This window comes from Oenanthe melanoleuca, chromosome 12, assembly GCF_029582105.1.
Source record: "Oenanthe melanoleuca isolate GR-GAL-2019-014 chromosome 12, OMel1.0, whole genome shotgun sequence".
Taxonomy (NCBI): Eukaryota; Metazoa; Chordata; class Aves; order Passeriformes; family Muscicapidae; genus Oenanthe; species Oenanthe melanoleuca.
Genome location: NC_079346.1, coordinates 15,979,003 through 16,525,285, shown reverse-complemented (window position 1 = coordinate 16,525,285; position 546,283 = coordinate 15,979,003). Strand labels below are relative to the sequence as shown.

Sequence of the window (546,283 nt, the reverse complement as noted above, 5' to 3'; positions counted from 1 at the left end):
ACCGACACTGGACTCCCTCATTTGCCATCTTTTGCAATTTGTAAGTTCACCAGGGAATGAGAATGAAACTGTAACAACAGTCCACATTTCACTTATTCACTTTGAGGAGAGAAAAAAAAAGTATCAGGCAAGTATTTAATGTTAACATTCTTTGCTATAAAAAGCTCATTAAACCCACATCTGAGGGGAAAAAAATACATTGCCTGAGAGACTTATAATAAAACTGAGTGCCAGTACTACAAAGGCCTTGTAAGCTCATGAGAAGGATTTTTGCTATAATAGGTACATCTTAGTTCTCCTGGTTCCTAGAATGAAAAGCTTCTATATAAAAGAAAGGAATATTTTGTTCTTTACAAAAAGACTAATCATGACACAAAAGATCCTATCCTGTGACCTAGAAACATCTGCCTGGAGAAACCAGGTTTAAAAATCACAAATTCAAGGCAATGAGTCCAAAAAAATTAAATGGATTTGATAATACCAGAGTGAAATTGTGCTACAAAATACTATTACTATTTGTTTTAAACTACTACACCATTTTCAGTTTCAAAAGATAGAATTATGCTTAAATAGGATTGCGTTTCATACTTTTATTGTACTCAGACCAGCAGAAATGGAATATACTTATGTAGCTCACATCATTCACATTTTCAAGCTTTGTTGTTTTTTTTGTTTTTTTTTTTTCTCATATCAGGACACCACCATGCCACTGTTATTTCATGAATCCCTGGTTTTTTCTACATAATTTCACACACATATTATAAGTGCAGGAAATTTTATGCCCCAACTGTCATTTCACCGTCTCACACTGAGAATAACTGATCCTACAAAAAAAAATTTAGAATAGGACTGGATTTTGTCATTCAGTGGCTTTTTTTACAAAGCATGTGTGGTGCTTTGAACCACAGTAAAATACAGTAGAAATAAAGGAAGTCATGGCTTCAGGAACAAGGCTGTAAGTAACAAGAAAGGTGACTTTACATGAATAAAGATAAAGCCACATTTATATTGTTAGCAGATAAGAGCTTGCACAAGCTTACCACAGATATGGATAAACAGTTATTATAATACCAAGAATTTTAATTGCTGCATACAGTCTGAGGGAATTAAAAAGTTATAGCCACAGCAGAAAGAAGAACTCTGTTCTGTACATCTTTCTCAAAGAATTTCCAGCACAGACAATATGTTTTACACATAGTCAAGACAATTTTAAAACATTTCCTATGCAGGCATCCTGTACGTTTATTGAAGTGAAAAACAACAATTTACCTGTGGGACTTGACCCAAAACACAAACAAATGACGAACAGTGTTGTGGTGATTTTTTTTTATTGGTAAGACGAAACTGTATGGAAAAGAAGATAAACTGTAGGAGGCCATTATAGGAAAAGACTGTGAGAAATCCTAGCAGCTTTGACAGGGTGTTAAGGCAGAAAGGAATTAGACCAACCCCATCTAAGCACCTCCTTAAAGACTGTTCTTAGACCCTCTAATCTGCCGGGAAGGAAGGAAAGATGAAGGGATAAAGAGCTTTTAGGTCTTGCCTGGTATTAAAGGACATACCAGCAACTAATAACCAAAATACTCATTCCATAAAGAGGTGAAAGCAGAGCAGTTCTGTAGCCTGGGCAGAACTCAGGTAGCCACAGGACTTGTGGTGCTTTCAGGCCAGGCCAGCACTCCTCAGTGCAGGTACTTGCTGTAAAATTACACTGTTTGCTCACCGTCAAACACCTCTTGCAACTGCTCCTGGGAAAACACTTTGTGTCCTATCACAGATGTACCCCAGCCTTGTGCCCAGCCCTTGGACCTGTTAATGGTTAAAGGACAGCATTCAACTTCTTTTTCAATCAAGTGAACCTGTATGAACCTCTTTAAGCAGGGAAGAGGACATGTAGATTAACCTGGTTTTCAGCTAAACCACCATCATTTGGCAACACTTCTGTAGGAAACCTTGAAACCTTCCCCATTAGTACAAGGTCTCCTGAAGATAAATTACTATTTGATGTAAATTGGTCACATGTTAATATTTTGGTTCATACCCAGAAATGCTGAACTGTAATAGAGAGGAAACACCAAACAGCAATATATAGAGTGGTACAGACACACTGGGCATCAGCTTCTTTTGTCCTTACAGAGAAATTCAGATTTATATTCCTTGGCACAGCTATCAAATACTTTCAAAGATAGAGATCCTTCAATTCATACGTACTACATTTTATTGACTGTACGGTTAATCATTTTGGAGTGATCTCAGTATGCAAATGGCATCATAAAATTTAATGTTCCCCCTGACCAGCTTCCTTGAAGAACCCAATTTACTGGAATTGTCATGATTGATATTAATAAGCAGCACTGATAAATAGCCAAGAGACACCTTCTCCAATTCTAAACCTGACATTATCTGTCATCTCCAATACATAAACAGAGATGTAATGCAATTCCCAAGCAGAAACACCAATATAAATGTTATGGAATCTCAAAAGGGAGATCTTGTTCTCCATTCCAAACCTGGCCATATTTTCCTGTGTCTCTCTCACATCACGCTTGATACATGGACACCCATGAGTCACCTCAGAGCAGATTATTCATCAAATGAATGGTCTAGTTTTCTCTGGTGGGATTTTTTTCCCCAAAAAATTGTTTAGTTGAGTCAGCAGAGCAGCGTGACACACAGCACAGCCACGCGAGTGCTGCAGCCGTCACTGGAGGAGGAATGGGAACACATCCCAAAGCGGCCGGGAGCGCAGGATTTGCCATTCTGCTGCCAGCTCACTCTCAGACCACATTAAGCTGATTATGAAACTGCACTTTGAGCAGCTGCAGAACCTCCTGGCAGGGCGAACACACAGGGCCCTTCCGAGGAAAGGAGAAAACACACAGAAGGAACAGATATCTCTGGGTGTGCTCTGAAAAAGCAGCAGAAAGCTCAACAATGAGGAAATGTTTTGGGAGAATTATGACTTGTTCATTAGTGCAGGAGCTGTTACTGACAGAGGGGTTTGGGTTGGTTTTTTCCTTTCTCCCCCAGAAAAACACATGAGTTTGAGATCTCCCATGCCCTCACTGTTCCATCTACCCAGATTATGAAAGAAAATCAAAGGGAGCTGCACCATCAGAGGCTCAGTGATAACATATTCCACTAAACTTTATTGACTTAAAACAGCTGTTTCAAAGGTGACAATCTACAACTCTCTTGATTAAGGTGGAACGAAGTGGATACTTAACAAGTGATTACAAGATCTCTTTGACTGATCGTCTGCCAAAACCAAGTGCAATATCCATCACAATAAAAACCTTTATGATGGTGTCTCACTTGTGTACTCATATTATGCTTTTGTTCCACGTCACACCTTTCCAGTACATTTCCAGGGAAAAAAAAATCCAAGTTGCTTGGAAAAGAAGAAATGTTCCTAACAGTGACAGAAAGATAAATATACTGGAACATATATATATATATATATACATACATATATATATATATACACACACACACAGATCTCTCAAATCAAGCTTTTTAGCAAGGAATTAAATTTGATTGAGTATAAATTCGAGATTAAATTCTACACTTATTAAAACAGAATCAGGCCCAAAATGTAGTGAAGCCCCTACTCACTCAAAGTTTGGCACCTTGGAAGGTACAAATCCATCTGGCATGAATTCATACCTTAAAAAGTTATACCTTGATGATCTACCTGATAGCTGGTTCTGAACCTAAAAATCTGTGACACTGTGTTACAGTGGAAAAAAAAAAAAAGGCAGGGGGGAGGCATTTACATTTACCAAATCATACCTGAAGACAGGAATTTAATTGCAGTTATGGGTTTCCAGGGGTTTACAGTGTTGCAAAACAGATAAAATAGGAAACAGCCTCATCTGCTGGTTTAAGGAGATACTATCAGGTGCATTACTTTTTTTCCTCTCCATGTATATCACCTGGATCTCATAGAACAAAATCTATAGGATTGAAATTTGGGGTTGGTTGTTTGTTTTTCAGTAGGAAAGCCATTTGCACACTCTCCTCATATGACTGGGGGATCCCAGGTAATTCAGTGAAAGGAACAGCTCTGTATCTCCTTCCTAGCTCCTGTTAATACAGACAGACACATCTAAAGGGATTGCTCAAAAGCTTCCATTATTTAAGTTTCTTGTAATTTTACTGAAGCTTCACAGTGCTCCTAAATAAGCTATTCCATGGCACTGTTTCAAACAGAAATGTTTGATGGACATTTTTGCTGTTTTTTCTTGTTTGTTTAAAAAGTTAATTAAAAAAACAAAAAAAAAACCCTTTTGATATAAAATTATTAAAAAATATGCTGATTTATCATATTAAACTTTTTAATAAAAACCTTTAGCATTGAAACAATAATGAAGAAATTATTGGAAAACAGTATGGGATGACAGGTCACCCTGAGCTTAAGGATGGGTTTGGTTTTTTTTCCCCTGTCTTTTTAGTCTCAATGCACCAGAAGAGGTTCAAAGTCAATGGAAATTAACAAAAGGAAAAAGTTAAAATAGGAGTGAGGATTACAGATGGCAGCTGTGAAGATGCAGTCAAAAAGTAGAAGAAAGGAACACAGAAGCAAATAAAAAAGAAAGCTGCAGAATATCAAAGGCCCTAAGCCTGAACTGTTATTTTTTTAAGCAAATTGCATTCCAGAGTTTAGTCCTAGAACATAATTTATCATGATGAGAAAATCATACCATAACTATTCTTTATCAGGGATACAGCACTAAACCAAAATTGCATAAAGAGGCTTTAGAGGAGATTAGATTCACATAGACTCAAAGGGAGAAAATACCATTTCAGAATAACCCATGTTATCTGCCAAAATCTGGTTCACCAGAAATTGCTCACTAAAATTACTCTAAAAAGGAGCAGCCTAACCAGAACTTACCTGTTTTCTGTACAGTTATACATATATTAACCTTCCTGGACAACTCCGTGCCCCTGAGAGGTGGAAAAAAACATTTATTAGAAGATCCTTGTACAAGGATCACACTATGACCATTCAGACTAAGGAACAAACATACAGATTTTATTCTCTAAGCTTTTAGCCTTCCCCTAAATGCATTTTCTTCCACGCTGTGAACATTTCCCAAGGGCCCTTCTGAGTTTTGAGAAAAGCCTGAATTTCCCTTTTATTTCCCATCATGTCCATCTCATGCCCCAGCTCCCCTCATGTGCCTACAGGCATCATTTCAGCACTCTGGGCTCTTCCCAGAGGGGATATTTTCAAGGATGTTTTGGTGGAATGCCAAATAATCCTGCTTGTGCATTATCTCTTTAGTGAGACAAGAGATCATTGGAACACTGGGACAGAGAAAAAACCCCATACATAAAGAGCTTGATCTATCAGGAATTTCCCCTAAACCAGCAGTAGATTTGGGAAGTGAGGCTTTATTTCATAACCATAGGTGCTGCACTTTGAGCAATAATTCCCTTTCTGCTGGAGCATTCTTGCTCTATCATGCTCTGTCAGGACAGTTGTAGCTTAGAGGCTTTTGGTTATCTCTGTACATAAATAAGCTTTACAAAATCTTGATGATATTCACAAGAATACACACCCATGTACATGTTAGGAATAAAGTGAAATGACAGCAAACTTTCACAAGCATCATACTGTCCTTTTGAACCATGGTGCATAATATAAAGTGAATTGTCCTTTCCTGCTATCAAAGTTTCAGGCTCACTCCTTCACATTACTGCCAACCTAAAATACCCATTTGATTTCGCATATATTTTGGTTTTTAACTCTTGCAGAAACAAACTAGAATATTTGGTTCTAACAAATATTTACCTTTACCAAAATAACCACTCCTCTGCCACCAGTTTCCTAAAGCAATCATTCCAAACAAGATGCCTAAAGTAAAGGAAGTGTTACTGATAAGTAATTTCAATTGAAACAAATGCACAGAAACTCTTTAATATGAATGGGGAGTTTATATAATACATGAGAGAAAGAACACTGACCTACTGCTTTATTTGGTTTTACATGGAGATGGCCACAAAGGCACCAAGTAGACATAAAAATATTGAAAAATAGTCTATTTTCCAAAAAGTACAAACAAAGATGCAAATAGCAGGACCATAAATAAACCATGAAGGTAGAAAAAAAAATTCCCCAAGACTCTTACTCATTAAGAAGCTCAGCCTTTTCTTTTTATAAAGAGGGCAACTACCTTTAGATTTTGCATACAAGTTTTTCAGTTCCTCTGTTTTTCTGCAGCACATTGAAATGTTTGTCAGAACACAGGACTACAGCCTGTAAATGGTAACCTGCCTTTCACAGTGTCTCTTGAGTCACAGATGTCCCATTCCTTTGAAACAGGGAAAACACTCCACAGCTACTGAAAAACATTGGTGGAATGAGTGAGAGCCATCACTGAGGTGGCACATGTAGAAAAGAAGAATATTGGAAAAAGCTAGAGAACAGACTGGCTGCATCCACATGAATTCCATTGTGAAAACTGTGCTTACAAATTTAGGGGGAACAGAAGGAAGGATAAACAACACTCAGTGATTTCAAACAAAAACAAACAAATGACAATTAGAGACATCAGCATATACTGGGGAAAAAGGGTTAAAAATTGCAGATTAGGATGAAACAGAAGACAACAGGATAAATGGAGAATACTTACTGGTGTCACAGTTTAACAATATGTTTTAGGGCTGCTACTTCATTGGCAGTTTTAAACAAGAATAAAACTAGATGTAAACAGGCATAAAGCTGAGATGCTGAAAATGGAGCTCCACCTTTAATTTGTTTAATTATGTGCCTGAAGCAGCAGAAATAATTCATCACAGCAACATGTTAAATATTTAGTTTACAAGCAGTTACCCACACCAGGAGAGAGGTTACAAAAAGAACAATAAGCCAGCACTGTCATCCCTGAAAAAAAACCCAATCTTCAGAAATATTGAAGTAACCACCAAAGCAAAAAAGCTGCTGCAAAATTGTAGGTATTCTAAAACTGATTAGCAGAAGGTATATGAAAAAAAAGATGCCAATAGCATTTAATATCCTGTCTGATTTGCTGAATATGTTACAGGTAAGTTTTTCCAAAAAGCATAATTGTTTGCCCCTACACAGTTAACAAACTGATACCAGATCTCACTATTCCCAACCACAGGCCATTTAAAATACTGCTGCCAGTTAGAACAGACTACAAAAGGCTCATTGCAATATCGTGTTGCACTGGCCAGTCTGGTACAAAAACAGGAGCTGTAATAAGAATGGAAAGACATGCCTCATGGAAGCCCTGGATTCACCTTCCCTCTTTATCCAGTGCTTGTTACTGTCCCAATTCATTGTCAAGATGTGCTGTCTGCCAGCAAACAAACATTAACTTCATTTCATGTTGATGCAAATATTTAACAAATTTAATGAGAGAAGATTATGTGAAAGATTCTGAAAGGGAAGCAGGGAAGGGGAAAGGACAACAAGCACTGGTGTGTGCTTTTCTGCTGATTTCTAGTCTCAAACTGAGTCAGCCCCCCCACAGCTAAAATGAAGCCCTTTGGGGATGTTCACTATTTTAGAATACATTTAGAAAAAGAATCAATATTAAAGGTTTGTGGAAAGAAAAGGAAATATTTTAGAACTCACACACACAGCCTCCCTGAATACACCATCAAGCCATATGGTGCACACATACAGTTGTGACACAACATAGACAAATTATTTTCTTTTCTGCTGAGGTGACTCACAGAAGAGCTCAGGTTTCAGCTACAATTAAATCTTCATTTGATCCTTCAGCAATTGGAAACAGCTCCATGAATCTAACACGGCTCAATTAAACAGTGTAAGTGCCTCAAGTGTTCATCCAGCCTGAGCCAAAAGGCTTTTAATGCTAAACACAGGAGGAATTCCACTGACTCCTGCAGAAGCAACAACTTAAAAAGCATAGCATTGAGTCATTGAAAGAGGCCTGTCAGAGACATTAGCTAAACATCAGTGAAAGACTAATGACAAAAATCAAGTGTTGCATAAATTAATGTTGTTCAGCAAAACCTCCATCCATGAAAATACCTAATTCCACATCAAAGGTTCAGCACTTCCACTAAATTCAAGTACATATTTAATTACTCTTAATTGATGACTTAGCATGCACATGACAACCACTTCAAGAATTAGCTCACAAGCCACATTAAAATACCCAATGGTTTCAGTATCAGTCTATCACACTGTGAGGCAAGAAGAAGACAACAACCTTCTCCCAACACATTTGTAGATCTTTTTCCTATCCACAGGAAAAATTGATTTCCAAAACTCTTGCACCATCCCTTAATATGCCGTCAGGAGAAATGTGACCTCTGGTATATACAGTAAAACCCAGCACACTTCCCAGAAGAAAGGATTTATATGAGTAATGCATTATTTTGAGCCCTAAACAAAACATTATCTCATCATACACATTAAAATTCTGTTCCCATTTATTCTTGATAATTCAAATTCACAGTGAGATAAGGCATGTCTAAGGGGTCAGCTTTTGTAGTGATCCATTCCAAGAATATGTAAAATCCAAAGCACTGTAGTAGTTTATGTTCTTTTCCATCACTCCTACACGTGCCTTTATGCAAATTTAACCCTCAGGTTGCCAATTGCAACAGAAACATTCACAGAAAGTTGTTTTGATGCTAATGATGCTGTATAAATAATATTTAGGGGACTAGTGCAAAGTGTCAACTGCACATTCATATCATAGATATGTACAGTTATTAAAGCAGAACTTCACAGAAAAATGCAGAACACTAGGAATTCTCATTACTATTGCAATCACTTATATGCAGCATGCAAAATAAAGTTTAGGTCTTGTAGGTAATGTAATTTATAAGTATTTGTAAATATTTATAAATAACAGGCAAGTTCCTTCCCCCCCTCCGAGTCTCAGTGGAGAAAAGAAAGTTTCAGTGTGAAGTGAAATAAGTTCAGTAGCTTGAGGATACAACAATCTTGTTTCTATGCAGCATTCTTTTCTGACCACCCAGAAATGCTGCAGGAATCAGGGCCCAGACAGATCATGAAGTATTTTCTGATAGAACCTACCTTTTTCCTCAGTTTCTTGTGGGTTTGTTCACTTTTCCATGCACATAGCAGAAAATTCTGGGAGTTACACAAGTAATATCAGTCATCTGAGGCCAAAGTCACTAACTGATCATTGAAATGATCAATTTAAGCCCAGTTTGCATGACTGGGCTCTTGCCTCATCCCAAATATCCTGCAGGGACAACATCTCTACACTAAAAACTGCTTTATCAAGTTCACTGTACTCACTACTACTCAACTACAAATAAAAGTTGATAAGGATTTATCCTCTGAAAAGGTCATATTGAAATGTGCTGCATCATAGCATCTACAAAGACTGAATTTACTCTTATATATGCATTTTTCTTTTAAAAATGTGTTTTATTTCAAAGATGAACTTTCATACTTGGTATATGTCTAGGATTACAAACTTATTTCTCTAAGATGTGTATTTATTTAGCACTAGAGGTTTGCTTGAAATATTATCAAACATTTTGGTGATTTAATATTTCTTCTCCCTACTCTGTTTTGAAGCTTTTTCATCAAGAGAGATATTTGCAGCTTTGTCTTTAAGTGACTTAAGACTGATTTGCTGTTTAGTTTAACTGAACTGACACTTATAGTCTTTTCCAGCTTTTATTTATTTGGATTTTTAAGAATTACTGTGAAAAACAACTGATATTACATAACAGCTAATGAGGCTATGCAAATATCACCATCAACAATCCAGAGCCCAGTAGTTTAAAGCAATGATAACACCAAGGTGGTCACAAATCACAATTTAATTTGCCCTCACATTGTCCCCTGACACTTTCTAGACTTTGATAGTCCTGCTGATTGCAAACAGGCATCAACTGAGTCTCCCAAACAGATGAAAGATCCTTCCATGCAATTTCACCTCAAAATACATTGCCCACCGAAGTTACCCAAATTACAAGCTAAAAATCAGCAGTTTACTTCTCAGTGAAAATTGTACATAGCCTTCTAATAGAAAACAAAACATGACTTGTTATTACTGGAATAAATTCACTCCCCCGCAAGAAAACCATGAAAATAAATATGCCTATTACTCCTATAGCATATATATTACCTAGAGTGACTCTGGAACCATGATAAATTTAAAATAACTGATAAATTTAAAATTACTGAAGGGATCAGCAAAAAGCTGGAAGTGCTCAGTAAACACTTCCTAGCTGTATTTGGTAATGTAGGCAACTTTATACTGCATGAGGATAACAAAATCATGGAAATATGCTAGATCACATAATATAGAAATAATAAAGTTTAGGATTTCATATGGAAAAACATAACCAAAAATCCTAGAAAATGCCCAAAAGATCTGCCTTAGGATATCAGTGGGACGCCAAAATCTATTTCCAGTGCATGTGGGAACAAATAGAAAATTTCTCTAGAGTGTCCCAATGTAAAAAAAATAACAACTAATAATTGCAGGAGACTTACAAGACTTTTAATCATGGATTAAATGTAAAAAGGAAGTTAATTTATCAGGTAATAATTTACTTCATAATAACAGTAAAATTCAAAGGAGAACAATATCATTAATGCTGGACAGAAAGCTACTAAACAAACCTGGGATTTGTCCTTTGTGTGAGCAATCACAAACTCATTATTTAGGTTTTTTACTAGGCACTTCACCTAAAGCACATGGCATTCTAGACAAAATAACAGTGAAGAACATGTTACAGGAATTTAAAAATGAGTTAAGTGAAAGACCTCATGCTTTTAGCAATTCTGTCAGGACTTCTGCATTGTTCTCAGTTAAGTGAAGCTCACAGAACTGTCAGTGCTGGTGAACAGCAAATCATAGTGGGAACAGAGCGATCCTGATCAGTTGGTTCACTGCATTCATTCCCTGGGAGCACATTCTCAGGCACATATTAAAAACAGAACAAGTATTGGCAGCAAGCATTTATGTAAATCCCAGTTAAAAGAAAATTATTTATGCTCAAACTTTAAAAGCTTAATCTTTTTAATCCTTTAAATACGAAAAACAGGCTTAATTTGATGGCAATATAAAGTGCTACACACTGAAAAGCCTTTCATCTTGAGGATAAGGAAATAAGGACACCAATGGTTAGAAACTAAACATCCCAAATTTCATATTTTAATTTACCTAGCTCTAAAGGTAATAGAATCTGAAACAAGTACAGACGATCCCCTTATCTCTTGAAGTTCTCATAGCAAAACTATTCATTTCTGTGCTCTTAGGTCCAACTAATGAGTCAGTAGGGTGATACACAACAGTTGCAATACAAAAGTGGTCAAGGCTATATTAACTAGCAGAACCTTCTGTCTCAGGTGGATTTTGCCACTTAGACAAATGTTATGTAATTAATTTGGCAGCAAGGCAATATTTTGGAGAAACAGGCATATGCATGTTCTTTTTCCCCTCTATTTCAGCTTTAGTTATCCAACAGTTAACTCATCCTCATCCAAACAAGCATGTACTGACTATTCTCCAGCTGTTTTTACTCCTTCAAGCAGGCCAGCATACAATAATCCTTCCTGTAGAATCCAAAGCAGTCTGTTCTAAGCTATGAATGATGAGATGTGGTCAGTCTTGTGTGACAAGTTTCAAAGATGTTAAAATTTTGCCTCGTTTGTTGCAACAGCAGAACACAAATCTTTTCTCCTTCCAGGGAAAACACAAACCTGATTTTCTTTACCTCCTCCAAATAACTGCCTCCCTGGCTTACTAAAGCACTCTATTCCCTCAGAACAGCTTTTGTGCTGTCAGTACATCTTTTATATTTTTTTAAAGCAATGGAATGCAGTTCTAGATGGCACAGATATCACAGAGTATTTACTCACAGCTTAAGTGTTTTCTTTGCTTCAGTGGGTTTTATTCAACTCCCTGGTGACCCCCACCTGTTTGTCTGCAGAGTGACTTCAACTCTATGCCAATAGCTTAAATATATGAAACTTAACTTACATTAAATTGCTCATTCAATGATAGACATCAAACCTACAGAGAGCATAGGATACTGGAGATGTGGTGTTATATAACATCTATCCCATTGCTTAGGAGAGGATTAATAAAAGCAGCAGAATCCATCATAGCTGGATTAACCCAGGCTCTTCTCTGCTTTGACATGGACAGACACCAGGCAAGAACAGAACATCTGAAGGACCTGCTGTACCCTCCTTCACCTCAAACCACACCCAGCACTGGAAATCATATCCTGTCACCCAAGCCATCCTCAACTCCACTTCAAGTGTTTCCTGCTATGGAAAACCTCCTGTTAAGCTGAAGACTTCACACCTATCTTTTCCAGTGGGCTGTTAATATAATGCGCAGCAAGGCCAATTACCTTTCAAATGAAGTTTAATCAAAGACGACACCTCACCCTTAACAGATTTAAAGTTATTCTGTTCAATTACTGACAAATGTGTCAAATACATCCCTTAGAGGTCCCAAGGAAATAGGATTACCCATGCTGAATATTCATCAGAGAGGAAAAGGAAAGTATTACTGCCTCCTCAAGAGGATAAAACAATGTCATGAGAACCGATTTCCAATCTTATCTAATAAAAAGGCAATTTGCCCCCAGATCTTTAACACTCATTTGTTAAAGTAACCCAGAAAATTACTGGAGTGATAGACTAGAAACACACAATCAATTTTTACAGAGTTTTAATTACTAAGAAAATTGCACTATGCATTTCTTCCAGATTAAACAAATACCACTAGAAAAACCTGCCTCCAAGATAATAAGCAAACAGCAAGAAGCAAGCCACAGCTTTTTCTAAGGCAAACAAAGAAAAAACCTCTTTGTGAGCTGGAGTTCTGCCCTTTCCAGTTTGCCCAGACTTGCCCCTTCCCTCACTGTATGTTCTACCATGTTATTGACATAGCACAAGGAGGGTTTTTTTGCTGACATACTCACACCAGACAAAGCTCCCTTTCATCAAGTGCTCCAACACCAGGCTACAGAAATCAGCAATGCCAGGCAGCCTTCTATGGCTGACTTAGAAACCAGCACTTCTTAGAATAGAAATCACAATATCTGCAAATTAAATCCTTTTCTGGTATCCACAGAAAGCAGCAACACAAAGTTTTGTTATTACATCAAATCTACTGTATTTAATACCTTCAATAAAACTTGTACCCACCTGGTATTAGAGACCCTGACAAAAATAAGAAACTCAAAGCCAGAAACAGAAGGATTTACCTTCCAGAAAAGCCAAGGTAGTTACAGTATTGATGGTCATTTTCACTCGAGCTTCCTACATGGTGTAAAGTTGCAGTTTTAAACCCAAAGTCCATTTCCTTATAAACTCAAGCATTTTTTTTTTAATAGGTCAAATATTGGAAGAGTACCTTTCCTTCCATTCAGTACCAAAAACCCACCTAGCTCTACACAGATTATTCAACTGAAGACAGGCAGACAGCAAGCTTTCCCAAAACTGAGTGTTTTGTTGTGATGTGAAACAAAGATTGATGTTCAATGCTATACCTCTTTAACTACAAAGTTTTCTGCAATTATTACAAATGGATAGAATAAGCTTTCGGAGCAATGTTAAAAGCCTGGGGAGGGGGGACAAAACCAAGAACCAAAACAAGTCAGAAGCATTTTAAGCAAGTATTTATTTTTCTGCTCCCATAACTAGGAATAACAAGACAACTAATTCCCCACTTCTTTTTGCTAAAATATTGGGGTGTGAAGGAACCCAGTCCTCAAAAAAATGCATGCTTTGAAAAAGGAAAAATAAAGAGTTTTTTTCTGTGATTTGTGCCTCACAGTCAAACTTGAATGACCCTGAGAGAAATCTGTGCAGACAAATCACTGGAAAGATTTATGTTCAGTTTTTCAGATCTGTTTCCTACCCCCTCCCTCCTTTGTGTTATTGTTCTGCAAATTGCAGATTTATTTTTTTTTTCAGCAAGTACCAATTTTGACTAAAACCCATCATAAAGAATGCTACAATATTGCTTTTTATTACAAATAGGCAAATTTTCTTGAAAATATAAATGTGTAAAACAATCCACCGACTGTACAGTGCATTTACAGGACACAACCCAGAAAGGAACATGCAGTGTAAAGAACTGCTTTATACATTTAGCCCTTGGCCACAAAGAACTTGGCAGTACTACCACGACTTTAATGACTAAAGGGTGAAGAAAATAACTAAAAAACAAAAGAGCTCAGTTACATCTAACTTCGCCACGAGGTTGGGATACATACAACATCGTACAGGGAAGAGTTGTTTTTAACTGGAAACCGTCATCATGTTGTAACTCTTGGAAGGGCTGGATCTGCCAGTTCTCCACTCCTCCTTGCAGCTGGTCCTGCTCTCCAGCTGTTTGGCCGCCTTTCCCCCAGGCTGGGGGCTTTCGTACAGCACACAGATAGACCCATCCTCACCTATGCGATAGGACACTTCAAAGGGGTCGACCCACAGGGTTAATTCGCTGGGTAAGAGCTGGAAGAGCCTCTCGTGGCTCAGTCCGATCATCCCCGCCGCCTTTCCTATCAAGGGGTCCATCTTATGGTTGATCCTGATGCAGCGGTAGCCGGAGCCCTTGGAGGGCACCAGGGGGAACCAGTGGTGCTTGTAGTGCTCTGCGGAAGGGAACAAAGAGGAGCTTCTGCACGGGGCTGCGCTCCGCCGGACCCCGCGGGATGCGGGAGGGATGGAGGGGATGCAGGGGAGGGATGGAAGGAAGGGATGCCCCCCGGCACTCACCGCGCATCGCCTCCTGCAGGCACTCGCGGAAGCACCGCAGCTGCTCCTCGCCGACCCCGCCGGCGGCCCGCAGGAGGCGGGTCACGAAGGCGGCCGCCGTGGAGATCTCGGTCCTCATGTCCGCCCCAGCCCCGCTGCCAGCGCCGCCCGGCCCGGCCCGGCCCCCGCGTTGGCCGCACGGCGCGGGCGGGACGGGGCGGGTTTGTTGTGCTGGCGGCGGGGCGGGACCGCACGGACAGCCCGACACACGGACAGCCCGCCCCGCCGGGCAGCGCTCGGTGCCCCCGGGCGGCCGCGGCCCCGCCGCCCCGGCGCTCATTGACCCAACGGAAATAACGGGTGAAACGCGCGGCCGCGCTCCCCGCCCGGCTCTGCCCCCGCCTCAAGCCCAGCCCAGCCCGGCTCCGCTCATCCCACCGCAGCTCCACGGCCAGCGGGGTTCCAGGCAGACATCGCCGCTATCCTGCTCGTTCCCTTTTTCCTCTCCTTTCTCAGGACCAGCACACACTAAAACCCCCCTCCATCTCTGACACACAGCTCCGAGGTAGTGTGGGATTTCCTTTCCCTCTACCAGCAAATGACGAAACTCGACATGTGCCCAAAACCCCGACCATTCCTCTCCTAACCAACGCTCAGGTCTGGACCAAGATGCTATTTTGTTACAACAAATTTTCACTGAAGTTCCATTTGCATTTCAGTACCTCATACTTTAGGAATCAAGCTAAAAAAGTAATCTCTGCTGGTAGCTGGACTGATTCAGTCATCCCCTTCAGTTTTGATTTATTCAGTGTTTTGAGAATCAGAACACAAAACACATTAATGTCCAGCTTCATTGAAATAAGGGACAAAGAAAGAACACTTGCATTGGAGTTATGGAATTCTTGCTAGCTTTTAGAATAAACATACCATTAACAGCACTAAGAATTGTCCAAATCCATGCAGAAGTTATTAAACTTAATGCTTAATTATGATAAAGAGCTTCCCCCTTCCATAGTGTGTGCACTCAAATGAATAAATGCACGAATTCCCAATTACCCCAGTGATTTTACTCTTAAGTCAGTAAGACAAGATACTGATACAGCCAAGGGAGACATTAAGGGACATTAACTTGCATGTGAGAAACTAAAGCAATGGTAACAGTGGAAAGCAAATGAAAGACAGCTAAAAGTATTGCAAGAGCCAAATGGTAATGCTAAAACTGCTTGGACTGACACCTGGATCTATTAGTCCTAAGTGGAATATTCAAATGAAACAAGAAATTCTGGCTATAACAATCTAAAGATGTCACAGTTGTCAGGTAGGGCTAAAGTCATGCTTTGGTTTCTTGTGTTCTCCTCAGGGAGTTTCAGATTTAAGACTCAGTGTAAGCAAGACACAGAAAGATGAGAAATAGATATGTAACTGTTTGACTTTCATCCCTCTGCCCAAAAGGCAGCTGTATTTAAAGCTAATTCTACATCTCAGACTTACTTTGTTATTATTCTGATCCTCTGCAAGTCATTTTCTCTTTAGCAGGAACACCTGGAATAGAGGAAAACAGAGTCAGTATCTTGGTTTATCTTGTTAAAAATAAAGTATGTGCAGGTGTTCCACCATTCTATTTTTCCTCAACTTCAGCTAGAAGAGGAGAAAGTAAAACTGAATGTATATCACTCAGCCAGTATAATTTAAAAGTAGATATAATAAAAAATAGTAATACTAGCACAATATTATTAATTTATTAGGCAATCTCTCCCCCCGAAAAAAGACACAAACAAACAAACAATAAAAAACAACAAAAAAAACAAAAATCCAGAATTAAGAACAAGTAATGTCTGGATCAAGGTCCTTTTAAATTAATTAAATTAAGCTTTCAATACATTTGTCTACAAATATAAGCAGTGGAAACTGAGCACTAGAAATTGCCAGAAGAGGTTTAAAACTAAACAAGCAATTTCGGTTTTACTCCATCTCCTCAAAGCATCTCTCTCTAAACATGAAGAAATAAAACAGTTGTTAAAAACAAGAAATAAATTTTCTTTATGGCTGGACTACAAAGACAAATATTATGTTGCCTTTCCCACTAGAGAGAGAAAAGCAATAATTCCAAGCATAAATAATGGTACATTTACTGTTTGGAGCATCAAACCCACAATTTCCCCAGTTTGGTACATAATTAATAAAACAAACTTCTTGGAGAAACAAAACTAAAACCTTCAAAGGGCACCTCAAAACTAAAGTGACACAAGTACAGCTTCCCTTTGAGACTGCCCCTTTTGTGTGCACCTGAGCTGCTCTCAGCTGCTGCTTCCATTGGGATCACCTGCTGCCACCTGAGAAGAGCAGGGAGCAGTGATCCCATGGCCATTTTGGGCCTCTCTGCCTGGTCACTGGCTGCTCATGCAGTTATCTATGATAATCTGATTTTTCTGCATGTAATAGCGAAATGAACAAGAGAAATCAGATTTCTCTGACAGGATTGGAAATATGTCACACTAACATGGTGGTTTTCACTTAAAAGACCATCAAGGGATTTGTAACCTGGTTGATAGACATAAAAATAATCAGTAACCCTGTTTTAAAAATGTGCTGCCAGACTATGGTATAGTGTGTTCTTAAAAGGTTTACAAACGTAGCTATGATCTCACACCCACCTGTTATACAGAGCTGGAAACTGTTTTTCAGTCCGCTATTAAAAACAGGCAAAATATAATGACAAAAGCAAGTTAATGCAGTAATTTAGCAGTGGGGGTTTAGCACAGGATTTTTGCAAACACTGCACTTCCCTGACCCTTTTAGAGGGCCCGGTTCATCAAGGGCGGTCGTGCCTGCACGGCCGCACAGGACGGGTCACAGCCGCCCTCCAGCTGTGGTGTGACGCCATCGTGCCCAGGATGAAGCCAGGTGTGACATCAGCGGGACAATCATCACCGTGACGTCACAGCTCGAAGTCTGACGTCAACGCTCGAAGCCTGACGTCTCCGCCTTCCCCTCACGTCGCTGAGGGGACCAGCCTTCCCGCCTCCCTCCCACCCAATCAGCGAGGCGCTTGCGTGCCGGCCGAGCGCGGCCAATGGCGGGGGCGCTTACAGCCGGCTCTGCAGCCGCCCTCTCTCCATTGGCTGTACGGGGAGCGCTGCCCGGCGCTGATTGGCGGGCGGCGCGGCGCGCGCGGGGGGCGAGGCCGGGGCGGCCCCGCGGCGTGTGGGCCCGCGGGTCCCGGTGCGGCATGGCGGCGCTGCCCGTGCCGCGCAAGCGGAGCGGCCCCGCGCTCTGCGGAGACAGCGCGGCTGCGGCCGCCCCGCCCGCGCTCCGGAGCGGCCTTCCCCCGCACAAGCGCCCCAAGAGCGCCGTGACCGGCATCGTGGACCCCTTCGGGGATAGTGATGAGTTCACGGCGGACGACTTGGAGCAGATCGACATCCTGGCTTCGCAGGCGCTGTCGCAGGATCCGCCCGCGGGACACGCGTGGGGAGCTCCGGAGCTGCCCCGGGCCGGGCGGCAAGGTCGGTGTCCTGGCGGCTGTCCCTCAGTGCCCCGCTGTGCGAAAGGGTTTGGTGTCCCTTTAGGAATTACAGAATGGCCTGGATTGCGAGGGACCTTAAATCCAGCCCATCGATTGCCACCCTCTGCCATGGGCAGGGACACCTTCCACTATCCCAGATTTCTTCAAGCTCCATCCAACCTGGCTTTGGACACTGCCAGGGGTCCAGGGGCAGCTACAGCTTCTCCGGGCACTCTGTGTCAGGGCCTCACCTCCCTCACAGGGAAGAATTCCTTCCTAGTATCTAACCTAAATCTCCGTCAGCGTGAAGCCGCTCCCTCTTATCCCGTCACTACAGGCTCTTGTAAACAGACTTGCTCCATCTCTCTCGAAAGTTCCCTTCAGGGAATTGCTGCTGCCTGTTCCCCTGGCCACCAGCATCCCACGAGTCCCGGTGTCCGAGGGATGGTTGGGATTCAGAGGAATAACGAGAGAAACATTCCCAGTATTGCATTGCATTTGTCTCACGGCACCAGGAATCCGTGCCTGGTGTGTGTGGGGTAATGCCAGCCTGGGAAAAGGGTGCTGCATGTCAAACCTGCCAAATAAAAAAAAAAAAAACAAAAAAAACACGAGTTTTCTAAACTTTCAACATTCTTTAGGTATCATATTCTGGTAGCATGTTGGCTTTCAGATTTTTCCCCCTCTTAATTTCTACTAATAAATGCATAGCATACCTTGTATAACAGCTGACTTTCGGGTTTACTTTGAAAGAAAAAAAGCAGAGGTTTCTTCATAATGAAGTTTAAGAGCTTGAATAATCTAAGTATTTTTTAGCAACCCTGATATCTCACCAGGTGAACAAGCTTTCAGTGAACCCTTGTTTGTGCATTAACTAAAGTTATCTCAGAAGAAATGCTTGCTTTTGCTGTGGGTCATCTAGCTGGTTTAAGATATGAGACGATCTTTAAGGCTCCTTTCAACCCAAACCATCCTGTGATTAGGAATTTGAAGGGGCAGGGGTCCTGTTATAAGAATTGATGCACAAGCACTAGCAGAGTTCCTGAGGTGGTTTGATGAGGCAGTTTACCTGTTTGCAATGACAGTAAAATACTAAGATATTCAGATGTATGCAATGACAGATAACAAAACATTGGTGTTGAGTCACCAGTGATGTACATTCATCATCTGTGCTTCAGATTTTGGCTTTTCCCTGCAGCAGGAAGCAGAACAGAAGATGGTCTGATGAGAGATGCATTCCAGTTTGAAGTGCTGCAGGCACAGCATGAAGAAGTCAAACAGAAGGTTGGAAATATCCTTCCCTCTCCTCTAAATATCACATTTTTGATAGGAATAACTGAAAGGTGGGATAAATCCAGTCCCAAGCATTTAATTCTAATCAAGGTGATCAATAATCTTTGTAATCCAGGGCTGTGTTAAAATCATTATGCTAGAAACAGCTCTGGTAATACTAAAGACTGAGAGCAATATTTTATTTCTTGGTCATTTCAGATTAGCAAATGCTAATTTTTCAGTTTTATTTATTCCCTATCAAACAATTTCTCTGCTCTGTCAGCCAGATATGTTTTGTTCAACTTAAAAGATTTGAGAAAGGGACCTGACGTTTAAGTGACACAGTTACTTCGCCTTCTGGTGATCATTTATGGAAAGATACTCTGTTTCCCTTTCTCCCTTCTCTGTATCTTTCCCAGCTCTATTATATCCACCTTTAGCAGGGAATCTCCATATTAGATACCATATTAAATCATAATTTTACAGTTGTAGAGAATTGTCTTTCTGATCTTCTCTTCTTGCTTTTCTGAGTAGCTTCTTTATTATCCCTCCAAAGTCTTGTCTCTGAGTGGTGGTGGCTGCTCAGAAGTATTAGAGAAAAATGTCATGAAGATGATGTCTGGGAGTGGTGCCTTGTCTTAGAGTGCTTGTTGGCTGTCCTGATGGATATAGCAGTATAATTAAATTATCACTGATATAATCCAAACAATGAATAAATTATTGATGTGTGTGTGACTAGAACAATTTAAAAAACAAAACAAAACAAAACCCAAAACACTGCAGAGAAGGGGAAAGAGAATGATGGTCTTTTTAAATTATTGTAATTTTTAATTATGTTAAAGAAAACAGTAGCTGAGCCTAATTCAATCAGAGAAAGATTAGGGGCAACATGTGTAGAATCCTGAGCTGGGTTACCAGGAGCATTTTTCTCCCTTGAAATTACAAATACACCTAATTTTCAACCACATACTGATGCAAATACTTACTTTTGGCTATATCCATCCTTTAATGGAATTCCTCTGTTTGCAGCTGAAAGAAATGCAGGATGAAATTCTCACTAAAAATGGAGAAATTAAAATTCTGCGTGACTCAATGCAGCAGATGGAGTGTGCTATGGAGGAACAGAAAAAATCATACCTGCTACTGGAACAGCAAAAAATTCAGATTTTAAGTGAGAAAGAAAAAGAGTTCTCCAAAAAGGTTTGTAAATATGTCAGTTACCTGCAGACCACATGCAAAAGCTCATTTATAACTTAATGATGTGACAGACCATTTAGTCAAAGGAGGAACATTTGTGTGAGATTTCCACAATGCTTGCTTTTATTTTCTTACCTAGAAGAAAACATTTGTAAGAACTCATTGAGGGTTTTCCCCTGCCAAAATAAAGGAGTGAAATTCAGGTGGTAGAGGTTTTCATTTACTTAGTTTTTTTGAAGCCATCCCAAGAACATTGCTATTAGAATGTATTTTAGAGTGGGAGAATGTGCCAGAACATGCTTTGTGGCTCTGATCAGATTGCAATTCCTGTTGCAGTCATCTCTGCAAGCCCTGAAGAGGACAGTGGCTGTTTTTGTCTAGTTGGCTGTGCAGTTGCAGCCTCACTGGAGCCATGCTCTGTGTGGCACTTGCTCTGTCTTAGCCACTCACAGAAGCTTCTTGCCTGAACTCCTGGCACATGGTTCTCAGTGTTAATTGGACTAAGGTTCCCAAAAATTGAGATCTTGTGCCGAGTTCACAGTAAGTAGATGGATCAGGAGTAGTAGATCAGGAGCTCTCATGGTAACTCAGTTGCTCTGCAGTTGCACCACTTCTAAACTGGTAACAGTAAAACTGTCCTGAACTCCTCTTTCAGTTACAGTCCTTGCACTCCGAGCTGCAGTTCAAGGATGCAGAAATGAATGAATTAAGAACACGTCTTCAGAACTGTGAAAGAAATAAACACCTTTCTCAGGCAGTTCCAGCAACAAGGTAGGGGAGGTTGGAAAAGGAATTTGTGTTCATATTTGCAGTACATGTGCTTGAACTATTGAAGAGGTTTTCTTTCTTCATGTAACTCTTAGCTCTGTTGTCTTTTAAAAACACAACAGTAAAGTCTGATAACATCTATGGAATTTGCTCAAAAAAGGGCCTTCCTTTTACCTGTGACAGAAGTTCAAAGAGTTTATAAGTGAAGTACCTTTAAAAATCAGTGCAAAGAAAACAGATTATTGTTTAATAAAATAATTACTAAGAAATACTGATTTATCTTTTTATCTTAGCCCTAAAAAGAATCTTATACAAGTGAAATCAGAAGGATGTTCTCCACAGCCAGGAAGAAGATCTTTTCCTACAAAGGAATCCTTCAATGCTGAAATGTCCACAAGGCCATCGTGTTCTTCAGGAAATTTGATGGCCCTGACTGTTTCAATCAAAGAAGGTAAACCCACATACAGCTTGCAGCATTTTTAGCTGCATGTGAACATTCTACATTAGAGAAGGATTTGTGACTGACCAGTCACAAAAAACGGTCAGATCACAGTTATTTGTTTTATTTTGGTTTTGCTTAATTTGTTTTTCCACTTTATACCAACAGGAGTTAAAAAGCCATGACTGAAATTTGCATGAATATAATTTTAATTCCTACTTTAGTACCGGATGCCAAAGTGTCAATGATGAAGTGGCCAGCAGCTGCAATAAAAAACTTTATTGGGTGATGAACTAAAACATCCAAATTGTTCATCTGGCTTTTCTCATTGCATAAATAATAGGAAATAATTTGCCTATTTCTTGGCCTGCTAGTCAGCTAATTCATGTTTTGAATTCTTGTTTTACTATTTTGAGGATTGGATTTTAGAGGGTACCTATTTAGCCATATTGAAAGAAGCAACCGAAACAATGTACTCATTTCCTCTTTTATATGTAGTAATTCTCACAAAATTGTATCTTGAAATTCACTGAGTAGAGTTTAGGAAATTAATATTTCTATATAATTGAAGATTGCTATAATATGAAACAAAATTAGTGCTTTTTTATAGCAATGGGAAATAATAAATTGAAGATATGTGGATATCATCAACTAATCCTTACTTGAAGAGTCATGAAAAATCTGAGATGTTGCTGTCAATTACACTGTTATTTTAAAAATATGGGCAGTGGGAACTCCAGCAGAAAGAAAAATGCAGTAGCCTGAAAGCACTGGTATTGCTATTGTTTGTTATGGTAACAACACTCAATATGCCTATTTGTTTGAAAAAATACATTTGTTTACTTTTTTTTGAACTCTACAAGGCTTTTGGCCTTAGTTTCCTTGGTAATTATGACATACAGAGATGATTAAAAGATTATCTAACTCTGAGGCTGTGTGTACAGGATGGGTGCAGATCTGTGTTCTCCCAGTCTGTTTGTTTCAGATAGGAAGATAACTCATCCTGAAGTCTCATCCCTGAAGCAGCAAAAAGCAACAGGAAAAAACAGTTCCTGCAACTCTGTCCCCAAACAAAATACACAAGGTATTATTCTGGTAATGCAGAAATAAAACCAGGGAAAATGTACCTTTAAAAATAACACAACAACACTATAAAGCATTTTAAACAGTTACCTCCAAGAATTCTTTAGTTACTGTCTTGGTTACAGTTGGCAGTGAAATTGCATCACATAATTTCAATGTCTGGAGTAGAAAATGGAGGGCAAATCACCAGAACAGCTGGGATATGTGATCACGTGGCTCAAGCTATTTTGGTAATATGGAATCATAATTAAAATACCTCTAAATATAACTTGGTTTATATTTAAATATCTTAAATTCATTTTCCTGAAAATCATCCTCCTGTTAAGAAAGAAGATTCATAATCTTCCATTCTGAAGTTGTGAGCCCTCTAAATAAGGCTAATCTTCTGAAATACTGATTTTTTTGTTGATGATGGCAAATCTCCTCCAAAGAAAATTCTGCATCCTTCCAGGTTCTATCTTGCTGAATGCACTGATGAAGCAGCCCATTGTCCCCGGGTCATTTCTAGGACTGTGCCACCTTCTCAGCAGCAACTCTGAGCCCCTACCTGGAGCTGTGTTGCCACCCAACTCTTTGGATACGTAAGTTTTATTTTCTTTGTTAAACTGTATCTGCCATGCTCAGCAGAGTGGCATTCTCTGTACTAAGAAACACTTGGTCATGCAGGACAGCTCATTCCTTGTGTTAAATCATGCTCTGTTTAGGCCATTTACTGCAAAATTTGAAACATCATTCTATATCTTTGATTATCACAGATACTAAACACTGGAACATCACTAAAAAATAAATTAGGTTAATTATCTGTTAGGGGAAGGCACAGACTTAAACCTGGGAGTTTAGCAGCTTGCATTGCAATGGGGGAAGTCCAGAAATATGATCATGACTTAAAGGGGAAGAAAATGCTGAAGATGTGATTAAAAGTTGGTTTTATGTCTTCAAAACAGAAACTGTGATCAATTTGTAATGTACAATTTGTGTGCAACTTTCCAAGATATATTTCATGGTAAAGCATTTTAAATATGAAGATTGGATATGAATTACAAGTTTTTTACTTTACAGAATTAGACTCTAGGTTCTGAAATACCTTTCCTTTTCAGATAAGTTATTTTATTATTAATAAAACCTAGAAAGCTTTGAAATGGCTCTTCCATGCAGGCATCAGGGACTAGGATGATTTTTCCCCCCTTTTTTTCCTTTTTTGGAAACAGACATCTCTTAGTACTCTGGCCTTTCTATTATTCAATTCATAATATGGATAACTCAGATCTCAACTCTGTTCTCTCCCTTTTCTTGTGAAAAGCATTTCCCTTTTATTTGGGCAGGAAGGCTACACAACTCCCCAGCAGCAGGACAACTCAAGAAGGAATGGCTTCTCTTGTATCCCTGCAAGAAGCTCAAAAACTGGCAATAACAGGACTGAACTTGATTGCTCTAGATGAAGGATTATCTGAGGGAAGCCCAGCAGGCCAGGGAAGGTTCCTGCCCCTCACACAGAGCAGGATCCAAGGTGCTGTCCATCTGCTGCCCTTGGTGGAGCACCACATTGGGGCCTTTTGCCAAGCAGAGCAGCTCGGGGACACGCCAGGGAATGGAGCCTGTGGGACACATCCAGCTGCTGCCTCCAGAGCCAGCACAAACACGGTGTCAAGCAAGGAAGACTTCAGGTCATCCCTTGAAGAAACTACTCTTGTATCACTGGGGATCCTTTATTATTTGGTGTTCTACAGCTGGGATGTTGTCCACACATTGCTGTCTGCTGAAATGGACAAAAGTTCTGCTGCAGGAGATGAACAGGTTTCCAAGATGGACAAAAATGGGTTGTGTGACAATCAGTGTGACAAAAAAGAAGAGAGCAGAACACAAGGAGGGCTGCTTGCTCCACAGGATCATTCCAATACTGATGGAGCTCAGCATTCTTTGTTTAAAAAGCTGCTTCAGATTTTAGCTTTTTCTGCTGCAAGGGGCTCCCAGACTGACAATATCCTGAGCCAAAGCCTAAAGGTTTTGGTGAAATTAGCTGAAAATTCAACTATGGACTTGTTAATAAAGTAAGTCAGTAATAGCTTTTAAATTATCTCAGAGTCTGCTGTTTAGCTGTTTTCATTCTCTGTTGAAGCTCATTTGGGCAGCTTCCAGTAGAAGTTGTGCTATGTATGAGAGAAATCACTTCTCAGATCACATGTGAGAAGCAGCTGAGGATCTTTCTACTACCTTTTCTGTTAATGAGTGTAATAGTCATCCCTGATCAATGACAAGGTTTGCTGGTGATGTTCATACTAAGCAGGTGGTCTCGCCTCATTGCAAGTGAAGAAGCTTTGTAACATTCATTTTGGAGTTTTTGTGATTGCTGGGAGGTGCATAAGGAAGGAAAGCACAAGATCTCATTCTGGCGGGTAAAACTGCCAGTGTGAACTACAGAGTGACTGCCAAAGTAACAATGTATTTTTAACATACTTTGTATTTATGACAGATAACTTGAGATTGGTATGTTCTGAATAGCTAGAAAGGCACAAATTATGATGCTGTCTACAAAAAATACTGTATTTTCAGTTTGTAACTATACTTCCCTTTTCTAACTAAGTTTTGTTTTGAAGTTTCCAGCACTTACTGAGTAGCCAGGTGCTGCAGCGCTGTCTGCGCCCCGAGACTCCTCTGCCTGCTGTGCTGCTGACTGTGAGACTCCTGTGTGCTCTTGCTCAGCACCACCTGTTGGTTGCTCAGCTCTGTTCTCATTCAGGTAAAAGACTCAAGGACACAGAGGACTGTTACCATGACTAAAAGTAATGCAAACAGGCCTTGCTCCAAGGTGCTGGAGCCCCAGAAGGCAAAAAGACTGCTATGTTACATGAAAACTTGTTTTCTACTTGTGATTTGGAGAGTATTTATCTTGTGGCATCTGTCTACAAGCAGTGCTTTTGACAGCCATTTTAAAATCACTTTCTAGATTGTGTATTTAAGGTTGATGAGGAAAAATGGGCTTTTGAGGAGTTCTGAAGATAAATTTACCTGCACTCATGGCACCGTTTAGACATTCCAGTACTCTGCATGACAAATGATCTCTGTTCTGTTTCTTATGAATGAACCAGGACAGGATTACCAAAAAGGCAAATATTAAGTTTAGGGATACTAATTTCCTCAGCACTGCTGAAGATGTGAGAAGTAAAACAAGGAGCTGAGCCTGTGCTACAAGTCCTAAGATAGAACTCAAAATGTTTTCTTGCCCGATAGAATTAATTTTCATCATGAACAAGTGGCTGGTTAGAAAAAGAACAAAGTTCTCTCTCTTTCAGACACCTGCCTTCTCCTTGCACTCTACATGTACATAACATCCAGACCAGATAAATCAGCACCTGAAATGCTTTGGCTTCAGCTGGAGCAAGAGGTAACCACAGCTGAGTGTTCATGTGCTCTTTCCTCTTCCTTCCAGCTGGGGGAGTGGGAGGAGCAGGACAGTGCACAAATTGTTTGAAAACAAGTTCTTTCTCTAGCTGGTATACAAAACTGCAAGTATGGGCTTGCAGTAAGGGAGTACAATGATTTTTGAAAGGACCTGCTTGAAACTGAATCAGTAGCTATCCTTGAAGCGAGCATTGGTCATAATAGTCTTTTAAATCACTGAAAAAACCAAGGAAGATCCTAGGATGGCTGCAGATGTTCAGCACTAAGCTTTATTTTGCTTTAGAGCAATACAAGAGTAAAAAGAAGCAAGTTTTGTGTTTCATTTTGATTGTGTTTATTACATTTAAAAGGCATTCTGTAGTGATTTAGGATTCATATTCCTTGTATTCAATGGAAATGCTAACTTGCTGTTTAAGTCATGGTTATATATAGACAGAAAGCTTTTAAACCTAACTTGTGTTGTTTGTACAGACAGAAGTGACTTAATTTGATCTAATTCCCTCAGTTTGAAGAATTCTGAACCCTTTCCATTACCCCCACCTGCACTGTTATATTAAGTGTAAACACATTATTTGTATGCAGTGAATTAAAGGCCACTGACCTTGTCAGCCTCACTCATCAGAAAGTTGAGAAGGTTTCTATGCAAGGCAAATTCTGTCTGTAAGTTTTACAGGGAAAAAAAACAAACTTGTACAACTTTGAGAGTAAAAGACTTCAGCTGTTAAGAGAAAGAAATACCCCAAGAATATTTGAAACTAGCACTGAATTATGATAACTTAGCCCTCACTCTAACACAGGCTGTGTTTTAACAGACAGTCAGGCTCCTGACACGCTGCATGTGGTGCTCCAGACCAGCAGTTTTATTTCCTGGCACAGACTGTCAGTGCAACCTCGAGGTACGTTCACCACACTCCCCCCAGTTAACCTGCTGAGAACTTCCAAGTACTCAATGCTGAAATTGCTTTTTGCCTCTTATTTTTTTGCTGTAGAGAAACAGAAGTGTCCTGTACTTTAGAGGATGCCACCTTCTATAGGAAGCTTGCTTTGGCTTGCTAGAAACTATCCTGAAATTTCAAAGTTTGAAGAGATTAAGCAGTAAAGTTCATATGGAAATCAATTTTCTGCTCCTGTATTTTTGCTTTGTGTACTGAGGCACTATTTTTCCTCTTGCAGGTGGTTAAGGCATTAATTGTGATGTTGCACAGACAGTGGATGAAGATTAGATCTGAGACTAGCTTGTGTGCACATAAGGAACAAGTTATTCAGTTTTTACGGGATGCTGTTTTATTGTTGCACAGCTTGTCTCAGAAAGATAAACTGTTCCATGAACACTGTTTGGAAGTTCTCCATCAATATGACCAAGCCATGCCAAGTGTAAGAGCCATTCTCAAAAAGACTGAAAAACTGAGTGCCTCTGAAGGTAAAAAAATAAATCAGTCAAATGCTGGCTTTTTTCCATGTTGCAGAAACAAAAATTCCACTTTTGTCACTTTTCTCTTTTAACAAGTACCAGAGCAGGTTGTTGCTCAGACCTCTGGAAGCAGTTTAGATTAGATATTAGGAAGGAATTCCCTGTGAGGGTGGTGAGGCCCTGGCTCCTTGAAAGTGTCCAAGCCCAGGCTGGATGGGGGCTTGGAGCAACCTGGGATAGTGGAAGGTGTCCCTAAAAAAGGCATTAAAGAGGGGGAGAAGACTGTGTGACAAAACACAAACCTAGAGAACTGTTTGCAACCTTCAAAAATTGTATTTGCTGTAGTCTTCTACTATCAGTGTGTTCTAAAGTGCAGATACCAGCTGTAATTATACTGTATGAAGCTGGGAAAAAAATTCATTCTCTGAAAATATTATTTTTTGTTGCAGAGCTGATTTTGGATGAATTGTATCCTCCTGAGCCAGAAGACCAAGGAACAGACTCCAGCTAGCCAAGAGCAAAGATACCTGTCCTTTCTCAACTGAATCATTATTGCCAATGTAAATGTGAACTTTGAATCATCCTTTTCAGTGATAATCTTGGGTTGCACTACAGCACAACTAAGGTTTCTTTGTTGTAATTATTTCAGTGCTATCTAAATGTAGCTAAAAGCAATTTTGATGAGAGTGTGATTGTGCAAACCCACTCAATGGCTTATGACTGCTTCTGGTTATGAATTTCATCCTGTATGAAACTGCTGTGGATGGAATGGGAATTTCTCTCTATTATCCATTTTACTGTGACTGCAGCTGAATTTATGATGCTGAATGTGCTGAGGTGTTTGGCATCACTGCATTCATATGAAAGCCTTCTAAACACACTTGTTTCTTTTGTACTGTACCACTTCCTTGTCTGACTTCCAGAATTTTCATATTGTTGATATTAGTAAACAGTTTATGGTGATTTTAAAAACCCTTCTAGAAGTAACTTAAGAGGTGGCAGTTCACTAAAGGGCTTTGAATTTCTTGCTGAGGATTGGTCACCTGAGGTACTCAATTTCATTAATCTGCTGAAAATGTCATTACTGAGATGCCAAAACAAAAAAATACTAGAACTTACATCTTATACTTCCCCTTAAAAGAGTAAGGTAGTACTGTTGAGGAATGCATCCTAGGCAATAGAAGGATATTTAAATGTATGCAGAATGACTGGAGTCTTGGTCATAGTGAAGATGAAGGAGCATCTCATTCCTAGGATTCAGCACCAAAGATTGGAGGAAGAGCTGCTGCCTGACCCTTTGAAAGTGTGCACTGTCACACTGGGCTGCAGATCATCAGCTGAGCCTTAGTCTCAAAAGGGAAGTGTGAGTGTTACTAAAATGAGCCCACAGGTGTGTGTTTTTAGATGGGAGAGCTCTTTCCAATTCTCAACAGGGACTTGGTAAAGAAGGAGCCTGGATCCAGGAACCAGCAGAACAAGAGACTGCACGAGAGTGAGAAAGAAGCCTTTGGAAAATTGGGAGACATTCTGTTCTCTGGTCATGCCCAAAAAGGCTGGGACCTGCCCTACAGCAAAAACACTCCAGTGTCCTCAGCAAGCTTCTGGCTTGCCTCTTGCTTTGTAAGAGAACTTTCCTAGAAATGCCTATGCAGGAAGAACTGGGATAATAATCCAGCATCTCCCAAGGGCCAAAGCTCCTTCCTCCCCCAGCCTGGGCTCAGCCTCCTCCTCTCTGAGCAGCAGCTGCACCAGGCAGGGCCAGGTCATTTCAGTGAAACACAAGCTGCCAACTGCTCCTCTCAGTAACAGGTTTCAAGTCCCTTGTAGCATCTGGAAAACTGCCATGTTCCTATTGAAATGCACCAAGGAAGGATGCACAAAGCAGCAAAGCAGCAAAGCTTTCCAAGTCTGTGTGTACCTGCATGGTCACAACCCGGGACTGTTCACCAGGCCCTGGACAAGACAAGCTGCAGATGTTGATGTGACAAAAAACATGTGACTTGTCCATGTAAAATAAATAAATATGCAAATAAACAAAGCAACCCTAAAAAAAAAAAAAAAAAAAAAAAAAAACAACCAAGACCCAAAAACAACCACCAATCAACATTTCCTGGTCTTTAGGATTAGAAAGTAGTACTGGAAAGTGCATGTAAAAGCTCTTTCCTTCCTCAAAACCAAAATAAACATTAAGATAATTCCTTAGGAACAACCCAGTGAGCAGAAGCTGTGGTAAAGCAGTATCTGGCTGTGAGCCTGCTGTGAGGGGCAAGCTTAGAGCTGTCCTAGCAAAGATATGAGTCACAGTACCTCAGATATCCCAAAAGGCAGTGATCTGCTATCACTTTTCAACCCTTCTCACCACTTAATTTCTCTAAACAATTTGAGTTTAGAGAGAGATAAAAGACATTTAACCTATTTGGGTGAACAGGCCAAACTGTTAAGAGTTTGGACAAAAACAGTTCCATAAGGAATTCTAAACTGTTGGAGAAATCCAGTTATAAAAAGTTGTTTTAAAAAGAAAACCTCCTGGCTTCATCTAAAGGGTGTGTGCATGGCAACTTGGAAAAAAGGAGAAGTGGATTATTGCTAAACTTCATATAAACAGAAGAGTTATCTGTGGAAAAAACTGGTAGGAAAACTCCTAACTGTTCCCTCCTGGCTCTTCATCCCTTCCCATCCACCCCCTCTAACAGACAACACCCAAACATGTACATTCACATTCTCATTGAGTTTTCTCCCAACTCTGGACTTTAATACAGCCCAGGCTCCACACACCATACAGATCTCCAAAGCCCTACAATTTGGCTGGCAGGAATCACTGTAACATCGTGTTATTGTGAAATTAAACCACAGCTTTTAGAATTGAAGGCATTGTCTGCTCATATTCCTAAGGAAAAATGAGGCTGTACTTCTAAAGAGATAAGGCAGAAAGAAATATACTTACAGAACCACCATAATTATTTAAGACATTTACACTGACCGACCTTGTCAGGATCATTTTAAAATTGTGCTGACCTTCAGCAATTCTTCCCTTTTTACCTTCTGCTGGAACTTTTCTCAGGATTAAAAAGATCCTATCATGTATGAATTCCCACCATAGCAGCTTTTCCATACCCAGTTTGCATTTCCCCACCATGTTACAGATAAGCTATACCTCATATTAACTGAGAAAAGCAATTTACTCTGGCATCAAGCACAGGCACAAGACTGAACAATGAAGCATTGAGCAAAGGAAAGCCACTAGGCATGTTCTACACAGGATTATCACATTCCTCAGCAGCAGCCACCCATCTGCTTCCTTGCCTGTGGGGATGGCAACCAGGGTTTCCCCTTGGCTGAAAGCTGAGCTCACCAGAGCTGCTTTTTCCTGCTCAATGAAACCATGCTCAATTCTACACCTTGCAGAATCACTGACTTGGTGAGGCTGGGAGGGGCCTCTGCAGCTCATCCAGCCCCCAGCTGAAACTCCCAGAGAAGCCAAACAACTGCTGTGTCATGTCAGGCCTCAAAGACATAGATGAAGATGGCAAATACAAAATACCTCATCCTGTAGCACACATCATCCCTGAACTGAGTTGGGTTTGTTCCTATTAATCCCACGAATGAGTTACTGCTTAAAAGCCTGTGCCAAACAATTAGAACAAAGTCATCCTAACCACTGGATGTCTTTGTTACAGTCTGCATTATTATTTAAGGCTATGGTGGCCAAATGGTTACACAATTAGGGGTCAAATGCAGCAGTTCTGCCCGAAGGGACTCTGTGTTATCTCCTGTGAATGTAACAGCAAATGCAAACTTCCAGAGTAAATTGTTACAAAATGTACATTGTCGATTGTAATTGAGCAGACTGATAAGAAAACCCACTATGGCTGAAGTTTATCAAAGTGCTTCCAAGAGCAAGGGCCAACACCTTCACAGCCTGAAGTGTGACTGCCAGCACTGAGCATGGACTAATTTGAAAACTTAGTCCTAAAGCTTGTCAGTGCAATAGCTGCTCAAAGGCTAACCTGCTTTTGGAAATATCCAGAGGAAATAGCCACTTTATTTTCATATATGGTCAGAATGTAATAACCAATGCCTGTAGTGTCCCAACAGAGGTAACACAAACAGTAATGTTTTAATCTATGCATTAATCATGTTGTAGGCTGGTGTTCTGAGAATGAACAATTTGTTTTGCTATTGAACCTTCTATGCAGCACAGCTGAGCTACAACCCCTGTCCAGCAGTCTGTAAATGACATCCTACCTGATTCCAGGGGCTAAGTACCATCAGAGAGTGAACCACAAATCCCTTCTTGCAGGAGCAAGGTGTTATAGAATGAAAAGGCTGAAGCAGCTGATTTGAAAGTTACTTTGACTGCAGTAAGGGAAATGGAATATCAGAGGTTGTTTTATAATGGCTAACTGGCCCTGAGGGGGTTCTGCCTTTGCAGAGGACACAACTCCATCAGTGCAGAAGCCTGAGCTCTTGAAAGCATAAAGTAACAATTTCTTCACCTTTCTCTCACCTTGGACATGTTTAACTCAAGCATGTTTTTCCCTTGCTATATGGCTCACTGAAAAGCTGTAAATCTGACCAGGTTCCTGTAGTATGGGCTGTAAAAACAACTACATGAGATAACCAGAGAGAAGAAAACAGGCCCCAAACCACTAGCTAAAGCAAAATCTGGCAAGTTATTACATGTGCTGAGATACAATATTGAGTTTTCATCCTTGGAAAAAGTAAAACAGGCAAGAATTGCTTATTTGGCAATAATTGCTGAAGTTTTTCCCTCCGTGTCCAGCTCTTCCCACACAACTCTGTCATGAGTTTTAAATGCATGCTGAGTTTTGTTCTGGAAAAATTCGCACTACCATAGACACCTGCTGATTAAACATGATGAAAACATAACCAGCAATATTCCTCACCCAAAACTGGGTTCTCAACTTCTCAGTTCAGCAGTTTGCTCTACTATATGACCATTTACTGAAATAAAGGGTGAAGGTACCTTTGAAACCCTAAATGCTCCTTAAGGGAATCTGCAGATTTTAATCAAAACCCAGGTTCTGCTCCTTAGCCCATGTGCAGAGAGAGGAAGGCACAGAGTTTTCCTCTGAGCATTTCTCCACTGTCACTTCTCAAACTCAGCCATACTGCACAGGTAGCACCTGCTAAAAGTCATGGGAAAAGAGAAACAGATGAACTAAAAAGCAGTGCCAACAAAATCATCACAAAGAACTGCAAATTCCTGGTGTCATTTCTAGCCCAAACATTAATTACATGTTTTCTAGATTTAGGTTTTCAGGAGCATGTGTTTTCTCTGCTGCCCCCAGTCAACTAAGAGAAAATTTGAAATGAAAGTGGAAGTGACTTATATTGCATCTCCAACACATTATCAGCTTGCAGCTGAGACTCCAACAAATTCAAGAAGCAACACTACGAAACTACCCAATTATTATGAGGTTTTGATTGGGTGTTAGTGGTTTTAATTTCCGTGTTGCTCCCTTTTTCTTTTAAATGCTACATTAGAACATAGCTGGCAATTCAAGGTAATAATGCTGATACATTAAACACCAATTCATTGCTGTGTGGTGTCATTTAAAGAGTATTCCTGACCTGCTCAAAGAAAATATTTTCAAGTGAAAGACTAATGAGTCAGGGGTATGAATACACCCTAAAGCATTTTTATCAAAACTATAAAATACAACATTTTACCAAAACATTTTCAGACAGTAGAAAGCATCACTTACCTCATATTGAATTGGTCAAGTTGATGAATGAGGCACAATACTCAACACACAAGTCTAAACAGGTTGAGAAGATATTTTTAATGAAATTACAGACTTTCTTAGAATCAAATTCTTTTGGATTTGCTTGGCAGTAGCCTATCAGAGGATCATTTAGGAGCTTACATTGTACTGTCCTTGCTTTATTGTGTGACCTGTAATTTTGGTTAGGCTTCAGTCTCTACCACCAAAAGTGATATTCATGATACAAGTGACCTGAAGTACACTCAGTAACACAAGCTGTCAAACATGAAGATAAATGAAGATTTGCAGATACACCCCTAAATAATACTCAAAATAAGGGTAAGAAAATCAAGGTGAGAGAATGTACTTCAAACACTGCATTTATTACAAAGGTGCATAGACTTTATGCTATTTGGTTTGAATACTTATGTTTAACCTACAAACAACATACAAAGCGAGGTTACAGTATGTAACAAAAGCAACAATGATTATCTAGTAAATTCAATATTCTACTGTCTTTAATTTCACAAAACACTTCTGAAACAAAGGCACTTACAGAATTAAAAAAAAATAAGATATCAACATTTGAAGTCTTAGCTCCCTCCCTACATCACTGTGGAGAACAAGTGTGACGTGAAAGCGACACATACTGTGACTGACACATCAGCAGGAGCTTAAACTGGAAACTTAGGGATCATCTCCATCTTTTCTGCAACCATCCCATTCTCTTCAGTATTTGAAAACAAGCTTCAACAAGGCTGCAGGGCAAGAACCAAATAATATTTGGTCCTACATCTCACTGTTAATGACAATTAATGCACTAACGATAAATGAATCACAATCTGATTAACTGTGAACTGGACCATTTTACCTTCTTTCAGTAAGTTTTGTAACTGAATTAGTAATAATGACTGATCTCTTCACTTGTATATAGTTGTAATGTCCACTGAAGGAAAGGTGTCCATTTTCAGGCTCCCTAACCCTACCCTTTATCTCCAACCACTACACACAGCAGTGACAATTCAGGACCATCTGCTTGGTCTGTACAACTTCCACCCCAAAACCTGATACCTGGGAATGTCTGTTGCTGCTGCCACCTTGCTTTCTTCCCATCTCCTCAGGGATGATGACTGAGCCATCCTGCCACAAAATTGCAGATTTCCTCTCACAACCCAAACATGACACTGTGACTGCCCCGAGCTGCTCCCTTTGTCACACCAGGTGGGGGACAGGAAGAGCAGGGCACAGTAACAACCTCAGGAAGCCCCACACTGGATGTTGTACCTGTGCTCTCCCTGGCCTGGCTCCACCCAGGCTAACAAAGGTGCTGGAACAATCTCTACCCTCCTTCTCCAGGAGTTAGGATCTGTGGCAAGGGATTTATTTCTGCAGTTACTCAGTGCCCTCCCACAGAAACATTCTGATTTCTAACGCAACACTTCCTCCTCCATACAGCAGACACCATGCTTTTTTGGTTGTGCCTATGTAGCACATAGGAAGTTTTGCCCAATTTCTCAGCTGACAAGGCAGGAAAGAGGAGGAACACAGACATAGGATACACAAACACCTGCTCTGTAAGTGCCTCTTGGCACTGTTTCATGTTATTAACTTCCACACTAAGAGGTGTAACAGAGGGGCACAGGTTGTCATGAACTCCAATGTAAAAACTTTCAACAAGTTCCTTCTGAAATGCCCTGAAAACTTTCTTTAAAAAAGAATCTAAATAATGCAAAAATAGACTCAAAAAATCAGGAAGAGGAGCAAGGCTGCCTTTGACAGCAGCAATTTCCATTCACTCTTTGAGGTAAAACAATGCCACCAAACAATATACCCCAAATGTAGAATCACAGGACAAATGGCTCAATGGCCTCTCTAAAAAAAATAAAATCAGTGTAAAAGATATGTTAAAATTATTTCACTGATTATGTCACAGTGATACATGGAAATAACTACACTGTTCTATGAGGATTAACAAAAAACTGCATTTAATGTCAGAAAAGACAGAACTGTTGAGGACAGTGAAGAAAAAAAACACCTTATTTGTTTGAGCAATTAAAGATTCATAAAGCCTAAAGCCCCAGCAATGCTAACAGATCTTGAGATGCTTCATGACTGACAGCATTACCTTCTTAAAAATACACTACCTGGTTGTGATCAAAACCTTCCTTTCTCTGACTTCTCATTCTCTGCTCAGCTTTATGGGAATGTTGAAGACAAAAGGGAAGTTTAATGCCCACTGTGGCCCCTCACCCAGCAAACTGTTACTCCAATGCAGCCTGGATTTATAAAGGTCTGTAATTCTTAGACTCCTGCCATCTACAGTTCCCACTAGAGACAGTGGAAAAACCCTGAGCATTTGAAAACCCCAATCTTCTGCTGAAATTCCATCTCTCCTGTAAAATAAATTCCTTCTCTGTGATGAGGCAGGACTGAATGCTGCCAAGGTACCTCTGCTTAACATATGATTAAGGGGCTGATTTTAATTCCAAACTCATCAATAACAGATGGCTGAAGTAAGCTTGTCCAGTACTACCTGAACAAGAAATACTCATCCAATAATTTTTATGAAAAATTTTCAGGGTTTCAGCTTTTGATCTATTTGGTCCATTAAGTGGCAGAGAGTTGATTTCTAGCTATAACACCCAATGGAGGCACAGTTTTTAAAACTTAAAATTGGGACAGAAAACAAGGAAATAATCAACTCATGCTATTTAGAACTAGCTCAAAGGCAATTAAACATGGTTTACTACCCCTTACCAAAGGTAAATGTGTTGCAAGAAAGGAAAATTCCCTTTTAAATGGTAAATGAAAGGAATTAAATGATGGCTTAACTAACAATATAAGCTTCAGAACAGGTAGAACTTACATAACATGTATCAGGTAGTTTCTTAGAGGTTAAGATTTTATATTTTAATACTGTGCAAAAGATTGCTACAGCTTTGGATATTTGATAATGCTCATATTAGACCATTCCTCTCAAAATTATTGCACAGCAAATGGTATTGTGGTTCTGTACTTCTGAAATACTCCTTCACGCTTCTCCCACTGTATCTAGAGCAAAAACTCTTTCTGTATTTACTTGAGGTATAAATTAACTTCTGCAAAAAAAATACTCCTTCCTTGGAACATTAAAAAATATTACTGAATTGATTTTCACTCTACTTAGACATAAGATTGTTGTCTTCCAGAAAAATATAGTACAGGTGCGTGGTGTAAACAGAACAAATTATGTTTTGACAATTTTTGTATGCAGAAGCACGGTAGAAGAGTTTTTCAATAGGTGGGCTTCTGAGGATCCATGTAAGCAGGGTTGTAAGGGGGCTGGGTGGGGTAAGGGGCTCCAGCACCAGCTGCAAAAGTAAAACACAAGAAAAAACAGATTTGTAAAATGTACATTCTGAATTCTGCATATAAAATGGCAATTTCTGTTTTGAGCACACAGTTAAGGGATTCAACTTAGCCAGTATCTTAATTGGACTTGAAAACAGCTTTGCTCACTCATAAAACATCTGCATTTCAGAAGTAAGACCATAAAAACCTTTGCTCTTGTTGGCTTTGGGGCTTCTTTGAGGCTGAGTGTACATAAGTAGCCTTCAGGGGAGAACCTAGTCTGAAAAAAAAGGAACAGATTTGGCTCAAAAAACAGAGCCAGTGGGAGTCAGAAGTGCACAAACAAGTGGATATACCTGATAGTGTGCTGAGAAACAAAACACTGGCCAAAATAAAAAAATTAGAGAAAACATCTTAGGATTCCCTCAAGGAAAATGCCTTCTTGCTAAGTGTCAAAAAAATTAATTAAGGAAGTAAAATAAAAGGGAAAAAATCCCACCACTACATGAAAGAGTCTGACTTATGTACCAGATGTGTATCCCTTGGAAGAGACCTTTATTTTCTACTATTCTGAGAAAAGCTGCTCTTAAGTGGCATCTTCATTTTCACCTCTGTCAAACAGCACAAGTTTGTTCAAGTAGCACCTGATCAGATCCCTGGAAAGTGCAAGTGTGGTTATCTTCTGCTGATCTTGTAAAGTGAGTAGGTTTGGCTCCTGTGTGGCAGAGCAGGTTCTCCCCTGGCATGTGACCTAATTAACATCCTGCTCCTTGGTTAAGAGGAACGAGAAATGAAGGAAAGAATTCTCACTGTGAGGCATTTTCAGCTGCCAACATGGATAGTGCTTTGGTATGTTCCCAGGAAAAAAAACAACAAAACAACTGTTTTAAAAACTAACAAACCAGCAACAGCCTGAGAAGCCAGAGAGAAGTGAAATGACTAATTTATTGGCTCCCTCATAAGAAAAAGATGAAGCCAAAGCACTTTGGCATAATCCTGTAAAACCCACAGCTTCTTTGGCATTTGTAACAGAAAAATAGAGTCAATAGTCCTGCCAAGTCAGTGTTTTCATATGTGGGGCTGGTTTGCACATTATTAATGTACAATTTCTAACTGTTTGCAAATCTTTCACACCATGAAAAGCCATTTTATATTCGAGTTGTCCTGGAAGTTACTTTCTAAGGGCATTATCTACTAGTCAGGACTATGCTTTCTTACTTAAAAGGATGAACAGTGAGGTTTGTAAGGGCTTGAAGATCCTACAGGTAACAGCCTAGTTTTGGCCCCTCAGAACAGTCTGCAGCCAATTGTTCAGAGAACATTACCAGCAGAAGTGGGAATTAGTCATTGCAACAATAAGGCTGCATGAAAACAATGCTGTGAAAAAAGGACAGCTGAAGAAAAAAAGGTTCTGATAATTCTAACAGGAATTTGTCAACAGACTTCTCCTTCCAATCCCTTTGTCATGGGCAGGGACACCTTCCATGAGACCAGGCTGTTCAGAGTTCCATCCAAACTGGTCTTGGACACTTCTAGAGATGTGTCCATAGCTTCTCTGACCAGCTTGTACCAGGGCCTCAGAAACCTCACAGAAACCAAGCTTTTTCCTAAAAACTTTTCCTAATAATCTAAACTTGCTGTCTTTTAGTTTGAAATTTGAATCCATTCCCCCTTGTCCTGTCACTACATGCTCTTACAGAATAGAGCTAGGAATATTAGATTAGAAAGGGATGTGGAAATATTCAACTCATGTATACATATATATGTTAATTTGCTTTGATTTTAATATTAAAGTCAGCTAAATTAGTAAAATGTTCTACAGGATCTGCTGACAGTCCCACACATTGCCAAACTTTGCCAGTACAGCTCAAGCTCACACCTCCACTGGCAGTGCTTAACACAGAAACAGTGATAGGGAAATTTCCACCATGGTGAATAACAGCACCCACCATAACCTGAGCTTTATGTAATTTGTTTACATTTATATTAAAATAGCCATAGAAAAGAATAACTGTAAATAACACAAGACTTTCTCCAGAGCAACTCTCCCTTTAGCTGCTTAGGACATGAAGAAGCTCTTAGTGCTGCCTTACCTGCCACAGTTTCATGGTAAGCTGGGGGTCCTGCTGGCTGCATGGGGTAAGGGGGAGGGTACTGTGCAGGGTATGGAGCCACTGGCATCCCTGGCTGGGGCTGGATAGCCACGGGCTGGTAGCCTTGGTATGGAGCTGCTGGGTAGCTGGGTGGCACTGCTGGCTGCTGGGGATAGGCAGAGTGAACCACTGTCGTGGTGGCAGTGGTGGTCACCACAGCTAAAGGCAAGGAAAAGGAACATGGTTAGTGCTGGTGGTCCCTAAACAAGAATCCCAAACAACTCCCAGACCCCCTCACATGGTGGGAGAGAAAAGAACTTCTAAATATTCAGAAAATATTCTAAAACATCTCTCTGCAACTTCACACTCTGAAATGGCTTAAATGCTGATTTTTAATATTTGGGTATTGCCACTTCTGAGCAGAGTATTTTCACCTCTTACAGAAACACAATTATCCAGGAGGGATTAAAAAAAATCCTCTTCAAAGATGTAAAAAAGAAAATAAATCTAGAGCTACTTACGCCGTGGTCTTCGACATGCTTTGTACAGACAGCAACAGGAACAGGTGAGGCACAGAATAATAGTAATGACAATCACTGCAAAAACAGTAACTCCAATGGCAATAAGGCCTCCAAAACTGCAAGAAAGAGACCACCAAAACTGGTAAGAGTCACTCCTTAACCCAAGCTGCACAAACATGTTGTTCCACCTCCAATCTCTCAGTACTCATTTGACTAAGAAACAACTGTGCAAAGCAGTGCTGCAGGAGGTCAGGTCTGCTAAGCCAGGTACCCCTGACAAGGGGTCTTTGGTCCCTCTAATTCTAGTCTGACTGTGATTGTTGCTGTTTTAGTGAACACACAGTTTCAGAACATGACCACAATGAAGCATCCCAGCTTTCAGGGTGACAGCAAGTTCTTCCCACATTCCCTAAGACCTCCCAGTCCCAAACTCAAGATAACCTCCGCACTGAACAGATTCTTGGCAGGCTCCTTTGCATCTGTAAATAGGTATTTTAGAATCCATGTTTCACACAGTCAGGAAGAACTGAAATTCTAACTTTACTGCAACATCAAGTATACAGGCTACATTATGGGATACAGAAACAGTGCCTAAAACTCACAAATTTATTATGGGAAGACAACAGCTTTGACTTCTGTGATGAGCACCAAATGATGGAGGCAGACACAACCAGTTACCTCTGGAAGCTTTACAAATTCTATTTACCACACAGGGGAGAAAAGGTATCACAGCAAAGCCAGTGACAATTCCCTTTAAAGTGCTAAATGAAATGATCTGTTTCCTACTGTCTGAAATCAATAAAGCCCATCTTCCACAGATGCCTAAGTCTCCAGCACTCTTATTTCTTAAAAAATACACCATGCATTAGTTGTGGGAACAAATGCAGGAAGTCAGTGTTAACGAACAACCAGCTCTAAAATAACGACCAGAGAGCCAGTTTTGCATCCATCCTGTTTTTGCTTGTTGGTAGAGATTTTGGCTACAGAGTTCTCTTTGTTTTTTTCCCTGCTCGGTTTCCTGTTAACAGCTTTAAACAAAATTACACACCACCACAGCATCCAGCAATTTTCACTTGGTTACCAAACACCCACCAAATGTGAAGATTGCATTTGAGAATCAGTGACAAAAAGAATTGCAAAATGCTTTAGCCCTAGCCCAAATTTAAAAGACCTCACCTCAGTGTCTTCTAGAGCAATTTAACCTTTAGTAAACTGAGTGCTGACTGAACACAAGCCCTGACAAATAAAAAAGGCTCAACTTAGAATGCATCATTTCCCCTTAAGAGAGGCTGCATCAATTTTACTCTGTTTAGGCAAAAACCAGAAGAAAAAGTTTGAGTCAAATATCTTTCAAAACAGTGATTTTATGAAATTGTAACTGTATTTGACTTGAGCACTGATTTTGTCAAGAACTAAAAGCAGCACTATGGATACAACCATGAAATAGTAAATGGGATACTGTGGATTGCCCACACACACTGCAACTGAGCATTTACATCTAAGACAGGAAGCAGGAACTGCTGCAGCCTCCTGAAGTCACAGGAACCATGTCATAAACACTGCCAGGAAAATAAATGGATTACTGCAACAACACCACAGGATGTAAAGAGGAAAATAACGTGTTGAGAAACACATGCGTTTTGCCCCATTTATTTGCACAGAACATTTGTGAGATGCTGCCCTAAGCATGCACTCCTAAACACCCAGCTTTTAAGTGTCCTCTCATCTTCATAAGCATTAGCTTCACTTCAGTACAGCAAGTTCACAGCCAGCTCATCACCATCCAAAAAAACCCATTTCTTTCAAGCTTCATTTAAAAAGCAAAATACAAATGTGATTTCAAGAGAAGAAAACAGAGAGAGAACTGCATTCAATGGATTCGTACACTGAATTATCCATCCTGATTCCAAAGTTCACAAGGAACAGCAAGAACACCTGTGACAAACTACAGACACCTTCAGAAACTGCAGAACAAGAAATGTCAATTGCAATTTCTGATACTTGAGGAACAGCCAACAGCTTTTTCTTTCCTCTTGTTTCCACTTCTGGATCAACCCTGAAAGAGCTCTCTCACTAAGGAAGTTAACATCACATCCATAACACAGTTATTCTCCAGCAACAGTAGCAGAGACAAAGTAAAAGAGTCTTCTAGGTTCTTCCTCAGGCTTTTTCCCCAGTAAAGGAAAAATCCACTTTTTTTCTAGTGAATTATGCTAAGGAAAGAAATTCTTGTGTCAAGGAAAGAGATTAGGACTGACAAAGACAACTAGAATTCCTCACTTGTACAGACAATGAACTACTTAGAACTTTAGCGAAGGCTGGGCAGGATCAAAGATACCAGAAAATTTGAGATAAAGTAGAGGAAATATTTACTCATCATATACTAAGTACAGCAGGAAACTGGTACAGCCCCCTTATCCTTCAGGACTAAATTAATTTCTGATATGAGGAGAGAAAAATAGCACAAGCCCATCTGCAGCCAACCTGGCCATCAACAGATAAAAACACTGACCATGGGCTCCATTTGTTTATTTTTAATAAAGTTTCCTGCTCAATGAAGCAGATTATCTCATATTTGCTACCTCTAATAAGGAAGGTAACAGAAGCAAAGCTAAAAAACCAACACACCATGTCCTCACTTTCACCAAGTTTTAGAGTCACCCTGTGCATTTGGATCACTTGTGTCTTTGAAAAAATTGACACAACCACGACACAGGGACATTTTGCACCCATCTTTTGAAGAGTTAAATGGAGACACATGTTTGAAGTGCAGGTGTCTCAGGTGTACACATTACAGTTCTGTGCTTGTATGCAAACACTGTAATCCAGTCCTACCCACTGAAACACTGTCTGATTGCTGCAGACCAAAATTATAAGCTTTCAGAGACAACCCAGCAAGTAAAATGACAGAGACGAGTTAGCTCTTCTCACAGTTCTTTAAGGAGTGTAACAACTGATTACTGGCAGGCATTTTTATCACCCTCTTCACAGCAGATAATTTTCCTGCCAGTGCTTGGGCTCATGCAGGCTAATGTCTTGGAACAACACTAAGTAGGGAAACATTTACAAAAAAAACAAAAAGTGCTGTGAACTTGTAATTCATGTTATCAACATTCTCTTTCAACATCAGAGTTCTTCAAAAAGAAATTTTTTTCTAACTATTTTTACTGACAATCAAAACTAGCAATACTCTTTCAGAATTTCTGCATGGCGAGTCACTACCTTACTGTAATAAAGTCTTTTTACTGCCCAAGGATAACTGGCCTGAGCACTTCTTGAGCATTTAAGTGATATCCCTCGACTGAGAAAGCTGCAGGAAGGCTGCCACTGACAGATGATAGTCAAGTGAAGTCAGAATGGTGCTCAACATACTTTACTCAGTGAACCTTTTAACCTTCAGGAGACAAGACATGCCAGGCACTGTATGAAGAATCTTGCAGTGTGCTAACTCCCTTCTTTGACAAAAATTGCTTCATTTGTTTGCTTTCATCTGATGAATCTGCCTGAATGGCTCTAAAATATTTGGAAAAATATAATGTATATTATAATATAAAATAAAGGAAAAATACATTAAATGATAATTTAATTACTGTTAGCACTGTACATAAATAAAAAAGAACAATCATGAGGGATTGCTGCTTAATGATTCTTCCCCTGAATGGTTAACCATGAGACAACAAAAGCCAACCAAAACTGAAAGCACACCTGAACCCTGCATTCTGCAAACAAACGTCAGAATGCAGAAATCAGCCACAGCAGCAGCTCAGAATGCTCTCCTGGCATCAGTCACAATTTAGGTTCCCAGACTCCCACATTATATATACCATAGTCTAAATAAAGCACACACAGTTACAAACAGCTTGAACTCATTCACTGACATTTCCTGCTTCTTTCTCTTCACAGAAAAGTGAACTTTTGCCAATGAATTAATAAAAACAAAATCAAACCTAACTGCAGTTTTACTGCAGCTAAGACAAACTGCAGCTTCTCATAAAACATACAGGAAAGCAAACATGGAGAGATTTACTCCACTAAGTAAAAACAGAGAGATAACATCCTGCCCTTTCCTACCACCACCTCTCTCTTACCCCCATCTTCTCACCTTTGGAAAGCACTGAAGTGTATGTGTAATGAGAATGTCTCTCAGACTCACCTTTAAAGCTAATTATTCAAAATATCTATTAGCTCACATACAGAGTTACCTGCCTATTTTATCCCTTTCAGGACTGAATGAGATGCAATGGATATATTAAAATGTGAAAACCAAGCACAGGATCTAAATAATACTGCTTGTAGAAGTCAATTCTCAAGGCAGTTGCTCATGTTGAGGATCGCAATCTTAAACAGTCAAGTGGAAAAGAAATGCAGAGTTTATTTAAAGCATTTTCAAATATCAAAGTTTTGATTTCAGCAATGTTTTTTTTAACTCTTCCTAATAGTTTTTATAGTTCACTGACTTTTAAAAGTCAGTGACATTTTGTACATTGATTCAAAAGAAGTTTTCACATACCTATGCCTTTATTTGAGTAGGACACACTAAAAATTTTGTCTTAAGACAAAAAAATATCCAAATGAACAATGAGACCACCTAGTTTTGAAAAATTAATTTAAGCAGCCTCTTTATTGTGCAAGTTTTAATCTATTCTAAGATTTGTTCCGTGCTTTGAGAAACACATTGGTGAGGTTCTTTTGAAAAGCACTGCTGCTTTTAAAAAACAAACATTTACAAATAGTAAGTTATGGCTGCAATACAGGGTAGAAAGACTTTAAAGATAATTTAGGCCATTCCTAAAAGTAAAATAAAAAATTGAGCATATGCATGTCATTCCTTACTGCTCCAGAAAAGGATCCAGTTCCCAGAAATTGGTAAATATCCACGTTTGCCCTGACTCTGGTGTAGGACATGACTAAACAAGTCCACAGAAAGAGATACTTAACTAACGTTTTAGTCACAGCCATACAATGCCATGTACTGCCTCTAAAGTTTAGTAGGAAAATAATAAAATATTTTTTAAAGCAATATGAATTCCCAAGAGCCTTTCAGAAGGGATTAGTTTTACAACTTTACTAACAACACACTTCCTCAGTTTAATGTTTTAGCATACAAATTCAAAATGTAAGAACCTCTTTCCTGAAGATGAAACAAAAATAATTTATTTTTACTTAGAAAGCAAACTCACAGGAAAACATTACCCTGATTTTAACACATGCAAGAGTGACCAGCCTATTTTAGCACAGCCAGGAGCTTCAGCACAAGCAGACAATCAAAATATACACCATAGCTAAGCCTCCTACACCAGGTGCAATCACAGTAATTGCTGGTGCAGCCTTGGCCACCTCTCCAAAACAGGATCTCTACACGATCAGGAAGTTTCCAAATGATTCTTGTGGTAGGCAACAGGCAGCCTGAGACTCAGATTGAGCAGCATGGTTTCAATTTTACAAACTCTTGGTTGTTTCATCAGACTGGCAGGTTGAGTAACTGCAAAGTCACTTTACATGCTCTGCAATGCAGTGAAGTGTGGATGGGAATTGTGATGCCCGGTGTTTCAGACAAGTGTTAACTCAATTAGCACTTCACAGTGTCTCTCCAGGAGTTCTGCCCACATACAGTCCCTTAATGTCATGGAAAGGGTTTCACTTTATTTTAACTAACACGTCAGAGGAGCACCAGCTCAAGCCATGACTACCTCCAAACTGCTCTAGCCAGGCACACAGATTAAATGAAAACCCCAAAAACTCAGCACTACCTGCCATAATTCTTTCTGGGTACTCCCAAAAGGAGAGCTTGGAACATGAGCCCCATCAAAACAACACCTCTGCTCACCTGCAGTAAACACAGCCCTGAGCTACATCCCCAGAGCCCACAGCTGAGCACAGCCCAGGGACCCAGGTCTGGCAGGAGAAACAACCTAAAACAACAACAATAATGCCATGGGAAGCAAGAAATACTACAACTGCCAGAATGCTATAGAGAAAGAGAAGGCAAGAATCCTTTGGGAAGAAGTTTTTGCTAAAAATGTACTGAATGGAGCCTTTAGCTGTTTGTTCAAATAGGAATCTGATGTGGATTACTTCAAGCCCAAAATAATAAATTTTAATTTTATACAAAGACCTACTGGAAATAAAGCTAACTATTTTTTTTAATAATATATTTACATTATTTTTTTAGTTCTCCATTTTTTAAAATAACATGTTTAGCACAACATGTTTTTAAACAGCTTTATGAGAAAGTGGCAGGGAGGGAACTTCCTGGAGTTTGTGGTTTTACTCAGGCATCTGACAGTCTGATCCAACAGGTTATTATGGAATATGTATACAAGCATCTCTTCTTGGAACATAAAGAGTGCACTTGTACTAAATATGTCTATTTATACAAATCCTTTCAAAATACATACTAAAAATACAATTTTCCGGTGAAGTTTGCCAGGAAATCTATTATTGTACACTTTGTAGACAACTGAGTAACTGCTATAAGTAACTGGTGCATTAAAATATGCACATAACAAAGGGAAAAGTCAAGGCTGCATTCAGAGGGACTGAAGTCTTTTATGACCAGTGCAGGAATTAACACTGCAGCTTCATGCAGGCCCCCAGACAATTTTCAGTTCATAGGACCCCTAGCATATAAACTGTCCTTAAACACAATTAAAGATATTTACTTCTGCAAGTGGTAAATAAATCTTAAATGTTCCTTTAGTGGCAAAATGAGAATGTAGATTGATTACAGATATTTAAGGCAAACAACATGAGTCAGTTCCCTTCATACCACCCACTTCAAGGATACAGGATGTTACCCCCACACCCAAATTCAAATTTGGCAATGAGAAAGATTTTTCTTAGATGGTTAACTGAATTAACAGAACAAGTTTAAATGAAAAAAACAAAAACAAAACAAAAAAACAAACAAACCCAAAACAACTAAGTGCCACAAAAAAATTAACCACAAAAACTGCAATATTATGAATTTGCTACTGTCAATACCATACTATTTCTAGAAAGCAGATTTAAGCAACTAATTGAAACTAACTTGGCCAAAGAGTTAAAGGATTTTTTTCCTGGCAAATTGAAACCTGGTGTATGTCTTGCCAAACACACTGGAACTGCAGTAAAAGGAAGTTTAGACTAGCTTACACCCACCTGTTTTACCTGCCTTATAACTCCAGCTTTTATAGGACACACACCTTTTTTTTACCCACATTACTCATAGATCATCACACATACAAAATTTCCAAGTACTGTGTTCAGGCAGGAGCAGAGTTTAAATTACGTAAATTAATTATCCTGTACTACTATGAACTTACATCCTGCTCCAAATTCCACTTCTCTTCTGGAATATTACTCATCCAGCACAACAAGGATCATCAAGGAAAATCTAACACTGTACAAATGAGAACAGACCACTGCAGCAGAGTTCACTGGCCAATCACTACTTCTTTTAAATGGCATTGATTATTAAGACCTTCACCAAAAGAGTCACAAAATCAACTTTGATAACTAGTTCCTTTCACAACCTCTTAAAAAAGAAAAAAAAAAAAAAAAATTTTTTAATTTACTTCTCAGTGGAATTGAGAGCCAGAGATCGTGCTAATAAAAACAGAGGTGTATCACATAAAAAATGAATTGGTATAAAACGTTTTGGTATAAAAGACTTTGTATTCAAAAAAAGGCCAATCCCCTACCCAATTGGTAATTTCCTGAAATTAAACTAGTTTGTTCACTTCACAGAGAACCCTACAGCTGCAGTTTTAAAAGGCTGGGCAATTTAGGGTATTCTCCTCCTCCCATAACACATCTACCAACACAATCTGTGGCAAATATACCCAGCTACACCTCAGTCCATGGCTTTTTTATAGCGGTATATGAAAAAGCAGAGTTGGAGGTACCTCTGGAACTCACATGCTCAAATTTTTACAGATCCTAATAAATAGCCATTGTGGTCTTTTAAACACGTTTTTAAAGGACCTCTGTTTCTTTGGCTATAGGATCCTTCTTGGAGGACTACCCTTCCTGCAAGCACTTCCACAAGCTCTCCCCAGAGTCAACCTGTATGGTAAATTTTTCTGTTCTCAGAGTTACACAGAAGCACAGCAAAACCCACAGCTAGAGGGAACACACTACCCTGGTAGGTACCTACAGTCAATGAAGTACACAGCCACAGGAAAATTAACTCCTGAACAAAACCCAAGTGATCAATCTTGCTGTGTCTTTGTAGGCTCAGGCCAAGTTATCTTGTTTGCTGCTGTCACCAGCCCTCTGTGGTTAGCAGAGAAGGCAAACCCAGCCATGCACATCTGCCTCTTGCACCAGGGCAGCATTTTTCTACCCCTTGCTGCTTGGTTTCAGAGGAAATGAAACCTAAGTGCCTACAGCAGCACACACCACAATTCTTAACTCTGCCACCTTCAAGCAGCTTCCTGAAGAACACTGTGAACACAAAACCAAATGCTCTGCAATGCAAGTTATCACTGCTAATTGTGCAAGCTCATGTTTACTCTTCAGGCTAGTAAAAAGCACAGAATACTTTTTTAAGTAGCTTCAAATCAAAGTCTCAGTGGTTTCCAAGCAAGCAGCTTGCATTCCTTGGAGGAATTAGCCTGTGCCGGAACACCAGCCTCACAGAACAGGCTGTATGCAGTTTAACTCATTTTCTCATTAATTACAGAAAATATCAAGGGCCAGCACTGGAAAAGAAATCCTCTGCTCAGAGACTGCTTACATTTCTATAAGCTTTTTTCCAATTTTCATGGAGTCTTCCCTCTAGAAACATTCCACACCCATCTGGACACATTCCTGCATAACCTGCTGCAGGTGACCTTGCCTTGGAAGTGGATTGGACTAGATGATCTCCAGAGGTTTCTTCCAACTCTAACAATTCTGTAATTACCTCCATGATTTACTTTCTTACCACTACAACCTATTACAGATCCTGGAATATCCAAATACATCAGGAAGAATAAAGTGGAGTCCCTGATAGCGACAGCAGTGGAGGAGAAATGGGGCATAGTTCAATATCACAGTATTTTTGACCTTGTCTGTAGAGAAAATATGGGCTTGAAAATATCTAAACCAGACAAAGCAAATCATATAATATATAGGATAATCATATCTTTCACGGTTAGAAATATGCTGGTTTTGCCAGGTTAGCCACATTTCAGCCAAAGGCAGGCAGAATATCATGGATTTTCTCCATATCACAAAAGGACAAGGAAGCCACAAGACAACACATGGCCCAAACCCCAAATGAGCACATCCCTATCCAACAAGCCTGGTCTGTCTCTGCTGGCCAAAGCTTTCCAGGAAGATGGACATTCTGCCTCTCCCTTCTCATAAGGAGGAACAGCCTTGCCTCAAGCATTACTATACCTGTTACACAATCTGCTGTAACTTACAGGCAGAAATTAATTCAGAAACAGAGCCTGTGTACACATTACACATTAACTGTGTACACAGACAATGTGAGGTTTTGTTTCCAATTAGACAGCCGGGTATCAGCAGCCCCAACTACATTATTTTCTTCTGTAACTCTGATACAGATGTTCTGAATTGCTCCACCTCCTTAAACACTCAAATACTTCACAATTAGTTGAATTGTGGATATGAGTCATCTAATTTCCTTTTCCACTAAGGGTCACTATTGGAAAATTGGCATACCAAGGCTAAGTAATCACATTACCAATGAAAATAATAACAAGTTCTGTCCCAATGAATCAGTGCTCTTTTTGCACAGTTTCTTAAAATAAGAATACTATGTATGGCAGAATGAAAAGGGGAAAGCAACTAAATTAACCTTACTGCTCACAATCCATCTTTGAAATTAAAGGAGGAAAAAGCTCAGTAATCCAATTAAAATGGGGGGAAAAAATCCTGAAACATCTTCTAGTAGTAAACCCTTGCCACAACACATTCACTAGCAGCAGAAGTTAGAGAAATCACTTATGATCAAGGAAAATTTATGAAGTTCAGCAGTATGAAAACTATGCCTACACCCTGACCTAAAAGCTCCACATGATCTTTAAGGACAAATCAACAAAGCAAAATATCTGAATTTGAGTTAACCCTGACTTTTATACTTTTCCTAGAATGCTTACATTTGCTTCCAAATGCAGCATTCTGGGAAGCAAAAAGCTTTCAAGTACTTAGAAGTGCATTATTAAAACACCCAAATGGAGTGTAATTTATTGTCTTTAAAATGTCCAAAGATTATAGGGTATGGACTGCTTGCAGTGTGAAATAAACTTAAAAGGATTGTCCCAAAGGGCATTCCTGCCTCAACAGCACCTTCTACTCAATACAAATACTGAAAGACATTCATTCTGAAAGATGATACTAAAAAGAAACCTACTGAAAACTGGTGCTTTGCTTGCACTTCTGCAGAAGACCTCAGAATAAACACAGCAAAAAAGCAAAAGTACAAACAAACTAGAAATTGCTCAGCCAGGCAAGACAACAAAGAACAAACATTCCACCAGTAGCCCTACCCTAACCCTGTCCTTAGAATTAGGGTGTAATTATGGCAGGATTTCCAAGCAGGGAGAAGAAATACCCAGACCACAAAGTCCAGTGGCAAGTCCACAGGTAGTTTGTAACTAGCCCTCAGAAAGGACAAGTTCTCTTCAAAATAAAGGATTTGTGAGCACTGTGCCAGGGTGGTAACTCGATCTAGAAATCAGCCTGATACAAGAATGGGGAATTAAACACTTTCTGACCCATAATGCCAGGAAACATTACCTCCTCTCAAGGGCAGTGTTAAAGGTAATATTTGCAACTTCTTAGAAAGAACAGGGCACTAAAGGAAGTTGCCCTTTGCTGCCTCCTGTCATGTTACAGACTGTTCAAAGAGAATGTGCCTCTTGTTGGAGATACAAAGAAATATTCCAACTGACATCAGGCCTTCTCTCTACACAGTGAAGAATTAAAACTAACATAGTCATCAAGAAACAAGGCAAAACCTGCCTTTTAAAAGAAATTGGCACAGAGAGAGGGTGGAATATACCTTGCAGGCAAGGTAGCAGGACAACTCTTGCAGAAGGAATACAGCTTACTGCTTGGTTAAGAAAGTACAGAAACCCCAGCATACAACACAAAATCCCCGGGCACTGTCTGTAACTAAACAAAAACCTACTTGGTGTCCCACTGGCTGCAGTCACAGTTCCACTCACTGCAGTTCCCAGTATTGAAACAACCTACATGGGACAGCTCAGTCATAAGTCATTTTGGAAAGTTCTGAGATGTGGTTTTCCTTCAGAGTCATATCCAGGTAGCTTTTCAAGGACAGTATTCCTGTGAGCAATTACCACCTTTCTAATAAAAAAAATAATTCTAACAAGAAGGTAAGTTTGATGTCGAGTCTAGGCCTTTGCACAACACCAATTTTTCAAAGCTGCAACGCAATTGAAAAGGAAAAGAGAAGTCACCCATCTTCTCGAGCTGAGGCATCCACAATTCTCTTTTTACACATTCCATAGCTGAAAACAAAGGTAATTAAAACAATTTAACTGCTCTTTGCTACATGCTTTTTTCTGTCATTTACAAAGACCAAGCCCTGACTTCAAGATAAGGCTCACATCTGCTGTACTGGAACCACATGCCTGAAGACAGAAGATCAGCCTAGCTGAGAAAGGGCATCATTCCTCCAAGCTATTTGTTACATCAAACCCTGCTCCTTGTGGAAGAGATCAAGGCTCCAAGACATCCATGTACCCCCTCCATACCAGCACGGCAGTGCCTACTGCCTTTACCGCGGCTCCTTCCTCCCCCGCAGGAAAAGATGTGCCTGGGCTTGCAGAGCGCGGGGGCTCCGCCCGGCTGTGCCGCGGAGGGCGCACGGCCCCGACCCCCGCCCGCCGCTCCCGGTAGCGAGCCCTCCGCACGCCCGCAGGCACCGGGCGGGCTCCCCCGCAGCTGTCAGGGTCCCGTCCCGCAGCCCCAGCCCCGCGCTCACCCCATGCTCGCCGCCGCCGCTCGCCCCGCGCCCGCCGCCCGGCCCCGCGCACGTCACGGCGCCCGCACCGCCCCTTAAAGGGGAGCCCAGCGCCGCCGCCATCCGAGCGGCCGGATCTGCGCCGAGACATCATCGGCCGGGGCACTGCAGCTCGGGCGGCCCCAGCATAGCGGCAGATAGCGCTGGAGCGAGGCCAGGGGAAGCCAGCATGGTGATAAGAGGGCTGGGGCACCTCCCCTAAAGGAGACAGGCTGGGAGAGCTGGGGCTGCTCAGCCTGGAGAAGAGAAGGCTGTGTGGGCATCTCACTGCACGTCCCAGTGCCTGAAGGGGCTACAGGGAACCACAGAGGAACTGGAGTGACGGGACAGGAAGCAGGGAGTACAGATTCAAAGAAGGGAAATTTAGGCTGGATATTAGGAAGAACGTTTTTACTGTGAGGGTCGTGATGCCCTAGAACAGGTTGCCAATGGAAGCTGTGGATGCTCCAATCCTGGTGTGTTCAAGGTGGGACATATGTCCCTGGCTATGGCAGGGGAAGGCTGGGAATAGATAATCTTTAACACCCACTGCAACTCTGCAACATTCTGTGATTAATCCCTGCCCTCTCTCCATCATCTTCCGCACTGTGAAAAACTGACACATTTTTATACCAGGACTCCTGCCATCACCAATACAGGCTTAAAGGAATTTACTTCTTCCCAAGATCGAAACAAACAGAGAAATATTGATAAAAACTAACTACAAAAGATGTTAGAACTCCAAGGAGATACTTAAAAAAAAAATAAAAATTCTTCCAGAGCCACTATGGATTTTCTAAGAGTACAAAGCACAGAGTAACAGCCATAAACTAAAACAGAGGATATTCCACCTCATCATGAGGATAAACTTCTTTATGTTAAGAATGGCAGAGTACTGGAAGAGGCTGCCCAGGCCATTCAAGTCATACCTGGACACATTCCTGTGTCACCTGCTCCAGGTGACTCTGCCTTGACAAGGGGGGTTGGAATGGATCTCCTGAGACCCCTTCCAATGCCAACTGTTCTGTCATTCTGTGCTAATGCTTCAACATCCAGTTCAGCAGGGAGGATACACATTATTATATACTGAGTCTGTTATGGTCTAAATAACAACATCCAGCCTCCTTCCTCATGTCTCTCCTTCTTCCAACATTTACATAGGTTTTGAGTGCTCCACACTCTTAACACACAAAGTAATTTTTATATTTTTGTATTCTAGCAGCACAGAATCATGGAATTAAGGCTGGAAAAGACCTTTAAGACCACCGAGTCCAACTGTGAAGAACCTCTATACAAATCTCATTTTAAAAGCTTACCTGGGGCCAGGAGAATCAAAGAAATCATCAGGATCTTGAAAAATCTGTGAGTCAGGCATCCTGTAACAAGAAAATTCATCTAAAAAAATTGAATTTACGACTTATCCAAGTTACCTAGCTAAGTTTCAAGTGCTTATGAAAGGTAATGTACACTAAAAAGAGAGATTTTTTTTGTTGCCTGTGGTGCTAAAAGTATGGAATTGACATTTGCCTGACAGCACCGTTCCAAGGAAGTTTTGCAAAATCCAAAATCAAATAGACCATACATAGATTTGGAGCAGCTGTGGATAAATGCATTTACTGCATTAGCCCTAAGTAACTAAAGTTAGTCAGTGATTAACAACAAAAATCAACAAATTTAGATTTTTACTAAGCTCACCTTCACCATTAATTAAGCTTAGTTTCACCCAGGTATGTTGACACAGGCATCCCTGCTGTGAGGAGGGGAGAGGTGCAAGCACAGCAATTTGTCCACAAAGTGGGGTCATATTCTCATCCTTTACATGGAGAAAATCAAACACCAATTTTATGAGGGTTTCTGTTACCTTCAGTCAAACTGAATCAAAGGCAGAACAGAAGTGTGACATTTCAGAGTCACTCCCTCCTCCACCTGGCTAAAGGATATCTGACAGTCTGCTCCCATGCTACCACTGCACATCACCATGGCCTCCAAGGATCCCATCTGTACTTTGAACAAGGCCTCTTATGCCTGGGTAAAGGGGAGTGATGTTTGCCTTCCCTGCAGAGATATGGGTGCTCTTCTGTGCTGCACAGAGACAACACTGAGCTCAGGCCAGTGTTCCACCCCAGACCTCCTTCAGTGGTTAAGCCCTGCCTGAGCCAGGTGCAAGATAAGCAAGTGGCTCAGCTCAGGTTTGTGCTCTACCAGCCTCATTGATTCTCCACGGCAAGCCTGGCAATTTTCCACATTATCTGCTCTGTGCTACAATCAAAACTTAGCAACAGATGTTTTTAGAGTGTGTCCTCTCTGCTCCTTTGGGATACCTTTCACTTGGTAACATTCTCCATCTGGAGCAGATACCAGCGGTACCTATCTGGTGTCCTGCAGCATTTTACAGTGCTAAGCTTTCAATAACAAGGACTTTCCATATGATATAGTAATACTGACAGTGACAATAATTTTAACAAACATCAATGCATATTGTATCAAGCCTTGAAGCCCTCCCACCAAGGTAAAAAAAAAAGCATATCCCAACCAGCTGTTGGACTGTGATTCACGGATATCCCTCAGTCTCTCACTGATCTTCTTTAAAGCTTCCACAGGATCTTCTATGTCAGACACCCTCAGAAAAATTAAATGGAGTGTAAGTATTTGAAAATTATCAAGAAGACACACATCAGTTCACGCATTAATTTATCCAGCTCATTTTTCCCATTTCACAAGTAAGTAACAAGCACTAATGCTGATCCCTGATAGAGCCTGCTAGAGATATAGAGGAGAAAGGTCCTTTAGGAAGATTTACCTATTAAACAGTGTGTCATTTGATGACAGAATTATGTGTTGTATACATTCAGTTTGCCTCATACCTTTCATTAAGCTGACTGCACTGGAGTTTTTGTTCATCAAATTTTAGTAATACGTTAGAGCAGCAGTATCGATTCAGACAAGTTCCACAGCAGAAATCAGGACAGGGTTGTGCAAGTTGTACTTCACCAAAATAACCAGTATATGCTGGACAATCCTCACCCAAAACTGTAAAAGAGTTACAAACCAATAGTTAGTAAGTAAAGAAATAATAATACAAAGTCTTTTCCTCATACTGACCAGATCAGTTAACATTGTTATCATTTATCATTGAAATACGCTGAAAGTATTTGGGTCAGGTCCTACAAACCAAGTATTTCCTTTAGTGTATAGCAAAGGCAAATACTCCTCACATACACCTTCACCAAGCACCTCTATCCAAATGTTCACACAGACATAAGCACTAAACTGCATGAAAATATAAGATGCTGGTGATAACCCGCTTCACTATATCTGAGAGTAGCTACTGAATTACTGTAAAGACTCAAAGAGCAACATGAGTTACCGAAAAGGTTAAAAATACCAAAAAAGCCCTAAGATCAGTTAGAAGAAAATGTTAAATTTTCCTAGAGATTTGACTTGATGGAAAAGATGCAACACCACTGCATTCACAGTAGGTTTGGATTTCCACGTGACTTGATTGTTTCTACCTGTTGCTTTCTTTACTTCACAGAAAATCCTAATTCTGATAATCCACTGCAGAAAACAGAGAAGTCATACAACAGATTCTTAGAGGTAAAGTCAGTCTAGTAGCATTCCCATTGCAGAATCACCTGGTTCAACTCCAGTGGTAATGCAATGGGGATGTTCATGGACCAGGATGGCTCCCCTAGGGAACACCCCACTTTTCAGAACTGCATTGATTGACACATTCCTTAAAGGACTGGCTGTTTTCTCTGTCTTTGCCCTCCCAAGTCTCAATAACTGCAACATAAGAATGGCATATTAAAAGTTTTTTAACTGCCACATAAAAATATTTCTCAAAGTTTAAGCAAAAATCATTTCCCAAGAAGGGTATAATTCATTTTTCAGTGACAAATGCTGCAGTCAGCTGGTTTCTATTCATCATTCTCCTTCCTATCACATTAACAAGACATGCTCCTAAATCACACTTCATCCAAAAAACTCGAATTCTTTCAGGTGTAATTGTTCAGATAAAGCAAACAGGAAGAGGCAACGACAGTATTTAAACTGACTTTAACGTTTGAAAATTCAGTGTTCATTCTCTGGCATCAAGAAATACCTGAATATTTCACACAAAACCTTTCCACCAGTGTTAGAATGATAATATAAAATGCAAGTCTTTAATTGAAAGCCTTAATGGTGCACAATATGGTGATCTGCATACATTATACAGTATTTCTACTATTTTTATAAGGCTGATTAGTATATCTATCAAATATTGTACAGTAAGAAGAACAGTTGGTTGGGTAATTTCCCCCGCCCCGGGTTCTGCCCCACTGGAGCCCTCCCCCAATCTTTTTTAGTCCTACACTTTACTGTGTCAAATGTAAAGTGCAAAACAAAGTGTCCTTGCTAGACTAAAGGCAAGACTAAACAGAATTTCAAGAATGTATTAGTAAAGGTTTGGAAAACTATGGGGGAGGACAGGAAAAGTACTAGAAGTTATAACTTTGTATTAACGGTCCACAAAATTACAAACACATGAAAAATATACAAAAAGCGAAAAAAAATTTAGGCATCACAGCCAACGACAAAAAGAAAAATAAAAATCTTCTAGGGGTTTAAACATGAAGGTTCATTCATCAGAAACAGAGGGACTTCTGTAGCCATAGCATAGTACTTTTTACAGCTTTCCATATGCTTACACATGGTCGATCAAATCTTTCCTCTGCAGATACCTAATGCCACCCGACTCCTCCCTCCTTCCTCTATCCTTGACAAGGAAATGACAGGTAGCTAAACCAATTCCAAAATACCTTGTGAAATTACACAGCAAGGCAACCAACAAAATTCCCACCTTCATCTCACAATTGTACTACTGCAGCACAGTAAAATACCAAAGAAAACCAAAGGCCTATGCCAATTCTCAGGTGGCTGAACTGAACCAACTGGCTGAGCACACCAAGGAGAAGAATTTGATGCCTCTACTTTGTTCACTCTTTCTCCATCAGCTGTGGCATCCATAAGACTTCCTCAACTGACTGAATTCTCCAGCTCATCAGCTGATGGCACTTTTTTCCCCAGCTGGTCTTCTGGTGGGATAATTATTTAAATCACCTGAGAACAGGTACAGTCCACACCCAACCCAACACAATCCAGTTACTGAGGGGTTCCTCCTATCCTGCAGGGCATTAGCCTGATAATTTCACACCATCAGTACCACACAAAACCTGTAACAGCTCCCAAACTCTTCCCACCCAGTCCCCAATCACAGCAGTAAGTGCAGTTACAGCTTCATGGTGAGTCAGCCCGAAGAACCCTTTTTCTGGTGCTCATACCTTGACGTACTTACAGATAAAACTCTGACCATTTCAGCCACACGAATTTCAGCTCAGCCCCCAAACAAACTGAAAATTGTGATCCTGGATTACTGTGACCAAGTCAAATGTCTTCTTGCACATCACAAACAACTTTCCTGCACAGGTTTGTGCAGAATTTGAACTCTCTGATCAAGTGACACCACTGACATATAAAATATAAAGAGCGCTTCTCCTTCTCTGAGACCTCACCAGCTAAGTTCTGTGATCACATCCACTCTTTCTAACCATACGACGATGTCGGGGAAGACCACAAGGTCCATCCTCTAAGCACAATAACAAAATACCAACAGATTGGGCTGCTGAAAAAAAACCCCAATTATCAATAATAGCATCTGATCTGTGAATTCAATCATCAAACAAGCTTACGTAAGTAGTGCTGTTTATGTGATATCATCACTTAACACATCAGTGTTTCTATTACCTTCCAGTAAAAGGGTAGAATTTACTGTGTTGGGGGTGAAAAGGTGAAGGTTCTTAATGGGATGCTTCAAGAATGACCGGCAGCCACTTGAGCACATCATTGCCTTACCTTAGTCATCAGCAGCCCGTATCAGGCAGGCTCCCGCAGCCACTGCTGGCCGGCACCCCCGCTCAACCCAAACCCAGCCCACATCGGCAGAGCTTTCCCCTCGGCGAACAGAGGGAATTCCGCGCCAAAACCGCTGAGCGCGTGTGGGCACCTCCCGCGCCGGGACCACGTGCCCCCAAAATCACGCGATCTTCACCCCAAACACCCGGCTCCACAAACCCCAAAACCATGGCTCCACAGCCCCAAACACCCCGGTTCCTCAGCCCCAACACCCCGGCTCCACAGCCTCAAACATCCCGCTTCCATAGCCCCCAAAATCACGCGTTCCACAGCCCGAACACCCCGCTTCCATAGCCCCCAAAATCACGCGTTCCACAGCCCGAACACCTCGCTTCCATAGCCCCCAAAATCACGCGTTGCTCAGCCCTAACACCTCAGTTCCACAAACCCCAAAACCACGCGTTCCTCAGCCCCAACACCCCGGCTCCACAGCCCCCAAAACCACGCGTTCCTCAGCCCCAACACCCCGGCTCCACAGCCCCCAAAACCACGCGTTCCTCAGCCCCAACACCCCGACTCCACAACCCCCAAAACCACGCGTTCCTCAGCCCCAACACCCCGGCTCCAAAACCCCCAAAACCACGCGTTCCTCAGCCCCAACACCCCGGCTGCACAGCCCCCAAAACCACGCGTTCCTCAGCCACAACACCCCGGCTGCACAGCCCCCAAAACCACGCGTTCCTCAGCCACAACACCCCGGCTGCACAGCCCCCAAAACCACGCGTTCCTCAGCCACAACACCCCGGCTCCACAACCCCCAAAACCACGCGTTCCTCAGCCCCAACACCCCGGCTCCACAACCCCCAAAACCACGCGTTCCTCAGCCCCAACACCCCGGCTCCACAGCCCCCAAAACCACGCGTTCCTCAGCCACAACACCCCGGCTGCACAGCCCCCAAAACCACGCGTTCCTCAGCCCCAACACCCCGGCTCCAAAACCCCCAAAACCACGCGTTCCTCAGCCCCAGCCCGGCACGGGCGCCCGAGCTGCAGGAGCTGAGCTCGCAGCTGGGGCTCCCCACGCCGGGGGCTTCGGCCAGGCCTCCCCGAGGATGCGATCGCCGCCTCCGAAAGCGACACCGGAGCCCCTCCGCTGGCCGCTCCCGCACCTTCCCCGCTCCCCGCGCTCACCGGCCGCCGGCAGCAGGAGCAGGAGGAGGAGGCAGATGCCCCGCACGCCTCGACACAGCGCCATGAGGGCAGCCGCGCCCGGGGGAGCGCAGGGAGGGGCGGCCCGCGGGAAGCGGCTGAGGCAGCGGGCGGGACGGGGCGGGGCGGCCCCGGCACGGGAGAGCGCTGAGGCGGTCCCGACCCCCGATCTCAGTTCCCCATTCCCCGCTCCCCGTTCCCCGTTCTCCAGCTACGGCTCCCGTTTCCCAGGGCGGTTGCTGCAGTACCAACTGAAGGCTTCTTTCTCCCTGAGGGGACACCTCATGGCAGTATCACAGAATCATTTAGATTGGAACAGACCTCTGAAGATCCGAGTCCAACCTGTGACTGATCACCACCATGTCAACCAGGCCATGGCACCAAGTACTACATCCAAGCTTGCCAAGGTGCTTGTTCCCTGAGTGAATCATTTCAGTCAGCAGCTAGCTAATGGAGTTATTTAGGTTATGCCCTGGCCTTGGAAGGCTAAGCGAAATACAGAAAGGCTGCTGAGAAAATCCCAAGCACCAGAGTTTGTCTTGGAAAGTGGCTGGTAAGAGAGGATCGCTGAGGACACTCTGAAGGCAGGAGCTGAAGGAAGCAGTCCCTCCTAGCAGGGTCACTCACCAGTATTGTGGGACTTCAGGCAGTTCAGGTTTCTATCCTGGTGCTGAATTGCATTTCAGACCTGAATTCATCGAGGCTGGATTCCACATTCCTTTTCCCTATTCTGGTTGTACCTGGGACATTGTGTGATTGTCCATGCAGGTTCAGTAGTGGACTCTGATGCTGGTTGAGGAAACATTCCTGCTGCCTGGGCACTCCACCTGAGCCCATAGCCTGCTCGGCATTCCCCTGGGGACTGCTCCTGCCTCTGGATCAAAACCTGCTCTGCAGCATGGTTGCTAAAGAATGCCAGGATTGATGAAGCAGCCCCCTTGGCTGCCCAGTAAGTTTCTGAGGGTAAGTGACCTCTGCTCTATATTTCCCTCTGATTGTTTTTTCTCTTTCCCTCACAACACATCCTCGCAGGCCTTCCAGAAGGTGTATCAAGGAGAGGTTGCAGTCTCCCCTACCCTACCTGCTTCCTAGAATACTGCAGAATCTCTCCCTCACAGGAGAGCAAGCTCAGGTGTGTTAGGAGATAACTTGGGAGCATTGGCTCAGCAATCAGCAATGGTCAGCAATCCAGAGGCTGGCACAGGCCTCTTCCACACAGAATCCTCTGTTTATTTCAGATAAATTATTCAGTCTGGTTCCAGTTGAAGAGCCAGGGCAGTTTCTTGACCATGTTTTACATAATAGGTGCAGTGTACATCAAAATCTTGGGTAGGTCCAGACCTGTGACTAGAAGGAAGATCTCCCAAGTTCAGAAGCTTTCCCAAGGTGGTTTCTAGGAAAAGATTATTTCTGGAGCTCCACCAGTCCTATAACCAAATACATGTGTGAATTGTGGATTGTTTTCCATACCTGACATGAAGGCTGTATGTGAGCTCAAGAACTGTATCAAGTAGATTGTTGTCATATTTGCAGACAAGTAAACAGAGACAGAAGTGGAGAAATTCTGTTGCTTTCCAGAAGTGAATTGTTCAGCGAATCTAGAGCTCCACTGTGCCCCAGTGTCTGGTGTTAAGATGGAAAGAGTGACTGAATTGTGTGGTGGTGTGATTTCCCCATACCTTAGGAGAAAAGTTGTTTCTCAGGCAGAAACCTTTATGTTTTGATGACTCTGCTGTAAGAGGCCTGGATTTACATGCAAGGAGAAGTCACCCAAGGTCGAACTTCAGGACATAGAGCATTTTGTTCCCAGTGACCCAGTGTAATGGGTCCTATGGCCAGATGCTTTTGTCAGGCCTGAGAGAGCCTCCCCGTGCCCTTTATCGTGCTGGTGAAGTGGGGTCAGGGCCAGCACTGGGGGCCAGTGCATGGCAGGTCCTACAGCAGCATCTGGGCTGGTTGTGGGGATTCTGGGCCTAACGCTGCAGCCTGGAGCAGTCTTGGATCCCCACGGGCCTGGGGCTGCTGCAGCATCTGACACTTTCTGGATTGGGGAGACACAAGAGGACCCTGGTGGTAGCTGGCTGGTGGTGCTGGGGCTGCTGGAGTTGGGTTCCAGCAAGCTGTGGGGGTGGTGAGGCCCTGGCACAGGGTGCCCCGAGAAGCTGTGGCTGTTCCAACCCTGGAAGTGTTCAAGGCCAGACTGGATGGGGCTTGGAGCAACCCGGTCTCATGGGAGGTGTCCCTGCCCATGGCAGGGAGGCAGAATTCGATTGTTTTTCAGATTCCTTACAGCCCAAATAATTCTGTGACTCTGTGTTTCTATCTTGAAAGTGTCAGATGCTTCAATCCATGTGCCCTGGGCCCATGTGGATCCAGGACTGCTCCCACTTGCAATGTTGGACCCAGAATCCCCACAGCTAGCCTGGACACTGCCACAGCACCTGCTATGGACAATCCCCCACTACTGGCCCTGATCCCACTCCTCAGGCACAACAAAGCACACTGAGAGGCTCCACGCTCCTGTGCTGGCTTCCTCCTCCTCCTCTCTCCCCAAGGACAGTGTTCGGGGTCTGGGCCAGAGGGTTGTTGTCTCCATGGGGGTCGGCAGCACTTGCCATGGCCTCGTTCGTGCAGGCTGCCCTTGGCCACATGCCCAGCTCCACGGTCGAGAGCTTCGCGTCCCGTCGGCCCTGACCCTGCTCGGTTTCCTGGAGAGAAGTTCACACAAGCACCGCGGGGTCTCTGCCCCCTGTCTTTCCCCAGGGCAGGGCACCGCGGCCCGGCCCTGCCCGAGCGCCGAGAGAGTCCCGCCCGTCTCCCGGCAACGCGTCCCGCCCGCCCGCCATGGCCCTCGCGGGTCGCCGTAGCGGCGGCGCGGCCGGGCCGGCGGTGAGTGCGGCGGCCGCGGGGCCCGGTCCCGGCAGCGCGGGGGCTCCGCCGGGGCCGCGGGGGCTCGGGGCGCGGCCAGCTCGGGGAGTGCCGTCCGGCTATGCGGGAGGCGCCCGATCGGGGGGCGGCTGCCGCGCCGCACGGGTTGTAGGCAGGTGTAGGGGGCTCTCGGGTTTGGGCTGTTTGTGGGCATGGAGGGTCCTTCCGGGTTTGGGGTGTCTGTGGCCGCAGGGAGTGCCGCCCGGTTTGGGGGCTGTCTCTGGGTTACGGGGCGCCGCTGGGCTCGGGGCGTGCTGCCCGCCTCGGCTGCGGGGTGAGCCCGGCTTTGGGGCCGGTTCCTGGTGTGAGCACGGCGGTGCTGCCCGGTGGTTGTGGGCTGGGGGTGCCGGCAGACTGGGGAACGCGGGGACCCAGGCCGGGGATGAAGGCAGGGCGGTTTTGTGACCCATGTCGGGCTGTGCTGTTTCCTTTTGCCTGCTGCCAGTCTCAGGGCTTGGCCGGCAGCTGCCAGACAAAGTTCTGTTGGCCGGCCTGGCTTCCCGGCCTCCTCGCCTGCCTCCAGTCGCCTCCACTTCAGATCTGGCTGCTCCTGTGTTGTGTGTTCTGCCCTGCTGCTGGAAGCTGCTTGCTTTTGCCAAGGGAAGGGAGTTCAGCCCGGGGCCAGGCTCAGAGTAGGGCATCTTTGCTTCTGTGAATCGCACATGGGGCAGATGTGTGTCCCCCTGCTCTGCCCTTTCTCAGACCTGTTGCAAGCAGCATCTGCTCCAACTGAGCAAACACCCTGGCATTGCAGCAGTGCCAGCACTGCATCTCATATGGTGCTAGTGTGGCGATGCTGTGTGCTCTGCTTTGGGCATTCAGGCTGTTTCCTGCAGCGGGTACAAGAGTGGCTGCTTTTTAGGGGAGCCATGGGCACTCCTGACTGCCCTGGGGTGTTTTTAACTTGGCCTGACAGAGGTGAAATCATGTCATGTGTCCAGTACTTTTAGGATAGTACACATTGTGCTGTCTGCTCTGCTTCAGTAGTAAATGATGTGTTTCTCTTTTATTGTTTTATCTCTTGTTTTGAGCTCCTGACGCATCATTCAGGGCCTTTGATCCAGGCTGGTTTTTGCTTTGTTCCTGCTGTTTTGCTCAGCAGTGCTGCAGGAGGGAGGCCAGGCAGTGTTGCTCCACTGCTGGGTGGTAGGCTGGTCCTGAGGAAAGGGGCTTTAGGAAACCCTTTCCCAAGTCTAGCTGAAGCTCAGGTGATTTGGAGTTGCTGTGGTACTTGTATCACTTGGCACTCCTTTTCTGGATTCACTAATTTTTTTGAGTTTGCCTTAGTTTCTGCTCTGCATTAGATTGCCAACAAACATTTAATTCCTGCAGCCTTTGCTCCTGTTGCATCTTCCTATTGCTCTGGGTGTCACAAAGTGCTTTGACAGATGGACCTCCAGGGAGAGTCTTCCAGTGAGGGCTGGCTATTGAGGCAGTTGGAAGCTGGAGAGGGGTATAACTTAACATTCGGAAGCTGGATGGAGCTAGCCACTTGAATGTATTCTTTTTGTCCTGGCACATGTCAGCTCTGATAGCATTCTAGTGATACCAGGAAGGCTCCTGAATCTGTAGTCTCGTGGTAGATTTTCACTTGTAAACACTATTGTATATTACCTGTGTCTGCTTTTGTCCCTGTGACTGACAGCTGGGTCTTTTGCTTTGTAGTCAGTGATATTCTACTGTAGTCCAGTCCACCTGCATTTGTCTCGTTCCTTCTTCTTCTCTGTTTTGGGTAGTGGAATAATCTAAACACCTGCTAAACAGAAGATTAACCAGGCACATATTGCTGTCCTAAAGAGTACAGAGTGAGAGGGAAAGGCAGAAGTGTTTATCAGGACATGAGCAGCAGTGCGGCACGGTTCCCAGTTTCAGCGGTGTTTGGCAGTGGTGGTGACTGTGGACCTGTGCTGGGTCAGTGCTTCTGACCCAGGCTTGGTGCAGGGGTGTTTCTGGCTTGGTTGTGCCTGTTCCTTTGTTTGGAGTGGGGTTTGTGTGGCTGGTTGGAGTGTGGCTTAATGGCTCGACTGCTTTGGGAAGCTTTGGAGCTGTTGGACAGCAGTGGGACTGAGAGCCAGGCTGGCAGTTAGCTGGTTTGGGGCTCTTGTGTAATGTCATTAGGACTTGCGGGGACTGTGACTATTTTTTTGCTTGTCCCTGTTCTTTAATTCAGGTAAACAAACTTCCAAGAAAGGTAGAAATCTAAAGGCAGCATCCTCCCCAGAAGGTTTTGCTCTAGGTGTCTGCCCATCTTATGTCTGCTCTGGAAGTGGTACCTGTGAAGAATGACGTCGAGAGGTTCTGGGACTGCTTTCTCGAGGAAGAATTACAGGCTGAGCACTGAGCCAGAGAAGTCCAAGGTCACAGGTAGGGGCCTGTATATGCCTTGTGAAAACAGGAGCACTGTGGATCCAGGGATCATTTCTTGCCTTGCTTGAGATCAGCTGCCTTCCAGTTGTAATTACTGTGGCAGAGTGAGGTGTAGGGTGGCTGAAACTGAGTGAATCCTCAAAGTGAGATGAGATTTCGTATGGGACATTCCTGCAGTACTAAAGACTCCAGAAACTCATGTCACAGAGCCTTTTCTTCAGCACACATCCCTGCCTTGTAAGGCTGGAGAATGTTTTGTTGCCTGCCTGCCATCTGATTTGAGACTCATCTGATTTAGGCAGTTCTGCTTCCAGGATGAAAAGCTTGTCAAATTCTCAAATTAATCCTTTTCTGGGAAATTCTGCTACCTGCCAGGCAGTCTGGTTTTTTTTTTGGCATCACCAGTCCATCACAAGTGTGCTTATGAGACCATAAATCTGGCATTTGAGGGCACTGTTGCACTCAGAAACAAGGAATGCTGCATCAGTGTGACACTAAGGGTTGTTTAGTGAAGGTGAGGCACACATCATTAAAGAGGGTTCTGGGTTATATGAGGTGAACTGCACATGCAGCCTTTCCATTTCAGCATATTTTATGTGGTTAAGAGACATCCTGAATATAAATAGGACATCAGGAATTGCAGTAGTGTTAAGATTTTTTTTTTTTTTTAAATAAAATTCAATTCTTACTTTCAGCTTTTAGATTTACTTTATCAGGAAATAGCTCAGCAGGATTCCTGAGGATGTACTTCCACCTGTGTGGAGTGATTTATAGGCTCCCAGTTGCTATGGCAGAGCAACTCAAATTGGAAAGAACCTTTTTTGGGGAGAAGCACCCAATAATACTGGACTCTGATTTTGCTAGTAAGGACAGTAACGTGATAAATGACTGCTTGAAGCTGCATTTTCCACTGTGTTGATCAGCAAACATGAACATAATTTACCCATAGTTATCAGTTTGTTGCTTGTACCTGAAATTCCTGTTTGAGTTTACCCTGGACTCTCTAAGCTTATTTCCTTTCTGTTTTTCCCAAGGGATTGTGAACAGCAGGCTGCTGAATGATTATCTGCATCGAGTCTTTACCAGTGCTGATGGGAACCAGCCTGCAGCTGCTTACAGGTATCAGACTCCTCACTGCCCAGGTGGCAAGCAATGCCTCCTCCAGATAAACAGCACCGTGTGAAAGGAAAGATCTTTTAGTGCCACACAGTGATCTTTGTTTTTTAACACAGCAGCTCCATGTTACAGAAACGACTCTGAGGTCTGCTCTTTTAATGGCTTTTTCAAACTGAAGGGCTTGTGAGGAAGGATTTTTTTTTGCATGAAAAATCCCATTTGCAGCATCACTGAGCAATATTTTTGAAATAAGTAGGCATTTATCTGATTGTTCCTGTTCTCTCTTTGCTTCTAAGGAAGTGCAGAATGCACTTTCAGGTACAGGAGTTAAAAATAGGTTGTATAGGTTGTAACCTAAAGGCAAGACTGTCACTGTCCCATTCAATACCATACATTTTTTAGGCTGTGGAACTGTTGGTACTTTTATTAGGAGTCACCAAAAGAAGAGAAACACAAAATTCTTGTTTAGTGACTGCTTTTTTCCTATTTATTTTCAGTTCTACTTCACCTTTTATCCCAGAAACCTGTAGTGTTGGATGAGAATTCTTCTTGCATCTCTTTTGCCAGAGGCAAGTCAGACAGGTTCAGGGCAGGTAGGAGTGTGGCAGAGTGAGGCAGGCCTGTGGCTCCTGCTGGTTGGCAGTGCTGCAGCGTGGCTGGGGTCACATTCCACGGGCTATACTTAGGACTGCCAGCTCCAATGTGAGCTCAGAGCTGCTATAAATAGTTCTTGGCCCTCTGGCTCTTGGTGAGCCAGGGTGATGGTACGGGGGAGGCAAAGTGGGTCATGTTACTTTACCACAAGCTCTCCTGCCAGCAAGCCTTGGAACAGTCCATCTGCCTGAGCATTTTGATTTTCAGTATTTCTGATTTCTTTGTCTGGTGATTAATGACTTGAATGCACAAACTGATAGTTTGTTGGACTGGTGTCTCTTTTTTCCTGCCTTCCACCCTTTTTCCCTGGATATGCCTACTTGGTAGAAAGCCCAGTAGCAGTCAGAGAGGTCTTGGAAATAACATTTACCATATGAGAGCAACTTTTATGGTATGACATCTTGCCTTCAGAGGCCTGAATTCTTCATAGGGGAGCTCACTGCTGCCTGTCTCATGCTCTTCCACTCCCCTTCTAGAGCTCCTCCTCCATGCCTGTACAGCTTTACTGGAGCCACCCTTCTCGTGCCAACTAAAACTGATTCTTTGATTTCACTTCTGTGCATCTACATCAGCTTTCACACTGTCTCTTACCAGTCTTAGGGAAGTCCCTAGTCCTGGAGAAGTGAGAAGTTGTTTCCCAGATGGCCTTGGAAATAGGAAACAGGGATAGGAACAACTAGTGGTTCTCACAGTAAAAGGAGGCTCCTGTGCAAGGATCAGCTAAGTAAACTATCCTTAAAAGGAGGGAACCAAGGAAGGACAGTAAGTTCTCTAGAAGAGTGGCCCAAAGGGGATGCATGAGAGAATTTTCAGTATGAAAACAAAACGATTTTAGCTGTTTCCACAGAGAGAAGGTGCTGGACTAGCCTGATCTTTGTCTGAACTGCTGTAGCTGCTGCTGTGGTTCTCTGTCTTCTTTTGTTTTGCAAAATACTTTGGGGAAAAAACAAATCCTGACTTAGGCCATGTTTGTATGATGCTGACTGCAGCGAAGTTGTGTCCATAGTTATTGGTAGTTGTACAGCTGGTTTCTTGCTGCTTGTGCCACAGTTTTCTTACTGCCACAAAACACTCCTGAGCAGACTGAAGACTGTGAGATTCTTTGTTAACTGCTTGGCTTGTTCATGCTGTGTTTGGTCCTTCCTTCATTCATTGCCCCAACAGGATGGGCAGAAAATTCCTTAGATTCATGACATGAAACAGATCAACAGAAGTTCATGGTTCATGTCTCAGCACAGGACACATGTCTGGGCTGCAGCTGTTGAAAAATTTGAGACAAAGCTTTTTTAAGAGCTCCTGTGTGCGTATTCCCTAGGAAGCACCTGACATTCCAGAACCTGCAGGAGCACCTTGAGCGATTGCTGGCAGAGGAGAATGGCTCTGAGGAGAGCAGAGGTAGGAGATACTGCCTGTGCAATTTGTGCTTCTTGCTTGTGCTGCTTAATTGGGAAGGACAAGTTGTATCATGAAAGGCATTTCCCTGAGTGAGTGCTGTTCTGCCTCCCTGTGCTCTAATTTATTGTGCCTTTAAATCCTGCCTGTGAGGGGCTCATCAGCCAGCCCTGCAGCAGGTTTGTTTGCAGATGGAGGCATATTGCCGGGCTAAAATGTCTGGAAATGAGTTTGGGGAAAAATGTTGGTGTTATTTTACTGATAATGATATGCAGAGCCATTGCTTTGACCAGGAGTGTGCACTGCTATCAGTGGGAGATGCAGAGGCTTGTTGACAAGTTTCATATGCTGGTCTCCACTGCAGGTATTCACTTTGGGCCTCAGTCTGTACCCTGTGTTCTTACTAGCATAATTTCTCTGAATGAATCAGGATGTGGCAAGATACAGCCTGGCTCCCCTCCTAGAAAGGCAAATTTTTCTTGCTGGCTGCAATCAAAGTGTGATATGTTTGCCAAACATTTGGCACAGAGTTTAGCCTTCGAATTTTGTCAAAGTAAAATTTCCAGGGGATGTGGAAAACTTAATGTGTCCTGAGTGCTGCATAGCTGAGTCACTGTGAAGACATTTTTTAAATCTCTGTCCTTTTCTGAGTTTCTCAGGGTCTAACATAGGCAACACTGTTTTAATCTTCCTCCCCTGTAGCAGAATCCAGCTGCTGTCACAGTCTGGCTGGAAGCACCCAGCAGGTGAACATTTAAATCCTGCACAACTCTCCCCAACAGGTTTTCTACAACTCTTGTTTCAGATCAGGTAGCAGAGGGCCGGCTCGGTCCCTCCACTGTGGTGTTGGACCACACCAGCGGCTTTGAGGGGCTCCTGCTGGTCGATGATGATTTACTTGGGGTGAGTGTGTTGCTGGACACAGCAGAAAATGGTTTTGTGGGGCTAAAAGCACTTGGGGCTTCTTGGTTTCTTCTTTGTAGTAGATCCTTGTCAGTGGCTTTGTAGCGTGTGTAAATGGAGTCTACCCTGAAAGCTGCAGGATCCTGGAGGAAATGAGCTCTCCTGGGAAAAACTGTAGCAGTACCACTAAGTCTCAGCAAGGTCTGAGTGGGGCTGTGAGGAAGTGAAAGGATTACCCTGGCCCAGGGGCTCACTTGGCTAAACAGCCAGCTTTCCTGTCCCTCCCTCCAGCAAACTGCCTCTTCCTTCCTTCTGGTCTCAAAAGGCTAGAAAGGGTCTAAAGCTGAGGTTTTCCTTTCTCCTTTGTTTCCACTAATTACCTGCTTGCTCCTTAGCTGATGTTCCCTGTGCAAAAAGTCAGCTGAAAGAATCCCCTGGAATTTAACCCTTTCCTACTTCAGTAATTTCTGCACTCCTTTGACCCCTTCACTGAGCAGGCACATTCCCTGCTCGAGGTGATTCCCTCCTAAATCTATGCCTGCTTTTTAGCCTCTAACAAATCAGGCTGCCCTGGTCTTCCCTTTCCCTTTAAGCACCTGCTGTAGTTTACTTTGGCTGTACCTAGAATTGACCCACAGAATGGATGGGACTGGCTTGTCTGTGAATTCCTTGTTCCTACTTTCATTTACTCTCCATGGTCTGTCCCAAGATGGCAAGAGTCCAGATTTAACACAGTTCAGTTTCTAGGCAGCATGTTACCTGCCAATCCTGGCCTTTAGTCTGGACACCTTGAATCTATAGTTTTGTTCTAACTTGTCCAGCATTCATATTTGTTTCCCAGATCATAATCACGTTTGTATGCACTTCTGTGCCAATTCACTGGGAATTTGTCTGTCAACATGTTGTCCTTGTAGTGCTGCTATGCTGGGTGTTTTACTGGGGTTTATCAAGTGCAGATGAGCTGTGGGAGGGACCTGAGTGTCTCCCTGGGGCCAGTTGTCTCCAAGTACGACTGCTGGGGTGGGGAAGATCTCTCTTCTTGTCCCTATAATGTCCTTTGAATAGCTCTTCATCTTGCTTTGGTTTTGAGTGCTAGGACAGAGGGAATGGGAAGGACTGAGCAAGCCTCTATTTTTGCCTGATGCTAAAACATCTTTTGTTTGTTGATCCAGGTGATTGGCCACAGTAACTTTGGGTCCATTAGGGCCACAACGTGTGTGTATAAAGGTAAGGAAGTAAACCAGTGCTGCTTTGAGAAAAGACCCTGGGAGGAGTGTATGGGGAGTTAGACAACTGGAGAGCTCAGGAAATCTTGAATATGTTCCAGATCTTGAGCACCATCCTTCCCAGTTCATTCACTGAACTTTCCCAGGGAATGAGGAGGATGGGGGATTGTGTTATGCCAGAGTAAAGGGGTGGAAGAGGAATCCTGGGGATGTCCTGAACCTCCTTTGTGTGCCACATGTATTTCTGTGGGAGCAGTGTCAGGTTTAGCTTCTCTGTCAACCATGGGACAAGAATTCACTGTGTGGTATCTCTTTCTTTCAGGGAAATGGATTTATGAGGTGCTCATCTCCTCCCAGGGACTCATGCAGATTGGCTGGTGTACTCTCAACTGCAGATTTAATCAGGAGGTAGTGTAGCAACTCTGGAGTATGCTCCTCCACTGATTTTTAGGTCAGTGTGGAGCACTGCATTGGTGCTGTGCTCTGCTGCCATTCACACAGAAATGTCACACACACACTGGAAATGCCAGGCCTCCTGTGTTAAGTGTCTTTACAAGACTCTCTGGTCTGTGTCCACAGAATGGTGCACAGTGCGAAAGCCTGTGCTGGGTGTGTTACTGTGCTCTTGCTGCACACAGAACTGCTATGTGTTGACTTTCAGTTGGTATCTTCCCCAAAATGTGTGTGTGTCTGCAGTGCTGGCAGCCTGTCCCTTGGGATGAGCCTTGGGATGAGCAGCTGGTGCTACAGGGCTCTTTTTGCTCAGGAGAGAGTGGGATGTTTGGTGCTGGAGAGGGATATCAGCTGCAATTTTACTGACTTGTCACTGCAATGTGTGAGAGGGGAAGTGATGGGCATCCTGGGGAACTGCTTTAATAGAAATGGGAAGTGTTGGATGCCAGTACACTTCTTCTGACCCAACGGGAGTGGTGTATTTCTCTGAACCAAAGATCACAAGTCACTGGATTCGTTACTAGAGTGAGGACTTTTCCCAGACAGAGCATGTGTGCTGTCAGCTGCTCTCCCTGGCTACTGCTCTCCACCTTAAAGGTTCTCTTGCAATGAGAACAATCCTCTATGCCTGGTCTGCTCTGAGTCTCCTCTTTCATTCTTGGGTGCAGGAAGGCGTTGGGGACACGCCAGATTCGTATGCCTATGATGGAAACAGGGTGCGCAAGTGGAACGTGACCACTACAAACTATGGCAAAGTGAGTAGCTGTCCCCCAGGAATGGGATGGAGAGGAAGGAGAGAAAGCAGGTGACTCCTGCTCACTGGATTCTGCTGGGCCTTGTGAAGTGCCCTCAAGCCTTTCTCCCTGCTTCAGTCTGTGTGCTGTCACTTGTCTGTACTTTAGGGGTGCTGGATGTGCTGTCTGGGTGCTGTGCCCAGCAGACTGATTCCCAGCCTAGTGCTGCTGTTGGTTCCTGGAAGGCTCTGATTCTCTGCAGCACATCAGAGCATGGTGCATTGTTGGGATAAATATACATTCCTAGAGCCAGAGGGGAAAAAGATCCCAATCGGGCTTTATGTGCAGCTTCCAAAAGTGCCTGGAAATGCTGTGAGCTGCAGGGAGAAGGAACTCTCTCTTCTTTAACCGTGAATCACAAGGGATTGGATGGGTTGCAGTCTTTATTGTGGTGTGGGAACATGCTGGAAATATATGTTTAACCTGTTCTCTCTCTTTCCTGCAGTCCTGGGCAGCAGGAGACATCGTCAGCTGTCTGATAGACCTTGATGAGGGCACCATTGCTTTCTGCTTGTAAGCTACTTTGCCCCATTCCCTACTTTGTTTATGTCTGTGTGTAACAGAAAAGTTTCCTCACTGCTCAGCAGTTTGCTGAGCCCTATTTCTGCTCTCTCCCCTTTATATTCCTTGGTAGTTCTAGCCTTTGTTTTTCTTTCTTGTGTTCAGAAACTATCTGAATGGGTCTCCAGTTCAGTTTAGTTCAGTTCAGTTGAAAGCATTTAGCAGGAAGATGTTCAAACTACAAAGTCTTTGTAAACTTTGCCAGGATTTTGGAGGGAAGGGCATCTCTTGTGATGCTTAATGCCACACTTGGCTTTAATTGATTCCTTTTGTGGTCAGTGTAGACCTTGCCTGTTTTAAATTCACAAGGAGCTGTGGAAAGGGTGATAAATCTCTGGTTTCCAGCTCCCATGGACAATGAGAATTGTTCTCTGGCCCTGGCCTGCAACAAGTCAGTTGAGTTAAGAACTGTTAGGTGGTCCATGTCATCTTTTATGGAGGAGTAGATTGAAAGCATTATCCTTGATTGCCACCAGCATCAAATAGATGGGGCAAAAAAAAATCACATGCTTTAAAATGTCCTGCTGCTTTAGTTATCTCACAGATTTGGGTTGCCCTTGAAGCTGAGTGGGGTCTGCAGGTTGTGTAGACTCCAGTGCCTTCCCATGCTCATATGAAAGTGGGAGTTCCCCTGTGCTTCCTGTGGCTGTTACTCAGCAGAGCTGTGACATTTGCATGTGTGCCAGGTTAAGAATGACAGGAGGCATGACTGACTGGCGTGTCCATGTTGACAAATTGATATCTGACCTCAGACCCCTCCTGCTGTGACTAAACCTTGTGGGTTTTCCTTTCAGGAATGGCATATCTCTGGGAACTGCCTTTGATAACATCACGAGGGGCGCTGGAATGGCTTATTTCCCTGCCATCAGCCTCTCCTTCAAAGAGTCCGTTGCTTTTAATTTTGGAAGCCGTCCACTCCGATATCCTTTAGGTGTGGGGAGAGGAGGTCTGAAGGGAAAAGAGCTTGTCCTGAGACCATCTTTGGAGGCTGTAGAAGATACACACCTGACTGCAGTTCACTTTCTGCTGTCAGCACTTATATGCAGAGCTGAGTCAGGGACAGAAGAGCCAAAAGCTCCTTAGGTGAAGCAGGACATAAACACAAGTTTATGAAATGAAAGTTACTTTCAGCTCAGAGTCAACTGGGAGTGCCTGCTCCCAGACACTCAGATCCTGCAAAATTCTCACTCTGCAGTTTTGGAAACCCTAATGCTGCTGAGCTGCTGAGCCTCTTGGTCACTCGTTTCTTTTACTTCCCAGCCATATGGGACCTCTGACATGGTACTACTGTTGCCTGTTGCTGTGTGAATGCTGAAACCTGAAGCTCCTGTCAGAACCATCCTGGCTGTGCCTGTTGATGGCTGTAGTGGGAGCTCCAGTTGGTTTTTCTGATGAAAAAGTATTTCACACCAAGCAGAAGTGAAATACATTCTGCTTGCAGTATTGAAGAAGTGGAGATAAGAGCTTATGGTTTATCATTCATATAGAAGGTACTGTGGTTTGAACTGGGACTGGGTACAAGGTAAAGCAGACAGAGTCTTTTCCTTGCACAGACAAAAGGAGTCCCAAAAGGATCAGATTGCATTTTCCCTTGACACTTCCCTACTTATCCAGTGGAGGGTTACCGGCCCTTGCAAGATCCTCCTGTGGCAGACCTGGTGAAGGCTCGGAAGCTGTTGGGCTACTTGAAGAATGTGATCCATATTGGAATAGATGTGACGGTAGGCTGGCATCACTGGGTGGATCTGGGGGGCATCATGCTGGGAAATGTGGTTCTGCTTTCCCTGGCACATGCTGCCAGCTCAGATGTTTGCATACACCTGAGAGTCTACATGCTTGCATGGGGCATGCATGTCCCTGGAGCTCTCTGGCTTGTAAAATGGCTTCCTGATAGTTTCAGGACTTAATTTAAGTCACACTGGGCTATGTTGTTCTCAATCCTATGAAGTTTCATTGCCAGTATTCAAGAAGTGATGTTTGTCAGGGTCACAACTGCTGGATTTGATTTTGCACTCTTGAAATCAGTTTGTTCATATCTTAAGCTTTTTACTGATGTCCTGTTCAGTAATGCCATGAAATTCTGGCAGTCTGTCTTCAGGATTGCTTTGGCTGTGGCACTGTTTGCTGGAAACACTGTTTTCCACAAGGATGAGGGATGATCTGTTTATGCCCAAAGCATAGGGAGTGCCATATGCTATGGTCTTGGCTTAAAGAAGGCCTGCTTTGCTAAGTGTCCTCCTCTGTAGGTGTTCCCATTTACAAATTATCATGGAAACTTGAGCCTTTTTTTAGAAAAACATTGTCAAGGTGCCTGTATATGGTTGATAGTGACATCTGGACTGCACTACAGATTTCCAGAGGAACAGGCCTGGCTTCTTTGGCATTCTGAATTCCCATGTTCAAGGTTTTTAGTGCAGTCAGGCATGGGACAGCAACAGTGGCTGCTCCAGGCATCTGGTTCATTCAGTTTTTGCTATACAGGTGGATTGGGCTGGATCCAAGCCATGTGTTTTTCTGGGTTTGTCATTGCAGGAGGGGAAGCTGGTGGAGAAAGATACTTCCATGTGGCAGCTGCAGGGAGAACCCACAGTGCTGATTACATTAGCTCACATCTTCAATTATTTCTCCCCTCTTATGGTGAGTTTTGCCTGCCCATTGCCAGGTTCTGTAGTGTTTGTCACTGCTCCTGCAAGGCAAAGTAATCCCCAGCTTTTGCTGGGAAGTGGACTGTGCCACGGAGGAATGTTGATCTGGCTCTCTGTCTTGCAGTGCAAGGTATACCTGGTGGAAGATGTGCTCATGACATTCCTGTTGAGCATCCTTGAGCGAGGAGGGGCAGTGGAAGCCCACCCCCTTATTCAGCAGCTGCTGGATCTCATGTGGCTTCTTATGGAGGTGAGCTGCTAGAGTGCTGGTTCCTCCCTAGGGATACCAGAGAGACCCTGGGAGGTGCTGAGGACAGGAGCCTTCCCTACAAAATGCTGGTAGTGTTCAGTGTGTTTCTCTTCTTTTTTATTTGTGGTAGACCACCCTCTCAATTAGCTCATCTGGCTCTTGCCTCTGCACACCCAGGCACTGAGGGTTGAATGCAGACACTGTCAATGAGTTAACCAGGCATTTCTAAGCTTCTCCTACTGCTAAAGGAACTGGTGATGGTGAATAACTTCCTGCTTCTGGAAACACGAAATTTATCAATAAGAAGTTTTCTGGTTGTTATTAATGTGTATTTGACTGTGGAGGTCTTAAGTGCTGCTGTGTGCTGAAGAGATCGATCAGAGTGTGCGTGGCTGGGGTAGAAGTGTGCAGTGCACTCTCATCATCTACAGCACTGCTCCTCCAACTTCCCTTCCTATGTATGCTGGATGAGCTTACTCCTTCCTGGGACACGTTTGAGGCAGCTGGGAGGCTGCTGCTGCTTGGGTGGTTACACAGAGCCAGTCACTGCCAGGGATCTGCTTGGAGACTGCACGTCTGCCCTTTAGGGTAACAGTTAACAGATGTGGGCACTGGCCCAGCCAGTTGCCATGAGAAGTTTAATGGAAGAACGTCATGACTCCTTCATGCTCATCATCTTAGCAGTGAAACTCGACCCTCTGGTAGGACTGCTGTGTTTGTGGAGCAGTTGGCTCACATCCTGCTGGTTGGCTGTGAGTTGAATTCAAACAGATAACTCTTCCCTCATCACATTCACCCAAGACTTACTTCTTTGTCTTCTGAGTTGGTTCTGCCAACACTGTGTCTTGGGCAGAGTCAGGGAATAAGAGGACTGGTAACTGCCCAACAAACAGGGTCTGGGACTTTGGGGTTTTTTAGGTGACTTTTGAATTGGACTTTCTGCAGAAACTTGTTTCCCTGTAGCAAAGCAGCAGCACCAGCTTTTGCTTGGACTCTCTCCTCTGGAGTCAGAGGGACACTGTGGGTTCAGAGCACATGCTTTTTCAGTTCATGAATGCTTCCTTCCAAGATCTCTCTCTGGGACCTGTGGCTGTTCCTGACTCCTTGCTGTTATTCTTCTTTCTTATTTTCTCAGGAGTATGAAGTGCATGAGTGCCTCAAGCAGCTGCTGATGTCCCTGCTGCGGGCTTACAGGTTCTCCCCCATCATCCCAGACTTGGGATTACAAGTGAGTTTGCACTTCTGAATCCCCAGGAATCTGTCACTAGCCAGCTTCTGTTATGCCCCCTTGTCCAAAGGTACATGATGTTTTAAATTCTGTAGCTGTTTGATCCAAAGATGGCACTTTTGTCACACTGTAGGTGTTGGAGAGTTGTATGTTCTGCAGATGGAGTCATTTTGTCTTCTCCTTTTTTTCCTAGATCCACTACCTCCGGCTCACCATTGCAGTCTTGAAGCATGAGAAATCTAGGAAATACCTACTCAGCAATGTTCTGTATCCTTTGTGTCTCCTCCTGTCTCAGTTTTCCCTTCCCTCAATAATGCAGGCAAAGACACTTCAAGGACCTGTAGGTCCAGGGAGGCATAAGCCACCCTGTCTAGAGAGGTCATTTCTCAGGTCTCCTCTGCCTGACACCATTCCCTACAAATACTTTGAAGGAAGGGAGCAGTGTTGTATAGTTCACATCCTAGTAACAGAGAGGAGCTCATTTCTACATGACTGACCTCTAATATCCCTAGAGCAAAACCACTTTCAGAGCAGTTCAGCTGTATGGTAGCATTAGGGCAGCTGCTGTGATAGCTGTGCAGGGCTTCTCCAGGGAGAAGAGGCCTATGGATCTTGCAGTTTGAAAAGGAGTCTCTCACTGCAGCTCTGGAGAGATGCCCTGTACCTTCTCCCATTGTAGCTTCTGTGCTTGCTTTAACTCCAGCACAGCTTTGACGTGCTCCGTTCTGTTGTGTTCTTCTACATCAAGAGCCCTCTGCGTGTGGAAGAGGCAGGTTTGCAGGAGCTCATTCCCACCACGTGGTGGCCAAACCGCTTCACCAAGGAGGTGAGTACAGGCACTTCCACCGAGGAGGCTGAGGAAATGTCACCTGCCATTTACATCTTTTTCTGGCTGAGGAAGTTGGATGGCCCCTATTTCCAGCTGTGTTAGCACTGGTGGGTCCTACAGTGTGAGAACTGGAGCTTTTCCATTCTCCTATGATCTTTTTTGTCCCCTTAGAGAGTAAGTTTAAGGGGTGATGCTCAGACAGGGGAGGGAGGACAGTTTTCTGTGGCAGCAGATTTGGGAGGGAACGCACAGTATGTAAGGATTTACTGGGTTAACTGGGGTGTCCTCAAAAGATCTGCCATTATTCATTACAAGGCTGGAAGAGATCTCTTTAGCTGTGCTGCCAGCTGCAGTTACATGCTGGCACATTGCTTCAGGGAGTTTGTGCTCTCCATTTCACATTGTTTAAGGGAGCTTCTGGCAAGATATTTACCCTGTGTAGTGGTCTCCTACTAATCAGTGTTGTCCCCCAACCAGGGCAAGGAGAGTAAGGAGGTGAAGGAGGAGAGTGCTGAGGAGAGATTGAGGCGTCGAGCTTATGAAAGAGGCTGCCAGCGGCTCAAGAAACGCATTGAAGGTTTGTGAGGAAGGAGGGAAGTTGCCAAGATTCCACACCTTTTGAGCACCAGGAGATGTTTCTAAATCCCATGCACTACCTGATGTACAGCTGTGTTCCTGCCAGGACAGGCTGTGGTGCAGAGGTGGGAGCCAGCTATGCTCTTTTCTGATGCCATCTTAGGGGTGCTGGAACCCCACTGCACAGACCTGCAGCCCCCCATGAATGGGGCAGGAGCAAACCTATGGGTTGTTTTTTAGCTGTGGATTAATTTCTTGCTAGGTGGAGAAGAAAGTTCTCAGTGGTGGGATTATCTTTCTGCTGTCACTAATTCTTCCTGGGCTCTCTGTGCTGGGGAGGTATCCTTTCTCCTGGGGACAGGGTGCTGTAGTTGAGGTTAAGAGGAGTAAGTGCTCTCCAGTGCTTGTTTTGTGATGGCAGATGTGTGTCCCTCTTTTAGTGGTGGAAGGTCTCCAGGTTCAGATTCTGAAGTTGCTGCTGAACAACAAGGACAGAGGAGGGGTAAGTGCTCTGTGGGTCTTTTGTGACAGTATCTTTGTGTGATATGCTTTGTAAATCCTAGATTTACCACCTGGTTTTCCTTCTGCCAGGGGGAAGCCTCCAGATACATCTTCCTAAACAAATTCCGCAAATTTCTTCAGGAAAACGCCAGCAACAGAGGGGTAAGTCAGAGGGCCAACCTTCCTGCAAGCCTGACCCTGAGGGCTCTCTGCACCTGCAGGCTGGGAGTTCTGCCCTTCTGGCCAGGCTGCTTCCAGCAGTTGATCCACTGAAGTCTAGATATGATAGGGAGTGAGGAGGGGGAGATCTGAGGCTAGAAACCAGGCAAGTTAGGTAAGTCCTGTGCAGTGATTTATGGGAAGGTGGTCCTTGGGAAGCTTTAGGTGGGAGTTGAATATCCTTCTGTAGCCCATCAAGAAGTGTGGCTATGGAGTGGGGCTGCTGACTTTGGTATCCTCCTCACTGCCTGTATGAGGACTTTTCCTGTGGTCTTGGGTCAGGCTGTTGGCCTGAAGCATTGGGAGGCAGGCATCTGCTGTTGTAGGAAACCCTTTCTTCACCTGCATCCCTGTGTTCATCATCAGCCCCATCTTTCATGATGGAGTGTGTGTTACCCTTGTCCTCCATTAGACCACTGACAGAGGTGTCCCAAGACTTCCTGGAGGGGAAACTGCTGCCCACCATCAGTCTGGGCTCTCTGCCAGAGCTGTAAGCTAGAGATGCTAGCAAGGCTGAGAAGACGGAAGTTTCTGCCTGCTCCATGTAGCCCTTTGGACTGAGATGCACCTTCACACCTGCCCTGATGCTGGACTCTCATTCTTGCCCTAGAACTTGGCTGTGTTGTGCCCACCAGAGTACATGGTGTGCTTCCTGCACCGGCTCATCGCTGCCCTGCGCTACTTCTGGGATGGCCACAAAACAAAGACCCCAGCTGCTCTGAGCAGTGAAGGTGAGGCCTGGGGGAGAGGCTTTGCAGGCTTCTCTGTGGCTAAGACAAGGTTTGCCTCTTGGCAGTGCTTTCCAGGATGTTGGAAGTTTTATGTCTCTAATAAGTGCTTGAGCCTTCCATCACCCTGGGAAGTTCCAGATCTGTGTGCAGATCTATTCCACTTCGCATCCAGATTTGAGACTTGCAAAAGGACACCTGTACTGTTTGCTATTCCTTCATCTGTCCTGGAGCAAAGTCCACTATTGACTGTCTGTGGAAGGGCAGCTCAGTGATCCTTTAGTCATAGTTTCATTGAAGATATTTTTCTGATTTTGGAGTTCCCAAACTGTGGAATTAAGGGGAAACTAAATCAGTGCCAGTTGCTTTCCCACCGTTAGACCCCATTGACATTCCCTTTTCTTACTTTAGGCTGATCTTTTCTCTAGACTCAGAAAGTGCCTTACTCTCCCTGTGGGACTAAGTGGCAGAGCTGGAGTAGCCAGGTGGAGAGCTGCCAAGTTTTCTGACAATCCAGTTTACCCCAGTGACTGTGGCTAGAGGGAGGAAGTGCTGGCAGTCTTGTTGATGGCCATTGGTTGCTCCATTGTGGAAATCACATCTGCCTTAATGGCCTGTGCTTTTATTACAACAAAAGTTGTCCCAAAATGTTAGTCCTAAATGTGGGTCCTGGGGTCTGCTTTAGGAGCCTTTACATGACTTTGTGGATCCTGTGCATGGGACTTGTGGAAAATCCCAAATCTCCTCCTCTGTTTCAGAGGCCTATGTCCCTCCTCAGCTCTTCTATAATGGAAAGGTGGATTATTTTGACCTTCAGCGACTTGGAGGTCTTTTGTCTCATCTTAAGAAGACTCTGAAAGGTAAGTGCTCTGATTGCCAATACCTGAATCCAGGTCTTGGATGGAATTAATGCAAGACATTCCAGAGAGGGAGCTGTGGGTAATGAATTTTGATTAAATTCAGGGAGAGGAGACTTGAATTTTAATGAGATTCAAATTATTCTGAAGAAGACACCACATCTTTTAGGTAGAGTATCCTTTAAGTAAACAGTTTACTGTTTGTATCCCTGAGTTGGGTATGTGGCAGCTGGAAGGAAAGGGATAGTCTGGGAATATCCTCTTGGTGACCACAGCTAAGCACTGGGAGCTGTCAAAGCACTGACCATCACCTGGACTCTGCTGGGCGTGAAGGATGTCCAGGATTTATTTGATGCCTCTCTGGGCAGGGAGGAGCAGCCCTGTGTATATACTGCAGTTGTGTGTTTGTGTGCAGCACACTCCTCCAGCACTAGGATTCCAAAGCCTTCTAACCTCCAAGGGTTAGAAACCCCTTACCATTTCCTTGGACTTGGTTTGTCTCTGGTTTCTGGCTAATATGATTCTTGCCTTTGGCTTGGATGTCTCTTCTCCTTCCCCACTGTTTTTGCAAGGTGAGGGCCATTTTCTCTGTCTCATGTTAATCCCTGGCTGTTCAAAATTAGATTACTTAGCTTGAGAACCACGTAATCTCTGGTTTCTTACTAAGGTATCCTGGCCAGCTTTAAAGACAGAGCTGTGGACTAAAGAACACATTCTTCAGGCTTTGTACAGTGTGGCCATCAGCATAGCCTTCCTCTGGGTGTGAGTCTCAATCCTAGTGACTTAGGGACACATCATGGGACAGCATTGAAGAGCTGGATGCTTCAAAGATGGTCTCAGGCAGAGAGTTGCCATTCCTGCACTAGTCCAGTTTGGTCGTGGTGGTTGTTTTCTGGTTCCTCAGTTATCCTATTTGTAACTGGTAGGACCAGGAGCAGAAATGGGTCCTGGGAGGGCAGCATCTGCTGCTGCTTGGTCTCTGTTCTTTTCCTAAGGGCAGATCTGTTCCGTGTAAGGAGGCTTGGGACAGGTGAGCTTGTTCTGATAGAGCATCCAACTTTTCTGGCTGCTTCTCTACTGCTGAGAAACAGGAAAGAGGATGAGCTTTCCTCATGGTAAGTGAAGAGTGACTCCTGCAGTCATGGCTTCTTTGGTGTGCTCTGTGCAGATGACCTGGCTGCAAAAGCCAACATCCTGATCGACCCTGCAGAGCTGCAGGCAGTGACCATGGATGATCTTGATGAAGATGAGGAATCAGCAACATCAGCAGCACAGGTGAGTTGTGTTATTCATCTGTGGGGGCCCTGGTGCTGCAACAGCAAGTTTGGCCTCTGGCTAGAAAGGCTTTGCTTTACAGCAAGGCAGGGTTGGGCCAGGACTGTAACCTGTCCATGGACACCCAGCTAAACAGCTGCACTTGGATGAGAGTCAATGGGGACTTTGTTGATCAGGCAACTGTAGACAGAGCAGCTTCTTGCTGTGCAGGGCTGCTGTTTGTGCCCTTACCTGCTTGCTACCCTGCCTGCTCATCTTCCAGTGGCCACTGTGCATCTGTACCAACATCCTTTCAGGGACAAGGGAGGAACAGCAGGCAGCCAAACACAGCTGGAACTGTTTCTCCCTTAATTTCCTTCTAGTCCCAGCGTCCCTCTGCTGCCCTGGCCATTGGAGGAGCTCTTGCCAGGCCTGCCTGGCTCAGCTCCCCCACCCTGGGCCGGGCCAACCGGTTCCTGAGCACGGCAGCTGTGAGCCTGATGAACCCGCGGCGGCCCCTGGGTGCCCTGGAGAAGATCAAAGTGCTCACTCTGCGCGTGGAGCAGCGCACCAGGGAGGACAGTGAGTACTGCTGTGTGCTGGCATGGCCCAGCTGGTTCCTGGCAGAATGGCATCTTCCACCTCCCCAGAGGAATGCAATCTCCTTACTGCCAGCATTGCCCCCTCCCATTGCCAGGGCATGCTGACACCCAAAAGACCCCTTTGCCATCCTGAACATCATACTGGTGATGTTGTCACCTTCTGTGTGTAAGGACATGCTGCCTTGGTTCCTTCAAATGCAGTGAGACTTTGCAGGAAGGCAGTTCAAAGGCAGCTATAGCCACACTTGCTCTGAAGACAGACCAGCCAGCAGCAGCAGCACTGTTGCAGTTTGGCTGGACCAGGCAGGCCTCTGAAGCATGTACAGGGCTTGAGGAAGTGGAATTTGCATGACTTGGGTCAGTCTGAACAGATCTGACAGGTCAGCCTGATGCAGGCAGCAAGATGAGAACAGTGTGGTAGTGTGTTATTTAGTGAATCCCGTGGGCTGGGAAAAAGGTCCATGTTACATAGGCACAGCAAGGCTTTGGCTTCAGAGAGGAGCAGGCAGAAGCTGAGGTGCCAAAATGCCTTGCTAAGAATCTCTTTCCTGTCTTGGGAATGCATTGCAGTTGAAGGCACCCATGGAAACGAGGGTCTCTCACTGGGCAGACCCCCAGAAGAGCCAGACCAGCCCATCACTGAGAACTCCCTCCTGGAAGTCCTGGATGGGATAGTGATGATGTACAACCTCAGTGTCCACCAGCAGCTTGGGAAGGTAAGTGGTACAGGAATCCATTCCTCCAACATCCGTGCTTCTACACCAACTCTGTTTTCTGCTTATTTAATGCCTGTGTGTGCCCTGTCCTTCTGCCAGCCCCCATGGGGGTTCTGGCTGCATGCTTGTATGTTTAGGAGAAAAAAACCCTTATTTATTGTTGAAACCTGCTGCTTTTCAGATGGTTGGTGTGTCAGATGATGTGAATGAATATGCCATGGCACTGAAAGACACAGAGGAAAAAATCAGCCGCTGCCCAAAGAAGGTAAGTGTCTCTGGATTCCCAGCTTCCTTCTCCGGCAGAGCCTCAGTATCTGAGGTAAAGTGCTGCTGCCCAACTGTACCACCATCTGCATCAGGCCTTGTGGGGTTCAGCTGAGACTGATAAGTGCTTTGTATAGCACTGATTCCCATTCTCTCCACAGAAAGGCTGCTGACCCCTTCCCCCCCTGCCAGTACTCCCTAGCCCCGAGGTGTATATGCTTTTGCAGTGTTTGTCCAGCACTGAAGAAGAATACTATAAATGGCAGTGACATCTGTCCTCACATCTCTGCACTCTTTTCAGAGGAGAGACATCCATGAGGAGCTGCTGAAGAGCCAAAAGGTCTTCTCTGAGAAGCTCAACCACCTGAGCCGGCGCCTCGCTTGGATAAATGTCACCATTTATTCAAAGGTGGGCAGGAGCAGAACATGAGCAGCTGAAAGGAGACCAGTGAGCCTCTGTATCTCTGCTGCTTGGCTCACATATACCACATATCAGGTGTCATTTTCCTGGTGTGGAAGCAGTGTCAATGATCTCTGGGGCTGCTTTTTCCCTTGTTGTGTATCGGAGACTCCTTTCTAAGCTTGGCCCCTCTCCTGTCCCCCAGTGTCCCACAGTGATCAGCCCAGTCTGAGCTGTGCATGGTGCTGTAGGCTTTCCCTTGGGGCACTGCAGACAAAAGGGTGCAGATCAAAGGGAGATTCAGCTCTCGAGACATATGAGAGGATAGAGGCTGCTGTGAGCCCTTTCCCTGAGCTGTGCTGTGTCACAGGGGGATCTCACTACTGCAGCTCTTCCTGGAATCTGTGGGATCCAAGTCAAGGGGTTCTTGTTCAGGTCTTCTCCCTTTCTTCACTTGCATCCCATGCAGAGAGTGTATTCCACATTTACTAATGCAGTGGATATTTGCACAGGTTGTCCCTTTTCTTCCAAATTCACCATTTTCCAGGACAAAAGCTCTGGTCTGTTTTCTCACAAGCAGTTTTGCTGATTTTTTCCGACTTCCATTGCCTTGCCCTCTCTTTGTGGTTTTTTTGTGTCCCAGCAAGTAAACAGGGAAGGGAAGAAGAGTCCTTATGAATATATCTGGCAGAGCTGCAGTGGCTGATGCTGACTTACGAGCTCTTTGCTCATCCCCTCCTTCCCTCCCGAGCACTATTGCAAGGCTGAAGCTCTCCAGCTGCATTAGCATAGCCTGTGCTTGCCAGAAAATAATCCTTTCCTCCCAGACTCTTCTGGAAAGGCTGAGTGGCATCACCAGGGTGCGCTGCAGGTATCACTCTTCTGGTCCATGCAGGAACACTAGTCATGTCTCTAGATGATCCACTGTCATATTAAACCAGGATTGCAGTGTCACCTTTCCTGATGAATCTGCAGCATCTGGGAGTGAAGGTTACAGCCTCCCCTGTCTTTGGCTTGTGCTGCTATCCTGGCCTGCATGGCCTGCAGGGAGAGCAGGAATGTGCCCCAGGAGCCCAGTGAGCTTGCAGAATGTGGCTGCACTGTGGCTTCAGGGCTCCATTTCCATCATATCAAGACTCTGCTCTTTCCCAATGGAGGCATCCATCCAGCAGCTCCAGCGTCTCTGGGAATTGAGTGCACTGGAGGATCTTATCTGGGTGATCACAGCTGCTGCTCTTAGAGAGAAAGAGCCTAGTTCTGTCTAGGGGCCAAGTCCTGTTCTGTGCTGAGGTGTCAGAGCACAGCACAGGCTGCTCCTTCCTTGAGGGAATTAGCCGCTGGTTTATTCTGGGGGATTCAAAGTTAGACAAAAGGGAGTGCTGCTGCTTGAAAACACTTGAAGTTTTAAAGCACATAATTCTGCCTTCAAAACATCCTCATGGGAATTACAGCTTATTTTATTACAACACTGTATTTATCTGTCTCACTGGCTAATCACATCTTTGTATCCTCTTGTTGTAGGCTTTCTTCTAGCTTGGCAATGCCTGAAATGATGTTTGAGGTTTTCAAGTTGTAAAGTCAAATGCAGCTTTTCCAACCTTAATAAAGCCAAAGCAGCCTTTTAAACCTTAATGTTGCTTTTTATCTTGAAAGTAACAATTTGGCTGAGATGTGGGTCAGTGTTGAGAAAAAGATGTCTATTAGTCAGCTTAGTTGATTTGCACTAGTTCAGCCTAATTTACAGATTAAACCCGTGAAAACCTCCCAAAGGTGGTAACAACATACTTTAGAAAAGCCATTAAGAAAATGAAGTGCCTTATCTGCATCTCTTATTTTAATTTTTTCTTAAATTAGAAGTGTAATCCTTCTCCATCTATTTTTATGCAAGTAGCTATTGCTTATGCTATTTCTTGGCATTGCATGATATGAAATAATATTTCCTCTTTTTATGGCTTTGGTGGCGCCCATTTTTATAGCTTGAAGTTACATAGATGACCTTAAATTTCCTGTTTTTAATTTAGGACCCTCTGATTTTTGTTTAGAGTGACAGGAGGTTGATGTTCCTCAAGACTGTAAATCTGGTTGAATGACTGGCACAGAACCTGAAGGGCTGTGGCTGCCTATTGCAAAGATCTGTGAGCTTTCAGCCTGCTCCCATTTAATCCTAACAGTAGGCCAGTTTTCTTTCTAGCAGCTTTCTGGAAAGTGCCAGTGCCTGCTTTCCTTCAGCAGTGTCCTTGGAATCAAAACTCACATGCTTGTTTGCCAAGCCTGTGTGGTTGTATATGCCTTGGTAAGGAGTAGTGCTTGGAGGGTCTCAAGGCATGCTGAGACAAAACCATCACTTTGGTGAGAGTCATGCTCTGAGCTTAAGGTTGGTGTAGAGATCTCTGATTGTTTCTTCCAGCTGCCACTTGTGTGGTTTTATGGAAAGACCAAATGGCACAGATCTGGTTACTGAACTGAGAGCAGTAAGATGTCTGAGCAAGATCTCCAATATGGGGATGTTTCTGAGGTCTGAGTGTGATGCTGGTGGGTGTTTTCCCCAAGAGAAGCTGTCAGCTGACTGGGAATTGTGTTCTTTCTGGGCAGGAGAAGATGCTGGATATCTACTGGTTGCTGCGCGTGTGCATCCGCACCATCGAGCACGGCGACAGGACGGGCTCCCTTTTCGCTTTCATGCCAGAATTCTACCTCAGCGTGGCTATGAACAGCTACAGTGCACTCAAGAACTACTTCAGCCCTGTCAACAGCATGGAGGAGCTTCCAGGTGAGGGGGTGGGGGCAGCTTCCTGATTCTGGCCTGATGAAATTTAAAGCAATCCATGCCCTTATGGTGTAGCAGTAGTTGGGCATCTTCCTTTCTGTGTCCGTTCCTGGTTGTGATGTGCTGCACCAGTATTTGTCTGAGCTGTGGGGCAGGTGGTGAGCTATGGTCACTGTGCTCAGGTAGAGGGCCCATGCCTTGTCTGAAGCTGTCACAGGGCTGGCTGTAGTGAAAATCACTGGCAGCTATGGATTGTGGTTCCAAGGAGGTATCAGGAATGGGCTTGTAAGATGTGATTGCCTCATTAATTTCTACCACGGCCTTCTGGCTTCTGGGAGAGGATGTGCCATGAGTGCAGAAATTGGGACTGCTTTTGAAATCCCCAGGGATTTGAAGATGTTCCACTGGAGATGACCACCCACGTGATGCCAAGAGTCTGTGTTTAGGTAGATTCTTTCTGTGCGCATTCTGTGATTTTCTGACTGAATGACCTTGCTGAGCTCTTAGCTCTAAGAGGTAAAATAGTTCTAGGTTCTAATATTCTAAGATAGTTCTAATAGTTCTAGACTTTGCTTTCCAGAGTCCATGAAGATAAGAAAAGCTTCTATTCCCACCAACAGGACATAGCTGAAGTGCTCTTGTTTGGGCAAGAGCAGACTTGAGCAGTAGGACATTTCTACAGCGCATGCGGGCTGGATATGGCTTTTCTGCATAGACTTAGGGTGTTCTTTGTGTTGCTCAGCGTCTTCTGCACCAGGCACTTCTCCCTTGCCATCCAACTTGATTGCATGGTTTTGTCTTTCCCTGAATAACTGTTTCAGACTCTGCAGACTGAGGTGAGCAGCTCTCCTGGAGGTGAATGTGTTTTCCCAGCTCTCTGTTTTGACAACTAGACACACAACTAAGCTGCAGTTAGCTATAGCAGAAATTCATTCCATGGGCTGTGCCATGTCCATGGGAGCCATGGGACCACAGGGCTGCCGCTCAGGCTGTTGCCATGACCCTGCTCCCTCCTTCTCTTGCAGGCTATGAAGAGACCCTTATGCGCCTCGCTGCCATCCTGGCCAAGCATTTTGCTGATTCGAGGATTGTGGGCACAGGTAAGGCTGCATTCTCTGCTTTTGGGGTGATAATGTCACAGGTCTGGCCAGTGCCACTGCCAGTGGCTCACCAGACTTCTGCTGGGATCTGTCTGCTGAATCTGCTGAGTGCTTATGCCTCCACATTCAAAAGGAGGCTGGGCACTGTCCTTATCCTGCTTATTGCAGGGTAGATACATGACCTAGGACACCCTTTTGAGAGCAGGACTCATATTTATTTCTTAGCTGCTTGAGCCTAAGCATGCTGTCCATGTCAGCAGGGACAATATGCCTCTACATGAGGGCCAGTCCCTCCCAGCCCCTGGCATTCAGGTGCTCCCTGGTGTGCTGTGTGTCCTTGGGTGCCTGGCCTAGTCCCTTCTCATTCCTCCTCAGACATCCGGGACTCCCTGATGCAGGCGTTGGCCAGCTACGTCTGCTACCCCCACTCGCTGAGTGCTGTAGAGAGGATCCCAGAAGAGCAGTAAGTGCTGCCCTGCCTGTTCCTGGGGAGATGGGGCAGGGCTAGGGTGGTGGCAGGGCTGGGTGAGTGAGCAGGAGGGCTGCCAAGCACCACTGAGGGTCCGTGAGTTGCCAGCAGGGTGGTGGAGTTGATTTGGGAGCCTTCTGTCACCCTTTTACCAGTGGCTTTGCTCTGCCCCATCTCCATGGGTTCTACTGTGTGTCCTGTTTAGTCTCCTGTTCCCAAACCCTGTGGGCTGACCCGTGTCCCTGTCTGGCAGGCGGATCTCCATGATGAAGAACCTGCTGGCTCCCTACGAGCAGCGACCCTGGGCACAGACCAACTGGATCCTCGTCAGGCTGTGGCGGGTGAGCATCCTGCATCCCTGTCCCTCTCAGGACCTGGGACTGCTGGGACACTGAACATTTCACTTCCCAGTAGTTGCAAAACTGTTTTTCAGCCTCTAAGATCTTTCCTTACCTCTTTTGCTAGGGCTGTGGCTTTGGGTACAGATACACACGGCTCCCACACCTGCTGAAAACCAAGCCTGAGGATGCCAGTCTCCCCAGCCTGCAGAGTGAGTGGGGCAGGGGTGGGCATTCAGGGCTGTGATGGATGCTGAGGGAGGACCAGCCTCTCCCTTAGCAGTTGTCCCTATGGGCCAGGCCAGCTGTTGGGATAGCTGCCAAAGTAGGGTTTTCCTGGCCAAATATCCAGGCCTGGTTTTTACAACCTTGTCATTCCCAGCCTCTGTACTGGTGATTCAGGCATGCCAAATGGTGAGTTAGATCAATCATAAGTAATGGTTCTGCCCTCCAGAGGAGAGGAGAGAGGTCCAGAACTGCATCCTTACCAGAGTTTTAGCCTGGGATAAAGCTCTGTGATGTGCACAGTGAACAGCTGCTGTGGGGAAGAGGTTGTTTGCCAAGCAGCAGGTGCCCAAGGAGATGAGGCACTGTGTAAGTTTGCAATTATGGAGTATTTTGTCTTGGCATCTCTCAGAGCCTGGCAGAGCATGTCCTGCCTTTGGCCCTGCAGTTTGACCCTCAGCACTGTCACTGGGAAGAAGTTGCCTTTCTTGAGGTGAAGAGCCTGTCCCCAGCTTTACCCGCACAGGTTCTGGGCTTGTGTGGATACATTCCTGATCCCCCTCTGCTGTGGAAAAGGCTTTGTGCCAGACTTTGTTCCTGGAGAGCTACACAGGGTTGGGACACAGAAGGAGGTGTATGCTGAGCCCTGTTCAGGGAGCTGCCTGTCTCTTCTAACAGCATTCTTGTTCTCTTTTCTCTCTCCTGCCTGTGGTGCCCAGGAGATCTCTCTGTTGCTAGTTTCCAGAGTAAGTTTGTTGTGTGACCTCTTGTCTGGTGGAGTAGCTTTAGAGAGCTCCCTGCTTCCCCTCTTCTGCCTAGACAGCCCCTTCTTTGTAGGCAGAGAGCTTCACAAGTGGTTGTTTTCCTCAGTTCCATCCCTGGGAGAAGCCAGTGGGGCTGTTCCCATGTGTCAGTCTCTGAGGCTGCATCATGGACCTGCTCTTGCACCTGTTTTACCAAGATTACCTATCTCTGGGATCAGAGCCCTACTGGAGGGGTTCCTCTCATCCTTGGAGCTGATGGAGAAGCCCTGGCACACATGGAGGAGGGATCTCATGGCTGTCCCCTCACTCTCCTACTGCACAGCCAAGCCACCAAGTGGCTGTTACCAGTCCTGTGGGGTGGTAACTGAGCTCAACCCATCCTGGGAAGCTCTGGGGCAGCAGCAGAGTTCCTCAGCTGTTGAGGCCTTGCTCCACACATTGTTTGGCTCCACACAGTCTGAGCCTGAGCCCAGAGTGGGCCATGCTGCCTACTGGGGACTTACTCTTGGGAGAGCTATTTTAAGGCTCAACCGAATCAATAATAAGTGCTGATTTAATTGAAGAGGGACAGGGGACTCAGAGGTGTCCTTGAGATGCTGCCCAGGAAAGGAGGAGGAGGTGATGACCTCCCCTCCCTTTCACACCCATCAGTCTTCACCTTGTTACAATTTGAGCACTGGCAGAGTCAATGGGACAAACTGCTGAGCTAAGGAAATCCCTGTTTGTCTGGGTCTGCTGCTGCAGGCCAGTCTGAAGGGAGTGTGGGCAAATGCCTCCTCTTTGGTGCTCCAGCCTTGCCCTGCTTTTGGGATGCTTCCTTGGAAGACTGCAGAGGTGGGGAAGGTTTGCTCATGCTGCCTCACAACATCCATGAAATACCCAGAGCACAGACTACCTGGTCCTCTCCACTGCCCTTTGCCTGTGTTCCTTCTGCTCACTCTTTGCCAAAGGTGAGCAGTGGGTTCTGCCTGGCTTAGCCTGAGGGGACAGAGGGTCAGAAAGGCCATCTGTGTCCCTGCTTGTTCCCAGAGTTATGGCACTGAGCAGCTGTCATGCAAGCAGAGCTCTGCCTCAGTTTGGCTCCTGAGAGCAGACGAGGCTGTGTTCAGAGCTGGGGTAGTTGTGCTCAGTGGCTGCTGCAGGGATTTGTTTTGTTTTCACCATGACTTGTAGGCAAGGCCAGGTGCTGTCCTGGCACACACAGTGGGAGCAGCAGCAGTGCCTCCATGCCAAGCTGGGCCCAGCCTGGTTTGGAAAAGCAAGAGCAGAGTGGCTTCAGGTTGTATCACAGGGCTGCTCTGCCCCAGGCCTTCTGCCCACACACCCATCAGCTGGAGGGAGGATAGGTGGGACCATGAGATCATTGAGCTGAGATGTTATGCAATACAGGCCAGAGTCCACCCATGTCCCCTTCCCAAGTCCAGCAAATTGCCTAAGCTGAAGAGGGCTTTCAGGAGGAGATCCCACCTTGATCTGACAGCACCAAAAGCATCAACTGGTTGAACTGTCCAAGCCCTTCTGGTGGTGATTGCTGTCCCTCAGAAATAAATCCAAATCTTATGGTTCCTGATGGGAGTCATAGAATGGTTTGGGTTGGAAGGAACCTTAAAGCTCATTCTCGTTCCAACCCCCTGCTGTGAGCAGGGACACTTTCCACTAGACCAGGTTATTCCATGCCCCGTCCAACCTGGCTTTGCACACTTCCAGGGATGGGGTGTCCATAACTTCTCTGGGCAACCTGTGCCAGAGCCTCACCACCCTCACAGTAAAGACTTTTTCCTGATATCTAATATCAACCTGCTCTTTCTCAGTTTGAAACCATTTCCCCTACCTAACCTCACCTTCTGTCTTCCACTGCTGCTGCCCTGCCTTTCTGTGTTTTACAATATTTTATTCTTCAGAAGCACTTGTGTACCAGGGTAAACTCATTTCTTGTTCCTTTTCAGTGGTGAAAAACATGTGGCCTCTGTCTTATTCAGGAAGGGGTTTTGCTTTTCTGTGAGTCCTGTGGGGTGTTCACCCTTGCCATGTTTTTAGCAGCCCCAGAGGTTTTGGTGTCATACAGGTGGGAACCTTCCCTGATGTGCTGGTCGTGGAGCCAAAACTCACGTTAGCTGGTTTGCCAGGGCTTTGCTTTGGAGGCACACATGGATCCCAGGAGCCCTGGGCCATCCTTATGCCTCACACTCAACCTTATGGATATCTCATCCCCCAAGTGCTGCCTGCTTTTCTTCTGCCTCACCCTGCAGCCTTCCCTTTGGTCCTCTCTGAATGCATCTCCAAATAGGCACACTGATGTGGACTCACAGATACATCTGGAGTCTTTCTAAACTCAGATTAATGTTGGGTGGAGCTGCTTTGTTTCTGAATCTGGTCTATTTGGGGCTTTCCCCTTCTGTGCTCAAGCTCTGCTGTAAATGCTGCTGTGTCCAGAAACCCCCTTGGGCTGCTGACCAAGAGGTCTCACAATTAGCCCTGTTATAAATCTTGCTGGGTCATTAGCAAACTATAAAAGTACATAATTACCTTCCTGTGATGAAAGTACATGACCCTGCTTCTTTACCATTGTCTAGTAGGAGCACTTATTGAAGGCTTCCACTTCGCCTGCTTTATTAATTTTTAACTCTCTCTAATAGTGGGCTTCTGCTACTGTGAGACTTTCTGCCATTACTATTTCTATTAAATAATTCTGCTATATTTTTTTCCTGTAGTTGAAAAGAGTTTGCATTACCATGGTCAGTCAAGGATGTTTTTTATGTCTTCTCCACCTATTACCCCTTTTCTCATTGCTTTTGCCTACCATTGCCTATGTTTGATTAAATTCACTTTACCTCTTATATTTTGACTTATATCTTTGCTTTATCATGCTCTCAGTGAGCCTTCTAAACCAGGTGCTTGCTGGAGCACTGAGGTTTCTGGCTCCCTTATCACCTTCCTAAAGAACTCTGTGTTTTAATTCACTGTTTGCCCTGCCTAGATTTTCTTTTCCTCTATTTTTTTGTTTATATTTTTGCAGGGAAGTTTCTGTTGTGGAAACACTGGATGTATCTGTAACCCCTTGGTTCCACGCTCTGTTGCCTGCATTAAATGTATTGAGGTCAAAATTTCTAGCCTTGAAAAACTGCCAATTTCTGTTCTAATGACTGATGTTTATCTGTCATAACAAAGGCTAAGCCAAGATTGAGTGGCTTTTGTATTAGGGAGGTACAAATTTTGAAGCATTGATGAAGCACTTACTGGTGCCAGGATCAAGAAGGTTTCCCCATCACTGAGTATCCACAGGCTCCCTGTGAAATGACATCCCTGCCTGCAGTGGCACATAAGGGATGTGGCACTGCCCAGGAGGGCAGTGGTAACTGCAGTGGGTGGGAATGTCCCAGCAAAGGTGAACATATTGCAAATAAAGGTGGACACAGCACCGCGACTTTGGACCAATAATAATTACCTCATCTGCGAACTTGTGCAAGGAATGAAGCTGTTTGTGCTGTATTCCAGGGCTTGTTCCTTATGTTGCTTTCAAAGAGTAGCAGTGATCTCAGCATCTTTAGATGCAGAATCCTCTTGGGATCAACAAAAGCCAAGGAAATAATTGTTTCAATAAACCTATTTACCTGTGGAGAGGTTTGACAAAAGGCACCAGTTTTTAATGCTCTTATAGTCTGGCACAGTCTGCCAGCACCAGGGAAAGCATTTAAGAAACCAGAATTGCAGAATCACACCACTCATTGAAAAAAGACTGTGAGGAAATAGTCATTGGCTAAAGATCAGGATAAAGCAAGTTATTACAAGCATAGGAGCATCCTTCAAAAAACCAAAGCTGCCTTCAAATGAGGTAGACTTTGGCTGGGCAGTTCATCCTATCTGTCCTGACTTGCAGTGTTAGTAAAAGAGGCTTTGGCAACAGACCAGCAGGACAACATGCAGAGTTCTTCCTTGAGGAGTAGTGATCTCTGCCTAAAGCTGTTTGGGTACTTGAGGACTGGAATGGGACTAATACATCAGCAGTTTTAACAAAAAGCAGTTTTTACATGTTGAAGGGAGGCTGGGGAAAAAAAAGGCACTAAAAACTTAACTCTGCAAAAAGACCTTTCAACTCTGAATGATTGGGAGAGAAACATGGATAGAATTCAGCATCACCAAGCGTAGGATGGTGGAGTAAGAGTGTGCTGTGCCCCTTCATCCATCACTGACAGAGAAGACAAGGTGTGCCCCAGCACTGACTCCTGGGCTTCTCCACTTGTGCCTCAGGACCAGTTCCTGAGGGTTATCCTTGAGCTGCCAACCTATTGTAGTCTTTCACAGAAGAGCAGCTTGATGTTCAATCCAAGAAACAAATTACACAACAGGAATTCCGAGGCAAGCAAACCAGAACAAAAGCAAAACCACATTATGCCTTTGTGCAAAGCTGCCACACGCTCGTGGTTTGGATGCTGCATGTGCTTCTGATTCCACCACTCCAAAGAAAACTTGGGAGAGATGTTAGGCTTCAGGGAGGGGTGGCAAAAGGGACAAAGATGGGACAGTTTCAGTGTGAGAAGCTGCACTAGCTGGGGCTGATCCCATTTAAAAGATTGTCATGAAGGGCTGGAATCACAGCTAGCTCCAATCCCTAAGCTAAGCTGTGGAATGTTACTCTGCGACATGTTTAATGCTAAAGGCTTACACAGTTTCAGAGGACACTGGGCAAGAAACCCCCAGAGGACCAGTAAATATGTAAAAAGGACATCTTGGCCAGTCCCTGAGCCACATGTAGCCAAGGGCTGGGAAAGTACATGTGGGTGGGAGTAGGACATCAAAGACATTTGTTGTGATTAAATCCCTCTCAAAAATGAGCTTTTAGGCAGGATCAAAGCCAGGGCACTGGCCTGCTTGAGGTGATTATGCACTGTGTGGTTCAGTGAGTGTCCTCCATAATAACTTGCTAGTGGGTATTCACAGAACAATTTGTCCTGTTTGCATTTCAGATGATGGTCTCCTGTTATCCCTCCCTGGCGTTGCTAATCCTAGCTATCAATCTGCCTGTAGTTATGCCTTGCTTCTTGATCCCTAGGGATGTGATGGAAGTTGTCCTGTGTTTGCTTTGCCCACACTGGCCCTTCAAGTAGGCTGCAACCCCAGAGAGCTTCTGCAGTCACAGCACAGCTTGTTCCTCCGGGCATGGCAGTCCTGGTGCTGCCAGGGTTTTCACCTGCTATTTCTTATAGCTTCTAGCAGAGAAAAATGTAGTTAGATTGTGGTTTTTCCCTAGAGCTGGTAAATCTGCTCAGGTTTCTCTTTTCAAGCCCCGAATTTTGGGCTGAGCTCCAATACCCTTCCCTTGTAGTGCTGGATGTTTTGTGAGCCTCTTGCTGACAGTGGGTCCTTCTGCTGGTGGCAAGCATCTGTCCCATTTGTGCCCCCTTCTTTTCCTTGCCCATCCATGAGGGTTGGTGTCCCACACAGCCCTGACTGTGCTTCCCAGCTGCTGGTCCTGACTTCATCTCTGATCTTGATAGTGAGGAGGTTCCAGAGATGAGATGCCACAAAACCAAGGGGAAGTGTCTGTGCTTGGGCTAAACCACTGGGGAGTGTGGGCAGCTCTGCCTGAGCCTGCTAAGAACAGAGCCTGTCTCAGCTCCATACAGAAGCCTCTCAGGAGTGGGATTTACTGGCTACTTTCCTCCCCAGCCACAGGCAGACAGGGACAGCCACATGAGGCCAGGGTGGCTGTGCTTGCTCCGGGCAGCTGCTGCCACACTGGTATCAGGAGCAATTAATGCTGAGCTGACCATGGGCCTCTGCAGAGCTGAGCAAGAGGGATGCTGAGCTGCAGGGCAGTGCTCCTGTGCATTTGGGCAGCAGTGAGCACAGAGGGCTATTCCCTGGCTAATTCAGGCTGGCACTGGGAGGAAGTGCTGGGAGGCCCAACAGGCACAATCACTGCTCAGAATAGTCCTTGTGCCAGCTCTCAGTGTCCTGCCATCTCTGCTTACTGTAAGGCACAAGGCAACATTTCCCCATCTCAGCCTGCCCTTGCCCCTCACTCATGGCTGCCTTGGGAGCTGACTGAAGCTGTCCCTGTGTGGTTTCAGAGCCGTGTCCCTCCACCTTGCTGCAGCAGCACATGGCAGACCTGCTCCGCAGCGACCGCGACCTGGCCCCCAGCTTCCTCAACAGCGTCCTGAACCAGCTGAACTGGGCATTCTCTGAGTTCATTGGCATGATTCAGGAGGTGAGTGTGCACCCCTTGTGGTGCTGTGGGATGCAGCACTCGATGGGTGCTGTGTCCTGCACACAGAAAAGCTCAAGACACAACTCACTGGGCTGGGGCTTGCAGCCTTCCTTTTGGCAAGGGGCTCCTTTTCCAGCTGTGTGCATTGCCTGGCAGATCCAGCAGGCAGCAGAGCGCCTGGAAAGGAACTTTGTGGACAGCCGCCAGCTGAAGGTGTGTGCCACCTGCTTTGACCTGTCAGTGAGCCTGCTCAGGGTGCTGGAAATGACTGTCACTCTGGCACCAGAGATCTTCCTCGACTGGAACCGCCCGTCGTCGGAGCTGCTGCTGCGGAGGCTTGCCCAGGTACCATCCTGTGTGAAGGAGCAGCATCTGCAGGGGCACGGGGACCCCTCTGCCCTCTTACAGATGTGTGGTGAACTGGGGGCTCCTGTTGCAAGTGCTGGAGTACTTAGAGCTGCTGCAGAACAAGTGTTGCTCCCTATAATCTTTGTATATGAACTGCTCCCCTACTTTGCAACTGCTCTGGTCACAGCTGATTTTTTCCTCTCTTGGGAGGGAGGGTGACAGCTGCTTAAATCTTCCTTATGAGGGGCCAGGAAATGCTGAATTCTCCTGTGACAAGCAGTATCATGAAATCTGGAGAGAAGGTGTGGTATTTCTGGGTAAGGAGCTGTGGAGAGTGTAGCTGGTTTCACAGGGCACACACTCCAGTGTTTGGGCAAGTACCTTGGTCCTTTATCCCTCAGTCCTAGGATATGGTACCAAATGTCTCCACTTTTCTGCCACAGTGAGTGAGACAGCCCCATTCCAGCTCACAACACCCATTAGCCTCCGGTGAATTAGTTTATTTTCTAAAGCATTAACAATCCTGGAAAGCACTGAGGGTAGACTGCCCTTGTACAAGCTGGATTGGTGGGAAGCAGTCAGACGTACCTTAGCAGTACCCCAAAGGTTGATAGAACTCTGAGCAGATGAAACAAAGCAAGAAGTAGCAGGGTCTGGTACCATAATCATGGGGGCAGTGCTCAGCTGAGTGAGGGGGAAGTGAGGGGCCCTTAGCAGGTGGTCTAGGCAAGCTGGGGAATGTGCAGCAGAGAGTGGAGTGCTGCAGCTTCCTCCTGGTGCTGTTGTGAAGCTGTGCCCCACCACTGACCAGGCCCACAGAGGGGTGCAATGTTCTGCTGTTGTGCACTGGGGCAGCAGAAGAGGGATGCTGCATTTGAGAGATGGTGCTCAGCTTGCAGCAGTTGTGTCAATCCTGGAGCAGTCCCTCGTCCTCCCACTGGGGGTTTGGGTGAGAGCTAATGGTGGCTAATTAAGTGTCATCACAGTTGATTCCGTCTCTGCAGATTGCTCTCTGTACTCATTCCATGCTTCAGAGCTGGTAGGTCCATCCTGCTGCCAGCTACAGGTAGGGCAGGACCTGGACTGTTGACACTGCTTTTGTCCATGGCTGCCAGCTCACTCTTCACAGACTCTGGCTGTCCTGGGCACTACAGCTTCTGCTTGCCAGAAGCTTTTATCTGTAGAAGTAGCTTGGTTTCTGCAGGTAGGAATTCAGATTTAGGTAGAAGGTGCTGACATTCAAGTGTCTTGACCTCAGACTGATACTTTCCTGGGAGGTTTTGGTCTGGTACAACCACTGTGATGTGTTACCACTCCTTCCATGCCAGGGCCAAGCTGGGTGTGTGCTGTGAGCCTCCCTCTGTGCACCCACCAGCTCTCAGGCACTGAGTCCAAACTATAAGGACATGCTGCCCCAAAGCTCTTCGGATGCTGCTCACAGGAAGGCCCATCCAGAAAATACAAACTCTCTCTGCTTTTCCCTACACAGCTCTTGAACCAGGTGCTGAACCGTGTGACAGCTGAAAGGAACTTGTTTGACAGAGTGGTCAACCTCCGTCTGCCAGGTGAGCCCACTGTCTCTCTCCTTGGAAAACATGCTGGGAGCATGCCCTTGGGAAGGAAGAGAGACTGCACTGAGCATTAGTGCAGAACTGGATGGGATCAGAGCTCAGACCTGCCCTGCTCTGCCTGTCAACAGTGGCAGAAGCTCTTACTTTTCTTTTTGCTTCCACAGGGCTGGAGAGTGTGGACCATTACCCAATCCTTGTGGCTGTGACAGGGATACTGGTCCGGCTGCTGGTGGACACTGATGCTCAGGGGTGAGTGACTTTTGCCTTCCAAAGCACGGGGTCTCTGTGGCACTGCTCTGGGTGCTGCACTGGGGCCATGGGAGGTGTTGCAGGAGCAGCATGGGGTGTGGAGACTAAAGTGAGGTGAAGCTAATGAGTGTGGAGCAGGCAGAACCCAAAGAGCCACATTCCTGTAGCAGCTACATCCCAGTGCTACTGCTGGGTGCAAAGCCCCTTCCTGTTGTGGTGGAAAACCTTTGTGAGAGGTGGCTGTGATGGAAAACCCTTGTAAGAGATGGCTGTGAAATGCTGTACTGACAGCACATGTGCACCTTCCTCCTTGGGATGGGGTCTTGCACTGTGACAGGACAACTGCTGCTGAAAGTTGTGGGTGCTGCGTGTGATGCAGCTGTGCTGATGTGGTGACACAACCAAGTGCTGCAGCACACAGTGATGGCTGGAAGGGAGCTCATTGGAGCTCCTTCACCCTGGACACCTCTTAGGAGGGCATCACAATGTGTGCAGAGCTATTTGTCTGGCTGCCCATATGTGTGCCAAAAAGGTGAGACAAGTCTTCTCCGGGCACTTGGGTGATGCTGATTTTAACGGTGGCCAGTTATTCAGAGAGGCAGCACTAGGGGAGTGTTGTGGCTGGGCAAAGCCACAGCTGACCTGATCATTTATGTCTGTGTCTGTTTGTACTGAGTCCTGCAAATAGACTTGCACAGACACTCTGCAGCCCTGCCTTTGCTGTCTCCCAGTGTCATTTGCAGGTGTCTTGCCTTGTCACTTGTTTGCTGTAGGCTGCTGTAGGAAATGGAGCTCTTCTGTCTGTGCTGTACATCCTGCTTGTTTTCATGTTTGGAGAACACAATAGTGTCTGGCTTTGCAGAGAGCAGAGTCCCATCTGGCCAAGCAACTCAGCCCTGCAGCCAGTCTTTCAGCTTCTCTCAAGGACTCAAAGATCTACACAAATATATCTAATTATAACCTGCCTCTCATGGCTGCTGCACCAGTCACACAGCCCCAAGTGTGACAGTGGCAAAACCTGGGCACAAGCTCATTGATCAGTGGCCTTTCTGGGCTGTGAACAGAGGTGGATTTTGCTTGCCCTCAGAACCTTGCTCCATGGAAAGGGCAAATGTCACGAATTTGTTGCCACAACTAGACACTTCTTTCTGAAGGGAAGGGGGAGGCGATAAAACAATTTCCTGCATGCCAGGATGAGAAGTCCTTCCCTGACTGTCTCTCCCTTGAACATCTGTCAGGTCACTTGTCAGGTCAAAATGAGGAAGGAGAAGGGTTGTCCACCAGTTTATCAAACTCCAAAGAGCACTGGGAAGATGGTAGGGGATATCAGTCATATCCTTCCTAGCCTGCAGGGAGTCCTGGAGAGACAGAAAGCTTCCACACTCTGTCCTTTCCCCAAAAAGCCTGTTGTGCTTTGGGTTTGTGAATTCCAATCAGCCGGTGTCATCACCAAGTGGCACTGTCCCCTGTGTGCCAACAGCATCCTTCGTGCCTTGGGCTGCACTATCACAAACCAGGGACACTGTACTCGAGGAACTGGCAAGTCTCTGATGTTCAAGGACTTTGTAGTCTTTTCCCTGAGCACTGGAAAGGAGAAATAAATGCAAAATAGTGGAATGATGCGTGAAAAGCATCGTGTCCTTAAGGTGGATCTAACAAGCAGGAGAAGCAGAAGGTGGAACAGGAGGAGGTCCAGGGAAAAATATCCATAAAGCAAAATTCTTCTGTGTGATTTTGCAAAGCCATGCACTAAACCTGAGGTTTGATACATCAGTGATCTATAAAAGGCAAGCAGATGTTGCAGGGGAGCCACTCAGGTGAGTCAAGACAAAAGAACTGAGGCAGGTGGCTTGGAGACCCTCTGCTGCTGCTTGAGCAGAGGGGAAGCAGAGACCAGGCAGAGATCAAAGGCAGAATGTCATGGGGAAGGGAGAACTGAGCCCCCACACTCTTGGCAGCACTCTGAATTGAAGACTGGGTGTTGCACCCCACTTACAGAGCAGTTCTGCTCTGTGCAGCCACGTGGTAAATGGCAAACCAAGATGGGGTGGAGAAAACCAAAAAACTGAGGCTTTTCTGCTGCCTTTGTATTCCTCAAGGGCTCAGCTGAGAGGTGCAGCTGGGGTAACAATCACCCAAAACCCAGGGAAATGGTGCATGTCAATGATGGCTGGCCCAGAGCACAGCAATGGGAAGCATCTTTCTCCAGGTGCAGGAGTAAGAGGAATGGAACAGGAGAATTCAAATCTTCCTCAGGTCTTTACATTCTCATAGGAGATGATTGCCACGACTGAAGTGATTTAAAGGGTTCTGTATGTAACCAGGCTCTCCAGAGCAGACCCTTTATGTGAACTCATCTGTAGACAGCTTTCCTTTTTCATTCTCTCCGTGCAGCAAGCAGGATAATAGGACAGGCTTTTGTCCTTTCCCAGAAGAACTCTGCCTGGGCAGTGTTGAAAGCTGGTAGAAATCTCTTCCAGGTCCCATTTGGTAACTCCCAGATTGACAGAAATTATTAACAGAGAGATTTTCCAACCCACATATGCACATAGCAATGTCCCTGTGGGAATTACCAGGGGCAGGGTGGCCCTGACTGGTTCGCTGTGAGGAGGTTGTACCCCAGAGAATAAGGACAGGGACAGGACCTTTGGTGACTTCCTTGGCTTGGCTGTGTTTTTTCTGGTTGCCTCTAACCCAGCACTAGGTTGGAAGGTTCTGCAAACATCTGGGACATAGGGAATGGGCTCATGGTGGTGAAGGGATGAAGTCCCATTTATGGGATGAGGACATTGCAGTGGGGAGGTAAGTAAGAGCCAGGGCCCTGCCAACTCATCCAGTCATGTTATCAGGCTGCAATGAGATTCCTCCTTTCCCAGCACAGGATGCTCATCCAGGCATTGAGTCCTCTTGCTGTGGACTGCTGGCATCAAGCAGAGCCATTAGGCACAAGGAAAAGGAGCATTGCCCAGGCCAGGCTGTGGTAAGACAGTTGATCCATCAGTGCCTGGATGGAGCAGGCTGTGCTTTTGAGAGAGCAGAGGTGCATTTCCATGCTGGGTCAGGCAGGATGGGCTGGTGCTGCTCGAGGTGAGTGGCTGCTCCCAGCCCTCGGGTGTGAGAGCTGTTGGGCAGCCCTGGGGCTGGCAGGGCCAGGGCAGGGATGGCCCTTTGCTCCCTCTGCCAGCCTTAATGACTGAGGAGGAGAGGAGAGGAGAGGAGAGGAGAGGAGAGGAGAGGAGAGGAGAGGAGAGGAGAGGAGAGGAGAGGAGAGGAGAGGAGAGGAGAGGAGAGGAGAGGAGAGGAGAGGAGAGGAGAGGAGAGGAGAGGAGAGGAGAGGAGAGGAGAGGAGAGGAGAGGAGAGGAGAGGAGAGGAGAGGAGAGGAGAGGAGAGGAGAGGAGAGGAGAGGAGAGGAGAGGCAGGATCTGCCAGGCTGAGCCAGGAGCTGGGCTGAATCCACGCCACAGACACTGGCTGTTTTCAGGCAGTATCATCCCTCCTTTGTCTGCTTGCTAAATAATTGACCAGATTTTCTATTAAGCCTCTTTCAGAATGAGCTAATGGAGCAGTGTTGGCCAGAGCTAGTGTCAGGATCCTGGCAAGAGCGAGTGGCAGGGGAAGGGGTGAGGCCCAGAGGTGAGGCTATGGTCTCCTGTGTGTGAGGGCATGCTGTAATTAGGACTGGCTTTGTGGGAAGTGAGTGGCCATCCCAGGGTGGAGATGAGCTGTGCTGTGTCAGGGCAGGGGCACTGCTCTGCTCCTCAGGCTTCCCCCATGCTCCCTCCATCCCCTCTGAGGCAGGGAGGGGATTCAGTCAGCCTGAGGAGAGGGTTGGGGTACATGCAAGGAGCCAGCAAACCAGTCTGTACAGGACAAGTCCCAAAGAGCCTTCAAGGTGCATCTCCCAGGGATTTCTGCATGAAAGATGGAGAAGACAGAAGGAAATGCACTGTGCTTACTGGGAGCATGGTGGTACTGGTACACTGGGCTGGTGTGATGTTGGGATATTTGTCTGGGTCTCCACACTCCTCTCCTTTGTGAACTACAGGTGGGTGTAGAGAGATGGGCTGGGAGGAGACAAAGGGGTTTGTGGGCCAGAAGCAACACACTAGTGAGCAGAAAGGTAAGGAGGCACAAGACTGGGTGGGAGAGGAAGGCTAAAAAGACTGCTCAGCTGCTAAATGGTTTTGGGATCACCTCCACTGGAAAGATCAGAAGATCCCAGTCTGCAGGTTCCTAAACAGCCTGGCCACCCACCTGTGTGCTCATGTGCTGCTGGGACCCTGGGGGCTTGTGTGGTCCCATGGACATGGCAGTTTTCCGCACAGTTCCCATAAGACTTTGTAATTACTGATCCCTTAAAAACTAATGCTCCCTCAACAGTGTTGGTGAGCAAGCTGTGGTGGAAGGAGGGGCAGGAGTAGACATTTCATGGACCACACAGTCTAAAGGAGTCCTTGGTACCTTGCTCTAAAAACTCAGAAAATGGGTGGTGCTGCAGTTTTGCAGTGTGTAACATCAGGGTGAGCCTGAGCGAGAGCACAGAAGAATTATTAGCTCTGGCTGAGGTTTCATGGTTAAAAAAGGAGTGTGGTCAGTGTTTTTACAAGCTGCCAGCTCCAAGTGCTGCATCCTGAGCCATGGGACTGCCAGGGCTGGGCTCTCCCAGCCCCTTGGGGCTGTCAGGCACATGCTGGGAGGCAGGAGCAGGCCGTGTGCTGGCCAGCACCAGCTTTGCTGATTGGAGCTCTCTGAAAACTGTGAGCATCGTAAGGAAAGGATCCGGGCCCCGCCGTGCCCATCCTTGGTGACAGAACAGGATGGGACTGGCCTTCAGTGCACCCCCTTTGTCCTGGCTGAGGTGTGAAGTGCCAGAGGAGACAGGAGTCAGTGTTGGACACTGGTCCCCAAAGCTAGTCCTTACCCCACACACAGGTGGCTGGCACAGGTCCCTGTGTGCCAGGGCCATGAGCTCTGTGCTGACCAATGCTTTGTCCTGCAGAGTCAAGCAGCAGGAGGGAGGTTTGGCAGGGAGCCAGGGGTGTAATTGTGGCGATGGCTGCTAGGAGAGGACAGGTATTCCTTGGTGAACATCCATTAGGTTTCCCAGCTCCTGCCTGCCAGAGGCTGTGCTCCTGGCTGCTTTTCCTTGCTGAGATGTTCTGCCTTTTAGGCTGCCTAATGAACTGCTTCGACAGTTCCAACCGCCTCCCAGTGCTCATTGGATCAGCAGTGTGGTGTGGGATGCTTTCTGAGCATCAGGAACATGTGAGAAGCAGCAGCAGGACTTTCCTGGATAAAGGCAGAGGGATCCCTTGAGGGCAGCACGGATACAAATCTCAGAGCAAGTCCCTGGAGAGCAAGCCTCAGCTTTCCTGCAGGGATGGGAGAATTGCAGCCAGGCTAGGAGAGCTCTCCTGGGCTTTTTCAGGCTGGTGTGTCCCTGGAAAGGCCCCTGGGAGCTTACCTTACACTCTGAGCTTCCCCCAGTCTTCAGTCATCCTCAGCTGAGGATGCAGATTTGCAGGAACACTAATGCCTGGGAAGCTGGTGTTGGCAGTGGGGAAGGGGCAAATTTTTGTGGAGATAGACAAGGGTGGTGATAATGGGTGGGTAACACCCACTCCAGCAGCTGGGGCCCAGAGCAGCACTTCATCTTTCCTCCTGGAGGAAGATGTGCTTAGATGTGGCACATGCTCTGGCACGGGCTTGGCACTGTCTCACCAGATGCAGGCCACGCTCAGGTCAGGGTCCTTGTCTGGTTTGGACCTGGGTGCAGTCAGCTGGGTCTCCTCTCTTTCCCAGACATTCCCAGGTCAAATCCAAGCCTTCCTTGCATGGGATCCCTGCCTGGGTGCAAAGCCAGGGGTGATTGCAGCACCTCAAGGTGCCACTCATGTCTGTATCCAAAACAACCCACCTCTTCACCCCCTGGCAGTCCCAGTGTGGCTGGCACGGTGTCCTGGGCCTGTCAGGACGCTGTGCTAACACGAGGTGACAGGGCCAGCAGTGGTGGGTGTGGGGCAGTGAGGGCACAGCCAGGGGGGCTGTCGCTGTGCATCCGTCACCTCCGCCAGCTGCGGGCACGGGCGGCACAGAGCTGCACAAGGTCACTGTCAGCAGCAGCACTGGGGGGCTGGGCCGTGGCAGGAGTGCTCTCCCAAACATCACCCCTCCTTGGACTGGGAGGGGTGGTATTGACAAGCTATTCGGGCACAAAGCTGAGTTTTTACTGGGAAAAAAAGCTGCTTGTTTTCTGGCCAGAGAAGTTGAAAGGATGTGTGCTAGTGTGGTCCTAATGGCACAGGGCTCTTCCCCTCCCACCAGTCATGGGGCTGCCAGCAGCTCCTGGGGCCAGGGCACTCAGCCATGGGACAGGGCTGCAGGTCTCTGAAGAGTCCTGGTCCCCATGATGACCTGGTAGCCCTGGCCTCCCCTGTGCTGCATGTGATGGCCACGTCCTCTTGCTCCAGCTGTGGATGGGATACTGGTGACTGGCAGATAGGATATCCTTATCTCTCTGTGGGATCAGACAGGCATTTTGAGGGGGCAGAACCACTCCCTGTTTCAGGAAGAGGCAAGGGTGGGTGCCAGGGAAGGCAGCACAGGTGTAATGAGTGGGAGGCTCTGTCTGCAGGGAGCACCAGGACTGAGCCAAAGGCAGTGCCAGTCCCATCCCTAGAGGTGCCTTTCCTCTGCATCTAAACCCTGCTTGTTTCTTTCGGGGTCTGGATGTGCCCTTGTATCGCTCAGTGCTGCTACTTCCCCAGCTCCCAGGCATCATTTTGGGGACCTGCCCTCCCAAGGACGAACCACTGAATGCTTCTCTCTCACCAGCACATTTAAGCCCCTTGCTAAGCCACCTGAAGGCCATTTGATGGAGCAGAGGCTGCCAGTCCAGTGCAGATTGCCTGGCTCCATGTGCTGGACCTGCAGGAATTTGGGGCTCCCTCAGACCTCAGCCTGCCACCGCTGTGCCCGTGAGCTGCACACTGCTGCAAGGGCAAGGAGACACTCAGCCCAGCGTGAGCTTAAAAAAATAGGCATTTTTATTCCAATGGAACTAGAGAATTACGACCCAGGAGAGGGGAGGATTACTCACATTTATCGATAGGCTGATTAGGTTACTGCCTAAATAGCTGTGCTGGAGCAGTGTGTCCGCCTCAAGGAGAAGCAGCGAGGAGTGCGTGGTGCATCGGAGACCTCGGTGTCCTTGGTGGCACGGGGACATCTGAGCAATGCGGGCTGGGGCGCTGTGTCTCGTCACCTCATCCTGCCGTGACGATTTACAGCTTCTTGGGAAGCAAAAGCTTGTGAGGTTTGCTTGGCTGCGTGGCTGGTCGGGCGCTGAGCTCCATCCCTCCTGCACGTTTGGGGAGGGGTGTGCACCCCCTGTTTGTGACAGGGTCACAGTCCCCTGCTCCCAGCCATGACATGCTGATGGCGACCAGCATGTGCTGGGAGAGAACAGTGGCATCGCCATTCCTGAGGACCCTGGCATGAGCCAGGACAATGTCCCACTTGTCACAGCTATTCCTTGGCCTGGGAGGGCTATGGCAGTGGTGCCAGGTTGCCTGGGGACATGGCAAATGCCCAGGCCTGGTGTCACATTGGAGAGGGTGGGTGCCCAAATGAAGGGGTATTTGTCCAGCATGCTGGGTTTGGTTCATCATCGTTACCTTTGTGCTAACAAGGCCATTGCCAGTGGACTATACACGGTGCTCTTGCTGGGCACCAGTGTGCCTGTGGCCCAAAACCCACCAGGAGCCCATGGCTGAAGCAGTTGTTGGTGACGTCAGTCACTCCTGTGGGTCGTGGTCAAGCCAGGAACTCAGGATGCCCAAAATCCTGTTCTAGCAGCGAAGGAGGCAACCAGTTCTTGGGAGGCCCCGGCTCTGTTCCCAGCTCTCTCCCACTAGGACACAATGGGGGTATCAGAAAAGACAGAGCTGATGGACTCTGAGTCTGACTTGAGCTGCAGGACCTTGGGGTGCTTGGGGTCGGGGAAGTCCTCGCCGAGGGCCAGGCGGATCTTGCCGTTCTGTGTCTCCCTGATGGGCTCGAGGAACACAACGTGTTTGTTGGCGCTGGCCTTGCGGTTCGGCGCGTCGGTGGCGGGGGGAGTGGTGCTGAGGATGGAGGACTGGGCGCTGCACTCCTGCGGGGGGCTCAGCGGGACTGGCTTCCTGCAGCAGCCCAGGCAGCGGCACGGTGTGAGGTACAAGTAGATGATCACCAGCACCAGGCTCACAATGCAGCCCAGCAGGGTCGTGAGGCCTGTGCTGAAGGTCTCCCCAGCTGCCTTGGGGTAGAGGACGGTCACGTTGAACTCGCACATCCTGCTGAAGTTGTAGGGGCTGTTCATGGCCAAGCCTACGTAGACCCCCGAGAGCCAGGGCTTGGCTGCGGCGATCCTCAGGCTGCCATTGCCATAGACTTCCAGGGAGCGATTGCCGTTCCCTGGGTGTCGGATGGGCTCGTGCTGAGGGGTGATCCACATGTAGGTGGCGGCTGCGTGGGGCAGGCTGGTGTTACTGGTGTTACAGGTGAGCAGGATGGGCTGGCCCACCGTCACCTCCAGGTGTGAGAGGTGCGCATCTTCAGTGCTTGCCGAGCAGTTTTCAAACATGCGGCTGTGTTTGAGGAACTTGATCAGGGACCGGGGCACGTTGTCAGACACCTTGCAGGTGTGTTCCTCAGAAAAATCTTTCACGGAGCTGAAACCTCGCTGATTCCAGCGCTGAAGCATCAGGTAGAGAGGGCAGCTGCACCTGATGGGGTTGTTGTGCAGGTACAGGCCATTGCCGATGTTTTCGGGAAGAGCTGCCAGCACCTCCACGGGGATGCTGCTCAGGTTGTTGGAGGAGAGGTCCAGCGTGCGGAGGTTGTAGATTCCCAGCCCCTGCACCGCGTGGAAGGGGAAGGTGGTCAGGTTGTTCCAGCTCAGGTAGACTTTCCGCAGACCGCTCAGCTTGGCAAAAGCGTTTTCATCCACGCGCGCGATGCGGTTGTTGTAGAGCAGCAGCTCCTCCAGGCTCACCAGCGCCTCGAAGTAGTGCCTCTCCACGGCGTGCAGGTGGTTGGAGGACATGTCCAGGTGCCGCAGGAAGGAGGCATTGTGGAAAGCCCGCGGAGAAAGGTCCCGAATCTGGTTGTGGCTGATGTGAAGGGTCTCGAGGTGCGGGAGGGCGGCCAGCCAGCGGTCGTGGAGCTGGGTGAGGGCATTGTGGCTGAGGTCCAGCGTGGTGGTGGTGGGCGGCAGTGCCTGGGGCACCCGCTGCAGCGTCTGCCGGCTGCAGCTCAGCAGGTCGGAGGTGCAGATGCAGGCGGCGGGGCAGCGGGGAGGCTGCGGGGAGGCTCGAGGGGCGCTCAGCTGGAGCAGCAACAGCAACAGCTTCGCCACCCGCGGCCAGAGCGGGTCCCCGGGCACCGGTGAGGACATTGTGGCGGGCAGGAACCTCTCTACAGCCCGGCGGCACAGCTCGGTGAGACGCGAGAAAAAATCTGCCGCCGTCTCTCGTCTCTTCCCCCACTCTGGCTTGGCTCTACCAAGCATCCACAGACGCCCCTTTGCACCCCGTGAAAGAGGATCCCGATTCCAGCCGTGGGGCTTGGAAAGACCTAAAGGGCGGCATCACCGTGCCCGGCTGTGCCGCGGCTCACCCGAGGCTGCCTCGTACCTGTGCTCCGGCGGGCCGGGGGCTGCCGGGGGCGGGCTGGGCGATCAGCATCGGGAGGCTGAGGCGCTCGGGCGCTCCGGGGCTGTGTGTGGGGCTGGGCGGGCGCCTCGCTGCCTCCTGGAGCTTCTCATCCCTGGAGTGCGAAGTTTCTCAGCGCTCAGGCACATCCGCACTCTGCGACCTCCGGGGAGCCCGCTGCGGCTCCTTCCCGGGCAGCATCTCCGGAGCGCAGTCCCGCTCCTGCCCGTATTTACGGGCGGGCGGTGCGCGGCCAGGGGGCCGGGCGGGATCCCATTGGTCCCGGCGCGGGGAGTGGTGGCCCTGGCCCGGTCCCTGTCCCCGTCCTTGGCCGTGGCCCTCCCTGCGAGTGGGCAGAGCGATGCGCAGCCCCAGCACCGACCCTGCGTGGTCGCTCGTCCCCCGGGGAGCTGAGGAGCACTTCGGCCGTAGTGCTGTGCAGCCGCCGGAGAGCCGCGACCGGCTGTAATCCATACAGCGGCTGCTTCGCCACTGCCCAGCCTCTGGCAGAATGCTGGAATAAATCTGTCACCTCTGGGAGCCTCGTGTCACATCCTGCATCCAGGCTGGCAGAGGGGATGGCGGTCACCCCCCGGTGCTGCTTCTCTCTTAGCCGCGGTCTTTCCTGCTGCCCTAATTCCCAGCACCCCACGAGTTGGGGTCCCTCCCAGCACCCCCGGCCCTGGAGCGAGCAGTGGGGCTGAGCCCAGTGGGTCCCCACGGCAGAGGGGTGCCGTGAGCTGCTGGCGAGGAAGGAGTGGCCACAGGGTGAAGGACACGCAGGAATGTCATTATCCAGAGCTCAGGCGGTTTAGTGGGAAGAGGAGAGCTGGGGAATTGGTTTCCATTAGGGCAGCAAAAAGCTAATTTGGCGGCTGCAGCTGCTGCGAGTCAAGGGGCTGTTAACCCCCTGTGCCCCGGCACAGCCTGTGCTGACTGGCTGCTCCCTTGCCCCTCCTGCTGCTGGGGTGGTTCTGCTTGCCCCTGGGCAAGCCAGGGAGCCAGCCCTGCTCCTTGCCAGGGGCTGTTACCAGGCCACGGCACTGGTGCCCAAGGGAGACACTCATTAATGTGACCTTCATCTATCCTGGCTGTGCCCACTGAAGCCATGGCCATGACTTCTCCCTCCTGCCTTTTGGGGGGACTCGCTTGCCCTAAGTGCACCCTGAGCTGTCCTTTTGGGCAGGAGGGCCCCAGCCCCTGGTGTGAGGCTCTGCAGAGCATCTCCCTTGAGGTGCTGTGACTAAGGGCAGCGCTGGATGCTTCAGCCACCCTGCAGCAACCCAGGCTCAGGCACTGGCCCGAGGGCTGCAGCCTCAGCAAGTTCTGAAGCACTGCATCGATCCCTGGAGCCTCTGAGTCGGGGTGGCAGAGAAGGAGGAGGATGACTGCTGCTCTTTGGCTGCATTTGAACAGGTTCCTCTGGCCTGGGGTGACACCAGCTGGGGATGCTGGTGTGGGAGCACAGGGTGGGGTGTCTGTGGTCTGAGGTGTGTGTCCCCTGGCAGGACGGAGCGTGCCACCGCGGTGCTGCTGGCAGATCCCTGCTTCCAGCTGCGCTCCATCCAGTACCTGCTGGGCCACGCCGAGCCCTCGGCCCTGGCAGCGGCTGCTCCGGCCGCCGACAAGCGCCACTTCTCCCTGCACACCTGTAAGTGTTGGCCCTGCACTGGGAGCTGGGCTGTGCTCACCACCCACCCACTGCCGGGGAGGGAGGAATGGGGATGCTGGTTTCTGTGTCCCCTGCAAAGTCCCAGCCCTTTTAGTCCTGGGGACAGGTGTCTATGTCCCCCTCCACCACCCAGCAGTAGCTCTTTGCATGGGGATGCATCCAATGCCAGCCAGTAGTTCTGCCCTGCCCAGTGCTCCCTGCCCTGGCTGGTCCTTAAGGGCAGCTGCAGCACCTGTGCACCACTCAGCAGCCTCAGGACAGCCTGAGGGTGCCATCCACCCCACACATGCCCAGTTTGCTCCCTCAGACACAGAGTACATCAACCCTGAGGAGTTGGCAAAGGTGGAAAAGATGCTGAACCATCTGAGTGAGGAGTCCAAGCAGGCAGCTGCTACCACACTGGTGAGTCCTCCCCCTGCCCTAGTCCTTGACAGCAGGCCTGGGACACAGGTCTTTGGATGCCACCACTAACTGCCTGGTGACCTCCACAGCCCACCAGCGAGGAAGACCTGTGCCCCATCTGCTACGCACACCCCATCTCGGCCATCTTCAGGCCGTGCTCCCACAAGTCATGCAAGTGAGTAGCTCCCATGTCTGACCTCCACCAGCCTGACTGCCAGCCCCTGGCCCTGCCCTGTGCCGTGGGGGTGGGGGCTGATGCTCTTTCCTCCTCTGTCCCAGAGCCTGCATCAACCAGCACCTGATGAACAACAAGGACTGCTTCTTCTGTAAGGCCACCATCACAGGGGTGGACGACTTCACCAAGCCAGCCAGCTCATAGAGCCCGGCCCCACACCACGGGCTCCCCCCCAAATGCTTGCCCTGCTCGGGGCTGTGGGACCCTCACCCAGAGGGTCAGGAGCCAGCACGGGGCAGCAGCGTGGGGCAGGAGGGCTGCAGAGTGGGAGAGGCTGGTGCCCAGCAGCCTCTCTGCCCTGTGGGCCATTCTCAGGGAGGGGAGCCCAAGGCCTCGGCTCTGTGGCAGCACTGGGAATCCACGGCAGCTCCAGGGCCAGGGCAGGGGGCTGAGCTGGGCATTTGGGCTGTTAACTTGCCCCTGGCTGGGGGCTGACTTCATGAAAAGCAGCATTAAATTATTCTTCCTTATGTGGTGCCCTGAAAGATGGGAAGGGGGAGCTACCCAGTGTTAGGGCTGCACTCAGGTGATGCTTAACGGTAAATGTAAATATAAATATTTAATCCAAGGAGTGCTGGGAGTGCAGGGCCTGCTAGGGGCTGCTACATGATGATGCGTGGCTCTGGCACGGACTCGGCGATGGATTTGTGTGGCAGCACGTTGGCCCCGTTGAGGTAGAGCTCGTCGTTGACGATGACGTCCTCGCCCAGCACAGTCACGTTCTCCATGCGCACCTGCCCAGAGAGGCCCTGTCACATCCCTGCGCAGGGCCCGGTGCCAGGCTCCGGCTCCTGCCCGCAGGGCCACATCCCTGCAGCCACAGCCCGAGGAGGTGGGAGGGCAAGAGCTGAGTCCCAGTCCCCTGCAGGGGCACCCATGTCCTCACCCACTGCCCCACAGAGCAGCTCCAGCCCACGATGCAGGACTCCAGCCAGGAATGGGAGCGGATGCGGGCCCCTTCCAGCACAGTGCAGCGCTTGATGCGCACCCCATCCTCCACCACCACGCCGGCCCCGATCGTCACGTTGGGGCCGATGATGCAGTTTGCCCCAATCTTGGCACTGGGATCCTGGAAGGAAGAGGGCCTGTATCAGGGTTGGGAGGGCAGGCAGCTCTTGGCATAGCCCATGCCACTTGGCCAGCCAGGGGAGGAGGGCACAGCTGGAGGATGGCAGCGAGGACAGCAGTGGGACAATGCAGAGAGCTCATGACATGCTAGGGGCTGGTGTGCTGGGGGCTGGTACTTACCACCAGCACATTCCCTACGACACCTGGCCCCGAGTGCAGCTTCTCGGGGTGCTGAGCCCGCAGTGCCTGCAGGTACATGCACATGCCCGTAAGGAAGTCCTTTGGCTGCCCAATGTCCATCCAGAAGCCTGTGGGGACAAAGCCACAGTGACAGCCCCCAGCGTAGAGTGGCAGTGCAGGCAAGACCCCCGATGCTGTGCCTGCACTGTGCACAGGGCCTTACCCTGTAGCTCCATGGCGTAGAGCTGCCCGTCCTGTGCCATGGCTGGGAAGATCTCCTTCTCGATGGAGGTGGGGCGCAGCTGCGAGGACGGGGCACAGGGTTGAGCAGGGCGCACAGCCCCTCAGCCTGGCCCAGCCTGGCAGCCCGCCTCGTACCTGGATCCGTTGCAAGATGCCAGGGCTAAAGATGTAGAGCCCAGCATTGATCTTGTTGGACACAAAGACGCGCGGCTTCTCCACGAAGCGGCAGATGCGGCCGGTGTCAGCCTCGCACACCACCACGCCGTACTTGGCCGGCTCCTCCACGCGGGTCACCACCAGAGAGCCCTCGCCGCCGTGCTGCCGGTGGAAACGGGCCAGCGCCGCGAAGGGGAACTCGCAGATCACGTCGCTGTTGAGGACAAAGAAGGGCTCCCCGTCCTCGGCCAGCAGGTCCCGCGCCAGCGCCAGAGGCCCCGCTGCGCGGCCGTGAGTGACGCCGCAGGGACGCGGTGAGCCCAGAGCCCGAGTCCTGCTGGCCCCACCTCTGCCGGTCCCAGCATCCCTCCCAAGGCCCCAGTCCCTCTGATCTTCACCCGGCCCGCTGTCCCTGGTCCTGCTCATGTCCATCCTGGCATACCTCTCCCGGTTCTCCTGCTCCTCCCGGCCCTACCCATCCATACGCACCCAAATGCGCACGGTGCCCCCCTCCCCTCCCAGCGTTTGTAGCCGTGCCGTATCCATCCCGGGGTATCCCCCCAGCACCCACCCTGCTGTCCCCAGACTTCCCCCATCCCGCCTGCGCCCACCCTCCAGCCCCCAGCCCCTGCCCGTCTCCTACCTGTGCCTAGCGGCTCCTTCTCGTGGGACATGGAAATGCGGATGCCGAGCTGCGGGCACAGGGTGAGCGGCGGGACAGACCCGAGTTACGGGGGGCGGCGGGGGGAGGCGGAAGGGCCCTTACCCGTTGTTCCTGCTCCCGCATGGCGGCCTCCAGCGCGTCCGACATGTAGCTCACCGCCAGCACCACATGGCTGACGCCCGCCTGCGGGAGCGCGGGTCAGCCGGCGGCGGGGCGGCCCCCGCGCCCCCCGCGCCCCGCGCCCCCACCTGCCGGAGAGCTTCCAGCTGGTGGAGCAGCACCGCCTTGTTGCAGAACTCCACCAGCGGCTTCGGCCGGCTCAGGGTCAGCGGCCGCAGCCGCGTCCCGAAGCCGCCAACCAGGATCAGCGCCCGCATCCCGCGTCTCGCGCAGCGCCCGCACCGACACGTCAGAGCGGGGCGCGCGGGGCGCGTCAGCGCCGCACGGCCCCGCCCCGTCCGGTGACACCGCCCCGCCCGGTAATACCGCCCCATCCTGTGACACCGCCCCATCCTGTGACACCGCCCCGCCCGGTAACACCGCCCCATCCTGTGACACCGCCCCATCCTGTAACACCGCCCCATCCTGTGACACCGCCCCGCCCGGGTGACACCGCCCCGCCCGGTAATACCGCCCCATCCTGTAACACCGCCCCATCCTGTGACACCGCCCCGCCCGGTAATACCGCCCTATCCTGTGACACCGCCCCGCCCGGTAATACCGCCCTATCCTGTGACACCGCCCCATCCTGTGACACCGCCCCGCCCGGTAATACCGCCCTATCCTGTGACACCGCCCCATCCTGTGACACCGCCCCGCCCGGTAATACCGCCCCATCCTGTAACACCGCCCCGCCCGGTAATACCGCCCTATCCTGTGACACCGCCCCATCCTGTGACACCGCCCCGCCCGGTAATACCGCCCTATCCTGTGACACCGCCCCATCCTGTGACACCGCCCCGCCCGGTAATACCGCCCCATCCTGTAACACCGCCCCGCCCGGTAATACCGCCCTATCCTGTGACACCGCCCCGCCCGGTAATACCGCCCCATCCTGTAACACCGCCCCGCCCGGTAATACCGCCCCGCCCGGCGACACCGCCCTGCCTCCGGCCGGGTCCTACCGCCCGCCCCCGACACACAGCACCGCCCGGTAATACCGCCCCGTCCGCCCGGCCCCGTAACACCGCCCGCCCATGTCCTACCGCCCTCCCGGGTCTCAGTGCCCGCCCCGCACGCTTCCCCGCCCGCCGGGTCCCACCGCCGTACGGCCAGGTCGCTACTGCAGCCGCCGGGGCGACCCCGCTGAGAGCAGCGGCCACAGCCGCACCGGGCAGGGACGCGCATCCAAGCCTTCCAACCACATCCCCAAGGCTCATATGGTGGGAGAGGCAGGCACGGCACACGGCGGACAAAAACAGATCCTTTAATGGTTTTTGGTTCTCTGTGAAGCACAAACAGGGTGGTTATTCATGTAAAAACAAACGGGGCCAAGGCTATGTACAAGCTGTGGAGTCCCACCGCGGTGGTCCGAAGGGGGAGGCGGCTCCCACTGAGCACCGGCAGCGTGGCCCCTCCGTCACGGCCCAGTGAGGTGGGGAAGGGGAGGAATGAGCGCGGGGGGACAGCAAGGGGCTCTCCTAGAGGTGCGGCCTGACCCGCCCTAGCACAGCCCGCGGGGACAAGGACATGCAGAGGGGGGCGGCGATGGGCCACGCTGGGGCAGAGCCAGGGAATAATACGGCTGTCGTGGGTACCTACACCCCAGCACTCAGCCAACCTCGCTGACTCCTGCAAACCTGCTCCCTGAAAATCCTGTGAGTCCTGGCAAGGTAGGGACGCACAGAAGCAATGAAGTAACCCAGTGCAGGGCAGCATGCCATGGATAAAGGTCCTTGTCGAATGGGTGGGAGAGGAGTAGTGGCTTGGGCAAGCTTCGAGGAGCTGGGAGACAGGCAGAAAAAGTGGGCAGCGCTCCTGTCCCTGTCCACACCAGTGCCACAGACTGTGGCTGCTGTGGCAACCTGCTTTCTTAACAGCCTCTGCGCACATGCGACATGCGAGTATTCCCCAAAGGAGCTTTCCTGAAGTAATTAGAAAAACCCCAACCCTGGCCTTGTGAGTACACAAGGTAATGGTAATGCCATGGAACAAGTCAGTGAGAGCAGGAGGGAGCAGCAAGGGCCCCAGCACAGAAACAGGAGCTGAGGTGGAGCAGGGGTAGGTCCGGTACCACCAGGCCACAGTATCAAACGTTAATTCCTCATCGAAGGAGGCTGGAGGACATTGATTTTGGGAGACACTGACTCCATGAAGCAAAGCTGAACAGTCAGGCAGTGGTACTGAACAGTCAAGACAGTGGCACTCACTGCTCAGCTAGGTCACCCCTCACCTGGCCCCTGGAAACCCTCAGGGAGGAGACACGGATCAGCCCTGAGCCTCAGCCTCCCCTTCCACCACCCCCAGACCTGTTGGAAGAGCAGGGCCTGGGAGCAGAGGGTCCCCGGGGGAAGAGGGCAGCTTTGTGCTGGAGGGACAGAATCTGTACTTTACAGGAGGGGAAGGGTTGAAATGGTCCGAAATGCCCCGCTGCACAGCTGGGGTCATGTTAACTGCTACAGGTACTATTGCTAGCCCACGAGCTGAGTGCTTGCAAGTCAATGGTCCAGGGCAGAGCCCTGTGCCTGCCCCATGCCATGCCATCAGGGAGCAAGCAGACTCCAGGCTCGAGCACAGCTCCACGTGTGTGGCATTCCTTCCAGGCCACAGCTCCGCCAAGGATTGCATTTGGTCATTTCATTTCCGTGTTTGGGGTGGCTACTCACAGTGCCCAAACATCAGAAAAAGGCAGCATCAAAAGCAAAGCCCCATCAGCAAAACCCACAGCAGAGCCAGCAACACCAAACACAGGGACCAGCACCTGACTTCTCACCGGTGGCCCCACAGACGCTGCCAACCGTCAGGCGAGCACCCTTTCCAAATAACTCAGGAGAAATTCACAGGGGAAGCTCCTGAGGCAGGAGCTCCTCACACCTGAGCTCCAGCCTGGTCAGGAGCCCTGGGCTCTCCTGCTTTCTCTTTCCCTATGTCCAGGTCCTCCCTCCAGAACGTGATGAGCGAAGAACCAGGACACCTGACACCCAGCAGGCATCTACAGAGCCTCCTCCAGGAGGCAGAGCAAGTGTGATCAGAACCATCTGAACCATCTGGCACCGTCAGCGCAAACTCCTGGTCAGCACGAGGAGTTCTTCCATCCTGCCTCACCTCAGCTCTTCTATCCAAGTACATTTAAAAAACAATGGAGCGATACAGTTGTTTAAAACCAAATTTGTCTGTGTTTTTCCTGTGGTAGTGGGTGGTCTTGTCTGCTCCTGCCACCAGGACAAGAATAAGAGGCCGCAGCCAAGGACTACTGGTTTTCCTCTCGCATCTGTTCCATGATGTTGATGAGGCTTTCCAGCCCGAACACGTAGCCCATGTCGGGCCCGTCGTGCACGGTGGGGTCGTCGCGGAAGCCTTTGAAGGTGCTGTGTGCAAAGTCAATCATGCGCACGTCCACCTTGGGCTGTGCCGAGCCGGGCTCCGAGCCGCCGCCGTCCTGGAGGCTCTCGGGGACGGAGCCCTTCAGGCGCGCCTCCGGCCGGCGCTCCGCCAGCGGCCCCGCCCGGCTGTCCTTGCCGTCGTAGATGATCAGCAGCGAGCTGGAGTAGAAGCGGTAGGAGGCCTGTCTCTCCAAAACCGCCTTCAGGCTGCGCAGTTTGGCCAGGACAGGCTCAAAGAGGTCCTTGCGCAGCTCGATGCCGTTGTGCAGATACTGGTAGAGGGCGTTGCGGAAGCCTTCGATGGAAAGGCCGCGCCCATAGTATTTATTCCTGCATAAGTAATGCCCTGTGTCCAGCTGATAGACCTGGAACACCAAAGGAAATGCACATCAAGTGGGAGCCACAGGCTAAGGCCATGCAGAGAGTCCTGAGCTGTCCTGCACTGACAGGCCAGGGGGAACTTATCCTACCCCCATTTGACGGGGTGGGAGCAAGACACAGCTCTCCCTGTTCCCTGATCCCAGAGCAGCTCATGGGTGCAGCCCAGGGCCATACTCTGGATGCCTGAGCACTAGGCCTCTTTCAGGACACTCAAAAAGGGCTCATCAGTTCCAGTGCCCCAAAAGGCATGACAAAACTGACCTCAAGAGCTAAAAAGCCAAGTCTTACAGCAACTCAGACAATCCTCTGGCAGCATGAGCTGCAGACACCTATTGCCATTACATGGCAAGTGATTAATGAGGAGCTTCAGTGTCTGTGGGCAGAGATCTGGGTTACAAGATCTGGTTCCTTCAGCAGGTAGGGAAAGGAATGATTATTGCACAGCATCAAACCCTCGTGCACAAGGCCCAGGCACAGCAGAGCAACTTTTTAACGATCAGTGCAGTAGAGAAGGAAATCTCAGACACCTCCATTCCCAGGCACTGTGATTCTGGCTGAACACTAAGCCAAAAAAACTATTTTATTAGAAAATCCCCTAATGGTCAGTGAACAAAAGAGCTATGGACAAAGCAGGCCATCTCAGGAGAAGCAGGCTCTTTTGTTTTAGTGTATGAATGCTATGTACCTACCTGCAGTGGGAGGTTAAAATTCACTGCTTAGCAGGAATGCTAACTGGGAGGTTTAATGGAGCTGTGAAAAGGAAGGTGCATTTGAGCCTGGGGGATTCCTACCTGCATCCCACACACACGCACACCCAAGGTGGCAGAAGTGCTCTGTTCACACTTCTTCATCTGCCGAGCAGCCTTCTCCTCAGAGGCATCATCTCCGTGCTGTCTGGTCCCCATCTTCAGATCAAGCACGCAGGGAAGCTTGAAGTGATGCACCACGTTCTCCAGCAACAGGAACTCTGGGATATGTGTCAAGGAGAGCTCACCCACCAGAGACACCCCAGGGCCACCACAGACAGGGACTTGGGCCAGCAGGAGATAGGGCTGGGCAACAAACAAACAGGAACCAAAGAACAGACAAGACAAACAGTGAGTTGAAGAAAAGGACAAAACCCAAAGAGTAGACCCAGGCTTTGACAGCTGGCAGAAGGAAACAGCCTAGAAAGTGGAACGGCCAACAGCAGGAAGGTCACATGCAGCTGAACTGGAAATTCAGAGGGGAAACTGAAAAGCAAAACACTAGGTGTCAGGAAGGACATAGTATACCAGTAGGAATTGCTGATCCATTAAGAGAGAGCTTAAAGTCTAATCAAATTAGCCATTTGACCATATGGATAAACAATACAAAGTCCACAGACTGAAAGTTCAAGGGTCAAGTAATGGCAAGGTTGGCATGTCCAGAACAGCAGCACTGCCCAACACACAGGGGGAAACTGGGGAGGTGACAAAGCCAGGAAACAGAACAGTAACAGGAGATCTCTGTCACCAGCATACAATGGGCAAGCCCCTGCACTGGGGCACCGCACTGAGAACACACCCCAGGCACTCTGTACAGCAATTTGTTCCAAAAGGGGAAAAAAACACCCCAAAAGTTTGCCCTAAGGGTCTCACAGGGCGCAGATCAACATATAAACATGGAAATGGCAAACAGAGAACAGCTGAATTAAATGTGCAAGAGAGAAATTGTGTTTGGTTTAGAAAGAGGAACTTCACAAAAATAAGGAAGTGTGCTTAAAAAGGAGAGGGCAGCCAAAGAGAATAATTTCTCTGCAAGTGATGCAAGCTATTTAAAAATAAAAGCTGGAGTCTCCAAAGCATACACTTGAGAATTGGAGGAGGAAGCCCAAGCCGTTAGAATGATGAAGAACACAGCTATTAAAAGTAAGTTTGTTTCTATGTGAGGAAAACAGAGTCCAGGTGAAACAAAATAACCCTACAAGCTGGCAAATTCAGGAAAGGCAGGAGGAGTCATTTGTGAAGGCACAGAAAACAAACCCATCTTCAACCATATCAAGAAGTCAGTCAGACTGCCTGGAGGTGGAACGAGATCTTTAGGGTTCCTTCCAATCCAAACCATTCTATGATTCATTAGTGTCACTGTATGGGAAGCAGGAAGGAACAGCAAAAAGGAACATGTAACAACTGTGGTTGAGGACAGAAATGCCAAGGGAAATCCAGGCCTGGCTGCCTGAGGCACAAAGGGGTAACGGGCAGGGCAGCAGCACCTGCCAGAGCCGGCTGTGCTTCCCAAAGGATACTGTAGAGCTTGCGGTCCTTGGACTCGGAGCGCATGCGGCTCAGCTGCTGCTTGTGGCAGCGCAGGCTCCAGGGGTTGTAGCTGATCTTCTCGGAGCTCAGGCCGCTGTTCCCATCCAACATCTGAAATGGAACATCTGAGTGGATGTGCAAGTCCACCCGGGGACTCTTCATTTCCTGGATGCTGCTGGTGTAAAGACAGAACAAATCTGCCTGTTAGAATCCATCAGTTCTTCACATACTTACAACTGACACATCCTCCCCTAGCACACAACCATCTCCTGCTCCTTACAATGCAAATCTTCTTAAAAGCAAATCCTCACCAATACCCTGGGCTGTGAACCCATGCTCCAGGATCTGATCTATCTAATATCTTTGCTAATAGAGCAAACAGGATTACTTGTTCCTCTGGAAACTCTGGCTGGGGTGAGGAGGTAGAGGACCCATACTCAAAACAGCCTGGGAAGAAACCCCTGGGTTAATAACCAGGTGGACTGAAGAGTGTTCAAATCTCCTCTGTATGCTTTGGTTCTACATCTGATACACTGCCAACAGTTATCCTACATCAGAAGCATGTGGATGAATTGGTCCTGAACCCAGCAAAACTCCTGACACAGTCTGCAGTGCCAAAATGTGCTAAGCTACCAAGTGCACAATAGCCTGGCCACCTTAAGGAATTGCAAAACATTCTCAACCAATGGAGTAAGGAAGAGAGATCTCCCATTATTTGTGTTGTCACTGGGCCCTCCAAGTTTTACCTTTCAGTGCTGTCACTGGCCAGGCCAGGCTTCTCCTCCTTGTGCTCGGTGCCACTGCTTGACCTGTGCAGGCTCCGGCGCGAGTGCTTGCGCCGCGGCTGGTCCCTCTCTGGCAGATCATCCTGCTCCACAGCCTCGTTCTCCACATAGGGATAGGCCACCAGGTTAATGTAGCCATCACTGTCTCCCTCAAAACAGACAGATACCACACCTGCCAGGGAGAAGTAACATGTCAATTCTCCTTGAGCAGGGAATACACAACCATTATCAACCAAATGTTCTGTAGGAGAGAGGAAAATGTAGCTCACAGAGAAGCAAAGCAAACCCAGAGCAATGAAAGAGGGGGAAGCTCTGCCACCACAGGAAATAAGGACAAAAGTGCAGCTGGTAGGCTGAGGGTGTGATTTATTTCCTTCCTTCAGTCTTGCAGCAAATGTCGTCAAACTGGAGAGAGTCAAGTACAGTCTGCCAAGATGCTGAGGAGAGCAAAGCAAGTGAAATATCTGGTTAGTCTGGATAAGTACTTATGTCCTGCAAAAGCATTCCTGCTGCTGACAGGGACATCACTGGCGAAGCAGGACTGTGCTTTCTCTGCTAAAGGAGCTTTCCAGCATCAGAGCCATGAAGTACAGAGCCCTAAGGCTGAGGTGACACCTGGCACTCTTATCGCGAGTCAGCCAGTCTCACAAAAAAGGGACCTGCAAGGGCCCAGGGCTTCCTAGCAATAAAAACAGGTGTCCCTGGAAGCATAACTACCTCTGCCAGGTGCAGGCAAGGAGGACCATGTGTCCTGTCCAGTTTTACCTTCTGAAGGCTCCCAGAAAGCACCACAGTCCAAGGGAAGTTACAGATCTTCCATAGCACAGACTCAGAATGTATCTGGCCAGCCACAGAGCAGGACACTGACACTTCCACTTAGGGCTGACATCTCCATTTCTGAGACTGCCCCAGCCCTGAAAATGAGGCCATCAGCCCATCTCCTGATGTGCAATGACAAAATGTTTCATTAGCTTGTCACTAGTATTGACTAGCTGCCAGGAGTTTCAAATGACAGATGCACTGAATCAAATGATTCATTACAAACGTGAGGAAACCTTGCCCTACCCAGCTGATGCTGTTCTCGTCCTTCTTTCCTCCTTGTCTGCACAGGACAATGTTAACAAGGTTCAGGTGGCTCAAACACATCTCCAGAATGTCACTACATAAATGCTACTCCAAGTGCTGCCTGGATGTGCTCAAGATATCTCTGTGAAGTCTTACAGGAACATCCCAGTGCTCAGACAGAAAATATCATACCCAGTGTTCCTCTCCCCCAGAACAGTAGGAAAGATTTCTAGGACTATCAGGAAACTGCACAGGATGAAATCTCACACTGTGATGGAAATGTACATCCCATGCCATTTAGGTACCAGGAAGTACCTGATCTCAAGAAGACAAGTGCCCATCTGGACTATCAGCTTCATCGGTTTTAAACACAAGGAAAAACTCAGATCATATAGACTATAGGAACTACATGGGCTTCAGTGGGATTTCTGATGGGACATTAGAGCACTGTGTGACCCCAGAAGGGCTGGAGGGTAAGAGAGGAGCCATCTGTTGCAGACTGCACCCCTCACTCATGACCACCTGTGTGCAGACACCAGGAGGGAAGCTGACACTGCTTGGAGACAGGCTGCAGCCAGAAGCAAAGGAAAGACCCTGAACAGATGGTGGTCACAGCTGTCCCTAAAGCACCACCCTCCCAGGGCCAGGTGGAGACAAAGCAGCAGAGGGAACAGGAACACTGAGACCCACAAAAGGCTACCTGACCACATCACCATCCTCAACATAAACACACAGGGCTGGAAGCCTATCAAGCTTCTCAAAGACACAGCTGAGCTGCCAACCTCCTACAATGACACAGGCACTGGAAAATTCCACTCCTTCAAAGCAGCTGGGGACAAGGCTGCATCTCAGCACTGGAAAGCCATACTTCCTGCTTCAGCAGCTTGCTGCTACGGGTCCATAAAAGAGATGGGATGAGGAAGCAATAAATTATGGAGCTGGAACGTGCAAATGCTCAGTCAATGATCTGGCTTCATTAGCTCAAGGTCAAGACTGTAATTGACAATAACTTGGTAATAAAACCGCTTCAGTTACACATCCATAACCTTAAACTTTGGACTACAACTGTCACCCTGCATATTCTCTATCTAGAAAGAGGAGCATATTCAATTCAGTGTGCCTACAAAAAGAACAAAAAAGCAACTTCCTCCTTTCCAAGTGCTGCTATCAAATTGCCAGCCCACAAAAGGGAGTTTAAAAAAAAGCAAAATGACACAGAAAGACAGTAAGATAGCAGCAGCTGCAGGAAAATGGAAGGGCAGTTTCTTGAACTGCATTCTGGAATGCCTCACCTTTGTACTCAGGTGTGAACTCCTTCATTTCTGGGGGCAGGGACTCGTAGAAGCGCTGCTCCCTGGTGATGAGGGGCTTGCAGACAGTGTGGTCGTCGTAGCGCATCATGCTGCTGTGCCCGCCCACCTGGTGAATGAAAGGCTCCAGCAGGACCCCCCGGTCTCCAGATCGAGTGGCATTCTTGCCATACTTGCCCACTTCCATGGTTTGACAAACACACATTGCGTTGGGCACTTGTTGCACTCTTGGAGCATGGGGAGAGCCACATGGGCTGGGAGGGGTAGCTCAGGAGCAGTCAGGCAGCCACAGGGGGGAAATCCTGGCAGTTTGTTTCCTCGCAGTGATCTGAAAAAGCAAAAGGGATTCCTGTTAGTAAAGGACCACTTACACCTACTCCTTGTTAGCCTGGAGAAGTTTATGCTATTTATTTATATCCATAACCTCTTTTGTTTTCTGTTTACACCCTGCTTGTTCCAGCATGCTCCTCACCACCTTTTTAATCCTACAGGTAAACACAAACTAATTGGGAGGCAGTCCTATCTAGAGCTCCAATAGGATTGATAGCAGACAAGGAAAGGAGGAGATATGGCTATTTTGAGCCTCCCATCTTTAGAAAATATTATTTGCTTCCCTGTTCATTTTATTAGTAAGGCAATGGAGCAGACTGTGAGCTATAGCCCACACCTGCCTATCAGTAATAGTGACTGACACAAGCAGTACAAGCATTTCCAGAATCTGAATTCCCCTCCTTAAGCCTCTGCATTTTTAACATCTAAATGACTAAATAATTCTTGTTCACCTGCTACTATCACACTGTTTCCTCACTTCTCTTCAGGCATTGAAAGACACAGAGTATGACAGTCATTCTGTCACTGCGTGTGTGCTGGAACTGAATGGATTCTGCTCAGATTCTCTCCTTTATTACTCTCACCCTTTCAGGACTTTTCTAATGCTTTCACAGCACCTATATGCACAACAAGGCCCTGATCTCTAGAGGTAAGCAAGATATACCAGTAAATCCAAATGAGATGACAAGTGCTTTAGAGAAGCAGATGCTCTTTTAATGTTTGCAGAGTGCCCACTACAGCCACAAGATGATTGAAAAGTAAAGCTGCCCAAATTCTCTCCAGATGACTTGCCCTTTCCAGCTTAGATCACAGCTGCTTGTTAGGCTGCTGGGCAAAATGTCAGAGGATTTCCTCTCAAGGATGAGTTATCCAAATGTTGGTACAAGAACCAAGTGGCGACTACAGTTTCTGAATGCACTGCATTTCCATTTTCTTCACACAGCAACTGCCAAGGGCAGTAATTTAAGAACTGAGGGATCCTGGAGGCCTGAACAAGGCACATGGCCCAGGCTGTTCCTCATCTGGCCACGGGATGTCTCTGCAGCTACACAGCACTGCCAGGCCAGGGCAATTCTGGAACACGAGCTCATCTCCCCCACTCCAATCCAGCCACGTCACAGATGAAGCTCAAGAGATTGAGAAGAAGGGGTGATACTTCAAAACATGTTCAATCCAATGTAACTCAAATTCCCCACCACAGGACAATGCTTCTCTGTCCTTGTCTGCCCATTCCTACTCACTTCCTTGCAATGGGTTTTTGGATAGCATGAGTGTACGTACATTTGAGTTGAATCATCTCACTGATCCCATGGAAAACATTTCCTTTTGTGGTTACATGACCACACTGCCACATTCAGTGCAAGGGGAATAATGAGAATATTTAGCTGGCTTTTAAGGCAGGGGCCAGGAAATAGGAGGATAAAAATCCCACAACACAGATGCTCCCTCTCTGTATCAATTCACATCAAAGTCTTGTCTCCCAAACTCACTCAGAGCCTAAGCTGGATCACAAACAAAAATATGCCGGGGATTTCTCTCATCCCTCTTATTTGCCTCATCAACAAGAAGAAATTTCAGCAGCAGACACTCATAGATGTTTTATTTGGGTTTTCCACAGTTAATATCTAAGAACAAGCAAATTACCACCATTGGCAAGAGGTCAGCACTTCACATATTCCAGACAAATGTTTCACAGACTGAAGTCTCCCCTTCCTGATGCAGCTCTGTCTTGGATTCAATTTTTTATTTACTAAAGTAGAGCTTTCAGCTATTCCAAATAAATACAGAGGACAAACTTAAATTCAAAACTACCTGTAGTTTAAACTTCTTAGGACAAGAGAAATACAAGTGTTATCTGTGTGACAGTTGTTGTCACACTAAGGAGACGTGCATATGATGCTCAGGATTGCAGCCATCCAAGGGCTGCTGGGAAATGGCTGTGGCCACCAAGTGTCCTGGGCTCGCTGCCAAGTACCCCTGCACCTCCAGGAAACCCCAACACCACAAGTTCTGGGTCTGCCGGCTCCCTGGGAGGAAGTGACAGCCATAAAACCAAAACATTCTGAGGCTGTGACACAAGAGAAAGAGCTGGGCATCAGGTGGGGACAGAGTCCAAAGCCAGAAAAAACTGCTCCCCACATGCACTCACACACTCTAGAGAAAATAATACAGGCAGCATTTTTCCATGTTCCAGTGAATGTGACAAAAAAAATACTTTGTGGCAAGCAGCATTTCAGAGGTAACATTTGCAAAGAGGAAAACTTCCATAGGGCTAGAGAGACATTTCATAGCTCAGATTGGGCTTAGGGTTTTTCATGAAACTAACTCAAAGGGTCATTACTAAACATGGACACTATCCACAAACAAAGACATAAGAATCCCAGCAGTTTGAAACTAATATAAAGCAGAAAACTATTTTAAGTCCTAAATATTACTCATCCTTCATCTGTTAAACAAAGGCATGAGTTCAACTATTTTAGCTGGCTTATAAAATTCAAAGTCCTTCCAATTAAACTGCAAAACACAGTGCACAGTCAAAGAACCAGCTTGAGGGAGACCACTTAATTTAAGCAGATCCTTTGGTATCCTCCATCACCACTGCAGCTCAAGCAGCAGTGAAACTCCTGGGCCAGTTTAGCACCTCTTCCAACAGAATGATCTCTTCTTAACAAGACAAAATGCCCACTGAGCTGGACTCGGGAGAGGTGGAGGGGTGGGGTTCAGAAGCAGAGTTATCGGCAATGTCTCCTCTGAGAGTGTAACTTAAAGGAGACAGAAAAAATGGCCTTGGGGGTCACCACACAATGAGAGGTGAAGGCAGGGAGCTGCACTGCCAAGGGTGTGAGAATTACTTCTGAGCACCCCACAGTGCTGATGTCCCACTCTCGATAAGCTGTCTTGTATAGGAACACTGGCAACACTTCACGACTCACTGGTAAAGCTACTTCCCTAAATAAAAAGGGGAACAAACGCTTTAAATTGTGATGTATCACATAGCAAGAACACTGACTGCCCTCAGCAGCTTGCACATCCGTGTTTCCAGCACTGACTCTCCTCAGACTCCAGCCCCAGGCCCTGCCGTGCCCAGGGCTGAGGCAGATGGCCACTGACAGCTCTGGAGATGAGCCACAGGCAGGGATAAATACAGACCTCAACGTCACGATGACACAAGCTGGACTTTCCCTGAACAACCCCAGAGCGCTCAGGAGGAGCAAAGCACAAGAATAGAAAATAACAGTATAGCAAACGAGAGGACTACAGCATTTGGTCAATTGGTTCCTGGTGAGCTAGTCTCATTAGCAAAGAAAAGCAGAAGCATCTGTGCTGAAAAAGCAGGGTTGTTTCTAGTCATGCCGGATTGGATGAGGTATAATAAAACCCAAAAGAGAGTTAAAAAAAAAATAAAAGTGTTTCCCAGTGTGCTATGAGGTCAACTTCCCAGCACAAAAGCAGACCCTCACAAGTTTGAGACAGGTCTGTCTAGTCAGCAGTAAATGGAGATAAGCCCTGGGACCTGGGCAGAGAACACAACTCCAGGAACCTGCAGCACCACTTAGAATGTAACCAGAAACATTTGGCCTTTGTGGTATCCAGGAAGGTACAAACTTTCCCAGCTTGCTTAAGCACATAGCTTTAAAATCCTGAGCCTTCTCATGCATCTTGTCCAATACTTGAACTGCTACCAAATACTCCTTTTTGGATGGGCTGCTCTCACTATGACAAGTGTGGCTCGTCAGATTGAGGCCACGAAGTAGAATACAATCTATATACATGCATTCAAAGTGGAACAGAAGTATTAGGAAAAGCTGCTCGAGAATGCCAGCTGAGAAAGACAATGGCAACAGTGAGGCTTGGGGAGGAAGTGCAGTGAACAAGGGCTTGGAGAGGACAGTAGCCACTACCAGGCATGCTCCACCCTATGCCCTGAGCTGAGCTTCCTGCACCAATCCTCTTTCTTCCCTCATCAACAGGGCACATACGCACCAACTGCTGAAGTGCTGACAAGGAAAGAGCCTGATCTACACAAGATAGAGCTTGTCTGAACCTAGAGAAAGGGAAATAAAATGAAAATTAAGCTTACAGTACAAGTCCTTAGACATAACCTCTGTTTCTGGCTCCTAAAGATCTGAAGGAAGACTGTGCTGGTTTTAGCTGGGAGACTTGTCTTCCTTGTAACTTGTATGGGGCTGTGGTTTGGATTTGTGCTGAAAACAATGTTGATAATAGAGATGGTTTTGTTAGTGGTAAGTATTGGTGAGCCGGACTAACTGAATCAAGGCTTTTTCTGCTTCTGACACTGCTCTCCCAGTGAGGAGGCTGAGGGTGCACAAGAAGCTGGGAGGCAACACCTCAACCAGCCCCAGGGATATCTCAGACCATATGGTGTCAAGCTTAGCATACAGAGCTGGGGAACAAAAAATGAAGGGGGGGATGTTTGGATAGATGGTGTTTGTCTTTCCAAGTCACTGTTACTGTTACGCTTTCCTGGGGAGGGCTGAACACTTGCCTGCCCATGGGAGTTTCCTTGTGTCACCTTGCTTTACTTTTTTTCCTTGTTTCCATGAGTTCTTCACTTTACTTTGCTTGTGCATGCAGTTTTTTCTTCATCCATTAAACTGTCTTTATCCCAACCCACAAGTTTTGTCACTTTTACCCTTCCAATTCTCTCCCTCATCCCACCAGGAGAGGAGTGAGTAAGTGGCTGTGTGGGGCTGAGTTGCTAGCTGAGGTTAAACCACAACAGACTATTTGTGCCATACTTCTATCACACTGATCACAAAGCTTCAACACTTCTGCCAGCAGCCTGCAAGACCAAGAATTTTCTCCTCTTCTTTTCTTAAGAAAGGAGCGGAAGCCAAGCCTTTTCAGCTTTCTGAAGAAAGAGAGGCTGAGCCATGTACTTTTAACTCTGGCTGGGATGCTGAAACCACTCACTAAAACCAGTGCTCAGATCTGGGGTTAAACAAGGCTTTTTTTTCTTAGAGGCCAGATTAGCAAAAATTGGAAAGGTCCTTCTGCTGTCACTGATGCACAAAGCATGGCATGCTTTCTGGAAGGGATGAGGTACTGGAAGTCCTTCTTAGGGATTCAGACCCAGAACCATTTTCAGAAACATTTTCTCACACAGGCATACTAAAGTGGTAAGCTCTCTCTTTTTTTTTTTTTTTTTTTGTCAACTCTTAGCTCACAGCCATGAACAGGGAAGCTTTGTCACATTCAGCAACATACTGAGTAGGTACTCTGCAACATTTTGTGAACACCTGCCATGCAGCTGTCTGTACATCGGGGTAACCCAAGCTGGGGCTCAAATGGCCTCTTCCAGCTTGTATTCCTGTCTGGCCTGATGCTGGACAAGCTGGCACTACTGTTATAAGATCATGCTGGGGAGCACTGGAGGACTGCATGTAACAGGGATGATATGATTTCATTCCCTTGCTGCTCTTTTCTCCAGGCTTCCCCTTCCTGGAGAAATGCAGCACATTGGAAGGAGGGCACAGGCTGTCTGGGGACCTGCCAGTCCTTGTCACTGCTATCTGTGTCACTGCAAAGGCTTCAAGAAGGGCCAGGCCTGGTCTGGTCATCACCACTTTTGTCTCTCCAGTAGCAGGGGAGGATGAGCAAGAGGGAGCTGAGCTGCTGAATCCTCCTGCTGCATCTTGAACAAATACACCCTGCCTTGGTAGAAAAGGGCACCTTCCTTCTCTGTTCCAAAGCACTGGCTGCAGTCCAAGCCTGAGAGTTTCCACAGCAGCAAGATCTGACAGAATATGTACAACAAAAGGTTGCTTTATCAGTACCAGCCCAGAAGACTTTTTTCCAAGCCTGTGCCTAAGACAGCAGGGTCATCCAATATCGGCTTTGCATTTTATGGGAGAGATGAGATTATGACACATGCTTTCTAGAGAAGGGCTTAGGGAAGATCAATGGTTGTAAGGCCTCATTGCTCAGCTTTCTGTGAGCTAATTTCTGGCTTCACATCATTTACAAAGAGAAAGAAGTCTCCACAGGTTATTTTTAAATTATTCTAATGCAAAAGCTGCTGTTCAGTACAACTTTCCAATACAATGGTCAGAGACAGTTAGAAAGGAACATACTTTCAACAGTCAAAAGCCACAATGAATCAACCTAACCCATGAAGAAAAGACATTTTTAAAAATTTACATTAGTGCAGGGGCTCAGAAACTGATTAACAGGCAGAAAATTGTCCTTGCAATCATAGCATGACGGGGAGAAAGGAAAAAGATTCATGCCATTTCCATTGAAGAAGCCTGGCTCAAAGACTAACCCAGAAAGAATTTGTAACTCAACTTATGGATTGAATAAGCAGAGGGAACAATTTTACCTCATATCTAAAAAAAATCTTATGTTTAAAATTTTCATCTAAAATAAAGTATACCAGTCTTAGTCACAGACCTTGGCCTCTTCCCTAACAGTGAGGCTTAAATAAGGCAGCCACAACCCTAAGAAAGTCCTGCACAGTCATCCAGGTAATGATGACCCAAATGCCACCCCAGCAGGAAGATGATGGAATGACTACACTGAGTTCAGCATGAGGAGGAGTCCATTCAGAAACTGCACTTTCATGTCAGCTGTGGGTTCCAAATTCTACAATATCAACAACATCAGAAGGCAGGATGGATGAGCAGGTAAATGCACCACACTTGCTGACAGCAAGAGAATGAGTCAGAGCTGGTGATGGCTGTGCTGAACCAGAGGACAAATGCATTGCACAGTGAGCACTGCTGGCAGGAAGAGGGAGGTGTGATTTTGTGAGAGCGTGGGCAGAGCTCAGCCAGATGGATGGAATAGGAAAAGGCTGCTCAGCACTGGGTAGCTGCTCCACCAAACTGAGGAGAATCCACTGCAGCCAGGCAAGCAGGTCTCAGGTTTGTGTTACAACAGGGATGAAGAGAACTGGCACCTCCTAAGTTCTCACCTCATTTTCTCCTGGCTAAAAACACCCCAGAAGACCTTGAAGGCATCATTCCACAGCCAAGGAAAACAATTTGGCCTGATCTCCTACAGAGTAACTGCTAGCCTCCAAGCTGAAAGGTGCTGTCGTCATCCACATGTGCAAACACCTCTGGAGTCTGGGCTCCCACTCACCTCCACACAGACTGCACAAGGAGAAATGGTTGTGCACCTCAGCCTTGTGGCCCTCAGACTCCTAGCTAGTACAGACACCTGGAAAGCAGGTGGAAAGATGGGATAAGATCCTTCCAGCTTCTGTAGAGAAGAAACAAGAGAAAACTTCCAGCAAAAGCATCAAAATCCCAGAAAAAAAGAAGTGCTTGTGCAGCAATAAGAACAGTTTTTTCGGGCCTCAGAGGGTGGTTGACAGGAACTGAAAGGAGCAATCAGTGTGCTGCACCTTACATTTGTCACACAGAGAAAGAAAAGCAGAGGCACCAAAGTGAGGATTCTGCAACAGGAAAAACAGTCAACTCCCCCAACTCAAGAGCAAGGGAACACAGTTTCAGACCTTATATGGGCAATTAAAAATAGAGAAAGAAGGTGTGTTTTCTGGCTCTTTGCCCTCCACAGTCTTATGAAAAATAAGAGAAGATAAGTGAAAACACAAAAGAGCAAAAAACCCAAACTATAAAATCTATTTGAAGATAAAAGCGAAGAAAAATATTATTTTTTTTCTTTCAGAATGTGTAAAACCAGTGAATTAAGAACACTCAGGTGAACACCTAGGCCTCCAGTCTGACAGGGAAATGACAGTGAAAACACATACATCAAAAGTTTGATCTGTACAAGAAGAAGTGCACATTGATACTTTATTCTCCCGCCATGTTCTGGTAAAACAGGGCAGTTTTTGGGTTGAAAAAAGCTTGCTTGTCTTGGTTGCTCTATAAAGCAATCCTCCACAATGGAACCAATGCCATGCAAATGGCTGGCCTTAAAAAAATCACGCAATATTATGGTGAGATTCCTTCTGGCACTGATTGAGCCAAACCAGTGTGTAACTCCTGCTTCAGTTGTTTCTTCAGATCATGGTTGCACAGGCAATCCTTTGACATCTGGAACAGCATTAACAGCACCCTCCCACTCAACTCTGCTACACTGGCTACAACTGTTTGCAGCCTTACCATGAATCAAACTAGGGAACTGACCACAGTTAAAAATAAACCAGCACTTTGTTTTGTTTTATTTAAGGATTACTTTTCAACTCAGGTCAGATCTCCAATCTATTGTACAGCTGTACAAACAGTTGTATCAGCACAAGGTGCCTGAATTGCTGATGGTTATCCTTGTGCCCAACGTTTGCATTCCCAGCTCACCTCGTTTCATGGCTGCTGTAGAACAGGAGCACTCACCAAACTGAACATGCAGGGGATTTGACTGCCACTGCTTCCAAATGTGGAGGGTCTCTTCAATGAGACAAAATGAGGTCACACTGATGTCTATCCTACAGCTAAGGCCTGGCTACTGAGCTCCCTCGAGCTGTTGCTTGTCCAAAATTATATGTCATTTTTGCAGTCTGCATGCTGAAATAAACATAAAAACATGACTAACCAAGTCACTAATGCGAAAGAACAGCTTTGGGCCAAGTTCTGAAACAAAACTCTCCCAGAAATTGCATAACCACTAACTATCTTGGTGATCTTCCATTCAAGAAACACAAGCCTACTACATGATGTGCAGATTCCCACTAATTTGAAGACTGTGACATTCAAAGAGTGAACAGGGGAGCCTATCTGCAGTTTTGGCAACTCTTGAAATTGCAGCTGAATTTTTATTTGAACAAGGAAATACAAACAGAAATACTGACAACCAGAATAAGCACTAAGCAATGACGCTATGCTAGCACACTTTAGAAACAGCTGTGAGAGAAACAGACTGAAGGCTTTCCCAAATTACCAGCTCAAATACTGTTTGAAACAAAACCAACTAAAAATACCTCCTTTTTTGATGGCTGCCTGGGAACCTACTGGGAAATTCTTGGTTCCCTGCTTTCAGCTGTGACAGGTACCTGCATCTGACACCATTGTGAAAGGCCTTCTCATTGAAGACAAGGCATGAAAGACTGAATAAGCATAAAGATCTAACTTCTAGTATAGGGCAGGATGCACATTTATGAAACAGCTTCAGGAAACCAGCTTTCTACAGTTTCTGTTGTGTCTGCTCTAGAAGGCAAAAAAATAAAGTCTCTAAGCTCCTCTCAGCAGCCTTTTCTGTAGACATCATCACATCAATCCATGAAAACACAAAACTGAAAAAACTGCTAACTGGCAAACCTTACCCTTTGTTCCTTAACATGCATCTCAGGCTATATTCCATGGGTAAATCTAAGTCAGCATTCTTTAAACCCATCCTCTCTCCTGAGTCAGCACTGGCACTCACTGATCCTGCTCAGAAACCAGCCTGGCAAACAAGTTAACCCGGAAAAAAAGAAAAGTTGTTTTCGCCAATGTGGCTTCCTGAACTGGTTTACTGCCAGTGCCCAACGAAAGTAAAAGGGGACAATCACTGAGCAGGGCAAGGGCAGGCATGAGAGGAGCAGAGCCAACTCCATTCAGCTGCAAACACACGCTCAGAGAACAGTCTTGCCCCCTGACTTTGAAGAGACGTGAGTTGTCACTTGTAGCAGAAACATAATTTGACTTTTTCACCTCTCCTGACATCTTCTTTACACCAGCATCAGCACCCCTGCAGTCAGCTGCATTAAGTACACAATCTGGTAGGAAAACAAAACAGCAATATATAAAACAAAACAAAAAGCCTTCAGTTTTCATTTGGATCAGGTCACTAATACATCTGGCGAACAATCCCTCAGCATTAAAATACGGGAGAAAGTAGGAACCAAGGCATGGCAAAACTCCAGCTCCAAGCAATGTGAAGCTGCTCTATTACTCAACATAGATAAAATATCACAACATAACTACCAAATAGTTACACAAAACCACTTTAGTTCAGAGGATTTAAACAGTACATAAAAAAACTACAATCTAATTCTTCATGTTTTCATCTTCCACAGCACACCATTAATACTTAAAATGCCCTATTTTCCTCAAAAATAAATCTTTAATTTATTTAATACCAGCACTATTTTCAGAGCAAAAGAGCTGCTGAAATATATAGAGAGGAACAGCCTGTTGTGATTAAATAGGGCATGACAAACAACAGCAGCAGCATGCACAAGCAGTACTGGGGAGCAAAGCCAGGGGGAACAGAGACAACAACATTATACAAACAACACCGATTCATGAACAACAAAGAATTCTTAGAAACTGCTGCCTGGGTTACATCCAAGGTTCTCTTTACCTTGGTTAAACTATTAAGAAAGTCACTTCAGAAAGCTGACCACTTCTGCACAATGAGGCTTTTTAGGAAGGAAGAGCTGATCCATCTAAAGGGCTCTGTGTAGGAAACCACTGCAGCAGTTCCTGTGAGGCAATGGAGATGCAACAACACTGAAGGTGACACGAAGCTGGAACGAGTCATTCCCCTGTCTCACCATGAAAGGCCTCTTGTGCTAACACAGGTCCAAAAATCTGCGTCTGTGTATGTACCTCTCACCTGCTAGGGAACAGACACGTCACCCTTGGGTGGCATAGCAATTCCTCATGGCAGGGACATTGTAGGGTCCCCTCAGAATTTCACCAAGATATGTTTCATGATTTAGCCTCACACCCATTTCCTCACGATCAACATCTGCTGCAGCAAGCTCTTATCATTGCTTGTAATAATACCTAACTCTGGACACTGCATTCATCAAATTGGGGATTCCAGCTTTGCTTCAGAGATGCTAAAAATTCCAGTTTTACTTGCCATCTTGCTGTCATGTGGAGGACAGCACACTTAAAGAATAGTCTGGGCCACTGCCATGCAGATTTCATCCCTCCAAAATTCTGAGATTAAGTTATGGCTGCTGCTTTAATAAGCAGCAAGTTTCCATTGTACTTGGACAATCTTGCAAAAAAAGAAAACCCTAAGTCCATGAGTAAATGCTACACCTCTGTCCCAACACATCACTAAAATATCATTAATCACAATCAAGAGGTTAATAAATTTCTGGCTGCTGACAGTCACTAACACTGAAAGCACTGCACTTTAAACATCAAATACACATATAACAGAGTTTTTAAACATTAAGGAAATTTAGTAAAGCTGCCATTTAGGATTGTATTTAGACATCTGAATTTCTCACAACTCTCCAACACAAGCAAAATACAGATGCAACAATATAAGGCAAAGGTAAAACTATGGTGAAGCTGCAGAGCAGCAGAAGTACATGGTCACCCCCTTTAGATCAAAGTGTCTCTGGAGAACAGACCAGTATCTCTGTACAGTGAGACTTCATAACCCTGTCACACAAGATTATCAACCCATATACACACAGCTGTCTTCTGGCAGGTAGTCAAATCTGAGGCTGTGGGAGTTTTACAGGGGTCAAGACTCTTGCAGGATTCATCTAATCTATTTTCTGCTGCTGTGAGATGAAATATGAAAATGGGAGAGGAATTGATCATAGAGGCAACAGAGCTTTGCGCAGGCATTGTTTCACCCCGCAAAAGGTGACCTTTCAAAGCCTCTGATTCTCCTCTCCTTTAAGAGGATTATGAATCCTACCCTTGGGAGATCTCTGCTCAGCTACCAGCCCACTGTTTTTACACATTAATACTATGTCTTGTGTTCTCATTTCCATCAGCAGAGAGATATTAGACAAATTTGTAAGATCACTGCTCAAAGTCCAGACTTTTAATGGAATCTCTAATGCAAGTAGGGAAAGCCACAGCCAGTGATGTTTGGAGGAGACTCTTCTTTGTGATGTCACACACCCAGCTGCAGATCTGCTTAGTGCTTCCCTGCTCAAATCCCAATTCAGCTTATCTGCACATGCAGGCTGCTGACTACCCTGGAAGCAGACATTTCATCAAGGAAAGACTGAAAAGCAGAGATCATTATATGCTAAAAAAATAGGGCAAGTCTAGTGAATGTGGTTCACAGCTCTTCAGCTCATGTACTGAAGCAGAGCCTCAGCAGGCACCAAGCCCAGGTGGGCTGTCAGGAAGTGAGAGCAGCAATGCCCTACAAGAACATGCTGGCACCCCAGAGGGGAAGCCAAGGAGCAGAACGCAGCACATTCAGTTACATAAATCCTTCTTTTTCACAGACATCAGACACCAAGAATCCAAGGACAACTTTCTCCCTGTTCTTTTGGTTTTATTTCCATCTTCCAACAAGACACCATTTGGACACTTCTGAATGGAATCTACAAAGCAAATCGTGAGTCTTCGCTAGACAACATAACCAGTGATCATCCCCCTTGCCAGTTAACAATGAACAGATGTAAAGCAATCCATGCTGCCATAGAGGTGAACATATACATGTTTTCTTCATAAGGTAATCGAAGTTACAGTGCATTATGAATTCCACAATTAGAAAAAAAAAAAGTGGGACTAGACATGAAAGGAAACCTCAACAGGAAGCAACACACTGCCAGCATCTCTGTGAATGGAGATTTAGGATGAGATTAGAAACACATACAAGCTAATCCTAATGGACACAGTCAGTTCCCATTTGGGACAAATGGCAAAGTAATCTCAGCAGAAAAAAAAATTACTGGCTAACAAACAGAAGATCTCAAATGCATCTGTAAGAACAGTCTATAGTTTTGGCTATTTCAGACTACACAGTGCAATAGCAAAGTGCAGACCAGAGTTAAAGAGTTTTAACCAGTAACCATACAGAGAAGCTACAGGGTTAACCACAGACATAAAGCTGTAAAGAGCTGAACTCATGAAGAATTACTACAAAGCCATAAACGCAGAGGAGCTAAAATTACATTCCTTAGGCAGTTCTGATAAAATAAGAATGATCTATAGCTTTCCAAGAGACCACTAACTGAAAGACAAACGTAAGCAGCTTGTGGTGAACTCGGATTTTTAATAGTGTTCTCAACTTTTAAATTATGATGCTTTTAAAACAAAAAACAGCTTTGATTAGAAAGTCAGTTGCTACAGGTAATTGATCCCCACAGAAAAATACACAGCTAGGACAAAAAAAAAATGAACTCCTAATTGCTATTTTTGATTCTGCAGTGGCAAAAAAACCTCAAGACCAGCGTTATGTAAGACCATTAACCTCTTTGCTCATAACTGGCGCCTTAATTTAGCACACTACCACACTAGAAAGCTTAAACTGAATTCTTAATTCCAACACATACCACTGGCTGCAGCAAGGCAGCAATAGCAGTATTGGAAAAGAAAAAATAAATCCCAAAGCAAACACCATACACTGAATTTTGCAATTATAGTTCCTCGGGCATAAGTACATATCCCTTAGCCTGACCAGATCTAATGAAACAGTATTATTCTCAGACTGGCAATTGTAAAAAGAATATTGGATGCTCCACAGTATCTTAGGAACACTGAAGAGAATTCAAAGTACACATTAGGTACAGAAAACCTCTAGATCACCTTTTATAATAGCAAGTTTGTCAAACCCAAAGAAGCTGTAACCCATTGAAAACAAAATTACTTTGTTTTGACTGTTTTTCTCTTCTTTTCAAACTAACCTAACAGCATTCCAAACACATCCTCCCTATGTATGACTGAAATCACCAAAACTACCATGTATTGCATTTAACTACAGTTCAGTGGCAATCACATGACTGAATGAAAAACAAAACAAGGTAATCTTGAAGAACATTCATGTGAACCCCCCTCCACTTCTTCCCAAGATGACAGATTAATCTTCTAGACTGATAATGAGCCATGCTGATGAATTTCAACCAGACAGCCTCTTAAATACTGTCTTCCATCCACTCTTATCAAACTGTGGCAAAGAATGACATTCAGGAGGAAAAAAAAAAGACTGATTAAGAGCCTACTTTCAGAAGCTAATGTCCTGTGTGGAAAGAGCTCTATGAATCACCCGTTCATCCGCCTCTGACTCCATTTACTCTTCAGAATTCCCTGATGTGTTTGAATTCATACCCCGCTCATCCTGTCTGTAATGTCCCAACTTGCATACAAGAATACTGTGGGGGAGTGTCAAAACACCCAACAAACTTAAGCTATATGGCCTCTAGTGCTTTTCCTCATCCACAAATCCGATTATTTTATCACAGAAGACAATGAGGTGCATCAGACACAACTTACAGTCAGTAAATCCATACTAACTGCGCCCAGTCACATTCCTTCACGTGTTTCACACAGGAAGAGATCCCAAAAGGACCTGACCCATGACTGCCCCAGGACTCAAGTGAGATTGACCACTCTAGATTATCCTTTGGGCCTAGTTTGAAGATAAGTGATCAGAGATGCGCCAGCATCCCTGTGACTTTTCCAAGATGGCCAAGACTGGCACCACAACTCCATCGGGTCCCCTGGGCTCCCAGGGCTCCACTTCTCTCAAGTAATTCTCCACTCTGTTTCCATTTGCTTCCAACTGCCGGCTCCTCTTTCAACCTTGTCTCTAGACACAAGAGCCAGGAGACCTTGCAACTGAAGATTCACTAAGGCATAAAAACCACCAAATACCTCAAGGAAGTTTGTGCAGCACTCATCCAGCCCCCTTATTCAGCAGTCTGTTTACCCTTTTACTGCCAGTGTAGAGGTAGAAGTTATGTCAAATTTATCAGGAATGCTGCAAAAAGCACTTCCTGTGAGAAAGCTGCTTCCCCCATTCAAAGGCAGAAATGCAGACTAACATGGCCAAGTTTGTTCTGTCTGTATTCCAAGTTGTCAAAGAAACTCCAGATTACTTTGCAGACATAAAACAAACTTGCTAGAATTGCATGACCCTCTTTCTAAAACATTTGGCAAAACAGCCTCCTTCTTACTGTTGGCCAGGCTGAGTATATTTAGAAAATGGAAGTTATGTCTGTAAACAGCAAACCTAGACCTCCCTGAAAATCCCTATGAAAGTTGCATGGAGAAGCTTCTTTCCAGCTTTAATTAAGAAAAAAAATCCGTATGACAGAATAAGGAACTAAGATTTTCACACACTTAGATGCCAACTGTCCAGATTGCTCTTGGTATAGAAACGGGGATGTTTTATGATGACTCCACTCTCTCATGGCTTTAACACGCATATAATTTCAGTGTACTGGAGGAGGAGGAACTGCAGGAGAGAACTCTGAGCTGTTGCAAAGCTCCCCAAGAGAAAGGAGAGCCAAGGCACGGAAGGCTGGCAGGCCAGGTCCCTGCTGCAGGCTACTGGCACTGAGCAGGCTGAGTCTCATCGTGCCATGCTCCCACTGCCAGGGCAGCAGCAGTGCCTGCTGTGCCTGAAAGCCAGCACGGAAGTGTCACAAAACCAAACAAAAGTACTTTTTATCAAACTCCACAACTTGCAAGTCTCCCCTGCCCCCTTCTGGGAACAACATGGATTTGAAAACTTCAGTATCTTCTTCCAAAGATAAAACTGTTTACTTGGGCAAACAAAAAAAACCAGAAAGAGCTTTTGCCTCAAGTGTGAGTCCCTTCAGCAAAGACATGGATGTTATTAAACACATCTCCTGCAGCAGCAGAGGCAGAATCAAACTGGATTTTCTTCACCAATACACTAAAGGCACTGTCAGGAACTCTTGCCTGTCAGAAAATGGCTGAATAATTCACTACAGCTCAACTCGTATGACTGAGCTGATTCACTCCTCAGGTCACAATGCAGATGTGCAATGCAGGCTTCCTGTCCTCTACCCTAATAACTCAGCTACTTACTTCCCCAAAATAAGAAAAATAATAAAATAAGAAAGTATAGAAAAAACAGCAACTCCAGCAAAACTTGCATGATACACATTAACTGCTCAAAAACCTTCTCCACAAGTTACAGAAATCACATTCTCTTAAGCTGCTGACTGAGACCTGACTTAAGGAAAAATCCCTTAGTAGTGACTTATTTGAGACTTTAAATGCTAAAGACAAACAGGCCCCAGAAGGGCCAGAGGTGAAAAGTTTTCCCACCTGCCTCTTCCTACCGCTGCTAACAAGGGAAACATCACGCGGCTGTTTATATGTGCAGTTCTCCGTCACACAATGCTTAAAAGAAAAGCTGCACTTTCCTCTTTAACTTCAGAGTACAGTCCTGCAATACTCTGTTACTCTGAAAACTCACACAGATATTCAAATACTTTTCCTTTGTCTTTGCTTTGCATGTAGATTACAGAGGAGAGCTAAGCCAAGACCCCACATCCCATTCCCACCTGGGACAAGGAGAAGGGAATTTTCAAAGTACGGCTACTGGTAAGCAGCCATTTAGGATCTGTGAAGGGAAATGTTTCTCATCTTGAAGAGACTGACCCCACAGTCAAGATCCAGACACTCCATCCAAAGAGCACATTGTGAATAACAACATGTCCTGTGCAAAGGAAGGGGAGAGCAAAGTCAGCTGTTAAGGAGCAGAAGCTGGCTCCAGTACTCAGGAAGCAGCACAAATGTTTTGTTTCCTTAGGAATTAGGACAACATATAGATTTAAACCCATCAAGACTAAGAGTTATGCATCAAAACCAAACACAGACTTGCCACGAAGAACCATTAGAAGCCAGCTAATCTCACCCTTAGGGCCTCTGAAAACCAGTGTTTGATTTGGTTCACTCCAAGCTCACTGTAAAGCAGCTTTACAATTCCTATCATACATTGTGGGCTGTGACACCACTCTGATCCATCTCCTTCTCAGATCTACACACTGCCCTTTTTCTAGCTGCCTGAGAATTAATTATATGGAAATGAACAGTGTTAGATAAGGGCATTCCAAGGAACTGGCTCTCTTAAAGGAGCTAGGATCTCTACCTTCAGGAAATCTGTGGCAATGCCCATTCAGTACAACTCCTGTTGTTAGAGACCGAGTTTAATATTCAAACAAGCACACAGATACTACACTCATCTTCTCACTTCTATGGCCAGAAACAAACATCTGCTCAGCCATGGCTAAGGCTCCACCTCTGCCTCTTGTCACCACCAGATCACATCAGAGCAGCACCCTGACAGAGGATGCTCTGCCAAAATTGTAGGTGATACACAAACAGCAGCTCTGAACAAAAGATTAACACTCTGACTTTTAATATGTTGTCTGCATGAGCTCCACCTACCCCTCCATGGAATGCAAGGCACTAACAGCTTCACAACCTCATGTGAGCTAGAATTTCAGTACCCAAGAGGACTTTAATCTCACATATGCAGACAGAGATACACCACAGCATTTTGGCAGTTACAACAGCATTCGAGAGTGAATGGAGGGGCACGTGCATTAGAATTTTCTCTTTCTAACAGTAAAGATTAAGCTAAACAAACCTTTTGCCTCAGCTACACTCATTTTTCTACATGGGGAAGCAGAAAACACATTTGGCAGATCCTTAATGGCATCCTGCAGTTTTATCAGACAGCACAACTTCCGTCTGAACACTGGTAAAACACTTAAAGACAGGAGAAATGCAGCAATTCTCACATCTCCCTGCTGAAGCTTAACAGGTCAGCAAAGTGCTCAATTGATTTGGTTAACAGATTCTTTAGATATCTTTTAGATAACCATAATCTACCTGAGATTACCCAAGTAGAAAGGCAAGAACCAGTAACAGGCTACTGGTTTTGATGCTTCCACTCATGATCTTGGTAAAACCATTCAGTTGTGGTGTATTTCAGCCAGCAGAAAAACAGCTTTTCAGAAAGGAATAACTTACTTGATTATCTTGCTAATTCTATACCATATTTTAAAGCCAGAAGTTTGGCAATAATTTCAATTTTCATGATCCCATTGTACTTCATTACAACTTAGTCTTGCCTGGTAATTAAAATTCTCAAAACCTAAAGAATTTGTGTCTCAGTGCACAAAGAACTGAATTGGTTTTGTTAATATGGGCTCAAATTAGGGCACCTCTATTGAGTGAACATGGTGCTGTTAGGCTAAAGATCCAAATCCTTGAGCAACTTTTCTGTTTATATGGCAAAAACAGAAAGACGATCTAGGAGCACATCAGTCCAACAGAAAGACTTAAGGGAATAAAAGCAAGATTATCCAAACATGTTCACTTCACCCTGGTAAACAAATTCTTGTGCCAACAGCACAAGGAGCAGTTGTTATCTAGTGGTTTGTTCTGCAACTGTAATTCTGAGACATCAATACTAAACAAAATCTGGGGCCTTCTTATACATATGAAAAAGGTCAGAGAAATGGAAGGCAGTCAGTTATACAGCACTCCAGATTATACCAATACTCAGGATACCACTTGATTTACTGTATGAGAAAATGGAACTGCAGAATGTCCTGCAATTTCAAGTATACATCCATGCTAGAATAAACATACCAAGGCTTGTATGGATAGGTAAAATCTTTTGTGCCCAACTGAGAGATGCCCTCCCCTGTCACTGCAATCCCTTCTAACTTTATATTGCCAGTGAAAAAATCAGTTCGGCTGGAAAAGACATATTTTGGGCCGCCACTTTTCTATCTTATTTTTTCCTTGAAAGAAATGCTACTCACATTGACAAATAAAGCACTCCTCACTCTTTACCTTCTCAACATCTCTAGCAAAACAAGCTTTACCTTAGAAGTGTCATTTTATCACTGTCAGTGCATCTACATTAAGGGATTCCACTGGCAGAGCTTTACTAAGTAAGGATGAACATACTGATTAATGCAGCTGTCCCAAGCAATTGTAGTAGAAACAACCTTATAAGCATGTCCAGAGGGAGTTAAAGCCACATAATCACGTTGCAAATCCATGCCCCCTACTTGATACCAGCTTAATTTTCTTAAGCAGGTGACCCTTGAGGGCCACAGGCAAGAAAACATGAGCTATAACTTCTCAACTGGACACTTCACTGTGATTTTTTTCTTCATAAGGAAGTACCAAAGGAAGGTACGTACCTATATATAGAAAATTCTCTTGTACTGTCAACCCACTAAAAAACAAACTAAAAACACTGAAAAGGAAAGGGAAAAAAATCTCAATGCAAGTGCTGCAAGTAAGTAAATAATGCCATGGAACATTCAAGGATTAAGGGCAACACTTCATTTTTGAGGTCTGAAATGGTAAATAATGAGGTCTGTTGTGGCAAACATACAAGACAAAGACAGTGCACTAAATCTAGTATTTAATTTAAGTAGAATATGACATAATATCTGACGGGACCGAGGGCTTAAGGTAGTAATTTCATTGGAAACTAGATAAAACTCTAAACAGAATTTCACACAAGGATACTCTCCCCTTCAATGTGGCAGAACACACATGACACACAAACCAAGGTCATGGAGGGGATTTTGATCTGGGCCTGTTGTTATACTGGAACTCTCCTGAGGATCAGCATAATCTGCAAGGCTTTCAATCACTCATACTGAAAATCTTAAAGCTGTTAAAATACCTTGGGGGTGTTTTGTGGCTTGCAGCATGTTCTGGAAGGTAAAGGACAAAGAATTAACAGGAGGTTCAGCCAGCTGAGTGGAAATGAAAGGCAAACTGAACCTGAAGCTGTCTCCTCAGGAAACACATGCATTGGTCGGACAATCACAACTTCAATTTTGGCAAAGTGTTACAAGTTCTGAAGGACAAAACCCAAAACCTGGCATCTAAAAATGTCTGCAAGATTATTTTACCTAATCAGGAGCCAGTACAACCACCCTTTGGTACATTCTTCTCGCACACCTCACGCTTCCAAGGGATCCAATGTAACTTGGCTTTGCAAAAGGAAATATTCAAGAAGGGAGCTCTGAACACAGTTTACTCCACTGTATTTCTCAAGCACCTTCCAAAAGGACCTTTAATATTCCCAGTCTTCAATATTACTCTCCTATACTCTAACCCTGGGCAGCAGGCCCCTTGAAGTGCTCTACCACACCAGCTAGCTCTGTTTGAGTGTTTGAAACAAGGAATTTCTCCTCTTCATTTGAAGTGAAGAATCAGACAAAGAGAACATATATTTAACTTCCTGTTCACTGAAGCAGTCATAAACAAGTCCCTGTAAACACTCTACAGGTCACAAATTCCCAATATCTTATCTAAATGTTAAGCTGCTGAAGTGGATCTCAAAGCTCCTTCCAACAGGCTTTCCAGTGTGCCACTTACAACAACTGAGGCCACTAGTTATATAAGAGATGTAAAGCCAAAGCAAAAAGATAGTATGTTAAACCTGATAAGTCAAATTGGTTTGTAGATAACTAAATGCAGCACCTGCACATACATAAAAAAATCTTCTGCCCATGTGCTAAAAAAGCACAGCACACTCATCTGGAAGTCACACAAATTACGGCAAGTTTGTTTTTAACAGCAAAACCTCTCTCAAGCTACCTTGCTATTTCACTCTTTAAATTCTTCTAAAGATACTGCAAGGCTATGCTGCAGGTTGGTTTTTTCCTACAAAATAACAGTCTGCTAAATCACATGTATTCTCACAGCACAATACATCACGGGCTGTATACAGCTAGGGAAAGCCAATTTCCCTTTAATTTTCTCTTCCAGATCAATACAGTGTGATAACATGTGCCAAAAGTGTCTCATCTCAGGCATAATGGGTGGAAAATAACACAGAGTTCTCTTCCTTGAGAATCATAAAAAATGACAGGAAACCTGAAACAAAAGTGCTTTGTGCTCACACAAGAGTCAACCTGGCAAGCTCACTACCATGGGACACTGATCTTTGGCAGAATTCTAAAAAGGTTTTAAATTTTCTTCTGATTGTTATGTCACAATGGGATGAACTCCAAAAAACAGAAAGTCTCAAACACTTCACCATCTAACCTGTGATCTTTAATTGCCATGTTTTAGGAAGATATTTTAACTGCAGTGAATAAAGACCTTGGTTCACTTTTGGCTGGTGAATGATAACAATACCCTTTAACTATTTTAACTAAGAATATTTGAGTCAATCTGCATTCACAAATCAGAGCTTTTAAGATTACTATCCTTCGTCATTAGGTGAATCAAGCTGTCAATAGTTCAGTTTTATAAGCTGCTGAAATTCACTGGAAGTGTCAGTGCTAAGGATGCTACATAACTAACACACAGATCACAGGAATGGAAATTTCTGTGATCTTACTTAACTAAAGCTAAGAATAATTAAGAGGGAAAACAGAAAACCCAAGTGCTGTTATTACAGGAAAAAAATAGCAGGGTGAACCTGAAGAAAACTGAAAACTATTCAGACTCTGCATGATGCACAGCAGTGATACTGATTCAGTCTGACTAAAACAGAGTCAGAGGTTTTCCCTCAGTTCTATAAAAATAAAAGATGCATAAAGCATGCCTGATAATGCTTATTGGTTCACATTTAGCTTACTGTCAAATTTTAATAAGTGTACTCAGGTCAACACTTGTAGTAAGAACTGTGAGGTATTAAGACCTCAATTACATGAGATTTGTGCCCAAGCGAAGGAAATACCAATTGCACAGCATAAGAAAACACACTTACAATATCTGGTTCTAATGGAAAATAAAACAAACCACTCCAAAAGTAGAGGGATCCATAAACATTTTATACTGTGTAATATTTAACCTATGTAAAATCTACATCTATGAAACTAACATGATATGGGTTTTATTACAGGAAGCATGGGGGTGTTTAAGATACTACCTAAAAAAAAAAAAAAAAAAGAACACAAAAAACTGCATATGTATTGTTTCAACACAAATTGATCTTCAGAACACTTCAACAATTCTTTTGGGACAGACTCAAAAGAATGAAGTTAAAAGTTCTTTTTATCTCCACATCTGTAGATGGGAGTCAACCCCCGTGAACCAACAGGTCTATTCTTCAGATGGTCACACAGCTTCACACAAAGGCCACAGCTTGGAAAAGCACAACAAACCTTTCACCAAGTAGTAGTGCTGTGAGGGTCTTCCAAAGCTCCAGGACTTTACCATTTTTTTAACCAATGCAAGAGTAGTGTATCTCATCTTCTGCAATAGCTCCAGCAATTTCAAGGCAGTTACTTGATGGTTTCATTCAGACACTGAGTAAGACATGGGACTATGTAGCCCCCAGGCTCCTCTCCCAAATCCTTCCTGCTTTAAATAACTCACTGACATCTGCACTTGGTGGTGCACTGATTTTGGTGCTCAAAGCTGCTTATCACCTATAGTTAGCTGTAATGAGATCATGACTGCTCCCCACACATGCTTAAGCTGCTCAGACAGTACTGTCAAAGGACACAGAACAAACAGCCAGCCCTATCTTCTTGTGCCCTTTTTAAGATTTCTAAACTCGCTTTTGGAAATGCTTGACAATACTTTGATACCAACAATGGAATTTAATTGGAATTAACGATCATATGTATTTTGCATTAATGGACTCCTGAAGTTTAAAAAATTGGGGAAAATGCAGCTCAGCACAGAACTGTGGAGGGGGAAAGAAAAGAGAAATGTCAAAACAGAACATATAAGCTATACAGTAGCTTAGCTTTAGATCAGCACCTAAGTCAGCAGTGACAGACACAGGAGCATGCCCTGAAGAGAAGGCACCACGTGTCTCTCCACTCTACCAAAGGAAGGCACTTGTGGAGTTCAGTTTCTCTGGCCATTACCTTTTGCATTTCAAACTAAGAAAGACCACTGCCCACACAGGTCAGGGGCTTCCCCACCAGAAAACTGAACTGTGTGACAACCACTACTCAAACACACCATTTCTGAAGAAAACAAGGTCATTTGAGTCTGTTTATACCACAGGTATACTGAGTCATATCTTTGTTGATAAAGAGCTGGGGCAAAACACATATGACTGACTTTCTTCCAAATTCAGGACAGCACAAAGTAACCTCTATGAAACTGAAAGAATATGAAATCAGCCTTAACTTTCAGCAAACTAACCTCAGAATAGAAAGGAAAAAAGCAGACAATGATAAGAGTTCTGAAATCATAAGGCAATTCAGCTGTAAAACAGCCACCTAAATGGCCAGAATTACTAGAGCATGAGTGAGTCTCCAAATCTTCCAATTTTAGTTCTTATTACAAAGAACTGACACCAATCTGGTGAATGAACAGGACTGAATTTTTCACTGTGCTAATACACTTACCTGGGTGTTCCTACAGTATCCTGCAAAGATAAGAGCAAAACTCCCACAAACTCTATCTATACTTACTGAAGGATAAAATTACAAAGAGAGAGCTAAAAAGCAAGCAGCTTATTTCTCTTTGCATCTCTAAGGTGGCTGCACATGTATTCTGAGAAAAACAGAAAAAAGTTACCTTGGAGATGTCACCCAAGCTCCTTTGGCTGAGCAGTCACTGGAATATGAAGCCAACTTCTCACAATCAAGAGGGAGCAGGTCCCCAAAAGCAAGTCAGCCTGCAAAATGATGTATGGAAATGAGTTAGCAAGTCCTAAATCAGCTTTTATTTAGATCTTTGCTTGCTTGTCAATTCAGAATGTTTGAGAGCATACCTTCCCTAGAGAACAGCACTGGAATTCACAAGTTCTTTTCAGGATGCAAATGCTCACACTCATTCCTGTGTGCTCTGACAGATGCCCTTTACCAAACCCAGCTGGGCTGAGGGGACATGCTGTCCCCAGTTGCCTCAGCCACCCTCAGCTGAAAATTCCCAACCAGGGTGGAGCAGAGCAGGATCCATGACTGTTCCTCACCAGGCAGGGATGGGCATTAGGGAAGAAAGGCTGAAGCAGAGTATATTAAACCCCAGCAGCTGAACAGGCCTGGTTGTAGGCCCCAACACAAGGGAGGTAGCATTTGGCAAAGCAGCAGGACAGCTGGTAAAAGAGATAACCTTTCTAACTACAAAAGCTAAATCAGAGACAGCTTATCTACTGCAGCTCCCAAGCACGTGTAGTGACGTCCTACTAGGACAGACACATCCATATCATAACCTCTTTCACTGCTTTTATCAGATTTGGTTGACTCAGATCTTCTACTAATATAATTATGACAGCTATCTCTGTGTTGTTTTTGAACAAAACAACTGCACCTATCTTAACTACTGTGGACACATTACACAGATAGAGAAACACCCTGCAATAGCAAAGCTTATTCCTTTACTCCCAAAGAAGGGGTTCAAACATTAATGAGACCACATACTGACAGGGGTGATGCAAAGCAAATGCAAGCTTAAGAAGCTTGTCTTTTACACACAATTAATGCCACTCAAAATGTATACAGAGAAGCCTGTGGAAATAAATGAAGGCAAAGGACTTGCACCTCAGTACCATCTGCAGAGTGGTTCACACCAGCCTGGACTGCACAGGAAGCACAGGCAGCCCAACACACTGATTAAGAGAATTGCATCTATTAGGAAGCACATCTACCCGAACAGCACACTGGGAAGGCCAAAAATAACAGCTGCTGCCACATCAGAACGGCACAACACTGCGCACAGGCGATGCCTGCAAAACAGAAACTAAGCAGCCACGCACACACACACACTTCCTCTTCCTCCCCCCACCACCCCTATGGCACCAGCAACAAACCTGATACTAAACACTGGCCAGCATCCTGCTCTGCATTCCTGTCACATCAGGAATAGAAATGAGGGAGACTGCTAGTGCTCCTCCAGATAGCTGAAGGGCTCCTTCAGTTTACAGCACGTAACACAAATACTTGACGTGACTCTAGCAGAGGGCTCTGTCGCATTTTCTTTTCTTTTTCTCCTTTTCTCAAGCTCACCCATTTCAGAGCTCACTAGGGACCCTCTCTACTTACTAGACTTGGTTTTGATACATTCTCTCTCAAAGACTGAGAGGTCAGAAATAAAAGAAATTGTTCCTAGGCATGTCATATTATATAAACAAGCAAGCAGAGAGCCACACACAAACTCTGCAAGTCAAGTTCAATGCTAAACCCTGCCCAGCACCAAAACTGACAATGTGACACTGTCAAATACCAGAGTAAACAAATTAGGTTGTAGCTTTTTGTCAATACTGAGTTTGAGACTACAAATCCCAGCATCAACACTCCACTAAGATGCTCACATCTCCAACATGTAATTCCTGATGGACAGATTGGGGGAATCTACAGCAAGTGAAGTGTCAGGGTTACACTGCAATAACCAAGGCCTCTGCTAGATTTCCCATGGATTTGGTATCTCCATTTAAACCACAGATGGAAGAAACATACCTCCTCTAGAGCATAGGTTCTGGATATCCAATTCAAACTCAGCACAAACATTTCTTATCCCAATGGAAAGCACAGTCAAGTGCCACCTCACACCCAGTGTGCTAGCCAGAATTCACCAGATCCACACAAACCTTCAGGCATAGAGAAACTAACTAAAAACTGAAATCTGAAAAGTGATCAAACCTTTTTACAAACATCTGGTGATCCACTGGACCAAAGAGGCTGCACCCTGTAAGCAGATGGTCAACAAATAGCCCCAGGCTTGTACAGGGCTCCTTACATTGCACCAGTCAAGCTCAACAAGGTCACATTTCAGAGTTGGATCATTTTACCCAAAAGGAATAAGCTCCATATTTGTGGGACAAAAGGAAATAAACAAACCAGGTAGCTCAGATGGGATGAACAGAGCATGCAACTGCATGATTAAGAAGAAATCACAATACTTGTTTAAAAGGCCAATTAGCTGATTAAGGGCACAGGTACTACTCTAGCCTGGGCACTTTTTGGACGTCTGAGTGCTTGCTACTCTAACCTTGACTTTTCACTATGTGCAATGCAAGACAGAATAACTTCCAAGTCAGTTGACTTGCCCAATGTGCCAAGAGAGGGGATCTCAAAGCACATCTAATTTCTCCTTCTATAATATTTTTATAAGAAGGACATGCCCAGTGCTGTCAACCTGACAATGAGGCATACAATGATTCACAGAAGTAGGAGAGAAGAATGGGCACTACTGTTCCATTTTATTTTTAAATATATGTAAAAATGTGGTTTAAAATTATATTTATATACAAGAAAATAGATAATGTAAAACTACATTACACTCTTACACAGTCACACTGCAGACTACCCTGAACTCAGATAAGACCCCATTCCAGCACCAGCCCCAGGCCCATTTCCCTTGCACCTGCAAAATTATTTAAGCACCCACAAAGCTGGGTAGAAAAACAGACAGTTTTTTTCCAGTCTGTAAGTCAGGGAGCTCTGGTTCTCACCTGCACAGGCACAAGCAACAAGGCAAGAACCTCCTATGGGTTGCAGTCTATACTTACATGAGCTGAAGTACCTGTGAAACCACACATGGAACGTGAAACTGGTGATCAGAAGCAGATCTTAAAAACTGTCCCCTTTCTCATCTCAACAGATAATCTTGGTCACTTGCTCTTCTTCTACACAAAAAATATGCAAAACTGCCACAAAGTGCCTAATGAAAAACCAGAGGGTTCAGGAAAGTGTCCCATCAGCATATCCTACTCTTTCCATCAAAGATTCCAATGCTAATAACCTTGTATACATCAACTTCCCCCTCCAGGAGCTAAGGATCACTTCCCCTGTTCTCCCAAAAGTCCTTACTAGACAGGAAGCAAAGGCAAGGCCATGAAAAAGGACATTCCAGATCAGACTAACAAGCTCTAACCAGGATAGCATAGGTTGCTCATACATGCACCTGGAAATGGTTGTGCTGAAAAAACTAAGAGGATATGAAACACCCTCTGAGAAAGAAAATGAAAAATTAGCATTAGGACAATTCAGAACACTGACAAAACAAGAATTTGATGCAGTCGAAAAAGCAGCTCAATGTTATCCTGCTTTATAGAGCTTGAAACAAATTCTTTTCACAACCTGCCACCTTCCTTCCAGATCCAAAACAAGCACTTACCTTAGGCCAGAGCTAAATTAACCTAGAAAAAATACTTCACAATCTAAACAATAAGAAATTGTTACATGGGATTAGGAAAGACCTATTTAGGGTTACAGTGACAACATGCAATAACTGATACACCTAATTCTAAAACACTTTGAAGCTCCTGACAGAACTTCTATTAAAAGGAAATCAGAATCTTAGTTCAGTGACAAACAACAAGGACACCATTATTTTTCCCTATCAAAAGTCTGACCACACACACAAATGTTAGCATATCAGCTGCAGGTGACAGTTCACTACAATGAGAGTTTCACAAGATCCTACTGCATATTATTTTGTGAGACAAACTACTAACTATGTTTACACAGCCCTACTGATCACATTACATTAAGAATGAACAGAGACTCAAGTCCCCACCATTCAGTATTTTGTTAGCAAAAGCTAATTATTGAATCCAGCTCTGGAAGCTCTGAATACCAAGTTAAGCCAGTTGAACCTGAAGGGAGGATGGAGCAAAAACAGAGCAAGACAGGTTGAAATGACAAACGTAGCAAATACTAAAGTATATTCTCAGGAGAAAAAGGGAAGAAAAAAAAAATAGAGAAGGCTGATGCTGAGCTTAAAAATGAAGCAATATGGACCCTGGGACCAGTATAAATTCAGAGTAGTTAAAAAATTAACAGGACTCGGTACCACCTACCCTAATTCAACCCCTCCTTGGAAACCCCGGGGAAGGTTGGTCCCGGTCCAGCTCTGCAGACCCACGAGCACATCTCAGGGCACTGCCAGGCACTCCGGGTGTCCCCAGCGCTCCCACCCACCCCCTCCCTCCCTCCCTGCCGGGGGCAGCACGGACGGGCCCCCAGCCCCAGCAGCCTCCTCACCATGTTGGTTTCATGTTACCGCCGCGGTTGCCGAGCTCCTTCCTGCGCGCAGCTCCTGTGGAAGTGAAAGGAAGGGCACAAAGGGAGGGGACGCTCGCTCTGCCCGCTGGGCACGGCCCTGCCCGGCACCGCGCTGCCCAGCCCGGGGAACCCCGCCCCGGCCGTGCCCCAGGCGGGCCCCGCGGGGGAGAGCGCCCGGCTCTCACCCACACACACGGGGACGTACCGCGATCCCCCCAGCCCCTCCTCACGGGGCTGTACACGGACCCTCCACTCCAGGCCCATCCGGTGCTCGCTGCCCCCTCACCCCGGCCGCTCACGGGGCCGTGCCTGTGTACCCTCTCTCCCTCCACGGGGCCGCACCTGGATCTCCCCTCACGGCAGCGCGCTCGGCTCAGCCCCCCGCCCCTCAGTCTGGCAGTCCCCGCCCGCCGCGGCTCACCGGGGCCGGCGCTGCCTGCCCGGCCGGGACACCGAAACGCAGAGCCCCAGCGCCGCCGCTCCCCGCCGCTCGAATCAACAACAAGATGGCGGCGCCCGAGCGGGCGGAGCCAGGCGCTGGCCGTCATAGCAACCGCGCCGTCCAAGGCCCGCCCCGCCAACCTGCGCGCCAATCAACACCCGAGTCCCGCCCCACGGCGGCCCTCTCTGGGCGTTCATAGGTCAAACTCGGTGTCGCTCAAGCGAGGAGCCGCCCCGCCCTTTCCCGAGCGAGGACGGCAGCGCACGTTAGGCACACGTGACGCCCGCCAAAGCCCCGCCCTCTCGCGGACAGCGCCGCCTCATTGGCTGCCCGCGGAGAAGGGGGGGAGCTTGGCCAATGGGCGCGGCCCGCGCGTGCTGGGCGCGCCCGAACCGCGCTCCTCGATCAGAACCCACCCCGGCAGTTCGGGGCTCTGAACCGCGCTCCTCGGTCAGAACCCACCCCGGCAGTTCGGGGCTCTGAACCGCGCTCCTCGGTCAGAACCCACCCCGGCAGTTCGGGGCTCTGAACCGCGCTCCTCGATCAGAACCCACCCCGGCAGTTCGGGGCTCTGAACCGCGCTCCTCGGTCAGAACCCACCCCGGCAGTTCGGGGCTCTGAACCGCGCTCCTCGGTCAGAACCCACCCCGGCAGCTCGGCGCTCCCCGATCAGAACCCACTCCCAGCCGGTCTGCACTCCGTGTTCCCCCATACAAACTCACACCCGGCCGTCCCACACTCAGAGCTCCCCGCCATAAGCCCCCAGGGCCGCTCCGCATCCCGTTCCGGCCGCCGCTCCGACCGGGGTCTCGCCAATGGGACACGCTCACGCATCACTCCGGTACCATAAAGGGTTAAATTCCCGAACGGTCACGGTTCCCGTGGGTTCAGGGCGAAAGGGACCCTCAGGCAAAGTCACACAGATGACCCCTCTCACTGTGAAATTTCACGGCTGGTCCCTGTTCCCCTTCCCTCCCCTTAGTCACCTACTCCCCAAATTAGTCTCTTCCCTCTTATCCCGCCAGAGCTTCATTTCCCCGGGAGCTGCCAGGCAGGCGTCCCGTGGCGCGCTCCTTTGAAATTCAAATAACCGGTTTCCCACCTCCCGCTGACTGACGCCTTCAAAGCCTCCCGCCGCTCCCAGCCTGCTCCTGCGGGGTCCCGCTCACCTGCACCCACGCTAATTCACTTTTCCTCCCAATTATCAGCCCATCCCCTCTACCGACCAGCTGCTCATCGCACCCGTTTGCGCCTGCGAGCGCTGTAACAAAGCAGAGCTTGAGGGGAACGCGGGACTTGGAGCAAAAGTTGCTCAAAATTTCCCGTGGTTGAGTTTTCTTGCCGTACATAACCTCCCTGTGGAGGAATGCCCCGGCTGGGTTACATCCAGAGGCTACAGAGATGCTTCTGTGACCGAAGCAGACTCGGCCAAAGCTCTCGTAATATTTTTCGCGGTGCCGAGCCCACTGCCAATCCTTGTCCTGGGTCACACCACTTACACCACTGACGAGACAGTGTTAATGACCACCACAGCAGGACAGCCACCAGTAGCACGGCCCTAAGGGACTCCCTAAGGCAATCACAGCAGTGTGTGCAATCCCTGAAATCATTTATTAGGTCTACACTGCCCGAGGCGGCTCAGGGTCTGGCTGCACCCCATGTGCAGCAGGTCTGGCCACAAAGGATGGGTGTCCTCCTCGGGGGCCACACCAGCTGTCTGCAGTGCCCGGTGCTCTGCCCAGCACTGCCCACATGGAGCTGTGGGTCACAAGAGCCCCTCATCAATCCAGCCCCTTCAGATCCAATGCTGAGCCCCAGCCTCGCTGGTGAAGAGATAGTCCCTGCCGCTGCCTGAGATGGAGGCAGCACTCAGTCACTGCCCCACGGGCCTGGTCCCCATCTCTTCTGTCCCCAGACCCCTCTGCCTGGGGGACACAACCCAGGGCTGCTTTTGGGGCTGTGGGACAGAGCACTCACGTGGGTCCTGAGCATGGCCATCAAACTGCCCCTGTGTGGAGGAGAGAGAGGAAAGGCTTCTGAGGGCCACAGGGCTCTTCCTGCCTCCCTGGAAGGGCACCCACCCTGGCTGCCACACACTTACTGGGCTGCCAGCATGTGGGTGGCCCTGCTCCTCCTTGCCCCTGCTGTGCTCCACCACATCCCAGGAGCTGCAGAAGGAAGAGGGGAAAGGAGGGAATGCTTGTCAGTGATGGGCTACTGACCTCAACCCCAAGAGACGCTGCAGGGAGCCACTTGCCAGCCAGGTTTTGCCCTGCCAGCTGCACCCTGTTCAGCCCATCATCCACTTACCTGATTGTTCCCTGGCACAGAAGGGGACTGTGACAGGGCTGTGCTCCCCGAAATACCATCACCATTCACCAGTGCCTGAGCACCAAGCAGGTCTGCCATCATATCCATTTGTTTCATCATGTGCTGGCACACATCACTCTTGTGCTTGGAGGATGATGTGCTGGGGGAGCTGCCAGGCCACCCACAGGGCTGAGCCTGAATCTTCTCCCTTGCATGGTCACTACAGACCCAGTGTCACCAAGCACTGTGTCCCCAGCCTTACCAATGAACCAGGATCCAGCTATGCATCACCTCGGGGCAGTTATGCCACTGGGGATGGCTGTTATCCTGCCCATGGGCTTGCATTTCTCCTCCTTGCTCTCCACTTGGCACAGCCTGGTCTAGCATCTCCTCAGGATCTCTCCTCTGTCACCTATCACCATCACTGAACCTCTCAGGGTTGTGCAGCCTGCTCATCTCCTCGCTGGGAACTTTCCCTGACAAATGGGGCTCACCCCTGCCAAACAGGGGCTCCCCTGGTGAGCTGCAGTGACCTCAGCCCTAACGCTGGCACCCAGCCTTGCAGTAGACATTGGCACCAGCACTGTGCCATCCCACCCTGTCCACTGCAGAGTTTGTGCCCCAACCTGGCCACTGACATCACTGTCTACTGGCCAAATTGCTCTCTCTGCTCCCATCAGGGCTGCATCCTTGCCCCGGGCAGAGAGGGCTCCCTAGCACAGCAAGCCATGGCCAAATGCATATTAAACATACCCCGTGTACTGCGTCTCCCTGGCTACCTGCAAGGACAATATAACTGCCAGTATGACGCTCCTGGCCATATAGCACTCACCTCTTGGCCAGGAACATCTTGCCAGGGGCCCGGTTTCTGTGGGAGGAGCAGAAGGCAGCAGTGAACCCTTACTCTTGCCCACTGTGGCATGCCGTGAGGTGGGCTGGGGCTCACCTGCACAGCAGGTTCCAGGCCGTGCAGCCCAGGGTGGCCAGCAGCAGGGCACCAGAGATGGTCAGCACGGCCACAAACCAGGCCGGTGGGTGCCACACTGCCTCTGTCCGCATGACAACCAGCGGCTCCTTGTGCAGCGTCTGTGGAGGCAGCGGAGTGAGGTGAGGGGCCATGGCCGGCTGGGTGGAGCCTGGAGCCCCACCTGGTCAGCGGGCTCTGCTCACCGTGTGCTGGGTGCTGCTGCTGGGTGGCACCGGGGTGCTCCGGGGGGCAACGCGCACCACCAGTGCCACCACGGTGCTGCGGCGGCGGGCACCGGAGCCGCCCCACACCTCCACCAGCAGGACAAAGGGGCGCGGCTCGGCTCGGGCACTGGGCAGGAAGACGAGGGTGTTCCCTTCCAGCCGAAAGCGCCCATCTTCATTGCCTGGACGAGAGAGCCTGCTCAGTGCCGCACAACGGCGAGGGCTGGTTTGTGCCGCGGCTTGGCCGCTCCTCACCCCCAACAATGGTGTAAGTCAGCGCGGCGCTGTCGGGGCTGCCGTGGCACAGCAGGCGGGTGACAGGCTGGCGGCTGCCCGGGGAGCCGGCCGTGATCTGCAGCTCCTGCACCTCGGGGATGCACACCGGCAGCTGGTCCGGCACAGCCTGCCAGGGGCGGGGGAAGCGCTAGGGCACCGCAGTAATCGCACCCGCCACAGCTCACCCGGGGGCTGCCCGCACCTGCAGGCGCACAGACACATCGCACAGACGGCTCTGCCTCTTCCTTGGGTCCAGGTCATGGTGGGTGTCCGTCAGCCGCACCGCCAGCCTGTAGCTCTTCTGCTGCTGGGAGCCCAGCGGTCCCACCACGCGGATCTCGCCTGTGGGGAGGCGAGAGCTGCTGGGAACCAGGAGGTGCCGTGGGGTGTGGCAGGGGCTGGGAAGGGGCCGGGTGCTCACCAGTGCGCCTGTCAATGGAGAAGGGCTGTGCAGGGCCAGACCCCCCCTCCAGGCTGTACTCGAGGCTGTCCAGGGGGTAGTCGCGGTCAGTGCCAGCCACACGCCCCACGATGCTGCCGAAAGCAGCTGTCTCTGGCACGGTGAAGGTGGCGCTGCTGGGGCACGCCGGTCTGAATTCGTTGACAGGAGTCACCGTCACAAGCACGGGCACACGAGCTGTGTGGCACACAGCTGCTCAGCATGCTGGCACCACCCCACAGCTTGTGCTGGGCTGGGTGACATGGGGACAGAGGCACCAGCCCTGGGGTAGCGTCTCTGGGCCAGCAGGGGAGGAATGTTTCCTCTGCGGTCTACTGTTTTGGAGATTGGGAAAGGTCTTTTCCCATCCTAGGGAGATGGGCACTCACTGCTCTGTAGGGGCTGTCCTCCCACTGTCACCACAATGGTGGCTGTGAACTGGAAGCCCAGAACAGCCATGGCCTCCGAGTCATAGTCCAGGGTGGTGTTGACCTGCCAAGCCAGAAGGGGAGTGTCAGGCAGAGCTGAGGTGCTCTGCAAAGCTCAGATGCCCTGCAGAGCCAGAATATCCCACAAAGCCAGGGTATCCCACAAAGCTGCGATGCCAGAGGAGAAGGAGGGAGCAAGCGAGGAGAATGAGCAGGCCCTGGGGAGCAGGGAGCCCTGAGGAGCCCTGACCCAGAACCTGGCATGACAGCACATGTCACAGGATTCCACTTTCCACATTCCACAGGATTCCAGCTCTGGGGGCTGGGCTTGCTGTCCACCTGGGCACTGCCCACAGCCCTGCTCACCTTCAGCCGTGGCCCTTCCATGCAGAAGTGGGAGCGGGAGGAGGGAGGCCCCTCCAGAGCATAGTGCAGACACCCATCAGTGCTGGTGGAGTCAGTGCACCTCAGTGTCACCAAGATGCTGCCAGGGGACACCGTTTCGGGCACCTGGGACCTGTGGCAGGGCAGCCAGCAGCTCAGCCTCTGTCCCATGTCCTGGGTGCAGCAGAGAGTCCCATGCACCCCGCTCCCCCCTGAACCATACACGAAGATGCCTGGGACACATCTTGGTGCCTGACGGTCTGTGCCCCGCACGGTGACATTGACCGTGGCGGTGGCGTGGTCGTTGGGATGCAGCGCGTTGTAGGCCCGGATGAGGAGGTGGGCACGGATCAGCTCCAGCCGGCGGGTGCTGCGGATCTCACCTGTCACTGCAGGAGGAGCCATGGCCTCGCACTGGGCACAGGGACAGGGACAGGGCGTCCTTGGGGATCCCCGCTGCCCTGCTCACCCTCGTCAATGGTGAAGAGCACAGGAGCCACAGGAGCAAGGATGGCATAGCGGACATTGTCGCCTCTGGCATGGACCTGTGTGACCAACTCCCAGGGGCCAATGCCTTCTGTCACCGTCACAGCCCGCTGTGGCTCTCTGCAGGCAAAGTGGGCATTGTGGCACAGCCTGGTGCCACCAGCACCCCCCTCCTGGCTCAACCCTACTCACAGGAAGGTGACACGGGGACGGAGTGACGGCAGCACCTCCACCCTTACAGCCCCGCTGCAGTTGTGCCCATGACGATCCATCACCTCAATCTCCAGCCTGAACATCTGTGGGCCAGCACCAGGGCAGCTGTGGGACAGCCCCAAATGGCACCAACAATGGGGATGGGGACAGGACAGGACAGGGATGAGGCTCCTAATAGGGATAGGGACAGGAATAGAAATGGGATGGGACAGAGACAAAGGAGAGGGGGCAAGGGATGAGAATGGGGCTTGGAGTAGGAATGGAGTTGGAATGGAGCAGGAAAGACATGTGGAGACGGAGATGAATATGAGATGGAGACTAGAATGGTAAGGAATACAGACAGTGATGAAGGTATGGACAGGATTTGAGATGAAGAAGGTGATGGGGACAAGGCTGGAGAACTTGTGGGTCCGGGGGAGACAGGGGCCTAATGGGGAGAGCCGGATGTGGAGAGCTGTGGCCAGGGAGAGGCTAAGCCCCCGTGAACTGAGAGGTGACTGTGACCAGCCTGAGGCTGCTGGTGCCCACCTGGGTGTTCTTGCTGGGGTCAAACCCATTGTCAGGTGCCAGCACCACGCCCCGGCGGGTGAGCACGAGTGGTGTGTTGTGGTTTCGGAGCCTAAACTGCAGAAAGCAGGGTGATGGGAACCCCTGTCCCACTCCTCCATACCTGGGGTTCTACTGTCTCTAAGGCTGCTCCCTTCTATGGGGGTGTGGCCCCCCAGGAAGCTGCCACTCACCGTCAGTCCACCGAGAGGCTGTGGCAGCACCGCATACAGGGGTGTCCGGGGCGCCACGTCTGCCAGCACTTGCACCACATCACCCTCTGGAGCACAGCACGGCTGTGGCAGCTTGGTGCTGGCTGGCACCCACAGCCCCCACTGCCGTGTGCCCCTGTCTCCTACCTGCACTGGCAAAGGGGGTGTCACAGCGCAGCACATGCCCTGCTGTCACCTGGACAAAGAGCCGCTCTTCCACCTCATCCTCACCAGGACAAGCAGCCCGCAGGATCAGTGTGTACTGGTTCACCTGGCGGGCATCGAGCTCTGCCCCAGCGCGCAGTGTCACCTGCCATTGGGACACAGTCACTCAGCAGGGTGCCTGCCAGCTCCTGCCACACTCCCTATTCCCCAGCCACACCTGTGCCCGGAATGTGGTGGCATCCGTGGGGTCAGAGCTGATGGCAATGGAGTTGAAGGGGTGGTCGGGCTCGATGCTATCCAGGGTGACATTGGGACTGCTGCTTGAGTTGCTGCAGGACACTGTCACCTCAGCGACGCGGGTGCCTGGCACCGTGTCCTCACTCAGGGCCACTACACGTGGCAAGTCAGGCAGGACTGGTGGGAGATCCCAGGAACCACTGATGGCTCATCCAGCTCTGCTCATGGAGCTCTGCTCCTGCACCTGAGCACCAATGCAGGCACAGGTTTCCTTCTCAGGCACAGCTGGGTCCAAAACACCCACTCTTACCTGTTGCTCTGACGAAAGTCCCTGAAAAGAGGAGAGTGTTACCTCAGCCTGCCAGGTGTGTCCTGGCAATGCCCTGGGGAGGCCCCAGAGTTCCCTCTGTCCCATGCTCTGATGAAACCTTAGTGGTGTCTGGATATGCCACAGTGATGCCCAAAAGAAGCCCAGTAACATCCTGGCAATGCTGAGGACACCCTGAGGACACCTGGGCAATGCTCTGAGCATGCTCTTGTGATGCCCCCTCCCCACCTCAACCCAGTCAGGCAGCTGCCAATCCCTTTGCCCATCTTGGGGTGGGTCCCAGGAATGTGGGAGCAACCGAGCCTTTCCCCTGTCCGCTTCCTCTCAGTCATTCACCCAGAGTATGGCAAATGATGCCCCGAACACTGTGACCTGGAAGCACCTACCTGGGGCATAGAGGCTGAGGAGGAGGAAGGTGAGGTGTCTGTGCATGCCCATGGCTCGCTGGGTGTTTGGGACAAGCCGCAGCGGGTTGCCAGGGGTGCTGGGCACCACCCCGGCGCGGCGTCACGCCATCCATCCCCACCCGCTGGTGGCCGTCCCGGCCAGGGGAGGGACAGGGCACGGCTCCTGTGCGCCCAGCTCTGCACGCCGCCGCTCCCACCCCCTCGCAGCTCCCTGGGATTTGGCTGCCACCCCACGCTTCTTCACCACGCGCCACGCTCGGGAACCGGGAAAATTAGCTGGGAGGTAATTTTTGGCCGTGTTCTTGTTCATTTGCAAACCAGTGCCACTTCTCCCGGGTTCCCCATTAAACGCTATTAGTTCCCAATTAACGGGCGCTGCGCCCAGGTTCACTCTTCCCTTCCCTCCTCCAGCGCCCAGAGCGGCTCCGGCAGCCCGGTGGCGGGGGGTGCCGAGGGGGAATGCGTCCGCCGGGGCCCTGTACCGGGGCTGCCTTCCTTCCCGGCGGGGCATACCGGGCTGCGGGACCCCCGGTGCCCGAGGTGCTGCCCGCCGGGACACGGATCCCGCCTGGCCCGGCGGTGCCCGGGTGGTGCCCGGCGCGGGGCCCCGGGGCGGCGGGGAGGGTCCGTGGGCGGGGCGGGGTCCCGGGCCGGCGGTGCCGGTGCGGGCCGGGCTCACGTTACGGCGGCCCCATTGGCCGGGCCGGGGCGGGGCGGGGCGGGGCCGCCGGGCAGCGCCGGGAGGCGGCGGGCACGGCCGGGCGCTCCGTCCGCTGTAGCTGTCGCTGCTGCTGCTGCTGCTCCGCCACCGGCACCGGCGGCACTGGGAGCGGGGCCCGCAGCGGCGCCGGGGGAGCAGGACCGGGCATGCACAACGCCCGCCCGGACGAGCTCGGCGCCGACCGGGTGAGTGCCGCCGCGGGCACCGGGAGGGAACGGGACGGGACAGGAGAGGACGGGACGGGACCCTGTGCCTGCGCCCCGCCGTCCCGGGGCTGCCGTTACGTCCCGGAGCTGCCGGTGACATCAGGCCGTGACATTACACGCGAGGCCAAAGGCGTCGTGGGGGACGTGGGCGCCCGGTGGGACACCGGTGGTGTGGGGGCATGGGTGGCCAGCGGTCACAGGGTCCAGCTGTCAAGGTGCCAGCAGCACCGTCCCCCCGGAGCTGCCACCCTGCCGCCCACCTGGGCTGTCCCGACGAAAGGCGGTGACAGGGTGGCCCTTCGGCCCTCCTGGGCCTGCCACATGCTTAGCCAGCACCTCACAACCGGCTGCCCTAGTGTTCCCGGCCAGCGGCGGGACTGGGCGGCTCGGAGTGTGGCACATTGCCACTAGGGCTGGATGAGAGGCTCCCAGCCAGCGGGGAGCGGGACAGGGATTGGGACGGGGACGTGGAGAGGGGCAAGGACAGTCCTGCCAGCAGCTCTGTCAGGGCCAGCCAGAAGGGACAGAATTATTGGTCCTGGAAGCAATCCCTCCTGCACACTCAGCTTCCCGCGACTCCAGCGCGGAAAGGAAAGCGGACGTAACACCCTGCTTTTGGGTTCAGACAATAGGAATTCAAGAGCGAGGAGCGGCCCGGCTGCGGGAGCCAGCAGTCCCTTTCAGCGCCCGCCCGGCCGTGCTCCGTTCAGCCCCGGCTGTCTTAGTCCCCTGTATTCCCTGGTGTTTGGGGGGGCCCGGGCCTCTGGCGCTGGCCTGGCTGCACCCTGACGTCACCTGGGGTGTCCCAGCTGGAGGGCACACGGTGGGTGGGTGGGCCTGCCAACGCACGGGGGGAGAGCCCCACCCCAGCACCCGCGGGTGCCATGGGGCTGCCGCGGGCCCCGTGCCACCGAGTGGGACTCTGCCGGAGGGGTGTCCTGCTTGCCTTCCCACCGAGAAGGGGGCACTGGAGGGGCTGTCGGGGGGGGGCAGTGGAGCGCCCGCTCCTACGTGCCGTGGCCCTCTGTCATTTCCCGCAGGCACGGCCGGGGCTGGGTGCCTGCTTGCTCACCCGACAAGCCGCTGCACGCCGGCCGGCTCCGCGCAGGAGCCGCAAGAAAGCGGGGCCCGGGGCTGCAGGCAAGCCGGGACCTGCGCCCCGCTCTCCGCACCCTGCTGCACACCCATTGCGCCAGCGAAGCCCCCCCCGAGCCGGGGCGGGGGGCGCGGGGTGCCGAGGAGGGTGGGACGGGGGATCGCGGCGCTGGCTGGGAGCAGTAGCGACAACCGTGCTGATGTGCCCTTTCCCTGCAGTGGTGCCGGCGGGACGCGGGGCCGACGCTGCGGCCGCACATGCACGGCACGCGGCCGGCACCGCACCGCCCCGGAAGGGCGCCGGGACCGGCCGCCCGTGCCCCGCGCCCCGGCTCGGCGGCGGACTCGGCCTGCAGCCTGGATCCGGGCGGCGAGGAGGAGGAGGGCGGAGGACCGGCCGCTCGCTCCCCCCCGGCCAGCGAGCGCAGCCTGGAGTTCGACTCGGGGTACTCGGAGGCGTCGGGGGGCACTTGGAGGGAAGAGGAGGTGCCCGTGCGGCGCCGGCATCTGCTGCCCTGCCAACGGGCACACCGGCTCTCCGCCGGCCCCGCCGCCCCACCGCCCGCCCCTGCCCACCGTGTCCGCCCCAAATCCACGTCGGACGCCTGCCTGGAGCAGTGGCGGGGCCTGGAGCCCTCCGACACGCAGGACTGGACCGTAGCACTGCTGTCGCAGAGCCGGAACCGGCAGCCCCTGGTGCTGGGCGACAACTGCTTCGCTGACCTGGTGGAGAACTGGATGGACCTGCCCGAGGTGGGCGCCGAACCGCGTCGCCGAGCCCCCGCCGAGCCCTCCCGCCGGCTGGCCAAGCCCCCCGCCTTCCTGCTCAGCCTCTCGGGCAATGTACGCCGTAAGCTGGCCAGCATGGCCCGGCCCCGGGGGGCCGACGGTGCCCGGCCGGGGGGCCGCGATGCCACCAAACGATTCTCCTGCCCGCTGGGGCTGGGGGGCCAGCCCAAGGGCGCCTGCTTTCATCAGTCCCACAGCAACATCGCCCAGCTGGCCACGGACTTCCACCGCTTCACTGCCTTGATGAACAGCCGCAGCCGCCAGCCCATCATCTGCAACGACGTTATCGGCTACATTTAGCCCTGCTGCTGCGGCCCGCACCCCCACCCTGTAAATAAACCCCCGTTTTGTACGGTCTGGGCGCCGCAGCATTTATCAAGGGGAGTGCCTGCACCCCGACTCTCGGCAGGGGCAAGCAGGGGATTTTTGCAATGAGGGCCATTGCAGCCTGCAGCTTTTATTGCATGGGGCAGGAGGTGCCAGCCCTTGCTCAGGGCAGGGAGCACAGGAGAGGGGGACCAGTATCTTCAGCCTCAGCATCCTGTCCCTCGCATATATACAGCAGCTCCAGGTCCTGCTGCTGCAGCTTCCTGGCATCCCTGAAGTTCTCTGATAACCTGTAGCAGGGAAAGGGGGTTTTGTGGGCACTGGCTTGTCCCCCAAGGCTGGCAGAGTGCTCTGGGGGTGCCTTGGGCCCCTCAGGGGTGTCCGGATAGGCTGGTGGGATGCAGGGGCCAGCAGCAAGGGGCCGGGCAGGGGTCCTGCCACAGGAAGTGCTGCCGGCAGGATGTTTATCCAGCAGCTGGCTGGGAGCTGCACTGCAGCTGGAGTGGCTCAGGATTGAGGCAGTGGGGGCTGGAAGCCCCCCCTGGGGCAGGATTGGGCCCTGAAGCCAGGGACCTACCTCTGTGCCTGCTGCTGGGCCCGTGTCTCTGCATCTGCCTTGCTGTCATAGAGCACGTCATCACCACACAGGAGCATGGTCACAGTCCAGCCATGTGTCCTCTGCAAGAGGTGGGTGTCAGGATCTGGCCCTGCATCCCCCAGGGTGACCTGGCTGAGTGCTGACAGCACTGGGCTCACCTGCAACCAGTCCAGCACCTCCTGCACCGTCACCGCCTGCCCATCTGCGCTGACTCCCTGCATCTCCAGCCGGTCCCAGCAGCTCCACTCCCGCCCACCGTACTGCCAGGGGGTAGCAGCCAGCACTGGCACCCCATATCCTGGCTGCCCAGCCCCATGGGGCAGGAACTGGTGCAGCACAAGGGCTGGGAGACATCAGGGCAGGCAAATGGGCAGGGTGATGGAGGGCACCATGGTGGTGCGGGGCAGTGGGGCACACAACTATCCCTCAGCACTGCTGGGGTCCACTTCAGGGGTCGATGTCAGGGTGGGGCCAGCACTGCCCCTAGCCTCGGGCCAGGACAGGCGTACAAAAGGCCATTGAAGTGTTGCCCAGCTCCACACAATCACCCCTTCTCATGCCTGTGGCCCCACGACCCCTGCTCCGGCCCAAGGAGGCCAGCGTGGTGCCAAGCCTGGGGCCAAGCGCCAGACGCAGCCCCGCGCCGTCTGGCAGGGCTGCACGGCCATCTGCCCTCGCTGCAGGCAGCGCCAGCACTGGCCCCAGCCCCACTCAGGAGGGGTGTTCACACCTGGTCACTCTCCCTCCTGCTTTCTGCTGCCTTCTCACCTCCGCCTTCTGCTGCCTGCACTTATTCCACTGGCAGAGAGAGGGGCTTAACCCCATCCTCACCAGGGTGAAATCTCAGCACAGGGAAAGCCATGACCCTCCACCACCAAAGTACATCACCCTAGCCCTGGGAACTATATTCCTCTGGGAAAGGCTGGCCCCCACTGTGCGCTCCCTAGGTCCCCATGGGGACATAGGTGACACCAAGCAGGCCTTGGGGACATGTTCCCACCGTAACCAAGCAGCTGTGAAATGTCACGCTGGGTGTCCTCGCCCTGGGACATGGAGGTGTTGGGTGTTGCTGCAGGAACCTAGGGGCATGGCCAGACCCAGCACCATCCTCCATCCAAGGATGATGCCAACCCAGGGACACCACAGCCTGGATGGCACAAGGCTGGGCATGGGGTTTGAGGGGGCTGTGGGGCAGCCATCAGCCCGACGTGGTGCTGGAGCCAGAGCAAGGCAGTGGAGTCGCCTCCCTCCCCCTCTTCCTGCCCCCGGCCCGGGGCCCCCCGGGCCAATCTGGTTCCAATCGGCGCTTCCTGCCGTGCCGGAAGGGCTGCCTCGCACGCCATAAACCCCCAGACAAAGGGGCCTCTATAGCCCAGACGGTCCCAATCTGGGCCTGCCCCCACCCCCGCTCCCCCCCCGCCCGGTTCCCCACCACCGGGACCCCCGGCCCCACTCCCCCGGGCGGCCCTTCCCGGCCCGGTGCCAGCTGCTCTCTGCCTGCCACAGCTGGTTTCCATAAGGCAGATGAGTGCGGCTGCAGTGGCCTCCCACCCCTGGCTGTGGGGCTCAGCGTGGGGCCTGCCACGGGGCAGTGGGGCTGCCTCAGCCCCATGGGCACCCCACAGCATCACAGCTGGGCCTGAAGCTGGGAGAATGGGACAGTGGCAGTGTCTCAGTGCTGGGGGGCAGCCGGGGAAGGGTCTGGTTCATCACTGCCTGGCAGCATTCCCAACCCACCGCAGCACCCGGATCCATTTCTGGAGTGCTATGGCCAGGACTGCCTTTGTTGCATGGCCCTGGGTCCCCCTGACATTGTCCCAGAGCAGATGCCACTGGCCCCTGGGTGTCCCCCACCTGCACTTTCCCAGGGAAGAGGGTCCTACCCGGTAGGTGGGGGCTGGCAGGGGCTGGACACGGAGCAGCAGGCAGGCAGACAGGTTGATGTTGCTGTTGCGGTAGCAGCTGAGGTCCTGGCACCCCCACACCAGCTTGTAGACCTCCAGGCATGCCAGCCCGGCCACGGCTGCTGTGGTGGTGATGATGGCAGGCACGATCCGCCCAGCAATTCGCTTGCTCTGAGGACAGGAGGGGCATCACCAGCTGCCCCACACAGGACAGGGACTCCTGACCCCAAGGCTGCCCCTCTCACCGTCAGCCAGTTGGCAGGGGAGATGCCGTAGTTCTCTGCACGCAGGTTGGACGCTGCTGTGATAAAGTCTATGTGGACATTGTTGTCCTGTAGAGAAAAGTGGGGGGACATCTGCATCCCATGGGGACATCAACCCCTCCCAGGCTGAGCAGAATCACCTGCCTGGCTTCGCTACCTTCTCAAAGTGGATGGGCTCCATCAAGGGTGCTTGTGCCTCCTCATTCCTCACCAGATCCTGTCTCCACTGCACCAGGTCCTGGGTAATCTGTGTCAGCTGCCTGTGATCTGGGGGCACAGGGACCCCTGGTGTGATACTCCTGCACTGTGGCACTGCAGAGGTGCCCCCACCTTGGTCTGGGTCATCTTGGATGCTGGAGCAGGGACAAGAAGCCACAGCCCCAGCACCACCAGGCTGGATCCAGGAACATACCTGGGAACCCCAGGAAACCTCACCTGTGGGAACTTGTGCTTGCTCTGCAGGTTCCTCTGTAAGGGGGATCTGGAGCCCTTCCTGAGGTACAAAGGGTGGCAGGACCACACCACGGAGAATGGCCTGGATGGCCGCCCGGTCCCTGCATGGGGACACCCTGTGTACTTGGGCAAAGAGATGGGCAGCGGCCAGGACATAGTCCAGGTGGGTGTCCTGCGAAGTAGAACAGGGGTGGCCATGGAGGTGCCTTGCTGGGGTGGTCCCACACAGCCAAGGGCTGCCAGCATTGCCTGGCTTTGCCCCAGAGTGGAGGTAGAGGAGCCTCTCCTGCTCCTCTGGTCACAGAGCATGTGCAAGCTGTCCCCTGCAGTGACTGGGGGACAGGGACATACCCAGCCCAGGACCTGGCAGCCCTGCACACGCTGTGGCAGATGGAGCACAACTACAGTTCAATAGTCTCTGTATGCCCAGCACAGGCTTGGCTCTCCCTCTGCCCATACCATTTCCACATGAGACCCCACAGCTCTCCCTGCACTCACATTGTCAGGGTTGAATGTCAGTGGATGGGGACAGGTCCTGTCCCCTGCCCAGAAGGGGACACCCGGGCTGGTTTCCTGGCACAGGGAGAGAAGAGTCAGGCCCAGGAATGTGTGCCCCGGCTGCAGCGGGGTGGCTGCTGGAGGGACAGGCGTGCAGTGGGTGCCAGCCCGTGGTTCTGGGCTCACATGCTCCGGGGGGTAGATGTGCAGCAGCTGCATGATGTCATCGTGGTAGCAGCTCTGCCAGCGCCGGCGTGCCCAGTGCACACAGTCCTGCCAGTCCCGCGGCCGCTCCCGCAGGCTGTCCCACACCTGCTCCAGGACCTTCCTTGGCCTCTGCTGCTTCAGGAAATCTGGGTCCCTGCAAAACCAGCCCTGTAAAACCCTGCAAAAACTGCTGATGCTGGCCTGAGAACAGTCCTGTGAGACACATGGGTGGGATGTGACAATCTGGCACTCTCTTCCCCATTCCCAGCAGCACCCTGGCAGAGCTGGAAGCTCTTCTCCCAGCATCACTTCCCCCCAAGCCCACTCACTCCATTAACTGGTTGACTTGTTCTGCAGGTAGCTGGAAAAGCCCCTCAAACTCATCACGGGCCCACTGCAGAGGAAAAATGGGTATTGAGCACTGGAATCTCCCCCTTATGCCCCCAAGCCCACGGGGAAGAAGAGGCTCTGGTAGGGCCAGCAGCAGCACTCAGGCTGCCAGCAGGAAGCAGCTGGGGCCATATCCTGCCCGTGGCCCACCATTGGAGGGGAAATGGGGAAGGAAGACAAAGGTCCTGGTGCCTCCTTGCTGGGTGCTGTGGCTGGGGCAGCTCAGCTTACCTGCAGTGTGTGCTGGATGGTGTGGGGGAAGTGCCGGAGAGTGCAGAGGGGGAAAGTGCCATCCCTGGGGGTGCTGACTGGCTTCAGAGGCTCGGTGAGGAATGGTACCATGGGCAGCACGTTCCCCTGTGTCCCCTCTGTGCCCGAGTCCAGCAGGGGTGTGTGGCAACGGAGACAGCGTCTCTCCAAATAGGCGCCTGCAGGGAGCCAGGCGTGCTGGGGACCCAGGAAGCACATCCAGGGGCTTGGCCCCCTGGCCCTTCCTGGTACTCACGGGCCTCTATTGTGTCCAGGGCGCTGGCAACGCCATCCAGGTGCCGGAAGAAGTTGTCCCTGTAGAGCATCTCGGTAGCAGGTCCCACCTGGTTCTGGTGAGGTGTCACTCTGACATCAGGGTTCATGCGCTGCACGGCTGCTGCGGCCACCACCGACTTTGGCTCCTGCCAGGGCAAAGAGGGGGTGGGCAGCCCTAAGGAGCCCCTGGGACAGCCACGACGCCCTTTGGGGGGAGCTCAGCCCCTGCCTCATGCTGCCTCACTGATATATCCGCTGAGCGATAGAGAAGCTGCCGATGGAGGTTGGAGAGGGCAACAGTATCCATGTCAGTGATGATGAGTTCCCCGTCTGGCCCCGCCGCCAGCCCCATCATAGCGAAGTTTTTCAGCAGCTCGCAACCAATGGCACCAGCTCCCACCTGCCAGGGCAGAGATGCTGCAGCTCCCCGCATGCCAGCTAGATACTCTGCAGCCTCCCAGTGCCGTGGCCCCTCCCCACTCACCACCAAGTACTTCTGGCGGCCCAGCTTCTCCTGGAAATTGGCCCCGAAGACGGCAATCTGGCCATCATAGCGAGAGCCTCTCTGCAGGGACAAGGAGCTGTGTGAGCACAGCAGCCACGGCACGCCAGGCAGCCGGGAGGGGCTGGACACGGGGTCTCACCGGGGCACAGTCCGTCTCTGTCAGCTCTGCTGCCCCTGGCAGCGCCAGGCACTCCAGGGCGTCGAAGTACAACCACTGGTTCAGGGGCTGGAACTTCCGAGTGATGGCCTGGGGCAAACAGCCCGTGGGGAGGTGGCCAGCAGGGTGTTCCCCCTCACTGTACCCCAGCCCTGCTGCCGGACCCGGCGTTCCCAAGCGGGCAGCAAGTGCCCTCTCGTGGCCACCAAACAGCCACGGCCAGCCGGACCCCGCCCCGCTCACCTTCAGCACCTCCTGGGCCGCCAGCGCTCCGAGCACGGCGGCCACGGAGCACAGGTCCCCCGCGCTCACGCTGGCGAAGGCGCGCACGATGTTCTCATCCAGGGGACCCTGCTGTGCTCCCAGCCTCCGCGCCAGCTCCAGCACCCGCTCGGCCTCCGCCTGCAGGCGAGGGGAGAGGGCAGTCCCGGGCAGGGTGGTGGCTTCGGTAGGAGCAGGACAGGGACTTACCGGTGCCCTGGGCCGCGGCAGGCGTTCCCGCTCCCTGCGGAAAGCGTGAAGGGCCTGGAAGGTGGCATGCAGGCTGCGGCTGCGTGGCTCATCCTCGGGATTTGCCACCTCGATTTTGGGCTTCTTCAGTGCCTGGCACAGGGGCTCCTGCCAGCACAGCACCAGGGATTGGGTGAGTGCTCTCCTGGGGCCTGGCACGCCACAGCAGTACTGTCTGGGTGGCAGCTCCGTGGGGTCGAGAGAAACTTACGTGGGAACACTCCTCGGGCCGCACCCGTGACACCAGACCCCCACAGCGGTAGGGCGAGAAGGAGCTGGTGTCACTGATCTCCAGCCTGGAGGCATCTGGGGACAAGAGGAGCACAGATGTCATACCATGGTCACTGCCAAGGACCACCGGGTAGTGGTGACTTCCTCAACCCTGAGCTAGAGCAGCCAGGATCCCCCTGGAGGTCTCACCGAGCACACGCACAGGGACTGGCTCCTGGCTGTTCAGCTCTGTCATCCCCTGCACGCCAGAAAACGTCACCAGGTCACCGTCTTGGAAGTCCTCTGTCCCCATGTATGTCACCACTCCTGGGTTGCCCTGAGGAGGGGAAGGCTATGTGAGAGTAGGGCACTGGACTAGGGTAGTATAGAGCCAGTGGAGGAGGCAGCAAGATTTTGGGGGATCCTGCAAGGGCTGCCCTCCCTCCTACCTGGGATATATGCTGCACAGCAGCAGACACTGGATCCTCTTCTGCTGGGTCATCAACAACAAAGCGCTCCCCGAAGTCACAGAACAGCTGCCTGGAGAGGACCGATGGGGATTTGCCAGAGGCAGTGCCCCACCAAGCTGCCCCAGTACTGCCATGTCCTGCCCAGGCTGTGCTGCCAGTGTACTGGGGACATGGACTGCAGTGCAGGGCTGGGGGCTCTGGGGACAAGGTGACCCACAACCAATGCAGGACCCATGGGACACCTTACCCTGCCAGCCCCTTGGTGTCAGCCACGATGAAGCAGATGCCCTGGGCATGGCAGAAGTTCCCGATGCGGAGCTGCTCCTCCAGCGGGGACTCAGTCAGCACTACCACCTGTGCCAGGTCTGTCAGTGAGTGCTGCCATCCCGGGGCTCCCCATGGCACAGGGATGCAGACTCACCTGGAAGGAGGCAAGGAAGGCCTCCGACAGCTCCCCACTGTGAGTTTCGACCACCACATGGGGGTTCAGCTCAGCCAGGGCCCGCTGGGACGCCTCAGCACGGTTCTGGCCAAGATCACTCTCCTCCAGGAGGAACTGCAGAGTGGACATATGGTGGGGCACCCTATGGGTCTGGGGTGCAGCTCACCACTGTGGGGTGCTCCACAGGCCCTGTCTGCACTGGTGAAGTGGCCTCTGCTAAGGATCTTACCTGTGGCAATAAAGAGCACCCTGTACCTTACCAGCATCCCCAACTTGTACCTGTTATTGGAAGCCACTCACCCCAATACATACCTGCAAACAGGGATTATCCCAACTGCACCTGCACCTATTACTGTGACATTCACCCACATCCATTACTGGGACTCCCACCTGAATCTGCACCTGTACCAGGACCCTTGTCTGTACATGTATATGTTATGGGGCTCTCCCATCCATACCTGTTACTGGGATTGCTGTCTGTATCCATTATGGGGATCCCCATGCATACTCGTACCTGGTACTGGGACACTTACATGAGTCTGTACCTATTACCGGAACCCTTATCAATGCCTACACACGTTATGGGGCATATCCATCCATATCCCTACTCTGGGACCCGTGCCCATACCGATACTCATTACTGGGACACCCGCCCGTACCTCTACCTGTTACTGGGACCCCTGTCTGTATCTATTATCAAGATCCCCACCCACATCTGTACCTAAACCGGCATTCTCACTAGTTCCTGTTATGAGATCCTCGCCTATACCTTACAGTGAACTTCACCCGTACCTGTCACCAGGAGCCCCGCCCGACCCGGCCGGTACCTGGTGGGCGCGGTCGGCGGTGCAGGCGGCATCGCAGTCGTGCAGGACAACGCGCCCGGTCCCCGCCAGCACCAGCGCCGTCGCCACCTGCGCTCCGGTCCCGCGCAGCCCCGACACCAGCACCGCCGCCCAGGGCAGCCGCCGCGCGCCGCCGCCCAGCACGTACCTGCGGGTACCGGCGGCGGCTGTCAGCGGGGGCCGCCACCGCCGCCCCGTGCCCTGCCCTGATCCTGTGGCGCTCCCGTCCCCGCTGCCGGTCCCCGCACTCACAGTTGTCGCGAGTACCGCGCCTCGTCTTCGCTTCCCGCCATGACGGACACGCCGGGCCCCGCCCCAGGGAGGAGCCATCCCGCAAGGCCGCGCCCCGACAGCGCCGGGGCCACGGGAGGCTCCGCCCCCGGTGCCGCTCTGTGACTGCAGTGAGGGCGGGCAGGCGGGCAGAGGCTCCGCCCCCGGTGCCGCTGTGTGGCGGCGGTGAGGGCGGGCAGGCGGGCAGAGGCCCCGCCCCCGGTGCCGCTCTGTGACTGCAGTGAGGGCGGGCAGGCGGGCAGAGGCTCCGCCCCCGGTGCCGCTCTGTGACTGCAGTGAGGGCGGGCAGGCGGGCAGAGGCTCCGCCCCCGGTGCCGCTGTGTGGCGGCGGTGAGGGCGGGCAGAGGCCCCTCCCCCGGTGCCGCTGTGTGGCGGCGGTGAGGGCGGGCAGGCGGGCAGAGGCCCCTCCCCCGGTGCCGCTGTGTGGCGGCGGTGAGGGCGGGCAGGCGGGCAGAGGCCCCGCCCCCGGTGCCGCTGTGTGGCGGCGGTGAGGGCGGGCAGAGGCTCCGCCCCCTCCGGCAGCCTCGCCCCCGGTACCCCGCGGCCATGGCGGCGGTGGCAGCGGGCTGGCAGCCGCCGTGGCGGGCGCTGGCCGCGCTGGGCCGGGAGCTGGCGGCCGAGTGGGCGGCACAGGACGTGCGGGCCGTGCTGTGCCAGCTGCTGCTGCTCTGGCTGGGCATCAGCCTGCTGGGCGTCCGCCTGGCCTGGCGCGCCTACGGAGGGGCGGTGGCCGCGCTCTGCTACCGGACCGGCCCCGCCGGCCGCCGCTCCCCCGGCACCGCTTCCGGGGCCTCGCCCTCCCGGCCCCGCGCGCACTCCCTGTCCCCCGCCAGCCCGGCGGGACGCAACGGCGCCGCCGAGCGGCACTGCCCGCCCCGGTGAGTCCCGACTGCTACCGGGCCCAAAACCGCCGATTTCCCCGCTGACCCCCCGCGGGCCTGCCCGGCTTCCCCGGCATCCGGCCTGCGCTCCCGGAGCGCAGCTCGGTGAGCGACCCTGCCCAGTGCCCCCCAGTGAGCGTCTCCCCCAGCTGCACCCCTGCACCAGCACAGTCCAATGACTCCCACTTGCCCAGTATGGTGCAGATGGGGCCTCTGGGACACCGACCCCGGTTCGCCCCCCCAGCCGTGGCTTCTGACAAGTGTCCCCCAAGCTGTGCCTCCCCCTCCACAACTGCACCCCAGACCAGTATGCCCCAATAAGTGCCCCCAGCCCTGCCCACCCCACACAGACTGGTGCCTGCCTCAGTGCTGGGGTGCTGTGCTCAGTGCTGCCCCAGCCATGCTCACACTGTCTCTCTCTTGCAGGGATGGCCTGGCAGCAGAGCCCATGAAGACACACCGGGAATGAGTAGCACCAGGACCGCCAGCTGGGTACTGCCAACACCATTAAAGTGCTGTGCCCACCTGCTGCTCCTTGTTTTGGCACTGCCACCATCACCAGACAGGAGGCCGGGGAATGGGACAGGGTGTTTATTGGGGCACTGTGCCCATGTACTGGCCTCACTTGGCCATGTAGTACTGGGTGGGCACGAAGGGCATCTTGGTGATGACAGCAGGGTGCTGCTTCTTCCGCACCTCGACGGTGAGCTTGGTGCCAGTCCGGCTGTGCGCTGCCTCCACGTAGCCCATGGCGATGTTCTTGCCCAGGCAGGGGGAGGGACATCCGCTGGTCACTGTGCCTGGGATGTGAGGATATAGGGAGGTGAGCAGGGCCTGCCAGCTCCTGTCCAGCCATGGCCACAGCTCAGGATTGTGCCTATGCCAGCCCCACGGCCCCCACCTACCCACAGGCCTGCCTTCGGGACCCAGGATGGCCATGTGGGGCCGGATGGCGGGTCCCACCGACGTCAGCCCCACCCGCCTGCGCCTTGGCTTCTCTTTCACTTGTGCCATGATGGCAGCAGCACCAGGGAAGTCCATGGCCACACGCCGGCGCTTCCCTGCAGGGCAGACATGGGTGAGGGTCAGTGATGCCTGATTCGTCCCCTTGTACCCACTGGGGACGCCTTGCTGATTTGCCTGCCCCGAGGTGGAGATGGACCTACCCAGGGTCCACATCAGCCCAGCCTCGGCAGGAGTGACAGTCTCGTCGATGTCATTGCCGTAGAGGCAGAGCCCGGCCTCCAGGCGCAGGCTGTCCCTGGCTGCCAGCCCCGCTAGCCACACATCGGGGACACCCAGGAGCTGCTCGGCCAGCTCCACCGCCCGCGCTGCAGGCACTGAGATCTACGGCAGGACACGGGCAGGGTCAGGGGGGCGCGGCCCTCCCCTGCATTGGTACCGCGGTGGGGCTGCTGGCGCAGTGCCCTGGGTACCTCCACGCCATCCTCGCCGGTGTAACCACAGCGCGTGACCCGGCAGCCCGGCACGCCAAAGACGGTTGTGCTGATGCTATTCATAAAGGAGAGCTTGGCCAGGTCATCCGACAGCCCTGCCTGCAGAACCCGTGCCATGGAGGGACCTGGGGAGGCAGGTGGCTGGATGACAGCCAGGGAACAGGGGTAGGTGGGGAGGGCAGTGACATTCACCAGCCCAGGAGCTGGAGGAGGGCAGGCCCACGCGGGGCCCCCACTACCTTGCAGAGCCAGCAGCGCGTTGTCTGACACCTCCACGTGTACATCACTGCCGGTGGCCTGCAGCTGAGCCGCTCTGTCCTGCCGGGGTGACAGGGGGCTGCTACCACGGGGGCCAGGCCAGTGCCAGCCCCACACGTGGCCATGGCCGCCTCGCCCCGCGCAACACGAGTGTCACCAAATGGCAGGACTCATTCCCACCGCGTGACCCCACCTCCCGCGGGGCTCAAGCAGCCCCATACCCTCAAGATGGCCAAGTCCTTGTCAGCACAGGCGGCGTTGGACACCACGTAGAGGTGATCTTCTGACGTGTTTGTGACGATGAGGTCGTCCGTGATGCCGCCCTTCTCGTTGGTGAGCAGCGTCAGGGTGCCCTGCGGGACACGGCCCACGGAAGCATGGCCGGGCTGCCTGGACCCTCCCAGGGCATCCCAGGGACCTCTGACCCCACTGGATGCTCTGTGCCCGCCCAGTGCCCCGTACCTGTCCTGGCTTCAGCTCGGCAATATCCCCCACTACCAGGCTCTCCATGAACCTGACGCGGTCCCGGCCGTACACCAGGGTCTGCAAGGGACCGGGGGGTTGTGAGGTGATGCGGGCACCCCCCTGCCCTTGGCCCCTCATCCCGACCCCGCTACCTGCAGCATGTGGGAGACGTCGAAGAGGGAGCAGTGGCGGCGGGTGTGCAGGTGTGACTGGAGGTGGCCCTGCCCGTAGTGCAGCGGAAGGGTCCAGCCGGCGAACGGCACCATCCTCCCGCCGCGGGCCCGGTGCAGGGCATCCAGCGGCGTCTGCTTCAGCCCCTCCTCCCCGGCCCCGGCCCCCCCGGCCCCTCTCCGCGGCGCCGAGCCCGGGGGGCGGCGGGGCAGCGCGGCGCGGCAGCCCGCCCGCAGCATCTTCCTCTTCCTCCGGCTTCCCGGCACAGCTCGGAACGGCCCCGGGGCGCCTGGGACATGGAGTCCGCCCGGCGCTGGCCCCGGCCCCCGCCCCCGGCCCGGCCCGCCCTCGGCACCGCCTCCCCGGGGCCGCCGGCACGGCCACCCCATCCCCCAGAGACAGGCGGGCACAGGCAGGGCCAACGTAGCAGCTTTTAGTGGTGATCCCTCCAGCATCCCGCACCCCTCGGTCCCCCTGCACCCCTTTGCAGTGTCCGGCCTCTGCCCACGGGACAGGAGAGGCTCACAGGGGTCTCTGGAGTGGCAGCGCTGCCCCTCACTGCTGGGCAGCGCAGAGGGAGTCAGGGAAGGGGCACAGGGAGGGCTTAGGACCCCTGTGGGGTCAATGGCCGAGGTGGGAATGCAGGAGTCCACTCAGGCCCCAGGAGCACGGAAGGGACACTTCTCCCCAGCTGGCACCAGCACCAGTGGGTTCAGGTGTAGGAAAGCAGGTTGACATCGTAGCAGCCATCCACCTGGAGAAGAGAGCAACTGTCACTGCACAGCACTGCTGGGATATTCCAGCCCCATCCTGCTGGGAGCAGCCCCTCTGGGAGGACTCCTGAGCCATGTGGTAGGGCCGGGGTCCCTGTCACAGGATGCTGGGACTCACGTCAAAGCGCCCGATGCGGGCAGCTGCCTGGCGAGCCCGGATCACCTCTGTCAGCACCCACATTTGCTGGACCTCTGTCGACACCTTCTCCGGATCAGGGAGCTCCTGGAAAGAAGTGGGCACAATGCAGTGGAGTGGGGACAGCCTGGATGGGCTGGATGACCCTGGGTTTGGGCAGTGATGTGGCTGGATGGCTGTGCCTCCCAGAGAGCGAGGCACGTGATGCTGCCCACGTTCCTGACCTGCTGGTGGTTTCCCAATGTGAGGTGAGCAGGGCCCCTCTCTAGGAAAACAAACCACTGGGGACATGGGTTAGTGACCCTGATCCCTGGGTGCTGCGGTACTGACACAGCCCATCTCTGCTGGCAGGTGGCCAGGATGAGGACAGAAAGCTGATTGCTGGCTAATGATTAAAAACCTAATCACGCAGTCTGGAGTTTCCCAACAGCCTCACTATGTGATGCTCCCTGGGCTTGGGTGCAGAATCCTGGGCACACGTCCGCATGTTCACCTCAGGGACCTTTAACCAGGGACCCCTGGGCTCAGCAGCAGACCTTCCTGGCTGGGGCACAACTCTCACAGGGGCACAGCTGTGTCACTGAGGGGCTGAGTGGTGCCTCATGGCAATGCTGGGAAGAGCCAATCTCAGAGCAACCTCTGGCATCTGCCCCAGATACTCCTTGCCAAGGGGAACCTGATCCAAGCAATCAGCTAGGGACTGGGGTGGCCTACACAAACTGACACACAGCTGGGCAAGAATTGGGAACAGTAGCCTCACTGCTGGTGCAGTGTGACCACTGTAGTATGGAAGCCCAGTAGCAGAACTGCCCCACAGGTGTGGGCGATGTGCCACCCTCCTGCAGGCAGCATCTCCAGTTGATTCAGCATGCTCCCATGGGCGAGCCAGCTCCCATCCTGGCCCTGCTCTGCCTGGACTTTGCCCACCAAGGGCCACCAGCCATGCAGATGTGGCTGGAAATCTGTAAACGCATGCCGTGGCTGTGATGCTCCTCTGCCTGCATGCTGTCCTGGCTGGACAACATGTTCCCCAGAGCATATCCTCTGCAAAGTGCTAGGAACCAGCCCTGTCCCCACACGACTCCACTCACTCCTGAGCGATGCTGTGCACCCACTGCTCCCACAGTGATGTCTCTGTCCCTGTTACCACACATCCCACCTGACACTGAAACATGCTGTGCACCTACTGCTCCCACGGGGATGTTCTTGCTCCTGTCCCCATCCCATTGCATCCCACCTGTCAGCTGAGTGACACTGTACACCCACTTCTCCCTTGGGGATGTTTCTGTCCCCAGACTTAAGTATTCACTCAAATAGCACATCCCCATGGAGATATTTTTCTTCTTATCACTGCAAACTACTTCCAGCACAATGGGGGTTATTTCAGGGCTCTACAGCTATTCCTGGTGAAAGCCTGGAGCCAATAAGGCAGGCATGGGGCTGGCAGCCTCCTGAGGAATGCTCATGGCTGGCACCCCACAGAAGTCCCTCCTTCCCCCAGTACTTCAGCAGTGATTACTCACCCCGTGCAGACTGGCTGGCTGCTCCGGAGGGGTCAGCTGGGAGAGCCAGGAGGGAAAATCCTTCTGCGGACTCTGAAACAGACCCAGAGGGTCACACAGGGTGTTCCTAATGCTATCTCCATCCTTTAGACCAGGCAGCATGCTGGAGCTTAGAGCCCACCCCTAGTGATGCTACTATGGAAGTGTCACTTTACTATCCTTAAAGAGAATTTTGTAGGGAATTCTGTGTTTTGAGTGGTTGTTGGAGCAGTCCCTTTCCCAGCACCACTAGAGCACAAGTGGATCCCAAGTACCCCAGCAAAGGACAAGGACTTGGACACACATCCCTGTGTGTGCTCCCAAGGGCTGTAGTGGGAAATGCCAGGTTTAGAGCTGGGGACAGTGGCCATGCCTGGCAGTGGGGTAGCTCTGGCACCTGCTCACCTTCTGTCCAGGGGGGAAAATCTGCAGGTCCTCGATGGTGAAGTGGAGCCAGACTGGGGAGGGCTGTCGCAGGATGAATCGCATTGCTGTCACCTGGTCCACATCACACAGCATCTGCAGGGCAAGGGCCAGGGAGTGTAACCACAGGGGCTGGCACTGACTGGGGGCAGCTTTTGGGGTATCCTCCCAAACCGCCCAAGCCACCCCAGATGGAAGAAGCCTGGGGAAAGCACTGTTCCCTGAGGGCTGGCTGGGCTGAGCAGGGCACAGGGACCCTCGCAGCCATGGGGGTCAGTGGGACATCGGCACCAGACCCCTGGACCGGGAGCCATCCTGGGGTGTGTGAAGAGGGGTGAGCCCCAGAGAGGTGGGGGGTGCTACGATCCCATCCAGACACGCTGACCTGGTGCCGGTGGAGGCAGAAGTAGTCCTGGGAACCCTCCTCGGTGTGTGGGCAAGGCATCAGGCACAGGTCCCGCAGGCAGGTCACCCAGCGCCGGGACCCGCTGGGACCGGGCCGCTGCACCCGCACGCTCAGGAACGCCGTGTAGAAGTTCCTGAACACGATCTCCTGCACCTGAGGGACCGGCGACCTCAGCCCCACAACAGCATCCCCCCATATCCGCACAGCATCCGCCCCGATACCGAGACCAGCATCCTCCCCGCAGCACTGGGACGGGCACCAGCAATCCCCCTCCCATACGGGGACCGCAACTAGCACAGCCCCGCACCGGCATCCCCCACTCTGCTGGGACGGGCACTGACTGCACCGGTAAGGGTGGTACCCCAGCACCGACATGCACCCGTTACCGGCACCGCCCCCGGTATCCCTCTGCCCCGGGACCGCCCCCGGCTTCTCCTCGCACCGGCCCCGCCATCCCCCGCGCCTTGCCCCGGGACCGACACCACACCCAGCCCCGAATGCCCCGGGACCGGGACCGACACCGCACCCAGCCCCGACTATCCCGGCCCGACACCGGCTGCGGCACGGCCCCTGTCCTCCCCCGAGACCACCCCAGCACAGCCCCACCGGTACCGCCCCCGGCATCCCCCCGTGACTCCACGGGCCCACCCCGGTACCCCCCGCTCCCCGCCGGTACCGCGGCGGGCGCGGCCGCACTCACGTCGGCGGCAGCGCCGCGGGGGAAGCGGAGGTCGATGACGGCGACGCCGGGCCGTGCGGGCTCGGCCCCCCCGGCCAGCTGGAGCGGGGCGGCGGGGCGGGGGGCGCAGGGCAGCGGGGAGCGGCCCGGCCCGGCGGGCGGACCCGGCCCCGCCGCTCCCGACATGGCGGCGCCGCGCGGCCGCCGCTCCGGGGCGGGGCCGGGCGGGGATGGCGTCACCGCCCGCGGGCACCGGCAGGGGGCGCCGCCGCCCCGCCGCCGCCCCGGGGCGGCCCCGGCACGGCGGGAGCGGGGGCGGGAACGGGAGCGCGATGGCTGCGGGCATCCCCCGCCCCGGGGCCGCGATGGCTGCGGGCATCCCCTGCACCGGGGCCGGGCATCCCCCGCACCGGGGCCATCCCAGCGCCTCCCCGATACCGGCACCGGCATCCCCGGGCGAGTTTATTTTTCGTACGGCGAGGACATCGCCCAGCGGCGCCGAGAGCGGAGCCGAGGGTTGAGCACCCTCCCGCTGCCCTCCCGGGGCCACCCCGGCGCCCGGGCAGCGCCGTCCCGGAGTGAAGCGGCGGGTCCGGCCCCGGTGTGCGGGGTCAGCCCTCCACCTGGGGCGCACACGGGCAAATCCCGGCGGGGATGCCTGGGCTCGGAGCAAAGGAGATGGGTACGGTACCGGTACCGTGGCGGGTCCCCCGGGGCCGGCCCGAGGGGGCTGAGCCCGTACAAACTGCTGGCAGCCGGACACCGGTTTGTAAGTCTTTTTTTTTTTTAATAAAACAATCGGAGTCTGTATCAAAAATTTAGTAAAAAATTAGATTTGAGAGTTCACCGATTTTTTTTTTTTTAACTATTAACTATTCCTGGCGCTCTTTTTCCTTTTCTTTTTCTTTTTATTATTTTTTTTTTAATTTTGAATCTTTTCCAACAGTGTCCAGGCTGGAGTGCCGGCGTGAGGCCAGCGAGCCCATTCCTGCACAGTCCCAAGGAGCAGCCGGGACAGAGAACACACCCTACTCTCATCAAAACACCCCACGGGGAGGGGATTTTGCTTAAAATCGACCCCCCCAACTCTGGTTGCTCGCTGGGAAGCAGAGAAGTCGTCGTGGTGCAGGGCTCAGCTCATCCTTCCGTGAGCATTCACTGACACAGCGCTGCACCCCCTGCTCAGCCATGGGCACCCCAGGCCAGGCTGACCCAACTCATCACTATTTTATGATGCATGAGAAAGATAGGATTTCTTTGATTAAAAATAAAATAAAAATGATAAAATAATCAAACCCCGAACCAAGAAGCTGATCCATCCCGAGAGGAGGAGGAGGAGGCTGGCTGGCTCCTCTGACCAGCCTGTGGAGCTCGCCTGCAGCACAGCACTGCCCTCTCCCTCCCCAAAAACTAAACATCCCAGTTTAGGTAAACAGCAGATTAAATGTAAAAACTTAAACCATCGACTTCAGAAAGTCCCTTGAATTTAATTATTTTTAGGCTACCTTTCATGTTACGTCCTGTAGCTAGACACACGTGAATAGAAAAAACAGTACAGTTAGTGTTAAAGGCAAACAGCGGAGACCCAGAGTGCTACCCCAGTGCTGCCTGCTCCTCCCGACCCGGCCCGACCCGTCCCGACCCCCCTCCCCGCCCACCCCCGGCCCCGGCCGCAGCCCAGCCGCCGGGAAGGCGTCTTTGAGCCGAGAATTTTTTTTCTATGAATAAAATAAAACCAAAGCTTGTTAGGCAAAAATAAAACAAGTGTCCCCCCGAGTCCCGCGAGCGCTCCGGTGCAGCGGGTGCAGCCGGGGAGAGCCTGCTGGGGAGCGGGCTGGGGTTTGTGTTCCCGGCTGGCGAGGGGGCTGCCGGCCCACAGACAGCACCGGTGTGGAGCTGGAGGCCCCTTCTCCCCCGAGAGCCTCCCGTTTGTTAAGGGGGCACGTAGGGCGGTGGGGACCTGTACGGGGTCATGTTCTTCGGGCGGGAGCCTTTCCCCTCCATGGGTGCAGTGAAGGGGGGGGGAGGCTGGTAGGGCGGCGCGTTGGGGTCCTCGTCCCGCAGCGGCGTGTACTCCCCGATGGTGTCCTGGTTGAGCGGCGTGGTCTCCGGCATGCTCTGGTTGGGGTACTCTGGAGGGGGCAGTGGGGCTTTCTCCTCCTGGAGGATGAGGGGCATGCTGGAGGACGGTGGGGGCTTGGAGTCGTCCAGCTCGTCGGCGAAGATGATGGGCACGCCTTTCTTTATGAAGGTGGCCTGGTCTTCGATGGTCAGCTTGCCTTTCCTCTTCTTGCGGTAGCAGATCATGGCAATGATGCCAGCCACGAGCAGGATGGCGGCCACCACCACGGCAGGGATGACGGTGTGCAGGTACACATCGTCCTCGCTGCTCTTCTCAGGGTCTTTGCCTGCTGCCACCGTTGGCGTCGCCTCTGAGAACACCCTGCCATCCTTGGTCACGGGGACAAACTGGATGTGCCTGCAGCTGCCAGAACCAACCACAGACACATTCAGAGGTTTGAACTCAGGCTGCAGGACATTGGAGAAAGCTGCGCTCGGCCTGCCAGAGTCATCCGCAATTTTTTTGCTCAAAGTCCGGATCTGCTCCCGAGGGCAAGGCTCCAGGGGCAATGTGTTGTTGGTCCACTCCACTACGATGGAGCCTTTGCTGATGTCCTGCACTGTGATTGTGCTGCTGTTCCTGTCGCCAAATGCCAGAGCCAGCTTCTTCACCAGCATGATCTTCTTATGGATGTCATTCACTACTGCATTATGGTCCCCTTCCAGCCTGGCCTTGAACTTCACTGGAGACTTGTCCCCATGTGGGTGTTTGTGGACGTGGATTTCAAAAGCATCCACGGCAAAAAGCCCGCCCTTGTCGGTGGCATACATGAAGTACTCGTGCTTCCCGATGTGGTTGTGGTCTGGCATGCCATACATGAGCTGGCTGGTGCTATTGAACTGCACCCACGAATTCTCCTCGATCATCTGCTGTTCCTTCAGCTTCAAGGTCAGCTGCAGCTTGTCAGTGGTGGTGTCTTCCTTGTCATAGAAGGTATCTGACGGTATCTTAACCTCGAAGTAGGTGCCCTCCCAGGCATCGACCCTGTCGATGTGGTTGGTCAGCTTGGGCGGCTCGTTGGGCTCCCAGGGCCGGGGCAGCCCACTGGCCGTGGTGCGCACGCGGGACGGCGGAGAGGCCGTGGTCAGCTTGGAGATGGGGGATCTGGTTGTGCTGGGAGGCTTTGTGGGACGCGGCGTTTTGGGCCTTCGAGTCGGCCTTCGCGTTATTGCCGTGGAGGAATCTGTTGTGGACGGTGTGGCCGGCTTCAGGGTGGAGACTCTGGGTTTCTTGGTGGTGGTTGAGGGCGGTGTAATCACTGCCGTGGGCTCTACGTACCCGGGCATGGTGGGGCGAATCGGCACCAAGGCCGTGCCTGTGCCCTCTGCTACCCGGGTCGGCTGGATGGGCCCCAGCGTGGGCGTCTGGACAATGGGGCCTCTGGTTCTGATGGTGACCGTCGGCTTCCTCGGCAGCGGAATGGGCTCCCGGACGGGGGGAGCCATTGTCTCTGTGGGAGGCGCGATGGCAGGGGACGTTGGGGTGGGGACAATCCTGGTGGGTGGCTCCTGTGCAGCAGTGGTGGGCGGCCCAATGGCAGTCAGAGGTGTAGGGGTGGCGTTGATCTGACGCCGCATCCTCTTTGGGAGGTGAGGTTTCTTGTTAGCAATGTGCCAGCCAACAACAGGGTAGCCAAGGCGGGCAGACATGGTTCCTTCCTTAGCTGGAGCCTCCACCTTGCTGATGTTGGGGACACTGTTTTGGCTCAGGGAACATCCCAGTTTCCATGAGAGTAAGGCCCCGTTTTCCACCACCTTCTTTGCATTTCCTGGTCCAGCCATGAAGGCTGACATGTCAAAGAGTCTGTTATTTACAACAGGAACCAACTTCATGTTGTGAAGTTCCACCTCTGAAAAGCTTCTCATTCTGTTTAAGAGTTCAATCCTCTGCTTTGGTGTCATTTTTGTTAAGTCAGCATCCAGAATGACAGTCAGGATAGTGACGGGCTCTTCGGCGCCGCACACGAAGGGCGCGGTGTCACTTGTGTCCTGGACGGCCGCTCGCACCGACTGAGGCTCGCTGTGCTCTTCTTGATGGACCTCAACAGAGAACACGTTTGTGGTCTGTGGGATGTAGCTCCCGTTTGGGAAGGGCTGCAGAGTGGTCACCGAGATGTAGTGGACACCTTTGTCCGTGTCAAGGGGCAGCCCTTCCAGGGAGCTGCTCTCTGCATTCCAGTGCAACCAAGAAGGCAAGGAGTCCTTCCCAGCTTCTGAGATCTACCAAACAATAACAAAAAAAAAGCTTTTAGAAGTACAGCATTAGGACAGGTTCTATCAGCAGTAATGTTTAATTTCAAGGATTAAATAAAAAAATCTGAAATGTAACAACTGGGGAAGGAACATCCTGGCCAGAGCATGGCAGCCTTTGCCTCCTCCTCCACGTGTTAGCAAGGACAAGCTCTGCAGAGTGCCCTGGACCCAGAGCTTAAGGAGCCACAAGAGGTCATAAGTCCCACAAGGCCCCCTCGCCTGCAAGTGCTCCAACACTTGCTGTGCAACTGCCAAGCACAAGTGGTTCATTTTCTCTGAGGGCAGACGGGGAGTTTACATCATGGGGACAGTGACAAAGCTGAGATGAAGTTATGCTGTACAGCAGAGCTGATCCAACAACAGCCCTCTTCCCACTCCTTCCTCTCCCAGCTTGGCCATCTTCCTCCTTTCCTCACCCCATTACACCCTGCTCACCCTACATACATCAAGCCCACTGCTCCAGCAGCTCAGCACAACATGTATTTTTTCCACTTACTTTCAGCTTGTCCCACTGTCCCCAGAGCCAGGATGACCCAGAGGGGCCGGAAGCTGGCCAAGTATGGTTCTGAGTCTTTGGCCTGGCTGGAGCACACCAGCTCTCAACAAGCAGCAGGAAATCCTGAGAGCTACGTGGTGTTGTCCTGCTTTGCCAGAGGAACAGCAGCAGAGAATAAAGGAAGGGAGCAGACCCATTGTAATGGCCAGTGTGGGCAGGCAGGGATGGTTGCACACGGGCTGGGGAATTGCTGGTCATGACACAGGACAGCATGTCAGCCTGGCTTCACCCCAGGCTAGATAAAAATGAAGCATTTCACTTTCACATAATAACTTGCTGCTGCAAGGGAAGGCTTTGTCTCAGAGCACAGGCACCTCAGGACACCAACACACTCTTTACTACCTCTTCCAGCCCTTGGGACTCTGTCTCCTGCCCTGGGTTGTAGCTGAAGGTGGGTGCAAACCTCCAAACCCCCCAGTTCCCGGCAGCTGCCATCCCTCTGCTCTACAGCAGCACAGCTCAGGCTGCGCAGTGGAAAAGGTGATGTTGCAGCAGACCTTTCATGAGGGGTAGAAATGAGCCAAGACACAGACTTTCATATAACAACATGAAAAGGGACACAGTTTATTCTTCTTTACAGCTTAGCCATCCTGACTCTGACTACAGCAAGCTCCTGCTGTAGGGTCCAGCTGCAGACTCTGACTGCTGGCTATTTCCTGCTGGACTATGACTGCAAGTATTGGTTTGCACACTCTGACCCAGGCTTTCACCTAGCTCAGCTATGGCAGCAGGCTCTGACTCCATCAGACCCAGACTGACCTCACAGCAGATCTTTTACAGCACTCTCTTCCTTCTTTTGTTCTTCTTTGTGTCTCTCTGGATGGTTCCTTCTTCCTCAGGGCTCCTCTACCTCCTCAGGGTCCTCTTCCTCCAGGATCCCCCTGACCAGCCAACCCACCCCTTCTATCACACTTAGCTTTACTAGTCAGATGGGACCCATTAAGGGCAAGGCTATTCCTCTTCTTTGGTAGTTAGTACAACTCTGACTTACCAGGGGCAAGGCTGCCTTCCCTTCTTCTACACCTACAGAGTGAGGCTGCCAGCTCAGTGGACTGTGACATTTCCTAAGCTGTAGGTACTCCAGTGAGTAACCTGAGCTTCCTCACCTCCCAGGCCCGGGGGCATTTGGCAAATGCCCTGGCTGGGCTTTCCAGAACTCCACAGTCATTTCCCCCTGACAGTCAGAGGAAACAGGATGCTTTGGGGCTCACAGAGACACATTCAGCAGCCTGGTCCAGGGTCTGGGCTCACTGCAGTCCAACACAGAGCCAGGCTCTAGCTCCTGAAAGGGTTCTTTGGTTCTCTGCAGTTTTGTAAAGCTTGTAAGCATTTCATAATTTACCCAAATACAAAGCTGAGAGAGGAGCTTTGCAAGGAAACCTGCCTGGCAGGGGCATTCCCGCATCCAGCAGAACGTGCAGAGCTGGGGCTGGATAGCCAGACTGCAGGTCCTGCTGGGGAAAATCCCTGGATGGACAAGGAAGGATGCCTGGTGCTGCAGGGCTGGGCACAGAGAGTCCTGGGTGCCACTCCCACTGCCTGGCTGCAGGCAGGATTCAGGCAGCACCCTGTGGGTTTCAGCACACTGAAGGGTCTGGATGCACAGCTCTGTCAGAGTAACACAGGACCCAAAAGTCTTCTGGCAAGAGCAGCACAAAAAAGCTTTTGTGCAACAGCTACAGAGGATTTCAGCCATGATCACACAGGCAAAACTCTCATTCCTCTCCTCCATGAAGGACCAGCCCCACTTTCAGCCAGCCTAGACAAGCTAGAGAACACACGAGCCACATGCTGGGCAGAGCTTATAGGGCAGAGTTTAAAGCTCTCAGCACAGCTTTAGTTAACTCCTCACCAGCAGTATCCCAGAGAATTCAAATTTCCTGCTTACAACAGTTGGAAGAAGCTGTCCCAAGGGCCCTACACCTCAGCATATGCCACCATGCACCAGCATGTGAGCAGCCTTCTCCTGGGCCTTGCTGTGTACCCACGTGTCTGGCAGAGGACAGGGGGTTTTGGCAGGGCTGTGGCTGAGTTCACTCCTCCTCCACTGCAAGAACAGGAGCTGCTTTTAGCCCAGACATCCCAAAGGAAAGGCAGCCCTTCACCTGAGCTGGGCACAGGGAGCCAAGCCTCGCTCTTGCAGGAACAAAAGAATGAATTGTCCTTCCTTGGCATTTCTTCTGCCAAGAGAGAACAAAGGCATTGTCTGCTCCTGCCCAGCCAGAAGCACTGACCTGCCCCTGTCTTCCTTTAAAAAAGTGTAATTTCCTCACACCCTCTAAAAATCGAGGTGCCAGGATACTGCCCAGTATAATAAAGCATTTACAGTAGTATTTACAGGAGATGGATGGTCCCACTCTTTATCCTCTTGTGCCAAAATTAGCCAGTAACCTGCCCATTGTGGAGGATGGAGGGCTGGGCTGAGCACACTTAAAGAACAGAAACATAGGGAGCCAGGACAAAGCCACAGCATTATTGAGGCTTACACAATCAAGAAGAATAAAAACTTTAATAGTGAGTGGTTAAATTCACTCTGAATGTGTAATTTTGGGCTACATTTAGAACAAATCTTCCCCTTCTGTGCACTCTGCAAAAGCCCTTAATTACAGGATCACATACTCCACGCAGCTTTCCTGAGAGTCAGGTTTGCTGCTGCTGCCTCCTCCCTGGGCACTGGCATGACTTGAAGAGGAGACCTACAAGCAGCAGAAATTTACCCAGTCTCATGTCACAAGGTGATTCTTCCTTAAGTCATGTCTGCTCCACTTTTGACACTTCAGAAAGGTGGCTGACCCCACACACAGAAGTGATGGTGAGGGAGGCACAGGACAGCCTGAATATTCCTGCTAGAAAAATAATTTTTAACCCTACAGTTTACATGTAGGGCCCATGCTAGAACAGGAAACTGCAGCCAGACAGATTCACACCAAAAACTAGGCTCTCCTGAAAAACAAAAACAGGCCAAGCAATCACTGACTGGGATGACTTGTTCTAGCAGGGATGCTACAGTTGCAAAACATTTATAAACCTGCTTAAACTCAATTTAAAAAGAGCTGAGCTAGTTCAGCTGTATTCAGCCTGTGAGGAAATGTGGCCTGTTTCTAAAGGCTCTGCAAGAGATGATTAAGAAAATCAAATTTATGTGCATTACTCCTGTGAAACCTGCGCCTCCTCTGGGAAATCTTTGAGAAGCCAACAAGTCACAGGCATTCCATGTCTCTGCACTGCTTTAAACACAACAACTGACCTGATAGCAGGAATCATCCATGTTTCATGTGACAAAGGAAGAGCCCAGAAAGATTAGAGTAGATAAATAAAGCTGTTGTTATGATGGATAAAACTTGCTCCTAAACAAACTCTGACCAGTGGAGCCCTTGGCATGGATCTGTCCTGTCCACCATCACTGCTGTGTTTGCAGTGGTGCAAAACTGGGAGGAGGGAGACCTGGACTCTGTTCTAGCAATGTTTCCTTCAAATATTGCTTCAAAGGGTATTTGTAAAGGCTACACATAGTTAATGATTTGGGATCTCTGGTGTTCATGTTAAAAGTTTCCCAATTTTCTATGTATGTAGTATCAGCCTTAAGCCCTGCCATTTCCCTCAAGGGGTCTGGTTTCAAAATAACTCTTCAGTTACCCAAGTTAAAAAAAAAAAAAGGCTGTCTTTGTTTTTCCATTATTTGAGATAATTGTAAATGAATGCTTATCAGCTAAAGATTACACAAGCCTGGCACTATATCGAAGACCATTAAAAAATAAGCCATGACTGTGATTTTAAATACATACTGAGTGGTCTGGCTGGTTTTGAAGACCTTGTTCACAAAATCCTTCCAAATAGACATGGCCTGTTATTTTTAGGCCAGCCAAGAACAGCCAGCTCATGAAAGAAGATAGCTCAGTTTGACTTGTTTTTTTAAACTTGGATCTTAAAGCCCTGTAGCCAACAAGACAAAGATAAGCAAAGGAGCAGTGAACGAAACTGCTGCCTCGAGGGAATTCAGGCAAAAACTGCATTCTTGCCTTCAAGAGTGCCCTTTAATCCTCCAGGTATTTAGTCCTCCTCCTCCTGATGAATCCCCCGAAAAAGAGGCAGTGAGCCCTCTGCCAGGAGACAGGTACAGCAGGATCCTGCCACAGGTGAAATCTTCCCAGTCCTGGAAGGATCCGATGGGATCTACCCTGTCTGTGCTGACAGACCTGGGCAGCAGCAGCTGGGACTTGGCTCCTTCCAAACCAGTCCTAAAATCCCCTTGTCTGCTTCTGGGCAGTGAGCATGGAAAATCCTGCAGCTCTGCCAGATCTCCCACTGCCCCATTCCCCTCCCTGTGTCCAGCAGCTGCTGAGAGACAGACCCTGTGCCAGAGTTTTATCTGGGGTGTAATTACTGATGACAATTTACTGTAGCCAGACTCCTTCAGCATCACCCCAAAACACATGGCCAGCAGTGAGTATATCCAGCTGGGCCCTCCAGAAGGTGAGCTGAGCTGTGCCCAACCCACTGACCCAGCCAGTGTCACACAGAGTCTGCAGGCTCAGGCTTCTGCAAGCAATTAACCAGCAGGCAGGGGAAGAAAATGGAAATTCAAATGCAATTCAAATGCAAATATAACTGCAGAGAAAAGAGTCAAGCCTAAGCTGTTTGCCTAAGCCCAAGCTTCATCTTAACACCCTGCTAACACTGCAGCATGGGCAGGGCTGGCTGCAGAAGCAACAGGCAGCCTCAGCCCCAAATCAGATTCATGGGCAGGCAGATTCCCATTGCCTTGTCTCACACAACTTGGGGGAGGGTCACTGGTTTGAGATCCACCACAGTGCTGCCGAACTGTGGGCACTGCAATGAGCACAGCCAGATTGCAGTCAGGAGAAGTGATGGGCATGGGGCCTGCAGGCTCCAGCTCAGAGGACAGAGCCCTTTTTTTTGGGAGGTAGGCTCTGGATCGATCCTGGATCCAGCAGGTGCACTCCACCTGGCACAAAGGCTGCACTGTGCCTGCAGACCAAGTCCAGCAACCACAGCCCCAGCATGGGGGCATGATGCACTGGGTCATGGAATGTGATGGTGCAAGACAGGAGCTGGACACCCTCAGCCCACAACAGCTGCTAGAGCCTGCCAGAGTTCAAGTGTTTGGACAATGCTTTCAGACACATGGCCATTTTCCATGTTGTTCTGTGGTGGGCCAGGGCTTGGACTTGATGATCCTTGAGGGTTCTTTCTAACTGTGAATATCCTATGATTCTATGAAGCTGTGAACCTTTGGAGGCTCCCTGCCAGGAAGGATGGCCTCTGTGCATCTGGGAGAGGTGTGAAAGTGCCTCCAACCTCACTCCCCACCTCCTTTCCTCAAACACAACAGAACTGCAAGCCAGGACAGGCCATGCCTAGAAACACAAGGCCCAGAGAACAGTGGTCTGCCCCTCCCCAAGGAGGATGGGCACCTCTCAGAGCCTTCTGCTCACTGGGCACAGCTATGGTGCTGCTGCAGTGCTGTGCTATGGGAAAGCTCAGGCTGCAGAAAGGGAAGATGTGCTGGCACAGCGAGAGGCAGGACTTGCAAGGCAGATGCTTCCCTGTGGAAGGGACTGTGATACCCAAAAGCCCTGGCAGGTATCCCCAGCAGACACTGCTCCTCTGGGCTGCTGTGTACCTTGCACAAAAGGCCCAGGAACTCATGGACACAACCAAGCTGCTCCAGGACACTTCATGCAAATGCCTCTGCCTCTGGAAGTCTAAAAACAGCCCAGAGACTCGACTGGCTTTCAGAAGTACATCAGTGTCCCAAGCCTCCATTACCAGCAGGAGCTCACCACCTCTGTTCAGAGCTAAAAGCTACATAAGAACAGGTGGTAGTTGGTGCTTCCTTTGTGCACAGGTAGGTCAGGAGGGTTGAACTAACCCCACATTTTGGTTGGTCCCAGCCAAAGCCCTGAAAAGTCTTTCCTGTATGTCTCCATGCACTGAAGCTGTTGCTTTAGAAAAACAAATCAAACCCAGCCTAGAAAGCTGATCTAAGGGGGAATAAGGCTTGCAGAGGCCACATCACTGGCCCTGGCCCTCATTTTCCAGGTTCAAATTTCAGCCTCTGAAGAACCAGGTAGCAAAGCTACTGGAAGTAGCTGCTCTTTTATGTGCTCATGAAAACCTGAATGAGAAGTGTACGTGTCTCCTGCTAATCTGCATTTTCCAGCCATTCAAGGAGCGAGTGAAGCCTCACACACAAAAAGCAGCCCCCCTTCTCTGCAGATGGGGGTGTAGGGCTGTGCTGAGGGCCCAGCCTGCCTTCCACACGAGCTGGGCTTTGTCTGACCACCAGTGAAATGGCTCCGCACGGTGCAGGCTGAGCGGCTACGCCCCGCTCATGCCACCCTCGCATACTCCTGCCATGACAGCTTCTTTTCCAGATGCGCCTCTGTGCTGGCTATAAGGACACCATTCAGCGTCCCACTCTGCCTGGGCAAGGGAACACAACAGCTGTTTCACTGGGAGGTCACTACAAAACATTGAGTGTCCCAAGAAATCCGCCTTTCATCGGTCCATGCAAGCAGCTTGGAAGGGTTTGTTTAGCCTTATTGTTGGAGTGGGAAGGCGCAGCCCGCCCGCGCCAGGGCCAGGGTCAGCATGGGCTGCCCACACCCTGCTTTATCCCTTGTCCGGGGGGCGAGCACAGGGCAGGAAAAGCCTCAAACAGCTTTAAAAAAAAAAAGTCTGGTTGGGCTCTTCTTTCAGCATGACTTTTTATAAGTGAAAGGCCAAAGGGAAGCAAAAATACCACAAAGCAGGGATGCCAAGTGCTGGGGGTTTAATGCTGCCACCGCACAGCTAACCAGCCCTGGCAATTTATTCCTGCCATCAGCAGATTGCTGGAAAGCTGGCTTTCAAGAGCATGGCAAGGAAAAGCAGACCGGATCTTGCAGTCTCAGGTCTGCTCCTTCACAGGATTCTCATTATCTTCACATTCCTCTGTCTCCCTGGATGCACAGAGCAACAACCTGTAAGAGCAGGACAAAACAAGGAACTTCCCAGCCTGTCTGAAAAGCCAGTTTATAATTAGATCGAGTCACATTTTCCACTCCTCCAAATTCAGAGCTTGTTACTAAGCGTGCACTGAAAATGCCAAATTCTCTGACTCGGTCTCACTGCAGGAAAAAGATAAGCGTCCCCCCTGCCTCCCTGCAGAAATCTTATCAGCTCATCTTATCACTCAGATTGGAACCAAGCAAAGCTCTGCCCGAGTCTTCCTTTGCCTGGACCTGTTCCAGGCACTGCCATTTATCCCCGTGTGCTCGCCTGTAAATAGCGGCTGTTGCACCTCCCAGTTAGTCCAGGAAAACCAGAGACCCCAGGGGGAGGTGAAGCTCAAATGCCTTGACACAGAGAGCCTTTTAAGATACCCAGCTTGATGACACAGCCCCTTGGGAGTGCTCTTTGCTTCTCTTCTTCCTTTGAGAAATGCCATTTTAATAAATTTCACATTCAGGATCATTGCAAGAGGAAAAAAAAAAAAAAACCAGTATTTTGTGGTTTTCTTCCCTGAAAGCAAGTGTGTCCTGGCACTGCAGGCAGGCTGCCAACATCCAGCCCTTGGCTTTGGGGTTGGAACAGGACTGAGGTAAGCACAGCCCTGACAGTAGATACCCATGTCAGGACTCCTGCAACCCAATCTCTGCGGATCCTCTTTATAAATCAAGGTCCCTGACATCTGATGAGAGCAAAGCTGTTCAATAAAACCCACTTCAGCAGATGGCAAATAGAACAACCATTGGAAACTCAGCCTCCTGCTTGGAAAGTTCAGTGGTAGACTTGGCAGTGCTGGGTTAATGGTTGGGCTGGATAATCTAAAAGGTATTTTCCAACCTAAACAACTCAGTGATTCTATGAAAGCAAGACTCCCTTTTTCCCAGATGGATATCCAGTCTCTGATAACCTCCGTAGCTGCACTGTGTAATTTATCTGAGTGAATTCTGTTGTTCCAATCACTTTCCCACCAGCTATGTTTGCTCACAGAGACAGCTTCTCAGGGCCTCTGCTACGTGTTTTACCTGTCTTCCCAACAAAACCCTGGTGAAACCGTGCACTTCAAACCTCAAAATATTCAGGGGCAAAGACACAGCTGGGAATGCTCACCTGAGCTGCTCAGCATTGGCTACAAACCCATGTATCTGCTCTGTGGGATCCATCCCACACCAGCACTGAAGGCAGGTCAGCAGTTTACCTGACCTTCAAAGAAAGACTCAGCAAATCTCCTGCTCTGGCAGGGATGTGCCTTGGGAAGCAGTACACACCAGAAGTTTCTCTCCTTCCAGCATGCTTTATAGATCCATCTTTAAACAAGTTATTTAATAGTGTCTCTGTGTAGTGTAGGTATATGCATTTAGGATATCAGGCTGTGCAAGGGCTCAATTCCTTGTGGGTGGTGTATTCTTACCCTGGCTGGTGGGATGAGTGGAGAGCCATGTCTGGCAACAGCCACCACCCCAAATCATGCACCTCACCTTTTGTCCTCATCTGGGACTCAACAACTGGAAGCAGCAAATATTGGATATTTCAGCTGATAGGAAGATGTCCAAACCAAAGCAAAGCAGACATGGAAAAGCAAACAATTGTAGGATATATCAAACAAGATTATTTATAGAAGAGAAAAGGAAGTTTTGATGCTTTTATAAAAGGTTCTGGTAAAATTTCATCTGGAATGCTTTGTAATGCTGTGGTCATGCAAACATAAGAAAAATAAACTCAGGCTAGGGGAGGTGCAGAAGACAGCTGCAAAGTTGAGGGGAAGGAAAGAAAGCTTATTTTATGGGAAAGACTAAAGAGGTTGGCTTGTTTAACCTAATAAAATCAAGATGGGGAATATGCCTGTCACCTATAAATACATAAGGGAAGTAAATATTATGAAGGTAGAATTGATTTAGGCTAAAGGGCAGCACATACAAATATTTCTAGCCATTTCTAAATTTAGGCTAGAAGCTGCATTTTTAATCAGAGCAGCCAAATTCTGGAGCAGCTTCAAATAGAAGTGGCAGGAACAGGAAATCCAACTGGTCTTTGACGGGAGCATGATCTGTTCTTTGACAGGACACAGCTGAGAGGTAACAGGTCAGACTCCAAACAGTCCTCAGTGGAAATGGGGTTAAGGAGATGATGACTGGTGAAGGTGCCAGGACTAATGCCCATGTTTGCTCTGTCCTAGCCAGCCTCTGCTAGGAGCCAGTGGCAACCCACCCACACATTGTCTGTATGATACAGGGAAATTGGGTGTTTTAACCCAAACCTTGTAAAAATACCAATGTTTTGGTGTCAAATGTGACAGAAAGGGCTGCAACATGCTTTTTAGGAAGGTACAGCAAGGAATTTTAACTTCCAGCCACCCCCAGACAGCAGGAGAGCAGTCTTACAGCCAGAAGCCCTGCTGCAGTGAGGAAGCTAGAGGACAGCATCTGGACTGACCTGCTGCCAAATCCAGCAGCTGGAATACCTGCAAGCTCCTGCTGCTTTTCAGAGTACATGACACTGCCTAACCAAGGCACTTGCTTGGGAACACAAGGCACAGGGGAAGGGCATTTCCACAGCCCCTGTGCTTTGCAGGCAGCTGCCTCTGAGCAATGTGGAAACACACTCTGAAATTAAGACACATGGTTGTTTTTCACTTCTTTTCTCTGCAGCTTGAGCCCATTCAAATAAGCTTGCTTTTGTCCTTAGCCATAAAATCTCACCTGTTGTTGAGCAGCTTTGGGGGTGGCAGGAAAGGCTGGGGACTGCTCCCAGGAGCACATACCTGACTGTGCAGGAGTGCGTGCCTGCAGGGCACTCCTCCACCACGCTGCACATGCCTGGCGTTGTTTCCATCCCACAGCCCAGTTTGCAGAGAAAAGTATTTTGTCTACAGCTGGCTGGAATCTGCTAACAAGCAGGGAGAGGATCTGAGAAGGAGCTTCAAGGCTATCCCTACCACAATCCTAGAAATAATCAGTGGGAATCATCTAGAAATGAAGCAATCACACTTTCTGCAGGCTCCAGTGGAGTCTAGGGACAGCAACTGTCAGCATTTTTTTAAAAAATAAAAAATTGTAGACAATTTATTTGAAATTTAAAAGGAAAAAATATAGGTAATCATATCTCATTGCAAACCTTGCTCCATCTCAGAAGGCACAGCCCTTATTCTTTCTTAGCAGGGTTTAAGTACGCTAGAGACTAAGATGCAGAAGTATTATGCTTTTACTGCTCCAGCTGAGAAATACCAGGCAGCCTGAGAAAAAGACCAGAGCAATCTGTCCTGAGAAACAAAACAAAATGCACCCTAGCACCCAAAATTGCCTACGCAGTTCTCACTAGCCAGGAATTAAATCCCCATAGCAAAGGTCAGCTGTGCTCAGCAGCCAACATGCATTCTCTGCAAGGAGGGCCCCTACAGAGACAGCAGCTAAGTGAGAGCCTGCTGCACTTTTAAAATCAATTTCAAGGTGAACAGATGCAACATGCACTCGGGTAAACCCAGGGATAAGCATGAAAATTGCTCCCAGAGTTTGTTAACTACACACATCCAGCAGCTGCTGGGTCCTGCTGCAGCCCAGTCCATTCCAGGCTTTCTGGGTGTGTTGGTTTTGGTCAACATAGCAGAGATATAATTTGAAGCCATCAGTGGGGTGGAAATAATCCATCAGTATTTTCCTGCATCTACTTGGGCTATCACAGATGACTTTTGTGCCAGGAAAAAATGACAGAGGAAGCTGTGGTATTATATAAATACTGACACTTATTCTTGCCATCAAAGCAGCTACTAGACAACACCAGAAAAAGCTACTTGGATGCAAAATCCCAAACCAAAGTTACCATTTCTGTAACATGAGACCTGGTGCTCACCACAGGCTCTGGAAGCCCAGTGCTGTACAGGTGCCCTGTGCTCTGAGCACAGGCTGTGGGTGAGGCTGGCAGGGACCTGGCCATGGGTGAGCTCAGAGTCACTGAGAGCAGCCTGGCTCCTTCCCCTGTGGCCAGGGGCTCACCCACTGCCCTCCTCCCCCTGTCTGACCCTCTGTCCATAACAGCTGCATCCTTCAGATTTTCTGCCCATCCTGGCACATCGTGGTCTGGCACCCTTGCTGGAGCCAGCAGGATCACATATCAGGACTGGGATTACTGTGTGACTGTACACAGAGATAAACCAAACCTGCCTTCAAGCACAAACCGAGATGTCAGACTTGCTCTTGACTTGCTCTCCATCTCTCTCTGATCTCCCAAGACACACCAGAAGCTTGTCTTTTTATAATGCTACACATTGCTCTTTGAAAAGAAATCCTGAGACTGGAAGGCAATTCTGTTTTTTAAGAAGAGAATTTTCTGAATTCCATGTGATTCAAGACAACTCTTCCAGGAAAGGACTAAGGATGAGCATACCTGTGTTTGGCCATGTTCCTACCTTCCTCTGGGCTATTTTAACCCTCTCCTGCACTCAGGACTGATTCCTAAACTCAGTTGTCAGGTCCTTGCAGTGCCAGTGGCATGAGTTGAAGTCAGATAAGGGGAAAGGCTACCATCTTTCCCAAGGGAATTCAGGGGCAAGGTCAGTGACAGTGTCACAGGGAGCCCAAAGCCCTCCTGGCAGGACAGGGTCTGTGTCTGGCAATGTTTTGTTACCACAGTGAAGCAAACTCCCCAAGCCTGAGCAGCAGTCCCAGGGAATCCGTGGCTCCCCAGACCCCATGGCAACATCTCCTCATGAATGTGCCCATCGTTCCAGGGGCAGAGCATCTCATAGTTCAAATACAGCCAAGAAACCCAATTAGTCATTCCTGAGAAGTCTTCTCTGTTACAGAAGAGAGAAACTTTGCAATGAGGGGAGACTAATTTTTTATAAAAATCCTTCTCCTGTAATCCTACAGAACTGTAAGACTGCTTCCCAGCCACCCTGACGACCCAGCCCGTTAGTGGGGTGACTCGCCTTGACCCCATGAATAGAACTGAAAGCGATCTTGGGAATGGTGTTTCTCACCTGCACAGCCTCTCCATTGGCAGCGATGAGGTCGGTGGGGATGGAGGCTCTGAAGTAGCGCCCCACCACGGCAGAGCTGTCGGGAATGCCCACCACAGCCGGCACGGCCTCGCGCAGCTCCGGCAGCGCCGAGTGCATGGACGCCTCCAGCTGGTTCTCCCAGTCCCGAACCACCTCTGCCGGCTCGCTGGGCCAGTGGCACTGAGCAGAGGCTGCCAGCAGCAGCACGGGGAGCCAAGTCCTCCCCAGGACAGGGGCTTGCAGGAGGCATCCAACAGTCATTCTTCCCAGCAGCCTTGGCAATGGTGCTCCAGCTGGAAAGGGGATCAAAGGGAATCTGCAGGCACCACAGCACAGGCAGGGGATCCACCAGTCCTTCACAGCAGCCTCATCCTAGGAGTCCTGGGAACCTGGTTAGACATAGGGAATCCAATCAGCACATTAATTAAGATACTCAAGCCAGACAGTCAATTCACAGTGACCTTGCAATGGGCAGTGGGCTACTGGTCATGTTACTCTCTGTGCCTCAGCTTTTGATTTAACTGCAAGTTACCACAACCATTAGAGAGCACGAGAGCTTCTCAGCTCCTCTTCTGATATACAGCATCTCCAAAGAAACAAGATCCTCCTGCTTTAACATGCACACAGCCATGTGTCTGCTACTCTGGAGACACAGCATCCTGAGATAGCCACAGGTAGGGAGACAGGGGAGATAAAACCAAAGCTGAGACTGAGCACAATACTAACAGTTGACCTTTGGAGGCAAGCTGAAGCCAGGCTGGAGTATCAGTGGATTTAAATGCCAGTTACCCAGTAGGAAAGACACCAAGAAACCTCTGGAAGTCCAAAGCTGCCATTCAAATGGCTTGGCACATGACAGATGTTTCTGCTCCCCTGACCCATAAGCCTGGTTTGCAAGCCAGGTCTCCTTTCAAGTCCAGCTTTTTGTGTTAGTGTGTTCAGAGTTGATCTGGGGGCCTGCAATATGCAGCCCCAAATCAGACTGGAGTGAGCTATGAACACACAGTGTTTTATGCTGCCATCCACTTCTCTCCTGCTTGCACAGCTCCCATACTCTGCCAAGACACATCTCCAGCTCTCCCTCACTTTGTTTTTTGTTCTTTCACTTCCTCCCCCATTACTCCCACTTCCCTGGATCTCCCTTTGTACCTTTGGCCATTGTTTCCTTTGCTTCCCCAGCTGCTTCTCCCTCCAGACTGCATTCAGCCACAGGAGAGTCAAAGATCTGCACTACCATGTTCCTCTTCACAGACTGCTTGCAGGAGACCAATGAATTTGTGGAATGGGACAGAGCCATTTGGGAGCCAGGGAAGTCATACTGCCCACTCTGGTATCCCAGTTTGCAGCCAGCACTGCTCCTGGTAACTAATCTGCAGTAATGAGTGGAATGGTGGGTTACACAGGTGGCAAGATAGACACACACACACATCAAGGAGATGTTGTTCAATGTCAGGAGCACACAAGACTGGGTTCCCTAATGCCTTGAACCAACTCCTTTTTCCCAGGCTGAAAGAGAAGTGGCTCCAAATTCCCAGAGCAAACCAGTACATCTTCTAACCACTGGCTTCCAGTCTGATTTATTTTAGCCTGTTCTGTCTGCACCATATGATGCACATCAGACTGTCCCAAGAGACTCTGGAGCCAGTCCAGGGTGTGGGAAGGGAAATCCCACTGCTTCTTGCCCTTGCAGAGCTCCTGGAGCACTGCTCACTGTGCTGTGGCCAGGCAGGGTGCATTGCCCACCAGAGCCTTGTAGAAGCAGGCAGAAGGTCTGCCCATGCAGGCACCCAAACCCAAGGCTACCACAGCAGGCTCTAGGAATAACAGGTGACATAAGGTTTGGTTGCTCACCCTAAAGCCTGAGCTCTAGAGAAGCTGAGAGGCAGCGTGTAAGGACCTGCACATCTGCAGCCCTCAATGGGCCTTTCACAATAAACCCCACACAGAGAAGGGCTGACACCTCCCAGCCCAAGGTAATGGGCCCAGGGCACAGCTGCAGCCAGCACAGAGGGCTGTGGGTAGTAGGAATTAGGAGCTGAATGCAATAACCTCTGGCTACAGGATCCACGAGGCAAATACCTGACCTGACCGCTGTTTTGTGGAGAACCTGTCTCCGTGAAAAGCAGAAGAGACAGCAGAGGTAGGATAACATTGCAGGGAACCACAAGGCAGATGGGAGGATGCCTGCTAAGAAGGTCAGTGCCACAAAAAAGCCCACTCCCTGCTGCTCTTGTGCTTCCAACTGTCTGAGCTGACTGGGAGGGGAATACACCAGATGAAACAAGAAAGGTGAAGCCAGGCTCTTCCCAAAGGCAAAGGAACACAGACCCATAAAATCTGCTGAGTTGGGACTCATCAGGATGATCAAGTCTAACTTCTGGTGCTGCACAAGACCTCAAGAATCCCACCATGTGCCTGAGAGCCTTGCCCAAATGCTTCTTGAGCTTTATCAGCCATGGGGCTGTGATCATTCCTTGGGGAGCCCATTCATTGCCACGCCACTCTCTGGGTGACAAACCACCAGCACAGGATGGTCTTCACTCAGAGAGAACTGCCTGAGCTGCTTTTCCAGAGTTTATCCTCAGGAAGTGACTGCTGGGTAAGGACAAGTCACAATCCCTATAGGACACATCTCTCCTGCTAGTTCCCTGTGTGGTCAGAGGAAGATCTGACACACTGCAATTGATTTCAGATGAGCAGAGTCATCTCAGCAGGTAAATGAGTAGCACAGTAGATGTCTGGTGGAGAACACTCAACAGACCATGTGAAGGAGCTACAGAGATGATGCAGACACCAGCAAGAGGTCCTGAGGAAGACACTGCTCATCACAGTGGGAAATCAGGGGACTCTGTCCTTGCACTGTGCCTTAAAAAGCTGAAAGAACTACCTTCACCCTCCCTGGAGCATGGACACTGCAGTGGTGCAGTGGAGCTACATCTCCTGAAACCTGCTCATTGGAAAGTCCTGATGCATATGGCAAGCACAGGCAGGACCAGACACTTGGGGGAGGAGTGTGGCAGCAGCCCTGTGGCTGCCATGGGGCCAAGATGCTATCAAGGAAACGTGGCTGCCTCTCACTGCTGCACTGAGTATCTATACCTGGGTAGAGGAGAGACACCCCAAACACACAGTGTGCCACTTCACAAAGCTGTGAAAACACCTGGAGAGGTGCTTCAGGCCAGTCCCTGCCCTGTCACACTGCAGTGGAGCTCGTGCATGAGTGTGGAACAACTCTGTGCCGCTCAGCCAAATGACGTGATCCAGCCTGGGGTGTTTTTGTTGGATGGAGAGGAGCATATGGGCAGAAAGGAGCTGGTTCTTGGTATCTGTGGTGAGCAGGAGAGGAAGATGAAGTCATCACCTATTTCAGAAACATTTATCAAAGGAGTCAACAAACACTGCCCAGTATGTGCCCCTCAGCCCAACAACTGGCCATTATGTGACACTTGCAGGTTGCAAATTCAGAGTTTCATTTTAGGGTAACTACAGAAAAACAGGCTCAGCATAAAGGAGTGGAGTACACAGGAGGTATAGGAGGAATTCAGTAGCTGATAACAAAGAACAAACAGAAGAGCTGAGAACAAACTTGTGGCACCAAAAAAAAAAAACCTCTTAACACAGCTCCACCTCAGCACACAATGGACAGAAGCTGAAACACTGCCAGCCTCTCACAGCGTGTGAAGGAGGAAAAGCAGGGTGGTTCCAGCTATCAGCAGAGCTGTACAAGGCATTGCCCTGCAGTGCTGAGGTCCACATGGATTATCAATGCAAGGTGGAATGCTTTTTGGGATAAGAGATCTCCTGCCTAAAGGCAGTAGTGCTGCTCTGCAAGTCTACGGGCCACCAGCACTGCAGGTCTGGATGCAGCTGCAAAAGAGTGAATGCTACCTGCAGCAAGGCTGGAACACGAGCTGAGACCTGCCTGTTGCCTCTGGTTTGAGAGCCCACACCACCTCACATGGCACTACCAGGGGCACAACCCTGACTCAACTGAGAAATCATCCCAGCTGTATTTGGAGAAAGTTAGTGTTCTGGGTCATTGTCCATGACTGGTGAGTGGCACAGAACTGAAGCCCTCCAGGAGCAAAAACTTCAGTGCTTCACAGAATTGTTTGAATTTGAGCTTCCCACAAATTCAAAACAGGGCCAAAACCCAGACACAGATGGAATTCTGCAGGTGGTTTTCTGCTGATCTCTGGGAAGCATCAGGCCATAGAGCTGACTGACTTATGCAGCACTTCCCAGTTACGAGGGAAGGCTAGACCACCCTAGCTTCTCTACATGGCACTGTGCTCCTCCTTCCAGCAGGATCTGCACTGCCCAGTTTCGCAGAACAAACACAAAGGTTCAGGTTAGTCCTGAATTTCAGGATGTTTCATTCTGTCTGATCTTCCGAAAGAACCGACTTTCTCTTTATTCTCCTGATTCTGTGAGAGCTCTTTTGGTCTCAAGTTCAAGCCTTCAGAGTGTTGGATGAAACATCAAAGTCAGTATCAACATCTGTTTCAGTCCTAGCACTAGCTGCACATGCCAAGGTTGATTCCTGATCTCCAGTGCCAAACCCCCTCGCAGAGCCACAGAACTGGGCCTGCTCAGTGAAGTTATGATGTTGCATTTGATATGATGCTGACTTGTCAAGGCAATGCTGGAATTTGCTCCTTCTGCATGCAGCTATGAGACCCACTGACATGGTAAGGACATGCTGTACCTTCTTTATCCAGGAATGCTGAACAGTGCAGGCAGAAGATGGGACTGAAAGGAAGGACTGAGAGCAGGACAAAGTAGGTACTCCCAGCCACGCATTTTCCCAGAGACCTTTCCTTCTGCCCATCACAGACCCAGGAGTGTGGGGCCAGGGGAAGCATCCCAGCCAGAGGAGGGTGGCTGTCCTAGAAATTACTCTTCCTCTGCGGCCGATTACAACAGCCAGAACCAGTGAAAGTGAAGTCTCTGTCCAGCTGCATCTAATCCAATTGCTCAAGCACACAATCACATCACTGGGCTGCGGTAATTAATCACCACCAGCATATTAATGCCACTGAGCCGAGCATGCAGAAAGCTCAAGTGACTGCCGTGCAATTCTTGATTCTGCTTAAGAAGGTATTTAGGAGTTAACAGGAATCCTACTTACCTGATTGCTTATTTACCAATATCCTCATTAAAGAACACATTAAACAAGTGGCCTTTCTCCAAGGAAGCGAACTCTGATAGAAAGACCTGGTGCAACTTTGCAGAGCAGAGCTATTGTCTCTGCAGAGATCTCCTGTGCGTGTTTCCACAGGAGGATCTCCGGGCAAGTCCCGTCAGCTATGGCGCGCCTGCGAGTCAGGGCAGCAGCAGCAGCAATGATGAAATCCAGCGTCCCGGCCAGGCACACAAAGATGGCACTCTGCCGGCCGTGCTCCCCGCTCCGAACCACCCCGGTGCCAGCCTGGCGGCACGGCTGGGCACAGCCACTGCTGCTGAAGGAGCCCGGGCAGGGGGGCAGAGGCACAAACAGCTCGGGGGCAGCGTGTCTGGGCAGAGCAGCCCAGCACCAAGTTACGAACTAACAGTCTCAGCCCAGAGCATGCTAGCCTGCAAGTCTGACGGGTTGTATGTACTGGAGCGTGAAATTTAGGAAACAGGCAGGGTTTCTGTGCCTGCCGTGCTCCGGACGTTCCCTGGAACAAAGGCAGCAGCCCTTCCAACAGACTCTGTTAAAGGCAATGGGAAGTGCACCAAACGCCTCTGGGGGTTATTTCCAGCCTCATGGCTTCTGCCATGTACATTCACAGGTGACCCAAGCTCCAGCCACTGCTGCACATAGGATGGATGAGTTACAGACAGGGATATACAGCAGAACAACCACACAGAGACACACTGGTCACACAGAGACTCAGGCCAGGCAGAGGACAGAAGATTCACCACCAGATGTAGCTCCACACTCCACACTGCTCGGAATGACAGCATCCTGTCCTGCACAACACTAACCAGGTGCCTAGAGATGGTGGCCTTACACAGAGACTGAAGGACAAGCTCATGCAGTTTCTGGCTCAATGCTGCACTCACAGCTGCCTGCTCAAAGCCACGTGTGCACCAAAACCAAAGCAGCAGCAGCTCATGGTCAGAGATCAGACCCTAAGAGACCTGCCTACATGGGGAGCCCCAGATCAGTGCTCCTTAGGCCCCTAGAGCCCTTCCACTCTCTGCCCCCCACAGCCATCAATAGCTGGTCACCCCAGACACCTTCAGCTCAGGAGGTACCAACCAAGCTGTACTCAATGCTTCATCCTAAAACTTCATTTCAACACGGTGTGCCCACTGTGTATTGTCACCACATTAAATGTGGTGCAGGTGCCCAGAAGTGACACCCAGTCCAAAGGACATATGCACAAAAAGAGCTGCTTTTTTCATCCTTGTCCCTTCTTGTGTTTCTGTGCTGCTCGTCTCCAGCACATCTGGTGTCAGTAACAGGAAACCCTGACGCCGAAAAACAATCTAGGGGAAAAAAACAAACTCAAACCCGAAACAGCAGTGCTAAAAATGTGTGCTTGGCAAGGAAATAAGCAGCACCCTCCTGCTGATGGGGAACTTGCCTGCAAATTGTCATCAACTTGTTGCTTTCAAGTCCCAGAGGCCACAGGCAGTTTTGTGACACTGGTGCGGGAAGTCGTCACTGCCATTGACACCTTGCAGCAGTTTTTATTCTGCTACAGCAAGCACTGAGATATTCAACTTTCCTGTAGCTGAGAGGAAGCTTTCTGCTACCTTCATTACCACTCTGTGAGAGTGATAAAAAATGCAAGGAGCCTAGTTTTTCTTTTTGCCCCTGCATTGCACCTGTTTGTCCAGGAGCTGGGCTACTACACTGTCCTCCCCAACTGGGGACTCCTCTCCCAGAAAAACTTATTTTCCTGGAAAAGATAAGCTCCAGTAAGGATATGCTGCAGTAAGCACTTCGGCAAGTGCTGTGCAGGGAAGAAAGCAGCCTGGCAGTCCCAAAAATCCCCAGCCAGGGCACTCCTGCTGAGGTACATGCAGGGGGAACTGCAGAGCAGCAGCAGCACAAAGGATACCAGATCCCTTCTGGCAGCTGGAGCATGTTTTTTCTTCCCTGCAGAGCACAGTTCCTCTGCAAGATGCTGTGACAAGACTTGTTCTGGAGGCAGCACCTTCCCCAGCCTCCTGCAGCCCTGGGGAGGGTATGGTACCCACAAGTATCTCTTGACTACGCACTTCCATGCTGACCTGAACCATCTGGATGGTTCCCTGCTCCTCCACCCTGCTGGAATGGCTCCTTGCAGGCTCTGTGTGCTACTCACTCGAGTGTCCGCTGTGCCTGACCCACGGCAGTGACCGGCAGCTGCAGATTTTGGCTAGGCAGCACTCCTGACTCTTTGATGAAAGTTTCAGCAACCACACTCATCCCTTCCTCCACTTTGTTATTCCCAGACAGCCAACTCAGATCATATCTTCAAGCGAATTCAGTTGAAAGGAAACTCAGATATTATCTTCCCAAGCATTTAGAAGGCCTCAAAGATCTTTTTTTTCCCTGTAATTACAAATACTGCAGCCAGGTAGAACTGCCATTTGTTTGCAGCCAGCAGCCAGGAAAAATTAAGATATAAACATCTACCAAGAAGCCAAAGCAGAGGGACAGGTTCAACAATGCCACCCCACACTTCTTGCATCCTGTGAGCTGGGCCCATCTCAAGGGAAAGCTGGCAGAGAAAAGTGATGGCAATCAAAGGTATAAAATGGATCCTTCCTGAAGGAAGCTGGAAGAGAACAAAGTGGGATGCACTGGGGCACTAAGGAGATAGGAAACAAGAGCCCACGCTCTCCTCTAATAAAAGAACCAGAAGCAAACTAACTCAAACAAAATGGGTTTTCTTAAGGAACCTCTGGGGTCATGAACAGGAATGCTTAAACTTCACCTGGGTTAAAAAAAAAAAAAAAGGGGTGAACAGACAATTTTATATAAGGCAGAGTTACCAAGGCAGTGTTTCTGGCTCAAGCAGCACTTGATCCTGGGATGGCATTCAGGGAAATGATGACTCGCATTCCTCCCCAGGCATCTTCTCCTGGCTTTATTGGAAAGGGCATATAGGCTAAATATACAGCTGCAGCAGGGCAGAGCAAGGGTCTGTTTGCCTCAGGGCATGCACTGTAATGTGGCTTTGGCTTCACTTGTGTTTCCAGTGCACAGCCAGCCAGAGAAAGTCCCTAAAAACTCTGCTTATAACTCCTGGTTTTGTCTGAAAACAGAGTGACAGTGTAAAAATCCTAATATTTAATTCTGTGTTTAAGGAAATGTAAGCTAAAGGTAGTACTAAAATCCACAGGAAATTAAACTAGGAAAGTTTATGGAAAAGAAAAAAAAAAAAGATGGGACTAAGATCTCCTTCCATACAAATGCCATAAAAATGCATATTTTGAAGATAAACACAACATATGTGTGTATATATATCTATGTATACATGCCCACACATACACACAAACAAATGTTTTATAAGTTCCCAAGGTTTAATAAAAACCAGAACTCAAGGCAAAACAGGGAGTTTTAACTCCAACTTTCTCTTCAATAAGGAAAGTTTTGTATCATGCTGAACTTATCACTCATTCTGCATTGAAGACCTGGGCAACACAGAAAAGCATTTTAGTAGAAGCCATCCCATCCTGCAGGAGAACTGGCTCAGAGGACACTGGGCTGAGGCACCTGGAGACAAAGCAAGAAAGCACATGGACACAAGAAGTCACTTTTTAAATGTGAGGACTACGAGGTATCAGATCCTGACCTTATGTTCCTGAGCAGGCAGGTTGTTCCCCAGCAAGTGCCAAAGGACATGTGCAGGAGCAGCTGGTGTGACAGTCACCACTGTGTGTCCTGTCCCCTGGTATCACTCACCATCCACCAGCTGCTCCGAGTCTAATTCACACCCATTAATGACCTTTGATAGAAGTCACCGAGCTGGAAAGCAGATTTCTATCAAAGAGGAGGTCTCTGCTGCTTCAGAAACAGGTTTAAACCAAGCCACCATCACCGACAGGTGACTGCAGCCTTTCCTCTGCCCCTTGCTCCAAAGGGACAAAATCATCCACAATTGCCAGCAGCACTTGAAATCTCAGTCTGGAAAAACACTCCCTCCCTTAAGCTGCTCAGCTGTACCGTGCAGGAGATGTTCTTTACAGCTGTAGTCATGAGCACTGAAACCAATGAGGCTAAAAAGATTTACATCTCTTGCTTGATTTCTTAATTGAATTAAAGGCTGAACAAAACCCCTTATGAGGCTTCAGAGAATCCACATGGAAGAGCAACAACGAATATTCTAATTGGAGAGGAAGCTTCCACTGGACATTTTGTCTTTACAAGTACTAAAGAGTCCTTACAAAAAGAGAAAGACCCTGAGGGATAAACTCCTAGGTCCAGCAAGGCAGGAAATCTGGAGTTTCAGAGTTCATTACACATTGAATGGATCACATAAAGGAAGGAGGTGAGCTTCAGTGTCTTTTAAGCCAAAACTTTTCCACCTACCAATTGTCTATTTTTCATTTATTTAATTCAAATAAATAAGGTATAAAACCCTTTCTGCCAAATTAGCAAGCAGAAGCTATCAGAGGGGTGAAAGACATGAAAGACACACTGACAGGCAGGGCAGTTCTGCAAATCACCTTCTCAGGAAACTTGCTCAAACTTTCAAATCCTGTTCTGAAGGAAACCTTTCTGAGGCTTACACTTGAGTCAGAAGGCTCAGGGCAGGACCCTTGCCTGTGCTTTGACACATTTTTTTCATTGCTAGAACAGCTTTTGGGCCTCTCTAGGACACGCTGGCACTGAGGCCACCAGGCAAGCACTGGCTTTGTTAATGGCACTGAAGCAGGAGCACCCAAGCGTGGGCAGCTTGGGCAGGGAGGGGATCCTCAGTGCCAGGAACACACAGCCTGAGGGCTGCAGGCACCAAACCCAAATCTGAAAAGAAGAAAGTGTCAGTGGTGGTTTCAGAGTCACCTCAAAATGCTGTTTGGCTGGAGTGCTTTGTGGAGACACAGCCACATTCCAAGGGTTTATAATCACCTTCTGGGTATTCCACAAAATTCCTCAGATAATGAAGTATTTCTAGCAGGTCCTTGAAAGTGCTCAAGCACTATAATTTCCTACAGGTTGGTGTCACAGTGCCAGGATTGAGGCATTAAGCAGAGGAATGAAGGTAAAGCTTTGGATCTCTCCCCTACCTGCTTGCTGCTACCAAGGGGAGGCAAAGCACCAACAGCTGACATTAAGAGGAGACAGGAACCAAGGAAAGCAACACCAACAAAAAGCCATTTGCAGCACTTCAGCTGTGTATGCAGCAGTATTTATGTTCTCTGAGGCAGTGTAACTAAGGGCAGGCACATTCTGTTTAGAAACATCCCACCATTCCAGCAGCTTTACCACCGCACCCTGCAACCCCAAGCCAAGGCATTAAGATTCAACTTCATGGAGTTTCTCAGCCCTGATTTATTACTCAGCTAGCAAGACTGCCACAGCTCTTCATTTAAATATATTTACCCCCCAGTGACTAATGCAGAGCAGCCAGGGCATCAGCTGTGGACCTCCAACTTTTAATGTTTCTCATGAAAACTGCTCTAAATGCTTCTTGGCAGAAAGAGATAAAAATGTTCCAACTTTAACCATCAACCATAAAATGGGAAAGCTGCGAAATGAAGCAGCATTGCTCCCATGTCACAGAGGCAGAGAAAGCTTCTGGAGGAAGAATTAACTCCCTAGAGATCAGCAGCTTCCAGCTGGGCAACACACTCCCTTAAACCAGCAGACATTCAGGGGTCACTAAAAGCCATCAAATGAATAACCTCTTCCTGTGGGTGCACATTTTTATAGATGCCTTCTTTTTCTGGAGACCAGGACTGAAGGACTGGACTTTTTCAATGACATGCTCTGCTCCTCACAGCCACCTCTGGCCCAAGCAGGCCACCCTTTCCTTCAAAGGGCAAGCCCAAAAGCAAGAGATCTCCAAGAGCACAAGCTTACCAAGGCAGAAGGACAGTGCATGGCTTCACAGGTCCATCTCCATCCCAGATGCTCTGGTGCAGGAAGACTGATTTAAATCACAAAGCAAAGATGAGCACCTCAAAAGACCAGACGCTAACAGAGCCTGCATCACATTCCTGCTGCATTCATTTTCCTGCATTATATTTGAACTGAATTATGTTGTTTAATTGCACTGTGTAATTATAAAATAACCCTCATCTGGTTTTGACCATGGTCTCAGTGGCTCCAGCCAGGAGCAGGGAAGACTGGAGCTGCTCATCACAGGTCCACTGGCGCAGAGATAGCTCCAGCTCTTCTCCCCACCCTGCTCTGGAATTGAGAAATCAAGAGACAAGTTCAATTATTTCAAGGCAAGACCAGACTTACTCACTGCAGTATCAGTGAGATTGAGGATTTTTTTGAAACACTAACATTCTGCCCCATCCATACAGATAACAGGACACATTCAGCCATAGCTCAAGCTCATTCCTTACACCAGGAATGCATTCAGGATCTGGGTAAGAAGGGCCAGAGAAACAACCCTGACAGCACAAAGCCAGGTTAACTAAATACTATGCAGGGTAACCTGCTCCTCTATCACACAAAGCAGTTTCAAGGGCTGCTGCAAGCAATCCCCCTGCAGCAATTCCAAAACAAACATCCTGCCATTCCCTGAGCCCAAATTCCACACACAAAAACGTCCAAAGGACTTAAAAATAGGATCAAACTGCCCTGCTGAGACACCAGACAAGTTACTCAAAACTGGGACCCAAGGACAAACTGGGTAAAGAGCATTCACAGGAGAAAGGGGAGGCAAAGAGACTGCAAAGAACAAGGCAAGGAAAACTTAGGTTTTCCTTCTGTAAGCAGCCACAGAAGCTGTGCAGTGTAACACATTTGCAACAGTTAACTAGCTGGCATGGTATCTGGTGTCGGACCTCAAAAAATGGCCCTGAGGTTTAGTCACAGCAGAAAAAATCCAGTAATTTTCCCCTCCTCCATCTTGTACAGGTCAGAGATGCTGAAAGCAACATCCGAATGTTTGTGAGGAAAAAACCCCTAAATTACAGTGTATTTCAAATAGTGTGAGCATAGGCTGCATCCCTCTATTTTAACTTGCAATGCATTTTTTTACACAGGAGACCAAAGCCGCTTGCCCAGCCCACTGACACTGTGTCCCACAGCTTCCTAGGTGGCAATCTGGATGGCTGTGAAGGGACAGCAGCACAGACTCACAGCTGCACACTGACAACCAAGATGGTAGCAGCTGTGAAAACTAAAGTGGGCAGATTAAAATATGAGTTTAAGCTATAAAGAGAAAAAATGGAATAAGGTGGGGTAGATCCTGTACTGACTTCTCTCCCAGTGCAAAGAAACACTGTGGAGCATGTGATGACTCCTTCTGCAAGAATCCCAAGAATGGGGGCAAAGTCATCAGAGCTCCAATGTATGCCACAGGAGAACAGTCAGATGCCATTCTGAGGCAATAAGGAAAATTAAACCAGCACTCAGCTGGGTTTAGTAATATTTGATCCTTTCTGAGCCAAGCATCACCTTTTCTTGCTCACTGTGTGTGCTTTGGACACCCAAAAACCACTCTCCATGTCTTGGCCAAGTTAGACATCCTCTGACTGTGTAACCCTTTGAAACAGCAGTGCCTCTACGTCCCTTTTCCCACTACTTGGAGTTCTGCTCCCACAGAACCACCCTCTCTGCCTTGGGGCACCCAGAAGAGAGCAGAGCCCAGCCCCAAGGCACAGTCTGTGCTGATGACCTCGGGAGGGAAATGACAACAGCCCCACTTCCAGCCACCAGCCACCCACAACAGTCCTTACTGTTCCCGAAGCTGTGTAACAGCAGACTGTCCTTAATCCCTTCTGAATCCACCCCCCAAGTCACTCTCACTTTGATTTCGGTTCAGCACTCCCCTGACCCTCATCACTAATGCGATGTCCAAAACCCGGTAATTAGTTTAAGAGGGTATCCTGTTACTCAGCACCCACTAGACTGTTCTCACGGTCACATTCCTATGGCTGCACCTACCCCCCAGTAAATCTGAAACGTGTCCTAGAAAAACCTGAAACAGCACAGGAGAACATAAACAGTTTAGCAAGAGCATATGGGCTCTATGGAGAGAGATGCACAAACACCACAGGAAAAAAGGCAGTCTTGGAGTTGCAGGGAGGCTGTGGAGCTCTGAAGGTGTGTTCAGCCTGCCTTTGCTTTACAGAGCTGCTGCAGATGTGGGGAAACAATTAAACTGCTTATCACAGTACATCCCATTCAGGTTCCAGAGCAGCAGAGCAATTCCAATCCCCAGGTGGCAAGCACAGCAATTGGGTACCCAACTACACGAACCAAAGCTTTGCTTTTCTTTTGGTAACTTCAATGGTTTTACAGTATTGCCTTGGCTCACTGTCTTTAACGGGTTGTTGATTCAGGGATGAGATCAGGTCAGTTCTGCAGGACCTTGTTGCACCTTGTACAGCATTTAGAGGATGCAGAATGGTCCAGATGTAGGCAGGGAACTTAGAAGTAATTCAGCTGAGCCAGCTACAAAGCCTGGTCACAATCTCCATTCCCTCACCTGGCGGAGCTGGGCTTAAAGTTCAAAAATAAAAATCTAACCATACAACAGCCAGGACCCCTACAACAGCCCACCTCTCAAGAGCAACTCCGCATTGACCTCTTCTGAGCTTCCTAACGGGTTGTTGGGGGAAAATGTGGTTTTAGCAGCTCAGTCCATCCCTTAAAAAGCAGAGACACTATGCCAAAAATAACCTGGCTTACTAGATACAGTCACCAAGCACTCATTTAGCAGTTCTCTGATCAGGGACCACACTGTCCACACTGCAGCATCACCACAGTCAACTGTTCAGACCAAACAAACCCAGGTTACACATCTGAGACACCTTCCACACACAATCAAAAAACACTTTCAAAGGTAATGATGATGCCTCCTACTGCAGGCAGCAGCAGCCATACTGCCTCTCACTTACTCCTCAAGACCTTTATGTCAGCCAGAAGCTTTGCTCATTGCTATAGACTGAGTCTAAACTCTTCCAACAGAGTATGATGCTGCTATAGGTAACAAAGGCAACACCTAAAACCTCAAGGCTGCAAATAATGAGTTAAAAAGTCAGAATACCTGAGAATTAAGGTTGTCCGTGAGCTGGTCCTAGCAAGATCCACAGTTTACTGCTTTTCTCTACCTCTGCTCCAGCTTCTATCTGCCTTTGAGCCAGGGGAGCCCATCACCCATTCATGACTGCCAGCAAGAAGCCCAGGAACGACTGGATCCTGCTCCCAGCACTGGGATAGTGGCAGAGGCAGCACCTCTCCCATTCTGAGTCAGTCCCTCTGGCCCCGGGCTGGAGGAGGTCCTGGATGGGCAGGATCTATGAAAACCAGACTACAAAGCACTGGTGAACTGGGAGCCTTGCAGACGCCTGGAACCTGATAAGATCCATAAGATCCAGGGCATTTTGCTGGGAGGGGAGATGGCACATCTACTGCAATCAGAGCCCACGGCTGCCAACCTTCCCTGCAGCCTTTGTGCCACTCAAGCACCTCTCAATGCAAGAAGTTAGGGGCTGTTAAATACTGATAAAATAAAACTTTTAAAAAATCTTTTAACTCCTGGAAATGGCCAAACTGCTACTGTTGAAAAGCTGAACAAAGCCTGAGGCAGGGACACAGCATGGAAATTCGGCATGGGAAATTCCAATTCGATTGTTAAGTTGAAATGTTAAATTCGACTCAGAACAGCCTCTGTGGCAGGCAGTGTGACCGGTGTCACCCAGACTCCGCTGCTCCACGCTGCCCTGCGGAGGCAAAACCGCCCCAGCAGCTACAGCAGGCAACCCCACACCCAGAGCACGAACCTGGATCCGCTCCAAATGGGAGGTGACTTGGGAAAATCCTGCAGGAGGGAGTTCTGGCCAAATGCAAGTGGGAGGCAGCTCCTCAGGAATGTGCATGGGGCTGGTGGCATCTGGCCGGGCTGCTCCCCGGTTCCTGCCCTGCCCGGTGACTCCCCCGGAAGGCAGCTCCATGGAACACTGCCCAGCACTGACCCCCTTCCCGCTGAGAGCTGGGCCAGGTGCCACGGTCCAAAGGCCAATGTGCTCCAGGCAGGATGCAGTCAGGTAGCACTGGGAATGGCACCGTGACCAGAATTGTTGCTGCAGCTGCTGCTAAACTGCTCTAAAAGTGAAAGCAGCACCTCCCAACACAAGCCCCCCTTTAGTCAAGGTGGTGCCCTGTGAGCAGAATTTGGTAAGAGCATTTTGCTGTTGGAAAAGGGGATGTTTCTGAGATATTTATTCTGTGTCCTGCCTGCTTCCTTATTCTCACTGTGCTTATTCCTTGGGAAAGCTTTGCTCTTTCACAAAACCAAGCAACAATCTGAAGAAAAACTGATAAGAAGGCTTGGGGCAGATGTGCCTTCATTTTTCTTAAAGATAACTATCTACATCAGCAGCGTCCCTACAAAGGCAAATCACTGTGAACTGGAGCTGGGTGCCTGGAGCACTGCAGACAAGTAGCCAGGGAAAATACCTGCAAGCCTATGGCTTATCCCGGGTTTTGCAAGGACCAGCGCACAGAAATGGAGTGCATCCGAAACACTGGGACAACACATGAATTCTGACACCAGCACAGCAGCCAGAATGAAAGCTTGGAGGGAAAAGCATCCATGTCGTTTGTGATAGCAGGTTTGCTCTGCTTGTAACATACACTGCCAACACTCCAGGGAAAGCTGCTTAGAGATCAACAGATAAAGGCTTTTCAGCCTGTTATTTCATGTAAATCAGGTTGCCCTGCTACAGAGAGGCATTTCCATATGAAGTGAAAGGTGCTCCAAAAATCAGGAGCAGCCACACCAAAGCATGGCTCAATCTCTCTGAAGCCCAAAGACCAGAGGATCCTGCTCCCCTTTTCACAGGATCTGCAATCCAGAGTATAAGTCTTATCACTCAAAAATGCAAGTGATCTCCTCAAAGCACCACCTCCTTAATATAGGTTTTTGTCCACTGAAATAACTTCAGACTCCTCTGAGATATGAAGTCATGTTTTGAAAAGCAACAGTGCAGAAAATTCAATTAACTAATCGACTCTGTCTTCTGCTTGGACACCACAGAAGCAAGACTTCCCAAATCCCAATCCTGAGATGTGGCATGTTATTGATGAAGTGTGCTGCTCTAACCCTTCCAGTGTGATTTACCAGATATGCCCCCATCCTCCCCTTCTTCTGGCCTCCTGGAGCAGGGAGTCCTGCACCAGAAAATTGGGAAATCTACCCTGCTCTTAACTTGAACCTCGGTAGAGGCTGGAGGGAGTTGGAGAGGACAGGAGTAAACCAAGCTGGAGGCAAACAGTAGCTCTTTAGAGGAATAAACCACTCGTCAGCCTATCGTGATTGATAAGTACATCTGCCAGTCCCCACCTGCTGTTCACATTCCTGGCATTTCTTTCTGCAGCATTTTTTCCCCAACTGCTGCAGAGGAGATTTAAAGGAAGGGAAACAGGCCCCAGCTTAAACAAAATGAAGGGATATCAGGCCAGTCTTCTTGCATCACATTGGGCAATCTGCTGAAGGGGTTTATTGCAGGAGCCCTTGCAGGTTCAGAAACTTGTAATGGGTGTTACGTGCTCACCTTTGCTCTTTCCTGCCATCACACCTCTATTAAATTCCTGGCAGATAAAGCAGGGGGCTCCAAAAATCTCTGCAGCCTCCAACCACATGGCCAAAGTAATTTTCTGCACTGGTCAACCACTCCCTAGAACACAAGGGCAATAAGGGTGAAAACACCCCAACTTCACCAAAACAGAGACAGCTCTGCTGCCTTCCCTGCAGCTGATGAGCACAGGCAGCAGGGAGAGCAGGCAGGACAGCTGTTAGGAGCAGCAGCAGACACTGCTGTGAGGGCAGGAGCAGGAGTTTTAGTTCTGGTTTTCAGTCCTGCACATGGGATAGGAATTTCTCCTTTTCATCATTAGTTTTAACATGGTGAGAAGGTGATGGAAAATAAACCAGTACAATTATAGCAGAGGGTGGAACATGAGCCTGCTTGTTGTCAGAATAGGAAAAAGCAGCTCTGAGGAGCTCTTAAGAGACTCAGTGTCTAAAGTTCCCAACCTCTCTGTCAAACTAGATCAAAATTAGCTATTAGGATCAGGTTTATTAGAGCACATACCCATGCTGATATCCTAGCAGGCTGGTTGCTGCAGGGAGCCAAGGCAAAGTCGCGTTTCTGAGGCTCAGGTGCCCCAGCACCCACCTAAAGTGATTTCCTTTCACCAAAAGATGAACTTGGACACAACTGCAAACAAATCTATGAGGTTTTACTTATTTACAGTCTTTGGGGAAGGAGGGAGGAGGCAGCAGGAAACAATTACAGCTTTCCCCACGCCTGGAAGAGGAGCAAAACATAAAGCAAGTTTTTACTTCAGCCCAGGGTGGATATTTCCGTGGCAGGCAGCACCACTCCTTAGGGCAGAGAGCACAGCAGAGCCTTTATAAGTCAGGGGGAGTGCAATACAAAATGTGACTGACCTTGGACGCTCCTGGGGAACAGCCCAGTCCCCAGAGCTGGCTCAGAAAGGACACCCCAACCTGGGAGCACCAGCCACTCGTCTGCAGACAGTTTTTGAGTGTATTTCCCAAAGCTGCCACACTCACTCACACGAAGGAGCCCAAAGTTAGTGGTGGTGAGGAGAAGGGGAGGGCAAGCCAGGGGTGAGCAGCGTTTGATTAGCTGGCTAATGCGTGCAGCTGTCCTCCGGTTTTACGGCCCTTGGAGGAAATTTAAACAGGAACTTTCTATAAATTAACTGCCCATAAAATGAGCATGTTTTCTCAGCGCACCAGAAGGTCGGGAAAGGTCTGCTCAGCCCCCTGTTCCCAGGACACGGCCAAAAGCCTCCACAGTCACTGTTTCTGAAGTAGGAGAACGTGAATTCAGCCCGTGCAGCAGTGAGCTGGCAAAAGCCTGCTCGCAGAGCAATCAGAGTCATTCTCCATTCACAGCAAACTAATAATTTATCTTTCCCCTAAAATCCCCAATGCAATCCAGATGTCTAAGTAGTCTTTGTCCCAGAAAACAAACTATACCATGGCCTCGGAGAGACGGCTCCGGCTCCGCTTGCCAAAGTCCTCGCAAGGCTGTTTATTCTGCGGGAGCGACACACACATCGAGTTCAGCTCCTGCCAGCTCTCCAAGCTGCGAGCGATAACGTGGTTACAGACATCAACCCCAACCCTTCTGGCTTCCTCTTCGTCGAGAGGATTATTTAAGAGTTGCCCTTAGGGATATTCTCTTGGAAAAATGCACCTGACATGTTCCCAGTTTTGAGGAAACCAGGAGGATGGAAGAGCCAGGGTGAAGCCAGTGAAGCAAACAGGGGAAATAAAAGAAACAAAGCAAATTGCTCAAGGGTGCATGAGAGGGACAAGTGTGTGTGGCCACCCTGAGCCACAGGAGGAGAGGCCCTGTCACTGAAGACCCTGGGAAGAGTTGATTTAGCAGAGGACAGGCTGGATCATCCCAGGAAAGGGAGAATGAGGCACTTGGCAGCAGGGCTGAATTCCTCTGGCAGCAAAGGTTAAGCGCACAGCTGCACCTGTCCTGGGGAAAGGGACCCATGCCAGGTGGGGAAGGAGATCACAGCCCCCCCAGCATCCTGCTCTGGAACTGTAGGGAAAGAGCAGCAAGTTTCCCATGGTGGGAACTCAGCACAGAGCCCTTCTGTCACACTGGCTCTCCCACCCTGCTGGCAGCAGCCATGGGCTGCAGCATGCCAGGGAAAAGCTGTCCAAAGCACCTATGGAAATGTTTGGAAGAGTTGAAAATAGAGTTTGGAAAACAAATGCTGACCAGCCACACAACTCTTCCAAGAATATAAGTATTAGTGTAGTTGCATTCCAGCCCCTGAGTATATTTTCTATAAATAAATATTTTAAACTACTTTGTTTCAAAATTTATTATATTAGTCAAGTGCAGTGCAATGCTTCACATTTGAGACCTGCAGGCTGCCAGGCAAAATTGCTGCTGCTTTTTAAAATTGTGCTGTGCTACTTAGGATATCACTTTTAGGTTTTTTCCAAGTACTTTTCTATAAACACATTTATTCTGTATTATAACATCAGGTCTCTACCAATACATCAAATCCTGTGGATTAAAACATCTTTATTCATAAACCAAAATCAATAGATTTATTTACAAATCTACCTTCTCCCCACCCCCCCAATTTTTACAGGCCAATAAGCAAAAAACAAAATACACCAGTAACTCTGCATGCAAAATAACTCTAAAGAACTAGGTATTTTTGTCATTGAAAAGCCACAGTACGTTCCACTGGCAGCAATTTCTGGGAGCTCCATTTGAGCAGTGAGCAGTGCTGCCAGGACACAAGTACTGCACGTAACAAGCCAACTACACTGCAGACATGCCAAAGCTCCCCAAACGCCCTGCTCCTCTAAAGATGCATGTGCAGGGAAAATGGATCACCCTGTGTCCTAACCTGGGTATCTATCTGCACACAGACCTCAACTCATGCACTTCAACACAAACACACTGCATTCACAGGGATAATGAATCCTCTTGCAGAAAACCCAGACAGCAGTTGTGCTTTTGGAAGGTGCAAAGCATAGCAAACAGCAGAGTATGGCTAAGGGTAGATCCTGCTCCCCAGCACCCATCCCATTGCAAATACAGGTCCTTGAGCACCAGATACCAACAAAACACAGCTTAACCTTCAGAGCACAGACTTCCACTGGTGCTTTACAGAACACAAATATTAATATTGACAAATAAATTCAGGCCTGCTTAGTCTAAAACACACAGTGTCGTGGCCAAGTTTGTGTTCTGTTTGGAGAACAGACCAGACACTCCGAGCCTGGCAGCCCTACCCATTTTTGAAAGCCAAACTTAAGTCAACCGAACAGATAACAACCAAGCTGAAAGCCCAGTCCTCACCACAAACCCCTCCTGCTAATCAGGCTCCTGAAGATGAGAGGGGGAAAACACCCCCGGGGTACTGCAGTTATCTCCATCAGTGCTGTGGGGAGCTGGGGAGAACACATGCCAGGCCAGGTACCTGGGGCAGGTAAGTACCTGCCAGTGTTCCTCACCACTATCAGCTAAATCAGCTTAGAGGAGCTCCATGACTGCTCAGCAGAACAGGGCTACATGACCCCTCTATCTCCTTTTCCATCCTTACAGCTTAGGCTGCAAATTCTTCAGGGACAGCTGCAAGAAGGAGGTCCTGATGGAGCACTGCTGGCCATGGCTTGCTGGGACCTCTGCAGGGAGCCATGGCAAAAGTTCCAACAGCTCCAGGATATGGATGCTGGGTAAGCCTAAAAACTGTGAAAAATATTAATTTCCTGCACTGGTATGCAGACTGCACCTAAGAAACTGCCTAATTGGACATGGGGAGAGGAATCAAGGCTGAAGTGCTGTGATTTGCATTAGGGATTTTTGTCCCTGGTGTAGGGTAGCCAACACACAACACATAATTGTAGGGGAGTTTTGGGGTGTGGAGACCGAGGTGACCAAGCTGACACTGAGTCAGATAAGGCTGACAGACACCAGGTTTGGGTATGAATGCAGTAGAGTTCAAAGCAATGAACAGAAAGTAATACAGGGCTGTTACTTGGGAATGTGGGCAGAGAAAAGGAAGGACATGGGCAAGGAAGAGATGGATTCTAAAACACCGAAAAATGAAGAACAAGGTGTAAGATAGAGAACAAAGGAGGGTAAACCTTCCCTTTGTAGGAGCAGGAGCACCTACAGACAGCCATGACCCCAAAGAACATACTGAACCCCCCAAGATGCCAGGGAATGCCCCAGACAACCTATTGGACTCTGCATCTGATCTGTGGCCAGAAGACTTGCTGTGGGAGGGCAAAGTGGGGTGGACTTGCACACTAACACAGTGCCATGGGAGGGAAGGGTGACAGATCTGCCATTCAGAAGCAATGCCATTTGTCAGATTGAGCAGTAATAATTATGAGCTTTAGAATACTAAGTGTGCAAAATGCTCTAACTGGAAATTAGTACCAGTGCTGCTTATAAGCACAATTACAGTCAATAATTCAACTGGCTTCTTGGTGGAGTGTTGTTCCATAATAAAGACTGAAGGCTCCCGGATCAGCTGCAGCTCCAACCTGCACCCAAAGGGGCTGGATCAGCCCAGGGCTCAGCAGGATCCCCCAGCCCAGAGGTGGGGCTGGCTGCTGAGCTGGCACCTCAGGTTAAGCCTGCGTGGGCAGAGACAATCCGGGCTGCTTGTGTTACACGTTTGCACAACGCTGACCCACCACTGAGCACTGCACACACCACCATGGAGTGAACATACCACTGGCCACTTTTAATTATTTCTAATAACAAACTGGGATAAAAGAGCTCAGAAGTTGGAAGTGCCAGTGAAAAGCACACCTGCAATTAAAGGGGCACTCCTCAACCACACCACGTCAGCAGGAACAGAGAGTTGGCCATGCAGGGACAGGGATGGAGCCCTCCATGCATCCTCCCACTCTTTGAGCAGGACTGACCTAAATCCTTCCCTTTTCAGATTCTGCTGGCAGGAGGAAAACGAGCTGGTCTCATTAATTTCGCCTCCTGCTGCCTGGTGAACTTGTCTGTAGCAAAAAAAAAAAAATTATTCAAGCTACACTGGCGACCTGGCCACTCAAACCTTCTGTGGAGCAGGAGGCACAAATGACCTGCTGCAACATTGCTCACCTCATGGCCAAGCTCTGCTCTCACCCCCAGAGCTCCTTAAGTTATTCAGCTGTGGACTTTTTACAGATGCAGCTAGGACAACCAGCAAGCGAACTGCTCCTCTGCAGGACAGTTGATGCAAGAGAAGGGCACGTAGTCCATGGACAGCTGGTGGCTCAGAAAAGACTTCTCTGGTATGCAGGAGACCCCAAGACTGGTACTCTGCACAACACAGGACACTCCTCCCTGCAGCTTCCTCAGAGCCTCACTGGAGCCAAGTACACCGGGGCACCCTATTTTCCTGTAATTTCCAGAGTTCAAGTTGATTTTTTTAATCTGACAGTAACAGTAGACTATAAAAAATCCCACAGTGGCCTGAGCAGCTCCAGAGTCTAAAATAAACACGCCAAGCCCTGTTTGTGATGGAGTAAAAATAGCTTGTTTCTCATACCTTCCCAGGACCTCTGCTTCGTACACAAAAGCTTCACAGGTTAACTACAAAAATATCAGATGTGCAAGGAATGGCTTGATTTGAGCTTTGCACTGTTTGAGGAGTTCAGAAAACTACCCTGGCCCTGCAGTGAGGGGATGAACCCTCAAAGCTCATCTCCCGCCCAGGGCTAAAGGTCAGCGCTGCCAATTCCCTTTAATAGAAACCACTGTCCTTCTGGAGAGAAAAAAATCCAAACAAAAAAATCCACAAACGTCACTGGAATTACATCTTGTGCTCTTTCTTGGCTGTATACTTTTTAAATGACACTTATTCCAAAGAGCAGTAACTATAAAATCTAGTGCAGAGCTGTGCTGCAGCCAGGATGGGCTCCCTGGGAAGCAGAGCGAGCACCATCAGTGTCTGCATCAAAAGGAGGAGACAGACTGTGGCTGGTCTAGCTCATCATAAGAAACGCCACTTCACAGCGAGTTCTGCTAAATTAACTTTTTTTTCAGGGCCTAAATGTATCTCACCTGGCACCTGTGATGCTCCTGAAGAGAACAGAAAAACAAGACCTGGGAGGGAAGCTCAGCAGGAAAGCCGTCACGACGCCGAGTTTAATCATTACATCATTTCTAATGACAGCTCTGCCGGACCCACAAGTGAGCACCAACCTATTTATGACTTGGGCTTAAAAAAGGGCCAGAATTTGCAGTACATCTGAAGCCTGCTGATATTTATACAGTCACTAAAAGGTACCCAGGGAAAAGGCCAGGCGTGCATGTCCCCAGCCCTGAGGGCCAGGCTTGCAGGAGCCACCAGCTCCAGGAGCCTTCTGAGAAAACAGCCGGCACATCTCCCTACAAGGCAATCCTGGCAGGGGCACATGCAGCTGTCCCTGTGCCTCAGTCCAGGAGCACACACCAGCCTCCAGCCCAGCCCAGCCAACACAAGGCAAGGCACTGGTTCTGGGGAACCCCCAGGGAGCACCTTCACCAGCCAAACCCACCACTCACCACCCTGGTCTCGCTCCAGGATCACTGCCAAAATTCATCACCAGAAACCTGGGCTCCAATTGAGGAGTCACAAATTAAGCAGCAATCTGGGGCTCTGGGTGAGATGCAGAAGCATCTCCAAACAGCTCTTAGCACAGCCATACTCATTTTAAGTGAGAGGGACAAGAAAAATTAATTTTCTTGCTAAATACTGATTTAGTTTAGCAGGTCACATTGAAAAGCTCAACATTTGTACTTTAGATTATGTTCTTAACCATGCCCACATCATATTGAAGGCCAGAATCTAGTGAGACCTGATCACAGGTCCCTGAAGTTTCCACCTCTTGATGAAAGTCACTTTTGCACCTTGTCTTTAGTCAAAGGCTTCAAGAGATGGAAAAGACATAGTTTCCCCTCAGTTACTTCTTTCCATTATTAAGTACTCTAGCAAGAAAACAAGGAAAACCACACACTTTTCTCAGGTTTCACATCATCTGGCTGCCTCCTCCTCTTGTTAGACACAGACTTCCATCATTTATGGTCAAAATTGTTTCCGAGAACAAGGAGAGTGAGCTACATCTTTCCAGCCCTCTTGTACCACCTGCCTACACACTGTCACTGAATGGTCACCTCACCAGATGCTTCAAGGTAAAAATCACAGCTTATCTTATATGAATATTGGTGTTAGCTGGTACATAAACATTTATGCTTTTAGAGGGGGCTTCTCTCAAGTCTCCCGCTCTCCTCACTTGCCATTGCTTCCTATTCTTTCAGCTTATTCTGAGGGCAGGACTCCTGGAAAAATGTTCTTCATATCTGGTAGGCAGTGGTATGACAGCCCAGCCACCCAAAATCCAAAACACCAATAACCTCATCCACATGTGCACCCCAGGATGTCAGCTCATACTTCCATCCTCCAATGCATCATGCTTCCTTCCTACACCGGTGAACTCTTCCTCCTATTCAGTGGCCACAAAGACCTCAAGGGATCATGCAACACGGGACCTGCAAGCTGTATGCATCCTCCCAATTTGGTAAAGACCTGGAAAATCTGTAGAGAAGGGAATGACTGAGCTTTTTCCCTGCCTCTTACAGGGCAGATGAGCTCCAGCCTGCTTGAAGACCCACAGCAGCATCACAGGCAGCCACGTCATCATTTTAATCATTGTAACTGCCCAAGGGAGCATTTCCACCTCTCCCATCCCACTCCTCTCTTCCCTTTGTGCTGGTACAAGAGTTACAGTGCACAAAGAAGTGGATGTGGGAACTCACACACATTAATGGAATGCAAACAAGAGGCCGGTTTCCATCTGGCTCAGTTTCTGGGCTGGATGTGGGGTCTGCAGGACCACTTCTCTTTTCACCAGCACAAGAGAAAGGCAGGACTTCTTCTGCCAGCAGCACCTGCTCAAACCAACTGAGAAGCTAAGCACACCAAGTATGGACCCTGCAACAAACTGTGCTGGGCAAAAGCACTGCACAAAGACACCAAGGAAAACCCAGACAATTCCAAAGATAAAGAGAAATTAAACTGGGTTCAGCTGGACATCTCCCATTCATTTCCCACTATTGTCTTAACCAGAATCTAAGCACACACGGAGAGCTACGGTCACCTCCCACAGCCAGCTGCATCCTGGTAGCAGGCAGAGCAATCCCTTACAGCAGAAGGCTCCGACTGGATCTATTCCACATTAACAGTCTGCTCGAGCACTCCTGGGCAAACTGCAGCAAAGCAGGCGAGTGACCTGACGCAGGTTTCTTTTCAGCCACTGAGCCACTTTAAAAGACATCTAAAAATACATTAAATGCTTTTCTCATGTGACTTTTCTAAGTGAGGGACTGTTCTAAAGCCAACCACAAATGGAATGACACACCAGTGCAAAACCTCTTTTCCTGCACCAACAGCCTCTAAACTGGTAACCTGTTGAGTCCAAGAGAGCAGCTGAAGATAAAAACCTGGAGCGCTATGCTTGGCAGTGTCAGCTCCTGATGTAGCACCATTCTCCCCAAAGGGCTGTGCTCCTGTTCAGGATCACCACTGAGATGGGGGGCTGCAATGTTTTGCTGTTTCTGCACCAGAAGGATCTTTAACTAGCTACACCCAGAGGAGTTCAAATTTATACTCCTCCCCACCAGGACTGAAATAAATTTAAAAAACTTCTCAGCTCTGCTGACACAGGTAATTCCTCTCCACTGAGGAGAGGAGGTAAACAACTGTTTGCCTTTGAAAGTGCTTTGCAAATCAGCTCCAATGGCTGCTGCCACAAAGCCCAAGCAGGAGGACACTGGCCACTTCAGCTGATCCTCAAGCTCCTTACAAGTAGATTTAAATCACCAAGCTTCCTATCAAGACTCTTCCTTCACTCCCAGATGGGAGCAGAATAACTCCTTTGAGACGCAGACCCGTGTGCTTTCAAGCTTCTGTACATGCCAGTGCCTGCCTTGAACCAGAGCAGACACTGATACTGGGAAATGAAAGGTGCCTGCTCATGGGTGAGCTCAGGCTGCAGAGCAGAGCCATCTGCTTCTACTGAAGCTGAGGGTGGCTCTTCCTTGCTCCAAAGCAGACACCTCGTTGTGTGCCCAGGCAGCTCCAAGCTTTAGCTGACCTTTTCCAGTTGGCACAGCCTACTACTGCTGGTCCCAAACAGGGCTCAGAGTCAGCTGTGCAGAATTCACTAATAATCATCGTCTTAGTCACTGCTTAAAGAAGAATCTCACCCCTGAACACTTGCCTAGGGAGTGAGCTTAGCCAGCCTTAATTCCCATATATGACCAGAAATGAGGACTTCAGCATGTGGAGCAATCTTTCCTGGGCTCCCAGCTGGAGTGACCAAGCCACATACTACACCAGTCCAGAAGACACTCCCAGGGCAGAGCTCTGCACCCAGCCTTGCTCTCCATGATCTCCCTCATGGTGGTGGTGGATTGCTTTTCCAGCAGGATGTGAACTGATCAACTCATCACAAAACACAGGTATGTGTGGCCAAGGTGTACCTTCAGAACTGCCCCTATATGCAGTATCTTGACTTCATCTTAACTTCAGAAAAAATCAAACCCTAAATCTCACTGCCTCCTCTGTTCTTTGCCTTTCTTTGTGGCACAGGGGAGAAGCTGCCTCAAAGGACCTCCTGAAGCATCATATCAAGGCAAAGGTTTTGAACCAGCATGTGAACAGACTGTAAGAAATCCATAAAAAGTGCAAAGAGGCTTACCTGGAGTCAGCAGGATTAAGTTCCCTGTACAAAGTTATGCACCTCCAGGGGAGGCTTTAGGAGCCTGCCATTCAGGGAAGAGAAGAAGGCTGGAGGCTGCTGAGCTGGGTCACGCTGCAGCAAAGCACACAGCACCAGGATGCAGTGCAGAGGTCTGCAGGAAACAGCTTCTTCCTGTGACAGCAGGACAGCACCACGACCCCTCTCCCCTGGGATACCCCTGGGCCAGGCACAGCCCACTGCCAGACCAGGCTGAGCTCACACAGCCATGTCCAGCCACCAAGGCGCCGGCCAGAAATGCACAGCCCTACCTGTCCTGGCAGCACCTGGCCTCAGCAGGGAAAGCAGGAGGGAGACCAGCAGCACTTGCACCACGCACATCTGAGCCAGTGACCAAAAGATTGGACGAGCTTTGGTGGAGCAGCACAGAAGGAAGAGGAGGGTCAACACTCCAGTTTTCAGGAATAATGGGCGTGCAGTGCAATGGTGCTGGTGCTGGGACACTGGTTTGAGAGGAAGGTGGTGACTGAACCTCATCACAGGCTGGGATAGTGCTTCCAAGTGCAGGAGCTCATCACCTCTGAGTGAGGCTTTAAGCAAACCTTCTCACGCCCAAATTAGCCATGGTAATCACAGAGTACTTCCCTCTGCCACGTTCAGCACACAGAATCGCACACACCTTTTATCCTGGCTTATCAACATTACTGCACAGGGGAGCACTGCTGCCTTCTCAAAGCTTTAATTCCTCAATATACAATTTTACATCATTGCCACTAGCAAGTGAAGTCCTTTTTCATGTTAGCTTTGACTACAAAGTTTTCATGAGGCTGTAAAGCCCTATTCCTACACTTTTCTTACAGTTTAGTGCCAAGGGTTCATGGGCTTTGCATGCAATACTGTTACAACAGGTTGCTTTAGTTTTCTCTGGACATTTCTGAAGATTTGTATTTATCTCCGCAATTGTCATTCTCAAATCAAATTTCTTAAATCCCTAGAGGCTGACCCCTGCTATTCAAACAAAATCTTATTCTAAGATGTGATAACTCTTTCTTGAAAGAGCTACCAGCACAAAGCACACAGACAAACACAAAGCACTGGCTTTATAAACACCGTTGAAATTTCCCGGGTAGAGGACACAAAGTTTCACATTTTGACCACACAGCTCACCCTGAAGAAGTGAACTGATACCATGGAAACACATACAGACCTTTACCTAGATCACATGACAGTGTCAGTCCAAACACTAGGTATTACTGCCATCAACACAAATATTAGTGCCCAGACTAAAAAACATCTGATCTGACCCAGACACTCATTAAAATAAGACTGACTGCTCTACTCCTGATGCTCTGTCCCTTGCAGGATGGGCATATCTGCGTTGTGACCATGCTGCAGAACTTGCAGGACCTCTTACACATCCCATACAACAACTATTCCGTGCACAAACATCACACTGCAGAAGCTTTCAATGAATTCAAAGTGAGAATTAATGAAACAAATAAATTATATTAGTTGTTTGTGCCCATTAAGTTCAGTTGATACCAGTACCACTGCAATTATACTTTCCCACATATCTTTTGCTATGTTAAGAGAAAGATGTCAAGGAATTTCAGAATATAGGAAAAGGAGGTTTTGACTTTTAGGAAAAATACTAGAAGATTATCCCTTGGAATTGGCATAGTCCCACCCTTGTCTCCCGCCAGCCTTTACCTGTATCTGTAGAGGCAGAAGTCTGATTTTTAGAGAAAAAGAGACACAGCTACACTGATTCTGTGTAGCTTCCTGGTAGGATCCTATGAAATTGAATTCAGAGAAGGTTTTAGAATAACTACCTTTTATCCCCTTCATGTAGGCCCCCAGGCACTATCATAAAAATTCCACTAGAAATATTTCCTTTGGGGTGGGGAAACACCATGCATGGTCTGTCAGGCAGGAATGGGCTCCTGTGGCACAGAGAGCTTACACTCCACAGAGGTCAAGACCTCAGTAGAAAGCCTAAGGGACCTGAACAGGGAATCACTACAGCCTCAAATATGCCTCTCATTCCCCACCTAGAAGCCCACACCTGTGTAAAGCCTTCCTGCAGGAATCCCAAGTGCCACAACACAAAGGTCACACCTTACATTTCAGCAACACTTAGAGAAGACCAGATGAAACTTCTTGCTGTAGAGGGAACTCCCAGCTAGAGATCAATACTGAAGAGCTGCTTTTTTCTAAAGCAGTTTTTCTAAAAGTTTATGGGAGAGGCACAAAAATCATACTGGAAAAACTCACAACTATTTCCATTCTGATTAAAGTGGAATCTGTACAGCATCCTGGACTGCTGAATAGCCGAGCACTGCAGACAGGGATCTTGGTCCCTCTCTGCTGAAATTGAAAAGTCCCAAAGAAGCCACGCACACAAGGAAATCCTGGAAGCTCTGGAAAGAGCTGTGTTTCCCAAAGAGCCTGGGAGAATCCATCTGGGGCAAGTGGGAAGAGGCAATCAGGACCAGCAGCACACAGTCCCCACACTGCAATCTGAGGTTGTGACAGTGGCATAAGGCTTTCACATCACCTGTCATGATTCAACACTTCAGTGGAAAACTGATGGTTCAAACTATCATTCAAACTCATCCAAAAATCAATCCCTAGCCCTTGGGACTGATATCAAATGATCAGTATCTGCTACTGAAAACTCTCATCAAAATTACTGAATGCTAATCCCCACCCTTAAGGAACATACTTCACAGAATATTAAGCTTTCTGAAGTCAAAATGCACAGTCTAGATCAAAAAAAAGAGAGAAGGCTGTGTGAATTCAGCACACACATCCACACATCACTCGTGTGACCTGTAACTACGTGAGAGTAAACTGAAACCTCTCTGTAACCACTTCTTCACCCCAGAGGAGGGAGGGCAGGAATGCCGCCTGTCAGGTCCCTAAGGAGGAGTATCTGTCAAGTACTGCAGGAAGGGGCTTCTGAGCCACTTTGCTGGAATGGTCAGAGAAACCAGCACACAAAACATTTTAGAAACTGCCCACACAAACCCTCTACGAACCGAGGCCTTCTCAGAAAGTACAGCAGGAAAGACACAGCATAGGCTCACTTGGGGAGCAGTGACTGCAAAAGCACTGTGGTGAGACCACAACAGGAAAAAAGAGCACAGAACTCATCAGCGGAAAACTTCACACAGATACATTTCTACAGGTCAGGTGAGGCTGCAAGCCTGGTTTTCTAAAGAAAAACAGAGCTGAACACCGTGGGGCTGGGACAAATTTTATTGCTGTTTCCAAGCCTCACCCTCTTGCATGCCAAAGTCAGACAGTACTTTGAATCCCACTATGAATTACTCTCCAGGCCTACAGGATACCTGCAGGACAGTGAAACAGGGGGGACAGCTCAACTCTGAAAAAGTAAATACTTGTTATGACAAGAGCACCATTACAAAGGGAAAGCTCTGCTGATCCAGTGGCTTCCTGCCTCCAAGGATGGTCCAACACCCTTCCCTTGCAAAATGAATCAAGGGTCAAGCTGAAAAAACCACCAACACCCAATCAGCAGAACCAACTGGCCAATCCATGAGCTCAGCACCACAGCTGCCCCTGGGAGGAGGCGAGAGGGCACAGCTGAAAGCACAGAAGAGAGGGCCCTTTTCAGAGCATCAAACCATGGGGGTGGCTGAGGTACCACTTGCTCTGATCTAACCCACAACAGGGACCATGCCCACCTCCTCCTCCAGGCTGGGCCTCACTTCTTTTCCCCCTGCAGTGCTTGGCTGTTGACAAACTCCTCCTGGTTAGGGATTTACAAGTTCCTTCCATGGACAATCCAGGTTACTAAACTGCAGAAAGTTAACCCAGGGACAAAACAGCCGGTCAGCTGAGCAAGATGAATGCAGGCACCACAATGGCATGTCTGGGGTCTGACCTCTCTGCTCCAAAAGCACTGAGGCTTACCCAGCTCAGCCTTTCCACACAACCCTCTGCTACCTCAACCTAGGACAAGCACGGTGCCACTGGCACTGGAATGGCCTGACGGTGACACAGGGCCAGGGGCCACAAAGCTCAACACTATCTGTGTTGAGGTTTGGGAGCCACTGTGAGCTCTCCACAGCCATATGCAGGGGCCACAGTAAGAAGATGTGGGAGCACTTGGTAGCCCTGCAGCCCCCTCTGGCTCTTGGGTCCCACCACATTGTCTAGGGACAGGACCCCAGATATGGAAGAATTCTATAAGGCTGGACTGCTGCCATGGGCAGAGATTCCAGGGAATTTCCTAGGGTGCCTCAAGGCTCCAAAAAACCAGCACTGAGGTGACCTTGAGCAGAAGATCGCATACAGGAAAACAGGAGGTCCCTGCTGCCTACCCAACTCCAATCAAAGCCATGCCACTCACCTCACCCCATGTCTCCCCCTCCTCACTCACTCAGAACAGCTCACACACCAGGCACAAGAGCCAGGGAGCTTTCTGCTGGTCCCCAGGTGACCAGCTCAGGCATTGCACAGGAAGAGGGCCTGCCTGGCTGGGGGACTTGGATCATCTTCTTCAGACACTGCTGCATCAGCAGATCAGTTCAAGATGCTCATGAAAAACCCACTGACAAAATTACTGGTAACATCAAACATATACAACCATCTTTCTTGCTGGCAAGCTAAAATTTTATCCCAGAAAAGCTGAACCAGAGACAGTTTCAGTCAACAGATAAGCACAGGGAGATACACAGATAGAATAAGGCATGAGACTAGGATGTACACCTACCTAGAGTGTTCACACAGGTTAATACATTAACTTTCCATCCAGCAGCACCTTAGTAGTTTGCTCAAATTCAGTCTCACAGAACAAGCCCTAAAAACACAGGTTCTTCAGGTTGATATTTTATTTTTCACAGCTTAAACACGGTCACAGTCCTTTGCAAATTTGGTTTAAGGTACAGAGCTCTACAGACTGCACAAACATCCCAAGAACAAACATTTTCAGCATACCAAGAGCTCAGATACACTAGGTCAATCCAACTGTTTATTTGTATTTCACCCAAATCACCGCCAAAGTACTCGGAGCTCAAGGAGCAACAGCCTCCCACTGATTCAGCAAGAGACCAGAAGTAATTGGTAGACAGTCTGCAAGCACCACAAAGAATGCCAGAGGCATTTATTTACATGACCCCTGTTTGCCTAAGAAGAATTCAGCGTTTGCATTTTTCTCACTCAAATTAATCATCACTAGACTTAACTCCTCAGTACTATTCCTCAGCTAACAGGAGTAAAGGCACAAACCACCCAAAATAATCCCCCCAAAACTTTTCAGATTGCTGTTACCCACAGAATAAGGCAGCTCGAGTTCCTCCCCAGGCTGGCACAGCACCCTGCTATCTTCCCAGGCCAATTTGTCTTATTATCTTTCCAAGGAATACAGAAAAGGCAAGGAGACACCATTCCTACTGATGAGCAACACCACTCCTACCAGAGCAGAACCATCACACCTTCTCTGCTAAGCTGACAACACACTGCACCTCACACCTGTGCTGCAGACATAAAGCATGAAAACTCCCCAGGATCTAGCTGCTGCAACCACACAGTTCTCTTCTCCCTCAGAACCCAGCAACACCACTGGTGTTTAGTGCAGAGCCCCAAAGCATCTCTCAGGCCTGTCTGCTGGCACACTTACACAAGCCAAGATGCAGCAGGGCTCCCTCCAACACTACCCTCGCTGTCAGGGCACGGCTCTGCCCAAGAGAGGCAGGCCAGAATTCCTTCAGAGCAGCCGCCCATGGAAGACAAGTCATGGCCGGAGTGTTGGGCCAGCTCTGACCAGGAACTTCGCAGCTGAAACTGGCAAAGTGTCCCACTCTACCTGTCACACATCCTCCTTTGCTTCTGATAGCAGCCAAGCTCAGCACTCCTGGCACTGGGAGATGAGAACAGAGTGGATAAGTTACCAACAAGTACCAGCATTTCTAAAAGCAGACAAGTGCTTGGGGTCAACAAATCCCATACATACAAAACTTAATGACACATAGTGAGAGCAGAACACCTTTACTGCTATCAGCCCCATAATTCTTACTGATTTCCCAGGTCTGATGCCAACAATTAAGTACAATTTACTTCTCTGTTTACACAATGCTTAAAGAAATGGTTATGTCTAAGCCAGCAGGTGCTGTCAGCAATATCTCCCAGTTACTGGAGCTCTTGTGCCAGCTCCCAAAGAAGTGAGCCTGAACTCCTGCAGCAAGGAGTCAGTGTGACCTGGAATCAGGCAGGCTTTGCTGATTACTCCTCTGAGTAAACAGTGGTGCTCCCAGCACTTCAGCTCGCTCTCAAGCTCCTTCTGTTGGCATACTACCCTATATTTAGGAAAGAAGAGTGCAATGACAAGCATCGGGAAGAATGAATAAGTGGTTTAGGATGCTCAGTATAGCAGCAGAGACTGTGTGAAGAAACCTAAGAATTAGAAAACCCTGAAATGAGGAAAGGAATCTGTAAAGCTGAAGGTGGGATGAGACAGCATTCCATTGGGAAAGTTAAATAGAAAATTTTGTTAATAACAGTACACGCATGACAAGATGCATTAGTAGTTCACCATGTAACAGCAATGGGGGGCAGAAACAAGCTCCTGCCTGGAATGGCTAAGAGAAAATAGGCAAATTCTTGGTTTTTAAACACAAAAATAAGATTTAAGTCTCATTTTGGACTGGTGAACACCAGTGGCATTTTCCCAACTGTAGGAGCCCAAAGCTCCAGGACCAAGGGAGATAAACCACTTCAGGGAGTGACTACAAACTCTACAGCCAGGTCCCACATCCCCCTGCCCACACCTTCCCCCCTGACCAGCAGCACCCAGCTACACTCCAAAAACACACATCTGCCAACTTCAAACCTGTGGCAAAACTCAGTAAATACAAAAAGTTGACTTGATAGGCACTGGAAACTTGAGCCACTCTGCAGCCTGTTGCTTCCAAGAAACCAGCGAGGCCACAAGGAATATATGCGGCATTTACACCTTTTTGGGCGGTAGAAGCACTAACGTGCCTTTAGTCACCTTCATTGGGGACTGAAGATAAAGTTTGGCTGTAGGTCTGTCGCTCCCGGAACAGCCTCTGCTGTTAGTCACGCTCCCAGTGCCCGGAGCCAAGGTCAGCCCCGGGAAGCGGCGGGGCCCACGGAGCCCAGGGGCACAGCCGGGGGGCTGCCCGGACACCCTGCCCGGGACAGCCACCTGGCCCTGAGGAACACCCCGCCAGCTACCTGCACACCCACCTGCGCTCCCACGGCGCCGGTCCCGGCGAGCGGGGAGAGCCCGGGACGCCCACATGGGTTTTGTCACAACCAGAGCCGGCTGCCGCCGCCGGCAGCACCTGGGCCGCTCCCAGGGACGCCGCGAGGCTCACCCGGTAGAGCCGCCCGGAGCCCCGGGCCCGCTCCGCCTCCCGCCCGGCCCCGCCGAGCGCTCTCGGGCGCGGCGCCCACCCAGGGCCGAGGGCGGCGGCAGGAAAGCGGCGCGGAGGGAGCGCGGCCCGGCCGAAAGGCGGCACCGGACAGGCCGCGGAGGGCGCGCCGAGCTGAGGCGGCGCCGCGCTGGGAAAGCCACCCCGCCGGCGGCTCTCCACCAGGCCCGGGCCCGCCGCGCCTCTGCCCAGGCCGCGCCGCCAGCCCCGCTCCCCGCCGCCAAGGGCAGGAAAGCCCGGCAGGTGCCACCGCGGCCGCGCTCCGGTCGGTCGCGGTTTCCCCGTCCCCTCTCTCACCGTGCACGCCGGGCCCGGCCCCGCTCCCGCCGGCTCCGCGGCCCCGACGCACCGAGCGGGCGGCGCGGCGCGAGCGCGACCCCGCGCGGGCACGTACCCGGGGGCGGGGCTGGCGCGCGCGCGCGGCGCCTGGCAACCGGCGGCACGAGCGCACCGCGGCCAATCGGCGCCCGGCGAAAGCGCTGGCCACGCCCTCCCGCGCCCCGCCCCGCCAACCCGCCCCGTGCGGCCCCGCCCCCGCCCCGGAGACCCGCCCACTCCCGCGGGGTCCGCCGCACGGCTCCGCCCCTGCCCCGCCCCCAGGCCCCGCCTCACTGGCGCAGGACCCGTCCCCGCCGCTCCAGGCCCGGCCCCTGTGCGCAGGCCCCACCCACGCCCCTCGCGCGTCCGCCGCGGGGTGACCCGGGCCCCGCCAGAACCCGCCCCTCCGAGCAAGCTCCGCCCTCCCCGCACGTGCCCGCCCCGGGGTGACCCCGGGACCGCCTGGCCCCGCCCCACCGCACCAGGCCCCGCCCCACGCCTACGCCCCGCCCCCGGGCCTGGCCCCGCCCCGCCCCACGCGTGCCCGCCGCGGGGTGACCCCGGCCCCGCTTGGCCCCGCGCCCGACCGCAAATATTTGCTCGGGGCCGTCCCGGAGCTCCAGCCGCCCGGGGACGCGGGGCCGCCGCCATGCAGCCCGTGCTGGGGGTCCTGCTCTCCCTGGCAGCGGCTCTGGGCTCAGGTAGGGCCCCAGGCTGGGTCTCCGTGGGGCTGGAGGGTGCGAGGCAGTGCGGGGCCCGAAGCAGGGCCAGCGGCCGGGCCGGGAGCCTGCAGGCCATGCTGTGTCCCACGGCGGAGGGGGGTAACCGGAAGCAGGGAACTGCAGCGGGTGATGTAGGGCAGGGACCCTCCTGCTGCACGGCGCATGGCTCAGGACATAGGACAGGGATCCCATGCTCCGTAGGACAGAATTCCCCTCCTCCATGGGACACGGATCCCATGTTCTGTGGGACAGGGATATCCTGCTCCATGGGGGATCCGACACTCTACAGGGCCCCAGTGCTCATGCTGTGCCTCCATGGGTACACTGAGCTCCTGCCACACTCCCCAGGCCACCGCTCACCCCTCAATGACTTCCAGCGCCTGCGAGCCACCGAACTGCTGGCAGTGTCCGTGGAACCACCGCTGCCGGCGCAGGGCACTGCGGAGCAGTGTGCCCAGCGCTGTGCCGCCAGCCTGGCTTGCCGGTGAGCAGGACACAGTGCCACCGCGGGGCAGGTGGGAGTGCAGGGGCCGCTGGGTCACTCTGCACTCGGGTACTGGGTGCTCACGTATGTGACCCAGGTCCCGCAGGCCCTGGCCTCCCACGGTGCCAGACTCCCACTGTGCCTCCCAGGGCTTTCCACTATGACCGGCAGAGCCAGTTGTGCCAGCTGCTGCCCTGGACCCAGCACTCACCCCGCATCCAGCTGCAGAAAAACATCCGCTATGACCTGTACCAGAAGAAAGGTGAGCTGGTACCATGGGCAGGTATGGGGACACCACAGACTGGGCACAGGCCACCCAGCACAGGACTTCTCATTGTCCACGTGCCCTGGCCTGGCCCTGGGGCTCTGAAGATGTGCCTGGCTCTGCTCAGACTACCTGCAGGACTGCATCATGGGTGATGGCTCCAGCTACCGTGGCACACGGGCCACAACAGAGAAGGGGCTGCGCTGCCAGCATTGGCAAGCCACGACACCACATGACCACAGGTGCCCCCGTGTCCCTGGCTGTTCCCTGGCACCTACCCTGGGCAGCATGGGGCAACGGGAATGGGGTGGGAGCAGTGTGGGATAGCACAGGAGCAATGGAGACAGCTTGGGGGCAATGGCACTGACAGAGGTAGCACATCACCCTGCCTGTGCCCACTACAGGGCAAAAGATTGCAGGCAGCTCTCCTACCCACTCTACTGCCAGCAGGTTTCTGCCATCTCCCCGCAATGGGCTGGAGGAGAATTACTGCCGAAACCCTGACCAGGACAAGCGGGGCCCGTGGTGTTACACCGTTGATCCCAATGTCCGGCACCAGAGCTGTGGCATAAAGAAGTGTGAGGATGGTGAGTGCCACATCCCAGGGTTGCCCTGTGCCGTATGTTTCCCCCACACTGAGACGTGCAGTTGTTGGCAGCTGTCTGCATGACCTGCAATGGGGAGGACTACCGTGGCACCGTGGACCACACGGAGTCAGGGACGGAGTGCCAGCGCTGGGACCTGCAGCACCCACACAAGCACCCCTACCACCCCAACAAGTACTAGCCCCAGCAGTGCAGTGCCCTGGTTGAGTGCCAGGTGCTGGGGTCATGGTGCCACCTCAACACCCTGTCTCTGGCCCAGGTACCCTGACAAGGGGCTAGATGACAACTACTGCCGCAACCCCGACAGCTCCGAGCGGCCCTGGTGCTACACCACGGACCCCGGGCGGGAGCGCGAATACTGCCGCATCCGCGTCTGCAGTAAGTCCCCACCAGCACCATGCACAGCTGGGCCTGAGGGTCCTGGGTGCCACCCCTGACCCTGCTACTCTGCCCCTCTGTCTGGCCACACAAGCAGAAAAACGGCCACGGCCTGTCAACATCACCAACGGCTGCTTCAGGGGCAAGGGTGAAGGCTACCGTGGCCGTGTGAATGTTACCGTGTCAGGGATCCCCTGCCAGCGCTGGGACTCCCAGGTGCCCCATAAACACCACTTCGTGCCTGAGAAGTACCCCTGCAAGTAAGGGGATGGCTGTGCACCCCAGAAGGGTGGTGATGGACAGCATCCATGAGTGTGAGTGGGATTGAGGGGGGACAACCATGCGGCCCCTCCTCCAGGGACCTGCAGGAGAACTACTGCCGCAACCCTGATGGATCAGAGGCACCGTGGTGCTTCACTTCCCGCCCCACTGTCCGCATTGCCTTTTGTTTCCACATCCGCCGCTGCCCTGATGAGCAGGAGGCCCAAGGTGAGCCACCTCAGGCTCCTGTCCTTGGGTGCCCACCCCAGTGCCCCTGTGAGGGGTGCCAGCCCTCCCTGCCTGTCCCCAGAGTGCTACCACGACCACGGCAAGCACTACCACGGCCACGTCAGCAAGACACGCAAGGGAATCACGTGCCAGCCCTGGGCTGCCCAGACACCCCATGTGCCCCAGTGAGTGTGTGAGGAGGGGTGGTGGGTACAGGGATGGGGATGGCATTGTAGGGATGGAAATGAGGATGGGTATGATGACATTGGTGGTGACTGCCTCCTGGCAGGATCTCACCTGCCACCCACCCTGAGGCACACCTGGAGGAGAACTACTGCCGCAACCCCGATAACGACAGCCATGGCCCCTGGTGCTACACCATGGACCCCCGTACCCCCTTTGACTATTGTGCCATCAAGCCCTGCTGTGAGCTCCTACCCACACCCCTGCAGAGCTAGAGGGGACCCTGGCCACACACAGGGTTGTTTTGGTCCCCTCGGGGTGGCCACCCTCTGTTTTCTCTCTGCAGCTGGCAGCGCAGTGCCCTCCATCATGGAGAATGCAGGTGGGGGCCCATGGGTCCTGGGTGGTCACTCTGGGGTGGGTGCTGGTGGTACAGCCCCAGCTGATGCCCACCCTACCCACAGATACAGTGACATTTGAGCAGTGTGGCCAGCGGGACGAAAGGTTGCAGCAGAAGGGGCGTATTGTTGGTGGCCAGCCTGGCAACTCACCCTGGACTGTCAGCATCCGCAACCGGTGAGTGGGTGTCTCCCATGCACTGCCATGTACTCAGTGTCCTCCCCAGAGCTCACCCCCTGTCTCCACAGGGCTGGTGTGCACTTCTGTGGGGGATCCCTGGTGAAGGAGCAGTGGGTGATCAGCACACGCCAGTGCTTCTCCTCCTGGTAAAGTTGGGGCTGGGGCATGGGGTGGTGGGAGCCCCCCTGTGCCCTCATGTCCCTGTTCCACAGTGATGCCGACCTGACGGGCTATGAGGTGCAGCTGGGGACACTCTTCAAGGACCCTGGCCCTGGGGACCCTGACCAACAGACCATCCCCATTGTCCGGATTGTTTGTGGCCCCTCTGAGTCCCAGCTGGTGATGCTGAAGCTGGCAAGGTGAATGGGCCTTGGCCTCTGCCATGCTCCACTGCTGGCCAGGCTGGCACTGTGTCCCACTGCCTCTCTTGCCACAGGCCAGCTGCTCTGACCAAGCGTGTGGCCCTGATCTGCCTGCCCCCCGAGCGCTACGTTGTGCCTGAGGGCACTGTCTGCGAGATCGCTGGGTGGGGTGAAACCAGAGGTACCTGCCATGGGCAGCCCCTGCTGGGGGATTCCCTATTCAATACAGCCCCAATGCCACTCCATCCCCCTGCCTACAGCATCCCTTGCCCCCAGTCCATGGCATTCCTCTTCCACATCTCCCTGCAATGACATCTTACTGCCATGACATCCTCCTGTCCCTGCCATTTCCTGCCCACAGCATCCCCTGCCCATGCCATTCCCCTGTATCCCTGCACACCTGATGCCACATCCCATGCCCGCTGACCCGTGCTCTCTGCCTGCAGGCACGGCAGACAGCAGTGTGCTGAACGTGGCACGGCTGCCGGTGCTGGCCCACAGTGAGTGCAACAAGGCACTGCGTGGGCGCCTCAAGGAGAGTGAGCTGTGCACTGCCCCGCTGCGTGCCGGCGTGGGTGCCTGCGAGGTGAGCTGGGCTGGGGACACTCCCCACCCCAGAGAGGTGCTGCCACCAGGTTGACACCGCTCTGTTCATGCCACAGGGCGATTACGGTGGACCACTGGCTTGCCTCACCGCTGACTGCTGGGTGCTGGAGGGGGTGATCACCCCCTCCCGTGTCTGTGCCCGCACTGACCAGCCTGCCCTCTTCATCCGTGTTTCTCTCTATGTCGACTGGATCTACAAGGTGATGAAGATGGGTTGAGTTGGCATTTCCAGCCTGGCACAGCTGCCACTGCACAATAAAGGCACAGCCTTGGCCACGGGGGTCAGCACTGCACAGGGTCTCACGTTTATTTAACACCAAACCCCAACCCACATCCTTGCCGCCAGCTGCACTCACTCCATCTGCCTCTGGTTGTGGTGTGGTCCCCAGGGCCAGTAGTCACCCTGAGGCTGGCATAGCCCAGGACCACTAGGGGCTGTGCTGGCCTGTCCCATCCCGCCTGGGCTGCCCCAGGTGCTGGAGGAGCCAGTGGGCACAGTTCTTGAAGACATCAGCCTCCGTCTCCACACCAGCCAGTGCATGGCCACCCTCTGGGTACCACAGCAGCCTGTGGGGAGGAACAGGATGGGAAGATGCTCATTCAGCACCCCAGAGCTCCCTCCCTGCTCCCACCTGCACCCCACTCACCGTGCTGGCACACCCCGGGCGCGCAGCACCCGGTACAGCTCCAGCGCCTGCATGGGGCTGACGCGCCGGTCCCGGGCACCCGCACACAGCAGCACCGGTGTCTGCACCTGCAGCACTGCCCTCAGTGGGTGTCTGACACCCCACACCTGGCACCCCACACCCATCCTGACTGCCTTACCTGGGCTGCCTGGGCGATGGGTGAGCGCATTAGCATTGTGGCCATCTCCTCAGCACGTGGCACCCGCTCAAAGGAGTAGGGCAGCCCCAGGGAAGTGTAGCGCCTGCAGCACAGAGACACTGGTAGGTGTCACAGGAACATGTCGTGGCATGGCACAGGATGGAGGGTGGCACTCACCAGTCAGGGATGTCAGAGGTGCCCAGCTGTGTGGGCAGGTTGGAAACGGGGCTGCGCAGGGCACAGGCTCGGTAACGCTTGGGCTCCCGGGTGAGGAGGTGGAGGGCGATGAAGGCTCCGTGAGAGCCAGCCAGCAGGGCCAGGCGGTGCGGGTCCAGGGGCTCTCTGTGCAGCGCCTGCTCCACTGCCAGCTGCACCCATGGGCCACCCACCATTGGCACCCAAACATCAGCATCCTCCCAGCAGCATCCCCCCAGCACCCCCAGCCCAGCACCCCTCACCTGGGTGTCTGCCACATCCTGCTCACCCACATGGGAAAGCAGGGAGCTGATGCTGGCCTGCCCAAAGCCCAGGGAGCCACGGTAGTTCACTGAGGAGACAGGGCCAAGGGTGCCATGTCTCCACTGGGACACAGGGCCACATGTCCCTGAGCTCCCCAGCACTCACCTAGGAGCACGGCAAAGCCCAGCTGGCACAGTGCAGCCATGCTCGGACGCCAGCGGGCATCAAAGACAGCATGGGGACCACCTGGGGCCAGCATGGGCATCACCTGGGGTGCCACCAGCACTGCCAGGGTGTCCCCACTGTCCCCTCACTCACCATGGGGGCACACAACGAGGGGGTGTGGTGGTGTGCCATCTGAGGGGCTCAGCAGCAGAGCCTCAAAAGCCTGGGTGTCTGTGGCAGGGAAGGGGTCTCACTCAGCAGCCACCACCTTGGGCACCCAGCACCCTGCCCAGCCCCCACTCCTAAGGGTCCCTGGCACCCAGGCAGCACTGAGGTGCAGCAGGGGCCCTCAGGGGCTCACCCTGTGCAGCGGGGCCCGGCCCACTGCAGGGTGGCTGGACCGTCAGAGTCTTCCAGGTGACACCAGGCACTGTTGGGGTGTCCTCCACCAGCACCCAGCCAAGGGGCAACTCCTGGCCTGCTGGAGGCAGTACGGCCACCACCTGGGCACAGGCAATGGATGACACTGGGGCTATACCATGCCAAGGCTGTGCCATGCCAATGCTATGTTATCTTGGATCGGGCTGTGCCACACCACACCATGGCTTTTGTGCCACACTGTGCTGTGCCTGGTTGCACATTGCTGTGCCATATTCCACTGTGCCACACGGTGCCAGGGCACTGCTCACCAGGCTGGGGGGGTGGTGGGGGGCTGAGCAGGTGGCCACCAGCAGGTCCCACTGGAGAGTGAGCAGCTCCCAGCACCCTTCAGGTGACCCTGGGGACAGAACACATGTCAGTGATCACAGCTGCTCACTAGAGCACCATGGGTGCCCAGTGCCATGTACCTGCTGTCAGGTTGGTGACGGTGTACGTCTCCACATCCACAAGGAGCAGATCCTGTGAGGGTGCAGAGCACAGGCAGTGGTGTCACCATGGGGTGTGTGGGTCATGTCCCTGGCCCTGCCATGCCCAGGACTCACCGTGCGACTCCGCTGAGGGGTACCCAGCACGGCTCGCCGGCTGTCAGCTGCCCAGCACTGTGGAGGCAGCACCTCTGTGTAGAGCCCAGCAAAGGCTGCAAGTGGGGCAGAATGCTGGGCTAGTGAGCCAGGGTCACAGGCAACTGGAAGGGGGAGGTGCCAGCCCCGTATCAGAACCCAGCTCTGCCCACCATGCCTTGCTCACCCTCCGTGGGCTCCTGCACCACGTCGAGCACTGTCACTGTCTGCCTTGTCTGCCAGGTGAGCTGGGGAGAGCCAGTGCTCAGGGATGGACCCATGCCAGGGGAAACTGAGGCAGGGAGGTTTGGGGACATCTCCACCCCAGCCAGGCACTGAGAGAGGCTGTGACACCTGGGCTGGGCACTGTGCTGGCAGCATAAGGTGGCACAGCCGTGCCTGGTGCCTGTGAGGCCCAACTCACCATGCGCAGGCGCAGACACTGCCGGTGGGGCCCCCCCACAACCCCCTCCAGGTACAGCAGGCGCTGGCCATCAGGGCTCAGCCGGGGGGAGCAGACAGAAACATTCTCTGCTGACAGCAGCTCTGGGGGCAGCAAGGGGTCAGCACCCTAGAGACCCCCAGGGCAACCCCCAGGGCCCCAGTGCTCACCGCAGCACCCACTGGCCAGGTCCAAGTGGAAAATCCCTGATCTGGAAGGAAAGAGTGGGTTAGGTTGGATCCCCACTGTGCTGATCCCCACTGAACGGGCATCCTGGCATAGTTGCTGGATGGGACCCACCTCCTGTTGGAGCAGGCGTTCAGGCCCAGGCGGAAGGGCTCGTGCCACCAGCCCACGAACACTACACCACGGTCATCCAGGGACCATAGGGCCTGTGTGACAGTCAGGCTCATCCCACAGCCAAAGGCTGGGTCCCCTGGGACGCTCCCTGCACCCCATCCTGACCTGGCCAGGGGAGAGGTGCTCTGGGACTCCCTCCAGCACTGACAGGCTGAGGCCCTCCAGGTCCAGGACACAGAGAACTGGCAAGCTGCGTGTGCTCAGGGCCTCTCCCCAGTCCTCGTGGTACAGAAACTGCTTGCCCTGTGGCACAGACCCATCAGCCCCATGGCCGGTGGCCCCAGGCACGGAGCTCTGTCCATGGCACACTCATGGGATGTACAGTACACTCATGGGTGCACAGCATGTTCAGGAGATGCACGGTGTGCCCAAGGGGCATGCGCCATGTTCAATGTGTGTGGCATGCTTGGGGGTTCACTGAACACACTCATGGGGCACCTACCTCCTCATCCTCATTGTCATCCTCTGCTGACAGCCAGGCTGTGCCTGGCACGTCCCAGGGGCACAGGGGCTGTCGTTTGGGCCGGCTCTTCTCAGCCACATAGAGGAGCCGTGTCTCTGAGTGTGACCAGGCCAGGCAGGCAAAGGGCCCTGGCATGGCAGGAAGGTGCCAAAGCCCAGCCTGGCACAGGCACAGCTGGGCACCAGGTAGCCACCAGGGCTGCTGGCCATGCCAACCTCACCCCTGCTGTGGGCAGGGACCATGGGGAAGGGGTCCTACCCTCCGTGTAGACGTCCCCATGCTTCCCCAGCGCCGTGAGATCCACGCTGTGGCTGCATCCCCCGCTGTCCCACACCTGGGGACGGGCCGTCAGCACCGGCACACCGTGTACTCGGTGCCCAGCAGCCTGAAGTGGCACTGCGGCCACGCCGGTGAGGGACCGGACAGCCGCGTTACCTCCAGCAGCTCGTGGCCCTGCCGCGGGCAGCGTTTGAGCGCGGCGCGGCGCTGCCCCGTGGGCGAGTCTCGGCTGAGGAGCCTGAGGGCGGCACGGACGGCGGCTGCGGCGGGCCATGCGCTGTGGGCACCGGGAACGCCGCGGGCACCGGCCGTGCCGCGGGCACCGCGCCCCGCCCCGCAGCCCGCCCGGGCCGTACTGGTGGTGAAGCTCGGCGCTGAGCGCGGTCCGGCTGGCGGCGAGGCCCTGGCGGCGGGCCGTGCGCTGCAGGCTGTAGTGGCGGCCGAAGCGCAGGAGCCGCCGGCGGGCCAGGTCGGGGCGGCTGCACTCTGAGGGACGGCGCCGTCAGCGCCCGCTCACTCGGGCCCCGCGGGCCCAAGGCCGAGCCCAACACTCACCGGTGTAGAGCAGGAAGGTCTGGCCCCCAGCCGCGGCCCTGAGGGCGGCACGCGTGATGGCAGGGAACCGGCTCAGCTCCCGGTAGCGGGCAGCGGGGCCGCGGGCCGCCTGCGTGAGGGAAGGGGCGTGCTGGACGGGGGTGAGCTCACCCCCAGCCCGTGCCCGCCGTCCGAAACGGGGCTGTGCCCACCCACACTGTTCCCCTGAGCCCCGTGCCCACCTCCGCACCCTCCTCGGTCCCTGTGGCCATGGGGCTGCTCTCTGCCGGGCTGGGCGCCTGCCGCCAGCAGCGGGACGGCTGCCAAAGCAGGCGGGAGCAGCCCGGCGGCAGCGCCCCGGCCGGTGCCGGCCCTCCGGCCGGTGCCAGTGCCAGCCCTCCGGCCGCTCCCTGCTGCCCCGCATGGCCGGGCAGGGGTCACCCTTCTCTGCATGGCCAGGCAGGGGCTACTCTTCCCATGGCCCAGCACATCCCCGGCCACACAGCCGCATATCCGGGCAGGTGAAAGTCCAGTGGCCACCAGCTCCTCGGGCACTGGGAGTAGAGATGAGCCGGTACCAGTGCTACCACTAGAGACACTGGGGTGCTGAACTACATCGTTTATTGGGGGTTAGCAGCAGGGACAACACCCTTAGCACTGCAGGTGCTTGAGCAGCCACAGTGCCATGTTCATGAAGCCATCAGCTTCGGCTTCGACGCCAGCCAGCGCGTGGTTGTTCCCTGGGTACCAGAGCAGCCTGGAGGGGAAATAGGGATTACTGCTGTGTCTGCACCCCACAGCTCAAAGCCCCAGCACCCCACTCACCGTGTAAGCACCCCCCGGGCCTTCAGGGCACGGTAATACTCCACACCCTGCTTGGGGGGCACACGCCGGTCATCCTCCCCCAGCATCAGCAGCACGGGTGCACGGACCTGCAGGAGCAGCACAGCCTCAGCACTGGCCCTGCTGCTGGGGACAGGGATGGGGACAGTGATATACATACCCGGTCGACATAGCGTATGGGTGACTTGTGCAGCATCTCTGTCAACTGGGCTGGGTCTGGTAGGGCATCAGGCTTGAAGGGCAGCCCTGTCTCTGTCAGGCACCTGCAGGCAAGAGAGTTGGGGGCACATGTGTGACTGGGATGGCAAAGAGTGTGGGAAGCTGGGGGCAGCAGTACTCACCAGTCTGGGATGTCGGTGGTGGCCACCATGGAGGCGATGTTCACAACGGGGTTGCGGACCACACAGGCGCGGTAGGTGTCAGGGAACTGCCCGATGAGGTGGCATGCCAGGAAGCCCCCATGCGAGCCGCCAACCAGTGCCACCCGGCTGGCATCTAGTGTCTCCTCCTGCAGTACCCGCTCTACGCAGAGCTGTCGTCACGGGGAACACCCACTGAGCAAGCAGCCCTACTTTCCCTACTCAGGTCACCTGCAGGAGCACAGAATGCCCCAGGACCACGTGCCAGGCCATACCTGTACATCATGTACGTCCTGTGTGCCCACGTTGCCTGGCAGGGAGGCCACACTGTCCTGGCCAAAGCCCAGCGAGCCACGGTAATTCACTGTGTGGGGAGCTGTGTCAGAGCCCTTCCTCCTTTGTGCCCCCCACCCTAGCCCAGAGCCCTGGTGTCACTCACCCAGCAGCACAGCAAAGCCCACACGGCACAGTGCCGCTGGGTACAGCATCCACCCGGCCGTGAAGACACTGTGAGGACCCCCTGCAAATGGCAAAAGCAAGGGGAGGGTGATGCTGCCTGGCTGGGGTACAGTGGGGTGGGGACAAGCTCTTACCATGAGGCATCACGACCAAGGGGGGCTTTTGGACAGTAGGACCCTCACTTGGGCGCATCAGGATAGCATCAAAGTCCAGGCCCCCTGTGGAAGCAGGGAGGGGGTGTCAGGGAGCAGTGAGGACGGTGGAGCACAGCCTGACCCCACCTTGGGCACTCACCATACTGGGGATGCTCCTGCTCTGGCAGGGGCTGCAGGGTGCGGATGCCCCAGCTGATGCCGGGCACGGGGGGTGCGTCCTGCAGGCAGATCCACTGTGTCTGTGCCTCACGGCCGGCGGAGGGCAGGACTGCCACTTTCTGTGCAGGGAGAGGGGTCAGTGCCCGTGCCAAAGGGCTGGTGGGCACTGGGGAGAGGAGTCAGTGCCCATGCCAAGGGGCTGGTGGGCACTGGGGACATGACTTTACCAACATGGGGGGGCAGCTAGGGGTGGAAAACCTGGCCACCAAGAGGTCCCGGTCGATGGTGAGGACAGACCAGCTTCCCTGGGGGGAATCTGGGGAGGAGGGGGTCAGACTTGCAGGTGTGACCTCTCTCCACCCCTGGCATCAGCATGGCCCCACTGGTGCATCACTCACCACCTGTCAGCGAAGCTGTGGTGCCTGTTGCCGTGTCCACCACGAACACATCCTAGGGACATGAGGGCAGAGTCCAGTGGAGCCCTGACCCAGCCAGGCCCCCCTGTGTGCCCCACCACTCCCTCACCTGCTGGCTACGCTGGGCCGTGTCCAGCAGGATCCTGCGGCTGTCAGCCGCCCAGCACATCCCTGGCAGTGCACCACAGTAGATTCCCGGGAAGGCACCTGTGATGAGAGTGGTGGCACTCAGCATCCCCCTGAGTCGCCCCCAACATCCCCAGAGCTGTACTCACCCCGTGCTTGTCGTGGCACAGTCTCCAGCACCGTGGTGGTGTGTTTGGTGTACCAGTCGTACTGCAGGAGACATGGCATAGGGCACATTTTGCAGGGTCTCAGCCTGCTTACCCCCACTGCAGCCCAAGGAGGGACACCAGTGCCCTCCTGCCAGCCCCACCCTAGCACGGGCTCCCTGGCACCTCCCTGGTGCCTGCCAGTGTCCCTCTGGTGCTGATTACCATGCGGAGGCGGCTGCACTGCTGGTGGGGGCCCAGGACATTGTTCTCCAGGTAGACGATGCGGCAGCTGTCGGGGCTGAGTCGTGGTGACCACACAGCCCTGGTGTCCTCAGAGAGCAGCTCTGTATGGGCACGAGGGGATGGTAAGGGCATGGTGAGGGGCTGCAAGGCAGCCAGGGCACTGGCAGGATCAGGGCGTGCACTGCTTACCGCATCTCCCGCCTGTCAGGTCCACGTAGAAGAGAGCTGACCTGCCAGCACAGAGGGGTGTCACAGCGGGCTCGGGGGGCCAGGCTGTGGGGCAGGTGCCCTGCCGGGTCCTACCAGCAGGGTTGGGCTGTGGGGTGCCCTGTGGGGACTCACCGGCGGTTCGTGCAGTGCCGCAGCCCCAGGCGGAAGGGGTCGTGCCACCAGCCCACAAACACCACGCCGGTGTCCTCAGGTGACCAGAAAGCCTGTAGGGAGACGGAAGATAACCAGCTCAAAATGCTGCTGGCTCCTGAAACCTCCCTTCTCTGGTCCCCTGCAGCTCTCCATCCTAACCTGGCCGGGAGAGAGGTGCTCTGGGATGCCCTCCAGCACTGAGATGCTGTTGCCCTCGATGTCCAGGACGCAGAGGACGGGCACACTGCGGGTGCTCAGCGTCTCTCCCCAGTCCTCGTGGTACACGAACTGCTCACCCTGTGGCACAGGCTGGTCAGACCCACAGCCCCACAGCCAGCCCCCAGCTGACCCAAGGTGGGGACATCCCACCTTGACGGGTGCATCCTCTTTCTTAGGGTGCCCCGTGTCCTCGTCAGAGGTGCCCAGCTCAGGGGCTTTGCTCTGGAAGAAGGACTCAGCCTTGGGACGCTTCTTCTCCGCCACATAGAGCAGGTGGGTTTCCGAGTGAGACCAGGCAAGGCATCCAAATTGGTCTGCAGGGGCAGGTCAGCACTGGCCATCCTGTTCCCTGGAACCCCGCATTCCCTGGCATCCCCCAGCCCCTCACCATCATCATAGACGCTGCCATGCTTGTCCAGTGCTGTCAGGTCGATGCTCTTCATCTTCCGGTTCTGATCCCAGACCTGGGGGCAGAGATGCCAGGGCAGTCCCAAGACGTAGCACGGTTCCAGCCCCAAGCGCCACGGAAAATCCCTTTTCCCCCAGAACCCTCCTCACCTCCAGGAACTGCTTCTCTTTCTCCTTCTCCTTGCCAGGGACCTTGCGCAGCACAGCCTTCAGTGTCCCACTGGGGGACTCACGGCTCAGCAGCCTGTGGGTGAGGAGGTGAGTGCCCATGAGACCCTCACTTACTGCTAACCTGAGGGATCCCGTGTGGGGAGCGGGATGGGACTTACTCATCCTTGATCTCAGAGCAGGTGCCTGCGGGCCCCGAGTAGACAATGGAAGCTCCATCGTGGAAGATGAGGTACTGACGGCAGAACTTGATGTTCTCAGCCCTTGCCAGGTCCCGCTGCGACCACTCTGCAGGGAGCAGGGTGAGGACACCAGCTGCGTCCCCACCAGGCAGGCAGGGAGTCCCCGGACCCCCCTGCTCCTCCCTTCCCCTTCAGTCCTGCCCATCCCCGTACCGGTGTAGAGGCTGCAGTACTTGCCCCCGTACTGTGTGGTGAGGTCGGGGCCGAGGCAGGCGGTGCTGAGCCCCGGGTGCTGGCTCAGCTCTCGGTACAGCTCCGACAGCTCCTCCGCACGTGGCGGTACCTGCGGGACACGCGGGGCGGCTGGAGGGGTGGGGACGTGTGGGGCGAGGGGTGGGGGGCACGGACCGGGGAGTGATGGGGCACAGGGTCACGTACTGGGGCACCAGTATAGACGGGGGGGAATTTTGGGGGCTTCTGGGGGCAGCACTTGTGGGTGAAGAGCTGGGGTACATGGGGGTAGGAGGCTAGAGGGGTTAGTGCAGGACACTACTGGGGTGCCAGGGACCAGGAGGGCAGATACCGGGGTAGATAGCCAGGATCAGGAGGGTACTGGGACAGTTTCCGGGGTACCGGTGGGTACCAGGATACTGGGTGCAAGGATCCCGGTGTGCAAGGGGCGCCTAGTAGGGTCCTGCAGCAATTGGGGTCTATGGGGTATGAGAAGGGTACCGGGGCAGTTCCCGGGTGGTGCAGCGGGGTCGGGAGGGGAGTGCGGGCCGGGACTCCCGAGGGAGGGACAGGGAGGGACAGGGAGGGGGCAGCGGGACCGAAGGGCGGGGGGGGGTCCCGGAGCGCTGACGTCACTCCCCCCAGCCCCTCACCGACGGCTCCATGTCCTCGCGGCGGGAGGCGGGGCCGGAACCGGCACTTCCGGGATGGGGCGGGGTCGCCGGGCTGCGGCACCTCCCATTGGCTGCGGCGCTCGGACCGCCTCCCGCTTTGAGGCGCCCCCCAGTGGGCGCGGGCGGCGCTGCAGCCGCAGGAACCGGGGTCCCCCACCCCCCCGACGTGTCCCGGCGGCAAGTCCCCAGCCACCGGACCGCTCGCGGGGCCCCTCTGAGGCCGCAGCCGAGGGACCGCGGCCCCGCAGCCTCTGGATCGCCGTGGGGTGGTTTAGCCAACAGGTGGTTGCAGAACAGGGGCTCCATGCGCAGGGCCGGGGGGCACAGGGATCCCCAGCCCAGCAGCCTGGTCGGGGGGGATCGGGCCACTAGGGGCCCATGGGACTGAGCAGCCTGGTCAGGGGGGTGATTGAATCATTGGTGCCCACAGCAGCCTCGCCAACGGGGATAGGGCCCTTGGGAGCCCACCGGACCCAGCAGCCTGGCCAGGCAGGTGAGATCGGGTCCTTGATGCCCACAGGGACCCCCCCATCTCAGCAGCCCAGGTGTGAGTGGCAGAGCTCAACAGTGCTTGGTGACAACTAGACCCATTCCAGCCACCCCCACCATCACAGGTGTCCTGAACCCCCCGCTTCCACACTGCAGGCAGGCAAGAATCGGGGCCAGTCTGTGGTTTGTGTCAAGTCCTTTTTATTCTGTTCCCACAGAAACACCTGGTGAGGGGGCAGCTTCTGGGAGGGAGTCACGACACAGCGGCGGGGGTGGTACGGCACGGTACGGCACGGTACGGCACGGTACGGGGTCACTACGGGTGGCACAGAGCACAGCAGACACGCACACCGTCACAATGTTCAGAGGGAGCGCACCCGGCATCGCACTTACCGCTGGAAACGGCGCCCAGCCGCGCTCGGCCCTCGGTCTTTGCACCCCCCGTCCCCCCGCCCTGTCCAGCAGATTGCCACAACTCGGGCTGGGGGCCCGGCCCGGCAGCGCCCCCGGGCCTGGCAGGCACGAAGGCAAGGTGGCGGATGTGCTGGGGCGGCGAGATTGGCCCCGGCGGGGGTCTCGGTCCCGCGTGCGATTTACACACTGTACAAGTATTTACAGCGCTCGGAGTGACGGGGCCGGCAGCCCGCGGGAGGCACCCCAGGCTCTGCACTTGTCATCGGCGGGGAGAGGCGGTGGCTGCTGCCCCCGGGATCCCCGTTCCACAGCCACAGCCGCCGGCCTGCCCCCAGCCTTGGGCACTGGCAGAGCTCCCGGCGAGGGATCTGCCACAAAGCGAGGGCTTCCCGAGGCAGCCGGGTCCTCGATCACAAGTGCATAAATCTGCTAAGAACTTTCAGTACAGCGATGGACTGATGGAGAAGAAAGAAAAAAGAAAAGTCCAGGCAAAGAACAGCAAGCACTGAAAGGCGGGTGGAACCGTGCAGAGAAGTAGCAAGCCATGCTCTACGACGGGACAGACGGTCACGGGCGCTAGGGCTGCCCTTTGGCAAAGTGGCCCTCCGTGGGTCGAACATGCCACGAATTCATACGCACGGGTGGTCGGTACAGAATAGTTCTCGGGTCGCTCGGCGGCACGCTTTGCGATGGAACCCTTAGGCGCGACATTGAACTGATTAGCTATTCACAGGTCTTGTTCTGGAGTCGTGTTATTTCGTTGCATAGAACATCAGGCGGGTGAGCGGGCGGCTGCCCCCCGCCACGGGGGTGTCGGCGGGGCGCTGCCAGCGCGGGGAGGCGGCGGGGCGCGGGCGAACCCCCTCCTCGGGCTGCCTCCCCCCTGGGAATCCCCTCCTGGCAGGGCGAGTGGGCTTTGGCCGCCGGCCGCTGCGCCGGCCGTCCCCGCAAAATGGCTTGAGAAGGACTTGGATTGCACAGTAAAAGGAAGGATACTGCCGGAGGCAAAGCTCTCCTGATCTTGTTCCACGGGATTTGTGCTCTTTTGTAGCCTCCTGCACTCTATTGCTTCTACAGACGACAGCCCGTGTGCTAACTCATCGCACAAAGCAAAGAGGGAAGAGGATTTGATATAAACTTTAGAAAAATAAAACCCCGAAACCAAAAGAAAATGAACCCAAAGAAACCGAGAAAAAAAGGACCCCCCCTGACGACGCCCCGTGCCCCCCCCCCACCCCCCGGTGCGGATGAGGTATACACAGAAATCAAAGTGGGATGATTAAGGCTGTTCTTGAAAGAAAAGGGGTGCCCGGCGGCAGGCGCGCTGGCTGCATGGCGAGGGCGAGCGCGGCCCTTTCAATGCTTCCAATGGCTTCGGGACACGCGCCCAGCCGGCCGCGCCGCCTGTCAGAGTCCTATGGCCTCGTATTTCGGTAGTAAAACAGTGTTAGGTCCTAGCTGACGCGCTCCGGGGCTCCCCGCGGGGCCGGGCGCGGCCGCAGTGCAGGGGGCGCAGGGACGGCCCCACGGGGCGGGTGGGGTCGGGAAGGAGAAGCGGCGCCCACGGCGCCCAGCCCTCGGCTCGCGGGGGAGGAAAAACCTATGAAGAGGCCACAGCTGGAGTTCAGAGGGAGCAACTCTGCGTATAATCTTGAGAAAGGGCCGCAGCCCACCTACGGGGCCTGACCCGACGGTCCGGACCAGGCCCGTCCCCTCGGGGCAGCTGCCGGGGCTCGCTCGCCGTGTGCCGCGCCGCAGCTGCTCGCCAGGCGTGGGGGGCCGCCGCGCCCCGCTGCTCGGCCGCCCTTTGGTCCAGCATCCAGGGATCGCCCTGCTTTCAAAAGCTTGCGAGAGACAGAGAGAGAGAGAGAGAGAGAGAGAAGAGAGAAGAGAAAGAGGCGTTAGTCCGAGCCGCCAACCCCGCGGAAGGGACCCCGCCGAGCGGCAGCGCTGTCCCGAGCAAAGGGCCCCAGAGAGCCAAGATGCACTGCCGGCCGAGCAGCTGCCGCCGCCTCCGCCCGCCCCCGCGCTGGACGGGCTCCCGGATCATAGCCTGGGCTGCACAAGCCTTCCCTGGAAACTCAGGGTCTGCACCAGCGCTGCCGAGACTGCGGAACGAGGCCAAGCCCTCCACCCCTTGGCTTAGGGCCAGCACCTGGGGATGAAGATGGGGATGAGTGGCCCAGCACGAAGGGGATGGGTCCGTGCTACGTCTTTCCCAGCGTGGGGGCAAGGAGCAGGGCTCAGGGAATACTGGTGCCCTGAACCCCAGAGAACCTCACTGGAACTTCAGAGATGGCAGTGTAGGGACTTGTGTGCAGGTGTGCCCTGTACACTCACCGTTATACTCAGAGTCTGGCGCCGCGTGCTGAATTCATTGGCTTCTTCATAGGTTTTTCCACTGCAACGACTCAAATCTCCACTCACTTCCCAAACTCCTGCAGTGGAAGGGAGGAGGAGGGCATGAGGCATGGATGAGGCATGGATGAGGCAGGGAGAGCCCACAGCACAGTGCCTGGTGCTGGATGCACTCACCTTGTGCAGTTCTCTCACCAGAACGAAGTGAACTTCTTGCCGAAAGCTGACACCGCTGTGGGGAAGCCAAGACAGGTGTCAGTATGGCATAGTGACCCTGGTCCCCCACTTCCCTGGGCCCCAAACTGTGGGAGCACTGTATCCCACTGGCTGCACTCAGCCATCCCCCCAAGGTGCCTGACTCTGTCTCGCTGCTGAAGAGCATCACCACCCTGTCCCCACCCCAGGAGCAGCCCTCACCTTCAGTCAGTTTGCCTGCTTGTTCCGCTGCCCCCCCTGGCAGGATTTTGGAGAAGACACTCTCTCCTTCCCCACCAGGCTGCCCCGTGGCCATGCCCGCGGGACCACGTGGCCCGGCTGCCCTCGGACCGGCCTTGCTGTCTGCTGGGGGACAAACAAGGCCACTGTTAGCCAGGGCTCAGGCCCAGCTGAGGGAGCTCAGCTGAGCTTTGGGGTGCCAGGCAGCAGGCACAAGGGGGGACAGATGGCACAGTGACATGAGGCTCACTGACCTGCTGCTCCCAGAGGCTGTGCTGACGGCACTCTCCCCGGCTGCTGTGGCACTTTTGCTGCAGGTTTGGACGTGTCTGTTGGCTCCGCTTTTGTCTGGAAAGGGGAAAACAGCTCTCAAGGCTCACCCTCCCAGTAGAGCTGCCGGGAGTGGCCCAGGCCAGGAGGTGACACCAAAACCCCCAAACACTGCTCTGCAACCCCAAAAGAGGCAGCAAGGGATCCAGGACATAGTGATGTCCCCTCCTGGTCCCCTCAAGAGCAGATGGCAGCTTCCACAGCACCCAAGGGTGTCCGTAGTGGGTGTGTGAATGGGATACACTTTACTCCCAGCCCTTCCCCTGCCAGCCCCTGGCCACAGCCAGCTGTGCTGATTCCAGGCAGTGCTGTGTGATCAGGATGCAGCCTCGCCAGCTAAGCCTGTACTTACTGCCGGTGCTGGGTGTCCACCCGGCTGTGCATGGAGTGTGGTTGGTGCCTTCCCTACTGCCTGGGCCGGCCCTGGCTGCTGCTGCGGTGGCCGGGATGAGGCGGGTCCCGGTGTCCTGCCCCTGGTCTCAGGCTGTGCCGAGCTTGCCGGCTGGGCAGCCTGGCGTGCTGCCGGCTGCTGCCGCGCTGCCGGCTGCCCTGACTGCTGCTGCCTGGCCGCCGGCTGCTGTGGGTGCGCCAGGGGCTCCGGCTTCGGCGCTGGTGTGGCCAACCCGTGCGGCTGAGAAGGTTTCTGTGCCTTGGGGGTCTCAGCGCCATGGTGGTGAGCAGCGGGGCGGGATGACGGGGCGTAATCAGCGGAGCTGGGGCCGTAAGGCGCGCGGGACTCGGGCTGCTGCGCCTTCTTGGGGCCGGCTGAAGGCCCATGGCCACGGGGCTCGTGGCGGCCAGATTCTCGCGGGTGCTGCTTTGATGAGCGGCGTGGGGGCTCGTCGCTGGTGTGCCGGGAGGAGCCAGCATGGCGATCGTACTCCCTGTGGTGCCGGTGCTCGCGGTGCTGGGGGTAGTCGTCGTGCTGCCACGGGTCTTCATCGGGGGGCTCGTCATAATCGTGGTAGGTGTGCTTAACTGGGGGTCTCTTCTGCGAGGAAGAGTGGCCACTGTAGTGCCTGACCCTCTCTGCCCGCGCCTCCCTGGGCTTATCAAACCAGTCTGTCTCCTCCTGACCCAAATGATAGGCTTCGGAAACCAAAAACAAACCACAGTCAATCTCTCGCTCGAGGCTGCGCGGGTGGAAGCCATGCAATGAAGTGGGAGGGGTAAGCAGCGGGCACGCGCGCAGGGGACAGCACGTGCCGGTGGGGACGGGACGCGGCGCAGCAGGGCACCGTGCAGGACCAGCTAACACCGAACACCCAGGGCAGGGGGAGGAAGGCACGTGTCAAGCAAACTGAGGCGGTGAGAGTGTCTCTGCGTACGAGCAGACGGGCATGCTCCGGGGAAGTGCCATGCTCTGGGGTGGTCACCACGGGGAGCTGTTACCTTCGCTGTCCGAGACAACGCAATGGGCATCATCCATGCCGTAGCCCTCCTCGTGCTTGTACGAGTGACTCCTTGGCACGTCTTTGATGTGCTTTTGCACATCAGGCAACGAGTGGCTGGAGCAGAACTGGGAGCAGGGGTCCCCCACTGACTGGGGGCCCGGCCCTCCCGCAGTGCGTGACCCCCCCATTGACTTCCCCATGGGGCTGACGGGGCTTTCCTCCTCTGAGGGCTGTGAGCGCATGGGCGCCCGCCCACGGCTCTGGCTCATGCTGAGGGATGAGGGTTTGGAGCTGACTTTCTGGGAGCGCTCCATGCTCTCCCGCTCATAGGACTTGCTCCGGCCACCCATCTCCCGGCTGGAGGACTTTTCCACCCCATAGCCAGAGGAGCGGGTTCTGCTGCTGGAAGAGTAGACTCGCTCCTCCTCGTCCACCAGATCCCGGCTGGAGACACCGTAGTACTTCTGCTGCTCATAGACATTCTTCTTCAGGCCATAGGTGATCTCATCTTGCATCTTCTTGGCCCTGGAGGCCACATTGCTGCTGCCAATTGAGGTGGTTGTTGAGTAAGAGGCCAGGTCTGACTCCACATCTTTGGCTTCTTCAATGGGGGAGAACTTGGAGATCTTCTGCTCCATGCCCTGCTTCCTGTGCTTGCTGCGCTTGGAGGAGATGACGGCAGGTGCCAGGTTCTTGGATGAATGCTTAGGTAGTGGTGTGCCAGAGCTGTGCTTGTCTATCCGTGAGGAGTGCCGGTACTCAGTGTCCCCATAGTAGTAGCTCGAGCTGGTGGAGCTCCCGGACACCCTGCCATTGCTTTCTGTGCCCCTGTAGTAGCTGTTCTTCCCACGATGGTCAGGGCCATGGTGATCATAGATGTCCTCCTCAGACTCCTCCTCGGCTTTTGTGTAGCAGCAGGGACGGCTGGAGCTCTCGGTGTCCCCCAGATCACTCTTCTCTCTGCTATGGCGGCTATCGGTGCTTGTGCCCATCGGCTCTGCTTTCTGCCCATCCAGTGCTGGACTCTCCTTGGTGAGCTCACTGATGTCCTCGATCATCACATAGTTACGGGGGATGTTCTGCTCCAGACTAGTGTAGAGGGACTCGGAAGAGTAGCTGGCTGAGGGGCCCGGTGCCGTGCTGGTTCTCTCAGCTGGCCGGGTCTCAGGTGCCTTGTACTGCTCGTAGCCACCGCTCGCCGGTGCAGTGCTGAAGGTGACGTCAGGCACGGCAGAAGAGCTGGTGGCTGCACCGATGACCTCGTAGTTGGTGGGGATCTTCTGTTCTAGGTCAGCCAGAGAGGTCTGCCGTGGCTTCTGGTGCCCACCAGCTATGTCTGCTGGGCTCTGGTAGAGGGCAGGCTGTGCCGCCGGCACGGTGCCTGCCCCAGCAAAGGCGCTCGGGGTTTGGTAGGGGTTTTGGGGCTGGAAGCCTGGCTGGGCTGGGGTGCCCAGCTCTGGGTATGCGGTGCCGGGGGCCGAGAAGCCACCAGGCGAGGTGAAGGTGGGCAGTGGAGCTGCCGGCAAGCCATCCTGCGAGGTGGTGGCTGTGGGATACTGCGGGTGCTGCAGGCGTGGTGGCGGGAAGGCGGCGGGGCCCTGTGGGGCAGGGTACGGGTAGGCGCCGTAGGAGGCGGCAGCGGCGGCGGTGTAGTCGGGGTACTGCCCGGCAGGGCGCAGGCCGGCGCTGTCGTAGGCGGCGAGGCGCAGGCTGTGCAGCTCGCTGTCTGACAGGTAGTCGCGGCGATCCCCGGGGTAGCGCAGGTAGGGGTGGTCCCGCCCACCAACCCGATCCTTCAGCAGCGACTCCTTGCGCTGGGTGATGCCGAGCTCCAGGTACTTCAGCTTTGCATCGATCTCCTTCTCCTCCTCATCCAGCTCCGCCTGCTTCTTCCGCAGCTTGGTGGCCTCGTGCTCCACCAGCCTCAGGTCACGGTCCAGCTCCTTCAGCAGGCTGGCCTTGGTGACAGGCGCGGTGGCCTTGGGAGCCAGGCTGCTCAGGTAGAGCTGGGAGGCAGCTGGGCTTGCCAGGGGGACGTGGGGCTCCTCAGGTGGCGGGCTGGGCAGCGTCCGCTTCACCTTGCGTGCCAGAGAGCTGGACTGCAGCCCCCCCACCTGCAAAGCCAAAGGACATTAGGTCAGGGGGGCAGGTGGGTGTCCCCCCCACGTCCCACCCCAAGCATTGCAGTGGTGCTGGGGTGAGCATTCTGCTGTGCACGTGTTCCCCCATGCACCGAGAAAGCAGCGTTTATGTAAAAGCGCAATAAATAGGATGGAAGTAACAGGCAGGGCGCTTTCCGTGAGTAATTACCAGGGGTGGCAGCCAGCCAAGCGCTGAGCTGGCCACGTGCATACCCTCTGCTGCAAAAAATGCTTTCTGACCATGGGCACTTGGCAGAGCCACTCGGGGGACTGCCGGTGGGTGCTGCTGCCCCAGGAATTGCCCCGGGACTTCTTGGCTGGGGACTCAGCTGCCCAAGGCAACCTCGGTGAACCACCACAACCCTAAATGGAGCTGTGCATGGCTCCTCAAGACAGAAGGGGGACCCATCTAGAGCAGGGGACAGTCCTGATGCTGCCAACCCACAGCATCTCCTGCCTGCTGACAGGCTCATGCAGCCAATGGACCTCCAGGGCCTCCCTCCAGCTGCTGGTACTGGCATGCACGTCTGTGCCTGCTGGCTGCCATCAGCCGCCGCAGGGAGCCGGCCTTTTGAAATATTAATTGCCACAGCGCTAATGAAACTGAAACATCCCAAGTTGCCTCCTGGGGCTGGTTCCCTGGGGTAAGGTTGTTCCCTGTGGTGACTTACCTGTGAGCTGGGAAGCAGTGGGTGTTGGTAGAGGGAGAACCTGTCTTTGCTGGCCTCCTCAGAGGTGGGGCTGATGGGCTTGGGGTCTGACAGGGAGCGCTGCATGGTCTTGATGGGGCGTGGCAGTGTCTGCTGGCGCTGGGCTAAGTCGGTGGTGAAGTGCTTCTGTGGGGGGACGTGGGCCTTGTTCAGCCGCTCGCTGGTGGCAAAGGAGGACTCCAGGAGGCGATGGGGGGACAAGGGGGAGACGGGTGAGTAGAGGACCTGGGGAGAGCGGGGTGGCTGGCGGGTCACCAGCTGGGAGAGTGATTCGGCTGGCAGATGGGACTGGTAACCGATTTCCAGGGGATCTGGCTTCTTCTTCTCAAACTTGCCCAGGGTCTGCTGCCGGACAGTGTGGGGGTCCAGGGGGCCTGTGCTTACTATTTGGAGGTTGGTGGAGTAGGGCGGGATGGTGGTGGGCACTGTCAGCTGGGGGACCACGACACCAGGTTGGGGAGCTGGCTCTGGTTCTGTCTGGCAGGCCAGACTCTCACCCCGCTGCGTCTTCTCTGGGGCTGAGATGTACTTCACAATCTCCACTCGGGGGTCATGGGTGGTGATGTGAATAGAGGGGGAGACGCGGAGGAGCTGGTCAGGCTCTGTCTGCACCGAGCAGTCGCTGATGGTCTGGATACCCACGCTGGCTGTGCGGGCTGCCCCGTCCGCCTTGCCCTCGGTGCTGGCCTCAGCGTGCCGTGAGGCCCTGGAGCGCCGGCGGCGCACAGGCTGCTCCCACTCCCCGCTGTCCTCCTCGTCCGTCTGCACGCTGCAGTCGGCGCTGCGCCGCGTCCGCCGCCTCCGCGACAGCATGAACCGCTCCTCGCCATCCTCCTCATCCGTCTGCACGCTGCTGTCTGCCATCTTCCGTGCTGCAAAGGTCTCCTTCTCGTAGGCATCCCTCAGCCGTGGCATCGAGTTCCTCTTCTTGATGCCCCGGCTGGGCTCCCAGGACTCCTCGACTTGAAGTGACATGTCTGAGGCCGAGCTGCTGAGTGGCCGTTGTGGCATGGGGTAGCGGGGACCGGCGGGCCCCTCTGGGGGTGTCTGGCCCGGCGGGGGCCATGCCTGCCCATTGTGCGGCAGCACCCGCGGCGCCTCAGCGGGCCCCTCGGGTGGGCGGGCAGTGGGCTCCACGGGAGTGGGGAAGATGGTCTTCTGCCGCTTCTGCTCCTCCAGCTGCTGCTGCAGCTGGTGCTGCAGCTGGTGGATGTGCTCGAGCTGGAGGCGCTGCTGGGCGAGCTGCTCCCGTTGCAGCGCCAGCTGCGCGTGCCGCTCCTCCTGCTGCTGCTGCAGCACCTGCTGCTTGATGCACTGCAGCTCCTGCAGCTCCCGCTGCACCAGCAGCTGCTCCTTCTCGCGGTGCCGCTGCAGCTCTGCGCGCTCCCGCTCCAGCTCCTCCTGCAGCCGCAGCTGCCGCAGCTTCTCCAGCTCCACACGCTCCCGTTCCAGCTGCAGCACGTGCTCCTGCTGCTTGCGCTGACGCTCCTCTTCCCGCTCCCGCTCCTCCCGCTGAGCTCCATCCAGTGGTGGCTTGGGCGCTGGTGGCACTGGCCCGGTCTCCTTGGGGGCTGCTGGTGCTGCTGGTGCCTCTGCATGGGGAGCAGCTGGTGGTGGCTCTGCTCTCTGCAAGCCAGTGGCAGGTGCGGCGGGGGCAGCGGGGACAGCGGGCGCTTTGGCAGCGGGAGCAGCACCCACCGCTGCCGGTGCTGTGCTGGTGACGGGCTTCCCCAGGTAGACGGGTGTCTCCATCATCGAGGCTGCTGGGGCCGGCCGGCTCGGGGCCGGGAAGCGGTAGAGGCCCTGTGCTGCAAGCGGGACACGGGGGGTGACAACTGGCAGCCTGGCCAAGCTGGCCAGTGGGACTGCTGCCACACTGCCTGGGCCATAGGGTCTATACAGCCCCCGCAGCATGGGCCGCAGCACCGAGGCCGGCTGGGTGGTGATGGGCAGTGTGGAGGCGATAGGGGTGTTGATGGTGGAGTAGATCATGCCGTCTGCAGCCCGCACGGTTGCAGTGGAGGGAAGCATTTGCCGGATGGTGCCCAGGCGGACTCCAGGAACGTTGTACTGTGCCAGGTTGCTGAAGCCCTGCCGTCCCTCAGGGAAGGTGGGGTTGTACATCCCACTGGGTTTGGGGGGTACAGGGCCCTGTTGCTGAGCTGCCAGACCCCCTGTGCCCCCCTGCCCAGTGCTGGGGCCGTAAGGCAGCACATCAGGGCCGTTGGCATGCCGGCCCCCATACTGGTCCATGGAGTTGAGGGCAGCACACATGCGGCTGATCTCACGCGCTGTGGTGGCACTGTAGTGGGCCAGGCTGGACTCCTGGAAGCTGGCTAGGTCCCCTCGGTGTGAGAAACGGTAGTCGGAGTAGATGTTGGAGGCTGAGCTGTACCTCCGCATGGGGAAGGGGTGGCTCAGCATCTCTCCCGGTTGTCGGAGGTCAGAAAAAGAGCCGTACTGTAGCCCCTGGCCCAGGTAACCCCCCTCAGCAAAGCCCACACTGTAGGAGTGCTTCATGGTGCTGAGGTCCACAGCAGCATCACCTGCTGGGCCAGGGAAGGGCTGGTCCCCCTTTGTGTGGTAGTAGCCCATCCCGATTTCGGAGAGGTTCGTGTCTGACATGGAGGAGTAGAGACGTCCGAAGGCGCTGGCTGGGTAAAACTTCTGCTCCTCATAGAGCGCAGGTGCTGGGGCTGGCTGCTCCCGGTAAGGGAAGGTCTCTGGCAGCTCTGGCTCTCTGCTGCCATACATTGGTCCAGCAGCTTTCCGACCAGGCACCACTGCTGCCTCCCCGGTTTTCTTCTCTGGCATCTTGGAGGTGGGGTTGAAAGCACCTGTGCAGCTGCCACCAAAGGGGAACTTGTAGACCATGTCACAGCAGGCCACCTGACTCTCCGGTTTTACGCCTGTGAGGTCCAGGACATTGGCTGGCACCTCTTCCTTCAGCACTTTGGTCACTGGGCCAGTCGCAGCCTCCTCCATATGCACCATCATCACCTGGGATTTCTTGCCGCCCATGGCAAGGAGAGGGCTCTGGCTCTTCAGCTCTACTGGCACTGCTCGGTACACCTCTGGTCCTGGCTCTGGTGGGAAGGACTGTGGGAGGCTGCTGGCATTCTGTGCCCCACCAGTCTGTGTGAGGAGCACGTCCTTCTTTGCCATCTGGCCCGGCATGCCGTACCTTGCAAATTTGGTCTGGGGGGCAGCAGTGGGCTCGGGCTTGCCACTGGCCACCCCACCGGCTCTGACAGTGGCTGTCTGGACTCCCTGCTCCACCTGCTTCACCTGCGCCAAGCACACTGGGCTCCCGGCCCCCTGCCCAAAATCCACACGGCTCTGGAAAGGGTCTCCATAGACCACAGGTTGCTTGGACTGTGAGAGAATCATGGGAGAGGCAATAGCCAGGCTGGCAGTGGTGGCTGCCGCGATGATAGCGTGGGGCTGCTCCTGGGCATTGAGGTTGATGATCAAGGGCTGGATGGCCGTGGACTGCCGGTTGGGGATGTGGTCCAGGGTCAGGCAGTATTTCCTGGCCTCAGTGGCCAAGGACGTGAGATCCATACCTTGGTCTGTTATGATGATGGGGGCAGACTTCAATGCGGTCCGTAAGTCCACAGCATTGCTGGTTGGCACCTTGGGCCCTGGCTCCACCCGGGACGTGCCAGGGATGGAGGAGATACGGCAGAGGGAGATGTTTTCTGCAGGGAGTGCTCCCCAGCTGTACAGCCCTGTGATGCCGTCAGCAGCTGAAGTTACGGCAGGAGCTTTCTGGGCGTGTTCCTTCACTGGCTGTGCCCTAATGTAGGCACCGGTCGGCTGCTCTGGCTCCGGTGTCTGGGTGTAACCATGTGCCAGCAGCTGCCGGCTTGGCCTGGTAGGGGACGAAGTAGGAGACGTCAAGGCTCCAGAGCTGACTGGCTTGGTTTGGCTGGCTGCATCGGCCGCCAGTGTGATCACCATGAAGGGGGAGTCCTGTGAGGAGGCCTGCCGGGTCAGGCGTGGCGAGCTCGCCTGGTGCGGCGTCTGCGTCCCCTGCGCCACCATGGGGGAAGAGGTGTCCGGGCCAGCAGCAGCAGGACCCTCATAGGAGAGGACTGGGCTCTGTGTCTGCGTGGAAAACTCTGCTGTGGCCTTTGTGGTGCGCGTGGGACTCTGTGTGGGTGAGGTGGGTGAGAGCGGAGGGCTGGAGCTCTTGAAGAAGGTGTATGTCTTGGGCAGTGTGGGCTTGCTGTCACTCGCGGCTGGGATCTTCTCCCTGGCTGTCTGTACACTGATCTCCACCGTCCTGGTTCTGGTGGTGTCCTCAGTCTGTGAGCCATAGCTGACAGTGCTCTTTGATGGAGTGTAGCTTCTCCCAGCTATGGATGGGGCCTCTGGACTTGGTGAGCTGTAGCTCTGCAGCACAATCCCAGGGCTGCCTGCTGCTGTTGTCACCGTGCTGGTGCCTTTGCTGTAAGCATAAAGAGTGGTGGTAGCCTTGGATACTGGGCTGGGTGCTGCCGCAGCACTCTGGAGCTTGGCTAGGTCTTGTCCCTCTTTTGCAAAATGCTGAGTGACCCGGACATCGGGAATGGTCTTGCCAGTGCTGCTGTCGGAGCTGGCAAAGGAGACAGGAGCAGAGAGCTGTGTGGGGCTTGTGCCAGGGGTGAGCGGGCCGCCATTCTGCTTCAGCAGGTCAGCGTAGGCGCTCTCGGCATTGAGGAAGTGCTTCTCCTGGTACGCATCCTCCTGTCCCTTCACCTTCTCACCCTGCTTGAAGGCCAGGTCAAATGAAGAGGACTGGTGCATCCTGGAGATGCTCTGGGAGGTCTGCAGGATCTCCTCGTACACCGCTCCTGCCTTCGGCAGGGCACTGGGATAGTCGGGCTGGGAGGGGCGCGTGAGGCCGCCGTCGTACCGGTATTCCTCGCCATATTGGTAGTCAAAGCCATTCTGGTCCTCAGTACTGCGGTAGCCAACCTGCTGGTAAGTGCTGCCGGAGGAAAAGGCAGGCTGGGCCTGCTGCACCTGCTGCTTCTGCATCATCTCTGCCTTCCTCATCATCTCCTCATAGGCTTCCTCGGCGCTTTTCAGGGGCTTGCTGGTGGGCTGGCTTGCACCACTCTCCACCTTCTCTGTTGGTGAGTACAGTGACATGAAAGTGGGCAGGTTGTATTCGCTGCCAGACTTGTACAGCTTGGAGGCCACAGCGTCAAAGCTCTCTGCTTCTGAGTCAATGGAAGGCGAGTACTCAGAGCAGGAGGAGCGGTGCAGCTCCTCCATCTCCGCTGCCTGTCGCAGCTCCTCTGTGGGGGAGGCGTCCTCGATGGGCGAGAGATTGCTGGGGGGGGTTTTGGAGCGCTCCCTCCTCCGCTGGGCCCTCAGCTCCTCCTTGTCACGCTTGGTCTTGCGCGCTGTGCTCCGGATGCGCTGCTGCTCCACCTCCCGCATCTTCTCCTGTTCCCGCAAGAGCTCCTCTTCCTCCCGCATCTCCTCCTCCTCAGATGAATCCTCAATGGTGGGCAGCAAGGGGCCGTGTGAGCGATGCCGAGCCTTCCTCTGCTGCTTCACCTCCTCCAGCCGCTGCCGGCGGCTGGGGCTGCTGTCGCTGTCCTCCTCCAGCGAGGAGATGGAGGTGGGTGAGGTGCCCGAGGTGTAGCTGGGTGTTGTGGCTGGCAGGGTGGAGGAGTACTCACCCCTTGAGCGCTCCTCAGGGGAGCCTGTCAGGCTCTCCATCTCCAGCTCGGGCTCCCGGTCCACACTGGTATCTGGCTCCTGGCTAATCTCCATCTCTCGGCCATAGCCAGTTGTGCTGTTCAGCTCGATGGTCTTGAATCGCCGCAGCCCGCCCTGGGCCGTGCTCAAGTCATCACCCTCCACTGCCTCCACCTCCTTGCTGTCCTCTGTGTACATGCTGCTGGCGCCATGTGGCAGGCGCCTCTTGGCCGGCGCTGGCTCTTTGCCCTTCTCTGCCTCGGTCTTCTGCCCAGCTTTGGTGACGCTGTACTTGGTGCGCCCGTAGCCTTCCTCCTCCTCCTCGAGGTTGTCCTCCTCAGCACTCATCTCCAGGATCTGTCTCCGCATGAACTCCTCATCGGTCACCTCTGCCTCCTGGCCCTTGCTCCGGGGGGGCACTGGGGAGAAGCCCCCCTCACTGCTGTCCTCCACGTAGTCATGTCGCAGCTTGCTGCCAAACTCATCTGAGGACTCCGCACTCTCCCGACGCTCCCGCTGGTTGTCCCACTCCTCATCCTCCTCCAGGATGTCCTCCAGCTCCTCGTCTGAGTCAAAGGCTTCAGGAGTGATGGAGAGGTACCGTGGCCGCTGCTGTTGCCGCTGGTCCTCCTGTGGCTCTGTGCGGCTCTTGCTGCGCTCAGGGGACTCTGTTGGTGCGCCCCGGCCTTCCAGGAGAGGCCGCATGCTGCTCTCCAGCTTGGTGAGCTCGGAGGGGCGGGGGGGCTCTGCCCAGCCAGCCCAGTGCTGCTCAGCTTCTCCTCCTCCTGCTGCACCAGGCCGGTGATCTCGCTCTGCGAGCTGGAGATGCCGTCAGAGGAGTAGCCGGTGTCGCTGAGGCTCTGGGGGCTGCGGGACAGGTCTGGGGGGTAAGGCTTGCTGCTGTCCTGCAGGCAAGGGAGAACACAGAGTCAGATCTAGGCTGCTGCTCCTACTTCCCCCAGACTGTCTCCTAAGGAGCACACAAAAAGTCTGAATACCACTGGGAGCCAGCCCAGAGCAAAGGCTGGGGGGCACCCTGTGTCCCCCAGTTCAGTGGCATGTCAGCAACTTGTCTGTGCTAACTAAGGCAGGTGAGAGAGTGTGCTGCAAGTAGGGGATGGTACAGCAAATGGCCTCAGGCATAAAGACATTGAGGGACTAATAAATATGTTTAAAAAACTGGGCCCCCAGGCCCCAAGGCACCCTTCAAAAGCAGGGCTGGCCTCAGGATCCTTGCTAGATGGCAGCAGAAATAAACAGCCCCTTTTAATCGGCTTGACAACTAGGCATTGTGGGGGTCAAGTCTCTGAGCCATGGGGACTGTGCCATCACATCCAGCCCCAGTGCTAATGGTATGGCCTGTCACGCTGCCAGCACAGAGGCACCACAGGCCACTTGATTTTGGGGCCTCTTCTCTGGGGGCTGCACTCAGTGAGGAGGGCAGCCATATCCAGCTGGTGGGGATGTGGTAGAACATGCTCCCCATGGGGGGCTCTGCTGGATGCTGTTGGGAGGGTTGCTTGTCGGGAAACACTGTCCTAAGGTAGCCAAATGTTTCCTCAAATTGCTTTGAATTTTTGAAAAGGTGGGATGAAGAGCTTGAAAAACACCCACTGCTGCAACATGGAATGCTGGAAAATTAGTTTTCCATTTGACAACAAATCCCAACTACCCTTATATTATTTTAAAAGAAATCCAAAGGCCAGACATGACCTGAACTATCACATTTTGCCTGAATTGATGTGATCTTAATAAAAAGAAGGCTGCCATGGAGCCTGTGAAGGTCCTTCCCCGTTTGTGGGCACAGCTCCTGATAGAGGCAAAGCTCAGGATGCACCCTAAGGGCTCACCTCCTGCTCCTTTGCCCGCGGCACCTCGGGCAGTGCCTGGCTCTCCTTGCTCTCCGCCTCTGCTTTGGGGGTCACGCTCTTCCCCCTTGCAGCGACGCTCTCAGGAGCTCTGGAAGGCTCCAGGGCAGCTTTGGGCGGAGGCTTTTCCTCTGCCGGCACCGGGGGCTTCTTTTCTGCTGGCGCAGGAGGCTTCTTCTCCGCTGGGGCAGGGCTGGGGGTCCTGCTCTGCTCGGCAGCCCGCAGGCTCCTGGCGGGCGAGGGCTGCTGCTCGGGGGGCGCCGCTGGCTCTGCGGGCGCGGGTGCGGGTGCGGGCGTGGGCGCTCTCTGCTGCTGCCCGGAGCCGGGGGGCTGGTGCCGCGGGGAGCCGCCCGGCGCCGGCTTTGCCGTGGGCAGCGGCATCGGGGCAGGGTCGCCCAGGCTGCCCTCGAGCAGCCGCTGAGTTTGGCAGTTCAAGCACAGCCATTCGTTCTTCTGCAAGAGAATGGAAGGAAAAGTCCTGTTGAAATTCTGGGAGCTTCATCCCCAGCAGGAGTTCTGCTGGTGGGACACCTGGCAATGGTGCAGAGGGCTCGGCTCACCCAAACCAAAGAACCGGCTGTGGACAGGCATGCACATTGCAGGTACCCTGCAAACCATCCACATCCCCACCCTTGTCCAGAACCCAGAGATGTCCAGACAGAGGTACCAGGGCTGTGGCACAGGGATTGCACACTTTCCTCCACAATCCCTCAGCATCACCAGCTCTTTCATTCTTCAGCCCTGTGGTATTTCAGATTTAAGTGAAATTAAACAATCAAAGGCAGATTACTACCGTAGCTTAACACTTCTCAGCCCCATACAGCTCCTCTCTCACTCCGATTTGTTTTCTTTGATACAATAAAGGTTTAATAGCATAATCATAACACTTACAGCTCTTTTTTTCTAGGTTAACAAAAATACTGGGTACACAAGTATGCCAGAATTTCCCAAAGATATTACCCAAAGTACATGCTGTGCAGGAAAAGAACAAGACAATCTCATCTAGTGAAATTCTCAGCAAGAGCTGTCGTTTTATGGCCTGGAAAAAGCAGAGGCAAGCGGGGCTGTGAGTGGCAGAGAGCCTGCAGGGCTGAGGCAGGAGCTCTGCATTAAGAGATCAGAAGCACTTTCCTCCCCTGGGTCGTCCAAGGGCTATTTTTACCCACCCAGGAATGTCCAGGAATAGGGGCCTGACATTTTCTCCCCTTTAGATGTTTCAAATGTTTCAGCATCTTAAATCTTTCCAGTTTTGCTGCTAACAGCACAATATGCTCCAGGTTCTTCTCCCAGACTTCTCCTTTGCTGATCCATGGCTCCCAAAGCTCAGGGTGGCCGACCTCAAGGGACGGCTGGCCCTGAGGAGCTGTCATGCTGTCAGAGAGGTGGTCTTGGTCTTCAGTTGGACCAGCCTGGGGCCATGGCTCTGAGCCAGCCATGTCCCCTGGGGCCCCAGAGGTGATAGTGTGCCTGGAGAAAATGAGGTTCATCAAAATGACATTGAGGAAAAGGCCTCAGGTTGCGCTAGGGGAGGTTTAGATTGAATATTAGGCAAAAATTTCTTCGCTGAAAGGGTTGTAAAGCACTGGAACAGGCTGCCCAGGGAAGCAATGAAGTTACCATCCCTGAAGGGATTTAAAGGATGTGTAGATGTGGTGCTTAGGGACAGAGTTTAGCGATGGGCTTGGCAGTGCTGGGATAACAGCTGGACTCCGTGATCCTAAGGGTCTTTTCCAACCTGCAAAATTCCATTATTCTAATCTACAACTCTAAATCCCATACCTATGTGACAGCAGCACTGTGATAGCCTTGTCATCTGCATCCCAGGAGTCTCCAGGTTATGATGAGATGCTGGAGATGCCTTGCAGCTGGTAGTGGCCAGGAGCAGCAGGGCTTTCTCATGGACACCTCTTCACTGCTGCAGCAATCCAGCCCAGGAGCAGCCATCCAGCCCCACACTCTCCAGGGAGCAGAGAGGCAGAAGGGCTGCTCCTGCAGGAAAGGGGCAGGTGTAAAACATCCTCCCACACCCAGCACCCTGCAGCAGCCCCTGCTCCTCACACAAACATCTTAAGAATACATTAGGGCTTTGGAGGGCCATTAAAAAAATCCCTTTCAGAACAGTAATATTTAATTACTGCTTAATCAAAGAGAAAGTCTAATTAAGGGGCAAGTGCAGCCTATTGTATCTTAATGATTGCATTTGTCTTCTTTTATTTCAGAACTCGTTCCCGTGCCTCTGAATCAGATCTGCTCGCCCCACTCTACTGTGTAATTATTCCAGACTGCAGAAGGAAATGTGATTGTGTGACACAAATTGAAACCATGCTTCATGGAAATACAGGACCTTTCATTTGTTGTTCAGGAATCCCATTTTTCTCTGCCAGAGCTGCCTCCTTGATGCAGGCAGTGAGGGGAGGGCAAGATGCTCAGAGGATGGGTGGGATGTGCTCAGCTCAGCTCCTGCCCATACCTATCTACCACACCATCACACCAGTTCCCAGCATGGTCCTGAAGGAGCTGGAGGAGATCAGCTTGTCTTGAACTACCCAGCCTGCCTCACTCAGATCCTTTACACCCTCCCCCCCGCAACTGGGCATTGTATATCCTCATGATGTCCCAATCCAGACTTTGGTGACTGGGGAGCTCTGCATATGTGATGGGCACAACTGCTTTTGCCCTTGGAGGGAAAAATTCAAGCCCTGAAAGACCATGGAAGGCCAACACTGGCCACCAGATACCAACTGCAGATGCTGAGTGCCAATCAGGTCCCATTCAAGGAGCCCAAGGAGAGGCAGGTGTCACTGCTGGTGTGATCTCATCAGCACAACGCTTAGGGCTCCTCCACAACCACACAGTACTAATATATTCCATGGGCATGCCCTTCCCTGGAAGTGTTCATGATCAGGGATGGGGCTTTGAGCAGCCTGGTCTGGTGGAAGGTACCCCTGCCAATGGCAGAGGGGTTGGAATGAGATGAAGGTCCCTTCCAATCCAAACTGTTCTATGATTCTATGATCTGATGTCCCTGCAGGTTGGTCTGAGGCTTCTCCCTGAGATTCCTCCCAGCTGTGGCTCTGCAGCCATTCCTCTTGGCAGCTGCTCCAGTTTGAGCAGCTCACTCTGCCATCCTGCTCTTGTAGATGTGACAGCTCGACTCTTCATGGGACCACACTAGGAAGTGGATAAGGGAACAACCTCTGTTAAAAATAGCTCCGCCAAAAAGATTGTGGAGCTCCACTCTAAAATGCCCCTCATCTTTCAAAGCAGGCAGGAAGGCCTGGGTACAGTGGGATGACAGGAAGAAAAGAGGGGCAGGCAGAGAGGCTCTGTGGGCTTTGCCAGCTGTGAGAGATGCCAGCCAAGCCCTAGAGACAGTCAAATTGAGAGACTGGCATATGCTGAGTTTGCATTTTCTCTTACTGGCTTTTCCTTCAGCACATCAGGGGTCTTGCATGCTGAAGAGACCCTGCTGACAGTCCTGCACTCTGCACTTCAATCTGAGCCCTGGTGGAAAATCACTGTGAGGTTATAGCAGGAAAGTAGCAAAGGGATTTTTCCTGAGCTGTGTGAGAGCCCCATCCCTGTCACAGCCAGTGCCACGTGGAGCTGTGTGTGAGCACAGACCGTGCTGCTGCAGCCAGCACAGCATTTGCCATCACAGCTTGCACTGGCTGCAGTGAGTGCTCCAGCAGCAGCAGCTGTGAGCTGCCCAGCTCCCACACGCACGTGAGGGACAGAGAAATCCTGCCCACAGCAGCTGTGGGAAGGTGGAAGCAAGCAAAGCTGCCCGTGCCAGTGGGATGCCTTCCATTCATTCTGAGCTCTTGGTTCCATCTTTAAGAGATTTCTGCAGCCCCATCCACCCCAGCACTGACACCTGGGGGCTAAATCCCAGAGGGTCTGTGAGGATGCTGAAGCTGTGGCACCTCCCAGCCTTGTGCCAGTGCCCCACGCTCTGCTGGTGACAGATGATCCGTCCCTCTCCCGCAGCGTTATCAGCTCGGTGTTTGGTTATCCCACAGCACCTCTGCTCCCTCTCAGAGGCACTAGCTCTGAAGCAGCTTCCTCCTCCATATAACCTGGCCTCAGGCATTTCCCAGAGAACACAGCCAAGGGGATTAAGCTGCCCCTGAGAAAAATGCAAACAGTGGAGGAGTGGCTGCTTTGCTAACAGCTTGTAAATCCCCACTGAGATTAACCGGATCCCACAAAGATAATAATAATTAGGATGTATTTAGTGCTTTACATGTCCAAACCTTTGCCAGGATGCCCAGGCAGCTAGGGTGCCCCTCGTTGGCATGGAAAGTGACTAAGGAGCTTATGGCAATGGCACGGCAGCTTCTGTCTGAGTCTCCACACTTAAAGATGCTGGAAACCTTGGCCTTGATCAGGATGGGGATGGGGCCTTGCTTGGAACTGAGGTTTGCTGCCTCAGAACCACTGTGGTGGTGGGCATGGGGGGTTTAACCATGTGGAGCACATGGTTATGGGAGCTGGAGCTGATGAAGGCTGTGGCACACGGAAGATGAACAACACTACTGGGATGCAGAGCGGGCTCCAGGCGGAGGAAAGCATCAATAATTGAGAAGAGGGATGAAACCAAAGTGCACCTGAGATGCCACCTGAAATGAAAAGGTGCTGGCATGGCAGAGCACACTGGAACACAGCCAGCTAGAGGCGGGGGGATAAGGCTGCTGGGGGCTGCCCAGGCCAGCTGGTTATCAGCTTACAGCTTTTGAGGGCCACTGCCCTGATTCCTCAGGCTCTCTGCTTTCCTTGCCTCCAAAGAACTGGGATTTGCAGAAGAGTAACAGAAAAAGCAGGTTTCTGGAGAGACAATCAGTGCTGGTGGGGTCACAAGAGGCAGGACAGATCTCTGGGTGCAGGACATGAGGGACTGAGGGAAGGCAGAAGGTTTAAGATATTGTTTCTAAGCAGGAATGACCATGCCAGTTTTTGTGCCAGGGGCATCCGGGGCTGCTGGATTTGGCCACAATTCCTGCTGGCTCTGCTGAAGGGCAGTGAGTGTTGTGCCCATGGCTGCCCGTGCTCCCTCCTGGGGGATAGGGGGGCTCAGCAGTGAGGGCTGCAGGGATTGGTGTGCCCAGCCTCCCCAGAGCTCCAGAGCTGGCTGGCAAGTGGCCACAGCCACGCTCGCCAACCTCCACCGGGTCTTACCCTGCAATTGTTTTAATTTACTAACAGGCGACAACAAAACTGTAATTAACTGAAATAGAAGTCTTCCTGCATAATTCTGGTCAACGTTACCACTTGGCAAGTTAATTAAATGCTGAATTCCCCCTGCGCCGCTGGGTTTTTTTAATGATGGAGCCAGAGAGCTTCAGCATCACAGTTAAACACGAATCCTCTGCTCCGTGACTTGGAGGTCTGAGGGGCTTGGTGGGAGCCACTGGTGCCAGAAGCTTCCCAGTTAGCTGCTGGTTACCAGTCCCACCATCCCCATCAGCCCCCAGGCCCCTTGGCTCAACCTCTCCAGTGCCTGGAAGATGCTCAGCCACAGTCTTTATCCCCACACAAACTGCTCCCCACAATCTCACCCCTGGGACTCTGCCCAGTTACTTTTGCTCTACAGCATTATTTTCCACAATCAAAACAGTATCTATTAAAATACTGGGACAAAAATCTGTACAAAGTAAGATAAGCAGCATGAGGAACAAGTATCTTGCAAGCCAGATCTCATATCCCAGCATTAAATGCAGTGAATCTCACCAGAATATTTCATTTATTTGCTGACAAGTACTGTGCAGGGCTCATCACTGTGACAGATGGATGCCTGGAAAATATGGAAAACACTTCTGGTATCTGAATCAAGATCCAAATTAACAAGAACCTCATAAAATCACTTCCCAAGCCCTTTTCTCAGGAAGCAGGCTAGCAGGAAAACTCCCTTTAGGAGGGCTCCTGACAACCAGACACCTTCCACACACCCTGCCACAGCAGAAATGGGGGCATCTCACCGTGTGATCCCAGTTCCCTAACACTCTGCATCCTTGTGCTAAGAACACTACAGCTCTGTCTGTGCTGTGCATGGTTTTTAGCAGTGTTAAAGAAAAGGGACTAAGTCATGCTTGACCACTGTCTGCCAGGGCTGTTTCAGACCCACCTCAGGCAATGCTGGGGGTCTGGCTGGCAGCTTCCCCACCTTCTAAGTGCTCCTGTGCACTTCCCTGTGTCAGCTCTCTTGGCCAGCAGCCTCCCCAGGCAATTCTGGTGCTCACTTATTTCAGATGCCAATGCCCAAGCACAGGCTGATGCTCAGTCCCCCTTAGATTCTGCCCATTCTCCCAGCTGAACTATCCAGAGCCCCTCCAAATCCCCCCCTACACCTCTGCCAAGCACCTTTCACTGAGCTGCCACAGTTTTGGGATGCAGGGTGGGGGGGAGGTGTCTGTGCTGACCAGTGCCAAAGGCTCTTCCCTGGGATTCTTGATTACAGAGGGGAGGATGCAGAACAAAATCTGACCAGGGCACATTCACAAAGGATTCTTTGAACAATCACATGCCATCAACAGACAGCCACAGGCCTGGTTTTACCTCTGGCCCAGCCCTTATCTCTCCTAGGAGGCTGAAGCAGCGATGGGATTTGAAAGGAGGACAAGGAAACAAAACGTGCGCTGTGACAGCAGAAGCACCAGAGATCAGGGGGAGAGATGGAGCACACACAGGAGGGGCTTGTGGGATCTGTATCTGTGGTGGGAACACACCAGAGGGAATTCAGGTGCCCCAGTAGCAGGAAGGGATTGAGACCAAGGGAAACTGGGGGCAGTATGCAGACAGGGGCACCTGTGGGGAGAGCATGGTTGTGTATCCCACATCACCACTGGCAACCACCTCCAGGGCAGAAAGTGTGGGGTACTTTATTACCCTGATGGTGCCTTTTCTGCTCTAAAACTGATGCCTGGAAAGGCTGACCTGGAACAGAGACTAAACAAAGCAAAAGGAATAAAATAGGTATTTATTGAAAGGGTACACCTTGGGCAGTGCTAGAGCCTGGATGGGGCTACATCTAAGTCTAATCCAACATGGACTGTGGTCATGAGTTTTATACTTTTATAAGTTTTAGTTCACCTACACACTGGAGTTAATTGCCCAACCACAGCTTCAGGCCATGAAGTCTCAGCCCCCTGGCCTGCCTCTTTCCCTTTGCTGATTATACTTTTTGGGTAAAGTTGTCCTTGATTCTCTAGCTGGGAAGGGACTGCCTTGTCCAATTACCCTGTGAAGAGAACTTACCAACACCTAACATGCAGTTTCAGAGTTACATACCAAGGAACAGAGAGTCTGAAAAATATAAAAGCTAAAACCTGAGGCATCAAAACCCCCTAAAAAAATCCCACTCAAGCTAGATGCAGAATTGTCTGCATGTGTGCTTGCTATCTGCAGCGCTGCTTCTGAAGCTTACCATGTGTGTAGATACACATATATATAGAATCTGTAAACAAAAAAGGAGGACTAAATGGAGCTCCCAAACAGTCAGCAGAGCAGGTTATGTGTCTCAGGAGCCCAGTGGCCACACACTGATGCCTGCCAGGCTGGGGGAGCAAGTGGAGCTCCCCACTCATCCTTCCCCCTGCCTGGCCCCCTCTCCCAAAGAGTGGAACACCACTCCAGCGTCAGGCCACGGGCTCCCAAGTGCATCTGCAGGGAAAGGCGGAGAGGGGACTGCACACACCTCGGGCAGCTCAGTCTCCCCAGCTGTCAACTGCTGCACACTAATTGATTTCATTACCGTCAACTGGGCAAGTTTTAGCACAACCCCGGGCTTGCAGATCAGCCCCCCTGAAAGCCACCACAGTTATTTCAATCCCTTGCTATATATAGTGTTTGACTAAGCCACCCAGTGATGTTTTCCAGCAACAGACTATTCTTATCTGTTCCTGTGGCCTGTCTCAGGCTGATGGAGCTGATGGTCCCTCCCCAGCTCTATTTTAAATGTGTGTGATGTATTGATGGCCTTCACACTGCAATAATGGGATTCAAAGCAGCACAGGGTAATGAGCTCTGCCTCACAGGGCTTGTTTTCTGCCTCCCATCTGCTCCACTTCATGCCTTCTCTGTGCTGGGACCTCTCTCAGGTGGAAAATAGACACAGAAAGAGGATGGAAGAAGTTGCATACAAAGGCTGAGCACTGTTGTCAGCATGTTGGAAGGGAAGGACATGGACAGAGGCATCTCCCAGCCCCATGACAGCTGCAGGGAAGATAGTGTGTTGCACCAGTACTCCCTCTCCTCCCCACATCTACCCTGGGGACCTGGAGCAGGAGCAGGGTGTCAGCTCCACAATCCATCCCCCTTACTGGTGCCATGGAAAGGGGAAGGCAAGTAGAGATGGGCAGCCAGACAACAGCCAGGTGCCGAAGTGACCATCTCAGTCCTGCTCCTTGTCTCTGCCCTCCCCTTGCATGTCTCATCCCAGGGATTATGCTGCCTGCTCCTCACTGCAGCAGGGAAGCACTAGCCCTTCATGGCAGAGCCCAAGGGTCAGCAGAGCAGCTCCCATGGGGCTCACAGCCTCCCACCCTGCAGCTCAACACTCCACATAGCCAGCAGAGGATTATTCCAGCTGAAAGCCTTTGACTGATGAGTAATAGCAACGCTACCCTGCGCTGGCCTTCGAGGAATAGCTGTGCTCTTGCCAAGTCCAGCTTATTGCACTGCAGCACCGATGGCCGGGCTGGGGAACGCCCCCACACCGAGGGGAAAGTGTCACAAGGCCCTGGGAGAGCTGCAGGTGGGGCTGTCACCACCCTGATCAGCCTGCACCTCCTTGCCCAGCTGCAAACCCCCCTGGCTGTGACCTTGTTTCAGGGCATCCCATCCTGGGCAGTACCTCCTGTGGCAGAAGTGGAAGTGGAATCATAGAATTATGGAATTGTTTACGTTGGAAAAGAGCTCTAAGATTGAGTGGAATTGTTACCCCAGCACTGCCAAGACCACCACTGTCTTGGTTTGAAAGACAGGTGTTTGTTAAGGAAGGAGAAGCCTTTCTTGATATGGAAAAGATAAACTCTTGCCTTCCAAATTATTACAATTTTGAAATTAAGGAGCTTTTAGGTAAAGATATGGGAATAGGAATAACAGTTCTTTATTAGGAAAACTAAAATAAAAATAAGTAATACAAAAAGCCAAAACACTGCCAGAGTCGGAGTACAACCTGACACTGTTGGTCAGGGTGTTGGTAGCAATCTGATTAAATGGTAGTTACAGTGTTTTTGGAGTGATAGATGTGGTTCTGTTGAAGCAATGATTTTGGAAAAGGGTGTAGTTTTCCTCTGAAGGTCTAGTGGTGATAGACTTGGTCTTCCTCTGGGAATCTACTGGAAAAAGGCTGCCTTGGTGTCAAATCTTAGATTTTATCTAGGCAGGAAATGCTTGGCTCCTCCCCCTGGGTGGAGCATCTCTCAATGGGATGATGTAATTTTATCAGTCATACAGTGGGACTTAATAGCCTATTGACAGAAGATATCTTTTTGAATAAAGGATAGGTGGTGGAAGAGATAAAGAAAACTGCTCTACCTGGTTCTAACACCTGTCCCATTAACAGAGGATTTCCCCCCCGGAGTTATAAGGGATGGGTCATGGAAGAGATAAAGAGCACTGCTCCACTTGGTTTCAACAGATGGTGATAGAATACACACTTCTTGTTCCATCTTGCATTGCAACCTAAGACAACCACTAACCCATATCCCAAGTGCCACATTTGCATGTGGCACCTTTTAAATCCTCCCAAGGGTGGTGATTCCACCACTTCATTGGGAAGCCTGCTTGACAAACTTCCGGCCAAGACCTTCCCTAGCACAACTTGAGACTGTTTCCATTTCCTAGCCCTTGTTACTTGGGAAAAGAGACCAACTCCTGGCTACAATGTCAGGTAGCTGTAGAGAGTTGAAGTTTTCTCCAGGCTGAGCCTCTCCAGCTCCCTCAGCTGCTCCTCAAAGGACTTTGCTGCAGACCCTTCCCCTGCCCCGCTGCCCACTGCAGTAAATGGATGGACTTTTTGGGGTGCTGACCTGTGGACAGGTATCCTGCTCTGCTATTCCCTGAGCTGTGCCAGGGCTCCCAGCAAGGGTCCTTCCCAAATCTGGCTTGACAGAAATTGAGGAAAATGCCACCAACTTTTCCAAGTTATCAGGAACTACGGTGTTAATCAAGCTCAGACCACTTTTTGATATTCTTATTTCACTGTTGAACCCAAACAATTTTATTCCACAAAACTGGGAAAGCAGCTCACCTTGACTGACCCAAAAGCCAAGGGGCCAGCTGGATAACCTGTTTGGGATATCTGGCTGAATAAAGCCCTGGCTCTGGCATGTAGCTGAAGCCCCCACAGCCAGCAACTCCCAGCATCTCCCACCCTGGAAGCATCATCTCACCACCTGCATCCCTGTGCGGCCGTAGCCACAGCCAGGCTCCCCCCTGCTCATCCCTGCCCATCTTCCATCCCCTCCAAAATTAGGGCAGCTGCTGCGGCAGGAAGCACCTTCTGTATTTTTGGAGCTTTAAAAAAAAGAAAAAAAGAAAAAAGAATCCTTTTTGAATGGCAAGAATGTTTCTAAGTCAAAGGATTTAAACTATTTTGCAATCAAGGAAGCGTATTTCCAAACGAGCCAAAGGCGAGAGCCTGGGTGCTGTGTGGGCTGTGTGAAGGGGCTGCTAAAAAAGGGTACACAGCTGTCCAAAATTTGGAAAGTGGTGCTTTTGCAGATTATATATAGACATTCCTCCCCACTCAACATATTTCCTTCCAGTTCATTAGATTAAAAAAAAATAAAAATTAAAAATCAGTAGGATATTGAGGAGAGAGCACTTTGATGCTTTTGGTCTGTCTAAAAGCCATGGGAGCAATTTCCAGGGCTGTGGGCTGTGCATTGCCCCTGGGAATGGCCTGCTGTGCAGCAGTGTCACTGCCATGCTCCTGCACTAACACAGACATCCAGCAATAAACCTTTGGGAATGGGAAGCAGAGGTGCCACCTCCCAGCAGGGCAGTGGTGCTGGAGATAGACATGGGTTTATCTGGATGTGCTCCTGTTTTTTCTTGGCCATTGGCTACCACCACACATTTTCTGCTGCCTTGACCCATTACCTGATGTTTCCTTCTGCAATGAGCATGTGGAGATAAAACTGCCCCTGGCCTGGGATGGACTCAAGGGGGAGCATTTTTCCAGAGAAGTGGGAGAAAAGTCATGCCCAGGCTGGACAGCTGGAAGTGCAATGATGGGAGGTGACATGAGAGCACATGCTGAGTATATAAGAAAAAGAAAAATAGAAGGAACAAGAGAGGAAATCTGATGCTGAAAGCACTTTCCGTTTTCTTTTTCACTGAGCCTTACTATTTCTCTCTGTTTCATCTCAGAGAAAGAGCTAAATTAACTACCAGCTCAGTTCCAAAAGACTGGATCCAAATGGATGAAGTATTAAGAAAATTTTCTGTTCACAATAAAATCCAGGCAATGGTATTAAAGCAGCAGAGGGTTTGGTCTGGTTTTCACAGATTAGCTATGGCTGTCCCAAGGAGGGCAAGCTCTAATTTCCCCATTTTGCTCCAACATGATGTTTATAGAGCTGTTTGGATCATTCCCAGTCATTGCAGAACAGACTGGGATGACCATCCTCTAACCATGTAGAAGAGAATGAATGCAGCTCTTGTTGCTACCATGCCCAAGCTCCCTGTCCCTTCTCACCCACACACAGACCAGTTGTTCCCAGTGCACCCTCCCTGAGGACTCTGCTGGGCTCCTGCTCTGGCACACCCACTGAGGAGCTGTATCTTCTCAGCAAGCTCCAGTGCCACCCAGCACAGCTCCCCCTGCAGCACCCAAACCCACGAGCACTGAGCCAGGAGTCTGCTCTCCCCCAGTGATAAAGAAGCAATATATTGTTCATTTTTGTCTGATTCGATCTGGCCATGCATTGTAATTTACTCTGTGATCAGGTACTCCTTAACAAGATTTATCAGCCTGCCAACCAGCCTTATCTTTAACAGTGCCCATTATCAGGATGTATTTCTCAGCCAAGGTTAGCAGCAGCAGGAGCATCTCTGAACACCAGCTGCATGATAATAACCCCACAATAATGCCCAGGAGATGTGAAGCTGGTCCAGTAGAGCCCATATCCAGTCACCATGGACCCCACTGCCATTGAAGCAGGTGTGGTGTAGGTACAAGGTGTTCCTCGTGGCTATTGCACACGTTTGACACAGTAACTGTGACTCCTCAGGAGCCATTTGGAACCCACATGCAGAAGATTTCAAGTCTGCAGCAAAAAAACATGCCTGCTAAGGGAAACCTGGCCAACTCTGCAGAAAACAAATACATTACTCTATGTGTTTTTCCAACAGAATGGAAGAAAATCCAAGAAAAGCTAAGTTTATCAGAGGAGTCTTATTTAACTAAAACCCTTTTTTCATAGGCACTAGTGTTGACTAAAATATCCAGCCATACAACTAGTAATTTGCTGCATCTGATAAAAGCAGATTCAAGCTGTCTGATTGCTCTGTTTTAAATTGCAGAGAGCCCCAAGTGTCTATCAGAAACTCATTTCCAAACCAGAAGAAAATCAGCATCTTGGGAAGCTTCAGCTTCCTCTCCCTAGGAGCTGCTGAGTCCCCTGTCCCCTCAGCCCAAAGCACTCCAGCAGCAGCAGTAAAATGGGTTTGAACCTCTTTCATGATCACAAGGGATCATTTTCAAAGCAGGCTGGGGAGTTATCAGTGGTATGGCTTGGAAGCCGAGGACATCACAAATTATGTCCTGCAGTACCTGAACATAAAACTTTCCAAACTTTAAAAATAGTTATATTTTTTATTTAATCCTAAGAAACAACCCTATGTTGGCAGGGACCAAAACCCCCATGTGGAGGTGGCTGAGGGTACTCAAGGCTGTACTGCTAAGAGCCACCAAATCCCTCTCCCCATGCTCCTTCCATGGGAAGCAGATGCACCAGAGGAGGAGATACCTGCATCCATGATTTCCTCCCTGAAATGCACGTATGCCTGGAGGACTGGATGCTTTGGTTTCTGTGGGCAGTGCTGCTTGACCACATTAAATGACTGCTGCTTCAAAAAAGCCCACGCACCCCGCTCCAGGCTTCAGGGCTGTGAGTCCTAATTCCAGCAGCAGAAATATTTTAATTAAATGAACTACCTTTATGGAATAAATCAAGCGATAAGCTTGAAAAATTAACTCCCCTAATCTTTCATGCTGCTGTGCAGGTCAATAAACTATTACACTAAAAGGCTGGGAAACATTATAGAAACATGACTTGTTACAATGGAGATGGATGAGCCATTTTACTTCCCAAATTATACACAGCAGCATCTTCCCACACTCCTGCTTTGCACACCCTGTCCCATCCCCTCCCCTGCTGCCCATGGCAGAGCTGGAGTGGCAGGGCCAGCATCTCCCACCTGCTTGGGGTACAGTTCCCAACCATCCTCTCTCCAGGAACACATCCCCCGTCCTGTCCTCAACTTGAGTGTTTCCTGACTCCTCACAGCCCACATTTTTGGGCAATTTGATGGAGCCAGGAATCATGAGCTGCCTACAGAGGGTTAATGTGTCTTGGTGGGGCCAATTCAATTTTTTCATCATCTTCAGAACTTTTTTTAAACTTAAGATTCTTTTGAAAACCACCTCATTTTAACTTAAATTTATGTTAGGAATAGCTGATAGCCCCCCAGGTGGCACGTGGTGATCTGATGGTGACCCTGACCTGGATGGATGCTCCCACCAGCAGTGCCCAGTCTCTCTGGAGCCAGGAGGTAGGAACTGCTGGGGTGGAAGAGCTGCAATTTTCCATCTCAAGAGTAAATGCAGCAAGAATAAAGCTGAGAAGCCAAATGGAAATGAAATGGTGAAGTTCACATAAAATGGTTGCTTTGGAAAAAAAAAATTAGAAAATCGTATGAATCACATGTTTACTCAATTTAATATGATCTGTAAAGGCATTTCCTTCCCCAGCTGCCCTTTCTGCAGACAGACAAATGCCTGTGGGACTTTGTGGCTCCTGAAGCCACAAGAGGAACCACCTCACATAAACCCTTTAAATAATTTAAGAAGCTCCACTTTAAGAGTAGTTCAGGGCCACTGCAGAAACCTGCTCCTCTAAAGGCTGGCAACACTCCCCTGACTTTCAGCCTAAAGAAAAACCCAGATTTGTTAAAAATACTTCTGCCTAGCTCTAGTTTGCTCCTCTTCTCCTCATGTCCTATTTGCTCTCAGCAAACAGATGACTGTTGGTCATACTTAACAGTTCTGAGTAAAGCAGGGAATTATGTAAAGAGGGGAATTTCACAGCTCCTTCGCAGCCCCGGGTGCGGGTGTTTGTTCCCAGCAGCCAGTGGGACCTGCTGCTGCAGCTCCCTCACTCAGCCATGCCCATCCCGAGCACCCAGCTCCAGAGCCTGGACCCTGCCCTGCTCCAGCAGAGCCCACATCTGCAGAGCTATGGCAAACCCACACCACAGGTCCTGTCCTCAGACCCACATCCACACTTTGTGGGGTTATTCCCAAACCAAATACCTCATTTCTTTGCCAAACTAGGGTTGCTTTTCTTTTTCTTTGAGAATATTTTGTCTCCGAGTCAACCAAACCCCTCTGAAATCAATGCTTACTGCTTCAACAGGCTTGGGAACCAGCTGCTCTTTGAGCTCCAAACAATTAAAATATCCTAACAAAAAAAAAGAAAAAGCCCTAAACAGCCCTTCGTGTCAGAGCTCAAAGACTGCTACTTATCTCCCACTATGGCACAAATAATGGCCAAAGGCTGCTAGCTGTGGCATGGAACAATACAAAGCATTCAGTGATCCCATTTGAAAATCCCAAAACAGATCTCTCAAATTAAGAAATCTCTCTTGTCACTCCCAACCCCACCTTTCTTCTTGGTTTTGAGTTGTGAGAAACACACAAGCAGATGAAGGACTGTGCTCTGCCATGTGTTAGGACACAGTGATTCCCACCCTGTCCTGGGTATTCACATTTTTGCTGCAAAGAGGCCCCCAGAAAATCTGCCTTTGAGGCTTTTATTCATTCCAGGGAAAAGGGTGGTGGAGGTGGTCCTATATCTATCTCCTTACAGTAACTCCTCCACAAGGAAAGCACTGGAGAGGGCATCAAGGGATGAGAGCAGCATGAAGGACTTGGGCCGTTCTCCAGAGACTTAAGATCTCCTAATGTAGGGTTTATTTCACTTAAACTATCTAAAATTTGGGCATCCAGTCTCAGCAAGTCACCATCTGCCCCAGGTGGGATATGAGCATCTCCAGGATGAGAAGCCAAACCCCTTGCAGGGCATCACCCTGGGTGGGTACCACTCTTTCCATCAGCTTGGAGAGACAAACCTGAAACTGGGGCAGGGAGGAGGGCAGACAAACCCTCCCCTCCCATTCCCAAAGGCCATGGCATGCCCAGCAGAGGGTCCCTGTGCCCAGCAGCCTGGGCAGAGCAGAGGCTCCCTGAGCACAGCTCACCCGCAGCACGCTGCCTTATTTTAGCAGGCAGAGCAGATGGCAGTGGGAAGATGAGGAGGCAAAGCAGCAGTGAAGAGAACACTTTGGAAATAAAGCCCCATGCTCTGCTGAGAGGGTCTGGTGCATTTTGATGGTTGTAGCCAGAAAGAGCTTTGAGGCAGCTCAAGGGTTTGCTGGTGGGGGACCTATAGCCATAGAGAAAAGAGACAGGGAAAAGCCTGCCCTGGTTCCCAAGTACTGCTTGGCACACACAGGGACAGCTGGCGCTGGCTCAGCATGGCCTCAGTGAGGCAGAAACAGAACTGAAATAATCCTCAGCAAAGTAAGCAGAGCCCTTGCAGAGGCTTCCAGCCCTGGCAAAAGAGTGCTTGGGCTCTACCAGCTCCTGTCCACGGGGCTGGGGGGAGCAGGGACTGCTCCCTTCCCTGGTGTCACCATGGATTTCTGCATGACTGAGCCTGAACATCTCTCAGGGATCTTCCCTGCCTGAAACAGGGACAGCAGCACACAGGGACCAGTCCAGCACCAAGCCTGGGCTGCAGGGTGTGCTGGGGAAGATGGTTTACTCACACCTACCCTGTGCCACCTGCCTGCACAGCCCCCCTCCGCCCCAAAGGCTGAGCCCCACAGCACGGCTGATGGGATGCTCAGAGACTCCATCCACATGGGACAAGAGCTGTGACAGCCCAGCTTCCTCCCGTCCCCTTTACCTGGTTCCACACCACTGTGACCAGCAGGATAAAGCACAGCAGTAAGCACGGCCCTGTCCTCCAGATCCCTGCACCTCCACTTTGCTCTCCAACACATAAAATGTAACTACAGCAGCCGCACCTTTCAAATTGTTTCTCTTTCGAAAACCCCAGAAAGTTGTTTAAGTTGTAAAGTATTACCTGGGGCTTTCACATCAGATTCTTAATTAGCTGAAACGATTTGCTTTGTTGGGGAATCGTTTCCAGGAGCTCCTAAAGGGATTTAAAATCAGCTCTAGGAACAGCCTTAGAAGGGAAATGCACTTCAGCTGGGCAGCAAGTCCAGCACTGGGCTACACGTCTTCCCATCCCCACCCCAGCAAATTCCATTCTGCCACACAAAGAATTGAAGCAATTTTCAAGAAAAAGTTTGATATTCCCTTCTGCAGATGCAGGAGGCTCCCCTGGCTGAACTTCTCAAGCTGCTATTCTCAGGCTGGGGGCACATTTAATTCCTGGATTCCTGGCATTGCCCTCGTTGGGAATTCCAGCTCCCTGCTGCTCTCAGTGCACCTGTGTTTGGCTGTGACTGCATCATGACTATAAACCAACCACCATTCAGTTTACAACCAACCATTTAACAACCCAAAAGAAGGATGCTTTTTTCAAAGAGAAGGTGCCAGCATTCCTGTTAATGGGCTGCTTACTTATAACACCTCATTTTGTGTACTGCCTAGAAGATCTCACTTCTCTAGGTGCCATTTCAAGCAACATATTTAGAAACTCTTGGCAAAGTACAAAGTAAAAAATAGTTTTGGATGTCCTTTTGCCAGAGGGCAGGCACATGAGCTCCTGCTCAGGTTCCTGAGGGTGTGGCGACGCTCCCTCTTTGTGTCCCATTTCTTATCCATTTTCTTTTGCCCAGTCAGAATTGTCTTTAAAATTTGAGGGGATTTAAAATTAATATTAATTGTGTTGCAGAGCAGCAACTTGCAGATGGAACCCCCTATCATCACCCTCAATGCTGGAAGTGATCAGACCCAAGCAGACCCTCTGGGAGATGACAGAATCCTAGAATGGTTTGGGTTGGAAGGGACATTCAAGATCATCTAGTTCCAACCCCCCTTCCACTAGACCAGATTAGTCCATGCCCCATCCAGACTGTCTGGAACACTTCCAGGGATAGGGCATCCAGAGCTTCTCTGGACAACCTGTGCCAGGGCTTCACCATCCTCCCAGCAGAGAAAAATTCAGTTTGCACTGGAGCAATCAATGTCCTTAGCAAGCAAAAAAGCCCCTGGAGACATTCCAGCCCTTGCTGGCCCAGCCTCTGGCACTCTCCTTAGCTTTGTCAGTTATCAAGGGACATTTCCTAAAAACTCCCCGTTTGCCCAGGGAATGATCACACATTTGATGGAGCATTTTATCCCCTGGTGGCTTCTAAATAATGCCTATGCTTTCTAAATATTGCAGAGTGAACACACAAAGAAAAGCAGAAGCCCAAGCTCTGGAAAAGCCTTTCCACTTGCTCACAGGAGCAGGAAAGGGATAAAAATCAAAGAAGAAAAGGAGTGCAATCATTGCTGGATCAAGCATAAGCATCTCTGTTAATGCCCTGGCTTACAATTACAATCACTTAGGTTAATAATGGCACCTCCTGGCTAGTCCCTCCTACACTCCCAATCCTTGGAAAGGAGCTACTTGGCAGCTTTATGTGAAGAAAGAGACTGTGGAAGCATCAGGGTTTTGAAGGAATCCTGCCTCACCACCAAGGAAGCTGCAGCATGGCTTCTGTCTGCCCAGTGCAGCAGCTGCTCTTAGGCACAAAAAAATAAGGACACATAGGAAAATGAAGCTGTTTCAGATTAAATGACAGGGGCAGGGATGATGAACTGTGCTGAATGGGTTGACTGAGGGCTGGGAAATGAACAGGGAGTAGAAAATGGAGGGACATGTAATTCCTTCTGCTCCGTGGAGAAAATGCAGATGGAAGAAGCCAGGGTTCCTAAGGCCCTGTGACAAGGCTTTTAGGCAGATAAGGGGCATAAGAACCCCCTGGAGGGGGTCAAAGTGCCTGTAAAATTTTGGTACCCAACTCCTCCTCATGCCAGAATGAGGGTCCCCAGAAGCCATGCAAAAATTTCCTCTGGGAGAACAGAAAATTAGTATAAATAAACCCACTTCCAGCATCTGTGGCTTTGCCACCCAGAACCTGCCCTAGGGTGCCACATGGGGACCCACCTTCTGTGAGGGTCTCACACCTCCAGAAGACAAACCGTCCCTGTGAAAAATTTTCCTGTCAACTTACACAGCAAATGTCAACCAAAAAGACATTCAATCATGTGTTTGCACTCAGTCCCTGATCCCTGTGACAGAAAAATCATTGGAAAGGTGGCTGTGAGGTGGCCACAGGCCACACTAATAGCTCCACCACCAAGACTGAAAACCAGCCTGGGTAATGTAAGAATGAAACATTGCTCAAAATATCCATTCAGAGACCTTCCCAGGCTCAGAGCATCAGCATGTTTCAAAGAATGAGCTTGCTTTCATTTTCTATTTCACTTTGGTGTTTATTTTTGCTTCAGGCTGGTGCCATCCACCTTTCCCAGCTCATGAGCTCAGGAACCAGGCCAGGAGGAGGAGGAAGGAGCAGCTCCTTAGTGCACCTCCCTGGTCCATTCAGCTTTGTGCCTTTTCACATGCTGTGAGGTTTTATGCTTTGAAATAAGAGGCTGAAGTGCCCTGGCTGGCTGTGCTTGCTCCTTGCTGCTGCCTGGCAGAGGATGCTGCATGCAGGGAATGCTGCACTGGAGCCTGGGTGAGTCCTGAGCACTGCAGCACTGCAGAACCCCAATTCCCCTGGCAACATTAATTATACAAGGCCTCCTCTCCACCACAGAGGAAGGCTTTGTTTCACAGGAGAACAGTTTATGCTGCAAAGCAAGGAAACTTGAGGAGAGGGATGATGGTGAGGGCTCAGCTCCCCATCCTACATCTCCTGGCAGTGCCACCTGATGGGACAAGCTTTTGTCCCTCCAGCAAAGCCCCACCAGCAATGTGATCACTCCTGCCATGGTAGGGGGATTGGAACCAAATGGGCTTTAAGATTCCTTCCCACCCAAACCATTCTGTGATCCTGTGATTTAAAGGAGGAAGAACAGGAACACCCAGCTGGCCATCTCCCAAGCAGTCATTTTTAACCACACCAATAATGCCATTTCTTTCCATAGAAATAAATGTTTTTTCTTCTCTTGCTCAGCATGTTTTCTCCAACACCCAGTGTACTCCTTGGGAGATGGGATGTTAGTCCTTACCTCACATGGCTCGCCCCAGCACATGTGTAGTCAGGAAAACAGGGCAACCCAGGACACAGCAAGGGCTGAATCCTGAACTACATGCTATGTGGAACACTGTTAAACCAGGATGAATCCCTGCACTGGTTGAGTTGTAGATATCACAAACTGTCTTTCAGATCCTGCTGATCCTTACAGAAGGACACAGCCTTCAATAGCACACACTGTGATAAAGGCTGGGACTGTTTTCAGCAGCACAGCACCAATGTCCTTCCAGTGCCCAAGCTGCCCACATGGGCTTGTCCTGCCCATGGACTTTACCAGCACACTTTGGATGTGGCGAGAAAGAAATCAACGGAAGATTGCTGAGCTAGCAAAACCCATCCCCAACAATCACATCCCATCATCAGCATTCCAGTTGGATTCTTTCCCAGCATGGCCACACACTTTACCACTGGCAGCCCCTCTCCTCACTCTCATTTTGTTCCATGGACCTTCACAGATCCTAAAGTCTGCAGGTTACAACTGCAAAATGCCACTGGGCTCAACAGGAAAAGTGATGGTGCTTTGGTAAGTGGATCAACACCAGCAAACTCAGTCTGGAGAACTGAGCATCTCCACTGCAGCCCAGTCCTAAAGCTGCCTCCTCCTCAGCCCACTCAGAAATCCACTGTTACAAAGCCAATTAAATGCTCCATTAAGTGTCCCAACATGTTCCCAAATAAAGCACTAACATGGCATGCTATTAAAAAAAATAGAAAGAAGAAAGATACAGGTTGTATAATGGTCTGTGAGCCCATCAGGATAAGCTGTGGCTGCTCCCAGGGGTGGAAATAGGAGCTGAATAAACAAATCCTCTCACCATCTCCCACTGAAAGAGCTGCTTCACTGTTTGCCCATCACAGCTTTAGACCAAGACGCTGATTTAGGTGGTCCCACCATCCTCATCATCCTGCTGCTGGTACCTGCTCAGAGACCACCAGCCCCCACAGTGCTCCTCAGAGCATGCTGATCCAAAGGTTCTTTCCAATCCCACCCCTGCCACCTTTTGCCTTTGTAGGAGCAGTGCCTGTCATCACCTCCACCAGCAGCTCCTGCTGTGGGCAAGGGACAGGTCTAGAACACAGGACCCCACACACTCCACCAAGCAGCCTGGACTCAGGGGTCAGTGCTGCCATGTCCTACCAAACCCCAAGAAGCCATTTCATAAAGTTGACCATTACAAACATGATCCAAGTGTGATCCAGACCCCTCTCATCAGGTCTCTCAGCACTTTGTCTCCCAGGGTAGAGATGGCAATAACCTGCTGATGTTGGGTACCAATCCCTGCACTGGGGACTGAATTCTGAGCTTCTTCAGACACTCATTGTTCAATGCAAGACCCAGCAGGAGCAGGAATGAGTGTCCAGGCTGTGCCCATTCCCCTGAGAGCTCCATGCCTCCTCTGTACCATTGCCTTTCTCTTCCCCTGCCTTCCTCCATCATCTCCTTTTGCTGCACCTGGCCCAGCATTAGGAGGATGACACAGGACCTCCCTCACTTTTCCTCCATGCCAGCAGTGTGCCTGAATGAGGTGTCCTCTGAGGTCTGCACCAGCTCCCTGTGAGGGGACTCATCTGGGGAGCTAAGAGGGTATCTCTGGGTTGGTGCTGCACTGGACATCAGCGACACTGCCCAAAGCAGCAGAGAGGCACAAGGCTCCTGGGTTGCCCCACCAGAATGCTGCTGGGTCTGACTTGAACAGCAAAGGCAGAAAACCCTGTGCTAGAACCAGGTGACCTGAATTTTGTGAATGAACTGGTTTTTTTCTCTCCATATATATGAAACCCCTTCTGAAGTCTATGAAATGCTATGGCAGCTTTAGCTTGTCCTGCTTCCTCTCTGTGCTTCCACTTTGCCTATTTTTTCTGCCTTCAACCTTTCATGTGCACAACAGTAACTCTTTTCAAAGCCTCTCAAGGTTAACAAAGTCCCTAACAAGGTGCATTAGGGCAGTTATTGATCTTCTCTCAGCCTTTCCCGGAGCTGTTCCAAACTGTGAAACCTCAGTCGGGTGATGGAAAGTTACTTGGGCCCTTCCCGTGTTGGTGAATTTTAATATTCATGGCACCCAACTGGTGAGAATACCCAATGTCCTTGCAGTGATGGCCTCGTAAGGCTGTGTCCATGTACCTGCTGCAAGGTCACTGTCCCTCCCTGTCTGCTCCAGGATGGCTTGAGTGACTTTCTGAAGGATGAGTCTGTGGAAGTTTCACAGACAGAATGCCATCACCCCTGAGAAGCAGATCTGCAGTATCTACCAAAACAAGCATTTGCTGGGAAAAGCTGTCAAACCTTAGCTGGAGAGAAGAGCTGCCATGAAGGCCTATTCATGTTATATGGGCAAAAAGCATTTCCCCAAATTTTTCCTTGTCGCTTTCTAGGAAACACCATGATCAATGCCACATGGATGAATTAAAGCAGAACCCGCAGCAAGGTGGTGACTCCAAGAGCTCTGACAAACTATTGAGAAGGACATCTGCAGTGGAGACTCAGGTATCACCTCTGTCCTGCTGCCACCTCACCTCCAGCTCCATGGGCTGGCCCAGAAGCAATACTGATCTCCCCAAAGCCAAAGGCTCCCTGTTGTAAACCAAGTCTTTTAACTGCCTGAGCCACAGTGAGCACTCAGGCTTTGATCCTGACACATCCACTCACTCCCAGCAAGTCAGCTCTGGAGACACCTTGGCACTGCTGGCCCTAGCAGCTTGCTAGCCCAGGAGCACAGCAATACAACAGGCAGCAGCTCCAAGTCCTAGGGCACAGCAAATGTGCTCTGGAAAACCAGCCTGGCATCAGGGAAGCATGGTTCACTTCAAATACATCTTCATTTAGAAGGCAGAAATCCCCTACTTTGCTCAGCCACTGTCACCCCTCTAAAAATATTGTTTGGTTTTATGAACCATTGAAAACAATCTGCAGTGTGGGCAGCGGCTGCCTCAGAAGTATAAATCAGCAGGGTCCACATACAGCTGACATTTGTCCCTTAATAATATAATTGCAGCTAAAACAAGAAAGGAACCTGAAGGTCTGGGCTTTTTTACTGATTAAAGAAAGGAACAGCAGTTCTTCAGATAATTTTGAAGTGGCCAGAAGCTGAGAGCAGCCACAGCGAGGCAAACCTCAGTGTGTGGAGCAGTTCCAGAAGTTCCAAAAACAGAACCAGCAGAAGACAAGAGCCAGCAGCAGACACAGTGCTAACATCTAACGGGGTTCTCTAGAAAATCCAGCATTGAGGTCCAACACAGAAACATGGATTGCAGGAGTGGACCACCCACAGAAGCTGCTCATCCCCCACCAGGTGGGACCCCACTCTTAATTCCAATTTGTCTGCAAGGTTACAAAGACCCCAGCCCTGCTCCAGCCCCCTGTCTGCAGGAGGAGCTGTTGGGGAGCCCAGTGCTGCCCAGCCCAGCAGCAGGAACCAGCTTAATTACAGCAGGTTCATCAGCACAGAAAACTCCTGAGTCACAGCGAGCTGTTAATTACCAGCCCTTAACAGGATTTGAGGGCTCAGGCCAGCGAAACCGCCTTCTTCTCTCGTGCTGCCCTACTATGCAGAGCTCTCAATTTGACTTAAGTTTATGTGACTGACCCAAATATTCATACCCTCAGGGCTTGGGTATTGTTTAAAATCATGATTTCTGCACAAAAATCTAGGAGAAACCCCACAATTGCTGCACCCTGTGGCCTGCATCTCTGGCTACCTCCTTCTCCTGCAGGAAACTCAAGGGCCCAACCTGCTGCCCACCTTTCAAGAGTGGCACTTTGCTCTTCCTCTTGTCCCTGGAAAGGGGACTGGGCCATCCTAGTGCCCATCTGAGCTCCAGGGACGCTGCCAAGCTGTCATTGCAGGACACTCGACTTAGGGCAAACAGCCTCAAAAGGGTGACTGACAACAGCTGCTCCCTGCTCCATCAGGAGCTGCATGCAGAGCATGTCCCTGCTGCCCTTTTGAGCCTGGTAGGAACAACAGGACAATAACAGGACCTGGATTCCTATGGAAAAATTTAAGCCCCTGTCCCTGCTTGTGACCCACCCTCCCTGTCACCCTACAAAGGCAGGTGGCTCTTTGGGAGCATTTCTGATCATCCATGAAGGACATAGGGGCTCTCTGAGATGGATCCCAGCACAGACACCTGCGCTCCAGAGGGCAGGAGGCAGGTTCTTAAGGCACATCTATCCTGTTTTTCTGCCTTGGAAGGAGGGGGGAATGGCCCCAGACGCCAGACAGGGGCTGGGATTTCCACCCCAGGACAGTGCTGAGCTGGAGGCTCTCTTAACCCCGCTAATCCTCTTTGCCTAGAAGCTAATTACATTGCCAGCGAGAGCAGGGACCTTGGGAAGGGGGCAGGGAGTTGCACACAGGCAGGTGAGGCAGGAGCCCGAGGCTCCCCCCTGCTCTCTTTTCAGCTCTTCTCTGAAACCTGTGTGCCGACACCAAAATAATTTTGGCACAAAACCTTTCCTCGGCTCTCCTTCTCTAAACCATCCTCGGGCTGCCCGGCAGCGACACTCTGTTCTGCACAAAGGCTGATCTCACAGAGCTTTTTTCATCTCACTGAAGTCCCTTTTCCCAGGCATTCCTCCCTGCAGCTGAACACAGGAGCTGCTTCTGCAAGTAGGACAGGTCAGCCCCATCCTCAGCATCAGCATTTCCAACCTGAGCAGTGCAGCATCCCACCCTGGGGAGCTGTTCTGCTCAGCAACCAATTTTACCCAGTGGGAGATCTTGGATCATGATGAAAACAGAGGTCTGGGGCTTTCCAGACAGAATTTGATACAGTGAATCACAAGCTCTCTGCAAGAAATCCATCGGGAGGGGCTGGTTTGTACCTGGCTGCAGGAGCAGCACAAGGGACACATGTCCCATGAAGGGCTCAAGCAAACACTGCTCCTGCATCCTGTGATACCACATCCAGGATAATCAAAGAATCCCAGATTGAAGGGACCTCAAAACTCATCTCATTCCAGCTCCCTACCATGCACAGGGACACTCTCCACTGGACCAGGTTACTCAAAGCCCCATCCAACCTGGCCTTGAGCACTTCCAGGGATGAGAACTCCACAGCTTCTCTGGGAAACCTGTTCCTGTGTCTCACCAACATATGATAGGCATATACTATATTATATATGCATATAAAGCATGTAATAAGGAACCCAGCAGCATTAACTGGTAAGATCAGACAGGGCAATGCAGCAGCACCACCCATGACAACACAAGTGCTGTAAAAACCAGGTTTTTTACAATGCATGGGGAAATAAAGGGAAAAAAAAGCAGTTTTAGGAGCTGGATGGGGTATGGTGAGTCCCACAAATCAGTAAAAGGACCCTCCTGAGGGTCAGGTGCTCACTGGAGGTCACAGCCTGGCACCTGGGAATCAGCAGTGTTCTGCAATGAAACTTGTCACGGCTCCTGTTTCAGGCTGGTTAATTAGGCAAAGGGGCATCCTGCCATGTTTATTTAGTAACACAACATGCATAGTTCATTTGTTCCTTAATACAAAACCCCTGGAGTCAATTGGGGTCAACTGGGGTTACTGGGAGAACATCATGCAGCACAAGGGCAGTCACACTGCAAGCCAGCTCTTGCCAGATCACTTGTTCCCTCAGCAGACTGCCATAAACAGGAGAGATTTCCTACATCCCCAGCAAAATACCAAGCACTTGGTCTTCCTGCTACAAAAACCCCTTCCCTTCCTGCATGACTTGAGGCTGTAGGGAATTTGGGAGAGTCCCAAAGTGTCAGCTCTGGCTTGAGAACATCTCATAGTACTGCTCCCAGCATGCAGCTCCTGGAGGAGGTGTGAGCAGGTGGGAGGCAACTCCAGGCACCTGTACTCCTGGTATTTCACATAAACAACTTTTTTAAAGCTGGGTAATGTGTATTAGGGCAAGCATGCAGAGGAAATGGAAGTCAGGCATGCTTTTGGGATTCCTCTGCTGGTCACCCACAGCTTCCAGAGCCATGGGCCACCACAGTCCACACACTTCTCCTGGGATGGACTGCCAAAATGCCACTCTTATCCCAAAACTTCACATGCTCTAGGCTTCCAGTCCTCACCAGCACCTTCTGATCATGCCCACCAAGACCCAAAGCCAGTCTTGCTGGCAGATCTTACGGAAACTCTGGGCTCAGAGGCATGACCCTGCTTCTCATGATACCCTTGAGCATCCTTCACCTGCATAAGCATCAGCCTATATGGTGCAAGGACAATAAGAGAAGCACAAGTAACCCTTTTCTTGGGGTGGCTCAGCACCTATGCAGCTCAGCCAGCGAGTTCACAGAAAACCAGCACTTTTAGTATTTTTTCCTCCTTTGGTAGGTTTGAGTGCACTTGGCTGAACAGAGTGCTGGGGAGGAGGCAGCTCCTTGGATACCTCCCCAGGCAGCTGCAGAGGGTGGGAGGGGACAGCAGGGACACAGAGCCTCCGACTCCATCTTTAGATCAGGAGTGGGATGGGGATGAAAATACCATGGGTATAATAACACATCTTTACAGGGAAATTAAAAGTTTTAGGGGGTTGCAAATAGGGGCAACAGCCTTCCTCACTTTCTGGAAGTGACAATACAACTTTATTTGCAGGAAACACAGGATTTTAGTTCTATTTTCCTGCAAAACTCCATCCTTCCTCCAAAAACCAGGCCACTGTGGGCCATGCCCTCTCCCTCCCTGTGACTGATGCTTTTTGGGGCCAGGGTGAAGCCTTTCCCAGAAGCCTTGCATACAGAGCATGCTGCCAATCTCACCCACAGTTCGTGCTCCTCTGCACTTACCAGACTCGGGATCAAATCCCTCATTAGTTTTCACACAACTTCCAAGGGCAGCTTATAGCCAAGGTCCTAATTCATCAAGCAATTAATGGATCAAGCCTCACTACTTCAAAGAGTGAGTTCTGGTATTTGCATGAACCTCAGGGCTTGGGACAAGCCCATGTGAGCTGCAGGCAAAAAGAGATCAGACCACAGAGCAATTTTCCCAGAAGATCAAGCAAACCTAAAGCCCAACCATGTTAACAGACCTTGTGACACTTTCCTTTCCTCACAGAGTTTTCTTAAAAACATCCACCACACAAGTGTTGCATTTCTTCCTCAACACTTATAAAAATAAATCCCATAAACCAACCCAACTATGGACAAAGGTTCAGTGTAAAGGGAAACAAAACCCATGACAGCACAATGCCTGGGTAAGACCTTGCTGTGGGTCTTCACTCTGTGAAGGCTCGTAGATGTTGCAGGGATGAGATGCAGCAAGAAACACTAAGACGAGCATGCATGCCAGGGTGGGTTTGCCAAGGGTGTCTGAAGGCATTTGCTCAAGAGCTGAGGGAACCCAGGCAGAGTCCAGCCTTCAAAATCTGAATTTTAATCCCAGGTGTAGCCAGTGACCCTGGAGATAAGGGCTGAGGAGAGCTCACCTTTCCCTGGTACATGCAGAGATCACCACATTACTGGCTACAAACCAACCCCAAACGAATTCTCTAATTAATTAATTAGCAGTCGGGTGCCAGCGAGCATTTTCACCAATCCATAAACTTTCTGAAGCCTGGGAACACATTGCTGCCCAGAGGCATGCCAACACGGGGCTCAGCCCTGCCCAAAGAACAAACACTTGGACAGCTTTCCTCACTCAAGCCCTTGGGGCAGGGTGGAGGCAGTGGTGGGAGCAACAGGAGCTGTTTTCAGTGTTTTCACTGTCATTGAAAACAGCATTGCATACACTGAAATGGCCATTTGGGGAGTGTGCACCTCCACAGACACTCTGGGAGAGCATCTCCTGCACCACCACCGTGACCATGAGCAGCAGCAGCAGCAGGAGCTTCAGGAAGAACAGAAAATTCCTGGGTGTAATTGAAACGGCAGGGAGGAGCTAGGAACATAAAATGTAATTATCTACCGTGGAACAGAGCCAAAATTAGCAATCCTACTTCTGGTCATTTCAAGTTCCCATTAACTTCTCCATGTGCTGATGTTATCAATTCTGTATCTTAACTGTCTGTGAGGTGCAGCATTTGCAGGAGCAAGCCCTGGGCCTCCTCTGGTCAGGGTCTAAAATCACTTGTATAGGAGGGGGTGAAATGCCTGGAAGATGTCCCTCCCTACCTTCCAAAGTGGAAGGAGTAGGAGGATGCTCCAGCTGAACAAATTGTGCCACTCTCCTCTCTAGGCACCAGTGGCTAGAATTCGCCAAGGTGCTTTTTGGATGCTTAGGAAGATGATCTGTGTGGGCATCACAACAATTCAGAGACATTCTCAACTAAGGTAAGATTGAGTGGATTTCAGACTATCTCAGCCTGCATTCTCCTCTCTGTGCACTCCATCTCAGCAGGCTGCAGAATGCACTCATCCAAACAACACTGGGCATTCCCACCCCATGCTCAGCCCACTCCACTGTCCTGCGCTCAGGCTCCTCTTGCTGAGCCCTGACACTTTCTTACCCTGCATCACCTCCCTTGCAGCCTCACCATTCAAGAATGCAGGAGCTGCAGAACATCCCTCATCATCCTCATCTCCAGTCTGGCCAAGGCCTCCATCCACAGCAACAGGAGGAGGATGCTAGTTGGTGACTGGCACTTGCATGACCTCACCCTCGGACACCTTTGGGGAGCAGTGGGCACTGCTGGAGGTGCCCTTAACAACAGCCATGCCTTGCTCTGCTCCTTGCATGAAACCACCATGAAATCAGTGTACACACATGAAAGGCATGTCTTTGCCAAAAGGTGGAGAACCATGGACTCCAGCCCTGCAGCTTGGCTTCAGCAGCTCCTTAAAGGCTTTTTAATAGACCTTTGAAAGCGCACCCCATCTTTTCTCCACTGCAGACAAGGAGAGAGCACACACCCTTGGATCAGAAGCTGCCCGCCCCCGCCAGCCCCTTACCTCCACGAGGTGAGGCGTGGGGTTGAAGCCACACATGTTGCAGACCTGCTGCCGGCAGGTTGTGCAGGTGTTGTAGTTGGGGGGCTCGCTGGAGCCCACGTTGATCTCCGCCTTGCAGAGGGGGCACGAGACCCTTGCTTTCGGCACTTCCTTTGGCTTGACGCCCTGCTCCGCTTTGCCCGGCTTGGCGGCCGGCGCGGCACCAGCCCGGCCCTGTGCCCCGGGGGCTCTGGGACCAGCCTCTTTGCTGGCATCGCTGAAGACAATCTTTGGAGGCACTTTGCCAGGAGACGGCTGGCTGGGAGCAGGGGCCTCTGGCTGGACAGACATGAGCGTGCTGGCCTGGGTCAGGAGGGATGCCCCGAAGCCGAAGAGCTTCCCTGTGAGCCCCTCCTGGGGCTGCTCCGGTGCTCCAGCCCCGGGGGCCGGGGCAGCAGGCTTTGCCCCCGCATCTCCCAACGTCTTTCTCTGCTCAGAGGGGGAAGGCTTGGCTTGCTGATGCTGCGGGGAGGACCTGGGCTGATGCTGAGGGGAGGACCTGGGCTGATGCTGAGGGGAGGACCTGGCTGCCTCCTGAGGTTTTGGCTGTCCTTGGCCGTGCGGTTCCCTCTGCGGCGCTGCGGGATGAGGTTTGGGTTGCTCTTGTGGCAGGGGGCGGGGCGCTGGTGGAGTTTTATCTGCAGCCGGGGGTTGAGGGTGCTTGGCTGGGGACTGGGAGGGGGAGGGCGAAGGGGAGTGCAGCTGCTGCTGGCTCTTGGAGCGAGGAGCGGTGGTCATGTCCATCCCCAGCGCCCGCTGCATCTGGCAGTTCAAGCACAGCCATTCCTTCACCTGTGAGACAAGGAGAGGACATGGACACTGAGTGATGGGCAGCTACAGGTACATGTACTCCCCCCAAACAGACTCCACATAGCAACAGGAACCAGCCATCAGCCCCTGAAAAACATTTTGGTACCATGTTCTTCACTAGCAGTACCTCGCAGTCAGGGCAAGCAGCCCCATCTGTCACAGGTACCCACGGTACAGCACGCCGGCGTGAACACCAGCTTTAATTAGCCTTGGTCTCCTTCCAAGGCTTCTGCTGTGAAGTGACTGCTTGCCATGAGGCTCTGCCTCTCCTGGGGAAAGAGGGGCCTTTCCAAGGGCTCATAGCTCCACCAAGTCCCTAAAGCCCATTTTTTCCTTCCTGCTTGGTGGCCAGAGATAGCAAAGAGAATAGCCAAGGTCAAATGAGGAAACACCACTGTGCCATGCTCAGTGCTTCCCTGGGGCTAGCAGAGATGGATCTTCCGGAATCAGTGCAGTGGTTGTGATATTCCACCTCAAAATTTGGCTCTAGAGTGCTATAAGGGTGTGCAAAGAGTGCTGCTCCTTGCACAATTCAGCTGCACTTCCAAGAAGGCAGAGTGCAGGCTGGGGAGCAAAGGGTTAATTTTCACTCTCACCACAATGAACTTTTGCATGCAAATGAAAAATAGAACAGTTCCCTGGCTAAGTGGTGATAAACGAAAGACTTTCCCCATGAGAGATGCTCCCTGTGACACACTAATGTCTAAATTAAGTTAATTAAAGAGGCTGTAGAGCCTTTCCATATGAGGAATCACCAGGATGCTCAGAAGCTCCACAAGTATTAATATACAGCACAGTCAGCAGCACAGACAGGTCTGCTTGCAAAAGACCTCTCCAAGACAAGCAACTAAGGTTGCAAAAAGGACCAGAATATTCCCAAAAACTGGAGCAGCACCCAGGACAAGCAGACACAGAGCCTGGCAGGGGCAGCACTCAACAGCTCCTGGCCCTTATGCTCTCTGGGGGCTGCAATCCCACAGGCCTGCACCCACTGCACAGGGGTGGATTTTCCTGCCTTTCATTCCAGAAGCCATCTCTCCATTCCAGTACTACGTGCTACAGATCACCTCCAAGGCTCAGCTTAATCCCTGCTGCAGAGACATTAATCACCTTGCCCAGTCCCCCTGCTCCATGTCTACTTGGCCTTTCAGTCCTACACTTGGAGGCATGGGTGGTTCATAACCTGGCCACAAGCTTTTCCCCCCTATACTCCAACCACACAACAGGCACATTTCAACCTTCTTCTGCTCGCAGAAGCTGCCAGCAGAGATGCAGTTGGGTGTTATTGTAGGTCTCATGATGGGACATGATGGCAAGTCCTCAAGAAGTGAGGCAGATAAACCCTAAACCCTCCTTACAAGTCCCCTCCCCAGAAGGGTTCTCACAAAGGCCAGCCTTCAAATAGTAAACTTTTAAAAACAGAAAATTCAGATCAGCTAGGAAAGATGGGTTCAAATTCACAGGGGGTGGATGAAACCTCCACCTGCCCACCATGCTCCTTCTCCTCTCTGCTCAGCACCTGCCAGGTGCAAAGGCTTGCACTGCCTCCAGCAAAGCTCTCCCCATCACCTTACAAGCCTGGCTGCACATCAGCTCTGTGCTTTTCCCAGACTTCCCTGTACTTGCTGAGCTCCCACGCCACTCTCTCCACCAGCCTCTGCTTGAGTCCTTTACTTGGAGCCAAGAGAAAACAGCCTCAATTTTCCCCAGCAATTTCGCGCTACATTGTCGTTTCTCCAAGCTGTTCCAAAGGAGCCACATTATATTTAGTTCCTGAAAATAGTACTTCAGTTTTTATAATTTCTTAGGGTCTTGCTGTCTCTCTTCTGACATCCAGAATTTCTTGCGTTATTTTTGCTTTCTCACCCCCTGAAATTTCTTCCCACAGTTCTATTTCAAGGAGTGTCTACCAAAATCCCATCAGCTTTGCCCACCATCCCCATCAGCTCAAATTAAGGGAGAACCAATCCTTTCTATTCAGGTTCTTGTTCCCAGATGCAAGAAATTCAAATCTTCCCTCTCAGCATAATCTCCTTACCCGCACTTTAAGACCCTTAGTGAGGTAGAAGCTGGGGGAAGAGGAGATCCACTCCCTCCCTGTGCCACATACACTCCCCACTTTGCCCTTGGTCAAGGCTCCTCCAGGAAAACCCAGGCAGTGGGAGGCACTGTACCTGGTCCTGGGGTCATAGGAGCTGCATATGGCTCATGGACAAGCCCACCAGGACCTCCCTCAGCTCAGGGCTGAAGAACAATGGGATCATTGTAACTTTCTCACTTTTCACAATGAACCTACAACCCAGACAGGAAAAAAGCCAGGGGGTGTTTGAGATGGGATAGGAGCATCCAATTGCTCTTGGTGACTTGGTGAGGAACTGCTGAGAAACTCTATCCTGGGGAGCAGGAGAAAGCTGCAGGAAATACAGTGGGGCATGAGCTCCCAGAACAAGCATTTGAAATGTAAATTGAGTTGGGATTATCACAAATTGCCTGGCCTGCCTCCACTGATGCAACCGATGACACCCTGTGTGGGTTACACAGATCAAAGACAACTTAAAGGATGCCACAGGGAAGATAGCAAAGAGGAAGGGCTGAGTTGGCTTGCCAAAGATCCTTCCCCCAAGGAGGAGAATGGAGAAGGGAAAAGCCTGGGTGATAAAGAAATAGTAGAAAAAAATCATTATTTTAATACTCTTTTTCCCTGTTTCTCTCTACTGTCTTCTGGGCATCTTCCCACTGCATGATGAATCTGCAAGCTAGAAGAGAGGCATTTAGAGGGTGGTGATGCAAGTCAATGAAATCTATTTCTGTGTCCTGTTTGCCCAGTTCTTCACCAAATCAAAAGTTTCAGGGGTTGGATTAGTAAAGATTTATGCCTAGACTCTTCCTAGAAAGGATGGGGGTCCATCACTGGAGGAGCTGCTAATGAGACAGATATGATGGACATGCTGTAATCACTGTCCTGGAACATTTGGAAACAAGCAGGATAACACTCGTTATGAGGATGAAGCGTTTCCATCCTATTAGCAATCGAGAAGAACATTCAACAACATCTACCAGCACCACAAGATATTTAAATTTGGCAGAACTAAATAATTTTGCATCCAAGAGCTCTAAGAGAACTATGAAAACTGCTGCATGCTGATGTTAATTTTTAAAAGGAAATTTTAGGAGACTGGAAGAGTTTTCTGCTTGAAGAAGGCAAAGGTATAGCCTGAAGGGGATAGGGAGACAGACATCTGTCCAGGGCAGAAAGACAGGGCAGAGAACTGAAGGACACACAAATACTCCCATCAACGTGGTTTCAGGAAAAATAGGTCATGGCAAAACAAACCTGATTTTATTCTCTGCACATCTGATATTAGTAATGCACAGAAGCAATATCCTTGATATCCATAAGGTGTTTTGACCTAGTATTGTATGACATGCTGACAAAAATGAAAAGCACTAGAGAATACGAATAGCAAATATGCTAAATGGATTTCAGACTAGTTACCTGGCTGAGCTGGGGGCAACAAGAATTCATCATCTCACTACAGGCAGCACCCTCACACACAGTGGATTTTGGTAAAACCACAGAATCAGAATGGTTTTGGTAGGAAGGGACCTTAAAGATCATCTTGTTCCAGCCCCCCATATCTTAAATATTGATGAAGATGAGTCTCTACTGCCTAGCAAACCCCTGCTCAGTCCATGCAGGAAGCCTGGAGCTGGAGTAGGAGTGAGAAGGTGGCTCAGCCTCCTCTTCCAGCACCAAGGGACTCCTTCCAGAGCCCTCCACGGTCCCACACCGACATTTTAAGGAGATTAGTAAAGCACAGCGGGAGATACAGACTGGATCTGTAAGAGTGATTCTAGGGATGCAGAAAATGTCTGCAATGAGAGAATTGAAGAGGTTGATCTTTTTCGTTTATCAAAGAGAAGATTAAGAAGTGACTTGATTACGATAGAGCAGCACATTCAGTAGAAACAATATCAGGTACTAAAAGGTTGTTAATTAGGCAGAAAAAGGCATAAAAAGAACTAATGACTGGAAGTGGAAGCCAAATATATTAAGCATCACTTTTAACAGCAGATGTTTCCAACCATTAAAGCAAATTATACACATGCTGTTGGGCTCAGCAGAAGACTCAGGAGGTAAAGCTTGCAGGCCTTTCATCTATAGGGTATTTTATGCCTGTTGTGATCTCAAAAGCTTTGATAGCTTGAACCATCCCATCTGTACGGACATTTGGAATGTTTGTATCTGATACCTGACCTGCCTGCATGCAGTGCCCACACCCACGATCACCAGCCTTAACCTCTCCTACCACAGAGTTCTTCAACACCCCAGAATGTTCCTCAAAACCCCCTTCCAAATCTTATTATTCCCCAATGCATGGGTAGGTCAGCAAGTGGCAGCACTTGCTGGGTCACAGCTGCCAGATGTGCCTCCCCCCTCAGTGCTGTCCTGTGAGTACCAACCATTTGCAAATCCTATTAGGAATGAAAACTTTCCAATCAGCGTTTTCTTTTTAAAATTTGCAGCAGGAATATCCACAGCACGTGCTGGCTCTAGCCAGTGCAGATTTAAACACTGAAAAGAATTATAAATTGAATATATACATACACACACATATAAAATATTACAAGCATTATGGGCTAGACTGTGACCCTCTGCAGTACATAAGGGGGACCCAGATCCATCCCTGTGCACTGTGGTTTCCAAACCACCTAGAAAAACCCTAAGAAAAGCACACATTTAAAAAGGATCTGAAATGATAAGCACAGCTTGAGTCTATAAGGCTTCTGCAGTTATTCCAACACCACCTATTTTAGGAGACTATGTGAAAATAGCCCATCCCCAATATTTGTTACCAGGAGATGTGAGGGAGTGCTGGTTATGTGCAGGTTGTTTTGTTCCCCTGAGATAAGACAATACAGCTCTAAAAGTATCTCAAGTAGAGAGTTCAGCCTTTGCAGTGGGCAGAAGCTTTAAAGTGAACATTGTAAGCAGAAAAACATCCTAATTGGACATCCAATATATTTTCATGCCAAAATTTAGGATTATAATACAGAGTAATTCTGTCTTTGCTGAGGGTTATTTTGGACCATTTGGAGGTCACCCAGGATGCTACTATAGAAGAATAATAAAACCAAAAAGGAGAGACCATATTTAGATTACCATATTTATGACTTTGCAGACTTGAGATGGAATAAGTCCTCACCTTCTCTACCCATTTAGACCTCACTGCAGCCAAAGCCATTGACCTTGTTAGCTACACACCCCTGTGTCAGAGGAGACCACTGGGCTCATTCATCTGACCTGTTTTACACAATTATTTTAGACTGGGAAGAACAGCTCCCAAGTCATCTCCATGTCCAGCATGATTAATCCCACCCAAAGGTGACCATTTTGGAAAGGACAGAGAAAAGGAGCTTTGTTCAGCAGAAGATACAACCCACACTCATCCTTTGGCAAGAGACAAGATGTACAACGAACTGAAAAAACAGAAACCAGGTTCATGGGAATTCAGAACAGAAAAGTGGGTTTTCTGTGAATTGCCAAAAACATGTGTATTTAATAATTCTACAAAACTGGAAATCCTGAAGAAAAAACCCCAACCATGTTTGGGAAGAACACAACAGGGCACCTCTGGCAGCAGCTCTTCAAATCCAAGAGACCCTAATGGGCCCCTTCCCCAGAGCCCCGCCATATGAAGCCACCCTCCAGCAGATGCACCCCAAGGCCACAGTCACAGCTCCCTCTGACTTTTGCAGGCACCAGTATGAGTATAAAAATAACCCCAGCTGGAACTGGGTAATGAAGGTACTGTGTTAATCAGGCTAATAGAGAGGCTCAGCAGCAGGATCACTGGCTGCATGGAGACAGGTTTCATTCATGGCTGCTACTGGCTTATCCTGGAGGAACACTGCAACAGCCTGGCCTCTCCTGAGAGCTGCCAGTGCCCTGCCTCAGAGTGTCCTTAAGTGTCTTCAGCTCAGCAGCTCTGCCTGTACGTGAAGAACTGATGTCTCACAAAATCAGCCAGTCAGCAAAATGTCCCTTCCATCCACGCCTCCCAGATCCACTCCTGAGGAGCTCTCTGGGGGGCATGTCTCGTGTTCCACATTGTCACACTGAAATCTGCCAAAGCCACATACATATTCTGCAATTAAACAATACCAAGGGAAGAGGCAGTGCTAGAAGGCAGCCCTTGGCTAGAGAACAGAAGGAACAGCAAGTTGTGGGGAGCTGGGATACTGCTGGGAAGACAGGAGGTGGGAATGGTTGCAGGAGAGCAGGGAAAGCTCAGCAAATCCTGGAGGAGCTGCTGATGCACTGGAAAAACTGAAGCTACTATGTGGATCAGATTTCCTACAAAATCCCAGACTGGCTGAGGCAGTGCATGACAAACACCAACATACACCTATTTCTAAAGTTTTGGGTTTGTTTTGCAGCAGAACTAAACTCTCTGGACGTATTTAAGGCAAAGGTTGGATGAGGCCCTGAGTGCTGGAAGGTATCCCTGCCCATGGCAGGGGGTTGGAATGAGCTATCTTAAAGGTCCCTTCCAACCCAAACCATTCCATGATCCTGTTGCTGAGCTCTACAGCAGCACAGGGACGGTTTGCCATGGAGCTCATGTGTGGAGGGCAGGAAAAGCAGCCCTGGCTGTTTGGATCAGTGCACAGCCTACATGCAAATGCAAAGAGGAGCCTGCACAGCATCCCGTGGAGGCTGTGATGTGGTGTATCAGCCAGAGTGTGAGTTGAGGGGGACAGACACCACCAGGAGTCTCCTGAGGTGCCTTGGGAGGACCATGAGCAGCCCAGGGTGCAGGAGCTCTTGTGTGCCCGGGGCCAGGCTGCGTGTCAAGACATCACCAGAATTCACGCCTGCATCCAGGTGGAGAGGAGGCGGATGCAAACATGCAGGCAGCGTGGGCTGAAGCTTCCTGGTCCAAATCTAAAGCACAGTTTGAGGAGAATCCAGGGCTCCAGAGAAAATGTACAATTAGGAGTGTTTCAGCACTTAATTGACAGGGGAATTGGTCACTGAGGCACCAAGTCACTTGTGAAAAAGGCCACCTTATGCTCATCTTTATCTTCAAACATCTCCATATAAATAAAATCTAGTCCTTGGCACTCCTGCCCAGAAGGGGAAGTCACCAGAGCCGTCAGTAATCATCCTGCTAATGCTTGCCAGAAAATAATCAACTTGCTCGCTTACTGGCGAGTGAGAGGAACCAACCCCCAAACTCATCTCCTTCCCTGCAAATAACAGATGGGAAACTGCATTTGTCCAGAGAATCGAGCTGCGGAATAAGACAGTGCCATTTCATCCTATGAGTCACTTCTCAACCAGTTTCCTTTCTCTGGTTAGCACTCCCTGAACCAACCCCAGGCTACTTGAGCACGTCTCTTCTCCCCAAAGGGCGTCAGGAGGCACTGACCCCCACGAGGCTCTGCAGTTTCAAAGATGACCTCCAGCTCACTGCTCATCCCACCTTTCCCTGCACCACACAACCACGGACACAGGGACGAAGCAAACGATCAAAGGAAATAACTGCAAACCAAACATCTTTGCAACTAACCTCAATCTGCCGTCACGGGCAGGACGGTGCTCCCTGGCAGCATCCCCCATGGCCAGCTCCCCAGGAAGTGAGAGCATCCCCTCCTCCAGTGCTCGCCCTGGCTGGCAGAGAGCAGCAGATGGGCACAGGAAACCTGTGCAGCGCCGGACTCGGCGCTGCTGCTCTGCTCCCCCTGGAGCGCGGGTCCCCCGCCAAACAAGGCGCTGCCTAGCTGAGCAAGCCGGCAGTGCTGCTGCCCGAGGCAGAGGGACAAGTCCTTCCAGTTCATTAGGGAAGGTTTCTTGTGCGATTTGCTGCCTCACTAGCTCCTGTTTAGACAGCCTTTGTTCCCCGTGCGCAGGAGCGCATGAAAGGTTTGGACGCCTGTACGTGCTGGGAGGATGCTGCTCGCTGGGCCGGGCAGGCAGCACGGCAGAGAGCTCACCCCAGGCCTGAACCTCCCCAGCTCTGCACGCCCAGGTGCTCTAAGTGCAGCCCCAGGACCCTCTGGCTCCGTAATGCAGGACTTCCACGGGAGCCTCTCGGCCAAGGAAAGCCTAATGGCTTGCTTTGCCTTTTGCTGCTGCTGCTGCTGTGCCCTGTCGCCAGCCAAAGGACGGACGTCCTGGGTAACAGAAGCCTCCGGTCCTTCTCACTCATTGTCTCCTGCAGAACTAAAATAGCAGCCTGGGAGGGAGCAGAGGAGCTCAAAACTTTCCATTCCCTGGTACCTGCTGCCCAAAGAAGAGGAATACATGAGGCCACGGGGCTCCTTGGGGTGTCATGTGCAGCAGCGATGCAATTCACAGCTATAATGCTATAAAGAGCACAGGCTGCTCCCAGTAAATAGACTTGTAATAGATTAATTTAAAAGCAGCTCAGTTTTCTATTAGTAACAGAGAATAAAATCATCCACTTGCTGCATGGCTCACATTTATTCAGCTCTGAGTGGTCCCTGTTGTAGGCTTGCTCATGTTGTAGGCTCCTTTGGGAACTCTCCTGGACAACTACAGCAGTGGGAGATAATGGCTGTAGCTCGGGGACTAAACTAAACACTCTTGAATATTTAAAGGTCCTTTCACCCCCAAACTAACTTTGCATTACCTTGGCAGCATCAACATCTGAGTATGTAGCACAGCAGTGATGAGGGCAGAGTGACCCACGTGTCTAGGATGGAAGGTTTTAAACACTAAAAACAATTCTGGTGCTGGCTTGAGCAGTCCAAAGTGTTTTCAAAGACAGGGCTGCAGACCTGATGTTATGGCCTCACACTTTCTCCAGAGTGAAGGAACCAAGTCAAGTCTAATTTATCCTGGGCTAGTGGGTATTTACGAGTGAAGCCACTGGAATAAAAAACTTGTGTGAATGAACACATCATAGTGGATCAGTGCATCAAAGCAGAGTGTATCTTCTGCCTTTCTTTTTCTCTTGTTGTTGTTATTCTGGATTAAATATGTAACAAATGCTCTTGCAGAATTTAGGGCCTGTAGACAAGCCACTGCACAATCTTTTTACATACCTAAGCAGACTTAATTGCTCAATTATTCCAGATAAACACGATAAATTGCCTGTCATGAATAATTTATAATCCAGCTAGCCACACAATCTGTGAAACACAAATCTATGGCTGCAGCAAAAGAAATGCAAGCAGATGCCATGATCCCAAGACACCCTGCTGGGTACTAAACTGCTGGCTGAAGGAGCAATAGGCTGCCCAGGGCAGGTTTGATCTTCCACAAAACCCTTTGGGCAGCCCAGCCCTTCACTTGGGTTATTGTGTTGCTGAGAGGATGAAATTATTGACAAATAACAGCTGTGCACCTTGGAGGAGACAGGCATAGCACATCCCCCACTCCTGCTGATGACCTGGACACGGCTGGGTGTCCCATCAGCCCTCCCTGGGAGTTGGCTGCACTGTTTCCCCAGGAATTGCATCAGGTGATGGTGATGAGCTGAAGAGCTGTGTGAGGCATAGAAGGATGCAGTGCTGAAGGATGGAGGGCCTGCCACAAGGGACAACACTCAGGCTGCTGGGGAAGAGATAAGGGGAGGAGCACTGCCAGGGGGAGGAAAGGTTTCATCCAGCCAGAACTTACCATTCTTGGATAGGAGGGACCTGAGAAAGCAACCTGGAAGGAGTCCAGAGGGAGGGTTAATCCTAAACCCATGACAAAGGCATCCCAGGCAGCTCCCTTCCCATGGCAGAGGGAAATGAACCAGGCAGAGGGGCAGGTACCAGCTCCTGGCTCCACTGACCCCAGAAAAATCAAAAGGCTTTCACATGGGGCTCAGGACCCTGCCACAAACCTTGAGCCTCCTTATGACTCTGAGGAGCAGAGGAGAGGCACTGGGTAGATTTCCTCCAGCCTGGGCATCCCTTACCAGAAATAGTTTGTCCAGTCACCAGCCACCCATTTTAAATAAATTAGGACAGGTTTTTCGTATTGGAATTCCTATCCCCATCAGAAATACACCTGGCATAATGACATAAGTCATCATTTACTAAATAAAATTTACACAAGAATCTGCAAACAATTAGAATTTGCACAGATACCTATAGAGCCACATCACTTTTAACTGGGTTTTTATAGCTATTATTCAGCCTTGAAGAAGGGGCTACTTCACTGTCAGGTAGTCTACAAGAGCAATCACCCTGTCATCAAAAAAAAAAAGCTAGCTGCAAAGCAAGATTAAAATTGGTCATTCAAATCATGATTTGATGAGAATTGGAGCTGCTCAGCCTAGAAAGAGAAGACTCTAGGGAGCCCTCAGAGCCCCTTCTAGTACCTGAAGGGGCTACAAGAGAGCTGGAGAGGGACCTTTTACAAGGACATGGAGTGACAGAAAAACAGGGAACAGTTTCACACTGACAAGAGAGCAGGAATAGAGAGGGTATTGGGAAGAAATTAATTACTGTGAGGGTGTGTGAGGCACTGAAACAGGATACCTGGGGCAGCTGTGAACTTCCCATCCCTGGATGTGACCAAAGCCAGGCTGGATGGAGCTTGGAGTAACCTGGTTTAGTGGAAGGTATCCCTGCCCATGGCAGGAACTGGAATGAGATGAGCTTTAGGGTCTCTTCCAACCCAAACCATTCTGAATTTCTAGTCTATGATATTTTGCTTGCTGAGCTGAAGTCATCATTGCCATGGAGATCTAAACCAATACACCAGAAAGGTGAATAAACTCTTATCGAAAAAGAATCCTGCTACTTGAAAGATTGTCTTTTCTGTCACAACCCAAGCCAAAATTTGAAGTGATCCCATTCAGGAGCTTTCTGTAGCCTTCCTGAATGGGGGCCCAGAGTATTACACAGAGTAACCTGCTTAGGACCCTTCAGCACAACTGAAAACCCTGGGCAAGCTTACAAGAAAAGCCAGAGTAGTTCAGCTAAAATAAAGGGTCAAGTCCTCAACTGCAAGACTAGAAACTGCTACAAGAGAGAAACATTCCAATAGAAATCACTCAGGTAAAACACAAAAAATACTGCAGAAGCAAATGCCCTTCTAGGGCCTCTTAGCTTTTCTTTAAAAGATCTCCAACAAGCAGCACATAGGCAGTGCCAGCTGCAGTGCTCCATGTCCATACAAACAGCAAGAAACCTACAGAGGAACAAGCTGCACAGTTCAAGCTGATTTCACCCTGTTTTGATTTACTCCAATGCCAATCAGAAGCCACCTCTGAAGAGAAACAACAAATCTTGTAGTCATGCCCTGGCTGCAAAACCAGGCATCTTGTGTGTAATTACCAGCCACTGGTAATTGGGACTGACTCTGATGACCTACAGGGCATTTTTTGCAGGTGAGATAGCAGCAGTCATCACAGCTCACCCTGTTTTTGGGGGTTCAGCTGAAGAGATCTTGCCTCTGATTTTCAAGTATTGTGCATGAAAATATCCAGCTGAACAGTGGGAGCCACGCTGACTGCAAGCAATCAGCCCCAAACGGCCTCAAACCGGGCAGAGAAGGCATGGATTGGCCAGCAAGGGGGAAGCAGCAGGATCCACGCACCAGGAGGGAAAAACATTTGATATCCAAATGAACACCACCTTCCCATAAGCTTTTATCTGCCCACAGCCTTGTCTGTTGGCGTGGGCTGGCTCCTGGCACACTGCAGGGAAAGAAAAGGAGGAGCAGGTCTGAAGCACGGGCTGCAGCAGGCGTCAGGATGCGGCACAGCACAGCCCGTGGGGATGCTGCTCTTTGGTGCACAGTGACCTACTCCCACAGGGAGAGGGTCTTGCCATGCTCAGATCTTTGCTTCCCAGTAGGATGCAGGCTGGAGGCACTGGATAAGTGCCTGAAGACACGGGAAAAGGCACTGGATGGAGAAGAAAGGTTACCGGTGTAAGAACTTGAGCTGGCCAAAATCACTAGGAAGGGCACTGCAGCTTTCAGTTTTTATTTTAAGAGTGACACTGCCTGATTTTGGGTCTTGGTTGGGTGCCAAAACTTGGAGATCCCTCAGTGCAGTGGAGCTCTTCAGACCCCTCCAAATGACATGTCCTTCAAAACCACTAGATCATGAGACTTTTGGGCAGAACTGCAAAAACTTTACACCCAGGATCTGCATAAAGCATTATTATCCAACACGTCCCTCCGGTCTCAAAAGGGGTTTAGCAACTGGAATTAGTTATGGAAAATAGTATTTCAGAAGTTGCTGGATTTATTTTTCTTCCTTAGTCAATAAAGCAGTAACAATTGTCTGCTGAGAGCAAGTAGTGGGATCCCAGAAGCAGCTCAAAGACAGGTGGCAGCAGCAGCATGCTTGTTTGGGGATAGTTCTCAAAGCACTCTCCAATTTGAAAGCCACAATCCTATCAGCTGGAAAATTAATATGGTAGGTCACAACATAAGGTAGAGTGTGTAAAAATAAATTTCAGGGCATTAGCTGGCCTGGCCCAGCATCTCCATACTGCCTTGGTACTCCAACAAAAATCAGGATTCATGTCCCAATCTGCCAAATGTCTCTTGAGCAGGTTGTGAGGACTAGAAGACAGCACTATGCATGGCTACAAGGGCTCACTTTAACTGGGCTTCACCCTTTGGGATGGATCCCAGCACTCTTGGTCTTGTACTAACAAACTGTGCTCCATCAAATACTGCGGGTATTTGCTTCTCTCAAAGCTTGAAAGGTTTTGCAATACATAGAGTATGTGGGCAAAACAGAGGCAGGTGAGCCCAAGGACAAGCCTCTCCTGCAGTAAGTATGCTCCTTATTTCAGAGGAATCCAGAAATGCAGGTAATTCAAGCCTTTCTCAGGTGCCTAGAGTAACTTTAACACAGACCACTAGTTTTTAGCCAGACCTCTCCACTAGACATGGTATTTTATCTAGTGAGCATCATACTAAAAACAGAAGTTCCCAGGGGTAAAGGGCAGCAAGCAGGGCCTTCCAGGAGATCAGGACAGACATGAGATGTCTCGTGGGGAAGAAGAGCAACATGGTATATCCCTGAGAGAACAGAACCAGGGAGCAGCTCGGAGTCATGACAAAGCTGCTTTTGGAGGAGCCTCATACTCAAGGAGTCACAGGGACACGTACTTTACAGCTTCTAGGGTATTCTGCAATTAGAGGGAAAAAGACCCCAAAACTAAAATCCCAAGTGGAGCTCCCACTTCTAGGTCCAAGCCCAGCAGTGCCCCACTCCACCACACCCAGCTGGCTGCTGCACTACACGTGCAGCCCCATATGTTTGCATCCTTAGCAGGTTTTTAATGGGGAACGCTTGCTGATCCTGCGATTCCTACAAAGCTGAGCTACAAGCAGTGACAAGCTCGTTTGCTCTTTGGGGACAGGGCTTCAAATAGCTGCTGGCTGGTGGCAATTAAAACGGGCAGAGCACTGCCACCGACTCCGGCAGCCTGCGCTGTGACTGATGCAAGCGCCGGCTGGAGCGCTCTGATAAGGATGTTGGATGATTCAGAATAATCTAGGCTTTGCTGAACAGATGAGCCCGAGTGTTTGTGCTTCTGTTTCTGTCTAATGGGAATACTGCGCTCATCGGAAAGGGCAGAGGGTGGCTGGAGGTACGAGGGCACCAGAACTTCCTCTCCATGAGACTGACGGGCACATCTCTCCTGCCTGGCACTCGCGTCTCTTCCTTCCCTGGAGGTCTCCAATTGGAGGGTCTGGCCAGTCTGCCCCCTCAGCCTGGACACAGCAAGGTGGTGGCAGACAAGCTGGGGAGGGAACAAAGTCAATATTAAAACTTCTAATCCTGAAGGTTCTTTGCAAGGCTGCTGCATAAGCAGCTGGGCTTGATTAAGCTACAAGAGATGGGCATCAAAGTGGGCAGGGAGTAAGAGAGGAAGGGGAGGGACACACTTGTTCAGCCTTCAAAACAACTTCTAGTTGGTGTAGTGTTATGTACATGCCTTAACTCCTTCTGATAAACCTTTAATCTCACCAGCCTGCTGCATAGTCTGCTCCCACTCCATTAAGATCAAATCTTGCTCCCTGGATTTCCAGAGCCAGTCCAACAATTTGGCTTTGATTTACTCAGAGCAGAAAGCCATGCCACCGGCACAGCCTATTTACAGCATAAACTGACTCCAGAATGGAAACATCCCCCCTTCGGCTGTCCTTGATCAAAAGGTATGCAGCTGAGATAAAATACCATTTCAATCAGAGTTAAAATAATCAGTTTTCATAGTCCATCAGCACCATACCCTTCAGATTTGGACTGTCCAGGAGCACAGCTGCATATCATGTCTCCAAAAAGAGCTGGGTATGGCAGGAGGGTGAGGTCTGGGAATTAAGATGGTGAGAAATACCTCTGCAGGCATGAATTGCTGTTTCACAAATACCTCACTGCATTCATAGGGCTGCTTTCAGAAATCTGAGGCTTTTCAGTCCATCACAATATGTAAATCCCTTTTTTAGCATCTAAACGTGACCATGGCCAAGAGACAGACAAGAGGCAGGGTCAGGAAGAAGCAAGCTGGTTCATTGTGGTGGGAACCCACACAGCTCTACAAATAGCACTGGTGATCAGCTAAATTCAGGTTACAAGAGACACTGAGGAGATGCCACCACCTCTGTCTTTAAGGACCAGACAGACCTTGCATGTCACTACCATTCAAGGTGGAGAAGAGCCATGTCACAACATCTCCTCCTTGGCTGGGGTTCAGCAGAGATGCAGCCCCTGGGACAGCCCCATACGGGTGGGTGCAGAGTGGGTGCTAACGTGGAGCGTCTGACACCCTCCGTTTCAACCACCCTGCTCTCTGCAGCTTGTAGAAAGACCGTAAATAGGAATGAATTCAGCTAGGATTAACTCAATCCCCATCAAAGCGCTGAAAGCTCTTGAAGTTTCCTCCTAAGCGCTCCCCGAGGCAGCAAACACACATCGCCGAGCGGAGGGCGCAGCCGAGCACTGCGCAGCCCTGTGCAGCTCCAGCTCTCGGGGCTGCTGCGTGTGTGTGCACTGAACACTCCGCGATTTCACACACTCCGCCCGTAGGAAAATGTGGAGCAGCATTTGTGTGAGCAAAATATCCCCATCCACCACCATGAGCTGTAAAGGGATCTTAGCCCTCTGCCCGGGGATGTTCAGGGGCAGGGAAGGAAGGCAAGGAGCTGCCACAGCAGCTCAAAAACACAGTGAGCCTCTGACTCGGTACCCTGCTCCACTACGGAAAGCTTGTCAGCCGCTTCCGATCCTACGCTGGCTTTTCTTTTTAATGATAAAGTGATGTGGGAGTTGAAAGCCAGAGGAAAACCATGTCTCATCCAAGCAAACAGCTTGCTGTAACTCAAAGTACGGAGGGAAGGAGGGCGCAGGGCGGCGGCGGCTCGGTCGGCATGCAGCGAGCGGCACAAGACGCCAAGCAGAAAGGAGAAACCAGGCCACTTCCCATCCCTCGGGAGGACTCCTCTTCACTCGCAGTTGTTTTAATTACCCCTCTGCGCCACAGCATCCTGCAGCCTGCGGAAAGCCACGCTCTCCCAGCCCTACGAACAATTTAACATGTCACCACAGCCCCTCCTGCGACCCGCAGCGGGGCTCAGACCCACCCTGAGCAACACCAGCCCCCTTAGTCACCAGCAGACGTTCAGCCAAGATCTTCTTTGACATTTTCTGCCAGTGAATTTTGCGTTATTTGAATCATCCACGCAGAGCACAGCAAAAGGCGGCACACTGGGAGAAACAGCCAGAATTACTCATGAGCTTTTTCTAACTTAAATTGCGATCTGTCAAAGAGATGAGTCGCATGTCGGTGTGGATGGCTGGGGGAAGCTCCTACTCAGGCTGCAGCAGGGGCCAAAAAGGCAAATAAGACATTTCTAAGTAGAAAGGCTCAGCAAAAGCAAGTGTGCTACTCTCCAGCTTCACGAGAGTTGTTTCATTCAGTGATAATCACCCTGTTAAAAAATTCAAGTCCCCCAAGGGATAACAGACACATCCTTCACTGCAACGCTGCAAATACAGGATGGAACACCTGGTGCAGGGATAAAGAGATTAAGAGGTGAAGGGCAACAGTGAGGAAGGGCTAAAATGTGGCAAATATACATACACATACAACCTGTTGGTTCAGGGTGCTAAATCCCATGTTCCTATCAATATTTTCTCACCATAAAAATCCACAGAATATTCACTGCAGCCACAAAGAGCAGATTTTTAGTGCCCAGCTCACAGGGTTCTCTTGAGGAGAGCTGTAGGGCAGAAAGCACTGGTCCCACCCGCCTCTGGGGCAAATGCTGAGCTCAGACACTGGGATGGAGCAGCCCTGTGTCAGCAGATGAGGCCAAGCATCCCTGCCTGGGCAGCTGCAGCCCAAATTGCTGATCCTTAGGAGAAGGCAGCAGGCATGCCAAGCCCTAGCTCCTGAAAGCAGCATCACCCACTGCACATGCTGGCTGAAGCCCTGCTAAAAACAAAGAACAAAATGGAATAAAACACGGATCTCACTCCTATTGCACAGCACAATCCAATGGAAAATTTCTCCCAGATCTGCAACGTAATGCTAACGACAGATTTATTTTTACAGCTATATGGTGAAGGAGGATGATCTCAAAACACAAATAATTCTAAAACGGGCAACTTGACTCAGCAACACGGGGGTCTGGCTGATTATAGGGTAAAACCTACCATATACACACACGAAAAGTCGTCTAACACCACAGCAGAACAAAAACACTGCTTGGCCAAGGATGTCCGGGGGCTTGATCTGATCACAGGAGGGAAAAACACACCTCTGAACTTGCTGAAAGGTGCAAGGAAGGATAACTGCTGACAGAGCCAGCCCCACCTCCCCAGCTACCCACAGTCACCAGCGTGAAATGCCCCAAGGGATGCCAGACCAGAAAAAACATTTATTTTTCAGACCCAACACCCATTCTTTAAAATGAGAGGGAACTATAACTTCTAAACAGAGCCTTGTGTTTGTCCATGAGCACAATAATACAGATGCAGGACCACACACATGCCAATGGCTGTGGCTGGAGGTGCTTCATGGCCAGGAAAACAAACATTTGTTGAGGTCCCAAGGGCAGGAGGAAACCTTGTTTGCCTTGTTCAGCAAGAGAAGAGACTGTGTAAATGCAATATCACTGTTACAGCTTATCCTCTGCCATCCCTCCCAGAGCTACATCCAACATGGAGCTGATGCACCCAGAGGAAACTTAGAAATTTAGGAAATATCATGCCAGCATGGCCCCATGGCTTCTCAATAAAGATCCAAAGAGGTGAAGAAGACTCTGGTTGCTTAAAAAGGCAGGGAGACAGGCAGGGGAGGAGATGGATGAGAGGAAGAGATGGGGATTCAGTGCCATTACTAACAGCCATTGGTTTAATGTAGAACTAATAACCCCCCTGGCATGCCAAGCACAGCCCTTGGCTTGCAGGGTTTCTGAACTAGTGGTCATTAGTCAAGCCAAAGCCTCCTGCGGGGTAAATAAGTTAGATTGGGCCCCTAACTCACAAATATGCTGGGTTTTACGGAAAATTGGACACCAATATGATGCAATGTGTAAAACTGGGACAATGAACCAAATGAGAAATGGGGTCCTTTGAAAGCAGTGTAATGACAGCTTCACAATTTCAATATTTGAGGTTTTTTCAGTCATTTGCTAAATGACTGAGGTAATGCTGTGGGCAGGGCCACTCTTGACAGTACAGCCAGGCTGGAAAAGGCTTTGGACCACAGGCATTCTTCCAGTGCCAACAAGCCCCATTCCTGCCACCAGAGATGTTCTGCATTGTGCCACTCTTCAGCTTCCCCCAACAACTTCTTTTTTCCACTTTGCCCAAATTTTCTTATACTACTGAGGAGAAAACCATCTGCTGTGAGGATAAACACAGCCCTACACAATGCTCACATTATTTCAGTCTCATCTCCTCAGCTGATGGTCTATGTTCCATTAGTACAATTTAAACATTTACCTAAAAACTTCAAATTATTTTTGTGGTTACCTCCTGCTACAGATAAATCAAGAGCTGCTGAGAATTTTCTTCTCCTCTCAAACAACCCTGACCACTGTTGGGAAACCAACCAGCAAGTTTTTAATCCTCCCCGAGACTTTTTACGTTCCACTTGCTGAAGGTCCGTGATCAAAGGTTTGTGATGAGCTTACATGGCACAGAGCACACAGGGAACTGATCTGCTCTCAAATATTTTAAATATTTCATAATTCATTATATTCATAGCATAAAAAGAACAAAGAATGTTTTCAATCTCCCTAAGCAAAGCTAAAAACGTGGGGGCAGAACTGAAGTTTAACAATTATAAGTCATAAATATGGCCACAAATACAGCAAATAAAATCAAAATGGTTCGGGGACAAAAAGAAAGTAATTTTCAAAAAAGTACTTTTGAAAAAGAAAGTAATTTGGTAAAGAACACACATATATAAACATATTCCTTTTACTCAGGGTGGTGCATCTGAATACTTATGAAACTGCCTCTAATAAACACTATTTCAAATTGAAAAAAGCACAGTAGAAATGTAAGGCAGACAAGAAAGGTTTCCTATAATCCCAAGTGGTTCCAAGCAGACCTATTAGGCAGCCAGGCATTTTGAGTTTCATTTCAGCTCTAGCTAAAGCACACTTTTAATGCTGTGCCATTACTCTTGATTAAAATCAAATGCAAGTTCCTCATGTTTTTGGTTTAGCACTTAGGATGGTGAGAAAACAAATTAAAAGAAACCCAACAAATTTTAAGACAAGGCTGAAGAAGAAATTAATTTATCAAATTAGCAATGTGCAGCAGCACTTCAAAACCCCAGAGAAGCAGAAAGGATGCCTGCAGGTTACTCCTTATGATACCAAACAGAGCAAATCCAATCAGATGAACATGCTGCTGGATCAGTCAGGCGAAAGCCACAGGAGCGGCAGAACAAAGTGAAAGATGTATAAAAAGAGGATTTTCTAAACCTATTGTACTGGTTTGAAACTGAGCTGTTCCCCCCAGAGGAGATGACAGCATCACTGGTATGGCCCTGCAGAACAAGCTGTCCAAAAAAACCCTCAAAGACAACACAGAGGAAAAGTAGAAAAAAAGTTTTAATGAGAAATTAGAAATCACACTAGAATGTGAAAGCTGCAATGTTGCACTTAAAATAACACATCTCCATTCAAAAATCTATTTTCTGCACAGGACTGTAAACCAACTGCTAGCTTTTAGCATGTTATTTCAAAACTCGTTGTCTTTAATGGTGCCATTGGTCCCTGCTTGATAATTTCCCTTCCTTGCTTAAAATAACTGTCTATGGCAAGAGCACTGACCTTCAGGAATAAGTGAATGAACAAGGAAAGCCAGCACACGACCAAATTGAAACTATGACAGCAGCTATTTCAGGGCATGGAGATGAACAGAGGGAACAATTTAATTATCTACATGTAAAATATGAGTGACACCAGCAGCAGACAGGAACTTCTGTTTGCCCAGTCTTGTGAAACATGAACGAGCTGCTGCTCAAAGGAATAAACAGACACTGAAATAAAAATCCAAAGAGAGATTTTGTTTTTCTCAGCAAGTGATCAACTCAAGATGCCACAGAGGCTGATTGCTTTGTCAGCACAGAAATTCATGACTTGCTTTTAAGATAAAATGACCATCAAGTCACACAAAAAGGAATAAAATAACAGCCAAAGAAAAATGGTATTTCAAAGGTAACTATGTGCTTCTGAGCAGAAGGTATCACCAAGTACAAAGTGAAGGAGTTTCATTAGGCAGTGCAGTTAACCCTTCTCTGAAAAAGTCTGCTCTCGGAGTTGCAAGTGGCAAGACAGGGCTTGATGGACTACAGCTCACACACTATTATTTTCTTTAAATATATGTTACAAAAAGCTGTTTTATACTATGGGTATATATACAAGTAAAAGACTAATGAAAACAAAGTGTTTATATAAGATTTATACCCCAGCTCTCAAAACAGTTTGAGAGATCATTATGCCAAGCCAGCCCTGTGGCTCCCAACTCACCATGCCAGTGATTTCTGGCAGTTCCACAGACTGCACAGGAGAGGATGTACCAAGCAAAACACGATTTTGGTTTTCTTGGGTTTGATTTTCTTAGAAAATGTGGTATTTTTGATTATTTAATCCTGCTAGAGAGCCTTGAAAGCATAAAGTCACAAATTTGTATCTCTATCCAGAGATCCTTCCCAACCCAGCTCCTACCATCAAGAGAGAGAGCACCCTCCCAGCTGCCTCCATTACCCCTTAGATGCTTCAGGCACCTCACTGTATGACTCTGAAATAGCAGCACAAGGAATGATGTTGAGGAAAATGAGTCACACTTCCAACAAGGCAGCAACCACTGCTGCTCCCCCAGCCAGCCCATCACACGGGCTGCCAACATGAGCTGCAAACACTTCTCTTGGACAACTGTTCTCATCCCCCAGCTCTCATAACGACCTACTTACAAGTCATAAGGTTGCTTGCTGCTGAAATGCATATTAAACCCTGGACAGACAAAAAAAACCCATCATCTTTTTCCATTTCAGGTCCAATTTTTTTTATTTGCTGTCTAAAAATGCTCTGCAGTCAAACACATTTCTGAGGGCACAGAGACCTAGAGATGGCAGAGCAAAATGGCCTAGAGCTGCTAAGCAAAGTCTCTGTGCACACACATATTTTAACACTGGTATCTGCATGACTCAGGGTAGAGCCCACTGTGGGTAAACTCTTGGGGCAAAGCAGAAGAGACATGACCAAAAACTGAGAAACTGTTGCATTTTTATTTTGTTATTTCCTTGTTAACTGATACTATTCAGGGCAACTGGACAACTTTCGAGGCAATGCTTGGACACCAAATCAATGTTTGGTAAACCTAATTAAAAATGAAACTTATAAGCTAAACAGAAAAGTGGCCCGTGGCATTTCTTTGCAGGAGCCTGAATTTCTACCTCAGGGCCCTTTTTTAAGATCTGAGACATTATTTGGACCTTTGTAGGGGTAAATACCTGTGAAGGAATATCAGGAACCAGCTAATAATGTATCATTATAGCAGGGGTATCTCCTTCATGGGGCAAGAATTTTACAAGGGCATGTAGTGACAGGATAGGGGGGGATGTGTTCAAATTCAATGTTTAGATTATATAAAAGGAAAAAATTATTTACTGTGAGTGTAGTGAGGCACTGGATTTGTTGTGAATGTCACATCCCTGGAAGTTTCAGTGCCAGGCTGGATGGAGCTTGGAGCAACCTGGTCTAGTGGAAGGTGTCCTGTCCATGGCACGAAGTTGGAACTAGGTGATCTCCAAGTTCCCTTCCCACCCAAACTGTTCCATAATTCTATGATTCTTTCCATCAGGGAAAAGGATGGAAGGAAGGAGTTCCTCAAACAATGATGTTTAGACACTACGGAATTTAACATCATGAGCAAGCATTGCATGCTTACCACGAAACGGCTACTGGCAGTAAATCCTGGGTATCCAAAGGGCTTCAGTGCCTAAATCCTACCTTACCAAGCACTGGAGTGGCACAGTTGCTTTCCAAAGTGTGGCTTTAAGCTTAAGATTAGAAACCCCTGTGGTTTGGCTCTTAACAGCTGCGAAAACCACCCAATCACTTCCCACCCTGTGGGGAGATGGATGACCTGAGAGATTGGCACAGGAGCCCCTCACCTCAGCCAGCCCCAGCACCCACAGCCAGCACCGCTGCCGGATCCTCCCCCAGAGCCCCGAGTTCCATCTCACACATCCCACGGAGCAGAGCGCTGATCCCAGCAGCGCCGCGTGCTGCACACCGCTCCCGGCACTCCCTCCTGCTGCCAGTGACGCTGCCTGGAGCCCACCAGAACCTGCTGGGAGTCAGGCTCTACAGCACTCAGCAGCCCCTCTGCTCCCCTCCTTGCTGTCAAGTCCTTTGACTCCGGGACAATTTTGAGAATGGAGACTTCAGTTCAGTGCTCTGACATCTCAACAACAGAGATTGAGCCCTGGTAATCTACCAATCCCCTTCAACTAATTTATCTCCCCCATCTCATCAAAGCTCACATTATCACAATTATTCATTTAGAACCAGCAGAACCCTTGCTCCTGGCCAAAAGCAAAGGTGCAACTTCTGTGTTTGGAGAAAGCAGGAACCCACCCGAAGCAGTCAGGAGAGCTGCATGAGGAAGAGAAGGCATTACCTGGGTGAGGTGTGGGTTGGGGTTGAAGCCACACTGGTTGCAGACCTTGCTGTGACACTGGGTGCAGGCATTGAAGTTGGGCTGGCCAGGGGAGGAGGTGAGCTCTGTCGTCTTGCAGATGGGGCAGAGGGTGCTGCTGGGGAGGGGGGCGATCTGCGGGACGGAGTAGGGAGAGGTAGGGGTGCTGCCGCGGTCCGGTGACACCGAGGGAGACCTCCCCGAGCCCTGGCTCCTGGCGTCCACCTGCAGCGTCCTGCGCGGCCCCTCCGCCGCCGGCCCGGGCTGGCCCCGGCCCCGCATCTCCCGCGGGCTCTGCGAGCTGGGCGCGGTCTGTGCCAGCGAGGGCGATGGCGAGCGCTGCCCCGCCGCCTGCTCCAGCTGCTCGGGTCTCCTCAGCGTGCTGAAACACCATCAAAACACACAGAATAAGCCCCGGTTTGAAATATTTGTATGCCAGACAATGTAGATAACTGCTACAGCACCCTCTCCACCTCGAAATCCCTCAAGCTCATCCAAGAAGGCACAGCAGAACCCCCCTGCAAACCAGGGAAATTGCTCAGCTCAGCAGAAGGATACACTCTACCTTACGAAACAAGGCGCGATTTCAGCTTCCTCTTACATAACCCAGCGGCAGAGATGTAATTGAATTATTCGCTGTATTCTGAGCTGAACTTTAGTCAGAAAGTTGCACATAAAAATGTGCGTGAGAAGTTTGGGAAGCTCGGCCTCCTGCCAGCCAGGGCTCCCAGCACTTCTCCAGCACAAACTTCAGCACAAACCCACTGAAGAGGCAGCAGTGACTCTGCTTTGCAGCCTGCAGGGCCCTTTTTGCACTAAACCAGCTTCTCACAGCCTACCCTCACAAGTGGCTGTGAAACCAAAGAGCCTATTTATTAAAGGAAAACCCTTCCAGAAGCGTAATGGAGGCAGGGGAACTACTTGTACTTTCTCAGCTGTCAGGCTAAACCATGCAAGTCACAGGTGAAAGCGGCTAAGGGCTTGTTTCCCAGGGGCCACAGCAGTGGGAAATCAAGAGAGAGCACATTAGCTCTGCTTTAGTAATCAGTACTGGAGAGGCAAACACAGACAACAGGGACTTTGTGGGCTGGCTGCCCCTAGCTGAACCCTCTTCTGGGTGATGTGAGTTTTGGCTGCCCAAGAATACCAGCTGGGATGACTCTGGTCACCAGGACAGGGTGATGGAACCTCCCCGTGAAACCAGAGCTACTTACAAGGAGCAACCCTGGGGTCAGCATGGCACCCACTGCTGGGTCAGCAGCAGTCCCACAGCCTGTGTAGGATGCTCAGCACCCCACAGTGCTGAGGGATGCTCCTGGCCATCCCAAGGAGCTCTGGAGCAGCTCCAGCTGCAAGATCTTTGAGCTGTTGTGCTCCAGAGCACAGCACAACAGCCACGCACCCTCCTCCCATGTGGTTTCAGGGCAGGCACCCTGTAACGTGCTGCTGATGGATCACAAGAGCCTGAGAATGAATCTGTGATGGAAGATACTTATCTAATTACCAAATAATTTGGTAAATACTGTGCTTATCAGTAATGCCCACAAATATTTCTCGAAAAAGCAGAAGCCCAAATGCCCTCACTACCTGTGATCTACAGCTGTTTAAGGAAAAGTATTACTCACAACCTCAAATTTAATACATTGTTGATTTACCCAGGCAGGGTCTGACCTTATAAAGGTTTAAAAAGGGAACTTAAATGCATAAAACTAATGAAATTCAAAGTGCATGTTGCCACAGTAATAGGAAGTCAGATGAAAATAAATAGTGAAATAGCACTTTGGGAATACATTCTGGCTGCAGGTTGAAACCCACTTCTCTGAAGGAAAAATCACAATAATAATAAAGCAAAGCACTAAGGAAGGGAGTGATCAGCTCTAGACTGAAAACTGCTCCTGGCCCTGCAATAGGCACCTGCCATGAATGTTGTTGGCATGTGCTGCTCCTCCATTGTTAATTCTGACACCCTTCAGTTCAGATTTGGGGTTTGTCTCCTGATGTCAAGGGCTGCAGAGCTGTTGCCTCATAAAACACATAAAGCCATCTGTAGCTGGTGGAGATTGGAGAGCTCAGCCCCAGCTACCAGAAAGAAGTACTGTCAGAAAGCAAAATGCATTTTCCCACCTTAAATTTAGTATTTTTATAAAACCCTCAGCACTTATGTATTAGACACACGCTATCCTAATAGTATTAAACAACTCTGAAGTAACATTATATGGTCAAATAAATAATTGTTGTTTGGAACAGAAGAATAACCCCCTTTGTGGGTAATATATGCCCCCAGCTGAACCCTCTTCTAAGTTATATGAGTCTTGCCCACAGAAGCTGTGGCTATCCCATCTTTTGAAGTGTTTAAGGCCAGGTTGGATGAGACTTGCAGCAACCTGGTCTAGTGGAAGGTGTCCCTGCCCATGGCAGGGGGTGGAATGAGATGGTCTGTAAGCTCCCTCCCATCCCAAACCACTCTGTGATTCTATTCCACTGCAAATTTCAAAATTCAGGGTTTTTTCCCCATTTGATATGAAAAACTATTTGCCACCAAGTAGGAATTCTGACTCCATCAAGGAGCTGTCAGATAACACACAGATGAGTTTCCACACAGCAGTGTGGCTGTCTTGGAAATGCAAAAGCCCATGAGGAACAATACACCAGGTGCTGTTACTCTGCCCTGAGCCTCACTGCTGACACACAAGACAGAGGAGGGTGGTTGGATGCTGACTGTCTGACAGGTCAGTGCTGCTCCAGAGATGCTTTCCCAGCCTGGGCTTGAGCCCCCTCCCAGCTCTCTGCACTTTTTCAAGTGCTGAGTAATGCCAGGCACCACCTCCATCCCATTCCCAGCAGCAGTTTCACTCCATGCACTGCTACCAACACTGCATTTATTTATTTTAGAATTATCCAGGATGCCTCAACACCCCTGTGATACAGGCTGCACTGTCTCTCACTTGCACCAGTTGAACATACCCGTGGCATTTTAAGACCAAAAGAAATCATCTGGTCTGTCAAATACAGTAACTCAACCCAGGAGAGATGCCTCAGGAAAGAACATGAGAATAGTCATATGGAATCAGACACAGGCCCACGCTCACTGCATCTTCTGTGAGGATGATCCACTATTTGTATGATTTGTACCCATCTATGAATTTTTTTTTTTTTTTGCTATTACAAAAGCCCAAGCTGCAGCTCAGCTCTATTTTTGCTGTTTTTTTTTTTTTTTTACAGACTATCACTGATAGTCAACTAGCACTGTACTGCTAACCAGTCCCAAAGAATTCTTCCCAACTCCACTAGAGTGTCTATTATCAATTAAATGGGAATGTCTTAATAAAACAGGATTTCCTCTATTTCATGGGGGATGTATTGATTTTGTACTGCTCTAATTGCTGAATTAGAAATATTGGGTGATATGGAGTCAAAGATCTCTGCAGGCTCCAAACTCAGCAGTGCTCTCCCTTACCAATGGAGTAATAATTTTGTACAACTAAAGAACATCAAATGTTTGAGTGTATTAACAACTATACTGTTAAAGTTTTCATTTATGATATTCTATAAATGCTTTTTATCACAAGAAGTGCAGGTAGGCAGCTCTACTCACCTGCTCACAGTCACTGGGCAGCTTGAAAGATACTGTTTCCTTCCTTTTTTCATTGTTTTTAAATTGAAAAATGATGTCTTTCTTCTAGCTCTCTAAAACTCCCTCCATTTTCCAGCACAAAGCTAAGTAAGCACCCACAAAAATAAACTCTCAGCTCCATGAATGAGAGGAGGCAAAGCTGCAAGGTTGCTGCCACAGAGCCCAGAGCTAAAAATCGCCCTGAGACATTAACCCATACCCAGCTCTGCCTCTCCATCAGATACTTCTCCTGGTTAGAACTTCCAGAACTTCCCTAGTTTCACTCAGAAACAGACAGGCATATGAGACCAGCCTTTCTGTTTAGGGCTGACACAACACCCTGGGAGGAGATGGATAAGTACTGAGAGGGAAGAGCTGCCCAAGATGATCAGAAGCATGAACAGCACAAGGAAAACCAAGGGTCTAAGTCATTCACCACAAAACCAAGCTCAGCAGTGTAAGATGTCACAAGAACCTCAGATTTTTTATGCCTGATTTTTTCCCTAATGTAAAAATTATGATTTTTCATTAGAATTACAAAAATTGGGAAAGCTTTAAAAGCAAAGTCCTACTTGCAGCCAAAACAAATGTTAGACTGTTTGCTGGTTAATATTTAATTTCAGAAAAACATGATTTGTCCTAAACCAGACTTTTGATGCTACAGCAGCACCAGGGAAAAGATGTCAGCAGCATCAGCAGAGATAAAAGCAATGCAATGACATACCACTGGTTTACAATTCTGTGCCAGTAAATTGGTACAGCTTTCTTATTTGGGAATACCCAGGTAAAGTCAGGGTCTGTAGGAGGGAATTGCTCTAATTTAACTCAAGTAGGTTCATCAGTGCCACTAAATTTTAGGCAAGACCCAGGCTTGGAGCCAGCATCCCAAGAGATGTCAACAGACCCTTTTTCACATGAGGTGCTAACTTGGGAGCAATAACCATGGCAAGGTAAATGCCAACACTGTTAATTTCTGCTGTAAAATCAAGCAATAACAATATTACATAAAATCTACACGCTGGTAAATCAAGTCTTGTTGACTTGTGTGGGAAAGTTCAAGAGACAGCACTTGTTTTCTACTGATTTATTGGTTTTTGTCTAATTTCACATCCCTGCCTTGAGCACACTGGCCACATCCACCTGCTCAGCTGCCACAAAACTCTGGCAGTGATTGCATCCACAGGAGCTTGGTATTTGTGGTCTGAGTAAATCCTTCGGAGCTGCAGCCCTTCTATGCAGCTGAGAAACATGGATTGCATCCCTTCCTCTGCCTGGTGCTAAGGAAAATGGGTCCTTGCTTGCTGGGCAACTGATCTAACTACTGCATTGTAGTAGATAAAAACCCTGAAAATAAGTGGCAGTGTCATCATGATTTTACATTCTGCATGCTTTCCAAAGAGGAGCTGAGTTTGTCCATGGAAGGGAGCTCCCAGCTTCAAATCTGAATCAAAAATCAGCAAAATTAGGACAAGTAAGTCTTTTCTGTTAGTAGGAAAAAAAAAAAAAAAAAAAGAGGGAAAACTGGGTAGAGAAAAAAAAAAAAGAAAATTACTTTTATCTTTAGTAAAACCAAGGGGATGAGCATCAAACAACTCAAGATAAAGTATGGAAAGAGACGTGAAGAGGCTCATACCCAAAAGAAGGAGGCTGGGCTGACCAACAAGAATTAGAGCTGCTCAGCTGCGAGCAGAGATTTGACCTAGTTGGTTCGACTGAAACCTGATGTGAACATCCACATGACTGATTTTAAGAATCACTCAGTATAACCTATTTAGAAAAAAAACAGGTAGCTAAACAAGCAGGCAGTTGTACTCTAGGTCAAAATGGCACTGGGTTTGACTTGGAAAGACATAATTCTGAATGGTTATGGGTGGGCAAAGGAACAGCACGGGATAATAGCAAATGTTAGCTGGTATATACTGCCTGTCAGCAAGTCTGACTAGAAAATAGGACAATCCTTTTAATAAATAAACAGAAAAAGAAGTGTCTGATGTGGAGTGCCTTAGGTTTCAGCTCCATGCACTGAAAATCTCACGCTAGTGATGCTCAGATATACCCCAAGCTTGGGTGTTTTATTGGGGGCAGCTTTGTAGCTCTATAAAGTCCTACATCCAACACAGGGAATCCTGTATCAGGCCCTGCTTTCACAAATAAAAAAAAAAAACAAACCAGCAGTGACAGAATTAAGCACCTGCTTAAATTCAAGTGCCCCTAAATTAATTACACTGATGTCCATAAAGGAAGAGGATCGTTCTGGAAATGTGTGTACTGGTTGGTTTAAAAACAGCAAATATCACACAGCTGAAATCAAAACAGAAAAGATGAAATGGTGACTATAAACTGTCAGGGAGTATTTTATTAGATGGCAATACAAGCACTCTTGTGAAAGGCCACAGTGTTTAATGACTTGCTTTTGTGAGCAGTGGAAAATCCCTGTTCTCCTGCAGCTTTGTGCTCCAGGGTTGCCTTATCCCTGTCAAGTAAGATGCAGCTTCTGTCAGGCATTTTCCCAGTGACTGTGGCATCCCTAAAGCACATCTCCTGATGCTGACAGTGTACTTGAGCTCCTGCTCCAGGCTTCTACCCAATCTGGTAATCATTCGGGTCCTTCACCTCCACCCTCATACCTGTTCTCATAAATACAGACAAATGTGATATTCTTGCTGTTACACCCTGCTGGGGCTGGGCTTCAAGGAGGGGCTGCCAGGTAGGGCTGGCACAAGCCACTGGCAACCAACACACTAAACTAACAACCTTCCCCAGGGGATGGTGCTGTCCTGGGGTGAGCAGTGCTGCGTGCAGTGTTCCTGCCAGCTTCCTCCTCTGGCCCTGGTTCTGCAGGAGATAACACACCTAGAGCTGCTGCTGGCTTTTCACTTCGTTTAAAATCCCATCCATGGAAAGGCAACAAGACCAGGAGATTTCCAGTTTACACAGTTACCACAAACCAGTTATTCTCCATCTTAGTACCATGTCTAGTTCAACCCAGAATCAGCAACAGAACTCTTGCTTGTCACTCTTGCTGCTGCTCTGGCAGGCACGGCTGTTAAGAGGCATCTGCCATCTTATTAGCAGAATCCTACATACCAGAAGAGGTTTTATGACTGATTTAAGCTCTAAATAAGCATTTACTTGCTTATTTTCATTCCCACACAACTGCCATTCTGTAAAGGTTTGTGAATCATTATCATTTGCAGTTGGACTAGATGATTGTTGAAGACCCTTCCAACCTGAAATATTTTATTTTCTACCCTATTTTATTCTATTCTGTTGTTTACCATTCTAATTTTGCTATGTGGCAAACAAATACATAATTTACACCTTACTTGGCCCTGGTTGAGCCAAGAGCAATTTCCCTTACAGCACTTTGCAATATAAAACCAGAGCAGTGGCTGTTCCCACTCAACAGCAACAACACCCTCAGACCTCTCCAAAGAAGCCCAAGGTCAGATGTCTATTAGACACCCTATACAGACCACAATGAACATCTGCAATTAAATGCAAAGCAATTGATCCCTAGTCCAGAGTCCAGAGCAGCCTCTATGAACCTCAAGACCTGAACTGGAGTCAGGGCAGAGTTTTGCATCTCTCACATGAGCTCTCACAAGCCAGAAGGTCACTGAGTGACCTGCAGACCACCACGTGCTGCTCTGGGGAGCTGCTCTTTCAGCTGCTGATGCCTGAAACGTGTAGCCACAACTGTCAGGATCTTGGCCAAGCCCTTCAGAGCCAAAGGTAAATGAACCTGACAGAAGGGTTGGCAGGTAATGATCTCAGTCCCATGCATATCAAAGAGATCTCTTCCCAGACAGCTTTACTATAAAGGTCCAAAGGTTTGAACAGGGTCTTCTTTTTAAATGATATAATTGTTGCTGAGAACATTAATGATCTTGAACTTCAAAACATTAAAATATCTCAGGGGTAAGTGCAGTGTCCAATATTCATTCTACTTCAGTGAAAGGGAAAATCTGTTTCCTCTGTGATAGCTGAAAACTACATGTAAATCTTCCAGAGACAGAGTAGAAGCCACCTCTTGATCACAATGCCAACATCAGCTGCACTGTGTGAGAGGAGCTGTACAGCTCAATGATGAGAACCAGGAAAGTGCAGGTGCAGGTGCAGAGCCAGGGCTTCACCCTGCCTGGGATGAACACAGAGACCCTAGAAAGGCCATGGGGTACCTAATCCCTCTCTGCCTCTCTCTGGGCACTTAGGAGGAACATTACCTCATCCTGTGAATGGGTTCAGTTGGAAGGTCAGCTTTGGACCTTCAGTGCAAGTGAAACCTTGGAGTCTTTGGGGAGACCTGGAGGGACAGGAGGCTTCAGTCACCCCAGCTGCTGGACCCAAGGACACTGCTGAAGGAGAGGATGCTCAGAATGTCTGGGATCATTAAGTGCCCCTCGTTAATTAATTCAGGTGATGCTGATGGTGGCTATGCTGCAGGCTAGACAAGAAAGTGAGCTGCTGCCTGCAGAGCTCCTCTTCTCTTTACTGCAGGATTTGGAAGGTCTGCAATGAATGATGAAGAGCTGTGCCACAGAGTTATGGCCCTGTGACCAATACCAAGGAGCACATAGGGAAATGGCAGCTAAAAGAGGGATAAACATCCCCAGCAGCCACGGGGAGGTGTGGGCTGGAGCCATCTCTCCCATCTGATTTCCACTCAGCTACTCGATGTGTCGCCTCCATATCCTTCCCTGCTACAACTGATTGCTATGAGAAGTCATTTATGTGTGTTAAAATTACATAAAAGAGCCATGACAATCTTGAAAATACTGTGGGCAGCAGAAAGGATGAGGATGCTGGGGAGAGTGGGGAGAGCACCCCAGGCAAGGAGCAGCTCCTCCCCTCAGCCTCCATCCACTCACATCCTGCATCTTCGGCAATTAAAGGGTAGAGGAGCTGATTGCTGCAGTCACACTTAACTGAAGGCCTTTGTCCCAGGAAAGCCAACACCATGAATTACTGCTCTGTATTTAGGAAATGCCAGCAAAGCTGAAAGATAAACCGTGCCATGAAGCTAAGGAATTTTTATGGCACACGGCTGGTGAAAGCTTATCTTGTAAATCTATGATTATAACCCACGCCGCCCTCCTAGAGAGCCTCTCTGATTTTAATTAGCAGCAACACAATTTTTTGTTTAGTTGGTTAGCTATTCCCTAAAGCAATGCAGAATGAAACTGCTCTGGACTTAATCCTGTGACAGGAACACACCTGCTCTGAGGAGCCAAACCTGATACACAAACTTTCTGTAACAGTGACTGTAATAGACTTGGCTTCAATCTATTTGCAGGACTGGAAAAAAAACCAAACATAAATTCACATGATTGCTATAATTTTTAGATATATCTGGTAAAAAAAAAAAAAGAAGAGAAAAGGTGAGAAGGTTTGTTAGAAAGAAATTAAAAGCAGCAGGTGGAAGGATAAGAAAGGGAAGCTTCCATGGCACCTGCTAGCAAAACATGCACTGTCAAGAAAAGGTTTAAGACTTGGCCATAACACAGCAATATCATTAAACAACCAAGCTACAGGAGTAAAAGGCAATACTTAGTCTGAAAGATCATCTCAAGTGGGAGAATTGTTAGAACAAAAATCTAGAAAGAATGGGAGAAAAAAATAAGTAATAAAAGATGAAGAAATAAAGGGAATCCTTCTTATGGGTTAATAACTTATCAGGATTTAGGACACCAAGGATAGAGGCAGATGGTCAGGTTTTCACAAGCAGAGGTGCAGGATCTTGCCATAGGATAAATGGGATATTCATAAATGGCTTGGGAAGGAGGGGAGATAAAGAAAGGACAAGTTTGCTGAGCCATGCAAATTTATTCAGAGTACTCAAAGCTAAAGCTGAATGAAAAGAGCTGTAGAAGGCTCTCCTGAACTGAATATCTCAAAACATCATGGCAGGTGAAATTCAAGGTCAAGAAATGCAGGGTAAGGCACAGAGAACAACCATAGCCACATGTGGTGATGGGTTCTAAATGAGACACTGATGCTCTCTAAAGAGTCCTGCAAGCCATGCTGGACCATTCTCAGAAAACATCAATTTAGTGCTCATCAACAAATATAGAACAATCCACCCCAAAAAATACACAATTAAGTTATTTTGGGAAAAATGCATTTTGGAAAGCAATTCAAAGAGAAGAGCATTGGCAGCCTATTCCCTTGACTTGCTTCTGGCTTCCTTCCTCACAAAGAGTGGCACCAAGGTCTGGTTTTGCAATTCTCCCTTTTGCATTCAGGCTTGACTCTGTCCAGGAGCTGGATGGATTCCTGCAGGTGCTGGCTGGCTGCACAAAACAAATCCAACACAAGCACTGCTTGTCACAGGTTGGTAAAAATGGGATCAGTCCAGGGGTCTGGCTCCAATAGGTCACGTCCACACCACCCAAGGGTTCCCACACCACTATGAAACCTCCCACCACAAGAAGTTGGTATTCAACCATTAAGAAATTGGGAAGACTGCAGGGTCCTTTTTTTGGATGAGTTCCACCCATGCTCCAAAATTAAAAGCTGATGCAAAAAAATGTATCATTATCCATCTCCATGACAGCTTGAGTCAACTAAACTCAGCCCATAATGAAGAACAACATTCATCCCAGGCATAAAAAAATAGGAAGATCCATCAGAAAGAGAAGTGCTGTTAAAAAAGAGGCAGTAATGACAGACCAGAAAGAAACTGGTTTGTATTTTTAGAAAAAGGAAAGAAAAACACAGTTAAAAAGCAATTTCCAGGAGAGGAAATCAGAGTGCCTTACTGCAGAGAGAGAGGCAGCTTTGGGGACTACACAGCAAGCAAAAAATCCTGACTTTGCACACTCATTTGTTTGAGTGTGGGCAAATGAAACACAAGACTTGATTTTTTGAGTGTGTCTGTGAAAAACCATAGCATTTTTATCCATCCTGAAGTTCATGTCTTTGCACCTCTATGCATTTTGGCTATCCCATAATCATCCCTTTAACTCTTCCTCGGGCCACTTAGGTCCTTCATTCTAGTTTACTTTTTTCTATTCTTTTTCTATTCTATTTATTTTATTATTCTATTTTTATTTATTCAGATATCTGAGCAATCAAGAGATCATTTGGGCAGGAAATGGCTGAGGAAACAGCCATCAACCGATCCCCCATGAAGAGCTCAAAATACAGCATGTGTAGAGGGGAACATGGAGAAACTGATGACCCCACACTTCCCTGTGAGGAGGAGAAATCTCTGTGCAACACGGCCAGAGGCCTTTAAACAAAATCTTCACATCAGGTTGTGTTTCTCAGAAACACTTCTCGGCTGTAGAGGTTTCTACCTTGCTGACATTCCCCACACCAGCTCACAGGGTTCAATAATGTCTGTTATTTAAGACTGTGGACACTGCCTGGGAACTGGCACTGGATTCAGTATCAGTGTTTGTGTGTCTTGGATTTGCACTTTCTGGTTTTCAGAGATTTGAACTGGAATGGCAAACCAAACTCAGAATTATGTTTTTATGTGTAAAACTCATTATTCATCAGAGGATAGAAAACCCAAGAAACAATACATTACCAATACTGTCAGAGACACCATCAACTACAATACCTCAAGCTGTTTTGTTTAAATGTACTTTTTGAAATAGGAGAGTCTGAAATTCCCCTGCCAAATTCTTTACAGGATCAAAGGAAAACATTCTTCAGCTTCTGCAACTCTTTGAGGCACCTTGTCCCTGCCTGCATTTCCCTGCTGCACGTACCTCAGTGCAGAACATTTGTCCCCAAAGAGATGGAGGCATCTGCATATTTGATGTATCTGCCCTTGCAGAACCCTCAGAAGGCTTAGCTTGGCAGAAATGGCAGTAGGTAAAATTTAAGGCTGAGAAGTTTAGTTGGTAAGTGAAGCAAATTTCAGACATGCTGAGAAGCAGAAGGCACTTTATTCCTATCCAGAGCAGCTGGCTGGTTTTTGTTTGCATATTTCAAAGAAAAATAAAGGTGCAATAATTTGTCAATTCAGTGTTTGGGCCTATGGACATGGGTTGCATGAAACTGAGTTGTACAGCCAAGAGGAATCCTATCCTAATCCATTAACCAGTGCTTAACATCCATTAACAATGCAGGAGGAGGAGAGACTGGAAGATGAAGAAGGCAGATAAAATAAAGCAGAAAAGGGATGCCTAAGGAGACATTTCTTCAGTTTCCTCCCAGAGGGATGTTTCTGGGTGCCTTATTTTTGCCAGGTTGAGGTAATCACTGGCATGTAATGTAGTGATAGGGATCATCTTTTTCACTCCAAGAGGAACTGATGTTCTGTTGTAACTGCAGTGTGTGTAACCAGTCAAAACCTCACCTAATACAGTAACAAATGGGCTCTGAAAATCACCACCATCACAAAAGGTTCTATAAAATACACTCTATATTCTATATAAACTGAAACAACCTCTTTTCTTGGTGTGCTCCCCAGCTACAGGATTCCCAAAATATCCACGACTTAGATACAGGTGAGAAAAGGAGAAGGCTTGGATTTTTCACTCCTTGGGACTGCAGATCTCCCCTGAATACAAAGGATGGTCTGTTTTATAAGGATGAGAGCAACACCCAGCATCAGCTCCTCACGTATGCTGGTGTCAGGAGTATTTATGGAAAGCTGCTGCTGCCTGGCCCAACACAATGTGCTCCAGCACTATCTGCTCCAGACATCTCACAAGTTCATATTAGAGCTGGTGCAGCCCACGGATGAGTTTGAGACTGACAGCAGCTCCCTCACCCTCCCAAGAGCCATTCCAAGCAGAGGAGAGCAGAGAAGATCCAAAAGGGCAGCTACCAACACTTGCCCAGTGTTGAGAAATCCTGCCATAAGCAGAGAAGAAGAAACTCAAATTATGGTAGCTTACCATTGGTGGGCAGGAGACAACAAAACTGATGCATCTGAGAGAAAATATTGGAAAAACCTGCAGACCTGAAGGACAACATGGGATTCTTTGTGTGCTACTGCTAGTCTGAGAAGGATGACATTAATGGGTCTCAAACCTGGAACCCCATGAGTTTGGGACTGGAAATCAAAACCACAACAGAACTTCAGAGAATCACAGAATGATTTGGGTTGGAAGGGACCTTAATTGTCATTTCATTCCAAACCCCCTGCCGTGGGCAGGGACACCTGCCACTAGACCAGGCTGCTCCACGCCCCATCCAGCCTGACCCTGAACACTTCCAGGAATGGGGCAGCCACTTCTCTGGCAAGTTACTGCAGATGAACTACTGAAGTAGCCAAAGGCAAAATTTAAATGGTAAAAACTACATTTACTCCTTCCTGTCGACTTGGAGGCTGTTGTTGAGCATGATGAGGACAGTTCAGGCTGTGACCACCTTGGGTGTTTGAGCCAAGCAGATAAAACCCAGCCTACCAAGGCAACAGGCACTGGCACTGTGGTGCCCAGCTGCAGCACAGCCCTACCTGCAAAGGCTGCAAACCACCAATTTACTCAGCCAGTTAACTGGGAGCCTAGTGCTAAAAAAAAAAAATTAAAAAAAAATGGGAGAGAGAGAGAAAAAACCCAACCAAACAACAATTTGTCTCTCTAAGAAGATTAATAGGTGCATTTAAAGAAATCAGGCTGTAGGCTTAATGAGAGACAGGCAGCAAAATCCTGAATGTGAGACCTCCTACAGTTTTCAGTCCAGCTGTACAATCAAATAATAGTTTATGTAACTAGGATTGAAACAAAATAAATTAAAAGTAATTTTATGTTTCATCAAACTAAAAAGTACAGTTCAGAATCAACATGGAAAAAGATCTAGTTCAGCCCCACATTTTCCCCAGCCTTTCATAAGCTTTGTATTATCAGCTGATTTGGGTTTTTTTCACAAGACAAAGGCAAATTACCAAGTCCCTTAAGAACTTATTATACATTGCCAATTTCCAACTATTCCTTATTTTATAATGCATAAATTCACATATCTATAAGTGAAATGTTTTCTTTAGAAGATGAAAGAAAAAAAAAGCATGTTGTTTTTCCTTGGCTGCAATCTGTTTTTTGGTTAAATAATAAAAAAAAAGGGTGGTTAGCAACTACAACATGTCAATCTTTGCAAGTAATTCCCACGCATAACTTCATCCTTTTGCAGACATTAAATATGGCAAATCTTCTCACACTCCTCATGTCTAGACTGATGAAGGAAGGGGACAAGCTACCAACAGACTCTATCTTCTAATGGAAAGTCCATGGCAGACCCATTTGGGCTGTTAAGAGCCTGTCAAACACTCTGGATTCATTCAATAGCTGAAGAAAACACATCTCACGTTGACTTCATACCCACATACAGCTTCCAAATATGGAGCACCCTGAGACCACGTCAGAAGAGGTTACATATTCCAAGCATCTCCTAACAGAGCTAAAAATCCATAAATAAAGGCAAACTTCAAAATATATCTCTCTATTCATGACTGTACAACCCTCAGGACTGGTCCTGCACAGGGATGTCCACTGGAACAGGCTCTGAGCCTCTCAGCAGTTGGAAAAGCCTGCAAGCCCCCAAGACCAGGAAAGACTCAAGGCTAGAAAGCAATGTTCCACTGGTACACAAGGAAACAAAGAGAAAAAAGGGTTCAGGGGTTGCTCTCAGCTATTGACATTTGGCCTCTGCCAGTGTCCCTGCCCTGTAAGGCCTCCAGCACTCTGGGCTGGATGGAAGAGGGCCTGTCACCTTGGACACCCTGGCTGAAACACAGGATTTTGCCACATCTGCACCAAATGACATTTTGATTCATGGTGATTTTTCTTCTACGCCCTTCAGAGGAGCTGTCAAATCCTCATCTGAAAGCTATTCAGCGTGGGAAACTGCTTTGTCATGTCTGAGAGCCTGTGGTCCCTGTCAGGTCCTGGAACTGAGTGAAGAACTGTCATACATGCCCAAAAACCCTCAAAATTCTGCAACATTTGTCAATCAGCATGGATAGGTTTTCTATGCAGCATCTGCTTGCTCTAAGATTAGTTATAGTTATCAAAAATGGGGAAACCCTCCAAGACAACAGGAAATGCTCTTCTCATGAGGACCTACACATGACCAGAAAAAAGGTCCAGGGACGGGAGAGAGGTCTGGGAACAGGCTGGGCAGGAGAGGGGTTTGTGTTGTAGCTCCTCTTAGAAGATGCTTAACACACTCCACTGCATTAAATACATGAACATTTTTCTTCTATAGACAATGACCTAGAAACACAACTAAATCACTTTTGAAAAAAGAGAATGCACCAAACTATTTAATCACATCTTCAGGGGGGAATGAAGGCAGTAAGAACAGCTAATCTGCTGCTCATCACAGAAACTATGGTTTTGGACTGAGGGAGACTTTGTATATTCAGAGGCAGGGGTTTTATTTAAACCTTCTGTGATCAAATATCCTATTATGCTGTCTGGTAAACTCCTTCCACACTTATTTATGCTCAGTATTAATACATTCCATTACCATTTGGCTAGCATATGCCTCTGAACTGCAGAGGTGTGCCTTTGCTAGCCATTGTAACCATCTTTAACACCCAGTGCCAGCAGCCAGGCTGGAGGGCACTTCCCCTCCCCATCTCCAGCCAAACCATGGCACTTCAACAAATAAGAGAAAACAAAATAAAAATTGCATTCAGAGGTGCTTTTCTTGCCTTATCTCTGGGGAGCTCAGCACAGGCAGGGAGCTGCTGTCTCCTGCCCTCCCAACTCACTGTCCTCAGTCTGTTAATGGGGCTGGGGTCTCTCTTCAATATCAAACACACACTAGGAAAGCTGCAGAGGCCGAGAGTGAGCAAGACACCACAATCATTGTAGTTAAGTTATCTTTGGTATTAAACATGAGCAGAGCATCTCAGGAACATCCCTTCCAGCCATGCCATAAAGCACAAGCCAGCATCAATAGGGTCCAGCAATGCTGATTGCTCTTGCAGGCTCCCAAAGAGCATGCTGGAGGTGTTGGGTGCTCTCAGTGAGGAGCCAGCTCACTAAATCCATAAAAACTTCCCAGCATCAGTGACATGAAGAGCAGTACTCCACGCTCAGCAATGACTGACAGGCTGCACAGCAGCACCTTGGGGTCACGCTGGACCTCAGCACCTCCAGGCACCAAAAAAGACAAAGAATCTTGTTCATAGGAATAGTCGTGCTCATAGACTGATACAAAAATAACAAATCTGTCATTCAAACAGACATTTGAAAACACAGTGATGGCTCAACAGCAACCATCTCAAATTCAAGAAGAATAACAGTTTACAATGTGTGGGACTGGGATGACCATCAGCACTTGCTGTCACTCACTCGCCAGAAAAAAAAACCCAAGGAACTTCCTAGAGCAGCAGCACTCAACAGCTAAGTTGATGTGATAATCTTATTGTCACATTTATTGAAAAACCAGAATGTCTTTGCCATGAAATCGTTTCCCCTACGGAGCTACCTGCTCTTGGGAAGAACTCTTTGCACCCTGGCTGCCTGTCCCATCCTTCCCAAGGGGCACCTTATAACTAGGAAATTAGCATAGTATTGGAAAAGGACTGCTGGAAAAACACCCTCGGCCAGCCTTGGTGCCAGCCCCAGCCGAGGAAGCAGTGAGGATGGCTGTGCAGAGAGGCTGTGTGCAGGCAGGCTGTGGTGTTCTGCCAGTCCAGATGCACATCAAGTATTCCCCAAATTCATATAAACTGCAGGAATATGCCACAGCACTGACTATCTGTTTGCACTGAATTGGAAACATGATGGGAAACATCAAATATGTGCTTGATTCACAAGCAGAGAAAAGAAGCAGCTTTATCCCAGCATGCTGGAGAAGCAGAAGTGGAGAGGCAGAAGCCAGCTCAATATGAACAACAATGTGGAGGGACTCACCAGCCCAAATGGATGTGGTCACTTGAGCTGCAGCTCCATTCCTGAGCATCAGCAGAAGAATCAGGACAGTTTGGGTTGGAAGGGATCCTAAAGATCACCTAGCTCCAAACCCCTGCCATGGGCAGGAACACCTCCCACTAGAAGGCTGACCATCAGCACTCAGCTTTCCAGCGCAAAGGGAGAGGCCTGCTGTGGCTTCAAACTGTACCAGAAGCCAAGGATTCCTCCAACTTTTCAACCAGCACAAGCCCACACAGCAAAGGACATCAATCCTTCCACATCTTTTCTGAGCAGAAGTGCACACTGCAGGGACATCCCCATGAGCCCCTCACCCAGCAAAAGCAAGGAGTAAAATCCACACCCACAGCAAACCATCCAGGCTGGTCCCAGCAGTGAGAAACCCCAACCTGTGAGGCAGACTGCAAATCTGTGTATTTGTTTTGGAAATAAAGGCATTAATAATTGATGCCAAACACTGTGAATATTGATGAGCACGTTCCCAGAAGAGGTTTTGGAGTTACTTAAGCACCCAGAATTGTGCCGTCTGGATTCAGTGGCCTAATGGCTGCTGTCAGAGCAATCACAAGTCTGCAAAGACTGTGTCACAGCCAGCACTGCCTGCCCAACACAGGGTAAAGATGAACTGAAGCCCAACGGGGTTTTAACACTGCAAATATTTTGACTCAATCCATCATGTACACAATTTTCTACTCCTTTTACTTTTTGTTTTGCTCACACAAGTCTAATGATCTCAAAATACTGCATATCTGTTTTCCTCTCCTCACTTAAACCCAGACTCAGCTCCCTCCTGACCCTCCAAATGTCTTGCAGCAAATAAACTAGTGCTCAGTAAGTGCAGAAGTATGGCAGGCTTTTCCAGAGTGCCAATCCATGGCTCAGCCAGGGAAAAAACTATTTTAATATTTGACAAAATTCCCAGCAATGCCTCTGATGGTGATGCCTCTGCCCCATCCTGTGCAAGGCTCAGAGCCTTTGGGGAGAACAGAGCACAGGAATGAGGATGGAGCTGGCTCTCTGGGCTCTCCAGGAGAGCATGGGCCCTCTCTGCAGCCTGACTTCCACCACACAGTCTGGTTTTATTTCTAGCACAGTCATATGAAAATGGACATTGACTGATCATTTCTGCAAGCTTAGGAAAAGTGCCCATTTAAAAAGAAAAAGGCAAAGCTGGTTTGTTTTTTTTTTTTAATTATCTTTATGTATAAACTTCTTATGCCTCATTGTGATGACACTTTATGGCAAGCAAACAAGCACACTCAAGTGAGCTACTGAGAGGGTAAAAGGGAGCATCCAAAATGCAATGGTTTGTCCAAAGTTTCTCTGATTTAAAGGGCTCTTTCTTTCAGTTCTGTTTCTCCTATACTCTTCCCTATCACCAGATTTTTTACTTCAAGCTCCACCACCTGCCAAACAAAGCAATGCTGAATATACAGCAGGGTAAACAGGATCAGCACTTGCCTTGCCATTGTTCCAAGCCAAGAGAAGGCTCTGGGGGAGCTCACAGCCCATGCCAAGGGTGGTATCACACAGTACTGGAAATATTCCCTCTTGGTTGCTTCAAGACCTTCAGCTCACAGCATGCCTACCTTGAGGCTTAAGAAATGCTGGGGAATGACCCACAGCGTGGAAAACAAAGGTCCTGACACCTCTGCCAGCGTGTCATGGGAGCAAGCTCCCTCCTGGCCTTGCAGGGTGCATCACCCAGCTCCAGAGAATCAGAGGTGCTGAAAGCACTGCTGCTCCCACAGACAGCCCCTGAATTTGGGGCTGGTCCTCAGTGCTTCCCAAGAGACTGCCCCTCTTCTCCTCTCCCACCCTTCAGCCTCAGCTCATGCATCCAGGTGTCAAAAAGAGCCTTTTACAAGCTACACAGCTGAGCAGCAGAGAGACTGAAAGCTTGAATGAAACCAGCATAAATCAGGCACATAGTCAGAAGCAGCAGTAACGTCTCTCTGCAGGTTACCAGGAAAACCAGCCATGTAAAGCACTGTGCCCCAAGCTACAGTTCTGAATGTGGGATCATCCCTGCTCTGCCATCCAAGCCTCATCTATCTATCTATCTATCTATCTATCTATCTATCTATCCATCCATCCATCCATCCATCCATCTACATCATGAAATGAGCTTGTCCCTTCTGCTTAGGGCGTCTCTCTGGAGGAACAGACCAGAACTTGCCAGGCACTGGAAAGCTTTCTGTCCAAATGCATCAGCAACCAGTCTGGGTTCCTTTGATCCTACAGGTTAATGATGCTCCAGCTTTTCAGACCAGGGGTTCTGTCTGAGCAGACCAGCAGCAACCCTTCCCTCCATCCTCACACTGAACCTCTCCTTGCTGGAGCAGCAGAGGCACAGCCCCCTCAGGTGAGATTCCAGCAGCTCCTTGCACAAGGGTGAGGTCTGCACTGAAAACACCTTGCCTGATGCAACCAAGAGGTTGGTCTTATCCAGAGCTGCATCCTGCTGGTAGAGCCAAACCACCTCACAGCTGAGCACTGCTCCCTGCTTCCCTCCAACCTCTGGCTCCTCCTTGCCTTGCCAAAGCATGCAAGCAGAAAATCAAAGTTTATAGCGGTGTATGTTGCAACCTAGTGAGAAGATGGTACTCCTATTTGTGGTGTTTACTCTCTGAAGTATCTTCATAGTGGATGAATAGTTCCTTAGAAACTGTTATTATGGATTTAAACACAAGACCTCGAAATCCAGGGTACCTCCTATAAGGTATTCAGATTATTTTTCTGTGTAACACAAAGCAAACTCCGAAAAATTCCACAGAGAAGTTATACTACTATGGTTTTCACCAGCTTACATGTGGACTTCGGTAACTTCATTCAGAGGAAAAAAATAATTGCTCTAATATTGAGAGAAACTCGCTTTCTTTGGCCACTTGAGACTTCTGGAGCAGCACCTTTTGCACTGCACACTCGCTGCTTGGCCAGCACATTCTGTGCTCTGCTGAACCTTTCACGACATATGGTCTGTCTTATGTGCCCACTCCTGCACCTCACAAAAGCGACTTTCTTCTCACGACCTCATTTCCCTTCATTGCCACTTTGCTACCTTGAATTAAAATCCCTCAGAGCCATCTCAGCCCCCCACACCCCTCCCACGCTTAGCTTTTAAACACTGGCATTGCTCAGCATCGTCCCCATCCCACTGCTGCTCCATAGCACAGCTCCACTTGGCCCACCTCTTTAATTGCATTAATTAATTGCAAGGCAGGGCAGCTCCCCAGCAGCAGCTTCCCGGGAGGCGCAGGAGCTCAGTGCACGAGGGCTGGAGCATGGCTGGAAAAAACAACTTGGTGTTTCTAGCAGGAGAGGAGTGTGGATGGCCAGTGCTAGACTCTGCTCCCCTACCCACCCTAAAAGCCCCTGGAACCCCCAGTGCTGCACCACAGCAAACACAGTAATGGGGGAGCAGTGCCAAAATCAGACAGAGACAGCAGACCTGCATGGCTTCCTCAGCTCCTCTCATTACAGCAGCCTAAACAGCCCTGCAGGTATTTGATTTTAAATTGTTCAAGCAGCTACAAACAACTTTTCACTGGCAGAATCCAAAGCAGAGGGGTTGTGACTTTCTAGTAAGGGAAACTGAGAAAAACATAAAGGAAAATGAACACAATTTCACTCAGAGGTAATTTTTTACACTCCCCGTGTGAAAGCTCAAAGGGATCTTGCAGACAGAAGCCTGCCCAGAGCTTGGCTGCCCTGTAGCATCCCTGAATCCCACTGGATGCTATGGTGCTGCCTGTGAGCAGTGATTGCAGCCCAGCAAGACAGAGCCCACTGCCAGGCAAGACTGCAGCCTCCTGGATTTTCCCTATTGGAAGCAACACGACTGGCAAGACCAGCAGCGCTCATCGCTGCCCAGGCGAGGCGAAAGAGCCCAGATTGCCACTGCCTTGGCCACACACTGAGGGCAAACCACCCGCCAAGTCCCCCACAACCCTCCGTGCAACTTTCTGCTCCTTGCCTTGATTTTTTCAGATAGGATGTTTTGGGATTGTTTTTTTTGAAAAAGGAATATCTCTTATCCCACACTCTTTTCCAAAGTATCTCCCTCCCAGCTGGCACTGCCTGCAGAAGGAGAACAGCTCGGTGCAGTTCCCTGCAAGGTTTTGCACCGATGACTCCTGGCAGGGCTGCATGTCCCTCCTGTTACATAACGACCTTTCCTGTTTGGTGTTGGCTCCACTTGGGGTGGGCACGTTTGGGAGTGGTCGCATTTGGTGTGGCGACGTCTGGAGTGCCCATATGCCCCAGTGCTCTCAGCCGTGTGCTGCCAGGCACCATCCCCCCATCTTGACCAGACCCACCAACCCTGAATCACCCTCCCTTCTCCTTATGCCTCTCCCCTTGCTGCTGGACCTCTGCTCCCCGGGCAGCACCCCGTTTTCTCCTGCCCCCCAAACACGACACTCCTCCCCGGGCACTCCATCCCTGTCCCACTCCCAGCCCCAGACTGCACCTTCGCCCTCCCCAGCACCCACGGGTGTCCCGGAGCCGCCAGCTCCGCTGGGGCTGCACCCTCCAGCAGTGCCCTGCCTCGAGTACCTCCATGACCTCCCTGAGCCCCACCGCCCCTGCCTCACCTGCCTTCTCCCTGCTGCCCACACCGCACAGCGGCAGCGCCTCTGCCCCCGGCTCCACTCCGTGTGCACTCCTGTCTCACCTGCCTGCAGCCGCCCCACAGACCTGCACCCCACGGCACCTCCTGCCTCCTGACACCCCAGCGCCCACCACAGCAGCACCATCGCCCCTCTCCGCCGCAGCCCGGCACCGCTCACCCTGCCCTCGTGTCCCCTCACACCCGCGCCCCCCGCGCACACCCGCACCCACCGCCCCTACACCTGTGCCCACACCCCCAGCCGTGCCCCGCGCCCTCACAGCCCTCACAGCCCACACAGCCCACACAGCCCCCGCCCGACCCCGCGCCCGGCGCCGCTCCCCGCCCCGCGCTCTGACCTGGGCCCAGCGGCGGGCGGGAGCTGTCCGCCGCCGCCCGGTGCTGAAGGCGGCTTGGCGGCGGCGGCGGTGGCGGGCGGCGGCGGGGCCCCTGCGGCGGCGGCGGCGGCGGGCGGCAGCTGCCCGTCGTCGCCGCCGCCCTCCAGGCTGGCCTCGTTGCCCATGTCGGACCGGGCGGGACCGGGACCGGGGCCGCTCCCTCAGCGCAGCGCCGCCCCCGCCGCCGCCATCAACCCCGCGCCGCCATCGCCGCCCGCCCGCGCCGCGCCGCGCATGCGCCAGCCCCGCGCCCGCTCGCGCCGCGGGCACGCGCGCGTTCGCCCGACCAATCGCCGACCGCCCCGCTGGGCCCCGCCGGCACGTGCCCCCCGGCCCCGCCCCACCCCGCCCGCCGGCCAATCGGCGCCGCGCAGCACCAGCGCTCGCGCCCGCCAGGCGGCGCCACGCGAGCTCCCGCGCTGGCCCTCAATGAGCGGCCCGGCAGCCGTGACGTCACGGCCCGGCGGCCAATGGGCGCGCAGTCCCGCATGAGGTTACACCCAGCAGCCAATGAGCGCCCGCTCATTCATGATGTCACGGGCTGCTGCGGGATGTCACACACCACTGACCAATGAGGTGTCCCATCCTCCATGAAGTCATGTGCTGCTCCTGGAAGTCACAGCCTGATAACCAGTGAGCCCCTGCCTCCTCCGTGATGTCAGAGGCTGCCCCAAGACATCACACCCTGCCAGCCCATAAGCACCCAGCTCCCCTCTGATGTCATGGGCTGTCCAAGAACATCACACCCTGCCAGCCAATGAGTGTCTTGCTCTATGGTGAGGTCATGCACTGCCTTGTGATGTCACACACTGCAGTCAGTGATTGTCCAGCTCCCTGTCAGGTCACAGGCAGCCCTGCACAGTCACACGCTGCTGTCCAGGGAGCAATGAGATCATGGCAGCCGCTCTCAGGCAGGCAATGAGCACGAGCCTCCCTGTGAGGTCACAGGCTCACTGGTGAGGTGATGGAGCCACATCCAATAAGCACCCTGTCCTTCCCATGTCCACCCAGAGCCCTGCCGGTGACCACCACTGCTCCCTGTGACAGCACGAACCGACGGGCTCACACTGTCCCTGAGCGCCAGGCTCAGCCAACCAGCACCGCCATTCCCATGAGGTCACTCAGCGCTCAGCCAATGGCCGCGCTCTGTCTGTGTGAGGTCAGAGGCCGCCCATGGCGTCAGAGACAGCGGAGCCTGTGGGAGCGCGCCCAGCACCGCCGGGGCTCCCTCCCGCCCCCTGCCGTTAATGAGGGCTAATTAGCGCTAATGAGCGGTGCCGGTGGCCGGAGGGACGCGCTGCCACCGCCGGTCCCCTGCTGCCACCCTGCGGCTCCGGACCCCTCCTCGGGGGGACCCTGCGGCCACCAAAAATTGCCCCCGGGGACGCCAGCCCTGCAGGAGCCGAGCCCAGACAGCGATAGCGCTGCTTTTTATGGGCTGTGAGTCAACACACACGCGCTAAATCCTAAAATAAACGTGAAACTGGGTCCAGCCTCACCTCGGAGCGAACAAAAATAGCAACCAGCTCCAATAAGCCCCGGGAAAAAGGAACCTCACTCAGCCCCTTGTCCTCCCCTTCTGTATCACCCAGCCTGGGGGGTCACTGCTGTCCCCCGAGGTGCAGGTGTGGTATGTGAAAGGTGTAATATGGGAGTAAAAGAGATTTGGAGGGTATGAAAACACTGATTAGGAGAACAAAATTGCTTCAATTCCAGGCAGGGGCAACAGATGTGTTTTTGTTCTAGTTTATTGCACATCAGAAACAACACAGCAGCAATAATCTAAGGAAAGTAAGAGTCCAGGACTGGATGAGAGAGGCCAGGACTCAGCAGGTGGCCAGGACACACAAAAAGTTTGGCTTGTTTGGATGTTTTCCTGAGGGGATGTTTCCCCCAGTCACAGGAGATTCAAAATATCCACCTTAAACAGAGAGAGGTTGGACAGCTGCCAGCAACAGCGCTGGTGCAGGTGGGGCCCAAACCTGTTTAAACTTGCCATGGTGTCAAAACAGCCCCAAAAACCCTTCTCAATCCGACCAGTGCAGGCTGGGATCTGTTCTCCCTTTATGGGCAGACACAGCACCTGCACTCCAGCACCCCAGCATGGAAGCCCATGTTCCCCAATAGCCCCACACCCAGACCTTCACTGTTGCCTTCTTAAAAGGGTCTTCCTGAACTGGAGAGATCCAGAGCAAGCCTCACATTTTACACGCTTGACACGTACCTCAAAGGGACAAGGACAGCACACAGCAGGCTCTCTGCAGACCCTCTCCCAGGCTTCTCCTCTGTAGAATTTACTTTGCTTGATTAAGTCCCCCCTTCCTTCCCCCCAAGCCTTTCTTTCCAGCTCTCTGAACCCTCTCCTGGCTCCTCCAAACTCTCCCCCTATTCCACTAAATTCTGCAGTCAGCCTCAGGTGATGCAGGTGAGACAGCCCTGAAGCGCTTTGCCTTGTTCACTTCCCTGGGGATGGGCACCACCGTCCCCATGGCTCCATCCCACCTCTGTGCTTCCCTGCACAAGGGGCCTGGCTCCCAAGGGCTGGCCCCCCAAAGAAACCTGAAGGGTTGAGCACACCCATCATCCTACACTCAGTATCCAAGCTCAGACCTCCACCCTGAGGTGCAGTAGGGTAGAAAATGCTCAGAAGCGAGTTGTGTTAACAAGTATGCACAGTAATACATTTTATTCTCTAAAAACATGTTTTTAGCCAGTTCAGGTACTACAGATTCCGGCCTGAAGCAGTGGAAATAGGAAAGATTTGTACAGTAGAGTGCTTTATTAGGTGCCTCACCACATCTGCTCCTTGCAGCTGGGACAGCCCCGTGTCAAGTGTGGATCTCCTGTTCCACAGCTCCAAGCTGAAGAACCCAGACAGGTTCAGCCCCACCAGTCTCCCCCTCCCCTCAAGGGAGTCATTCTTCAGCACTTCTCCAGGCCATTCCAACCCCTCTAATCACAAGGCAGAACAGTTACAAAATAATAAAGATACTCTACATTCTTATTAAAAAATAGAAATTAACAAACTAGTTTCACACCAACACATGCCAAGCACAGAGGTCACACAAGCACATCTATCTCCGCTTCCAAGTGGAGCAGGGGGTCACCCCAACACTTCTCTTCCAAGTCAGCAGTTTCAGTGCCATGCCTGCAAGACCACTCTGGACTTCATGGCCCAAAACAGGGCAGGGGCACACAGCTCCCAAGCCCACCTGTGTATCTCCCCAGCCCCAACAGGTCTGTGGTTAAGTGTTTAATTTTATAATGAATATACAGACACTCCACAGCAACACATACAGACTCCTTCCTCCAGTAAACTTTCTTGGAACTATTTACACCAGGCATGGAGCTGGTCCAGGTCCCTTCTCCCTGCTGCTCTCCAGACTGACATCCCAGACACCCTTCCTGAACCTCCTGCTTGTGGCTGCATCCAAGAAGTGCAGTTCCACCTGGTGCCAGAGAGCCCAAAGCAGCAGCAACTGCAGAGCTCTGCTCTGAGGAGGCCAGAAGGCAAGAAAACCCTGTTTATTCTGCATAAGAAAAGGAGGAAAGAATGGTAAAATGAGGAAGGCTACTCAGTCCAGGCATTACCCAGAGGCTTGGCCTCCAAAAACTTGCTGCAAGGGCAGGATTCTCCACAGGGCAGCTCATCTCACCCACAAGCCAGCATCAGAGCTTTGGAAACTCCAGGCAGTGGTAGCTGCACATTGCCTCGTGCCAGGCTCTGGGCAAGTGTGCTCTGCCCTGCAGCCTCTTCCAAGCCTCTCTCAGGAAGTCAGGGACTCTCACAGCAGAAAAGTGTCCATTCTGGCCTGGCTGCTGCTGGAGGAAAACGCAGGAAAAGTTGCAGTTGCTGGTCTGGAGACCTTCTTCTTGCTCCTAACTGACAATGGACGGATTTCTGCCAGGTTTGTCTGGAGGTAAAACTGTCAAGGAAAGCACAGACCACTCACTGCCCTGGGAACACAAGTGATCCAACATCTGCTGAAGTCCAGCCTGAACCGTAGACCTGGGACCCAGCCATGTATCTGCATCCAAGGAAAAGCTCCCAGCAGGGCAGGAGGGGCTTTGCTACTTTCTTACAGAGGCAGAGCTCGGACACACAGCTGTCCCACATGTCAGGGAACATTTCCCAAACAGGGGTTTTGATTGGATATTAAACAAGCATTGCAACAGGCTGCCCAGGGAAGCGGTGGAAGTCCTTGGAAGTGTTCAAAAAACATGCAGATATGTTGGTTAGGGACATGGATTAGTGGTGGGCTTGGTAATGTTTGGTTAATGGTTGGACTCTGATCTTAGAGCTCTTTTCCACATTAATGATTCCGTGATTCTATGCTATCTCCTTGTACATAAAGCAGCATTTTAACAGCACATCTCTTGTTGTAAGACCTCCTGAGCCAGGACACTGTGCAGATGAAGGCAGAGCCTGCAGCCTCCCATGGCTGGAGCAGCTCCACACCCAGGGGAGCCCAGCCCAGCCACTTCTCACCACAGTGGAGCAGCAGCAAACAGGAATGAGGGCTCTGGCTGCACAGGCTGGCAGGCACACAGCCAGAATGGGCTGTGCTACACTGCTGCTATAAGATCTCAATGGCACAGGCAGTCCCTGAAAATTGCACTGATTTCTAGCTGATGTGCTTCTCTGAACCAGCCACAAGTGCTCTCAGCAAGTTCAGGTCCTTGACGCCTTTGCTGAGCTCAGATTTGTTCAGAGAGAGAAATCAGATAATTCCTTGAGGATCCCAAGTTCATTTTTTGTTGAGACCAAAGAGAAGAAACAGAAATGAGGGGCCCACAGCATCAGTACTGCCACATAAGCTGCAGGAAAGGATACTGGCTCTATGAACTTTGTCCTGCCTCCCATGCCATCATAGCCTGTCCTCACCTAGGAGAGAGAAACAAATGAGCCTGGAGCAGCACACAGAGCCTTGGCTACCTCTCCTCATGCTGGTTATGGGGAAGGGGGAGTCTTGCAGACCACAGCTTCTGGAGAGGGGTTAAAGGCGCTTGGGAACACTCAGTACTTGCACTAAGCCCTCCCTTTTGGAAAAAGACAGACCCATGGGTATCAACAAAGTTTGGGAATATTGGACACTTTTTCAGACAAGCCAAGAAAGGTTTAGGATTTTGTCACTGGGATTGAGGAACACAAGGAGAGCACTTTAAGCTCCAAGGAGGTAGAAGAATAGGACATTGAGAGCCACTTAGTCTGCTGCCAGGAAGGGAATGAGCATCTGTCATCCCTAGAGTTCTGCAGGACTGGGAAGTAGCCAGGTTGTGCTCTGAGATTTATTTTCCACACACTGTATATGACAAGATAAAAGCCTCATTCACTTCCTTTTTCAGGGTCAGTTCAGGATAGAGGTGGCAGTGGCACACTCACCAACTGGACAGTCATACTTACAGAGCCCATGTTCTTGTGGGAACCCAGCAAACCACCTGAAGATGACTTCTTGGAGAGGACAGAGTTCCTGATGAATGCTGGCAAGAGCCCTTTAAGAGCATCATCCTCCAGATCATCTGCCCCGTTCTGTTCCACAAAATAACAAGAAAAGCCCTTTAACCAGCACAATCTGCTGAATGGAATCCACATACAAGCAGCTCTAACAACACAGACAGCTATTTAAGGTAATGGTTACTGCCATACCACATGTCAGGTTGAAAACCAGCAGCTTCCAACCTCCCACTGGGGCTTATATGGAACAGTGCCCAGGAGGCAGGACACTGCTCCCAGCGAGCCTGGGCTAACAGCCACCTCAGCTAACCCCACAGCCCTTGTGGTCAGCTCCAGAGGGTGCTTGTGAAGTACATCTGGAGCAGAATCATCAGCAAGAAGCATGTGGGTCCCCATCCTCCCTTATCCTGCTCAGTTCCAGGAGGCCTGAGGCAGCAAGTGTTTCTATGAGACCATCAAGGAAAACACTTTGAAGCACAGATTGGTTCTATAGATGGACTGGTGTATGCCCACAAGGGAGAAAATAGATTCTTTATCCCAAGCTTATTAACAGCAGAATCAAAGAGGCGACATAGAAAAATCAAAATTAATCCTTTTACCTCCATTGTTTCCTTCAGAACTTTCTTCGCCAGATTTACCACAGGAGGCCTGTAAGGAGCCCAAGGAGCAAATCAGCAGAGATTTATTGTTCAAGTGGAGCTGGCAAGGACAGACAAGGCCAAGCAAATGACGACAAAGCTTGCAGCACGCCATCAGGCAGCTGGAGAGCTATCTGATCTCACACAGCAACTTCCAAAGCAGTGAGACTTTGATCTCCTTCAGAAGCAGAAAGAGGAGGGAAAACTCACCGCTTTTTATCCAGCTTTTGCCTCTTTGCAGGGCCGAAGGGAGCTGCACAGGGCTGCTGTTCAGGGGTGCTCACATCGTAACTAGCATCCAGATTGATCTCATCGCTGTTGGACGGGCGGTGGAGCTTTGGATGCTGCAGTTCCACAGGAGCAGGGCTGCAAGGCCAAGAAAAGCACCAGTCACTGAGCCACTGCCTGACACCCAGGGGAAGGCAGAGCTGCATCCAAGACATTGAGTGCTCAGCTAGCAGTGGCACCAGGAGCAGAGCCCCGTTTGCCCACACATCAAAGAAAGGACAATCTGAACCCCAGTTTCAATTCAAGGTTCCAAATTATTGCTCTCCCTCAAATGCTGAGCACTGTAACAGCAGCACCCAGAGCTCAGGAATCACACCAACACTGCTGCTTTATGAATACAATCCAGTTTGCTCTACTATAGCATAGGCTCCTCAAGAAAATAACAGCAGATGTCATTTTTCAGGCTAGATTCCTGTGCCTGGCTAAGATCTTTGGTCCCCATACACATGTGCATGTTCATCACAAGGCCAACTCTAAAGCAACAAGAAGAGCAGTTTTAGGGATGTTTCCCAGGCAGGACACAGTGACAAAGACTTTGTCAAAACTCAGGCCATTCCTCCACCCCCTCCTGACCCAAACCCTCTGAGACTTCTTCCATGTAAACCAAACACCATCTCGTCAGACACAAGAAAAAGGACACAAGGAACACTTCTGCAACACCTGCCAGACTAGTACATCTCTGCTTTCTCAGGTAGTTAAACTGTTTCAGGTAGTTAAGCTGTCAGTTCTGGCTTTGAACCTGTCACCTCCATGCCTGCACTGTGTCTGAGGATGCAGCTCACTAACCTTTCAAAGACTAGCCGACTGAGTGTTTCCCTGGTTACAGATGGGACCTTCAGAGTATCCTGCAGGATGTCTATCTTCTTCTTCAAACTCTGCAGGAAAAAGGGAAAGCAGATAGTGAGATAAGGAACAATTTAGCACTTCACACTTTGCCCCTTTTCCATAAATCAGCATCAGGTGGAGCTCAGAGGTAGGCTGGAAAATTTAGTCACTGAGTGAAAGTCAGCAAAATTCCTGGCTTTGCAGCAGCAGACCAGTCTGCAGTAACTGGCAGCTGGCCATGAGGAATGATATTCTCACCAAGATCTCCTTGTCTGCATTCTTCAGATCTTTCTGTGTGCTTTTTAACTCCTCCTTTGTCTTCTCCAGCTCTGAAGTGGTTTTCTGCAGCTGCAGAACACAACAAAACGCGGGTTACACTTACCTGGGTAAGGGGAACTGCAGAGCCCTGTGAGGGCAGTATGCTCTGCACCATACGCTACCTCCCCTGTGTAAGGGCTCAGTTTTCTTGTGTCAGTCTGACCAATCTCCCCTGTATCAGCACAATCCAATCCCTACCCAATTCCACAAGCTGCCTGCAGAGGGCTGCTTGCCCAGCATTTATGCCTGATGGCAACAGTTTTTCCCTGCTCTAACACTTGGTGGCTGCATTCTGAATTCCTGCAGAACTTTGGACACACCAGAACACATGAAATCACAAACCACAGGCTGGAGGATGGCTGTGCATCAGCAGTGCTGGCACATGGACAAGCCTGATTCAAGAGGGAAGCATGCCAGCAGCAGGGGTCAGGAAGTGGACTGCTACCACTTCAGACACTTCAGTGGGTCTGGGAGCCTGGTCCAGCTCCCAGGCTGTGGGTACAGTCAGCTCTCTGTCAGCCAAGCCTGGAGCTCCCAGTGCACTGACTCGCATCCTCCTGACCCACACTGGCCATCACAGCTTGGGTCTGACTCAGCCAGGAGCAGCCCAATTCCAGCAGCAGCACCTTGTGTAGGGGTTAACTCCTCTGGGGAGCACAGCAATCTGAAAACCTCATTTTTTATTTGAGGGGACAATAGATATGGCTGAGTAACAGAAGTAGGCCAAATTCACCCACAGATTCTCACTTTGTTGGCTTAGACAGGGGATGCCCCAGGGAACACCTGTGCCTTGGTGAGTGAGGCTACACACATGCTTTTCACAAGGATGTGCTACCAGAACAGACAAAGACAGTCCTGCCTGACCTGAGCTAACAGACCCCAGCCAGGCCTAGAGCAGGGGAGCACAGCAGCAGAGGCACAGCAGCATTCCCCAGGCTCTGCACCAGATTAGGATCAGCCCAGGCAGGCTCTGTGCAGGACCACCTGTGTGTCCTCACTGTGCTTCAGGAGCCTCTCCTGCCTGGGCACAGCACAATGTAGGAGCCCTGGCACAGTTCAGCTGGCTGAAGGGACAAGGCTGGGTGTGCCAAGCCAGGACTAAGCCCTGCTCAACTGGCTCCAAATCCCTTCCCACTTCCTTAGAGGCCCAGTTCTGCAACAGGAGGAGCTGGCAGCTGAGTGCTCAGTAGTGTAGCTGAATTGTAGATGAAGGAATTGCTACTTCCAGAACCCAATGGGAGCACCTGTGTGCTGCTGCCTTCCAGCACGGGCTCCCTGCCAAACTCTGGCTGGCTCTGCACATGTTGCCCCAGCACTGTCCCCAGAGACCACCCTCCTGATAACAGCCCATGAGCTGCTTGCTCACCACGTCACATCCTGACCCAGAGCCCCAGCCTGACCCTTCCACACACCTGTACCTATCAGTGTGTGGGGGGGTAACTGCAGAGGCCTTGGGCTTCAGATATGGACAGGGATCTACAGACCCTGGCAACTCATACTCTCCCTTTACCTTATTATTGACAGAAAACAGCTCCTTCTTCAGCTTCTCTGTCATCTCACCAGAGATCTTCCGAGCCTCCTTCAAGTTCTCATATTCCCTGCAAAGGGAACCAAAGAGTCACGCTGTTTGTAAGACAGCTGAGCCAGAACTTCTCAGAGAGAAGCCAAGACCCTTAAATTGAAGCTCTGGACCTGCAGAGTCACCAGAGAAAACTCAGGAGACACAATGCCCTTTAAGGAACAAAGGTGAGTGAGTGTACCAACACTGTGTCACACATTCCACTACGCCATGGGGGAGAAAGAACCATGGTATACCATGCCTGATTCCACCAGCAAAATGGGAACCAGAGACATTTCAGTTGCCAGTGAAAAAGACTGAAAACAGAGCACAGCCTCCATGCTGGCAGCAAAGAGGGGACTTTGCTTTAAGTGACTTTTCAGAGACTTGACACTACTGGCCATGCACATTCATTCCCAATTACACCACAGGGACACTTGCCTCATTACAGCTTTGAGCCAAAGCTGCAGTTATTCAGCTGCCATCAGAATGGACACAAAAAAAAAGCTGTATTTTTCCCCCAGCAGGACCAGATAGATATCCAGGTAGGAGAGGGCAGCAGTGAAGGCTTGCTTTGCCAGAGGCCACAGCTGCACAGTGCAGTGCTGCAGAGGGCACAACCCAGAGCTCTGCATCTGCCCGCTTTCCCCCAGGCATGAGAGGGAAGCAAAGGGAATAATCATCATCACTTCATAGGTGCACTGACAACTCTGGAGACTGTTCCCATGGTGACACACATGTCACTACAGTGACAAGAGGAACAGTTCAGTGTGACAGGCTCCAAACTAGGTCCCCAGGATCTGTCAGTCAAAACCCAGTGGAAGCCCTAAGAGGCGGTGAGAGCCCCACAGAGCCCATGTGCCTGTAGGTGCTTGGCACAGGGTTCTCCCTGGGCACCCCAAGGACAGCACCAGCCAGCTGTGCCAAGCCTGCAGCACCTACTTTTTGAGGGAGACACAGTAGATTGCAAGCTGCTCCACTGCTGCCTGCCCGACTCCCATCTCTCTGATCATCTCCTCCACTTCCGGGCGCTGGCTCTGAAGCAACAGCTCGATCCTGCACCAAAAAACCCCACAAACAAAAACATACCCTCAGCTTATGAATCACAAACAGACCTGGGAAAGAGACAAAAGCCCTGCTTCCCCTTCAAGGGGCTGGTGCAGCCTGAGCTTCTCCTGCAGGCACTCTGGGTGTACTGGGAGAAGAGATACAGCTGCCTCACCTCAAGCAGGGCTTCTCCCTGGGGAAAAGCAGCACCACGTAGATTAGAGAAGGGGCAGCTGTACACACATACTGCACATGGAACTGATGCCCAGCTCTTGGTCCCTATAGCCCTGTGGCTGACTGTGTTCCTGGGCTGGCATTCTGCATCATTCTGGATGTTATCAGCATCCTCTGGTAACAGAAACAGCACAAAGCCATGCCCAGTGCACTAGAGATGAGGCCAGCACACTGCCTAGTTGCTCTTCAATGAGAGCAGCTGTCTGCAAAGAGAGGAGGGGCAAGAGGCATGCAAGGGCAGCTGTTTTAAACCTCCCAGGTAAGATGATCCAGCATACAGAGATGGGTGTTGCAGCAGGAGCCTCCTGCCTTCCCCAGAAAGGGCAGAGGTGTGCAGCCCAAGCTGCCAGGCCCAGGGAGCACCCAGATCTCACCGCTCCATGGATCTCAGCTTGTTTCGCAGCCGGTGGGCCTCCTCCTTTGAACTTCTGTTATCCTCCTGCTGCTGCTCCAGGAATTTCATCTGCTTCTGCAGGAAAGCAAACACACAGACCAATAGTAAGGCTCCAGGGATTCTTGGAGAAACATCCTGGCTTATGCACACTGCGGGCAGCAGGGAGCATATATCAGCTCTAAATGCTATCGCCACCTCAGCAGCCTGGGATTATGGAGAGTTGAGCTCCCTCCCGCTGTACCCCCAGCTCTGCTCCCCACAAGCACAGCATGGTCTCAGTGCTAATCACGAGGCGAGGCTGGAGCTGAACCCATGTCCATGAAACTCTCATCTGGGAGTGCTGGAGGGGCTGCACAGTGCCCTGCACATAGCAGGTGACAATTTGCTTTTCAAAAGCACAGGAGTCCACAGCAAGCAAACCTTGCCTTCCCCTCCTTGTACAGCTGATTGCTTCAGCCTCCCAACTCTTCTTGCCATTAGCTGCTTAGAGCATATATAGGAAAGAGTGGGTCCCTTCTGGCAGACCTCAGCCAAACCAGACAGCCACCTGGGCACTTCTCTCACCTGCTACAAGCCTATTGCAGCCTACTGCCTCCCCAGCAGTAACACAAAACCTCAGCTGAGCTGCAAAAGCACACATCTGCAGTGTGGCAGAGGATGGAGACAGCTGAATTAGCGCCATTCGGATGCATCTGTGCTGTCTAGGTTTGTGTGTGCCTGGGCACCTTGCACAGCAACTTTGAAAGGCTCTGGTTTCAGTACAGTGCTGATTGCAGGGAAAGGCCTGGCAAAAGATCATTGCCTTGTACAGCTCCTTCCTACACAGAAGTTCAAGGATTTTATCCACTTCCTGCCACAGAAACCAAACAGCTGTGAAACCACTGGGAAGCTGAGGAGGGACAGTGTTGCAGGCTCATGTGTCACTTTTGTTTAACTGGAGTCTGTCTTCAGCTTTTCCCTAACCAGAAAACTTCAGATCCTCACAGCAGTGTTTTGTGCCCAGTCAGAGCAGAGTCCCCCAGCTTCAACCAGCCTGAAACTGCAGCAAACTGACAGTGCCAGCAGAAGACAGGACCAGCTCACAGCCTTAACCTGCATCACAGCAAGTTAAGCCTGTATCTTCACTGCAGAAGTTTAGTGCTTTAATCTTTAATGATGCAGTTTAAGACAGCACTTGGCATTCAGCTGGGAAACCCCATATGCCACAGAAAAGATACCTCCAGGTCCCTAATCCTTCTGCCCTGCCCAGCTTCCATTAAAGGGACTTAAGCATACAGAGAGGGTTTTGCAGCAGGGAAGATAAGCACAGAGCCTCCTCCAGAGGTGTCAAGGCAGGAAAACCAAGCACTGAGATGCTGAGTTGAGCAGCAAGTACTGGCTTCCACTGTCACAATTATCTCTGCTGGAGTGGGGGGCATCACATGTATCCTGCCAGTGACTTATCCAGGATCACACCAGAATCCATGGCATGGCCAAGATCCAGGCTGCCTTTACATGCAACCAGATTGGATATAACCCCATGGTTGGGCAAAAACAGTTGTGCTGGCTCACAGTGAGGTCTGCCTGGCATTGACTTCTTACTCTTTCTGTCCCAGTGTCAGGTAGATCTCCTGGATGCTTCCTCCAAAAAGAGCCCAGCTGTAGGTGGCATGCAGCAAGACAGCACCACAACACATCTACAAGCTCCCTCTGGGCCACTTGGCCTTGCAGGTCAAGTGCAATTTAGGATACTGGGACAGACAGCTTGGGAAGTGCAGTAGATACCTATCCCACTTTTCAGCCTGCACCTCACAACTCCACCTTCTTGCACCCCATCTTCTTGAGACATGCATACCATCTTCACACAGCATGGACTGCCCAGCTCAGCACCAAGGCAAAGCTGCTCCAAGATATCCCAACAAAGCTGCTCCTGCTCTTACCCTCTTCCTCTTGCTGTTTACGCATAGTACATGACTATACACTGAGTCACTGCACACTGAAGCACAACAGGAATATTTGATCCCTGGACTTCACAACATTACTAACCTAACTGAGGCAAAGCCCTGGCAACAGAACAGAGAGAGGAGAGTTAGCTGGATCAGATCCCACTCAGCTGAAGCCTGCAACTCCCCCTCCATATTTTTCAGTTCGATTTCTCCCCCAATCAAAGTAAGAAACTAATTTTCCTTGAATCCCGCTTGGCCTAAACCCATTTCAGAAGAACATTCTACCTCAGGGAACCAGTGTGTTCAGCAACAAGGTGCTGGGACTACTTCCCACACTAGCTTCCTGCTACCACCTTTATGACCAGCACTGTGACTTCATTAGCAAGGCTCAGCCACATTCCTCAGGCTGGGCTGGCATTTCTCCCTCACCAGGGATACCTCTGCCTTGAGCACCTGTACATAAACCACAGGCCTGTAGGCTTTTTATGCCTCTGAATCACCTCAGGCAGAGCAGAAACAGGACCTCGAGTCCAGCAACAGCACTTACTTCAATTAATCAAACCAAAATGAAAACCCAGACACCAGACCCAAAATCCCACCAGCACAATCTTTTTATTAGCAGGATCTGCAGAGATCTTCAACAGAACTAACACTGCCTGCATGATGCTTAGTCCTGCTGGGGACTGGAAAGGTACCTTGAGAGAAGAGCACAGCATCTCTGTCTCTCCCAGCATCTTCTGGAGTGACTCTATCGTGGCATTGCGCACATCCAGCGTGTCCCTCAGCGTGTCCACAACAGTCTGGCATTCCCGCTTTTCCTTCTCTGGAAAAGAAGAAAGAAAAAGGTCATGGCCTGGTAACCCAGACTCCAGCTGCAGCCCAGCAGCAGGAGCACACAGACTGCTTGCAGGCTCAGCTCCACGCTGCCAGGATTTGGCCATTCCTGGAGAGAGCCATTTCTCTAAGTGCTGTCTGCACCAGGGTCTGTACTGAGCAATTGCTCCTCTCAGTGCCAGCAGGCTTCAAGATTTCTTTACTAAAGATAAAAAATTCCCTTTAATAGCTTTCCAGCGCCAGCCCTGCTAGCATTAAGATGATGTATCTTAACTCTTGCATTTTCTCAAAGCCAGGCTTGCACAAGGAAATAATTCCTCTCGAGTTACACCAAGCTGTCACAGAGCTGGAGAACAGAGCTTTGTATCCATCCTCTCTTCCTTAGGTGTCAGGAACCCCTTTGGGGGCCATTGGGCAGCTGTATGCAGGGGTCCATCAAGCTGCTGCACGTGCCCTCACCAACCACAGCACCTACATCAAAGGGCAGGAGGCAGTGACACTGGCAACACCACAGCACACGACAGCTTAAGTAGATTCCCCAAGTGCCCACTTTTTGCAGGTCACAAAACCTTTGCATCCTGCTGTCCCTTCCCCTGGCAATCCAGGAACAAATCATATGCCTCTGACCACCAAAGAGGAAGTGGTGGAAAACACTACCAGATTTCAATTTGTTTTGTGGAGACAAGGGAAAAACAGCTCAGAAAGCAACAATCACCATCAGGAGCTGCCAGACCTATGCAGGGAACAGCCAGCATCGCGGAGAAGCTCAAAGCAGTTGGGTAATGAGGGAAAGCAGGAAAACCCTTCACCTAACCCTGATGAGAACAGGGTAAAATTTTCTGCTGAAATTGCCTGTGGCTCCAGCCTGGCAATAGTAGAGAGCCAAAGAGTGCCTTTCCAAAAAGCTCCCCTTGCAAGCCATCCAGTTTCAAATACAGCCTCCACATCCTGTGGAAGCATGACCTGCAGTGAAGCCTCACTGTTCAATCAGGGAGTAAAGAGCCATGTGGACTGAGGAACAAGAAAGGAATGTGTTCCAGCAGAAGCACACGGGTGGCTTCTCCATTGACCTGAATAACCCCTTCCCACCAGAGGCAGTGCCTGGAGACGCTCCCTTGCATTTGCAGGGACTCCACACCCACCAAGAGAGCTAGGGCTTCCCCCTCCTCCGTTCTCAGCTGCCCAGAGGCAGATGGCAGGAATCAAACCCCTCCATGCTGCAGGAATGAGTTTTCAGCTCATTCAGCATGCCTCCCACAGAGCCTGCTGGGTCTGCTCAGAGCTCAGCACCTCTCGAGCCATTTGCAGGCTGATCAGAGCCTGGCAGCTCCACAGCTCCTCTGCAGCACACAGAGCAGTGCACAGCTTCACACGGAGAACTTATACACAGGAACCAGCAGAGAGCAGAGTACCCACAGCAAAGGAGGCAGGAGGTGGGAAGGAGCTTTGCATTTCCAATATGAAAAGAGAATGGGACAGGGAATGTCAAATCCAACCTCTACTTACCAGAAGCTGAGAAGATTAGCAGGCCTTCAAGCAGTTTTTCTTGGATAATATCCTAGCAAGAATCCCAGCCACCTTCCCCAGAAGATCTGGCTCTCTACCAAGTCACTAAACTCAACCAAGCTGGCAGGAGAACAGGCCTCAGAATAGAGACGTGCAGACCATCCAATTCTGCTCTCAGGCTAAGGACTGAATCCTCAATCTACTGGCTATTCATGTCTGTCTCGTGCATGCAGGGAATGCAGAGGAAAGACAACTCTTGGGGCGTGGGTGAGCCCCCAGCATTCTTTAAGCATTTTTTTTTCTCCTTCTGCTAGCATGTTTTAGGATTTCTGTCACTTAGACTGACATTTTCCTTTTGCTGCTCATGACTCATGTTCTGATGACAGGCTGCCTACAGACGATGCTTAAAACCCATCGACAAGTCTCCAGGGCTTTTGCTTTTCCTGCCTCCCTCGAACATCCTCTAAAATTAAAGATGGGAAGATGCAAGTGCGTGCACACTGAACTCCGTCTGCTCTTCACACGACACATGTGGCACTGCAACAGCCAAACAAATCCAAACCCTTCCCACCGCTGCTTTTGGACACCACTTTCACCCTCATCTGTTGGAGGAATGAGCCTTTGCCACATGCAGCTGTGAGTTCACCAGCAGGCAAACCAAGGCTTTTGCTTTCAAGCCTGCACCAGATAGAGCTTTGCCGCAATTCTGTAAGCCTGTGATTAGGAAGTGGGCAAAAAAATTACTACTTGTCTAAACTTGCAGTGAACTCTTGAATTACAGCAGAGCTGGGTCAGGCTGTGGACTCAGGCTCTGTCATATAAGCTTTGCATCGCTGTAGGTGTTCTCACCACAGAAAAAGCTCTGAAGAAGTTGCTCTAGTGAAACAGTTTGCAGCCTGAACCATGCCCTTGGCTTCAGAGAGGGGTGGCCTCTGCACAGGGGCTCCTCAGACCTGGGCAAGCCACCTGGAACAGGTAGAGTGCAGGAGCTGCTGATTATGGGCTGCTGATCCTCTGCAGGCAGCAGGAACTCACCTTTCAAGGAGAGCTGGGCCTTCACCTTGTCCAGTTCATTCTGAAACATAACACAGAGAACCCCATTAGGAAACACTCTGCAGAGATGCTTTCACCAGATCTTAAAATGACCCAAGAGGTTTCTCAACAGGACTTTTGGACCAGGTAGATACTAAGGAGAGAACACAGAAACAACAAGCACAGAGTTTCAATCCCGGACTGTCACAGGGAATAGAAAGAGCACCTCCAACCGGCATTCTTAAGGGGGAGAAGAGAGGATCGCAGCTTCATCTTAGCCTTGTCAACCTTGTGTTTCTCACACTGTCACTCATCCTGTTTTAGCTGAATAATTTTGGAAGGCTCTCAGGGAAACACAGGAAGTCAGGAAAGAAGAATTTTTATAATGTTTTACCTAAACAAGGCAATAAAGGGAGGGATGTTGCCAGACTAACTGCATTACTGAGAGCTCTTTAAACTGAAGTGAACTTTAATCACATGCAGGTGGGAGACAGGAGGACACATCCAAACATCTGAAAAGGTAACCAAGCATGCAGTCAAACATGCTGACAGACACTGAAGTCACTGCAGTTCAGGATGCTGATATGAGCTAACAGCTCAATCGAATGGCTGGAAACAGATCACTGAGAAACCAATCCATACCACACCAACTGAGAGTGCATATCATCTCCTGGGTACCACAAGGGTCTGAGCAACAGCATCTATTTCTAGTGCCTTCATCAAGGATCAGAGAGAGGCAGCAAATGCCCTGTAGTTTAAATTAAAGAAAATGAAGTGATATAACTTAACACTGGCAAATAGCCAAAGGAAATGTAGAGAGGTTAAAAAGAGAGGCTATTTTTATCTATATGTATATTTAAAATAAAAACCAGAGATATAAATATATGCAGGAAAGTGTCAACAGAAGATGACTTAAAAAGCAGTGTTAGAGAACTGCAGAGGAAAGCACATAACAAGTCAGGCAGGAACTGCAGTGGAATAAAACCACAATAAAATGCCAACACAGGCACACAAATCTATGCAACCCAGAATGCTACATGCAAATCTGAGCCAAGAATAGCACCAGCAGTGACCATGGCTCTGATGGGACCAGAGCTGGGCTCTGCTACTGACAACAAAGGCAGGAAAGAAAATGTGGGATGTAAAGCTTGGTAAGCAGCAGGGACTAAATGCAAAGCCTAGCAGAGCTGACTGGGATTTGCCCCAAGGGGCACAACTGCTGGAGGGCTAATGTGGAATTAACTCTGCTGCAGGAACTATTCCGAAGTAGCTTCCTCAGAGTCCTATTCAGGAACGATTAGTGAGCTCACAAGATGTGCTAATTATCATGATAGCAAAGAAACCCTGGGCTACTTCAGGCAGCTATGTAACATTACCTCATTCATCAACTTAATCTGAAATCCCTCATCCTCCACCACAGCTCCTAAAAGCTGCTCCCAATTTTCTCTCCTCTGAGAGAAGCTCTCCTCTCCCTGCCAGACTGAGTTACAAGACCACATTTTCCCAAGATCAAACAAGTATATCCTGACCACAAACAGACAGCTGTCCTCCAAGGCTTCTACCTTCCCCAGCAGGTTTTCAGGCAGGAATCCTTCCCCCACCTCCTCTTCACCAAGCTGAAATCTCATTTGGAAGAGCTCTGCACTCCCTAGATCACAAGCAGCTCTTGACAGACTCACTGAGGTGTTACACCCCAAAACTCACCCTTTTCCTGCTCTGGGAACAGCCACATGGAGCCTGTTCTGCTCACAAGGATGATCGTTAAATTCAATATAGGCTAAACCCAGGTTCAGAGATGAAAGAAATGCTTGGACATTTACCCTGTGGTCTGCAGCTACTCCAGGGATCCAGGTTCCCTCTGGTGTTTCTATTGAAGTTTTAGCCTGGAGGTGGAAAGCAAAGCAGCCCCAGCACTCCTTTGACTGTAAACATTTCAGAGTAACAGCAAGAGTGAGGAACAATAACAAAGACAATTACTGTTCAAAATATAATTTGGCTAATTCTGCAACAACAGGAAGGGGTTTCAGATCATGAGGGAGCTCTTCTGACCACTTCATTGGATGCCAAAGACTGACTCCCTGAAGAGAATTCCAAGCTTGTCTCCTCAAGATGACAAGCAGACCACAGCTACACACTTTGCTTTCTAGCACATCCTTTTTGTGGCAGGAGGCCAAATGCTCATTCCAAGACAGCTGTGGGCTGCACAGATACAGCTCCAGTTGATTACAGAGATGAACACCACTCTATGCCCAGGCTCTTGGAGGGCCAGGCAGTAGTTCATCACAAACCTTGTTTTTTTTTTTTTTTTTTAATTTTCAGGTGAAGTTGTTTCTGACTGAGGATGCCAGAAATTCTTAACCTCTGAAGAGCTCAGGCTTGGCCCGCCATGTGTTTGCTTGGAACTGCTGCCTGGCCAGAATCAGACACTCCATCACAGACAGATCTCATATCCAGGTGGACATTAGAACCTCAACCATTGTGAACAAGGCATCTGTGTTCTTAAGATACTCCATGTCCTCCAAAAACGAGGCAGCACACACAAAGCTGGTGACAAACACAGCAGCAACCTGTACAGTGCACACAGCAATGAATACCCACACAAGCTTATTTACCCAGAGAAGTATTTGGTTCCTTCCATTGGTGACCTCAGTTCTCACTAAGCAGGCTGTACATTGAGGACAGATGTTGGTCTGGCAAACACACACAAGATCTATAGAAACAGCAGTTACCATTAAGCTTGTCATGCAGGAGCAGCTCCACAGTCCTGCCCTTGTGCAAGGGAGCAGTTCTGCACAGCCTGCCTGGAACAGAAGGCTGGGGGAATCCATTTTGGATCCTGGGGTGGGGGTGAGAGAGAACAGGAAGATTTTCTAGGGCGATTCTCTCCAGGCAACCCATTTCCAAGTCACTCATTTCATTACACTCGTGAGAATGGATCTTAGTATGTACGAAAGGAAATGTTCATCTGCTGTGAGGGCACACAGCTCCCAGTGCCCAGAGATGCTCCTCCATTCCTCAACACACTTTGGCCTTCAGTTTTATTGCTGGTGATCCTGGAGAAAGACAGTGCTACTGACATTCTAGTCTTAGTCTGGCTGGCTTTATTTTAAAGACATACAAAGTACATATAGAATTGTCATGGCAACTGCTAATTATGGTAATTGCTGCACATGCTGCTTCTAAACACAAGAGGGTACAAGCATCCCATTATACCAAGGTCAACCGGCCACCCTTTTTTTGGAACAGATAATTCCAAGACAGAAGGAACCGTGCTTCATTCACACTACACGAAGGAGAACGTGGAACAGCCACTCTGTGTTAATCCCTACTCACACCAAACTCTCCACACCCAAAGTGGTGTGCACTTGGAGCACACCACTCAGCATCCCAGCTCCAGCCAGGACCCAGCCTCCACGTTGTTCACTGCTGCTGGTGTGGCTGCAGGCAGTCCCTTTCCTAATCTCTCTTCAGGGAATCATGACTTTATTATCACCCTGCCCCACATCCTTCAATCTGCACAAACAGCCTCCCTGCACTGAAGGGAGGAGGAGGAGGCACTTCTTCCAGTGGCCCCTTCTTTCCAGAGGGGTTAGTAGGGCTCACACACAACTGAGGCACAGATACCAGCAGCAATTCATTGCATCTGGGATTTCCCTTCTCCTGCCTTTGGGAACAGCTCTGTAGCCTCATTCCCAAGGGAGGAACAGCAGTTTCCAGGTAAAGCGAGAAGCAGAAGGAAGAGCATAAAGTAGAGGAGGCTCCTTGAGTCACCACATGGGATGTAGGCAGGGGGAATGCTAAATCACTGAAGAGACTGATATGCTTCAGGTCAGAAACATGAGCACAGCAAGCTCCAGCTTGGGAAGCACCTGCTGCTGGAGGACCAGCAGGCTAGGCCACCCTTCCAGGAGGCTGAAGCATCACATGAGCAAAAAAACCCCTGTCAAGTTACCTGCAGGCTCTCAGCATCCGGTGCTGCTTGCTCCTCCAGGGTAACATCAAAAAACAGCTTACTGATGATGTGTCTTTTGCTGACCTAAACATAAGAGACAGAAGAGTTTGATGGGCACAAATATGGAAACAACGGATACGGAAGATAGATGGAGGGGGAGAAGGTACTGTCTTGTGACAAGGCCATGAAAGGCAAATCAGACCACGTGTTTGACACCATTAGTGGTGATGCTCTGCTTTGGCTGAGCAGCACAGCAGCAGACCCCCCACTCAATTTCTGGGAGTGTGACTCCAGCCAAGCTCCTGAGCTGCAGCAGAAAGATTCAGACATTTCTGAATTGAGCGCAGTCTGTTCTCTGGCAGCTCAGCCCCAAGCAGCTGATGCTGAGCTAACATGATGCCAAATCCTAAGACAGAAGTACGTGCTGCTTTCTGCAGGCAGAAGGTGCCGTAATTGAATTTGATAGCTCTCCACACCTCCCCCATGCAGTTACAGCTTTGTGTTTTAAGTATTATATACAGTCATGACACCAGCTAATTGCATGGTTACTGCCACATAAGATGTTATTTCGCGATAACTCCATGGTAACCCAGAGATGTAAGAGGCAGAGAAGAACAGAGGGAATCAACAAGTCAGGGAAGGAACAAGGGCCAAGACCTTGAGAGAGGAAAGAAGCACAAACACAGAATAAGCCCAAGCAGCAGCTGGCTAAAAATCTACATCTGAGAGCAAGGAAACATCTCCTGCAGCCACCACATGCCAAGACCTACTGGCAGCATGAAGTCTGGTGACACAAGGGACTTGAAAGAAGTTCAGATCCCAATTAAGCCAATGGAAACCCAAGACTCAGCTTCCCATCTCAGAAGCAGAGCACATCCTTCCTTCTCTCCCCAGCCATCGCTTTTCTCAAGGGAGGGTTGAGAAGAACTGCTAAACCAGGAGGGGATGTAAGGTCCACGTGCAGCAGAATGGGCTGTTCACCTGACAGCAACAGGCTGAGCATGCCAGGAACACCAGTCAAGTGTTTTTGCCTCTTGTCATCACACCAATACTTACCCAGCCTAAGTAAAAGCTGTGAAAACCCAAAGCTCGTTTTGAAAGGAGCTGCAGTGTAGACAGTGGCAGGGCACCCTCAGCCCACTGCAACCCAAAGGGTTGTGGAGGGGAATTCATCCTCTCAGCCTCTACAGAATCTCAAATGACAGAAAGTCCCTCTGCTTTTTACCATGAGCCTTTTTCCACTATCACCCCAGGCCACAGCTCCTTGGTGTCACTGCAGAGCACTGTGCCACAGGTGTGCACAGGGGATGACTTTACCTGGTTCCTGCACTGCGGGCACGTCCGGCTCGGTGCCGTGTCAAACCACTGGAAGAGGCTGAGAAACAAAAGGAAAACATACAGTAAATCCTCTAAGTCCTGAGCACTGCTTCCAGGGGCCATCCCCCAGCTCCCCAGGAGACAATAGGTGTGACTCCTCGTCACAAACTAGAGCAGAACCTTCAATCCAGCGGCGTGGCTGGCAGGAGCTCTGTGTTCCACACGCATGCTCCACCTGCATCTCCAAGACAATTCCTAGCTGAATTTAGCATGTGAGCTTATCTTTAACAGGGCAGAGCTTTTGCAGAGCTCAGATCTCTCTGGGAGACAGGCTCTGAACAGCAGCAGCTTCGCAGGAGCCAGTGGATGCACAGAGGAGCTGCTCTATCGGGATGTGGCAGCTGAGATCCCAGCCCAGCTCCAAGGGGTGCCACCAAACACGGATCTGAGAGCGAGGGGCACCGGGTGGGGTGGGGGGCTCTGCTCTGGGATAACGAATGCAAACCTGCTGGGCTCCCCAGGAGAGCCACTAATGCATTTTGCAACCAAGCCATCATGTCACACTGGAAAGGTTTATTTTGGGAGCTGGCAGGTTACCTTTGGAAGCTCTCCCTGCTCCGCTGGCTGCTGGAAGAGAGCAGGCCCGAGCAGTGCTGCTGAGTGAGAAGTGACAATCACACCCGTGGTCCTCTCCAAGCTCACAGACTAGGAAAGCAAATGCCTACCCTCTCTCCACACAAAGTTTATTTCCTCAGAATAACCATTTCCTCTCAACACAGACACTTGCAAACACAGTCCTAGAAAAGCATGGAATTGCCAGAGCTGCTTCACCATAATCCAAGACCATTCCATCCAAACACCCTGCAACACTGGCTCTTCCAGAGAAAGGAGGCTGCAGGCAGCACAGCGAATCACAGAATAATTAGGTCGGAAAAGATCTGAGACCATCGATCCCAACCTATGACCGATCACCACCATGTCAAATGCCACACCCAATCTTTCCTTAAAGACCTCCAGGGACAGCGACTCCACCACCTCCCGAGCCAGCCCGTTCAGTGAAACCAGCGCAGCCCTGACTGCTGCGGCAGCTCCGTGAGCTCCTCGGAGCGCTGGCGCGGGGCCACAGAAGGTGCCCAGCAGGAGCCCCCCGCCCCGGAGCTCACCAGGCCTGGTGAAAGGTGTGCCCGCACGGCACGGCCGCCACGTCCCGTTCATTGTCGAAGAAGTCGGAGCAGATGGTGCAGTGTGCGCGGATGGGCATGGCGGGGCCGGGGGGGGTTAAAGGGGGATCCCGGAGGGTCTCGGAGCTGCCGCGCGGCCCTGCGCGGTTTAAACGCGAGCGCGAGCGCGCCGCTTCCGGCCCGCGCCGGAAGTGACCTCAGGGGATCCCGCGCCAGGGCCAAGGGTGGGGCGGGATCGAGTGGGCGTGGCAGCTGGGGCGGATCCGGGGGGGCGGGGCCTCGTCCCGTGCCACACGGAGCGCAGCGATGGCACGGGGACCCTGCCCGGCCGCCGGCGCTCACGGGTTCCCGCCGCCCGGGCAGCGGTGCCGCTCCCAGCCCGCCGCGTCTCGCTCGGCTCCGTGCTGCCGGCACGCGTGGCAACCCCCCGGCCCCACAGAGAGACTGGGCAGGCGGCGCTGGTGCTGTCTCAGTTTGTCCTCAGCGGGGTCTTTATTGGCCAGAGATACAGCGGCGGGGCGCGGGGCGGCGGCGGCACCGCGGGCAGAGCCGGCCCTGCAGGCATGCAGCTGCGAGGGGGGAAGCGGGGACCGGGGAGGGGACACGGAGGGGGCAGCGGGGGTCCCCGTGTCCCCCCCGGGGGTCCCGGGACGGAGAGGGGGTCTCCGGGACGGCCCCCGCTCCGTCCCGCGCGGCCCCGCCTGCGGTCCCGCACATGCACGCGTGTCCCGGGGGCCCCGCCCGCCCCCCCAGCGCTGCGGGGCGTGCGGCCCGGGGGGCTGCCCCGCGTCTCTGGGCATCCCCGGGGGAGGGGACGGCGGGGGACAGACTGAGAGAGCTGGGAGGGCACGGGGGAACGGGCGCCATGCAGGGCTCTGCCCCGCGGCCGGCTCTCCGGCGGGGCACGTAGAAAAGGGGGCGCAGGCGGGGTGGGGGGCCATGCCGGGGCTATGTACAGGGGGCGCGGGGCCGCTCAGCCGCTCTGCTCGCTGGGGGGCTCGGCGGCGGCCCCGGCCTCGGTACACGTGGTGGCGGGCGGCGTGCCGGGGGCCGGGGGCTGCTCGGCGGCGGGCGGCGTGCCGGGGGCTGCGGGCTCCGCGGCGGGGGCAGCGGGGGCTGCGGGCTCCGTGGCGGGGGCCGGGGCCGCGGCCGTGGCGGGCTCTGTGGCTGCGGGCTCCGGGGCCGCGGCGGCGGGAGCCGAGCCCGCGGCCGGAGTCGCTGCCGGGGCCGTGGTCGCTGCCGGGGCTGGAGTTTCTGCCGGGGTCGCTGCCGGGGCCGGGGTCGCTGCCGGGGCTGGGGTGGCTGCCGGTGCCGGGGCTGCCGCCGTCTCCGTCTGCTCGGGCGCCCGCAGGCGTTTCATGAGCGTGGTCACTCGCACGGCTTTCTGCGGGGGAGAGATGACGGGATGTGGGGCTGGCGGAGGGGCAAGGACTGGCAGCCCCACCAGGCTCATAGCCCCATGGTGGGTGACCGAGCTCGGCTGAGAGGGGAAGCACGGCACACCCACCTTCCACTTGGCCCGGGCGAAGTTCTTCTCGATCTGGGCACAGACGCCATCCTTGATGTTCTTGTCAGAGGCAGCATTCCCAGAGATCCTGGAGAGGCAGTGAGGGATGAGCAGCCCCCACCAGCCCCCCTGGCTCCCCATCTGACCCTGCCGCTGCTCACCACTCATGGGAGATGGCCTCCTCTGCTGTGATCCTCTGGTCCTGCTCCACCTCCATCAGGCGCGTCACCAGCTCCTTAGCTGGGGGCACAGGGGGAGAAGTCAGTGCTGGTAGGGGACAACATGGGACCACACGTACCCCCCAGTGTGGGGCTCACCTGCTTGCGAGATGTCATCCCAGTACGGCGGGTCGAACTCGTAGTCCCCAGCCAGGATTTTGCGGAAGAGGTTCTTGTCGTGATTCTCATAGTCATCCTCATCTGCCTCCTCGTAGAAAGGGGGGTTTCCCGAGAGGCTGGGGAATGTGGTGGGGGGATCAGTCCGGTCCCCAGCCCTAAGCCCTCGTGGCTACCCTGTCCCTCAGCCCACACTCACAGGATGTACATGATGACGCCGATGGCCCAGCAGTCCACCGGCCGCCCGTACCGCTGCCGCCCCACCACCTCCGGAGCTGCCAGAGACACAAGAGCAACCATCCCCCGGGTCCCCAGCCACCAGGCCTCTTGGCCATGCGGTGATGGGGAGTGGGAGGCACCCAAAGCACCCAGGATCAGCCCCCAGGGTGATGGGGAATGGGAGGTGCAGCAGCAGGTAGTAAGGAGTGAGTGGTAAGGAGCAGCAGGGATCTGCTGGGACCCAGCACTGCCTGCCCCTGCATGCCCACCCGGCTTGCTTGCTCTCACCCACCCAGGTACTCGGGAGTGCCACAGGGCTCCTTAATGAGCCCGTTCTCCAGCTTGGCCAGGTGGAAATCACTGATGACAATCTTGGAGTTCTTCAGGCGGTTATAGTACACCAGGTTCTCCAGCTGCTGGCACAGGGACTGTGAGTGCCAGGACAGGGGGCATGGCAGCACCCATGGGTGCTCCCACTCCCCTGCCACCCACCTTGAGGTTTCTGTGGACGATCTTGAGTGAGTGCAGGTAGGCAACAGCCTCCAGCACCTGCCGGATGACATTGCTGGTGTCCTTCTCCGAGTAGTAGCCCTGGTCCAGGATCCAGTCGAAGACCTCCCGGCCAGTGGCCCTGCAGACAGCAGCTCTGCCAAGACCCACCCCTGGTGGGGTGACCCCCCTCCCCTCCCAAAATCTCCCAAACTTACAGCTCCAGAAAGATGAAATATTCCTTGCGGGTGATGTAGACATCCACCAGCTGTAGGATGTTGGGGTGTTTCACCCTACAGAGAAACAGGGGCATGGGTGGGAGTTCCCAGTTTGCCCAGGAGCACAGGATCCCCCTCCAGCCCCAGCACTCACATTTTGAGGATGATGATCTCGTTTTTGGCTGCCTTCCGCACTTTCCGTCCATCCCGCTTCAGAAACTTCTTGCAGGTGTACAACTTCCCTGTCGTCTTCTCCTTGGCCCGGAAGATTTCACAGAACTCCTCCCTGCAAGGGTACCCCCAGACATCACCCCCTTCCTGGAGACCACTGAAACTGGGGTGCTTGAGTGGTCCCTGGGCCCACCAGCATTCCCCCAGATGCCAGTAGTCAGGGGAGATGCTACAGAAGTGGAAGAAAGCTGTGGCTCAAAACCACTTTGGAGGGGAAGAAAAGAAACAGCAGTGAGAAGCAACTGATATGGAAGAAGCAAATTGATAGGGAAGGGGGAGAATTTGATGGTTAACAAGCCCCGTCCTCAGGACAGGAGGGGTAAGACCCACTGTGAAGCCACTCATGCCAAGGTGGAACAGGAGCACACCCGACATTAACATCAGCACGGCAGTCGGGGAGAAAGAAAGGGAGATGTGCCGGTAGCTGCAGTATTTCTGTTCTATTATTAATGGTGCTTGAGCCCATCGGCCAGGCTGGAGCTGCAGGAGAGCCCCTGGGGGACACTGGGCATTGCTCCAGCAAAGCTGTTGGCTTTCCAGTCCTCCCAGATGCGCTGACATCCTCACAGCCACTGCCTTGCATGGAGGGGAACAGTGACCTGTGGGCTTTGCGACAAACTGCCCAGAGGGTCATGGAGCAAAGATCTGAGAGCACCAAGGTCCCCACTGCCACCCAGTGTGACCCTCTCAGGTGCAACCTCAGTCCAAGCAGGTGTTTTGGAAGTTGATGAAAAAAATTCTGGTGCCTGTTTTGCGGTCAAGCTGCTCTCAAGGGGTGCGAGGGCTTCACATTTTGGGGTGCATCCTGACAGGTTCCTCAGCATGGCAATAAAAGCTGGGGGAAGCAGCAGTGCTCCACTGTCCCCCAAGTGAACTCTGCCTTTCCTTTGCTGTAGCTGAGCCCTCCTGATTCACAAAATGCTCGAAGGAGCCAGGATTGTGTGGAATTGCTGCAATCCCTGCAAATCCTGAGGGGAGGAGGGACGATACAGGGAGCTGCCCAGCTGCAGCCAGCAGCAGTGGGAAAGCTCACTGCCCTCCTTGGAGCTAGCTGTGAATATCCCCCATGCACCCATGAGAAAGAGGGACAAATTAGGGTAAAGCCACCCCAAAACACACCCTGCAATCCCGGCCCAGCTGGAAACCAGCACCCCAAGAGCCCCCACAGGCAGTGTTGTGCCACTCCTCAGCACCCCAAGAGCCCCATGCAGGGTGGGGTTCCCCAGGGCATCCATGGGGCCGTGGAGGGACTAACTCACGTTTTGATGACCTGGCCCAGGTCATATCTGTCGGTCACCTCAGACGGCTGGTTATAATCTTTCTTGTCTCCCAGCGTCACGCAGCCAAACGGCATCGCAGGGCCCGGTGCTGGCAGGGCAGGGAGAGGCAGTGAGTGCCTGGCACTGCTGGCCCCCCTGGAGCCCCAGCAGAGCCCCCTGAGCTGTGCTAATTAATGTGGAACCTGAGCACAGCGCCTGCTCGTGCTCTGCAGCTGCCAAAAGCCGCCGTGTGCCCAGCCCCACCGATGTGCATCCATCCCCGTGGCACCCAGCCTCTCTGCCTGGGCTCAGGCTGCCAGCACAGACACAAGCTGACCCCTCTGGCCCCTGTTTGTGGGTTATTAATGATTAATTAGCAGTCAGGGTTAGCACAGTGCCTGGAGCACCAACTGGGGAGGCAAGTGGAGGTGAACGGATGCTGTCCTGTTACTCAGCCCAGTTTTGCCAGACGGGGCCTCCCCAGGCAGAGCATTGTCACACATTGTAACATATGCAGTGGGTTACAGCAGTCTCAGCTTCCCATCCCCAACCAGCCCTGAGTGTGGCACCAGGCAGGTGGCACTGCAGCTCGGAGGTGCCAGCCCTCCTGCCACTGGCAGCAGTCAGGACACCAGCCTTGGCACGCGCCAGCTTCTCCAGCCCTTTAGGAAGGATGCTTTGCCCCTTGCTTCCCTGTTGGGAACCCTTCAAAATCAGATCCTTCTTGAAAGCTCCCCAGAAAAAACAATTGGTCACATAAAGTAATTTTTCCCCCTTCCCACCAACCACATTACTGGGAGGAAGTTTCAGCTGACATTATTTTTGATGGCTCAGAAGATGACAGAGCTGCCTGGGGCCCCCCAGCCCTCTCGGATGGGCCTGAGTGGGACCTTGTGATGGGGAGCTGGCACGGTGCTGGTGGCAGCCACTGCCCAGCACTAAAGCTCCCCAAACACCATGCAGTGCTGTGTGGGCCTGGCTGTGCCGTAGCAGCAGTGCCCAGGGCTGGGTGGTGAGGGCTGCGAGCAGGATGGCTGCGGGATGCGGGATGCGGGATGCGGAGCCGGCATCGCGGGTACCCAAGCGCCGAGCCTGTTGCTATGGCAATGGGAGCTGAAGATGCAGAAAGCGGCACATCCTTTGGAGGGGGCAGGGACGGGCAGCACCCGGCAGCGCCCGACCCGCCTGCAGGTGCACAGCCCCATCCCTGCTGTGCGGGCCCCGGGAGGAAGGCATGCTTCCTGCAGCAGCCAGGGCGTGCTCTTAAGTGCTCCCTGGGGTGATTGACCCAAATCTGGGTGGGATGTGAGTGCTGTGAGTCAGGGAATGGGGGGGATGCTCCTTCCAGCCTCCATCCTTTGGGGCTGAGCTGCCTCTGTACCTGCTAGAGTGATGCCCACAGGATGGGTGCTCCCAACTGGCAAGGCACCCAGGCACCATCCTGCCAGGAAAGCCTGCACTAGCTAAGAGCACCTGCCCCAGTCCTGCTCAGCGTGCACCAAGTCCCAAAAGAGAAGCAGAGTACCCATGGGACACCACTGTTTGTGCCCCAGATTGGATGAGGCTTTCCAGCCTACACCTGACTCATCCCAGTAGCTCTCTCAGCAAATGTGCTCTGCCTGGCACCTCTGTGTCCCCGTGCCACACGACGCTGGCTCTCCTGTGCCACTGTACCTGGCCAAGGGGAATGAGGGCTGTCCTGGCAGCTGCTGGAGGGATGGGGGGGGCTCAGTTCCTCAGATTATCTGGGGTAGGGTTGGCCAGCGGGCAGGCAGGCTGGCAGTACTGGCGTCACAGTGCCAGGATTAGCCAGGAAGGGGACCTGGGTGGGATGATATATCGGGATTTTATTGCTGTCTCTGGGAGCACTCAGCTAATCTGCGCTCATAAAATTAGTTCCTGTTGGTTTAGTGGCGACCCATCCAGCCGGGGCTGAGCATTTCCACCTTCCCCTGCCCCAGGCTGGCTTTGAGTGCACCAGGGATACCCTGCAAGGGAGGCTGGCACCCAGCCCAACATCGGGGTCAGCACCTGCACCCCTCAGGTGAGAGCACCCCCACCGGGGCAGGGGCACCCAGGCAAGAGGTGGGCGAAAGGATGAGTGCTCCCTCCCCGGGGTGCCGGGGGGAAGGCTCGGTGCTGCTCTGGCACCAGCACGCAGCCAGCACCCCCCTCCAAGTGTCTAATTTGGGAGCAGAAGCAACAGCGGGTGTAAGACAATAGCGGGGAAGTGGGTGGCCGGGTGGGGATGGCACGGAGGGATGACGCAGCCGTGCAGCCCTCGCCAGCGGGGCCCCCCAACCCCCGATCCCCAGCTCTGCCCCACGGCATGAGGTGCCACGGGCTGGTATTTCATCTCCGGCCCCGCTTCCACCTGCAGCTGCCCTGGACATGTCCGTGGGGGGTTGCCCCTGTCATCCCGCCCCCACGTCCCGGGGGAAGGATGTACCGAGGAGAGGCAGCAAACGCAGCCAGGCTAAGACGGACCGAAATATTGCTAGTGCAGGCAGCGGGCAGGCAGCGGGAGGCGGAGGGGAGGCGGAGGGGCCGGCCGGCCCAGCGCTGCTCGCCGAGCCGCCGGGCTGGGGCTGAGGCAGGGCTGGAGGAGCCCCACCGCCCCCGGCCCGGGGTGTGCGGAGGGACAGCCCGGAGCGCGCAGCGCAGGGAGGGCTGCGTTTGGCCGGCTCGGAGCGCTGCGGCAGCGGGAAGGGAGCAGACTGCGGGAGAGAGCGGTGCGGGGTCCGGGAGGGATGCTCGGCGGCGGATGCACGGGGAGAGGCTCCCCGGCAGCATCCCCTGCCACGGTGCCGGCCCGGTTCTGCGGGCTCCTCGCGCAGACGGGGGCGGCACCGGGGCAGCAGCGGCCCGGGGGGGCGAGCCCCCGGGGAGGCGCGGGGGGAGCCGCGCTCCGGCAGCTCGCCGTGCCCACGGCGCCCGTCGGGGCTCGGGGTCCGCGGGACGCGGGGTGCCGGCGGGGACAGCGCGGCGGCGAGCAGCCGTCGGGGCGCGCACGCATCGGACAGGGACACGCGCGGCCCCGTCGGGACGTCCCGGGCCACCGGGGGCGGGAGGAGAGTTTGGGGCAGCCCCGGGCCAGACAGTGACAGATGGCAGCAACGCCCCCCCCCGCCGGGCCCGGCCCCCCTCGCCCCCGGTCCGGCGCAGCGCGGCGCGGCGCTCACCTGCACGCCTCTCCGACCGCAACGGGGGGCCGCGGCCCGGGGCCGCCGCTCGGGGGGAGCCCGCCCCTCCCGCCCGCCCTCCCGCGCCGGGCCGGGGCCGAGCCGGGCCGAGCCGAGCCGAGCCGATCCCAGGCGATCCCCGCGGTCCCAGGCGATCCCAGCCGATCGAGCCGTCGGTCCGTCGCGGCGCGGCCCCGCGCGCCCGGCGCGGCAAGTTGGTGGGGCGGGACCGTGAGGCCACGCCCCCTTTCACGCCCCGCCCCACCACTGACGTCACCGCCAAACTTCGCGCCCCGCCCGTGAGAAAGGGTCACGCGTGGCGCTGGGACCCGCCGGCACCGCGGGGGCGAGGCGGGCGGGACACCGCCACACGCCGGGGACAGGGACCCCATGGGACTGGAGACCCCATGGGACCCCACAGTGAACCCTCTGAGCCAGGATCCCCTGGGCCGCGACCCCTGGGATGGGATGGGATGGGATGGGATGGGATGGGATGGGATGGGATGGGATGGGATGGGATGGGATGGGATGGGATGGGATGGGATGGGATGGGATGGGATGGGATGGGATGGGATGGGATGGGATGGGATGGGATGGGATGGGATGGGATGGGATGGGATGGGATGGGATGGGATGGGAGCAGAATTTTAGCAAATCTGTGCGTGGACTCAGCATCGCAGGTATATATCTGTCCCCTGAGGGCACTAAAAGTCGCCACGAGGATGCAGTTAGACACATATTCCTGCCTCTGTGCCATCATCCAGTGGAAACCAGGCAACTTCTCCAGCGGCAGGGCCGAAGGCTGTACTCACTTCCCAATGACAGAGTTTGTCCTTATCCCACAGCCTGGGGCAAGGAACAAGAAAGGGACAAGAAATCGGCCGCCCTGCTTCTCTTACCTCTGCCCACAGCCCAGGCACGGGACCCAGCGTGGGGTGGGCAGCACGGCCCCCAGAGCAGAGCAGGGCACCATCCCTTCCCCAGCCCCCTTGCCCCCACTCCTCACGCAGTGCAGCCACGTGTGCGAGCCTCCCCAGCGGCTGCGTGCCACACGCTGGCATTTGCTGCCCATATGGTGCTGCTTCTGAACTGCACCCCCACTTCCCTCCACTCCTGCGCCCACCAAACCCCAGCTCCCCAAACCTCCCGACTCTCACTGCCCTCAGCAGCCACAGGGGTGTGGCCATCCACTCCCGGGACCCACAGCCCCCTCCCGCCCATGGATGGGGCACACCAGTGTCCCAAAGCCAGTGTCTCTCCTCTGCTCACTGGAACCCAGCCAGCACTCCAAGGGACAGCTGTGCCCCCAGCACCTGTCCCCTGTGTGGCACTGAGCCCTGCCAGCTCCAGGCCTATCACCACCCGAGCTGGGTAATTAAGGGTGTGGAAGAGCAGGGGGAATTAGCAGGGCACTGTAGTTTGAGCTTCTAATCAAGAGTTTAATCATAGCGGCTGGCAGCAGCGCGCCGCGGTTATTAATCTCTGCACCTCGCGGGGACCCGGAGCGTAAGTCGTAATTACCAGCAGGCACCCGTGTGGTTCGGAGCTGCCCGGCGGTGGCTTGCAGCATGAGGGATCTGGTGGCACTTCTCCATTGTCCCTTGACCCCTGTGTGTGCCTGTCACCTCCTGGCAGCAGTCTCCTGCCGGTGGCAGAGCTCCCATCACTGTGTACTGCTCCCCTCCTGGTCCTGACTCTGGTTCAAATCTTGGTCCATTCTGTGCCCCACTTTTGGGTGATGAGCTTTGCTGACCCCAATGGCATTTGCCCTTACAGTGCCGTGTCCCAGTTCCCCATGCACCCACCCCCTTCCCACTACACCCCAGAGCTGAGTGTGGGGTGCCATGGCTGGTCTGGGGTGATTTTTCCTACAGCACCTCTGGAGAGAGTGAGCCTGGGATGCCCAAGGTGGGGCTGCCAGGGCTGGGAGCACCTGGCTGTTACACCTCTGCCTCAGATGGGGTGGGGGACACCTGGAGATACTGCCCTGCTTCAACTGGGGGACATCTGGCTGTATTCCCCCACCCCAGAGGGTGAAGCCCTGGAGGGCCAGCCCAGATGGTGCTGGGGCTGCAGTGGGGTGCAGCACGGGGTTGCTCAGCATGTTTGTTCTGGGGTGCAGTGGGATGCATGTTCAGCACATCTGTGGTGGGGTGCAGTGGGGTGCAGTGGGGGGTGTTCAGCGTGTCCGTGACTCAAGCACCACGCGGCACCGCATCCCTGCGTGCTTGCCATCGCCATGGCAACCGCCAGGCAATCAGCGATAATTGTGCACGTTGGCCCGGCAACGGGGCCAAATAAACCCCATCCCTCCTTTCGGGGGGCCGGCGGGGAGCAAGGGGGAGAGAAAAAGAGGTGGTGCAGCTGCTGGTGGCCACCCCTGGCCCTTCAGTGGGATGGGCTGCAGTGGGGGTGCACAGTGGCAGGGCTGCCCTCCCCATGGGTGTCCCATGGCACCCATGTGCCCTGGAAGGCGTCAAGGGACACAGCCAGAAAGCCACTCAGCTCGGCCACCATGGTGTCCCCCACAGTGCCACAGATCTGCCAGGCCATCTCTGTCGGTGACCACACATTGTGAGCACAGGGTTGCCCCAAACCTGGCTGGGTACCACTGACCGTGGCTGCTTGTCCCTGGCCAGCCTGCTCCTGATGTAGCTTGTCCCTGTGCAGATGACAGTACAAAAAGCCTTGTGCCTCTCCACCTGTCCACTGGCTTGGTCCCTGTCACATCCAGGGCTGGCTCTAGTCCCGGGAGCCCTGATGGGGAAAGGGAGCTTGTTTTCCATAGTGCACTCCTGCATCACAGTGACGACATGGCATCAGGGTTTGATTCTCCTTCCCAGTGAAAGGGATTTGGGGGTCCCCTGGGTCTCCGGCAGTGCCTGCAGCCATAGAGACCAGGGTGCAGGGAGGCTGCTCAGTGTGAGAGCTCAGGGAGAGAACTGGCCCCCAGGGAGAGGACCAGGACCAGGACCAGGAGTGGGACACGGCTGGCACTGGTCCTGAGTGGGTGCTGGGATGGGGCGAGCCTCCCCAGCTGAGGGCTGGTGCTGTCTCAGGGGCAGAGAAAGGAGGAAAATATATGCCTTATAACCTGGAAAGCTTTGGGTAAAGTAAAGCTTCCTGGAGGACAGCAGAGCTCCCCAGGTGCAAAGCTCCTCTGGGAGTCAGCAAATATCCCCAGAGGCCAGCAGAGATTCCCAGGGACCGCCAAAGCTCCCCAAGGGCCACCAAAGCTCCTTGGAGACCAGGAGAGGTCCTCAGGGGCTACCAAGGCTTCCCAGGGGCTCCTGAAGCTCCCCAAGTACCGCCAAAGCTCTCTGGGGGCCAGCAGAGCTCCTTGGGTGCCAGCAGAGTCTCAGGGGGGTGCAGGGGTGCCCCGGGCTGTGCAGGTGGCCCCAGTTGGAGGTTCCAGAGGCAGGCGGGGGGCAGGGGGCCAGGGCTGGCTGTGGGAGCCGGGGCGCGGGCAGCAGGGACTGGGGGTGCCGGGGTGCAGCCCCCCCTGCCTCTCACAGGCATCATTTGCAGAACTCGCTGGTTTCTAAAAATGGCACGTCGGTGCCGCGGCTGCTGCTCTTCACGCCCGCTCCCCAGCACCGGCAGCCGCTAAAAACAGCTCGGCGCTGCCTGCTGCCTGCTGCCACCTCTCACCGGGACGGCTGGCACCGGAGACCCCCGCCTCACCCAAACACTGGTTTAGCACAATTCTGCCCATCCCCAGTCCAGCCCCCACCCCGCGGCAGCACCCGCTGTGCCCCCAGATCCCAAACCCGCGGCCGAGGTGCCATTGCGGCGTCACCGGAGCGCCGTGGCCGCGGATCCCCGGGCGGTGCCGGCGGCGGGACCGTGCCCGGGTCTGTCTGTGTGCCCGCAGCCCCGCGAGCGGCCACTCATGTTTTATAGATGGCTCCGATTTTAATAATTAATCCCTGCTAACGACAGCACTTTCCCCAAATAAAACATTTAAAGTGCTGTGTGTGCACGGCGCGCTGCCGGGATGGGACCCTGGCTGCTCTGCCGCAGCCGTGGTGGCTTGGCACAACTTGGCACAGCGTGGCACGGCTCGGCACGGCCGGGCACGGCCTCAGATTCCCACAGCTCAGCCCGATGCTCCACCAACCGTGCCCAGCCACACAGCACCTCAGGGTGCCATCACCCAGTGCCCAGGTGTGGCATTTCTAAGACACCCCCCAGCTGGAGCAGAGGTGCCAGGTGCCATGCAAGGTGCCACCCTGAGAGGTTACCTGCGTGTCCCTGGTGCCATTGGGACGCATTGGGACAGTGGGCACAGTGCCAGCACCAATCCCAGCTAGCAAAGTCAGGCAGCATCAGACAGGGGTGGGCACATGCCAGCCCTTGGCATGGAAGTCTGGGCGCTCGCTCACCTCCTGCAGCGTAATTAGGGCAGGATAAATGTGGATTAGCATGAAATCTGTCATCTCTGCAAGCACATTCATGGGGGGAGGGGAGCAGCCTGAAGCAGGGGCCACCCTCATGCACATCACCACAACCACACCAGACTTGTCAGCTAACAAGCAGTTCACTGTGCCACCCCACTGCTGGCACGGACAGCCTGCTCCCACCAGGTACCCTGCTCCCACTGGGTGCTCCCACAGCTGTCTCCTGTGTCACAGGACAGCAGGCCTGGCAAGCATCTTCCACCCAAACACTGCCCTGGGCACCCACTCTGCTTTGTGCTGAGGAAGGCAATAGCCAGGATGCCAGTCCATCCATCCATCCATCCATCCATCCATCCATGCATTCTCCCATCCCTCCATGCATCCATGCATCCATCCATGCACTCACCCATCCAGTGATCCATCCATCCATCCATCCATCCATCCATCCATCCATCCATCCATCCATCCATCCCTGCATCCTGTGAGCTGCTGGTGCCCCAGTCAGCCACCCTGGCTGCCCCCCAGGCATGCAGCATCCCCCACTACCAGTGCCCAGCACCTCCCATTTCTGATCCAGCCCTAATAACCACACAGTGCCAGGCTCTTCCTGTTGCTACAGCAACTCGGCAGCGAGCCGAAATGGTGCTGTTTGGCTTTGTGTGCAAGGTCAGCACCTGCACTGGAGGTCATGGTCACCCCAGAACCCAGGCCAGTGGAGCAGAGCAGTGGCATCGTGGGGAAACTGAGGCACGGCTGCCCTGACCATGGGATGCTGAGACCCAGCTGCAGTAAAAATGCCCTGGGGCGTGTGGCAGTAGAGCTGTGCAGGTGTGAGGTGCTGGTGGAGATGGACAGCTTGGCTGATGGGAGCTGATGCGGCCCCAGGCTCCAGCACTGCTTAATGAGCAGCCGAGGAGGTTTTATTTAGAGTCAGTGTTGGCGGCAGGGCCCGTGTGGCTGGACATGGAGCAGGAGCCGTGCTGCCCACAGCCACAGACCGTGTGTTTTTCAGCATCCCTTGTCCATCCTGAGCTTGTCTTGAATATCCCCTGCCCGCCCATCCATCCATCCATCCATCCATCCATCCATCCATCCATCCATCCATCCCAGACCCTTGCCCTTGTCCCCGGCCCCAAACTCTGGACCTGCACCCAGGCGAGGGATGACCATCACTGCTTCCCTCCTCTTTTCAGTGTCTTGTTCTAGGTGACTTCTGCCCAAAACTGGGGCAGAAGGGACCTCTTCATCAGGACGAGCTCCTTGCAAATGTGACATCTGCCACCACTTCCACCAAAAGGAACAGAAAGCCAGCTCATAGGGCAGCAAGCATCACAGACCCATGCCCGTGTCTTGGCATGCCCTGGGGCATGAGCTGCACCGTCCCCTGCACAGTCAGTACTGAAGCAATAAAGGTGTCATTAAGTGAAGCTGTAATGAGTTTTGGTCACCACACAGAAGCCCCAAGCTCAGAGCAGTGTGCCCCACTGGACCCTGTGCAGGCAGGCAGGGTGAGGAGCAGTAGATGGGCTGGGTGCCATCGTGTCCTCACTGTGACTGCATGTCCTGGGCACTGTGGTCCCATGCCCTGGGCTCCATGACCGCATGGCTGGGCACCCATGACGCCAAGAGCGTCCTGATCTTATGCCTGGGCACCTATCATCCCAGGAGCATCAAGATCCCATGGGCAATGCAATTCATCATGCCATGATTCCCAGGGTCAGCATGACCCATATGCCAGGGTTGCAGGGGTATCATCACCCCATGCCCAGGAGCATGCTGCTCCTCACATGCCTCGTGCCACACAGCCACCCTGGCCATGGGCTGGATGTGGCTGGGAGCAGGACTTTTAGGAAAAACCTCCCAGACATCCCAAGGTCTGAGGGCCATGCTGGGACACAGGTGCAGAGTGTGGCAGGCACTGGGGGATGGTTCCAGGGTGGCCACAGCAGCACCATTGTGCAGGTGCCCTCCCTTCACTGGCAAAGCAACAGTGGGTGCCCCCTCCTCAGTGTCTCCCACGAGGTAGGTGCCCCAGGAGTGGGTGGGGAGACACCATGCAGGACCACGAGGGTGCTGCCAATCTAGGGCATGGGGCCCTCAAAGACACAGCCCCAGCCAGAGAAAAAATATAATTTGGATTTAATGAGTGATTTGAGGAGTCAGGAGGCTGGAGACTCCATGGGAGCCCTGGGAAGGCCAGGCACCCAACAGCACCTGATGGGTATGGAGCCCCACAGCACCCATCCACTATAGGACTGAGCCCCAGACCCCAGAGCACAGACTCATCACTGTGGGGCTGAGCCTTGCACTCAGCCAGAGCAGGACTGAGCCCCCAGCATCCTGTGGTGTGGGACCAATCCTGGGGAGCAGCCAGCAGGGGCTGGGTGTGAGCCATGGGTGTGCACTCCACAGCACCCAGCTGCCTCCCAGCACCCATCCCATGGGGAGGGTGCCCCACAGCATCTGGCTGCACACTGCATCCCTCCTCAAGGGAGTGTGCCTATGGTATATGGGGGTCTGGGAGACCCCATGGTGCAGGGAATCCCATCAGCATACAGACATTTCGTCCTCCTCTTCCTTCTCTTCTTCCTCCTCCTCACTATGTTTATCCTCATCCTCACTATCAGGCAGCTGCCCCGGGGGAGCAGGGGGAAAGGAGGGATCCCAGTCCAGGGTGATGTAGGTGACAGCCAGGTTGACATAGTGTTCACCATCCAGCGTGGCCAGGACACGCTCCAGCTCAGCCACCAGCCCGGTGAAGGATGGTCTGTCCTCGGGCGCCGGCGCCCAGCAGCTCAGCATCACCCTGTACCTGCACCGACACCCCAGTCAGCACTGGGAGCCCCAGGACACCCCCCTGCCCCCTGCCCACCCCAGCTGCACTCACAGGGTGTCGGGGCAGTGAGAGGGCTGTGGCAGACGCCTGCCCTGCAGCAGGTAGTGGGCCATGTCGTAGGGATCCACCCCGGCATATGGTGACGCCCCACGGGTCAGCAGCTCCCACATGAGCACCCCGAAGGACCACTGCCGAGAGGAGAGCTGCCATGGGCACACAGGTAGGATGGAGATAAGGAATGGGATGGGGAGGGGGGTCATGCCTACCACATCAGACTTTGTGGTGAATTTTTGGGTCTGGAGACTCTCCAGCGCCATCCACTTGACGGGCAGCTTGGCGTGGCGGTGCTGCCGGATGCTGTAGTACTCCTTGCCAAACACGTCCCGCGCCAGCCCAAAGTCAGCCACCTTCACTGTCAGCGTCTCATCCAGCCTGTAGGACACCAGGTCGAGGTGGGAACTCCTGGGCACCCCCAGACTCAGGTGGTTACCCTGTGGTGGAGGTCTGGAGGGCACAGCCACACTTACATGCAGTTCCTGGCTGCCAGATCCCGATGCACAAACTTCTTCTGGGCCAGGTACTCCATGCCCAGGGCCACCTGCAGCCCGAAGCCGATGAGCTCCTTCACTGTGGGGCTCTGTGATATGGGAGCAGTGAGCACAGAGACCTTGGCACCCATCACCATGCACTCCCCTCGGGGGTACTCCCTACCCGCTCCTGGCTGCGGATGAACTGGCGCAGGTCCCCGTGGCGCATGTAGGGCAGGACGACGAGGGGCAGCCCGTGGCGGGGCAGGCACACCCCCAGCAGAGAGAGCACCTGGGGGTGGTGGAAGCTCTTCATGAGGATGCCCTCTCGCAGGAACTCCTCCACCTCCTCCAGGTCGGTGATGCCTGCAGAGAGCTGAGCTGTGGACATTCCGCCGCTGTGCCACGGGAGCACGCACGGGAGGGGAAGGGACTCACGGTGCAGGGACTTGACAGCGCAGTGCAGGTCCCCCAGCAGCGGGTCTGTGTAGGTGCCGTGGTAGACGCTGCCAAAGTGCCCTGCAGGGACAGGTGGCACAAAGCTGGCAGCACACGCATTGGGCAGGTGGCAGCACAGCCAAATTGGGGTGCAGAGTCACCTTTGCCAATGACCTGGTGGCGGTGAGTGACAAGCCGCTCCTCGGGTATGAGGATGTCCTTCACTTCCTCCAGCAGCTCCGGCCGCAGATCTTCCAGGCAGCAGGATGTGGCCCTGAGCAGGGGCACGGGGGATCCGCCGCCTGCTGCACCAGCGCTGCCATTGGCACCGGCACTGGTGATCCGTGTGCGGGGCCCCAGGGGGCCGGGAGTGCCCGCTGTGTTCAGCACTGTGGGACAGGCAAAGGCGGGGTGAGGGCTGGCAGCACCCAGCACCCCGTCACCCACAAGTGACACCCACTTACCCAGCACCTCTCTGTAGTCGACGCCGGGGCGCTGGATGGTGATGGGGGGGTCACTGCGGCTGGGCTGTGCCAGCAGCTCCAGGTTCTCCGTACCTGCAGGCAGCAGTGGGGTGGGTTGGGGGTGGCGTGTCAGGGGTCTGGGGGCATCAGAGTGCCCAGTGAGCACGGCACTCACCCCGCCTCTTCCTCCAGCGCCAGTGGAACAGCACGGCAGCCAGGATGCAGCAGACCAGGAAGGTGACGCCGATGCCCAAAGCCAGGCTGGCGGCCAGGTTCAGCGAGGTGGGGGCGGACAGCACCCAGCCCAGCGCCTCACAGGCTCCGTTCACACAGACCTGGAGGATCAGGGGCTCAGCAGGGATGGGATGGGGCTGACTGAGGTGGATGGTTGCCCACCCGGGGGGTTCCTACCTCCACGGGGGCCCCAGCTTGGGGCAGGCGCTCTTGGGGCAGGCGGCACGTCACCTCGTTCTTCAGCACGTTGGGGTGGCAGTCCCGGCCCCCCACCGTCATGGTGATGTTCATGCAAGTGGCCACGGCATCCAGCCCCAATTGCTGCCCAGACAGAGCACCGTGAGTTCGGGTGTCCTGGCAGTGGGATCCCCTACTCTGGCTCACCCCACTGCTCCACGTACCTTCACCTCGATCTCATCATCGCCGGGCTTGAGGCGGAACCGCCCGCCCTCCTTCTCCAAGGGGTAGAGCTTGGGCCGGGAATAGTAGCGGAGGCGGAACAGCCAGCGCCCGTGGGCACCGTCCAGCAGCACGCTCAGGTTCCCCAGCACCCCCTCCACCTTGCTCTCGATGGGTAAGGCTGGACTGTGGCACAGCAGCCGCTCCGGTGCCAGCGGGCTCTCACACTCCTGCAGGCAGGGAGATGCTGAGCACCGGCTCGGAGTGTGCCCAGGGGATTAGGGTGGGGTGGGGTGGGGTGTGCAGGGCCGGGGGGCGATGGCCCCACACCCCGGTGCTTACTGTAGCTTGGGTAACCACACCACGGGCTTCAAATCGGATCTTGGCGCGATACACAGAGTTCAGGTGCGTGCCGATAATGGTGAGCAGCGAACCCCTACAGTAGGCAGGGATCAGGTTCCCCGGGGTGCACATGGTCCCCAGGGCGCCTGCAGTTCCCAGCACCTCATCCAGCCCGGCCAGAGCAGTGGGAGGACAGGACTGTCCCCTCATCCAGGGAAAGGAGCCCACGCACTCACTCATAGCTGCAGCCAGGGACGACGGCGGATACAGTGGGGTCAGGGCGGTACTGGAAGGGCTCGGGGGCAGGGAACTCCTCCCCGTCGATCCACAGGGCTACCCAGGCTGCGCCCAGGCCACCAGCGGCGGGAGCCGTGCATCGGATTGTGCCGTTGCCCTGCCTGGAGACACGACAGCCGTGTGGGGGGACAGCAGGACTGCAGGGGATCCCCGTGGCCGCGCTGCGCCGGGGACCCTGCCGAGCCAGGGGAGGGCAGGGGTGTACCTGGGCTGCACAGTCAGAGCACACTCGGAGCCATTGACCATCACCCGCCAGCTGCTCCCTGCCGAGAGGTGTGTGCCATGGAGTGAGAGCTGGGTGCCACCCCCCCGGGGGCCAAACGGGGGGTGCAGGGCACTGACGCGGGGATCCTGAGCAGAGATGGGGTCAGTGGGATGGGTGAGTGAGCCAAACCCCCCCAGCCCTGCCAGGGGCACTGCCGGTGTGCAACCATACCACGAAGACGAAGCCGTCGAGGGTGGCGGAGCCGTAGACCCGGAAGCCAGAGGGTCTGGCAGGCTCCTCCACAGTGAGCACCACGTCGGCGGGGCCCCCCACTGCTGCCGGGCCCCCCGGCTCCAGCTCACACACCAGCACATCCACAAACTCCTTGTGGCGCGAGGTGGGCAGGGACCTGTGGGACAGTGATGGGGATCAGCCCCAGGCGGGGGGCAGTGCCAGAGCTCTGTCTGCTGCTGTTCTCTCCCCGCACTGCTGCACACCTGTAGCTCTGGCTCTCCTCCGGCAGCACGGTGCAGTCTCGCCGTCCCACTGCCACTCGGTAAGCAGCGGGGGGGCCGCGGCCAGGGTCGGGGTCCAAGTGGGAGCGGAAGGTCATTCCACAGAGCGTCATCCGCGTCCGACCCCACAGCGGGGCACTCCGGGGATGGAACTGGGGGAGAGACAGTGTCACCCCAAGCCCCCAAAGTCCAGTGGCTGCTGTGGGTCCAGAAATACCCTTCTCTGAGGAACACAACACCCACCCCACAACGTGCCACCCCATCCCAGGGCCTGGGAGGTGTGAGGAGCAGGGGGACAGCAGCGCAGACCTACGTCGGTGAGGACGGGGGGGCAGCTGTCCTGCACCCAGCGGCCGGGGCACTCGTGGCGGCGCCTGCAGCCATCCCTGCACCAGCCGCAGCCCATGAAGCGCTCGGCACGCAGGCAGCGCTGGCACGTGGAGAAGTGGCGACAGCCAGGGCCGGTGACGTTCAGGAGCCACACCTGGGGATGGACGGTGGAGGTGAGGGGACACATGGAGCTCCATGCACATCCTACGCCCCTCAGACCTCCCACTCACCTTGGTGCCAGCTGTGAAGAACAGTGAGTGGCTTTGCAGCCCCATGGCACCTCGCACTGGCCCTGGCTCTCCCAGGGAGAAGTTGGACAAGGTCAGAAGGTAGGAGCTGGAGCGCTGGAGCACCATCTGCACAGGGCAGAGCAGGGGGCTGAGCATACCCCACAGCCTGCCAGGACCTGTCATCCCACCTGACCCCCCCATCCCACCTGGAAGATGCGTCCTTCTGCTGTGCCTAAGTGGGCCACAGTGACGTTTCCCATGGCGGTGACGAAGAGGGAGGTGAGGAGGACCCCTGTCAGCTGCCCGTTGAACAGGTCCACTTTGTGGGAGGCAGCAGGGATGAGCGTGGGCTGATCCCAGCACCTGGTGTTGACCACTGGTGCTGAAAGGTTCACCTGTGGCCAAACAAGGGGTGGGTGACTTGAAGCTGGCCCTGACCACACATGGGTAGGCACCAGCTTGAGCTGTGAGATATTTTGGGGCAGCACCAGATTGTTTAAGCTCCCCTCCAGGCTGGGAAAATTTTGGGGAAAAAACACATCGGCAGGCCCTCCCTCAGTCCCCCCATGTGGCGTCAGATCCTGCCCTCCCCTCTCACCCCATCTGGATATAGTTATTTGTGCTGGCACCACAGCATGTACACTCCAACACCAGCCCTCCCTGACCCCTAGAGCTCAGCAAGGGGCTGGAGTTGAAGAGAGACACCAGGAGCCATGGGGTCCCCTCTGGACACCCCCAGTGCAGAGGGTCTGGGGTCCCCTCTGAGTTTCCCCTGCCACAGTGTGAGTCAGCAGCAGTGAGCTGTCAGCTCTATGCAGGAAGAGGAGGGGATTTGGCTGCACCTTGCTCTGAGCCTGGCTGAGGACACAAAAATTCGTGTCATGTGCTGGGACAAGGGGGCCCTACCAGGGTGTCCACCCATCTGCATCCTGGCCATGCCAGGGCTTGTACCTGGGACACGGTGTTCCTGCCCCGCGGCTGCGGCAGATGGGGAACCCTGGTGAGTAATTACACTTCCGCCTGCGGTTTATTTGCCCTAAAAAGGCGGTGGCTGGGCCTGGGGGACAGGGCAAGAGCAGCCCGCACCTCACACATCCAGTCTGCAAAGCACCGAGGCCCTGTGGCTTTCCCACCCCTGCACACATAAACAACTGGAGAGGATGGCTGGGGTCCAGGGACACTCACCACGGGGGCCCGAGTCGAGGCTCCTGGGGAGGCCACACCAGGAGAGGAACTGGCCCAATGCACGGCATGAGCAGTGTGCCCTTGTGCTGGCACATGTACCAGTGAGGTGGGGGGCTCAACAGGATCCCTGCCTGCATCCAGCCTCCTTGGTTCAGCCAGGGCTGCCGGAACACAGCAGCCCCTGCAGTAGCTGGTGGGTGGCTGCTGGGCTGACTCACACCTGGGTGATGCCACTCTCCCCCTGCCCTACCCCACCCCACCCCACCCCACCATCCGTCCCACTCTACCAGCATTTCCCAGCTCCTGAACTCACTTTCCCACATCCCAGCCCACCCGCAGGGCTCCCGGGCCGGATGCGGTGCAGGGTGGAGCACTCACATTATGCGGGCAGTACTCCACCGGCTGGAAGAAGCTGAGCCCCCGCAGCAGCGGCTGGTGCCCGGTGCCGCAGCACTTCTCCATGCCCTCCTCCATGGCCTGGTTGAGGAGGCGCAGGGGGAAGGCGCAGACGGCCGAGTTCTCCTGCGGCACCCGGCTCTCCGGCCGGCTCTCGGCGAAGGCACCGAAGAGCACCATGTCGGTGTCGTTGATGCCGAGGTCGCGGGCCAGGCGGGCGCCGGGGCGGGCAGCGTGGGCTGCCTGCAGCACATTGTAGGCGATGTCCCTCTCAGCATCCTCCTCCTTGCTGCGCCGGCGCCGGCGCTTGGACTCGAAGCGGCAGTCGAGGACGAGCTCGCGGTAGCGGCGCAGGTTGCTCTCGTGGGCGCTGAGCCGTGCCAGGCGCGTGTGGTACGCCGTGGATCCCGGCCGCTCCGGCTGCACCGTCAGGAAGTACACGTGGTCCCCGTCGGCAAAGGAGTGCACGTAGTGGATGGTGTAGTTGTTGCGGAACTGCGGCAGCACCGTCAGCCACTGGAAGTCATTTGAAAAGCCATCCAAGGTGCCCTTCAGGCGTCGGACAGACACTGACTGCGGGCTGTACTGTGCTGCCACGCTGCTGTTGATGGTGGAGCCGAGGTAGAAGAAGGAGGCGTAGGAGGTGGCCACCACAGTGGCGCTGGTCCCCAGTGGGCTGACCACACAGTCAGGGCAGAATGCAGGGCTGTTGCCCATGGCTGAGTACAGGCAGTGCGTGGCTGTGATGGCCACCTTACCATCCTGCACCTCCAGCTGGTGCTGATAGCACAGCCCATGCTGTGCTGTGCCACAGCTGTACAGCCATGGTTCCAGCGGGTCCAGCAGCAACAGGACATTGTCTGTGTCCTCAGGGCCATCTGTGGTGGCTGGGCACAGTCGACAGATCTCACACTTGGCACTGCCCACGGGGCCGGTGATAAGGACGGAGAGCAGGCGCAGCTCGGGGCTGACCAGCAGGATGCGGTTGCGGACTGCCACAAAGACAGCGACTGGGCCATCAGAGTCGGTGAAGACAGCGACATTTTGAATGGGGCTGCCAGCATTGAGGCTGGGCAGTGTGTAGGGGACGGAGAAGTTCCTGGTGGAGCTGTACGGGATGCGGGGACACTGCCAGGCACCGGCACCCAGCAGGGCCAGAGCGAGCAGCAGCCAGAGGCACACACAGCACAACAGGCCCATGCTGTGCAGTGCCACTGGTGTAGGGTTATCGATGGTGCTCAGCACCCAGCAGGCTCAGAACATATGGAGGATGGGCCACCATTGCATCTGCCAAAAGTAAAAAAAAACGGTTTTAGCCGCTTATTTTAGGTGAGGACCGGGGCACAGCCACAGCCGGGTGTCAGCTGGGGGTGCCAGGGTTCCCAAGGGCCAGATGATGATGGGTAGTGCCGAGGGAGGATCAGTCACACCAAACCTCTTCCGAAATACCATGAGTAGGAGGTGATGCCAAGCTGCCTGTGGCAGAGGAACAAATCCTGCCTTCTGCCACCTACAGACGCTGCCTGTCACCCTGGGGCATCTCTGCCCTGCAATGACCCATTCCGGGGAGTGGGACAGGGAGCCTGCCAGCTCCCGGGAGAGCAACGGGGACTGGGGATCCCTGCGGGACTAGGACAAGGTCCCCGCCAGCTTCCCGGGACGAGAACCCCGAACTACTCCCGGCCTCCACCCCCGGCCCCGCCGCAGCTCACCAGGTCCGGGGTCTCCGCTGGGTCCGGCTGCCCCCGCCCCATCCGTCCGGTCCGGTTCGGTGCGGTCCGAGCGGTGCCGGTCGGCAGGGCGCTCACCTGGGCGCTGCCGTGCCGTGCCGTGCCGTGCCGTGCCGTGCCGGGACAGGGCGGAGCGGAGCGGGGCCGGGAGCAGGCGAGGCGGGCCGGGACAGGGCGGAATGGGCTGGGCGGGTCCTGCCTCCGCACCGCCCGGGGCTCCCCGAGGGCCGGCACCGGCACACGCAGCCCGGGGGCACGGGGGTGTTCGGGACACACGGAGATCGGAGCACCCGGAGGGTGGCTGGGCACTCCCGGCTGGGCACGGTGCCCAAGGGCGATCGGAACGCGGATGCACGGCTGGCACAGTGCCTCGGTCGCCCGCTGCAGGTCCGGGTGGCCGTCGGGGGATCCCCGTGGCTGGGAGGTGGCTGCCAGCAGCATCCTTGGGTACGGGTGGGTTCCTTCATGTCGCTACCCCTTGGCCCCTCGGCCGCAGCCCCCAGCCCCTTAGGGCTGGCTGACACCCCGACCCTTGGAATCGAACTTGCCGCTTCCCCTAAGTTCCCGCGGTGGTACCGCGTTCGCTGCTCGCTTCCAGGCCAACAGGGCAGCCTTGGGGGTGCGCCAGGCTCAGCACCAGAGCGAGGTACTTTTTTCTTCTAGCTGGGAGAAAGGAGCAGGGCTGGGAGAGCCACTGCTTTGCCAGGGGGGCTGTGAGGGTTATTTCTGTTGTGCCCATTCTGTGTCTCATGTCCCTTTCCTCCCTGGCTGCCCGCAGTGGCAGGAGCTGCCAGCACCTCTGGGAGTGACTGCTGTTCGTAGGGATGCGGGAAGGTCCTTTACATCCCGATCCATACATGGATTTGCCCTCCAAGTGCCCTGCTGCCCTCGGACCCTGGGGCCACGAATCCCAGCTCTGCAACGGACCTTTCCTCCTGGCGATCAGGGCTCGGGGAACTTTGGTGCCAGGAGGGGCTGAGCCTGCCGAAAACGCCCTCGCCCTCCCAGGCTCCCGCCCCGTGTTGAGCAAGCCCCGGCAGTTCCGCTGGCTCCGGGCCTTACCCAACAGCCCCTTCCTCCGACTCGGTTTCGACATGAGCTGGCCGTGGCCAGCTCAGCCCGGGGATTTTGCCACTCCCCGTCTCCAGCCAGCACCGCCTCCTGCCAGCACAACCCCGGCAACCTCGCCCCACTCCCAGGCAGCTTCCAGGGCTCCCAGCAGGCGCCCGGGGCTGGACTGCACCGCACCGAAACTTGAAACAAACATCCCTCCACAGCTTGGTCCTCCTCCCACTCCAGTGAATATACAAGAATGCGACAAGACTTAACGTAGGGTCCAGATAATGTTTATGAGCAAAGACAAGCGATTACACTCTGGCAGGAGCATAAATACAGGAGCAGATCCCTGTGCTAGCCCTGCCAGATCCTTCCCAGCTCCATCTGTGCCAGGGTTTCACCCTGATGGCTCTGCCCCTCCTCCAACACCTATTCCAGCACTATTCAGAGAGCCCCAAAACATGGAGTTGGGCCGTTCACAGGTGCTCAGCCCCACACCAGTGCCTGGGGTGGTCAGGGAGGTGCAGGAAGCTCAGTGTAGCTGGCTGGAGGGGCTTGGTTTGGGGGACAGGTGCTCCCGTGCCAAGGAGAAAACCCTCCATGGGCTGGGGAGCACCATGGCCCTGCACCAAGGGGGTCTCTTTGTGCTTGAGCTGCCCCTTTTAGGGTTCACTACCCACAGCCAGAACCATGAGATCACAAGAACCCTGACAAACACCTCAGCACCTCTGGAACTGCTCTGTGTCCCTGTGGTGAGGTGGGCAGGACCCTGCTGTCCCAGCTGGGGCAGGCTGACCCACCCTGCCTGCCAGCATCCCCAGGGACAGATATCCTTTTCACAGCCACAGTGGGAAGGGTCCAGGCTCATACAGATGCCAAGGGGGAAAACCCGCTCTGGGACTGCAGAGGCTCTCTGGCACTCAGGGGGTCCAGATCCCCCAAGGCAGGGAGAGGAGCAGTGTGTGCTCCAGGCCAGCCCTGTCCCTTGACAGGACAGTGTGACCTGTCATCTGCGGGCACAGCAACATAGGGGTCCCCTGAGTGCTGCCACATCTCCCCTGGGGACTCCCACCCTTGGCACAGCCACAGGATGTCAGAGAAGGGAGGTGTCAGGCACAGTGAGCAGGATCCAGGGGCTCTGCTCCCCTCCAGTAACCTGGGGTACCAGCAGCCCCACTCCAGGACCTCCACAACAAGGGATGGAGCTGGGGACTGCAGAGGAAGAGCAGCCCCCCAGCTGGGGTACTGCCCACAGCTGAGAGAAAGTCCTGCTCAGCCCCTTCCCTTTCTCTGTGCACCCCATCTCTAACAACCAGGTTGAACAGTTCCTCAGGTGGGGTTTCCCTGTGCTCTGGGGACCCTGGGAATGGGCTCCCCAGCACAGCGGGGGCTCTCCCAGCTGGCTCCATGCCCTGGGTGATGCCAGATGCCCATCAGTACGTCTGGGGCGTGAGGATGAAGAGTCGGTCTTCCTCCTTGCGGATCCACTTCATGAGCTTGTTGACAGCATTGATGGCGCCAGCCTTGGTCCCCAGGGGACTGTAGCATACGTAGAGCTCAAAGGCATTGGTCACCTGGAGAAGGAACAGGATACATGCTGGGAACAGGACCGTGCCCCACTTGGGGTTGGCACTTCATCATCGCCCCATGGGCTACCAGCAATGGGCAGAGGAGCTCCAGTGCAGGGACATGAAGTGGCAGTAGGGTACTCTAAATGGGTGGCATCTGGTTTGCTCAGAAATGTGAGAACCAAACCCTGGGCTTTGTCCTCACAGTGGGTTTTCTCCACAGCACTGAGCTCACGACAGGACATGGCACAGCCCTTGGTCCTGGAATTCACCAGCTACCACTGCTGTCCCCTGCCTGTCCCTCCATCACACAGGGACAGGCTCACTCCCAAAAGGACCATGCACAGACTGGGGTCCTCCCAGCGGACTACAGAGCTGATGCTCTGTGTGCCCTTTCCCCACCATGCAGGACCAGAAAAGACAGGCTCACCAAACCCCCCCAATGGCCTTACCCACGCCAGGAGGTTCTCGCGGGGGCCTGTGAAATAGATGTTCTTCAGGGGCCGTGAAGAGTTGTGGGCCCGACTGTGCAGGTACTGATAAAGCCCCAAGAGCCTCTCCTTCTCCTCCTCCTGCACGTAGGGAGCCTCAATCTCGGGGCTGCAGGAACACAGCACTCCGTTAACCCCCTGGAGAAGTGGCTTGGCCCACGCCAAATGCCACGGCCTCAGCCCAGTGGTTCCCCAGGGCCTCACCTGGTGAAGAGCCCGGAGCTCTTGGACTTGTAGATGAAGTGCCGGAGGTCAGGGATGCCCACCTGGGCCACGCTGTAGAAGGGGGTGCGCAGGGCCTCCTGCAGAGCGTGGTGCACCCCCCGCCGCCGCAGGCGCTCCTGGAAGCGCCGCTTGCAGTCGGACACGGTGAAGAAGTCCTCACGGTCAGTGGAGACCAGCAGCAGGCACAGGTCCATCTCCTGCTCCAGGTAGGAGATGTGGGCATGGAAGAAACCACTGGAGTTGAACTTAGGGAGGCAAATAGGAGTCCAGGCTTCACCCTCCCGGAAAGAGGAAGAAGAGCTGATGAGGTTGAAGAGCAGATGGAGGTCAATAGGGTGAAGGAACTGATCCTTCTTCCTCACGAGAGATACCAGCTGGTTCCCAGACAGCAGAATGGAGAAGACCAGGCTCTTGGCCTTGGCCTGCTGCAGGCTGCTGCTGACAGCGTCCCGAACGCTGGCGGCCAGGGGCAGGCAGCGCACGGCGCCCATCAGGAAACTGGGGTCGTGGGCCATCAGGTCCAGCAGGTTGTCGGTGATGCGCTCGGAGCCAGCCAGGAGCCGGCGCAGGTCATAGTTCTGCTTCTGCTGGAAGATGTGGTTGAGCTGGGTCCAGGTGAGCAGGCTCAGAATCTGGTAGTAGATGTAGAGTAGCTCATGGGCAATCTCCTGCTCAGACTGCCGGGTGCGTGCCACTGCCACCAGCACCAGCGGGCTCCTCCGCACAAAGACAACCTTGTAGCCATCTGCTTGGGAGGGAGTCCCCAGGGGTCCGGGGACAGACCTGTGAGCCTGGCTCCCCAGGGCAACAACCAGGCTGCTGCCTCTCCCCCCAGCAACCCATCTGCCCCTGGGGACAGCTGACATGGCCCACGGTGGCAGGTGCATGGATGGGCAGGCCGGGACACCCCCATCCCATTCCCCCCCACCAGGTGGTACCTGCGTGGATGGACCGGATGGCGTTTTTCTCGGCCTCCAGGAAGGACACCAGGGCCATCATGACGCCCATGGTGCTGGACAAGGCCTCCTCAGAGCCATAGCGGGAGTACACGGGCTTGCCCGCCTCGCTCAGCACGAAGACGTGCTTCCTGTGCAAGCGCCAGGCATCCATGGTCACGTCCTCCTCCTCCTTCCCCGACAGCACTGAGTCGCGGCGGGCAGTCTGCGGGGATGGCTCCAGCTTCCCCTCCTTGCCCGGCCTCATCTCCTCCTCCAGGTCGAGGGCCATGCCCGTAAGCTGCGTGCTCAGCTCACTGAAGTCCTTGCTGATCTGCTCCATGCTGCTCTGCTTGGCTGGCTCCCCCCGTCTCTCCTCTGGGCTCCGTGCCGCAGCCGCCCCATCCTCAGGACTGGTCAGGTCCTCGTAGGAGCGGGTGTGCACAAACATGGCTCCCTCCTGGCCTGCCCCTGGGAACAACGGGCCATGCAGCATCCCTCCACGTGTCCCCCGTGCTGGGGGAAGGATGCAAAGGGGACCTGCCTCCTCTCCCCATCCTACAGCACCCTGTGGATGCAGGTCCTGCTGGTGGGGAGTCATGAGTGGACCCATCTCCCCCTACCTGCAGGGCTGTGGAGGTCCCAGCCTGCATGAGGAGCTGTTCTTTCCCCCCTTGGTGAGCTGTGGTCCATACCTGGCTCCGTGCCCTGTGCCAGCCCTGGAGTGGGGCTCTCGGATCTCTCCGTGTGCTGCCCATCTCCCGGCGCCAAGGACCCATTGGATACTTCCCAGCTTTTCTTCTTGTGAACATCTGCAGCCATTCCTCGGGGCAAGGACCTGCACGTGACCCACAGTGTCACCCCTGCATCCCCTCACTTTCAAAGCAGGCCCTGAAATGCTCTGCTCTCCAGCAGGGCCAGGCCAGCACCCATGGCCCAATCCCGCTGGCTCAGCACTGAGCCCTGGTGAGATGTCAGGAAAGCTGCTCTAATCCAGCAGGATTTCCTCTCTCACGCAGCCCCAGCTCTTTCCAGTCCCCTGCCGACGCCACCTTTCATCCAGGCTTGGCCCCGATTTCCCCCAGGAAAGCTACTCAGCCTCTCCCTCTCTGTGCAGCGAGGGGGGAAGGGACACGGCCCTGGATGGGGCTTGTCCCACACACCGGAGATCCCAGAGGCCTCATGTTTGCAAAGGGAGGGGTTTACGACCGTCCTTGGACCGGGTTAGGTGGCTGTGATGGGGACGAGGCTGGTGACACTCCTCCTGAGTTGGCACATATGGCGTCACCCCAGGAGCTGGGTGACCTCTCCAGCAGAGGCCATGCCTCCAGCCCGCTCCTTCCTCCCTTCCCTGGGGAAAAACCAGCCCAAAAGTAAGCACAAGAAAAAGCAACAGGAGGCAGGCAGGCTGGCTAGGAGCCTGTGCCTCTGAACTCGGCTGCTAGGGAAGTTCAAGGAGCCCAGACTCTGCTCTGGGCCCCGGCACACTTTCTGTTCCCAAACCCAATCACAACAAATGCTGCACCTAGGGGAGCCATACCAGCCCCCCCAAAGTCCTGTGACAGCCCTGAAGGGTACCACGGAGTGGATTAGCGCCCTGTCCTTACCTGGGGGAGTTCATGCAGCCCCCACCTCCAAACTGTGACAGCTCTGGAGGGGTTGAGGAACTGGTCAAAGCTGCATCCTCCACCGGGGAGCTAAATCCTTACCCCACAAAACCCTGTGACAGCTCTCCGGAGAGTACTGGGGAACAGATAAAGGCTCTGTCCTCATCTGGGGGAGCCTGGGAGAGCCCCGGAGAGATTACTGGGGTCCCGTCTGCATCTGGGGGAGCCGGACACCCCACTAAAATCCTGTGACAGCCCTAGACGGTGCTGGGCAGTGCATCAGGGCCCGATCCTCACCTTTCCTCCTCACCCCGCTGACCTTCCCGTGGGCGAGACTCACCCTAGAATCACCCCTGGCCCAGCACGGGCCCACCCCGACCCTTCCCCCTTCAGCGCAGAGGTGTCACCGCTCCTGCAGCCCCGACAGGACCCAGGCCCAGGACCCCCCTTCAGGACACCGCGCAGGGACCCACCTCCGCGGCTCCTCCCGGGGCCGCCCTGCAGCCCCCTGGGCACGGCCTAGGTGGGTCGGAGAAGGGGTCGGAGCCGGCGGCGGGCGGTCACCTCCCGCCCTACCCCCGGTCCCGGCCCCGACCGCGGCGACACCCCCGCCATCGCGGCGACCCGCCACGGGCCATCATGGGAGTTGTAGGCGGTGCGCTCCAAGGGGGATCATAGGAGTTGTAGTCCGTGAGCCGCAAGGACACGCCTGAGAAGGGGCGGCAGGGATGGTGCGATAGAAACTACAGTTCCTAGCAGCCCCTGGGTGCCCGCGGGGAGGAGGGAGCCGGAAGTTCCGGGTTCTCGCCGTGGCGGCCGTGGGGCCTGTGTGAGGCGGGAGCGGCGGAGCAGGAGGAGGAAGAAGAGGAGGAGGTGATGAGGGTCTCCTGGGAAATAAAGGGGATCGTCTGGGGTAAAGGGGATTTCTCTCAGTGGGGTGGGAGCGGTGAGGAGTGTCCCGAGGGGTTCCCGGGGTAGAGGAGGCGAGGCTGCGGAGTCCATGAGGATGGGAGGGTGTCTGTTTTGGGGTCACCCGTGGTGCAGGAATCGAGGGAGGCTGGGGGCGGCCCGCTGCTGGGCGTGAGGCAGTAGGTCCTGGCGCTGTGGGCCCGCAGCTGCCTGTCAGGACTCGGTGTCTTCATCAGCACCCTACGGCCCAGTGGGATGTGTGTTGTGGGGTTGGGATGCTCGGCCCCTTCATCAGAATACAATATCCCACATGGCAGTGTTGGGGCCTGCCACATGTGTATCATTGTCAGCAGTTGTGGTGTTTCTGGGTATCTCAGTGTTGTTCTGAGGCCCTGATCAAGATTAGGGCCTTTTTAGCACCAGGTCATACGTGTGCATCTCGGAATGCTTGTGGTTGTAATAGGAATGGACCAAAGTGGACTGGATTCGTGCTGGGATGCAGAGGGATCTGATGGGAGCTGTGTGTTAGCAGATGTAATCCCAAGTGATGGGCTAAATGGGATTTTGGGCTGTAAGTAAAGGCTTAGGTGGAAGCAGGATGTGGTCTGGCACTGGTGGAGGCCAGGTAAGGCAGTGATCAGGAACGACTGGGAGCGATAACAGTGACCTTCCACGCTCTGTTTTTTAAAACAACTGGCACCTCAAGAGGCTGATGTTGCTGCTGCTGTGTGGTGTTACTTTTGGCAATGCTGCTGAAGGTGGAATCTACTTTCCTATCCTGGCAGGGTGTTGGTGGTGTGAGAGTCTTTCCCAACATTCACTGATTGGTGGGGTGTGTGTTAGAAATTCACCTGATTGTCTCTAGTGCTTGTTTTTAGAAACATCATGCAGATGAAAAGTATGCACATCCCTTTTTAAAAAAATAAGTTAAAATCCTCCAGCCTGACCCCCATGAGAACCAAAATGGTTCCCTCTCCTTTCACTTTCACATGTTGGTGACATGTTTTTGATATTTCTTCTGAATTTGGGGTCTCCAGCTTTAACACTAAATGTAACTGGATTTCTTGGCTACTTGCAGTTTCTGTAGCTTTGAGGAATAGTTTTCTCTTGTACTTCCTGCAGTACTTGGATTTCACAGAGGCCTTTTCCTTTCTTCTGCCTTTACTGGGTACAGAAAACTTTACTACAGAAAGCCACAAAAACTATACTAGCTACAGAAAGTTGTTCCACAGCAAACTTCTTCCTCTGTTCTCGTGTGTAGTTCTGTGTTTGATTTCCTCGTGCTCTATAAATACCAAGTCTTGGCAAAATTTGTTTGGAGAGAAGCTCTGAATATCAGATTATTTTACTGCAAATAGCACCCAGTCTGTCACCAATTACCCTTCTCTCCCCCATATTTGGAAAAAAAGTGCGAAGTGTGGTGTAAATTGGTGAGGAGACACTTGAGAGCTGTGCTGGCGTTTCCCACTCAGCCCCTTGACAGATGTCTTTATTAAGTCCTCAAGAAGACCAGTTGTTTAGTCTGGCTCAGCTGCACAATGATCAAAGCCATTATTTTACCATAGCAGGATATAAATTGGAATAAGAGATTCAAGAGTTTGCTGTCAGGCTTGCCACGTGCAGTTTGGGGAGCGGAGTCAGGAACCTCCCCAGAGCTGTCTGGGGAAGCACTGGGAAGACAGGGGCACGGTCATGAGGAAATCATCTGGTGTAATTGCCAGGGAGCATCTGGAGCTCCACCAGTCTCTCCTGGGAGGGCTGTGTGACCAGCAGTCATTGGAGGAACTAAAACCACAAAAGAGCTTCTCCTTGTTTAATTGTGTCTTCTGTATCTTTGGTGGAGCTGAGGCTTTGCCACCAGGAAGTAGAGCCAGCTGGGACAGGAGTAGGGAAAGATGATGCATATCTGCCTCCTGAATGTTCAGGGTAATTGTAACAGCTCATTATTGTCCTAGAGAGCTGTTGGTCTGGGCTGTGCAATTGACTGGACTATTTCCATCTCCTCAAACACTTGGTTGTGACCAGAGTATGCCAAACTAATGGATGCACGGTTCCAAGCATGCAGGTGGCTTTTTGCCATGGTTTGCTGTTGGCCTGCGGTGTCTTTGGCAAGCAGCCTCGCTCACACTGACCTGTCTCCCAGCATTTACCTGCGAGCTGGAAGGTGGGAGCTGAGCTGGCAGATACCTGCCCGTGGCAGAAGGGTGAATCCTCACGATGTCTCATCATGGTGTGCTTTTTTTGGAGCACTTGTAGCAGGGTGTACCTTCAGGAGGTTTTGGCGTCAGTGGAAGCCAGGCTACGACCCTCCTGTCCCTGTCCTGCAGTTTGCTGTCACCTTGGTTTGTGGGGTTGTGTGGTAGTGTATCACTGAAATGACCTGGGTTAAATATAACTCTCTTCTGAGGGTCATGCCTGGTACAGACCCAGAAAAGCACAAGCTGGCACAACTTCCATCCGGTGCTCTGCCAAAGGCGGAGGCAGGGAGCGAATCAGGCTGAGTGGGGGCTGTTGGAGCCAGTGCTGCTCCCTGTGTTATTGAACCATGACCTCGCACTCCTGAGCTTGCTGCATGGCTCAGCGGGTCTGTGCCAGGCCTGAGAGCTGTCCAGTGGGATTTTTTTCCTTATCTGATAATTTGAGTATTACTGTCTAAACAGTTCCCAGCTGGCAGGGGATTTTATTTTTATTTTTTTTAACCGTCAGTAAGGTTGTTGACTTAAGAAGAACTGGAGTGGGGAAGGGAAATCCAGAAGGGAAGAACAAGAAATGCGAGGTCTGCAGGCTGCAGAAGGTCTCAGATGAAAGGACTGGCTGATGACAGGAATCATATCCCTTTGCCTGCCCTTGCTATGAAGGGAGTGCAGTCTGGGTTCTCTTAGAAAGAGAACTTTTCCTCCTAGAAAGATGGAGGAAATCCATAGGACCAGGGCACTTATTTATGAAGAGCCATGTAAAATGTCAGCAGACTGGTACTCTCAGGCTTGAGTGGCCAACAGAATGAACCTGTTTTTTTGGAAGTGGCATTGAGGTGGATGGATCAGTGGTGGTTCCACAGGTTGCCTTCCTCAGTCTCTGCATGCTTGGTTTCTGCCCGAACCTGCTGTCCCTGGCTCCCACCTGAGCCTTCCCTGGTGGGTAGTGGACCCTGGCAAGAGCATGGACTCTCTCTTGGCACAGCAGCTCCTTGGCACAGACAGCTGCCAGCAGCAGCATCCGGGATCGCTCCCTGGTGGAAGGTCTGTCATAACCTGCTCTGCTGATCTGCCTCCGCTGTGGCATCGCTGACCTTTGGAAGGGAGAACAAACAGGACTTTGTGTGCCTTTCTTTGACAAGAGCTGCTCCAGCCAGGCCTGGCAGTGACTGTCTGTACTGTCCTCTGCCCCCTCAACCACTGGAGTTAAATAATCCTGCTTTGGAACAGTGTGTAAGCACCAGTTCTCCAGCCTTGGTCTGGTGACATGACAGCCCTCCTGCACCACTGCAGCTGGGTTGGCCAGGGCATCAGGTTGCCTTCTCCCTCAGTTTTCTCCATGCTCTGCTGCAGCCTTTTGTTTTTGTTTTGGAAAGACAGAAGTACTTCCTGTTTCAAGTCTTGGCTTTGGTTATCACCAGGAAATCCTCACCTTCTCCACTGGTGGGAGGAAGTGGATGAAATTTTAGATTTCTGTTGAGGCAAGTGATACTTGCGTCACTCTGCTTGATGAGGGCAGTGTTGGAGAACAGTGCTTGTCATGATTTATTGGCAAAACCTCCTCTGTTATCTACATGCTTCTGAGGGCAGAGGATCCATGGTAGACCAAGAGTGGTGATCATTCCCTTGAACAGCAAAGAGCTTTTGGCAAAAATAGTTTGGATTAAACATTAATTGCAAACTGTTGTTCAGCAGCGGTCCTCGTTGTTTATAGATGGCGACGTTCTCACATTTCTAGCTGCACCCTGGATAGTGTCAGACAGCACAGTATGTTGGGAAGCTCTATGTTAATCGAAGCAGATATCAAATTGTTTGCCCACCATATTGACAGTTTGATTTTTGGAGTCGTTTGACGCTTACAAATTTGAATGTGGAGAAATGCAACACTTGAATTCATTCATGCCTGAGTGTCGTGTATCTGTGGATCCTGATCAGATGTTGCATGTACCCCTTCTAACCACCAGTATTTTTCTCTTGTCATGTGTGTTCTTCACCTTCTGGCTTATCACCATGTTGTTTATTCAACAGGTTGTGTTGTCTGGGTGTTGTTAGAGTGAATTAACCATTTCTGGAAGCTACCAGACAAGATCAAAATGTGGGGAGACCATCGACAAGGCAACAGAATGGGGTCTTTTCGGTAAGCACTTGAATATATAGTTTATTTCAGGAACATTGTTAAATACAGTAAGCCTTGGAACCCCAGTGTTTACTGTTTTGATAGAAGTTGTGAGGTCTCTATGGAGCTAGTTGTGATTGCCAAAGAAAATACAAGTTAATTGATGGGTTTTGTATTTCTGTGAAGCTTTTAATTTAGTTTTTAAGCAACAGCTGATTTTAATATTTCTAGGTCTTCTTCACACCACCCTTCCTAGTGATACTTAGTTTAGCTGTTGTGAGTTAAGGTGATGTGCTATATAGCTTTTGGTATTGTGTGCTGTTAACACCTGTAAGAAAAGAAGATAAGTTCAGAAATACTGGCACATTCATTGCACACGCAATTTTATGAAAAACTTTGGAAGTTTAATTATATCCATGAGGTTAATAAGTCCATGTATCATAGAATCACAGAATGGTTTGATTGGAAGGGACCTTAAAGACCATCTTTCCCCAAATCTGCTATGGGCAGGGACACCTTCCACTACCCCAGGCTGCACCAAGCCCCGTCCAACCTGGCCTTGAACCCTTCCACAGATGGGGCATCCACAAATTCTCTGGGCAACCTGTGCCAGGGCCTCACCATCCTGAAAGACAAGAATTTACTCCTGGTATTTAATCTAAACCCAGTCTCTTTCAGTTTAAACCAATTCCCCATTGTCCTACCACTACATGCACTTGCAAAACATCTATATCCCCATATACTCCTTAATAAGACATTTTTGAATGTCACTGCAACTGTTCTAAAGATTCATGTGCAGATGACCTGCACAGCACAATATTTTAATAGTTTGTGTTCCTCTGGTTGTTACTGGGACCTGTGTTTGCAGGAGAATTCTGGGTATGTAAATGAAGCCACCAAAATCTAGAATTTTCCTCCGTTGTACATTGTTCTTTTATCCTTTGCTCATGTGTGCACTCAGTCCCTTGAAAATCAGTGTGATAAAGGTACTGCTCATGGCATGCCTTGGGTTTCTGCCATAAGAATACTTCCAATAATTGTCTACTGTAATGTGTTGAGAAAGCTGATGAAAATCAGTGTCCTCCAGAACATGTAGTAACAATGTTGATGAGGGAATGACTGTGTCTTGTGTTGACATGAATAGTACTGTTCTAATGATTTTTAAGTGGATTTTATTGGCATCATTCTCTAATGTATTGGGTGGGAATGCTGACCTTGATCCAAATTTAATTGCTATTCTACATGGTGGTGAAATGGACCGTGTACCTTAGTAAATCTGTGTATGCTTTGATTAATCTTGGTGAGTGATTCTTTAGTGAAACTCAGAGTACAACATGACTTGCTGTAGTTGCTAAGGAAATGTCCACTGCTTTGTGTAACATTAGGTGTTATTTTAAAATGTGCTGATACTGTATTATTCTGTTTTTTGAAAAATGTATTAGAGCTTTGCTTAGGTGAAAAATCAGATAGTTCCATCTCAAAAATAAAAAAACCAAAACCAACCCATTGCCATTGGATTTTAAAAAACTGCCTTAAGAGGAAACTTTTTCTGAGCGTTTTTATGGTGGAAGAGCTCATAGTGAACTCGGTGTGAGACATTCTGGAGGCACGAACACAGGGATATCTTGAAAGTTGATTGTTGGCATAGTCCTGTGAGGCACCCTCAGTGTCTGAACTGACGGCTTTTAGAATTTTCCAGTTTGGACTCCAGCACAAGGAAGCATAAATGAGTCTTTGTAGCATGTCAGTAAAGCCTATTTGGTAATCTCTGCTTTCATGTGCCTCAGGATGATGTGTTAGGTTAGCTGTTTCCATACTGCTCAGAGAGCTTAAGCTCCTGGGTTCCTCACAGGCGTGTGCTGGTGATGCTAATGAACCAACACACCAGCTGCTGGCACCTCAGACAGCTGCAGAGCTGTGTGCAGTGCAGGACTATGTGGATTGCTACCATCATTAACCCATTAATATTGCAGGTATTCCCTGTTGAGTGCTTCTGGAAATTGTGCTGAAATGGGAGCACCCAAGTTTACTTTCTCACATCTGTCGTATGCTGCCTCATCTTAAACTGCCAAACATCAATATCTTCTGCGGATCTTAGACTGTTACACAGCTGTATAAAAGTTTAGAGAAGAATGTGCTGCTGTGTAGATTTCAGACTCTTAAGCACGTTATGAATAATACTGTCTTTATTTCTACAGTGGGAGCCAAGAAGAAAGGTTTGCTCCCGGGTGGAACAGGGAATATCCTCCTTCCCTTGATAGTCTTGGTCAAGAAAGACACTCTGGCAACTTCTCTGGCAGAAAATCACTTCCTTTTGATATCCAGGCACTCTCAGGCCTCCTCAATCCTCAGTTTGCCAACAGAGAGGAACCTTCTTTCAGCTATGGAGCTAGAGATGGATCACGTAGTGACTTCAGAGGTGGGGACGGGCACCATGATTTCAGGGGCAGGGATTTCCCACCATCTGACTTCCAGGGCAGAGATGAGTCTCAGATGGATTTCAGAGGCAGGGAGCCACCCCCTTCTGAATACAGGGGCAGGGATATGTACTCTGGAGACTTCCGGGAGAGAGAAGGGCCCCCTATGGACTTCAGGGGTGGGGATGTTCCCTCAGGGGACTACAGGAACAGGGACACGTTCCGCATGAACTACAGGGAGAGGGAAGCACATAACATGGATTACAGGGGCAGGGAAGAACCTCCAGCAGACTTCAGGGGAAGGGGGTCTTACGATTTTGACTTCAGAGGTCGAGATGGGCCTCATTCAGACTTTAGAGCCAGAGACATGTCTGAGTTAGACTACAGGGGCAGAGAACATTCCTATTCAGACTTCAGAAATAGGGATGTGCCTGATTTGGACTTCAGGGGTGTGGGCACCTCTGATCTGGACTTCAGAAACAGGAATGCACCATCGTCAGACTTCAGAAATAGGCACAGATCCCGATCTGATCAGGATTTTAGGAGCAGAGATGTGGCTCCTCCCATGGACTTTTCAGATAGGGAAATGCCTCCTGTGGATCAAAGTATTGTAGATTTTAGGCACAACCAATCTACTGTACCTTTAGCAGAAAGAGAGGGCTCTGGTTTAAGCACCAGCAAAAGAGATGAATCTGCACTTAGTCTAGACAGAAGTCCCTTTGGTAGCCAAAAAGGAGATTTTCAACACTCAGAAGCACCAGCCAGAGAAGAGGAGTCCCTGGGACTGGGTCTTGAAGATGACACTTCACACAATTTCCAGAATAGCCGTGGACCTCTTCCTACTCTTCAGGACCAAGAGGAGCAACCTCAGACCTTTGCCAACAAGCAGCAGCAGCTTTCTGGGGGGGAGCAGCAAAGATCCGATTCTGATCTTGGGTTAAAGGGTGAAGGTGACCTGGATTTCCTTGGGAGGCAAGATACAGACTACCGGAACATGGAATATCGTGATGTGGATCACCGGCTGCCAGGCCAGCAAATGTATGAGTATGAACATGGCAAGTCCTTTGCAGAAGGAAAACCCAGCAAAGATTCTAGGCCCTATAAGAACCTTCAGGTAGGTGGTTTTATTAATTGATGTCTCTGTTAAATGTGTGTTGGCCAAAAAATGGAAGGAATTGGGAAGGAGCCTTCATCCATGTCCCAGCACTTAGTCTATTCTAATTCACTATCCTTCTCTGAAATCATTCTCTGCTCCAGGTTATTTAATGGGCACCCTTTCTATCTCAGAAACATTTCCCAAGAGAAGTGCAGTTTAGCAAGTGAGAGTTGCTAAATATGTAGAGCCAGATTTGGTTCAGCAAGTCCCCAAGTTGAAAATGGCCAGTCAGAGGGTGTTGGGGGAAGTGGTTATAGATAAACTTATTTTGTTGTGTTTGAATGTTGCTTATGAGCAGTATCAGAGAGAAGCTACTGGCTTGGGTGGGCCTGTGTACAACTGTTCTCATACATATTTTGTTTTCCTTCAGAGTTTTCTTGGAAACCTGAAGGTAGTGGTAACTACTGAGTTAATAACTGCTACTGAATTTGAATAACTGCTATTGAATTTGAATCTCCTACTGCTGGAAAGCAGAGAGATGTGATCTGCCCATTTTATTTTCCTGGAGCTAGATCTTACTATACAGCTTAGTGAGCATGTGAAGAGCTCCTCCAGAGCTCGCTGAATCTCCAGCAGGGGTTAAAGCTTTGAGTCAGGCGGCTTATGGGCCTTTACCTTTGAATTTTCCCTTGCTTTATTTTGCTACTGCTTGTATCTTGTGAGCCAGCATCTCTCCTTTATAACCATCTTGATTGTATGAACTCAAGGACCAAGATTACCGGACCTGCCCCAAGTATGTGAAGCCAAGCAAGCTCATTCGACTGGGAGGAGTGCCTGAAACTGCCACAAAGGATGATGTAAGTGCGATGTTTCTCACCCAGAAACTTCTATTGTGGGTTTCTAAAGTACCACTTTTAAGTCTGGTTAGTACATATCAGATGGTCTGTCATTTCCCCAGGGGAAAATCTAGTTTTAGAAGTCACTGCAATGTTACCTGTTATCTGATTATTCTGGGTTTTTAGGGGTTCTAGAAGTGCTAAGTTTTCCTGTGGTTGCATGTGGGGTGTTGATAGCTAGAAGCCTTGACTCCAGACTCTGCAACCTGCCTTACTTCATCATTGCTTTATATATACACCAAATATTGTTGCTACTATTTTGGGCTCAGAAGACATGTAGTGTCTAAGTGAACTTGTTTGTTCTTACTCACTTGAAATTGCTTAAATGAGCTCTTACAAAGATGGAAAAAATATCTGCTGTTCCTGCTGCTTTTAGTAAAAAACCATAAAATGATGTAGGCTACAGGGTGAAAGTAGCTCAATTTCCTAAAGCTTCTGCTATGAATTAGGACTTCAGTTTTGGGGTTTTTTGTTTATTTGGTGAAAGTTCCAGGCATGGGAACCTCCTACATGCAGCAGTTTTTGCTAGGGTTAGCTGTAGTGATCATCTTCTGAGGCTTGATAAAGGAGAACTCACCGCAGGAACTTTGTCCTTCAGAGGGTGATAAGACTCAGAAAAGTTGCCCTTTGATTTTCTTAAAGGCAGTAGGACATTTTTGACGTTAAATAAGGATCTGAGTTGAACTGTCTGTCTGAAACCAGTGTAATAAACCTTTGAACAGTTGAATTGTGGTATAAATGGTGCTCACTTCTTCAAATAAAACCCAAAAATACTTTGAAAACTGGTAATAGTTCTCAGGTACTGCTGTAAAGCGTGTCAGTTTGTAGCAGACTTAACCTAGAAAGAATAGAACTCTTGGAGAGACAAAAATGTGCATTGGCAAGTACCTTGGGTTTGGAGGTTTGATTTTGGAGATGAAGTGAATCTTGTTTTTCCTGTAGATCCTAAATGCTTTCCGAGGACCTGATGGGACACCTGTGAAGGACCTGCGACTGAAAGATTACAGCTCAGGTGAGAATGCTTTTCCAGTGCTTCCAGTTTCAGGGTGACAGCAGGGTATTTTTCACACCAATATCCTCTTAGACAATTTGGTTCAAGTCTTACACGCCCTTAATTGCAGGTATATTTTAATGAAAATGCCCTCTGAGTTTTGTAGTTTGTCCTCCTGTCCTCAAAACTGATGGCTGTACTCACTGCTGTCTCAGAGGTAAAGCATGTATCCAGCTGCCTCTAGAGAGGTGTAGGAGCAGCAAGAAGAGCACTAAGGCTGTTCTAATAGCTGTCAAAAGTAAAGCCATGGGACAGCAGGTTAATTCCTCCATAGTTTTTTTTTTAGCTATTACTTAATCCTTTTGGATTGTTCTAAATCTTGTTTCTGAGGTGGTCTTACTGTGGAAAAAATGCTGCACAAATAGTGTCCTCAGGAAACCTGTATCATCCTAACATTTCTCCTTCAGTAACCTGAAACTGGTGCCCTGCTTAGGTACGAAGACAGGTTAAAAAAAAAGACAAAGTAAGTTTTATAAGCAGATATCCAAATACTGGGTCTGGATGTTCTTCCTCATTCAAAGAATAAAGTTCTGCTGTACTTCTGATCAGTATGTATAGGATTCTGAAGAAAGAAATATTTTGCAAGGCTGCTTTGTGAAAAAGTTGTACTGGAACAAAGATGTGCGATGGTAGGAAGGGTGAGTCCTGGGGATTGGTGTGGATAATACTAGTAGGAAACACCTGGAAACTGGTATTTTATTATTTTTATTTTTTTTTAAACCTAGGAAATCAGAGGCTTCTACATTCATTGGTGCTTTTTCTTATTTTCAGTATGGGTTGTATGTGAAGCAGCTGGAATTCTTGGTGTCAATACATTATATAAAGGCTTCCAATGTGTTGAGAAACTGGGGCAGTGGGGTATTTCTCAAGTGTATTTTTGTTTCTGGAAGCTGTCAAAGGAGATTTCATAACCTTCTCAGGAACCTTTGAACTAAAGAACATCCCGGTGTCACGTAATCTGGCCCAACAAGCAGGGCTTAAGGGGCACAGTTAGTCTTTCTTGCTTCCTTTCCTCTTTTCTAAGCATAGTTCAGCATGGCTGTCGTCACCCACACGGCACTGACTGCAACACAATAATTGCAACATGCTCCTTTTTCGCCTGTGCTGATGAGATTTGTCAGTTGTGGTTTTTTATCCTTCTGAAACATGTCACTTCAGTAATAAATCAACTCAAACTGGAAATCCCTTCCTAAGTTATTCCCATGTATGCTATTTGGACTTACTGCCCTCATTAGAGAACTGCCATTTCTCCTTTCCCCTTCCCTGTTTCAAAGGCTGCTCGGGCTGAGACACAGTGTCTGGAGTTATGTGCAGAAGCTCCAGTATCTGCGGGTGGTCACACGTGATGCGAGGGTTGCAGTTTTCTGCTCTCTCTCCAAAAGCTGCATTCTGTTTCAGGCTCTCTTCAGCTGCAAAGTTGGCTTTTTGAAAAGTTTTTCTGGCAATTGTGGGGAGGCAAAGAATGAAGTTAAAATTAGCTCATGTTTTATGAGCTGTGTAAAGCTGTTGTTTAACCCTGTCCAGTCAACTTCAGTCATTTAAGTGGTGTAGCTTTGTTCAAGGTTACATGGAGGCTCCAAAATCTTTGTTTTGCATTGTGTCCTGAGGCTGCATTTAAACAGCTCTCTGATCCTTCTTGCACAAGACGGATATGTCTAGGGCAATAAATGAATACTTGTTTGCATTGTGAAGACTTCTTTTAGAAACTGAGTAACTAGAAGCTGTTGTAAAATTAATCCAGCTTTTCACATTAGCTCCTCCTAGAGAAGTATATAGAATTGAATTAATATTAACTTCTGAAAAGCTAAACCTCTCTGAAACTATCAGAGGTCAGCTGTGGGCTAAACAATGCTGTTGTGATGGGGTGTGTATGTAAATACCCGTAAGAATTAAAAGCAAACCTTTTGGATTACTGATATTTCAGATACACCTGCGCTGGTGTAGCAGCTCGGTGGGACGATGGCAGTTGGGCTCAGAGGAGCACGTGCTAAGCCAGTCTGAGTGGGTTGTATATTTTTGAGTGCTGTCCAGAAATGTTAAAAATAACATTAATCATGAGTATGCATGTTGAGTGTGTTTGAGAGAAGAATGCCTGCAGCTGTGGGGGGAACAATAACAGCCGTAACAAATAACACGCAATTAACTCAAAATAAGTGAGGTTCGGATCAGTTTCTCAAAAAGATAACGCTTATCATAAAGCTTATCTCAGCAGCTTCAGTGTAATGATTCCACTGTATGATCTTTTACAAGACTCTTTCTGATTTGGGGAAAAATATATGGTTGATTTTTCTTGTAAAAAGCAGCTCAATTTCTTTATAAAGCCCTGTTTTTTTTGCATACTCTGTATGTGCGAAGGAAAGTCTATTTTCACTGAAGGCTGTGCTGAGAATGGAAGTCAGTTCTTAATATACCTGGTGTGATTTTGGTATGCATTCAAGCTGTTGATTCTTTAGATTATTTTGTCTCTGAAGCCCACAAACTGAAATGATGGCTAGATTTTAAACAAGGCAGCGAGAGACCTTAAGAAGTGGCATAGTAATTCTATTTAAATCAAAGAGGCAGATATTTACAATGATAAAATGTCAAAGTCAGACTTTATAGTATTACTCTAAAAGACATGTAATTTCCATCAGTTAGATTTTTGAGTTGATGCCTGTGCATTCAGACCGAAAGTGCCAAATCCATTTTTGGGGAGAAGAGGGCTTCTTCCGGTGTGATGTGTAAGCCTTGACAGAAACAACTATAATAAATCTTTCAGCTTGCCTTCTCAAGTGTGTTTGGTCATGTCTGTTCAATCAATCTTTGCAAAGAACAAACCTTGAAGTGGCTGTGGAGCCTTCTCAAAGACTGTCAGCTGCTTTGGTGTGCAGTATGTCTTGGAGCCTTGTGTGGAGACAGAGCATGGATGTCCCACTGCTCGTGTAGATGATTGTGGTGATGACTTGTCAGCAGCTCTCTGGAAAGGGGTTGTAAGCTCCCCTATCCCATCTGAAGGTGCTTGTCTCTGCTTGCTGGGCTCAGGGCTTTCATGTGCTTTGCACCATGGTGTCCCCTCTGTGGAGGTGTTAGTGCAGTGTGGAACGACACTGGCTGCTCATGGTATGGGGTCTCTCTTCCTACTTACTTACTACTTACTTACTTACTTACTACTCTCTTCTTACTGTCTGTGCTGCTGCCTCTGTGCTGACTGTCAGGAACTTGAAGCTGATACCTTTTGACCTTTGAGGAGTCTAACATGAACACACATTGCCCTGGTTTTGATTTTGATCATATCTTAAACTTACCTCCTGCATGATTCTCATCAGGCTTTATTTCTACTTCCCTGACTAATGTCAGGCATAAGCCTCAGATCTCATCTTGAGGGTCTAATATGCGCAGAATTCTGGCTGAGTCACACACGTGTGCCCTGGAGAAGGAAACACATGGAGCCAGCCTTATCTTAAAGGGCTGCTTATCTTAAAATACACTGCAGTGGTGTCCAAAGTAATAAGTGAAAGCACAAGGCACATTCTGAGCCTTCTGTTCAAATTGTTCTTCTGGATGCAGCATGCAGTGGGACAAGCTTGAAACATGTGTTTTCCAACCAGGATTCGTGTTAGTGTTGGTACCAGCAGCTGTGAAAGCTGTTCAGGGAAAGTAAGCCTGAGAAATGGCTGGCAGCCCACAAGACTTTTCTAGTTCACTCCATAAGCCCATCTGGGGAGCTGAGAGAAATTTTTGCTGGGCTGGGAGAGCCTGGTGGAGATTGGACTCTCTCACTAGGGTGGAGAGAAGCTCTGAAGTGGACCTGGAGGGACGAGGTGAGCTGGATTCTAGACAGCAGGAGCAGTGAGATCTACCCCAGCCCCTTTATGTACTCTCTAAATTTGTGCAGCACTTCAGAAATTGGGAGATTTGGGTTTTTTAACCCTATCCTGACCCTTTCAAATACTCACTTTTGAACCCTGGGTGGGTATGTGGGAACACAATGCAGCACCCCTGAGGAGCAAAGCACCCATGCAAGAGGAATGTCTGGAGCAGGTAGAAGCTCCCTGAGCAGCAGTAATGCTTGGGGCTAGAGCAGTGTCCACATGGATATAGGTGGCTGATGCTAAAGGACAGGCTTCCTCCTGTAGTGGGGGAGCACCCAAGAAATGTCACTTGAAAACATGAGCTGCTGCCTGCTCCATTTTGAAAAGCTTTTGTTTTAGCAAGTATTATTGCCACTAAATGTGTTTTACTGCTTGCTCAGCTGCCTTCTTGCCCTAGCATTCATGTTCTATTTCTCCACACCAGCCCCTTATGTGGTGCTTGGAACTGCTTCCCTTATCTCTCCCTGTGTTAAATGTAAAATTCCCTCGGCCAAGTCCTACAAGAAACTGGATTATCTTGCTTGTTCTCTCTAAGCTCTGCTGCATTGGTGCCCTGTTAAATATTAATAAGCCCCTTAGATAAATCTTTAAAAGGTGCTGCTTTTTTTTTTTCCCCTCCAAGTGCAGTCTATCTTGTATATCACAACAGTGAATCATTGGTTTCAGGAATATATCAGGAAGCCTCTGGAATTCAGAATTGTATTTTTCAGTGTTGTATTTTACAGAAACTCATAATCTAAGGGTCCAGAAGTTTCCAGCTCATGATGGAAAAACTGGTGCAGATTTTTTTTTTTTTTAAATTGGTTCACCTGTCCTCAGTAGGGATAAGTTCTCTATTTTCCATGGCTGCAGTGCATGCCAAGGCAGTGAGATCACCTTTGCCTTGAAGCAGACACGGTTATGCATTTGTCAGGCCCACATATAACAGGGTTTTACCTTCCTTGCTGTGGGTGGTGCTTGGGTAGGGCTGCAATGCTGGCAAGATGCTGCTCCTGCCACAGGTGCCATCGTTATGCAGCTCGCAGCCTTAGGTAGGACTGGAGAGGTGAGCTGCCCCTCTGCAGGGGGAGGGAGTGTTTCTGGACCTGTGCCAAATGGAAACCTTTTTGTTTCCTTTCTGGAGGAATGCAGTGCCCTTGGGGGAACCCCTTTAAAGGGTGAATTTGTGGTAAGCCATATAGAGGTTGGCTTGGCACCAACCTTCTGGAGTTAGATGAGGACCAGGTCCCACAGGATTTAGATTCTTGGGTTTGGTACAAAGCACATGCTGTGGGTTGCTGTGGGAATGTCTCTAGCACATGCTGTGGTGCAGAGGGGCATCTGGCCTGTTGTGCTAATTATACAGAGGACAGCTTGGCTCACCATCAAGGCTGGTGCTGATGCACCATAGGATGAATAATCTGTTGCTGTGTTTAGTGCTTTACACACTGAAAGTTGTGTGGCCCACTCTGCTGCATAAGCCATGACATGAAGCATGCAGACCTCAGGCACTTGCTGGGAGTGAGATCTCACGAGATGCTGTAGCACATGAGGAGTTTCCTCTTGAGGCGTGGTCAGATCCCCTAGTCATCAGCAGAGTTCTGCAGACAGCAGGGCTCACCTGCCAGCACTTGCAGAAATATCTTCAGCACTGATGTGCCTGAACCAATTGATTCTAGCTTGTAACCCGAATAGCCTGCCAAGAACCAAAAAATACACTTAGCTGGAATTAGTCCATGGTCATCAATAGCAGTCCTTGCCAGTTTTCCCAGCTGTGTGGGCAGTAGGCTTTTGGCTTGCCTTGCTTAGTTTCAGGGCACTAGTGCATTGTCTCTTGGAAGCAAAAGGTATTCTTGCTCCTCTTTCCTCATCTGGTAGCTTAGGAAATAGGAAGTACAACTCTGGTCTAAGTCAGTGTTTTTGATAGTGATCAACCTTGGTTCAGGGTTATAAGGCCTATTAAGAAAAGGCAACAAACACATCCATCCATAAAATATGCTCACAGCCTTTTTGACATGCAGAATCAATTTTTACAAAGTTGCTCATTCCTTTTGCTTCTCTGGAGCAAAACTCCAAGGCTTTGCATAGTGTGCTGACATTACCTTGATTACTTTGTGCTGAGACGACAAGTTATATATCCTGGGGACCAGGTTCACATTAGCAGCACTTTAAAACCAAGTTCCTGGATGGAACACCTTCCCAGATATGCAGCTCATAGTCTTTTTTTAAGAAGTTTAGTGAAAGCCCCAACCTTCCTCAGATTCCAGGTTTCTGTACAAACATAATGCAATGCTTTGTCTTTGATAAAACTAGAGTGTGTACAATCTTAGCATTGGGGTTTTTTCACTCCTCTCCTTTGTGCTGGTAGATTAACTATCCTCCTTGTGCCAAGAAGGATTGACAGCCATTTGGGGCTCTGACTGTAGTAGTTCCTGTAGTTTATGGAGCTGCTGGTGTCTGCCTTAAGGGTGTCTAAGGCAGGTCCTTTCTGTGTCTTGTTCTCCAGGGTGGAGGGAGGAGGATGGACTGTAGTGCTCTACCTTTCAGAATACACCTCTGTTTCATTTCCTGTGGTTTCAGTGTTCTTCTCTGTCAGAATGAGTAAGAGTGTACTTTTTTTACACAGAGGTACAGCAGGAAGTGACAGGCCTTTTCCCAGCAGCAGGTGTGGCTTGTAAATGCTCAGCCTTTGAAAGGGATTGGGGATATGGCTTGTTACAGGTTGTCCTGTTTATTCTAGTACAGCTCTTCAGCTTTAGTAGCTCTGAAGACCAATTTATGTGTGCAGTAAAGAGATCTGACAAATTTATGGATGCTCAGAATCCACCAGCTGGTATTGAGAGAGCTCATGATTTTGGCTTCTGTGGTAGCATAGATAGATTGGCACTGTCCCTGCTGTGCTGTGGGGGTGCCTATTGCCTTTTATTTTTTTTTTTTTTGCCAGAGTTGGGATTAAAAGCTTGAGAGACGGTATTTCTTGTTTGTACTCAGATGTTTATTAATTCTTATCTGTTACAGTGAGTTCTACAGCACTTCTAGCTAACAAGCTAAAAATGGCAACATATCTCTCTTTCTACAAGGCTTTTTAAGGGCCAGTTGTCCAATTAAGAATAGCTACATAAATTATTTTTACTTTTAACTTAATAACTAATCACCCGTGACCTGCAATGCGAGCTCCTCCATCCAGTCACACAAAATACCACCTAGACCTGTGAAGAAGAAAGAAACCTCCACCCTGAAACCTCCATTTTGCTTTCTATTACTATATTCTTAAACACTAAATTCTAAGTTTTCCACCATGTGACATTGCACACTTCTATTCAAACTATACACTAGTGATCCCAATTCTGTTATTCAATTTTGGAAGCCTTCTCCATGGCCTTAGGTCAAAAGAAGTATTCTCCTGGATGTCAGTGCCTGTCAGCACAGAAAGCCCAAAATTCTCAGTTTCAAGGATTCCAACAGGTGCCCTCCAGATTTTCAGATTGGTTAGACAGATTTATTTCCTCTGTCTGCCACAGAGGCACCTACTCTGGTGCACATCCTCACTGCAAAGACAGTGTAAGTAAGCAAACACAGGTACAGCCATTCCTGAGCATGTCCAGGAGCTCCTGTTTTCTTGGAATCATTTGAGTGTATGATGCCTCCTAATAGTAGCCCAGTGTAATAGCACAGAGATCCAGAGAAAGCCCTGTGTTCTCCAGTATTCACTCTGGTGTGGATGACCTGCATCAGCATCCTTCTTTGGAGGAAATGGTGAATCTTGTGCATGGGATCATGAGCACGTTGAAACATCTCCCACTCATGAGGTAGATCTTCCTTTGCCAACCACAGAATGGCAAATTCTGTGAGAACAGGGTGTCTCCATTACCTGAGCACCCCAAAGGTCAGTGTGAGACCTCAAATTCCCTCAGGGGTCTAGAAGTCCTTCATAGTCACTCCATACTTTATGCTGTAGCTGCCCTTGGAGCAATAAACTTTATTCTCTAGTGTGGGTGAAACTATGTGGAGCGTTTCCTTGCTGCACCCTGCTCTGCCAAGCTGTCTCTGGAGGGAGCAAGCAGCAAGGATCTCCTGCTTCAGCTGCTGACCATGGCTCTGCTTTAATGTGCCATCTCTCTGAGTCCTAGAAGCCCCCAGAACAGCAAATGCTTTTCTTCTGTCATAGTTCTGTCTTATCCTAGGGGAAAAAACACAAGTGTTGTTGGGATGGTGGGGAAGCTCTCTGCCTATGGAGACTGCATTGCATCCATCTGCCCTGAGGCTTCTTTGCCCCACCTGGCAGATGCAGGGACTTCCACCATGCTGGCAGGTGGCCCAGCTCCCCAGGTTAGTGTGGTGTCCTTTGGTGAGCTGTTACATGAAGTTACTTTGACAGGAGATGATCTTCCAGTCTCAGAGGAAAAAAATCTTTGTGTTGCACCAGAGCACAACACAGGGGGTTTGTCAGAGTTGTTTTTGCAAAGGCAGGTTATGGTTCCCCATGGATGTGAGGTGACCTAATGCCTTACACTTGTTGAGGTTGTGCAGGAACACGACTGACTGCACACTCGTTTCTAGAATCAAGAAGCTGGGTCGCCTCTTGGATTGGATGCTTTTGTCATGTTGCCATCCTGCCTTCTTTCCAAAACTATCTTTGCTTTGGCACAGACAGGGCTGCTGTCACTACAGGATCTTTTAGTTTGGTCTTCTAAAACTCCAGAGATGTTTTTTTTTTGTCTTCACACTGCTTACAGCCCCTATGAGAGCAACATTATGGTTTTCCTTTATTTAGATCTTTGATATAACAAACTATGGTGAAGTAACACATTACTATGTGTCAGTTGTTCAGTAGAAACTGTGTCTGTATAGAGACAAGACTTATTTTAAATCTCAAAGCTTTGATCTCTATATCTGAAGCCAAAGAACAGTAATTTTAAGGCAGGCTTTCAAGATTTTTAGCCAAACCATTGCATGCTAGCAGGGACCCTCCATTTGCTGTCAAAATTCACTTTGCTAAAACACGTCTGTTTCAGAGGCAGAGTGTTCTTTATTCCAATGCTTGCAGAGCTGCTTCCTGGAGCTCTAAATGTGTCCATACTCCTCAGTATTAAGCATTTGTGCCATTTTCAGTGCAGAAGACAGCCGAGCATGCTTTGGGAGCATCCGTAAAGGATTGTGTATACATAGAAGCACTTAAGGGAGAGCAGAAGTCCTCTGCAATCTTTGTGCATGCTCTCCTTGCATTCTGATTTCATCCGTCGTACACAGCCTGTGGTACTGTAGACTTGCACAGCTGAAAGGAAGTAGCTAAATAAGGTACAAGAGTCCTTTTACACTGTTGACCTAAAACGTGGGGGGAGATGAGGACATGCATGTTTTATGGCTATGCTAGGGCCAAAATCTGGGCAAGTTCAAGTGTTTCTGTTGGAAAGATCATTTGGACAGTGCAGCTGTGCTGCAGTGTGCTCAGAGTTTGTGTGGGGGAAATACCACACAAGGATTTCTTTTCCTTTTTGACAGAATTTATGTTGATCATATATACTTCTGCAAATCATTACTCCATTCTAATTTCTTGTGGAGCCTGAAATTGTAGTATCATACTAATCAATAGGTGAAGAAACCAGGATTTATATCTTCATGTGAAACCTTGCATGTGAAGTTAGGCCTCTTTGATTAAAAACACCTCGCACTGTCCTTCATCAGTGGTTTTGCTTTGCTGGTTTGATTGCTTTGGTTTTACTGCTATGACCTGAAGAATACCAGAGGGTGTTCAAGAAATCTCACTCACAAGGGAGCACTCTTAACCTGGGATGCCTATGGAACAGTTCCTGCCATTAGGTGCCTGGTTCTATTCTTCCATCAAAATCCCATGCCCTGCTTCTGCTAACAGCACCTAAATTGTTGGAATTCTGACAGGCAAACTGTGTGAAGGCTTCGGAAACAAAAATAGCCAAACTCAGCAGCTGCTACACAGAGCTGGACCAGCCCTATGGAGGAGGCAGGGAAGAGGCACAGCAGTGGTTGGTGGCAGGAGCCTCTGTAGTTGCTCCCCTTTAAGAACCAGCCTCAAGTTTCAAGAGTTGTTCTATGGGTAATGTGGTTGTTGCATATGATGGAAAATTCAGCAGCTGTTGTGTTTTGAAGGTGTGGTGCCATTGTTCCACAGGCTTCCATTTCAGTTGCCTCCCTGCCACGGTCTAAAAATGGAAGGATGCTCTGGAGGAGCTGGGGGCAGAGCAGGGGCAGCGTGCTGCCCAAGGCTGATGTTACTCTGTAGTTCTCACATCCTGAGTGTGCTTGTCAGATCCATGCAAAGCTCTGGATCTGGGGGAGGGGAAAAGTGTCAAGCCCCCACACATCTTCAGCAGTGGTTTTCAGCAAGTGGCTCCAGGCTGCTCTCTTCTTGCATCACCACTTTGGTGCTGTCTGTGCAGGGACAGCTTGTAGTGTATTCCAGAACATTGTGTCCCTCTGCGAGCCGAGCACAAGAGCTGAACGACTGGCCTGGAGCTGCATCTTGGCAGGATATGGGGCCCACAGTTATTGGTTTTGTACATGTTGTTGCTGCTATGTTTACGAGCTTGGTGGGGGAGAGCAGAGGTGGGGAAAGTGCAGAAGGAGATATGTGCTGGTCTTCCCCTTAACTGTCTCCATGTAATGCTTGGAATGATACTCTGGCATACATTCTTCCAAGGATCTGAGCTTTTGTATCTCTGTATAACATTCAGTATTGCACTCATTCAGTATTGCACTCTGTATTGTGTCATGCTGGTTTAAATCCATGTCTAAACTACTCATTCCTATTATGAGGACTGGGATGTAAATGTCCTCTTACTGTAGAGCGAATAGAACGAAAACTTCTGCAATCTTGCTTTGTGTCCCTCATGAGGTCTCCTACACCTCATGAAGTAAGATAGTGCTCTGATCTTACCTTGCTGATTACAGCAGCTTTCAAAAATCCTCTCTGAAGGGGAATCAGGAGCCTTATGGGCTGACAAATATCATTAATGCAGCCCTTTTCTAAAGAGAAGGGAAAGAAGTGGCTCCAGAGTTCTGGATTTGAGTAAGATTTTAAAATGTACCATGTGAGGCTTCACACTGTGCATAGAGTAGCAGAAGTGTCTGCCCAGAATGCAGAACAGTCTCCCAGCAAGGGACAGCACTGCTTCTGGAGAGCAGCTGCCTTCTGCAGGGAGGAGTACTCCTTCATTTTCAAAATGTGATCTGGTGTGGTGGTACTGCAGAGCAGAATGGATGCTATGGGAACAGCTGGATTAGTTTGGTTCTGCCAATCCTGCCAGCTGAAACCACACCTCTAGTTCCAGGTGCCCACTTGATGTAAGAGTATCAAGTGGCTTTAACTGCCTTCCACCACAGATGTTGTGCTGCTGAACTGCGTCTTCCACTGAGCTGAACAGCACACAGATTGATCAATTTCCGTTTAGCGTAATTGTATTGGCTAAAATAATATGAGAAAGGGGAATAAATTTCTCTGTGTGGTGGAAAAGGTGCTGGATTCAAATTGGAATCTTGTTATTAGAAGCAAAGGTGCAAAGTCAGGATTGTGTTGTTAGAACAGCATGCAGAGACCTCTCAGAATAAAAAAAAAAAAAGATAAAAGAAACGTCAGGGTTTGATGATGAAATAGTTTTGTGTGGTCCTGTCTTTGATGTGGTAAAGTACAAAGATGGTTAAGTGGGAGAGAAGGGAAAACTAGAGTGTGCAGCAAATGTTCTTAGGCATAGGCTCAAGGGAGATGGGGCTGTTTTCCAGGATGCTGGAAAATGCCTTGCCTGAGAGAAGCACGCATGGAATTATCTTTTCATGGAAGGTGAGGGGCTGAAGCAGTAGGAACCAGATACATACTGGGTTGAGAATAACAATACCAGAGTTGGGATGTGCATCTTTAGTAGGAGGGAGGATGAGCTCCTCATCAGGACAGCTAGGTGCCTAAAATGACACAAATCACATGCAGACCAGCCTTCGTCTCGTTCCAAACCAATCAAAAGAGCAGCAGCAGGAGGGAGGGAAGCTCTCTCACTGCTTATGCCCATGTAGGATCATCTCTGCCCATGACCATCTGGAAAGTACTGTTTTGGATTGTGGCGGCCTTGACATACAAAGGGTGGGGTTGTGACTTTAGGTTGTTCCTCAGTGCTCCAGCTCTTGGAGATAGTTTCAACATCAGGGATAGATCTTGAGTTGGTCTTAGATTCTGTAGTATTCTCACTGAACTTTAGGACATAATATTACATAATATTTGGGTAACTGGAGTACACAGTTAAATCACTTCTGCAGTGACAGAGAAGATGGCTTTCCAAGGAGTGAGAAGAGTAAAGGCTCTATAGGTTCTTGAATCTAAACTTAAAGCTCCCACACCTTCTTGTTATGTGTGCGGTGACATCTATACCAAAATGAGAAAGTTGGAGTTCTCATTCCTACTCAGCTGGACTTTTTTATAATGCAAGGGATTGGACTTCAAAAAGTAAGCAGGTGTTGAAAGAAAAATAGCAAAGGCAAAGGAATTGTGTTAGCTCTTTCTGAAGTATTGCCCAATTAAAATGCTGGCTGTTCATGTAAAATACATCTGCAGCAAAGTACTTGGAAATGATTTATCAACACTTACTTTGGAGAGTGCTGCCTCCAAGGTAGCACAAAATATGAAACTGGCAATGGAAAGTCACTATGACTTAGAAAAAACAAACAGCAAAGCAGTTATTTCTTGCTCTAAGAAAGGGTGTGACTGTCACCGGGTTGTGTAAGGGGAAGTGGGAACACTACTGTTAACATTCATGGTAAACTGCACGGTTAATCATCATCCAGTTAGTCCCTGGTTTCTTTCTTTTTCATTCTGAGGTAGAGGGGTGGTGGTTAGAGGGCTTGTCATTGGAGGGAAAGGGAAATGGATTATTTAATGTGGCTTTCTTTATGACAAGGCACTAACATGACTCCCGTCTGTATTTAAATACTGTCCCCAGGTTACGACTATGGCTATGTCTGCGTGGAGTTTTCACTCTTGGAAGAGGCCATCGGATGCATGGAAGCCAACCAGGTTGCTTTACAATTCGGTCAATGCTGCTAGAAGATTTTTAATTTTTTTTTTGGTGGGGTGGTGGAAAGCCAATAAGGTTTTTGTGAAGGAAGATCTTTCTTGTATAATACACAACGCTGTGGTTTAAATGTTGCTGTTACCAGAATCTTGTATCAGACTTAGAAATGCCAGAAGGAAAGAGCTGCTGGACACCAGGTGGTCTGTCCTCCTCCCTGGTGTGTGTCAACACACTGGCTGCAGTCAGAGGCTGGTGGCTGACAGACTCCTGCTGCAGGTTTTAGCCCTGCTGTTTCTATACTCTCTGAAATGCAATTGGGAAGAGCTGCGCTGGCAGTAAATGCTTCCCCCGGCTGTTGGTGTACACACACATGCACATGTGACTGTAGGTGCATACCCTCATGTGCAGCTCTGAGTCAGCTGTGACTTGAGTGCTCCACTTTGCCATATGTCTTATGTGTGGGAGAGATGCCTTAGTTGTGCATCTCCCTCATATCTATCCTGTCCTTTGGCAACCCGGAGCTGCAGACACCCTTACGTGCAGTTGAGCCTGGTAAACCTGAACATTTTCAGACCTTAAAAGGAGAAAAATCTCCAGTAACTATTCAAGAGGGGCCTTTACTCTGACCTGGTATTTGAAGCTAGAGCTGTTGTCCCCATACAAAAGCAAGATGCATAAAATTTGTTAGATAAAACATAGATTCCCATCTCATACTGTCCTCCTCGTGCCTTGGATCTGCAAATGATGGATCCCTCACCAGAGCCAACTTCTGATCCCCTTTCCTTCACCATATCCCTTAAGTCTCCTCTTTGCTGCTTTCTTCCTCCTAATTTGCTTGAGTAATAATCCATATCAATTATCTTAAGCCTTTTTACCTGAATCCTGGGTCTTGCCGTCATGGGAGGTGAGTTATGAGTCAGATTCAGAGCTGTGCATCTGCAAAAATGTACTTACAGTTAATGAGTCTTCACAGCTGGGGTTTCAAAGGTCCCACTAAGCACTTGCATTTGCCTCTATTTTCAGTTACAGAGGTATTGCAACTTACAAAAATGTTTTACAGAAATAATTCTGTTGCTGGGAAAGAGCCTGGCACATTCCCACCGAGGTGGTGGTGAGGAGCAGAGAGAGAGAAGGCTCCAGAATTAATTATTTTACCATCAGTGTCAAATTTTATTTGCCCTTCAGTTTTTCTACAATTCCCAATTTATTTTGTTGTCACTGGGGAATCTATAATTATAGATGACACTGCTTTTAACCGAGTGCCTCTCCATATTCTCTCCACCATCCTGCTCACATGAAATAATGTCTTCCTATACAAGAGCAATTCCCAACTATCAGGGAATTTGGAATCTCTCTCTGATTGTTGATGCCTGCTCTGCCCTTTCTCCATTTGGAGTATATAGAATTGGGCAGGTGTTTTACCTTGATCAGGTTTGGTCCATTGCTACAGCAGAGAGCCTGTAGGCACCAATCCTTAAACTGAATTTAGTGCCTGCCCAGTAAATCACACATGCATGGGAAGAAGCTCTGGCTGGTGTTCCACTGCTGCTTACACTGACCTCCCCAGCATCAGTTACAGTAGTGATTTAGGCTGGGAAATTCTTTCCTGTGCTTCCCTTCCCTACTAGTGACAGGAATTGAGGTCCCATCCATACACACCTGGGATGTGCTAAAAACAGACAGGGTGTGAAAGTCTTCCAGTTTTCTTCCTGCTATACCTGGCTCTCTGTGTGTACAAAGCTAGAAGATGGAGTACTTGGAAAGGATCCTCTCCCAAGCCTCCATATGCCAATCTTCATGTTTTAGTAGAACTACAGTAGTTAGTAATTAGAGAAGTTAGAAATGTGGGGTTTGGGATGACCCAAGCTACATGCATTTCGTCAGGAGAGCTGTAACTTCTGGGTTGCCCCACGTAGGTTAAGTTGTCTAATCTGTCTAGTGTTTTGATTGAACGTGAAAAAGAGCCCTTCTAATTATATTAAAAAAAAAAAAAGGCAGCAATATTTGTACCTGATATACTGCAAAGGAAATAGGTGACTTTAAAATTCTCAGTAAGAGACAAATAGAGATCTTCAGAAAGGGAGTTATGAATTGTCCCTAGAGAATAGATATTCCACTTCAGTGACTTCCAGGGTAGAGTTGCAAGATCATCTTCTTAGACTGAAAGTCTGCATTTTTGCAAGCTGCAAAACCATAAACCTGTGTTAGCTAAGACACAGATTCTTTGATAGTTCAGTTATTTTCAGAAGGTTATCAACTGTCCCTGTCATATTCAGTCACTTGTGAGAACATAAATAGCAAGTGACATGCTGGTCCCTCACTAGTCAACCTGCCTCTTTCTCAGGCATCTGCAGGCTGGGAATAAATAGCTTGTGCAAAACCTGCATTTTTGATGCTGTTTAATGCCTGTTGAACTGCCCTTGCCTGAAGAACAATTTGCTACCTCCCTATATTTTATCACTCTGATATTTTTTGTTTTACTCGACACACAGCACCCACTTAAGATCATTGCCAGACTTGCAAAGTACAGATTTACCAGGTTCAACTCCTTCCATTCAGTAAATCTTAGCATGTATGTGTGACTGCTGAGATTTGAGGGGGCTTTTCTGTTACATATATTGTGATAAGTAAACACCCATATTCTGTGTTGCCCTAATTTTGAAGGAGAATTTCATTCCATGTGTATTCACTGTCTCAGCTAAAGTAATGACAACAGGCTCCTTATTAATTGCTTTGACTTGTTGATTGTTGCACTGGCAACTTACTCCGGTGCCAAGGGCACAGGGCTGGATGAGTGAGGTGCCAGGTGCTGGCTTTCCCCCTGGCTTGTGGGGGCTCTGCCCCAGCAGGGCAGATGAGCTGTTGATTTGTTGTGCAGAGCCTAGATCCAGCCCTTGTAGCAGCCTCATGGTTGGTGATGCTCTTGGTGGCCTTTTGTTTCGTGGTGGCTGTTACTTGGGTTGTGTGAAACCTCTCTTCTGTCTGCCATGAGCTGCTTTTCTTTTTGGGAGAAAGTTATTTTGAATGGAAAATGAGGTTTCTGTCTGTTAAGTTGCATGATTTCTCCTAAATAGTTTTCTCTCCCTTATTCTCATTTTTGAAAGGGTGTGGTGCGGCATTTGGTGTTTCTTTGGCGTAGCCCCTGCTGTGGTGGTGTTCCTGTCTGAGAGCACCAGGTTGGCTTCTTGGAAGCAGCTTTAGGAATATATCCCATGGCTGTTCTTGTCCATAGGCATGGAATCTTTTTGCATTCCTCCTTAATGTGTAGACATAACGAGCATGTTACCTTGTGTGAGAAAATCAGGTAGGAAATGAAGTACCTTTTGTGTACTGCTGTGTATCATAAAGGCAGGAGGTGCAGAAATGGAAGGAGCCTGTCTCTGCTGCTTGTGTATTTTACTGTTTTCACTGAGATGAAGCTGGTTGTTACACATGTGGAAGAGGGGTTTTTTTGAGCTCAGGAGCAAATGGCTTGTCTCAACTGACTGTAGTATTGTCTCCAAATCCTCTCTCAGGCCTCAAACTTAGCAACACTGGCTGCATGAATATTTCCTAGCTTTTGTTGCTAGTAACTAACAACTTTGTAATCCTTTCCTCCTATTTCTTAAAACAGAGGGCAAGAGGAGAGCTGTAGCATGAACTTTGAAAAATGCATACACTGTACATTATTGTGCAGGTCTCCAGGCATGTGCTGGAGTGGTTGTTGGAGACTTGCTCTGGTGCCTTCCTGCACTGAGGCTGGCACTTGTCAGAGCAGCTTCCCTGCAGTGCTCTCCTGCTCCAGCTTGAGCACACCAATGTCTCCACTCCCTGCTTGTTTTGTACTGCAGAGGGTAAGAGGGATTCTTACTGGATTTTGTGGGTGCTCACTTGAGCGTGTCCCACTCCCGTGCAACTAGAAACATCAGCTGTGTGTTTCCATTGCTCTGAGCGTGTTCTCCAGTATCCATTCACTGCGGGCCTTTCTGTATTCTGTGTGAACAGAGCTTCTGGTGCAGATTGGATTTCACAGGCTTTTCACTGTAGTTGTTGGTGTTAAAATCCACAAGATGCTGTGACAAACAGGCAAAGCTTAGGACTTTCTGTCCTGAAAACATTTGCAGTAACAAGCCACAATTCTGTGTGGCTTCCCAATTAAATAAAGAAGAAGCATATACTTATCCTGAGAATGGAACTTCTCCTGTGACCTGTAGCCTTGGAGTATTTATTGAAGCCTGTGTTACTGGGAGTGTGTTGCAATTTGTAAGGCAAAAATGTGTGTCCAAGCATCAAAACTAATTGTTTTCCTTTTGGTAGAATGTGTCTAACTGTGGAGTCTGGAATTTTTTTCCTAGAATCTGCCACATTCCCCCTATAATAGAAGATGACACCTGTCTCAAATGCATTTTCACGGGCTGTCTGGTATCCATCATTTATTCACTTGACAATGTTACTCCGTCTCTTTAGCTTTAACCTGCAGTTGAGGGTGGTGGTGGCATGTCCACAAAAACACTGAAATCCATTTGTGTGTTAGGCTAAGAGTGCTGGAGATGGCCTTGCTTTTGATCTGTCCTCTGTGGATCCACAGCTGGCATTATCTTCTGCTTTTCTTGTTGCATATTAGGTGTGTGGATTTTGCTCAGATTGTATCATTAGCACACCTCCTTTTCCCCTGCACTCCCCCACCCCCATAAAGCCTGTCCTGCTTTTGACTGTGTAGATTTCTAGAATCTGCTTTTGGAGTCTTCCACTTTGAGTGAGGGAAAGGCTTGTATACCTAGGCAGTTTCTTCTGTAAACATCCTAATGGTTTGTGAAACATGCACATTGTGGAGGAATTTTTATGAGCCACCTGACCTATGGAAAGTTCTCTCCACAGGCTAGTGGATGAGTGGATTTCCAGGCAGCAAAGCTGATTTGGGTTTTTTTGTATCTGATTCACTGTGTGACCTTGTCACGAGTTCACCCTGGTTTTACATCACAGGGGCTTGACATGTTGAGTCAATAATTTTTTTATTCCCTCTTGTGTTTCACTAATCACTGCATCATACCAGCATTTAACTGGAGTTGTAAGCTTTTGAGATCTGTATGGAATCCTGCAGTGGGAAGCTCCTGGAGCTGGGCAGACAGTTGCCTGTGAATAAGCAGTTGGATCTTCCTGCAGTGACCTGTGACAGGGCTGGGTGTGTGGGTGTACATGTGTGTATCCTGCAAGGAAGTTGTGATAGATGCACTGTCTGTTTGGAAGGACTGACTTAATCTCTGTGTGCTGCAAAGACCTTCCGTGTGCAGAGAAGGGTGGCTTTTGTTGTAAAATGTAACTGCCAAAAAGTACCGAAAATATTTCTCTGGACCTTTTTCTCTTCTGTCTTCTCAACATCTTCTGTCATCTCAGCTCTCCAAGCCATGTGAATCCTCTTAGTCCCTCTTCCTTTGGCACAGAAGGTTGTAAGAGATGCTCTGCCAGAGACTTCACACACTCTTACTTTCAGCCAATGGTAGCTTCCCACCAGTGTGTTTTCTCCAGCCCTACACAGATAAAAAAACTGCAATCTCCTTCTTGGCAGCTCTGTCCTGCCTTGCCTTAAGAAGCAAACCATGCTACAATGTGTTTTAAAATAAGTTCATTTTTCAATAGAAGAGTTGTGAAGCTGCATCTTCTTGCTCTCCTTGTGTGATTCCCTGCTTGTCATGTCCCTCCACCTCCCTGCCTGTATTCCAAAATCCTGTCCTTCTTTTTCCTTCAGCCTCACCTTACCCATGTGGTGGGGTCTGTATGTGTTTGCTGCTGCTCAACTGGTGCCCTGCAATGGGATTGTCCCAGAGGACATCTTCTGGGTGAACTGGCTGGAGCATGCAGCACATGCTTAAGTAGAACTTCCTTAGTATCTGTGATGCTGCTGGGGATGTGTGGCCCAGCAGGGTTATCTCAGGACTCAAATATTGCTGTATATTACAGAATTATCTATTCTGTGTGCTGAGGTTGGCTTGGGCTGCTATATAAATAGGTTGTTTCACATAAAGCATCACTCCCTACCCTTCTCTAAAATGAAACTGCTCTCCCTCCTGGCCCTTGCATTTCTGTTCTGGTGATGGGTTTGTTGGAATTTTTTGCCCATTGACATTAACAAATCTGTGTGATGATGTAACTCTGAAATAACCATTCTTTCCCTATAGCTTATGAATGCCTTGTTAATCAATTGTTATCTGCTGGATTAGATGTTCTGTTTACAATGTCAGGAGCTGGAGGGAATAATTGTGATTTCCTGAAATTTGTTTAAACAACTTGATCTTTGAGTGATTGACAAGACAGGTGTCCAGTCCTCTCTGGTTGATTGGCTGTGTGATCTGATATATCAGTGCTTGTGCTGCATCACTCACAGCTGCTGGGCAGGAAAATGTTGGATATTCCCTGCACTGGTGGCTCAAAGTGAGGAACCACCATGGGACAGCTGGACTGATGTTGTAAAAATGGGGGTACTTGAAAGCTTCTGCTTGTGCATGCAAGGTGCAGTGTGTACCATGGGTAAGTCTGCTTCTGCCCCTTCCATAGGGCTAAAGTTGTGTTGTAGAGAACTCGTTGGCAGAGCATTCCCTAAGAAATAGCTTTGGTTTGGTCATTTTCAGTACGCAGAGCATTTTCCTGAGTGATGAGGCATCTGGAACACTCATCCTTTGAATTCGTTTCTAGGTGAGATCTTGCCTTGAGCTAGGAAAGATTTGAAGTAATCTTTGGATGCATGGGCAGGATACAGATGGCACCCTGTCTCTGTAGCTGTCAGGTCTCTCCTCCTAATGTGTTAATGGAATAATTGTGCGCCAGTGGGGAAATCTTAGTCATAGATTATGCTATATATGCTATGCATAGGTGCAGTTTCACCTTAAAACAAAGAGCAGTGATTACTGCTGTGATCTTTCTCACAGACTGTACGTTTTGTATTGTTTGCATTCATCATTAGTAGATTTTCTGTGAAGAGCTGGAGAAACTAAATATATCCCTGTGTAACCATTTGGAAGGTATGTACTTCACAGCCTCAGAATGCTTCAAACGAACATGGTAAATCAGGGGTAGGACAGATTGTGTGGTACTGCAGTTGATAGACTGTGTATATGGTCAGAAGGGGATTTTGGATTAGGATGTAAAATCCCTTGATCAAGCTCTTATATGAAAGTAGTAGGACTCATGGCACTAATTTGCTTTGATGCTTTTGAAGTCATCCTTTAAGTAAGCTGGTGACTAACCAAACTGCAGCTGCCCTCTCAGAAATTCCCTCTGTACTCTTAGAAGTGGACGGTGCTGATGATACGACTGAAGTGTCTTAAGGGAGATGAGCAGGCAGTGAGAGGGAAATGTCTGGGTTCAGTCATGAATGCACCACAACTTTCATTTCCAGAGTGAGACCGTTTTCTATCACAGTTTTGCCATAATGGTTTGCACAGGACCCGTCACTGAGAATGAGGTGACATAAATTGTTGGGCTGAGTCCAATGAGTCCTCAGCCCAATTCCAGCAATGTCGAGGGGAACACCAGATATGTATGTATTACAAGCATATGAGCCAGATTATAGCTCTAGGACTCCATCTGGACTGTTTTGATAAGTGGGAGCACTCCAAAATGTTGCAGTTTTCACTTGATGAGTCGTTGTTGTGAGCTTCAGCCTCAGAACTGTTAGTTCATGCTTTTGTGCTATCTTAGCAGCGATTGCTTTTCTATCACTTGATGGTGATAGAATCCTACACTGTTGGTGTAGGATTGCTGGAAAAGGAAGGTAAAATGTTGACTCTAGATGTGGTAAAAATGTCAAACTGCATGCTCCCTGGGGTTAAGGAAGAAGGCAGAACCGCTGTTTCCTTCTCTTCAAAGAAATGCCTATCCTTCTGTAGAAATTATGTATCTTTCTTGTGTATATACAGTTTTGATAGTGAGAGAAAACTGGAATTGCCTTCAGATGTGGATTTTAGTCTGTTTTCTTCCCAGCTGAGTTTGTATTGAACCTTTTCAATTTAAATAACAGAATTTTGGCTACCTGGAATTTGGGCTCATTCAAAAGGAGTACATTGCATTTTGCTGTCTTCTGCTTGGGTTGTGAGACTCATGCGGGTAAAATACTAAATTCAGATTCAAGTTTGAAAGATGCAAGATCAAAGCTCTGGCAGTCAGCAACTTTTATTTGTGAATTTCTGTTTCCATTTGACTGTAACTGGGTTGTTAATGTTCTTGTCTAGAAATGAAATGATTACAGTGGAAAATGGGGGCGGCACGCCTAAGTGGGCTATTGTGTCATTATCCATCAATCACAGGCAACAAGGAAACAGGTATTTAACACAGGAGGACATGGAGTTATTATCCGCCCCATTCCCCTGCAAGCCACAGGGCACCTTCTAGACTCTTATTAAAGCTTTAATACCTACAGAGCACAAGAAACACTGTGTGCTACAAGATCAGGAGTTTTGCTGTCATTCTACATCTGTGCAGGACCAGGAAACACATGAGGTGGCAGAGCACTGAGAGTGCTGGCAGGCTAAATCCCTCTGCACTGCTGAAAAAAGGCATCAACTTCCCCAGTCCTCTCACATCTTCCATCATATCAGGGAACCTGTGAATGGGACAGCACTGACAGATCTCAGTAGCACTGTGTGACCAATTTGCTGAATCCTGGCTACAATTGCTCCCAGAAGAGGGTTGTGTGGGAAAATCTTGGAGCTCTTTTGTACAAGGAGATACAGGAAGGAGGTGGGAAGTTCTTCCTGGCTTCTGCAGAACAAAAACTATCAGATGTAAAGGAGCATTCTGCCTGAAGGTTTATTTTGTGGTGCTGTTGCACTGTGTGTATGTGTTGACAGCTGCCAGATGTTGCATCCAAGTGTCTTCCTGCACCTTCATAGCTTCAGGCCACCTGTAAGTTCAGTTAGTTATGCCTTCCACAGGATGAACAAACAGCTTCTGAAGGACAGGGGTCTAAAATCAAGTCTGTCATGTAAGGAATTACATTTTTAATGAGGGTCAAAGCTATAAAGCTGTAAACATAAGGTTTAAGTATTTAAAACCCTGAAACTGTCTTTAGAAAAAGAGAATGAAAGCAATTTTCTCCTGTTTTCATAGACAACAGGGGAAATCTTAGTTTTTTGTGATGTACAGTCCATGTCTAACCAGGAAATTAGCAATATATTTAAATGGGCTTCATGAACCAGATTTGAGCCAGGATGGCATTTAAAGCCCAAGCAAACATTTGATGTACTTTTCCATCAAGGATCTCAGGAGCAGTTAGCAGAGAAAGTAATTTTAAGTCTTAAGAATCCCAAGATGTATTTTCATACACTTAATACCAGGTTGAGAAGTCTCACTAAGAAGATTTCTCACGGTGCAAAGCTGTACATTAATGATATGATGACTAAGGTATTTTACTGTTCATAGTCCTAAGTTTTTAAAAGTCTGATTGATTCTTCACAACCTGTGATAGGAGAGGAGTGCTGAGGTGGTTTGGATTTTTTTCCCCTGACAAGCTGTTGTTCTGTGCCTAGTTCATGTGGAACTGGTGTGTCCACTGCCGCTGCTGCCTTCCCTGTCCATTCCATTAACTCAGCTCGTCTCTTTTTCTTCCTTCCAGTGTGTACTGGGCACATCACTAAATGTAAGAAGTGAATTCCAGAGAGTTTCACAGATACCTCCTAATCACAGACAAATGGTTGATCCATCTGATTCAAAGAGGAGCAGCTGAAAGCATCACCTCTCTGGTGCTCCAGTGCTTGCTGCAGAGAGGTGAGCAGCACACAGGGAGCTGCAGGCAGTACCTGTGCTTGGCTGCCCTCGATCTGCATGGGCCAGTCTCTGTCCTGAGCCACCCGGTATTAAATCCCCACAGGGGGTTCAAGTGACAGTATCTGAGCCACCCACTACTGTGCTGTTTATCTGACAGTTTAAAGAGATGTCTGTGTGCTGTTTTCCCTTCCCAGTCCCTTAGGAATTCAGCGATGTTGAGACACTTCTGATACAACGGGAACTGTGTTCTTTTCCTTCCTTGGTGTCAGGGTTATCAGAGGAACTGCTGTCCTGAACACTCACCTCTCTGGCTCTTCTCTCCCAAAGGGCTGAGTCAGCCACCAGAGCCTCAGAGCCTGGAGACTCACTATGTCTGCACATTGATAAGGCAGTAAATTCCTTTCTTCAGCAGTTCTGGGAACTGACCAGGAAGGAATGATCTGAATTTACCTCTGGATTTTGTGCAGCACAGTTGCCTGAATGAACCTCTTAAACCTCAGTGCCCTGAAAAAGGAAGAGATGCTGGGTCCCACAGTGAGCTGTGACACCCACTAGTGTTATGTTGCACCAGGCTGGCAGGGAAAAATCATATCCCTCCAAAGGGCTTGGATAACTGTTCTCATGCTGTGTCAGGTTTCTTGCTGACCCAAGAGGTTAAAGCAGCTGTTTTCCAAATCTTCCAAGAAGAGCTCTCAGGAGGCAGCATCTGCTCAGACACAGAAATCTGCACAGGTGCCAGCCTGAAAGTGGCCCAGCTGCCTTGAGGTTCTGTCCAGGTGTGACCATTCAGGATCTGGATATAGCTGTTGGAATTGGCCACCTCGAGGTCACAGTGATGTGCTGGGAATCGTTGGGGTGACACAGGTAAGTGTTGCACTGCTGGTGGCAAATGGCAGGGCTCTTATCCTGTGGGAGGCAGTATCAGACACCCACATTTGTCATTAACTGAGGATTTAGGAATATTGAGAAATTGTACCTCTAAGGATAAAACCCTCTTTTCTTCAGAGGTACTTCCTCTTCCCCAGATTTTTGAGTCTTTTCCTTTCAGCAGAGAGACTGTCCTGCAGGGAGCTTGCCTGAGCACTGGCTGCAGAGAAGGCACTGCCAGGAGTTTGGAGGCATCTGGAGGAGCCTCTGGAGCACTCCCTTCGCCATTACAGTTGGTGTGTTCTTAGCAAACATTTGCTGCTGCACAGAACACCCCGAGTTCTGTTCAGGTGTTGGGATTGGTGTGTAATCCCCATAGGTACATGCTCCAGGAAGAACATGTGTTGTTTGTGTGTGGGGTCTTCAAATGCTTAATTAAATAGCTTGAATTGTCTAGGAATAAATTTAGCCCTTTAAGGCAGAGCTTTCCAGTCTTTCTTTTCCACCATGATTTTGCATTGGGATTGCTCTTTGATATTTGTGCTTTAAACCTGTGATTAAGGTGCTGGGTGTTTCCTCATTGTTTCCCAGCTTCCTTATGGCCATTACTAATGGTAAAGTATCCCTGAGGGAGGTGCACAGGAAGGTCCTGGACTGGATTAGTGCATTGTGCTAATGTGCTTAAGCTTTATATTGTTTAACAGTGAGATGGGATGAGATGACCTTTGAAGAAAAACGTGGCCATGTGAAAAAAAATAGTGAGAAATATGTCCAGTCAGTAGAGCAGTATTTTGGAGAGAGAAGGAAAGTCCCTGTGATGGGAGAGAAAGGGATCTGTGAAGCAGTTGTTCAAACATTGCCCATTCAGTAGCCCTTGGTAAGTCAAGGAATAGTGATGAGGCAGAGCCATGTGGATCCTTCCCTAGGGATTCATCTAAGAGTAATGATACTCAATATACTAAATACTGAAATACTCTTTAAGTTTTGATAGTTTAAGTATATTTTTCAAATAGAGGATTCAACCTGATTGATATTTTTCTGAACATGAAAGTGAGTGTTTGACTTAGAATTATTTAGGTTGGAAAAGACCTTTAAGATCAAGTCTAGCTGTTAAAGAAACTCACATACATGGCCTCCTCCACTTACCTTGTTATATGGCCTTAACCATCCATGCTTCTCTTTAGCTGTGGAGTGGCAGCACAGCCAGTAACACCAGAGCACAGAGCTTGACCCTCTTTGAGCTGTGGTCCCCAGATCCTCACTGTCTGGACTCTAGAAGTCTTCTTCTGACTCCTTCATGCTGTAAAGGAAAGGCTTTAATTTTAAAATTTCCACTTTTCTTCCCAATGATCCCATAAGCTGATCTGCAAAGGTTCCCTCTTCAGAGGAGTGAGGGAATCTGGAAGTCAGCATTAGCCAGGCAGAGATGCATTAGGGCCTTGAGTGGCAGGTGAAAGTCCACTTGGCTTCACTGGATCAAAGAAAACTTCCAGATGTATTGAAATCTACTTAAAGGGTGAAATGCAGAAGCTATTCATATCACCTGCTGCCCAAAGCTGGCCCTTGAGCATGTGAGGTCCTGAGCACATTGTGTGTTTTCCCCAGCTGTGGCACATCACTGTTATCCGTCCTGCAGCTGTAATTGGGAGCTTGCCTGTGCCCACCGTTTCGGTGTTCTCAGGGCAGGGCTGAGAGTGCTGACAAGCAAAGCAAATGCTGTGTTTAAAAGATAAGCACTTTGAGAGTCCTAACTTGGAACTGAATTGGAGTTCAAAATTCAGGCATTAAAATGTAGAGAGCTGGCATAGCCTGAAAAGCAATTTCTGTGTGTATTTGCGAAAAGGATATCAGTGAGGGGAGGTGAGCTGTAGAAAGATACTGGGACTTGCTTAAAAAGGGTATGGCTGGTATCCAGGGAATTTAGAAACCGTAGGAAGAAAACTGGAGGTGTCTCAGCAGGCTAGCTGGGGTGTCTGTGGAAATAAGGTACTTAAAGGATGCAGACTGGCACCTTCTGCTAAAGGACGAATGGCCTGGATAACCAGGCAGGAAGGGAGGCCTGAGGAGGGAGCAAGTAGATATGGAAGCTTGTGTGGCCCAGTGGATAGCCCCAGTGCTAGTGGGTAGTGGCTTTTGAATAAAAGGACTGTGAAAAAGAGGCACCAGGAGCTATCTGGGATAAAATAATCCTTATATAGCATCATAATCTGTTACATTTAGCTACTGAATCTTTAGGACTCTCTCAGTTATCTTCCTAATGCCTCAGTTCTGTGTTAGTGCCAGTTTTGTTTAACTTGCCCATCAGTGGTGTGCCTGAAGCAGTGTTTTGCCAGCTCAGGATGGATGGTGACAGCTTTGGGCTCTCACTCTCAGGCCTCCCCTGACCTGGAAGACCAGGAGCCCTGAGCATGCCATGCTGGTTAACCTTGGATCACTGTTGAAATAAATGCCTTATTGCTAAATGCTTAAGGGTGATGCCATGTGCTCTTCAGCCTCATAGTGTTCTCTGATGCCCAAGGGCCAAATATCCAGCTCTTTGGGTGACCACTAACACAGTGTTTATGTTGTCAGTTGTCATCTCAGTGCTAGTCTTGATGGAAATCTGTAATCATAGTACACAGCAAAGTTGTTTTGGATCCATTTGGTGATGTAGCAATTCCTCAGGGATTCACCACTTTTCAAACCATCCTTTTCCCCTGTATATCTTGAATCTTCTGCCTTGGCTGTCAGCCACTCAGCAGTAGAGTGCTGGACACACTGCTAGATCAGGCCAATAAAAAGAAATCCCTGAGCTGCAACTGGTTTGAGAGCTCAAGAAGGAGGCTGGAGAGCCTTAGGGAAAATCCTTCTCATGAGGAGTTTGCTCGAAGTTACTCTTGCTGTAGGAAATGCCAGATTGCTGCAGTACCCTGCAGCAGTTTGGATTGCTCTTTGTTTCTTCAGCTCCATGTCACGCTCCGTTTTCTAGCTGTTTAATTAGAGATGGGTTGTGGTTTGTGGGTTCACAGCTTTTCTCATCTGCTTTTTGTCAGAGGTAAGCAGATGTACTGCCTGTTGCTCTGTACAGTTGAGTCCCTTGTACGGCAGCTGCTGATGAGTTCATAGATAAAAACTTCAGCATATGGAAAACAGGGGATGAGAAGCCAGTTTCTGTGGCTGAGATGATCTTGTTCTGAAATATATCCAGCTGGTTTCTTATCCTCCCAGGTGTTGGCCCTCTGCTTTGTCCCAGGAAGGTGCTGCCTCCTCAGTTCCACGAGCAGCTGGGGATAGTTAGGGAGACCTTTTGTGTTTGGCCTCACCTACCTGCCTAATTTGAAGGTGAATCCTGTCAGGGAGAGAACCTTGTGCTCTCGCTGCCAGCTCCCACTCAGCCTCTGCATGGTGCATGCCAGTGGAGTAGGATGCCATTACATAACTTGCATTGTGTGGCGCTTGGGGGTTGTTAAATCTGCATTTCTAATCCACACTCAAGTAGGAGCAGAACCTGAAAGCATTCTGATCTGCAGTTCCCATTAGATAACCTGGCTTGTGCTGTCAGCCCCTCGTCTCCTGTGCTGTGCCATCCAGTGCATTTGGAGGCTAGGGCTGGAATACACCCTGAGGATGGTAGGAGCTTTTTATTCTCAGAAGTGCTGCTGGGAACAGGGGCATCCACTGCATTCCCAGACTGCCTCCTGGGGTAGTGTCTGAGCATTCCCAAGGCAATAAGCATTTGTCATTAATAATTTAAAATAATTTTTAAATGACGGATGTATACTGATTTTTGAATAACCATCCTAATTATAGTAAATATGCATAAGAGGGCTAAATTAACATCATATAAACAAGGTTAGTTCTTGTATTTTAATGTGACTGCTTTGCTGTGCTACCCATAAGCATTCTTTTGTCATAATCTTCATATGCAGTTTTTTTAAATCTGTTTACAAATGGTATTTTCAGTTAATTTTTATCATGTTGAACCACATTAGTCTTCCAGTGTGGTTATTACTCAGCAAAAAGGATACCTGAACCTTTCAGTTCATGGTACAGATACCTTTCATTTAATCAGACCACAAACAATATAAGGAAGTAATTAGCTGACGTGGTGTTTGGTTTGTGCATGAGCCAGCTGCTAAAGGGAGTCTGAAGGTGGTTCACTTGTGGTGGAGGCACCTCCTGCACTGCCTTGGGGTTGTAGCCAAGAAGAAAAGTTTGGCTTATTAATCCTTGTGGATTTGGGTGCTTGGTAGCTGAGCCTTGGTTCTGTTCCAAAACTGGTGTGTGCTGCCCCAGGTGTGTCATCTGTAAAGATGAGCCTGACAATTGCTGTTCCTCTAAGTCAGGCACTCATGGTCTTCCTTGTGACCAGGGATGGTGGCATCCTGGAGGGATGGCTGCTGTCATCCCCCTGGAAGAGCTGGAGTACATTCCTCCACAGCAATCCATGGTGGTGTTGGTTGCTGCATCCACATCTCCATGGGGTTTCAGAGTTGTAGCTGCTGAAGCATGACCCACACAGTGAAATACTTGGAATGCTGTCAGCTCATTGTTTGGAGGCTCCAAAGTGAAATTTTACTGAAGGTTTTAGTGTTTGGAAAGATTCAGTTAAAGCGGAAGCCTAGTTTGATTTGAGGGAGTGGCTGTGTTCTGAGAGCTCTCCTTTCACATTTCCAATTTTCTAGGTCACTCTTGGATGCTCTAATTTTTTTTTTCAGAGAAGCAGTTAGCAAAAGCTTTGACACTGATGATTTGTATTCTGTCATCTCAGTCTTGAGAGCAAAGAGATACTTTTTTGGCAAGTTCTCCCCTTCCTCAACCCCCAGTCATCATCATTAAAAGGCTGTCAACAAGCATGAAAAATCCCAGCGTGCTAACTGTAAATGCTAATTGATAGACAAGCAGCACAAGCAGCTGAAGCAGTGCCTTGTGCAGTGCCTGACCTGCAGCAGGCTGTCTCCTGGCCTTGGCAGTAGCTCCATAGGTTCCCTGGGAAGTGGGATCAGAGTGCTTAGTGCTCATGCACCTGCAGAGCCAGGCTGGGCTCTGTGCACAGCAGTGCTGTTACAAACAGGGTAAACTAGAGGTGAGCTAAACCCAGCCTCAAAAGTGGGCATGATGTGTCCTGGGGTGTAGTCTGGCTTTTTTCTCCCAGGTAGGCCTACCTTCCTGGTATTCTTGAATGCTTCTTTTGGGAACAAAAAGCTTGGAAACTGCTTTAGTAAAACTAGCTTTGTTGCTGAAGCCCTGTGCCCTGCTGACACAGTCTCCAGAGTGCTTTTGGAAGGACTGTATCACCTGTGGATATCATGGCTAAGGAATTTTCACCTTTTTCTTTCCCTCTGTAAAAGCAACCTGTTCCTGTGGGGTTTGTCCCTGCTCAGTGAAGAGTTTTGTGATGTGGCTTCACAGTTTGCTCTCTGCAAACAGGCTTTATGGTTTCCTGGCATAGCTCTCTAGGACCATCTCATGGTAGGGTTGCTCCATGGATCAGTCTGCTGACAGGAATATTTACATACTTGGCCAAAGGGCAGATTTTTTAGTAGCTGAACTGGCTGGGACTGAATTATCACTTAGATTAGAATTCAGTGTTGCATCTCCAATGACCTCTGAGCAAAAAATCCATGTATAACTGTGTTTGAAAGGCATCAAACAGTAGCACAAATAATTGCTTCCAGCAGTAAAGTCCTGATGCTCTGTTTTGATGAATTTGGCGATTCAGAAAGCAGTAGAATCTATTCATACCCTTGGAAATCTGGGCATTTCCATGGCTGAGAGCCTGCTGTCCTAGTACTGCAAAGCTGTGCTGCCTTTTAAACCCTTCACTGGTGAGTCAACTCTGTGTTTACTGCTAGTTATGAGGGGGAGGTTCCTGACTGGGAAGACCAGAGAGACATTTCTGTTTCACTCTGACTTAGAAAAAGCCAAGCTGCTCCAAAGTACAGGGTATTAAAAATACAGAGGAATTAACAGACATAGTGCAGGTTGGTGAAAAGTCCAGGATAAAAATGCCTGAATGTGGAAGAGATACGGTGCCAGACACAATATGTGGCATACTTTAAGCTTACCTTTTTTTTTCCCTCCAGCACTGTTCCTTGAAATTTTCAGAAAACCTTTGTCATTTCACCAAGATTTGCTCAACTGAAATTTGCTCAAATGGATTGAAATTTAGAGTATTAGCCAAAATTTTTTGCACAGTAAAGATATAGATGAAGAAGAGTAAGCAGAGACAGGCACTAGGGCAAATAAAGGTTCTGAAAATATTTGTGATGGAATCTAGTAATAAAATGGGAGAGTGAGAAATTCAAAGCCACTGAATCCTGACAATGTGTGTCCTAAGTGAAAGACTCATTTTGGAGAGTTAAATGATGATTGCAGCCTTGAAAATTACTTTATCAAGAAGAAATCAGTAAGAGAGAGCTTGCTGAAAAAGTGAGCAGGCAATCAGCAGGGTGTTAGTGAAATCAGGGAGAATTATGCAAGTGACACTTTCTGCAGCCTCCGAAAATGGAATTTGCGGAAGGGACCAGCACCACCAGCACAACATGCACTTAAATACCATTTTCCATAAAACCAAAAATAATCCTAAGGCTTTCTGGCAAGGTTTGTCCTCAATGGCTGGTAGAAGGATAAAGCTCTGTGGTGGATTGGCCCTGCCAGAGGAGATGTTCTCTGATTGAGTTTTTTGTTTCCTGATCTCGTAGGCAGAGCTGCAGCTGCCTGCTGAGGGGCTGCTGTTCCCAAGGACTTCCCTGGGCTCATGAGGATGTGCACCCTGCCTTCTCCTCCTGCCTCTGCTCAGTGTGTCCTCAGGCACCCACAGGCATTTCTAGCCTGCTCCTGGCACTGCCCATCTCTTGAGTGTGTGCTGGGATGTGGTGGGTGCCCTGCTTGGGAGAGGGAGTATGTCTGTCTCGGGGACCAACATTTCCAGTGGGACAGCCTTGATTTCCACTTCCCTTTCTCACTTGTGTTTCCTCAAGTGTCTTAAAGAGGGTGCAAGGCCTCTTGTAGGTAAGGTGAGCATTGTTCCTTCTGTACATAGACCCTGAGCAGTTTCTCCAAAGATGCCACAGTGTGCTCTGGTTGCACACACCAGCCTTCAGCAAGGTCTGGGAATGGCTCAGCTTTCTGTCAGGCAAAGGCAAATCCATGTTGGAAAGCAGTGCTTGTGCAGCTGGGTGGCAGAAAGGAGCCCCTCAAAGTGTTCAACATAGGCCTGGTAGGAAAGGATGGCTTTGGTTCATAAAAGGCAGGATGTGCAGAGAAGAGGTGGTGGAACCCTGCTATGTTCTTTTGTAGGAGTTAAAGGATTGTTGTACTGCCACTCAGTGATTCCCTCCTATGAACTCTTCACTCCCACTTTGCATATTCCCTAGCATCTCCCTCACGTTCTGCAGAGCAGTTTATGCATGGGTGTATCATGACTTCTGAATAATAACTCTGAGAACTTGTTTTCTCATGTTCATGGTGTGCACTGGGGGTTTTTGCACGGTGAAGCTACTGGGTCACAGTATCTGGGAAACTTCTGACTTAGCAGAGGTCCCCAGAATAGGCTGGGGCTGTTTACAGCTCCCTGACATCTTTCTGTGCTCTCCTGGGACTTGGGAGACCTGCGTCTGGCTCTCTTTATTGATATGGAGTCTCAAACTATGGTATTGGGGAATCCAGGCTGTGTGGTCTGGCAGTGCCTCCAGTGACAGGACACATCTCCTGGCTGTGTGCAGCTGTGACTTGTCCTGCCTGCATCCTGCATGCCCAGGTATGGCCTGTTTTCCATGGCAAATGGGAGCCACCAGGAATCATTGCTGTTCCAGGCAGGAGCCAGGGGACTTGTACCTCCGACCCATTTTATCTGCATTTCAGCAGAGCTTGTGGGTGTGTTTGCACATCTCAAAGAAACACTTGTGGATCTGGAAGCAGTGTATCTGTGGGCAGTGGAGCCCCTTAGGCGCTCGAGGCCAGCCTCAGCAAGGAAGGGCTGGCTGCAGAGCAGTGGCATATTTCTGGTGTATTTCTCTGAAGAAAAGCCATGGTTTCATGACTGGCATGAAGACTAACCCAAGTATGAAAATTCTCTCACCTGAGAGGATTTTTCCATGCATTCCTCCTCGAGTAGCTGCCTTGAGGCCAGCCTGGTGGTGGCTGGTGTGAGGGAGTCTGTCCAGCTGCCCCTTGCCAGCACCTGGACTAGCAGGTTAAAGCAGTTTCCCACTCTAGTTACTTGTCTCTGCTCCTCCTGGGAGGTGGCAAGGCCTCTCCTGCCTGGTTCCTCTGGAGCTAGCTGACACAGCCTTGCAGCCCCATGCTAGAGCAGGGCACAGGCTGTTTCCCTCCCACTTCCATGGCAAAGCTCCAGCTGACTGAACTGGGAGTCTCTCTCCCCCTTTCACCCTGTTTCACTTGCAAAACCTTTAGGAACCAGAGAGCTTTCACCCCTTTCTTTGCCTCTGAGTAACCTGCGTATGCTGGGCACGTTCGTCATTTGCCCCCTTGTCTCAACAGGGAACTCTTACGATCGGTGGCAAAGAAGTGACCCTTGAATACACTCCATGCCCAGAGTTTTGGCGCTGCAAACGTGTAAGTATGTGCTCAGAGCTCAGAGCTGTGTTGTGCTTCCCCTGCTGGCACTTGTGACACTGGCAGCTCAGAGGAGTCTTACATATTTACTCAGTGGCCAGAATCCCTTGGAGTAATTCATACCTGCCCTGAAGCTCTTGCCCCTTCTAAACTGTCTTTTTGCCTACCTTGATTTTGGTCCCACCTCTGCATGTGTGTTGCTCTGGTAGAGGCAGCCAGATTTTTTATGCACAGAGCAGCCTTGTCCCTATGCAGTGATTCCTTTTTAAAATGTGGGAAAAATAGCGTGCAGATCCTTTCTCCTAAAAACCACAATGAGACAGTGATTCCGCCAACCGGAATGGAACAGGCTTCGCTCTGGTTCATGTGTGTAACCACCCCTCTGCCTCACACAGGAACCTGTGGTCTAGCTGTGGCTCTAGTAAGTGCAGCAGGGAAGGAAACATGAAAATGGATCCAAGTCTAGTACATGCTGGGACTGGTCCATTTCTGGGAAGGCACGGTTGCCCAGGGGTCAGTTTGTTCCTGTGCCTTCCCCAAGGTTCTCCCAGTACAGGAACTTACAGCTGCAGCAGGCTGGAGGTGATTGCTGGAGAAAGGACAGGATTGTTGCCTGCATTCCCACTGACTGCATGCTGAGACATGAGGGATTGGCTCTAATTAGAGTCCCACCTTCACCTCTGGATCACCATGGGTTACAAGAGACCCTCATCCAGCTGCAAGCAGAGCTGTTGCTCTGTGCCACATCTCTGCTTGCAGCTCTCCACAGGTGGAGACTCAAGTTTCAAACAGTGGTTTCAAACAGCTCTCAGTGCAGGGAGGTGGCTGCACTGTATGTCCCCTACTGTGTGTAGCCATGGCCTGAGCTTTCTTGTGCCCCAGAGCTTCCACAAGGCTTCAGTCACAGGAAGAATTTGGTATGAAACAAAAGCAATACATTTACAAAGAGGTTAAGGAGGAAGTCAGGAGTGCTGTGTTTGAGAGCTGTGAAAATGGGGGTTTGGCTCTCCCCACAGTGGCTCTAGGTGGAATAACCATCCAAACCCATGCAGCTCTGCCTCTTGGTTAGCAGATACCTCATCATTAACTCTCCAAATTATGTCAGTATCTACAGTCCAGCTCAGATAAGGACCTAGTCATTGCTTGAGGAGTGAGTTCCGGTTAGGAATGCCAAGGTAACTTTGGACCCTTTGAATCAACATTGTGCCTAGCAGGGAGATTTTGATCCAGCATCACTTGAGAGGGAGAAGAGTCCCACCTCAAGGACTAGTGAATAAATGTGTGCTTGGAAGTTGTGTGAAAGCCCTGTTCCCAAGGCAAACCCAGCTGTGAGTCATATGAGCATTTACCTGCAATTCCAAAGGTCCCTGCTGCCATTCCCCATCACTGTAACTTTTTCATGGCTGCTACTTTCTGAAAGCATGCTGCAGAGGCTGGAATTCTGGAGCAGGTTGTACCCACTGCCTTCAAAACACAACTTCCTCATCTGTCCATCTTCCATTGCAGTGTAAGGTGTGTACTGTGGGCTACAGATCTTCCTGTTCCTATTGCAAGCTCCCAAGAGATGGTGAGTATATCTGATTTCCTTAGCTTGGCAGTTAAAAGTTTCATCTATCCTGACAAGTAAGTTCTCTTCTTGTTTCCCTATTGGTGGACTAGCTGAGCACTGTGTGGGAGGATTGTTAGCTTGGCTTCACTTAAACCCTTTTTGCCTGTCCACACTAAAGATGTTAAATGCAATGGGTTGCTGTCAGGTTCTCTGCTGCTGTGAGGCTTGGTGGAGAGGTGTCTTACTGCCCACAGCCTTTCCCTCCTATTATCTGGTATTGTCCTTTCATCCAGGGAGTTACAGTTGTGTGTCCTCTGGGAGTGTGAGCTGATTCTGCTCACTGTAGGTGGGATGGCTTCCCTTGACCCACCTTCCTTGGGAGATGCAGCTGCATAGTTTTAGTGTCACTCAAAGACTCTCACATTTGCCTCACTTTTTCTCAGATTAGGATGACAAAATCATGGAATCATTAAGGTTGGAAAAGACCTCCGAAATAAAGTCCAGCCATTAACCCATCATTGCTAAGCACACCACTAACCCATGACTTTAAGCACTGCACCTACACATTTTTTGAATACTTCCAGAGATGGTAATTCTACCACTTCCCAGGGCAGCCTGTTCCAATGCTTGACCACCCTTTTAGTCAAGAAATTTTCCCTAATATCTAATCTAAACTTCCCCCCGGGTGACTTGAGACTAGTTCCATTTGTCCTATAACCTGTTCTTGGGAGAGGAGATTAGAGGTGAATCCAGGATTGGAATTGCTGAACTCACCTTGCAGGCTGCAAAAAATGCATGAGAGTTCTCCAGGAGCTTCTCCTGGCCCCACCAGCACCTCTGATTTCTGGGGTGGGAGGGCACAAGAGCCAAAACACACTCCCTTGAGGAGCTGATTTCTTTAGGATGATGGCTGTGCCCACCTTCACCATCCCTGGGTGCAGCACCAGGGGCCATAGTGCCACTCTTCTCTGGCACTGCCTGTGCATTCCAGCCCCTGTGTAAGCCTTGGCTCTTTGTCTTTAAGTAGATTTCTATGTATTGCCCTCTTGCCCCAGGCAAAAGGGCAGTACATCAACTGCTGATGCACAGATCTCTGTTTACTGAAGCACTGTCCCTGTGGCTGTGCTTTCCGTGCTCTGTGGTTCCTCCATCAGTGCTGTGAAGGCAAAATGCACACAGCTGGCCCAGCACAGCTGTGGGTTGTAATGAAACTGCCCAGGAGCAAATTAAACAGAGCCTTTTAAGCTGCTGTGAAGACAGATTGTGGTGAATGCTTCTTACTGAGCTGCTTTACTTGGGAAAGGATGTAATGAGGTAACCTCTCTATGACTGGGTGAAACAAAGCAACTCTCTAGGAATTTACAGTGGTTGCTGCAGCTTTGTATGAGTTCTGGCATGCTTTGTGACTGATGGATGTGAAATGGACTTAAGTGTGCCTCTCTTACAGGGAACAGAGCAGGCCCAGAGTCCAGAGGTGGTGCTGAGGGAGAGGACACATCGGCTGAGCAAGAATTCAGTAAGAGAGTTGCCCTCTCCATCTCTATTATTGTGCTCATGTCTGTGTGGTTTGCACAGGCAGTTTCTTTGCACCTGCACAGCTGCAAACTGGTTTAATGTGCAAATTTTACATGAAGTTCTATAGCTGAAACTCTGCACTCTACAAGCTGCAGAGAAATGAATACAAGCCTGTCCAAGGTGAACTGTGCTGGCAGGCAAGCAAGGCACTGTGCAGCTTTCCTAACAGTTTTGTGCAAAATCGTCGTGTGTTCTGCCATGCCACCCACTGCCCAAACAGAATGAGAGCAGAGACTTGCTCTCAGGGACGTTAAAGAGGGAAGCTTCACTGTGCTATGTCTTGCACCCTCATTTGCTTCTCTGTGGGGAGAGGCTTCAGCAGCAGGTGCTGGGCTGGTGGTGCCTGCCTTTGCAGCCTCACAGATTTGGCTTCCCTTTCCATCAGTGTTAGAAGCTCAGGTAGGGATCTCTTTTGCAGTGAAGCCAGGCCATTCAGAGGCTTCAAGCACAGGAACTTGTTGGGGTTTTTGTTCTCTGAATGGCATAGCTAGACTGGGGGGGCAGGGTGTTCCCACATTGTTTCTGCCTCAGCTGTAATCAGTAGCACCTGATAAAATCTGTGACTGCATTATGGATGTGTTTCATTCAGTGGTCTCAGGGGGTCCAAACCCAGTTTTCCTCTAGCATATAAATAGGGTGACAGTTACTAGTTGATATTGCTTGGTTGTGGATGGTCAAGAATACATTTTGGATAGTAAGGATACCACTATCATATAGGTTGTCCTGGACATGGAAGGAATGTGTCTAAATCCATCCTTGATTCTTGTTTGTTCAGGCAAGAGACAATTATAAAAGGAGGTCAAAAAGCCTCTTGTCTCTGACTAGAAAAGAATGTAAAGTAACCCAACACAAAACAAGGCAATGGAAGGATGGCAGTACCTGAACCAACCTTGTGTCTGCCAAGTGTTAAGACAGTGGATATGCAACAGGCAGTACAGGTTGACCTTTTATAAGGAGCACTGCTGCAAGGGCCAGAAAACAGGAGAAAAAAAAAAACCTGCTGAAACATTCTTACATGAAACCAATTCATTTCTCCTCCCTTATAGCAGAGACAAAGCTTGAAACACCTGAGCAAGAATTGTCAGGTCAGCCAGGATCTCCAAAGCAGCCTCTCCAGCCCTCAGTTCCTTCTCCACAGCAGGAATGTCAGCCTCAGGAACAGGAGCCAAGAAAGAGAGATGAAGGGAGAGAGCGTCGGCCCTCACAGGAGAAGAGAAGGGACATGGACCGGCACCAGGAGCCGCTGTCTCAGAGGGAAGCAGAGGAAGCCATGCCACCAGATGGTGGAGGAAGCAGAAGTGAGTGACACAAAGACCAGTTTTGGACTCCTCTTGCTTGCACTACATGAGGTCCATTCTGCAGAAAGGGCAGCATTTCACTAAAACCTCTGGAGGTTATTTGTATGTTGTGCAAATCCATAGAGTAATGGAGGGCTGTCCAGCTCCAAAGGTGCTGATAAATTGCCTTTAGGAAAATTAATTCAGATTGAGCTGGCTTTAGGGTGGTGCAGTTAACAGCTTCAAAAGGTTCTGGGCCAGCAGTTATCCTGGGCTGAGCTCTGAGAAGGGGCTACTTTCTGCTCTGTTTTCTGGGAAGGAAAGGTTAGCAATTGGAGGCGATAACTGGAGCAAAGTGGAGAGAAAAAAGCAATGGCTTGGAGACTCAACTGCAAGAAGCCGTGCTCTTGCTTTGAGTGGGTTTAGTCACAGTTAACTTGGTTCTAAACTACCTTTTTTCCACTACTTTTTCTTCCTGGGCCACCTCCCTGATTGTCTGGCAGCGATTATGCTGAAGCGAATCACTCGGTTCACCCCCCCGGAGGTGATTGTGGGGCTCCTGGCCCCGTACGTGCGTCTGTCCACGTCCAGCGTGCGCATCATGAAGAACAAGGCTGGCCGCATGGGGCAGACCTATGGCTTCATCGAGCTGGAGTCTCATGCTGTAAGTTTCCTGCTTTCACCTGCTCCCTCTGTTGGCATCTAATACCTGTAGAAGTAGAGAAACTACAGAAATACAAGAAATCTCTCTACTTGTGAGGCTGCTGTGCTGGAGTGAGTTGTCTCTTCTGCTTGTCTGACCGGGTACAAGAATTAGCTAGTACAGCTGTTATTCTCTGGCTTTAGGAGTCAGAGATTGTTTGTTTTCACAACCTGTGACACTGATTGAGTTTCTTACCTCAGTACATTTCTTTTTAGACACTCTGAACTTGAACACTTCTTCCATAGGTATTTTGTTTGCAGAGAACTTGAATGCAATCGTTTTTGTTTGTAGAAGGCAAGAATCTTGATTAACAGACTATCCCATGTTAGAGGGTTCACATTTTCTGTGTCTAGGTGGCTCCCAGACTCCATAGCTGTTCTTTGATGTTGGTCCAGAGAGTGTTTACCAAAACACTTTGGGGCAGCAGCCACAGTGCTGCACTGTCTGACAGCCTTAGGAGAATGCCATCCCCAGCTGGCTGCTGTAAGTGGGCATAGAAAAGCGGAGAACCTCACATTGCATTTGTCCCTTTTGTCCCATTTGTCCCATTCACTGACACTTAGACTAATATTTGGTGTTGTGTTTCTTGTCCTACTGAGCACAAAACGTTCCTTTCAGGCAGAATGGATTTGGAAAATCTGCTGTTTCCTTCTCATGGAAAGTGACATTCTTCTTCCTTTTACAGGAAGCTCTGAGGTTGCTAAAGATACTGCAGAACCTGGATCCCCCTATCTGCATTGATGGGCGTACATTGGAAGTGAATCTTGCTACAGGGAGGAGAAGGTACCAACAAATGAGGCAGTGGAGTTGTCCTTTACATACTGTGCAGTGAGGCTTGGTTGTCAGAGCAGGTGCTTAAAGTTTGGCGTGGGAATTAGCACAGATGTTCCTACAAACAAAAAATGTGTTGGAGAAGTGAAGCTTGAAGAAGTTTCAGTGATTGAGCAGAATGGGATTAGTGATCATAATGCATCTTGTTGTCCAGCCATCAAATCCCATTCTGCTGAAATTAGTGGGTTCAGCTTTTTAAAAAACATGTGGAGAGATTTATCTTTGTAGACACAGCAGAGTGGAGTCGTATTTCTTGTGGAGACAGTGGTTTGCTGAGTCTGTCTACTTGCATGGACACAGTCCAACATGTGGCCAGGAAAGATGGTCTTTCTGCCTTTATTGGTCCTGCTGATCATTTTGAATATACTGAAGTTAATGTAAAACCAAATTGCCATTAACTCGCAACCTTTATCTCAGCAGGAATGACTATGGGGAGCACGGTGACAATTCCTACTACGGCCCGGTAGGTCTGCACAGTTTCCCTGCAGGTTGCTTAAAGGGAAGAAGCACTGGGGGGTGATGGGCCTGGCTGTGTTGGGCTGCTGAAATACTGCAGAACATGTTTCACTGCATTTGAAGATGGGGTAATAATGCTCAAATGTGCCCACTGCTGCTCTGCCCCTCATACTGTTTATCTTGTGCATGGAAGTGCAAGTCAGTGCTGCTGGAGGAAGTTCTGGGCTGGGTTACTCAATGACACACTTTACAGAGTGATTTCACTGATGTCTGATCTCAGTTCCCAGAGTGAATGTCTCTTTAGTGTTTGTTACTAGACTGAAGGACTGTTCCCATATACTGGATGGGGTGAAGGCTTTCATAGGGATTTCTATGAGCAGAGATCTCGTGCTTTGGGACACTATCCGTTGCTCCATAGATGAAAAGTTATGTCTGCTTGTGCTCTGTTTAGGATGGCTAAATGAGCCCTTCTTCTGAACTTTGGGCCTGTCAGAAGGTGCAGAAACAATATGATGTTTGTTAAAGACTCTCTGATCTGTTTGTGTTGTTCACTTACTTCAGGGCCGAAGGGGCATGAGAGACAGGAGGGGTGGCGAATCACAGAGACGCACCAGAGCACAGTGTAAGTTAAACTCTGCTTCACTCCTACTGTGGAGACTTTTCTTCCTTAAAAGGGCACTGACATGTAGAAATCAGCCCAAAAATATTTTAAAGGCTAAGAGTAGGTTTGTTTGCTACACCCACTTGTGAGTTCCTTTGCCAACTTTGTTTAGTCACATTTTCCTATCTGATGATGTGTTTCTCTTTATTCTCACTGTGTGAAACTACATGCAGATAAAAGAAACTTGCTGCCTATTTTTCCTTATTGTGGAAAACTGATGGAATAAAATCAGCCTGGCAGTTACTAGAGAAGACAGAAGAAAATACACTTGATGCAGCAATGCCAGTAGCTGGAATAGCACTCCTGATTGTTTTACTGATTTATATATAGCATTTCTGAGGTCTGTCAAAGAACATTTGGAAATGAGAAGCATTCCTGACATTATGGGCTTACTACCCTTAAGGCCTTTGGCTTTTCCTGTAGAAATAGTTCACTCCCTTTTCTTCTTGAGAGCTTTTGTGCACCGGTGGGGTAGAAGGGATGTGGAGAGTGTCATCACTTCAAGCACGATTGAGAGAGAACAGCTTTTCCCTGTCACAGGAGTGGGTGGATGTAGATACTCATTACCCCATTCTTAGGGAAATTACTGAATTTCATGACCAAGTGTTGTGGTCTTGTGATCTCAGCACAGCTCCTGTAAATCTGTTTTGATGTGGAAGTTTTGCCAGAGTCCTAACCAGAATTGTGAAAAATTATCACCCCTCTTACTCCTTAAAGAAAAGATTATGTAGGTCAAGTGATGTGAAGATACTCTTTCTCTCTTGCCAGGAGAAAAAAAATTCTTTCCCATTCTTGATCCTTTCACCAGTGTAGTATTTGTTCTTGTTTTTGTCTTTGTAAAAGGCAAGTTCTGCTTTTGGAAGTCTGTGGTGCTAACTCTTGTCTCTCTCCTCAGCACCATCAGATGTGTCCACATACATTTATGATCCTGACACTGGGAATTACTATGATCCCATAGCTGGGACATACTATGACCCCAGAACTCAGGTGAGTGCATGGGAAGAAAGCTTTACATGCAATATGTTCTTACAAACTGCTCTTCTCTGGAGGGATTTTGCAGACAGATCCTGAAGACAAGCCAGCATAGGGCAGTACAGAGGCAGCTTTGTGTCTTTCACTCTGTCTTCTGATCTATGTGAAAGGGATGCATGTTGCAAAATAGCAACTTAATGAGGGGCTAGGAACCCATTAGCTTTGTGTTGAACCAGCTGTAGCCGCCTCTGGCCTCTGAAGCTCTGCCTTTGGATGGTTTTTGGTCTGCTTTTCTTTAAGTAGACTTACAGGCAGAGCATCATAGCTACATTTTGCTGTAGACATGTGATATGTGACTGTCTGTAAGAAAGAATGGACAACAGAGCTCTGTTTTCATCTGTGGTCTTTTTGCTTCTCAACCCTAGCCAGCAGTAGCTGTAAGGATGCCATCAGCATGAAAGAGCCATCAGCAGAGATTTTCTGGAACTATACTCTTGTTTTCATGATCCTGGGGATGTCCATGTTGTGGGAGAGCAGGGCTACGCTCTGGTGACCTGGCTGTGGTCAGCTGTCTTCTGCCCCACCAAAGTTTTGGAGCCTTTGCCCTCTGCAGTCCCTTCTTACTGTGCTGGTCCTCTCAGCTCAGCAAGAGTAAGAGGACTGCAGGGGTTGGACTAAGCCTGCTCCAAATGCCTCTTTCAGAGGGAAGTCACAATAGACCGGGAGCCCTCCCCACCCCCGGCGGAGAGCAGGAGGCGGCGGCACGGGAGCGAGGAATGGACAAGTGACAGGAGGGAGCCACACGGCAGGGACAACAGGGACAAAAAGGACAAAGGGAAAAGCACTTCTGCTAAGGTAACTAATTCCCTCCAGGCATCAGAATGACCTGAGGCCAGGAGAGTGAGGAAAGAGAGAAAATAGAAATATAAATATAATATATAATAGAAAATATAGAAAATATAATAGAAATTTATATAAATATAATAGATATATATTAGATAGATATATAGATATAAATATAAATATATATATATATATAGATATATAGATATAAATAGAAAATATAGAAAATATAGAAAATATAATAGAAAATAGAGAGTAATTAGAGGATTCAAAAAGGAAGGGACAGTGAGAGAAGACAATGGGGTCAGCATCCAGAAAGGAGCATGGTGGTTGTCCAGCCTGGGAGTAAGTTCCTGAAATTTTTCTATCCTTGTATTAAATCCATTAAATTCTCATCCCTTCCTTTTGGTGAAGGATTCAAACACATCCAGGTAAACTGAAACATGTTTCTCTCACGCTGCTTAAAGCACCCAACTATTGTAAAAGAGACAACAAAAAACTGGCAGTGACATTTAAACACACCAAGTCAGATGATGGTGGAGACTCAGCTCTCCCCTTACTACAGTTTCTGCCCCTCCCAGTCCCAGGACAGTGCCCTTCACTGCTGTTCCCAGTGAGCAAATCCAAGTGTGGGAGCTGCTGGTTGGGAGTAGCTGCCAAAAGTGATGTTTGAGCACAGCCCAGGGCTGTAATACTGATAGGGCCTGAGGAATGCCAGGAGAATTGGTAGAAGTGATTTAGCCACCAATGCAGAAATTTTGTATTCTTCCTTGCCTCTTGGTCTGAATATGCTCAGTGGCATGACCGGTCCTGGGCACCTGGGACTTGAGGGCTGTAACTGTCCCTGAGGCTGGTAACAAGGCAGCCAAGGAGTCATTGGCTATGGAGGCTTTCAGGGACACTGACCTAGGAGAAGCATGGTCCTGTCTGAATGCAGGGCAAAAGCATCTCCAGCAGAAATCATTTTGTCATTTTTCCCACTTGCCTATTTTCCATGGATGCTCAGAAGTGGCTTCCTGGCTGCACTGTGCACTCTCTGACACCTGTGTTGCTGCTGGCCTAATGCCCAGTCTTGGGTTTTTCAGAATGAGCCTGGAGAGGAGAGGTTCTTTGCAGAAGATGTCTTCAAAAAGCCACTGCCTCCCTCTGTGAAGAAGGATGAGAGCACAGGCCTGGTAAGGTGTTACACTTGTCTTCCCTGGTCAAGTATGAGTAACTCATGAGCCACTAAATTGGAGCCTGTCCAGGGCTCCAGCCCAGTTGTCTGTGAAATGTGTGAAGCTTCATCCCAGCCTGTTGTCTGTGCTGCTGAGCACACAGCTGAGTATCACAGGTTCATCCTGTTGCAGTGCTGACTGCAGTCTCTGGTGCCCTCTGTCCAGTATAAAGATGATCCTGGAAACCCTGCCGTGCTGGCTGAGCCTGGCCATTTGCTGTGCCACAGTCACAGCAGAGAAAATTGGTGTTGTCTGGCGGTGGGGGTGGCTCTGAACCTGGACTTCATGTCCTCTGTGCACACACAGAGGTGCTCAGATGTGGCCTGGCCCTGCCCCAGCTCCCTCACTGATAAGAGGCAGGACTGGAACCACTGTCAGCACCACAGTATAGCAGAGAGTGAGAGTGGGGTGGGCTGGGACAGCATGGTGAGCTGCTGCAGCTGTCTCTGAAATCACGAGTATGGCTCCAAGAGAGCTCTGGATTTCCCAGAATGGGAATGACTCCCACCAGAACCACCACCTCATTTCTGCCAATCACCTGGTTTCCTTGGAGGCCTGTTTGAATAAGTGCTTAGCTATTGTGTGCTCTGAGTCCATGCTATGGCAGTCTCAACACCTGATCTTGACTGTTTCAGACTGAGACTGGAGAGGAGAAGTTCTCTGCAGAAGATGTCTTTAAAAAACCTTTACCTCCTTCTGTGAAAAAGGAAGAGAGTGCAGCCCCAGTAAGTATCTCCATACGATTGCATGTATTACCTTTTGAGTCTGGATACAGTCTAGGGAGGCTCATCACGGTCTGGCTGCAGCTGTGAGTGCCAGAGGTGCCAGAGATGTTTCTCATGCCAGAGGAGGGAGTGGTGGGGATGGAAGGCAGTTTGTTTTTTAAGTCTGACCTTGTTTGTCAGCTTCTAGCATGAGGAAATTTGGTCCCTGCATTTGAGCAGGATCTCACTCAACCAGTCCTAAGGCAGAAAACTCTTCCAGCCACCTCCAGGCTGTGGAAGGCCAAATCTCTCTCATGTCCTGCCAAACAGCCACTGCCTTGGTTGGCTTCTTGTGCTCTCAGGTATGTGGCAAGTTGGAAAAGCCTGGCACCAAAGCACAGCCTGAATAGAGAGCAGAAGGGCTTCCATCCCATGATGTGAAGGGAAAGAAGCCAGCCAGCTCTTCCCTGCCTGTGCTGCTGGGAAGCAACTCTCTGCCTCTTGGTCTGGAACAGAGAAAGGAGTCACGGGGAGATAAGCTGGGGAAACAAAGCCCCCGCTAGCCTGGTGCTACAAATGGTCACACTTTTCTCCACTTCCTTCAGCCCAAGGTGGTGAACCCTCTGATAGGACTTCTGGGAGAGTATGGAGGAGACAGTGACAACGAGGAGGAGGAGGAAGAGGAGGAGCAGTCGCAGGCTCAGTGGCTGCCGCCTGCCCCGCACCCAGCGGCGCTGCGCGAGGAGCAGCCGCGCAAGGCCAGGGCCAGTGACGACAAACTGACTGACTGGAACAAGCTGGCCTGCCTGCTCTGCAGGAGGCAGTTTCCCAACAAGGAAGTGCTCATCAAGCACCAGCAGCTTTCCAACCTGCACAAGGCATGGGGAAGCCGGGGGCTGCTGTTGGCTCAATGGTTATGTGAGCTGCATGGAAAACACAGTGGTTGGGTGGAAATAGATGTGCTGAAATTGAGGCAGTAGCAGGCAAAGTTCCCCCAAAGCTCTGTTCAAAGCATTGTGTGAACTGCTTGTTCCTGCCATGGGAGTGCTGTAACATCAAGGTGTGACTTTGTAAGCTGTAGTGAGATAGCTAAGGCTTGAGGAGAGTGGGGTGCTGGCACACATGAGTGTGAAAGAGGCAAGAACTTGGCATGTTCACCCCCCTGCTCTGGGATGCCTTTGAGCTCTTGCTTTTAGGAGAGCCAAGCTGCACATGGGTTAAAATAGGATTGGTTGCCTTCCTTACTGCAGGGAGGAAGGGCTCTAGGCCTCTGTGGGAGAGCAGAAGTCTGGGCTGCAGGAGAGGCTGCTGTGCCTGTTATAGTGCAGGTACAAGAGCATGCTGCTTTACCTGTACTCCTTGTGGGTGGAGCAGATGACCCTGACAGCTTGTGTTCTCTGCTTGACACTGCCTTCTGTCTTCCTCCTTCCAGCAAAACCTAGAGATTCATATGAAGATTAAACGATCTGAGCAGGAACTGGCGTATTTGGAGAAGAGAGAGCGTGAGGTGCGTCTGTGGTGGTGGGCAGGCAGCTCCCTGTGCTTCTGCACTGGGTGGGTGGTGGTCCCAGGAAGACCTTCCAGTTATGCACCAGGTATCAGCAGATATCCACTTAGGCACCAGGCATCAGATGCCTCCCAAATGGGAACTATGAGCTCACTCTGCATGGGGTCCTGTAGGTAATTCTATGATTTCTAAGAGCGGATCTCGCTCCTCACAGAAGGGTCTGTATGTGGTTTTGTTGTCCTGCAAGCTGGCACTGAGCTCTGGGCAAAGCAGGACACAAATTTCCACCTAAAAGGGATGGCGTGTATGGGCTGCTCCTGTCTGGCCAGGGACAGGAGAGCTGTGCCTGTCCATTGTGTGGAAGGTCACAGAGCTGCTCCTGATGTGGTAACTGGAAGGCTGAAACAACAGGTCTGGGTCATCCCAACAGATGGCATCTGAACAGAGCAAGTGTATTGTGGGATGTGAGCATTCAGTGTTTGTGAGTTCCCAGAACAGCCTTCAAGCCAGCTGAGGATGAGATGAGACCTGGATGCATAGCAGCCTCCTGCAGTATTGAATCCTTCATAGCTCCTATACTTACTTTGCTCTTTCTCTTGTGAAGGGGAGGCATAAAGACAAAGGAAATGACCGCAGAGAGAAATTCCAGCAGATGGATTCCCCAGAGAGGAAACGACTCAGATATGACCGGGACTCGGAGAGGTAATGGCTGTTGTGGGTTAAATCTCTTTGGGGATGCTGATGCTGGGATGGGATGTGTGCTGCTGGCAGACCAAGGCTGGGAAATGTCCAGTGGGGTAGATCTGCAAAGTAACAGCCAGACAGAGTGAGATAAAGTTCCTCAAAGTGTGGTGGAAACAAGGATTTAGGGCAAAGCAGAAAAAAGCTACCTGGTGCAGGAGGGGTAAGATGGGGGTCTGAATGTGTCTGCCTGGACACGGAGAGCAGAATGCAGCCTGTTCCCATCCACCTCGTCCTTAAGGCACTTGCTGCCCTCCTGTCCTGGCATCTAGCCATTGAAAGAAAGAGCAAAGCTGTGTTTCATCTGTTCCCTGACTCAGAGGAACGCTGGGAGCTGTTTCCATCTCGTTCAGAGTAGGTGGAGGAAGAAAGTGCGTGCCGTGTGGAGTTCTTGACAGGCCTGCCTGCTGTGAGCTCGCGTGTTCAGTGGGCTGAGGAATGGCCAGGCATGTGTTGGAGATAGAACTGGTTATGTGCCTGTGTTCTCCTGGCACAGCACCTCAGAAGGAGACCTTTCCTCTGTGTCTTGCAGTTTAAACATCCACATCTCTCTTCTCTCTGTTTTCCTGGAATAGCTGTAGATAAACTAAAACAGTTTGTGTGCAGTGTCACCAGCAAACAAAAAGTAGAAATTGTCTGAAGGAAGAGTCTTTCATGCTGAGAGTCTTTCAAAACTGTGACTTTTGGTTAATGGTCTTGGATGAGTAATGAGATGGGAGAAAGTGTGTGCGGATCAACTGCATCTGTTGAGCTCCATGACCACAGCACTGGGAGAAAGGAAAGATATAACAGAGCAGCAAGGATTAGACTTTGCTTTCTTGCTATTGCTAAGACTTTAATTAAGAAATACAAGCACAGAAGGCTCCTGGCTTGCTTACACTGTAAATATTTTGGAGTCTGAGCTCATTTCCTGTGCCCTAGTGTATTTCCCCCTGAGGTGGGACAAGAAATTTTGCAGTCAGAGGTGTGTGAGCCCTGCACACAGAATCCGCCCTGGTGGTTTCCTTAGGTGGTGTGCTTCTGGCAAGAAACTTGGATATCCCTCATGAGAGGCTGAAATGTCAGTGAAAGTTCTATTAGCAGAACTAAAAATGCCTGGCATGTATTTGAAGCATTGCAAGACTGGACAATTGATTCCGTTTCTTTTGCAGTGACTATGACCCAAGGCTTGACAGTAACAACAAAGGGAACCGAATGGTGCAGTCTCCGGGGTGGAAGAAGGGCTTTGGCCACAACCAGCAGGGCACAGCATCACCAATGGAGGTGAGTCTTTCCTGCCTTTCAAAGCACACCACTGTCTTGCAGCCCATAATGTTTCCCAGGACAGCTGGAGGGAGTTCAAGTCAGGCTGCAAATTAGCACCCACTTGATGGAGTAATATGTGTGCACTGAACTTTGCAGGCTAGAAGGGGTGCAAGTATGTTGGCTGTAGAATAAGGTTAGAATTTATATGGATCTGGAGGTTTTGAAAATAGACCATGAGCAGGAAGGTGTGAGCATCTCATTAGTACCTGCTCAAAGTCAGGCTGAGGTTTGAATGGGTTACCAGCTCAGTTCTCTGCAGCAGTGTGAGCTGGGCAAAAAGGCAGACTTCCCCTGGGGAGGTGTGAGCATAGCCAAAGCCACAGGGCCCACAGGGCTCTTTGTCTGCTCTGCTTAGCACTTGTGAGGCTGTTGCTGCCACTGCAGACTGTGGACATCAGAAGATAATACCAAGATACAGCACCTGACAGGAGCAGAGGGCCATTGGCAAAGTATGTCAGGGGTAGGCAGGGTCAGGTAGATCTGCCTTCTGCGACAGGCTGGTCTCTCAGTGGATCTTGATTTGCTGCAGAGTGTTTATCAGAGAAGCAGCCTGGAGAAGGATCTGCTCTGCCTTGCCCAGAGCCACATGAACAGTGCTGTGCTCTGGTGACAGGTTTGTGGCTGGCCAGGTGCTGTGTCTCCATGCTCTCTGCTGGGGACAGGCAGCTGGGAGCGGGGCTCACAGGGTGACATTCAGCCTGCAGTCAAGTAGATCATTAAAGCAAATATTTGAGGCTTCATGACGCATGTTTGCTTGGGCTCATATACACGAGGCAAGAGTCCCTCTTCAGTGCAGACAGCAGAAACTGGGCTCCAGCTGCTGCTCAGTCCTTGTGGTGAGATCCCAGTGCCCATAAAACAGGCTTTGCTGAGAGCCAGCTGCAGCGCCGCGCTCTGGGAGGTCTGAGCTGCTGTCAGGGCTCCCGTCTGGATGGGGAGCTGGTGGCAAAGCTCAGCCCTCATACAGTTCATAGAAAGGCCAGAAGAGATATGCTTGCCTTTCACTTCCAAGTCATGCTGGGCAAAGCTATGAGACCATGCCAACCCCACACAACTCTGATCTCTTGGCCCAGCTGGTGAGATCTCTGGTACTCAGGTAGGTTGGACTGGAAAGCCAGAGAAACTTCCAGCCTCAGGTTGCTCTCCTGGGCTAACTCCAGGCAGGTATTTCTGAATAATGCAGGCACTGGCTGCAAAAGCCAGTTCTTGAAAACTTGAAATTCCAAGTGAGGTACCAGTGCCCATGGGAGCTCTGTTAGAAAGAACATCTGAGCTTGTGCCAATGCAGGCAAACTGCAAACATCTCCCCATGAGCCCAGCTCTCGCCAGTGCTTTCCTTTGCTTGCTTGCAATCCATGGCTGCTGGTGCTGCCTCTTGGCTGCCCACTCCTCTGTATGCTCCCCCCAGCTGATCCCTGGGGTTTGATTCCTGGGCTCCTTTTGTTGCCCGCAGAGGGTCTGTAGTTCTTCCCGAACAGCTTTTGGAAGAACACGGAGTGCTTGCTCTTCGTCTGCTCACGGATCCACACTGGAGCAGTCAGCAGTCCTGAGGCAGCCCAGAGAAGCTTTTTATTTATGGGAGGAGAAATCACTAACACAAGCTGTGTCTGTTTGCAGGCAGAAAACAGGAGGAAGGGCCCTGGGCTGGGGGCCCCAGGGAAGCCCCCCAAGAGGCAGTCCAACGAGACGTACCGCGACGCCGTGCGGAGGGTCATGTTTGCCCGCTATAAAGAGCTTGACTGAACGGTGGGGGAACCCCAGATTTGTCTCTCTCCGTCTCCTTCTCTTTCTCTGTGTCATGTTCTTTTGAAGGTTTGGTCTTTTTTTTTTTTTTTTTTTTTCCTGTTGTTTTTTGAATTGTTACAGGTTTTGCTGCTAGAATTTTTTAAATAAAACTGAAAATTTGTCAGTGCTTGTCTTGTGACTAAAATGGTGTGTTTTAAAAGCATGATAGTTTGAAAGGTTCCCATCGTGTTTTGCTCTCTGCTGATGTCACTAGGAGTTGCAGCTGTGTCACTGGGACTGGGACAGGTTTGGTAGCTTGGAGACCCTACCAGTGGTGCCACTGTCCTGCAGTGTGTTCCCTGTCATCTCAGGGACAGATACCCCTGTTGCCATGTTCTCCTGGCTCAGGATGGGAGCTGGGAGCAAGGATTTGGAGGTGAAGAGCCACCTGCAAGAGCTGACAGCTTCCAAAGGCAGCAGACATTGTATCCAAGCCGTTTCCTTGTCTCTGGCACAGGCAGTGCCAGAGGAGCTTGGCAGACTCATTTGCAATATTGTGGTCCCTGGTGCTGCACCCCGGGGTGGTGGAGGTGTGCAGGGTGCTGGTGAGTACATGGGGGGTGAGGATCCTGGGAGCCCCAGGCATGTCCGGGATGGGTGAGGCAGATGATGAGCTCCTGGGGATGAGCTCCCACACAGGGAGAAATGGTGGTGGCGTAACAAGCTGGTGCTGTCAAGTCTGGAAGTTATCCATGCATGAAGGGGGAAGAAGTATGAGTGTGATGGGGCATCATTTTCAGAGAGGGAAGAGGGGAATCTGGATGCAGATCAGTAGCTGCTGCACAGGCTGTCTTGCACCTGGGTGTGTCGGGCACCTGGGTGTGCCAAAAATGAGCACCCACAGAGCATCATTCCCAAGACAGCTGCCAAATGTGGGAACTCATTAGCTGAGTTTTATTAATTTGCTAAGTGGGTACATGCATCTTAGTGAAAGCCTGTTAGCGATGATAATACGTGATTAATTAGAAGATAATAAACCAGATAAATGTAAGAGCAGCTTCCCTTGGACAGATGGACCACACTAAATAATGTATGTTCCTTGGCTTAGTCGTGTGCTTGCTTCTAGTCTGTGATGTGCCTGTGTGAAAGGAGAGGCAACACTACACTTTCCTTGCAGGCCCATTGCCAGGGCTTAAGTCAGGAACAAGAGGAGCCGGAACAGACTGCTGTGAAAATGAGGAAAAAAAAATTTAAAAATATCTACTTGCAGCATATATCTGTCTCAAATAGAGAGAAATCCTTTTTCTGTCTGTGGTGGTAGATCTACCTCCCATTAGTTGTATTAATCATGGAAGTACTTGGTGTGTTTGCTTTACTATTTTGGCAATCATAGTAAATTTTTATGGGAAATCAGGAATATTGTTTGTGTTGTAGGGGTCAGAGCAACACAGTGTTACTCCCACGAGAGTGGGATTTCTGGGGATGTGCTGTGTGTGGCTTGGGAGCACCTGAACCATTCTGGTGCCAGCCTCTGAAAAACCAAGGTATCCCCTGGACAGACACTGATTTAATTCCTCGAAATTCCACTCCCCCAAGGTAACCCAGAGTGAGCTCCTGTGTATTCCCTTGAAGATGTGTGTGTAGACTGTCCATACATCTCTCCATAGGCATGACATCTACCCATGCTGTGCATCTGTAGGGGGATATCCAGGATTAGGGGACATGGAACCCTCCACTGGGGCTGGGTTAAAGTGACTGGAATGAGGTTTTCATGAACTGGAACAGACAAATAGAATGAGAAGCTAAAATTACAAAGAAGCACCAAACCAGAAATCATCATGTTCTCTTGGGAAAACAGCAGTGTAGTTGGTGATGCAGAAACTCCAACTATTTATCCTTGGTGCAGTGGTTTTGACGTCTTTGATATTTTTTAAAGGATGGTGACCCAAAGCTGTAGCTGAGTTGCAGCTACCTTTACATCTTATAACTATTTTATTTCAGAGATTACTCATCTCTGTGCTTCTGGTGTGGCTGTGTTCAGCACATTGCCTTGTGTGCCATCCTGTGGTGATGAGTATGGCTCAAGCTACAATTTATTTTTATTTTTGGAAGATCCTAATAAGAGAATTGGAACAACTCACAGTCCTGTGAGCAGTTGCTTGGCATGCAGATGTTACACATGTTACAGGATGTTACAGATGTTACAGGAGGACTGGGGTGACCCAAAACCAGCACTAAGGTTGGGATGAATGGAACTGTGTGTACAAAAAGCCCAGGGAGAAAAGGCAGAACAAGGGGGTTAGAGGGATTATTTAATTTAAGATTAACAGGCAACAAGAGCCTTGGGCTGAGAGTGAAACCAAAGGGGAGGTTAAATCAACCATTTAGAGGGTTGGAGGCACTGCTGCCTGGACCACTGCCCAAGGGAGTGTCCATCTCTGAGCTCTGTCAGTCACACAGGTTGGTATGCAGGAGGCTGCTTCAGACATCTGAGAGGTTCTGGAGGAAGACCTTTTTTCCACCTTTTCCCAAAGTAAAGCAAGTAGATAGTCTTAGATTTCCAATATTTATTCATATTAATACTGATACAGCAGTGACTCAGGCCCTTTTTGGTGAAACATATTTATGTAAAGAGCTGGAGTTATGCTCTGTAAATAGAAAAAAAAATAGTAAGTTAGGCTGAGGGAAGTGTTTGTAAAAGGGAAGAAGAGAGAGAAACCAGGAAATGCATTTCCCTTTGCAGCAGTGACCTGCCTCAGGGAGAGAAGGGCTGCTGGAAGGAAGATGAGACCGGGGGTTGCCTCTCAGATACCAGATGAAATTATGAACAATTTTGCTTATTTCATGATTTAAGACTCAAGAAACAGGAGTTCAGAGGAGGAGGTTGCTCCAGCCATTTTAATGTAGGTTCTCCATTTCCTTATTTATCCATATCCCTACAAAGACCATTCTGTTCTTTGTTCCTGTACTGGGGATGTTAACGCTTTCAAATGTCACCAAGTATAATCTTTGTGAAGCTGCACTTTAATGGACTTCCTTTTGGTAGCACAAAGGTTCAAAGGAAGATGAATGACACTATAGTCAGCCACACAGTGCCCAGAATAGCCAAGATAAGCATGGACACGAGCCCTTGTCCAAGCTTCATGTGGATTTTTCTTGCCAGTACATTTTGAAGGGGTTATGGTCTGGTCAAACTACTGCTGCTGGGTGTGTGGGTCTGTGTCTGTACTGCTCTGCCCTTTTTGCAGCCTGGGGGAGGCCAGTCCTGTCCAGCTGTTAAAGTGCACCTCTCTCCTGTGGAGTGCCTGGGAGGGCTGCAAGGAAGCTGGGAATGTGAGCATTGCCCTCCAGGGACAGAGTCCCCTGTCCTACACAATGGAAGGATGGGCTGGTCCAGAAAAGGCAGAGGGCTGAGTAACAGCTTGGAGCTCACCCCTGGAGCTGCCCCAGCCATCACCCCGATGAGCATGTCCCACTCCAGCACATCCCTCTGCCCACCTGCAGCAGGAATTCACACTGCTCCGTGCTGGGCTCCATCACCAGGAAAGGAGAGGATCAGCCTGAGGAGCTGGAGCCCCTCTCTTGGGGTGGTTTGGACTCTGGTTAAGGAGGGACAGCAGGAGCAGGGCCACCCAAAGCTGGCAACAAATCTGCCTGTACCTCCTGCCCAAGGTCCATCCGTGGGATGGGGCTCCCACCTCAGCATAAAGTCTGGCCAGGAGAGAACGCTGGACCTGCAGCACAGCTTGGGAGAGTGCTCAAAGGGAATCCCCAGACAGTGGGCAGCAGATGGGTGGATGGGAACTCACCTGAGACCATTTATTGTCCTCAGGGCCTCAGCAAGGTCCTGGGTCACTCCCTTGGGTCCTTCTTTTGCTGGGTCAGAGGAGAGGGGCCAAGCAGCTCTCTTGCAAAGACAGGAAAGTCCCTTTCCCCCAAAGTACTGTTGGGTTGTGCCTGATTCATTAATTTGGCTCTGGGGTGCACTTCTGAAATCCATCTCACAACTTCCCCCACTTTTGGATTGTGTCCTGAAGCAGCTCAGAAGAGGTCTGGCTTGGGCCAATATCAACCAGATTCCTTTCAGATGAAACCAAACCCAACATGCTCCAGGAATGCACCTCATGCTCCCCAGCCACTGATGGGCGTTCAGGCTGCAGGCTCAGCCCAGAGCCTGTCTGGAGCTAAAAAACACCTTGTAAATCACATAATCATTTTGATTGGAAAAGACCTCCAAGATCACTGAGCCCAGCTGTTAATACTGCCAAGCCCAGCACTAAACCTAAGTGTCCCCAAGTGCCACTTGTACACGATTTTTAAATCTCTCCAGGGATGGTGACTCCACCACTTCCCTGAAGGGCCTGTTCCAATGCCTGACAATCCTTTCAGCAAAGAAATTTTTCCTAATATCCCCTCTAAACCTTCTCTGGCAAAACTTGAGGCCACTTCCTCTTCTCCTGTCCTCTTCTCCTGATTAAACCACAACACATTTGTTGCCTGGGGGAAGAGGCTGAAACACATTCAGCCCCAGCTCCAACCTGCTGCCAGGGAGTTGTGAAAGCAATAAGGACTCCTAGTACCCCTTTTTCTCCAGGCTGAGCCCCCCCAGTTCCCCCAACCCTTCTCATCAGTTCCACTGCCTTCTCTGGACATTCTCAGCATCTTCTTGCAGTGAGGGGCCCAAAACTGAACACAGGATTCAAGGGGCAATATAGTTAATACATCACTGGATATCTGTGTCTGCTCTTGCCACATGGTGCTTGTGCTTTGGAGCCCAAATGCTCCCATATTTGCCTTTGCATTACATTTTGCTGTGGAGTCATTAATGGACCAGATCTTTCCTTTCTAACCCTGATGTCTGTCACCACAATCCTCTCTCCCTACGACTCTGCCCTCTGGTTCCCAGCCCACAGCAGAAGTGCTGCACCCGGTGCTTTCCTGTCCCCTGCAGGGATGGACCTTCCCAGGAAAAGGCCAATATTTATTTCCCTGTGTTTGGCAACAGATGTGGGGGTTCTTTCTGACTCCTGGGTGCTCTATAGGCACTAAACTTTGGAGGTCTATAGGCTCCTACTTTGAGCTCTTAGGCTCTTACTTGTCAGGTATTCTCTAAATAAGCAAAGCAGCTAATAGTTAAAAAGGTTATTTATTACAAAGCACATCTTATTACAAAGCACATCAGTCTCAACAGGCAATAGCAAAAGCAGTGGCAGAGCAATGGCAAAAGCAGTAGCAATAAGCAAATGGCTAGAAGCCCTGGCAAAAGCCAATAGCTAAAAGCCACACTTCTTCCAATACATACTATTATAGAGGATTTTTCCAACAAGCTAAGATGCAAACTCAGACCACTACTCTTCAACCTACAAGAATTCTAGTTTCTTACCACACCATCTTACCTATAACACTATGCATAGAATTTATCGTGTTCTATCTAAGAAATGTAAGCAATATTCTTACTAGAGCTCTATTATGTTTAAGTCCTGTCTACAACTGTGGTCCTGGAGCCTCTACTGAAGATATCAATATGTTTGCAACCTTCACTAGAACACAAGCTACTGAGGAATAGCTCAGTGGAATCCAGACTTTCATTAAAAACATCAGAACTCACTCCAAGACTTATTCAATCTCTGCACTCTGAATTCTCTCTGAAGAATTCAGAGAGACGTCTAGCTCACTGACTCCAACACCTGTGTCCCCACGGAAGCCCGGCAGGCACAGCAGCCCCGCACCGCTAGATGGCAATTGCGGAGTGCGCACGGAGCGCTGCGGGGTGAGCGGAGAGCGGGGCTGGGGGTGAGCGGGGCTGGCTGAGAACGGGGCCGGGGCTGAGCGGGGCTGGCTGAGAACGGGGCTGGCCGTGAGCGGGGCTGGCCGTGAACGGGCTGCCCCCGGCTATCCCCCACCCCCGGCTCCTCCTCCGCCCCCAGGTGCTCCGGTCGGGCTGGAGAAGCCGCTGCAGCGGCAGCAGGGCGGGCAGAGCCGCTGGGATCCCGCTGGCCGGTGAGTAACGAGCAATGGCTTTAATTGTTCCTGAATTCGGGCTGCCCCTGAGAGCGTTCCCGGTGGGAGCAGCTCAGCCCCGCTGAGCCGGGTTCATCGCTCCCGAGCTCTCCGCTTTCGCTGTCAGCTTCGTGCGGGGTAACTCATGAGTGACTGCTCCCATCGCAGCCCCGGACAGAGCAGAGCTCACTCTGCCGCTCCGTTTGCCCGAGCACGCCGTGAAAAGTTCTACTAATCTTTACAGAATCATGGAATGGTTTGAGTTGGAAGGGACCCTAAAGATTACCTTATTCTGATCCGCTGACATAATTTTCTACGTTTGTGTTGTATCTTTTAATACTGTTACTTGGGTCCCAGGAGGATTTGGGCTTTTTTACTATGCTGAAGCTCTTTTTCTGGGGTTTCTCAGTTTCAAGGCTCTGCATTGCTGCTGAGGTTTTACAGCCCAAAAACCCACACTGGGCTAATTGTCACCAGCCCATGCTGGGGCCTTTGCCACTGCTCAGAGACAACTTTTCAGATTTCTCCTTCCTCACCAGATAAAAATCGATAATTATTTCTCCAAAACAGTTGTGATCTAAGGAGAAAAAAACCCCTAAAAAACCAGCCTCCCTGATCAGTGAGGGAATTGTCCTCTGCTTGGGCTTTATAAAATCTGTTGGGACAGGGAAATTGTGTTTCTTCAACCCCCTCTGCAATGCCTCAGCTCTCAGAAACTCAGGTCAAATGATACAGCAGGCAGAAAAGAAACAGAGCCTGAGAAATGCTAAGTGCTCTGCAAAGCAGTCCCTTAAGTAATGATCCTTCTGCTTGGAAGCATCACAGACCTTGGGTATGGATGGCTGGGAGTCGGGAGCCTTGCAGTGTCCTGAGAGTGATGGGTGGGTGTTTTGGTGTGAGGGGCTGATACCCAGGGTGAGGGAGGAAGGAGAAAGTTGAATGGTGGTTTATGTCCAGAAAAAAATAGCAAAGCACTTAAAGAACTTAAATTAAAACAAAGAGGGCTTTATTTTCTTTCTTTTCTTTTCTTTCTTTCTTTCTCTTTCTTTCTTTCTTTCTTTCTTTCTTTCTTTCTTTCTTTCTTTCTTTCTTTCTTTCTTTCTTTCTTTCTTTCTTTCTTTCTTTCCTTCTTTCTTTCCTTCTTTCTTTCTTTCTTTCTTTCTTTCTTTCTTTCTTTCTTTCTTTCCTTCTTTCTTTCCTTCTTTCTTTCTTTCTTTCTTTCTTTCTTTCTTTCTTTCTTTCCTTTCTTTCCTTTCTTTTTCTCTCTTTTTCTGTTTCTTTCTCTCTCTCTCTCTTTCCTTGAGGTAAGACCATCCTTGGCCTGAATCACAGCTCCTGAGTGTGTGGCAGCCCTAGGAGGCAGCCAGGCCATGGGATGCACAGCCCACTGGCAATCAGCTGCAGTCAGCCTGCCCTTAATTAAGAAGTTTATTGCCTTTAAAGATCCACTGCATTGATCCAGCTGCTGAGCACTGTCAGGAAAACACTGCTGAACTGGAAAGCAGCAATTTTTTCTGCAGCCATGTGCCCGAGGGAAGGGGAAGTGCTGCAGGAGACCTGGTGGCAGAACTGCAGCCGTCCCGCACACATGCCGGCCACGGGGAGCTTCCTCTCGGCCAAGTGGAGCGTGTCCCAGCTTTCTGCCAGCCTCTCCTTGCTCAGCCTTCAAAGGGAGGGGTCAGGCAGCCCTGACGGGTCACTGGCTTGACACCATGGGCTGCTGGAGCAGACAGATTACTCCTGCTCAGTTAACAGCATTGAAAACGACAGAGACACAAACACCCCGCTGATTAATGAGCTGGGGATGGGGAAGTCAATCTGAAAGCCAGGGCAGAGATATCAGCCCTATAAGAAATATGGGAAGAATTCACCCCTAATCTAATCTCACTGAATTCCACAAGCGTGTAAGACAGGGATCGTTTGCTGCAGTTCCTTAGGTTGAGAATTAAACAGGAAACCCCCAAGGATGTGAGATGTTCTCCCAAATACCATCCTGCCTGTGCACAGAGGCTGGAGAGCAGCTGCCACAGCCTGAGCCATCTCATCTGGCTGGACAAGAGGTGATGCCCACCAGCAGCAGCATCCAGCAGCACCCAGCTCCAGGACAGGGAGCTGGGGCCAAGTCTGGGCTCCTGGGCAGCTCTTGCTCTCTGCCAAACCCAGCCCGAGCTGGCAGAGGTTCCAGATGGGACTGCTGCTGCCTTGCTCTCTGCAGTGTTCCTGTGACACCCTCTCAGGGGTTGTTTACAGAAGGCACGAAGATTTATTGTAAATTTTGGCTCCCAGACTCTTTGAGCTGCTTCCTCCTCCAAGTTTGGTCTCTCCCCACTCCATCTGGGATTACAGTGAGAGGTGGTTCAGAGAGCACAGGGCAATTAGATCCTTACAGGCACTAGCTGACATGGTTACAAACCTGCAGAGACAGAGAGATCAGCCGGCTCAGTCACCTCCTGGCCCGGGGGCAGCCAGGAATGGCTCTTGGATGGGGAATAGGGGGACACACCCAGCCTCACATGCCCCTTTTGAGGAGGTCAGATCAGGGGATCGTGCTCCCCACTGCTTGGAGCAGGGAGCAAAGAGGGGAGTGGGAACAGGGAGAGAGGATGAAAACAGTGTTATCTGCCCTGGACTGGGTCTCCATCTTTGCTCCTCTCAGGTCCTTGCAGCCACCCGACTCCTCCCTGCTCCTGTCCTGCTCACAGGAGCTGGCTGAACCTTCTCCAGCACATTTTACCTGGAGAAACTGAAGCACAGGATGGTGAAATGACCTGTGTAAGTGAAAGGGCTGTACTCACAGCACAGGGGCCCTGGTCATTCTCCTTTCCTAAAGACTAGACTATCCCAAATCACAGCCATAAACCCCCAGCATTGCCTTCTCCTGGCAAAGAAAAACCTTTATTATTCCCCAGTGTGGTCACTGTAGGATATTTGGGCTCTGTCACCTCCATGCTCAGCAATTTCATGTTCCCCCGATCTCCCCCCAGCTCCACTGTACCTGCAGGCATCCATAGGTGTGCTCCAGACCAGCACAGCCCCTCTGCACTGCCAGCATGACACGGCCTGGAGCACAATTGTTGCTCCCCTTGACCTGGGAGGCTGCCCAGGATCTGGTTTCCCTGGAATGACACCGTTCACAAGCACTCAGCTGTGGGGTTATTGTTCTGCTCTCGTGTGCTGGCCAGCTGCCATTTATTGTGTGCAGGAACTCTGCTTCTCCCACCATCGGGTCCAGGTTTATTTCCCCCTTTCCTAGGAGGAGACCACTGATGTCAGCTAACTTGGCCTGAGCTGTCTGTAGTGTGAAAAGGAAAACAAGGGCTTTCAGTTTCAATCTGTGCCTTGCTTGTCCTGGGAGGGGAGAGCTGCCCTTCCACGGTGTGTGCTCCACCCAGGCACGGTGACAGCTCTGCCACCGTGTGCCACAGCCACGTGCACGGAGCCAGGCTCAGTGCTGAGCTGCTCTGTGCTTCAGGAGGATGAGCTGCTGCTTGGGGGAAGATGAGACACTTGAGGTCAATCCCTGCCCTGCTACGGTTCCCATGAGCAGGTCACTGACAGCCACGGGCACCTTCCATGGTGGAACCTGTGCAGATGAGACCGTGGGGGCACAGAGCCCTTCACATGAGGCAGGGATTGGGCAGGAGGACGTGGAATGTGGTGCTGTCTGCTTCTGACCCTCTGGAGACCCTGGCACAGTGCTGGGAGGGGGTACCCTCCCTGGTGTCCATGCTGACAGGGCAGGGAAATGACAGAAGGAGGGGAGCTCTGTGCTCTGGAGTCCCCTGCTGCCCTGGTCCCCCACCCGGCGCTGTGACAGCTGCCTGACCTGTCCCAGCCCCTGGCCGCGCCTTCAGCTCCGCCTGGAGCCGCTCTGGCGTCCCCCGGGAGGAGCCGGAGCAGCTGCTGGGGTGAAGGGCCCAGTGTCCATCCCAGCATCTCTGCTGCTCGTCCCGGGAATCACCCGGCACAGGCACTGCCGGGATGCGGGGTGGGATGGAGGGGCTGCGGGTGCCTGGGGAGCCCGGCACAGCCTGGCCCTGGCCGTGTCCCTGTGTCTGTCCCTGTGTCTGTCCCTGTCCCGGGACACCGTGCGCAGCCCGGCCGGAGGTGCCGGAGCTCTGCTGGGCTCCAAGGTTTGTGAGCCAGAGACCTCGCCCGGCAATCCAGGCTGCAATTCCCGCGGAGCCCAGCCAAGAGGCTCTGAGGAGAAGCAGATAACAGCTCAGGCACCGTCCATCCTCATTAAAATACTTTCTCCGGCCGAGCCCCCCACGCCTGCCCAGCCTGTTCCAATTAGCGCAGCGGCCGGGAGCGCCGGGAGCGGAGCTGCCGCTGATGAAAAGAAAACACTGCGGGGCTTTCAAGTGTCACAGCCCCAGCTGTGACAGTCAGTGGCCCCGGCAGTGCCACCAGCAGCCGTATCCCTGGCTGGCAGTGGTGAAGTGGCTCATGAGCCGGGTCACTGAGCAGCAGAGCAGGTGTTTCACAGCCAGCTCCTGCCTGGAATGGGGAGATGTGGCAAAACTAAAAGCTCTCGGAGAGGTGCTGAGCATCCCTTTTCAATAGGTTTGGAGATTTGGAGGTTTGGGAAGCAATAATCCCCATGTGAATGAAGAAAATCAATGTTGCAGATCCCGTGGGCTTGCTGCAGCTTCAGGAGGAAATCAGCGCTGTCTTGGGAGTGCTGGGAAAGGCTGCAGCCTGCCCAGGGAACAGGAATTCTTTTCCCATGGCTCGCTGCTCCTGGAGACACCCCTGGGGACAGAGCCCCTGCCACCCTTGGGTCTCTGCTGGAATTCTTGTAGGGGTCCCACCAGGACCCCAGCCAAACCCAGCACCTCTTTTCCAGAGGCCACCAAAGGAGCAGCAGCTGTGACACCGGGTTCCAGCTGGTGACCAGGGATGGGGAGCTCTGTGTTGGAAACCCCAGTGTCACTTAGTCCTGCTCCCAGCAGAGGCTTTACAGCCAGTCCATGGCAAGGAGCTCTGGCAAAGCTGCCACTTGCTGGAGTCCATGCTGACTCCTGGCCCTGGAGCCCCTGCCAGGTTTCAGCACATGTGGGATTCACCCAGGCTGAGCCTGCAAAATCTGAAGCCCAGAGAACAGCTCCTGTGTGGGGCAGGGCTCCTGAGCCTCCCCAGGGCTGGGCTGAGTGTCAGGCCAGGTGGCAGACAGGTGACAAGGGTGGGTTTCAGCACTGGAGTATAAATGGCTCTGAGGAATTCAGTGCTGCCTCTGGGGACCCCCGAGGCTTTGGGGACCTGGCCTGGCAGCTCAGCAGGCAGTGCAGCCTCTCCTCTGTCTTATTTGGGTACTTTAACAGCATTAAAGCATGGCAAGCCCCTTCCTATCATGAAGTGTCTCTTCTGAGGAGACTGCAGGAGTTGGGCCTGTTTAGTCTAGGGAAGAGAAGACTGAGAGGGAATCTCATTAATGTGTATAAATATCTCAAAGGTGGGTGCCAAGAGTATGGTGCCAGACTCTTCAGTGGTGATCAGCAACAGGAAGAGGAGTAATGACCATGAAGAAAACATGAGAAGTTTCACCTCAACATGGGGAAGAACTTTACATTGAGAGTAGCAGAGTATTGGAACGACATCCCAGGGGTGTTGTGGAGTTTCCCTCTCTGGAGACATTCCAAACCCCCCTGGACACATTCCTGTGTAACCTGCCTTTACAGGGGAGTGGACTGGATGATCTCCAGAGGTCCCTTCCAACCCCAACAATCCTGTTATTCTGTATTCTGTGAAAGAAATTTAAGCTTCTCAACTGCACTAGAAGGCAAATTGGGAATTCAGTATGCCAAGTCAGCCCAGAGTTTAATACATCAAGTTAACCCACACTTGTCCCACCTCTGCTCTGTCCATGCAGGAACCCAATCCCCTATGAATTTACCACTTCCCCCTGGTGTCCCAGTGTGGCTTCCCCACTGCAGGAGCCCTGGTGTGGCAGCAGGACTGTGGCACTGCTCTGTGCTGGAAGCTGCCTGTGCTCTGGCAGCATTTTAGGTAAGAGCAGACCTGCAAGGTGCAATAAATGCTGTGTCTCCATTCAGCTTTCTCTGCACGCTGGCCTTGCTGCCTCCCTGGGGCTGGATGCCCTTGGGGTAAATTAGGAGGGGAACAGTGGAGATCCCATTTCAAGCAGCACATTCAGGAATACCTAAAAATCCTGCAGGGAATCCAGCCCTTCACTGTGCCTGTCACTGTGCTCTGCTGGGCCACCTTCCCAGCCAGATGCCCAAGAGCCAGGCCAGGTCAGGCTTCACCTCTCAGTAGCAAGGGAGAGGTAGGGACTGAGCCAGCAGCCTCTCAAGAAAGGGATTAGCACAATGTTAAGGGAAGCCAGCTCCTTATCCCTCCATAAACAGTTATTAATACCCTGGCCAGCCTCAGGCTTGGCAATTCCCCATTTGCTTTCAGAGGATGTGGTCCCAGCTGGAGCGTGCCTGAAGCTGCTGCAGCTTCAAACTCTGTTAGAGATGCTGCTCTTCTGCTCTGAGGTGTCTCACAGGCAGAGTGAGGCCCCTCTGGTATCACCAGCCCCCGTGGGGCTGTCCCTGCCCCACTGCCATTGTCACCCAGCTCCCATGAGTGAGGAGCCCCCAGGCTGGCAGGGGTGACACCCCCAGGCTCTGCTGGGTGCCAGGAGCAGCTGGGCACCTTCATCCCCACCCGTGGGGCTTGGCACACTCCAGCAGAGCTGCCTGGCAAGGAAGGGTGCTCTGGGGCAAGCTGCAGCCCAGGGACTTGCATCCCAGGAGGCAGCAGTGGGGGAGATGTCCCGGCTGGACGGGATCCTGCTGTCCCCTGGCTGTGTGATGGTTGTGTGAACCTGGAGCAGCCTCAGCCCAACATTCCCTTCATCCAACCCTGCAATAATCTGCTCCTCTCGCTCTCTGTGGATCTGCGTGGGCACGTGTGATCTTGTTACCGAGGGTTTCACCGGGACCCCAGCGCTTCTCAGGGCACACCGTGGTGTCCCAGTGCCACCCCGGTCCGGCACTCGGTTTTGCGGTCCCAGCTTTGATGTGGTGGAGCGGGACCGGCACGTCCTCCTCCCACAAATCACTCAGCACCACAGGCTGCCCCAGGGGCTGGCGCTGCCCCAACCTGACAGCTCGGGGGAAGGCAGCGAGGGCTCGCCCTTTTGCCTTTGTCCTTCCACTGGAGAAAGTCGACAGCTGCCTGTGCCTGCAGCTGCCGGGGTATCCATCATCCCGGGATGGAGAGGGACAGCCAGAGCGCCGGGCTGGGCAGGGAGGGCTCTGTTCCTGCGGCTGGGAGGGGGCAGGAGGTGCTTTGGGAAGAGGGACAGCTGCGGGCAGTGCTGGCCAAGGCAAAGCCCCGGCTGTGCGCGCTCCCCTCGCCCTGCTCCGCATTCCCGGCACAGAGCATGGGACGGGCACCCAGCTGTGTGTGCGGGATGGGCACCGGGAGGAGGCACCTCCTGCCCTGGCTCTGCCCCTCAGTGTCCTTTGTCCCAGCTCCCAGAAGTGGCACAGGGGGTTTATGACACCGGGTTTATGGTGGGAGAGACAGGACGGTCCCAGGAGCGTGGGGCTCCGGTTTGGAGGCAGGGCTGGGTGCTTGGGAACCTTGGGAAGCCCCAGCCCCATGGAGAGGTCCTGGCTCCCTGCGGCTCCCTCTCGCTGCGGGGATGATCCCTATGGATGGATGCTGACAGGGGGTGCACTCCTCTCCTCCCCCCGCTCCTCTCTCTCCCTTGAGGTCCCCCAGCTGTTGGGGACAGCATTTCGCCTCTGCCCCTGCCCTGCCGTGTAACTGGAGAAGGCAGCAGGCTGTCAATGGCGCGTGGGGATTATCTGGGATACAATCGGGCTGTGGAATTAGCGGAGCGCTTGGCAGCGCTGCTGTTGGTGCTGCGGGACGGCTGCGGAGCCGAGCTCAGCCTGATAAACCCACTGCCAGGGCCCTTCCCCCTCCGAAATTCGGGCTGGTTTAAACTATTCACGGCATTGCAACACAAAGGCGTTGTCAGGAGGAAATTGGTGCTTTCAGGGATAAATGATTCCCTCCTGCACCCACGTCGCAAACAGAAGGGATTTGTCTTTTCTCTGGGCTGCTCACCCTCTGGCAAGGCTTTCCAGGGGATTTTGTGTGGCAGCCCAGAACCTCAGACCTGCTGGACTTCTGCTCCGTGGAGAACTCAGCTCAGCCTTACAGTAATTAAAGGGAGCTTATGAAAATGAGGGAGAGTGACTTTCTACACAGCCAGATAGTGATAGGACGGGGGGAATGACTTTCGCCTAAAAGAGCAGAGATTTAGTTTAGATGTTAAGAAAAATTCTTTACTGTGAAGGTGGTGAGGCCCTGGCACAGGCTGCCCAGACAAGTGGTGGATGCCCCATTCCGGGAAGTGTTCCCAGCCAGGTTGGATGGGCCCTGAGCAGCCTGACCCATGGGTGCATCCTTGCTGTGATCATCTGGAACAAGACGAGCTTTAAGGTCCCTTCCAACCCAAACCATCCTGTGATTCTGTCAGTTCTGCAGAACTCCAGTAGAAGGGGAAGGAGGGAGGGAAGGAGGGAGGGAAGGAGGGCACTGGGAAGCTGCTGGGATCAGGGCACCTGGTGCACTGCTGGCAGACCCAGCCCAGCACCGTGGTGCCACCATTTGTGCCACCAATGCTTGGCACTCCTGGTGACTGCCAGCCCCCCAGAACAAGGCTGCCACCCCCCAAGTTCTCCCCTGCAGGTCCTGTGGTGCCTGGAGTGTGAAATGTTAACCCCTTGCCTCCCCTTCTCTTGGCAGCCCACTCTCATCAGCACCTCCCTCTCCAAACTGAGATGGAAAGAGCTGCAGCTCTGGACAGTTGATTATTTAAAGCTGTTGGGAGTGTTTAATTTAACCCTGGATTCTCCACTGCCAGCTTGTTTCCATCCACCAGGCACCGACTCCCCCTCTCTGTGTAAACTCTGCCCAGCTCCTCACCTCCTGCAGATATTTCCCTGGCCCAGGGAGGGATGTCCTTGTGCCAGGGGCTGTGGGCTCAGGGCTCAGGGGGCTGTGCCAGGATTTTAGCTGGGTGTCAGGAGGTGGATGTGCCTCACCTCTGCCTGGGCATGAAGGGAGGGAGCCCCTAAGGCATTCCCAGGGCAGGAGCTGGAGTGCTGGTGTAGCCCAGCTGCACACAGGAGTGCATGCCTGTCCCTAAAGTTCACCCTGTATGAAGCCGTCCTGAGGCAGGAGCTGTGCCCTGCCTGTTATCCACAGAATCCCAGCCTGCCCTGGCATCCCCTGGGTCGTGAGAGATTCCTCCAACCTGCCTTAGCCCAAAGTTAAGCCCAGCACAAACCCAGCTCCATTTATAGAAACCTTCAATTAGAGGACAGTGTTTTCCCAAGTCCTGCAGCAACACAACACACTTTGGCAAAGGAAAAAACCACATCCCTGTCAAATCCATCCCAGTCCCATCCTTGTGATGACCCTTGGGAGAGCAGAGCTGGCTCAGGGCATGGCTGAGATCCACAGGGTGGCTCTGGGTGCACTGCAGGTGCTGGGCAAAGGAAGAGCTGAGGTGCAGCTTGTAATGCTGCTGGGGAGGTGTTTGTGGGGCAGCACTGCCTGTGAATCCCCATGTGGCTGATGGGCTTCTCACAGAGAACCCCACCTCTCCACAGCCCAGGAGCAGTTTGAACCTGGCTAAACCCATCATGCTTATGGGGGTGGTTTTTTTCCCCTCCCCAGGCGATGGTTGACATGTGGAAAAGTGCCCAGGAAGGGCTGGATGGGTGGAGAGAGCAGTCCCTAACTAAAGAGAGGCAGAGCACAGCACAGCCACCACCCTGAGGTCACATCCATGTCCCAGGTCTCCTGGTGCAGGGGAAGGACCTGGAGCAGCAGCAGCTTGTGGCCAGAGTCACACTCTGACCAGAGGAGATCCAGGCAGTAGTGAAGGCAGGGAAGGGGCAAAAAAGGAGCTGCAGCCCAGCCCAGCCACAGGCTGCTGCTGGGAGGGAGAGAAATCCAATCTCCACCAGTCCAAAACCTCCTCCCCAGGCAGAGCTGGGTTTCTTTTTGGAAAAACTTGGCTCCACCATCCCTCCCACAGCCCATTGCTGGGATGGCAGGAATCCCCTGTTCCTTCTGCCAAGAGCCTCTGGCCAGGGATGAGCCAAAAAGCTCATTTGAAATCTTTCAGTCATGGGACTGGAAGAAGTTAATATGCAGAAAGATGGGGATTTAGTCAGAGCTGCCATGTGGGGACCAGGTTTTTTATTAAGTGGGGGAAAAGCATCTAAGTATCCTGGATTAACTGGTTGGAGCTGGCAGGCCAGCCCTGCTCCTGGCAGCGTCAGTGGGAGCTGCTGTGCAAGGCTGTGCACCCCTGTACACTCCAAAGTGGGGTATGTGTTAGAGACACCTTCCAATCCACAGCACCCTGGAGCCAGCAGATGCTGGTGGCCTCAGAGAGCTCTGTGGTGACCAGGAATTTGCACAGATCCCAGCCAGAGATGTGTCATGCACACACTACTCCACAACATGAATTGCCCTTTCAGAGAAAGGGATGAGGTTTAACCCCAAGCTGGGAAGAGATGAGTACCAGGGATCCCTCACCAGGCTCTGCCAAGCACTGGGGTCAGAGCAGACACTGAGCAGAGGATGCCCAAGCTCTGAGAGCCCACTGGAGGGTGTACTGCCCTCATGTCAGTCACCTCCATGATGCCCAAACCCCAGTGCTCCCAGGTACCACTTGATGTGGGCACAAACACCCACACACCTCCCCATGGCAGGCTGGAGTAGCTGGCCTGGGAGCTCCCTGCACAGGGAATGTGCTGGAGCTGCCAGGGGGTGGGAAGCAAGAGGGTGTCCCGGGCACAGCTGCCTCCAGGGCCCACCCTGCTCCATGAGCACTGGAGCAGCCTTCCCCCTTCTCTTGCAGCTGGTGTACCATGGTGCTGTGAGGTGAGCAGGCCCTGCCACTGCCCTGTGCCAGCATGTGGGCTGCCCCTGGCCACTGCCTGCCCCTGGCCACCCTCCTGCTCTGCCTCCTCCTGCGGCAGCCGGGCAGCAGCAGGGCATGGAAGCAGCACGCCCCACGCCTGCGCCTCGCCTACAAAGGTAAGGGCTGCACCTGCCTGGGGGGCTGGGGCAGCATCCTGCAGGGAGAAGAAGGTGCTCAGGGCTTGGGGAGACAGGCAGCCCTGTGGCTGTGGCTGTAGCCTCTCCACACTCTGGGCCCTCAGGATGTTTCAGGGCTGCACAGTCCCTGAGGATGCTACACCAGTGCTGCTGCCATTGGAAAAGGAGGTTGGACAGAGAATGTCCTGCCCTGATCCAGCAGAACACTGGGACCAGAGGGGATGTGTCCTTCTGCTCAGACTCACTGCGGACCCCCTTGGTGTGTCCTGGGCTGGGCTGGGCTGGGTACCCCTGGGGAATGCAGAGGGGGATTGCTTTGTTGACCTGAAGATGCAGCAAGGGCAGACTGGCAGCACAAAACACAGCCCAGAAAGGTGTGGAAAGGGAGTAGCTAGAGAAAGTCTAGAGGTGAATGGCCTGAGCAGCTAGAACAGAACCCTGCCATCCTGGCAGCTTCTCTCCCCACCATGAACCTGCAGCATGGATGTGGCCAATTGAGCTGCTTTCAGCTTCTCCTGTGTGAGAAACAGCAAGTTCCTTTGGAGGGCTGCAGCTCAGCACATCCCCAGTGCTGTCCTGGATGTGACCACCTGGAGGGCTGGACCAGCCACTCACACCTGAGACAGGGTGGAGCAGCTTTCCCAAGGCACTCCAGGCTCCAGGGCCATGCTCTTGGCCCACTCCATCACCCTGAGAAGCTGCTCCCCAGGCAGGGACAACCAGCACGGTGAAAGATGCCCCCCATTTGTGGCTGGAGAGGGCTGGACCTCCCAGGGATGCAGGAGATCTGTGTGAGGAGATGGCCCTGCTGATAGCTCAGCTCAGAAACAGCTCAGCTCTGCCTTTCCTTGGAGCCAGAGAGAGGAGGCAGCTGGGGAGAAAGGGGACTGCTGGCTTCAAAGCCCCACAGTGTCCAGGGCCAGGCATGCCCAAAGCCCCAAGCCTTGGGCAGAGGCAGAAGAGGAAGCTCCCAGCATCTGGAGGGCTCAAGGACAGAGTGAACAATGGTGAGGGGATGTGACTCATGGACAGCACAGGGCAGGTTCAAGGACACAATGCCTTGAGAAGTTTAGGTTTAAAAACCCCTAGGAAAGAAAAAAATAAATAAAAGGAGGCCTTTGAGAGTCCATCCACGGGATCAGCCTTGCCCTCAGATCCCAGCAGGGGGGTGGCAGCAGAGCCCTCGGTGGGGAGGGGGAGAAGACGTCAGCAGGGTCAGGAGAAGGAAATGACAGCAGCCACGGCCGGGAGAGCACAGGAAGGATGGGGCACAGGGCACGGGGCCAGGAACAACAGCAGCGGCTCCCACCCTGCCCAGGAGGTGAGCAGGAGGTTTGGGAAGGTTAATAATAGCACACAGGGCAGCCTGGGCATGGTTGGGTCAGCCTGGGTCAGCCCAGCACTGCCTGAGCTCAGGCTGTGCAGCCCTGGAAGCACAGCACGCCTGGCAGCTCCTCCTGGGAATATCCCAGGAACCGGCCTGGGTGCTGTGCCAGCCTCTGATCTGCAGCCAGGCAGGACCCAGAGCCAGCACCCACAGCAGTGATTCAGGGCACAGGGAGGTCACAGGGCTCTGTTATCACAGGGCTGCCCTGGCACATCCCTGACGGCCGGCAGCACTGAGGGGCCAGAGCCCCGTTTGCAGCGAGCTGCTCTGGGCTCAGGGATCCCCTCCAGGGCTGCTGTGCCTGCTGAGGGGATGGGGAGAGGGCAGCCCTCCTGCACAGCCGGGCTGTGACCCCAGGAAGCTCGGGGTCACCCCACACAGAGCCTGCTGTGGCTGAGGGGCAGGCAGAGGTGATGGATGGGACAAGGTGCCTTCAGAGGTCCCTGCAATAAATCCAAACAGCACGGCCTTGGGAGATAGTGAACACAAAGAGAGGATGTTTCTCTGGGCTCACCCACAGGTTTGGCCATGGCATGGCTGCTGCAGAGCCCCCCTGGTTCCCTGTCTCCAGAATCAGTTTTGGATCTAATGACCTGAAGGAGCCCTTTTTTTTTTTTTTTTTTTTTTTTGTGTGCAGCAGCTCCCTGGGTCTGGATCCCAGCACTCGATGTCCCTTTGGTGAGGGAGCAGAGCCATGGGGTCAGGCTCAGACCCTCCTGCTCATTAACCTGCCAGAGGGTGCAAGTGCAGGGCTCTGAGCCCTTCCAGGGTTCTCCCATGCAGTACCAGAGGCAGCAGAGAGGGCTCTTCATCACCCTGCCTGACCTTGAACAGGGCTGCAGGTCAGGGGGTGACCAGCAGATACCCACTCCTCTTAATTACACTCGTGTAAGGATGAGCCTTTACCCTCCCACCCCATGCCCCGTCCCAGAGCCCTGCCTGACATTTCCCCGGGATCAGGCAAGTCCTGGGAGCATTGGCAGACACAGGAGGGTGAACCATCTCCACCCTGCTGGAGATCCCGCAGGAAGGGACAGGAATTCAGCTGTTAATCCCATCCAGCTGGTGGGAAAGGGCTGGGAAGCTTCTGCCCCGCATCTCTGGTACCCAGAGGAGAGCCCTTGGCACCCGAGGGAAGGCAGGGAGTGCAGTGGGGCTGTGCAGTTTTTGTGGCAGCAGCAGGAGAGCCAGGAGCCCACGATGTGGCCTGGAGCTGCTCCTGGCAGAGGAGGATTTGTGTCCAGGGCAGACGGGAGTGCTGCTGGGAGCCAGCCTGGCTGCTGGGTCCGGGCAGGGAGCTGCTGCTGCCCGTCCCAGCAGGGACCAGCACATGTCAGAGCGTCTCCAGCCCGCAGGCTCTGGTCCCTCCTGCTTCCCCTCTGCCCTGGAAAAGGAGTGGAAGGAAGTGAGACAGCCTCCCGGGTCAGCCGGGTCCCTTTGGATGGAGCCGTGCCTGTGCCCACGTCCACCCCACCTGCGCCGGGGCCGCACGTCCACCCTCGGGCTGCCCCCCCTGCATCCACCCGGCCAGCGCCTCCTTCCCCTGCTCCCCACACACTGCTTCACTCCCTGCCGTTTTGGGCAGACTTTTAGCCCAGGTCTTACAGGTTTCCCTGGGTTTCCAGCCACATTCCAGCTCCATTCAGCCCCCACCATCTCCATGTCCCCCTCACTTTTACCCTGCACCACACCAAAGCCAGGAGCAGCCTTCTATCCCCAGCCCTCCATCCTCAGGCAGGTCCTGTCACTTTTGGAGAGGGAAGGGATGTGTTATGAGTTCTGGAAGCTCCAGGGCCTGCCTCAATGCTGGTTTGCCCCACCTTGGTCCCTGGGAGCAGGGGCAGGGGACGGCAGCTGCTGTGCTGGGGGGATGCTCGCCCCACAGCCAGCCCCAAACCTGGCACTGCACATCACGGACCAGTACTGGCCCCAGGGATGTTGTTTCCGGAGTTTTAACTGAGACACAACAGCTTATTGTCCTCCTCACACACCCACATGGCCACAACTGTGCCAGAAGGGCCAGACCAGCCTCCCCGGCTGCTGCACGGGAGGAGCTGCAGCCAGAACAGCAGAGCCTTTCCCACTGTCCTGTCTCCACTCCCAAAGGAGTCTATTGCACCCTTGGACCTTTCCCTGAGCCAGTCTAATGCTGGGTTTAGGCTGTGCCTCAGGACACAGGGTGGGAAATGTGGTGTGCTGGGTTGGGCACAGACGGGGAATTCCTTTACAGGGCTCAGTCCCAGTGCATCCATCCACTCACCTGACTCTGTGCCTGGGGTAGAGCCCAGCAGCCACTTCACAGACTCAGAGCCTTAGGGGTGGGTGCAGAGGCTGTGTTGGCTCTGTTTCCATACAGCCTTTCCTTGGAGCCCAGGGAGTCACAGCAAGTAAGTCACCTCTCTGCTCCATGCTCTGCCCACGGTTTCAGGGTGCAGAGGCTCTGGGGCTCCAGGAGTTCCTCTGGAAGGCAGGTCAGTGAGCACTCTGAGCTACTGGGGTTGAACCCCTATCCTGCCCTGTGCCTGCAAACCAGCCCAGCCAGGGCAAGGTCAGAGCAGTTCTGCTCTCTGTAGGAGTGACCCTTTCCCTGAGCTAGGCATGTGGAGGAGGCTCCATGATGAGTTCAGGGACACTAATGGTGGTGAGTTTTGCCAAGGCAGTGGCAGGAATGTGGTGTACCCTCAGAGCTAGGGTAGGTAACCAGAGCTATCCCAAGAGGGAGGGATGGGTTTCTCTTTCTCCAACCTCATTTGTGCTCCTCAGACCTGCTGAAATCCAACAGCTCTCGCCTGCTGCTGGCCTCAGGGGATGGGATGGATTTCCAAGCCCTCTTGATGGATGAAGACAGGGCCTGGCTGATGGTGGGAGCAAAAAATCATATCTTCCTTCTCCACCTGGACCATCCCAACAGAGAGCCTGAGAAGGTCAGTGCTGGGAGGACGGTGGCCCTGGCCAGGCTGGCCACTTCCTCCCTTGGAGCCACTCCTTGTCCCAGCACCAGGGCGTGGAGGTGGATATGCTCTGAACTGGGCTGTTCTAACCTCACCAGGGACACATTTATACCAGGATGTCTCAATCAGTGGGGTCAGCCCATCCCTGGTGGAGCTGAGCCCTGCAGGGAAGGGCTGACGCCAGAGGGACAGGGTGGCTTGGCCAGGAGATGTGACCTGGGTGGACTGCAGACAGTGCCCAGAGCCCTGCAGTCACACCTAGTCCCTGCTGCTGCCTCAAGAGCTCCAGCAGAGTCCACTAATGTCATCCCAAGACATCCTGCTGGCCGGGTGTACGGCCAGAGCCCAACAAAAGAAAATCCCATTAAGGCCTTGCAGCCTGGTGTTCCCACAGGCTGGGATCCAGGAGAGCCTGCCCACTGCCTGGGTGGGCCACGGCACGCCCAGGCTCTGTCTCCAGGCCAGGTTCACTCTGAGTGGATTTGGCAGGCTGCCCACCGGGACTCAGGGGGTGTCAGACCTGTGCCAGAGCAACCCCATGTCCTCACTGTGCACCTGAGCCTGGCACCCCCATGGGCTGAGCCTGCTCCCACTGGTGCCACAGGAGGCCAAGGGAAGCAGGGGCTGCATCCATGGGGTCTCTGTGTTTCAGATTTTCTGGCCAGCCCCCAAGGAGCAGGTCAAGCACTGCCAGCTGGCAGGGAGGAATGTGGAGGTAAGTAGGGCTGGCAGCCCCCACCCATCCTCTTTGGCAGCTCACCACGGATATTGAACAACCCCATCACCCCAAAAGGGAGCCTGGGGGTCTGCCTGGAGCCGAGCCCAGCTGAACAGCTGCCAGGACAGAGTCTGGCCAGGCTCCACACCCCCAGCAGTCACCACAGCTCAGGACTGACAGACATCTCCCCTGCACAGACCGAGTGTGCCAACTTCATCCGCCTCCTCCAGCCCTTCAACCAGAGCCACGTGTTTGCCTGTGGCACCGGCTCCTACCAGCCCGTCTGTGCCTTCATCCAGCTGGGAGCCAGGGGGAAGGTGAGCCTGGACAGACATGTCCCTGGGGCACAACGTGCCAAAAGACCCCTCTCCCTGGGGGAGAGGGAGCCCCAGAGCCTCAGGAGGGTGGGCAGCCTGATGCAGTCCCTGACGTTCACATGGAGAGAGCAACCCTGGCTTGGGTATGGGGATGGGACCAGGTTCTGGCATCCCTCTCAAGAGTCCACTCATCACAGACACATCAACCTCCTTTCCCCCATGTTCCAGCTTGTTCCCAGACTCCCCCAGGGCTGACATCTCTCCCCTGTCTCTGGCAGGGTGCCAGGGCTCCCCGCATGCAGTTGGTGACGCACTCCTTGGAGTCGGGGCGAGGACGGTGCCCCTACAGCCCCCACGAGCCCTTCACGGGGCTCCTGCTGGGTAAGAGCCAGTGAGGAGCACAGGGGGTGTTGGGAGGGGAATTCTGGCAATAATCTGTGCTGCGAGGTGCTGCCTCCCACCCACACCCCCTGGCCCTGCAGGTGGGGAGCTGTATTCAGGGACCTCCAGTGACTTCATGGGCAGCAGCGCTGCTTTCTTCCGGACCTGGGTCCATGGGGCCGAGCCCAGCTACATCCGCACGGAGCAGAACCAGGACCACTGGCTGCATGGTAGGAGCAGGGGCACCTGTGGGGAGTGGGGAACCTCTCCTTCCAGCTGGGGAGAGGCTGGGGCCAGAGCTCCAGTCTGAGCCTGCTCTCCTTGCAGGGGAAGCACTAATGAAGCCCCTGGTGGGACCCATGCTTCAGCACATTTCACAGCCTGAGCACTGGGAATGGTGCTCTGCCTCCTGGGCAGCCAGCTCAGCCTCAAAGGGCCCCGTGTCCCCTCAGCATGTCACACTGCTCCCAGGGGCTTTCAGGGCAGTACCACAGGGGGGATGAGGGCACAGGGTCACGTTGTGCTGCTCCTTCCCACCGCAGAGCCCACATTCGTTGGTGCCTACGCCATCCCAGACACCTACAACCCCCACGATGACAAAGTCTACATCTTCTTCCGTGAGACGGCCATGGAAGCTGGGCAGTGGGAGCGGCGGCACATCCATGCCAGGGTGGCCAGGGTCTGCAAGGTCAGTTGCCAAGGCCAGCACCTTGTGGCCGCTTGTCCCACCAGGTGGGGTTTTACCTGCTGCGCACCAAGGAGCATCCCAAGCGGAGGAATGTGAGGGTGTCACTGCACAGCTACCACAGGGCAAAAGGCTCAGGGCTGGGGGTGTCCCTTTGTGGGAGTGAGGAGGGCACAGCAGTGGAGACTCAGAGAGGCTGGACTGATCCTGGCTCTTGATGCCTGGCAGAACGATGTTGGGGGGAAGCGCAGCCTCATCAACCGCTGGAGCACGTTCCTGAAGGCCCGCCTGGTGTGCTCCATCCCCGGCCCCCAGGGCACTGAGACCCACTTCGACCAGCTGGGTGAGTGTCTGCAGCCGGGAGCAATGCAGCTCCACCACAGCTGCTCCCTCCAGCACGCCCACCTGCATCCTCTGGACCAGTGCTCCAGCTCTGGGGTGCCTCACCTCCACCCCTCTCTTTGCAGAGGATGTTTTCCTCCTGCACACCCGGGACCCCCGGAACCCCCTTGTCTTTGGGCTCTTCACGGTCTCCAGGTAAGCAGGACCCTCACCAGCCCCCACCAGGGCTGCTCCCCGGGGAGCTCTGTGTGGAGAAGGGCAGGAGCAGCACCCAGCCGGCTGAGGAAGGGCCACCAGCATTTCCCTGTTTTCCCTCCTGCTGGTTCACCAGCACATCACTAAACCACAGCTTTGGCATGGGCGCAGTCGGTGATGCCCAGGCTGGATTGGCTGTGCCAAGGGGATTCCTGTCAGCCCCGGATGTTCTGCGTGACTCCAGGGCTGACAGGGCACAGGGTGGGCTCAGGGGTGGGTGTGCATACCCCTGGTCCCCTGGAGCAGCCGGGACGCTGAGAGCCCTGTGCTCGCCCGCAGCGGTGTCTTCAGCGGCTCTGCCGTCTGCATCTACTCCATGGCCGCGGTGAGAGCCGCCTTCAGCGGCCCCTTCGCGCACAAGGAGGGCTTCGACTACCGCTGGGTGGAATACAAGGGCCGTGTTCCCTACCCCCGGCCCGGCACGGTAAGCGAACGGGGAGCAGCTGAGGGGGGCGGGACAGCCTGGCCCGGCCCTAATGCCGCCCGTGTGTCACACAGTGCCCCAGTGAGACCTACGACCCCCTCCTGCAGTCCACCAAGGACTTTCCCGACGAGCTGATCAGCTTCATGCGCAGCCACCAGCTGATGTGGGAGCCCGTGTACCCGCAGGGCCGGCAGCCCGTGCTGGCCCGGGTCAATGTGCCGTACCGGCTGCGGCGGCTGCTGGTGCACCGCCTGGACACCGACAGCCACGACGTGCTCTTCCTCGGCACAGGTGGGAGCTCCTCCGCTCGGCCAGGTGGCACCACGGGCCAGCTCGGGGGCATTCGGCCAGCCCGGGGGCTCCCAGCCCTGACAGCTCCTCCCGCTGCTTCACAGATGACGGCAAAGTCCTGAAGGTGGCCCTGGCCGGCGGGGCGAGCCCCGGCCCCGAGGTGATCAGCCTGGAGGAGATCAGCGTCACTAAGGTACAGGCAGCCGGGGTGGCACCACGGGGACTCAGTGGGATGGCTGGGGCACACACTCTCTGGTGGCCATGGCACCCTCCCTGCAGGCTCTGCAGGAAATCACTGGCTGCTCTCACCTCACTGCTGGGGGCTCCCACCTGCCCTGGGCAGCAGTAAAGCACCGAGGGGTGCCAGCAGTGGGACTGGAGCCAAGTCATCTTCCAGCTCGCCATCCAGTCCCTGAGGGGAAATGCGGGTTGCAGTTTGGAGCCCACACTGAAATGAGAGGGCTGAGCCCAGGTTTGAAACAGGGCTGCTGGGCAGATCTGTCCCGGGCTGCCCATGCTAAGCAGAGCCTGGCCCAGGCTTCTGGCATCCTGTGACCCCTGGGGACACAATCCTACTTGCTAGGCTGGGGCACCCAGGAGGGACTGACACGGCTGCAGCACCCTCTTGTTTCCCCTCCAGGTACCTTCTCCCATCCTGGACATGAAGTTATCACCAAAGCGGGTGAGTGTCCCTTCTGCTTGTCCCTAAAGCAGTTCGGGGACAGGGATAGAGGCCAGGTGATCCCAGCGACTCTGCCGGTCCCTTGGCCCCAGGGGTGCACATTTAGGGAATGGGATCCTGCCAGGGCATTAAGGGGGCGGCAGGCTCTGCCTCGCACTCCTACTGTCCCCCAGCAGGGATCTGTTCCCTGCCAGCCCCGGTCCCAGCCGTGGGTGCTGACCACCACTGTCCCGCTTCCCCGAGCAGCAGGAGCTGTTTGTGAGCAGCACCCACGGGCTGCTCCAGCTCTCCCTGTACCGCTGCGAGCTCTACGGCAGAACCTGCACCGACTGCTGCCTGGCCAGGGATCCCTACTGCACCTGGGACAGCAAGAGCTGCGCCCCACACCTGCTCACCGAGAAGAAGTGAGTGTGTGCCCAAGCCAGCCCTGCATCCCTCCGCAAGGTGATGCTGTTCGGAGCAGGGAAGGGCAAGCGGCAGCCCTGAAGCTTTACCCATCAGCCAGACCCCTACTGCCGCTCTGCCTGCCTGCCACCCACCCTTTCCTGGTCCCCCTTCTTGAGGCACTGCCACAGAGGGATCCCACAGCCTGGGGTGGGACAGCCACAGCCCTCTCTGCTCTCCCACAGGCGTGCCCGCTGCCAGGACGTGCTGGAAGCTGACCCGCTCAGCCAGTGCCAGGACACGGCAGAGGGTGAGCGCCAGCTCCGGGGGCAGCCGGCTGTACCCAGGGAGCGCCGTGCCAGGAGGGCGGGGGGAAAGCGGTGTCCCCACCGCGGGCCGGCTGCTCCGCGCTGCCTCCCTCTCTCCGGTCACACAGCCCCTCTCAGGGCATCACCCCCTCCCTGCAGGGACCGCTGTGGTGGAGAAGGTGGTTTTTGGGGTGGAGAAGAACTCGACGTTCCTCGAGTGCCTGGCGCGCTCCCCGCAGAGCTCGGTGCGGTGGCTGGTGCGGCGCGGAGAGGAGACGGCGCCGAGCGAGGTACGGGGACAGGGCGGGGGGACGAGGAGCAGGAGTGGCTTTGTCCCCAGGGACTGACCCACGAGCTCTGCCTTTGCTCCAGGTCAGGAACAATGCGCATTTCTTGGTGCTGGAGCAAGGGCTGCTGATCCGCCAGCTGGCGAGGGAGGACATGGGCAGCTACGAGTGCCAGGCGGTGGAGCGCTCCTTCTCCCGGCCCCTCACCCGCTACAGCCTCCGCGTCATCGGGCACCAGGCCACGGAGCTGCCGCCGCACAAACGGAGCAAGGGGACCCACGGGGAGCCGGGAGGGACCCACCAGAGCCCGCGGGCCCGGACTGATCTGCACCCGGGCTCCAGGGGCTTCCCGCGGGCGCTGGGAGCGCCGGGCACCAGCCTGGACGCCTACTGCAACGCCCTGCGGCTGCAGGAGCGCCAGCGGCAGCGAGCCTGGCACAAGTGGCAGCACCCGTCCCCGGACAGCAAGAACGGCCGGGTGCGGAGGCACCCGCAGCGCCCGTGAGGGCAGAGGGAGCAGGGCTGCCCCCAGCTCCCTCCCCGGCTCTCCAGGGCTCTCCCCGCACGCCGGCACCAGCTCCGGGCCGCCTCTGCCGCCCCGTGCAGAACCGCCCCGCTGTTACTACCTCAAGCCCCGCCGGCACCGGGGCCAGGGCACGCAGCCCGCGCCGGCTCTCTGAGACTCTAAGCTATTTACCTGCAGAGTATTTATTTTCCTTGTTTTCCCCTGGCCTTGACTGATGATCATCAGCAGCAATAAGCACAGAGGACAAGGAGGGGCAAGGGCCAGCTGTCCCAATGGCTCTCTGAGTCCGGCAGGATCAGCCGTGCAACGCCTCCCTCGCTCTGGAGGCGGCAGGATGCTCACCTGGGAGACTACCGAGGTGTGGATGGAGCCCAGGTGCTGCTGGAAGCAGCAGGACACAACTGCTGGCTGAAGCTGAGCTCCAGGTGTGCAGAGATGCTCATGCCCAGCCCAGCTCCAACTCACTTCAAACAACACCACTTTCCTTTTTTAATTTTGACATTTATTTTACTGAGGGAAAAAAAAAAAAAAGAAAAGAAAAAAGAAAAGAAAGAGAAGCAACAGGCAGTTATACCAACTTACAATTTATTATTTTTTAAAAAAATGACATGAAACACAAGTAAAAATAAATACATCATATAAACAACAAATTGTTCAAAGTCTCTGTTCTGGGAGATCAGGTGAGCAAATCCCGTTCGACAGAGAGAAGAGGGAAGCACATGATCATGCGTGGGGCCAACCAACCGACCCACCTGGCTAGCAATACTCCTCTTTCCAACCACAACAAGACAGGCCACAAACTAAGGCGGTAGTAAAAAAAAAAAAAAAAAAAAAGAAAAAGAAATCCAAACCAACAGAAAACCCCAAATGAGACTCAGTGATGGATTCCTTCAGGCTCCCATGGATCTGATCTGCCAGACTCCAGCTCCGAGCTGGGTAACACGAAGCAGCTGAGGCAGCAGTGGTGGTCTGGGAGGTGGCAGAGGCTGCTCTCCCTCACTTGCCCCATCTTCCCTTCACAGGGAGTGCTTGCTCCAAGGTGCAAGGAGCCATCCCTCACTGTAATCTAGCTGGACTATGGTCCCTGTTTCAACCTCTGCCCCCTCCCCAGCCCTCCCCCACCCCCGGTCTTTCCAAGACTGGATCAACAAAATTTATTCCAGAGTGGTGAGAAACACCAGCTGTGAAGGTACTTGCTGTACTTATCTCTGTTGGCCTGGAAGCCACCCTCAAAACAGCAGCAATCCTCACACATTTAGCCTCTTGAATTTGCTGCCCCGAGAAGCTGTGGCTGCCCCATCCCTGGAAGTCTTTGAGGCCAGGCTGGACAGGGCTTGGAGCAACCTGCTCTAGTGGAAGGTGTCCCTGCTCATGGCAGGGGGCTGGAACAAGACAATCTCTGAGATCCCTTCCAGCCCAAACCATTCTATGATTCACTGACATCATTAAGTCAAAATACACATAATTTCTAGTGAAGACCCTGTGGAAATCCCACCCTTTGCTTGACAAAATATTTGCTTTTTCCAAGTAGCTGCACCCAACCTCCCCACCCTCCCAGACACTCCAGGACAATATGCAGCAGATCCTGCCCAAAATGGGCCAGGCTGGGCTGTGTTGCCCCCACCCTGCAGCACCCAAGAAGCTACATCAACAGTGGGGGCAACAAGCCCAGCGCCCAGAGCAGCAGCAACTGCCCTGTGCCCATGGCACTGTCCCACAGTGGTACCCAGCCTTCACCTGACTGTCCCCAGGACAGCAAACCCCCCACCAAAGGCAAGGGCTGAGGGCTGGGTGCCAGTGTAGAGGGTAGCTGACCATTCCCAAGGCCGCCACAGATCTGCCCTAGCCTTGGGCTGTGCTCACAAATCTTCCTTACTGTCCAAAACCCTCTGCAGAGAGTCCTGCACTGCTGTCCTCAGTGTCACCCAGAGCCCCTCTGAGAATCAGCAGCTGCTTCCCATCAGGTCATTCGGAGACAGAAATTCAGCAGCAAAAGAAAAATTTAACCCCTGCAGGGAATGCCCCTGTTCCAGGCTCAGGAAAACCAAGAGAGGACCCTCTGCAGAACCACATGCTGGAGAGGAGAAACCTCTGGGGAGAGCAGATGAGGGAGAAGGGCAGGCCCCAGGGAAGGGGAGTTTAAGAGCTTAGAGAGCTCCCCCCACTGGGGATTTCCCACACCCCCCTGTGGCTCCTGTGGGGCAGTGGAAATCCTTCCCGTGGCATCGTGGGGGCGCAGCCCCAGCCACTGCCAGCTCCCACAGGAGCCCTGTGGTCAGGGCATCAGAGCCATCTCTGTGACCACCTCAGCTGAGGCTCTGCCAGGGTCCATCCCCTCTCTAAGGGGGGCCCAGGGCTGGTGGATGGGGCAGAGCTGGGGCTGCAGTTGGGCACTTGCTGTGCAGGGCCCTGTGCTGCGGATGTTTGCCAGCAGCGGGTCATGCACAGGGCAGCCACACCACAGCAGGGTGCCGAGGGGTGCACAGGCCATGGCCACACAGGAGGTGGAACAGCCCTCACACCTCGCCCTGGTGCTGGGTTAACAGCCAGCCTGGTGCACATTCTGCACCCTGGGAATGCCAGTCATCCTCAGCTCCTACAGCCCCAGGGCTCAGGCTCTGCTGGGGGACCACTGGAGAACATCAGGTGGCAGCACAGGGATGTGCTGTTCTGGAAGCCCTGGGTGCTCTCCTGGAGAGGCGAGGAGCAGAGAGGTGTGCAGTCACCAGTACCACACCCAGATCACAGCGCTGACTGCCCCCAACCACATCTTCACACCTTGTCCCAGCACAGGCCCCATTCAGAGATAACGTGGGAGGTTCCCTTGGAGGAGAGCCACTGCCCTGACCCCCACGGGAGGGGCTCTGGGGGGTCTGCTCACGGTCCCACCTCCCACACGCGCCCGCAGGTCTCAACACTTGCTACTCTCGACAAGGAAAGCCCTTGCCTAGGTCCATTTCCCAAATCCACAGGAAAACTGACAGCCTCACAGGGATGCAACGGACATCTGGGCAAGCTGGTCATGAGGTGGACACACAGAGCACAGGAGGGCATGACTCACAGATGCAGCACTGTCAAGTCTTTGGAGAAACTTGCATGAACACCATCAGTTAATTTGCTTTGTTACTTTTGTGGGGGGGTTTGATTTTTATTTCCATGGTGCATCCAAAGACAAGTTGTCCAGCAGTTTGCTCAGAACCCCTCGGTTTTCAACTCCTAGGATATGTTAAAGAAGAAAGCACTATTTTAATGTTTGTTTTTTTAAAAAAATAATTAAAATAATTTGCATAGCTAAACTGTTGATCTAAGGCTTCTATGAATGGTGTGGTTATGTCTGACAGACAATGTCCATTAAACAGAGAAAGACACTAGGAAAGCCCCATAACATTTTTTATTGTGTTTCCGTAACACACGCGTGCACACACAACCCTCTCTCTAAGGAAGGGAGCACCCCTTTGGTGGAGGATGTCAGGACATCCTGCCCTTTCCTACACCTGGTTGGTCCAGCAAACACCAGTGACTGCAGTTTCCATGGCCTAGGGGTCCCCTACAGGTTACCACCAGCTCCAGGGACATCAAGGCAGGCGAGCACAGCTCACACCCAGATGTGACACGGAGGTTCCTGGATATCAAGTGTCCATCCTAGTGCATTCACAAACACAGTCACATGCTCCAAGTCCAGCTGCACCTGGATATCCCAGACTCTCCCTGGGAGCCCTGGCCCTGAGGAGCAGCTGGGGTGCTTGCTGGTAGGGCCAGGACCAGGCTCTGCACTCCTGGGCTGAGCAGGGAGGCCACTCCCTGAGTGGGGAAAGGCACTTCCCCAGCAAGAGCTCTGCTTTCCCAGCTCCACACACCTCATAGCTCTCCTCCTTCTTACTGGGAATAAGCACAGGAGGCTTCCACATGTGCTCCTTCCCACAACAAGAGGATTCCATCCTCCCTCCAGCTGCTCAGCATCCAGAGCAGCTCCTGCTCTGGCAGAATGTCCTGATGGAACACATCCATCCGGTGCCACCTGGGTCAGCCACAGGCCACCTCCGCAGTTGGCCCTGCTCCTATGCTAGACTTTGGTCAACCACCTGCTCCTCCCCACACAGACAACCCAACAAGTGACCACTGCATAATGGAGGCCAGCTTTTTATTTTTTTAATATGGAAATTAATTTAAAAGTAGAAATAAAGACTCCCCAGACAATAAATATTATGCCTTCATGAAATAAATTAACGTAGAGATTCTGTGCAGGGGAAAGTCTCTCTAGTCACAGATTCAACAATAACTGGCACTGGTCCAGTGTCCCCTCCCAGCCTTCTCCACTGCCTGGTGCTGTTCAGAAGCAGCAGTGAGCCCACCCACCCCTGGATCTGGTGGGCCACAGCAGGGTGAGACATGGCCTTCACATAGCCTGGCAGGATATGGGGAAGTCAGCAGGATTCCCCTCTGATGGCCACCAAGACATGTGGGATTGCTCCACTGGCACACAGAGGTGGCATCAGACCCACAGGGCCAACCTACCTTGGACGGGACCCTCCAGAAGGGCCTGGGGGAAGCCCCCACCAGAGCCCTGGCACAGGAACCTGCCTGGAGCCCTCACACTAGTCTCATGTGAATTGGAAGAGGGTGACAAATTGTGGGGTATTTTCCTTTTTTTTATCTTTTTTTTTTCTTTCTTCTTTTATTTGACATCAATCCCCTCCCTCCCTGCCCCAACATACACAATGTAGATGCCTCCCAGCTCCCTCCCCACCAAAAACATTTTGTCCCCAACCTGTGGTGGAGTCACCCCCGGCCCACCCCTCTCGCAGTGAGAGAAGTTCACAGATAAGGCAGTTCATGTGAGAGGGAGCTCGGCCCTGCCAGCAGTCAAGCCCGTGCCTCCAGGCCTGAGAGGGGCAGTGACTCACAACACCAAGCCTCCACAGCCAGACAAGACAGAGAACAGAGACAGACAGACAGACGGAGCGTGGGGGGAGGCACTCCTACAGTTTGCATTGCTGCTTCCCTCCTCCCCGGCTCTTGCTCCCTCGCCTCTCAAAGGTCCACTCTATCCCTCTCCCATCTCCCAGCCCCTAATACAATTCTTATCCTTGACAGCTAAAGAACAACAAAACAAAACGAAAAGAACAAAACCACCCCCACGCCACACCCTTTGCCCAGAGGGAAAATCCTGACTCCCAAAAAGGTCCTGCAACTTTTGCCTCCTGGCGGAGCTGAGACCAAACAGGAGCTGGGCCTTTTTATTTCCCTGTGATCTCTATGACATCGTCGTCTTTGTCCTCGTCATTAGAGCTGCATCCCACCTCTGGGACCTCCTGGGTTTCAAACTGAGGCACCTGGGACCGAAGGAGACCCCCAGCCGGGTAGCCCGAGTGAGGGGACACGTAGCCAGGGTAGGCAGATGCCATGCTCCTGGGAAGGCTGCTAGGCAGGATGGGGGCTGGGAAAGGAGCGAACATCCTGGGCTCGGGCAGGAGTGACTGCGTGAAGGGAAGCGAGTAATTGGGCAGCACCCCTGCCAGAGAAGGGTTTAGCATGAATGAGGGGACGCTGGCGGTGGCTGAGGTAGCAGCAGAAGAGCTGGCGGTGCCGGCTGTCAGCAGAGGGTCAGTAGTCACAGGGAACACCAGATGAGGGTCTGGGAGTAAATTGGGCAGCTGGTAATAAGAGGAGCCAGTGCCCATGTACAAGGAGTTTCCTGGCTGGGAGGCAAATGGATGGGTTAGGTTGTGGTTTAAAGAGACAGGAGGCATGGTGAACCCACCAGAAACGGGGTACCCGTGTTCGTACGGCTGCACGGACGACGGCAACTGGCGCTTCTTCTGCTGCCTCCGCGATTGCTCCTCCGCAGCTGACGGCGACGTCGACTTGCGCTTGTTGCCCCGTAAGTCCAACACCGGGTGGGCGTCGCCGTGCTGGCTGGCGGCCGGCAGGGCCGAGGACACGGAGGGAGCCGTGCAGGGAGCCCCCAGGCGCTGCTCGGTGCCCCGGGCGGCGCCGGGCGTGGGCTCGGTGCGGGTGCCGTGCGGCTGCGCCGCGGCCGTGCTGGGAGAGCCGTGGCGGGACTCGCGCGCCGCCGCCGCCTCCGCGTACTGCTGCAGCTCGCTGATGATCTCGGGGCTGTCGGGGGAGATGGGCCGAGTCAGCTCCTCGGCGCTGGGCAGCTGCGGGGATGAGGCACTGTGTCTGCCATTGCTCGTGGACTCCAGGGAAGAGCTCTGGGAGCCTGCAAACAAGCAGATGGGACAGGTGAGAAGGCCAAGAGGCAACAGGGGAAAGGAAGATAGGAATATCTTGGGGATATGGCAGGGTCAGCTCTAAACACAGGCATGATGGAATACACCAGGGAACAGTGCCCCAGACACTCCAGGAGGAAAGCACGTGTGCAAGCCCCAGACAGCACCCACAGGTCCCTACCTGAGGCAGCTGTCCGACGGTCTTCATTGCCCTTTGGCTTCCCAGTGGTCCGTATGGCAAAGATCCGACCGTCGCTGGTCCGGATGTACGTCCCTGGAACAGAGGGATAATTTCATTTAACAACTTCACTACAACTCCAGTCTCAGCTCAGGACCTGGATCTATAAGCCTGCAAGGCTCCTTGGGCAAGAATAGAACAGCAGTGCTGCACAGGCCCAGTGGAGGGCTCCTACCCCCCTCCTCATCCTTCACTTTTACCCTTCCAGCTTTCCTGGACTAGAGATCACCTCCTCCCAGTGTGCCAGTAGGAAATGTGGAACTTCACACTTGAAACAGTTTGCTCTGGGAGAACCAGGGAGTGTTTGGCTGCCTCAGGACTGGCAGTGAGTGTTGTGAGAAGGAAGAACTGAGCCACAAAGTTCAACAGCTTCTCTCAGGGACAGGAGCTGCCACAGCTGCAATAGACTTGCAGCATCAGCACACCCAGGGCATGGGCTGCAACAGAGTCACTGCAAACTCTATACCTCCTTCCCTTCTTGTTTCTTTTTTTCTCAAGGGATTGATTAATGCCTTTACATAATTTTCTTTCCTAATTAGCACTGGCTAGGACCCTATCCACAAATCTTAGCAGGACAGAATTACCTTTTGTCCCTCTGATGATGTGGATGCTCTCACCAGCACTGATTCTTGCTTGTACATCAGTGGATGTGTTTGTACCCGGAATCACAATATCTGGCAGTGGGGAAAGAAACAGAATAATACCCGTTAAACTACATGCCAGCCACAGCCAGGAGAGGGCAGGTGCACCACCAACCCCTTTTTTTTGCAATGCAGCTGTCTCTCCTGTGTGCTGTGCTATAAGCAAGCCCTGAGTTTATTTCTACACAGCACAAGAAGGCAGCAAAGGCTCCAAGGAAGCAAAAGCCATGCTGTCCTGGCATAGCATCTCCAGAACCACCAGCGACAGTACTGCAGGTCCTATCAGGGAAAGTTCACCCAAAAATCCAGGTCCATGGCTCTTGTATACATGCAAGCAAGGAAAGTCCTCCAGGCACAGAGGAACTACTGCAAATGCAGAGAGACAGTATCTTTGCCTCTGATACCCATCTGTCCATGCCCATGTGGACATCAACAACTCATCCTGATCCTCAGTTCGTTCACCATGGGCATCACAACCCAACCCACTTTGAACAGCAGCAACTCACCCGTGGTGGTAACAATCTTCTGCACAAAGACACCAGCTCGCTGTAGGTAGTTGATGGGAAAGTTGACAGCAGGGTTGGAACTTGAGGCTGATCCTGCACTGCCCATGGGGACATGGCGGGGCATCATTGGAATGGGAGTGGACTGAACTGGGCGGACGCTTGCCACTGGTTTGTCTTCACCCTTGAGGGCTGGTCGCCTAGTGAGAGAGGAGGGAGGAGAGTGCAGCACCCATCCTATAGTGATAAGCATCCTCTGCCCCCTCATTTCATGTCTACAGCATGGGGAGAAGGGAAGGGGCAGGTGCTCACCAGTTTCTCTGGCTAAAGGCAGGGATGCTCGTCAGACTCTGGTCACTGGCTGGGTAATACTGTGCGTAGGACGGCCGGGTGTAGGGGACGGACGCTCGCTTCTCCTCCTCATAGCTCTTCTTGGCTGCTTTCTTCTCTGCCTTGGTCAGCTTGTGCTCCTTCCGGTCGATCAGCAGTGACTCGTGCTGAAAAGGCTCCTGCAACCCCACAGCAGCACGGCTCTGGCACCCACACACCACAAGAGGGAACCAGCACACCCTGAACGGCAGCAGCCACTCCCCGTGGCTGCCTGTCTCCTTCCCAGGCTGGCAGAGCTGGCCGTGGCAAAGCACGTGTGGGGTGCACTGCTGTGGATGTCACCAAGGCTCATCTTGAAGGGTGACAGTCAGCTAATGCCATCACCTAGCAGCCAAGGCCATCACTTACCACGAGCACACAGCAAAACCTTAGGAGCTTTGGTCAGGCCAAGAGCACAAGCATGGAGCCTGCCACAGCCCCCAGGGCCCCGCAGCACCTGGCACAGGTGCAGCATCACCCCACCAGTGACACTCCTGACAGCACAGCCCAGTGCTGCCTGTCCCAGCTTCGGTTTAAAGCCACCCCAGGGAGAGAGCTGGCAGCAAGCTGGGACATTCCACTGCCACCTTCTTGCCCAGCACAAAGTTAAAGAAAGGGGGGCCTGACAACCTGCACCCAAACCTGTACAGGACAGAGGTGTTTCTAAATGAGTGGAAGATACCACAGGGAAGGGCAGGGATCTTTGGCTCCTCTCTAGAGAATTTTCTGGCTATTCCCATGAGCACCTAGGTGCATCCTTCTTGCCAGCATGGTCCATCACATTGCTGGACTCCTCCAGGCCCACTCCTGCCTGTGCAGTGCAGTGAAGTGCAGTGCAGTGCCAGCAAAGAAGCAGACTGGTCTTACCTTGGTGATGAGGTGAGGATACTTGAGACAGGCTAATTGTAGAACAGACTCCTTCATCTTGCTTGGATTGAGGGAGAGCTGAGCAGGGTCAGATTCTTCTTCCACAAAATGCAGCAGGTTCTCCACCTCCCGTCGAGTGAAGTTCAGCACTGGGTTCAGATCATCCACCACCCGATCTGGAAAAGAGAGGGAGTGGAGTAAGCAAACAAGAGAAGAGATCAGCACTGCTTGCCTGTTGCCCTTCCTACACTTCTGTCCTAAAACAGCTCCCTCCTTGCAATCTACACAATCCTCAGAAGTAATCTGTAAACATCAGGGCAAGGAGAAAAATCATCATGTTCAGAGCTGAGCCTGTTTGACCAAGTCAGGCTGACAAGTGCCTGTGCCCCAGACTGCACAGCAAAGCTGTGCAGGTCACCAAGCTCCTGACAAACAGGAACACAAAACTAATTATGGATAATGTCCCGCCTCATGTAACAAGGCTGTAAATATACACGTCCTGGGACAGAATTGCAGCCACTCAGTATGTGTTCTCCCACAAATCCCACCAAAAGGGCTCAAAATAATAACTATATACTAAAATGGAAAGTTCAGAAAAGCAGCCACATTCCTTCACTCATGAGAGCCTGAATGTTTTCCTTGAACATTCCCTCCTGCACACAGATCAAATGGGAGCCCATGGAGAAAACACCTCTATCCAGGACTCTCCTGGGAGCCAGGCCAGCTGACAGAGGACTCCACCTCAAGTGTACAACAGCAAACTGAGCTGATCATGCTGGGCTGCTGCCTCAGGAGTTTTGAGCAAAGAAGGACACAGAGCTCTCTTTGGGTCACCACAACCCTCAGCTGCACATTCTATGAGAGCAGCATGACAGCTGGCACAAGCCAGCACAAAAGATACTTTTGGTACAAAGGCATGTCAGAACCACAATGAATTAATTATTCTTGGCACCTAAGCAAGCACTGTCAGTCAAAGGTATCAATATATGCTATTTTCCCTCTCTTACTGCAGGAAAAATGAAGATACAGAGTTAAGTATTAACACCCAGTTTAAGATGAGCAATATCCAGGCAGAGGGGAAAACAGGGTGAACAACCCCCTGAGTCTCTGGTCTGTTGCATTAGTCAGAAGAGGAGCAAGGGAAGTAAATGGCAGAGGACTGGCACCACAACCTTGCTGCAGGATGCTGGCTCTACCACCATGAATTTCTTACAAGATCCCAGGTCAGGATAGTGCCTGTCACCTCTTTGCCTGTTTTTCAACCTTAAAAAAGAGAAGTTACAAAACCCATAGAAACAAGACTTCCAGGAGCTAAGAGGAGAAAGCTGAGAGTGGAACATTGTGCTCTCCATGCTTACCTGACATGCCCTGCTTGGAGATCTGACGGTCATAGATCTTCTTCTCTAGGGTGTAATCAGAAACCAGTCTGTAGATGTGGCACGGCTTCTTCTGCCCGTAGCGGTACACGCGACACACGGCCTGGGCGTCGTGGCACGGGTTCCAGGAAGCATCAAACACCACCACTCTGTTTGCTCCAATGAGGTTGACACCCAAACACCCAGCACTGGAAAATTAAGGCAAATTTCAAACTGCTGCCGTGGTCAATTACCAAAACTTCTAGGCAGGGACAGCCATCATAGCCAAGAGTCCATAAAGGGTATATGGAAAGTTTCCTCCAGTCAAACTTTAATCCCAAATTTGGTTTCCAAGACTGTTAAGCTGCTGTAGAGGCCTAAGGCTGAAATCCTATATCCCTAAGGAATTCAGAAGCAGATGGCACTATCATACCACGGAGAGCATATTACAAAGGAAGTTAAGAACTGAAAACCCACATGCATCCAGAACATCAGTATGATTCCTGTCCCATGCCCTTCTGCTCTGGCCAACTCACCGTGTGGACAAAAGGAAGAGCCAAACAGAGGTGTTGCTGGGATCATTGAACTGGTTAATCAGCCGTTCCCTTTCTGAGGCAGAGGTGCTGCCATCCAGCCCTGAGAAGGGAATTAAAGGTAAATGTAAAAGCTCTGTTTGGGGGATTTCTATCAGAACAAACCTACTTTCTGAACACTGAGCTTTGAAACTGCTTCCAAACCAATTCAAGTAATGTACTCCAGGATCTCACCTGGACCACTCTGTACCTGTAATATTGCCCAAAAAGGCAGGTGCAATGCAGCCAGCCAGACTGGAACTTGATCAACTGAAAGATCAAGTAAATATTACTCAAGGCCAGGCCTGGGAGCACTACAACACATCTAAGCCCTTTAAGGCTCTGCTTTAGGCAAGGTGGATAGCAAGCAGGAACAACAGGAACAAAGGCCTCATGTATGCAGGAAGCTCCAGGAATCAAGAGAAAGCAAAATTGTAAAGCCTTTGGCAAACCCTCAGAAACTAGACTTAAGCACAGAGAGTGCTGGTGTAAAGGAAAGCAGGGGGTGTCATGTCTCTGTTCCTGGGCAGCAGCTTGCTTCTGGCAGCTCTGCAAAAATCAGGAACACCATGTCCATCACTCTTCTCAATCCTGGTCTGCAAAGTAGCCATACAAACCAATAACCCATACCAGAGACAGATTTAAAGCTGGGGAAGAAGGGAGAGGAATTCACAGCCTTGAGCAAGCGAAAGCATTCCACAGGGATTCTGGTTTTGGAAGCAAGATCTAGCAAACAGCCAACAGGAAGCAAAAAGTATCTTTTGCAACTTTAAAAAAGCAGTAGTGTGTAACTGAGATGTCAAAGATGTCTAACATCTTCTAAATAAGATGCCAAAAGAGGATTTGGAAATTACTGCTTAGTTGTCATCATCTTCCAAAACAACTGAAGTAAGAGCAGACTGAAAGAGATACATCAGAAGAATGCTTCATCAGAGCATTTTCACACCCAAAGACAACTAAAAGAAGATGGTGGGCAACTTTCAGGAATTAGTCCTTCACACGATCAGTGTCACAACAAAAGAGAGGAGGACTGGATGCACTCACTGTAGTAGTTGATGTTTCGGACCCAGTTATGAACTCCTCCATCTGAGCCTGGAGGACTTGGCATTGGTCTCTTTGCCAAAAACTCTTCAATGACGGATAAGGTGGACAAGCTCTGGCTGCAAAACCAAGATCTCTGTTGAGGAAAAATCCCCCCAGCAGCAGAAGTGGAGTATCAGAACCCTTCCCCAACCATGACAGTGCTGATGGTTCTCAAACCCTGTTTGTGCAGCACAACCCTCACTAGTGAATGTGACAGTGGCAGAAGTATAAAATCCACAGATGAAAATCCACATTAATACAAAAAAGGAGAAAAGAAGAACTGCCATGCCATTCATCCTCTGTAATAACCTCCCAGTACCAGGGAGGGATCAAATTACTCCAGTATTTAATGACTACAGGATCAGTTTGTGATACTCTGCTTACCTGAAGACCAAGATCTTGTCTCCAAGCTTCACACTTTCCTCAATTAGGTGGAAAAGTAACACCATCTTGGGTGAGTTCTCCAGGACTCCCGTCTGGTAATCACACAAGATGTCTTTGGCCTACCAAGAAACGGGAGACTATTACAGGTGGAGTTGCTCATTCCCTGTTTAGTTCAACAATCCTGTCTCAAGGTCAGAGAAACAAATCATGACAATGAGATTATTTACATCCAGCTGTTTGAGGTAACAATGTTACTCCCAACTACTGCTGCTACCTCCCATTCCAGAAGCTCCAAATGACAAACTTCCATCAATGAGTGTACTCTTAACCTCTCATGACTCTTTCACCTCAAGAGCTTTCCTCCATCCTTTAGATTTACCACCATCTCACTTAGATCAAACTTCACCCTAGCACGTTTATTTAGAATAACGAAGTCCACGGCATTTTGGTCAGAGAACAACGACATAAGAATTTCCCTGCACTTCTACCTCATGAGAATCACAAACCCCTCCTAGCATCTTGCTGATCTGCTTATCAAGATGCTCTGTGGTAAAGAGAACTTAGGAGAAACCACAACTGAAACAGAAGAGTCTCCTCTTTGCTCTGCTTCAGAAAACTGTCCATTCTTTCAGACTCCCCAAATGAAGAGCTTCCCAGCAGTGACACTCACCCACTCATAAGTTACAACCTGATTTGCTCTTTCCTGAAAAGGGTTGAAGCCAACACTCTGGAGGAACTTGCTATTAGTAGCTTCTCCAACTGGTGATGCCAAAGCGTTACTCTCTGTTTTAACTTTAATTCCCTGAGGCTGGCAGCGGGAATTAGTGTTTGCTGTGCCAAGGTCATCCACATCCAAATCCTGCTCGTTTGCCAGATTCTCTTTTTGCAGAGCTTCATACAACACATCTGGATGGTTCCAGATCTGAAGGGATAAAGAAAGAAAGTAGTTAGACCTCCACTGGTCTGCTGCTTGCCAATGACTGTGACCTGACAGCCCTCACAGCTATTCAAAGGAAAGAACTAATACTTCTTCTGGGCTCTCAAATCTTTAAACATGTCCAATTCTTTCCTTGAGAACAAACCAGGAGGTCACCGTGCACCCCACACAGCACAAAGGCAGAAGAAGCTGCCTGTTTGCACTAAGCAGGTAAAGTTATGGAGTTTAAGATACCAGCCCAGATTGTTTCAGCTGATGCCAGCAGGTTTCTTGCACAGATTGAAAGAGACATTTAACATCCCTGCACACCAGTTCTGGAAGCAAAGACAACAATACTGTTGAAACACTGCAGCACTCTGGGGAGATATGATGTCCCTGGTCAACCATACTTTCACCTCCTCTTTCCACTTACATTCCCCTTTCCCCAACACATTAGAATCTTTCTTTGCATCTTCTGCCAAAACCTACCTTACAACAGACACAGAAAGCTTTGAGTGGGTTCAGCCCCAGCCAGCCACTGTTGCCTGCATCACGGAACCGGTTCATGAACTCCGTGTAAAGGGCCCGCTGGATCTTGGACAGACGTACCAGAATGACATGTTCTTCCTTAGATGGGAGCTGCACCTTCAGCACGTTGTGGCCTCGCCTGTGGAGGAAATAAAAGGAGTGATATAAATACAGGGAAGAGAATTTCCCAATATGAGCTCCCTGTGGCTGCCTGTACGGTAAGATGTTTGACTTCTTGCCCACCCAGCTGCAGGGAGAAGGACCTCTAAATTGCATGTTTCTCTAATGCATGACACTTCTGAGATACTCTCCCTGTAGCCAAATACCAATTGTAAACACAACTACAAAGATCTCAAACATTACAATCTTCCAGCACAGGTCACAGAGTTAAGAGGGTGATGAAAGTCCTGTTTTCCATGGTAGCTGAAAAACAGAAATAAGATGTAAAGTCTATTTTCAGCTCTGCTAATGATTTAGACACTCCAGACCAGCATCTTAGAATCCTCATCTGAGAAAAAAATGCTGATATGTTTCCAGAGTGGTGGAGTCACTGTCACTTTTCTTAACACTTTCACGAAACACTTCCAGATTCTTGGATAAGGATGTCACAAAGCACACACCCAAATTGGCTACTAAGCCATCAAAAGAAACCTGAGGTCACTCTAGGGCAGTTAGAGGTGTAGATCTCTATTATCAGAGTCTGTGGTACCAAATCAAACCAACTTTACAGTGTGGCCAGCAGGGCCAAGGCAGTGAACCTCCCCCTCTCCTCGGTATTGGTGAGGACCCACCTTGAAGCCTGGGCTCAGTTTTGGGCCCCTCACTACAGGACAGTGAGGTGCTGGAGCGTGTCCAGATTCAGGCAACAGAGCTGGAAAGGGTCTGGAGCACAACTCTAATGAGGAACAGCTGAGGGGGCTCAGATTGGAGAAAAGGAGGCTTTGGGGGGACCTCTCTCTCTCTCCACAACTACCTAAAAGTAGGTTATATCCAGGTAGGGAGCAGTGTCTTCTCTCAGGTAACAGTGACAGGACAAGAGAAAATGGCCTCATATTGTGCTGGGGAGGTTTAGATTGGATATTAGAACAAATTTCTTCATGGAAACATGAAATTGGAACAGGCTGTTCAGGGAAGTAATGGAGTCACCAATCCCGGAGGGATTTAAAAGACTTGTAAGTGTGGCTCCTGGGGACAAGATTTAGTGGTGGCTGTGCTGGGATAATGGCTGGACTTGATGATCTTACAGGTCTTTTCCAACCTAAACAACTCCATAATTCTGTAAGGCAGCAAGATTCAGCTGAACTGCATAAACCCAGCAAACAAGCCAGGTACCTTGTGCTGCAGGAGCTGTGTGCATGGAGCCCACCCCTGAGACCCCCCGGGCTCACCGCTGCACGAAGCCCTCGAGCAGGCTGTGCAGGACGTGGCTGCGGTAGCGCATCAGCCGCACGTCCTGCGGCGTGCTGTCAATGCACTGCCCGTTCAGGATGGGCCGCTCAAACATGTTGCTGAACTCCTGCCGCGAGCCCAGGAAGTCAGGCCGCACAAAGTCCACCATGCACCAGTACTCGATGAGGTTGTTCTGCAGCGGGTACCCCGTCAGCACCACCCGCCGGCGCGAGCGGATGTTCTTCAGGGCCTGGGAAGTGCTGGCGTGGCAGTTCTTTATCCGGTGTCCCTCGTCACAAATAACCACATCTGGGCCGGGCCGAGACAAAGCCTTCTCGATCCCTGAGGACAGGGGGCATTAAGTGTTAGTTAGAGATGAATAAAACAAAGTTCTGGTTTTATAAGGTCACAGCTTCACAAAAGAGACGTATTTCTGAAAGACAACAAAGCAGTGCGGAGAGCAAGGCTGATGCAGGAGATAACAGACACTAGTTCTGATTTAGAAAAATGTGGTAGTGAACAAACAAGACAGTCCCTTGATTTCTGTTCAATGACCTGCACCCATCAAGTTGGGTGTCTTGCATCAAATCAGAGTGATAAATCTCACACTGACAAATCCCAGAGTTCACATGTACTTGCAGCTCTTACAAAAAATTAGACTCAGACAAAACTCAACAACCTTCTGCTTCCAAAGACACAATCCCACACCATGAAGTTCTATCCTGTCAGTAAAACTAAAAGCAAATGATAGGTTGTATCCCTGTGCTGCCACAGCTGCCAGCCAGCTGGACAGCAGGGTCACACTCTCTCTCTTGAGGGCTGACTTCCTACCTTTCAGAAGCTCCTGCTGCCGGTCTTCCTCATCCAAGTCAATAATGACAGGACCAGTTTGTTTCTTTGTTCTCTTCTTCCTACCAGTGGCAAAGGACTTCTTCAGTGAGAGCAGACGGTACATCTCGTATCCCATCAGCAGCACACCACCTTCTGTCACCCAGTCATTCACCACCTTTGCACGTGCAGCTGTCGTCCTGCAAAATAAACAAATAAACTGTAAACTTTACTCCAACTTCAGGCTGAATCACTGGATTGGAGTTTGTTGAGAAAAAATGCCCATTCAATTAAATAAAGCACTTTTCTCACATCAAACCACATGGAGGTTTACAACAAAATTTCTTTAGGAAACAAACAGATACAGAGTGGGGAAGAAAGCCTTTTATGTGCCATGGATAGTAGGATTGAGAACGACAAATCCTTACAGGAACTAAGGTGTAGAAGTTTCTCATGCACAAAAGCATATCAAACTCAAGAGATCCCTTTTTATAGGGCTGTTGAGTTTGCCTCAGCAAAAACCATTTTCAGAATGAGCTGCCAATGCAGATGGTTGTAATCTTTGAGTTGTTTATCCCCTGTTGTCTCCTTCAATGCTCTGTCCCCCAGGCTTCCTTCCCTTCCAGCCTGCTCAGAACTGGTTCAGATCAAAACACTGTCTTTGCTCAATCCACCACACTACACCAAATTGTGGCCAACATGGATAAATACACAGCTGGAACAGCATCAGCAGATTCAAATATATCCCACCCAGAAGGTGAAGACATCAACAGGTAGGTGTATAGACACAGCCAATGAACTGAGAATTCCCCAGACCCACTGCACTGCCCTGATCCATGCAAGGAAAATTGACCCACAAAGAAGCAGAAATCCCTGAGCCAGGAGCTCAGAAAAGCTTTTACTGTCACCTACTTGTGTTCATCATTCAGGATGTGGACTTTGAAGGTGCGGGGCTGGACCTCTTTGGAGTTATAATCAGCAGGAAGGTTTTCAGGTGCTGGGAGCCACATGTTGAACTCTGCTAGCCAGTTTTGGAGCGTATTCACCTGGAAAAGTTAGCCATAGAAGGATTAAAAACCCAATTGAGTCACTTGGGACTTTTAAGAGCAAAAATGAGATTAGTGAATGATACCCAGTGTGCCCAGATGGAAGCAGCAGCTCACAGCATGCAAATTCAGGAACACAGGGAATGATAGAGGGGGGAGAGCAGCAAGGATGAGATAGACCTTAATGAGTGATGGGACACTAATCAACCTTCTCTATGCAAAAAAAGAAGTAGTGTAAGGAACCCCCTCAGCCAACCCATCATGTGGCTACTTACAGGTACAATGGCAAGAACAGTCTTTGCCTCTGTGTGACGAAAAAGTACATCCAAGAAAGAGATGACCTGTATGGTCTTGCCCAGGCCCATACTATGTGCTAAAATACACCCAAACCCACTGCTGGTTTTAAATCTCTCCAAGGACTCGACCAAGTTGTCATAAAGGAATCGGATCCCACCAATCTAGGCAGAAAAGTAGAAAAAATGTTAGAATGGTGGCAGACAAAAAAGCCCAGGATGGGTATGTATTTACACAGTGGCGAGTACATGAGGACCATGAAAATGTAAAGGAGATGTTTCAAGTTCACTAAAGTACTCTAACCTAGGGAAGGCTCAGAAACTCAGTATTTTTAGATGCTCACAGAATTTCTTGAGAATATTTCAATAAAAGTAATTGCTAGCCAGAGGATCTGAATTGGGGTTGATTATATAGTTTGTTTATAAATATAATTTTATTTTTTAAAAAGTTCATCTAAGTATACAAAGGTCTGATAATGACAGCAGCTGAGGTTATACAGAGCCTTGGCCTTCCTTTAATTCAGTTTTATCATTTGACTGTTCACAACAGTCACCACCACAACCAGACTGGTCACAAGATTTACCAAAGAAGTTCTGCTGAGATTCCCAGGCACACTTGCCTGAATTCATTGCATTTTCAAGGTTAACAAAGCCTACCTGATGAGGTTTTACTGCATGTGCCAGCTGGGGAGCTAGGAAAATGTCCTCCTCATTTGGTGGATGATTGATGTTGACAATGACTTGCCCCAGAGCATCTGACTGATTTAAGGCATCATTCACATGAGAGCCACTGCTCTCTTCACTGCCATCCTCCTCCCCCTCATTGCCAGAGTCACTGCTGTCCACAATTTGGAGGGCATCATCCTCTCCTGAGCTCAGCTCAATCACTTCTGTAAAGTAACCAAAACAGGAGAGAATAAGGACGAAGTTGACTTGACATCAGGGTTTATCACAAATGGAAAAAACCTATCAGGAAATAAGGCTAACCCCAGCTTTTGCAAGTTCACCATGGCCTAATGATGCATCCTGAACAAGCAGGCATGATACAGGCACACAACGGGCCCCTCAGACCAGCATAAGAAAGCATCAGCTTCCCTGGCTTCCAAAGGTTTCAGGGAACATTAACTTGGGCTCCTCCAAAGAGAACACAAGACAGTTTCCTAGGAGTGTTTTACATTCTCTTCCATATGTTTGTTAATTCTCAAGCCCAGACAAGAATTTTATCTACTGATGTAATGCCTAAGGATCACCAAGGAGTCTGGTTCAATCCATTTGGGACAAGGGACACAAAAGCCACTTCCAGCTGCATATCTGAGATGCTAATACTTAGATGCTCCTTTTACATACAACAAATGGTGCCACATCTCCTGTAAGCATTCTTCAGCAATGCACTGAGCAAAGTTAAGTGCATTTATAAAGCAGAAATAAACACCAGTTTCACAAGAGGGCCTGACAGGCTATTTTATTTTAGGATTCACAAGCCAGAACTGCCCAAATAATTGGAAACCAATAGGCCTACAAAAATCTGAAGTGATTCACCACTGGAGCATCTGACCAGATGAAAACAGACTTGTGGCTGAATAAACAGCATATTGTGAAAAAAGCAGGCTGAGCAATTGGTCACTTACCATCTTTAATGCTATTTTTTCCTTTAGTATCATCCTCACTGCCACTGCTGGTACTGTCGAGGCAGATCACTTCCTCAGCCAGGACCTGAGGGGGGAGCTGGGTTGCCTCTGCTGTTCTGAAAACAATGTCCTCTACAAACATAAATTACAAACAGTAAGTAATTCATAATAATGGGGAAGGAGACAAAACTGTTCAGAAACCAGACAGTATTTCCTTCCACTTTAGCTCCAATAACTTAGTCCTGGAATTTTCCATAACAGACTCTCACTGTCTACAATCCTGCTATGACTCAGCTTCCTGGGTCACACTCTCCTCCATTCTCAATATGCTGAAACAATAGCCCATTTGCTGATGGCACCCTCTGTTTCATGCCCTGACTGGGGCACACTGACCATGCAACATGCTAAAGCCCTTTGTTTCTCTTTTTTCTGGTCAGTAAAAGCTGTGTTTCACCCAGCAGAGAAAGTACCAATTGCTGAAGGGATGATAACTCTCTTTGTTAGTAGGGACAGTGTAATAATTACATCCCACATATCATAAACAACTTTTGCTGATCAAGAGCATTTGTTTGTATGTTTTTAATGCTGCCATGTGGGGGAGAGGCTAATGGGGCCAAACAGCACCACTGCAGTGACATTCTTCTGGGACTAAACTTAACTGCATAAGTTAAAGTGTTTTAAACAGCTCTTATTCCTTCTCCCACATGTACAAGCGTTTTTAACACTTGCACATAAGGGAGAATATATATTTCCTCAAGAGGCAAGGCCAACTCTAGAATTCCTTACCCTTGCCCAATATCCAGCTGTACTTCTCTGTCCTTTATATCTTTTGAACCTGCACTATAAGCTAAATCACCAAAATGATCCAGACTGGGAAACAATGCAAGGTGACATATTCACCCAAAGACATGAGTGATGCTTAACCATCTATACTGCCTGCAACTCACTGCTTGCCAAAACATGCAAATAAGGTCAAGGTTACATCACCAACATATATGTACCCAGGCTATTGTTCCACTATTCCCAGTACCAAACACATGCATTACCAGACCATTCCCAGGACAAACAGGATCTGGCATTTCTGCCAAGCCTGCTGATTTAAGCTCCCATACCAGCTGGAAAGACAAGGGAGCTCTGTTTCAGCATCCCTCTACATACACTTAATATGTGTCAAAATATCTTCAATAAACATTACCTGGCACCTTTCACCAAGCAGCCACTGCATCTTGATACAAAACAAGCTCAGAAGTGGAACTGCCTACACTGAATCTACAAGTGGTTTGGAACTGCTATTCCAAGAGTTTATACTTGAAAGTCCAAGTACAGCACAGAATCACAGAACGTCTGGGGTTGGAGGGACCCTTCAAAAGTCATCCTGTCCAACCCCTCTACACTGAGCAGGGACATCTTCAGCTACACCTGGTTGCTCAAAGCCCAATCCATCCTGATCTTAAACACTTCCAGGAGTGGGGCATTTATCACATCTCTGCACAACCTGTGCCAGTGTTTTGGCACCCTCATTGTAAAGCATTTCTTCCTCGTATCTAGCCTGAATCCACCTTCCTCTAGGTCAAAACCATTGCCCCTTGTCCTATCATGGACAAGCATGGCATTACCTTCTTCATTCAGCATCTATCCTTAAAACTCTTGCTTTGGCTGGCATCTTACCAGGAAGAAACTCCAGGGGTACAGTTGGTATAGAGGCTGGATAATCCTTCCGCTGCTGCTCAAGCCGTTTCCTTCTCTCCAGCTCTTCCTGCTGGGCTGCCTTTGTCACGGCTTCCAGTTGGTCCTCACGCAACAGCTTTCTGAACACAGGAGCAAATGGCATTTGGTTACACTCAATTTCTTCCAAAAATGTGAACAGCTGCACAGCTGCTGCAGAGATGACTGACAAGCTCCAGGTATTCTGTGAGCCTTATAGAGTAAGAACATCATATGGGCAAATTCTACAGCTATTTCAACATTGTGCTTCCCAATTACAGGTAACACTATTGTCACTCAAGGAAAGGACAAAAAATTGACAGAAGCAAAGTAATGAAAGGAGGAAAAATGTAAGTGGGGAAGTACATACTTAAACTAGGCTACCAGAGACTAGTTCTTCTGCTTGAAAGGGTGTTTTTTATGGATATGCAGTTTATAAACACAAAATGCACTGAGACATGCAAAGAAGATACATGGGAAGAAAATGCATCAATTCCCCCAGAAAATGTCATCACCCTGATTCTCTTCTGACTGCATTTTCCACAGCTAGGATCTCTAATAGTTTTAACAATTGTTTCAAGGCATTGTCTCAAAGCACCTTCCCTTTACAGGTAATTTTATTTACTTCCAGAAGTTGCTTTTCCCCTGCTTCAGTGTCACATGTCCAGACCTGGAAATGAAGGTGCTTTTGCCAGACAAGAGGTGCAGTACAAGCAGTAGTAAAATCCAGCTCTCTCAAACTAGCCTTTAAAATCACTCAACCCCACACTTCAGGGACATCTCCTTCATCCTAATGAAGTCTCATTTTCCAGGGCCTATCCAATGCTTATTCCTTCAGCTTTAAGAAAATCAATCTGCACAATTACACAGGCACCAAAGACCACCAGCACAGGACATGATAGCCACTTGCTGCCACAGGAGTTCCTGTTCCATTAGTTCTCCTCTGAACTTCTAAAATTCCTTTGAGCAAAATTTCCTAGTGATTTACCACCTCACAACCTGTCCCAGAATATGTGGTAAATTACACAATCAAACAATTACTGCTTTATAAAATTCAGGTGAAACTGACTGCCAATATTTCAGTTGCTAGTTGTAGCATCAGCATTCCTGTCAACAAGTACCCAGGATAGTATAGGAAAGGACTGTATTTTAGGCTGTTTGCAATAGGATTCACCTCAGCAAATATCTGAAACTGGTGTTTACTTAATGGTGGTACCGGTTTTCAATTACATCTCTCAAAAGACATCAGCAATTACACAATTTTTGCAATATATTCCATAACCAAACAGTCACTCTTCTGAAATACCAAACAAGTCTGCACCCACATGCAGCACTCCAGTCTGAGATCACTCTACTCCCACTGGTGAAATCCTAAGGTTTTGGAAAAGAAAAACCATCTGGTTTGCCAGCAGTGGCACAACGCAGCTCAGAAGCAAAGTGCAGAGATTCTGTTTTCACCACCATGTGTGACCTAATCTCTTTCTGTCCTGCTGCTGCTGCTTACCTTATGTTCCTCCGCATGTGAGACGGTTTCTGAGCCCTCTTCTTTTTGGTGTCCTCAGAGGCCAGGCTCTTGTGCTGGTTCTGCAAGAGTTGCTCTGCCCGCTCGCTCTGAGATGAGGTAGTTGAAGTCGAGCGCTGCCATTCTCCATCCTCCGCATGCTCTGCGTGGTCACCGCTGAACACGGCATCCTGGGGTTGGTCTGCAAGGGCACAACATGACATGGGAACAGCTGGGCCAGCCTGGCAGCTGCCTGTTCCACCAGCATCCAGCAGGATTTGAGCTGAATGGGAACTGACAAGCCCTACTCTCTCTCATTTGCAAGCATGTCACTCTGAGGGTCAAAACTGGGGTTCTTTCTGACAGTCAGAGAGAGTTAAAAAGTTTTACAGTGAAGGATCTGTCCCTAGTGAAAGCCAAGATTAACACCCCCTCAACACAGCCCAAAAGTGTCCTGACAAGAAAACAAGGCAAAATTATTTAAGTCCATGAGGAGCACTTGCTACCCCAGGAGTCTGTTTATCTATGAGGGCCTGATAAGCTCTGATTAAAACAAGGAACTTGAATCTCTTTCTCTGTGTTTCACATCATTCAAGTAGGGCAGAAATTTCCATCTATGACACCTGTGTAATCATCTCCCAAGTCAATAGAATACAGTGTGTAAAAGGTTATCTGGTCCAAACACTGGCTCATGGCTCAGCAGGCAGCTCAGTGCTTTCAGCACCAAGCTTCACTTTTATGGTTTGAATGGTAATTTCCAACAAGCTTTTTGGCAAACAAAATGTAAGTGGCAATACTCTTTCTACATTATAAATCACATGCATTCCTTTTCCTCTTCATTCTCCTATTTTCAGATTTCTCTTTGTGCCTGACTCCACTCTTAAAGCACAATGTGACATGACACCTTGTTCTATGTGACACTTGGCTCTTCAACAGGCTGCCAGTGACCAAGCAAATGTTTCCAGAGCAAAGAAAGGAAATGTTTCTGTTCAAAAGCTTCCCTTGAAGCAAACTGTTTCTGACAAGCGTTGTAATAGCTTCTTTGAAGCATTTTTGTCCCCTTGTGTCAGGCAAAGAGATACCCTGAACTTCATCTTGTAATCAGCTTTCTTGCTTACATTGTGTATCTGAGCTAATGACTGAACTGAAATGACACTTAGACAGAACTTTGAAGGAAAGAAGACATCAGTGCAGAGGAATGTGGCAGATGAAGTAATACAGAACCAACAAGCATCACATTGTGACTCTGAGGGATCTGGAGACAGAGAGCATTCCTTCTCAAAATGCTAGGAGCTTAAATGAAGGATGCTTCAGTACAGCACATTGCACCTACAGCTGTCATGTTGATATGCCCATTAAATTAACCTCATCCCCAGTATGACATCTTAAAATTGAGATGACAACAAGTAGATTCGCACCTTGTTCAAAAGCATTAACTTTGCAAACTTCCTCTCCAGACATCCCACCAGACCCACCCCAGCAAGACTATGTCAGAACACATGTAGGACTTCAGAGCTCAGCCCACCATGGTACCAGTACCAGCAGAGCAGCTCAAACATTTCTGTGAATATCTGTTTCTGCAAGCCCTACCCATAGTGGAAAACCAGGTATCCACAGCTTAAGGAATGGAACAGATCCCATGATGAATGCAAGGAGAGTTATACATATGAAGATAAAGGCAAAGGGGTTCACTGCTACAAGCACAGCAGTTCTACCACAGCCAAGGTCTTGGAGCCCTGTCCTCCCACCATGCCTCTTCAGACTTACAAGCTCAGCTATCAAGCATCAGCTCACTTGCAGACAGAGAACTGTGTTGGGAATAAACCCAGCTTCTCAGGCTTCCCAGACAACAATTCTGCCATTTGAGCTACAGACATATTTTAGTCACATTACCTGCAATTTTTCAGCACTGTTTCCTTCCCCCCACCCCTCTTGACTCCTGGTTATATAACTAGATCAAAAGATTGGATGAAATAGGGCAAAGGGAAGCAGGGAGGCTGCACACGTGATCACATGCTCCGGGATGAGTCATTAAACCGGAGACAAACACTGCCATGGTTACACTGCTGCCATCTCACCCCGGCCCGAGAACCTTGACAAGGCACCAGAGAGCACAAAGCCATGCTTGTTTGGAAGAGGAAGCGCTTCCCTTCCCACACTCCTGCAACTGCCCACATCACCTCCTCCAGCAGCCACCCTGCCACCTGAACTGAGCGAGGCAAGGGTGATAACAGGAAAACGTAAAGGCTCAGGAGCCTCAATTATTGTCCCCTCTATGCTTTCAGATGTGTTGGCCAATCCTTATGTAGACTCATTCCATTTTTGCATTTTACCTTTTCTTTACTCTTAATGATATGTAATACAAACTCTGGTGAAACCTACACACAGTTGGATCACATAAGGTTTTTTAAATGTAATTCTCGTCTGACCAGGAGCATGAAGCCCAAAATTTGATGATAAATTTGGTCCTGCACTGACTACAAGCCCTTATCCGCCACAGCCACGTCTGCTCAGGCTGGTGTTTGTCCTGTCAATATAAGTTCTGAGGTGAGGAACACAATCTGTGCCTCAGCCCACATCCCTAACAAATATGCATCCAGAGAGCTCTTCCACGCTAGCGACAGCTCCAAACATCTCACTGATTCAGCTGTAGTGGGATTCAGGGTATAGCCAGCTTCCCAAAGGCTGCTCCTATCCTTGCCACCACCAGCAATAAAGCTTTTCACAAAGTCTAACTAACACAATGTTAAAATCAGAAGTCTAACCTTGCAACAGCTCACACCACACCTGTGGCATGAGCTGGCAGTTACAAGCAGGAATTGTTTTGCTGCTGCTTTGTATTAAAGACGTGATTATGTGCACAGCCTAAACCTAACCCAGATGAAAAGCGTGGCTCCCTGCTGCAGCCATGTGGCTGCTCTCCAATAGGGTGAGCTCCAAGCTGTGTAAATGGGACCCACACTGGGACAGAAACACATTAAGAAACAATAACTACACACACCAACACCTATTTTGTATAAGAACAGGTCTGATCTTTGGGTTGGAGTGAGTGTGGGAAGAGACTTGTTGAACAAGTCCCATCAGGTAATCAATGGAACAATCCTGCCCAATTTTGCAAAACCTACATCTACAACAGAAACCCAATTACGGTTTTGTAACAGGAGCTCAACACACTACTCTGACATGGTTATACAAGTAGCTTTTTACACAACACAAAAAATTCATCAGCCACATTTGCATGTTGACAACTCTCTGATCATGCTGGAGCTGCTGTGCACTCTAGGAAGACCTGGGCATTTATCCATGTTGCCTGCTTGAGAAGAGCATTGCCATCAGCCTGGAGGGTGACAACCCGGCACAGCCCTGCACAGCAAGATGAGCCACATCAGAAAAAGCAAGCCCAGGTCTGCCTAGCAGAAGACAGCCATGGGCTAGGTGTGGTTGTTGGCAAGGTGTAAATCCATCCCATGGTTACGTTACACACTGTGAGCACCAAGAATCCCCCAGTTCACACCAGCTTTGTTTCATGTTTTGCACTGTCCTCACCACATCTACAAAGAGGATCTCCCAAGGGAAGTGGTGGTAGCATCAATGCAGCTGCTCCTTCAGGTGGGTTATAGCTCTCTGAGAAATCCCTAAACAGTTCCCAGTGGTTATGGACACCTGCAAATACCCAGGCACTCTGTCCTGCAAGGTACCCCGAATACCAAGAGGGGAATGACTATCCTTTCTCATGCACTTTAGAGGTGTGAAATGTGCCTGCACTCTCAAAACCCAACAGACCTGGTTACAGCCCGGCTCTGGTTTGTGCTGCAGGCCAGAGGTTGCCAGTTTTCTTCACTCAATAAGCAGCAGCAAGCACCACCCCCAGCTGTACATACAAATAGGGGGAGGTGTTTGGTTTCTCGACCGACTCTTGCATGTCACAGTATTCCAGTTTAAAAGTGTCAGTAAGAGAGTCGTGACTGCTGAGTGTAACGCTGCTTCAGATGCTCCCTACGCGGTGTGACTTCCAGAGCTATCCCTAAACACTGCACACAGCTGTGACTCATGATGTGTAACACAGCAAAAGATTTGTCCCGCAGTCAGGCACCTCCTGTTGCAGCCAAGCTCACCTCATCACCTCCTTCTCAAACTTCTGTTACAACAGCGCAGGATTCAGCCTGGAGAATATTCTCTAGATCACTGATTCAGCAGTGAATTGGTCTCGACACAGCCTGCTCTGCAAAACGGCTCAGGTTGCTGCAAAATGTCATGAAGCAGCAGGTTGTTTAGAGGTGTGACATTTGTGCAACTAACACTGCCTTCTGACACCAAGGTAAGTGAAAAACAGTGTTATAGCCAATCTGTGCTCCAAGGCAGACCTCAGTAGGTCCAATTGTCTGTGCATTCACAATTTGGCTCTAGGAGTACAGAAATTTCCATTCAGAAGATCTGAGGATCTCCTACCTGAGGTTGCATAAGAACATCCAAGAAACCCTTCAGTGGACAAACCGCTGTGTAAGTTGGTGACTTCCTTGCCTGCTCAGTTATTAGCCACTGGTATGTCTCCTGGGAGACCAGTTTCATTGTGAGAGTAACTCCAGTGACTCCAGGAAAGACATAGCACTGAAAATCAGACATTTTTTTATTTCTAAAATCATTCCACTACAGAAACTCATGATACCAAATAGGACAATTTTGCTGAGTCTTTGGACATTATTTCCTGTCCTATGGACAGGGGTGTGCATGCATGCTGAGGAAGGTAGCTGCATGCAGAGCAGAGAGCAGTTAATTCTTACTCTGGGAGCTTTCTTTAGTCCTGCACAAATAACAAAGAGCAGTTAAATATTATTGCAGGCCTTCTGGGAACTTCTATGCAGTTTGTAGGCAAAAGCCTGTCAGAGACTAGCTAGTACTAGCTAGGGCTACTGCAGCCAGTACTGAGCTGTCAAAGCAGGAATGGGAGGAACACCACGGGATGGCACAAGAAAGTCTAATTGCACAGTTCCAGCTGCAACTCAGTCCCTGACACACTGAACTACAATTGAAGTGCCAAAGGCTGGAGGAGAAACTCAGCAGACTGCAAAGGCTCTGAGAGCCTGGAAGATGCTCTGTGGGGTACTGTGATGCTTCCCCAGCGTGCTGGGAGCTGGAGTGCTGGGTAGGTGATGCCAGAGTGTAGCTGTACCTGGCTCACCGAGAACAGAGATTCTCCAACTGAAGCACAGCAACAACTCGGGGGCTGGCAACAGCCAGCGTCCTCCGGCTCATCCTGTACCCAGCTGTGCAATATAAATTAAATACTTTCAGAATATTCTTTGAATGTAACTGGTGAAGCTGTTGCGTGGATGCCATGCAAGAAGGGAGAAGGGGTGTCTGCACAGAGCACCTCTCACAGAGGTGGCATTGTGTGGAAACACTAGAGCACCACAAGGCTGGGCTGCAGGCAGGAAATTCCTTGTGAAAACCCCTCAAGTACAGCATAAGTGAAAGTATGGGAAAAGCTCTGACTCCCTTCCTCCAGGCTTTACCTGTTGCAACACCCAGGAGAGGCACAAAGGCGGCACACATCAGCACCTGGCTGCTTCCACGCAAAGCTCTGGGAAAGCCACGGCAGGGGGGTCAGGGCGGGACAGAGCGGGGCGCGGGCCCGCCGGGAACCCGGGGCTCTCCGCGGCAGCGCCGCCAGGCCAGCTAATTAGCAACAACACTTTGTTCTCCTCGGAAAATAATCGGGCTCAGTCTTCGACGGCAGGACGCCCCTCCCAGCCAGCAGCGCTTAACAAAGCCCTAATTATGTAAGTATTATATAAGCCGGCACACCTGCCCCCCCGCGCCGGCCGCGGCACCCGCGCCCGGCCGCCCCTCGGCCCTCTCCGGTCAGCAGCAGCTGCCACTGCTGCCAGCGCCACAGCCGGGACAGCTTTTTGTCCGCTTGTCCGCACGGGCCCGCGGCTGTGCGGGCTCCCAGGCCGGGCGGGACCTACAGCCCCGGGCCAGGCTGGCCCCACTGCCCACAGCAGGGGCCGGCTCCCCACACGGCTCCCGGCCCAGCGCCGCTGCGGTGCTGCTGTCCTGCTGAGTCACAGCCGCGGCACTGCCAGGCACAAAGGCGTCCTGCGGGCTCAGCTGCTCCCAGGGGAAGCTTCCCTCACCTGTCAAAAAGCACGTACTTCATATTCCCCTTGCTGATTTATCTAGGAGTTAACCACCCCAGGTCTGTCGTTCATACTTGTCACTGTAACCAGACACAGAGTCTGTCATGTTGGTGTAACAAAGAGCACTGCTTGAAGTCTGAGTAATGTGTTTTTCATTTCTCTAAGTATTAGTAAAGCGATTGCTCCCTGTGGGCTCAGGACACCTACATGAAATCTGCAGACTGCTGGTGAGGGATGGCAGGCTGCCTCTGTCCCCAGCACAGCCCCAGAGGATGGACAGAACAGATGAGCTCTAAAGAAAAAGCCACCAGTACCAACTCTGTGGGCCAGAGCATGAGGAGGGAGCCAGACCCTGAGCACACACAAGTCAAACCCATCTCCAGTCTCCTTTGGCAAGAAGTAAGCCCAAAGCAATGGAAAACTTTAAAAGATAAATTACAAGGCAGCACTGCCCTTCTTTTTTCCTTCAGATGTCTTTCAGCGTATCAGTTGCTGGTGAGGTTATGCTGCAGAATAAAACTCCTTTCCTGGCCTGAAGGAATCCTTCACGAACAAAAGGCAGCAGAATTGAAGGGCAGGAGCAAGGAATACACCACCCAGAAACCAAAGGGAAAGGAAGCAGCCAAGAAGTGCCGAGAGGCAAACTGGAATATCAAACAGCCAACTTTGGTGACAGGCGATATATCTTCTAACCCTGGGATTATGCAAGCAGAACCAGGCCCCAAATACCCAAGAGATCTTGTTCTGGCTGGGCCTCAATGCTGCGGACGCTGAGACCCGGGTTACATAAACACCAAAGAGCACTTATATAACTGTTGTATGGCACAGGCTCGCAGCCTCTGGCACCCCATTGCCACGGGAGTGTGGCAGGTACCTGCTCTGGCACCCAGCCCCTCTCCAGAACCTCCTCCTATCCCTTAACAAGCCCCTGACTGCAGCCCAGGTGAGGTGCTCATCAATTCATCCTCCCTTTTGCAGGCACCACAGGCTCATGGTTACTCTGGAGCACTGGGAAATCCTGGTGTCCATTTCCAGCTCCAGTATGCTCAAAAGAACGTTGTGAAATTTCAAATCAAACATTTTCATAGTGCTTTGATTCGGCAACACCTGGTGAGATACAGAATGCTGCTACCTGCCATCCCACTTCTAGATATATAATCCAAACTACTTTTCCCAATAAAAGTCCTCAAACCTCAAGTGTTCCCTCCTGCCATGCCCTCTCTCCTACGCAGACCCTGTGGGCATTAGTGAAGACCGGGAAACAAAGACAGGAAAGACACCCACTAAGGTAGCACGGGAAGCAGGGATCAGTCCCATTTGTCCTTTAGCCAGGGGTGTGCGAGAGCAGTGAGTTACATAAAACTACTGCTCTGGAGTCAGGAAGTGTTTCAGGCTGAGTGCTGGAAGTTTTCAACAAGCTGTGCGCAGGAGGGAACTGAAACCTCCCCTTTCTAGTTATCCCAGTTAACTAGTAACCCAGAATAGAGTTTTGTCAGCCAGATTACAAAAATTACCACAGGCATCTAAACCACAAGTAACCAGATTTAACCTTATTTATTTTCATAACAGTTCAACTCTTTTTAAAAAAAGAGAAATATGATCTAGTTTATTGTGGTGGGTAAATATTGATTTAGGTAACAATGATAAATTTCCCCTTTCCAGCTTCAGAAAATAGATGCATACGGGGGCTTGACACATTCCAAGCACAGTGAATCCAGCTGGCTGCTACCATGACTCTTCTAGGGATAAATTTCAGGGACTAAGAAAAGAGGACGAGTAGGGGAGCAAACATTCTGCATTATGCAATGATTACATAAGCATTAATTTACACTAGGTAGCTGGGAGTTGTAGCTTTATACCAGTATACCCTCAGAGCAATGAGAAATAATAAAGAAGGGATTATTGTTGCCACACACTTCTAAGGCTACCAAAATGGCAAACCAACAACAAGCACCAATTGAACTTTAATCTCTGCCTCAAACTCACACCATAGCTTTGGTCAGGACCTGCTAACAAGGACAGGAAGACAGGTAACAATAACTCATAATTTAAAAGAGCAGCATGGGAAATAATCCCAGCACAAGGCATCCTGAAGCATCTGAGTGCTCCTTTGTTTTTCTTCCTGATGGCAATGGTATAACAGAGGAGTAATTTCAAAATTATAATAGTGTCATCTGTACCCTAGTCAGTGTCAAAGGAGTTAATGGGCATGATGAGCTCCTCACAGTAACCTGTGAAACACCCTCCTGTCCATCTTGCAGAGGAGGAAATTAAATCAAAGCAATGAGGTAGGCATCAGTGCTGAGTAACTCAAGTTGTTGGCTCCCTGTCCTATGCTCTAAACAACAATTCTTTCTTCTCCTTAAATATAATTTCCCTACTTGAAAAAAAAAACCACAGGTGTGGATTTTTTTTTTTTTTTAGAACTGTAACAAAGCACAACTTCAGCTACATTCCCTTTTTCGGCCTCAGTCTCTAAAGTAATTTCAGAGGAATTTTTAAGGACTCTGTTTAATGAGGGAGGCATCACTTGGGAGAAAAATTCAAATTGTTGAGTTTGAGCCTGTGTGCCACCGCATTCCACTGGCACTTCTCCCATCAACTGCAGCCAGAAAAGTGACCGAGAGCACTGGAGAAAGTTAATAAGACCAGGATGAAACACCATCGCTGAAAGAACAATCTGTTTCTAGTTTTCCTTTCCAAAGTATTGGTGCTGCTAAAGGAGCTTGACAAAAGTCTGCAAAGTTGTTTGTGGCAATCAGACTCACACAAATTGAAGTCACGATGTCACAAGGACCCCCCCAACACCCTAAAAGCTAAGCACATTACAGCCTGGAAAAGAAGCAGGCACCTATTCTTTCCTAAGGTTGCTAAAATGACAATTACCTCTATGGTCAAAAAATAAATATATGTGTATATCAGGAGGAAACAAGGATCTTTACATAAAAGACATCTTTCTTGCAGGACAACAGGGGGATAGGTTGCGTGCTGCAACAAACCTTGATTTACTAGCTGGTGGGTGCTACCATAAAATAATCAAAATCTGCTCTAACTTTCCAGAAACATTTTTAAAATAACAAAAAGGTATCACAGCACTGCACATACAGGTGCTTGCTACTTTGAAGACCCCAAAGAAGTGTTCAGGCACCTGAAGTGAAGAAAAGCCATATAAACCAGAGAAGAAAAGAAACATTGCTCAGTGGTTGAAGCAAACCAGTGAAGAACATGATGTGCAAGTTCTGCACAGACTCACTTAGTGACCTTGTACAGTTTATCACCTCTCTTGGGACAGGAGGGCTATGCAGAAGTGTGATGGAGACTCTCCTGGATCTACCAGCCAGAACAGAACCTCATTAGATCAGTTAAAAAAGCTTCCTCGTAGAGAGGTAATTTTCTACTGCTAGAGACTTTGGTAGGGACTTGCTCCAGACTTTACAGCTTGACGAATACAAAGAGGAGTTAATTTGCACTTTTGCTCTCTTGCTTTTGTATAAATACCTTTCTACCCAAAATTTTTAAAAGGCCTCTAACCTTGTATTCTCCCTCCATCTGTGACCTACAGTCTCACTTCCAAAAGCATCTTTCTCTCCCCGTCTTCTCTTTTTATATGTATTATCTAGACTAAGTTACATAAGCCACTTGTATCATCACCCAGATTCCTCATTTATCCAAACTCATTTTCTACTGTAATTCCTTTCTTTTTCAGTTCACACTCTTCCAGAATTAGCTTCTTTGTCCTGCCACCGCAGCCAGAGAAATAAGATGGATTTTTTTTTTCTAGAACTCCCCCTTTCCACTAATGGGTTACAAATATTGCATAGTTATTTCTGTAAAAACTCCTCATGACAACCACACTGCACTTCTGTAATAAACCAGGAATCCAGAGCTGGAACTCCTGGGGACCATTTTTGATCAGTCTGTTAGGTTCACAGCATGACTTTGGAGGTATTGCCACATGAACAACATGGAAGAAGCTTGGCACCACAAAGTACCTCACCTCAAAGTAAGAAGTTAAATTACAAATTTAGAAAGTTCTTTGAATGTGAACAAAGTTTTTTTCTCCAACACACAACATCCTCCCACTAGCACACAAATTAGATGGCAGCTATCCCCAAATTGTAAACTCCTGTTAGGATTTCACCATCATCTTCCATTTGATAGTGGGGAAAAGAGCCAAGTAGCTTTTATTCTCTTAGGCACTAATTAGGGGATCTGGAGCAAGCACCAACAGCTCTGCCTGGTGCTCAGATTGCTGCCCAAGTCAGCAAGTCACTGACAAAAGAAGCTCTTGAAACTCTTATCAAGTAGGATGTTGCTGGGAAAGTATACAGGGAAAGTCAAAGGGGGTGGGGGAGAGGACAGTGGGTATAAAATGATACTGCTATTAACAACTGCCTCCTCCCTCGGAAAAAATAACTTTCGCAGCATTACAACACAACAGCAGCAGAAACATTAACAGCCAGAATGTCACATCACCAAAGACTTCAGAATTACAGGAAGAGTGAGGTTCCTTCTCCTGTCCTCTCCATCAGGCCAACAGGCACTGCAAGGCTGTGAAATCTCAACCTCTTTCATCCCTGCCTGGTAAGGGTGCACATTAAAACCTCAGACCTACAGAAGAGTCTTGGTTCCTGATGCTTTTTACTAGCCACTAAGTGGGGTGCTCCAGCCCAGGGGTGGGAAAATGAATGGTCTGTAACAGGAAAGCAAGAGGGAAAAGAAAACAAAGGAGAAAAAGAAAGTAAAATAAACCCACAAAATCCCCCACCTGTATCCTACCTGGAAACTGCTGAGACTCATCCAAGAGTAGCATGCTGCTCAGTGCACCGAGGCAAGCTCTGTGCCTGCACACTTGTTCAACGTGGCCTCACACTCTCAGCTCTTCTGCTATTCTTGTCTCTGGGTCTTCAGAACAAAAGTTTCCAGTCACTCCTAACAACTGCTTATCTCTGCCCACAGCCCAGCAAGCACTAAATCCACTCTCACTGGCTGTTCAGTTCGCAGGCGGGAAAAAACTCCTGATAAAGACAGTCCAGGATATAGGCAGGGAAACCTGCACTTAAAGTTTCTGAAAATAACTTTGGTAAATAGCTCCTAGTGCTTGAATCCACCCAGCTGGTGTGACGAGAAGCAGTACGTATATATCCTCCCTGCACCCAGCCGAGACAGACCAGGGTCACTGTTATATAACTAGTTAAATATGCCTCGTGTTCAGCCTAAATAAAAATTGTCACTATCTCCTCCCCTGCTTGGAGAGTCAAGCAGCACAGCCCTGCCCGAGGTAGCTGCTGCTCCACTGGGGACCGATGCCTGGAGCTGTGCTGCCGGGACGCTTTGGCTTCCTTATGTGCTTCCCATCAGCGGGAACAATCTCAGTTATGCCTGGGAAAAGAGTTTTAGAAGAGAGGAGAGGAGCAGCGAGGCTGAGTGGGCGTGTACGGGGGAGGTCTCTCTCCTCTGGAGCAGCAGAGCTGCACGCCGTACAGATCAGATCCCATTCACTCAGCCTGTGATCCAGTTCAACTAGTGGCAGAGACCAAGACTGAGAATAAAATAAAAATCCTTACATAACCGCTCAGGCTCCGGTGGGGCCCCGCGCAAGGGGAATCCCAACAGACAACAGGAGCTCAGAGCAGGGGACACGCAGGACCGTAACTCTGCTCCGAGTTTCAGAGCACGGAAGGAAAAGTGGGTGGGAAGGAGATGCAAAAAGGAGTACTGCCTTTCTGGCTTTGAAAACAACTGTGATTTTATGAGCTATTTGCATGATGCCTGCTAATTTGCAAGAAACCTGGACAACTGAGACTGAAACTTGAGCAATTTGATGGAGCTGGTAACCTGTTTGCACACTAACAGGTGGAAGCAGCTTGTAGACCACTGCAAGTTTCTTAGTTTTCAGGAAAGTATTTGTCAGAATTTGTGGAGTGGGAGATTACTTTAAGTGAGCCTTTGTCCCAGTCACTCACCTGCACCAGGATAGGCATGAGAGAGAATAAACAAGTGCAGAATAAGTCCTTTAAAGCCCTTCACAGGCATATCTAATGCCAGTAATAAACAGCAAGCCTGGGCTGAGAGATATGTAATGAAATTAGCTGGCTGGTAGTGAGCATTTGTCCATGTAACAAAGTCAGCTGTTTATTGAAACAAGTGTTGAGGGAGCGCTGGGAAAACCAGCACATGCACAAGAAACCCAAAGCAGGCAGTGTCCGACCAGCCCAGCCTGCAGGACTCCAGGACAATGAGCTGCACTCACAATAGCAAAAGATGATCTAAAAGTCTGCCAGGGCAGAGCCCAGTTCCCCTTTGTGTGACTCCAATCATTTTTATTTGACCTTTTATTTGAGAGGGTAGCAGGGCACTGTGAATGCTTGCTGCCATCAAAGCACCCTCAGTGCTTCAGAGTACATCACAACTTTGAAACAAAGCTAAGATGCTTTTTCATAATTAGAACTATATAAATATTACAAAAAAAAAAAAAAAAAAAAGAACTCTATTACAATTAAGACACTCCTCTACAAGAGAGCCTTTCACCTATGTCACAGATTCAAACAGCCTGGCTGGCAAACAATGTTTATCAAGGAGGAAAAGAGGGACAAATACATTAAAAAAGTGCATAGCCAAGGATCTTGTAACAGGCCTTATAAGGACTTTGTACAGTTGGAATAAATAAGCAAACATGACCTCAGCATCTGACCTAACATATTTATGAAACTGGAAAGCAAGATTTAAAAACAAGTACTGGGTAAATACAAGTGGGTATTTGCAAAGCATGTAGTGCTGGTTTTGGCTGGAAGAGAGTTAATTTTTTTCCTAGCAGCTAGTATGGGGCTATGCTTTGGATTTGTGTTGGAAATAGACTTGATAATAGAGATGTTTTTGCTATTGGTGAGCAGGGCTAACACAGAGTCAAGGCCTTTTCTGCTTGTGACACTGCCCCACCAGTGAGGAAGCTGGGGATGTACAAGGAGTTAGGAGGGGATACAGCTTGGAAAGCTGACCCCAAGTGCCCCCAGGGATATCCCAGCCCATATGGTGTCATGCTCAGCATATAGAGCTGGGGGAAGGAGGAGGAGGAGAGGGGGGATGTTGGAATGATGGTGTTTTTCTTCCCAAGTCACTGTTACTGTGATGGAGCCCTGCTTTCTTGGGGATGGCTGAACATGGGAAGGAGTTGGTGAATTCCTTGTTCTGCTTTGCTGTTAAACTATCTTTATCTCAACCCACAAACTTCGTCACTTTTACCCTTCCAATTCTCTCCTCCATCCCACCAGGGCATAGTGAGTGGCTGTGTGGGGCTGAGCTGCCAGCTGGGGTTAAACCACAACACAGCTATATTACAGCAGTCAAGCATGAGAAAAATGGAAGTTCTATATACTTGGGGAAAAGGAAACTTATACCTGTCCTCCTGCACACAGCAATAAAAGGGAATTTGCTTCTTCACCTTAGTGTGCAAAATGGAAAAAGAATTTTTCTAGTTCTTCTACTCACAACAGCCTGCTGGTGAGGCCACCACTGTCAGCCAGGACAAATACATATTCACACAACCAAGAATTAGATCTGTCTGAAACAGTTTATAAAATGATCTCCTCATGGAAAGTAATCTTGTTACAGGTAAGTCCATTTACTGAATAGCTTTTCCATGAGACCAGTCTTACCTGCAAGGAACAATGTTCTCCCTCCCCTATGGGGTCTGAAATCTTACACAGCTGTCACAAGTCACCTTCCTCATCTCAAACCACAAGCTCTTTGCAATTGTACACACTGTGCTATATGTCACAAGAGGCTTCTCAAAAAGCTTTTGTCATATGAGAGATTCCCTTGCTAACAACTTAGATTACCTGTTAAAAAAATCAAAACACTATGAAGTATGTGTTTTCATACTTGACTGTAAAATGTTTCAGGACACTAGTTCCTCTATATAGCTAAGAACATTACCAAACTGAAGTCAGCTAAACAAAATAAATTTCAACAAACTGTCCCAAACCATGCACTCCCTTCAAGTTGGAGTAGCTCCTTCCCCAGTCCCATGCCTGTTGTCCACCTTGAACCTCCCAATCCCTGCTCCACAGGCTGAGCAGCTCCATGACTGCTCAAGACTGACCTGATCCAAGCCCAGTGAGGACAGCATCAGAGAGAAGCCCTGGGTCTATGATGTGCCCCCCTGCTCTTGGTCCCTGCAAGCTGGGGTGGTTCCCTTCTCTCCAGGCTGTTCATCCTCATCACCACCCCATGAAGCAGAAAAACCTTCCTTGCCCACCCTCAGCTGCTCCATGCTGGCTGCACAGACCTTTCCCCACCTCACAGCTTTCTCCCAGCCATGCTCCACATCCACCAGCTCCTGCACACCCCACTGACCTCCACTGCACAGGGAAGCTGCCTATTAACCCAAATTGTTTGTAAGTTACTGAATGTGAACCAGGCTTGACAGCACATTTCACTTTTGATTAGCACCTGCTAGTAGCACATACACATCATTACAGCCACTTTCCCTGTCCCAGTTTCCATGCTGTTTTAGCAACACAGAAAACACTCAACAATACCAGGTTTGACTTGGACACGGTATAAGGTGCTGTTTATCCACCCAGAACAGTCAGACAGAATCACACTTGGACTCCACAACACTCTGTGTTAGCAACTGAGTATTTCTGGGCTTTGAGAATCATTTGCTTTTTAAACAAACACTGCACTGCAAATAAAAATTATTTTTTATAAGATCTAAACCAACCATGGAAACCCAGAGGAGTTTTTCCATTGACTTTAGTGAGTTTTAGACTGAACCATAAGGCAAAACATTTGATAAATCTGTTTTTTTCTCATTTTATTTTATTCATATAAATCTTGGTGTCTTTTCTTTCCCAAAGTCATCGAAACCATAAGTGGGGGGAAGTTGGGAAGTTGTACAAAATGTAACAAAAATCTAATTGCACAAAACACAGGAAGTGACACAATGCAGTGCCTATTGCAATTGCTTTTCACACTGGCACTGTGGCAAAACACACTGCTTGAGATTCCAAGGCTTTCAAAGGTTGTTTAAATGTACCAAAGAAAACAAGCTGTTACTAGACAAGACGTAATGATTCAAAGTCGAAGAATTTATATCATAGATATTTATCATCATTCTAATCAAAATTAAAATCCATTGAGTTGCAATCCCAAATACAAGAAACTGATTCCTCATGTCTATAACTTGCTAAATTTCTCTGCTGATGTAGATGACACAACATATTTATGCACCACTGAAGAGTTTTTTGGTACAACTTTAATTTCATTCCATTCATTTTCAGCTATGTGCAAATTCGACATAAATCACAAGCTGAGTACACAGAAGTACCACTTTTAAATTGCTTCTAACAGTTCAAGTATTTAAATACTTTACATAGATGAAGATTACCTGCAGATGTTTTAATTGCAAAATTTCTTTGGACAGAGATTTAAACTAGAAGTTTCTGTTCACCTAGTCCAAAAAGATTTTATCTTGTAGCTTTTTCTCCTGCCTCATTCCTATTTGCATATTTGCAAGTGAAAATAAAGTCCTCTGACTCCTACTTAGAATTTTTTTGAGGCTGAGTCAGTGAACTGCATATTGAAGAAAATGTGAACAAGACATTTTAAATATCTGCAGTACAAAACACTTTTAATAAAAAAATATTTTGATCCAAACAATGAACCAGACACTTCTAAAAGTTCAAAAATTCAGTGCTGCAGTTTCTTTAAAGCCTAAGCAAGAAGTTCAAAAGATAAATACAGGAAATAACTTTGATGTGATACTATGTTTTAAAAACTGAATAATATTTCTAATTTAATTAAAACAGTTCCTCACCTCCTTCCACACTTTCATTTAATATTACACTTATATAACATATAGCTACATGCACATTTTATCTAACCAGTCATTAAAACCAGCACAATACCACATAAATTAGAGGAAAATGAAATTAAGGACCCCTTGCATGGCTTTAAACTCATATGAACATCAAAGAAGTGTTTCATCTAGCACATTTAAACATAAAACGGGTGCCTAAAATGTAAACCAGAGGATTTTCACTTTGGCTTCTTCATACCTGTCAGGTGAACTTGGCAAAGTGACTTTGCCACTCCTAACCTGTTCAAGAGGGAAAATACCACATTACAAATTTGCTAATTAGTTTCCATATGATTTCATCACCATTTCAGAAGTTGCAGATGAGGGAATACAGTATCTATTAGCAATGGTGAGGTGTGGTACAAAGCTGACAATCGCAATCATACATTGGGGAAAAAGCAAACAAGTCAGAGGAGCAGTGAGACTGTCCTTCTGGTTTTATGAAAAGAAAAAAGCATCTTTTTGGCCAATAAAGCAGAACCTCTATATCCAGCAAAGCTTATCAGAAAAGCAGGAAGATCACTCGGAGCAATTCTTTGTTCAGTTAATGATTGCTCACTCGCTGACCCTGCTCCCCACACCTTCATGCTACTCTCACATTTGTGACAGTTTTAAGAGAAGAGATAAAACAGAGGCAAAAAAACATTTGAGAAACCCCAGATACATATATATAGAAAATGCAGAGCCACGGTCGTGGGCTGCTCCTGAACTGCATAGAAAGATTTCTATTTTGTATTCCATCATACGCAATAGATCAAAGGGAAGGAGGGAGAAGAGAGGGGGGAAAAGCGTAGCTGGTTATAACACCACATCATTTCACGGGATCTGCCAGTCCCCGCGCCCAATTGGCGGCTCTGAAGGAAGCAGAGCTCTGGCGTCATCACCTCCTTTTAAAGAAGTAAAGCAAGTCATTACTCCACGTTATGTAACGCTCAGACTATGCCAGACTCCGTGCCACCCTCTCAAAAAGGAAGCCGCTGTCACAGAGCCTGCGAGGCGGGCAGGGGAGTCACCGACGCTTTCCTTCGGAGCCTCCGCCTGCCCGGGGACAAGCCGGGGAGACCGGGAAGGAATCCTGGCGTTGGGACAGAGCCGGCAGCCGGCAAAGGCTCGGCCACTGACCCGCAAAATCGGCACTCCGCAATCCCCTGCGCAGGGGGCTGCGGGACAGCGCTCCTCAGCGTCTCATCCTTCCTTCCCACAGCCCTCAGGCCACACCTCACCCTGCCGGCAATAACCCAGTTCACAGGGTTAGTTGGAGTGCTGGAGTCAGTCAATAAAGCCCCCGAAGCTCAGGCACCACTCCTCCCACACTCCTCCCTGATTTACTGGAGAACAGCCTGTAGGCGAGGGACCTCCACCTGTAGGGAAAGAAGGGACCTCCACCGCCCTCCCACCACCGAAACTGCCCCAACACTACACAATGCCTATACAGGCAATCTGCAGCTTCGGGAGATAACAAAGCACCAAGCGCTGGCTATTGCCAGCAAAGCACCCAAGAGGATTTTTCTTTAACATCACCAATTAGTGAATCCAATAAATCCAGTTCAAGGAAGTTGGGTGCAACAGGGTCTGCACAACGTGCTGGGGACAGGGACCCTCGCTGGCTGGGCAGGGCCAAGCCCCTCAGACTGCACACACAGACACCGTGCTCCCAGGAAACCACCAGGATAAAAACAACGGGTAAAATTGCAGCCTTCTGTAACGAAGCGAAGTTCCGAGACAATCAGTGGGGCTTTGCCTAAAAGAGAGGCAAACCTCTGCAGTTTCAATGTAACCCTTCAGTATTACTCAGTAACCACGTCTAAAACTGTGAATGCTACCATCCCTGTCTCTTTCTACCTCTGAAACTAACTGCATATTTTGTATTTTATTCAGCTGGATCATGGAAACATAGAAGCCAGCCAGCTCCTAATTTTTTGGGTTTTAGGAAAACAACACTAGTCACGAGCATAAGGTTTGTGGACACAGAAAGTGATACAAAGCTCTTATCACTTTCAGGAACTGAGAGAACAACAAAAACCTCCTCAACTCCTTAGTTATAGTACATCACCTGTAAAATGCATCCACTGTCTGCAATTGGATGCACATTTACTGAGTTACCCACAACCATCTGAGGCTGAGCCAAACACTCTGCACCTGTATGATAAAGTACATTTAAACATTCTGATGCATAAGAATAATTTTTTAACATTATGCAGTTTCCTATGACAATTTGATTAAGTTTAAACACATGTCAATAGACAGGATATTGGTTGACAAGTACATTATTTTACAGGCAGTGATTGCTTTCATACCTCTTATGTTACCACACAAGCCACTCTCTTAGCAGGCAATTACTGGCTTGGAAGACAGACTACATAAAGTTACTACAAGCACGAAAACTTACCTGGCTTTTAAAGAACATCAAAGTGCACAGTGGTACACGGAAGTTCGCATCTGGCTCTTTACTAAGACCAGAACCTTCGCATAGGCAACAAACCTAGACTTGAGCAGAGGTCTGTTTCCCCCCAGGATCTGCCCCTCCAGCTTCCTTGGAAATAGTACTGGTGGGCTCTAGAGGGAGCTGCATCCAGCCCCAAGTAATCAAAATAAAACAATCTACATAGGGAAATCCATCAAGAATGAAAAAGTGAGATTATGCCAATCATCACCCTACCCTTTCCCCAAGAAATCCACCTTGTGCACTGCAAACAACCCCTTGCAGATTAAACTGCAGGATTATGACTTATGGGGACTCACCACTCTGGCACAGGTACATACAGAACACAGAGGAATTTACAATTAAAGCCTCCCTCATTATTATCTTCAGTGTTTTTAGGTTTAGGAAAGTCCTTCCTTCTGTTTCTTTCCCTATCTTTTGCTCCAACTCATCCACTTTCAAACAACAAAAAGAGCCTGGTCTCTGCTCCAAGTTTACTTTGATGGGCTTGTGCCTTTCCTTAGCCCCAGCACCTGCCTCCAGCTAAACAAGGAGAGGAGATCAAAGCAAACATAAGCAGTCTGAGGCAGGAAGCACACAGCAACCAAGGCCACTGTGTCACACACTACAGCAGATGGAAGCAGGGTTCCTCAAAGAGCAGCTCTGTTCTCTGAGGCTGCCTCGACCTTGGGATGCCCGTCAGCCCTTGGTGCCACCTGGAGACACAGCTGTGAAAGGTCTCCTTCTAAAAGGAGTAGAGAGATTAAAGTATTAAGTAGCTAACTGCTTCTCCTTTTCTTAAAGAGTAAATCTAATTTTCTAGCAGATACGAGGGACAACTTAAAATCAGTATTTCCTAAGAGAAGATGCTGTGCATTCTGGTCTAAAGTAGAAAGCTAAAGGTTCCAGGTTGTTGGAACAAATCTCTGTTTACCAACACCAGCAGGATTATGCATTTCAGGGAAAAAGTTCAGGGAAATTACTTTCTAACAGCAGTTTCTTTTTTTCCCTCCTTTTTATCTCCAGGAGGATGGGCATTTCTAAATATGGATATAAAATGACATAGAATTATACTGTTTAGCAAGATAGGAGACTGTCTCCATACTCTGCCTCTCTCTCAGTTTCATACAGGTAAGTATAACATGACCTAATTCATAAGAATAAGTACAATCAAAAAGCAAAAACTCACATGTTTGAGGAGGAGGAGCCTGTAAAATGAACAGATTTATACCAAAGACTTTCCTCTCTTCCCCAGTAATGACAGAAAGTTGCTCTGTTCCCAACCACACACATCCAGCTGGGGACTCCTACACAGCCCAGTTTTGTTTTGTTCCAGGATTTTGTCGGGGAGAAGAAAAGATAGAATGCTTTGGGGTGGGAAGCACATAAATAACACCATCTTCAAAATGAGCAGCAGATCTCTGTACCTCAAGGATGCATTCATGTATCATTCAAAGAAATATTAACCCACACTTCCACGTGACTTTAAAAATAGTTTTCCAAAATAATTTCAGCTTTAATAACTACAGGAGCTAATGAACTTTGTAGAAAGTATGGTGTTAACTGCTCATCAGATTAGACAAAGAAATTGCCCAGGCAACTACAAATTGATTTCTCTTTCAATGTAATTGCACCCCACAAAGAGCCCAAAGGAGCATCATACTAAACAACATCCATACTTGCTAAAATTTCATTTTTTCCTCAACAACCAAGTGAAAATTGTAGGAAAAGCTGGTCAAGCAGGACCCCACTAAATGAACAGACTTTCCTTTAGTGAGGGTTCAAGCTTGGATCAGCAGAGGCTGCCATCTGAAATCAAGAACTTCTGCCTTGCTATCAAGGAGGGAAACTCAAAACTGTGAGTACCAAGTGGCAGCTCAAGTTCAGGCAGAAAGCATCTACTGTAATACACTGTGGATCATGATGCAGAAAGGAAAGGTTTGAGCTATCAAAGGTCATAAGCAGAATGAGCAGTTTTAAGAGGTTAGGGTGAGGAAAAGGGTCTCTCTTTTGCCTCACTCACCTCATATACCAATCTCTCAGATGTTCTGAGATTTCCTGATGCCCTCACCCTAACAAGGAGCTGCAGTGCAAAATACCACTACACCTATGTGTCCTCCTCTCCTGGACTTGCTGTTCTGTACCACCAACCAACTGTGCTTCTCATTCACTCCTTTTAAAGAGAGTCTGTATGTTCACAAAACCTCACACAAACCAATCCTAGTTTGTTCCAGCACTAGGTCAGAGAGTAGAAGGAAGAGCATGAGTCTAAGCTGGGAAGAGGGAGCTCCTCCAGTTCTCCACTAGTCAAACAGAGATGCCACAGAGCTTGCATGTTCCCAGCCCTGGGAAAGAAAGAGGGGACAGGAAAGGAGAAAGTGCACAACACAGGGCAGGAGACAAGACCAATTCCACGGAGTTTACCTTATCACAGCAGTATCATCTAATATGTTGTTATTTGGTGTTGCCTGGTGTCTTTGTACAATAAAAATTGCAGCACTACTGTAGTACTGGAAAATTGTTCACTAGTATACCCTAAAAGCACTGATTCCAACCCCTGTCTGCTGTACCATGCACCCTGTAATGCAAGCACGACCAGAAGCCTTTTGAGGACAGTGTCTGAATGCTTGTGCTTACTAAGACATCTTTGAGAAAACTGAACAACCACTTCTACCCTGAACTGCACTTTAAGAAAGTGTTTAACCCATATACTTGGAGGTAAGAAAACAAGCAACTTGCCATCACTATTAATAGCAGAATTGCAGCAATATGTATAAAAAAGAGATAATGAATTCCAGAGACATCAGTCAGAATAATCCAGAGACTTTCCCAAAGTAGAAAAACAGAACAGTACAGTGGGATTCATTCAAACACTCAACAGCTTTCCTTGCGAATGCTCTGAGGTATAAATGGTCCATGCATTTGAAATTATCTCTAAAATCCATATTGGAGATTTGTTTCCTCTTTGCTCAAATTAGCTTTTATTCCTATGGAGTCCTACACAGCCCTGGGCAACCAGGATCAGAGAAAAAGTGCAGGACTTGAAACAGCCCTTTATCTCTACAGTCATCAGTACATCACATTTCTAGTGAAAACGATCTAGGGAGTTAAGAAAAAAAGTTCCTAGCAGTCACACATTGCTATCACAAAATCAAACATGATAAAACAGGTGCTGCAACCCACAAGTGATGAGAAAACAGATGAAGTGGGCAGGGATGACAAGGCTGGAAAAGCAGTGGCAGCCTCTGGCTATGACTGAATCGTGCTGCTGGGATGGGTGTGCAGTCTGGCACAGAAGGGGAAGGGGCTGTGTCAGAATAGGTATGTTCTGGAAGGAACATTCTAGGAAAAAAAAAAAGGACTAAAGCTGTAAGAGCTCCTACACATGATGCTCAGGTTCATTAACTGGCCACCACTGATGAAATGGATAAAGGATGTAAGCCATGTGGCTATTAGCTTTGACTTGCCCAGAAATATTCAGAAAATTAGCTTTTCATGCTCTTTTGTTTTCTTGAGGGCAGGAGCAAAGGTTGAAGAGCTGTGGTTTTCAATACTGTACTATACAAACTAAACTCTAAACCACCTATAGGACAGCCTATACTAAATGCAAACAAAACTGAGCAGAAATGAGAAAAATGTACCAAAACTGAAGATAGCACTCAAGTACCAGAATGTAAAAACAACTTCTAGAAGACTATGAAACTGAAACTACACACAAGGATTAACTCCACACACAACATGTATCAGAAAGACAAAAACAGGTTAAAAATGCAAAACACAAGTCACTGCTAAGTCTGAGCTGATATTATTGACCACACTGGAAAGTTCTTAAGTTATTTGAGCCACCATCAATACATGGAAATCCTAAACAAATCCACTGGTTTGCAAGCAAACTATAAAAATGTTATTTTTGTAATTGATATAATTGCTATTATTTCAAACAAGTAATCAGTTTCAGTTTGAAGAAAATATTTATGCAGCCTGTCACCCCTCCAAGGAAATAGCTGTAAAAGATTAATAATCATCTAAAGCTTAGAGTGGTAGAAATATGCATGAGCCCATCCTCAAGGGAAAGATCCCCCCAGGATCCCCAGTGGATCAGAACAACCACAATATCAGGAGGGGAGGAGAACAGCACAGCTGGGAATAGGGAGAACAAAGTTTTAACAGAAATTATTAAAATTAAGCTCTTTAAAAGCTTCATAATATAAACATTAGAGCACTGCATCCCTTCTTATGAATAAAACTGTCTGTTCCAAATATGATACTTATGAATGAGATCAGTCTACAAAGGGACAGGACTACAAACATGAGATGGGCAAAATAAAATGAACCTCTTAATTCTGAAGCTGGTTGTATTTCATAGGCTAAAGAGCAGGAGACTGGTTTATATTAGATCTAAGGTGATACAGATATCAAATGACATTTTGGAGGCAGTGTGTAGCTCTAAGGAGATATCAGGAAAAGCAGACTGGACACCTCCACAGAAGATAATCATTATATATCTAAGCATCCTGAGAGCATTCTGATATTGTGGCAGACAGAATTAAAGCTGAACAATCTGGAACATCAGAGGCAATCTAGTTTTGCTCAGCTTGTGGAAGGGAGTTTTCCCTTGTACCTAGTGAACAACCATAAAAATACTTTATGTAGTTTTACGTAAATTCTTTTTACTGTTATTCATTATTTTCTACATTTGTTAAAATTTATTTTTAATTAGTCACTACAAATATATAAAATATAAACAGATGTTTCTAGTGTTTTAACATGAAAACAAATAGCTGTCATTAGCAGTTCACTACATTGATCTTGTTTGCTTTGAAAGAATACTCCTGACAAACAACTTTGAATATTCACTCACAATAATACAGATGTTGATGATAAAGTACATAAATCTATGATAAAACAACCATGGGAATGACCCATTGGACATGACTACAGACACTCCCTTCTGTTAATAAAAGTTTGGCAACCATGTTACACTCGCTCCTGCTCCACTGGCTGCAGAGTCCTGTGAACAGTGAGACGTCATCATTACCAGTCCCTGAAACAGAAAAATCTGTGACCTTGTAACTCTTATTTGTGTTGATATTGGGAATTCCCTTGTTTCTCACCTGAACTAGCACTTCTATTTCTGCTACTTTTTCACTAGAAAAAGCCATCATGTGAATAAAAAGAAAGAGAAATACATTTTTTGGTGTAAACATTTTTATAAAAGCATTTAAAATCAAAACAACATCTTCAAGTAGCACATGGCTGAAAGAATGTAACAACAAACAAATAACACTCAAGGACAACAATTTATTTTGAAGCCAAAAATTCTTTAGTAACTAGAAGAGAGAGGTATCTGTTTTTGGCACAGTCTATGCTAAGAAAAGGAAGACTACTCTTGATTTAGTTGATTTAGGTAGGTGTATTCAAATACCTGCATACCCTGTGAAGTTATTAAAAATTGCAATTTTAAAGGAAGCAAATACAGCCCCTCCTTAGGCTCTGGCTACAGTTTTGTGGTACAAAGAATTTGATGGCAAATTCAGCATGGGGAATTCCCACCTGAGCTCTGCATTCCTGTCTGTGTGCCCTAGAACATCAGCCCTTCTGGACCAACAGACAATTCTATGATCATGCTGGAACCCAGAGCAGTTAACCAGTAACCTCAAATGTAACCTGCACAGCACAGGCTCACAAACACCTGTATTAGCCTGGTCTGAACTGTTCCTCTCCTGAAGGGGAGAGTAGGGCAGGTGGAACTAGGTGAGGATAGAAGGTGACAACTTACTTAGAACTTCCATCTTTCATCTTGTAAAACAAACAAAGGAGAACTCAACCTGTATGCTGGCAGAAAACATTTTCCAGTTGTTAAAGATGATACTGTGAATGAGTAATAATTGCCCATAGCATCCATCAAACTGTTTATGTATGGGGCAAGCCAATTACATAAACACATTTATTTTCACCACATCCTTTAAATAATACAAGTAATTGTATATTGACTTATTTACTTCTTTATATAATTGCTTCCCCTAAATTTGAAGCTATTTAAAAAATTCTATCCTCCTTACAATTTATACTTGTGGCTTGTTTTGATGATGAAAATATTTTTTGGCCAGGAGACCGTATTTAACATACATGAAATACCTACTTAAACTGAACAGCCACATAAGGACTTCTCCCTACCAAGAGCTGGACAAATCCTAACCCTTACACTATCTCCCAAAGGGTGGCAACCAGTTTTCTATAAAAATGTATATTCCCATTCACTCACCACTTTCATCAAGTAAGTCCTCCTCGTCATCCCCATCATTGTCCTCCTCCATCGCCTCCTCCTCATCTTCCTCCTCCTCCTCTTCCATATCCTCCTGCTCCAAGTCCGGGTCCAGGTCCGGATCACTCCCTGAGATTGACTCGTCTGACATGATTCCCAGTGGTGCTCCTTGTGCATTACCTGCTCATGTTCTACCGTGAGGCAGCCCTGCAAGGACACCAAAGAGGAACATGAGCCCAGCAAATCCCAACTCTGAGCTTCAAGGCTCAGCATCATAGCAGGATTACTGCACATAAAAACAAAATCAGCCTTTAAAATAATACTTAGATAACAGACAATGCACAAAATCCTGTGTAGAAATGGATCATAATGATACAGGCCCAGCATTGAAGAATCTCCATCTCTGTATTGGTATCCTTGACATGCACACAGCAGGAAGATTCCTAGTATCAATGCCTGATTATTCAGAGATGCAAAAATTAATAAATTATGTGAACAATTTTGAGAACACAACCAACCCAATAGGAAGCATACAGAAAAGGATCAGTGTGTCAGCACCCCCTCTGGATACCCGTTACCATGATCCCTGCAAACACCATCACAGTGTGCAGATGTGGCTCAGAGACAGAAACCCCCTCCTGCCTCAGCTTACCCACTGCAAAGGTCACCCAGCTCCTCATCACAGCCTGGCTGAGCTCTCTGACCCAGCACACCACAAAAACAGTGTTACCTCCATAGTTCAGGCAGAAGAATACAAAGACCCAGTTCTAAAGGTTGAACTCCCTTTGTAAAACAGGGCAGGAAGAAAAGTAAACACAAAGGAAAGCTGGATCAGACAAAATTTGTATTTCCTTTCTCTTAAAGACAAGAAATGGGGCTGGCCATGAATAACTCCTCTGTTACACCAATCCAGTGCATCATAGCAGAAATTGTGGTAAAACATAAAAATAAAGCCTGAAGAGAGAACCAGGGCAATCACAAAATCACAGATCATGCACTGTCACTTCTGGACAGTGATGGGTTCTCCTAAGCACTCCTCTTCCATACACCCAGAATGATCCTAAAGGAGCCGTGTAAAATGGATGAAAAGAAACACAACCAAGAAAGGAAAAAAAAGAAGGCATCTTGATCTTAAGCAAAGGATGTATTCAAAGATCAAGCTGCAGAAGAATTACTACCCACACCTTCTTCAGAAAGCTATAAAGAAAGATGAAGGAAACATTTCCTCATCACTCACATCCCTATAAAATGGTTGAGAACTATCAGGCACTTAAAAACAAAGAAAGAAAAAACTACTAAACCACAAACTTCTAAGTAGATAAGGCAGTTCAAATATCTACAAACACTTAAAATTTAACACTTACATTTCATTTTAAGCTGTGTTTCAGCAGTTACCAGATTAACTAAAAATCCTGAAGGTTAAAGACAACACCCCTGTAGCAGGGCTGGAAATCTAACTGTTGAGTACACTGAATTATTCCAGCTGAAGTCATCAGCTCCTGCTCTGCCCCTCTCAGCTCCTCAAAATTGAAGAGTGTCAGAAAGAAAGCAAACATGTGGAAGAGAAGGCTTTGCAGAGATGGGCTTTGGAACAGGAAGCCTTTCACCACTCAGTCCCAGGAGCACTTAACCACCAGGCAGAGACAACTGAAGTCCCTCCACTATTACATGTGTCACACAAAGTAAGTTGGCTTAGTCAAGCAGATGGCAGAAAAGGCCAAAACCTGAATTAGCTCAAGTGGGACTGTGCCAGTTTATACAAGCCAAATATATTAATTCAGCTTCTGTGTCTGCTGGTAGGCAGGTACAAGCCCAGTTGCTGTCAGGCTGCTGCAATACAGTCACCTCCAGCATCCCTTGTCTTCTGATGTCTGGTGACTTCAGTCAAGGGCTGCATACACAAAGCCATCTATTATCAGAAGTTTTTACTAACAAATGTTGTGCTAAAGTCTACGTGTATTTCAAAACAGTGGCTTATTTTTTCTTCTACATAGAACTAACCAACCAAATAATATGCACATTAGCAACCTGCTAATATGGCAGGAATGAACTCTCCTCCACAAACAGCAAAAGCAGAAGGGCTGTAATGTCACTACATGCTTCAGGTCAAAGAATGACACATGACACAGTTTCTCCCATCAGTATCCTCCTGTGTGTCATTCTCTCATGTTCTGTCATCTGTCCCAGAACCTTAAAATAAAATAAAAAAACAAACAAATCAAAACACAAAACATTCACTGAAAATTGTTTAAAGGCAAGGATACGGGTCCCTGTATTTCTATAGATAGTGAAGAGCAGCTCTCCCCCAGACTGGAGCGCAAAAGGGCTGGAATCTAAGCTTGATTTTTGTTTAGCAGTAAGAACATGTTCTAGATAAGCCTGACACCCTCTCAGCAGCCCTGGCCATAGGCAGGAGAGTTAAACAGAAGCTTTTGAAAAGACTTAATGAAACCTTGCCGAGCTGGGTGAAACGAAGTTGGGTAACTGCCCTGTGCCTGTTGTGACTCTGCTTTTGTCCCTGGCCCTGCCCCTTCCCTGCTGCCTGCCCCAGGGTCCCGCAGCGCTCCCACCGTGCCTGGTGGCAGCAGGAGCAGCAGCAGGTACAGCAGCACAGCCCGAGCCTGCCCTCGTTTCTCACACCGATCTGACCCACTTCGGTGCCTCCCACCAAGGGGAATTACACAACAGGGCCAGATTGTGGCTGCCACTACTGTTTTATGGCTGAGTTATTCCAACCTGCCCCATCCCCTGCCTTTGCACACGCAGGCAGGCTGTGCTCAGTGTTTAATCGCTGGAGGAAGGGCGCTTTGCGAGAGATAAACTGATTACCTGCCCCTGGGATCTTCCCAGTCCTGCACTGCATTGCCCGGAGCTGGTCTGGAGTGGGATGTGTGCCTGAGGAGGGCTACAGCTCCTAGAAATCCAAACCAAACCCTCTGCACCACCCTTACAGCAGCCAGCCAGCACAGTGCCTCAACAGCAGTGAGGCTGCTGAGAAACTGGGCTGGGATATTAGAGAGAAATACTTGGAAAAATTCCTCTTGCTTACTCAGGGAGGAAAAAAGAGCTGTCATGTTTATCCTACCCAGAAGTTAAACCCTGCAATCAACTGCACATCAAATTAACATCCAAGACAGCCTCTCTCATGTATTACGTCCTGTCTTTCAACAAAGATAAAAATAGTTCTGAAGTTTTTTGGGGTTTGCTTTTTTAAGGTAGAACACTTCAGATAGTAAGTAAATGCCATGTGCTGATGACTGCCTCCTCCTCAAGCCTGCACAGAAAGGAGGCCCACTTCTAGATGAGGAAATCTTGAGAATTTGGACACATTTCTGTTGTCCTCATGTTTTTCTTTCACTCTGCAAAGCTTTAAAATCACTTCTCACCTATAAAGTTGAGAGAGAAATGTGAAAGCAACTTTCCCCCTTCTACATGATAGCGGTTCACAGCAGGGCTGTGTTTGCCATGAGCCAAACTCTTAGGTGAAACAGAAATCTTCAGGGAATGTGGGGACTTATGGCATTTCTGTACATAACTTTCATCAGAGGATCCACTAGCACTGTAAATACTAAACCATTATTTAATTAACTATTACAAATACCATAGAGTAAAAAGCAAGGATGCAGGACAAGGCAGAATGGAGTCCTTCCTTACTTGAGGAGAAAGAGCAGGGTCCCCCTGTATCTATAAAAAGCCCCAAAAGCCAAAGTGACTTTACAGAAGCTGTTTGCCCACTACAACATAAGTGATTTAGGCACAGGACATGCTCCTTCCTGAGTACACAACCATCCCATGCAAATCCCTTCAGAAAGGGCAGGTTTAACACTAATGCTGCTCCAGTGCTGAACAGTAAAGAGGATTCCATCACCTCTCCAACCTCCAGCCAAGCCCAATATCTGGGACTCATCAAGATTTGTCCCTTAAAGCCTGTTTTGTAACCAAGACTTCACACTGGCTATTGTGGTGCCTGGCCGTAAAAACAGGATCAACCACCCTGGCAAATCACAAGAGGATTTGCACAGACAGTTTCATAAAAAAAGATATTTCTAAGTCACTACTGCATAATGCTCTTCAGTGTCTGTTACACAGTTGTGTTTTATAGCAATAATAATTTCCTTTTATGTTTTTCTTTTTGTTTGGCAGCAAACGAGTAAAATGGTTGGCTGGGGCTGTAAGATTCCTCTTAATACACTCAGCTCACACACAAACACTCCAAACTGGATGTGTATGAAGGTAACTGCTGGTTCCTCAGGGGAAAGCTCATCTGTGTGTTAGACCACTACTAGCCCCATTTTGGTACCTCATAGGCAGCCTTCAGTATCTAGCAGAATATTACTATAAAGCACACAACTGCATGAGTGAAGGAACCATCAGCTTAAGCTACTCTATGACAAAAAGTCTTGTAACAGTTTGCAAGCAATAACTTGCAATGTTATTGGAAAATAACAATATTTTTCTGTTCCACTTAAAAATCTAATAAGAAATAAAGCTGAGATCAGTGGTTTTGAACAGTTTGATTCTAACAAACACTAGAATTTCTATAATTTACACTGTGCAACATATTAACACCTCTATTAAATCACCATGTAAAAATGGTGTCGGGGGAATCACCTAAAAGGATAAATATTTTTTCAAAAAGGAGCCAACAGTTTTACTACACTAGTCCAGCAGACCCCTATATGCTTTAAACAAAGCAAAGAAGTATTTACTGAAAAATCAAAAGGAACTTATTCCCCCCCAAATTGCATTTAAAGCCATCCTCAATTGATTACTTTGTGATTTAAATCTCTTTTTCCTATGCAGCCTGAGACTGCAGCTATGCAGTTTCTCTGCTGTAACTCACAGCTAGCTGCTGGCTGGGAAGGAAGAAAACAAATCTCATCCTCCATATCATCTAGTTCAAATCACAAACAAAGTGGCATTGATCCCCTCTAACTGATGTGTTTTCCACAGAAATATTAATCTGAAGGAAAAAGAGGCAGCCTGTGAAATCATAAATTGGGGAGTATCTGCTTGTCCTGGACCACCCTTCTGAAGAAGGCAAGCGTGCTTCTCCCCACTCCACACAAATATTGGACAATGGATCTAGTCTTCACCCACACTGCATGTGAGTATTAAGGAGCCCACTTTGATTTATGGGGAACAGGAACTGAGAGAAAAAAATAACAGACTGCTTTGAAAAACACATCCATATATCAGTTTTGAGAGAGTTGCAGGACCTGCTCCTTTATTCTCTACAGGCTAACAATCTCCCTCCTAAAAGGCATCACAAAACTAAAACCAGCCTGAAACTGGTTGTTCCCTGACAACATGTACAACAAAAGCTGCTGCAAAAAAAGGGTGGGAGAAATGAAAAAAAAAACCCAACAAAAAAACCAAAAACAAACCAAAAAAGGCCATAAAATCAACCCATAAAGAAAGAAAAGGGAGAGCTAATCCTTCCCCTCTGCTGACACGACAGTGCTGGCACTGAGAATGTGACAATGAACATTACATAAGGCCTGGCTCCCACTTGGATCTGAACAAAAAGAGCCAGCATGAGTCAATGGCAGCATCTGTAGCTCCTTACACAACTGAGCATCCATCACCTGCAGTGGGAGCTGCCTGGCAGGCACAGCTCCTTCTCCTGCAGCTCGGGAGGGATGTGGAACACCCTCCTGCTGCCAGTGGCAATGTTTTGGAACCCTTAAAGAAAACCTGAACTCTCCAAAAGATGCCAGCACTCCCTTCCCCACAGACTTTGGGAGGTTCTTCACCTCTGGACACAGACAGCAGAAACAGGCAAATGTTTCTGTGTTTGTATTTATGTATGTATATACAAACATGCATATAATTATTTACTTAATCACTGATACATTGCTTCTAAAAGCAATTTTGTTTAATCATATTAAAGCAGAAACTGACTTCCTATAAGTCAACTCTCTCCTTTCAAATACTCAAAATGACCTCGCCAGTGAACCACCTTGGAAGAGCAGATTGTTTTCTACTGCATAAAAGTTCAGGCTACCTGAGGTAAGAAGCATGTGACCAGTTTTGCTTCCAATAATTACTGACATCTGGACTAACACCATCACAAAATAACAAAAAATTTCTCTTACTTCACAGAATCTCCATCTAGGTTTTTAGCTTTGTCAAATTCTATATAAATGGCACTTTTATTATCTGCTAAAGGAACCTCTCCTTCCCTGATCATTGTTTCTTTCAAAGCAAACAGCATTTCAATATAAAAGCCACTTCTGAGTGTGCTTTTAATGTTTTGCCCATGCTACTACAGCTATAGAAAAAACAACCAACACCTGTGTAAGGAGTAAAACACTGAGAAAATATTTCAAATGGTGGGGAAAACTCAATAGTAGGGCACAGTATGTCAGAATTCCAAATTACATTCAATACATTTTATACAGCAGATTACTTTGGGAAAGACTTGCCTACCTTGCATTAATGATAACCATTCTCAAATTCCAAAAGATAAGTTTGAAAAGTCAGCTCATGGGAGAGGTGTGCCAAGCCTTCTCTTCGTGAACACCCAAACTATGTCAAGATGTGAGCCAATTCCCAAGCAGGAAAGATAAAGATAACTGGAAGATCCCTCTGGAATTTAAGCTCTTGTCATACATAGGAGCCAGAGAAGAAGTTATGTAATAAATCAAGACTAAATTACATAAACAAAAGCAGTGGAACAGAGAGGAGCGAAAAGCCACGGAGCTCTTCCCCTCTCAAGGAAAGATCACTCATTCTCACTCTCTGAAGACAAGCTGTGGCTTTGGTCATTGAGAGATGCTAACATGATGTCTTACCACCTTGAAGAGTATCCCTCAGAAACAGACTGGTACAGCTCATAAACAATGTTAGATGAGGAAAATGGCAAGTTTTCCAAATGTTAAAAGGTCTAATTTTATGCTATTTTCTCAGTTTCACCCCATCCACACTCCTGTCTTTGCCTCCCAGAGAAGCACATTTCCCTACAGGGGAATGATTCACTGCTGTGTCCCTGCTCAGGAAATGAGCTTTCCCAGCAGCAGCAGTGCAGGGCAGCCCACCACCCCTTGTGAGACAGACACCAGTCACATCACACACTGGCACCACCAGACCACAGAATAAACACAACTCAGCTCTGCCTTAGGTCACAGCTCTGCATTTCACTACAAAGATCACTGAGGGCTGGGAGCTTGGTTTGGATACCTCATCCTCCCTCTTCAAAACTGCACTTAAAATCTGAGGTTCTGGTTTATGCAGTTTGTAGAAAAAGAAATAATTCCATAAGGGTTTGTTCCTCTTTATTCCCTACCTCACCTCCAGCAATGATAATTACACCAGGGATGAGGAAGTATTACTTATGCCACCTACAGTTTACCAAAGAAACTTGAACATGAGCAAAAACAAGAAAGAGGAAAACCAAAAAATCCTGAAGTGGGAGGAAATGGAAATGAACAGTTTTGAACTCATGTGGTATGACAATTAGCATATGTTAGATCCAATTTGCTGCCAAGCGATCAGACATTAAACTAATTTTTATTGGATTCCAGTGTAGATTAAAAATCCACTAAAGGATTAAAAACTGCCATAAACTTCTTTCAGAGACATTCCCTCCCTGCAACATTGCACAGTGCTGGGAGAAACTTAATGTTTAAGTGCCACTTTTCTGGTAGTTTTGAGAACAAAGTAACCAAAACCTGTTGATTTTTGCCTTTCCCACTAAACAGGTCAAAACACTTACACTGATCCTTATCTATCCTGCACAAATACATCTGCTTTGATAACACTGAACATTGACACTATGGGCAGCTCACATGGAAAGCAACTGGAGGAAGAGCCTCCTGTGGTTCTGTCCTTAGTAATGGAAAAGCCTCCTTGGTTGTGTTTTGCTGGCTGAAAACTTCCCAATGGTTTGGACAGGCCTGAAAGGGAAAAGCATGCAGCTTACTGCCTCTCCCCACAGAGCAAAAATAACCAACACACTGCTGAGGGGATTTTTGGATACACACAAAAATCACCACAATGGAGATAATAAATATTATTTCACAAAAGAAATAGATCTATGAGTCTCATGATATGCATATTTTATGTTCAGCTTATAAAATTGTCAGTATGTGACTCTACATACTGGAGTTTACTTCCAAAAGAGCTTTAAAAGCAGCACAATGCAAGTTGGGCTAAGGAGATACACAAACATTAGCAGGAAGATAATATATCCTGAGGGACACCATACCCTTTTGGTAAACATATCCAACTGCTCTGTCCCAATCCATGCTAAACAGGATATTAACTACCAACCAACACAAGCATATGCAGTGTTAAGCCAGGAAAGAGCAACTGAAAAGGGACATATAAACAAATGACTGTAGAACACCGTGTGACAAATAAGCACCACAACAATCATCCAGAGAAGTAGCTGCTGGCTACCAAACACAGCTCTTTTAGAGTAAAAATGTCACTACCTCCCTAGTGTATAAATTCACTTAACTTCTGTAAATGCTAGCAATGTCTTTTGCAGTACTTGTTCTTACCAAATACAATACTGTATATTCACATCCATACAGAATCCAAAATGTTACATTTCCAAGATTCAGAAGCAGAATGACAAAGAGCATTCAGCTGTGATCTTCAAAAAACCCACAGCCTTCTGGGTATGCTTTCTCTCAAAGTTAAGAGCAAGTCTCAGTCAAGTGCTTTCCCCCAATGACCACTTTTTCTATCAAAGCTCATTTAAGGTTTGCAAACACTGCCTGACTGGCAGCTGTGCCTGGTGAGCAAGAACAGGGAACAGCAGGAAAGCCAGGTCTTCTCCTATTGACTTGTTACCATCCCAGGTAAAGGCAACCATATGTCATAAGAAGTCAACATCCCTACACTCAGATGCTGTTATCTCCTCAAATACAACAGGAATGGAATGTCTTGCCTCACCACTATTTATCTCCCCTCCTTTCCAATTATTAGTTAGATTATTGAATTATTACTCTTGAATCATAGAACTGTTTGAGTGGAGAAGAGCACTAAGATCACAGAGTCCAACCACGAACACAGCACCATAAAGTTCATCACTAACCCATGTCTCAAATGCCACATTGATGCATCTTTTAAATCCCTCCAGGGCTGGTGATTTCACCACCTTCCTGAATAGCCTGTTCCAATGCTTCACAACCCTTTCAATGAAAAAAATCTTGCCTCATATCCAATCTCCCTGGCACAACCTGAGACCATTTTCTCTTATCCTGTTGCTTGATCCCTGAGAGAAGAGACCAACCCCACCTGGCTACAACCTCCTCTCAGGGAGTTGCCCAGGGCAATAAGGTCCCTCCTGAGCCTGCTCTTCTCCAGGCTGATCCCCTCTGCTCCCTCAGCTGCTCCTCATCTGACTTGTGCTCCAGACCCCTCCCCAGCTCTGTTCCCTTCCCTGGAGAAGATACAGCATCTCAATATTTTTCTTGTTGTGAGGAGCCCAAAAATTAATCCAGGATTTGAGGTGCCTCACAAGTGCCAGCACAGGGGACAGTCACTGCCCTGGTCCTGCTGGTCACACCAGTGCTGGTAAAAGCCAGATGCCATTGACCTCCTTGGGCTCACATTCAGCCTCTGCTGACCAGCACTCCAGGCCCTTTCCTGCCAGGAAGCTTTCCAGACATCTGCAAACTTACTGAGGCTGCCCTCCATCCCCTCATCCAAGTAACTGATAAAGATATTAAATAGGTGTGGCCCCAACTCTGGGGAACCCCACTAGTGCCCAACTGGATGTGGCACCACTCTCCATCACTCTGGGCTTGGCCAGTTTTTTTGTCCAGTCATTTAACTGAACTTGCCTATATATCTAACTGTAGGAACTCTTGATTATTATTGATTTGGGCTGAAGTAAGAAATTTGTGTAATAACTCCAACTCTTATTTTGATGGGAGATTTTGGGTACAGTTAACAGTATTCTTTAACAGAAAAACCTAATTACATTGCACTTCCAAAGGAGATTTACTGGCAATGCTGTAAAATCTCAGTCAACTTCATTCAGTTGTCCCCTTGATAGGAATGAAGGAGGCAAATGATAAAGGTTAAAGACTTTCTCATCACAATAAAGGGACAGATATTCACAAAGACGTTCCACACTAGCACAGAGTATCTCATTCTGTTAAAATAAGCATTTCACTGACCAGAAGTATTGATTTAATTGAAATATAAGATCTCTCTTGCTTTTTGTGAGTGCTATGGTAAGTACAGAAGGAAAGAAAAGGCACTTCTAAACCATTTTTTATAAGAGAGGAAAAAAAAGCATTTTCCTACAGAGTCTGTATGACTAAGCAGTATGACCCACTTCTCCAGTGTTCTCTACTCATTATCTGGGTCTTACTTCTCTCAAGCAGTTAATTATTGTCATTATAAAATAAACAAATTCAGATCACAGACCTGACTATAACCATACATTGGAGAACAGGATGTAAAGTTACAGTTGACAGAAACTTAAAAGTGCTGGCTAGGGTGAATCTTACTATGCATTGTCCAGAATTAAGAGCTCCCCACACACAAAAAAAAAAAAAAAAAAAAAAATCTTCCCCAGGAAATTCTTTTCCAGAGATAACAAAGCCACATATCAAGACTGAGGGAAAAATCAGGGAAAAAAAAATCTCTTCTGGGATAACAGTTTTTCCCCAAATATCTGATCTCAAATGCACTCCTTCTCTATTCCATGGAACAAATCACCTTGACACCCAGTTTTCAAGGCAACTGCTGCTCCCTATTTAGAGCCTGCATTACACTTCATACTCTAAGCACAAAAAGGCACTGGAAATGTAAGGTTTATTTCTTGGTCCTGCTCCTTAAACTCCTTGACACCTACAGACAAGGAACTTAAAATCCAACTGATGTCACCACTCCTACAACTTTTTGACTTAAGAAAATACTCTTTGTTCCTGCTATCCCCCCACCCCAACATCCCCTACAAATGCAAGCTGATTTTTCTTACTTCCTATGCCAGGAAGCTCGTGTTTGGTTGCTGAGGTGCATTCCATAACCCGGGCACCTTTTTAAGGAGGGAATATACAGCTCTTACACTATTTTGGGAAAGGAGAAGTCACAGCCAGCTGCCTTTTCTCACAACTGTTAAGTAGCAATGCTGCAAGAGTAATCAAACTTCTGGACAGTTACATTACACTGGGAATGCTGTTCCTTTTGCTTCCATCAATGAGTGATGCAAATAATAAATGCAAAGACTGAATAAAAGAGCACACTAAACAGAAGATGGCAACCAAACCCTGATGCTAAACCCACCAATTAGAGAGACAGAGACATGCCTTGACACTGACAGACAGTTTTCGGATTTCACAGGCACCAGAAGGGTAATAAACATTTGCCCTTGATTAAATTAACCATTTTCCCTGTTGCTGACTGCTGCCTCCCAGGCCTCGGACACATTTTCTGCAGCAGCTGTTCTTTTCCCAACTCACACACTGCTCCCACACTGTGCCAGCACAACCCCTCTGTGTGGCTGGGCAGCAATCTGATTCAGCTGAAAACCTACCTGGAAGCAAAATTCAGTTCCCAAATGTGATATACCATAAAGTTGCATGAACATCTGTGCAGGCACAAAGGGAAAAAAAAACAAAAAACAGTGAGAGGGTGAGAACATGCAGCAGCCCTGTTCTGGGCTGATCAAGCTGGAGTCACTGTCACCAAGGCCATGCTCTAAGCAGCCAGATATTGCTCCAGTGCAGGGGACAGACAGCATTTCTATCTGAGAAAGTGAGACAGTCTTTGTGACAAAGCTTCCTTGCCTTCACAACTCCAGCCCAAAGGATGGTGCACATAGCCAAGGTGAGATAATCTAAGTTGTCTCTTTCTTTGAATAGTCATGGCATCACTATATGGTTTGTGTAAACTGGTTCTGAACTTCATTTCACTGGACTTTTTCAATTGAAAAAAACAGTGCAACTACCACTCAAAGCACAGAAGTATCATAAATGATATCATTCAGTTAGACACCCTTGCTGTGCACAGCTCTCTCTCCACAGCAAATACTCTTAAACTGCCCAAAGCAAAACGCACCTCCTCATGTAAGTGCTTAGCATGCAGCATTTTTAGTGAGAGCCTCTGTAAACAGATCCTTCCAATTACATGTGGGCACCAGAAAAAAGCAGGATAAGGCTCTGTTTTAGAGAGCAGGAAGATAAGCTGTCCCCACCTTGAGACACTGACAGAAATTTCCCTGGGTCAGGGCATGTCCCCTCCTAACTGCACTCAGGGAGACTTGTTAAAGGAACACCTCTATGGGGTGACAAAGGAAGTGATGCAATCTGTACCATGAGAGCAAACAGGTAATTTCTTTAACCTCATCAGAGGAATTTACTTTGGCCATGGTGAACCTCCCCCCCCCACTCCAAGATCAAGGGCTGAATAAGAGAATCGCTTTCTTTAGCCCTCTGCCTTTCTTTGCTTTCTTGTTGTATTCTTATTATGTCTGGGATAAGTAGCTATTCCTGGGCTGTCCTAAAACATAGACCTTTCACCAAAATGCAACCAAGAGCCACTGTGGGAATCTGGCCATATATACATACATAAATATATGTGGATCTGGCCATAAACACATACTGGTGTGTGTAGCCTCTCATGCACATCCCCTGTGTTTGCTTTGTGTTTGTTCCACACAACACTTGAACTTCACCCAAAGTGTTCAAGCAGGCATAAACACCCTCGGCATAAGGTCCTAAAAGTCTTTTCTCATCCTTATATCTCACAAGAATGAAGTTGCCACTCCAGAGACTGCTGCTCTTGGTCTCAATTTTCTAACCCAGGCCAGAGGTAAACTTTTTCACATTCTATAGCTTATACTAAATAATGTCCCAGCCAAGCATAAATAAAAGTGAGAAGTGACAGGTCCCCTCAGCAACCATGAGAAAGACACCTGCCTGATACAGGATATAGGAGGTGTTCCAGCACATTAAGACCAAATGAAATTTAAAAACCTGAAATCCTTATCTCCTGAGTTCTACAATCTCCTCCAATCCCCAAAATCTTACACAGACTCCCAAACAATTAACTCTGTTCACCTTCAATCTTCCCTGCCATAAAGCAACTGCAAAGAGAAGCCAAAAGATCATTGCAGGGAGGGGGGAAGGTAAAGAAGCTGTTCACTTATAACCACTTCTGTCTCTCTTCACTGCCTTCCTTCTCTTTGTCAGCAAAATGGGTCAGACTAGATAACAGAAAGGAGAGCAGGAGATGCAGAGCAGACACACCCCCTCCAAGCTGCAAGGAAATTAAAAGATAAACAACTTCACTCAACAGAAAAATTTACCTCTAAGTCTTCCTGCACAGGCCAGACTAGGAGTGCAAAAAAACCATAAAAAAAATACAAGACTTTGCCAAAATAATAAAGTAAGTCATAGAAGGGAAAAGGTAACACTCGGCAGGAAAATGCTCCAAGGAGGTAACTTCTTTCAGGATAGGCTCTTTCTGTGATAAAAAGTCACTTCTTACAGTGCTGACCCTTCCCCAGACCCAGAGGTCTTGACAGACAGATTGTATCTGATGCTTGCTGGAGCATCCTTTCTGCACAAGGGCTGTCGGTGTAGGCACAGGTTCCCTGCTGGAAGGGGAAAGGCCACCCAGAACAATCTGCCACGAGCAGAACACCCAGCTCCTGCATTTCCCACGGCCCTTCCTCTGACACATGACTGGGCACACACCCGTCCTGTGATGGGGAAAAGATCAGGATGTCTGGAAAGGTGCCTACCAGGCACAAGCTGCTGTCACAGCTAGACTAATTTCCATTGTACTCCCAGAAGGGTTTAGGAAAACATCCCAAACCAATTGTTCACAAAGAATCCACAGACAATCAGTAATCTCCCCAATGGCCAAGGCAGAAGAGAACCCATCATTTTTTCCTCTGTACATCCTTCACTGCTTTGGCAGACAGAACTCAACAGAAACCATTCCTCTGGTGGACCAGGGACAAGGCACAACACCCTTATGCATCCACACTCAGCTACCTCTGCTAGCAAGAGCACATGCAATTTCTCCCCCCAATGAAAAAGCAATTTCTGCAGAATGTAATGACTACTCACTACTGGAGTAAACATCTTCAGAGCACATTATTTTTAGAGTTTGGGAGGAAAAACACTGGGGAAGATATTCCAACCTCTTCAGGAAATGAAACAGCCACTCCTGTCCTTCCCCATACAGCCCCTTCCTCTCCCCATCACCAACAATGACAGTGCTTCCCAAAAAAAGAGATCACAAATATTTGATTTCATTCAAGTATATGGCACATACAAGCACATTTATTCCCTCAAGAGAAAACGTACACTTCATAGATTTAAAGGAGGAACCACCACCAGATCCTTGGACTATCTCCAGCACACGCAGGAAGAGTCTGAACATGACTGGGTGAGATCTGTTCAGCAAATGCCAGTGCCCCTGCACTTGTATGCTGGCAGGTACACTCAGACACTACAGTGCATTTCCTCACCCAAATGTTCCAAGTGATAATCCACCTTGACTTGATGACTTCAAGAGATGAGACATCCTAATATTCCTTAATACTTACAAGCATCTTTCTAATGTCTTCAGTGGTAGATCACATTCACTGTTAATCTGTGCCTTTTTCCCAGTTTGAAATAATCTTTTTAACTTCTAGGCACTGGCTGCTATTGTATCTTTTTCCACTAAATTAATGAGCCCTTTGGTACACAGCCTATTCTACCCAAAGAAAATTGAGAAACTTTAAAATACCTTGTGATAAGCTAAACTGATTGAGCAGTGCAAGAAAAAGTTTTATAATGACCAGTTTAATCCCTCAAATAACATTGAACATTACATCTTTCTTGCCTTTGAAGATCTCTTTAAAAACACCAACACTAAACCTTGTCAAAATACTCTGCAACTGATTTCACCTCTCTGTCCTTATTCAGTATTTCCTGTTATTATGAACGTACATTAGTATTTAAAAAATTAATTAGCTTATTTTAAGCTCTGAGGACTCACTGCCATGTGTCTGCTCTTCTCCTGCCATCCTTTACAAGGTCATTGGTTTCTGGAAGCACAATTCTGTATTCTAAACCTACTGCCTCCAGTCTTTCCCATAACATGCATAACATGCTCCAGCTCTATAAAAACATTTGGCCATATTAAACCCAGTTACCCAAACAATTCAGAGGACACTGTACAGCTGCTGTTCCTTCTTCATGCTTCACCACTCAGGCACAACCTTTACATAATCCACAAATTTGAACAGCTCTGATTTCATGTTTTCTTCCAGGCCACTGACAAAAATACTACAATGCTCTGGACCTACTATATATCCCTGAAAAAATCCTCCATTCATATTCTATTTTCCACATCCACTGTTTTTAATCCAGTTGTTGACTCACAGATCATACATGAAACTGTATCTGTTGAACTAGATTCACTTTTCAACAACACCCTCATTGACTGAAGCAGTCATGGGAATACAATTACCACACAAATCCCATTTGTAAGTATGTGTTTGATACAAGAGATTTAATTAGAATGTTTTGATCTTCCAGAGCACTACTCCCCAGCCACGTAACAGAGTCTCTTTTGCTTCACTAGTTTTAAGTAAATCCCACCAGCAGCCCTCCTCAATCAGTTCCTTTTTGAGCAACATTCCACTTTCCATGTTGACTCAGCAGGCAGAGGGAGCACCTGTGCTCCTCTACCCACTCCCAAAATTTGTACAGGTCCACGAATTTTATTTGGCTTGGGGTTTGGTTGGTTGTTGTTGTATCAGCAACAAATACCTAGAGAAATTCACACAAGATCAATACATTTTAACAACCTATTTATTCTGGATTCAAATATAATAACCCACACTTCATTGATGCTGATGTTCTGGGCAAGACTTGAGAAACTGGAGAAAAACTTAGGTGAATCACCATGTCTCTAAAATGTCATTTCCACAGTTCTGTTGGGCTAGAAAAGTTCTCTTCACAAGAATTTTACATAAAAATTTTCACTGTGAAGAGAAGAAAGTACAAGTCAAAATTAGGTTACTTCCACTGTGTTTCAATTACTTCCCATTCTGTGTTTTCCCTTTGTACCCAACCAGCCAGGTTCTGCACTTTCTGTTGGTCAATTTTGCCCTTGTACAGCTCCACTTTTTGTTAATTAGATCAAGCTGGTTTGCCACAGAAAACACCAGAGTAAAGTTTTCTGCCAAATCACTACAAAACCCCTTTAATTGCTTTTATAAGTTTAGTGCCTCTCATATAAAGCATGTTGTTTTGCACTTGACTCGACCAAAGTCCTCCTGGTTCAGTGTAGGTTTCAGTGTGTTTGTTACCCAAGAAAGCATGTGGGCATGTTGAGCTTTTTCACTTTCAGTTTTCTACCTATCTGCCATCAAAGGTCCACCAGCACAGAAACAGTCACAGTGACAGAAGAGAAATTTTGTTAATATGTTTAATTCTTGGCTAGCTCCTACCAGTACCGCTGTGTGGAGAGTAACTCAAGTTATACCAGCAAGAAGCTAGTTCATCTCACCAACTTTCCTCTGCTTCAAACAGGTGTCCAAGAGCAAATGGTAATTGAACTTTGCAGCTCAGAAATTATTCTTAGGATTTAGGGCAGTAGTAGAAGGCACTGTTTGTATAGTTTGAGTGCTGCACTCTGTGTTTATACCACAAGCTGCACTGATTTCATCTAACAGATTTCTTCAGCCAGATCTTGAAGCACCTGGCTTTCCCTAAAGATTTCTGCATCTCTGAATGACATCTTCAGTCATGAAGTTATTCAGCACTTTTCTCCAGCACAGGATCAATACTTCACCAGACAAGTGCCTACCAGCCTCTACATATTCTCCAATGCTTGAATAACTGACTGCCACTAATACCAAACTTGCATCATTCTGCTTTTCTTTGTTTGTGCATTTCAACTTGCAGATACACTCTCAGAACAGCAGCTTTGGGACAAGGTTACCCTAGAAGGCTTCAAATCACTGCTCCTACTTGCAGGTTTTAGAGCATGCTAAAAATGCTGCTATGAGGTCAGAGTGATGAATGTAACACTTCAAGTGAGTCACAGATACCTTTGAAATGCCACAAGATTTTTGGAGGTGTCAGACTGACCCCAACTCCAGCATTACCACTGAGTAAAAGCAAGATTTCAATAGCCACAGCTGCTGGGAATGAAAAGCACTGGATCACCTTGCTCACAGGACTGCACACAAATTCTGCTACTCCACATCAGGCTTAAATTAAGTCAATCATATATCTGACCTTTAAGAATTTCTGAAAGGTTATTTTTTATAGAAAAGAAAGTATCTCTATATCCTTGAGATATTTTTCAAAGTAACAAATCTTACTGATATTCTAATGCAGTTCTATATCTACATGAATTAAAGCAATATATACTTTTTCACCTTTTCTCCCCCTCCAAACTTGTTTCAACTTCAGATATACCAATTTTGTCAGCAAATGTGCAGTTGGCATTTGCTGGTTATCACATACAAAATACTGATCAATAACTCACTATTATTTAGAATACCATGCCACCAGCAAGCTGGTTTTAAAAAATGATGACTTAAAAAAACAAACAACAAAACAATACTATCATACTCTCAGAAACTCAACCAGCTTCTAGAGATGCCTGTTCAACAAATATTACCTTCTTATGGCTACCTGTAATTCCACCTTCTTTCTTCTCCCAGTATATAATGACCCTTGATTTCATCAGCTAATTCAGTCCCTTTCCCAAACAACAAATGGTTGTTCATTATTTCATCACTCCCCTTCATCTTTAAGATTGTTTCTTAATAAGCATAAAGTCCTAAAAATTAAATGTGAGGTTTCTAAAAGTTAACAGGAAACAAAATTTTTATTCATTGTTTCAAATTATCTAAATATCAAATTCTACACAAATCTTCTGTGCTGGCAAAAGTACTCAATAAGCACTGATTTGGGGAGCAGGGGAAACCCCAGCTCTCTATAAATTATTTTTATATAGCTAAAGTGTCACTTAAACACAACAAATTCCTGTCTTGAGATGAGCATTCCCTGAAACAAGTTCAGCTGTAATTAACTTAACAATCAGGTAAATACAACACAGAAATTATCTTGTGTAAGCAGAAAACACGTCTCAAACCTACATCTGTAGGATAGTACACAGTACTTATCCTCTGTAGGAACTAAGTTCTGGAGAATTACGTTTAAAATAAGATACTTGTCAGCAGAGAATATTTATCCTACAGGGTATTGTCCCCCAAAAAACTTCTAAGCACCTGATAGAAAAAAGTTCAGAGAAATTACAGGAACATTGCTGCATGGTAACTAATAGCCTTCTTAAAAACCTTGTACCCAACTGTTTCATTCAACTCACACCCATAAACCACCATATTTGAAAGCACACTTTCTGCATTGTTACATTCTGAATTTGATCAAATGGGATTTAACCCCATCCCCATGGGAAAAGTCTGCCACTCCCTTCCTAGCACAATAACTTGATACATCTCAGAGAAGTGTTTGAAACAACAAAATTTTGAGAAACAAAAATGAAGAGAAGGCAACGGGCAGATCTGTAAGCTGGGAAGTCAGGATAGGTGCGACAGAAGAAGACTCAGGAAAGGCACCCAGGGAGCCAAGAGTCACACTAGTGACAACTGGAATGTGTGGAAAAGGATGGAACAACTGCTCAGTGCTGCAGGTGGTGTGATTTGACAGGTGTGTGTACCTACACATGTGTGCAAATGAATGAAGCTCTCTGCAGAGCTGTGGTAGGAGAAGCAGGGCCACTGGTGGTGAGCATGTGTGTGCAAACACATCCCTGCACACAGGAAATGCAGCACATGGTGATGGCACTGGGCTGTACCAGCAGGAGCACAGCCACCCTGACCCAGGGAAACCATGCCTTCCTGAAGCACTTTTCAGAGCCACTGGAAACAGCACAGGCAGCTTTGGGCACCCCCAGCACATGACACAAACTGATAAATCAGAGTGGGTTTGGTGGAGGGCTACCACGATTCTCAGAGGGACAGAGCTGTGTGAAGAGGGGCTGTGGGAGATGGGAAGCTCCAGACTGGAGAAGAAAAGGCTTTGGAGAGCTGACAGCAGATATGCTGGACCTACAGAGGGTCACAGGGGCACACAGACACAAACTGCAATGGTGCAGGTGTGATCTGACCTAGAGCAAAGGTCTCTCCTGGTGAGGACAGTTCTGGCGCTCGACTGTCCTCACAAAGTCCTGGTCTGACCTTGGTGTACATCCCACTTTGAGCAGCAGGTTGGACTAGACACCTCGAGGCCCTTTCCAGCCTGAATTATTCCACAATGTCAACTTTGATCCCAGAGAACACTACAATGTCCTGTTACAAATTTACTATGCCAGATTTTACCTTTCAAATCTTCACTAAAATGTGATCACTATTGAGAGGAGACAAAACCCATGCTGTTTGGTTCATCTCCTCACAAAAGCACAGGTTCCCACCCAGTATCTGCAATAGCCTTGACTATCAAATCTGGAATTCCAAGAGATTTAAGAGGTGCAGAAGCTACCAGTTATCTGATGCAGTACAAGCAGAACCCAGTGCCTAAACATTCAGAGCTTTTTTGGAAGAAGGTGGTGTTTACTCTGAGCCAGAAAACGTCCACAACAGCTCTTCCTTAAAGTAGCAACCATACATTTCTTGAAAATTTCATGTTCAGCACCTACCCTCAAGGAACAACCCTTACATTCTGATGCTGTAAAGGCACAAGGTAAGAAGCTGCATTGTTCTCTCTGTATATTCAGGGTGTAGAGCTCCACACCTGGGAAAAGAAGCCTCACTTAGCAAACCAAAACCATGCCAGCTCCCACCAGGAGCACCTGCAGTGGCCTAAGCAACCTGGTTTGTTTTTATTCTTCTGCTGGGTGCTGCTGCCCCTAGAGCAGAGCTACTTAAACAAAAGCTGTTTATCCTAAATTAATTTATTCTGCATTGAAGCACACAGGATCACTCACAAAGCCCATTACCCTCAGGAAGGGGAGCTATCACCTTCAACTAGGCAGCAGAACATCTTGAACCAACATACAAGTTTCTGCAGTGATTTCCTATAGGCTAAGTGATTATTCACCAAGCATGATGCTTGCATAACCATGTAAAAGATATCCAGTGTTAGCAAAGCTATAAAGACAAGCAAATGTAACCATCTTATTAGCATTAAAAAAAAAAAAAAAAAAAAAAAAAGCAGAAAAAGGAAAAAAAGAACAGTTACTTCCTTTTACTGTTTGGTGGTTTGTTTTGTTTGTTTGTTTGGGTTTTCTTGGGTTTTTTTAAATCAAAATTTCCCCAATTGCACATAGACTGGAGGGATGTAGTAAGAACTTTTTAAAGCACCAGTTTTGTACCAATCGACTAAGAGACAGGAGCAGATTTCAATGGATCTTATGAGCATCTCTCAAACGTGAGCACTGAAACACAGTCACCCAAAACCTATTCCTCGGAGGGAGCAAGTTAAAAAGCTGGGAGACAGGATCCGGAGAGGAGAGGTAACAGGATCAGCAGCACCAGCTCAGCACAGCGAGCCTTTCCCTTCCACAGCTCACAAACAAGTCTCACACAGACAATAAATCAGGACTTTGCGTGTCTGTCTAGCAGTGCCACAGACCGTGTTTACCAGCACCACAGATCACAGCCGCTCGGCCACAGCAGAGCGTGACAAGCGCTGTGCCCGGGCAGCGCCAGGCCCTTCCGTCTGAGCACCGCGCCGCCAGCACGGCCGGACAGCCGGGAGCCACGGCAGCCCGCGGGGACAACGCGCACCCCACGGCTCCCCCGCAGCCAGAACCTCGCTCAGGCCCCGAGGCTCGGCCGGGCGAGCTCGGGCCGGCTCCCGGCGGCGGGTGCAGCCCCAGCCCCGGGCCCAGCCCCGCAGCCCCCGGCTCCTCGCCCCGCAGCGGGACCCGCCCCCCGGGCGGCCCGGCAGCACCGCCCCTCCCACCCCCGCGGCGCTCCGGCCCCTCGGGCCCCGGCAGCCGCTCCCCCGCCGCCCCCGCTCGGCGCCCACCGCGGCCCGCGCACACCCCCGGAGAGGCGAGCGGGCCTCCGCCGGCGCGCCCGGCCCGGCCCGGCCCGCTCCCATTGTGGCGGCGGCCCCGCAGCGCTGCGCTCTCACCTGGGCGGCGGGCGGGGGCTGCGGCCCGGCGGCCCCGGGAGCTGCGGCCGCTCCGGGAGCTGCGGCCGTCCCGCCGCCTCCTCCCGCCTCCGCCGCTCCTCGGGCTCCGCCGCCGCTCGGGGCCGCCCCCCGTCGCAGCGCCCGCCTCGTCCCCCGGGCAGCAACAGGCGCCTCCGCCGCGAAGGTTCCGCAGGGCGCAGAAAGGTTCCCCCCGGCCCGCGGGGTGCCGCGGCTGCAGCGGCGTGAGGCGGGACGCGGGGCCCGGGCTGCCGCTGCTGCCATCGGCTGTGAGGAGAGCGACTGCAGGGGGCAACCCCCCCGCCCGGGAGAGCTGCTCATTAGCCACAGGGACCCGCGGTCATTAAGGCTGGGTAGCCTCGGGGGCCTCTCCTGCAGCCACCCTCAAGGCAGGGACGGTAAGCTTAGCTCTGTGCCTCGGCCCATCAGGTTAAATCCCTCCACATGAATAAAAGCCCATCAGGCTCCGAGCCCCTGCTTTAGCGCTGGGCTCAGCACAGGAGAGAACTTTTATCTGGTACCCAGTGCTACAGGACCCATTTTTGTTCACCAGTGCTGTTCCCTGATCTCCTGCCCCCGACCTGGCTCTGCTGTCTCCATTCCCTGCCCACAGGGACTGGGCAATCACCACTGAGCCCACACAAACATTTCTCCAGCTCGACATTCCCACTTCCCTCAGCCCGTTAAACCCCAAACTTTCTGCAGCCTCCCCAGGGTTGTTTAAAGGTCTGACATACCTGAGGTATCCAAAAGTGCAGGCAGCATTTCCGACATGAGTGCTGACAATAAGGTGATCTCGTTGCTCATCTCCATGGGCTGACTGTGGACCCACAGACAGAGAGCCCAGCGTGTCCATAGCCTCTGTCCTGGCCAGGACACTTCTGACACCATACCAGGATGCTCAGCCTGCACAGCAGCCCATGTTCTGTGTTTTCATCTGTTACAGGGAAGAAAAAGAACAAGCCCAGCAGAGAAAATGCTTGTCTGGTTCCCCTGTGCTCTAATACCCAGAGCAAGAAAAATACCAGTGGGAGACTGGTATCCGGATCTGAGCATGTACTGGCAACCTGAGCATCAAGTGTAACTCAACTGTGGGTACTTCAGGGGTCTCCTGGGTTTCAGGGTAGCCAGAGGTGATCCAAAATAAAAAGGCCACAGAGCTATCTTCCAAACAGTGTGCCCCAGGGTGCTTGGCAAAGGCATGAAGGGATCACAGTAAGACTTTACCCTTCTCCCCATCTAGAGACAGCCAAATCCTCTGCAAGAACTTCTGCTGTTAAACCTGATGTGAAACTCCAGATTTTCCTTCCCTGCCTCAGCCTGTCACACAGGGGACACCTTCAGAGAGAGGGATGGTGGCAGAGACCCCAGAAGCAATTGAACAAGTCCAAGTTAAAACAGGCAGAATGCCCCCAGCAGAGCAGCAAGGAGTCCTTACGGGTTTTTATTCTGTATGACAACATTATAAAGTGTTATGCTTCAGGCATCTGCCCCACAGCAACATGGACAAGCACAGCCTAGCTGAGGGTGGCTCCTTCACAGGCCACTCCTCTGAACACTCCAGCAGCTAAGCACCTCCTCCTTATTCCTAGCAAGTTAACTAAAACAGAAAGCCTGGAAGGTTGTTTTTGGTTTCTGTAGATGTATAACCACTATCTTTCACAGTCGATGAACCTTTGCAGTGGGACACCCATGTTGTCTGGTGGACACTGGGGCTGGATGTGCACAGAGAGCTGCCTGCACAGTCCCACTGCAGAGCTGTCCCTTCACTCAGCTCCACATCTCCCACACTTCCCCAGCAGGCAGCTTGTGGTGCAGCCTCAGGACACCCGCTGATGCTACAACCAAAAACATTCAGTCCAAGTAGCAAGCGTGGGTTATGGCTGCTGGTGTGCACACTGAGTTACAGTGCTGGAGTTACACCAGCCAGAGAGAACTGAACTAGCAAACTCAGGTGTTATTTCTTGAGGAAGTACCCTCAAGTTCCATCACACACAACAGCTCTGGTTCCTTAAATAGGTACCAGCTGTCCTTTACCATTTCTGGTAGAGGATTAGTTTGTAGCAGTGACTCCTTCAAGAATAAGCAAATAAAGAAATGGTCTGAAATCTTCCAGGTGGGATCAATGGCTACCTCATAACTTCAGTGGAGCAGTCACCTACACAACCCCCAAGTGCTTTCACAGCCTTTCACACATCAGCCATCAACAGAAGTGCTGTACAAACAACCAACACTGTTCCTCAGGCCAGTGGCTGGTTGGTCACCACAATATGTGACCTCTGCCCTTCCCTCATGTCCTGTGCCTCAGCTGAATACAACAAGGCACCTGCAGCAGATTTTGCTCTGAGCTGGGCAGGCAGCCAAGCATTGGGAAATTCCCGTAGCTGGGTTTGGGAAGCACCAAAGCAAAGGAGTACTCCTGCTTTGCCAGGCTCCTGCTCTAGCCCACAGCAGTTATTTCAGTCTCAGCTTTTCAAGCTTTTTCAAGCCCAACCAGTACATGGACCCAAGGGGAGACCCATAAGATCTGAAGAGCAGTTGATTTTGACCTGCAGATCAGTATGTGGGGGTGGAATATGTGAATAGCAACAGAACGTTCCCCACCTGAGTCCCAGGCTTTCTCCAACACTCCATTGCACTGGGTCTCCTTTGGAGATCCCTGCACACATCCAAGGAACAGTAGAGCCACACCTCTAGGGATAAATAAAGCTGACTGATTGATGCCCTACAACTGGATCCCAAAAGAGCAAGGCAGACATTGTCTTAATACAGGAAAGGCCATCAGATTTCAAAGCAAGGGCTTCAACTTCTGATCTTTAAATGCTCATATCATTTACAGTCTGAATGGGGTTCTTGGGCAGTATCAGTTACATGGATTAGGAGCTGTAGAGGACATAAGTACAATTCCTCTTCCTGAGATTTTTACAGCTTAATGGACAGGAAGCATTGTTGATGAGCCTCCAGCTTCTTACACTATGACCAGAATCTCCCCATCTTCCCTTTGTGCTTTTTTTCTGTCCTAGAATCACTGTCAATTAACAGTACACAAATAAAACCGATGTCATCCATCTCTCCTAAGCTGCATATGCATTATTCATCAACATGCCCTAATTGATTCTCTTATAACCATGAGCACTTCTGCACTTGGCAGTGTTCTTGTTCAGCAAAGCACAATTTATGAAGTTTTATTCCTCTTGGAAAAGGCACTTTCAAAGTGGTAACTTCCATGACTTTTCTGATCAGAACATCAAGTTTGATCTCAATGCATACAGACTTCAGTCCTGAGTTTTGTGCCCAGATGAAAGTGTCAATCAAGTAACTGTGGTGCATTGATGCTCAGTGTCCTGACTGTGAGGTCAGTACTGTTCTGGATACTCTGGGCCTTCTTCCCCATAACAGCATCTATAAAAGAGGTAAAAGGGAAAATTTGAAAAGGGCTTGACACCCCTGAATAAATGCTCTGAAACGCGTGACCTACAAAACACGTAGGGAACCAAAATGCTTTCCATGGAAGTTACAGAAGCATTTCCTGAACTACTCAGCCAGAGGACAAGACTCTCTGAAGGCTCCCTCTAGAGCAAGAGAACAAGGGGGACACTCCAGACACTCCTCACAGGGAGCCCATCCCAACTACAGGATGGGAAACCTGCTGGTGCTGCCAAGCTGTTTTCATCCTGGGAGAAGGGCTCAAGCAGTCATGCTTGAGTGGAAAATCAGAAGTTCACTCGATTTCTAATATCACAACGTGTCATTGAGCTTTGCGCTGAAGGATTTGGTCAAGGAGTCACGAGGGAAACACAACTCAGAGTAGCCTTTTAGGTGTATGGTGCTCCAGCCTCACAGGCATTTAATCAGCGCCATGAAATGCAGGCTGGATTTCACCTGCACTTCAGCAGGCAGCCTGCAGCCTCCTCCTTCCCCCGCTAGAAGGGGCTGAGAACCAGCGACTGCAGAGCAGGAGCAAGGGAGCTTCCTTACGGGCAACTTCAAGGCAAATCCCACCACACCAAACTACGTGAACACTTCTGCCTGCTAGGCTCTGCACTAGCCCAATCCAGAAGGGATTCAGTGTCCTTACAAAGCAAGATCTCTCTGCTTGAAAAGCTGGCACTTTGGTTTCTTGACCCTATGGTGAGCTGCTGTGGGGAGGATTTCAGTACTGAAATGCTGTAACATCGTTGCATAACTCAGCACAGCACTGCTCACTTGAAACACTCTTCAGCCTTCAACACTCCCTTTTCAAACACTGCATGCAGGAAGGTAAAACAAGGCACCACTTCTTCCAGACTAAGCTGGAGGGGTTTATGGTTTCAGGAAAGTAAAGAAAATAGCAAATATATGATGATACAACAGGAGGGAGAAAGATCTAGACAGGATGTTTTGCTCATAGAAGAGGCAGTTTTATATTTAAAGAATTCAAAGTAACAAGTTTACAAACTAATACAAGGCAACACATTATTAGAAGAGGTCACACAGCTGCTCCTGGCAATCCCCAGAGCAGGGTGCTGGCTAAAACCAGGCTCACTCTGCTTAATCACCTCCTCCAAAGGTGATGTCTATGAGGTCAGCAGTGAACCCCAGACACCCACAGTGCTCACACCTCCCGCAGAGGGGGGCAGAGTTAAACCCACAGCTCCAGCACGTGTAAATGCACATTGAACTACCTTGTGAAAGCCCATTAGCAAATTCACATCAGAGAGCTCTTGGTCTTTACTGGGGGCACAACCAACTGTTACAACACTCCAAGGAGACAAGAGTCTTCTCTCCTGCCAGGAGAAGAGCTGGGTCACAGGTCTGGAGGTGGCTGCTGTTCACTTTGCTTTTGACTACAGCCAGCTCTACTTTTCTGCCATTAGCTGTGGGGCAGGGAAGATGACACAATGCACAACCAATGTGAGTGGGTTTTACTGCCAGTGCTCTGCCAATGCCCCTTTTCAAATGCTACAGTGAGCTTTTTCCAGAGGAATTAACTTTGATAAACAGTTCCTCCAAGGGGTGTTCCCCTGTGTGAGGACACTGTCCTTGTTGGGCTGCAGATGTCAGGGCCATAGTGCCCCTAATGCCCTGACCAGCCTCACCTGGGACTGCCACCCACCCTGCTCACTAGCACAGGGGCTCAATTTAAACCCAACTCTGAGCATTTACTCTTGGTCTATACCTGCTTTGTTCTGCTGGTCTGGCCTGTAGACTTCTTTCCCCTCTTAACTTTCATTCTGCCTTATTGCCATGAGCTTGTCTGATGACCTGGATCCTTGGTGGTGCTGCTTGCTGTTCCTCAGCCTGCCTAGCTTTTCTGACTCTGGTGTTGTGGTGCAAGCACTGACTGGGAGACCCCTGCCCTGCTGCTGCTGGGATCCCCTTGGCTCCTGGTTTTTTGTCCCTTTAAAGAGCAGCAGGTATTTGCTGTTGGTGGAGAAATGAGGGACAATTTAGCCTCTGCTCTTCTCCCCATGGTTAAAGCTGTTGACCTTCACCCTCAGAGCTGTGTTGATGAAGACCCTGGTGCTTTACCAGGGACAGGGAGAAAGGCTGTAGTTTGCTTCAGACAGTGAGATTTTTTTTGTTTTGCTCATTTCACAACTGCGTTTTAATTGATTAGCCTGAAATTTATCCTTACCCAAGAGTGGCACAAAAAGGAGAGTTTTTAGGAGAAGGATATGTGCAATGAAATGACTAATAATAAAAGACATTTTGGTTTTGAGTAGATATGCAACAGACATATGGACTACGAGTGGATTATCAAGGTTTGGGAAGAGAATTTAGTGCACTTTTCAGATTAATGCTGGTAAGACCTACAGTTGTTTCTTCCATCTGTAGACTTTTCCAGGATTTATTATTAATCTGCAGCCATAAAACAAGGTAGAGAACTTTACTCTGCTTTTCAATACACTTTCCAGTCTTTTGTTCTTCACATAGGAGCTAATCTTCTGTTTCTTAGAACAATTGAAACCACTGCAAATTCTTTAAGCAGCCCATATGTAGGGGCTGGTATTGCTTTCACTTTTCACTTACTAGCAGTTTCTTTTTAGTATCATAATCCTGAAACAATGTACCATTTACTAGGTGAGACTCCCTGGTCATGCACATGATTATTGAGGCAATGAGTGGCATCAGGAGCTGCTCCTTTCCCTACACTCCCCTGGTTTCCAGGGTTGGCTGCCACCTGGATCCCTGCAGGCATTGCCCACTTGTTATTCTAGAGGGTGTAATCATACTAATGGCAAGAATTGGTGTGCTTGAAAGCCACAATTCATTATGCTGCTGTTCATCCTAGCACCTCTTGTGTTTGGGAGGGGTCCTTCACTCAGTGGGAATACACTGGTGTAATTCAGTGCTCTCTGCAGCCTGCTCTCCTGCAGTGAGTGTTACCTGAGTTTTGAAATAGGCAAACACCATTCTACCTGGTTTTCCTCCACAACTGGTGAATTCACTCATTTGAAAAGCAGTCCCTGGACAACAACTGTTTAAACTACATTAAACGTTTTCTCTTTCATTGATTCCTCTGGCTTTACAGTTGTTTCTGAGGTTTAGGAGCTCAAGAAAGTTTCTGTTTCAAAAGCACATTTTCATTCCTGCAAGGCTCGATTTCTGGGGCATGACTTAACTAAGTAATTTTGATGGTGGATGTGTTTAAATAGGGAAATTATGGAACTGTATGTATGATGGAGGTAATTTGAGGTTGCCTGTATGAATAAAATGTCCTGGTATATTAAATGGGAAGCACCATTAACACATGATTTCTTCACCTGCATGGCTGGTGCCATGGTGAATGACTTTTCTTGCTCAAATACAGCAACATCTGCCAGCTAGGCCAATGCAGCAGGGAGAAGAGGACGATGCAATCAAGAGGCTGGACAATTATTTTTGGAAACTTACTGTTTACAGATCAGAATAGCAGTTAAGGTGACAACATACCTGTTGTAAGAGCTTTGGAAACTGTCCTGTGCCCCCTTTCAGGCACTACCAAGGGGTTATGAAACACCAAATGGTTCTTTTTATAGTGCAGGGACATGTGTTCAGCATGTGGGGAAACACAACTCAGATCCTTCCCTTTCTCCAGCTTCTGGAAGCAGCCTCGAGGATTCCCCTCATCACACTGTGTGGTGACCCAGCACAGGACCCATGGACATGTCCAAATACACTTTTTCTGACTTGCAGTTGTACTGTGCTGATTCCTTGCCCCTCACCACCCACCTTATGGCCCTGGTGAGAACAAAAGTGGGAAGTAAATTAAGCCATACAATTTGTATTCCTGTCTGCACTGTGGTCTAGACCACATAAAGGATGGTTTTGGAAAAGATTAATTTGCTGAAGTTAATAGGCATTAGGAGAGGGAAGGTATAAGTAACAGCTTTATTTTATCTCCAAGCATCTGAAGTAACTATACAAAGAAATAGCAAATTAATCAGCAAAGTGTCCACTGCAGCCAAGCTGCACACACCCATGGAGAGGAGCTGTTACAGGTGGCTGAGCCTGCAAACCCTGCATAGCAACCAGAATTATGTGAAGTATTAGGGCAAAATTAAAGAAAAAACAGAGAAGAAGAGCCAGAAGAAGGCAGACAATGGCAGGACTGCATTGGAAATCAGCCAAGTGATAAGAGTGAAGCTTACCCAGCCATATTTGTGTGTACCTGCCACCAGCTTCCACAGCCCTGGTGTGCCCTGCCACGGAGTCACTAAGAGACAGGGTGTGGGCAGAGGAGCTGCCAGCCCTGCTCACTCCTTTGCACAGCCCCGTGCTCCACAGGAGTGAAGAGCAGTGGGCAGAGCAGGTTTTTCCACTGATATAGACTCCTGGAAGACCAGCAGCCAGAGGAGATGTTTTTGGCACATCTGCTGACAGATGGGCTGGAGGGAGGGACTCTGGGTCTTGGGATGCCTCAAGGTTATCAGATCTGTGCCCCTCTCAGGGCTTTGCAGGAAAATTTCAGAGCTCTTCAGTTGTTTTAGGCTGGAGATAATTCCACAGCACACAAGCTTGTTTTTCTTAGTCATCTTTCATTTTCTTAGTCATCTTTCATTTTCTTAGTCATTTTGAGCTAGTCCACACCCTGGATTTAAAATTGCTTGTGTATAGTCTGGGTGCAGAGCTGAGCAGGAATGGATTGCTCCCAGCTGGTGTCTGCGTGGGAAGGAGACTGCTGAATTCCCAAGAGATGTTTGGGACACGAGTACTCCCAGCAATTCCCCAGCATTGAGTGATTTGAGTTGGGATGAGAGGCACGGACCAGAACTGGCAGACCTGGATGCTGTGGCCATGGTGAAGCACAGGGTGAAGTCAAAGAGTCCTTCCAGAAACAAACAGCTTGGATGTGGATGCTGCACCTGACACTTCTATGGGGAAGAGGGGAGCTACAGCCCTCCCTCCAGCAAATCCTCCTCAGCCAGTGCTGAATCCCTCTTGGGGACTATTCCTAACTGAGCAACCACCCTGCTTCAGACACTGTTTCCTTAGGAAGGAAGGTACAAGCTCTGGAATTTGATAGTGTCTGCAGGGTGACATATTCTCCTGTGTGCACGGGATAAGGGGTGCAACTCCACCAACTACAAAATCTCTGTGTTACTAAAGTCTTGGCAAAGGTTCAGCCACAGAGGACCAAGAGAGAAAAGCTGCATTAGGAATAGGAGCAAAACTTTTTCAAGTGTGAGGTGTCTGCAACCAGACCAGCAAGACAAAAAGTTTTGTGAACCTGCCTGGAAGAAAGCTGATTTCTTCCTCCTCCTTTCCCATTTCCCAAGGCTCTTGGGAGAGTGATGCTGGTCAAGTCCAGGCAAAGAGGGAACTAGAGGGAACTTCAGAAGAGCTGTAACTGTGAGACCTCAGCACTCCCTTTTCTCTTTGTGAAAGGGAGAGATGGGGTGTTGTGTGGTTGGATCTGGAAATGTTGCTCTAAAGCAAACACTGAATATTCACCATCTGGATGGTGGGTAACCACAGCTGACTTGTAAAACTCTCCACAGCATGTTGTTCCCTGGAGCTCTCCCTTGGGGATACATCTTCCAGGGAATTCTCTCCTGGCTCAGGGCAGTTTTCTGTACCCCAGGAGAATGTTAACAGTGGTTAACAGTAAGTAGCAGGAGGAGGCTGTGTCTCAAGGAGCTCATCTGGCCTGATGCACCTGTCTGCTACAAAACAGGCTGGGAACAATCCCAGACAGCCTGTTGGGAGAGGCTGGGATGAAGAAAATTCAAAATGTCTATGGTGAAATCTCGCCTTTATTATCCTAGTCACTAACATCCCACATATTTCAAGGAGACCAGCATTTTACTCCCACGATCCAAAGACAAAGCAAAATAAATCTTGAGACTCTCAGCCACAGTGCAAAACTCTGATTTATAGAAAATAGCATCCTAGCCTTGAGGAGTGGCTAAACACGCCTTCTTCTTCCTTCCTGGCTTAAAGCTTTGCATCCCTATTGCTAAAATCTCCTGTGAGTTCTGCTGTCCAAACAGCCTGTAAAAGCCATAAACATCTCTCATTATGTCCTCCCATCTTTTTAACTTCTCTTTGGGCTAAAGCATTGTTTTCCTTGCAGACTACAAAGAAAACTGCTGCCAGGTACTACATTAAATGTAATGAAATTATGATAAGCACACAAATGTTACATTAAACACAAATATAGACTGTGAGATAAGGTAATATAGGGAAAATTCCTGTTGATCCTGCCCAGTTGTACTGATGATTTGGTATGTCCAATAACTGAAAATTATCTTGTTTCTCTGGAGAAGACTTGATGAAAAGAGAGGCAAGATAAAAAAATCTTGGGGAAAAAAATTTCTTCATTGGAGTGTGCCAAAATGATTCATCCAAAATGTTCCTATTTCATAGTTAGTACCTTTTTATTGCAGTTTAACAATCATACTGCCGCAGGTAGGGACAGACACGTTGTTGCAAATGCACAGTGCAATACTGTGAATCAAGTGCACTCCCAGGCTGTGAACTTCTGTGAACTTCTCTATAACTGCTCATGATGGCATTGGTTTTTAATAGTTTGTTGTCCTTTGCATCCAGAAGTGCTAAAAATGTGTCTTTCTCAGAAACCTCTCCCATTACGTGTCCAGGGGTATGTGTGTGTTACACATATGCCTGTTCAAACTGAATGGAAATGCAGAGCTTTGCATCACCCATTTATTGTCATTTGCAGCCATCACTGCACACCTGAGCTGCCCTTAAACTCAGCTCCAGAAACAGAGAGGACATTCAGGTATTTTTCTGATTATCATTTATCAATGCTGGTTTTAGAATAAGGATAAAGATACAGCACTTATCTACATCCCAAAAGGAATAGACTACTACATAAAATACTCTGCACTCCTATAAATGTTCAACTAAATGTTCACAAACAAGGTTCCCTGGAGACCAAAGCTGATGAGTATGTCCCTGCTGTTGCTAACAAAGTGTACTGTGCCCTGGGAGACAGTGGCATTTTTCTCTTTTGTGGGTTGGCATCCAATTTGATTCCTAAAAATTCAGTGCTTTTCCCTTTTCCTTCCTCCATATTGTCAGGTGCTTCTGATTGATTTGGGCAAAGAAAATTTATGAAGCTTCATTCTTACTCTATTCCCTCTCCACTGACTGGGGTTATGAAGAAGGAAGGAAGGAATGAAGGAAGGAAGGAAGGAAGGAAGGAAGGAAGGAAGGAAGGAAGGAAGGAAGGAAGGAAGGAAGGAAGGAAGGAAGGAAGGAAGGAAGGAAGGAAGGAAGGAAGGAAGGAAAAGACACTGTCATCTACAGGAGGGAGCAAGTGGAAGAGGGAAGGGAAGAGCCTTGAGCTGGTGCTGCTGTGACACTTTGAGTTCAGCAGCAGAAGCAGAAGTTTGTTAAGTCACCACGATGTCAGGAATATGGGTCTGCACCAGCAACATCCTGGTTACTGGATGCAGGACCACCTGCATTCCTAGGTACCTGAGCTTGGAGGTGCTCAGTGTTTCAGGAAGCTGCCCTCAAATATCCTTGTCCCAAAATGTTTCTGGGGCTGCAGAGGCTGTCCAGGATCAGGGTAGCACAGAGAGAGGTGTTCCCAGAGGAAGTAATTCCTTCTGGGTGAAAAGACATGACCTATTTCATGGCAGAGGAAAGCCTAGGGCAAGAGTCCTGGGTGAATCCCAGCACAGACTCCCTCAGCTTTTACATTAACTCATTTCAGCTGGGGATTTGCCCCATATCAAAAGCTGTTGGATGCTTTATGGACCTTCAGAGCTTCTTCCTAAGTGTGGCTGAATGTGAGATCCAAGAGTTCAGACTTTACAGTGCTCCAGGTCCCAGAGTTTGGGTAGTGCCTGCAGTGAGGCCATGCACATGTGGCTGCTGAGAATCTACATCTGTGGAGCTCCCAGAGCCATAAGCACCACCATGGACAAGCCAAAAATGAGGATTGCCAGGAGATGCTGCATATGATGAACACCACACAGTTGTTATTAAGACCCTTGGTGGAATCCCTCCATGATAAAACAACTCGTGAATACAAAATTAACATTTGCACATGTGCCTGTCTCCACTATAGCTCACTTTCACCAATTTGCTTATTATTTCCATGTGCATCAAAACCAGACATAAATGCAGCTGACCTAATTAACTCCTGTAGGGAGAAGTGATGAAGAAAGCAGGTATAAAATCTGCACTTAAGGCCTGATAAAAAGGAAAAAATAAAAAAAGAAAATCCAGGAAAAAGCAAAACAAATCCCACCTTCCCCTTAAAGAGGCCAGTAGTCTTAAAATTGTACTTTTCCCTGGTTCTGTTTAGTCTTTTTTTCTTAAAGCTGCTGTTGTTACAAGTAATCTCTAAGATCCTTGTTGCTGGAAAACATAAGGAAGAATTTGTTTGTATTCTCTGTGTGTCTTGCAGGCATTTCACAGCATGCTGTGCATGATCTTTCCTTGCTTCCTTCTGAACGAAGAGTTTTCTTTGCTGGTTGTTTCCTATAGTAACAAAACAGATTAAAAAAGAAAACCCTTGTTAAACCACAAAAACTAACAAGGGATTTTATGTAGAGCCTGAAATGAACTTCTAACATTCCCAGTTAGAGAAATAAGTTTAGTCAGGAAATGATGTCTCGTTGCCATGATTCCACTTTCCCTGTACTAACTGTCCCCCACTTTTCTCATGTTCTCTCTTGTACATTCTCTGTACATGGTTTATCTGTGCACTTCCAGTCTCCCAAAGGCTCTTTCCTTCCATAGCTTCAGACTCCTGGATAGCTCATGTATCACAGGACACACCAATTCAGTAATTTGGGAGAATGGAGGTATGAAAAGGGAGGTATGAAAATCTGCTTGAAGTTGCTGGGTGAGTGTGAGAAGCTGACAAAGCTCTGAGCAAGACTGCAGCAGCAGCATGTTCAGGATTTGGGGGCCATGCTGCTGAAAGCAAGGGGTGTATGTCAGTGTATACTTCATGCAACACTGATCACTTTGTACTATTTAACTTTTTTGTTGACTTTCAACCTGCAAACGCAGATGTGCTGTCACTCAGATGCTCAGCTAGGCAGAGTTGTGTGCTCTTGGCATCACACTGAGTGTCTGAATGGAGCTTTTTGGCACCAGCCTGTTTGGAAGAGAGCTTTTTGCCTGCTCATGTTCTAATTAGTATCTGAGCTGATGAACGACATTCTTCTGCATTTCCATGTTCCTAGATACAGATCTGGCTTCTCTCTTCAGTCTGGGCTCAGTGCTCAGGGGGAGCTGGCTGGGGAGCCTGTGTCTGCACTGCTGAATCCATGCAAACACCAGGAGAGCCTGGGGAGCACCCTGCCTGATGGCAAGCCCTGTGAAAGTCCAGAAGAGTTAATGTAGTTGGCCAATGCAAGGTCCTTGAAACTTTCAAGAGTGAACAGCTTCTACTGATCTACAGTAGTAAAGCAAGACACACTGGTAGGTCAGCCACTGACAAAATATAGGTCTCTCCCTGTCCCCTCCTCATAAATAGCTGGTTTTAATTTGTGTTGCTGTTTTAGCTCCAGCCCAAAGAAAACCCGCCCCAGAAATGTTGCTATCTCTCTCCTATCACTCTTTCCCCCACAAGCAGCCACCCTAGAAATCCTTTTAATCCTTTTGCAATGGGTGCCATCAGCCTGCTGTCACTGTTCCCCTCTGTGAGAAACTTCTCCTTGAACTTCTCCTTGAACTTCGCTTGGCCTTTTCTGCTGGAAGGAAACCCCAAATGCTCTCTCCACACAGGAGAAACTCTCAGAAAAGGTGGGAACTGCATTCCCTGGATCAGCGCCCACCTCTGCTGCCCCCCGTGCATTTCCTCCGTGTCCCATTGATGAGCGAGCCTCCCCTGCCTTTCTCACCGTCACTCAGAAATAGCAAAGGAGCACAGGCAGAACCCGACTGAATGAACACATTTTCCTGCCCTTTTACATTTGATGTCTCTCTCCAGCTGTTGGGTGGTTTTGCTCTGTGTGTGTGAGCACACAGATGGCTCCTCTAAGCACCTCGGCCCCGGATGATTGCTTTTTAATTTTTGCTTTGGGCTATTTTGAGCTTTTTCCTCTCCTCCCAAAGGACGCTGGTGAGGTGTGATGGTGTCGGTGTGCCACCTAGTGATTGAACTATTTCCTGGTCGCACATAATTTTTCGGAACACTCAGCGCAAGTTTGGCCCCGTTTGCCCATGGTCATCAGGATCACAGGTAACCTGTGGCAGTGCCTGCAGCCCCTTTGCTATGCTCAGTCTGTCAAGGCAGAGGGGATCCCACTGAACTGCTTTTCCCTGCTTATTTCACTTTGTACCTTTTTTCTCCCTTTGTACCTTTTTTCTCCCTTTGTACCTCTTTCTACTGTATTATCTGCATCCACTGTCTCTGATGTGGGCAAGAAAAGGGAGATCATTTGAGGGGTGCTGGCTGCCAGCTTGCAGGTCACCCATGG

At 50.1% G+C, this 546,283-nt stretch overlaps 26 protein-coding genes and 1 long non-coding RNA gene across 57 annotated transcripts; 9 read left to right on the top strand and 18 right to left on the bottom strand.

Moving 5' to 3' along the window:
- Positions 1 to 12,666: 12,666 nt before the first annotated feature.
- Positions 12,667 to 15,697, bottom strand: LOC130258227 (protein BTG1-like). The gene is made up of 2 exons (XM_056501407.1): positions 14,738 to 15,697; positions 12,667 to 14,613 (listed from the first exon to the last, which is right to left on the bottom strand). The coding sequence occupies exons 1-2, from the start codon at positions 15,054 to 15,056 to the stop codon at positions 14,261 to 14,263; spliced, it is 672 nt and encodes a 223-aa protein (XP_056357382.1). The 5' UTR covers positions 15,057 to 15,697; the 3' UTR covers positions 12,667 to 14,260.
- A 2,208-nt stretch (positions 15,698 to 17,905) lies between these two features.
- Positions 17,906 to 28,753, top strand: ATRIP (ATR interacting protein). 2 transcript variants are annotated; one of them, XM_056501392.1, is made up of 13 exons: positions 17,906 to 18,222; positions 19,423 to 19,505; positions 20,523 to 20,693; positions 21,346 to 21,461; positions 21,752 to 21,909; positions 22,883 to 22,981; positions 23,432 to 23,561; positions 24,303 to 25,028; positions 25,575 to 25,717; positions 26,271 to 26,362; positions 27,192 to 27,275; positions 27,553 to 27,799; positions 28,240 to 28,753. In XM_056501392.1, the coding sequence occupies exons 1-13, from the start codon at positions 17,946 to 17,948 to the stop codon at positions 28,299 to 28,301; spliced, it is 2,388 nt and encodes a 795-aa protein (XP_056357367.1). In that variant the 5' UTR covers positions 17,906 to 17,945; the 3' UTR covers positions 28,302 to 28,753. The 2 variants fall into 2 exon arrangements, with proteins under 2 accessions (XP_056357367.1, XP_056357366.1); XM_056501391.1 differs by having other exon boundaries at positions 19,420 to 19,505.
- A 4,821-nt stretch (positions 28,754 to 33,574) lies between these two features.
- On the bottom strand, positions 33,575 to 58,623 carry SHISA5 (shisa family member 5). Its single transcript, XM_056501406.1, has 7 exons — positions 58,512 to 58,623; positions 54,290 to 54,455; positions 53,959 to 54,045; positions 52,742 to 52,801; positions 39,464 to 39,579; positions 38,943 to 39,161; positions 33,575 to 36,869 (listed from the first exon to the last, which is right to left on the bottom strand). Exons 1-7 carry the CDS (start codon positions 58,573 to 58,575, stop codon positions 36,793 to 36,795), a joined length of 789 nt encoding a protein of 262 aa, XP_056357381.1. The 5' UTR covers positions 58,576 to 58,623; the 3' UTR covers positions 33,575 to 36,792.
- A 2,709-nt stretch (positions 58,624 to 61,332) lies between these two features.
- On the top strand, positions 61,333 to 108,509 carry RNF123 (ring finger protein 123). 3 transcript variants are annotated; one of them, XM_056501387.1, is made up of 39 exons: positions 61,333 to 61,418; positions 63,628 to 63,821; positions 64,859 to 64,943; positions 66,910 to 66,989; positions 67,792 to 67,889; positions 69,062 to 69,116; positions 69,438 to 69,523; positions 70,237 to 70,323; positions 70,808 to 70,875; positions 71,718 to 71,843; positions 72,530 to 72,644; positions 73,456 to 73,560; positions 73,693 to 73,818; positions 74,954 to 75,046; positions 75,240 to 75,313; positions 75,755 to 75,872; positions 76,353 to 76,452; positions 76,892 to 76,953; positions 77,043 to 77,114; positions 77,782 to 77,902; positions 78,658 to 78,759; positions 79,925 to 80,031; positions 80,394 to 80,592; positions 81,183 to 81,328; positions 81,510 to 81,593; positions 81,894 to 82,001; positions 84,585 to 84,762; positions 85,785 to 85,859; positions 86,235 to 86,322; positions 86,582 to 86,669; positions 86,794 to 86,878; positions 93,727 to 93,866; positions 94,023 to 94,211; positions 95,704 to 95,779; positions 95,950 to 96,034; positions 107,239 to 107,381; positions 107,710 to 107,804; positions 107,894 to 107,979; positions 108,084 to 108,509. In XM_056501387.1, exons 2-39 carry the CDS (start codon positions 63,740 to 63,742, stop codon positions 108,181 to 108,183), a joined length of 3,927 nt encoding a protein of 1,308 aa, XP_056357362.1. In that variant the 5' UTR covers positions 61,333 to 61,418; positions 63,628 to 63,739; the 3' UTR covers positions 108,184 to 108,509. The 3 variants fall into 3 exon arrangements, with proteins under 3 accessions (XP_056357362.1, XP_056357361.1, XP_056357363.1); XM_056501386.1 differs by having other exon boundaries at positions 71,718 to 71,854; positions 72,538 to 72,644; XM_056501388.1 differs by having other exon boundaries at positions 71,718 to 71,856; positions 72,543 to 72,644.
- On the bottom strand, positions 103,065 to 106,170 carry AMIGO3 (adhesion molecule with Ig like domain 3). Its single transcript, XM_056501397.1, has one exon. It carries the CDS (start codon positions 105,586 to 105,588, stop codon positions 103,948 to 103,950), a length of 1,641 nt encoding a protein of 546 aa, XP_056357372.1. The 5' UTR covers positions 105,589 to 106,170; the 3' UTR covers positions 103,065 to 103,947.
- A 74-nt stretch (positions 108,510 to 108,583) lies between the features above and the next one.
- GMPPB (GDP-mannose pyrophosphorylase B) lies at positions 108,584 to 110,843 on the bottom strand. The gene is made up of 8 exons (XM_056501400.1): positions 110,599 to 110,843; positions 110,453 to 110,533; positions 110,330 to 110,378; positions 109,666 to 109,967; positions 109,511 to 109,589; positions 109,288 to 109,415; positions 108,926 to 109,108; positions 108,584 to 108,773 (listed from the first exon to the last, which is right to left on the bottom strand). The coding sequence occupies exons 1-8, from the start codon at positions 110,725 to 110,727 to the stop codon at positions 108,642 to 108,644; spliced, it is 1,083 nt and encodes a 360-aa protein (XP_056357375.1). The 5' UTR covers positions 110,728 to 110,843; the 3' UTR covers positions 108,584 to 108,641.
- Positions 110,844 to 111,760: 917 nt separating this feature from the next.
- IP6K1 (inositol hexakisphosphate kinase 1) lies at positions 111,761 to 148,134 on the bottom strand. Of its 2 annotated transcripts, none has more exons than XM_056501408.1 (8): positions 148,020 to 148,134; positions 147,578 to 147,632; positions 143,169 to 143,268; positions 119,692 to 120,037; positions 117,296 to 117,506; positions 116,540 to 116,724; positions 115,065 to 115,240; positions 111,761 to 114,257 (listed from the first exon to the last, which is right to left on the bottom strand). In XM_056501408.1, exons 4-8 carry the CDS (start codon positions 119,912 to 119,914, stop codon positions 113,760 to 113,762), a joined length of 1,293 nt encoding a protein of 430 aa, XP_056357383.1. In that variant the 5' UTR covers positions 119,915 to 120,037; positions 143,169 to 143,268; positions 147,578 to 147,632; positions 148,020 to 148,134; the 3' UTR covers positions 111,761 to 113,759. The 2 variants fall into 2 exon arrangements, with proteins under 2 accessions (XP_056357383.1, XP_056357384.1); XM_056501409.1 differs by having other exon boundaries at positions 116,540 to 116,721.
- A 1,499-nt stretch (positions 148,135 to 149,633) lies between these two features.
- CDHR4 (cadherin related family member 4) lies at positions 149,634 to 155,703 on the bottom strand. Its single transcript, XM_056501736.1, has 19 exons — positions 155,638 to 155,703; positions 154,908 to 155,127; positions 154,673 to 154,835; positions 154,508 to 154,593; positions 154,296 to 154,391; positions 153,747 to 153,850; positions 153,538 to 153,674; positions 153,292 to 153,457; positions 153,051 to 153,201; positions 152,646 to 152,748; positions 152,239 to 152,454; positions 152,020 to 152,159; positions 151,797 to 151,944; positions 151,521 to 151,723; positions 151,297 to 151,436; positions 151,183 to 151,218; positions 150,142 to 150,208; positions 150,018 to 150,048; positions 149,634 to 149,891 (listed from the first exon to the last, which is right to left on the bottom strand). The coding sequence occupies exons 1-19, from the start codon at positions 155,691 to 155,693 to the stop codon at positions 149,836 to 149,838; spliced, it is 2,319 nt and encodes a 772-aa protein (XP_056357711.1). The 5' UTR covers positions 155,694 to 155,703; the 3' UTR covers positions 149,634 to 149,835.
- Positions 155,704 to 155,961: 258 nt separating this feature from the next.
- INKA1 (inka box actin regulator 1) lies at positions 155,962 to 158,830 on the top strand. Its single transcript, XM_056501737.1, has 2 exons — positions 155,962 to 156,568; positions 157,904 to 158,830. Exons 1-2 carry the CDS (start codon positions 156,122 to 156,124, stop codon positions 158,771 to 158,773), a joined length of 1,317 nt encoding a protein of 438 aa, XP_056357712.1. The 5' UTR covers positions 155,962 to 156,121; the 3' UTR covers positions 158,774 to 158,830.
- An 80-nt stretch (positions 158,831 to 158,910) lies between these two features.
- Positions 158,911 to 167,162, bottom strand: UBA7 (ubiquitin like modifier activating enzyme 7). 3 transcript variants are annotated; one of them, XM_056501732.1, is made up of 24 exons: positions 167,030 to 167,162; positions 166,760 to 166,925; positions 165,912 to 166,046; positions 165,738 to 165,844; positions 165,470 to 165,560; positions 165,231 to 165,357; positions 165,022 to 165,116; positions 164,772 to 164,918; positions 164,544 to 164,702; positions 164,283 to 164,390; positions 164,123 to 164,203; positions 163,883 to 164,038; positions 163,619 to 163,784; positions 163,345 to 163,541; positions 163,053 to 163,117; positions 162,703 to 162,877; positions 162,517 to 162,591; positions 162,001 to 162,190; positions 161,723 to 161,895; positions 161,548 to 161,634; positions 161,282 to 161,473; positions 159,557 to 159,658; positions 159,378 to 159,478; positions 158,911 to 159,090 (listed from the first exon to the last, which is right to left on the bottom strand). In XM_056501732.1, the coding sequence occupies exons 1-24, from the start codon at positions 167,068 to 167,070 to the stop codon at positions 158,964 to 158,966; spliced, it is 3,063 nt and encodes a 1,020-aa protein (XP_056357707.1). In that variant the 5' UTR covers positions 167,071 to 167,162; the 3' UTR covers positions 158,911 to 158,963. The 3 variants fall into 3 exon arrangements, with proteins under 3 accessions (XP_056357707.1, XP_056357708.1, XP_056357710.1); XM_056501733.1 differs by having other exon boundaries at positions 161,723 to 161,877; positions 167,030 to 167,161; XM_056501735.1 differs by having other exon boundaries at positions 161,723 to 161,832; positions 167,030 to 167,160.
- A 413-nt stretch (positions 167,163 to 167,575) lies between these two features.
- TCTA (T cell leukemia translocation altered) lies at positions 167,576 to 168,478 on the top strand. The gene is made up of 2 exons (XM_056501318.1): positions 167,576 to 167,946; positions 168,376 to 168,478. Exons 1-2 carry the CDS (start codon positions 167,615 to 167,617, stop codon positions 168,416 to 168,418), a joined length of 375 nt encoding a protein of 124 aa, XP_056357293.1. The 5' UTR covers positions 167,576 to 167,614; the 3' UTR covers positions 168,419 to 168,478.
- A 46-nt stretch (positions 168,479 to 168,524) lies between these two features.
- AMT (aminomethyltransferase) lies at positions 168,525 to 170,755 on the bottom strand. Its single transcript, XM_056501314.1, has 8 exons — positions 170,282 to 170,755; positions 170,127 to 170,207; positions 169,886 to 170,017; positions 169,646 to 169,724; positions 169,386 to 169,531; positions 169,116 to 169,296; positions 168,855 to 169,010; positions 168,525 to 168,749 (listed from the first exon to the last, which is right to left on the bottom strand). Exons 1-8 carry the CDS (start codon positions 170,753 to 170,755, stop codon positions 168,571 to 168,573), a joined length of 1,428 nt encoding a protein of 475 aa, XP_056357289.1. The 3' UTR covers positions 168,525 to 168,570.
- NICN1 (nicolin 1, tubulin polyglutamylase complex subunit) lies at positions 170,720 to 174,723 on the bottom strand. 3 transcript variants are annotated; one of them, XM_056501315.1, is made up of 6 exons: positions 174,256 to 174,723; positions 173,559 to 173,732; positions 173,156 to 173,269; positions 172,733 to 172,804; positions 171,192 to 171,296; positions 170,720 to 171,054 (listed from the first exon to the last, which is right to left on the bottom strand). In XM_056501315.1, exons 1-6 carry the CDS (start codon positions 174,706 to 174,708, stop codon positions 171,013 to 171,015), a joined length of 960 nt encoding a protein of 319 aa, XP_056357290.1. In that variant the 5' UTR covers positions 174,709 to 174,723; the 3' UTR covers positions 170,720 to 171,012. The 3 variants fall into 3 exon arrangements, with proteins under 3 accessions (XP_056357290.1, XP_056357291.1, XP_056357292.1); XM_056501316.1 differs by having other exon boundaries at positions 174,280 to 174,723; XM_056501317.1 differs by lacking the exon at positions 173,559 to 173,732 and having other exon boundaries at positions 174,280 to 174,723.
- A 1,002-nt stretch (positions 174,724 to 175,725) lies between these two features.
- On the bottom strand, positions 175,726 to 225,404 carry DAG1 (dystroglycan 1). 7 transcript variants are annotated; one of them, XM_056501307.1, is made up of 3 exons: positions 225,298 to 225,404; positions 191,175 to 191,584; positions 175,726 to 178,599 (listed from the first exon to the last, which is right to left on the bottom strand). In XM_056501307.1, the coding sequence occupies exons 2-3, from the start codon at positions 191,454 to 191,456 to the stop codon at positions 176,191 to 176,193; spliced, it is 2,691 nt and encodes an 896-aa protein (XP_056357282.1). In that variant the 5' UTR covers positions 191,457 to 191,584; positions 225,298 to 225,404; the 3' UTR covers positions 175,726 to 176,190. The 7 variants fall into 7 exon arrangements, with proteins under 7 accessions (XP_056357282.1, XP_056357283.1, XP_056357285.1 ...); XM_056501308.1 differs by lacking the exon at positions 225,298 to 225,404 and adding an exon at positions 224,813 to 224,926; XM_056501310.1 differs by lacking the exon at positions 225,298 to 225,404 and adding an exon at positions 223,224 to 223,241.
- Positions 224,866 to 225,768, top strand: LOC130258481 (basic proline-rich protein-like). The gene has a single exon (XM_056501875.1). It carries the CDS (start codon positions 224,866 to 224,868, stop codon positions 225,766 to 225,768), a length of 903 nt encoding a protein of 300 aa, XP_056357850.1.
- An 81-nt stretch (positions 225,769 to 225,849) lies between these two features.
- MST1 (macrophage stimulating 1) lies at positions 225,850 to 230,284 on the top strand. Of its 4 annotated transcripts, none has more exons than XM_056501551.1 (18): positions 225,850 to 226,019; positions 226,389 to 226,524; positions 226,674 to 226,786; positions 226,917 to 227,031; positions 227,240 to 227,376; positions 227,448 to 227,568; positions 227,654 to 227,772; positions 227,870 to 228,032; positions 228,131 to 228,261; positions 228,344 to 228,446; positions 228,551 to 228,687; positions 228,791 to 228,826; positions 228,909 to 229,020; positions 229,092 to 229,169; positions 229,236 to 229,382; positions 229,460 to 229,566; positions 229,832 to 229,971; positions 230,048 to 230,284. In XM_056501551.1, the coding sequence occupies exons 1-18, from the start codon at positions 225,968 to 225,970 to the stop codon at positions 230,207 to 230,209; spliced, it is 2,109 nt and encodes a 702-aa protein (XP_056357526.1). In that variant the 5' UTR covers positions 225,850 to 225,967; the 3' UTR covers positions 230,210 to 230,284. The 4 variants fall into 4 exon arrangements, with proteins under 4 accessions (XP_056357526.1, XP_056357525.1, XP_056357528.1 ...); XM_056501550.1 differs by having other exon boundaries at positions 227,867 to 228,032; XM_056501553.1 differs by lacking the exons at positions 228,344 to 228,446; positions 228,551 to 228,687 and having other exon boundaries at positions 225,860 to 226,019.
- Positions 230,274 to 234,903, bottom strand: LOC130258301 (acylamino-acid-releasing enzyme-like). 5 transcript variants are annotated; one of them, XM_056501546.1, is made up of 22 exons: positions 234,762 to 234,877; positions 234,541 to 234,649; positions 234,342 to 234,471; positions 234,142 to 234,223; positions 233,965 to 234,040; positions 233,686 to 233,834; positions 233,349 to 233,486; positions 233,184 to 233,275; positions 233,054 to 233,094; positions 232,866 to 232,987; positions 232,629 to 232,689; positions 232,424 to 232,518; positions 232,289 to 232,340; positions 232,130 to 232,218; positions 231,802 to 231,943; positions 231,594 to 231,671; positions 231,441 to 231,521; positions 231,275 to 231,363; positions 230,994 to 231,184; positions 230,817 to 230,919; positions 230,639 to 230,745; positions 230,274 to 230,558 (listed from the first exon to the last, which is right to left on the bottom strand). In XM_056501546.1, exons 1-22 carry the CDS (start codon positions 234,789 to 234,791, stop codon positions 230,420 to 230,422), a joined length of 2,196 nt encoding a protein of 731 aa, XP_056357521.1. In that variant the 5' UTR covers positions 234,792 to 234,877; the 3' UTR covers positions 230,274 to 230,419. The 5 variants fall into 5 exon arrangements, with proteins under 5 accessions (XP_056357521.1, XP_056357523.1, XP_056357520.1 ...); XM_056501548.1 differs by lacking the exon at positions 231,441 to 231,521 and having other exon boundaries at positions 234,762 to 234,903; XM_056501545.1 differs by having other exon boundaries at positions 230,994 to 231,363.
- A 220-nt stretch (positions 234,904 to 235,123) lies between these two features.
- LOC130258369 (acylamino-acid-releasing enzyme-like) lies at positions 235,124 to 239,733 on the bottom strand. The gene is made up of 22 exons (XM_056501677.1): positions 239,653 to 239,733; positions 238,982 to 239,111; positions 238,748 to 238,874; positions 238,569 to 238,662; positions 238,399 to 238,474; positions 238,161 to 238,324; positions 237,951 to 238,088; positions 237,771 to 237,862; positions 237,618 to 237,658; positions 237,408 to 237,529; positions 237,186 to 237,246; positions 237,020 to 237,117; positions 236,893 to 236,944; positions 236,722 to 236,810; positions 236,475 to 236,613; positions 236,315 to 236,398; positions 236,161 to 236,241; positions 235,997 to 236,085; positions 235,704 to 235,894; positions 235,523 to 235,625; positions 235,345 to 235,451; positions 235,124 to 235,276 (listed from the first exon to the last, which is right to left on the bottom strand). Exons 1-22 carry the CDS (start codon positions 239,662 to 239,664, stop codon positions 235,171 to 235,173), a joined length of 2,196 nt encoding a protein of 731 aa, XP_056357652.1. The 5' UTR covers positions 239,665 to 239,733; the 3' UTR covers positions 235,124 to 235,170.
- Positions 239,734 to 241,823: 2,090 nt separating this feature from the next.
- Positions 241,824 to 328,576, bottom strand: BSN (bassoon presynaptic cytomatrix protein). Its single transcript, XM_056501728.1, is given in 13 exon segments — positions 241,824 to 242,420; positions 242,917 to 243,014; positions 243,112 to 243,166; positions 243,352 to 243,495; positions 243,624 to 243,717; positions 244,052 to 244,788; positions 245,092 to 247,207; positions 247,906 to 254,378; positions 254,381 to 254,546; positions 255,492 to 255,962; positions 283,901 to 284,731; positions 306,889 to 307,288; positions 328,333 to 328,576. Coding segments are annotated over 11 exon segments (11,637 nt in total). The 5' UTR covers positions 328,497 to 328,576; the 3' UTR covers positions 241,824 to 242,420; positions 242,917 to 243,014; positions 243,112 to 243,125.
- Positions 328,577 to 330,818: 2,242 nt separating this feature from the next.
- TRAIP (TRAF interacting protein) lies at positions 330,819 to 351,066 on the bottom strand. The gene is made up of 15 exons (XM_056501367.1): positions 350,858 to 351,066; positions 349,695 to 349,752; positions 348,378 to 348,461; positions 344,429 to 344,468; positions 341,749 to 341,876; positions 339,109 to 339,203; positions 338,396 to 338,509; positions 337,406 to 337,493; positions 335,836 to 335,925; positions 335,539 to 335,627; positions 334,675 to 334,830; positions 334,426 to 334,474; positions 333,776 to 333,901; positions 333,206 to 333,256; positions 330,819 to 332,285 (listed from the first exon to the last, which is right to left on the bottom strand). The coding sequence occupies exons 1-15, from the start codon at positions 350,953 to 350,955 to the stop codon at positions 332,157 to 332,159; spliced, it is 1,395 nt and encodes a 464-aa protein (XP_056357342.1). The 5' UTR covers positions 350,956 to 351,066; the 3' UTR covers positions 330,819 to 332,156.
- Positions 351,067 to 351,349: 283 nt separating this feature from the next.
- Positions 351,350 to 358,524, bottom strand: CAMKV (CaM kinase like vesicle associated). Its single transcript, XM_056501469.1, has 11 exons — positions 358,316 to 358,524; positions 355,134 to 355,242; positions 353,798 to 353,929; positions 353,644 to 353,718; positions 353,429 to 353,567; positions 353,229 to 353,349; positions 352,917 to 352,992; positions 352,700 to 352,836; positions 352,544 to 352,622; positions 352,383 to 352,470; positions 351,350 to 352,259 (listed from the first exon to the last, which is right to left on the bottom strand). The coding sequence occupies exons 2-11, from the start codon at positions 355,226 to 355,228 to the stop codon at positions 351,849 to 351,851; spliced, it is 1,353 nt and encodes a 450-aa protein (XP_056357444.1). The 5' UTR covers positions 355,229 to 355,242; positions 358,316 to 358,524; the 3' UTR covers positions 351,350 to 351,848.
- A 6,313-nt stretch (positions 358,525 to 364,837) lies between these two features.
- Positions 364,838 to 374,102, bottom strand: MST1R (macrophage stimulating 1 receptor). The gene is made up of 21 exons (XM_056501599.1): positions 372,826 to 374,102; positions 371,096 to 372,400; positions 369,739 to 369,927; positions 369,533 to 369,658; positions 369,286 to 369,456; positions 368,955 to 369,124; positions 368,689 to 368,866; positions 368,458 to 368,603; positions 368,192 to 368,353; positions 367,956 to 368,049; positions 367,616 to 367,843; positions 367,392 to 367,535; positions 367,156 to 367,315; positions 366,981 to 367,073; positions 366,678 to 366,905; positions 366,517 to 366,597; positions 366,263 to 366,444; positions 366,079 to 366,188; positions 365,818 to 365,983; positions 365,603 to 365,739; positions 364,838 to 365,527 (listed from the first exon to the last, which is right to left on the bottom strand). The coding sequence occupies exons 2-21, from the start codon at positions 372,311 to 372,313 to the stop codon at positions 365,263 to 365,265; spliced, it is 4,248 nt and encodes a 1,415-aa protein (XP_056357574.1). The 5' UTR covers positions 372,314 to 372,400; positions 372,826 to 374,102; the 3' UTR covers positions 364,838 to 365,262.
- A 71-nt stretch (positions 374,103 to 374,173) lies between these two features.
- MON1A (MON1 homolog A, secretory trafficking associated) lies at positions 374,174 to 379,381 on the bottom strand. 2 transcript variants are annotated; one of them, XM_056501600.1, is made up of 6 exons: positions 379,199 to 379,381; positions 377,814 to 377,956; positions 377,122 to 377,589; positions 376,163 to 376,928; positions 375,920 to 376,067; positions 374,174 to 375,473 (listed from the first exon to the last, which is right to left on the bottom strand). In XM_056501600.1, exons 2-6 carry the CDS (start codon positions 377,938 to 377,940, stop codon positions 375,333 to 375,335), a joined length of 1,650 nt encoding a protein of 549 aa, XP_056357575.1. In that variant the 5' UTR covers positions 377,941 to 377,956; positions 379,199 to 379,381; the 3' UTR covers positions 374,174 to 375,332. The 2 variants fall into 2 exon arrangements, with proteins under 2 accessions (XP_056357575.1, XP_056357576.1); XM_056501601.1 differs by having other exon boundaries at positions 377,814 to 377,942.
- A 133-nt stretch (positions 379,382 to 379,514) lies between these two features.
- On the top strand, positions 379,515 to 437,684 carry RBM6 (RNA binding motif protein 6). 5 transcript variants are annotated; one of them, XM_056501578.1, is made up of 23 exons: positions 379,515 to 379,598; positions 383,858 to 383,966; positions 386,144 to 387,476; positions 388,226 to 388,315; positions 389,297 to 389,366; positions 402,196 to 402,269; positions 421,357 to 421,431; positions 422,938 to 422,998; positions 424,428 to 424,496; positions 425,602 to 425,853; positions 426,336 to 426,496; positions 427,221 to 427,318; positions 427,787 to 427,829; positions 428,384 to 428,444; positions 429,379 to 429,470; positions 430,158 to 430,310; positions 431,384 to 431,473; positions 432,151 to 432,240; positions 432,825 to 433,097; positions 433,652 to 433,726; positions 434,331 to 434,428; positions 435,619 to 435,730; positions 437,390 to 437,684. In XM_056501578.1, exons 2-23 carry the CDS (start codon positions 383,923 to 383,925, stop codon positions 437,513 to 437,515), a joined length of 3,540 nt encoding a protein of 1,179 aa, XP_056357553.1. In that variant the 5' UTR covers positions 379,515 to 379,598; positions 383,858 to 383,922; the 3' UTR covers positions 437,516 to 437,684. The 5 variants fall into 5 exon arrangements, with proteins under 5 accessions (XP_056357553.1, XP_056357552.1, XP_056357551.1 ...); XM_056501577.1 differs by having other exon boundaries at positions 427,784 to 427,829; XM_056501576.1 differs by having other exon boundaries at positions 379,522 to 379,598; positions 425,605 to 425,853; positions 427,784 to 427,829; positions 437,390 to 437,663.
- Positions 437,685 to 443,286: 5,602 nt separating this feature from the next.
- LOC130258121 (semaphorin-3D-like) lies at positions 443,287 to 465,191 on the top strand. Its single transcript, XM_056501220.1, has 18 exons — positions 443,287 to 443,497; positions 454,404 to 454,582; positions 458,754 to 458,914; positions 459,594 to 459,656; positions 459,857 to 459,976; positions 460,255 to 460,357; positions 460,459 to 460,587; positions 460,900 to 461,045; positions 461,271 to 461,385; positions 461,510 to 461,579; positions 461,919 to 462,063; positions 462,138 to 462,354; positions 462,459 to 462,547; positions 462,995 to 463,036; positions 463,283 to 463,440; positions 463,666 to 463,730; positions 463,888 to 464,018; positions 464,101 to 465,191. Exons 2-18 carry the CDS (start codon positions 454,459 to 454,461, stop codon positions 464,518 to 464,520), a joined length of 2,298 nt encoding a protein of 765 aa, XP_056357195.1. The 5' UTR covers positions 443,287 to 443,497; positions 454,404 to 454,458; the 3' UTR covers positions 464,521 to 465,191.
- Positions 465,110 to 532,522, bottom strand: RAD54L2 (RAD54 like 2). Of its 5 annotated transcripts, XM_056501218.1 has the most exons (23): positions 532,392 to 532,522; positions 511,309 to 511,515; positions 486,623 to 486,821; positions 485,083 to 485,222; positions 483,415 to 483,546; positions 482,444 to 482,676; positions 481,769 to 481,951; positions 481,360 to 481,493; positions 480,451 to 480,647; positions 479,619 to 479,961; positions 478,192 to 478,369; positions 477,457 to 477,708; positions 476,787 to 476,905; positions 476,364 to 476,479; positions 475,284 to 475,383; positions 474,751 to 474,956; positions 473,393 to 473,568; positions 472,469 to 472,665; positions 472,160 to 472,356; positions 471,597 to 471,686; positions 470,956 to 471,048; positions 470,303 to 470,764; positions 465,110 to 467,757 (listed from the first exon to the last, which is right to left on the bottom strand). In XM_056501218.1, exons 2-23 carry the CDS (start codon positions 511,457 to 511,459, stop codon positions 467,690 to 467,692), a joined length of 3,966 nt encoding a protein of 1,321 aa, XP_056357193.1. In that variant the 5' UTR covers positions 511,460 to 511,515; positions 532,392 to 532,522; the 3' UTR covers positions 465,110 to 467,689. The 5 variants fall into 5 exon arrangements, with proteins under 5 accessions (XP_056357193.1, XP_056357189.1, XP_056357194.1 ...); XM_056501214.1 differs by having other exon boundaries at positions 465,110 to 470,764; XM_056501219.1 differs by lacking the exons at positions 511,309 to 511,515; positions 532,392 to 532,522 and adding an exon at positions 497,539 to 498,244.
- Positions 532,523 to 532,624: 102 nt separating this feature from the next.
- LOC130258295 (uncharacterized) lies at positions 532,625 to 534,200 on the top strand. Its single transcript, XR_008841474.1, has 3 exons — positions 532,625 to 532,807; positions 533,356 to 533,500; positions 533,653 to 534,200. It is a non-coding gene; the product is annotated as an uncharacterized LOC130258295 (long non-coding RNA).
- The last annotated feature ends 12,083 nt before the right edge of the window (positions 534,201 to 546,283 follow it).

What these genes read in the sequence shown, in the direction of transcription:
- ATRIP (XM_056501391.1), top strand. Translation starts at nt 17,946, where the DNA reads ATGGCGGCGCTGCCCGTGCCGCGCAAGCGGAGCGGCCCCGCGCTCTGC. An exon ending in CCCCAAACAAAATACACAAG is followed by an intron (nt 22,982 to 23,431) that starts GTATTATTCTGG and finishes GCATCCTTCCAG; the next exon opens with GTTCTATCTTGCTGAATGCA. An exon ending in ACTGTCAGTGCAACCTCGAG is followed by an intron (nt 27,276 to 27,552) that starts GTACGTTCACCA and finishes TTCCTCTTGCAG; the next exon opens with GTGGTTAAGGCATTAATTGT.
- LOC130258301 (XM_056501545.1), bottom strand. Translation starts at nt 234,791, where the DNA reads ATGGCCACAGGGACCGAGGAGGGTGCGGAG. An exon ending in TGGGGACGTCTACACGGAGG is followed by an intron (nt 233,835 to 233,964) that starts GTAGGACCCCTT and finishes CTGCCATGCCAG; the next exon opens with GGCCCTTTGCCTGCCTGGCC. An exon ending in AACGCCTGCTCCAACAGGAG is followed by an intron (nt 233,095 to 233,183) that starts GTGGGTCCCATC and finishes CTTTCCTTCCAG; the next exon opens with ATCAGGGATTTTCCACTTGG.
- AMT (XM_056501314.1), bottom strand. Translation starts at nt 170,755, where the DNA reads ATGCTGGAGGGATCACCACTAAAAGCTGCTACGTTGGCCCTGCCTGTG. An exon ending in CCGAGCTGAAGCCAGGACAG is followed by an intron (nt 170,018 to 170,126) that starts GTACGGGGCACT and finishes CGTGTCCCGCAG; the next exon opens with GGCACCCTGACGCTGCTCAC. An exon ending in AGGACTTGGCCATCTTGAGG is followed by an intron (nt 169,725 to 169,885) that starts GTATGGGGCTGC and finishes TCACCCCGGCAG; the next exon opens with GACAGAGCGGCTCAGCTGCA.
- RNF123 (XM_056501386.1), top strand. Translation starts at nt 63,740, where the DNA reads ATGACGTCGAGAGGTTCTGGGACTGCTTTCTCGAGGAAGAATTACAGG. An exon ending in ACTGCAGATTTAATCAGGAG is followed by an intron (nt 69,524 to 70,236) that starts GTAGTGTAGCAA and finishes TCTTGGGTGCAG; the next exon opens with GAAGGCGTTGGGGACACGCC. An exon ending in CAGTCTCCCCAGCCTGCAGA is followed by an intron (nt 86,879 to 93,726) that starts GTGAGTGGGGCA and finishes GTGTGGTTTCAG; the next exon opens with AGCCGTGTCCCTCCACCTTG.
- MON1A (XM_056501600.1), bottom strand. Translation starts at nt 377,940, where the DNA reads ATGGCTGCAGATGTTCACAAGAAGAAAAGCTGGGAAGTATCCAATGGG. An exon ending in CATCCGGTCCATCCACGCAG is followed by an intron (nt 376,929 to 377,121) that starts GTACCACCTGGT and finishes CCTCCCAAGCAG; the next exon opens with ATGGCTACAAGGTTGTCTTT. An exon ending in GCGAGAACCTCCTGGCGTGG is followed by an intron (nt 375,474 to 375,919) that starts GTAAGGCCATTG and finishes TTCCTTCTCCAG; the next exon opens with GTGACCAATGCCTTTGAGCT.
- IP6K1 (XM_056501408.1), bottom strand. Translation starts at nt 119,914, where the DNA reads ATGTGTGTTTGTCAAACCATGGAAGTGGGCAAGTATGGCAAGAATGCC. An exon ending in GTTCACACCTGAGTACAAAG is followed by an intron (nt 117,507 to 119,691) that starts GTGAGGCATTCC and finishes TCTCCCTGGCAG; the next exon opens with GTGTGGTATCTGTCTGTTTT. An exon ending in TGCGTGTGTGTGGGATGCAG is followed by an intron (nt 114,258 to 115,064) that starts GTAGGAATCCCC and finishes TTGGTGTTCCAG; the next exon opens with GTCTATCAGCTGGACACAGG.
- MST1R (XM_056501599.1), bottom strand. Translation starts at nt 372,313, where the DNA reads ATGGGCCTGTTGTGCTGTGTGTGCCTCTGGCTGCTGCTCGCTCTGGCC. An exon ending in TGGAGTACTGCCCGCATAAT is followed by an intron (nt 369,928 to 371,095) that starts GTGAGTGCTCCA and finishes GTTTGGCCACAG; the next exon opens with GTGAACCTTTCAGCACCAGT. An exon ending in GAGGAGAGCCAGAGCTACAG is followed by an intron (nt 368,867 to 368,954) that starts GTGTGCAGCAGT and finishes ACTGTCCCACAG; the next exon opens with GTCCCTGCCCACCTCGCGCC.
- TRAIP (XM_056501367.1), bottom strand. Translation starts at nt 350,955, where the DNA reads ATGCCCATCCGCGCACACTGCACCATCTGCTCCGACTTCTTCGACAAT. An exon ending in GCCCGCAGTGCAGGAACCAG is followed by an intron (nt 348,462 to 349,694) that starts GTAAAGTCATCC and finishes TCTTATGTTTAG; the next exon opens with GTCAGCAAAAGACACATCAT. An exon ending in AGTCGGCTAGTCTTTGAAAG is followed by an intron (nt 334,831 to 335,538) that starts GTTAGTGAGCTG and finishes TTGGCCTTGCAG; the next exon opens with CCCTGCTCCTGTGGAACTGC.
- SHISA5 (XM_056501406.1), bottom strand. Translation starts at nt 58,575, where the DNA reads ATGGCGCTGTGTCGAGGCGTGCGGGGCATCTGCCTCCTCCTCCTGCTC. An exon ending in TGCAGTCAGCTTAATGAAAG is followed by an intron (nt 54,046 to 54,289) that starts GTATGAGGCAAA and finishes AATTTTTCTGAG; the next exon opens with GGTGTCTGACATAGAAGATC. An exon ending in TTTGATTCTCCTGGCCCCAG is followed by an intron (nt 39,580 to 52,741) that starts GTAAGCTTTTAA and finishes TCTTTCTTGCAG; the next exon opens with TTTTGGAGGCCTTATTGCCA.
- AMIGO3 (XM_056501397.1), bottom strand. Translation starts at nt 105,588, where the DNA reads ATGCTTGGTAGAGCCAAGCCAGAGTGGGGGAAGAGACGAGAGACGGCG.
- CAMKV (XM_056501469.1), bottom strand. Translation starts at nt 355,228, where the DNA reads ATGCCGTTTGGCTGCGTGACGCTGGGAGACAAGAAAGATTATAACCAG. An exon ending in CTGGGCCAGGTCATCAAAAC is followed by an intron (nt 353,930 to 355,133) that starts GTGAGTTAGTCC and finishes GTACCCTTGCAG; the next exon opens with GGAGGAGTTCTGTGAAATCT. An exon ending in TCGTCCACAGAAACCTCAAG is followed by an intron (nt 353,350 to 353,428) that starts GTGGGTGGCAGG and finishes CTGTGCCAGCAG; the next exon opens with CTGGAGAACCTGGTGTACTA.
- LOC130258481 (XM_056501875.1), top strand. Translation starts at nt 224,866, where the DNA reads ATGGGTTTTGTCACAACCAGAGCCGGCTGCCGCCGCCGGCAGCACCTG.
- LOC130258369 (XM_056501677.1), bottom strand. An exon ending in TGCTCTGAGATCAAGGATGA is followed by an intron (nt 238,663 to 238,747) that starts GTAAGTCCCATC and finishes CCTCACCCACAG; the next exon opens with GCTGCTGAGCCGTGAGTCCC. An exon ending in GCCCGGGGGGTGCTTACACG is followed by an intron (nt 235,277 to 235,344) that starts GTGAGTGGGGTG and finishes TTTCCCCTCCAG; the next exon opens with GCTGCTCTGGTACCCAGGGA.
- RBM6 (XM_056501577.1), top strand. Translation starts at nt 383,923, where the DNA reads ATGTGGGGAGACCATCGACAAGGCAACAGAATGGGGTCTTTTCG. An exon ending in ACTGAAAGATTACAGCTCAG is followed by an intron (nt 389,367 to 402,195) that starts GTGAGAATGCTT and finishes TACTGTCCCCAG; the next exon opens with GTTACGACTATGGCTATGTC. An exon ending in TATGACCGGGACTCGGAGAG is followed by an intron (nt 434,429 to 435,618) that starts GTAATGGCTGTT and finishes TTTCTTTTGCAG; the next exon opens with TGACTATGACCCAAGGCTTG.
- UBA7 (XM_056501732.1), bottom strand. Translation starts at nt 167,070, where the DNA reads ATGGCGGGAAGCGAAGACGAGGCGCGGTACTCGCGACAACT. An exon ending in CAAGTCAACCAGTTAATGGA is followed by an intron (nt 162,878 to 163,052) that starts GTGAGTGGGCTT and finishes CTGGTTTTGCAG; the next exon opens with GGACCCAGATTTCCTGAAGC. An exon ending in GCCCAGCAGCAGGCACAGAG is followed by an intron (nt 159,091 to 159,377) that starts GTAGGTCCCTGG and finishes TCCCTGCTACAG; the next exon opens with GTTATCAGAGAACTTCAGGG.
- MST1 (XM_056501550.1), top strand. Translation starts at nt 225,968, where the DNA reads ATGCAGCCCGTGCTGGGGGTCCTGCTCTCCCTGGCAGCGGCTCTGGGC. An exon ending in TGATGAGCAGGAGGCCCAAG is followed by an intron (nt 228,262 to 228,343) that starts GTGAGCCACCTC and finishes GCCTGTCCCCAG; the next exon opens with AGTGCTACCACGACCACGGC. An exon ending in TTGTGCCATCAAGCCCTGCT is followed by an intron (nt 228,688 to 228,790) that starts GTGAGCTCCTAC and finishes TTCTCTCTGCAG; the next exon opens with CTGGCAGCGCAGTGCCCTCC.
- LOC130258227 (XM_056501407.1), bottom strand. Translation starts at nt 15,056, where the DNA reads ATGAGCGCCGGGGCGGCGGGGCCGCGGCCGCCCGGGGGCACCGAGCGC. An exon ending in CCTGCAGGAGGCGATGCGCG is followed by an intron (nt 14,614 to 14,737) that starts GTGAGTGCCGGG and finishes TCCCTTCCGCAG; the next exon opens with AGCACTACAAGCACCACTGG.
- LOC130258121 (XM_056501220.1), top strand. Translation starts at nt 454,459, where the DNA reads ATGTGGGCTGCCCCTGGCCACTGCCTGCCCCTGGCCACCCTCCTGCTC. An exon ending in CCAACAGAGAGCCTGAGAAG is followed by an intron (nt 458,915 to 459,593) that starts GTCAGTGCTGGG and finishes TCTGTGTTTCAG; the next exon opens with ATTTTCTGGCCAGCCCCCAA. An exon ending in CTTCACGGGGCTCCTGCTGG is followed by an intron (nt 460,358 to 460,458) that starts GTAAGAGCCAGT and finishes CTGGCCCTGCAG; the next exon opens with GTGGGGAGCTGTATTCAGGG.
- CDHR4 (XM_056501736.1), bottom strand. Translation starts at nt 155,693, where the DNA reads ATGGGCATGCACAGACACCTCACCTTCCTCCTCCTCAGCCTCTATGCC. An exon ending in AGGACAGCCCCTACAGAGCA is followed by an intron (nt 152,455 to 152,645) that starts GTGAGTGCCCAT and finishes TGTGCCACACAG; the next exon opens with CTCGTGTGCCCGTGCTTGTG. An exon ending in ACCCACATGCTGGCAGCCCA is followed by an intron (nt 150,049 to 150,141) that starts GTAAGTGTGTGG and finishes TCCTCCACACAG; the next exon opens with GGGCAGTTTGATGGCCATGC.
- GMPPB (XM_056501400.1), bottom strand. Translation starts at nt 110,727, where the DNA reads ATGCGGGCGCTGATCCTGGTTGGCGGCTTCGGGACGCGGCTGCGGCCG. An exon ending in AGCTGGAAGCTCTCCGGCAG is followed by an intron (nt 110,534 to 110,598) that starts GTGGGGGCGCGG and finishes GCGCTCCCGCAG; the next exon opens with GCGGGCGTCAGCCATGTGGT. An exon ending in GCTGCTCTGTGGGGCAGTGG is followed by an intron (nt 108,774 to 108,925) that starts GTGAGGACATGG and finishes CTCTCTGGGCAG; the next exon opens with GTGCGCATGGAGAACGTGAC.
- RAD54L2 (XM_056501214.1), bottom strand. Translation starts at nt 511,459, where the DNA reads ATGTCAGACGAGTCAATCTCAGGGAGTGATCCGGACCTGGACCCGGAC. An exon ending in ACCCCTGGAGTTTCTTCCTG is followed by an intron (nt 483,547 to 485,082) that starts GTAAGATGCCAG and finishes TTATGTTTGTAG; the next exon opens with AGGACATTGTTTTCAGAACA. An exon ending in ATGCAGTAAAACCTCATCAG is followed by an intron (nt 481,952 to 482,443) that starts GTAGGCTTTGTT and finishes TTTTCTGCCTAG; the next exon opens with ATTGGTGGGATCCGATTCCT.
- NICN1 (XM_056501315.1), bottom strand. Translation starts at nt 174,708, where the DNA reads ATGCCGGTGCCGGTATCGGGGAGGCGCTGGGATGGCCCCGGTGCGGGG. An exon ending in AGCCAGCCAGTCTGCACGGG is followed by an intron (nt 171,297 to 172,732) that starts GTGAGTAATCAC and finishes ACTTCTTTCCAG; the next exon opens with GAGCTCCCTGATCCGGAGAA. An exon ending in CCCGCATCGGGCGCTTTGAC is followed by an intron (nt 171,055 to 171,191) that starts GTGAGTCCCAGC and finishes TCTCTTCTCCAG; the next exon opens with GTGGATGGCTGCTACGATGT.
- INKA1 (XM_056501737.1), top strand. Translation starts at nt 156,122, where the DNA reads ATGCGTCCGCCGGGGCCCTGTACCGGGGCTGCCTTCCTTCCCGGCGGG. An exon ending in ACGAGCTCGGCGCCGACCGG is followed by an intron (nt 156,569 to 157,903) that starts GTGAGTGCCGCC and finishes CTTTCCCTGCAG; the next exon opens with TGGTGCCGGCGGGACGCGGG.
- TCTA (XM_056501318.1), top strand. Translation starts at nt 167,615, where the DNA reads ATGGCGGCGGTGGCAGCGGGCTGGCAGCCGCCGTGGCGGGCGCTGGCC. An exon ending in GAGCGGCACTGCCCGCCCCG is followed by an intron (nt 167,947 to 168,375) that starts GTGAGTCCCGAC and finishes TCTCTCTTGCAG; the next exon opens with GGATGGCCTGGCAGCAGAGC.
- DAG1 (XM_056501307.1), bottom strand. Translation starts at nt 191,456, where the DNA reads ATGACTGTTGGATGCCTCCTGCAAGCCCCTGTCCTGGGGAGGACTTGG. An exon ending in CCAATGGAGAGGCTGTGCAG is followed by an intron (nt 178,600 to 191,174) that starts GTGAGAAACACC and finishes ATTGTTTGGTAG; the next exon opens with ATCTCAGAAGCTGGGAAGGA.